General features: G+C 46.2%; 1 protein-coding gene across 1 annotated transcript; it reads left to right on the forward strand.

Annotated features, from left to right (window-relative positions):
- The first annotated feature begins 157318 nt into the window (after positions 1-157318).
- PGGHG (protein-glucosylgalactosylhydroxylysine glucosidase) lies at positions 157319-485664 on the forward strand. Its single transcript, XM_086957811.1, has 14 exons — positions 157319-157526; positions 203366-203627; positions 253427-253637; positions 268233-268665; positions 290942-291061; positions 292642-292773; positions 336611-336722; positions 370096-370168; positions 420335-420471; positions 421102-421235; positions 421404-421499; positions 445502-445599; positions 472545-472756; positions 485272-485664. Exons 2-14 carry the CDS (start codon positions 203375-203377, stop codon positions 485337-485339), a joined length of 2079 nt encoding a protein of 692 aa, XP_086813937.1. The 5' UTR covers positions 157319-157526; positions 203366-203374; the 3' UTR covers positions 485340-485664.
- Positions 485665-487587: the final 1923 nt, after the last annotated feature.

A 487587-nucleotide genomic window follows, 5' to 3' on the forward strand; every position in this document is an offset into this window, starting at 1 on the left:
AATGGGTCTCTGCCAGAAGAACTGACATCTACTATAATAGACAAATGACAAATGAACGTAATCATCATCAAAGCGCCAAAGAATTAGCTGACAAAAGGAAGTTGTAAGGAATCCAGCAAACCCACCATCAATTGTTTATACGGTAGCCGCAAAAATCTCAAATGTAGCGAGTGCTTACCCCTGCTGCTTGGTGTTGGGAGAGAAATAGATTTATGTAATTACCTTCTTCTGCAAAATCTCTAAAGACTGTCTTTTCAAACTCATTTAAGGGTATCACTGTCGGAGGAGAAAGAGACCGGATGTGGGAGCACGCGGCCTGACTGCGGATTGTGGAACATCAGCGACGGAGGCCAAGGCGAGACCACAGCAGTAAGGAGTCACAGGACGGGGCACTGTTTCAAACAAAGCTAAGGAAAGGGCTGACCTGAAGCCCCTGCTCTATGATCAACGTGTGCCAAAGAGTCCCCGCTCTCTGAAACATGGTTACGGACCCGCCTGTCGCAAACCCTCCGTCCCCCTGATCTGTTCCCGACTTGGCCTTGCTCCATCCCCTCCTCCTCCGACCTACCATAAGGACTGTTCACACCCGCACCTTTCCACCCGAACTCCCAAGTTCCTCCAAATCCTACTGAGCTACCCAGAAGAAGAGTACTCCCTGCGTCAAAAGGGAGGGAGCTCCGACTAAGTAGACCACGAACTATGTTAAATCCCAGAACGGTGACCTAGAACTCCACCAAGGGTCGCCCCCGAAGAAAAGATAAACAAAGTCTGTGGTTCTGCCCGCTACCAAGCACCTTGAAGATGATGGAAGCAACAGGAAATGCCCACCACAGAGACTCAAGAAACGAACTGATCTCACAATTACCCCCAACGACTCAATCCACATGAACATTTCTGTTGATAGGTGATCCAGGTGTTCAACAGTGCCGACAGAAGACGACAAAAGGACAACGAGAACTCTGATATTTTTACTGTATCTCCTTTCTCTCCCAATCACCATTGGACTGACTATGCACCCGCCGTATACAAAAAGGACTTACTTATATGATAACTTACCAGTTCTTATTCTATGATCTGTACCCCACGCCCTCGCTACGTAATTCTAGTCTGATATTGCATTACGATGACTTTTCCTGCAACCAACTTAACGATGAACCCGCCTACTAACTGATGAGATTTTTCAATATGATGTTTATAATGTGATGTTTACGTACAGTTCTTTCACCTAAGTCCCCTCTCCCTTACTTATGATCACTGCATATAGGGGTAGATAGGAAATAGGCCAGCAAGATGTCTTGGAAATGTTAAAGGGAGGACTGTGAAAAATAAATACAAACTTGGTGAACATTATCGGCGCCATCTTGCCCCCCTTTTCCAAGCCCATTCGTGCGCGTAAGCGGCAGCCATTTTGAGCACCATGGCCTCCCTGTCCCTCACTAATAGCCAGCGCGTCTCTCTCTCTCTTAACCTCGCAAGCATTCCCCCGCACGCTGACAACCCCCGCTCTCTCATGCCTTGGGTCATAAACCCCTCTTCAGCGCAGCTTCACCACGGAATCCTATCCTGTTCCCAGCGCGACACCTCCCCTCATTCCTTTCATGGCCTCAAACCCTTCTGATGCAAACCCCCTTTTTCCTGTGTCCCCGTTTGTCTTCCCTGTTCCCAGGCCGCCACCTGGCTCTGCGGATACTGTTTATTACCCCGTACAGTAGGAAGTTTCCCCTCCCCATCAAAAGACCCCCGAACCGATCAAAGCCCCCACCCCATGAGATCCGATCAACCCCATGCATTCCGTGAATCGGCGGAATGCCCTGCTGTGCGACAACCATCACCTGTTGTGACCGGGGTGGGGAATCCAACTGTAAATGTATGTGGGAACGGGTCTGAAGGGGAGATTCCGAGGATGTTCTTTCAAGTACCAAAGTATTGCGAGAATGTGTTATGTGCAATAAAGGTCGTAAACCCTAGTATAAGAGGCCAGGCCTCAGAGATGTGGTTAGAGCACCTCATGACGATACTTGCTGTCTGAATTGATGTGTTCTCCTCCGGAGAGAATAAAATCCTCGTTTCCCGCCTTCCAGTCTCCAGCGCCTGCTTCTTCATTGATTAATATTGGTGGGTCATAGAGGCGATACCGCCGGGCAACATAAAAGGGTCTTTGGTTACCGGTTGTCTTTGGAACCCTTTTTAACACCAGCACCCTATCTTCCAACGGGGACGACTCAGGGACCTTCTCACCCACCGGCAGCACTGCCAGAAGGGCGTGTCGCAATTGGGCGTACCTAAAAAATTCTGTCGCTCCCAGTTGAAACTCTGTTTGTAGAGCGGCGAAAGATCTTATCTCACCCTTGGCCATCATGTCTTCGACCTTGGAGATACCAATGAGGTCCCATCGGTCAAATCCTTTGGTATGCCACAATTTACCCAGCAGGTCCGAGTCGTAAAGTGGGGTGGCCAACGTGAGTCTCCCCTTCCATCCCTGTGCCTTTGTGACAGCCCTCCATATGTGCACCGCTGTCCTGGTCGGGCCCGTCATTCCTCCATCCAGAGATCTCGAGTACAACGCCCTGTAATATTTCCCACCATCAAGGAGCCACCGGTCCATGGCGTACCCCGGACTATCGGATGGACCGTAGAAACCATGGTTGAGGGCGGCTAGTTGGGAGGCCCAATAATACCTCCGGATATCAGGCAAAGCGATACCTCTGTCATACCACGGAAGCGTGAGTTTGGCTATAGCAATACGCAGTCTGCCATCCCAGAGAAGGGCCCGCTGTAAGCCCTCGACCTCTCTGAAGTACCCGGAGGGGACTGGGTCCTGGGTATTCTGCAGCGCATACAAGAATCTGGCCAGGGACATCATTTTGAACAACGCCGCACGTCCAAGCAGGGAAAGCGGTAGCTTCCGCCACCCCTCTACGTCACGCCGAAGGCGTGCCAGAGGGGGAAGCAAGTTGTTCGCATCACGTGTCTTGGCATCGGTTGAAATATAGATGCCCAGGGATTTAAACCCCTGCCTCGCGATCTGTATGGTGCAACCCCTAGGGAGCCGCGGAGTCTCGCCTCTCAAAACGTATAAGTGTGATTTTGACCAGTTGATGACCAGGCCCGAATACCTACCAAAGGTATGCAGCACGTCGCATACCACAATAAGGGACTTGCAGGGAGAGGTGAGGTAAAGCAATATGTCGTCCGCGTATAAAGACACGCAGTCCTCAAAGCCAGAAGACCACCGTATCCCGTTGATATCCGGGTGAACCCGTAACCAGGAAGCCAGAGGCTCCAACGCCAACGCAAACAACAAGGGCGACAAGGGGCAACCCTGCCTGGTGCCCCTGCGGAGAGCAAAGGATGCAGACACTCGGCCATTGACCGTAACATTGGCAAGTGGACTAGCATACAGAAGTTTGACCCATCCTATAAATTCAGGGCCAAACCCGAACTTCGTCAACACCGCCCACAGGTAGTTCCACTCGAGGGAGTCAAAGGCCATCGTGGCGTCCAAAGATGCCAAAACGGCCGGCTCCCGGAGCGTACGGATCCTCGCCATGGCCACGTGGAGTCTCCTAAGATTAAGGGCGGTGTTGCGGTGAGGAATAAAGCCCCACTGGTCCGGGTGAACCAATTCGCTAATCGCGCCCACCAGCCGATTGGCCAGTAATTTAGCCAGGATCTTAGGCTCGGCATTCAACAAAGAAATAGGGCGATACGATCGGCACAGGTCTCTGGGCTTCCCTTCCTTATGTATGACCACAATGGTGGCCAACCTCTGGTCCGGGGGGAGCGCGCCCATCTCTCGCGCCTCCAGGAACATGTCCCGTAGGGGCGGGGCGATGGTGTCAGCTTTTATTTTATAAAGCTCCACCGGGAGGCCGTTAGGGCCGGGTGCCTTGCCGGACCTCAGAGAGCGTATCGCTAGTGCGACCTCGTCTGCAGTTATACCTCTATCCATGTCATCGCGTTCAGTATCTGACAGACACGGAAGGTCCACCTCACTCAAAAGGGCGTCAGAGTCTGCCTCAGACATCTCAGAAACCGAGGTGTAAACGGACTCGAAGTAATCGGCGAAAACCGTGACTATAGCGCTGGGATAGGTAACAGCCAAGCCGTCCTCCCCCAGCACCTCAGGGACCACCCGGGAGGCCATCTCCTTTTTGTCAAGCCATGCAATAAGCTTGCCTGCCTTGTCCCCAACATCATAGATCCTCCCTTGCTGTTCTCTGCCCATAGCCTTGGCAGCATCAGTAACAGTGGCCCGGTACTCCGACTGCTTAAGTGAGAGAGCGTGGAGCAGGGCAGGCGTCGGATCAGTCTCCAATTGGGAGTCAAGTTCCTCGATCTCTGATTCTATCCGCACCACATCCTCGTCCCTACGCCTGCGCGCCTCGGCTATTAAGGAGAAGGCTTCGCCTCTCAAGACAATCTTGAAGGCCTCCCATAGGGATACCGCTGACGTAACCGAGCCCGTGTTTTCAGAAAAGTAGAGCTCAATGGCTTTAGCCAGGAGTCCACGGGTCTTAGGGCTACGGAAGTACCACAGGTTAACCGGCGCCACCCTCTTAGCCACCACTATGTCAAAGTCAAAAGCCACCCAGACCGGAGAATGGTCCGAGATACCCCTGGCCATCAGACGGGCCTCAGAGACAGCCGACGCGTGGGCCACCAAAGCCAGAACGTAGTCAATTCTGGAGAGGCTACCATGTGCTCCGGAGTGAAAGGAGTACTGACGCTGGATAGGATGAAGAAGCCTCCAGCAGTCAATAAGCCCCATAGTATCCAAGAAGTCAGGAAGCCAGGACTGCGCACTCCGAAGATCTCTGGATGGATGTCTGTCTAAGGTCCCAGAGCCAACCGCATTGAAGTCACCACCAACAATAAGCAAACTTCGGGCAGACCCAAAATGGCGCCCCCAAGATCCTGAAACATAGTCGTTTGCAAACCAGGGGGGACGTAAACAGAAACCAAGACTAGGGTACGCCCCTCCCACCTACCCGTTACGGCGACGTAGCGCCCCCTCTCATCAGTCGTGTTGGATTCTATCTCAAATGGGAGTGACATACGCACCATAATCCCCGCCCCACGGGACCCTGAAGAGAACCCAGAGTGTGCCACCATCTTAAAACCTTTTCTATTAAGCCCGTGGCACGTGTTCCCTATCCAATGAGTTTCTTGCAGCAGAATGACATCAGGCAGGCATCTCTTAAACATTTGTAGCACTACACCTCTCTTAACACGATCCCCCAGCCCATTAACATTCCAACTCAGAACATTTAACTTCTTACCCCCAGTCGTCAATGTAAAGGCCCACGCCAGCCCTGCAGGGTGGCGTCGCTACAACACAACTAGCAGCATAACAGTTAGCTTGCCGTGAAATAGAAGAAAGAAAAAAGAGAACACGTAAAAAACAAACAGCCCATCCACCCCCGCCCTGCACCCCTGCATTAGACTAAAGAGCCCCCCCAACTAGCAGTGTGCCTGTCGCCCCCAGAAAACTACTCTACGAAAAGCCCCTAGAGGAGAAAGGAGTCTGTCCTATCCCCCCCGTTTCCCCCGTACATAAAGCGAGGATAGTAACAAAGAATACAGTACTGTGTAACCGACTGCCTGGGCAGTCTCATCGTCCGAATAAGGTCCAGAGGATCATTCTATTCCTGAGGATCAGGGCCACCAGCTGCCCCCTCCGACTGTTCCTCGGGTTCCTCCCGGCTCTGAGGCAAAGTGTCCAGCCAGTCCCCGACGACTTCAGGCATGTCGAAGAACAATGCGCGGCCATCATGCTCGATACGTAGTTTCGCGGGGAACAGCATGGAGAACTTCATCCCCAGCTCGCGTAGTCTACGTTTCACGGCCGTGAAACTTTGCCTCCGCTTCTGCACCGCTTGGGTGAAGTCTGGGAAAAAGTTAATATCAGCATTTTGAAATTTCAGCGGTCCACCTCTCCTCGATGCCTGGAGGATAGCGTCCCGGTCCCTAAAGTTGAACACGCGGGCGATGATGGGACGCGGAAGGGCTCCCAGCTTCGGACGGCCACCGGGCAGTCGATGAGCTCGCTCAACCGAGAAAAGCTTGCTGAGGCCCCCAGGGGCCAGGTGGTTCTGGACCAAGTTCTCGACAAAGAGATTGGTGGCATCCTCCTCGGCCCCCTCCGGAACACCTACAATTTGGACGTTCTGGCGCCTGGCACGTCCTTCAAAGTCATCAAGCCTACGGGCAAACAGCGAGTTCGCAGCTTTCAGGTCTCGGACCTCTGATTGCAGATCCGATACGTCTGAGGTCAGGCTCGATGTTTTTATATCAAGTGACTTGACCCGATCATTGGTCTTGCCCAAATCGGCCCTGATCAAGTTGGCCTCAATGGCCAGCGTGTCGACCTTATGCGTCAAGACCTCATGTTGCTTGTGCATCTCAGCCTTAATGCCCGCAATGGCACCCATGACGTCCCGGAGGGTTGGGGCCGAGTCATCCGGCAACACATCTCGATGCATGTCCTTAGGCCTCGCAGCAACACCTGGTGAGCCCTTTGGGTGGGCATATCGTTCTATGTTGGTGGATTGGGAGTAGGTTGATTTTCTACTGGCCCGGGGCTTCCCTCTGTCAGGTTCACCTTTGCCCGCCATGATAGGCGAGAGGCCACCACGATCGGGAAAACCCCCTGGCCCTTGCCGGATCACCAACGCGACGAGCAGTCGCAGCCGTATACGCCGTTTGTTCAGCACCAACAAACTCCGGAACTCCGCAAGCTTCGCCTCGAGGCGGGACAGTCACTCTCTTTCCATTCCACGACCATACGGCTGTGTAGCAGTCGCCGATTCAGGCACGGGCGCTGATCACGTCGTCGTCCCCAAACTTTCACACGGTGTAACTCCACCTAGGGACCTCGGATTTTCAATCGGACAACGAGTCCCGTATCAGCAGCAGTTCACCAACAATTTCCCACTTCCGTGGGGCAGGATAGACGACAGGATTAATTCGGAGGATCGGAGGGTCTTCGGAGCTCCGAGCTCACGCGGCCATCTTGGTTGCCCGGGAAGCTCCTCCTCGTGGTCTGTATTCTTATTATAGATGGAGCAACATCACAGTGTATTAAATCAGACACAAGAGCTTTTAAGTACAGCACATACCTTGAACTTAAATCCCACTAAACACTTGCAACAAACCAATCAGATAAAACAGTAAATAATACACAGGCAAGGAGTTCCAGAAAGGGATGCAGACAATAAGTAAACCACCTGAATGGCAGAGATGACGAAAGATGATGGCCCTGAGAAGTTGGATGTATACTGTATATTGTAGTGAAAGGCCAATGAAAAACAAATCACAGACTATGGCTAGGCAAAGGTACAGGCCTCTGTTAGCCAAGTTGTACTACAATGACAGTATAAATCAAAAACTCTCTCCACGCTTCCTTCAAATGGACCTGCATGAATGTTGCAGTACGCCAGCAGTGCAGTATGCTGCACACAGTCTTGTTGCATCATAGAAAACTATAACCTAAAAAAGGAGCTCCTGTGCCTGTGGAAAGAAAGTAGGCAACTAAAGCAAACACGCATTGTGAAGAACCGGGTTTTAGAACCCAGCTGCGCCAGGGATAACGCCCGATGTCTTCGGATTCCCCTGCCTCGGCAAACAGAGACACAGGACACTTCTTGATGACGTCAAAGACCAAGTTTACTGGCTGCAACCAGGAACAGAGGTCTACGAAGCACAACACGGGTGGTTCGCTAGAGACTGCACAAATTCAAGGAGCGGAGCATCTTCTTTTATGCTAACAATCACATTCCTGGCTAGCATCAATTACATACAAACTGACCAATAGAAACACGACATTTCAAACATATCGCATGACGACAATCCCACTTTCCGTTGTCCAGCCAACCAGAAATGACCAAGCACATTCCAATATTCCTGTTCGATCAGGCCGGACAAACCCATCATAAAGACCTCAACCCAAATCAGTGATTAAGCCATAAAGGAAGGAACAGAAACAGATGAGAAGCAAGATAGAAGGGTGTGTGCGTGTACCATAAACTCAGCAATGTCCTGCTCTTTGATCTTTATCTGACTAGCTGCTTAACAAGGAACTGGCTCAGCCTCGGGCAAGGGAGTCAGTTCGGCCAGGTCACACAAAAGTCAGCTAAGGTGTACGTGTCCCAAGGACTCGTTCGGCCATAGTCATCGGTCTATGTGAGGGCAACCACACAAAATGGCTGCCGCACACAAAATGGAACCCGAGGGTTCAAACAAAATCCTTGAATACGTAGTGTTCTCATTGATCGATTATGACGAAAACACTCGTACACACCGCACTCGTGATTTGCGGTCCTCTGATACCAAAATCGTCTATATCCGACGACCTTTATTGAATGGGTTCAGAATCTACGAACCACAGACCATCGAACCACGGAACCACAGACCCTCCTTTTGCCCTTACATAGGCAATAAACCCAAACCCATGTCAGTCTGAATCCAGGTCTATTTTCATCAGATCATCAAGATGTTGCTGTAGCATCATCCTAGTACTTAGCAACTCTCTCTGGACAGGTCTCCTAGCACACGAAGTGGCACAGAGGCCACATATAGCAGGAGCACACTGTACACAGAGACAGAACAGGAAAAGGATAGCTAAGATCATCCCAATGACCATCAGAATCTTCCATCCCCACGTGGATATCAATCCCCAAAACCATCCCATCAAGGACCAATCTCCCTCGTCTAGGTGTACAGACTCGGAGATCTTATGTAGCTTGGAAATGGCCTGGAAGACTGTCGGAGCATTGTCTGGAATGAAAACGCAGCAGCTCGATTGAATCAGTTTACACACTTCACCTCTATCTGCAAGTATGACATCAAGAGCAACTCTATTCTGAAGTGTCATAAGGCGATCCGACTGGAGCTCAGCAGTCAAGTTACTAAGGACACCGGCAGTTTCGACTATGGTGGACTTAACCACTCTCGTCAACTGGCAAATGTTCCTGCTGTTAGCCATCGGTCCCCAGAATGGCAGAAAACCCTTAAAGAAATCTCCCAACTCTTGCCCTGCGGTATCTTCCTTACTGAAGACACCTTTAGCAACTCTCGTCTTATGGTAATCTGCCGCAGCTGTAAAAGTGGGAGGCAACAGGAAAGAAACAAAACATGTGCCCGAGAAGTCAGGGGGCAACCGTGTATACGCTTTGTCATAACAGATGAAGTAGGTACCCTTAGCTGCTAGGAACGCTGGGGAAGTCTGAGACGCAAATACATAAGTCTCAGTGCAGACACTCTTCCCTAACTGAGCTCTCGGATTCTTGCCATTACCCTGATGGGGCACTATCCAAATCGGTGGAGAACTTTTCGCTCGCTGGTTAACACTCAGACTAACTCCATATCCAGTAACATTCCATCCAATGTATGCTTGTGTCTCATCTCTCGGAATAGTCTCATACGAACTAATTCCTCTAATCATATCGACTATACCCTTGACCAGAGCACTAGTCTTCGGACTATCTTTCACTGAACGTTGGCGAAAGACACTATGAGAATAAATGAACATTGTTCTATATGCCCAAATAGAACCATTGTAGCTGAAAAGCAAAACCAGGTAAGGAATACCTTTATTGGTCGTATGGGGCATTGGGCCACAAATCCAACAATTTGTCGTGTTGATAACTAGCTGGTGTTGGTGCAGGAGTTGAACAAAGGAATTGTTAGCAAATTCCAGTCTTCTAATTATTTCATGTTCGGGCAGAGGGTGAAAAGAATGAGAAGAAACAGTAGGAGGAGGTATAGGTTGCGTAGTGGGCATGAACGTTTTTTTAAAAGAGAATGTCACATATCCAATTAAAAACATCATTAAGCTAAGCAACATAAATAAGCACAATATTAAAAATATTTTACGGGACATTAATTTACATATTTTGCTCTTAAAGCTTATCGTCTCAACAGGTCTCTCATCTCGAAAAACTCCATCCTTTCTAATTTGCTGCTCGCGGTGGTAGGGTGTTCTATGCTAAGGAATGCTTCTGTCAGCCCAGGGCAACTCCCTTAGGCCAACCAGAACCGTCGACCTAGTGTCTTCGGCTTGCACTCCAAAGACTTCGGCAACCGCGACCCTACAGCTGAACCCGTTTGGCGGTTCAAAAAGCAAAAATCAAAGTAGTTCCTCGGAGGAGAGTCAACCTGCAAAAAAAAATCAATCATAAAAAGAAACTTTACACTTTTATTTGTCCTGCGACTCTCGGTCGCAAATTATAACGCTGTTTGCCAGGCAATGTTTGTTCACGGAAAAGGAGTTCAGGTTAAAAAGTGTTCAAACGGTTCACTAGAGGCACAGCTTCTTGAAGAAGATCGTCACTTTCTTTCTCAGTGTTCGTTCCAATCAAACGGACATCGCTGAATGGCAGAAAACGAGGCACGGTCTCAGTCTCAGAGTCAGGAAGTCCCTTCTGGACCCACCGGTCGTACGGCAGAGGCAAAGGCGCCCTTTTGCAATGTACGCCGTGGATCCAGTTCTTTTTACCGTGCACTCGTACTGCAGAACGGGTAGACAACAAAACAAGGTAGGGTCCGGTCCAGCGGGGCTGCACGTTCTTGCTCCGCTGAAAGTTTTTCACCAGGACCCAGGATTCAGGTTCAATGGCGTGTCCTGGATCTTCAGAAGCCTGTGGCAGGGTATTGTGAACCTGTTGATGCAAAACACGCAATTTAGCCGTCAATTCATACAAGTAGTCAAGCAACACAGGATGTTCTAGCTCACTAAATTTTGTCGGCCTCGTCACTCCCCAAATGTTCGCCGGGCGACCAAACACTATCTCATATGGACTCAAACCCATTCGTGAATGCACAGTCATTCTAGTGGACAGAAGGGCTGGAGGCAAGGCATATGGCCATTGTAAACCAGAGCTCGCTTGACTTTTGGCCAATTTTAATTTAAGGGTGCCACTGTAGCACTCGACTAGACCAGCTGATTGGGGATGATTTGCAGCGTGGAACTTCTGCCGGATACCAAACCCGTCACACACTCTCTTCATCACTTGACCCACAAATTCACTCCCATTGTCACTCCAGATCATTCTCGGCAATCCAAACCTAGGGAAGAACTCTTTAATAAGGGCTTTCACTGTGGACAAGGCAGTATTGTCCTTCAAAGGTTAAGCTTCCACCCATCTAGAAAAAGAGCAAACAACCACCAACACATACTTTAGGTTGTTGCACCTCTCCATGTGGATGAAATCTAGCTGCAAAGCCTCAAACGGATACGTTGGAGGAGCAAAATGACCAGCTGGAGTTGTAATTCCCTTACCAGGATTGTACATCAAACACACCATACAGTTCTTAACCAGATTCTCTGCACACTTAGGAATTCCATCATTCTGCCAAACCGGGGCCAACAACTTGCAAATCCCTTTCACGCTGATATGTGCCAATCCATGGTCCATTGTAACCACTGGAAGCACATACGCATTGGGTAACAACCATCTCTGATGCTCTGACAAATCAATCCAACAACCATTCGAATCCAATTTACCCTTACTCTCTCTCCATTCATTCCACTCTTTCTCTGTAGCTTCAGCTTGGATGGATTTCACACTCTCAATCGTATCTTCACACATACTTCCATCTGGAACCCATCTCGCCGGACCTGCAACATACATTCGGCTCATCACATTTCTCGCACTTTCTTTCGCGACCTTATCTGCAAACGCATTACCACGACCAACATCATCTGTAACTTTTTTATGCGCACTGCATTTCACAATTGCTAATTGCAATGGCAAAGTAAGTGATTCAAGAAGTTCATTCACCAACTGACCATGCTGGATCTTAGTCCCATGCGAAGTCAGGAACCCACGCTCTATCCACAACCGTCCAAAACTATGAGCCACACCAAATGCATACTGGCTGTCAGTATACACAGTCACTCGTTTTCCTTTTGCCAACACACACGCTCTCGTTAATGCAATCAACTCTGCTGCTTGCGCTGAATTATGTGGGATACGTGCAGCTTCAACAATCGTATGCAAATGCGTAACAGCATATGCCGCAGTCGTATCACCATTCGGAAGCTTGAAGCACGAACCATCAACCCACAAGGTACCATCACATTCTGGAAGAGGAGTATCCCTAAGGTCTATCCTCCCTTTCGTTTCTTCCTCAGTCCTAAGGAAACAATTATGTTGTTCAGTGTTGTCTGACTCAATTGAAATCGGCAACAACGCGGCTGGATTCAACGTGTTGCATCTCTTAATATGCACATGACTCGCTAACAAGGTCAATTTGTAACCCGACAACCGAGCACTAGTTAAGTGCTGTGTCTTGGTACGATTCAACAAGGTATCCACTGCATGTGGAACCATCACAATCAGTGTATTGTCCATTACTAAACCAGCAGACTGTCGAATAGAAACAGCCGCTGCTGCTTTAGCTCTCAAACAACTCGGCAACACTCCAACTACTGGATCCAAAGTCGATGAAAAATAAGCACATGGACGCTGCTTATCACCAAATTGTTGAGTCAAAACTGACAATGCACATCCCTCTCTCTCGTGGACATACAATGTGAAAGGCTTACTGTAGTCGGGGGTACCCAACACAGGAGCCGAACACAACGCATTGTGTAATTCTGAAAAGCTCTTCTGACATTCATCAGTCCAAGGAATAGGATTTGGAGTATCCTTGACAGTAAGAGCTGTGAAAGGTTTCGCTAGCAATGAACAATTAGGGATCTACCGTCTACAGTACGATGTAATACCTAAGAAAGCACGTACTTCTCTCTGTGTCGTAGGCACACTCATTTTAGCAATCGCTTGAATTCTTTCTGGGGTCAGTTTCCTTCCCTCCTTCGATAAGAGGTGACCTAAATAAGTAACTTCTTGTCGACAATATTGCAACTTCGAAAGAGAAACCTTATGATGGAAATCAGACAAGTGGCGTAACAACGACAAAGTAGCCTCTCTACAAATCTCTTCATTGTCAGCGGCAACTAACAGATCGTCAACGTACTGCATAAGTGCAGCACCATCAGGTAAAACCAGCAAATCAAGTTGCGTCTTCAAAGCTTGGCTATAGATCGATGGACTTTCGCAATAGCCTTGAGGAGCGCGCTTAAAGCGGAAACTTTGTCCTCCTAAAGAGAACCCAAAATTGTCTCTACTTTCCATGGCAATCGGGATGCTGAAGAAAGCATTCTTCAAGTCAATCACCGAAAACCACGTGGCTGTAGCCGGGATCAAAGTCAGTAAAGCGGTGATATCAGGTACAACAGGAAATTGCGGAGCAACAATCTTATTCACCTCACGGAGATCGATCACGAACCTATATACAGGAGGCTGTGAAGAATCTGTTCTTTTCAGAACAGGCAAAACCGGACTATTGAACACATTACCTCTCATTTCCTCAATCACACCCTTTTCAATCTGATCATAGATGATCGCCAAAAGTGCTCTCTCACCGTCACTCGAGATACGATATTGTGGAATGCGTGGTAACCTAGCATTTGCTTTCAACGTCACAACATACGGCGGGATCTCTAAGAGGCCTACATCATTCGGACCAGTAGCCCAAAGAGAATCAGGGAGAGAAGACAATTCAGGTGGAAGTCGATCTTTAGACAAGTACATCGGAGAGATCACTCTCTCACCCAATGTAAGGTGTACTCCTGACGGAGAACAATATAGCGTGGCATACAATCTCTTTAACAAGTCCAATCCCAACAAGTTCTCACCACAACCAGTCGTCAAATGAGGGGTGCTTCGAATTTACGAGGTCCAACAGAAATAGACAACGGACTAGAAATCGGATTCGTAACCGGGGCGCCAGAAAAACCTACTGAACCATTCTTTAAGCCAGACAAAGGTGCGCCAGGGAGTTTAGAGTGCATGATAGAACTCTTCGCAGCACCAGTATCCAACAGAAAAGGCTATGACACACCTGATGCAATCACTTCAACATAGGGTCCACTCTGATCTACTGGAACTGAAACAACTCCCTCTCTTTGTCTGTGGCTGTCCTAGCAATCATTACCATCCACTTCCTCACCTTCGACGTAGTAATCATCCACATAGTACTGTGCCGTCCTATCAGACGCACCATTCTGCTGATCAAAGCTATTCATAGAATTCTGTGGAGGCAAAGAACGCGTATTCTGACCACGACCTCTACCCCTAGGAGCTTGTTGAGAACCTCGACCGTTCACACCAGAAGCACCATTCGTGCGCTGTAACAGAACCGTACAACTACTCTTGAAATGGCCCTCTTCTTTGCAATACGCACACTGACTAGGACCAACGGGATAACGCTGTTGAGAAGACTCGAACCTCTGCGAGTTTCTCTGATATTGCTGAGGTTGCTGATAATCGCGCTGATTATTACGGGGCGGATAAGCTTGCTGTAGAAGAACTTTAGTCTTCAATTCCTTAGTCTTCTTATCCGCTTTCTCTATCTCATCCTTGTTTCTATTTTCATAGTACTGAGCAGTAGATAAAATCTGTGCTGACGTAGAAACAGCCCAAGCACTCTCAGAATCCTTCAACCTATTGCACAATTCTGGAAGCAAATTATGAACAAATTTGTTGACGAACAACCGTTGACCACCTTCGGTACTCATGTCCTGACCACTGTGGTCTACAAATGTCTCTTCGAACCGCGTGAAAAAGTCGGACACAGTTTCGTCTTTCTTCTGCTTGCATGCGGACAACTTGTCCCAATTAACATGCAAAGCAGGCATCAGAGTCTTCATATAATCAATAATCCTACCAGGGAGTTCAGCAATTATATCTTCAGGCTTAGCGCCACCTACTTGTCTATTATCTGCATCTCTAAGATTATTCCATGTATCACCTAATTCATGCGCATGATCCGTGTGACGAATCTTTCCCCAAATAGGCTGTGGAACAACATTCCCAAACAACATATCTATGTCTGCTGGATTCATGATACAAGAATCCGCAGTCTGAGATAGCTCTTTATAAAACCCTGCTGGATTTTTGCGCGGATCAGGCAAAGTCTGCTTAAGGGCTAAAACTTCAGCACGCTTCCAAGGAACATGCACCCAAACTCGCTGAAAGTGTGCAATAACAGGTGGAGCAGCATTTGCATCACCAGGTCTCCAAACTGGAGGAACCTCACGCATCGGATATTGACGCGCCTTTCTCCTAACTGACGAATCAGGCTCAAACAATCGCTCAGAAGGAGATGCATTCCTAAACGACAACAACGTCCCAACTGCTTTCTCAATCTCGAGACCTACAACAGTCCCTTTCGCAAACTCAGAACGTACGGTACAACTCAGGCGGAGTTTGACCTACCTCACTATCTTCCCATTGTTCACGAAGGAAAGAACACATCATATCAAAAACGTATCGTTGTTTCGGTGCTTCCCATTGATGGAAAACATCCATAACACCCTCAAGGTCATAATGCGAAGGATACGTAACCCATTTACGCGCCAAGTGATCTAACACTGTCCTTTCAACCGGACTAGGCAACTGACTACGCGATTGCCTACGCTCGACAACAGGAGACATACCCAATGAACCCAACAGAGGAGAAAAGATACTAGCAACGGCATCAGTCATTCTCTGTCGAGCAGAAGGAGAAGGTGACAAAAGAACAGGAGACGGAGCAGAATGAGAGGAAACCAAAGTCAGAACAGTAACAGGAGGAGTATACAAGACAGGCGTAGGAGTAGCAGACAAAGGAGGTAGCAAAGGCGGTGGCTCTTGAGAAGGCTGCACCAAAGGAATAGGAGCCAGTGGAAGAGGAGCTGGCTGCTGAGGAATCGCAGGTGGCAAAGCAACCAGAGGTTGCACAACTACAACTGATGGCGGAGGTGCCGTAGCATTCTGCGCATAAGGGGGTGGCGAAATCAATAGATGCGACATTAAAGGATCTTTCACAAAATCTTTCTTCTCGCCTTGCTGTTGAGGTGGCAAAGCTGGGTAGCACTTGTCTACCGCTAGTTTACGCTGCCTAAGCATCTGTTCGCTCTCTTGCTCTTCCTCATTATCCCTAAACTGTATAGCAGGTTGCACCTTTGACATACCTTGTTCACGTTTATTTTTCTTCGCTAACTTAATTTCTTTCTGTTTGGCTTCCTTTCGCCATATGCGGAGAGAGTCAAACATTGCCGTCCGGGCTTTCTTCTTGAACAGTTTAACTTCAAGATTGTCTAAAATCTCTGTTTCAAAGCTACCATAACGGGGCCTCTGTAGGACGCCGTCTTTCCTGGTATATTTTGGTATATTTTACCTATATTTCATTATACGCGATGGGGCCCGCTCCATGTTTTACGTAGAGCTCATAGGTCGAAGTTCCAATCGGAGGAACCGGACTCGAATCCTCCAATCGGGAATCCCTAGTACAACCAAAACCAAATATCTTTCCAAGTCTGCTAAGACCAGGCATCTTCGCTCACTAGTCTAGCTTCAAACTTCAAGGGAAATCTTAAAACGATAATCTCGTGAATACACGAGTCCCTCGGCTTTGGGGCCTGCAGGTACCAAATCAAAGCGATCCCGAAGGATACCCAAACAAAACTAAGGTCTGGGAGATGCTCCACTCATACTTAACTGAAATTTCGATGGCGTCACCAGAAGACCCGTCTATTGCCTCGCTCTACAAATCGTCTAACGGCTCCAAGAAAGGGTGACAGTCAGGGCAGCAGTCCTTCGTAGCCGTCGGAAAGCGGGGAACCTTGCAGCAAAGACTTTTGGACCACGACGATATACAGGGGTCGATGAAGTGGCAGGCCTTCCTCTAGAATTTCCACATGAAGCTCCTCACGATCTTCGGGCTTGGACCGGTACCGCTGAAGTCGCCCGACGTTGGGCGCCAACTGAAGAACCGGGTTTTAGAACCCAGCGGCGCCAGGGATAACGCCTGATGTCTTTGGATTCCCCTGCCTCGGCAAACAGAGACACGGGACACTTCTTGATGACATCAAAGACCAAGTTTATTGGTTGCAACCAGGAACAGAGGTCTACGAAGCACAACACGGGTGGTTCGCTAGAGTCTGCACAAATTCAAGGAGCGGAGCATCGTCTTTTATGCTAAAAATCACATTCCTGGCTAGCATCAATTACATACAAACTGACCAATGGAAACACGACATTTCAAACATATCGCATGACGACAATCCCACTTTCCGTTGTCCAGCCCACCAGAAATGACCAAGCACATTCCAATATTCCTGTTCGATCAGGCCGGACAAACCCATCATAAAGACCTCAACCCAAATCAGTGATTAAGGAAGGAACAGAAACAGATGAGAAGCAAGATAGAAGGGTGTGTGCGTGTACCATAAACTCAGCAATGTCCTGCTCTTTGATCTTTATCTGACCAGCTGCTTAAAAAGGAACTGGCTCAGCGAGGTCAGCATCGGGCAAGGGAGTCAGTTTGGCCAGGTCACACAAAAGTCAGCTAAGGTGTACGTGTCCCAAGGACTCGTTCGGCCATAGTCATCGGCCTATGTGAGGGCAACCACACAAAAGGGCTGCCGCACACAAAATGGAACCCGAGGGTTCAAACGAAATCCCTGAATACGTAGTGTTCTCATTGATCGATTATGACGAAAACACTCGTACACACCGCACTCGTGATTTGCGGTCCGCTGATATCAAAATCGTCTATATCCGGCGACCTTTAGTGAACGGGTCCAGAATCTACGAACCACAGACCATCGAACCACGGAACCACAATTGTTAAAGTGAGTTGGCCGGGCTTTGGCAAACGTGCAGTTTTTTCAATTTCTCTTTGTATTGGAGACACATTTAATATGCAAGAGAATTTGACAAATATATAATAGAGTCGCCCAGCTGCACAGGTAGACCTATCCTGGCCTTGAAGTGCACTCCCTTTCAGGTAGCTATGTACATGCGATTAGGCAAAATGCTATCACTCACAGCAATTGGATGAAGTGGACTGACCTCTCTGTCCATGCTGTGGCGGTGTAGACAAAATTTGAATTACCCTAAAACAGCTTCAGAAGGAGGCAGATGCAGAATTCCTGTTCAATTTAAGGTACGGGTGCAGGCAAGGCCACCTCACCAGTCTGCAGCATTTGAACTGAGTCACATGGCCCTGACAAATGCGGTAACCTCTTGAGAGCTAAAAATGCATAGACATGCCTCTCTTTATGTAATATCAGAAATGTGCCAATCCTGAATACAAAGAAACTAAGACGGATTGTAAAGGCTGGCCATGGATAGCAGCAGGATTGACCTCCTGTTCCAGTGAGTCTACCAGAGGAGAGTCTGACTGAGTATGGAAGACCTTGCCCCCTGTGCTTGCTGATTGGCCAATGGCATGGACAGGACTGGTGGTGTTGATTAATTCTAGGTTCTATCTTGGAATATTGTGGGATTGGCGACTAAAACAGAGGATCAGGATTGGCTGAAGTTCATAGAGCAATATGCTATATGTTGTTTCCAGGAAATGTGGGCCCCAAGGGTATTAGTGTAAACAGATTCCGAGATTTTAGCACTCCGGCTATTCGCCCCAGGAAAGGGCACCCTGTGGAAGGGCTGACTTTGTGGGTCAGTTGCAAATTTAAATGTAGGTTAGAGCAACTGGGGTAGCAAATCTGTTACCCAATGTACAACATGTGCGGGTTTGGTTCTTGGACCCCGAAGGAAGTGTTGACAACCTGAATGAATACATTCCACCGGGGTTGTCCCCAGAAGTCAAGGCAATAGGGGGTATTTTGTTTCTTATATCGGTAGCCTCGGGGAAGACATGGCTAACTGTAAACTAATTGAGGGGAGTAAAGGGGGAAGTACTTACTAATGATTTATGGAGATTTTAATTCACAACCATTCAATGCTATCAACAATAACAAGGGTCTAATGGAAGATCGTTGTCTAGGAATCCCGGAATCCGCCATGTGTTGTTTTAAATCCGCCAAAATGGGTGATGCATTCTCTGACTTTCTTATAAGCTACTAGCTGCGCTGTATTAATGGTTGCACCCCCCTCTGACAGTACTTCTCTGTCAACTTTCGTCAATCGGAGAAGCCAGTCATTAATTGACTATGTTACAGTCAATACGGAGTGGTGGGAATGTGTGTATGACATGACAGTTGTCAGGAGATGGGATATGTGAGTATGTGATTGCCCCAACTAATAGCAGGAGGAGAATAAGGTGGAACAGCGAGAAGTACCTATCTGAACTCCCCATACTAGAATACATAATGGTCAAGTAGGGAGCAATAATTCTGGATCCCTGTCAGATGATGGGGAAATCTTAGTAGCCTACGACTGGGTGGTAAATGAATTGAAGGCTTTGGTGTCTAGGTCCACTGGTCCCAAAACTGACAGGTATAACCAAGGGAGAAAGTGTGTAGAGGTCATCTGATATGACGAAGATTGCTCTAGAATGAAGAGAGCTGTTTCATTTGCTCTAGCTCAACAACTCTGTAGCCCATTATTTAGAGAGTGCAGGGGTGAGTATAAATGCCTTCTAGACTTTAAGAAATCATTACATCAACTGGCACTATATGCGGACCTGAACCTTCCACTTCAAAAATAACAAAAGATTATCAAAACAGGGAACGCGGGTGGAGAAGGGGACAGTAAAATATTGTTGAAACCCAAATTAGCCCACCAATGTGGATTAGTCACATTAGTACTCTATACAGAGTCAACCCCACAAGCCCGTATGATGTTGATCAGGAGCGAGAGGATCTTGGTGCAGGGTTGTGTGCAATTGACATCCTAGCGCCAGAGGTGGAAAGGGCATTGAACGCTATGAAAAAACATAAGGCACCAGGCCCAGACCTGGTGTCCATTGATATTTACTGTGAGGAGCCCCATCGCTGGGCCAACGTTCTTGCTAGAGTGTTTAATTCGGTGCTCTCAGGCAATGCCATACCCCAATCATAGAGATCCACCACTATAGTACCAATCTACAAGAAGTGGGATCGGGGCTCAGTCCCTCTAATTATCGTCTGATCTCCCTCATGGATGGGGCCAGCAAAGTCTTGGGGAAGGTTCTGCTCCAGGGTTTGGTGGACGCACATAACATCATGGCAGAAGTGCAGGCTGGATTCCGGGCGCGAATAGAGACCATCGACCAGGCTCTCTGACTGTTTATGATTTAATATAAATTCACAGTTGTCAAAAGGGCATCACTCTATCTAATATTTGTTGACCTCAAAGCAGCTTTTGATTTAGTTGACAGAGAGAAGCTGTGGAAACCCTGGGTCGAGTTAGGAGTTGATACCACCCTGGTAATGGCGATAAAGGCTCTTCACAAAATGAACACTGCTAGAGTTAGGTACGGCCCGGGTAGGGAGTGTACAGCACCTTTTCTGGTAGAAAAGGGCTTCTGCCAAGGGTGTGTGCTGGTGCTCTTACTTTTAAGCCTTTTACTAAATTATGTATGTGAGAAGTTAGCCTGGCATATGATGTCCACTATTCTAGTGGGCACCTTGCACCAGTTTAAATGACCCTTATTGATGGTTGTTGTAAAGTCAACCTTATAGACAAGCTATCCTAGTGGTAGCATGGACCAGCAGTCATAGGCTAAGACTTCAGAGAGCATGTGAAGCAAACTGTTTTACCAATTATAATCCCTTGAATACCAAATGAAAGGACACCACACAAGGTATGTATCAAATATATATGTATTTATTTCTAACACAACACCTCTGCACTCTTTATGAGGTCAGAGATCGAAGTACATCACAAGTTACTCAATTAGCATACGATAAGTTGCACAAATACAGTTATGCCCCAGGGGCCTCACAAACCATATACTAAGTAAGTGGTATAAGAACCACTTCAGAAATAGTGAATAGGCCTAGGGAATCGCTGGGGCTATACTAAACAACCAAAGGTTAGGAAGTAGGAGACCCACGGGAGATGTGTGCAGTGTCTAAACACAGTTGCGAGTTACCATTGACTTCTAATCGAGAACAAAGAAGTTACAAAGTTACTGTTTAAGGGCACTTCCGGATGGACTTCGACAAAACCCCTTTAAACTAGGACACTTGGAGACTCAATACCCATGGGAGCACCTGAGTACTCGAGTTACCTCACCCAGGGAAGCTGGGGAGCATAGGTGTCTTTTTGCGTCGGGTTTCGTCGATGCTTTCAATGGAGATGTACAAAAGAAGTGCTGCAGGCGGCCAGTAGAAGAGTGTCCGGGGGGATCCAAGGGTGGATCGAAGAAGAGAAGAACCTGAAAGCAGAGGGGACAGAGTCTGGGTCACTAGCCAGTGACCAGGAAGGAACCAGGCGAAGTCGGAATGATCTCAGGTGAAGAGGTGAAGCTTGTCTCTTCAGCCACGAGGACCAGGAGGCGTCGACGACAACCAGGAACTGGATTCATACTTTGCCATAAAGGATCTAGTTGACTGCAGTGTCGGTATCCTGATTGGACTGAACAAGCCTTGGCAAATGCAACCCACGCAGGAAGTGAAGATTGGCTTCGTGTCAGACCAACAAGGTCTGCGGAGCTCCTCCTTTGTAGGAAAGCTGGAGCAAGCCTGGAGCAACGAGGAAAGCAGTTTGGTTTTGAAGGTTTGTCTTCAGGGGGCTCACTAGCCAGCGGGCTAGCAACCGGGAAGACGCCTTGAGCTGAAATGCAAGAGCGGACCCCACACAACACTCGTGGAGTGTGGAGGGCTGAGCTTTGGTGCAAATGGCGCTCGGGTCTGGGGCTTCTTGTACCCCAATGAACAACTGCAAGGGTTTCTTGGTAGTGGCACTGTTAGCAAAATGCAGGATGTCCAGGGTGTCCAGTCCCATGTCTCTCGTGTCTGCCACGGGTCTCAGCTTTGCTTCGGATGTGGGTAGGGGGGAGAGAAGTCTGAGAGTCCAGTTCCTGTGTCGCTGAGTCTTCAGGTTCCGGCGGTAGTGTTGACAAAGCATACCGGCAAGTTACTTGTGGTTCCTGTTTGCACAGGTTAGTCACTCCTTGACCACAAGGGAGATGCCTTCCGTCTTCTAGTCAGACTAGAACGTTGAAGGTACAAGAGTTCTGAATCAAAGTTTCTTTCCAGGATAATCTAAACTCTGTGGACACAGCTACTATCTTTATATTAAGAACATGGGCTGCATTACCTGCTAGGTCCCTCCTATGGGTGGACCTGGGAAGGGGGTGGTTACACTCCTTTCCCTTTTTCCAGTTTCACTCCAGAGCGGGGCTGGAGTGCCCCAGCAACTGGTTTGAACCGGGCTATGCACGGAGCACCTTGTGTGCCCCAGGCAGTGTCTGGAAAAGCATCTTTTCATTCAACCCACCCTGCCCCAATACACTACAGGCTGTCTGGGGAGGTGCTAGCACCTCCTTGGACAGCACACCTATTGTCCAGGCCTCACTTGATGGAGTTTCCCCCAGCAGCAGGAGGTCAGACTTGTGTCTGTGGCAGCAGCATCAATTTTGTGATTCTGGGGCTCTATTTAACTTTAACTGGGTAAAGCGGTAACATACATGTATTTACCCTCTAAAAGGGTGGAATGCTACCCCCTCTGCCAGAATTGGCGTGTGGTATATTCAAAAGTGTTTGACGCCTTACACAACATGTTTTGATAAAGGCAAACCAAAGTTAGCATTAACCACGAGGATTATAATGCACTTAGGTGTATATGGTATGGCTATATCATAGAACATTTATAAGGAGATGGTTCCGCAAGCTGCAGAGGGGCTCAGCTCATGCTAGGGCACCCTCTCACATAAAACCAAGCACTCTGCCTCCAGGATTTTCGAGGCCTACCATAGGAGTGACTTATAGGTGTATATGTGTCTATATGTAAAGGTAGATATAGGTAAACTATATCTAAGTAAGGGGTGATTACACCACCTTACCCAAGCTGAGTGGTCAGCTTGTGGTGTCAGTTTGGCGGGCCAGCCAGGGGTGGCAAATACATTCTGCAGCCCCTGGTAGGCCTTGGATGCACCTATGCCTTGGGTACCTATGGTCCACTATACAGGGGCTCACAAAGGTGACCCAATACCCAATCAGGTATGTACCTAAAGTACATGGTATCAATTTAGAGAGAGAACAGCTGGGCTGTGGGTCTGATTAGCAGGCCCACAGCCCCATTAAAGTAAAAAAAAACTGAGAATCACAGCAAAAAGTGGGGGTGACCATAGGAAGCAGACCCTACTCTCCTACAATGTAGTAGACTACCTGGCAGGAATTCCCACCATAGCAGGTAAGAGGGTGCCAATATTATTCTACGCGGATGACGCAGTGTTGACGGCACAACCAGAAAATGCCACCAACCGGCTGCTAAAGCGCTTTGAGGAATACTGCAATACGAAATCAATGACCATTAACTGCAATAAAATGAAGAGCATTGTATTTAGGCCATCCGCCAAGTCCAAGATGAAGCCCACGATTAACAGTGTGCCGTTAGAATCTGTTAAGCAGTTCGATTACCAGGGGATTTGATCATCAGAGAATCTGCAGTGGCGTAGTCAAATACTGAAGGCAACTATGGTCCCAAAACAATTGGCAGAGGCTGTACTGAAGTTTAGACAAAAGGCTGGTGCAAGAAACATTAGTGTTATGCCTCAAATATACAAGCAAAGGGCAGTGGCGGCTACACTCAATGGGGCTGAGATATGGGGGTACGCAGACGTACGCTCTCTCCAAGTAGATGATGATAACTTCCTAAGAGCACTGCTAGGGCTGGGGCCGGGCACTCCCTTCCTGGTGCTCTATGCAGACTTGAGCTCAATTTTACCCCTATATCAGAAGTAGTAGCCCTTAGGCCATTCCTTTATTGGGTTAGGCTGGTAAGGAATCCTACGGCAGTAACATACTTGAAAACCCTCAAAGTCACCTCCATGAGTGTGGGGGGGGGGATACATGGCCGTCTCATGTACAGAACATTCTGTCTGAGCTGCAGTTGGAATCACTGTGGGCAGATCCCAGCAGAGTTGAGCAGGACAGAGCAGAGAGGATTAAAGACCCCTACTTGGAACAAATGCAGACAGGGAAGTGCCGGGCGCTAAGGCCAGGATTTACTATGTGTAATTATTTCAGGAGCACCTATGGTTTCCCCTGTACTGAGTAGTTTGATGTTATATATCCTGAACTCAAGGTAACACTGTATGTAAAATGCAGGCTGCAGCTTTTCCCAACAAGGGTTACTTAATTCATATCCACAGACTCGTTGCTGGTTCTGACCATTGTGACTGTAGTTTAAAATACGACACAGCATGGGGACGATGGCTCCGTCCTCTGTTCAAAATACATGGGGTTAAGATGCGTCAAATCGGCATTGGCGCTCTGTGTCAGGCCGGATAACATGTATATTTTTAATTCCGTGGGTTGCACACCCCCGTTTGAGAGAGCAGCCCACTTTGTTTGGCATTAGCTCATGCAGAGATCCTACAGGAAAGCAAGCATGCTTCATAATGCACTGTGCAGCTATTTCTGTCAAATCGTATGCCCTCCCAATGTTTTCTTGTATTCTGCCCTGAGACAGTTGGTAAATTAACTGATTATTTTTATAAGATAGTAGTTTTGGTGTTTAAATCATATTATTCCACTAGACTGATGGTACTGATTATGCTTTCAGTCATGGAAATTGCTCGTCGTCAATGTTATTGGACTTGGGGGCATATTAGCAAAGGCTTTATCGCCGTTTTAGCGGCACTGTTTTCCACTAAAGTGGCGATTTGTTTATCGCCCTATCAGCAAGCTGTCGCTAACAGGCATTAGCGACAGCTTTCTGGCGATAGCGGCCGCTTTTCCCATCGCCTTGCATGCCAGCGATGATTATCGCCGATGACATGCAAGGTGGGCGTTCCCAACTAGAAGTGACTGAAAACAGTCGCTAACACTACTTCCCCCTATTACCAACGCTGGCAAAGCGATGAAAAAAGTCAGACTAAGCACGATTATCGATAGTATTTAACACCTGCTGAAAACCTGACTTACCTGTCTGTATTCCTCAATGGCAGGTGGATTTTCAGCCTAAGTCCACCATGGCGTTAATGCGTGAATAACGCTGGATTTCCAGGGATATTCAGGCATTTCGCCGCTATCGCTGGATATTTTATCATAGTGGAGATAAACGTTGCTAATAGCATGTTTTCTCTGCTACAATATCCAACGATAGTCAGCGATAAAAATAAACGGGCTAAGCCGATTTGCGATAAATAACGCAAGTTCTTGCTAATATATCCCTCAGTGCTCAACTGGTTTTAAGCATAGGGTACTGCACATATCTTTTAGGAAGTAAGAGTCCGACTGAACCATATATGTTTTAACATTTTTATGCATTTGAATTTTTTGAACAGCTGAAGAATTTGCTGATTGTTTGCCCTGGATTTGAATACAGCTCCAATTGTCATTATAAAGGGGCATATTATCAAGGACAGCATTAAAATCATCGCAGTGGCAGAAAACTGCAGCTAAAGCTGCGAAAATGGGCTCGATAATATGCCTTGGAGTATTCCAATAGAAGCCTATGTTCACACCAGATTCTATTGGAATTCTCAAGGGCATATTATCAAGCCCATTATCTCCGCTTTAGTGGCAATTTTCTGCAGCTAAACCAGCAATAATTTTTAACACCGTCCTTGATAATATGCCCCATCATTCACTAATTGTATAGTATGTGTTCCTTACACTTTTTATACATCAGATGAATGGTTTTCATCAGAATGATATGAAATATAGTGCCCAGAAGGTTGTTTCTGATGGTATTATGTGGGGTATTTGTAAAGCGCACTGTTACTCTTACTGGCGCTGCAGACCGCTGGGGAACCCGTCCTGGTTTTCCCTGTGAGATGGTCCCTTTCTGGGAATCTCCAGGGTGAAACCAGGCATCCCCGGCGTCTGTGGGGGGCAGTTGTAGAGATGAGGTAAGCTTAATGCCCAGAGTTACCGAGTGTGTTCCCGGGTTAGATTAGGCACTGAGGCGAGAATTATCGAGTCCGTTGACGCCTGGTCCACGACCCTGCCACCTCGGGAATTGAATTCTGGTCCCGGGCCGTTCTCTGCTTACAGGTCTGCCGCCTCTAACCAGTGAGCCATACCTCTCCACACCAATAGCAATCGTCTGATTGCTATTGTGCTGCTCAGTTGATTGCACTGTATTTGTTTTAAAGAAGCAAGATTTCTGAATACAATTGTTATTGAATCATAATTTTAACTATTGTAAGGTTGACAGCTGAAACAAAAAATAATTAAACTTAAATACATCAGACCACAACAGGCTTCCCCAGCCTAAACCCACATGCCTGTCAGGGAGCAGGTTCTGTGAACCTGGTATTAAGTGACACTTCGCAAACCATCCTATTCAATAATGCATTTACAGGGGTTAATGATCTTCTTTACCTATAGCTGCCTGTCTCTTCCTCTCCGCTCATATAAATGGGCGGGTCAGAGTTCAGATTACATTTTCAGGATTAGCTGCTCATTCAGAAAAAGTATCGTAAGTCTTTCTACAAAATAAAACCAAAAAAAATCTTGTTAACCTTGTTCCCAACAGTTCCTCCGCACTTTAGCCTCTATTTGCCTGCTTGTCAATATGAATATATTGCCTCAAAGGAAGCAAGTTAAACCAGTCTAGGCCAAAGAGGAATGAGTGGTTGCCCAGAAAATGGGCAGGGGATGCAAAAATAAACATGGGTAAAAAAGGGAATTATTAGCTGCATCACAAATCTGTGTGTAAAAAAAAAAGACAACGTTATTGTTACTTCTGAATTTTGAATCACTCTTCAATTTGCGTTTATTTAGACCAAACCAACAAAAATCTAAACCACTCTGGACATGAAATAAGAATCTCGTGAATAGTGAACAATGTCTGAAACATCGTCTGATTGAACAATTGGGTTTTAAGCATTTGGTAGTTTGATAATGCCTATGGGTTGATTACGTATAGTGGTTTCAGTTTCGAAATCTGTTTTCTTTTTTTCTCAGCATTTTGCTTCTTTGGAAAGTACATAACAAGAAAGTGATACATAGTGCAATCCTTCTGTCGACAGCAGGCGGACTGTGTCAAAATTTCTGGAGCACTGAGGTTGTTTAGTGAATAGTCGCGGTACGCTTGTGCCCTCTTGTGGCTAATGTCTATAAAGACCACTTTGCTCCTGAATTTTATTATCCTTTCTAAGACCTATAACCAATGGAGAAGTTACTGACGTCATGCCAGGTGAGCGTTGTGGGGGAGGGAAATCCTTTAAAGAGTCATTTTCTTTCTGGATTTCCCTTCTCTTCTTGAAACGCAAGAGCAGCAACATTGTGGTGTCACTAGGGCTTTCAGCGGAAGCTTTTTCAATATAATATGTAACAAGCCATAGTTGCAAATTATTTATCTTATGCAACTAATAACCATTGACAAAGCCAATAGTCCTGACGTGTTGTAGGTATAATGTTACTTGTTGTATCACATATCTTAATGCAATGACAGAAACAGCAAAATACAAGTCGGGCGGCACACTATGCTAAGCACAGATTTTTAGCGTAAGTGTTTTAAAGCCACATTCTTAATTACATCGGCCACGCCCCTTTGAGAGACCCCCGTTTTTTCATCCCACTTAAAGCCCTGCAAATACTCAAATAAACAGCGCAACAAGGGATTTTTTTTCCTCACAGAAGGATGTTTTCCACATGGAGAAAAAAGTTAAAAAGTCCAATTAATCTGAAGGCATTTTCACAAGCACAATTTTTTCACTACATATATGTAGACAGAATACACCACACTTTTCCACCAGTTCTCTTGGAAAAGTCAGTGAATTATAAAAAAATAATAAATCTTTACCCGCAGATTAAATCTAGGGGGACTCAGATGTAATATTTAAAGAAAAAGAAACAACCATGTTCATGGAAAGGGTCCAAAGTCACAGGCAGCACGGATGCAGCAATGGACATCTGGATTTCGCTGACACTTTTGTAAAAATCGCAGCATTTTGACAAAAGTGCCGATTTCGCGTGCACTTTTGTAAAAATCGCGGCATTTTTACAAAAGTGCCGATTTCGGGGCAAACTGCGAAATATCGAAATCCTGGAGGGTCTGTATAAAGAACTCATGAAGAAACTATTTATCCAAAGGGGCTATAAGTATTTAGATATACATTTGTTTTATATTTAAGTCATTTGTAGCTAAACGAGACAGGAAATTATTTTCCCAAAAAAGACAATTTTTCTTCATGTTGCCTATATTGTCTTTCTTTAATTTTTTGGTTAACAGAAAGCACGCTTCCCTCATTATAAACTTGGGGAATGACCAGGGCCACTGGAAGTACGCGATTGAGTGACCATGGATATTTTTGCATAATTATAGATTTGCTGCATTTACCACATAATACATTATCTGCTGCATAATCTGCAGATTTTAACAAAAACATTTTATTTCTAGTTCAAACAGTTCTACAGGTACTAAAAATGCGGTAGCACGTTTTACCGTGCAGTGGAAGGCCTTTTGCAAAGGTTGACTGGTCACCTTTCTGTTACTTATTGCTTTATATGGGTATTAAACTGGTACCAATGAGGTGACCCAATGCCCAGACAGTAATACTATTAAAAATGTGAGGTATAATGCTCCTTAATTTGCCTTTTCTTGCCGCAAAGTGAACTCAACCCTGCCACATTATTTGGCCATCTCCTGATGCATAATTCCAGTGGCCCTGGGAATGACTCAGGGTTCAGTGGACAGGATGAGGTATCACAAACGTGATGGAGCACCCTGTTCTCCAAACACTCGGTCAGCCCGCTCTGGTCTGAGAGTCAGATGGACCATCAGTTTTCTGATGGCAGAGCCCCCGCTGACTGTGCTGTTGTAAAACATACTCTGTCTGCCTGGTAGAGTTGGGTCAGTCGGAGGAAGGTCATCAAAATGCCCACGAAATTTAGAGCAGACAGTGTGGTGTCCTTTTTGAGTTCTCGCTGAGACAACGTGCATGCGTTCTCAGCGAGACTTAAGTAAGGGGCATTCAAAAATGCTCCAAAGCAGGCGGATTGCCTACAGTGCATGTGTGCAGGCGAGTGCACATTAAAGACCATTTGGCAGCCTGTGAGCCTCTCTTCGCACTCACACTTCAAAGAAATCCGCTCTCCCGCCACCCGCCACGCAATGCTGAAAGCTTGTTGTTTACACACAACACCCCAGCTGCTTTTGGCCGACCATGCCCATCTCCCTGCTCTGTTGTTTCACCCAGCCCCCTGCTTCAGCCATGTCCTGCGCTGTCCTGTCCTCCATTTTAAAAATTAGTTGGCTATGCTTTTGGAAGCATTCTTACATTTATCGAGAACTTTACCCCATCACAGGCTCTATAACATTCAAACTATTCTGAAACTCAGATGATCCTTCTGGTTCCCTCCATTGTTCCCACATGTCTGAGTTTAAACTCGGCATCTGGTAAATTCTTTTGAACGTGCATTCAGTACAATACTGGGAACATACTGTGCATCAAGCTGGTTTTCCCGGCCCACACTTTCACTTAATGACCAGACCGAGGTTTTAGGACCACTGTTTGCAGAGTTTGTTAACAACCATAGACAAAGCCAATAGACCCAACTTATTGTCAGTATGCTGCTACTCTTTGTTTCATATATCTGGATGCAATGATAGAAACAGCCAAAATACAAGTGGGGCAGCACACTAAGCTAAGCACATTTTTTTTTTTTGCACTTTATTTAAGCCACTCCCTTTATTACATTACCCACGCTGCTGGCGTTATCCTTTCAATCCACTTTTTGCTGCTTACTGTCACATTTTAGCAAATTAAGGCCTTATGTGGGGCTTTTAGGGCAGGACGATGGTAGGTGGTATTGCAAGGTATTTCACCGTTTACCCCCACTCAACCCATTGTAATCTTCAGCGCTGTGCACCCCTTCACACACTCGCACATAGTTGACCATCGCTGCGTGCTCTCTTCAGAGAGGCCAGGTATTGGATGGGCGTACATCAGCCGTGTGATGAGACTACAGGCCAGGTAATGTCCCCCAAGTGACTTGTGTTCCCCTCTATCTTTCCGCAGCTTGCGCCTGTTTAGTCCTCCCATGCACCCAAATGTGCTGCATTACACCTCATAATTTGGCCTCTTTTTTTTAATTTTATTTTTTTATACCCAACCCTGCCACATACTATAGCCCAAGCCATCGTTGCTGCTTATTTATCTTATGCAACTAACAACCATTGACAAAGCCAAGAGACCCGACTTATTGTCAGTATGCTGCTACTCGTTGTATCATATATCTCGATGCAATGACAGAAACAGCCAAAATACAAGTGGGCCAGCACACTAAGCTAAGCACAATTTTTTATTTTATTTTTGCACGTTATTTAAGCCATTCCCTTTAATGCATTACCCGCGCTGCTGGCGTTATCCTTTCAATCCACGTTTTGCTGCTGTACTGTCTCTCACATTTTAGCAAATTAAGGCGTTATGTGGGGATGTTAAGGCAGGGCGATCGTAGGTGGTATTGTAAGTTATTTAACCCTTCACCCCCTCTCAAACCATTGTAACCTTCAGCACTGTGCACCCCTTCACACACTCGCACATAGTTGACCATCGCTGGGTGCTCTCTTCAGAGAGGCCAGGTATTGGATGGGCGCACATCAGCCTTGTGATGTGACTACAGGCCAAGTAATGTCCCCCAAGTGACTTGTGTTCCCCTCTATCTTTCCGCAGCTTGCACCTGTTTAGTCCTCCCATGCACCCAAATGTGCTGCATTATACTGCATAATTTGGCCTCTTTTTTTATTTTATTTTTTTATACCCAACTCTGCCGCATACTATAGCCCAAGCCATCATTGCAGCTTATTTATCTTATGCAACTAACAACCATTGACAAAGCCAATAGACCCGACTTATTGTCAGTATGCTGCTACTCGTTGTATCATATATCTGGATGCAATGACAGAAACAGCCAAAGTACAAGTGGGGCAGCACACTAAAGCACACTAAGCTAAGCACAATTTTTGTTTTGCACGTTATTTAAGCCACTCCCTTTATTACATTACCCACGCTGCTGGCGTTATCCTTTCAATCCACTTTTTGCTGCTGTACTGTCCCTCACATTTTAGCAAATTAAGGCGTTATGTGGGGCTGTTAGGGCAGGACGATGGTAGGTGGTATTGCAAGTTATTTCACCCTTCACCCCCTCTCAACTCATTGTAACCTCCTTCAGCGCTGTGCACTCCTTCACACACTCGCACATAACTGACTATCGCTGCCTGCTTCCTTCAGAGAGGGCAGGTATTGGATGGGCGTGTCTCCTGTTAAGGGGCGTCATTCATTCCAGTTACGTTACACAAGGTCACATTCATTTTTATTGTCCCGGGAATATTAGCTTATTCGTCCAGAACTATAGGATGTCGAGCGACTCTGTGACTCGACCCGATTCCCAGTTCTAAAGTCATCACGTCTGGCCATTTCACCGCATCCTGGGGTAAGGGGAGAGGGGCAGGCAATGCTACAAAGAGGCTCAGCTCGTCATGGGCTCCAGGTGCCAACAGGACCTCGGGCTGAGCCAGAGCCAGGCATCTCCCCCCCTCCAGTATTCAGGGAGCTGAGCTGAGCCTGCCAAGACCTCTCTACAGGCCTCTGCTCTGCTGATGTGGACGGCATTAAACGAAGAGTGTACTGTAAGGTGATGCCAGGAGTCCTCGCTTCCTTCCTGATGAATCTGCGCACAAGGCGTTCTTTTCTCCTTCTCTGTACATCTATCTCCTGTGGCGCCTCGCTCTGCACACAGCTGCTTTCTCCTAGCGCTGCATGCTTCTAGCTCACTAAAGCCTCACTAAAGCTTGACGTTGAGTTTAAGCGCAGTGGAAGACCTTTTACAATAGTTGACTAGTTATCTTCCATTTGTTTATTGGTGCATTTGGATGTTAAACAGGTACTGCTAATAAGGTGAAAGCTTTGCCCAGATGGTGTTACCGTGAGTAAAAAAGACAAAATAGTTAAGTAATATAACAAAATGTGTTGCATTATACCGCATAATTTGCCTTTTCTTGCCATATAATTTAGCGGCATACTTTGGTCCATCACTGCCACATAATCCCAGTGGTCCTAGATATAATGTTCTAGTTAGACCACTATTTCTATGTCAGGAGAGTTTAAAAGCTCAGAAATAGACATGTGCATACTTTTGTAATCGTCTAGCGTAGGGGTGGCATGTCGGGGTCTTGCACCTATTTTACATCTATTTTCTCACATTTCGATAGTTTTTGTAAATACAGTAATTTAGGGGGCTCCTGGACATGTCACAGCAGCTTCTTTTAGTGTCTCAGGTATAATCACCCTTGGATCTGAAGAGGCTAACTCTTGGGTCTCACCAGAGGGTCACTTTATTATCTCACGTGAAGGTCATTTGAGGGTATAATGTGAAGGTCACTTTAAGAGCTAACTTGAGGGTTATTTTAATAAATGCTTTAGATTTCACAGGAGGGTCTCCATCAACCAGCCAATTAATCAATGTACTGGTACACTGCTTTTTCCCAGTGGCGATAGATGCAAAGCTGAAGTGTGCCTGGGATTTATTAAGGCTTAACAGCATTGCAAGGTATAACTCGGACCGACCGTCAAGGGGGAGCAGGGAGTCTGGAAGCACATGCTTCAGAATATGAGCATAAACTGTGCTCCTCAGAGCCGACAACATTACCCTTATCTGCCCCCTCACCCGCCCCACACACACACAGCCACACACCCACACACACAACCACACACACAACCACACATACAACCACATATACAACCACACATACAACCACACACAACCACACACACAACCACACACAGAACCAACCGTCAGTGCACACTTTCACCAAGCACAGACACCATCAGTCATCAGTGCACGCTTTTACTGGGCACAAACACCACCAGCCGTCAGTGCACGCTTTCACCGGACACAAACACCACCAGCCATTAGTGCATGCTCCCACCAGGCACACACCACCAGATGTCAGTGCGCGTTTTCAACAGGCACACACACACCACCAGCTGTCAGTGCACACTTTCACCAGGCACACACACAGCACCAGCTGTCAGTGCACGCTTTCACCAGGCACACACACATCACCAGCCATCAGTGCACGCTTTCCCCAGGCACACACACACCACCAGCCATCAGTGCATGCTTTCACCAGGCACACACACACACCACCAGCCATTAGTGCAAGCATTCATCAGACACACACCACCAGCCGTCAGTGCACGCTTTCACCAGACACACCCCCCACCAGCCGTCAGTGTTATGTTATGTTATGTTATAGAGGCTTATATAGCGCTCAGCTGCCCCAGCAAAAGGGCGTCCCGGCGCTTTCAACGACAAAGAGATACAACTGATTGCAACGGCGGAAAGCTCAACACAGCAGCGGCAGAATAAACCTTATTAGAGGAAAGAGATAAGTTTTAATAGCCTTCCTAAAATCAAGCGGATACTCCAGTCCCCGTATGTGAGCCGGCACAGAGTTCCATAGTTTGGCTGCAAGGTATCGGAAGGAACGTCCTCCCGCTCGGCAGCGCTTCACCCTAGGAACGGTGACCAAGTGCTGTCCCAGGGAACGCAGTGCACAGGGAGGAACATACGGGGTCAACAAGTTACAGAGTAGATTAGGTGTGGCAAGTTTCAGGATCTTAAAAGAAAGGCAAAGAGTCTTGAATTGGATCCGCTCCGCCATAGGGAGCCAATGAAGTCTCCGGATGGTATCGGCGATAGGACGGAATCGTGGAAGACCTACCAAGGCTCTGGCCGGCGCGTTTTGAATACGCTGCATCCGGATGATCTCTGCTTGGTTAGCCCTCAATAACAAGGAACTAGCATAGTCCAGGCGAGAAAGAATAGTCGACTGGACAATCAACTGGCGCGTTGATGGGTCAAAGAATTTCAGGATGGGTTTAAGACTTCGTAAAAGGCCAAAACATGTACCTGCCACTTTTTTGTGTGAATACAAAAACTAAGAGAGGAGTCCATCCACACCCCCAAGTTCTTGACTTCCTTCATAGGTTCCAGGGCCTTGCCCAAAGCATTCGGCCACCAATGCTCACCCCAAAGGCTAGCATTCTTGCCAACTAGAAAAACTTTAGTTTTTTTTGCATTTAGTTGCAAATAGTTAGAAGTCATCCTGTCCGCCATGGCCGTCAGGCCGCTTCTGAACCCAGAGGCATTCAGGGTAGAACCTTTCGCCAATGCAACCACTAGTTGCGTGTCGTCCGCATAAGAGACCATTGAAAGGTCCCACTGCCTGGCGACCGCAGCCAGCGGCTGAACATAAAGGTTAAACAATGTGGGGCTCAAAGCTGAACCCTGAGAGACCCCCTGCTCAATGGAACGTACCTGGGATAGAAATGGGGGAGTGGAGACACGAAATGATCTTCCGGTTAGAAAGGATCTAAACCATTCCAGAGCTAGGCCCAAAATACCTGCCTCCTCTAAACGTTAAAGCAGAACGCCATGCGGGACCGTGTCAAAGGCGGCACTAAGATCCAGCAGGATCAGTGCCGCCGTTTGATCAGAGTCGAGAATGGCCCGCAGGTGTTTAGTCATGGCCAAGAGCGCTGTCTCTGTACTATGGCCGGCGGGGAAGCCTTGTTGTGTAGCATCCAGAGTGTTATTGGAGAGCAAAAAGTTGATAAGTATGATGTTGACATGTGCCTCCACAACCTTTGCCACCCAGGGAAGAAGAGAAATAGACCTAAAATTCTCGGGTTTAGTTGAGTCTAAGATCGTTTTTTTAAGAATGGGAGGCACACAAGCCTGTTTCCACTGCGCCTGCACCATGGCGGATGAGAAGGAGGAGTTAATTATCTGACGAAGAGGCGTCAGAAAAAGCAAGGAAGATTCCCTAAATTGAGCAGGCTTTAGTGGGTCAGCAGGAGAGCCAGACTTAATTTTCACGCTAAGCCTACTGAGTTCCTCATAAGAAATCTTAACGATAGCCATAAGCCTAGAGATCGGCATTGGTCTGAAAAGGGTGTACGTACGGGTAATGGTTCTGGGAGTAAAAGATCTGTAGATCGTACGTACTTTCTCCACAAAGAAGGATGCCAGTTCTTCACAGTGGAGTTCGGAGGTGGCTATAGGTACCGAGGTTTTCCTGGCGCTGAGATCTTTTAAGATTTTAAAAATGTATTTCACAGGATTAGGGCTAACCTTAATCTCATTGGCGTAATAGGCCGCCCGCGTCTTACAAATGGCTCTATGATAGGATTTTAGTTCAGCCAGATAATGAGCTTTTTGTCCAGGGTCATAGTCTTTCCTCCAGTCACGCTCTATTCTTTTACACGACTTCCTCAGTATAATCAGGGCGTCGTTGTATCAAGGACTGTACTCCTGAGAGCGACCCTTAAACCAGCTTGCTGGAATAAGAGAGTCTAGCACCCGAGTAATCCAGGCGCAGAACGTCTCATAGTCTGACTCGACGTTATTAAAAGGACCCAAAGGGTCCGCCCATAGAAGGGCATGAAAATCTTCTAGTCTTAGTTTCCGCCAAGGTCATTTATAAACAGGCCGCTGAGTGGCCTTACACTGTCTCTAATATGGGAAAGGTCATTTCAACCAGCAAATGGTCAGACCAAGCCACAGGAGTAGGGGTCGCTACAGTTGCAGCCTCAATGTGAGAGAAAATAGGATCTAACAGATGGCCCCCTCTATGTGTGGGACTTGTGACCAGTTGATAAAGCTGAAATGCAGCTACGTCTGCAAGCAGGCTGCAGATGGTCTTGTCTTGTACAAGATCAAAGTGAAGATTTAGATTGCCAAAGATGCTAAAATTAGCAGTCCCCAGGGCAAGCGTTCCTACTACCTCCGGGAGTGCATTTTTAAAGCTGATGGCTTGCCCCGGTGGCCTATACACCAGGATCCCAGAGAAGGTCATGTGCGTACTCACAGAGATACTAAAACGTGCACATTCACATCCCTCTACCATAACTTTAGTAAAGAGACAGGAGTAGCAGGATTTAAAAATCACTGCGATGCCACCTCCCCTAGTCTCTCTATTTATCATACAGATAGAGTAGTCTGAAGGAAGAGCTAAATTGGGCTCAGCTACCATGTCCTCATTGAACCACGTCACTGTCAGGAAGAATATATCCGGAGTTTCATCAATAATGAGGTCATAAATTTCCGCATGATGTTTAGCTAATGATCTCACATTCAGCTGCAAAATTTATAGGCGTCATTGAGGCGATGTGGCGGGAGGGGATGGAAGGGGCAAGGGAGTGGGGAGTGCAACCGTACCGCACGAGCAGCTGGTAGGGCCACTCAAAGGGTGTAGTGAGGAAGTATTGCACCGGTTAACTAGAGGGTTCATAGCTAGTAGAGCTTCTCTAGAATAAGTGCGACCTCATGGCCAGTCTTGGCCAGCCTTTCTGGCGAGAGATGACGTACTGGCGCGGATGGGCGCAGACGGGCTTGCCTTTGGTGCGCCTTTGGCACGCCCGCTGCGCGCGTCCGCTGCGCTCGCGTGCCATATCACGCTTAAGTAGATGTTGGGGAGCGCACAACAACTAGACCGCCATCCAAGATGGCTTCTTTCTGCCCGCTACCAGAAGTGAGGGTTTCCGGTCCTCGCTCTCGCCTTAGCCCTCCACAACAATCAGCCACAAGGCTGCGGTGGACCGGGGCGTCCGAGAATGTGCAACACAATCAGGTAAATAATGTTAAAAGCCCAGAGTATTTTAAAAGCACTTGGGGCACACACACCACCAGACGGCAGTGCACACTTCCACCAGGCACACACACTACCAGCCATCAGTGCACAATTTCTACAGACACACACACCACCAGCCATCAGTGCACACATCAATTGTTAACGCATCCACAAATAACTATTGTAACAATAGCAGTATGGCACACTTTACTTTTAAACACATTCATTTAAAGCGCAGCATTCCACCATTGCTACAAAAATAAATACAAATTGTTTTGGCCTAAAATTTTTAGACTTTTGTTGCAATTGGTGTTGCAATATTTAGCAATGCCAATAGCTCAAACTAAATTAATGCGAGACCTATTGCATTGTAAATGCTTGTTTCTATTTGCCCCCACCAGCCAAAACCTACTGGTAACAAACAGAGAAAAATAATAATGAACCCTACACCCTAAGAAAGTAGCTTTGGAGTCTGTTTAAAAAAAAATTAAAAAAACGTTTGATGCATGACCACCTAAAACAGTTGCACAACAAATGTTCTGTGCTTTCACGGTAGCAGCTCTGGCAGTAATTCCTGTGGATGAACATAGATCACCGCTGTGATTTCTAAATATGGCTGTCCTCTGCCCATTAGGCAGGATCGATACCCTCTCGCCCGACGTCACATTCTTCACGGAAACCTAGAACAATGCCACCTCTGGCCCTGACAACGCCACCGCAATCCCTGACAGATACAAGATCCAGAGAAAGGACTGCCCACAATGTCCTGGAGGAGGACTCGCCATTGTGCAAAAGACCCCCCCCTCTGTCTCTCCACATCCAGGATGAGCAACCCCACTCCATCACCAGATCCAGACCAGCCCCAGGACCATGCTATGCGGCACCATCATCTACAGACCACCAGGACCACACGCCCAGCCCGCAACCACCATCGCCGAGCTCGCCAGCACCCCATGCCATCACCTCCATGGACTACATCCTGCTCGGGGACCTGAACTTCCACCTCGAAAACAGCCAGGACCCCGACTCCACCACACTCCTCGAGAACCTCGCTATCCTAGGACTGAAACAGCACGTCAGTACTCCCACCCACAGAGCGGGCCACACCCTCGACCCCATCTTTGCAGGAGGATCAAACATCCGCTTCAGCCACACCACTCAGCCCCTCTGGACGGACCACCACTGCGTCCATTTCACTTCCAACACCACCACCGCACCCAAGCCCGCCCCACGCCCGCCGCGACGGAACTGGAGTAAGGTAATCGAGGAACACCTGAACTCCGCCCTACTCCAAGACCCCCTCCCAAGGCCACAACCTACACCAACTCCGCAGCCAGGGAATTCCACAGCTGGGTCTCCTGATGCGCCGACAAGCTGCCACCTCTCCGCCGCACCACTAAACAACGCACACTGAGGGCCGCCTGGTTCACCACCAAACTCCCAGAAGCCAGATGCTCATGCAGACGCTTGCAGAAAACCTGCAGGAACCAGAAGACCATGGAAGCATGGAACAACCACAAGAGCGCCCTGAAGGACTACCACCAGCGTATAAGGGACACCAAAATGACCTTCATCAGACTCAAAGTCAAGACCAATGCATCCAACGTCAAGGAACTGTTCAACGTCATTCAGCAGTTTGCAAAACCCACCTGCAAAGCCACTGACATCACACCCTCCCAGGAACTCTGCGATAAACTCAGCTCCTACTTCCACCTAAAGATCAAGGCCCTCTACGACAACTTCAGCGAGCCAGCAGAAAACAGCACCACACCACCCATTACGGCCGAGAAGACGACCATCACCTTCCGGGCCCCCACGTCCGTCAAGCATCTCCTCAACTATGAAGAAGACGCACTCAGGAGCCCCAACTGACCCCTGCCCCCTCACATCTTCCACAGGGCCACCGCTGTCATCGTACCCGAACTAGGACAAACAATCAACTCCTCCCTCATATCTGACATCTGCCCAGATGACTGGAAGCGTGTGGAGGTGAAACCCATCCTCAAGAAACCAACGGCTGACCCAACTGACCTGAAGAACTACTGGCCCATCTCTCTCCTCCCCTTCACAACCAAAGTCACAGAAAGACTTGTGAATGCCCTGCTATCCGCCTTCATCGAAGAAAACTCCATCCTAGACGCATCCCAGTCTGGCTTCTGCAGCAACCACAGCACCGAGACCGCCATCCTTGCCACCACCGACGACATCTGCTTGCTGCTAGACCAGGGACACATCGCAGCCCTCATCCTCCTAGACCTCTCTGCAGCTTTTGACACTGTCTTACATCGCATGCTAGACGCCAGACTCCACAACACAGGAATACTGGGATCAGCCCTTGACTGGATCCAATCCTTGCTCTCTGGCAGAACCCAGAGGATCAGACTCCCCCCCCTTCCTCTCCGACTCCACTGACATCATCTGCGGAGTACCCAAAGGATTTTCACTAAGCCCAACACTCTTCAACATCTACACGGCCCCCATCGCCGCCATTGTCAGACAGCACGGGCTTAGCATCATATCCTACGTTGATGACACCCAACTCATCTTCTCCCTCACCAAGAACCCAGAAATCACCAGACTCAGCTTCCAGGAAGGAAAGAGAAACATAGCAGCCTGGATGAAGGACTGCTGCCTAAAGCTCAACTCCGAGAAGACCGAGGTCCTCATCCTCGGACCCTGCATCTCTGCTTGGGACAACACCTTGTGGCCCTCTGCCCTCGGCAGTCCACCGACCCCGACAGACCACGCTCAGAACCTGGGCATAATCCTCGACTCCTCCCTCTCCATGAACCGCCAGAACAACGCCGTCGCGTCCACCAGTTTCAACTGCCTCCGCATCCTCCGTGAGACCTTCAAATGGATCCCCCCGACTGCAGAAAGACTTCCACCCATGCACTCAGAACCAGCAGACTAGACTACGCAACGCCCTTTACGCCGGAATCAACAAAACTCTTCTATACAAGCTCCAAAACTTCCAGAACACCGTAGACAGGCTCGTCCTAAGGACACCACGCCACAAGCATATGACCCAACACCTACGAAGCCTCCATTGGCTCCCCGTCGAGAAGAGGGTCACATTCAAACTACTCACCCCTCAATAACATCATACCCAAATACCTTAACGACCAAGTATGTTTCCACGTACCCAAGAGGAACCTCCACTCCGCTGACCTTGCCCTGGTAGAGGTCTCCCACATCCGCAGAAACAGAACCGGTGGGAGAGCTTTCTCCTACATCGCAACCAAAACCTAGAACGAGCTCCCGGTCAACATCATATGCTCCCCAACCCTCCAAACGCTCAGGAAGGACCTCAAGACCTGGCTCTTAGACTGACCCGGAGTTGCTTTCCCCCTCCCCCCCCGGTGTCTTGAGACCCTCACGGGTGAGTAGCGCACTCTATCAACCATTGATTGATTGATTGATTAGGCTGATTAATGTAATGTCCTACGGCATCCTGATGGACAGAGGTAATACAACTATACTCAAAATCAGGCCCTTGGTTTTGACTTTAAATGCTTTATTTTTTTAGCTATATTATTCTTTGATGAGTTAAATTTTTTGTTATAAATTCTTTCGTTGTTTTCTCATAAAAAGATACATTATTATAACAAATGACAGTTGCCAGGAAAGTCACATTCAATTCCCAAGTTACTCACCTCGTCCTCTCAATCATGCAGTCTACAATCTATAATGGGTCAAAACACCTATCTAATACCTACTTCAGGTATACAGTTATACATGCCTTACAGAGTCATTGGTACATATCATTATGATTAGTAAATATCATTAAGAATTATGTATAAAACAGAAGAAAATAAGTCTTGGGGTATGTTACTCAATTTACAGAGGATGTAAACGTTTATATATTACACTCTGCTTTTATTAGAATTTACAATCTAATTTTTAAATCTGCTTATAGCCCATCAAGGCCTTAGCATTATTAAACATTTACACATAATTTAAATGCATTGTCAATTTGCTATCTTATGTTGAGCATTGCACATTTTGCGCATTTGTCCTAGTAAGCATAACCTCGTTCTGAAGCTGGCACCACAAAGTGAGAACTGCAGAAATGATTAAAGTCAACATTTTACTTTGGAAAGTTGTATCTAACTCTCAAGGTCTTCTCGCACTCTTGCCACAAAAAGAGCTTGGCACCTGCTCACCAGCGTCTATATGCACTTTCTGCTCACCGTGTGTTCTTTCTCCCCTTTGTCCGCATTGCAAAAAAGTGTAGATGTGTAGCTGAAAATTGAACAGACTTTAGCATTGCATACTCCAACTGACCACAGGTTAAAGTTCTGGTCTGATGACCTGGCATTTAATGCTTGGTGGCTATTCCTTCATTAACTTGTTAAACTTTATTGATCTACTCCGAGTGTGTGTTTCCTTTAACACATACATTCAAATCGTTTTTTTTTATTCTCACAGTGCATCCTCCCTCCCATTCTCTTGGTGATTGCCTTTGGTAAACTCTGTATCAGGTTCTGAACAAGCCTTGGTACTCTTTCAATGTTCCATGCTAGGGATTTTGGGAACTTTGCTTTGGATTTTATTCCCCCTTTTAGCCAAGACAGCCTCAACTGCTGGGCATATACATCTTTCCTTATCACCTGTGCTGACAAATAATGCTAACAAACACATTTTTGTGGAGGTGGCATAAGTGGGAGGCTCATGGAGAACATTTTATATTTAACCTTCTTCAATTCCATTGTTACACAACGAATACCTGGGCAGTTCGAAAGCATATAGGAAAAGGAAGTCTAACAAAGCCTTCAGATATCCCTGTACTTATTGTACTTAATATTTAATGGTTGATATTTGTACATCTTAACTGAAAGCAGGTGCCAGAAATGCACCAGGGGTGGCTGGGAATCTGGGGGGGACGAGTAGGCCCCAGAGCCCGGGGTGGGGACGGGTGGTAGGGAGCGGGGAGTGTGGCGCGAGGGGCATGGGGGGTGTGGGGGGCGTGGGGGGAGGGAGTTGGCAGATGGGGGGGGGGTGGATTCGCATTGGTGGATCTCAGGGCCCAGGCTGGCGCACACTGCGGCGACTAGGCCCGGGGGGTGCAGGAGGGCCGGGGTGTTTGGAGAGCATTGGGGGGATGGGGGGAGAAGGTGGAAGCGCCTGTGGCAGGGGTACGGGGCTTTTGTGGGAGGGGGAGATGGCTTTTCCGTGCGACTGGAGTTGGAGTCCCAGGTGTGGAGCGACAGGGAGGGGGCGGCTGGGGGGATGGGAGGTGGGGGTTGCTGGACGCGGGAGGGGATCTGGGGGCATGGCGGAATACCCCTTTGCATCGGGGGGGTCATTCGTCGGGGGATGGGAGGGGTGCGGGGGCGGAGGGGGATGTGGGTGGATCTGGCGGGGTGGGGGATCATTTTAACCTCGGCATGTTGGACTCCACTTATTGTTCCTGACAGGAACATGTGGCGAGGTGCTCGGGAGAGCAGCATGCAGCTCCAATCCACCGAGGGGATGGGCCAGCTCTGCCTTATGCCAGCAGTCGTGCTCCCACGAGGGACCAGACGATGGCGACCTACGGGAGGCGGGCGGTAAGTCCCCGCCAGCCCCACCCCGAAGGGTCGAGACAGCCGCCGGGGGATGGGGCAGAGTATGGGGGTCATTAGGATGTCGGGCGGATTGCCACCGCCAGCCTGGTGGAGGCAATCCGCTCGACATCCGTCCCTGAATTCCCCCCTGCCATATTACAATGGTGGGGGGGGGGGACGACAGCGGAGCAAGACACCGCCCGCCACTTTTCCGCCCGGTCGCCTTGCGGCTGTGGCAGAAAATGAATAATATGGTGGCGGTGTCTATCAGACACCACCAGCCATATTATGAAAGGCATTTTGGCAAGCCTTTCTGTGGCGGCAATGCCGCCACGGAAAGGCAGGCGGTCTTCACTCTGGGGACCCTCTGCGGGCCCCCAGAGTGAAGGTGGGTACGGGCATGCACACGTGGGGTACCTGTGGTACCCCCCCCACATTTGCATAAACAAAGCGGCAGGCACAGCGCGGTGCCTGCATCTTTGTTTATGTAAATGCTGCAAAGCAATTTTTGTATTGTAGCGGGCGGAGAAGAGATCCGCCCGCCACAATACTAAAAATACAGGATGTACCCGCCACTGTGGCAGGCACATCCTAATGACCCCCATGGGACCCCCGCCCTTATGGCGGGCGGTCCCGTTTACCGATGGGATGGCGGGGGGGCAAAGCCCGTCCGCCATCCTAATGACCCCCTAAATGTTATCATGTGTGCTTGTAACAAAATCTATGTGGGGAGCAGTGTGAGGTGTCTTAAAGTTCGCATTCAAGAACATCTAAGGAACATAAAACATGGTGATGTGACCAACCCGTTAGTACAGCATATCCTAGAATGTCATCCGAGCAACAAGGATGTTACCTTTCATGCGATTGATTGTATGAATGTTAATGCCAAAGGTGGAGACAGGACATTACATTTAAGGCAGATGGAATCTCGGTGGATTTGTAGACTTCGATGTGTGACACTGGGCCTTAACATCAATAAAGAATTTCATTATTTTTTATAAACTAACAGTTTTTTTTTTTCATTTTAAATTTAGGACTGCTAGTAGGATGTATAACCCATAGGAGATAGCCCAGTTAGAACCCGTGATGATTATGTGTTGGGCAAGGTACTCTGCCATTTTTGAGTCCATTAGAGAAAATACCGTTATGGTAACATATGAGATAAAATTCCATATGAGGTAATGATCTAGACACTTACCCTGAGTAAATTAAACAACTTTTCTAATAGACTTCGGGAAAAGGACCTGTGTAAAACAAGATGTACTAGATAGAATTGATATAATCAATAAATACTTTCATGTTTGGTGTAAAAACCGAGCGTAATATTCACTAGATGGCGCCTATGTGCGTCGATGTGAAGAAAAACATGATTGCCATTCGATATGCGGGAAACATAAATTACCACGAAAATAGAACTCTGTCTCCGTGTAGGAATAACAGACCAATAATTGTAGGTTCCCATGTCTTTTCTTAATAACGCACATGTCTAGCCCTGATAGTATTTTATTTTAAGTGTGACTTTTTGTCGGAACCATACTCTTCCAAGATGGCGCTTATATACGTCTATGTGAGAAAAAATGATTGCCGAGTGACATCCTGGACACAAAAAAATCACTGTGAAAATAAAACTCGGTCTCAGTTCAATAATAACAGACCTATAACTGTAGGTTCCCATGTTCTCTCCAAATAACGTATTTGTTCAGCGTTGATAATATTTCATTTCAATAAGTGTTTTCGGTCCGTACCATACCCTTCCAAGATGGCGCTCTAGTGTGCGCATACGGGATGTAACGATTACTGTGTCTATCACTGGTTAAAAAACTACCGTATTTGAGGCTATTAATACAAATTCACGTGCTAGGTGTATTTAATGCACACGATATAGATATGACTATTACTTATGTACCACAATTTGCTTTTTATAGTGCAATAGCAGATCTTTTTCTTTTGTTGAAATAACTAATTATAATTGTGGACTTCGGTAAAAATACAATCTAGACTTTCAAAAATGGACAGCACCCTTCGGAATTAAATCCACAGTTTAGGATAGATAGTAAAGTGATACCTCAACATTTGTCAAATCACATGTAACAGTATCACAATTGTTTTCCCATCAAATACATAGGCAAGAGACTTTGTGTCTTCAGTTTTCTGTCCTTTATTCAGTTTTTCATTTTTATTAAAAAATCGCTGATAGCCAAATAGCCAACGCATTTCGTCCGTGACCGGACTTCTTCAGGGCTGAATGGGACGTGTTATTTTCAGGTTTATATGTGATGCATACTTTAAAGTCCAGATGTAGATAACATTTATAAAGTTGTCCTTTCTCATTAGGGAGTATAGGTAATACAAAATAAAGTCATGGATCAGTGTGACACAGTTTTTCATTCAGGCCAAGGTAAGCCCAAAAACACCGCAAGGACGAACGTAGCAAAAAGGTCTTCTGGAACCAGAAAACAATTGTGATACTGTTACATGTGATTTGACAAATGTTGAGATATCACTTTACTATCTATCCTAAACTGTGGATTTAATTCCGAAGGGTGCTGTCCATTTTTTAAAGTCTAGTATGCCAAGGAAGTAGGGTTTTCCCTTACTTTCTTTGTTAGGTCCGTATAGGGATTACGTTCCTGGTTGTAGCACCTTCTTTTTGGACTCAGACACGGTACTTAAATAGTGGTGCAAACGTTTTGCCTTAATCCCTATAAATTTTCCTTGTTTGAAAAATACAATCTAATTTGTGAATAATGTGGGAATAACTATTTAGCGTCCCCTAAACAATCATAAGTACATTATAGTTGTACTATTTCAAAATGGCGCTGGTACATGAACTAACAAATACATAGAATGTACAACTATTCAATTTAATTATTGAATGCAGATTGTCAATTTATCAATTAACAAACGTATATCAGGACGACAGACTAGACAGTCTTCACACCTTACCTGACTTTGCCGAGGACCGTCGTCACCGTATTTCTACTACTCGGGTGAGTCCGTATGGCTAGACTGCGCTTTTTGGTGTTTATGGGGGCTTATGTCTGTGGTTGCAAGTGGTGGAGTATGACCTCCGCCCTTGCTTATTCTTAAACTTTCACTACTGTGTCTTTGGGCTTCTAATTTCGATCCTCATATTTGAACACTATTTTTAGGAATTTAGTCCAATATGGCCGCCACTTTTTTTGAGATCGTATCGTTAAGTGGTATGGGGGCTAAAATATCAATATGTCTGCCATCGTGTTCCCCTATTTATAGCAATTAACTTTTTATGTTGGTTTTATGCTATAAACTTTAGGATAGGGGTTGCTGCACATATTCATTGTTGTACCACTGAGCCCATGACAATTTGCATTGGCTTTAAGATCTAAGAGTCATTTTAGTGAATTAACAATCTTCACGATGACTTCTCACTTAATACACCTATTACTAAAGTATAAAACATTGGCCACGCAACACTGATTATTAAGCATCCCCAATTTCATTAGTGTTTGCCTAAAACTCTTCTGTTAAGGAAAGCGGCTGAGTATAGATTTGACCTGACTTTACGCTGAGGTATTATGAAGTTACCTGTTTCCAAATGGTAGTTATAGCGATCTAGGACATTTTTAATTGAATGTGAAAAGTATTCATGTGATATGTTCTTGATATGGTCTAACCTGTTCTATAGAGTGATGTAAATATGTCTTATTTATAGGAAATTGTTTCTACTAAAAAGGAAAAAAAACCTTTATCAATACTACTTAGATTACTACACTATGGGAAAGCGTGCGAAGTGACTCGAATTGAGTAAGTGGCCTGTAACTAGCTTAATATAATTTAATAGACTCACTAGAGGTCTCATGTGATTAATCTTGATCAATATGCTCACCATTCTATTACATAATTACCCAATCCTAATACTTGAAGGAACTACCATACCAGATTTCTTTCTAGACTCACTACAAGGTATGCGCTTTTATAGTAAACGCAGGGTCCATGTCAAGTGCTGATATATGGAGTTGTTCCTCCCGTCTCCAATATGTGTGTAAATCTCTTGATATGATCTGGGTGTTTCTGATGCAAACTTTGCAAATAATAAATAAATAAGTTGGAACAATGGGGAGAAAGATGACTTCTGTAAACAATATACAGATTTGGCCAAGAAAAAGAAGTTCATAATTGTTAAAGTCGATGTTTGAAAATGTTGTTTTAAAATGTATGTGTACAAATTGTAAAATAGTCTTTTTATGTGTACTTTTGTAGCCCTGAAGAAGTCCCTGGATGGGACGAAATGCGTTGGTGGTTTCAAATGTTTTTACGATGAAAAATAAAGGATGAATTGGAATACAACATCGACTTGTCTTTGAAATAACTATGCATCTCTAGTCTATATAAATTGTTATATTGTGTATATAAAGTGTGCTGGGCTATCTTATGTTTTCACATTTTGGGTAAAGCTGTTTTTGACAAGCTTCCTAAACCTCTGGGGGTATAGGGAATTGTGCCTCCAGCCCTTGCTTGCACCTTTTTGTTCTTTTGCCACTGAAAAGGGGATTTTAGGACTTGTGCGGGCTTCAATGATTTTGATTCCCATTCGTGTTTATTCACGATTGGCTTTGTCAACGGTTGTTTGTTGCATAAGATAAATAAGCAGCAGCTATGGCTTGTTGTATATAATATTGAAAAAGCTTCACTGGTGACACCATTCCAATGTTGCTTCTCCTGAGTTTCAAAAAGGGAAGGGAAATCCAGAGAAAAACTGACTCCCTACAACTCTCACCTGGCATGACGTCATGCCCTAACTTCTCCACTAGTGAGAAAGGAGCTGTTTGAGCAGCGCACATCGATCTCCCTGCTGTCACTGCAGTCTGGAAAAAACACGGACCGCCTGTGCCAAGGCACAAAACAGAGCCCGATAGTGACCCTTTTCGAGGCCCCCTTTAAAAAACTGCCAGTGCTCAGCAACGGTGAGACCCAGCCCACTTAACGCCCTGGTCATGTCAGTATGCACTGCATTACCTCCCCCTTTCCTGTGAGAAACCACTGCATAAAATGCAGAGAATGATGTCACCCTCAACATTGCAGTGTGACAGGAAGGAAGGGAATCCCTCCAAAGGGAGCCATTTCAATGGCGTTCCCTTCCTTCAGTGGCACTGCAGATGTGAGCGCCCATGTCTCTAACAAACTGACAGGCCCGTGCCTTTCCAGCTCTGCCCAGCGATGAGCACAGAAGAGGGCTATTAGTGTTCTCTGCAGCCCAGCAGCAGGCAGATCGAGGACCCAGCTAGGAGGACCATCACCAGGCAGCAGCCCAGTACGATTCACAGCAGGACTCTCCTTCTATTGAGTGCCAGACAGGACACATGTAACTCCTGCTACAACACACAGTGGATTAACAGCATTTCCTAGTAAAAAATCCTGGATATTTGTTAATATTTTAAGATTACACAAAGGCCCGTACATGATGCTTAAATAGGCAAATCCTCTGTAATCATGTTTAACATGGATATCTGCCTTTTTTTTTCTTTATCAGCCAGGAAAAGTCAGCACAGCTCGAGGACACATTTTAAAGTGCTTTCTTGTTCTATTTTCTGTTTTAAGTATGTCATGGTAAGAGGAAAAAATACCGACTTTAAGTGATCTTCCTAATTTTCATTAGAATAAGTTGGGGGCACAGCTCCCAAAGTCCAGGAAGCGAGAGATATATACAAAAAGTCACTTCTTTATTTAAAGATTAATTCATAATTCAGATCATTCCAACAAGATTGCCAGCCAACGCGCTTCGCTCCCACATTGGGAGCTTCCTCAGGGCTGAAATCAGAGATGAAAACATAAATAAATAACAAATATAAATATTACATTAACAATACATACTAACAAGAAAAAATGGCACAACAAAACGGAACATATATGTAATCACATAACTTTTAAAACAAAAATATTTGAACAATCCATATAAGCATACACAAAAAACACCATTCCACACAAATGACAATAAAAACATACAATAAGAGGATTACTTTTTTTATATATAAAAGAACCCCAGATGAGGCACAGGATTTAAAAGAAATCAAGGCATCTGAAACATCAAAAATGCCAAAAGTGTCATCCGACAATTTATTAAAAGTGTAAGTGAATACACCCACATCCCCTTTCAAACTTCTGTTTCTCGAATAGGACATGTTACTCCTAGACCTCTGAATCATGCAAGTACTCAAGAAAAAGGGGGGGAAAAAGAGAACAATACTAGCATGATAAAGAGCAATAAGGATGTAGGAGAGAAAAAGAAGAGGACGGAAAGGGGTTTAAAGGAAAGAGAGTTAGACAGAGTAGTTATGGTTGACCCACCATAAAAACAAAATACAACATGATCTTCCTAATTTTCATATTGGATTGGACACTGGTCATGCCAGTGAAAAACTGGTCAGGTGGCAACCCAAATTCATGCAGGCCTGAACCTTCCAGCGCACACAAGTATTCCTCCAGATTAGATGAGTCCAGGGCTTTGAGGGGCTTTGAAATGGGTCCAATAGCGGGCCCCATGTTTTTGTCTCCTGGAGGGGACTGCCACTCGATAAGAGAGCCAGGCTGTTCCCCAAACTGGAGGTGAAAAGTGGGGGATAAAGGGAAAAATAAGGAAAATTGTGATTAAGTCTCCCAGTTTTCAGTTTTACTGATTTTTACGGATAGATTCAGACAGAAAAACCATTTATTTTCTGGTCTGTAACTTATATTTAACTACAGATAAATACAGAAAACAGGTTTTCTATCGGATGATACTAACTACTGCCAATCATGAGTGCCTGGCCAATAGCTGTGAAAAAAGACAGACAGGGAAGTAAAAAAAAATCAAAACGGATTTCTGATAAAGCTGAAAAAACTGCTGCAATGATGCTCATGGTTTCAAATGACTGTATGGTACGGTAAACAGCTAAAATCAATTGTACATTAACATTTGAGAAACGATGTGTCTGCAAATAAATATGGAAATATACCCATATTATAGCCTCAATTTTTGAACTAAGCACATAATAAAAATGCATAAATACACATAAAATAACAAATAATAAATATGGATACACAGTAGGAAATGTAAAAAATAAATAAAAAGAAAACATGAAACCGGGATTCTGTAAGTGTCTAACAGGGTGAAGGTGAAAATGGGATTGACTGACTCATTGTAGTTACTCATTTATATGATACTGCTAACAAGAATTAGTGAAATATCTATATATATAATATATATAATTGTTATTTTTTCAAGAACTGCAGCACTTGGCCGATCCACCTCCTCCAATACCGGTGCCTGCAGCGGCGGTGGCAGCCTCTTTATTGACATCAAAAAATCTTTCAGGTAATCCAAAAAGAAAACAGCGGCACACCAGAGGACAGCACAATTATTTTATTGTGCACACAAATGACGAGTTTCTGCAAGCCTTTTTCAAGTGCAAGACCTGAGCACCATCCCCTGTAGAAATACAGAAACTGAGTTCATGGGAAGTGAAAAATACTACAATTGTAGTTAACACGTACTTCAGGCATGTCTACCTTAATCAATAAAGTTTAGACATTCAATTTCAAAGAATACAGTTTCAGTTTCAGTTTCATTAACTTTTATTCGATTATCAATTGAATAATCATAAAAAGTACATGGTAAACATTTTTAAACATATAAATGAGATGAAAAAAACACGATATAAAAGACATTTTAGATAGAAAAATAAGTTTTGAAATTCTATTCAGTTCTGTTTAGACTAGAAATGCTGCGACGTATTGTTAGGACTGCTTTAAGAAAGGTCGCTATGAGTTTGGCTTCATGCAATGTTTTTAGGGATTGCAAGTAAAGAAATGCTGAATATGTTTGTCTATGACCACTGATTCGGAGAATCGGAATAATCCACTTTTTCCTTGGTATCTTATAATATTTACAAAAAATGACTACGTGGATCGTAGATTGTGGGGAGATTCCGTCACAGGGGCAGTTCGTCAAATTGTGCGACCAGTTTTTCGTTTCAGGAAATGTAACTAAACGGAAAAAAATATTAAAGCGTAGTCTTGTTAATAAAAACCTTTCGTGATTGGATAAAAAATACATCAGGTAAGGCTGTATGCATATTCCAGATTGTTGGGCGCCGATTTTTTCGTTTGATGGTTTGATAATCTCTGCCTGGTTCCGTAGATCCCTCAGATGGCCCAGACACATTGACTTTAACTGCTTCCTGGAAATATCTTCCACTGAAGGTGGTTCTTCGAAATAGGATTCACGATCCAGGTCTTTGAAAAAATTACATATGTAGGTTAGCCATGGGATTTTCCGCCAATTTGTCAGGGCTAAACAATCAGTAATGAGGGAGCGAGTTAGGTGGCATTCGGGGCTGCACCATATTCGATGCCACAGTAGAATAGGCTGGCATCGGAGGGTGTCAATGATATATTCCATACCGAGCTCCCGATGTAAGGCTAGTATCGGGGAACTTTGAGGGAGGGCTAGAATGTACTTTATAAAAGCATTTTCAGTGACCTGTAATTGATCGATACATCCATGACCCCAGATTCCAGCTCCATAGGTGGCCACACTATGGCATTTTGCGTAATATATAGTCAAGAGTTCGGATGGGGCTGGTTTCCCCAGTTTCCTCGAGAAAGATGACAAAGCTGAGGTTGCGCGACAGAAATGGAGATTCCTGGCCTCAATTGCCTTTCGCCAATTCATTGCGTCGTCCACTAGGATACCCAGGTATGGGTAGACCGGGGTTATTTCCAATTTGGTGTTATCAACCATTACTGGTTTAATGGTTTTGGTCCTAGGGCCGAGGTGCATTATGAAAGTTTTCTTGATGTTTATTTTGAGACCAAGTGAGTCCATAAATGCTGTGTACTTATTGGTTTGAATCTGAAGTTGATTTAAGGTCCGAGCTAAAATCACTGAGTCATCAGCGTACAACAGCGTGGGTATCGGGCGATGATTTATCTGGGGGAGGTCCTGGCTCCCTTCCAGCATAGCCTGTTCAAGTCCGTTTGTATAAAGGTTGAACAGGAAGGGAGCCAGGACGCAGCCCTGTCTTACTCCCTTCGTTATTTGGAATGGTCGTGACAATTCGCCGCTGGTACCATAACGAACTCGGCCTTCAGCATTTGAATAAAGTTCTCGTAGAAATGTTGTTATCGGGGGATCCACACCCAGGTCACTTAGTATTTGCCAGAGTTTCGCGTGCAAAGAATACAGCTTTCCACATAATAACCATGAATGAGCATGACACATAGCATCCACACTGCTTTGCACTAATAAATCGTACGATGTGATTCAGGATCGTAAGCACAAAAATGCTTGGTTGCCAAAATACATTAACCCCTTGCGTGCTCGTGACGGAACCGTTCCGTCACGAGCCTCGGGTGAGCTGTGCTGGTGACGGAACGGTTCTGTCACGGCCCGCTCGCCGCACCTACGCGGCGCGAATTTCACGCCTGCGCCTGCGCTGAAGGTTCTATTATGTGGGTGTGGAACCGTTCCGTCACAAGCACGGCCCACCCGAGGCTCGTGACGGAGCGGTTCCATCACAAGCACGGGAGCGCTGCGCGGTCCCCCCGCCCCCTTAGCACTGCAGCGGAATTGCCGCCGCAGCTAAGGGGTAAATGCCCAGACTATTCATAATAGAACATTTCATGTGTTCGACAATGCCATCCCTGAATAGTAATGCATGAGAGGTGCTTCAAGACCAATAGTAATTGCATGCGCCTGCTCTCAAGCCCATGAATAATTTCAAATGCTGGCAAGTCACTCTAGAGTCTAGACAGATGTAAATCAGGACATTGTATTCAGCATGGCACATATACCAACTTTGTATCCCGTTCTTCCAATTTGGGGAGGGAAAGAGGCACATATATAGTTGCACAGAAGCAGATTCCAGTCGGACATATGACAGGGATAATCCCTGGCTCAATGCAATAATGGGGATAGACAGCATGATGATGGTAAATACCATGTAACCTGCACCTAAAATCACAGGTAATGTACCCCTTTTTAAGCCTGGTTATCTAAATACATGATTTGTGCATAATGTATTGATAATTGGTAAACAAACAGCCAGTGCTATATGCGGAAATCCCCGTAGTACATATGTCAAAAATTGAAATATCCCACTTACTCATAGACCTGTATTTAAATGAAAAGGTAAGGCTCACAGCGATGTGTGGCAAAGTGAACAGAAGGAACAATTGTGAAAATTTCCAAAGATATTAGGGACCAAGGGGATATGGAGACTAAGGAACATCAATCGCATTTCAGATTGTGGATTCACAAGGAATACAGGTCCAATGGTAAGTTATACACTGAAGCCATCAGATGAAATGCTACTGGTCTGTATTTTTGTTTGTCCTCATACTGCCAACGCTCTTGTTCAGATTCCTCCTATCTCTCCTTATCAACCTGTGCCAACCCTCAGAGGGGACAAAGAGAGAACAGAGCTTTCCGGGAAAGATATTACTGTTTCCGTTTCCCACTCCTGTTCACTTTGCGGGCTCTGGGATGTTACTAAGGAGGCCAGGACCAACAGTAAGCTTGGCTTAATCATAATAAGACTCTATTGCCTTCTCCCTCCAATCTATCAAAGCAGACCAGATCTTAACTTTGCTTTTTTGATCACAGACCATGTCAGATTCACTGGTGCAAATGATATTCTTTAAGCATTCTGCAAATGTTGGCAAAAATTCTGACTTCCATTTTCTACATGTCTCTCTTCTCACTAGAATGATCACAAAAAACATAAACTTTGTACAAAGTGCATTCATGTGGTAGTCATTCGTAAGTCCAAAAAATATCAAATTGGCACTACCTTTGTTTGGTAACCCCAACACTTCTTCCAAGAAATCACATACTCCCAGCCAGTAGAGTTTAATTTCCGGACATTCCATGAACATGTGCTTGTCATCTGCTGTGGAATATTTACATCTTGGACAGTTATACACGTTACCTGTAACTTTCGATAACTTTTGTGGAGACCAGTATACCCTAGAGGCAGTGTTAAGATGATTCCTTTTGAGAGATGCTGGTTTTACCACATCCTGTAAGATAGTAAATGAGTCAGACCAGAATTTGTTAATATCTTCACTACAGTATTTTTCTCCCCAAAGATACATGATTTCACTCTCCAACTTGTCCTCCACATCCACTTAGGCCCAATACCAGAAGGAGATTTCTTTTTTCCACTTATCTGTTCTGGTTACTTGATCCATTTTCGGATTTTCCTCCTCCTGGGGCCAGCTCTGTGATACCGACCAAGAGGATATCAGATAATATTTAAACCTCGTCAAAGTTCCTCTTGTGAGATTATTAAGCACATCCCAAATGACTAAATTAGATTCCTTTTTCAGATCCCCCCATTTATTAAAACCTCCTATTCTCAACGGCTGGCTAAGTTGAACCTTCAAACACTCCGGAGTACCTGGGGAATCCCAGATTGGGGCTTGTGCTGCGTAATATGGTATCTTCATTTTCTTCCTAATATAGACCCAAGTCTGTAAGGCAGCTCCTAAAATCTTTAACTTTACTTTCTTGTAAAACTTCAGATCACCATATTTGTAAAGAAAATGAGCCTGGGGGAGGAGCCAAGATGGCGACTGGTGAAGACGTGTAGGCTCCCGGCTCCGTCTACTACCTTTCCTCCGCACCACTATCCTGACTCCTATCCTGATTATTTCGACAGCGGAAGGTGCGCTACGCTGTGGTGACTTGACTCATCTTTCCCGGACCCCTCAGCTCACCCGGCAGCCGGAGATACGCGATAAACGGATTTGAGCCCTGGCCCCAGAACCACGTCGCTGACCGTCCCCGAGTCTGGGAGGCGGAGGGGCGGCCGTTTCAACCGCGATCCACCGACTTTGGAAGGGTGGATTCTCCCCCCGAGTTGAGCTCCTGGCTGGGCTGCCCGCATTGGAACGCTGCGATCGGAGCCCTATGGACTGATTGCCCCACAAGACGCCTCGCCAGCAACGCGGCTTTGTCTGCGGCGGGTGGCGAGAGATAAGGAGTGCACGGCCATGATTGTGGAGCGTTGGATGTTTACTACCCTGTCTCGGCTCGGCGACTTGTGGCGCTGCAGTTCCCATCCTCTACAGCCCGACCTTCACTATTTCTCGGGCTTGGAGCCCTGTGCTGCTGACTGTTCGTGCAACATTTGAATTACAGCTTACTTTGTGTCTCGCACATCGGAATGGGGTCTACCGCCTCAGAGACTTGGGGGGTGCGCACATCCCTGTCTGCGGACTGCGTCCCCCGACGAGCACTGGGGGCCAGTCTGCTCGCTCCTTTTCGAGATCACGAACACGGAAGGCTCCAACCGCCGCTCTCCTACAAGACTATCCTGATTGCCCTGTCTGATTTTAGAACGGAGATGCGTGCGAGCTTTGAAGCGCTGGGTGATTGCATTGATAAAATGGCGGCTGATGTACGCGGAGATCGTGCTGTGGAGGACCAACTCAATCTGGCTTTCTCTTCGGCCGAACCGACGGGGGATGCAGTGCCTTCCATCTCTGACAGTGAAGTTGTGATTGTCTCTGCCTCTACGGATGCCTGCCACGGGCCGGGAAGTGTTTTTGCCTGTGCTACTTTGTTTCCCTTGTCTCCGGGACTTGTCGATCTGCCGCCTGCAACAGTGTTACTGCCTCATGCCCGTGTCTTACAGCAGCTGGCCCCCACGGTGGATTTCCCATTGCTGCCTTCACCCTGCGCCCCGGAAACCCCATGTTTCCCAGATGGCCCATGGAACTCAATTGTGCCGGAGAAAGGACTTACTGGTGGCGTTCAATGGCCATTTTGTGTTAAAGGTTTCCTTTCATTCGATGTGCGGCCATGCTGGTTCTTTGTCTTGGTGGGGGCGGGCCTTCTTCACGTGCTTCATTTTTGGGTCTGTCCGAGGTCGGGTCAGGGCTAGACTCTCCTTGTATTGTCGGATGCTGGGCTGGTGGGACCGGGATTGGAAGTGGTGCTTCCTTGTTTAAGTCACACAAGTTATAATGTCTTTCCCTAACTGCTTTTGTGTTCATATCTGGCTCTCAAAAATCGCATATTATGTGGGGATTGTGTTTCTGACTGGGGTACTGGGAATGGTTTGACTGGCTCCTCCTCCCGCTTCACTTGTAGTTTTTGAGGGTCGTAGATTAGGATGTCCTTTTCTCACTCTCTATATTTCATGGTAACATTTTTATTATTTTTCTCTCTTCTTCCTTTTCTCTTCTTTTACTTTACCTATATTTCGGGTTCTTTATGGGGCGACAGGCACATTGTCGGGGGGGGTAGGCCGTAGCCTCCGCGTTGGTGCAGGGTGGGGGGGTAGATTTTCTTTCCGTATTTAGTTTCTATGGGCCTTTTTCTTCCTTTTCTGCGCTTTCTCATACTGTTTTCCTTTCTGGGTCTGTGATAGAGGATGGTTGGGAGTGGGTGGCGCTGGGAGTGGCACGAGCTTGGCTCCTGATGGGTGTTTTGTTTTTCTACTATATTTCCGCTTTGACGAAAGATTCCCGTAATTTATGTTATTTCTCCTGTTGCCTACTCATGCGGACTTAACGTACGGACTTGGATCTCCTTTATACCTATCCTTCATTGATTTTTATTTCACTAAAAACTTTAAAATTTGACCTTTACTGATCCTTTTCCCTGGCGGCATGTCCTTTCCAGCGTAACTGTTATTAATTGTTGTTATATCACTTGATGCCGCCGGAGGATTATAATGCTGACACCTGTGCTCATAAGTATTGTGGCCGGCCGGACGGTTGTAGGCCTGTATTTGTTTTTCTGCATAATGCACAATAAAGGTCTTCAAAAATAAATAAAAAAAAAAAAAGAAAATGAGCCTGGCCTTGCACCACATCTTTTAACATGGCCTCAAATAATAATCCTAATGATGAGTTATCGGGCTTTCTTGCTATCATTCGAAAGTTTTTTAAATGAAAGGCATAACAGTAAGTTAATAAGTCGAGTAATGTCAATCCGCCCACAGGGAGCCCTTTTCTAATTTTTTTCCAGGCTATCCTTGGACCTTTCTCCGCCAAAATAAAGCTTCCTATTTTACCGTGTACCTTCGCTATGTCTGCCTTTCTGAAGGAAAGTGGGATAGAATTATATAGGAAAGTAACTTTTGGTAAAATAATCATTTTCACGAGATTAACCCTCCCATATATGTTTAGGGGGAGATTTGCCCATCGTGAAAGTAAACTTGTTACCTCCTTACTTATTCTCTTCCAATTGACAACAGGTATATCCTCCAATTTCTGAGTGAACTGTATCCCTAGATATCTCATTTGATTTTGGGCCCTCTAGCTTCTCACCTCTTGATTCCATTCCATAGTTTCAGTTTTTTCCCTATGTATTTTATACCCTGAAACCTCACAAAATCTCTCTGCCTTCTCTATCAGCCTTGTCATTGCTTCTTGGGGGGGTTTGTCATATATAAAAGCAAATCTTCCACATATAATGCTATTTTGATTTCTAACCCACACATCCTGAAAGGCAAAATTGAGGTATCTTCTCTAAGCCAGCTAGCAAACGGCTCAATATATAAGTTAAACTAGAGTGGGGACATAGGGCACTCCTGCCTAGTGCCCCTTGTGATACCAAACCAGTCTGTCAAATCCCAATTTCTAGCACTTTTGCTTTAGGGCTAAGGTATAGGTTGTTCACCGTCTTAAGTTTAACTAAGTTAATTGGAAAGTCAAAACTTTTTAGTGTTTCCCCCAGGTATGCTGAATTTACCTGATCAAATGCTTTGGCAGCATCTATTGCCACTACAGTCAATGGGGCATTTCTTGCTTCAACCCAATCAATTGCCCCCATTACCTGAAAGATTAGTTCATTTAACTGCCTCCCTGGTATGAAGCCTCTTTGATACGTATGAACTACCCCTGTTATTACCTTTGACACCCATGAAGCGACTATTCCTGAGAAGATCTTATATTCCGTGTTTAGTAAGGATATAGGCCTATAATACTCAATCTTCTGGGGGTCTTTATTTAGTTTTAGAATCAGCGTAATTGTGACTTTTTCCAATGAGCTAGGTGGATATTCTCCATCTATATACATTTTATTAAACATGATTTTTAAGGTTGGCACCACCTTCTCCAGAATACTTAAGTACAGCTCTACTGGCAGCCCATCCTGGCCTGCAGCTTTTACTTTTGCCATTTTTTTTACATTGTGCCAGTATTTCCTCCTTGGAAATGTCTTGTACCAAGAACGTCTTTTGTTCCACTGTCAGTCAGTAAAGTGTTATCTGTTTTAACCACTTCTGAATATTTCCTTGTTCTGGCTTTATAACCTCCCTATACAGATCACTCCTGAAATTTCAGGCTTCTTCACGGATCTCTTGATCTGCTTGTATCATTACTCCGACCCTCTTTTTATTAAGTTCTTGCTCGTGTTCCTTGCCCTGCCTGACTTAGCCTTCGACGCCAATAAGCAACTGCACTTCTCCCCATATCCAAAATGTTGGAGCTTGCTTGCCTTCCATCTTTCTAGGAGCTTCTTATCTAACTTTGCCTGGAACTCGGCCTGCAGACTCTCTAGCTCTTTCACTAATGTTGTATCCGTACATTGATGCAAGCTGTAATTCTCTTTCTTTTTCCTTGATATCATTTATTTTCCTTTCCTTTTCTGAACTTTCCTTTTTCCAGCTGTTATAGCCTTCATTTTCGGATGACGATGCATCGCGCACATTGTGATCGCGTGCTTTTACCCCGCATCTATTACATCGCACCGAACATTATTTCCGCTACGATAACATCGATATCTGTTGCAATGTGATTGCATTGCTTTCTATTGGCCAGAACAATACTCCGCAGAGCATGAAGTCACAGGCCATAACAACGCGGTTTGTATGTGTCCTACAACAGTGTTTGGTATTGGCACGACATGGGGTGTAAGTGTTTCTAAAGGCAAGCACCTCTCTAGAGTATAGATCAATTCGTCATACTTAAAGATGGGTTTCGTCTGCAAGTCTGGCGTTGGGCAGCTGTGTTCTGTGTCCGTCTCCTTGACGATTCTCTTCCCTTCTCTCTCGCTGACACTCACCGCTCTTACCCTGCAGGTCCCAACTTTCATTTCTCCCTTCCTCCGCATCACCCCCCCCAATGCTTGCTAAGCATATTCTGTTTGCTGTCTCTCCTATGAACTCTCTGTCTCTCCTGCTTCTGTTTTCTTTCTCTGCCCTGCTGTCTGTACATCTCTCTCGCGCTCTCCAGTTCTTCTTTCCCCACCCTTCCCCCCTGTTTTGTTCACTTTCTCGCTTTGAGCCTGACCCTTCTCTCCCGCGCTTTCTCTCCTGTTGCTCTGTCTCGCTCTTAATCTCACACTCAGGCCATTTTACTCAGCCGTCCTCTCGTTTCCTGTGGCAAACTTTGTCTCGCTCCCTCTCTGTCGGGTCTGTTTGTCGTTGTCTCCTTCCTCCTGCCCTGTCACTGCTCTTCCTTTTCTGTACTACCTTTATCCATTTATCTCTCCTCTCACTCCTGTGGTCCCACCTGAGGGGACAGAAGTTCACTGTGTGACGCTCTAGTGTTTCGCGGGTCTCGGCTGAGACCCGGAAGCACCCACATACATTGTAACACCTTCTGGCCAGGCGTGGCCAGAAGGCTATAGATAAATGGATGGAGGTTGCTCGTGGCTTCCGGTCCACACTAGCATCCAAAGTGTGTGTGTGTCCATTTATTGTTGTGTGCCCCGTGTATCCAGAGTGACGATGTACCCTCCTACTCCCTTACACTGGCGACGAGGGTGGTATGTCCTTTGTGAAACCCAAAAGAGGAGTAAGGAGTAAGGAAGCCTTACTGGCGCCGCTTGCAGCGTGACCGCCGGTCTGCACGAGAGCCGACAAAGAAGTGAAGCCGCCAGCCGTCACCGCGAAAACCGCCGCGTCACCAAGTGCCGGTAAGCAGCATGAGGAAGGCTGCGTGAGGGACCGGCAAGCGTGATCTCCAGTGCGAGAGGAGATGCGGCAAGGAACAGGCTGAGCAACGAGCAGGCCCGGCTGAAGAATCGCGAGGCGCGCGCATGCGCAGTGAAGTTGAGGCCAGCCCCAGCGTCGAAGACGTGCGAAGCGGCCTCCCTGCAGCGGGGAGGCCGAGAGTGACAAGAAAAGGGGTGGAGAAGTGCCCCGACGAGGTGTGAAAGGAGCTGGCTGCATGCTGAGAAGGCAGTGTGGCCGAGTGGGGAAAGAAAACAAGCATTGGCACACGCAAGAGTTGGAGTGCCAGAATTTGAAACAGGACAGGCAACAAGCATTGGTGTTGGCCAATGTGAGATGAAAAGGTCTCAGCAGATGACAGTTTGAACGATATTAGCAATGTCAGTTATTCCAAACACTGCAGCTGCAGGGGGAACACAGCAGGCAGCACCCCCGGCACAGGTGGCAGGGCCAGCAGGACAACAGGCAATGGGACCAATAGTCCAACAGTCGCCACACTCACAAATCAATCCAATATCGCCGTTTAGTGTACTGATTGACCCAGGAACGGCGGCACCAAGATGGACAGTGTGGCTAAACGGTTGAACAACTACTTCACCGCAACAAGAGAAAAGGACAATGAAGTGAAAAGATCCCTGCTGCTACATTTTGATGGTGAAGAGCTATGCAAACTATTCACACACCTGCCGGACACTGAAACAGCGACGGACTACGATGCTGCAGCGCGAGCATTAAATGCACATTTTGACCCACAATTGAATCCCCATTATGAACGTTTCAAATTCAGGCAGACAAGGCAAAGGGAAGGAGAAACGATGGATGCCTTCCATGCACGCCTAAGGGAATTAATAAGCACATGTCCAGACAATGACCAGGCAAAAGAAGTGACGGCGCAGTTGATTCAAGGGTGCAAGAATAAACATCTAAGGACACTGATATTGAGACAACCCCGAATAACACTAGATGAAATACTGATGTTGGCCAGGTCACATGAGTTGTCAGATGCGCGATCCACGGCGATGAAAGCCGCCATCAATCCGACAGTGAGCGCTGAGGTCACAGTCAAAACTGAAAGAGTAGATGCAGTGAGGAACAGTGGCCGAGGAGGACGAGGAAGATGGCCGACCAGAACGCCGCGCCGCACGCCATGTGGTTTCTGCGGATACGAAGAACACAACCAAGATGGCTGCCCAGCACGTGGCAAGGCCTGCGCCAAATGCGGAGGACTAAATCATTTTGCCAGTGATTGCAGGGGCGGTGCTAGAGGAAGTTTTCGAGGACAAGGAACAGCAGGAAGGAGAACACCGACCAAAGCAATCCGGCAACTTGCTCTAGATGACGGACATCCCTCGAGAGGAAGTAAAACGCAGTCCTGCTATCAACAGCGGCTAGATGACTCGTCAACCGAAGATGAAGAGGAGTGCTACTATGTTTCGTTCGTGAGTGAACTCAAGAGAAGACGGAGACCGCAACCAAAATGTCAGATTCAAATTGATGGATCGACAGTAACTGGAGTCATAGACATGGGAGCCACGATCAATGTAATGGGCATTCAGCACTATAAGGAGCTAAACCCAAGGCTGCAACTGGTACCGTCGTAAGCTCGGATTCTAACATACGGTAGCAAAACACCACTACCACTGAAGGGGAAAATGACTGTACAAGTTAAAGCGGAAGATCAGGAACTGACGACCACATTCCATGTGATCGACAAAGAGGCGGACTTGCTGGTGGGAAGTCACACAGAAGAAGATCTTCAGCTAATTGCGTTTTCAAATGCAGTCAAAGCACTACACACGGAGGAAATTCTTCAAATGTTTCCATCGCTATTTCAAGGTCTGGGAACCATCAAAAGACCACCAATCAAACTACACATCGATAAGGCTGTACAACCCATAGCACTAAGGCATCGGAGAATTCGTTCCATCTTCGAGCGGCAGTCGAGCAAGAGCTGATAAAGTTAGAAGAGCAAGGAGTGATTGAGAAGGTGACGGGGCCGACGCCATGGGTCTCTCCGATGGTGATTGACGAGAAACCCCGACAACCAGGCAATATACGCATCTGCATTGACATGCGGATGCCCAAAAAAGCGATCAAAAGGGAGAGACATCTCACGCCCACGGTAGATAACATCTTGACGGACCTTAATGGAGCCCAATGGTTCTCCAAATTGGATCTTAACGCGGGCTACCACCAACTAAAGCTGGCTGAGGAGAGTCACTACATCACAACGTTTTCGACGCATCTGGGCCTGAGAAGGTATAAGAGATTAAATTTTGGTATAACCTCAGCCTCAGAAATATTTCAGAACGCGATTAAAGAGATTCTGTCAGGGCTGCAAGGGGTGCTAAACATCAGTGATGACAAACTCATCCATACCAAGACCAGTGAAGAACACCATCGGAGGCTGAAAGCCACACTTAGGAGGTTAGCAGAATTTGGAGTCACACTACACAAGGAGAAGTGCCAATTTTTTAAGCAATCCATAGAATTCTTTGGATACGTTTTTGACTCAGAGGGAATCAAGGTGGATCCCCGGAAGTCGTCAGCCATAAAGTGTGCTCCGGCGCCTACGATGGTGTCAGAAGTGACAAGTTTCATGGGCATGGCGCAGTACTGTGCTCATTTCATCCCTCAACTAGCCACCATCGCGGAGCCACTGTGGAACCGGATGAAAAAGGAAAATCCCTGGAAATGGTCCAAGACGGAGGCCGATGCATTTGACAAAGGGAAAGCAGCGTTGCTGGACAGTACAACGATGGCGTATTTCGACACAGCAAGACAGACGGAGATACCGGTGGACGCTAGCCCTGTTGGTCTGGGCGCATTACTAACGCAGGAAGCAGAACCAGGAGTGTGGGTTCCCCTTGCTTTCACGAGCAAGGCCCTTACAGCGACGGAAGCAAGATATTCTCAGATAGAGAGAGAAGTGTTAGCGGTGAAGTGGGCCTGTAATCATTTCCACCTCTATATCACGGGTCATCCATACTGGATGGTCACGGATCATCAACCGCTGATACCGTTGTTTAAAGGAAAAGCACCGCACCCGCCACCTCGGATTGAGGGATGGGCTATTCAGATCCAACACTATCAAATGGATCTAGTATACAGACCAGGGGCAAAGAATCCAGCTGACTTTCTGTCACGACATCCTCCGATGGAAGAAAGGGTGGCGTTAGATCAAGAAGTGCAAAAGGAGGAATTTGTGGATATGGTATCCCAGGTATCGTGTCCCCAAGCGCTAGCGGCAGACGACATTGTAGCCCAATATGACAATGATGCCGTATTGACAAGAGTGAAAGAAGCGGTAGAAGCGGGGTCCTGGGAGAACTTTTTGCACCGTGTCAGTGGATGGAATGAGGCAGATCGTGTGCTTGTATTGTATTGTATTGTAACGGTATTTGTAAAGCGCGATTGCTGCCCGTGGGCGTCCAAGCGCTGAGCTGACCAGAAAGTGACGGAGGAGGTGCTATGGTACAGTGGGTTTGTCAAACAGCCATGTTTTTAAGTTTTTGTGGAATGAGAGAAGATCTGAGTTGGACCGGAGTGAGAGGGGAAGGTCATTCCAGAGCCTGGCGGTATTCAGCGAGAACATTCTTCCCCCTGCTCTGGCTCGCTTTACTCTGGGAATGACGGCAAGGAAGGCCTCCTTTGATCGTAGGTTCCTGTTGGGATGATAAGGGGTGACAAGATTTCTGTTGATCGCTGGGCTTGTGTTCCAGAAGGTGCGGTGCGCCAGACACAGTGCTTTGAAGGCTATCCTCTGCCTCACTGGCAACCAGTGGAGATTTTTCAGAGCAGGTTTAGCAGACTGAGTGCGCGGGATTTCTAGCAGGGAACGTGCTGCACAGTTTTGAACAACCTGTAGTTTTCGAAGTGTAAACTCAGGTGCCCCCATGTATAGGGCATTGTTCGAGTCAAGGCGAGACTGGATTAGCCCTTGGACCGCAACCTTTTTGGCTTCTAGCGGCAGCAGCGGAAGAACCTTCCTCAAGGTTCTTAGTAGGCCAAAGCATGTGGCAGATAGTTTTGTGGCCTGGGTGGAGAAGGAGAGTTTGTTATCCAACCACACTCCCAGGCTCTTCACGCTTTCCTTTGGGGTAGGAGGGGGACCCAGTGCATTGGGCCACAAGGAGGTGAATGGTACTGGGGAGGGTGGGCCTAGGAGCATGAGCTCCGTCTTATCTCCATTTAATTTAAGGGAGGAGTTGGTCATCCAACCCTTTATGTCCTCTAGGCAGTGTAGCAGATCGGCTGGAGAGCGCTTGCTGTTCTCGGTGGCCAGCGAGACCACTAGCTGGGTGTCGTCGTGCTTCTATCACAATTGTGGAAGGTACATAATGAGCTCAGCAGGGCAAGCAATGGTCTCATACTACGGGGAGCACGAGTAGTAATTCCTAACACTCTCCAAGATCAAGCGACCCTGCTGGCCCATGGGGGGGCACCAGGGGACGAGAAGGATGAAGGCCCGGATGAGGGAAAAGGTGTTGTTTCCCAACATGGAAGAAAAAGTCGAAAACGCTGTGCGAAACTGCCGGGCATGCCAGCTAACCAGTTTGCCTGATACACCAGCACCCGTCATTACGGAGGAACGCTCTCCATCACCTTGGGCCTGGATCAGTCTGGATTTTGGCAGCTTTCCTGACGGAAGAGTGACAGTGGTAATAATAATAGACAGTTACATTAAATACCCAGTGGTGGAAGTGGCGCCATCCACCAGTTTCGCGAATGTGCAGCCGATCCTCAGTAAGACTTTTGCAATGTTTGGCATTCCCCAATTGATTAAGACCGACAATGGGCCGCCCTTTCAAGGAAGCGAGTTTAAAGAATTCCTACAGAAACTAGGGGTGAGACACCATCGAATTACACCTCAGTGGCCTCAGGCTAACGGCGAAGTGGAAAGATTTATGATGACTGTAAATAAGACCCTGAGAATAGCCATGGCAGAGGGGACAGACCCGGAAAGCGCCCTCCAACATTTCCTGCGGGAGTATCGGAACACTCCCCACAGTACCACGCAAAGATCCCTGTGGTCATTAATGTTTGCGGGACCAAGACGAGACCTGTTGCCAATGGCAGAGAACTGGACGCCCGAACCGTATGTACCGGCTGATACCCAAGAGAGGAGGAAGAAGACCAACGATAGAGCAAGCCGGAGGAGACGGGCACGAGAACAGGAGCTAGTCCCGGGAGACGCCGTGTTGATACGAGCACGGAGGCCGGGGGGAAAATTCCGTACCCCATATGAAGCAGAGCCGTGGACAATCAAGATGACGAAGGGCACTGCCATGACAGTACAGAGGAATGGGGAAGAAGTAACCAGGAATGTTTCATGGTTCAAACGCATCCCCTCTGTGTCTGAAACCCCGTTGATTGGTGATGGGTCAACTGCTGAAGCCACTGACCAGTCTGAAGATGTCAGTGGCCAAAGTGCCGGTGGGGGAGTTGCCGCCACCCCATCATCTCCGGCAGGAAAGGAACCTGAGCCCTCAATAGCCCGGGGGCGAGCCAAAGGTTGGTGGACTTTGCATGTTGACTGTTAAATATGTTCAGAACAAAAGACCAAGTTGGGAAGGGATGTGATGCTCTAGTGTTTCGTGGTTCTCGGCTGAGACCCGGAAGCACCCACATACATTGTAACACCTTCTGGCCAGGCGTGGCCAGAAGGCTATAAATAAATGGACGGAGGTTGCTCGTGGCTTCCGGTTCACACTAGTATCCAAAGTGTGTGTGTGTCCATTTATTGTTGTGTGCCCCGTGTATCCAGAGTGACGAGGTCCCCTTGTGTTTCTTAATCCGTGAGCAGATACTTTTGTCCCGTCCCCACTCTGCTGGCTGCTGCAAGCGGCCTGAGAGGCTCAAAATACAGGGTACCGGACGGCGTTAGAGGGTCACACTAAACTAGAGGGTACTGGAGCTGCTGAGAAGGTCAAACTGCAGTTTACTGGGGCTGCTGAAAGAGTCAAACTACAGTGCACTGGGCCTGCATCTGATTAAATTCCTTAAAAAACTAGAAACAATTTTTCTATAGATTCATTGTATACTCCCTTCCCTCAGCAAGCCCTCGCTTCACTCTTAGAAGGGCCTGCCCTCTAAGCGCTACTAAAAATATCACTAAAAGGCAGGTACGCCGCACAGCCCGGGTGTGCGTGGATGTCGGGGGGAGTGAGGTGGCGGTGGCTGGACTGGCAGTCACTAAAGCAGCTCAGAAGATGTTGTGCAGAGTGACTCTTTCTCTACAAGGAGGTGTAAATGATGCATCCTGCTCCCAACAGCTGTCCACAATATTTAATATAAGCTGGCACTTTCTAGCGAAAAGCATCTCACAGCAGCTGCCTGCTGTAGCTCTGGGGCGTGGGGGCGTGGAGGTCATTAATGGTAAAATATTAGAAAGTGTAACTCCTTCATCCGCTTTGATCTGTTTGTGAAACACAGCCCTGTGTTTAAGAGTCATAAGATATGCCCTTATCCGCAAATCACCCAGAAATAATATGAAATACACACACCGGATTCTCAACACACACACGCCCAGAAGAAATTACACTGCACCATTCAGCGGTAATATACATGGACGCATGAACCGGCATCCAAGAATGCAAATTATATGCACCATAAAATACTCAAAACTGCAGAAAACGGTCACCCTAAAAAAAAAAACTACAATTAAGGAGTAGAACGCGCACACATTATCACCTCAAAATAAACACTTCGCACAACGCCTCACAGAAGTGCTTATATGTGCACACATACTTTTCAGAGCTAATAAGTCTCCTGGTCATGGTCAACAGGATCCCACCCACCCATCCATCCACCCATCCATCATGCATCCATCCACCCATACATCCACCATGCATCCATCCATCCATACACCATGCATCCATCCACCCATCATGCATCTATCCACCCATCCATCCATCCACCCATCCATCCATCCACCCAGCCATCCATCCACCCATCCATCCACCCATCCACCATGCAGCCATCCACCCATCCATTCACCCATCCAGCATGCACCCATCCATCCATCCACCCATCCACCATGCATCCATCCATCCACCCATCATGCATCCATCCATCTACCCATCCATCGACCCATCCATGCAGCCATCCACCCACCCATCCATCCACCCATCCATCCATCCATCCATCCATCCACCATGCAGCCATCCACCCATCCATCCATCCATGCATCCACCCATCCACCATGCATCCATCCATCCCTCGACCTATCCATCATGCATCCATCCATCCACCCATCCACCCATCCACCATGCACCCATCCATCCACCCATCCACCCATCCATCCACCCATCCACCATGCACCCATCCATCCATCCACCATGCACCCATCCATCCATCCACCCATCGACCCATCCACCATGCAGCCATCCACCCATCCATCCACCATGCAGCCATCCACCCATCCATCCACCATGCATCCATCCACCCATCCATCCATCATGCATCCATCCACCCATCCATGCACCCATCCATTATGCATCCATCCACCCATCCATCCATCCACCATGCACCCATCCACCATGCACCCACCCATCCATCCACCATGCACCCATCCATTCTTCCATCCATCCATCCACCCATCCATCCACCCATCCATCATGCATCCATCCATGCTGCGCACAGGCACACACAAATGTACAGCAGATGACCCAAAATTCGGGTACGGAGCCCTTTAAAAATGAAAGAGCATCGCTAGCGATGTATATGAAGTAGCGACGTTGTAGCATGCGATCCGATAGCATGCGATGTGGAGCCGTCCGTGATGTAACAGTCGCGTTGCAATAGCACTGCGATGCAATACATTCGTTGTGACGGGTGTTTCCCTTCATTAGCCCTCTTAGGTAAGCCTTAAATGCCTCCCATACTATTTGGTTCTTAGCTGTTCCCAAATTGTATTTAAAATACTCATCCGTCTTTTCCCCTAGATCTCTGATCACTTCTTCCTTTAATAGCATCGCCCTATCTGCTGTCCACCTTCACTGTGTCTCTTTCTGTTGCAATATCAAATTCATAACAACTGCTGAGTGGTCTGACAATATGGCAGGAATATGTTTTATTACCTCAACCTCTGTTAACAGTTCTTGATCTTAAGGAAATAATTAATTCGGGAATGATGCCTGTATTTCTTACTGTAAAACGTAAAATCTCTAGTTTCCCCAGTCATACTTCGCCAGATGTCGACCAAATTAAACTCCCTCATTATATTTTTTAAGCTAGAAAAAGTTTTATGGGGGTATTATACTTTGCTTTTGAGGTACGATCTGAATCCTTATTTAAAACTAAGTTGAAATCACCCCCCATTATGATAGGAGCTGTTGTATCAAACATATTGGCTTCTAGTTTGGAGAGTGCACCCGGGTTATCTTCGTTTGGTCCATAGTACTCTGCACAGACCAGGGGCCTATCCTGCATCATTAGAGTAGCCACTAGCCATCTCGATGACTGATCTGTCTCATTCTTGACTATCTTTATTTCTGAATTGCATCTTATAAGTAATGCTTCTCCCCTTGTACTTCCTCTTTGCTCAGAGCAGAGGACCTCCTGAACCCATCTTACTTTACTAAAACCCTGTTTACACTCTTGTGCTTCTAGGTGGGTTTCTTGTAAAAAAATAATCTGCGCTTCAGTATCCCTTAAGAACTCTATAACCCGAGATAACTCACTCTTCTTCCCCAGCCCATTCACATTCCATGTTAATAGTTTGAGTTTATTGGATTTGTTAATTTTTAAAGCTGTTCTTTTTTATAACCTCCTAGCTTCTTCCAGCATGAGTCAAAGGCATGTACGAGGACTAACTTTTTCATTTTTTTCTATTTGGTCCCCACATCCTGTGCTCCCCTCCCCCCCAGGAAACCCTCCTGTTTCTTCTTTGGCAGTTCAAGTCCGCCATTCAGAAGCCTCCTTTGCAACACGGGGCATCAATACCAAAAATAAATTTGAAGAAAATGTAAAACCCGTTATATATACACTATATTTACCCTTTAGCATTTCTACTAATATATACTAATTTTCTGGTTTGTCTCTTTTTTTTTTTTTTTTTTTACAAGTCAGGCTTATGGCTACATCTGTGCCAATAATGCATCAACTTCGTCTGGACTACTGATGTTATGCATCTTATTTTGCCACATGATTTTAAGCATAGCTGGAAATTTCCTTTGGACTTGGGCAACCCGCCTTCTCAATTCCCCCATTCTGTTCCCGAGTTCCCACTGCCTCTGAGTTATTCATTTACCAAAATCTGATCTGATTTGATAGCTAAAAGACTGGTGTTAAAAGGGTTTCTTTCGGAGCTCTCCCCAATACTAACTCCTTAACTGCATACATGAGGAAATTAATTAATATTTTCCTGGGAGCCTTTCTTGAGGGACTCAATTTGAAGGGGTCTCTATGGAATCACTGAATCTCTTTTTCCAGCTCTATGTCTGGTCTATCCAACAGGATTCATTCTTTCCATATTTTACACATAAAAGTCCTGATGTCTCCGCCTTCTGCGCCCTCCAGAATTTTAAGGACTCTTAGGTTGTTCGGCCTCACCTGCATCCCTAACCTCTCCATATCTTCTTGAAAGGTTTTATTTTGCATTTTAAGTTTTTCTAGGTCTTTGGCATTTCTTGACACTGTCTCAGACAGTACCCTCACCTCGCTCTCCAAAGCCCCAGATGTCATCCAACTTCTCTTCAAGGACTTCGCATTTATCATGTATGCCTTTGTGATTAATCTCAGAGATCTCAAATTTACTGAATACATCTTTTCTTATGCTCAGAAACATATTTTCGAGCTGGCTCTTACCACCCTCTGCTCCTAATATTGGATCTATATTTTCCTCCTCCAGGGAGCTACTACTACTTTGTGGTTGGCTGATACCCGAGCCTGATGCCAAGCCTAGGGCCAGTGAAGTTTCAGCAAGGAGAATGGCTGTAGTGTGAAGGGAATTCGCGTGACTAAATAATTCCTAGGACCCGGGGGCATCATTACCTTGAGCTTCCTCACCTTCTCTGCTTCCTTCATCCGCAAGTAATGTATAGCGGTTTTCCAACTGTACAGGGACCAAGGTCGTCTGGGCTGTGTTTATCAGCGCACTTTTTTTTCCCTCTTTAGGGTCTGCAACCTGCTCCATTATTTTAAAATGGGAGGTTAGGGATGAAGCAACTTTTATCAAATTTCACACAGCCGTATCTCCACTTCGCTTCTGTTTTCCCCCCTAGTTTTGATATTTTTACAGTTTTTTAAAAAATTTTAGGTGTGATTGGTACAACCTCTCTGGTCGCCTTTTCCTCCCCTGTATTGTTTTTACACCCTCTGTTTTTTTATCAGGGTGAGTTCTTAACTGGTATCTATTTCTTATCTGGTTGAAGGGGGCTCCTTTAACAATTGGTGTAGTTGGGGTGTCCTTATCCAAACCCCCAGGGGCCTCTATACCAGGTTGACCAACACTCATGCTTTTTGTGACCACAGCACTCTCCAACTCCTTCCCCCTCACTTTACCAAGATTCTGAATCGAGGACGAAGGCTTCCTTTCCATCGGCCAAGCCGCTATTTTCTTAATGTGCTCACACCCCCAGCTCCTACGTCTTACCCACTTTTTCTTAGCCTGTGTGTCAGCGCTGGGCCTCTCCCCGCTGGGCTTCCCACCGCGCCATCCTCCTCAGCAAAATTTCCCCTGTTTCACTTCCCAACCGGCTGAACCGGCTGACCAATGCACTGTGCTGATGCTGCTCTCTCCAACACGGAAGCCAATCCGTGATGCTACTGACCTCGTCTTCCTCCAGAGGTCTGCCAGGTGGCTCCAGGTCCCGTACTCTGCTGCTTCTGCTGCCTCGTCCAGCCTTATTTGCCTCATAGATCCCGATTTCAGGATTCATAGCTTTAAAGGTAATTCATTCAACATCGCACATGGGTTAATTTCTTCCCCATAATGCCGATAACTCCTCTTCAATGCCGCCATGTTGCATAGGAGCGCCAGCAACGGGCGTCAGTCTACCGCCATGTTTCCTTTACTCTGCAGCTACTGGTCTATATTTACAGCAGTCACGTTTATCTTTCAACTGTGACCACTATACCACTTGGTCCTTAATATCTTTGGTCATTTTGAAATGTTTTCCTTCTGTTCACTTTACCACAATGCCGTACGCCTGCCTTACGGTTTCTTGATAATTTATTTGGATATTTGCTCGCTTTACACATGTATAGATCAGGAAAACGGTGTAGAGGCATGCATGTACAATCTCCAGAGGCGAATAATTGATATGTTTGATCACACATTAATGTTGAAACAAATGATGCTGTATTGTTTAGAAGAAAACATCTTTCTGTTTGACACATCATTATATCAACAGAAATCTGGCACTGCCATGGGCACCTGCTTTGGCCCCAGCCAAACAAACTTGTTACTGGGTTGGTGGGAGTAGCAGGTGGTATGGGCAGATACCAGTGAAAAGTATACTGAGCATGCACCCCTATGGTTAAGGTATATTGATGATTTTTCATCATCTGGGATGGAGGAAAGGATCTAGCTCTGAAGTTTATTGAGCCCCTATCATGTAACAACTTGAATTTGAGATTCACACATAAAATAAGTGAAACATCATGTGAAATTTTAGCTATCCAAATTATGGTACAGAGTAACTAGTTGGTAACCAATTTCTTTAGGATGGAAACCGCAAGCAACAGTACTTTGCATGCACGCAGTCACCATCCTGCCTCTCTTTTGAACTATATCTCATATGGGGATTTGTTACATGCTCGGAGAAACTGCAGCACCGATGACGGTTACAGAAAACAACACAGCACAATGTCACAAAGATTCAAAAGGAGAAGCTATTCTGATAAGATGTTGTCCCAAGCCAGCAGCAAACTACAGGATGTCAAACAAACAGAGGTTCTATTAAAAAATAGAAAGACATCCCCAGAAAACCAATTGACTTACAGCCCAAGAATGATTACCACGTATGTAAGATCAAATAGTTGTAAAACTATTATGAAGAGACATTAGGGTCTCATTCAAGCAGACCCAGATTTGGTAAAAGTGTAAGTGACTCCCCCATAGTAACGTACAAAAGACCGAGATCCCTTAAGGACAAATTAGTCCAAAGTTTCCAACTATCGGAACCATCTACCAATTGGTTACAAACAAAGGTAAGGTTTCATAAGTGCAATTCATGCAAAGCATGCAAACACAGTCAGAGTTGTAAGAATTTCAAAACGTATGTTGGTAAAGACAAATCTATTTCCAAATTGATTACTTGTACTACTAAATATGTGATCTATGTTCTGAAATGTCCATGTGGTCTCAGATACGTAGGGAATATGAAATTACATTTGAAAAAAGGTATCTTAGATCATCATAGAGCAATTACAAATTTGGATTTTCAATCATCCCATAGCCAGACGCTTCTACAATACCCACAACAGTAACAATAAACTCCTGAAGTTTTGTGGTATTGATGATAGAGTAATGAAACACATACAAGGAGGCACCAGGGAGAAACCATTGTGCATCCTCGAATCTCTGTATATTATCGACCTAAGTACCAGAACGCCGTTTGAGTTAAATAGGGAGGATGATTTGTTGACACACATAGGGACTTAGTCCCTCAGCAAGCTTTCAACCTTTCTCATGCATTCCCTGAAGTATGGTATCTGATTTTTTTAAATAGTTTTTCCTTTCGTGACACACCCTTCCCTCTCTTTTTTCACATAAGGGTTTTCCTATCCTTAAATGTACTTATCATTTTGCTCGGTTGAAGGACTTTACACACTAATTTATATATGTGAAATGGTCAATATATATATTCCATATATGTAATTGATGCACTTCAAAGAATAAGAGCATTTCACTCTACAAACAGATCTTACATATTCGTGGTTTAAAAGATATACAAGTCTCACCAATACAACACTTCAGAATGTAATTTGTTCCTACCAATTCCTGAGCCTTAATATAACATCTATCTCACGTCATGGACACTAAGAGGATAGTACTGGTGTGAAGCCTGGTTTTGCTTTTTTATCTTAATTATTATAGAAATGAGGTGATCATACATGAGATCAATGATTTATTTCAATCAATTGTACTTTCTCACACAAAAAGACATAAGGAAAAGAAAATCTTGGAAATTGTGCACAGAATGAATTACCAAGCTTTGCATATTATGTTTTTACTAATCTATCAATTATTTCTATTTTTTTTAATCAGGAGTAACCTGTTCCGAGAGATTTTTTCTATGTCTACTAGGACGCATAGCATAGATCGCAATGAAAAGAGCATTGCGGTGAAGTCTGTTGTCGATCTCATGGTTCCAAAAGTTATGAATTTCTATATAATATTGATGTTTTATTTAAAACAGTTATATATAAATATTTTGATTGTGTGATTTACGGAAAGAATTGTTCGAAGAGATTTTTTCTATGTTCACAATGACGCACTGCCATGGTTGCAATGAAATGAGCATTGCGGCGTAGTCTGTTGTCGGTCCCATGGTTTCAAAAAAGATGATTTTGTACACAACATGATTTACTGATAACAGGTATACATATATATATTTTTTGATTTTTGATTCTATATTTATGCACAGAATTGTTTGTACAGCTTTGCACTTCAGGATTCTTTCTTCTTGTTTCATGTGGTAATCTCGAAGCAAAGTTGACAAATAGGCGCCTCGGCTGAAACGCGTTGTTTTGCACTGAATAAATTACTTGTGGACAGAAGTGGTGTATGTATATATATATACACACACACACACACACACACACATATACAATTACACCTATTGCCACTTTCATTATTCAACCTGATCTGGTTACTGGAAAGTGGAAGTTGCTACAAATGAACCTTGTCTTTTTATGGGTGTTGATGCATCCCAAGTGTACGCTTTGGTTTTCGATGGCGTAAGACAAGACAATGTAGATAATTCATTGTATTTCTCTTCAGGCATTATGTTTACAGATGCACCACTGTCGATGATGAAAGGTATTGAGCAACTGTTTATTTTCAATCTAATCTTTGGACAATATTTTTATGGCTTTGGTGCTTTGGCATGTCGACGTTTTGCTGGCTGACAATTTTCCTCACATGCAGCCTGTATAACATGCGCATGTTATTCTGAGGTAAACACCGACATGGAACAAGAAACTTCCTCATTTTCATTTGATATTGGAGTAGAAGAACTGTTTGACGATTATTGTAAATGTAAATGTGTTGTACTTGTAAAGCTCACGGCTGCCCCAGCGACGGGGCGTCCCGGCGCTGCAATCATACCACGGTGGAACCCTTCCTGTCTTTTCCCTGTGAAATGTCCACTCCTGGGCACCCCCAAGGTGAAGCCAGGCATCCAAGCACTGCTGGGGCCGTTGTGGAGATTAAGCAAGCTATTGCCCAGAGTCACAAAGAGGGACGCATGATTAGACTAGGCACCGAGGCGAGAATTATCAGGTCCGGGGAGATTGAGTCCAAGAGCTGCCGAGGCGAGAAATGAACCCTGGTCCCGGGCCAGACCTTTGCATCAGGGTCTGCCGCTCAAACCATTGAGCCACACTTCTCCACAATTTAGACGACAATCAACTTAATTCAGTGTCATTTTGCCTCAATTGATGTTGGTGCTTGGCCTTGTGGGGGTGCGTTGAACATTGCATCTAGAATGTGCTGGCAGGCATTTTGTCTTCGCACCGTGATGCGCTTACTGTTTCTTTCGCTTTACACACTGTTACAAAATAGTTCTCTTTCCCACAACCGTTACATACCTGGCCAATGGCGGTACAATTACCTTTGTGTGGAAATGAAAATCCACAGCTAAAACATAACTTTTTTTTACATGTATACATCACTTTGTGTCCTTCAGTCTTTTGTTTTGACTTACTCTTTATATTCTTTACTGATTTGCTCTAGGCACCTCCAGCCTCCATGTCAGCCGCTTGTCTTTCAGCACGCTTCTCAATTATGGCAGCCGTCACCAATTGCTCCAGACAAAGAGACTTTTTCAGCATTCGTCATCTGAAGGACTCCTACAAAAATTCATCAATAACTCTAAAATACGTACATTCTTCATAATTAAATTAATTAACCTTAAAGCTTTTGATGAATGTATTGAGTCTCTCCACAAATTCATCAATGGTTTCACTAACCTTTTGGCATTCTTTACTGAAAATGGATCTTTCATAATCAACATTTGGCAGTGGATTGAATTTGAGATTCAGTGTTTCTTTAATCTGATGGTATTTGATTTCTTCATCAGTTTGCAGCATTTTCTTTATGACTTCTTTCACACCATCATCAGCACGATTTTTGAGATACCTGTTAATGTTTATGCTATCAGTCTCTTTAAGTGCATCAATGACATTTTCAAATGTCTCTATCTACTCTGCCATCTATTGCCAATAATTTTCTTTATGGCAGAATTGGTGGTTTCAGGAAGGTAGCTAGTTATGGGAGTGGCTGACATTGAGGGTGGAGCTTTTTTTGCTACTGTCGGCTGTCCATTTGAGCCTTTATCATGCGCTCTATTTCTGAGGCCTTGCAATGCACCAGCCTCAGAGTCGTCATGAACAATCAGAGAAACTGTGACCTCCTCCTTGGTCTCCATCAGAGCCCTTCACTTGTTGGAGACCTCTGGAATTCATCTGAGCCATCACCCTGCAACTTTTGTGGTGAACCACTTCAGGCATAGGACAGCGCAATAAGCACAACACTTATGCTTCTTCTTTGGTCTCCTCGCCTGGTCCTGAGGTCATAGAATGTCGCCCATTGAGGCTCTGGTAAGTGCAATGATAATATACTTTTTTCTTACATAGTCTGTAAACAAGCACTCGTATTTTGTTATTATTAACTACTGGAGTATTTTAGTGCTTTCTCCTGTATCAGTACGTGACCGCTTTTTGCAGTATTGCGCCGAATAATGTACAACTTTATCTTGCGTGGCAGCACGGTACCTTTATGTATGGCCTGACCAACAGGTTCTGGACCATTGATGTGCAGATTCTTTGAAACTCTTCCGTTGTCTTCACCTGCTTTACAGAAGCTGGAGATGCGCTTTAACTCCACATGCATGTAGCGTTGATTCCGTACTTCGACAGCGACACACGTGGCATGCACAAGCAGTTTGCTTGGACCACGGCAAACTCTTTAGAAGAGCTCAGTTGTTCTTGGGGTTACTTATCCCTATCTCGTCGCCATTTGTAGTGTCCTCCCAAGCCTGAGTACCCACCAATGACTACTCCACACATAGAGCTTAGTACTACACATATTTATTCTGCTGTGTTTAACTGAAAACTCACTAAAACAAGCTTTCATTGCATTCTGACACTTACGTCACAGCTCTACAGAGTCTGTTAGGAGCCAAAATGGTTTAGTTCTAAAGCTCACAAGGCACTACAGCATCACTTGTTTCTCAGAGGATGATAGGATGGGACCCATTTGCACTGACACAAAACACATTGGCACTGCACCAAAAATAGAGTGGTGGCCTAGCTTTGTCCTGATTAGAAGTAGCAGGAAGGTCAATGTTTATATTATGAGGGCCTCATTGCATTTCAATTGGGAAAAACACCCCATGTGCTCAAAGATGCCTGGAAGTACATTCCATGAGAAATTTGATAATGCATTATTTTAGCAATATGTCTCCATTGTAGGCTTCTTTGATCACCCCAACTCAATGTTGTTCTTTTGAAAATAGTGTACGTCTGTGCTACCTGCGTACTCCAAGTTACAGTCGCTCTTAAGTGTTTCTGTTTTATTTTTGTATTATATAGAGAGAGCTCCGCTGCAGGGGCATTCGAGTGTTTTACACCAGGCCCTGGTTACATTACCCAACGTCACATGGGGAGAAAAGGTGATGTTCCCAGAGTCACAAGATGTTGCACCAACGCCAGGACTCGAACCTTGTTCTCTATTTTCGAAGTTGGGAGCCCTTGCCATAGGGACACATCAGCTGACTGATCCCCTTCTCTTTGTATTCTGCACCTCCTGCCCTCTGTGTCATGTTAACCCCTCCCCAACCACTTTCCAGTTACTTCTCATTAGGAAAGTCAATAGGATCTTACGCTGAGACTTGTTGACTTCCCCAATACTTGTTAATTTTTAACTAATAGCTTCAGGTGAGGCTGTTTCCTGCTTCTTTCTAGGCAGACGTCTACGCAGGGCTATGCATCTGCTGCACCTCCACAGAAGCAAGTAAACTCAGCTCAGCCTAAAATGAAGAAGACAAGAAATATGCTGGTTTGTAGGCTCTGCATTCCTGCTGCTCATAAAAAGACACCTGTGCTCAATGGCAGTGTAATTGCAATTAACCTCAGGCAGCTGGGGAGAGTGATAGAGGCACCAGGAGCACCCCTGGGCCTTCAAAATTGGTCTCCTATGGCTCCAATGCTTGGCGCAATAAAAGGCCTGTCTGGCCCTGCTTATATGTGGTCTGTATTCTTTTTTTTTTTTTTTTAAACCTTTATTTGCGAATCAAAGTACACAGCTATTCAGCCTTACATCCCGGAGGCTAGGCAGCATTACAAAGAGAGGATGATCCGTGCACACAGTGCATATTATAAAATCGTACAAGGTTTGGTTTTATGTTATAAATGATGAAAACCTAGAATAAAATACAATAAAAGAGCACCAGAACCAGTGCGAAAAAGGCAAGGTAAAAGTACCTAAATGCGACAGTACCCAGCGCAGGAGAAGGCTGGGCCTTGGGCCCAAAGAATACATGTGTGAACAGTGCAAAATGGACGATATCGGGAGGGAAAGAGTACAGGATATGCAATGTAATGGCATTTGGGTTGGAATTATAGGCTAAGGGGTGAGTCGTGATTCCAATGGGGCAGTGTTGGGTGGGAGACAGATATCACCCCTGTATTCATTTCAAGACCCCCCAGATCTTAAGCCACTTCTTGGGTTTGCCCCGGGCCACGTACACTGTTTTCTCACGAACCATGCACCAATCCATATTGGTCTTCCACAATTCCACAGAGGGAGGCGACGTAGCGCCCCACACCATGTTTCCCAAAGTGACCCATTGGGTTTGCGCATTATTATAGTCCGTGGGGCCCCACACATTCAATAAGCAGCGCCGGGCCTCAGCCGGCAAGTCGACTCCAGTCACCTCACACATCACCGCGTGGACACGCCTCCAATAGGAAGCGACCGCGTGGCACTCCCAGATAATGTGCATGAAGGTGGCCAGCGCACCACATCCAAGCCTACAAAGTCCGTCCACCGAATGGCCCATATGGATCAACCGGGGGCCGGTCACATACACCCTATGCAAAATTTTCAGCTGGACCAAGCGTAGTCTGGCTGGGATTGCCACCTACTTGGGGGAGGACACCGCACACTGCCAATCCTCATCATCCAGTTCAACACCATAACGCACCCATTGTTCTCTCACACTCAGAAGGAGGTCTGCTCGGACATTAATCCGTTTTTTATAAACCAACGAGATGGCACTGTCGGCATATGACCATCCAGCACCCTATCTTCCAACGGGGACCACTCAGGGACCTTCTCACCCACCGGCAGCACTGCCAGAAGGGCGTGTCGCAATTGGGCGTACCTAAAAAATTCTGTCGCTCCCAGTTGAAACTCTGTTTGTAGAGCGGCGAAAGATCTTATCTCACCCTTGGCCATCATGTCTTCGACCTTGGAGATACCAATGAGGTCCCATCGGTCAAATCCTTTGGTATGCCACAATTTACCCAGCAGGTCCGAGTCGTAAAGTGGGGTGGCCAACGTGAGTCTCCCCTTCCATCCCTGTGCCTTTGTGACAGCCCTCCATATGTGCACCGCTGTCCTGGTCGGGCCCGTCATTCCTCCATCCAGAGATCTCGAGTACAACGCCCTGTAATATTTCCCACCATCAAGGAGCCACCGGTCCATGGCGTACCCCGGACTATCGGATGGACCGTAGAAACCATGGTTGAGGGCGGCTAGTTGGGAGGCCCAATAATACCTCCGGATTAAGCGTGGGCGGAAAATCCGTTCCGCTCGCGGATTTTGCGGATTTTCGGGAAATCCGCAATCCGCGAGATTTGCGGATTTCCCGCAAAATCCGCAAATTCGCACGCAGCGGATTTTTTTGGCGGCGCGCGGCGTTGGTGATACAATTTTTGCGGCGCGCGGCGTTTATCATCGTTTGCCGAGTTGTTTTTTTCGATAGTTTGCGAGTGCTGCGCCATTTTGGATCTTGCTGTGTGATCCCGCGGGAATTGGCGAGCGCGATTACGTCATCGCGGCTTGCCAGCGAGAGTTTGTCAACGCGAGTACGGCGAGATCACGTCTCGCGGTACTTCGCAATTGCGAGATTTGAGATGCGGCGCGCGAAAATATAAATTTGCAATTCTGCACAAGAAATCCACCAGCAAGCAGCATAAACCTTCTAGAAATGATGATTTTTATGTGAATAACTCCTTAGTTTGACATTTGCCTGCACTTTTTTAGCGAGGAGTCCATTTTGGGGAGGGGGGCAGGGGGGTGGGAGGAAGGAAGTGCCCCATAGTCTTCAACTTCCTGTTCCTGTTCAGCAGGCTCCTCCCAGTGCTTTGTCCATCTCCTGGTCACTTTTCATTCGGATGTGGACCTGGAAGGATTACCTTTTGTGGATGCTGCTGGATCTTTGGATTTGAGGCCTTTTTGACTTTCTTTGGATCACTGTTGGATTAGAAATTTTACAAGTAAGTTTGTTTGGGGCATTACAGTTGCTGCAACTAAAATTTTGGGATTTTCGATTTTTGGGCTGTTTTGGGGCCTTTTCCCAGGGGTACTCAGTGGTGGGTGGACTGATTCTTTCTGTGGGTTGTCTTGAATTTAAACATCATGGAGGCCATAGATGAATTGGGATTGTGCTGATTTTTCTGTGTTTTTCGATTTTTTTTTTTTGTAAAATTTTGTGTTTTTCGATTTTTGACCTGTTGTTGGGGCCTTGACCAGGGGTAGTGAGTGGTGCATGGGGCCTAGTCTTTCTGTGGGCTGTCTTGAATTTAAACATCATGGATGGAATGGGATTGTGCTGATTTTGCAGTGTTTTTCGATTTTTGGGGGTGTTCATGGGGAGGGACATGCCATGTGGCTGGTGGCCATTTTGAGTGCAGCTACAGGCACTGGCCATGTGCTGGCAGGCAAGTGGCCATTTTGAATGCAGGCTTTGTTGTTAGGCCTCCAACCATTTTGCCTACTTTTCAACCTTTATTTATGCCAGGGGTAGTGAGTCTTGCATGGGCCTAGTATTTCTGTGGGTTGTCTTGAATTTAAACATCATGGAGGCCATAGATGAATTGGGATTGTGCTGATTTTTCTGTGTTTTTCGATTTTTTTTTTTGTAAAATTTTGTGTTTTTCGATTTTTGACCTGTTGTTGGGGCCTTGACCAGGGGTAGTGAGTGGTGCATGGGGCCTAGTCTTTCTGTGGGCTGTCTTGAATTTAAACATCATGGATGGAATGGGATTGTGCTGATTTTGCAGTGTTTTTCGATTTTTGGGGGTGTTCATGGGGAGGGACATGCCATGTGGCTGGTGGCCATTTTGAGTGCAGCTACAGGCACTGGCCATGTGCTGGCAGGCAAGTGGCCATTTTGAATGCAGGCTTTGTTGTTAGGCCTCCAACCATTTTGCCTACTTTTCAACCTTTATTTATGCCAGGGGTAGTGAGTCTTGCATGGGCCTAGTATTTCTGTGGGTTGTCTTGAATTTAAACATCATGGAGGCCATAGATGAATTGGGATTGTGCTGATTTTTCTGTGTTTTTCGATTTTTTTTTTTTGTAAAATTTTGTGTTTTTCGATTTTTGACCTGTTGTTGGGGCCTTGACCAGGGGTAGTGAGTGGTGCATGGGGCCTAGTCTTTCTGTGGGCTGTCTTGAATTTAAACATCATGGATGGAATGGGATTGTGCTGATTTTGCAGTGTTTTTCGATTTTTGGGGGTGTTCATGGGGAGGGACATGCCATGTGGCTGGTGGCCATTTTGAGTGCAGCTACAGGCACTTGCCATGTGCTGGCAGGCAAGTGGCCATTTTGAATGCAGGCTTTGTTGTTAGGCCTCCAACCATTTTGCCTACTTTTCAACCTTTATTTATGCCAGGGGTAGTGAGTCTTGCATGGGCCTAGTATTTCTGTGGGTTGTCTTGAATTTAAACATCATGGAGGCCATAGATGAATTGGGATTGTGCTGATTTTTCTGTGTTTTTCGATTTTTTTTTTTTGTAAAATTTTGTGTTTTTCGATTTTTGACCTGTTGTTGGGGCCTTGACCAGGGGTAGTGAGTGGTGCATGGGGCCTAGTCTTTCTGTGGGCTGTCTTGAATTTAAACATCATGGATGGAATGGGATTGTGCTGATTTTGCAGTGTTTTTCGATTTTTGGGGGTGTTCATGGGGAGGGACATGCCATGTGGCTGGTGGCCATTTTGAGTGCAGCTACAGGCACTGGCCATGTGCTGGCAGGCAAGTGGCCATTTTGAATGCAGGCTTTGTTGTTAGGCCTCCAACCATTTTGCCTACTTTTCAACCTTTATTTATGCCAGGGGTAGTGAGTCTTGCATGGGCCTAGTATTTCTGTGGGTTGTCTTGAATTTAAACATCATGGAGGCCATAGATGAATTGGGATTGTGCTGATTTTTCTGTGTTTTTCGATTTTTTTTTTTTGTAAAATTTTGTGTTTTTCGATTTTTGACCTGTTGTTGGGGCCTTGACCAGGGGTAGTGAGTGGTGCATGGGGCCTAGTCTTTCTGTGGGCTGTCTTGAATTTAAACATCATGGATGGAATGGGATTGTGCTGATTTTGCAGTGTTTTTCGATTTTTGGGGGTGTTCATGGGGAGGGACATGCCATGTGGCTGGTGGCCATTTTGAGTGCAGCTACAGGCACTGGCCATGTGCTTGGCAGGCAAGTGGCCATTTTGAATGCAGGCTTTGTTGTTAGGCCTCCAACCATTTTGCCTACTTTTCAACCTTTATTTATGCCCAGGGGTAGTGAGTCTTGCATGGGCCTAGTCTTTCTGTGGGTTGTCTTGAATTTAAACATTATGGAGGGCATGGATGGATTGGGATTGTGCTGATTTTGCAGTGTTTTTCGATTTTTTTGTGCTCTATAACTGAACTGATGTTCCTCTGTCTTCCATTTTTTTTAGGTGCACAAGACTCAAGAGAACCACCAGTGCCAGGAAGAAGTCCTGCAGCGGTGTGTGTGTGCAGCATAACGTCACGCGACGTCACGTCTGGCCTCAGACAACTCTACAATTCGTGCAACTGCGGCCTGCTGTCTGACCTGCTCTGAAGAAGATGGCCCCAAAGAAAGTTCTCCGTAGCTCCTCTAGCAAGAAAGTTGCTAGTAAGGAGCAGAAGAAGCAAGTTACCAAGGAGGCTGGTGTGCCACCCGCCACTTTTTTTGGGAGCAAAAAAAAAAGTACGCCTGCAGCAGCAGGATCTGCTGGGGACCAACCTGAGAGCAGCACCCCTGCTCCATTGGGTTCAGTGCCTCCACCACCACGCCAACTTAAGTCAAAGCCCTTGAGTGCTTCAGAGGCAGTCAGTGTACTTCTCCAATCACCATCGACCAGTGATGTTGGCTCATCGCAAGAAAGTAGCAGCAATGTCCCTGAATCAACACAGGTTGTTGTAACTCATCTGACAAGTGTTGAACAACCACAGCCGCAACAACAACACCATGTGCAAGTACACGCCCAAGTACATGTGGAAGGAGAGGCAGCAAAAGGAGATGCGCAAGCAAAGGTGCATGGACGTTCACAAGTGCCCACAATAGTTGTTCCTCCCGAAGTAGGGGCACATTTGGAAATCGACAATGAAGCTGAGGTATCATTGGAAGCCACTCCTCCTGATGATCATTCATTGTCTTCCACATCCCTAGCAAGGAAAAGATCAAGGGGGGTGTCTACATCTTCTTCAAGCCCACCTCGTTCTGGTGCAAGTGATCTGTCTTGGGAACCACGACAACTGCGGTCTGACAGTGAGGCAGAGGCACACCATGATCTGCCACCGGTACCTAAGCGTAAAAGGAAGGTCGTCCAAAAACTCAAACCTATGGAGTGTGATGAGGCTCAACAAGAAGTGACAGATACTGCTGGTGATGAAGCCTCTCACGATGACGACGAGGCAGTCATCACAAAGGTCACTGCAGCCCCACCGGGCATGCAGCAAAGAGACATTTTGACCCTATCCCGAGAAGCTGCTGAGCGTGATGATGATGTCGGCGAGGAGGCAATGGAAATGGAATCATTAGATTTGGAGTTAAGTAGTACACCAAAACCTACCGCTTCCATATTTCTTCCTCGCAAGAAGGTACCCACCTCGTCCTCGACCTCAATTCGTGGTGGTGAAAGTGCAAAACGTACTGAAGTTCGGCAATCCACATCCTCCACTTCATCTGTCATTAGCAGCAGGACCACCACCACCAGTATCGCCGCCTCCTCCGGCCCCCGAAGACATTTCAAGTCTCCAGTTTGGGACTTCTTTAGTGTTTGCCCAAAAAAGGAAAACGTAGCCATTTGTAGCCTTTGTAAGCTTCGATTTAGTCGTGGTAAGCTTGGTTCTAACTATGGTACCGGAGGCCAGAGAGGTCATCTTGAGAGAAGGCACCCTGTCGAATGGTTTCCGCACCTAGAGGCGGTCAAGAAAGCCGGAATTGCACGTAATGAAAACGTTGATTTGTCATCTGCTGATGACGAGGAGGTAGAAGACGATTCAAACACTTCACTTACACCCAGTTCCCATGTCAGCAGCACACCCCATGGGAGCCACACTAAGAGTGTGGGAGAGAGTGAGACATCAATGCGGAAAAGTTCATCAGCGAGCGTAACTGGGTCGAAGAGATCATCATCATCCCGTAAATCATTGGTCCAGGGCAACATTAAAAAGATGTTGTTTACAGAAGCGCAATATGAACGCAACCACCCAATGACCCGTCTGTATAACACTAAGCTGGCTAAAATGCTAGCTCTGGACCTTCTCCCTTTTTCTTTTGTAGAAGGGGTTGGTTTTCTAGAATTAGTGACAGTGCTCTGCCCTAAATGGAAGGTTCCTAGCCGGTTCTATTTTGCCCGAGTTGCGGTTCCAGCACTACATGAAGATGTTCTGGAGGTGATTGGGGCAGCTTTGCAGAAGAGTGCTGTTCACACTATACATCTGACAACAGACATGTGGACCAGTGGCGCAGGCGCTGATTACATGTGCATCACTGCACACTGGGTCTCTTTTTCAGGGGCTAAAGCAAAGCTAAACTCAGGTGTTGACACTAACATTGTTTTTAAAGGTGCTCGGAAACATGCAACACTAGCCATGTTTGGTTTGGAGAAACGTCACACAGCAGAAAACATTTTGGATGTCTTTAACACAAAGGTCCTTAACTGTCTGTCCCCACTAAAACGCAAGGTTGGTTATGTTTCCACAGACAATGGCTCCAATATAGTTAAGGCCATGAGGGACGGTTACTATTTCAGAGTGCCGTGTTTGGCGCACTGTATAAACCTGGTTGTCCAAAAATTCTTGGGTAATAAACGCAGTGCAGCGTACAGTGTATTGGAGAACTGCCGAAAAATTTGCAAGCATTTCAGGCATTCTTTTAAGGCCCGCAAGCAGCTGAGGAGCATGCTATATCAAAGTCAAATGCCAGTGAAAGCACTCATCCAGGAGGTGGTAACACGTTGGAACTCAACCTTCGACATGCTTGAGCGTCTGTATGAGCAGTATACGCAACTCGATCAATTTTTCTTGAAAGAGGGTATAGAGGAGCTGAGGATGGGTGGGCCGCAATGGAACATAGTTGAAAGCCTAACACGCATGCTTCGTCCTTTTGAGGTCTTCACACGTGCAGTCAGCAAGGAGGACTCTAATTTGGGAAAAGCTATCCCATTGTTGTACATGCTGGAGGACCAACTGAAGGAGGTGTGTTCTGTGTTTCGAAAAGATGACAAAAAGAAAGACTCTTTGCTTCTGGCTGAGACATTATTAGAGCTCCTACAAGGTGATGAACGTCTTCAAAAGATCCACTCAGAACAGCATTACATTTGTGCTACTATTCTGGATCCACGCTACAAAAAGGCGCTGGCAGGCAGAGCATTCTTTCCTTTTGCTGATGAAGATGTTACAAAGTACAAACGTTGGCTAGCCTTGTCAGCCAAGAAGTTTGAAACAGAACGGCTGGAAATTGAAGGAAATGGCAGTACATCAGCAGGCCATCCCCAGTCAAAACAATCCACTTCTGCACCTGTGGCTGTGGCACAAGTGACCTCTCAGCCGTTAAAGACACCGGCAACCGCATCATCTGCACGAAAGACAGCAGAAACATTGGAGGCTGAAGAGGATTGGCTAGCTCTGCGTGGGTTTGGTTCTCAAAAGGCCAGAGGCACAGCAAGAGCTACGCAAAGTGGAGGAACCTTGGAGGAGGACCTTGAGTCGATGGTGAAGGACTATCTGAATGACTCCACAGAGGTCTATGTTAATTCTGACCCATTGGCGTATTGGCATGGGAAAAAAGAATTGTGGCCACAGCTCACCAACCTGGCTTTAAACTACTTGTCTTGCCCACTCGCAAGTGTGTCTTCTGAACGGGTTTTCAGTGCGGCTGGTGGGATTGTAACTCCCAAACGGAGCCGCCTCTCGCCCAAAAATGTGGAGAGGTTAACAATGATCAAGATGAATCAGCACCTCATACCACCAGATATAAGAGTACGAGAGAGCGTGCCGGATGAAGAGGAGGTGGCCAGCACCATAGATGAGGGAATTTCTACTCTGTCAGGTGGCACTGACCTCACCCGGGCTGAATTCGCAGAGTATGATGACGAAGCCTTATTCTTATTCCTGGACCGTGATTCCGACTTCGAGCCCTGAAAATGAGACAACGAATCAATAACTTTCTTTTTCATCCTTATTCACTTTTATTCCTGTGTGTCTGTCTTTCTTTGTTGTGCACAGTTAATATAATTCAAACTTTAATCAGATAATCACAAAGACAAGCCCATCAGCAGAACTGTCTTCACTTGTTTGCTAATTTATTTGAAGGTGCCGCAGTCTGCATTCCTCAGGTTCACAAGTTCAGAAGAACATGCTCCTCTATCCTCCTCCTCCAGACTCCTATTTCCATCAAAGCAGAGGGCTGGTTTACGCCCAATGAAGAAAGACTCAGCACTTGTGGGGGTGTTGTTCTACCTCTTTGCAGGTGAGTTGACGGGTCTGGGGCCATTGCTGGGAAGCACTAAAAGTGGTTTGTGCCAAATCCGAGGCGGAAATTTTTTTGTGTTTTTGATGACTTGCTTGCCTTTGAGGTGCTCTTAGGGGGGGTTCCGTCTGTTTGTGGGTGAGTTTCATGGTCTGAGAGCATTGCTGGGACACTCTAATCTTGATTGCATTTGCTTTTCAGGAAATCCGTCGTGCCAACCCCGACTTATGGCCCAGCTACGCAGCGCGTTTGGACCGAAGGCCCAGAAATATTGCAAGTATGAGAGTTTGCTTTTGGCCTGTTTGGGGGTGTTATACTTCTTGGCGGGTGGGTTGCCGGGTCTTGGGGCATTCCTGGGAAGGTCTAATACCGGGTAGAAGTGGTTGGGACTAAATCCAGGCCGATTTTTTTTTGGGCTATTTCTGACATTTTGCTCTATGTAGCGTTTTCGGGGGCCTGTTTGGGGGGCTTCCTGGTGTTTGCGGGTGAGTTTCGTGGTCTGGGAGCACTGCTGGGACACTCTAATCTTGATTGCATTTGCTTTTCAGGAAATCCGTCGTGCCAACCCCGACTTATGGCCCAGCTACGCAGCGCGTTTGGACCGAAGGCCCAGAAATATTGCAAGTATGAGAGTTTGCTTTTGGCCTGTTTGGGGGTGTTATACTTCTTGGCGGGTGGGTTGCCGGGTCTTGGGGCATTCCTGGGAAGGTCTAATACCGGGTAGAAGTGGTTGGGACAAAATCCAGGCCGATTTTTTTTTGGGCTATTTCTGACATTTTGCTCTATGTAGCGTTTTCGGGGGCCTGTTTGGGGGGCTTCCTGGTGTTTCTGGGTGAGTTTCGTGGTCTGGGAGCACTGCTGGGACACTCTAATCTTGATTGCATTTGCTTTTCAGGAAATCCGTCGTGCCAACCCCGACTTATGGCCTAGCTACGCAGCGCGTTTGGACCGAAGGCCCAGAAATATTGCAAGTATGAGATTTTGCTTTTGGCCTGTTTGGGGGTGTTATGCTTCTTGGCGGGTGGGTTGCCGGGTCTTGGGGCATTCCTGGGAAGGTCTAATACCGGGTAGAAGTGGTTGGGACAAAATCCAGGCCGATTTTTTTTGGGCTATTTCAGACATTTTGCTCTATGTAGCGTTTTCGGGGGCCTGTTTGGGGGGCTTCCTGGTGTTTGCGGGTGAGTTTCGTGGTCTGGGAGCACTGCTGGGACACTCTAATCTTGATTGCATTTGCTTTTCAGGAAATCCGTCGTGCCAACCCCGACTTATGGCCTAGCTACGCAGCGCGTTTGGACCGAAGGCCCAGAAATATTGCAAGTATGAGATTTTGCTTTTGGCCTGTTTGGGGGTGTTATGCTTCTTGGCGGGTGGGTTGCCGGGTCTTGGGGCATTCCTGGGAAGGTCTAATACCGGGTAGAAGTGGTTGGGACAAAATCCAGGCCGATTTTTTTTGGGCTATTTCAGACATTTTGCTCTATGTAGCGTTTTCGGGGGCCTGTTTGGGGGGCTTCCTGGTGTTTGCGGGTGAGTTTCGTGGTCTGGGAGCACTGCTGGGACACTCTAATCTTGATTGCATTTGCTTTTCAGGAAATCCGTCGTGCCAACCCCGACTTATGGCCTAGCTACGCAGCGCGTTTGGACCGAAGGCCCAGAAATATTGCAAGTATGAGATTTTGCTTTTGGCCTGTTTGGGGGTGTTATGCTTCTTGGCGGGTGGGTTGCCGGGTCTTGGGGCATTCCTGGGAAGGTCTAATACCGGGTAGAAGTGGTTGGGACAAAATCCAGGCCGATTTTTTTTTGGGCTATTTCTGACATTTTGCTCTATGTAGCGTTTTCGGGGGCCTGTTTGGGGGGCTTCCTGGTGTTTGCGGGTGAGTTTCGTGGTGTGGGAGCACTGCTGGCTATATATACTTTACTTTGCAAGAGGTTTGAAGCAAATCCATGGTGGCTGAGGGGACTTAGGGCCTAGCTGCAGAGCGCGCGCGGAGTGATTTGGGAAATTTGTGAAAAAGTGACTAAGTCCCCATTTTTGTACTTTTGCTCTTTGGCTGTTTGGGGGTCTTCTACTCGTTTTCTCCTGGGTTGACGGCTCTGGGGCCATTGCTGGGAAGCTCTAATACCGGATAAAAGTGTTTTGGACCAAATCCCAGGCGGAATTTTTTTTGTGTTTTTGATGACTTGCTTGCCTTTGAGGTGCTCTTAGGGGGGGTTCCGTCTGTTTGCGGGTGAGTTTCGTGGTCTGGGAGCACTGCTGGGACACTCTAATCTTGATTGCATTTGCTTTTCAGGAAATCCGTCGTGCCAACCCCGACTTATGGCCTAGCTACGCAGCGCGTTTGGACCGAAGGCCCAGAAATATTGCAAGTATGAGATTTTGCTTTTGGCCTGTTTGGGGGTGTTACGCTTCTTGGCGGGTGGGTTGCCGGGTCTTGGGGCATTCCTGGGAAGGTCTAATACCGGGTAGAAGTGGTTGGGACAAAATCCGCGCGGAAAAGCCTTTAGTTTTGGCACTTTTTGTAACTTAGGGTTCGTTAGGGTTAGCCCTAGCAGCAGGATTGCATGTGTTTCGGGGTGTTCTAGATTTTTCAAACTGAGTTCTGGGGTCTTAGAGCACTCGTGAGAATGTGTAATTTTGGTTGCAAGTCATTTGAAGAAAATCCATGGTGGGAAAGGGGGGATTTGGCATAGTTAAAGAAAGCCTTTGCCACTATTCTTAACTTAGGGTTCGTTAGGGTTAGCAGTATTTCTATTGCATGTGTTTGAGTGGGGGGGATTTCGAGTCTTGGAGCGATGCTGGCTATGGCTACTTTTGCTTGGTTGCTTGCAAGTGGTTTGAATGCAATCCACGGTGGGTAATGGGTAATTAGGGTACTTCGGCCTACTTTTACTTTCAAAGTAAGTTTTGTCACCAGTTTTCTGCTAGGCCTCGTTTTTTGAGATTTGATTGGGGGTCTTCTACATTTTTGCGACTGGCTTTAGTAAGGGTCTGGGTGGGAGCACTGCTAGGAAGATCTAATTTTGTTCTAAAACACAGTTTACAGTACACCTAGCTTGAGGGGCAAGATCCGATACATTAATTTGCCCATACATCCTTCAAAAGGTGACTCAGAGTACGCACTTTCAAAAACATTGTACTGTCTACTAGGAAAAACAAATTGTGACTTTTTGCACTCCACAGCCTACATGCCTTATATTTATTTATCAGTGGTGTTGTAATATTATATCACTTCCTGTTTTTCGTTGAATAATTACAGGCCGGGTTTCAGTCTCTGCAATGGGGAAAAAAGGATGGAGTCAGGCTTCACAGTAGCGAGCCACAATTCAGCATCAGGCAGGCAGTGGACAGGGTGTCTTCTGGTGACCAACATCGATGGACGAAGCGTCGGCTGCAATGGAGGAGTGCCGCTAATAGGAGGATTTTTTTTCTGCGGGCAACTTACTTACCACTTCCAACAGGACCACTACAACCACATAGATACAGTATCCCTTGCCTTTTTCTCTGACTGTGACTGCATTTCTTGGCTCTCTCTCTGCTTCTACATTGATCCCTTAACACATCACTTAGTCCACTCCACTATCACATCTGCACCACACATAGTCATTTGTAAGTGCTCCTACGTAATTCGCAAGTCGCAGCACGCCCCAGGCCGTAGAGGACTGGGATGGCCCCAATGATGAAGCATGTCACCAAGGGGCAACCCTGGTGAGTGAGGGGACACCTAGAAAAAAAGCAATTTCTCCTTTTCTATCTACTATACCTTCTGTCAGGTTACGCAGCCCCTAAGCGCCTACCGTACTATGAAACTACATTTCCCATGAGTAGGCGGGAGACTTGCAGACTATTTAGTGAGACTATATGAGAGTACCCTTGTATGTTAGGACAGCACTTCACTGATGCCTGTCTTGTCTTCTGTTACAGGTATCCTTTCCCTGCTGACCCTACCTTTACCCATCCCACATTTTTTATTTTAGTTTGTTATTTTTCTCCCCCGCCTAATGCCTCGAACACCCTGTGTTTACACTTCTGGGTGTTGGTGACATTTGGAAGTGGAACCATATTTGCATCGACTGGATCACGGGGAGTAAACCTGACACCTTCCAGACCAACCCCATTGAGTGTTGTTGTGAATGGATTTATAGTGACCAGCAAGGCTCTCAGGTATCTGGCTACAGAGACCTTATGTTGAATATAGTTATCAATATTTCCACCCACGCCCTGTACTGTCGCATTCTTTCTTCCACAGTTGTCGAAAGTACTAATTACTTTTAACTGACATGCATGCAGTTACAGTAGTGTATGCACTTTCAAAGATTGATGGATAGGTTTGTACCCAAAGATTTGTTTATGTTCACAATTGTTCGTCCATGCTGTGCTACTTTTTCTTGTCTCCCAAAACCTTTCCCAAAAACCCCCGTACCCATCCATTTTTCAAACCCTAACCCTCTTCCCCCGGGCTGTGTGGTTTTGATTGATGTGTGACTAAATTACAGCAATAAATCCACACACTTGCTGGGGAGGATAAGGTGATAGCAACAGGCTGGTGAAGAAATCCGATGATATATTCTTACTCTGCTTGACAAAGACCCATGGCTAATGTCAAAGAACTTCAACCGAATTAGTTATACTTTAACATTTGTTAGGCTACAACGTGGCACTGTTCTAGTGTACTTCTGTCACCTGCTATATTCTGTATTGTACCTTTGTATTGCTCAGGAGCACAAACCAGATTTCATTTTCTTTTTTTCATAGGCAAGCAACTGCCACTGTGTCACACCACTAGTACCACCGCTATGAGGAAATTTTATCCGCCCAGGATTGCCAACCTTATTTGCTGTTTCCCGTGGAGCCAGCCCTGGGCCTAGCCCTACTTGCAAACAGAAATTACAGGTAAGATAGGCGTTTGGTTGGAGGTAGTATAATGGAGTATTAGGAGAGACGAGAGATTTGATTGACGGTAGTACTACTAAAGTCCTAGGACTATTCAGGAAAACAAACTTACTGTTATGTTAAACCCCCACCCACCAGACTCAAAAGCAGTAAAAAACAGGTATGGTCAGATAAAGTTTCAAAAAGTATATTTTTATAGCCCTAACAAAAGAATCTCCCGCAAGACCCTCCCTAACCCCAACGATTGTCCTTCAAAAGTCCCCAAAAATCACAACTCCCAATTCCCACCCCCCAAAAGTCTCTAAAAAAGGGGCAAGGGACACTATGGCAGGGTGCTGTTGGAATTAGCAGCCAGGGCATCATGCTCCTTGCGGAGGGTGGCAAGTTCGAAGCGGAGGCCCTCCACCACGTTCTTATAATTATGGACCTCCTGCTCCAGGTAGGACAGTCTGAGGGATAAGCGGCGCCGGTGTGCCTTGCAATTCCTGTGAGGGGCAGCTGCTTTCTTTGCTGCTGGGCGGTGGCGTTTGGCTTTGGTAGCCCGGCTCCGTACCGCTGGAGCACTGCGCTGGCTGGCAGCCCGCACGGAGGAGGAGGCAGCTGTCCCAGTGGACGTTGTTGTTGTTCCAGACTGCGTCTCCTCCTCCTCCAGGGCCACCAGCCGCCGATATTCAGCAACAGTGGCATCCAGCCTCCGTTGCCGGGCCATTCGAGCCTGCTCCTTCCTCCTTGATGGTGTCTTGGATTTGGAAGGAGCAACTACATGAAAAAAGAAAGACATAGTCTGTAACCAATGCTCCTTAAGATTAACACAAAATGATTGAGCAGAAAGTTGTCACAGTACAAGTAGCAAATTGAAAGCACAGTGCATAACTATTGAGGACAGTATCTATGTAACCTCCGACTTCTTCATCCTTGCTCTAACATTAGTGGGAGTTTAAGGAACAAATTCTACGAGCACTATGGACTTCTATTACAGTCGACTATGACAGTACACCACTCTTATTCTTCTTCTTCTCTCTTGTTTAGGACAATTGGTACGTTATCTTATGCAAGACGGCATAATGCCAGCGCAGTGAACTTGCACCCGAGAAAAACAGACGCACACCATGGTGAGTGAGACAGACTTGCGTTACTGTACCGGTCCAGTACATGCAGGTGGTGAAGCTCTTACTTTTCTATTACGGGTGGCACTGAGAATACTCTGTTAAAAGGGCTACTGCTTAATTAATTTAGCTTTCACCCTACAGTGCAAATGAGTATTAGAAAAGGAAAATGAAGAAGCTAAATTATCTGATTATCTATCACTTCACATGGGATGTATTTGATGACATATGGGATGACTTTAGGTGCTTTGCTTATTATTGAGTGAACAGTGATACCCCCACACATGAATGACGTACTACTACTAAACTAAAGTTATTAAGGGAGGTAGGGAGTGCCCACCGTAATAACTGGATATATGCTGTGCTTGCAGTTGCAATACAAACTACTGCTACTATTCATGGTAGTCTTTGGACAACGTTACAACTTCTTTTCCTTGCCTTTCCTACACTGGAACGGACGTGCGGGTGCGGTGTTACATGCTCTTCAAAGTAACACTTAGTTCATCCAGTGACCGTCTACTCTCTCTAGATTCACATATGCTATCTAAGAGTCAGATAGTACCATGAATGATCCAGGCATCCATCCATTCAAAGTATATTGCACACATACAGTTTCTGTCTCACCCACCCAGGCTGTTCTCCTTCCACCCATCCTTGCTTCATCATTCACCCAGCCATGCACCATACCATTTTCTTACCTTCCCAGCCACCTCGGGGACCAAGCAAACACATATCATTCTTCTTTGCCAGTCATCATTACATTTCTCGTGCTTCCACACTTACTTACACCCTTCTTTCGCTTTTCGTTCATCCCATCCATCAAGTTCACCTCAGATCTGATTGGGATTCTTCTCGCCAAAAACTTCACAGCTAAGTCGAAGTACATTTAGAGGAGGCTACTACCTGCTTTTTTTATAATACACCCGTGCAGAAAGCACACTCTGCAGTCTTCAATCTCAATGACTAAGGAATGTATAGCTTACCTCTGCCCGCCACCACCGTGTGAACCCTCACAGGCATGTCCTTTTCCGGCACTTGCACCGCCTCCTCCCCAGAGTTGTCCTCCTCGTCCAATGCCACCACCTCCGCGCTGGCCCCGTCTCCAGATGTTCCACCTACAAAGTACATTTAATAATGTTAGAATACACCACTCACTACTATATAATATTTGGTCTAGGAGGAAGAAAGAAATGTGAAAAAAAGTGTACAATTTAATAATTTTTGACTGTCTACTCTAGAGTAAAAAGGTCCCTTTTTCCAGGGAAGGCTGTTGTCTTGCTGCACTTTTTGGCACAACTGATGAATGTTTGCTTTTTACTTTTTAACACGCACCACTTTTTCTCCTAACAGACAGAACCTTGACTTCTAACTTCTAAGAACACGAGCAGGATCAAGTTCAAACCAGGTGAGAGCTCGGCTCGACCACAAGAAATGTGTCCAATTAATCGTCAGCACTAAGCACTTTTCCATTTTCAGTTACACGTTCACTTTTATGACAAACTTGAATTTAATAAATGTGTTTACTTTTAATAAAGCTTTTAAACTTAAATAGAGTCTGTGGTTTTTGGTCCTCCAGACTAGAGTGGATGAGCTAAAGGTTTTCGAATTTTTGCAAGCATGAGTCCGTGCCTCTGCCATCGGTGACTTTGGGAGCTAAATGACTCTGCCACACTATCTAGTCAGTAAGGAGATTGGGGCCGGGGTTCAACTACAAAGTCTGTTATCACTGAGGTATGTGGAAAGTCTAACAGTTACAGCACCTATTATAATTGATAAGCTAAGCGATGCATTATTTAGTGTCCATAGTTCTGTTTGTGCAGATTTGTCCCTGCAACAGTAGTAGAATGGATTGTCCTATCCAAACCAAAAGTAAAGTAGTATCTTATTATTTCTTGGTGGTGGTCATTCACCTTTTTATTGTTGGCAATGGTCAAAGCATAAACATTTAGAATACTTGAAAAGACAATATGGACAATCCCAGAGGACTACACTCAGTGCATAGAGCTATTGCTGACTAGAATGGGAGTCCAATGGAAATGCCAAATGTGCAATCTTAGTTAGCTACACAGACAGACTAATAAGAATAATCTAGTAATACCACACGGAGTCATAGGGATAAGAATTTAGATCCTGTCTACAAGAAGATCAAAGACGATTTAGAAAAAATCGAATGAGGAACGCTAGGAAAAAATAAGTACTCTATATTAAAATTAAAACTTACTGGGGCCAGCAAAGGAGCCCTCGACTGCCCGGTCCTGGCCTGCATCGACAACAGCACCCTCCTCCTCCTCCTCCTGTGTCCTCCTCTTGCCCCTGGGGGAAGCTGATGTACAACATGAAAGAAAGAAAAACAGAAAACATGGATGATATTTATTTCTCAACCAAATCAAACATTTAAAAAAGAACTAACAAAGTAACAAAATATTTTTGCGAAATAGCAAATAGGGAACGACTCCACGGGATATATTATTGACCAATCTCATGTGGTCGACTACGTCATTACTTTAGTATTGCTTGATTTGCGGACCGTCGAATTGGAAACTACCCTATGTAACTCACTAAACAAAGTACTAAAAAGGTTTGCCTAGGATTGGCAGGCAGCAGTCCGCAGCACGCAAAGTGACAGCCAAAGTCCATTGTGATTGAAGATCAGCGACAACACTAAAGTTTCCTACTACATTCACCAGTCATTAAAATACTCAAACTATTAATCCACCACCACTATTTCTTCTTATCGCCATGTGTACAAAGGAAGGACTGGACTTGAGTCTGTAGGGGCTGATTTATAAGGCCCTTGCGGCTCTTTTGCTCCATTGTTGCGTGACTTTTGTGACGCAGCGACAGCACATAAGAGGCGCAATGGTGCGGCGTATATTAACAACGTGACGCATCTGGGAGATGCATCACGTTGTAAAGCCCTGCGCCAATAGGGGTGTTCCGGCGCAAGGGAGGGCGTTCCTGCGCAGGAACGCATCCTAAAAGTGGCTGAGGGAAATCTACAAGATTTCAATCAGTCACTTTGAGGACAATGATGCGTGACTCAAACCCTGCGCCTGCTTGAAGCAGACGTACGGCTTGACGCAGCATTGGGGAGATAGGGCACCCCAGAGAATTGATGGAGCTGCACCATCGTTGCGACGCAACTCCAGCAATGCGCCACCTTTACGGCACAGATGCGTAACGCTTTGGTGACGTTTTGGGCCCATGGCGCGCCGCATTGTAATACGGCGCACCATGGGTGATGGTGGCGTGACGCACAATTACTGGCGCATCCCTGCAACTTTGCAGGGATGCGCCGGTAATTAAAAATCTGAACCTTAGTGTGTAGCATTGCGCAGTTCTTTCAACTACACTCATACATAATTTCACAGGCCAATGAAATGAACACAAAATCTAAAACAAATAAGCATAGTAGCAACACTACTGAGAAGGAGAGCAGTGTACCTGAAATGCACAGAAGATTTTGAAATAAAATGTACCTACAATGTAATGAGCAGCATTATTGCTCTTGTAAAAAAAACAAAAATTTGCAATATAATAACACAGCAGGAGAAAACATAGTAGTAAAGACATAGCTACTACTACTCACCAAGCCCGGGGATCCCAAGGAGGTCGAGCAGATCTCGCTCACGGGTCAGGACATCCGTCCAGCGGTGGGTGGCCTGGTTGTAGGTGCGCCAGACCCGAGAGTGGTGGTAAATGGCCTGGCACACCTTCTCCCACCGCTTCCGGCGCTCCCGGGCCCCGTACCCGGCACTGATCTTGCCGCCTCCCATGATGGTCCTGGGGAGGCGGCGCTGAACATAAAAAATGAGCTGGCCCACCTCCTCCGGGGTAAAGATCTCCCGTGGCATCACTAGCTCCCCCCTCAAACGCCCGCACGGGAGCCGGACACGGGGTGCGGGACCCTTCCCCTTCTCGGGATGCTTCCCGGCTCCCTTCACCATGGTCTGGGCGGAAAGGAATAAAGAAAATAGAATAGGGAAGAGAAGAAAAGAAAAGAGTTTACAAAAGTAGTTTAAAATTAACCAAAAGTAGCAGTAAACACAAAAATATAGGGCTAGAAAAATAGAGGGATAGATAATAAGTAAAATAGATAAAAAAAAACTTCAAACAAGCAAAGGATGGCAGAGATTGACAGAGGATACAAAGACCATGCCCAGAACCATAGCAATGAATGAGAAACAAGATGGCCGCGCCCGTTCACGACCGCGCGGGTAAGTTCGCGCGAGATTTTCCTTGCGAACACGCGCGAGACTGTACTAGCAAACCGCGGACTTTGCGAGATTACACTTCGCGCCCGGAAACGGAAATACGTCAGGCAAACAAGATGGCTGCGCCCTTGCACGACCGCGAGGGTAACTTCGCGTCTTGCGCTACGAGCGGCTCGCAAAAACGCACAAAACCTTGCCAACTAACACGCTGCAAAAAAAACAAATTGCATATTCGCACGAATTTGCGGCTTCCGAATCCGATCTTGCGCGTGTTCGCACCCCGCGAACCCCGCGAAATTGCAGAAAAACGAGTTTTTCAAAAGTGAAAGCACTCGGCAGGGGCAAGAGTTCAAACTCATCATTAGTAACAATTCCCGGTAGTGCTTCCTGACTGGGGCCCCTCCAGAATTCAGTTGCTAGTTGCAACAATTGTATGACCCTGCTCTGACCCTCACAGCAGGCTCATACAATAGCTACAAGTAGGCCACAAAGAAGGTCCTGGGGAAAAAAAATGCACTGCAACAGAAAGCAAAATTACAGATAAGGAAGCAGGTGCCAGACTGGAATTTTAAAACAGTGACACATTAATAAACTAACCCCAAATTAATTCATCTGAGTTGAAGCAGGGATGGTGTGCTTGCTTTTCCCCCCCATAATCTACAGTAATGATGAACCAGAGGGTGGCATTGATGTAACAGAGGGTTGCAGTGGTGAAACAGAGGGTGCTGGGAACCTGTGATGATGAACCAGACGTAGAAACAACATAATTCGCGACCGTTGCGCGACGAAATGTAAGTTCGCAATTGCGAACTGGTACGAAACCCTCGCGAACTGGCAGAAATCCTTGCGAACACAAAAAAAAAAAAAATCCGCAAATTCGCAAGAATTCGCGGATTTTGCGGATTGCGAGTTCAAAAATCCGCAAATTCGCGAACGCGAGATCCGCAAAATTCGCCCATGCTTACTCCGGATATCAGGCAAAGCGATACCTCCGTCATACCACGGAAGCGTGAGTTTGGCTATAGCAATACGCAGTCTGCCATCCCAGAGAAGGGCCCGCTGTAAGCCCTCGACCTCTCTGAAGTACCCGGAGGGGACTGGGTCCTGGGTATTCTGCAGCGCATACAAGAATCTGGCCAGGGACATCATTTTGAACAACGCCGCACGTCCAAGCAGGGAAAGCGGTAGCTTCCGCCACCCCTCTACGTCACGCCGAAGGCGTGCCAGAGGGGGAAGCAAGTTGTTCGCATCACGTGTCTTGGCATCGGTTGAAATATAGATGCCCAGGGATTTAAACCCCTGCCTCGCGATCTGTATGGTGCAACCCCTAGGGAGCCGCGGAGTCTCGCCTCTCAAAACGTATAAGTGTGATTTTGACCAGTTGATGACCAGGCCCGAATACCTACCAAAGGTATGCAGCACGTCGCATACCACAATAAGGGACTTGCAGGGAGAGGTGAGGTAAAGCAATATGTCGTCCGCGTATAAAGACACGCAGTCCTCAAAGCCAGAAGACCACCGTATCCCGTTGATATCCGGGTGAACCCGTAACCAGGAAGCCAGAGGCTCCAACGCCAACGCAAACAACAAGGGCGACAAGGGGCAACACTGCCTGGTGCCCCTGCGGAGAGCAAAGGATGCAGACACTCGGCCATTGACCGTAACATTGGCAAGTGGACTAGCATACAGAAGTTTGACCCATCCTATAAATTCAGGGCCAAACCCGAACTTCGTCAACACCGCCCACAGGTAGTTCCACTCGAGGGAGTCAAAGGCCATCGTGGCGTCCAAAGACGCCAAAACGGCCGGCTCCCGGAGCGTACGGATCCTCGCCATGGCCGCGTGGAGTCTCCTAAGATTAAGGGCGGTGTTGCGGTGAGGAATAAAGCCCCACTGGTCCGGGTGAACCAATTCGCTAATCGCGCCCACCAGCCGATTGGCCAGTAATTTAGCCAGGATCTTAGGCTCGGCATTCAACAAAGAAATAGGGCGATACGATCGGCACAGGTCTCTGGGCTTCCCTTCCTTATGTATGACCACAATGGTGGCCAACCTCTGGTCCGGGGGGAGCGCGCCCATCTCTCGCGCCTCCAGGAACATGTCCCATAGGGGCGGGGCGATGGTGTCAGCTTTTATTTTATAAAGCTCCACCGGGAGGCCGTTAGGGCCGGGTGCCTTGCCGGACCTCAGAGAGCGTATCGCTAGTGCGACCTCGTCTGCAGTTATACCTCTATCCATGTCATCGCGTTCAGTATCTGACAGACACGGAAGGTCCACCTCACTCAAAAGGGCGTCAGAGTCTGCCTCAGACATCTCAGAAACCGAGGTGTAAACGGACTCGAAGTAATCGGCAAAAACCGTGACTATAGCGCTGGGATAGGTAACAGCCAAGCCGTCCTCCCCCAGCACCTCAGGGACCACCCGGGAGGCCATCTCCTTTTTGTCAAGCCATGCAATAAGCTTGCCTGCCTTGTCCCCAACATCATAGATCCTCCCTTGCTGTTCTCTGCCCATAGCCTTGGCAGCGTCAGTAACCTTGCCGAATGGATGGCCAATAACTGTTTGAAGCTGAACGGTAGCAAGACAGAGGTGTTGGTGATAGGGAGAGCCCAGTCTGCCTGGTCGCCGGCGTGGTGGCCCTCCTGCCTTGGACCCACCCCGACCCCGTGCCTAGAGGCGCGCAACTTGGGGGTGTGGTTTGACGCTGGGCTCACATTCGGCCCCCAGATCAATCGGGTGGTGGGAGTCTGCTTCGGGATTCTGAAGAAGCTGAGAAAGGTCCTGGACCTACTCCCGCTTGAAGCACGTCAAACCCTGGTTCATGCCCTGGTCACGGCGAGGGCGGACTATGGGAACCTGCTGTACCTGGGGGCTCCAGAAAAAAGTATGGCCCGGCTGCAAGTGTTGCAGAATGCGGCAGCGCGTCTGATTCTCAGACTGCCTAAAAGGGCGCCTTCTAAGGCGGCCCTCCAGCAGCTTCACTGGCTCCCGGTGAGGAGAAGAGTGGAATACAAAGCCCTCTGCACCTGTCATCGTATTCTGAATGGCAGAGCACCCGCCCCTCTGACGAATTTGATCAAAGCGTACATACCAGCTCGCGCGCTCAGATCAACAGGGGGTGGCCTACTGAGGACTCCCAGAATTAAGAAAGCCCGCATGGGAGGCAGGTCGTTTAGACACCTGGCGGCAACCAACTGGAACAAATTGCCTACGAACCTGCGCCTGGAACCAGATGAGGCTAGATTCCGGGCGAAACAAAAAACCTATCTTTATAGTAAATAATTGGCCCATGTAGCTTTGGTGTTCACTGCCATCTGCCTACTTCCACTTTCAGCGCGTGGACACGCCGGTGTGCGTAATCGCAGCGCTTAACAAATGTCCCAATAATAATAATAATAATAATAACAGTGGCCCGGTACTCCGACTGCTTAAGTGAGAGAGCGTGGAGCAGGGCAGGCGTCGGATCAGTCTCCAATTGGGAGTCAAGTTCCTCGATCTCTGATGCTATCTGCACCACATCCTCGTCCCTACGCCTGCGCGCCTCGGCTATTAAGGAGAAGGCTTCGCCTCTCAAGACAATCTTGAAGGCCTCCCATAGGGATACCGCTGACGTAACCGAGCCCGTGTTTTCAGAAAAGTAGAGCTCAATGGCTTTAGCCAGGAGTCCACGGGTCTTAGGGCTACGGAAGTACCACAGGTTAACCGGCGCCACCCTCTTAGCCACCACTATGTCAAAGTCAAAAGCCACCCAGACCGGAGAATGGTCCGAGATACCCCTGGCCATCAGACGGGCCTCAGAGACAGCCGACGCGTGGGCCACCAAAGCCAGAACGTAGTCAATTCTGGAGAGGCTACCATGTGCTCCGGAGTGAAAGGAGTACTGACGCTGGATAGGATGAAGAAGCCTCCAGCAGTCAATAAGCCCCATAGTATCCAAGAAGTCAGGAAGCCAGGACTGCGCACTCCGAAGATCTCTGGATGGATGTCTGTCTAAGGTCCCAGAGCCAACCGCATTGAAGTCACCACCAACAATAAGCAAACCTTCGGGCAGACCCAAAATGGCGCCCCCAAGATCCTGAAACGTAGTCGTTTGCAAACCAGGGGGGACGTAAACAGAAACCAAGACTAGGGTACGCCCCTCCCACCTACCCGTTACGGCGACGTAGCGCCCCCTCTCATCAGTCGTGTTGGATTCTATCTCAAATGGGAGTGACATACGCACCATAATCCCCGCCCCACGGGACCCTGAAGAGAACCCAGAGTGTGCCACCATCTTAAAACCTTTTCTATTAAGCCCGTGGCACGTGTTCCCTATCCAATGAGTTTCTTGCAGCAGAATGACATCAGGCAGGCATCTCTTAAACATTTGTAGCACTACACCTCTCTTAACACGATCCCCCAGCCCATTAACATTCCAACTCAGAACATTTAACTTCTTACCCCCCGTAGTCAATGTAAAGGCCCACGCCAGCCCTGCAGGGTGGCGTCGCTACAACACAACTAGCAGCATAACAGTTAGCTTGCCGTGAAATAGAAGAAAGAAAAAAGAGAACACGTAAAAAACAAACAGCCCATCCACCCCCGCCCTGCACCCCTGCATTAGACTAAAGAGCCCCCCCAACTAGCAGTGTGCCTGTCGCCCCCAGAAAACTACTCTACGAAAAGCCCCTAGAGGAGAAAGGAGTCTGTCCTATCCCCCCCGTTTCCCCCGTACATAAAGCGAGGATAGTAACAAAGAATACAGTACTGTGTAACCGACTGCCTGGGCAGTCTCATTGTCCGAATAAGGTCCAGAGGATCATTCTATTCCTGAGGATCAGGGCCACCAGCTGCCCCCTCCGACTGTTCCTCGGGTTCCTCCCGGCGCTGAGGCAAAGTGTCCAGCCAGTCCCCGACGACTTCAGGCATGTCGAAGAACAATGCGCGGCCATCATGCTCGATACGTAGTTTCGCGGGGAACAGCATGGAGAACTTCATCCCCAGCTCGCGTAGTCTACGTTTCACGCCCGTGAAACTTTGCCTCCGCTTCTGCACCGCTTGGGTGAAGTCTGGGAAAAAGTTAATATCAGCATTTTGACATTTCAGCGGTCCACCTCTCCTCGATGCCTGGAGGATAGCGTCCCGGTCCCTAAAGTTGAACACGCGGGCGATGATGGGACGCGGAAGGGCTCCCAGCTTCGGACGGCCACCGGGCAGTCGATGAGCTCGCTCAACCGAGAAAAACTTGCTGAGGCCCCCAGGGGCCAGGTGGTTCTGGACCAAGTTCTCGACAAAGAGATTGGTGGCATCCTCCTCGGCCCCCTCCGGAACACCTACAATTTGGACGTTCTGGCGCCTGGCACGTCCTTCAAAGTCATCAAGCCTATGGGCAAACAGCGAGTTCGCAGCTTTCAGGTCTCGGACCTCTGATTGCAGATCCGATACGTCTGAGGTCAGGCTCGATATTTTTATATCAAGTGACTTGACCCGATCATTGGTCTTGCCCAAATCGGCCCTGATCAAGTTGGCCTCAATGGCCAGCGTGTCGACCTTATGCGTCAAGACCTCATGTTGCTTGTGCATCTCAGCCTTAATGCCCGCAATGGCACCCATGACGTCCCGGAGGGTTGGGGCCGAGTCATCCGGCGACACATCTCGATGCATGTCCTTAGGCCTCGCAGCAACACCTGGTGAGCCCTTTGGGTGGGCATATCGTTCTATGTTGGTGGATTGGGAGTAGGTTGATTTTCTACTGGCCCGGGGCTTCCCTCTGTCAGGTTCACCTTTGCCCGCCATGATAGGCGAGAGGCCACCACGATCGGGAAAACCCCCTGGCCCTTGCCGGATCACCAACGCGACGAGCAGTCGCAGCCGTATACGCCGTTTGTTCAGCACCAACAAACTCCGGAACTCCGCAAGCTTCGCCTCGAGGCGGGACAGTCACTCTCTTTCCATTCCACGACCATACGGCTGTGTAGCAGTCGCCGATTCAGGCACGGGCGCTGATCACGTCGTCGTCCCCAAACTTTCACACGGTGTAACTCCACCTAGGGACCTCGGATTTTCAATCGGACAACGAGTCCCGTATCAGCAGCAGTTCACCAACAATTTCCCACTTCCGTGGGGCAGGATAGACGACAGGATTAATTCGGAGGATCGGAGGGTCTTCGGAGCTCCGAGCTCACGCGGCCATCTTGGTTGCCCGCGAAGCTCCTCCTCGTGGTCTGTATTCTTATTATAGATGGAGCAACATCACAGTGTATTAAATCAGACACAAGAGCTTTTAAGTACAGCACATACCTTGAACTTAAATCCCACTAAACACTTGCAACAAACCAATCAGATAAAACAGTAAATAATACACAGGCAAGGAGTTCCAGAAAGGGATGCAGACAATAAGTAAACCACCTGAATGGCAGAGATGACGAAAGATGATGGCCCTGAGAAGTTGGATGTATACTGTATATTGTAGTGAAAGGCCAATGAAAAACAAATCACAGACTATGGCTAGGCAAAGGTACAGGCCTCTGTTAGCCAAGTTGTACTACAATGACAGTATAAATCAAAAACTCTCTACACGCTTCCTTCAAATGGACCTGCATGAATGTTGCAGTACGCCAGCAGTGCAGTATGCTGCACACAGTCTTGTTGCATCATAGAAAACTATAACCTAAAAAAGGAGCTCCTGTGCCTGTGGAAAGAAAGTAGGCAACTAAAGCAAACACGTATTGTGAAGAACCGGGTTTTAGAACCCAGCTGCGCCAGGGATAACGCCCGATGTCTTCGGATTCCCCTGCCTCGGCAAACAGAGACACAGGACACTTCTTGATGACGTCAAAGACCAAGTTTACTGGCTGCAACCAGGAACAGAGGTCTACGAAGCACAACACGGGTGGTTCCCTAGAGACTGCACAAATTCAAGGAGCGGAGCATCTTCTTTTATGCTAACAATCACATTCCTGGCTAGCATCAATTACATACAAACTGACCAATAGAAACACGATATTTCAAACATATCGCATGACGACAATCCCACTTTCCGTTGTCCAGCCAACCAGAAATGACCAAGCACATTCCAATATTCCTGTTCGATCAGGCCGGACAAACCCATCATAAAGACCTCAACCCAAATCAGTGATTAAGCCATAAAGGAAGGAACAGAAACAGATGAGAAGCAAGATAGAAGGGTGTGTGCGTGTACCATAAACTCAGCAATGTCCTGCTCTTTGATCTTTATCTGACTAGCTGCTTAACAAGGAACTGGCTCAGCCTCGGGCAAGGGAGTCAGTTCGGCCAGGTCACACAAAAGTCAGCTAAGGTGTACGTGTCCCAAGGACTCGTTCGGCCATAGTCATCGGTCTATGTGAGGGCAACCACACAAAATGGCTGCCGCACACAAAATGGAACCCGAGGGTTCAAACAAAATCCTTGAATACGTAGTGTTCTCATTGATCGATTATGACGAAAACACTCGTACACACCGCACTCGTGATTTGCGGTCCTCTGATACCAAAATCGTCTATATCCGACGACCTTTATTGAATGGGTTCAGAATCTACGAACCACAGACCATCGAACCACGGAACCACAGACCCTCCTTTTGCCCTTACATAGGCAATAAACCCAAACCCATGTCAGTCTGAATCCAGGTCTATTTTCATCAGATCATCAAGATGTTGCTGTAGCATCATCCTAGTACTTAGCAACTCTCTCTGGACAGGTCTCCTAGCACACGAAGTAGCACAGAGGCCACATATAGCAGGAGCACACTGTACACAGAGACAGAACAGGAAAAGGATAGCTAAGATCATCCCAATGACCATCAGAATCTTCCATCCCCACGTGGATATCAATCCCCAAAACCATCCCATCAAGGACCAATCTCCCTCGTCTAGGTGTACAGACTCGGAGATCTTATGTAGCTTGGAAATGGCCTGGAAGACTGTCGGAGCATTGTCTGGAATGAAAACGCAGCAGCTCGATTGAATCAGTTTACACACTTCACCTCTATCTGCAAGTAGGACATCAAGAGCAACTCTATTCTGAAGTGTCATAAGGCGATCCGACTGGAGCTCAGCAGTCAAGTTACTAAGGACACCGGCAGTTTCGACTATGGTGGACTTAACCACTCTCGTCAACTGGCGAATGTTCCTGCTGTTAGCCATCGGTCCCCAGAATGGCAGAAAACCCTTAAAGAAATCTCCCAACTCTTGCCCTGCGGTATCTTCCTTACTGAAGACACCTTTAGCAACTCTCGTCTTATGGTAATCTGCCGCAGCTGTAAAAGTGGGAGGCAACAGGAAAGAAACAAAACATGTGCCCGAGAAGTCAGGGGGCAACCGTGTATACGCTTTGTCATAACAGATGAAGTAGGTACCCTTAGCTGCTAGGAACGCTGGGGAAGTCTGAGACGCAAATACATAAGTCTCAGTGCAGACACTCTTCCCTAACTGAGCTCTCGGATTCTTGCCATTACCCTGATGGGGCACTATCCAAATCGGTGGAGAACTTTTCGCTCGCTGGTTAACACTCAGACTAACTCCATATCCAGTAACATTCCATCCAATGTATGCTTGTGTCTCATCTCTCGGAATAGTCTCATACGAACTAATTCCTCTAATCATATCGACTATACCCTTGACCAGAGCACTAGTCTTCGGACTATCTTTCACTGAACGTTGGCGAAAGACACTATGAGAATAAATGAACATTGTTCTATATGCCCAAATAGAACCATTGTAGCTGAAAAGCAAAACCAGGTAAGGAATACCTTTATTGGTCGTATGGGGCATTGGGCCACAAATCCAACAATTTGTCGTGTTGATAACTAGCTGGTGTTGGTGCAGGAGTTGAACAAAGGAATTGTTAGCAAATTCCAGTCTTCTAATTATTTCATGTTCGGGCAGAGGGTGAAAAGAATGAGAAGAAACAGTAGGAGGAGGTATAGGTTGCGTAGTGGGCATGAACGATTTTAAAAGAGAATGTCACATATCCAATTAAAAACATCATTAAGCTAAGCAACATAAATAAGCACAATATTAAAAATATTTTACGGGACATTAATTTACATATTTTGCTCTTAAAGCTTATCGTCTCAACAGGTCTCTCATCTCGAAAAACTCCATCCTTTCTAATTTGCTGCTCGCGGTGGTAGGGTGTTCTATGCTAAGGAATGCTTCTGTCAGCCCAGGGCAACTCCCTTAGGCCAACCAGAACCGTCGACCTAGTGTCTTCGGCTTGCACTCCAAAGACTTCGGCAACCGCGACCCTACAGCTGAACCCGGATGGCGGTTCGAAAAGCAAAAATCAAAGTAGTTCCTCGGAGGAGAGTCAACCTGCAAAAAAAAATCAATCATAAAAAGAAACTTTACACTTTTATTTGTCCTGCGACTCTCAGTCGCAAATTATAACGCTGTTTGCCAGGCAATGTTTGTTCACGGAAAAGGAGTTCAGGTTAAAAAGTGTTCAAACGGTTCACTAGAGGCACAGCTTCTTGAAGAAGATCGTCACTTTCTTTCTCAGTGTTCGTTCCAATCAAACGGACATCGCTGAATGGCAGAAAACGAGGCACGGTCTCAGTCTCAGAGTCAGGAAGTCCCTTCTGGACCCACCGGTCGTACGGCAGAGGCAAAGGCGCCCTTTTGCAATGTACGCCGTGGATCCAGTTCTTTTTACCGTGCACTCGTACTGCAGAACGGGTAGACAACAAAACAAGGTAGGGTCCGGTCCAGCGGGGCTGCTCGTTCTTGCTCCGCTGAAAGTTTTTCACCAGGACCCAGGATTCAGGTTCAATGGCGTGTCCTGGATCTTCAGAAGCCTGTGGCAGGGTATTGTGAACCTGTTGATGCAAAACACGCAATTTAGCCGTCAATTCATACAAGTAGTCAAGCAACACAGGATGTTCTAGCTCACTAAATTTTGTCGGCCTTGTCACTCCCCAAATGTTCGCCGGGCGACCAAACACTATCTCATATGGACTCAAACCCATTCGTGAATGCACAGTCATTCTAGTGGACAGAAGGGCTGGAGGCAAGGCATATGGCCATTGTAAACCAGAGCTCGCTTGACTTTTGGCCAATTTTAATTTAAGGGTACCACTGTAGCACTCGACTAGACCAGCTGATTGGGGATGATTTGCAGCGTGGAACTTCTGCCGGATACCAAACCCGTCACACACTCTCTTCATCACTTGACCCACAAATTCACTCCCATTGTCACTCCAGATCATTCTCGGCAATCCAAACCTAGGGAAGAACTCTTTAATAAGGGCTTTCACTGTGGACAAGGCAGTATTGTCCTTCAAAGGTTAAGCTTCCACCCATCTAGAAAAAGAGCAAACAACCACCAACACATACTTTAGGTTGTTGCACCTCTCCATGTGGATGAAATCTAGCTGCAAAGCCTCAAACGGATACGTTGGAGGAGCAAAATGACCAGCTGGAGTTGTAATTCCCTTACCAGGATTGTACATCAAACACACCATACAGTTCTTAACCAGATTCTCTGCACACTTAGGAATTCCATCATTCTGCCAAACCGGGGCCAACAACTTGCAAATCCCTTTCACGCTGATATGTGCCAATCCATGGTCCATTGTAACCACTGGAAGCACATACGCATTGGGTAACAACCATCTCTGATGCTCTGACAAATCAATCCAACAACCATTCGAATCCAATTTACCCTTACTCTCTCTCCATTCATTCCACTCTTTCTCTGTAGCTTCAGCTTGGATGGATTTCACACTCTCAATCGTATCTTCACACATACTTCCATCTGGAACCCATCTCGCCGGACCTGCAACATACATTCGGCTCATCACATTTCTCGCACTTTCTTTCGCGACCTTATCTGCAAACGCATTACCACGACCAACATCATCTGTAACTTTTTTATGCGCACTGCATTTCACAATTGCTACTTGCAATGGCAAAGTAAGTGATTCAGGAAGTTCATTCACCAACTGACCATGCTGGATCTTAGTCCCATGCGAAGTCAGGAACCCACGCTCTATCCACAACCGTCCAAAACTATGAGCCACACCAAATGCATACTGGCTGTCAGTATACACAGTCACTCGTTTTCCTTTTGCCAACACACACGCTCTCGTTAATGCAATCAACTCTGCTGCTTGCGCTGAATTATGTGGGATACGTGCAGCTTCAACAATCGTATGCAAATGCGTAACAGCATATGCCGCAGTCGTATCACCATTCGGAAGCTTGAAGCACGAACCATCAACCCACAAGGTACCATCACATTCTGGAAGAGGAGTATCCCTAAGGTCTATCCTCCCTTTCGTTTCTTCCTCAGTCCTAAGGAAACAATTATGTTGTTCAGTGTTGTCTGACTCAATTGAAATCGGCAACAACGCGGCTGGATTCAACGTGTTGCATCTCTTAATATGCACATGACTCGCTAACAAGGTCAATTCGTAACCCGACAACCGAGCACTAGTTAAGTGCTGTGTCTTGGTACGATTCAACAAGGTATCCACTGCATGTGGAACCATCACAATCAGTGTATTGTCCATTACTAAACCAGCAGACTGTCGAATAGAAACAGCCGCTGCTGCTTTAGCTCTCAAACAACTCGGCAACGCTCCAACTACTGGATCCAAAGTCGATGAAAAATAAGCACATGGACGCTGCTTATCACCAAATTGTTGAGTCAAAACTGACAATGCACATCCCTCTCTCTCGTGGACATACAATGTGAAAGGCTTACTGTAGTCGGGGGTACCCAACACAGGAGCCGAACACAACGCATTGTGTAATTCTGAAAAGCTCTTCTGACATTCATCAGTCCAAGGAATAGGATTTGGAGTATCCTTGACAGTAAGAGCTATGAAAGGTTTCGCTAGCAATGAACAATTAGGGATCTACCGTCTACAGTACGATGTAATACCTAAGAAAGCACATACTTCTCTCTGTGTCGTAGGCACACTCATTTTAGCAATCGCTTGAATTCTTTCTGGGGTCAGTTTCCTTCCCTCCTTCGATAAGAGGTGACCTAAATAAGTAACTTCTTGTCGACAATATTGCAACTTCGAAAGAGAAACCTTATGATGGAAATCAGACAAGTGGCGTAGCAACGACAAAGTAGCCTCTCTACAAATCTCTTCATTGTCAGCGGCAACTAACAGATCGTCAACGTACTGAATAAGTGCAGCACCATCAGGTAAAACCAGCAAATCAAGTTGCGTCTTCAAAGCTTGGCTATAGATCGATGGACTTTCGCAATAGCCTTGAGGAGCGCGCTTAAAGCGGAAACTTTGTCCTCCTAAAGAGAACCCAAAATTGTCTCTACTTTCCATGGCAATCGGGATGCTGAAGAAAGCATTCTTCAAGTCAATCACCGAAAACCACGTGGCTGTAGCCGGGATCAAAGTCAGTAAAGCGGTGATATCAGGTACAACAGGAAATTGCGGAGCAACAATCTTATTCACCTCACGGAGATCGATCACAAACCTATATACAGGAGGCTGTGAAGAATCTGTTCTTTTCAGAACAGGCAAAACCGGACTATTGAACACATTACCTCTCGTTTCCTCAATCACACCCTTTTCAATCTGATCATAGATGATCGCCAAAAGTGCTCTCTCACCGTCACTCGAGATACGATATTGTGGAATGCGTGGTAACCTAGCATTTGCTTTCAACGTCACAACATACGGCGGGATCTCTAAGAGGCCTACATTATTCGGACCAGTAGCCCAAAGAGAATCAGGGAGAGAAGACAATTCAGGTGGAAGTCGATCTTTAGACAAGTACATCGGAGAGATCACTCTCTCACCCAATGTAAGGTGTACTCCTGACGGAGAACAATATAGCGTGGCATACAATCTCTTTAACAAGTCCAATCCCAACAAGTTCTCACCACAACCAGTCGTCAAATGAGGGGTGCTTCGAATTTACGAGGTCCAACAGAAATAGACAACGGACTAGAAATCGGATTCGTAACCGGGGCGCCAGAAAAACCTACTGAACCATTCTTTAAGCCAGACAAAGGTGCGCCAGGGAGTTTAGAGTGCATGATAGAACTCTTCGCAGCACCAGTATCCAACAGAAAAGGCTATGACACACCTGATGCAATCACTTCAACATAGGGTCCACTCTGATCTACTGGAACTGAAACAACTCCCTCTCTTTGTCTGTGGCTGTCCTAGCAATCATTACCATCCACTTCCTCACCTTCGACGTAGTAATCATCCACATAGTACTGTGCCGTCCTATCAGACGCACCATTCTGCTGATCAAAGCTATTCATAGAATTCTGTGGAGGCAAAGAACGTGTATTCTGACCACGACCTCTACCCCTAGGAGCTTGTTGAGAACCTCGACCGCTCACACCAGAAGCACCATTCGTGCGCTGTAACAGAACCGTACAACTACTCTTGAAATGGCCCTCTTCTTTGCAATACGCACACTGACTAGGACCAACGGGATAACGCTGTTGAGAAGACTCGAACCTCTGCGAGTTTCTCTGATATTGCTGAGGTTGCTGATAATCGCGCTGATTATTACGGGGCGGATAAGCTTGCTGTAGAAGAACTTTAGTCTTCAATTCCTTAGTCTTCTTATCCGCTTTCTCTATCTCATCCTTGTTTCTATTTTCATAGTACTGAGCAGTAGATAAAATCTGTGCTGACGTAGAAACAGCCCAAGCACTCTCAGAATCCTTCAACCTATTGCACAATTCTGGAAGTAAATTATGAACAAATTTGTTGACGAACAACCGTTGACCACCTTCGGTACTCATGTCCTGACCACTGTGGTCTACAAATGTCTCTTCGAACCGCGTGAAAAAGTTGGACACAGTTTCGTCTTTCTTCTGCTTGCATGTGGACAACTTGTCCCAATTAACATGCAAAGCAGGCATCAGAGTCTTCATATAATCAATAATCCTACCAGGGAGTTCAGCAATTATATCTTCAGGCTTAGCGCCACCTACTTGTCTATTATCTGCATCTCTAAGATTATTCCATGTATCACCTAATTCATGCGCATGATCCGTGTGACGAATCTTTCCCCAAATAGGCTGTGGAACAACATTCCCAAACAACATATCTATGTCTGCTGGATTCATGATACATGAATCCGCAGTCTGAGATAGCTCTTTATAAAACCCTGCTGGATTTTTGCGTGGATCAGGCAAAGTCTGCTTAAGGGCTAAAACTTCAGCACGCTTCCAAGGAACATGCACCCAAACTCGCTGAAAGTGTGCAATAACAGGTGGAGCAGCATTTGCATCACCAGGTCTCCAAACTGGAGGAACCTCACGCATCGGATATTGACGCGCCTTTCTCCTAACTGACGAATCAGGCTCAAACAATCGCTCAGAAGGAGATGCATTCCTAAACGACAACAACGTCCCAACTGCTTTCTCAATCTCGAGACCCACAACAGTCCCTTTCGCAAACTCAGAACGTACGGTACAACTCAGGCGGAGTTTGACCTACCTCACTATCTTCCCATTGTTCACGAAGGAAAGAACACATCATATCAAAAACGTATCGTTGTTTCGGTGCTTCCCATTGATGGAAAACATCCATAACACCCTCAAGGTCATAATGCGAAGGATACGTAACCCATTTACGCGCCAAGTGATCTAACACTGTCCTTTCAACCGGACTAGGCAACTGACTACGCGATTGCCTACGCTCGACAACAGGAGACATACCCAATGAACCCAACAGAGGAGAAAAGATACTAGCAACGGCATCAGTCATTCTCTGTCGAGCAGAAGGAGAAGGTGACAAAAGAACAGGAGACGGAGCAGAATGAGAGGAAACCAAAGTCGGAACAGTAACAGGAGGAGTATACAAGACAGGCGTAGGAGTAGCAGACAAAGGAGGTAGCAAAGGCGGCGGCTCTTGAGAAGGCTGCACCAAAGGAATAGGAGCCAGTGGAAGAGGAGCTGGCTGCTGAGGAATCGCAGGTGGCAAAGCAACCAGAGGTTGCACAACTACAACTGATGGCGGAGGTGCCGTAGCATTCTGCGCATAAGGGGGTGGCGAACTCAATAGATGCGACATTAAAGGATCTTTCACAAAATCTTTCTTCTCGCCTTGCTGTTGAGGTGGCAAAGCTGGGTAGCACTTGTCTACCGCTAGTTTACGCTGCCTAAGCATCTGTTCGCTCTCTTGCTCTTCCTCATTATGCCTAAACTGTATAGCATGTTGCACCTTTGACATACCTTGTTCACGTTTATTTTTCTTCGCTAACTTAATTTCTTTCTGTTTGGCTTCCTTTCGCCATATGCGGAGAGAGTCAAACATTGCCGTCCGGGCTTTCTTCTTGAACAGTTTAACTTCAAGATTGTCTAAAATCTCTGTTTCAAAGCTACCATAACGGGGCCTCTGTAGGACGCCGTCTTTCCTGGTATATTTTGGTATATTTTACCTATATTTCATTATACGCGATGGGGCCCACTCCATGTTTTACGTAGAGCTCATAGGTCGAAGTTCCAATCGGAGGAACCGGACTCGAATCCTCCAATCGGGAATCCCTAGTACAACCAAAACCAAATATCTTTCCAAGTCTGCTAAGACCAGGCATCTTCGCTCACTAGTCTAGCTTCAAACTTCAAGGGAAATCTTAAAACGATAATCTCATGAATACACGAGTCCCTCGGCTTTGGGGCCTGCAGGTACCAAATCAAAGCGATCCTGAAGGATACCCAAACAAAACTAAGGACTGGGAGATGCTCCACTCATACTTAACTGAAATTTCGATGGCGTCACCAGAAGACCCGTCTATTGTCTCGCTCTACAAATCGTCTAATGGCTCCAAGAAAGGGTGACAGTCAGGGCAGCAGTCCTTCGTAGCCGTCGGAAAGCGGGGAACCTTGCAGCAAAGACTTTTGGACCACGACGATATACAGGGGTCGATGAAGTGGCAGGCCTTCCTCTAGAATTTCCACATGAAGCTCCTCACGATCTTCGGGCTTGGACCGGTACCGCTGAAGTCGCCTACGTTGGGCGCCAACTGAAGAACCGGGTTTTAGAACCCAGCGGCGCCAGGGATAACGCCTGATGTCTTTGGATTCCCCTGCCTCGGCAAACAGAGACACGGGACACTTCTTGATGACATCAAAGACCAAGTTTATTGGTTGCAACCAGGAACAGAGGTCTACGAAGCACAACACGGGTGGTTCGCTAGAGTCTGCACAAATTCAAGGAGCGGAGCATCGTCTTTTATGCTAAAAATCACATTCCTGGCTAGCATCAATTACATACAAACTGACCAATGGAAACACGACATTTCAAACATATCGCATGACGACAATCCCACTTTCCGTTGTCCAGCCCACCAGAAATGACCAAGCACATTCCAATATTCCTGTTCGATCAGGCCGGACAAACCCATCATAAAGACCTCAACCCAAATCAGTGATTAAGGAAGGAACAGAAACAGATGAGAAGCAAGATAGAAGGGTGTGTGCGTGTACCATAAACTCAGCAATGTCCTGCTCTTTGATCTTTATCTGACCAGCTGCTTAACAAGGAACTGGCTCAGCGAGGTCAGCATCGGGCAAGGGAGTCAGTTTGGCCAGGTCACACAAAAGTCAGCTAAGGTGTACGTGTCCCAAGGACTCGTTCGGCCATAGTCATCGGCCTATGTGAGGGCAACCACACAAAAGGGCTGCCGCACACAAAATGGAACCCGAGGGTTCAAACGAAATCCCTGAATACGTAGTGTTCTCATTGATCGATTATGACGAAAACACTCGTACACACCGCACTCGTGATTTGCGGTCCGCTGATATCAAAATCGTCTATATCCGGCGACCTTTAGTGAACGGGTCCAGAATCTACGAACCACAGACCATCGAACCACGGAACCACAATTGTTAAAGTGAGTTGGCCGGGCTTTGGCAAACGTGCAGTTTTTTCAATTTCTTTTTGTATTGGAGACACATTTAATATGCAAGAGAATTTGACAAATATATAATAGAGTCGCCCAGCTGCACAGGTAGACCTATCCTGGCCTTGAAGTGCACTCCCTTTCAGGTAGCTATGTACATGCGATTAGGCAAAATGCTATCACTCACAGCAATTGGATGAAGTGGACTGACCTCTCTGTCCATGCTGTGGCGGTGTAGACAAAATTTGAATTACCCTAAAACAGCTTCAGAAGGAGGCAGATGCAGAATTCCTGTTCAATTTAAGGTACGGGGTGCAGGCAAGGCCACCTCACCAGTCTGCAGCATTTGAACTCAGTCACATGGCCCTGACAAATGCGGTAACCTCTTGAGAGCTAAAAATGCATAGACATGCCTCTCTTTATGTAATATCAGAAATGTGCCAATCCTGAATACAAAGAAACTAAGACGGATTGTAAAGGCTGGCCATGGATAGCAGCAGGATTGACCTCCTGTTCCAGTGAGTCTACCAGAGGAGAGTCTGACTGAGTATGGAAGACCTTGCCCCCTGTGCTTGCTGATTGGCCAATGGCATGGACAGGACTGGTGGTGTTGATTAATTCTAGGTTCTATCTTGGAATATTGTGGGATTGGCGACTAAAACAGAGGATCAGGATTGGCTGAAGTTCATAGAGCAATATGCTATATGTTGTTTCCAGGAAATGTGGGCCCCAAGGGTATTAGTGTAAACAGATTCCGAGATTTTAGCACTCCGGCTATTCGCCCCAGGAAAGGGCACCCTGTGGAAGGGCTGACTGTGTGGGTCAGTTGCAAATTTAAATGTAGGTTAGAGCAACTGGGGTAGCGAATCTGTTACCCAATGTACAACATGTGCGGGTTTGGTTCTTGGACCCCGAAGGAAGTGTTGACAACCTGAATGAATACATTCCACCGGGGTCGTCCCCAGAAGTCAAGGCAATAGGGGGTATTTTGTTTCTTATATCGGTAGCCTCGGGGAAGACATGGCTAACTGTAAACTAATTGAGGGGAGTAAAGGGGGAAGTACTTACTAATGATTTATGGAGATTTTAATTCACAACCATTCAATGCTATCAACAATAACAAGGGTCTAATGGAAGATCGTTGCCTAGGAATCCCGGAATCCGCCATGTGTTGTTTTAAATCCGCCAAAATGGGTGATGCATTCTCTGACTTTCTTATAAGCTACCAGCTGCGCTGTATTAATGGTTGCACCCCCCTCTGACAGTACTTCTCTGTCAACTTTCGTCAATCGGAGAAGCCAGTCATTAATTGACTATGTTACAGTCAATACGGAGTGGTGGGAATGTGTGTATGACATGACAGTTGTCAGGAGATGGGATATGTGAGTATGTGATTGCCCCAACTAATAGCAGGAGGAGAATAAGGTGGAACAGCAAGAAGTACCTATCTGAACTCCCCATACTAGAATACATAATGGTCAAGTAGGGAGCAATAATTCTGGATCCCTGTCAGATGATGGGGAAATCTTAGTAGCCTACGACTGGGTGGTAAATGAATTGAAGGCTTTGGTGTCTAGGTCCACTGGTCCCAAAACTGACAGGTATAACCAAGGGAGAAAGTGTGTAGAGGTCATCTGATATGACGAAGATTGCTCTAGAATGAAGAGAGCTGTTTCATTTGCTCTAGCTCAACAACTCTGTAGCCCATTATTTAGATAGTGCAGGGGTGAGTATAAATGCCTTCTAGACTTTAAGAAATCATTACATCAACTGGCACTATATGCGGACCTGAACCTTCCACTTCAAAAATAACAAAAGATTATCAAAACAGGGAACGCGGGTGGAGAAGGGGACAGTAAAATATTGTTGAAACCCAAATTAGCCCACCAATGTGGATTAGTCACATTAGTACTCTATACAGAGTCAACCCCACAAGCCCGTATGATGTTGATCAGGAGCAAGAGGATCTTGGTGCAGGGTTGTGTGCAATTGACATCCTAGCGCCAGAGGTGGAAAGGGCATTGAACGCTATGAAAAAACATAAGGCACCAGGCCCAGACCTGGTGTCCATTGATATTTACTGTGAGGAGCCCCATCGCTGGGCCAACGTTCTTGCTAGAGTGTTTAATTCGGTGCTCTCAGGCAATGCCATACCCCAATCATAGAGATCCACCACTATAGTACCAATCTACAAGAAGTGGGATCGGGGCTCAGTCCCTCTAATTATCGTCTGATCTCCCTCATGGATGGGGCCAGCAAAGTCTTGGGGAAGGTTCTGCTCCAGGGTTTGGTGGACGCACATAACATCATGGCAGAAGTGCAGGCTGGATTCCGGGCGCGAATAGTGACCATCGACCAGGCTCTCTGACTGTTTATGATTTAATATAAATTCACAGTTGTCAAAAGGGCATCACTCTATCTAATATTTGTTGACCTCAAAGCAGCTTTTGATTTAGTTGACAGAGAGAAGCTGTGGAAACCCTGGGTCGAGTTAGGAGTTGATACCACCCTGGTAATGGCGATAAAGGCTCTTCACAAAATGAACACTGCTAGAGTTAGGTACGGCCCGGGTAGGGAGTGTACAGCACCTTTTCTGGTAGAAAAGGGCTTCTGCCAAGGGTGTGTGCTGGTGCTCTTACTTTTAAGCCTTTTACTAAATTATGTATGTGAGAAGTTAGCCTGGCATATGATGTCCACTATTCTAGTGGGCACCTTGCACCAGTTTAAATGACCCTTATTGATGGTTGTTGTAAAGTCAACCTTATAGACAAGCTATCCTAGTGGTAGCATGGACCAGCAGTCATAGGCTAAGACTTCAGAGAGCATGTGAAGCAAACTGTTTTACCAATTATAATCCCTTGAATACCAAATGAAAGGACACCACACAAGGTATGTATCAAATATATATGTATGTATTTCTAACACAACACCTCTGCACTCTTTATGAGGTCAGAGATCGAAGTACATCACAAGTTACTCAATTAGCATACGATAAGTTGCACAAATACAGTTATGCCCCAGGGGCCTCACAAACCATATACTAAGTAAGTGGTATAAGAACCACTTCAGAAATAGTGAATAGGCCTAGGGAATCGCTGGGGCTATACTAAACAACCAAAGGTTAGGAAGTAGGAGACCCACGGGAGATGTGTGCAGTGTCTAAACACAGTTGCGAGTTACCATTGACTTCTAATCGAGAACAAAGAAGTTACAAAGTTACTGTTTAAGGGCACTTCCGGATGGACTTCGACAAAACCCCTTTAAACTAGGACACTTGGAGACTCAATACCCATGGGAGCACCTGAGTACTCGAGTTACCTCACCCAGGGAAGCTGGGGAGCATAGGTGTCTTTTTGCGTCGGGTTTCGTCGATGCTTTCAATGGAGATGTACAAAAGAAGTGCTGCAGGCGGCCAGTAGAAGAGTGTCCGGGGGGATCCAAGGGTAGATCGAAGAAGAGAAGAACCTGAAAGCAGAGGGGACAGAGTCTGGGTCACTAGCCAGTGACCAGGAAGGAACCAGGCGAAGTCGGAATGATCTCAGGTGAAGAGGTGAAGCTTGTCTCTTCAGCCACGAGGACCAGGAGGCGTCGACGACAACCAGGAACTGGATTCATACTTTGCCATAAAGGATCTAGTTGACTGCAGTGTCGGTATCCTGATTGGACTGAACAAGCCTTGGCAAATGCAACCCACGCAGGAAGTGAAGATTGGCTTCGTGTCAGACCAACAAGGTCTGCGGAGCTCCTCCTTTGTAGGAAAGCTGGAGCAAGCCTGGAGCAACGAGGAAAGCAGTTTGGTTTTGAAGGTTTGTCTTCAGGGGGCTCACTAGCCAGCTGGCTAGCAACCGGGAAGACGCCTTGAGCTGAAATGCAAGAGCGGACCCCACACAACACTCGTGGAGTGTGGAGGGCTGAGCTTTGGTGCAAATGGCGCTCGGGTCTGGGGCTTCTTGTACCCCAATGAACAACTGCAAGGGTTTCTTGGTAGTGGCACTGTTAGCAAAATGCAGGATGTCCAGGGTGTCCAGTCCCATGTCTCTCGTGTCTGCCACGGGTCTCAGCTTTGCTTCGGATGTGGGTAGGGGGGAGAGAAGTCTGAGAGTCCAGTTCCTGTGTCGCTGAGTCTTCAGGTTCCGGCGGTAGTGTTGACAAAGCATACCGGCAAGTTACTTGTGGTTCCTGTTTGCACAGGTTAGTCACTCCTTGACCACAAGGGAGATGCCTTCCGTCTTCTAGTCAGACTAGAACGTTGAAGGTACAAGAGTTCTGAATCAAAGTTTCTTTCCAGGATAATCTAAACTCTGTGGACACAGCTACTATCTTTATACTAAGAACATGGGCTGCATTACCTGCTAGGTCCCTCCTATGGGTGGACCTGGGAAGGGGGTGGTTACACTCCTTTCCCTTTTTCCAGTTTCACTCCAGAGCGGGGCTGGAGTGCCCCAGCAACTGGTTTGAACCGGGCTATGCACGGAGCACCTTGTGTGCCCCAGGCAGTGTCTGGAAAAGCATCTTTTCATTCAACCCACCCTGCCCCAATACACTACAGGCTGTCTGGGGAGGTGCTAGCACCTCCTTGGACAGCACACCTATTGTCCAGGCCTCCCTTGATGGAGTTTCCCCCAGCAGCAGGAGGTCAGACTTGTGTCTGTGGCAGCAGCATCAATTTTGTGATTCTGGGGCTCTGTTTAACTTTAACTGGGTAAAGCGGTAACATACATGTATTTACCCTCTAAAAGGGTGGAATGCTACCCCCTCTGCCAGAATTGGCGTGTGGTATATTCAAAAGTGTTTGACGCCTTACACGACATGTTTTGATAAAGGCAAACCAAAGTTAGCATTAACCACGAGGATTATAATGCACTTAGGTGTATATGGTATGGCTATATCATAGAACATCTATAAGGAGATGGTTCCGAAAGCTGCAGAGGGGCTCAGCTCATGCTAGGGCACCCTCTCACATAAAACCAAGCACTCTGCCTCCAGGATTTTCGAGGCCTACCATAGGAGTGACTTATAGGTGTATATGTGTCTATATGTAAAGGTAGATATAGGTAAACTATATCTAAGTAAGGGGTGATTACACCACCTTACCCAAGCTGAGTGGTCAGCTTGTGGTGTCAGTTTGGCGGGCCAGCCAGGGGTGGCAAATACATTCTGCAGCCCCTGGTAGGCCTTGGATGCACCTATGCCTTGGGTACCTATGGTCCACTATACAGGGGCTCACAAAGGTGACCCAATACCCAATCAGGTATGTACCTAAAGTACATGGTATCAATTTAGAGAGAGAACAGCTGGGCTGTGGGTCTGATTAGCAGGCCCACAGCCACACTAAAGTAAAAAAAAACTGAGAATCACAGCAAAAAGTGGGGGTGACCATAGGAAGCAGACCCTACTCTCCTACAATGTAGTAGACTACCTGGCAGGAATTCCCACCATAGCAGGTAAGAGGGTGCCAATATTATTCTACGCGGATGACGCAGTGTTGACGGCACAACCAGAAAATGCCACCAACCGGCTGCTAAAGCGCTTTGAGGAATACTGCAATACGAAATCAATGACCATTAACTGCAATAAAATGAAGAGCATTGTATTTAGGCCATCTGCCAAGTCCAAGATGAAGCCCACGATTAACAGTGTGCCGTTAGAATCTGTTAAGCAGTTCCATTACCAGGGGATTTGATCATCAGAGAATCTGCAGTGGCGTAGTCAAATACTGAAGGCAACTATGGTCCCAAAACAATTGGCAGGGGCTGTACTGAAGTTTAGACAAAAGGCTGGTGCAAGAAACATTAGTGTTATGCCTCAAATATACAAGCAAAGGGCAGTGGCGGCTACACTCAATGGGGCTGAGATATGGGGGTACGCAGACGTACGCTCTCTCCAAGTAGATGATGATAACTTCCTAAGAGCACTGCTAGGGCTGGGGCCGGGCACTCCCTTCCTGGTGCTCTATGCAGACTTGAGCTCAATTTTACCCCTATATCAGAAGTAGTAGCCCTTAGGCCATTCCTTTATTGGGTTAGGCTGGTAAGGAATCCTACGGCAGTAACATACTTGAAAACCCTCAAAGTCACCTCCATGAGTGTGGGGGGGGGGATACATGGCCGTCTCATGTACAGAACATTCTGTCTGAGCTGCAGTTGGAATCACTGTGGGCAGATCCCAGCAGAGTTGAGCAGGACAGAGCAGAGAGGATTAAAGACCCCTACTTGGAACAAATGCAGACAGGGAAGTGCCGGGCGCTAAGGCCAGGATTTACTATGTGTAATTATTTCAGGAGCACCTATGGTTTCCCCTGTACTGAGTAGTTTGATGTTATATATCCTGAACTCAAGGTAACACTGTATGTAAAATGCAGGCTGCAGCTTTTCCCAACAAGGGTTACTTAATTCATATCCACAGACTCGTTGCTGGTTCTGACCATTGTGACTGTAGTTTAAAATACGACACAGCATGGGGACGATGGCTCCGTCCTCTGTTCAAAATACATGGGGTTAAGATGCGTCAAATCGGCATTGGCGCTCTGTATCAGGCCGGATAACATGTATATTTTTAATTCCGTGGGTTGCACACCCCCGTTTGAGAGAGCAGCCCACTTTGTTTGGCATTAGCTCATGCAGAGATCCTACAGGAAAGCAAGCATGCTTCATAATGCACTGTGCAGCTATTTCTGTCAAATCGTATGCCCTCCCAATGTTTTCTTGTATTCTGCCCTGAGACAGTTGGTAAATTAACTGATTATTTTTATAAGATAGTAGTTTTGGTGTTTAAATCATATTATTCCACTAGACTGATGGTACTGATTATGCTTTCAGTCATGGAAATTGCTCGTCGTCAATGTTATTGGACTTGGGGGCATATTAGCAAAGGCTTTATCGCCGTTTTAGCGGCACTGTTTTCCACTAAAGTGGCGATTTGTTTATCGCCCTATCAGCAAGCTGTCGCTAACAGGCATTAGCGACAGCTTTCTGGCGATAGCGGCCGCTTTTCCCATCGCCTTGCATGCCAGCGATGATTATCGCCGATGACATGCAAGGTGGGCGTTCCCAACTAGAAGTGACTGAAAACAGTCGCTAACACTACTTCCCCCTATTACCAACGCTGGCAAAGCGATGAAAAAAGTCAGACTAAGCACGATTATCGATAGTATTTAACACCTGCTGAAAACCTGACTTACCTGTCTGTATTCCTCAATGGCAGGTGGATTTTCAGCCTAAGTCCACCATGGCGTTAATGCGTGAATAACGCTGGATTTCCAGAGATATTCAGGCATTTCGCCGCTATCGCTGGATATTTTATCATAGTGGAGATAAACGTTGCTAATAGCATGTTTTCTCTGCTACAATATCCAACGATAGTCAGCGATAAAAATAAACGGGCTAAGCCGATTTGCGATAAATAACGCAAGTTCTTGCTAATATATCCCTCAGTGCTCAACTGGTTTTAAGCATAGGGTACTGCACATATCTTTTAGGAAGTAAGAGTCCGACTGAACCATATATGTTTTAACATTTTTATGCATTTGAATTTTTTGAACAGCTGAAGAATTTGCTGATTGTTTGCCCTGGATTTGAATACAGCTCCAATTGTCATTATAAAGGGGCATATTATCAAGGACAGCATTAAAATCATCGCAGTGGCAGAAAACTGCAGCTAAAGCTGCGAAAATGGGCTTGATAATATGCCTTGGAGTATTCCAATAGAAGCCTATGTTCACACCAGATTCTATTGGAATTCTCAAGGGCATATTATCAAGCCCATTATCTCCGCTTTAGTGGCAATTTTCTGCAGCTAAACCAGCAATAATTTTTAACACCGTCCTTGATAATATGCCCCATCATTCACTAATTGTATAGTATGTGTTCCTTACACTTTTTATACATCAGATGAATGGTTTTCATCAGAATGATATGAAATATAGTGCCCAGAAGGTTGTTTCTGATGGTATTATGTGGGGTATTTGTAAAGCGCACTGTTACTCTAACTGGCGCTGCAGACCGCTGGGGAACCCGTCCTGGTTTTCCCTGTGAGATGGTCCCTTTCTGGGAATCTCCAGGGTGAAACCAGGCATCCCCGGCGTCTGTGGGGGGCAGTTGTAGAGATGAGGTAAGCTTAATGCCCAGAGTTACCGAGTGTGTTCCCGGGTTAGATTAGGCACTGAGGCGAGAATTATCGAGTCCGTTGACGCCTGGTCCACGACCCTGCCACCTCGGGAATTGAATTCTGGTCCCGGGCCGTTCTCTGCTTACAGGTCTGCCGCCTCTAACCAGTGAGCCATACCTCTCCACACCAATAGCAATCGTCTGATTGCTATTGTGCTGCTCAGTTGATTGCACTGTATTTGTTTTAAAGAAGCAAGATTTCTGAATACAATTGTTATTGAATCATAATTTTAACTATTGTAAGGTTGACAGCTGAAACAAAAAATAATTAAACTTAAATACATCAGACCACAACAGGCTTCCCCAGCCTAAACCCACATGCCTGTCAGGGAGCAGGTTCTGTGAACCTGGTATTAAGTGACACTTCGCAAACCATCCTATTCAATAATGCATTTACAGGGGTTAATGATCTTCTTTACCTATAGCTGCCTGTCTCTTCCTCTCCGCTCATATAAATGGGCGGGTCAGAGTTCAGATTACATTTTCAGGATTAGCTGCTCATTCAGAAAAAGTATCGTAAGTCTTTCTACAAAATAAAACCAAAAAAAATCTTGTTAACCTTGTTCCCAACAGTTCCTCCGCACTTTAGCCTCTATTTGCCTGCTTGTCAATATGAATATATTGCCTCAAAGGAAGCAAGTTAAACCAGTCTAGGCCAAAGAGGAATGAGTGGTTGCCCAGAAAATGGGCAGGGGATGAAAAAATAAACATGGGTAAAAAAGGGAATTATTAGCTGCATCACAAATCTGTGTGTAAAAAAAAAAGACAACGTTATTGTTACTTCTGAATTTTGAATCACTCTTCAATTTGCGTTTATTTAGACCAAACCAACAAAAATCTAAACCACTCTGGACATGAAATAAGAATCTCGTGAATAGTGAACAATGTCTGAAACATCGTCTGATTGAACAATTGGGTTTTAAGCATTTGGTAGTTTGATAATGCCTATGGGTTGATTACGTATAGTGGTTTCAGTTTCGAAATCTGTTTTCTTTTTTTCTCAGCATTTTGCTTCTTTGGAAAGTACATAACAAGAAAGTGATACATAGTGCAATCCTTCTGTCGACAGCAGGCGGACTGTGTCAAAATTTCTGGAGCACTGAGGTTGTTTAGTGAATAGTCGCGGTACGCTGGTGCCCTCTTGTGGCTAATGTCTATAAAGACCACTTTGCTCCTGAATTTTATTATCCTTTCTAAGACCTTTAACCAATGGAGAAGTTACTGACGTCATGCCAGGTGAGCGTTGTGGGGGAGGGAAATCCTTTAAAGAGTCATTTTCTTTCTGGATTTCCCTTCTCTTCTTGAAACGCAAGAGCAGCAACATTGTGGTGTCACTAGGGCTTTCAGCGGAAGCTTTTTCAATATAATATGTAACAAGCCATAGTTGCAAATTATTTATCTTATGCAACTAATAACCATTGACAAAGCCAATAGTCCTGACGTGTTGTAGGTATAATGTTACTTGTTGTATCACATATCTTAATGCAATGACAGAAACAGCAAAATACAAGTCGGGCGGCACACTATGCTAAGCACAGATTTTTAGCGTAAGTATTTTAAAGCCACATTCTTAATTACATCGGCCACGCCCCTTTGAGAGACCCCCGTTTTTTCATCCCACTTAAAGCCCTGCAAATACTCAAATAAACAGCGCAACAAGGGATTTTTTTTCCTCACAGAAGGATGTTTTCCACATGGAGAAAAAAGTTAAAAAGTCCAATTAATCTGAAGGCATTTTCACAAGCACAATTTTTTCACTACATATATGTAGACAGAATACACCACACTTTTCCACCAGTTCTCTTGGAAAAGTCAGTGAATTATAAAAAAATAATAAATCTTTACCCGCAGATTAAATCTAGGGGGACTCAGATGTAATATTTAAAGAAAAAGAAACAACCATGTTCATGGAAAGGGTCCAAAGTCACAGGCAGCACGGATGCAGCAATGGACATCTGGATTTCGCTGACACTTTTGTAAAAATCGCAGCATTTTGACAAAAGTGCCGATTTCGCGTGCACTTTTGTAAAAATCGCGGCATTTTTACAAAAGTGCCGATTTCGGGGCAAACTGCGAAATCTCGAAATCCTGGAGGGTCTGTATAAAGAACTCATGAAGAAACTATTTATCCAAAGGGGCTATAAGTATTTAGATATACATTTGTTTTATATTTAAGTCATTTGTAGCTAAACGAGACAGGAAATTATTTTCCCAAAAAAGACAATTTTTCTTCATGTTGCCTATATTGTCTTTCTTTAATTTTTTGGTTAACAGAAAGCACGCTTCCCTCATTATAAACTTGGGGAATGACCAGGGCCACTGGAAGTACGCGATTGAGTGACCATGGATATTTTTGCATAATTATAGATTTGCTGCATTTACCACATAATACATTATCTGCTGCATAATCTGCAGATTTTAACAAAAACATTTTATTTCTAGTTCAAACAGTTCTACAGGTACTAAAAATGCGGTAGCACGTTTTACCGTGCAGTGGAAGGCCTTTTGCAAAGGTTGACTGGTCACCTTTCTGTTACTTATTGCTTTATATGGGTATTAAACTGGTACCAATGAGGTGATCCAATGCCCAGACAGTAATACTATTAAAAATGTGAGGTATAATGGTCCTTAATTTGCCTTTTCTTGCCGCAAAGTGAACTCAACCCTGCCACATTATTTGGCCATCTCCTGATGCATAATTCCAGTGGCCCTGGGAATGACTCAGGGTTCAGTGGACAGGATGAGGTATCACAAACGTGATGGAGCACCCTGTTCTCCAAACACTCGGTCAGCCCGCTCTGGTCTGAGAGTCAGATGGACCATCAGTTTTCTGATGGCAGAGCCCCCGCTGACTGTGCTGTTGTAAAACATACTCTGTCTGCCTGGTAGAGTTGGGTCAGTCGGAGGAAGGTCATCAAAATGCCCACGAAATTTAGAGCAGACAGTGTGGTGTCCTTTTTGAGTTCTCGCTGAGACAACGTGCATGCGTTCTCAGCGAGACTTAAGTAAGGGGCATTCAAAAATGCTCCAAAGCAGGCGGATTGCCTACAGTGCATGTGTGCAGGCGAGTGCACATTAAAGACCATTTGGCAGCCTGTGAGCCTCTCTTCGCACTCACACTTCAAAGAAATCCGCTCTCCCGCCACCCGCCACGCAATGCTGAAAGCTTGTTGTTTACACACAACACCCCAGCTGCTTTTGGCCGACCATGCCCATCTCCCTGCTCTGTTGTTTCACCCAGCCCCCTGCTTCAGCCATGTCCTGCGCTGTCCTGTCCTCCATTTTAAAAATTAGTTGGCTATGCTTTTGGAAGCATTCTTACATTTATCGAGAACTTTACCCCATCACAGGCTCTATAACATTCAAACTATTCTGAAACTCAGATGATCCTTCTGGTTCCCTCCATTGTTCCCACATGTCTGAGTTTAAACTCTGCATCTGGTAAATTCTTTTGAACGTGCATTCAGTACAATACTGGGAACATACTGTGCATCAAGCTGGTTTTCCCGGCCCACACTTTCACTTAATGACCAGACCGAGGTTTTAGGACCACTGTTTGCAGAGTTTGTTAACAACCATAGACAAAGCCAATAGACCCAACTTATTGTCAGTATGCTGCTACTCTTTGTTTCATATATCTGGATGCAATGATAGAAACAGCCAAAATACAAGTGGGGCAGCACACTAAGCTAAGCACATTTTGTTTTTGCACTTTATTTAAGCCACTCCCTTTATTACATTACCCACGCTGCTGGCGTTATCCTTTCAATCCACTTTTTGCTGCTTACTGTCACATTTTAGCAAATTAAGGCCTTATGTGGGGCTTTTAAGGCAGGACGATGGTAGGTGGTATTGCAAGTTATTTCACCGTTTACCCCCACTCAACCCATTGTAATCTTCAGCGCTGTGCACCCCTTCACACACTCGCACATAGTTGACCATCGCTGCGTGCTCTCTTCAGAGAGGCCAGGTATTGGATGGGCGTACATCAGCCGTGTGATGAGACTACAGGCCAGGTAATGTCCCCCAAGTGACTTGTGTTCCCCTCTATCTTTCCGCAGCTTGCGCCTGTTTAGTCCTCCCATGCACCCAAATGTGCTGCATTACACCTCATAATTTGGCCTCTTTTTTTAATTTTATTTTTTTATACCCAACCCTGCCACATACTATAGCCCAAGCCATCGTTGCTGCTTATTTATCTTATGCAACTAACAACCATTGACAAAGCCAAGAGACCCGACTTATTGTCAGTATGCTGCTACTCGTTGTATCATATATCTCGATGCAATGACAGAAACAGCCAAAATACAAGTGGGCCAGCACACTAAGCTAAGCACAATTTTTTATTTTATTTTTGCACGTTATTTAAGCCATTCCCTTTAATACATTACCCACGCTGCTGGCGTTATCCTTTCAATCCACGTTTTGCTGCTGTACTGTCTCTCACATTTTAGCAAATTAAGGCGTTATGTGGGGATGTTAAGGCAGGGCGATCGTAGGTGGTATTGTAAGTTATTTAACCCTTCACCCCCTCTCAAACCATTGTAACCTTCAGCACTGTGCACCCCTTCACACACTCGCACATAGTTGACCATCGCTGGGTGCTCTCTTCAGAGAGGCCAGGTATTGGATGGGCGCACATCAGCCTTGTGATGTGACTACAGGCCAAGTAATGTCCCCCAAGTGACTTGTGTTCCCCTCTATCTTTCCGCAGCTTGCACCTGTTTAGTCCTCCCATGCACCCAAATGTGCTGCATTATACTGCATAATTTGGCCTCTTTTTTTATTTTATTTTTTTATACCCAACTCTGCCGCATACTATAGCCCAAGCCATCGTTGCTGCTTATTTATCTTATGCAACTAACAACCATTGACAAAGCCAATAGACCCGACTTATTGTCAGTATGCTGCTACTCGTTGTATCATATATCTGGATGCAATGACAGAAACAGCCAAAGTACAAGTGGGGCAGCACACTAAAGCACACTAAGCTAAGCACAATTTTTGTTTTGCACGTTATTTAAGCCACTCCCTTTATTACATTACCCGCGCTGCTGGCGTTATCCTTTCAATCCACTTTTTGCTGCTGTACTGTCCCTCACATTTTAGCAAATTAAGGCGTTATGTGGGGCTGTTAGGGCAGGACGATGGTAGGTGGTATTGCAAGTTATTTCACCCTTCACCCCCTCTCAACTCATTGTAACCTCCTTCAGCGCTGTGCACTCCTTCACACACTCGCACATAACTGACTATCGCTGCCTGCTTCCTTCAGAGAGGGCAGGTATTGGATGGGCGTGTCTCCTGTTAAGGGGCGTCATTCATTCCAGTTACGTTACACAAGGTCACATTCATTTTTATTGTCCCGGGAATATTAGCTTATTCGTCCAGAACTATAGGATGTCGAGCGACTCTGTGACTCGACCCCGATTCCCAGTTCTAAAGTCATCACGTCTGGCCATTTCACCGCATCCTGGGGTAAGGGGAGAGGGGCAGGCAATGCTACATAGAGGCTCAGCTCGTCATGGGCTCGAGGTGCCAACAGGACCTCGGGCTGAGCCAGAGCCAGGCATCTCCCCCCCTCCAGTATTCAGGGAGCTGAGCTGAGCCTGCCAAGACCTCTCTACAGGCCTCTGCTCTGCTGATGTGGACGGCATTAAACGAAGAGTGTACTGTAAGGTGATGCCAGGAGTCCTCGCTTCCTTCCTGATGAATCTGCGCACAAGGCGTTCTTTTCTCCTTCTCTGTACATCTATCTCCTGTGGCGCCTCGCTCTGCACACAGCTGCTTTCTCCTAGCGCTGCATGCTTCTAGCTCACTAAAGCCTCACTAAAGCTTGACGTTGAGTTTAAGCGCAGTGGAAGACCTTTTACAATAGTTGACTAGTTATCTTCCATTTGTTTATTGGTGCATTTGGATGTTAAACAGGTACTGCTAATAAGGTGAAAGCTTTGCCCAGATGGTGTTACCGTGAGTAAAAAAGACAAAATAGTTAAGTAATATAACAAAATGTGTTGCATTATACCGCATAATTTGCCTTTTCTTGCCATATAATTTAGCGGCATACTTTGGTCCATCACTGCCACATAATCCCAGTGGTCCTAGATATAATGTTCTAGTTAGACCACTATTTCTATGTCAGGAGAGTTTAAAAGCTCAGAAATAGACATGTGCATACTTTTGTAATCGTCTAGCGTAGGGGTGGCATGTCGGGGTCTTGCACCTATTTTACATCTATTTTCTCACATTTCGATAGTTTTTGTAAATACAGTAATTTAGGGGGCTCCTGGACATGTCACAGCAGCTTCTTTTAGTGTCTCAGGTATAATCACCCTTGGATCTGAAGAGGCTAACTCTTGGGTCTCACCAGAGTGTCACTTTATTATCTCACGTGAAGGTCATTTGAGGGTATAATGTGAAGGTCACTTTAAGAGCTAACTTGAGGGTTATTTTAATAAATGCTTTAGATTTCACAGGAGGGTCTCCATCAACCAGCCAATTAATCAATGTACTGGTACACTGCTTTTTCCCAGTGGCGATAGATGCAAAGCTGAAGTGTGCCTGGGATTTATTAAGGCTTAACAGCATTGCAAGGTATAACTCGGACCGACCGTCAAGGGGGAGCAGGGAGTCTGGAAGCACATGCTTCAGAATATGAGCATAAACTGTGCTCCTCAGAGCCGACAACATTACCCTTATCTGCCCCCTCACCCGCCCCACACACACACAGCCACACACCCACACACACAACCACACACACAACCACACATACAACCACATATACAACCACACATACAACCACACACAACCACACACACAACCACACACAGAACCAACCGTCAGTGCACACTTTCACCAAGCACAGACACCATCAGTCATCAGTGCACGCTTTTACTGGGCACAAACACCACCAGCCGTCAGTGCACGCTTTCACCGGACACAAACACCACCAGCCATTAGTGCATGCTCCCACCAGGCACACACCACCAGATGTCAGTGCGCGTTTTCAACAGGCACACACACACCACCAGCTGTCAGTGCACACTTTCACCAGGCACACACACAGCACCAGCTGTCAGTGCACGCTTTCACCAGGCACACACACATCACCAGCCATCAGTGCACGCTTTCCCCAGGCACACACACACCACCAGCCATCAGTGCATGCTTTCACCAGGCACACACACACACCACCAGCCATTAGTGCAAGCATTCATCAGACACACACCACCAGCCGTCAGTGCACGCTTTCACCAGACACGCCCCCCACCAGCCGTCAGTGTTATGTTATGTTATGTTATAGAGGCTTATATAGCGCTCAGCTGCCCCAGCAAAAGGGCGTCCCGGCGCTTTCAACGACAAAGAGATACAACTGATTGCAACGGCGGAAAGCTCAACACAGCAGCGGCAGAATAAACCTTATTAGAGGAAAGAGATAAGTTTTAATAGCCTTCCTAAAATCAAGCGGATACTCCAGTCCCCGTATGTGAGCCGGCACAGAGTTCCATAGTTTGGCTGCAAGGTATCGGAAGGAACGTCCTCCCGCTCGGCAGCGCTTCACCCTAGGAACGGTGACCAAGTGCTGTCCCAGGGAACACAGTGCACAGGGAGGAACATACGGGGTCAACAAGTTACAGAGTAGATTAGGTGTGGCAAGTTTCAGGATCTTAAAAGAAAGGCAAAGAGTCTTGAATTGGATCCGCTCCGCCATAGGGAGCCAATGAAGTCTCCGGATGGTATCGGCGATAGGACGGAATCGTGGAAGACCTACCAAGGCTCTGGCCGGCGCGTTTTGAATACGCTGCATCCGGATGATCTCTGCTTGGTTAGCCCTCAATAACAAGGAACTAGCATAGTCCAGGCGAGAAAGAATAGTCGACTGGACAATCAACTGGCGCGTTGATGGGTCAAAGAATTTCAGGATGGGTTTAAGACTTCGTAAAAGGCCAAAACATGTACCTGCCACTTTTTTGTGTGAATACAAAAACTAAGAGAGGAGTCCATCCACACCCCCAAGTTCTTGACTTCCTTCATAGGTTCCAGGGCCTTGCCCAAAGCATTCGGCCACCAATGCTCACCCCAAAGGCTAGCATTCTTGCCAACTAGAAAAACTTTAGTTTTTTTTGCATTTAGTTGCAAATAGTTAGAAGTCATCCTGTCCGCCATGGCCGTCAGGCCGCTTCTGAACCTAGAGGCATTCAGGGTAGAACCTTTCGCCAATGCAACCACTAGTTGCGTGTCGTCCGCATAAGAGACCATTGAAAGGTCCCACTGCCTGGCGACCGCAGCCAGCGGCTGAACATAAAGGTTAAACAATGTGGGGCTCAAAGCTGAACCCTGAGAGACCCCCTGCTCAATGGAACGTACCTGGGATAGAAATGGGGGAGTGGAGACACGAAATGATCTTCCGGTTAGAAAGGATCTAAACCATTCCAGAGCTAGGCCCAAAATACCTGCCTCCTCTAAACGTTAAAGCAGAACGCCATGCGGGACCGTGTCAAAGGCGGCACTAAGATCCAGCAGGATCAGTGCCGCCGTTTGATCAGAGTCGAGAATGGCCCGCAGGTGTTTAGTCATGGCCAAGAGCGCTGTCTCTGTACTATGGCCGGCGGGGAAGCCTTGTTGCGTAGCATCCAGAGTGTTATTGGAGAGCAAAAAGTTGATAAGTATGATGTTGACATGTGCCTCCACAACCTTTGCCACCCAGGGAAGAAGAGAAATAGACCTAAAATTCTCGGGTTTAGTTGAGTCTAAGATCGTTTTTTTAAGAATGGGAGGCACACAAGCCTGTTTCCACTGCGCCTGCACCATGGCGGATGAGAAGGAGGAGTTAATTATCTGACGAAGAGGCGTCAGAAAAAGCAAGGAAGATTCCCTAAATTGAGCAGGCTTTAGTGGGTCAGCAGGAGAGCCAGACTTAATTTTCACGCTAAGCCTACTGAGTTCCTCATAAGAAATCTTAGCGATAGCCATAAGCCTAGAGATCGGCATTGGTCTGAAAAGGGTGTACGTACGGGTAATGGTTCTGGGAGTAAAAGATCTGTAGATCGTACGTACTTTCTCCACAAAGAAGGATGCCAGTTCTTCACAGTGGAGTTCGGAGGTGGCTATAGGTACCGAGGTTTTCCTGGCGCTGAGATCTTTTAAGATTTTAAAAATGTATTTCACAGGATTAGGGCTAACCTTAATCTCATTGGCGTAATAGGCCGCCCGCGTCTTACAAATGGCTCTATGATAGGATTTTAGTTCAGCCAGATAATGAGCTTTTTGTCCAGGGTCATAGTCTTTCCTCCAGTCACGCTCTATTCTTTTACACGACTTCCTCAGTATAATCAGGGCGTCGTTGTATCAAGGACTGTACTCCTGAGAGCGACCCTTAAACCAGCTTGCTGGAATAAGAGAGTCTAGCACCCGAGTAATCCAGGCGCAGAACGTCTCATAGTCTGACTCGACGTTATTAAAAGGACCCAAAGGGTCCGCCCATAGAAGGGCATGAAAATCTTCTAGTCTTAGTTTCCGCCAAGGTCATTTATAAACAGGCCGCTGAGTGGCCTTACACTGTCTCTAATATGGGAAAGGTCATTTCAACCAGCAAATGGTCAGACCAAGCCACAGGAGTAGGGGTCCCTACAGTTGCAGCCTCAATGTGAGAGAAAATAGGATCTAACAGATGGCCCCCTCTATGTGTGGGACTTGTGACCAGTTGATAAAGCTGAAATGCAGCTACGTCTGCAAGCAGGCTGCAGATGGTCTTGTCTTGTACAAGATCAAAGTGAAGATTTAGATTGCCAAAGATGCTAAAATTAGCAGTCCCCAGGGCAAGCGTTCCTACTACCTCCGGGAGTGCATTTTTAAAGCTGATGGCTTGCCCCGGTGGCCTATACACCAGGATCCCAGAGAAGGTCATGTGCGTACTCACAGAGATACGAAAACGTGCACATTCACATCCCTCTACCATAACTTTAGTAAAGAGACAGGAGTAGCAGGATTTAAAAATCACTGCGATGCCACCTCCCCTAGTCTCTCTATTTATCATACAGATAGAGTAGTCTGAAGGAAGAGCTAAATTGGGCTCAGCTACCATGTCCTCATTGAACCACGTCACTGTCAGGAAGAATATATCCGGAGTTTCATCAATAATGAGGTCATAAATTTCCGCATGATGTTTAGCTAATGATCTCACATTCAGCTGCAAAATTTATAGGCGTCATTGAGGCGATGTGGCGGGAGGGGATGGAAGGGGCAAGGGAGTGGGGAGTGCAACCGTACCGCACGAGCAGCTGGTAGGGCCACTCAAAGGGTGTAGTGAGGAAGTATTGCACCGGTTAACTAGAGGGTTCATAGCTAGTAGAGCTTCTCTAGAATAAGTGCGACCTCATGGCCAGTCTTGGCCAGCATTTCTGGCGAGAGATGACGTACTGGCGCGGATGGGCGCCGACGGGCTTGCCTTTGGTGCGCCTTTGGCACGCCCGCTGCGCGCGTCCGCTGCGCTCGCGTGCCATATCACGCTTAAGTAGATGTTGGGGAGCGCACAACAACTAGACCGCCATCCAAGATGGCTTCTTTCTGCCCGCTACCAGAAGTGAGGGTTTCCGGTCCTCGCTCTCGCCTTAGCCCTCCACAACAATCAGCCACAAGGCTGCGGTGGACCGGGGCGTCCGAGAATGTGCAACACAATCAGGTAAATAATGTTAAAAGCCCAGAGTATTTTAAAAGCACTTGGGGCACACACACCACCAGACGGCAGTGCACACTTCCACCAGGCACACACACTACCAGCCATCAGTGCACAATTTCTACAGACACACACACCACCAGCCATCAGTGCACACATCAATTGTTAACGCATCCACAAATAACTATTGTAACAATAGCAGTATGGCACACTTTACTTTTAAACACATTCATTTAAAGCGCAGCATTCCACCATTGCTACAAAAATAAATACAAATTGTTTTGGCCTACAATTTTTAGACTTTTGTTGCAATTGGTGTTGCAATATTTAGCAATGCCAATAGCTCAAACTAAATTAATGCGAGACCTATTGCATTGTAAATGCTTGTTTCTATTTGCCCCCACCAGCCAAAACCTACTGGTAACAAACAGAGAAAAATAATAATGAACCCTACACCCTAAGAAAGTAGCTTTGGAGTCTGTTTAAAAAAAAATTAAAAAAACGTTTGATGCATGACCACCTAAAACAGTTGCACAACAAAAGTTCTGTGCTTTCACGGTAGCAGCTCTGGCAGTAATTCCTGTGGATGAACATAGATCACCGCTGTGATTTCTAAATATGGCTGTCCTCTGCCCATTAGGCAGGATCGATACCCTCTCGCCCGACGTCACATTCTTCACGGAAACCTAGAACAATGCCACCTCTGGCCCTGACAACGCCACCGCAATCCCTGACAGATACAAGATCCAGAGAAAGGACTGCCCACAATGTCCTGGAGGAGGACTCGCCATTGCGCAAAAGACCCCCCCCTCTGTCTCTCCACATCCAGGATGAGCAACCCCACTCCATCACCAGATCCAGACCAGCCCCAGGACCATGCTATGCGGCACCATCATCTACAGACCACCAGGACCACACGCCCAGCCCGCAACCACCATCGCCGAGCTCGCCAGCACCCCATGCCATCACCTCCATGGACTACATCCTGCTCGGGGACCTGAACTTCCACCTCGAAAACAGCCAGGACCCCGACTCCACCACACTCCTCGAGAACCTCGCTATCCTAGGACTGAAACAGCACGTCAGTACTCCCACCCACAGAGCGGGCCACACCCTCGACCCCATCTTTGCAGGAGGATCAAACATCCGCTTCAGCCACACCACTCAGCCCCTCTGGACGGACCACCACTGCGTCCATTTCACTTCCAACACCACCACCGCACCCAAGCCCGCCCCACGCCCGCCGCGACGGAACTGGAGTAAGGTAATCGAGGAACACCTGAACTCCGCCCTACTCCAAGACCCCCTCCCAAGGCCACAACCTACACCAACTCCGCAGCCAGGGAATTCCACAGCTGGGTCTCCTGATGCGCCGACAAGCTGCCACCTCTCCGCCGCACCACTAAACAACGCACACTGAGGGCCGCCTGGTTCACCACCAAACTCCCAGAAGCCAGATGCTCATGCAGACGCTTGCAGAAAACCTGCAGGAACCAGAAGACCATGGAAGCATGGAACAACCACAAGAGCGCCCTGAAGGACTACCACCAGCGTATAAGGGACACCAAAATGACCTTCATCAGACTCAAAGTCAAGACCAATGCATCCAACGTCAAGGAACTGTTCAACGTCATTCAGCAGTTTGCAAAACCCACCTGCAAAGCCACTGACATCACACCCTCCCAGGAACTCTGCGATAAACTCAGCTCCTACTTCCACCTAAAGATCAAGGCCCTCTACGACAACTTCAGCGAGCCAGCAGAAAACAGCACCACACCACCCATTACGGCCGAGAAGACGACCATCACCTTCCGGGCCCCCACGTCCGTCGAGCATCTCCTCAACTATGAAGAAGACGCACTCAGGAGCCCCAACTGACCCCTGCCCCCTCACATCTTCCACAGGGCCACCGCTGTCATCGTACCCGAACTAGGACAAACAATCAACTCCTCCCTCATATCTGACATCTGCCCAGATGACTGGAAGCGTGTGGAGGTGAAACCCATCCTCAAGAAACCAACGGCTGACCCAACTGACCTGAAGAACTACTGGCCCATCTCTCTCCTCCCCTTCACAACCAAAGTCACAGAAAGACTTGTGAATGCCCTGCTATCCGCCTTCATCGAAGAAAACTCCATCCTAGACGCATCCCAGTCTGGCTTCTGCAGCAACCACAGCACCGAGACCGCCATCCTTGCCACCACCGACGACATCTGCTTGCTGCTAGACCAGGGACACATCGCAGCCCTCATCCTCCTAGACCTCTCTGCAGCTTTTGACACTGTCTTACATCGCATGCTAGACGCCAGACTCCACAACACAGGAATACTGGGATCAGCCCTTGACTGGATCCAATCCTTGCTCTCTGGCAGAACCCAGAGGATCAGACTCCCCCCCCTTCCTCTCCGACTCCACTGACATCATCTGCGGAGTACCCAAAGGATTTTCACTAAGCCCAACACTCTTCAACATCTACACGGCCCCCATTGCCGCCATTGTCAGACAGCACGGGCTTAGCATCATATCCTACGTTGATGACACCCAACTCATCTTCTCCCTCACCAAGAACCCAGAAATCACCAGACTCAGCTTCCAGGAAGGAAAGAGAAACATAGCAGCCTGGATGAAGGACTGCTGCCTAAAGCTCAACTCCGAGAAGACCGAGGTCCTCATCCTCGGACCCTGCATCTCTGCTTGGGACAACACCTTGTGGCCCTCTGCCCTCGGCAGTCCACCGACCCCGACAGACCACGCTCAGAACCTGGGCATAATCCTCGACTCCTCCCTCTCCATGAACCGCCAGAACAACGCCGTCGCGTCCACCAGTTTCAACTGCCTCCGCATCCTCCGTGAGACCTTCAAATGGATCCCCCCGACTGCAGAAAGACTTCCACCCATGCACTCAGAACCGGCAGACTAGACTACGCAACGCCCTTTACGCCGGAATCAACAAAACTCTTCTATACAAGCTCCAAAACTTCCAGAACGCCGTAGACAGGCTCGTCCTAAGGACACCACGCCACAAGCATATGACCCAACACCTACGAAGCCTCCATTGGCTCCCCGTCGAGAAGAGGGTCACATTCAAACTACTCACCCCTCAATAACATCATACCCAAATACCTTAACGACCAAGTATGTTTCCACGTACCCAAGAGGAACCTCCACTCCGCTGACCTTGCCCTGGTAGAGGTCTCCCACATCCGCAGAAACAGAACCGGTGGGAGAGCTTTCTCCTACATCGCAACCAAAACCTAGAACGAGCTCCCGGTCAACATCATATGCTCCCCAACCCTCCAAACGCTCAGGAAGGACCTCAAGACCTGGCTCTTCGACTGACCCGGAGTTGCTTTCCCCCTCCCCCCCCGGTGTCTTGAGACCCTCACGGGTGAGTAGCGCACTCTATCAACCATTGATTGATTGATTGATTAGGCTGATTAATGTAATGTCCTACGGCATCCTGATGGACAGAGGTAATACAACTATACTCAAAATCAGGCCCTTGGTTTTGACTTTAAATGCTTTATTTTTTTAGCTATATTATTCTTTGATGAGTTAAATTTTTTGTTATAAATTCTTTCGTTGTTTTCTCATAAAAAGATACATTATTATAACAAATGACAGTTGCCAGGAAAGTCACATTCAATTCCCAAGTTACTCACCTCGTCCTCTCAATCATGCAGTCTACAATCTATAATGGGTCAAAACACCTATCTAATACCTACTTCAGGTATACAGTTATACATGCCTTACAGAGTCATTGGTACATATCATTATGATTAGTAAATATCATTAAGAATTATGTATAAAACAGAAGAAAATAAGTCTTGGGGTATGTTACTCAATTTACAGAGGATGTAAACGTTTATATATTACACTCTGCTTTTATTAGAATTTACAATCTAATTTTTAAATCTGCTTATAGCCCATCAAGGCCTTAGCATTATTAAACATTTACACATAATTTAAATGCATTGTCAATTTGCTATCTTATGTTGAGCATTGCACATTTTGCGCATTTGTCCTAGTAAGCATAACCTCGTTCTGAAGCTGGCACCACAAAGTGAGAACTGCAGAAATGATTAAAGTCAACATTTTACTTTGGAAAGTTGTATCTAACTCTCAAGGTCTTCTCGCACTCTTGCCACAAAAAGAGCTTGGCACCTGCTCACCAGCGTCTATATGCACTTTCTGCTCACCGTGTGTTCTTTCTCCCATTTGTCCGCATTGCAAAAAAGTGTAGATGTGTAGCTGAAAATTGAACAGACTTTAGCATTGCATACTCCAACTGACCACAGGTTAAAGTTCTGGTCTGATGACCTGGCATTTAATGCTTGGTGGCTATTCCTTCATTAACTTGTTAAACTTTATTGATCTACTCCGAGTGTGTGTTTCCTTTAACACATACATTCAAATCGTTTTTTTTATTCTCACAGTGCATCCTCCCTCCCATTCTCTTGGTGATTGCCTTTGGTAAACTCTGTATCAGGTTCTGAACAAGCCTTGGTACTCTTTCAATGTTCCATGCTAGGGATTTTGGGAACTTTGCTTTGGATTTTATTCCCCCTTTTAGCCAAGACAGCCTCAACTGCTGGGCATATACATCTTTCCTTATCACCTGTGCTGACAAATAATGCTAACAAACACATTTTTGTGGAGGTGGCATAAGTGGGAGGCTCATGGAGAACATTTTATATTTAACCTTCTTCAATTCCATTGTTACACAACGAATACCTGGGCAGTTCGAAAGCATATAGGAAAAGGAAGTCTAACAAAGCCTTCAGATATCCCTGTACTTATTGTACTTAATATTTAATGGTTGATATTTGTACATCTTAACTGAAAGCAGGTGCCAGAAATGCACGAGGGGTGGCTGGGAATCTGGGGGGGGACGAGTAGGCCCCAGAGCCCGGGGTGGGGACGGGTGGTAGGGAGCGGGGAGTGTGGCGCGAGGGGCATGGGGGTGTGGGGGGCGTGGGGGGAGGGAGTTGGCAGATGGGGGGGGGGTGGATTCGCATTGGTGGATCTCGGGGCCCAGGCTGGCGCACACTGCGGCGACTAGGCCCGGGGGGTGCAGGAGGGCCGGGGTGTTTGGAGAGCATTGGGGGGATGGGGGGAGAAGGTGGAAGCGCCTGTGGCAGGGGTACGGGGCTTTTGTGGGAGGGGGAGATGGCTTTTCCGTGCGACTAGAGTTGGAGTCCCAGGTGTGGAGCGACAGGGAGGGGGCGGCTGGGGGGATGGGAGGTGGGGGTTGCTGGACGCGGGAGGGGATCTGGGGGCATGGCGGAATACCCCTTTGCATCGGGGGGGGTCATTCGTCGGGGGATGGGAGGGGTGCGGGGGCGGAGGGGGATGTGGGTGGATCTGGCGGGGTGGGGGATCATTTTAACCTCGGCATGTTGGACTCCACTTATTGTTCCTGACAGGAACATGTGGCGAGGTGCTCGGGAGAGCAGCATGCAGCTCCAATCCACCGAGGGGATGGGCCAGCTCTGCCTTATGCCAGCAGTCGTGCTCCCACGAGGGACCAGACGATGGCGACCTACGGGAGGCGGGCGGTAAGTCCCTGCCAGCCCCACCCCGAAGGCTCGAGACAGCCGCCGGGGGATGGGGCAGAGGTCCGTCAGTACCGATCAGGACCCTGAAGAGCATCATGTGGAGAGTAGAAGTGAGAGTGTGGATTTGGGGGAACTGCTCCGTACTTGTAGGGAAAGGCCAGGACTGAGCCGGCTGGAGCCCGCGGAGGGTGGGCGATGGCAGGATTTGGAGGGTGTTGCAGGTTTGGACCAGGAGGAAGAGATGTCCCAGCTGGACTACGATGAGGACAGCACGGAGGAGGGGAAAATTCGGGAGGGGGAGGGACAGGACAGGACAGTACAGGGGAGAGCGGAGGAATGCTGTTCCCAGTGTTTTGCAGGCACAAAAAAGGTGCAGAGCGGAGAGAGTGGCGGCCCCCCTGCTTCACTGGTTAGGCGGCAGGATTCAGTGCGGATGCCAACCTTGATGCCAGGTAAGGAAGTTTGCGGAGCGGGGAGTGGGTTGGGCGGGGCCCAACGGTGTAAGGTGTCAGTGGGGACGGATGCTAAAGGACAGAAAAAAGGGGTGCACCTTAATAAAGGAACGTATGTGAGGGACACGGGGTGGGCCCGGACAAAGCGGGCACCAGCAGGGGCGGGTCCGGGGAAGCTAAGAAGGATGGGTGGAGCAAGGAGGGTAAGGAAGGGAGGAGAGTCATTGTATACCGGTGCGCAAACTACCTTATATGGGCATTAAGAAACCCCTGGGGGCGCACTTGTCACTGGCTAACAAGGAGAAGATTTGGAAAGGGGAATATGTGGATATCTTGAAGCTCCTGCACCATGCGCTGACAGCAAAGGGGGGTTAAAGGAGGAGGAAATGGAGCTGGCCAAGCGGCCAAAGGTCCCTCTGACCATAGAAAATTGGTCGGCAGGGTTTTTGATATTTGCCAGCGTATACTGCGAGAAGTACCGGACCGGGCGGTTGCGCTTTTTAAATATATGGACGTGATCCGGCAGGCACAGGTAGCATATGGGGGTTATGCATGGTCGCATTATGATGAGAAGTTTCGAGCACGCTTGGCGGCAGACTCGAAGGCAAAGTGGGGGGGAGCTCGATCCGGACTTGTATCAACAGACCATGGGGGTGGGGTGGAGGGAAGTTTGGTGAGACGATCTATACGACCAACAGTTTACCGCTGCTCGCGCCTCGCCCCTTTCCGGCCCGTCTCACCCGTGGGGAGGGTGGCGCAGGGAGAGGGTGCCACGGGGGAGCATGTTGGGACTACAACAAGGGTGCGTGTGCCAGACAGTACTGTAGATTCTGACATGAGTGCTCCAAATGCACGAAACAATACCCAGTGGTGAAATGCTGGTGAGTTGGGGGCGGCAATCAGAGTCAGCAGCCCACGATGTCAAGGCCACACGCCAGGGGCAGGGTAGGAAAAGGATGTCCGGGGGCACTGGAGAAAGGCTCTTATCCACGGACCGAAGACACGAGTGGGTTGCAGCAGGGGTTCCGGGAGGGTTTCCGGTTGGGGTACGAAGGTCGGAGGATTGCCAGCAGTGGCGGGAATCTGAAATCGGTCAATGCGCACAAGACAATGGTACGGGATAAGTTGTTCAAGGAGGTGCGAGAAGGGCGGATGGCAGGCCCCTTTCGGGAGGCCCCCATTCGAGAATTGATTATCTCTCCTATCGGCGTGGTGCCGAAGAAGGAGCCAGGGCAATTTCACCTGATTCAACATCTGCTGTGGCCGGAGGGGATGTCGGTAAACGACTATATATCGGCGGAGCTGTCATTAGTGTCTTACTCTTCCGTGGATGTGGAACAACAGTTAGTAGCGTCGGTAGGGGCGGGCGCCCTCTTGGCAAAATGCGACATTAAGTCCGCATTCAGGCTGCTACCAGTACATCTAGATGATCACCAGCTGTTGGAGATCCAGTTTGAAGGGGACATATTCGTGGACAAAGCCTTGCCCATGGGGTGTTTGATCTTGTGCGTTTTTTTTTAGCACTTCAGTACCTTCTTGCTGTGGGCTTTTTCCTGGCACACAGGTAATGAGACGGTGATGCACTACCTGGATGACTTCTTCTTGGTGGGACGGCCTGGTTCGGCGGACTTCCAGCAGCAGCTGGACAGTTTTACCGAACTCATGGGCTACCTGGGTGTGCTCCTGGCGCCAGAGAAGATGCAGGGTCCCAGTACGGTGCTGTAATTTCTGTGAATAGAGCTCGACTTAATGGCCATGGAAGCACGCCTGCCAGGGGACATGAAGGTGCATATGATGGCATTGGTGGACAAAATGTTGAGGAAACAGAAGGTGAGGGTTCGAGAGGTCCAGGTTCTTCTGGGGCTTTTGAACTTTGCGTGCAGCGTAGTGCGGGCCAGGCTTACATTCTGCAGACGACCGTGTTTGGAGCTGTCCGGAATAACGTTGCCACATCATTACCTGCTATTGTTGGCAGGAATGAAGGAGGACCTGCGCATGTGGCGGGCCTTCTTGGAATGCTTCAATGGTGTGCCCATGGCGCCCCCGAGGACTGGGAATGGGACATATCCATCTCGTCAGATGTGGAAGGGGTGGGCGGTTTCGGTCTGTACTGGTGGGGGATGTGGTGCGCGGATGAATGGCCGCCGCATTGGCAGGGCGCGGGGCGGAGTATCGCGTTCTTGGAGTTCTTCCCGCGAGTGGTGGCGGTGATGGTGTGGGTGCAAGAGCTAGCACACAAACGGGTGATTTTCAAAGTGGACAACATGTCGGTGGTGCAGGTCGTCAATAGACAGTCGGCCAGGGACCCACAGGTGCTCAAGTTAATGAGGGTGTTTGCAGTGCGATGTTTGGAACATGATATTTTGTTTCAAGCCTGACATGTACCAGGGGTGGACAATGACATTGCGGATGCTTTGTCCCGTTCACAGTGGCAGAGGTTCCATGGGCTAGCAACGGAGGCGGACAAACGCAAGACGCCGGTGCCATAGGGGCTGTGGTCAGTGGGAGAGACCGGGTCGTACAACTGGTAAGAGCGTCGGAGGCCGTTTCTATCTGGAGAGCGTACGAGAAGGCATGGTGAGAATTTTTGGAAGGTGGGACGATCGCTGGCTATGGGGCGAACAAGTGGTGCAGTTTATACTGCAGATGATGGACAAAGGGATGTCGAAAGCAACATGGGGAAGTTGTGGTGGGGTTACGTGCCATCAGCGGGGGAATTGGGAGCACGTCTATTGGAAGGTTGGGTACGAGAGAGGGGTGCCAGGGTTAGTCAGCGCCGGCCCATCACGGCAAGTATGCTCGTAGGTTTGATACAGCTTTTGCCGACGATTTGCCACAACCGAGAGGAGACCATTCTGTTTTCCACACTCATGTTGTGGATATATTTTTGGGGATTTTCGAGTCTCGGAACTGGTGGGGCTCAAGGGGAGGCCAGGGGTCCTTTGGGGGGAGGTGGAACTGAGGGTTCGGGAGGTGCGTTCCAAGACCTACCAACTGGGAACGGGGAAGTGGGTTGTGATGGGACCGGTGGAGACAGGTGCGGTATGCCCAGTGGGGTGGGGGGGCTTCTGGCATCCGGAAGGTGGGCGGTGATGGGGGAAGTCTTTTGCCGGGTTGACATGGGCAGGGTGACGGTGGCTCAGCTGCTTTGGGTTCTGCGGCATGCCCTACGCGCCTTGGGTGAGGACCCGAGGGTTTTTGGGACACCTTTGTTTCGTATAGGGGCGGCGACGGATGCAGCAAGAAAGAGTTGAGGGAGGGAGGAGCTCATGCGTTTGGGTCATTGGAAGTCGGACTACTACAAGACGCACATCAGGTTGAGGGGGGTAGGGATGGAGGACTAAGCTTGATTGTGTTTTCAGCTGTCTTACATGTGTGTCTTTACAGGTGTGGTGGCGGGGCCGGACAAAGCTGTTCTGTCTATCCTCATTATAGGACACTCATTTGTGAAGCGGGCGGAACGTGCAGAGTGGGATAAGAACCGGAGTTTAAATCTGGAATTGGATCCTGGCTTGTTTGCATGTCATTGGCAGGGAAAGGCGGGCATGTTGCCAGCTTTGAATAAGGTGGTCAGATGGGGAGTGTGTCCGGATGTGTTAGTCATTCACCTGGGGGAGAACGATTTAGTTCAGTGCAAGGGCCTAGCGTTGGTGAAGCAGATGAAGAGGGATTTGTTGAAAGTGCGACGGCAGTGGTCAGGCTGCCATATCATATGGTCGGAGTTTATACCTAGGCGGATTTGGAGAGGAACAGAGCGGCCGGCGGCCATACATAGGGCGCATAGGAAGATCAACAGGGATATGAGGATTTTCTGCGAGAAGGAAGGTTTGGGTAGGATGGAACATCCAAAACTGCGCTATGGGGCAGTGTACTTTTTTAGAGAGGACTGGGTCCACCTCTCTCGGTATGGGATGGAACTGTAAATTGTGCAATTAAAAGAGGCTCTGGACAAGGTCATAGGGGTACACAGGTATCCAAAGAGAAAGGATGCCTAGAGGGGGTCGAAAGCCGTCAGGCCGACTATCGATCGGCGTTTTTACCTAAGTACTGGGGGATTTCATGAGGTCTGGTTTACATTTGGGGTAGATACAAGAAGGTATCTAGTTAGGTAGGTAGGAAAGTTGGGAATTTCAAGTTTGTGTTTATAATTGTTGCAGGGGGAACCATGTTTAGGGGATGGATGGGGGGTATTTTAGGAAGAATATATTTAGCGAGGTTGTTTTGTACGGCGCAGGCCAAGGGAATTTATTTTTAAGGTGAAGCTGTTGGTCTGTGATACCCCCCCATTGTGGGCCCAATAGGGCTTTGGGAGGGGCAGCCGACCAGCGGGAGGCCTGCTCCTCCTGGGGGGTTTTGGGTCAGGAGGCAGCCAGGACCTCAGTTGGGCTGCTTGGGTTTAGTGGGCTCCTTTTGGGCTGTGTGGGTTATCTTTGGGCTGGCGTTGGGCTGGGGGCATTAATAGCCAGACATTTTAGGGAACTACCCACCAGTTCGGTGGTAGTGACCCAGCAGCCGGTTGTGGGGGTCCTGTGGGTTTTCTTGCTTTTCCCGCCCTCCCGCCCCCTTTTTATGTCGTTTTCTTCTTCTTGGGTTCTTTCCTTGTCATTGGATTTTCACAAGAAAAGCATGGTGAGGTGGCCTTGTTGGGAATGGGTGCATCGAGGGGTGCATTGTATGGGGACTTTGTCGCTGGAGCAGGTGCTGGTGTGCTTGTACAGTCCTTTGGGATGGCGTTTTTTCCTAAGTACTGGGGGATTTTATGAGGTCTGGTTTACATATGGTGTAGATACAAAAAGTTATCTAGTTATGTAGGTAGGAAAGTTGGGAATTGCAAGTTTGTGTTTATAATTGTTGCAGGGGGAACCATGTTTAGGGGATGGATGGGGGGTATGTTAGGAAGAATATATTTAGCGAGGTTTAGTTTTGTACGGCGCAGGCCAAGGGAATTTATTTGTAAGGTGCACCTGTTTCCAATAAAGCGGCCTTTTTCACACCAACAAGCTGGTCTGTGGTCTGTGCTGCCCACCCCCATTGTGGGCTCAAAGGGGTACCACTGATTAAAGTAATAGTTCAGGATGTCATAGATATCGGTCTTCCACCACTGCTACAGCTAAGCATAAGTGGTGCACTATTGGGTGATGTATTGTTGCCTTGAAACCCTAACACATCCTAAGAGTATGGCTTGACAAGCACAAACTTAAAAACAGACAAGAAAACTTTTGAGTAGGCATGTTAGAGCATGCAAAGTTCATGCACTTGGAACCATGCAATTTTTGTAAAAACAATTGGGACCAATTCATAAAAGCATTATAAGTATGGCATGTCAAACTGCAGAAATAATCTCCTATGCACTCTGACATGCCTTTGTGAAACAACTCCCTATTAACAAAAGCACAAAGAGTGCATAGTTCATTTGATTTGCACTAATTCTACATGGATTATCCATGAATATTCACGTTTTATACTTTTTGCGGCTAATTTACAAAGGCTTGTGGGAGTATGTAAAAGCGTACTACAGGAGTACTACATTACATACTCCAAAATGCCTTTGTGAACATACATCCAAATAAGCTTTACATAGTGCAAAGCACATTGAAGGTTGTGGGATGTCAAAAACCAAACAGTGGTTTCAGCAGCTCTCCCTCAATTACGTATATTTTATATATTCAAGGTTGAATATGAATAGAGTATTAAAACAAAACACCCAGAATTATGGGACTATTATACTCAAACATGAATTATTGCAATATTTATAAAGGATGACTGCAGGAAAGTGCGCCTTTTTTCATGGTTACCCCCTAACTTTTTCCCAGATACCTTATGCCAACTTAACTGAGTGTGTGCTGGGATCCTGCAAACCAGGCCCCAGCACCTGTGTTTTTTCCTAAAACTGTACCTTTGTACCCACAATTGGCACACGTCTGGGCCACCTGCAAGTCCATTGTAAAAGGTACCTGCATGCATTATGCCACTCTCTGCAACATCTCTTCTTAACACCCCCACCCTGCCAATGCAGACTGGGTGTTTTGGTGCAGACCAAACCAAAGAGTAGACATGGCACACACATCCCTGTGTGCGATGCCCACCAAACACTGCCTGTGGCATGAGTAAGTCACCCCTCTAGCAGGCCTTACAGTCCTAAAGGTAGGGTATACCATGTCCAGGTGAGGGCATAGCTGCAAGATCACTATGCCCCTATGGTGCCTGCGCCATTCATAGACATTGTAAGTGCAGGGAAGTAATTTTGAGTACATGGGCTGGGAGTTTATCAACACAAACACCACAGTTCCATGAAGGCTTTATTGAAGTCTGGAAAGTTTGGTATCAAACTTACCAGCACATTAAACCCACACTGATGACAGTGTTGGATTTAATTAGCTACCCCCAGCCTTTTTGCTACCTTCAGCAACTGTCTTCCACGGGTTCTGACTCCCATGTTGGGCGTGAGAACCAGCGGGAAAACCTAGCCAAGAAGGGAGGTGCACCTCTGCCAACCCGACCCCTCCGATGGGGGAGGTGCAGTGGAGCCCACATCTCAGTCCATGGCATCTTGTAGATGGGGGACCTCTCTGATCAGAAAGAGGCTTATGACCCCCTCCCACTGGAGGGTGGCATACTAAGGGGTGTAGGCACCCCAAGGAAGGGGCCCATTGGTCTGAACTGCACACCACTGTAACACCCCTACATCTAGTATTCAGGGGGACCCCTGAACCATACCTGTTTAGATTCAATGTGACAAGAAGAAGAAGGACTGAACTGAAGAGCCATGCTGAAGAAGAGAAGATTGATGATAACTACTTTGGCACCTGCCCTACCGGCCTGTTTCCTGCACTAAACCCCTGCGAGCTGAACCTGGTGTGCCCTGCAGCCAGCACCCTCCAAGAACCCCAGAGACCTGCCCTGCCTTCACAAAGAACTCATACCTCTCTCTCGTGGACACCGGATTTGTCCAACACCAACCCAAGTCAGGACTCTACAGATCTCTCCGGATCCGTGAGTCCTCACCACTCACCACTCTGCACCCAAAGCCCATGGTCTGAGTTTAAGTGGGCCAACACCCCAGTGAGGTCCCCCCAGTGATCCTGACCTGTGATTCAGCATTGGACGACCTCCACTGACCTTCACATCGACGCCTGCAGCCTCAATCAGAAAAGTCCCGTCCAATTGCAAACAGAACCGGTGAGAAGAACCTGATAGGAAAGAACAGCCCTGTCCTTTCCTGTGACCTGAGGTGTCCGAGCGATAGTGTTCAGCAAAACTTCAGCTTCATCCTCCAGTCGTCCAGACTTCTGGCACCAGCCTGCAGTCTTTTTTTCGCAACCGACATCCTCCATTGAATTGCATTGGGCTTCCGACACCTCCTAAGCACCCTGCACTGGGCTGCACTTACGCCGCTGGTGGTGTGGACTTGGTGCTAACCTGGAACCCCTTTGCCCTGATCCTAAGACTGAGTGGCCTGCCCATGAGCAGTACCCAACCAAAGTGTCCGATAGCCCCATTGGATAAGATTGCCACCTTGCACTCTGCACCTGGCTGCACTAGTGTCGCTGGTGGTGCCCCATGATTGCCAACCTGAACCTTGGGGAACCTCGGTCCTAACCCCCAAACTGATTTACTCACCTGTAACTTAAAACTTTGTTTTTCACATAGAACTGAATGGTGGGGTTTTCTTTAAAAAGTGTTTTAAGCGTTGAACTGTCTTGTACTGCACAAACAGTAATCTATTGCTTGAACAAGAGTTAACCTGCTTACAAGTGTCCTGTTGTGTATAAACTGTGTTGGAAGTACGTATCATCCCAAACCAGAACTGTAATCAAAAACCAAATGAAAAGTAAATATTTGCATTTCTTAACTGTTTTCTCAACTGCAAAATGTAATCTGAATGTTCCTGCAAACCCAGTTGTCACTGTCTTGATGAAAGTAACATTGTATGAAGAGTTTAACTTACCTGCTACTAAGTGAATCTAGGTTCTAGAAATAAAATATCAAAATAATAACTTTTTATACAAACAATTGGTCTGGATTCAGTCTTTGAGTGTGTGACATCATTTCTTGCTTGAGTGAATACAACAAATGCTTAACACAGCCCTCTGGTAAGCCTGACTGCTCAACCACACTACCATAAACGAGATTAATTTATTATCTATTTTAGCCTCCGGTATACCTTATGGAATCCACTCGACTATATGCACACTTTACCTTACTTTGATAGAGTATATACAGAGCCAGCTTCCTCCAGTGACTAATCGAGCACAGTACTTTGAATTATGTCTGTAATAAGTACAAATGTCACAAAGGGAATTATCATTTACTTAAATAGAATTGAATGTGATCTCTTTTGGGTGACAATAAAATGGAGACTAAGTAAAGAAGCCTCTTCCTGAAACAAGTATTGATAATGTGTAGCTTTTATGTGGCAACATATGCCAACACAGGAATGTAGAAATTAACACATTGAAGTCAGACCTATTGGTTTTGTCGGTGTTTGTTTCTCCGAGTAGTTAAACACTCAGGTGACCTAGAGCACACAGTGCTCATGTTAGGCCCTCTGTGGTATGAGGATACTGTAGTCATATGCTTTCTTTGTTGGAAAATGTTCCCTTGGTGTAGTGTGGAGAAAGCTGTGGTGTAGCCAGACACAGACGTCAACACTAACATTGCCAATATGGCCTCGTTCTGCCAGTCCTGCTCATATTTAGGCATAAAATACTACCACTCCAATGGTAAGCCTTAGCCTACCACTTTCAAATGACTTACACGCACACACGCAAGAGTACAGACAAAGGCATTAATAAAGATGGCTGTTGAAGAGGAAAAATCGAAAATGCAAAGACAGCATTCTGAATAGAATGCATATTTGAGATAAAGAACTGATTATAACAAAATATGATGATTTATTGTGTTTGTACAATGTAAAATAGCTCCCCATGCATTGCAATAGAAGCACTCCATAGGGGACCAAATGTATGTTTATGTAATCATTCCTGATAGGTGGGGTCAATGTTCATTTAGTTTCTGTAAATGGATAACCTTGAATGGAATTATCCCCCACTCTTGGAAAGGGGGTTGATTAAACCATTTTTAAATGGCAATATGCTACTCATGTGTGCCACCGTTTTATTTCAGTAATGGACATGAACCAAAAATATTCTCAAAATGTGTTTTGAGGAGGTGAAATGATTGGTGTTTTGAAAATCTTTCAATACCTTTGGAGCAACAGGCTTCCAATGCAGTCATTCTATAATGGACCAGTCCTTTGTACTTTTGGCGGAGGCTCACACATGGATAGTGCCCAAACGTTCTTTATAATCCTGTGGACCACCCCTAATTGAAAGATGGAAGATACCACAAGAGCTACTGTAGATTATTCATTGCTACATTCAGACAGCAGGGCTACACTAGAGGCATCAACTAACAGCAGACTAAAGAGGAAATAGCAATTAGAAATGGCTAAAACAAGGTTGCTTGCTGACTCAAAATTTATTTTGCGGATTGTTGGCTACCTTTCCATCGGCAATTGCAGGTTCCCATTCTCACCCCTCTAAAGTTAAGGCTCTGCATTTTGGATCGCTTATTTTTGCTGGTGGTTTAGTCTTGCTGGAGCAAAGCCCAGTATGTTTACAGAGGAAAATCAATGCTTTGAATTTGTATTGCAACTTTAACTAATTAAGAATAAATAATGAAAAAAAGTTATTTGCTTTCTTAGTAAAAAACCTTTTGTTTATTCATGGTGAGTAGCAGGTATCAAAGAGTATCATTTCTTAGGCCAGGCATTTACCATCATCCTCTCTTGGAAATAGTAATATGGCAGTCTTACTTCATTTCCATAAAGAGTGCAGTGGCCTTTCGATTACCAGTCTGAAAAAATAAGGACATTGTAACCAATTCTAGTTTATGCTAGTGAAATCCTAATGATTGGAGGTACTCTGAAGTCGGAGCATTGCTTTACAAAGAGCCTTATCACTGCAGGGCTCATCAATGCTACAAGTTAATAGAAGAGAGTTAGGGTTACGCTCTTTTGTTCCAATTAAATGTTGAATACCTAGCTTTTTATTAAATATTACATTTTTTAATTACAATACACTTTCTAAAATGTGTTTTCGGGATATCCTTGAGAGTCAACGAAAGGACTGTGACCCAGTGCAAGAGAATAAAATCATTTTGTAATTGGATTGATATACACTCAGGGATAACCTGAAATTCTAGAAAAAAGGTGATTAAAAAACTTACCAAATTGGAGAGCTTTGATCTGGATTTCATCATCATCATCAAAAATAACTTTATTTCGACCGATATGGCTATAAAAGCACATATAAAAATAGAATACATTGCACTCAGCTTACAAACAATAACCATTGCTCTTGGAGAGGCAAAAGCTAGCACATCGGAGGCATGGACTTACAATCATGTTACATGACCTTCCCAAATATCCCACTAACCCGCTTCCACAACCCAAAAGCTATTGTTTGATTAAGGGGGTCATAAAATGCATGTGCGATATATGGCCAGCCTGCTGGCTATGACATTATTCAAAAAGTTGGATTCGATAAAGTGCTTGTGCGTAACCAGAAAGATGGCCATCTCAGAGGCCCCATAGCACTCGACCCTAGATAAACATTCTATAAATAAAAAACATGAAACATAAAACACAATGGGTATGTAGGTGTCATATTTCAATAGCCTATAGACCTCTCTACAGTGTCTGGGTCCCAAATTTCTACATGGCTGGCGGAGCTATTGAGTCCTCACCCTCTTATATACTTGGCAGAAAAATATCGCAAGATATTCTGTCTCTTCTGAGTTATTACAGGCTGGGCAGCCCGAAACACGTGGGTCCGCCCACTTGCTGGTAAATGCACGCAACGGGAGTACCCCGTGTCTGAACTGTAGGTATAACGTCTTAGCCAAGAATGGCTGAATATCGTCCAGAGCCGGTTCTAGTCTGTATTGGTCTTTTACTTCTAGAAACTCTAGGGTGAGTTGGCCAAATAGTGGGTTTACCTGTGCCTGTACTAGTTTGTGCTCCCTATAACTCCCCATCAGGTTCTTCCTAGAAGTGGCAGGCAGGTTTCTTCTGCATTTGTCCACAAGTTGTCCCTTCCCATGGCAACACAGGTGGTCCTAATGTGTGCCAACCATGCTAATTTGCCCGCACCCTGTAGACTTAGCACTTCACTCAGCTCGTCCCTATATACGGCCAATTCCAGGGTGCTCCACAGGCGTCGCCAAAATAAGAGGGGTCTATGTGCGTCTTCATCTATGATTGGTCTAATCCCCAGGTCCATTCAAAGAGGTATGAGGTGGGAGCTAGGGGGAAGGCCCATCAGTTGCCTAGCATAGGAATTATCAATGCTCGATAGAAAGCCCAGGGGACGATGGTCCCAGATTTTAGCACCCTACAGGGCGGAACCCCTGGCTTGTGCTTTAAAAATGTCCCCTACGGGGCCTATAGATTTATGGGTGCAGCTCCTAAATACGTGTATTAAACCCCCCGTTGTCTGTGCGAACTTTAGGCTTGCTTTCTGAATTTGCACACTCCAATGCAATTTTTCAGTGAGCATGATCCCGAGGTACTCAAAAATGGACACCCTCTCTAACAGACTTCCATCTAAACAGGAATTAGGCCGGGTACTATTACTTGCGTTGAATACCATGTACTTAGTTTTCTGCAGGTTGATCTCCAAACCCCGATTCCTACAGAAAGCACTAAAGATGTTAAGGGCCCTTTGGATTCCCATTGGTGGTTTAGAGAGAAGGAGGTTGTCAACTCGCAAACTTCATCGCAAGTATTTTGCCATTCGCTAGGTTAAGAGGCATCAATGTCATTCCCTGCTATCAGTGACTCTACTAAGCTGTTAATAAAGAGGCAAAAAAGTGTAGGGCCAGGACACAGCTTTGGCGTACACCTCTTTCCACCGGCAGAGGAGCTGTTAGTTCGCCACCTAATATATGCATAATTGCCTTCATGCAGACATTCCAACTGGTGGCAGAGATATGGCGGGACACCCATGGCCAATAAGAGTGCCCATAGTTTTCCCTCTGGACTCAATCAAATGCGGATTTAAGGTCCACAAAGATTAAATAGAGGTTGCCACCCTCTATACAAACAGATTTCCAGTATAACAATTGTAACCTGAAAATTTGATCGGTTGTTGAGATCTTTGCTCTAAACCCAGCTTAGCGGGGGCTAAGGACCTTATGCTCGTCCATCCAGGTCTGTAGTCACCCGAGGAGAACGTTATCAAATATTTTTTGGCTTACATCAATTAGACTGATTGGGCCATAATAAACAGGGAGAGGCGGAGAACCCTTTTTAAAAATAGGTATAATTTCAGCCCCCGCCCAGGTGGTAGGGGTCGGCATTCCCTGCAAAATGGCATTAAACAGACACCACAAATAGGAGACCCAGATAGCAGGTTCAGAGCGAAAAAGATCCCCGGGTTCTTGTCGAACCATGGAGCCTTGGATGGTGCAATCCTGCTTACTGCATCAGTTATCTCTTTAAGGGAGATCAGGGGGCTGTTGGAGAGATTATCTCAGAGGGCGAGCATGTGTTGCCAACTAGCCCGTCCTCGTCCACCACCCTTAGGTATAGGGATTCGTGCCTTCCATACGTTCTCCCCAATGTTGGGTTCAATGGCCATCTTGCCTTCTTGGGTTCCTGTGTCAACCACATTCCAAAAAGACCTCAGGGTATATCATCAAGAGGGGGTGATAATTATCGCTAAGCGCACTTAGCGCTAGAATAATTATCGCCACCAAACACTGAATGTTTGGTGGCGGAGATAGCGTGCTATCAGCAACGCTTATCTCCACAGCGATAAAATTCAGAGTGCAAGCTGCCTAACTGTGCTATTATCACTGGAAATCCAGTGATAATCACACAACTTTAGGAGATAGCTTGCTGATAGGGCCACACATACTTAGCCATGATATCCACCTTCCGTAGGATATCATGGCTAAGTCAGTGTAAAAGCAGGCGTAAGGAAAGTAGCGATAACAGAGGTTATCGCTACTTCTCCTGTCGCTATGCTGCTTTGAGTGATGCTTGATAATAGGAGAAATGTCGCTTAGCGACATTTCTCCTGTTATCCTGGGGATGAACGCCCACTTTGCATCTCATCAGAGATGCAAAGCTGGGCGTTAAGGGAAAGGACAAAGAAGCGTTAGCGTGTCCTTGATAATAGGGCGTTAAAATTATCGCTGCTTTTCGTCCGAAAACGGCTGCAAAAGCGGCGATAATTTTTTAATGCCGCCTTATTGATATGCCCCTTGATGTCATGGGAAGTGAAGGTACTTCTCAGGGTTTCCCATTTATTACTCTCCCAGATTCTTTTTGCTTTCATAGTGACATTGTTATGGGCTTCCCTTTTCTCTCTGATTAGCACCCTATCCTTATATTTAATTGCAGCGATGATATCTGCCTTGGCCCTGCGGCAGCTATCATTGTACCATGGGTGGCGAGAACTTCTAACCCCCCTAGATCTTTTATTGGGGTTGAAGATTTTAGCCATAGAGGTTAACAGATTTTGATGATTATTGAAGATTTTGGAGAGGGACTTGCGGATACCATCATTCAAGGTGAATTGTTTCACTGCCATAAGAAATGGAATGATTGATTGGTATAATGAAGCCAGATTTTCTTGAGATTGGCAAATATCACCCCAACATACTCTCCTCCTGCAATTGGTCAATTTTAACCTAGAATCAGGTGATGTTAATGCTTCTGATGCATTTTTGTCACAAGGTGAAATTACCTCTATTATAAGAGCGTTATGGTCACTATCAAAGAGGGGGATGATTTTGAAGTCTAACACCCTGTGCCAAGATTTTGTGTCTACCAGAATGTGATCTATAATAGAGGCTTGTCTGTTAAAGGTGTTGTTCCCAGGTGTGTTGGATTTAGTGCGACCATTGCACACTCTTAATGAGAGGTTCAGTGTGAGGGTATTAATCTGCAACGCTAATGGAGTTGGTGGAATTTTGTGCTCTGGAATGGCCCAATGGAGGTCTTCATCGCTTGGGTTTGGTTTGAACTGGCAGGTAAAATCCCCACCTTAAATTACCCAAAAATTGTCAGGGATTGTTAGGAGAAGGGCGGTCAGTTGGTCAAGAGTCGGTGATTCTTGGCCATAACGGACCGGGTGTGAACAGACATTTATCAAAGCAATTCTGATCTTCGCAGAGAAGGTCAGAAAGATACAAAGGATGTTGTGTGATGATGCGCCCGATTCACAGAACTAACTTAAGACAAAATTCTAAAGGTACTACCATTTACTAATTTTGGTATTCACAGAAGGCACTTACTCATTTTGGTATTCACAGAAGGCACTTACTCATTGATGAGTAAGTGCCTTCCGTGAATACCGAAATTAGTAAGTGCCTTCTGTGAATACCAAAATGAGTAAGTGCCTTCTGTGAATACCAAAATGGTAGTAAGTTTAGGATTTTGTCTTGTTAGTTCTGTGAATCGGGCCCGCTATGTCTATCTGTTTCACAGAGCAACCCAGATGCACACTAACCCAGGTGCATAGTCCCCCTGATGGCCTACCCCTTCCCACACTAGTAGTTGTTATATTAAAAGAAGCATAGCCAACTCTGTGTTTGTCCGCAATGTCCCATGTTTCCTGGAACATGCAGATCTCATGTTGCCCTATTTATGACCCCAATTCTGGGTTATCCAGTATGGAGGTAAGTCCTGCTATCTTCCAAGAGAGAAACTGCAGCTTGGGAGGGCCTATGCACATTTCTAGAATGAGGGACTGGGCGCCATGCTTACTGCGTGTCCTTGGGGCAGTGGGTTAATCGCCTCCAACCCTGACGTCTGTGAGCCATTGCTGGCGACAAGGTGGCCAGCTGTGTTAGCTAGGGGATTTGTGGTCACCCATGGTTGTTGTTTGGATGCCTGTGTGCTCTCTAAGGATAGGACGGGCAGTGGATGGATGTTAAAGACCCTCTTGCATGCTCTGTTTTCGACTCCACTCTCTCTCCCCACATGCACCATGGCCTCTTCCCCTTTCTGCTTTGGATAACTATGCCACTGTGGACTGCCCCTGTTGGATTAAACCCCCCATGGACTCCCCTTGTGGGTCAGAACTCCCATATGGTTGACCCGTGCGTGCAAGTCAATCCATAGATTCTATAGGATCGAATCTATTAGAGAGTGGTAGGTTACAGAATAATGGACTGGGTCGGTCCTGTCCCTGAGTGGTGTGTTGCTTGGTCTGGTTCCGCGCCCCCTCTTGTGGCCATCCTGCCATCTGTTCTGTGGGTTTAGTCCTGGGGGATAGAAATAACCCAGTGGGAAAGACCCTATGCCCCATCCACCCTCCAATGGTTCTAATCTAGGAGTGTTTGTACGACCGTTGGGGTCATGAAATTAATCACAACACAGTCCCCAGGGACATCCTTCGACCTCCTGCCAACCCATCCCACCCTGCGTGTCATGAGTATTTCATCTGCGTTCTTATAGGAAAGTTGTGGATGCTTAACCAGCCAAAATGAACAATTCTTTTTTAGTGCCAAATGAGATTCCCTGTAGCCCTCATTCAGCTCTGGGACAGCAGTTAAAAATGATTACGTATGGTGTTGAGGCCGAGGGGAGATTGATAAATGGCAAGATTGGCCTTGCTTCATGGATTTCTTCCTGTGTAGCAGACTGCACACCACCCCTGGGACTAGTCCCCTGTGAGAGATAGTCACGAGCCGGTGACCTTGCTGTATGGGACCTGCCATTTCATTTCTCTTTGCCTCTGCCCCTTGAGTTTGCCCCTGGCAGTCAGTACTGTTGTTTATCCTTAGCATGGCTAGGCTACTCAACCATTTGCTTACTCCCTCCTGGCTAGTGTGTTTTTCGATTGAGATGAGGGGCGTGTTACTTGTCACTGTAGATTCCAATCTGGTAATGGAAGAGGCTGTCTGTGATTTCGAATAAATTACAGACTCACGCCGCCTTAGGATTGCCTCTGTCTTACCAACCCAGCTTTCAACCAAGGATGCAAGCTTCTATACCTGCTCCATCAAGTTATTAAGTTTGTCCTTTAAAATGACCCTCACTTGGGCCTGCAAGTCCATCCCCAGTTTGTGCACCCAGGCTGGTTCCTCCATACCTCCATGCGAGGGAGCCCCCATCCCAACATCCCCAGAGTCACCAATCGCCAAATGTTCTGCAGGACACTTATTGCGTTTGGTCCCCACATTTACCGCTGGTTCATGTTTACCTTTTCTAGATAGACCAAGGTGAGCAGCTTCTAGGTGCTGCTTAGTGCTGGGTAGCTCATGATCCATTGCACGTGTCCTTGGGTGAGGTATAGGAGAGTTCGGGACCACAACTGATGGAGAGCTCGGGGCATTCTGGTTAATGAGGGGTACATCTAGATCTGTGGTCAGAGATAGGTGCCTTTCAGTCAATTCAATTTCTGTGGCCACTGCTCCTAATGCCCTCTGAAACATCCTGTTTAGGCCTGTGGTGGCTGTGGCTGTGATCATGATATCAGTTGAAAACACACCTTCATACTGCCCTCTTCTGTGAACAAGTCTATCTCTCTCTTCAGAGGGGCAGGGAAGTGGCTTATTTGTTCTACATTACAGGTGGCATGTACAGCCCCTCTGTAATTCCTTGCTCTGCTTCTGTAGCAGCGCGGGCTCACAGGTTCTGGGCTGTTAATGCTCCCACGGCTGCTTGGGCCCCGGTGCAGATGCTGTTGTGATCTGGATTTCACTTATTTGCTTGTGTTGGGAAGGAAAAGTCCTCTACATGGGAAGAGCCCCAACTGTACTGATGTGTGGAGGATCCCTAATGCTGATTTTTGCTGTCATAGATGAACACGGATCATTTGTGTGCGCCACAACATAAGTCTGTCTCAGGAATTGTAGTCTTTTTGGACAAGGAAGTGGGCCCAAAGTGCTACCCTTGTATTGGTGAAAGGTTACTGCCTTTACCAAGAGTTAAGCAGCATGGGGCCTGTGGTGACATTATACATTGTAGGGATCAGTAGTAGTGAACAGGTCATTTTTAATCCGTATCAGTTGGAGAGAGACCTACAGGCTCGCTCATTCAAAGTTCTGTTGCTGTGTGCTTAACTCACCCCTTGGCCTACATCTGCTTGATGTGGAGTGTTCAGCAGCATAGGAGTGGTGTATCTGCACTGGGTATATGTGTGCCCGGGAAGGATACAATACAGAAATAATGCAGTACTGTGGAATGCATGCATGTGCCTGTGAGTGGTACAGAACATGAAGGATTCAATTCTGTGCAGTGTGTGTATGTAAAATGAATGTACTGGGTGTATTTGTGCCTGTGAATGCATCAATACATGGAAGACTATGGGTTCCATTTTGGGAGACGCAGGGCTGCATAATGAAACATGGAGAGGAGGTTGAGGAATCGCCTCAGACAGATTTGTGTATTGCTGCATTCCTTTAAGGTAGGTGGGACACACTGAAGAGGGGAGAGCCAGGCTTCCCCCATACACTTCAGAGGGTGCACTTTGATTCAGAGAGAGGTCACAAGGAAAGGAAGGAGGCGATGGGGCTGATAAGAGACTCATTAAGATAAGGACTGAGGCCCTGGGTTAACCTTTTGATACACGTCACTATGGCAGTATCAGGTGTGAACTCTATTCACTGCCGTGGCCTGTGTTGTGGGGCTATCAACTTTGGAGTCACCCCTGCTATGACAGACTGCTTTTAAGAGGAACTGAGGGCAGAAGAGTCGGAAGCAGGCCCCAACTTAAATTTCAAAGACTCAGACCCTAAATCACATTTGGTGTCTGGAAATGGGCTATATAAAGAGGAGCTTGAGACCCCAGAAATTGTCCCCTATCAAGCCTCCAGTCAGGCTGTGCCAGAAGGAGAAGCTCTGCAAGACGTCCGCCTGTGACCCGGACTGGGGGCCAAGGTCTGCTAGTCTCTAAGCATGGTGAGGGAACATCACCTAGGGAATACAAGACCAACTGAACTGGAGCCTGGAGCACCAGCATCTGCCTGCTTGCTAAGACCAGTGTAAACTTTGAATAAGGAGGAGAGCATTGGCGGGAGCGAGGTTCAGTGGGGAATCTTGTTGAGTAGACTCCCTTTGTGAGGTGTGAGGAAATGGCTGCTGCAGTAGTAATATTAATCCTCTGTCACAAAAAGTATATACAAAGCGCTCCCTGGAATATGGTTGAGCCCATCCTGGAAAGCCAGGATGTACCAGATGATGAAGTATGTCACTAGGGGTTGTATGTAAAAAGGAAAGGCTTTTCCTTCCCTGTATCTGAAGACACCTAACTACATTACTTCAGCTCTGTGGGTTAACCTGTGCTTAGGAGATGGGTACTTTATTGTTTGAACTCTCACATTCTAGGAGAATATATCTGAATCTTTCCTTACTGCTTAGAATGTCTCCCTTCCGGCTGGTTTGTTTCCTTCTTTCTCTCCATGGAAGAAGACAGGATAAGCGTTCTAATGCTCCAAACCTCAATGCTGCTTATGATATACTTTAAAATCCAAAACTGCCTGACAAGCTAGAAAAACAGACAAGGATATCTAGATCTGAATTGCGAACAATTCAATCATTTCTTACCAACTGCTGCTACAATGGGTCAGACGGGTCATCGACAAACCCAGTGGTGTGCGGGTGCCCTACGGATCATCTCAGTCTTGTCTCCTGTTGCGTAACCGCTGGCACAGCTTCTTGAGCCCGCTATGTGCACTTCCAGATCCACATCCACTTCTGGTCGGACAACAGGCCACCTAACTTCATCAACATTATCCTTCCAGTGTTCCTAAGTCTTCATATTCTTTCCTCCATCCTCTGTTCGGACAAAATTGTGGACATAAATTTTGACTTTGAACTTCCTTTCACTCCACAAGTTAACAGAGCGGCCATAATCATAATGTAGCTCTGTTTATTCTGCAGAATCCTCCTACTACTCCACCACAACCAGGGCCGGACTGGTCGTAGCAGGCACCGGGCGTTTCCCGGGTGGGCCGCCAGGCTGGGGGACGTTTTTGTTACCGGGGGCTGGCAATATCGGCCAATGTAACAAAATTGTATGGAACCGGCCCAGCAAATAGCTCGGCCGCACACCCCCTACCGCCCAAGGGGGTGGCAGCCGAGCAGTTTCCCAGGGCCGGTTTCGCTTTCCAGTCCGGTCCTGACCACGACCAAGGGGGTGGAGCTGATATGAACCATTGTCATGACAAGGTTTGCCCACTGCAATATTACTAACACACATGTGATGTCTCTATAATGCTCATCACCAGGTTGTCCAGGGTACAGTACTTGGCATCCAGACTGTGTCACACTAAGCATGACAATATCAAAACTGTCTCAAAAGTTCTCAACACGCTCCCATTTTACACAAGGAATTTGCTCAAACTTTCCTGCGCCATCCATACAAGTTACACCTGCTGAGCCTGGCGCAGCCCTATTCACAAACTGCAAACCTGCAATCAGAATCTGCAGCTTCAGCAACCAACTGTAATTTAAAAGAGGAGGAATCATGGTGACAAATCCCCATGGTCCAGAGTCACAAAGAGTTTGCTGGGACCTACTCTTGCAGTACTCCTGAATCCCAGGAGTAAACTAAAAGTAAGCTGGGACACTCCTCGCTTACTGTTGAAATTCATGGATGAGTCAGGAGCACCGCAAGAGCATGTCACGTACCCACACCCCAATCTTTGTGAATCACGCCCCATGGACGTACCAGGCCCCAAACTCTACAACACCTTGTACGGTAACTTGAGATCGGAACAATCACACAGTTTCTGAAACTCCTAAAAACTAAGAGTTCCAGTACAGCTGTCAACCGAATGTGGATCAGTTCCGGTGTTGTGACTGCCATATTTGTCCATTACAGGTTTCCTCTCCTGGCTTGGACTATAAAGTACTGACAAGTGGTACATCGCACTTAATAAAACTAATAAATAAGGCTTCTTTATGAACTACCACTATATGGCTCTGGTGAAAAGTCACTAGAACTTCACATTTCCAATACGGAAGCACAGCACATGTTATGGGGTTTTACATGCATTTTTGTTAGGGTTCCCATTAAAGTTCGTCATTCGTAGGCACTGCCTCATTCCCACATGTCTTTAGCTGGTGTCTTGGCTCTGGGGTGAAATCAAAGAGACGTCAGTGAGCGCCAGTGGTTTAATAGGCTTAATAGGTAAACTAATTCAGTAGATTAAAAATCTGACTCCCTCCCGCAAGACATCTGGCTGCAGTTTCTTCCTTCTGCACAGGCACGTGACTCTTTCCGGAGGAAATGTGAGCTGAGGATACAAAAAAAAGTAGCCAAATCCCGAAGCGAAAAACAAACCCTGCTCTGTGCTGGAAACTTCAAAACTCCAACTTCTCACGGCGCCGGACTTAGGACACGACGGAGACCGACAGAGGGAGCGGAGAGCTTACACTGGACGCCTCCCCCGACACAGTCCTCTCTCCCGAGAGACGGAGGTGAGTTTACCCAACTCCTTTCCCGCACACTCCTTCCTCTGCATTAAAGAAACCACCGGCACAGGCATTCTTCCGCGTTAGGGAAGCAGCAGTATTCCTGACTCAAGTGCCCAACCCCTTCCTCACTGACCCAAACCACCTCACTAACTGAAATAGCCTATCTTTTACCACGAAACAAAACTGACAAAAAAAGATGCACGCAGTGCTGCAAATGAGAAAATATACTGTGTGGAATCCCACACTGCCAGGGTGTCAAGGAGTGGGACCAGAAAGGGTGGAGTTACGAGGGGCGGAGTCACGAGGAGGGAAGTCTGACAGTCAATCGACGCATTTGTTTAAAGCTGCTCCAAAGACATTGGACACATGTAATAGCAAGTAAATATGAAAATATGTTCTGTCCTACTTCATTAGTTACCAAACAGACTGACTTTTGAAATATGTCACAGGTTAGAGCGGATGCTGTGTAGATCGGTGTGTATATACCAGTGCAGGACAGAGACTTTTTAAGACTTGGGCAAAGTGGGCAATTGCCTGGAGCCCCAACCTTCCAAATGACTCCTAGGAAAGTAAAGTACCCTTCTCTCTATGTCATTTCTATTTGTATATCTCAAACTCTTTACCTCTCCTTCTGTCTGTCTTTCTTTGCTCAGTATCAACGTAAGTTTTTTTGCCCCCGCCCCCTCCCCGAAAGGCATATTTCAACTGTTTTAATGTGACCTTGTTTCTGAAAGATAATTTGGTTGATATCAAGAAGGATTGAATTATCAGATAAAGGTTAATAACATTTCAAGTTGTTCCGAACAGGTGCCACCAAATATGTTTTGCCTGGAGTCCCCCCAAATCCCCGAAATGACACTAGTGCAGGACATGAGGGGGATCATGCCGGATCCCAGTTCCAGCAGCTATTTCTGTGTCGGATCTGGGGTTCGGCGGACCCTCTCAAATAAGCTGAATTTGTCCTGGTGTAATTTGCCGACACCAGGGCACATAGCCAAGTTTTCACTTGGTTATGTGTGACATTTCCATGTTTACAGTGTCCCTATGAGTGGCATTTCCATGTAGGGTTACCAACTGTCAGGGTGCAAATTCAGGACGGTCAGTGTAAAAATTCAGGACAAAGGGTCAAAATTCAGGACAAAAATTCAGGGCAGAAGGTGAAAATTAAGGACAGAAATTTGGGACAAAACATACGTTTTACAGACATATCAGAGGAGGTGGCACAATAATATATAAGTAAGTAAATAGACAACCAAAATAAATACAAGTCAAAATAAGTTTATATTTTGCTGAGCCAATCAATGAGTTTTTCAGTATGTCCGCAACTTTGCAAAGCGACATCGGGCCCTTTCTACAATCAAGATTTGTGCTAGTAACGATAAGCATTAATAAATTGTATTTTTTTATTTGTATGTTGAAATCTGTCTTTTAAATGTACAGTGAAAACGGTGTTAGTTATTTTATTTGTATTTTCTCCAGCAAGGCGCCAAGACAAAAGCAGAATGCTTTGCCCTAGTCCCATGCAGGAGAAGGCACCCCACATGCTGTCACTACAATTGGGCCCATTAGTACTTATAGAATGACAATCAGCTGCAGTCTCAGACTGACAATAGGCCGCTCCACAGTCTGCCCGAGGGAGGTCCGGGAGGGGCGGCTGCAGGGAGCCTAGCCTCTTCAGTTTAAAAGATAAGAGCGAGAGGCCTGAGTGAAATCTTTTTAACTCAGGGGCCTCTCTCATGCGAAACAGCATTCCTTTCTGAGATTTCCCATTTCGATTTTAGTATGATGTCTGTAAGGCATCCGTAATTTGGGATCCCCAAATTACAGACGTCTTGTGGACATCATACTAAAATGATGGACGGTCCGTGAAATTTACGGACGGTTGGTCACCCTATTTCCATGACATGTGCATCACACATTATAATGAGCAGATAACCTGACACTGAGACTCTGCCTGTGGTATTTCCGTCACCATACTATCCTCAAAATGCAGGACATTCTGATGATGGATTCTCCTGCAAATTTAGCTCTTCCTTAACCCGTTAACCACGGCGGTAATTCCACGCGATGCGGGCGTTTCCGTGCGCGGGTGGAATGCCGTCAGCACTGGGGAGGTAGCGTTGCCATCGACCTTTGGCCGACGGCAGCGCTTAAGGGGTTAAAGAGTCTGATTACTATATCAGCAGCCACCTGCTACAAATACGTCCCTGAAGGCCATCTGCCACAATGATCACCTGCCCAGTAAAATCTTCTGATTGATCCTCTTTCTTACAGTCCTACATCACACACTTAAGAATTAACCAAAATGTGCTTTATTTCTCCTTTTCTAATTCTGAAATATCTGCACAGGTAGTTTACAGACATTTCAATTTTGTTCTGTGATAGAAAAAAAGAACATTGTACAGCCATCCTCTAGCACACCCCCAATAGCCAGCATGATTGTCACATAAATCCTCTCACTTTGAAGTCAGAGAAAGAAAAGTAAACACCAAGCCCCCTAGAAGACCTAGCCTTACATGTGACCTCTGTCTTTGAATGCACAGCAAATGTGACAAGATAGGAACACGTTTTAAAAGCCTGTTTACAGAAATCCAGTACTGGTGGAAGAATACATTAAATAGATATAGGCAACATAAGGGATCATTTCAAGCTGGACAGCCTAAAACAAATAGAACAACAAATAAAGTAATTGTGAGTTCCAAACCACACAGCCAATGGACAAAATGCATTCCCAGAGAAGCTTTCCAAATGTCCCCCAAGATGTTGTTAGCAAACCAGGTGGCTGTGCTGTCTGGTAGGCTGCGACCTAAATAAATCACTCTTTCAAGCTGACCCTAGAGCTCAGCTGACATTCATGATTAATTTGGACCTCGAAGTTATGCAGAGAATTTTATTGTATGCGTTAATCCAACACAAGATGCAAGGTACTTCACAGAGCTGTGGACACAATGCAGCAGCACCCAGATGTTGTCTGCTTTCTGTTAGGAGTAGCAAACTGCAAGGGTGTCTTTCTTATTACTACTTTGAGCGTTGCCCAAAGGCCTGATTTTAAGAGCATCAAACCTCCTTTCGTTCAAGTATCATCCTGGCTGTGAGCCATCTCCAGCCTAACACATAAATGGAATGCAACAAAAGTACACAGCTTATTCCTTCACAAGTTCTTTTTGAGAAACTATGATTTGGAGGTGGTTTTTTTTTTTTTTTTTACTTTGTTCAAGGCCCTTTTGTAAGAGATGGCAGGCACTGTGAGAATGCCAGATGTAAGTGTGTGAATAAGGTATTTCACAAGGAACTATTGAAATGGCGAGATACTCCTGCTCTTCACCATATGCTTTTCCTCTTCTTTCTATCTTCTCTGAAGTGATCTCCTGTTGGGCCCTGGGGAGAATACAGATAGCGGGTTGACTCCGTTACGGAGTGGCAGCTTCTTTCGGAGGGTCCCGGCTCCCTAAGCATGGGCGAATTTTGCGGATCTCGCGTTCGCGAATTTGCGGATTTTTGAACTCGCAATCCGCAAAATCCGCGAATTCTTGCGAATTTGCGGATTTTTTTTTTTTTTTGTGTTCGCAAGGATTTCTGCCAGTTCGCGAGGGTTTCGTACCAGTTCGCAATTGCGAACTTACATTTCGTCGCGCAACGGTCGCGAATTATGTTGTTTCTACGTCTGGTTCATCATCACAGGTTCCCAGCACCCTCTGTTTCACCACTGCAACCCTCTGTTACATCAATGCCACCCTCTGGTTCATCATTACTGTAGATTATGGGGGGGAAAAGCAAGCACACCATCCCTGCTTCAACTCAGATGAATTAATTTGGGGTTAGTTTATTAATGTGTCACTGTTTTAAAATTCCAGTCTGGCACCTGCTTCCTTATCTGTAATTTTGCTTTCTGTTGCAGTGCATTTTTTTTCCCCAGGACCTTCTTTGTGGCCTACTTGTAGCTATTGTATGAGCCTGCTGTGAGGGTCAGAGCAGGGTCATACAATTGTTGCAACTAGCAACTGAATTCTGGAGGGGCCCCAGTCAGGAAGCACTACCGGGAATTGTTACTAATGATGAGTTTGAACTCTTGCCCCTGCCGAGTGCTTTCACTTTTGAAAAACTCGTTTTTCTGCAATTTCGCGGGGTTCGCGGGGTGCGAACACGCGCAAGATCGGATTCGGAAGCCGCAAATTCGTGCGAATATGCAATTTGTTTTTTTTGCAGCGTGTTAGTTGGCAAGGTTTTGTGCGTTTTTGCGAGCCGCTCGTAGCGCAAGACGCGAAGTTACCCTCGCGGTCGTGCAAGGGCGCAGCCATCTTGTTTGCCTGACGTATTTCCGTTTCCGGGCGCGAAGTGTAATCTCGCAAAGTCCGCGGTTTGCTAGTACAGTCTCGCGCGTGTTCGCAAGGAAAATCTCGCGCGAACTTACCCGCGCGGTCGTGAACGGGCGCGGCCATCTTGTTTCTCATTCATTGCTATGGTTCTGGGCATGGTCTTTGTATCCTCTGTCAATCTCTGCCATCCTTTGCTTGTTTGAAGTTTTTTTTTATCTATTTTACTTATTATCTATCCCTCTATTTTTCTAGCCCTATATTTTTGTGTTTACTGCTACTTTTGGTTAATTTTAAACTACTTTTGTAAACTCTTTTCTTTTCTTCTCTTCCCTATTCTATTTTCTTTATTCCTTTCCGCCCAGACCATGGTGAAGGGAGCCGGGAAGCATCCCGAGAAGGGGAAGGGTCCCGCACCCCGTGTCCGGCTCCCGTGCGGGCGTTTGAGGGGGGAGCTAGTGATGCCACGGGAGATCTTTACCCCGGAGGAGGTGGGCCAGCTCATTTTTTATGTTCAGCGCCGCCTCCCCAGGACCATCATGGGAGGCGGCAAGATCAGTGCCGGGTACGGGGCCCGGGAGCGCCGGAAGCGGTGGGAGAAGGTGTGCCAGGCCATTTACCACCACTCTCGGGTCTGGCGCACCTACAACCAGGCCACCCACCGCTGGACGGATGTCCTGACCCGTGAGCGAGATCTGCTCGACCTCCTTGGCCTTGAGATCCCCGGGCTTGGTGAGTAGTAGTAGCTATGTCTTTACTACTATGTTTTCTCCTGCTGTGTTATTATATTGCAAATTTTTGTTTTTTTTACAAGAGCAATAATGCTGCTCATTACATTGTAGGTACATTTTATTTCAAAATCTTCTGTGCATTTCAGGTACACTGCTCTCCTTCTCAGTAGTGTTGCTACTATGCTTATTTGTTTTAGATTTTGTGTTCATTTCATTGGCCTGTGAAATTATGTATGAGTGTAGTTGAAAGAACTGCGCAATGCTACACACTAAGGTTCAGATTTTTAATTACCGGCGCATCCCTGCAAAGTTGCAGGGATGCGCCAGTAATTGTGCGTCACGCCACCATCACCCATGGTGCGCCGTATTACAATGCGGCGCGCCATGGGCCCAAAACGTCACCAAAGCGTTACGCATCTGTGCCGTAAAGGTGGCGCATTGCTGGAGTTGCGTCGCAACGATGGTGCAGCTCCATCAATTCTCTGGGGTGCCCTATCTCCCCAATGCTGCGTCAAGCCGTATGTCTGCTTCAAGCAGGCGCAGGGTTTGAGTCACGCATCATTGTCCTCAAAGTGACTGATTGAAATCTTGTAGATTTCCCTCAGCCACTTTTAGGATGCGTTCCTGCGCAGGAACGCCCTCCCTTGCGCCGGAACACCCCTATTGGCGCAGGGCTTTACAACGTGATGCATCTCCCAGATGCGTCACGTTGTTAATATACGCCGCACCATTGCGCCTCTTATGTGCTGTCGCTGCGTCACAAAAGTCACGCAACAATGGAGCAAAAGAGCCGCAAGGGCCTTATAAATCAGCCCCTACAGACTCAAGTCCAGTCCTTCCTTTGTACACATGGCGATAAGAAGAAATAGTGGTGGTGGATTAATAGTTTGAGTATTTTAATGACTGGTGAATGTAGTAGGAAACTTTAGTGTTGTCGCTGATCTTCAATCACAATGGACTTTGGCTGTCACTTTGCGTGCTGCGGACTGCTGCCTGCCAATCCTAGGCAAACCTTTTTAGTACTTTGTTTAGTGAGTTACATAGGGTAGTTTCCAATTCGACGGTCCGCAAATCAAGCAATACTAAAGTAATGACGTAGTCGACCACATGAGATTGGTCAATAATATATCCCGTGGAGTCGTTCCCTATTTGCTATTTCGCAAAAATATTTTGTTACTTTGTTAGTTCTTTTTTAAATGTTTGATTTGGTTGAGAAATAAATATCATCCATGTTTTCTGTTTTTCTTTCTTTCATGTTGTACATCAGCTTCCCCCAGGGGCAAGAGGAGGACACAGGAGGAGGAGGAGGAGGGTGCTGTTGTCGATGCAGGCCAGGACCGGGCAGTCGAGGGCTCCTTTGCTGGCCCCAGTAAGTTTTAATTTTAATATAGAGTACTTATTTTTTCCTAGCGTTCCTCATTCGATTTTTTCTAAATCGTCTTTGATCTTCTTGTAGACAGGATCTAAATTCTTATCCCTATGACTCCGTGTGGTATTACTAGATTATTCTTATTAGTCTGTCTGTGTAGCTAACTAAGATTGCACATTTGGCATTTCCATTGGACTCCCATTCTAGTCAGCAATAGCTCTATGCACTGAGTGTAGTCCTCTGGGATTGTCCATATTGTCTTTTCAAGTATTCTAAATGTTTATGCTTTGACCATTGCCAACAATAAAAAGGTGAATGACCACCACCAAGAAATAATAAGATACTACTTTACTTTTGGTTTGGATAGGACAATCCATTCTACTACTGTTGCAGGGACAAATCTGCACAAACAGAACTATGGACACTAAATAATGCATCGCTTAGCTTATCAATTATAATAGGTGCTGTAACTGTTAGACTTTCCACATACCTCAGTGATAACAGACTTTGTAGTTGAACCCCGGCCCCAATCTCCTTACTGACTAGATAGTGTGGCAGAGTCATTTAGCTCCCAAAGTCACCGATGGCAGAGGCACGGACTCATGCTTGCAAAAATTCGAAAACCTTTAGCTCATCCACTCTAGTCTGGAGGACCAAAAACCACAGACTCTATTTAAGTTTAAAAGCTTTATTAAAAGTAAACACATTTATTAAATTCAAGTTTGTCATAAAAGTGAACGTGTAACTGAAAATGGAAAAGTGCTTAGTGCTGACGATTAATTGGACACATTTCTTGTGGTCGAGCCGAGCTCTCACCTGGTTTGAACTTGATCCTGCTCGTGTTCTTAGAAGTCAAGGTTCTGTCTGTTAGGAGAAAAAGTGGTGCGTGTTAAAAAGTAAAAAGCAAACATTCATCAGTTGTGCCAAAAAGTGCAGCAAGACAACAGCCTTCCCTGGAAAAAGGGACCTTTTTACTCTAGAGTAGACAGTCAAAAATTATTAAATTGTACACTTTTTTTCACATTTCTTTCTTCCTCCTAGACCAAATATTATATAGTAGTGAGTGGTGTATTCTAACATTATTAAATGTACTTTGTAGGTGGAACATCTGGAGACGGGGCCAGCGCGGAGGTGGTGGCATTGGACGAGGAGGACAACTCTGGGGAGGAGGCGGTGCAAGTGCCGGAAAAGGACATGCCTGTGAGGGTTCACACGGTGGTGGCGGGCAGAGGTAAGCTATACATTCCTTAGTCATTGAGATTGAAGACTGCAGAGTGTGCTTTCTGCACGGGTGTATTATAAAAAAAGCAGGTAGTAGCCTCCTCTAAATGTACTTCGACTTAGCTGTGAAGTTTTTGGCGAGAAGAATCCCAATCAGATCTGAGGTGAACTTGATGGATGGGATGAACGAAAAGCGAAAGAAGGGTGTAAGTAAGTGTGGAAGCACGAGAAATGTAATGATGACTGGCAAAGAAGAATGATATGTGTTTGCTTGGTCCCCGAGGTGGCTGGGAAGGTAAGAAAATGGTATGGTGCATGGCTGGGTGAATGATGAAGCAAGGATGGGTGGAAGGAGAACAGCCTGGGTGGGTGAGACAGAAACTGTATGTGTGCAATATACTTTGAATGGATGGATGCCTGGATCATTCATGGTACTATCTGACTCTTAGATAGCATATGTGAATCTAGAGAGAGTAGACGGTCACTGGATGAACTAAGTGTTACTTTGAAGAGCATGTAACACCGCACCCGCACGTCCGTTCCAGTGTAGGAAAGGCAAGGAAAAGAAGTTGTAACGTTGTCCAAAGACTACCATGAATAGTAGCAGTAGTTTGTATTGCAACTGCAAGCACAGCATATATCCAGTTATTACGGTGGGCACTCCCTACCTCCCTTAATAACTTTAGTTTAGTAGTAGTACGTCATTCATGTGTGGGGGTATCACTGTTCACTCAATAATAAGCAAAGCACCTAAAGTCATCCCATATGTCATCAAATACATCCCATGTGAAGTGATAGATAATCAGATAATTTAGCTTCTTCATTTTCCTTTTCTAATACTCATTTGCACTGTAGGGTGAAAGCTAAATTAATTAAGCAGTAGCCCTTTTAACAGAGTATTCTCAGTGCCACCCGTAATAGAAAAGTAAGAGCTTCACCACCTGCATGTACTGGACCGGTACAGTAACGCAAGTCTGTCTCACTCACCATGGTGTGCGTCTGTTTTTCTCGGGTGCAAGTTCACTGCGCTGGCATTATGCCGTCTTGCATAAGATAACGTACCAATTGTCCTAAACAAGAGAGAAGAAGAAGAATAAGAGTGGTGTACTGTCATAGTCGACTGTAATAGAAGTCCATAGTGCTCGTAGAATTTGTTCCTTAAACTCCCACTAATGTTAGAGCAAGGATGAAGAAGTCGGAGGTTACATAGATACTGTCCTCAATAGTTATGCACTGTGCTTTCAATTTGCTACTTGTACTGTGACAACTTTCTGCTCAATCATTTTGTGTTAATCTTAAGGAGCATTGGTTACAGACTATGTCTTTCTTTTTTCATGTAGTTGCTCCTTCCAAATCCAAGACACCATCAAGGAGGAAGGAGCAGGCTCGAATGGCCCGGCAACGGAGGCTGGATGCCACTGTTGCTGAATATCGGCGGCTGGTGGCCCTGGAGGAGGAGGAGACGCAGTCTGGAACAACAACAACGTCCACTGGGACAGCTGCCTCCTCCTCCGTGCGGGCTGCCAGCCAGCGCAGTGCTCCAGCGGTACGGAGCCGGGCTACCAAAGCCAAACGCCACCGCCCAGCAGCAAAGAAAGCAGCTGCCCCTCACAGGAATTGCAAGGCACACCGGCGCCGCTTATCCCTCAGACTGTCCTACCTGGAGCAGGAGGTCCATAATTATAAGAACGTGGTGGAGGGCCTCCGCTTCGAACTTGCCACCCTCCGCAAGGAGCATGATGCCCTGGCTGCTAATTCCAACAGCACCCTGCCATAGTGTCCCTTGCCCCTTTTTTAGAGACTTTTGGGGGGTGGGAATTGGGAGTTGTGATTTTTGGGGACTTTTGAAGGACAATCGTTGGGGTTAGGGAGGGTCTTGCGGGAGATTCTTTTGTTAGGGCTATAAAAATATACTTTTTGAAACTTTATCTGACCATACCTGTTTTTTACTGCTTTTGAGTCTGGTGGGTGGGGGTTTAACATAACAGTAAGTTTGTTTTCCTGAATAGTCCTAGGACTTTAGTAGTACTACCGTCAATCAAATCTCTCGTCTCTCCTAATACTCCATTATACTACCTCCAACCAAACGCCTATCTTACCTGTAATTTCTGTTTGCAAGTAGGGCTAGGCCCAGGGCTGGCTCCACGGGAAACAGCAAATAAGGTTGGCAATCCTGGGCGGATAAAATTTCCTCATAGCGGTGGTACTAGTGGTGTGACACAGTGGCAGTTGCTTGCCTATGAAAAAAAGAAAATGAAATCTGGTTTGTGCTCCTGAGCAATACAAAGGTACAATACAGAATATAGCAGGTGACAGAAGTACACTAGAACAGTGCCACGTTGTAGCCTAACAAATGTTAAAGTATAACTAATTCGGTTGAAGTTCTTTGACATTAGCCATGGGTCTTTGTCAAGCAGAGTAAGAATATATCATCGGATTTCTTCACCAGCCTGTTGCTATCACCTTATCCTCCCCAGCAAGTGTGTGGATTTATTGCTGTAATTTAGTCACACATCAATCAAAACCACACAGCCCGGGGGAAGAGGGTTAGGGTTTGAAAAATGGATGGGTACGGGGGTTTTTGGGAAAGGTTTTGGGAGACAAGAAAAAGTAGCACAGCATGGACGAACAATTGTGAACATAAACAAATCTTTGGGTACAAACCTATCCATCAATCTTTGAAAGTGCATACACTACTGTAACTGCATGCATGTCAGTTAAAAGTAATTAGTACTTTCGACAACTGTGGAAGAAAGAATGCGACAGTACAGGGCGTGGGTGGAAATATTGATAACTATATTCAACATAAGGTCTCTGTAGCCAGATACCTGAGAGCCTTGCTGGTCACTATAAATCCATTCACAACAACACTCAATGGGGTTGGTCTGGAAGGTGTCAGGTTTACTCCCCGTGATCCAGTCGATGCAAATATGGTTCCACTTCCAAATGTCACCAACACCCAGAAGTGTAAACACAGGGTGTTCGAGGCATTAGGCGGGGGAGAAAAATAACAAACTAAAATAAAAAATGTGGGATGGGTAAAGGTAGGGTCAGCAGGGAAAGGATACCTGTAACAGAAGACAAGACAGGCATCAGTGAAGTGCTGTCCTAACATACAAGGGTACTCTCATATAGTCTCACTAAATAGTCTGCAAGTCTCCCGCCTACTCATGGGAAATGTAGTTTCATAGTACGGTAGGCGCTTAGGGGCTGCGTAACCTGACAGAAGGTATAGTAGATAGAAAAGGAGAAATTGCTTTTTTTCTAGGTGTCCCCTCACTCACCAGGGTTGCCCCTTGGTGACATGCTTCATCATTGGGGCCATCCCAGTCCTCTACGGCCTGGGGCGTGCTGCGACTTGCGAATTACGTAGGAGCACTTACAAATGACTATGTGTGGTGCAGATGTGATAGTGGAGTGGACTAAGTGATGTGTTAAGGGATCAATGTAGAAGCAGAGAGAGAGCCAAGAAATGCAGTCACAGTCAGAGAAAAAGGCAAGGGATACTGTATCTATGTGGTTGTAGTGGTCCTGTTGGAAGTGGTAAGTAAGTTGCCCGCAGAAAAAAAATCCTCCTATTAGCGGCACTCCTCCATTGCAGCCGACGCTTCGTCCATCGATGTTGGTCACCAGAAGACACCCTGTCCACTGCCTGCCTGATGCTGAATTGTGGCTCGCTACTGTGAAGCCTGACTCCATCCTTTTTTCCCCATTGCAGAGACTGAAACCCGGCCTGTAATTATTCAACGAAAAACAGGAAGTGATATAATATTACAACACCACTGATAAATAAATATAAGGCATGTAGGCTGTGGAGTGCAAAAAGTCACAATTTGTTTTTCCTAGTAGACAGTACAATGTTTTTGAAAGTGCGTACTCTGAGTCACCTTTTGAAGGATGTATGGGCAAATTAATGTATCGGATCTTGCCCCTCAAGCTAGGTGTACTGTAAACTGTGTTTTAGAACAAAATTAGATCTTCCTAGCAGTGCTCCCACCCAGACCCTTACTAAAGCCAGTCGCAAAAATGTAGAAGACCCCCAATCAAATCTCAAAAAACGAGGCCTAGCAGAAAACTGGTGACAAAACTTACTTTGAAAGTAAAAGTAGGCCGAAGTACCCTAATTACCCATTACCCACCGTGGATTGCATTCAAACCACTTGCAAGCAACCAAGCAAAAGTAGCCATAGCCAGCATCGCTCCAAGACTCGAAATCCCCCCCACTCAAACACATGCAATAGAAATACTGCTAACCCTAACGAACCCTAAGTTAAGAATAGTGGCAAAGGCTTTCTTTAACTATGCCAAATCCCCCCTTTCCCACCATGGATTTTCTTCAAATGACTTGCAACCAAAATTACACATTCTCACGAGTGCTCTAAGACCCCAGAACTCAGTTTGAAAAATCTAGAACACCCCGAAACACATGCAATCCTGCTGCTAGGGCTAACCCTAACGAACCCTAAGTTACAAAAAGTGCCAAAACTAAAGGCTTTTCCGCGCGGATTTTGTCCCAACCACTTCTACCCGGTATTAGACCTTCCCAGGAATGCCCCAAGACCCGGCAACCCACCCGCCAAGAAGCGTAACACCCCCAAACAGGCCAAAAGCAAAATCTCATACTTGCAATATTTCTGGGCCTTCGGTCCAAACGCGCTGCGTAGCTAGGCCATAAGTCGGGGTTGGCACGACGGATTTCCTGAAAAGCAAATGCAATCAAGATTAGAGTGTCCCAGCAGTGCTCCCAGACCACGAAACTCACCCGCAAACAGACGGAACCCCCCCTAAGAGCACCTCAAAGGCAAGCAAGTCATCAAAAACACAAAAAAAATTCCGCCTGGGATTTGGTCCAAAACACTTTTATCCGGTATTAGAGCTTCCCAGCAATGGCCCCAGAGCCGTCAACCCAGGAGAAAACGAGTAGAAGACCCCCAAACAGCCAAAGAGCAAAAGTACAAAAATGGGGACTTAGTCACTTTTTCACAAATTTCCCAAATCACTCCGCGCGCGCTCTGCAGCTAGGCCCTAAGTCCCCTCAGCCACCATGGATTTGCTTCAAACCTCTTGCAAAGTAAAGTATATATAGCCAGCAGTGCTCCCACACCACGAAACTCACCCGCAAACACCAGGAAGCCCCCCAAACAGGCCCCCGAAAACGCTACATAGAGCAAAATGTCAGAAATAGCCCAAAAAAAAATCGGCCTGGATTTTGTCCCAACCACTTCTACCCGGTATTAGACCTTCCCAGGAATGCCCCAAGACCCGGCAACCCACCCGCCAAGAAGCATAACACCCCCAAACAGGCCAAAAGCAAAATCTCATACTTGCAATATTTCTGGGCCTTCGGTCCAAACGCGCTGCGTAGCTAGGCCATAAGTCGGGGTTGGCACGACGGATTTCCTGAAAAGCAAATGCAATCAAGATTAGAGTGTCCCAGCAGTGCTCCCAGACCACGAAACTCACCCGCAAACACCAGGAAGCCCCCCAAACAGGCCCCCGAAAACGCTACATAGAGCAAAATGTCTGAAATAGCCCAAAAAAAATCGGCCTGGATTTTGTCCCAACCACTTCTACCCGGTATTAGACCTTCCCAGGAATGCCCCAAGACCCGGCAACCCACCCGCCAAGAAGCATAACACCCCCAAACAGGCCAAAAGCAAAATCTCATACTTGCAATATTTCTGGGCCTTCGGTCCAAACGCGCTGCGTAGCTAGGCCATAAGTCGGGGTTGGCACGACGGATTTCCTGAAAAGCAAATGCAATCAAGATTAGAGTGTCCCAGCAGTGCTCCCAGACCACGAAACTCACCCGCAAACACCAGGAAGCCCCCCAAACAGGCCCCCGAAAACGCTACATAGAGCAAAATGTCTGAAATAGCCCAAAAAAAATCGGCCTGGATTTTGTCCCAACCACTTCTACCCGGTATTAGACCTTCCCAGGAATGCCCCAAGACCCGGCAACCCACCCGCCAAGAAGCATAACACCCCCAAACAGGCCAAAAGCAAAATCTCATACTTGCAATATTTCTGGGCCTTCGGTCCAAACGCGCTGCGTAGCTAGGCCATAAGTCGGGGTTGGCACGACGGATTTCCTGAAAAGCAAATGCAATCAAGATTAGAGTGTCCCAGCAGTGCTCCCAGACCACGAAACTCACCCAGAAACACCAGGAAGCCCCCCAAACAGGCCCCCGAAAACGCTACATAGAGCAAAATGTCAGAAATAGCCCAAAAAAAAATCGGCCTGGATTTTGTCCCAACCACTTCTACCCGGTATTAGACCTTCCCAGGAATGCCCCAAGACCCGGCAACCCACCCGCCAAGAAGTATAACACCCCCAAACAGGCCAAAAGCAAACTCTCATACTTGCAATATTTCTGGGCCTTCGGTCCAAACGCGCTGCGTAGCTGGGCCATAAGTCGGGGTTGGCACGACGGATTTCCTGAAAAGCAAATGCAATCAAGATTAGAGTGTCCCAGCAGTGCTCCCAGACCACGAAACTCACCCGCAAACACCAGGAAGCCCCCCAAACAGGCCCCCGAAAACGCTACATAGAGCAAAATGTCAGAAATAGCCCAAAAAAAAATCGGCCTGGATTTAGTCCCAACCACTTCTACCCGGTATTAGACCTTCCCAGGAATGCCCCAAGACCCGGCAACCCACCCGCCAAGAAGTATAACACCCCCAAACAGGCCAAAAGCAAACTCTCATACTTGCAATATTTCTGGGCCTTCGGTCCAAACGCGCTGCGTAGCTGGGCCATAAGTCGGGGTTGGCACGACGGATTTCCTGAAAAGCAAATGCAATCAAGATTAGAGTGTCCCAGCAATGCTCTCAGACCATGAAACTCACCCACAAACAGACGGAACCCCCCCTAAGAGCACCTCAAAGGCAAGCAAGTCATCAAAAACACAAAAAAATTTCCGCCTCGGATTTGGCACAAACCACTTTTAGTGCTTCCCAGCAATGGCCCCAGACCCGTCAACTCACCTGCAAAGAGGTAGAACAACACCCCCACAAGTGCTGAGTCTTTCTTCATTGGGCGTAAACCAGCCCTCTGCTTTGATGGAAATAGGAGTCTGGAGGAGGAGGATAGAGGAGCATGTTCTTCTGAACTTGTGAACCTGAGGAATGCAGACTGCGGCACCTTCAAATAAATTAGCAAACAAGTGAAGACAGTTCTGCTGATGGGCTTGTCTTTGTGATTATCTGATTAAAGTTTGAATTATATTAACTGTGCACAACAAAGAAAGACAGACACACAGGAATAAAAGTGAATAAGGATGAAAAAGAAAGTTATTGATTCGTTGTCTCATTTTCAGGGCTCGAAGTCGGAATCACGGTCCAGGAATAAGAATAAGGCTTCGTCATCATACTCTGCGAATTCAGCCCGGGTGAGGTCAGTGCCACCTGACAGAGTAGAAATTCCCTCATCTATGGTGCTGGCCACCTCCTCTTCATCCGGCACGCTCTCTCGTACTCTTATATCTGGTGGTATGAGGTGCTGATTCATCTTGATCATTGTTAACCTCTCCACATTTTTGGGCGAGAGGCGGCTCCGTTTGGGAGTTACAATCCCACCAGCCGCACTGAAAACCCGTTCAGAAGACACACTTGCGAGTGGGCAAGACAAGTAGTTTAAAGCCAGGTTGGTGAGCTGTGGCCACAATTCTTTTTTCCCATGCCAATACGCCAATGGGTCAGAATTAACATAGACCTCTGTGGAGTCATTCAGATAGTCCTTCACCATCGACTCAAGGTCCTCCTCCAAGGTTCCTCCACTTTGCGTAGCTCTTGCTGTGCCTCTGGCCTTTTGAGAACCAAACCCACGCAGAGCTAGCCAATCCTCTTCAGCCTCCAATGTTTCTGCTGTCTTTCGTGCAGATGATGCGGTTGCCGGTGTCTTTAACGGCTGAGAGGTCACTTGTGCCACAGCCACAGGTGCAGAAGTGGATTGTTTTGACTGGGGATGGCCTGCTGATGTACTGCCATTTCCTTCAATTTCCAGCCGTTCTGTTTCAAACTTCTTGGCTGACAAGGCTAGCCAACGTTTGTACTTTGTAACATCTTCATCAGCAAAAGGAAAGAATGCTCTGCCTGCCAGCGCCTTTTTGTAGCGTGGATCCAGAATAGTAGCACAAATGTAATGCTGTTCTGAGTGGATCTTTTGAAGACGTTCATCACCTTGTAGGAGCTCTAATAATGTCTCAGCCAGAAGCAAAGAGTCTTTCTTTTTGTCATCTTTTCGAAACACAGAACACACCTCCTTCAGTTGGTCCTCCAGCATGTACAACAATGGGATAGCTTTTCCCAAATTAGAGTCCTCCTTGCTGACTGCACGTGTGAAGACCTCAAAAGGACGAAGCATGCGTGTTAGGCTTTCAACTATGTTCCATTGCGGCCCACCCATCCTCAGCTCCTCTATACCCTCTTTCAAGAAAAATTGATCGAGTTGCGTATACTGCTCATACAGACGCTCAAGCATGTAGAAGGTTGAGTTCCAACGTGTTACCACCTCCTGGATGAGTGCTTTCACTGGCATTTGACTTTGATATAGCATGCTCCTCAGCTGCTTGCGGGCCTTAAAAGAATGCCTGAAATGCTTGCAAATTTTTCGGCAGTTCTCCAATACACTGTACGCTGCACTGCGTTTATTACCCAAGAATTTTTGGACAACCAGGTTTATACAGTGCGCCAAACACGGCACTCTGAAATAGTAACCGTCCCTCATGGCCTTAACTATATTGGAGCCATTGTCTGTGGAAACATAACCAACCTTGCGTTTTAGTGGGGACAGACAGTTAAGGACCTTTGTGTTAAAGACATCCAAAATGTTTTCTGCTGTGTGACGTTTCTCCAAACCAAACATGGCTAGTGTTGCATGTTTCCGAGCACCTTTAAAAACAATGTTAGTGTCAACACCTGAGTTTAGCTTTGCTTTAGCCCCTGAAAAAGAGACCCAGTGTGCAGTGATGCACATGTAATCAGCGCCTGCGCCACTGGTCCACATGTCTGTTGTCAGATGTATAGTGTGAACAGCACTCTTCTGCAAAGCTGCCCCAATCACCTCCAGAACATCTTCATGTAGTGCTGGAACCGCAACTCGGGCAAAATAGAACCGGCTAGGAACCTTCCATTTAGGGCAGAGCACTGTCACTAATTCTAGAAAACCAACCCCTTCTACAAAAGAAAAAGGGAGAAGGTCCAGAGCTAGCATTTTAGCCAGCTTAGTGTTATACAGACGGGTCATTGGGTGGTTGCGTTCATATTGCGCTTCTGTAAACAACATCTTTTTAATGTTGCCCTGGACCAATGATTTACGGGATGATGATGATCTCTTCGACCCAGTTACGCTCGCTGATGAACTTTTCCGCATTGATGTCTCACTCTCTCCCACACTCTTAGTGTGGCTCCCATGGGGTGTGCTGCTGACATGGGAACTGGGTGTAAGTGAAGTGTTTGAATCGTCTTCTACCTCCTCGTCATCAGCAGATGACAAATCAACGTTTTCATTACGTGCAATTCCGGCTTTCTTGACCGCCTCTAGGTGCGGAAACCATTCGACAGGGTGCCTTCTCTCAAGATGACCTCTCTGGCCTCCGGTACCATAGTTAGAACCAAGCTTACCACGACTAAATCGAAGCTTACAAAGGCTACAAATGGCTACGTTTTCCTTTTTTGGGCAAACACTAAAGAAGTCCCAAACTGGAGACTTGAAATGTCTTCGGGGGCCGGAGGAGGCGGCGATACTGGTGGTGGTGGTCCTGCTGCTAATGACAGATGAAGTGGAGGATGTGGATTGCCGAACTTCAGTACGTTTTGCACTTTCACCACCACGAATTGAGGTCGAGGACGAGGTGGGTACCTTCTTGCGAGGAAGAAATATGGAAGCGGTAGGTTTTGGTGTACTACTTAACTCCAAATCTAATGATTCCATTTCCATTGCCTCCTCGCCGACATCATCATCACGCTCAGCAGCTTCTCGGGATAGGGTCAAAATGTCTCTTTGCTGCATGCCCGGTGGGGCTGCAGTGACCTTTGTGATGACTGCCTCGTCGTCATCGTGAGAGGCTTCATCACCAGCAGTATCTGTCACTTCTTGTTGAGCCTCATCACACTCCATAGGTTTGAGTTTTTGGACGACCTTCCTTTTACGCTTAGGTACCGGTGGCAGATCATGGTGTGCCTCTGCCTCACTGTCAGACCGCAGTTGTCGTGGTTCCCAAGACAGATCACTTGCACCAGAACGAGGTGGGCTTGAAGAAGATGTAGACACCCCCCTTGATCTTTTCCTTGCTAGGGATGTGGAAGACAATGAATGATCATCAGGAGGAGTGGCTTCCAATGATACCTCAGCTTCATTGTCGATTTCCAAATGTGCCCCTACTTCGGGAGGAACAACTATTGTGGGCACTTGTGAACGTCCATGCACCTTTGCTTGCGCATCTCCTTTTGCTGCCTCTCCTTCCACATGTACTTGGGCGTGTACTTGCACATGGTGTTGTTGTTGCGGCTGTGGTTGTTCAACACTTGTCAGATGAGTTACAACAACCTGTGTTGATTCAGGGACATTGCTGCTACTTTCTTGCGATGAGCCAACATCACTGGTCGATGGTGATTGGAGAAGTACACTGACTGCCTCTGAAGCACTCAAGGGCTTTGACTTAAGTTGGCGTGGTGGTGGAGGCACTGAACCCAATGGAGCAGGGGTGCTGCTCTCAGGTTGGTCCCCAGCAGATCCTGCTGCTGCAGGCGTACTTTTTTTTTTGCTCCCAAAAAAAGTGGCGGGTGGCACACCAGCCTCCTTGGTAACTTGCTTCTTCTGCTCCTTACTAGCAACTTTCTTGCTAGAGGAGCTACGGAGAACTTTCTTTGGGGCCATCTTCTTCAGAGCAGGTCAGACAGCAGGCCGCAGTTGCACGAATTGTAGAGTTGTCTGAGGCCAGACGTGACGTCGCGTGACGTTATGCTGCACACACACACCGCTGCAGGACTTCTTCCTGGCACTGGTGGTTCTCTTGAGTCTTGTGCACCTAAAAAAAATGGAAGACAGAGGAACATCAGTTCAGTTATAGAGCACAAAAAAATCGAAAAACACTGCAAAATCAGCACAATCCCAATCCATCCATGCCCTCCATAATGTTTAAATTCAAGACAACCCACAGAAAGACTAGGCCCATGCAAGACTCACTACCCCTGGGCATAAATAAAGGTTGAAAAGTAGGCAAAATGGTTGGAGGCCTAACAACAAAGCCTGCATTCAAAATGGCCACTTGCCTGCCAAGCACATGGCCAGTGCCTGTAGCTGCACTCAAAATGGCCACCAGCCACATGGCATGTCCCTCCCCATGAACACCCCCAAAAATCGAAAAACACTGCAAAATCAGCACAATCCCATTCCATCCATGATGTTTAAATTCAAGACAGCCCACAGAAAGACTAGGCCCCATGCACCACTCACTACCCCTGGTCAAGGCCCCAACAACAGGTCAAAAATCGAAAAACACAAAATTTTACAAAAAAAAAAAATCGAAAAACACAGAAAAATCAGCACAATCCCAATTCATCTATGGCCTCCATGATGTTTAAATTCAAGACAACCCACAGAAATACTAGGCCCATGCAAGACTCACTACCCCTGGCATAAATAAAGGTTGAAAAGTAGGCAAAATGGTTGGAGGCCTAACAACAAAGCCTGCATTCAAAATGGCCACTTGCCTGCCAGCACATGGCCAGTGCCTGTAGCTGCACTCAAAATGGCCACCAGCCACATGGCATGTCCCTCCCCATGAACACCCCCAAAAATCGAAAAACACTGCAAAATCAGCACAATCCCATTCCATCCATGATGTTTAAATTCAAGACAGCCCACAGAAAGACTAGGCCCCATGCACCACTCACTACCCCTGGTCAAGGCCCCAACAACAGGTCAAAAATCGAAAAACACAAAATTTTACAAAAAAAAAAAATCGAAAAACACAGAAAAATCAGCACAATCCCAATTCATCTATGGCCTCCATGATGTTTAAATTCAAGACAACCCACAGAAATACTAGGCCCATGCAAGACTCACTACCCCTGGCATAAATAAAGGTTGAAAAGTAGGCAAAATGGTTGGAGGCCTAACAACAAAGCCTGCATTCAAAATGGCCACTTGCCTGCCAGCACATGGCAAGTGCCTGTAGCTGCACTCAAAATGGCCACCAGCCACATGGCATGTCCCTCCCCATGAACACCCCCAAAAATCGAAAAACACTGCAAAATCAGCACAATCCCATTCCATCCATGATGTTTAAATTCAAGACAGCCCACAGAAAGACTAGGCCCCATGCACCACTCACTACCCCTGGTCAAGGCCCCAACAACAGGTCAAAAATCGAAAAACACAAAATTTTACAAAAAAAAAAAATCGAAAAACACAGAAAAATCAGCACAATCCCAATTCATCTATGGCCTCCATGATGTTTAAATTCAAGACAACCCACAGAAATACTAGGCCCATGCAAGACTCACTACCCCTGGCATAAATAAAGGTTGAAAAGTAGGCAAAATGGTTGGAGGCCTAACAACAAAGCCTGCATTCAAAATGGCCACTTGCCTGCCAGCACATGGCCAGTGCCTGTAGCTGCACTCAAAATGGCCACCAGCCACATGGCATGTCCCTCCCCATGAACACCCCCAAAAATCGAAAAACACTGCAAAATCAGCACAATCCCATTCCATCCATGATGTTTAAATTCAAGACAGCCCACAGAAAGACTAGGCCCCATGCACCACTCACTACCCCTGGTCAAGGCCCCAACAACAGGTCAAAAATCGAAAAACACAAAATTTTACAAAAAAAAAAATCGAAAAACACAGAAAAATCAGCACAATCCCAATTCATCTATGGCCTCCATGATGTTTAAATTCAAGACAACCCACAGAAATACTAGGCCCATGCAAGACTCACTACCCCTGGCATAAATAAAGGTTGAAAAGTAGGCAAAATGGTTGGAGGCCTAACAACAAAGCCTGCATTCAAAATGGCCACTTGCCTGCCAGCACATGGCCAGTGCCTGTAGCTGCACTCAAAATGGCCACCAGCCACATGGCATGTCCCTCCCCATGAACACCCCCAAAAATCGAAAAACACTGCAAAATCAGCACAATCCCATTCCATCCATGATGTTTAAATTCAAGACAGCCCACAGAAAGACTAGGCCCCATGCACCACTCACTACCCCTGGTCAAGGCCCCAACAACAGGTCAAAAATCGAAAAACACAAAATTTTACAAAAAAAAAAAATCGAAAAACACAGAAAAATCAGCACAATCCCAATTCATCTATGGCCTCCATGATGTTTAAATTCAAGACAACCCACAGAAAGAATCAGTCCACCCACCACTGAGTACCCCTGGGAAAAGGCCCCAAAACAGCCCAAAAATCGAAAATCCCAAAATTTTAGTTGCAGCAACTGTAATGCCCCAAACAAACTTACTTGTAAAATTTCTAATCCAACAGTGATCCAAAGAAAGTCAAAAAGGCCTCAAATCCAAAGATCCAGCAGCATCCACAAAAGGTAATCCTTCCAGGTCCACATCCGAATGAAAAGTGACCAGGAGATGGACAAAGCACTGGGAGGAGCCTGCTGAACAGGAACAGGAAGTTGAAGACTATGGGGCACTTCCTTCCTCCCACCCCCCTGCCCCCCTCCCCAAAATTGACTCCTCGCTAAAAAAGTGCAGGCAAATGTCAAACTAAGGAGTTATTCACATAAAAATCATCATTTCTAGAAGGTTTATGCTGCTTGCTGGTGGATTTCTTGTGCAGAATTGCAAATTTATATTTTCGCGCGCCGCATCTCAAATCTCGCAATTGCGAAGTACCGCGAGACGTGATCTCGCCGTACTCGCGTTGACAAACTCTCGCTGGCAAGCCGCGATGACGTAATCGCGCTCGCCAATTCCCGCGGGATCACACAGCAAGATCCAAAATGGCGCAGCACTCGCAAACTATCGAAAAAAACAACTCGGCAAACGATGATAAACGCCGCGCGCCGCAAAAATTGTATCACCAACGCCGCGCGCCGCCAAAAAAATCCGCTGCGTGCGAATTTGCGGATTTTGCGGGAAATCCGCAAATCTCGCGGATTGCGGATTTCCCGAAAATCCGCAAAATCCGCGAGCGGAACGGATTTTCCGCCCACGCTTACGGCTCCCTGCCTCGGAGATTTCTATGATTTTTGATGGGAGAGTAACTCGGATTCTATACTGAAGCTGAGAGATTGAGAGGAAAGGAAAAAAGGTCTTTTCTAATAGACGCTACTCACCTTGGACACTCGGGACTTCAAACGGCCGCTGGATGCTCCGTTTCATCAAAGACTGGTGCAGGAGGCGTTTGCTCGTACTCAGATTGTCGAGCACACGGCCGCTCTACAGTCCTGGGATCAGCTGGGCAGGCCTTACTTTGCTGGCGGCTCCGCTCATTTCGAGCGTTGAGCTGCGGGCAGCGAAGACGCCGATACCCTCTGGCCTGCTTGCCCCTGGTCAGGCTTCTCAGATGAAGATGGCCCCTAAGATTGCCGCTAGAGCCACCCGAGCAGGGAGAGGTGCTAATTTAGAGACGCCGACACCAACGCTGATTTCTGCCGACTCAATGGCTTCAGATACTACGGATAAAACACTGGCCTCAGGAAAGATGGAGCAACTAGCGGGTAAGCAATTGATCCGTGCCCCGCTTTTTGTTGTGTCAGACTCTAGCTGCAATCTAGGGGGGAATGATGGCAACATTATATCTATCAAGGAAAACCTGGGCAACAGTCTTACTGGACGTACTGATTCAGCTGTAGCAGCGGCAGCGATAGGAGTTTGTAAAACTATCGGTGATAAAAAACAAACATGACTTACATCAACGAAACTGTCCAGAAAGGCGATTGAAAAAGTTAATTTGGTGGAAAGTACAGATAAAACTGAGGTCGAAGTAGAAGCTGAAGTTGACGCAGCTTTTGATAGGAGAGAGAAGGGCGATGCTGACTTTTTGGAGGAGGAGACCACCCCGAATACAGGGGGCACTGGCAGTAATGAGACTTCTGGTACTACCACTGAATTATTAAGCAAACTCCCCCTGCAGTCTGGCTCAGGCATAGAGGAACAATTACCTGAAGCTGCTGATATGCCGGAACTTGTTGGCTTAATTATCGAAGAGGCTGAAGAGGGTTCGAGTGCGGATTATGAGGAGTTCCCTGATGAAGACGATGTATGCAATGTAGCCACGGGAACTGCTAAACCCTTTGGGCGTAAAAAGGGAAGGGTCAAGGCTAAAAATAAGCTCAAGAAGGGTAATACTAATGTTTCCAATTTGGTTATGTCTTCTTCTAATTTACGTACTAAGCCCATTAGGGATGAAAGCCCTCTCCGAAAATTGATTCAAGCGAAGGGAGGTGTTAAGAATATGGCCTTGCGCCTGTCTGGTGCTAGCTCAACGGAAGATACCAATCTAAGAGATGAAGTTAACTCTTCCCCAATTGTCGATAACACAACATCCCTGCTTCTTGCTCGGGCTGGCTCAAATTCAACTCGTTTGGGTCAGACAAAATCTCTGCCTGAATGCGATCCTGTTATTAATATTACAGTTACCGCTCTAAGCCCAACTACAATCACAAACCTGTCCCCTACTGCTGATGATGCAATTTCAGCCCCAGATACTTCGCATACTAATGAAACACCAGCTCTAGAGGACTCTTCGGATCCAGAATATGCCACCTCCCCTTTTGACCTCATCCTAAAGACTCTTACGGATCATCGACAGGAAGCACTGCAACACTTTCTTCAGTTAAGGGAAGACAATAACAAAATGCAGAATTCCCTACTGGAGGTGTCCAGCAAATTAGGGGGGCACTCAAGAGATCAAAGAATTGCAACAAAGAGTAGTGGATGTCGAAGAAGTGGCTGTACGCACTGAGTCTTTAACTAATCAACACACTGTGCAAATAATGAACCTCGAAACCAAGCTGGAGGACATGGAAAATCGCTAAAGGAGACAAAATCTCCGACTCTTTGGCATTCCAGAAGGTTCAGAAGGCTCAGACCCAAGGGCATATGTCGTCAAGCTGTTTCAGAAAGCTTTTATAGACCTCTCAGATTGGGACTGGGACTCGCAACTTCAAAGAGTACATATACTACCTTTATTCCAAAGAAACAAATAAAGCAAGTTTCCATGCCCCCTTTTGATACATTTTGGCAATTTTCTGCTGAGACAAGCAGTTTCTTTAAAAGCTAGACCAAATACTCCTGTCACAATAGAAAATGTAACCTTTTTCGTTCGATCTGATCTAAGCAAAAGTACTATGGAGAGGCGATGGAAGCTCCGTCAACTGATAGATTCTTTTAAATCCTTGGGATGCGAGGCATATTTACAGGAACCGGCTCACCTCAAGGTCATCAAGGGTGGCCACACGTATTTCTTTACTGATTTAAAAGAAGCAGAGCTGGCACTTTCTAAGTTTAGGGCATGAATATTAATATTGGTTTAATCAACATGAGTATTGATGTGTATGGTCCTGTTAAGTTTCACGTATAAGGAAATGCTAGTATAGGAACAAAAAAGGGTAGACTGAATGTGGTATATTCAGAAACTACTAGAATCTTTCCTCAATAGCAGGGATTTAGCATTTTCGTTCTCTTTTCTTGAGCTGAACAAATTTCATGATTATAATCACTAAAATCACCAGCGAGATTTCTCTTTCCGTCAACTTCTTTTGTTTTCCTCTCCGGCCTTTCCTCTCTCTCTCATTTCTTTTCTTTCTTTTCTTCTTTTGCAGTTTTTCACTAGTTTCTCTCTCCCCTTTTCTTCTTTATTACTGTTTGGCAGGGACTATCGGGTGTAGCCTCCTGGCTGCAACTCTACAGGGCTGCCTCTACTGCGGCAGCAGGGGTATAGAGGGGTGTTCTCCCCGAAGGGACTAAGGGGTGGGGGAATGGGGGGTGGGTTCAAGGTTTGCTGGGTAAAAAACGATAAACATTTCAGAGCGAGATTCAGAACTGTTAAAAAAGATCATTTCAGTTATTATCGAGCATTCATATATTACGGTATTCAATAATACAGAGGAAGGCAACTTATTTGTTTCTAAGGTATGTATTCTTTTAGGTGCCTAGCTTGGAATGTGGCTGGTCTTAATAATAAGAATAAGAGGAGGCTGGTTCAAGAAGAGCTTAAAATGTATACAGCCGCGGTGCGTCCATTGGGGCGTAGGGGCGTAGCCCCACTAAGCCTGGACGCACCGTGGCAACTGGCAAGCTATAATTCACATACATTGTAAAATTCACAATAATGCGCCAGCGCCACAGCGCAGCGCTTCTATTAGTACCGGGACACGGGGACAGGCAATGGTATGCGGTGTGGAGTGCGCAGGGGTGGGGGCAGGGCTGCTGGTCTGCTGCAGCTTGAGTGACAGTCTGCAGCAGGCCAGCAGCACTGTTCGCATGAGAATGTTAGGGATGTGACTTGCCCGAGCATGCGCATCAAACACCCAAAAAGTTCCGCAGTGAGAGCGGATCCGAAGGGGCCAGTGGTGCTGCTACAGCCAGGCCCCGGGGTTTACATAGGGCTTTAGGGCGAGTACTCAGAGTGACCCCCCAGCCAATCCTGGCGCTGCATTCAGTGCCAGGATTGGCTGGTCCACCGCGCAAAATCCACTTTTGGATGCTGCGCGTGGGTGGGGGCACACTGCTCAGCACTGCATAATCATGGCTAATCACTGTGTGACTTCAGCATGAAGCCATGCAGTGATTGACCAAATTCGGGAGGACACGCACGTCGTTCTTAGTTAGTAGTAGTAGTTTGTTCTGTGTCATCGTCGCCACGGCCCACGTGCAGAGCCAGCAGCAGCCCAGCCAGCCCAGCAGACGTCCGACGGTCCACACCACAATAGTCACGTCACAGTGACAGACACAGTATTGAGGTGCGTGCTGCATATAATGTTTTCAATTCGGCTGCGGTCCGGATTTATTTCTGTTGCGAGTCGCAGTCTGTAATATTAATAAATTAATACGGGCCAGCCATTTTACACTTCAGACATGCTGCTGTATGGGTATTTTGCACTGTAATCTATCTCATATATGTTGAAGGTTTTATTGCACGTTGCCTGAAGTGCTTCTTTGCACATTTTAACACACAACACTCACTTAAAAAATGTGTTACTTTACAATTCCTTAAATTGTGCTCATTTCGGTCCCACTCAAAGAAAGTACAATGAATTCATGATAACAGCAACTTTCCCAATAGCATTTTGATTTAAATCAGTACACGTTACAGGATAGCGCAGCGCCTCAAATTATCTCAGGATGAAAATTAATACTTTTCAAATTAACTCAGATGTTACTTTCACTGAACTTGTGTGATTTTCTGTGAAGGATTCAGGTAACAGAAAACCTGACACCTGTAAAAAGCATCGTCGCCACTGAAATGAAACCTAACTTTTAAGAGAACGCTGAGATCAAAAGCGATAATTAACAGACCTGTCTCTGCCACAACGTGTGTTTTGCCACAGAATATGTGCCCGGGAGCCTGGAGTATGTCTCGCTTGTCACTGGTTACCAGATTGGGCACCCCATCATTGCCCGCGAAGCTCAAATACACCCTTGGCTATCCAGATAACACTTCCTGGAGCCATGCCTGTATTTGAGGGAGGAACAGTAGATGCGTGGTCTCATATTGAAGTTTAGGGAATGTGTTTCATGTCATATTCTCAGGCTTTAATGTGTGATCTATGTATTGAATGCACTGTGTGGTGCCCAACCCTCCCTCACTTGCCCTGCAGTTTTAAACTCTCTCCACCACCAAGACCACCACCTCCCTCCCCTTCGAGAAAAACTAAAATGCTTCTCAAACTCAAGGGGAAAAGGGGTCAATACTGGACATTCCACATTTACATCCAGGGGGCCTCATCAACTACCAATTTAGCAGCTTAAAGGGTGGGTGACACTGAGCAGTTCTGAGTAATATGAAACATGTAATTGTTTGTTTATAGCTGATCTTAGTTTGATCAGAGACCGCTAGTTTCCAAAATGATGCTCATAAATACCACTGTAGGAGAGCAGTATAAAGACTTTATGAAGCGATGGAACAAATGGCACAAGACAGCCTCAAAGGAAGAAAGATAAGTGGGGATGAGAGATGGATAGATCAGGAAAGGGGTGGACTGGTGGATGGATGATTGGTTGGATGGAAAGAACAATGGATGATGGATGGAGAGAATAAGTGGATGGATGAAGAGAAGGATGCCTCGATAAAGAGATTAATAGTTGGAAGGATTTAAAAAAGGAAGTATGGGTGAAGATAGAGATGCACAGGCAAAAGCATGAATTTATTGGTGAAGAAAGGAAGAATGACAGCTGCAGAGAAGGAAGGATGGGTGAACGAAGGGCAGCAAGAATAAAGAACTATTAGAAAAATTACAAAGGTTATCAAAGGAGGACGGAAACCGATAGAAAAAGAAATATGTGTCGAAGGACTGAAAGGACGAAAAAGACTGAAAGGGTGATGGGGCAGGAAATATGTTTTAGAACTCCCTCAGGGGGAGCTCTCCCTCTAAGCCTGTCTGGGGCATATTTTCTTTTTCTGGCTACTCCCTTGTTTACATCAAATATTTTTACTCTGTAATAATATCCCTGTACGTGCTTAATGTACTTAAAAAGGGAGCCTAGTGCATGACTTAATCCACTCTGGCTCGCCAACCGACCCCTGCACCCACAACATCTTCAACAAAGCTGACTCCATCCTCGCACCCCATCTCCGTGATGTCATCAACTGCTCGTTCAACTCGGCCACCTTCCCAGAAAGCTGGAAACACACCAAACTCAGCGCCCTTTTGAAGAAACCCACAGCAGACCCCTCTGAACTTAAAAACTACCGACCCATATCCCTCCTCACATTCCCGGACAAAGTCATTGAGAAAGCCATCAACAGCCAGCTCGCCGCCTTCCTTGAATCCAACAACTCCCTCGACCCCTCTCAGTCCGGATTTCGAGCCAAACACAGCACCGAAACCGCCCTCATTGCAGCAACAGACGACATCCGAACACTACTGTATAACGGAGAAACAGCGGCCCTCATTCTACTCGACCTCTCCGCCGCTTTCGACACAGTCTGCCACAGCACCCTCATACAACGCCTCAGCAACATCGGCATACAAGGAAAAGCCTTGGACTGGATCACCTCGTTCCTAGCTGGGAGAACTCAGAGAGTCCGACTTCCCCCATTCAACTCAGAGGCCACTGAAGTCATCTGTGGAGTTCCACAAGGATCATCACTCAGTCCCACCCTCTTCAACGTTTGCATGAGCCCACTCGCATCCATCGCGCGCCAACACAACCTCAACATCATCTCCTACGCCGACGACACCCAATTAATCCTTTCCCTCACCAAAGACCCCAACACCGCCAAAACCAATCTTCATGAAGGCATGAAAGAAGTAGCCGAATGGATGAAACACAGCCGCCTAAAACTCAACTCAGACAAAACGGAGGTGCTCATCCTAGGATCCTCCCCCTCTGCCTGGGACGACTCTTGGTGGCCTTCCGCTCTGGGCACAGCACCCACACCCACAGACCATGCACGTAACCTTGGCTTCATCCTAGACTCCTCTCTCTCGATGTCCAGACAAGTCAACGCAGTCTCATCCTCCTGCTTCAACGTACTTCGCATTCTCAAAAAGATCTTCCGCTGGATCCCCCTCGAGACAAGAAAGACTGTCACCCACGCACTGGTCACAAGTCGACTGGATTATGGTAACACACTATACGCCGGAATCACAGCAAAATTACAGAAAAAACTCCAACGCATCCAAAACGCATCAGCGAGACTCATATTGGACATCCCTCGCCAAGATCACATCACCGGACACCTAAAAGACCTCCACTGGCTTCCCGTCAACAAAAGAATTACATTCCGTCTTCTCACTCACGCACACAAGGCCCTCTACAATCTTGGACCCGAATGCCTCAACACTCGACTGTCCTTCTACAAACGCACCCGCCAACTAAGATCGTCCAATCAAGCCCTCGCCGCAGTCCCGCGCATCCGAAAATCCACCATGGGAGGAAGATCCTTCTCCTTCCTGGCGCCCAAGACCTGGAACTCACTCCCCACTCGCCTCCGCCTTACCCAAAACCACATCTCCTTCAGAAAAGAACTTAAAACCTGGCTATTCGACAAATAATGAACCCCTTCCCTAGCGCCTTGAGACCCTCTGGGTGAGTAGTGCGCTATATAAATGCCCGAACTTGAACTTGAACTTGACTTGTAACATTTTAGAATGCATCATGTGTGATGTTTCAGAGAATTTTCTTTGCCTTTAGAGAGGCAAGCTGCCGCGCATAACTATTAGAAGATATCCATGAGCTGAATAATGGTGTTTAAATTACCATCAATGTCCATGAAGTCTTCCTACACACTCCTTTCACATTTCCATTTTATATTTAAAATGCATTACCTTAATCAGTCCAGTTTGCGCCTTAGGCAAGACATCATGGCTCACATTAGAGGCTTTTACAAGTGTGAATGTATGAAGCTCTGTGGTTATACTGAATAAGCAGCTACCTATGTTATGCCATCTATTAATTTAATAACTGCACTTTCACAATTGCTTTATTAACCTTCCTGCTTAATCAAATTTGCATGAAAATGCACGATTTTTCTTCTCTTTTTTCAAAATTTTCTTGGGGGGGGTAACCCCCCCAAATCCCTCTTATGGGGTTCGGGCTCGCGCGCTGCGCGCGCTCGCTACAGTGCAGTATGCAAATCAGTTTGTGCCCCACCACTTTCAAATGTCACCAACCGCCCCTGCATGTATACACCCCACTTGGTTCTGCTCTCAGAAACTCATATCGGATTTCAAGATAGGAAATTATTAGGGCAATTGGGTTATGAGCTTGTTGTCTGTTCTGCTTTAAATGCCTCCATCAGGGGGGTCGCAATATTGAAACAAAAGCAATTAAGTATTGTAATTACTTGAACAGCTGCTGATAAGGGGGGGTAGATGGGCAATAGCTCAAGTAGAACTAGAACATTGTAAATATGTATTCTGTGTGGTATATGGACCTAACATTGATTAACCATTTATGTATGATCAGTTAAATGTTGAATTATTAGATTGGGAAGGAGAGCTGTCGATCATGGGCGACTTCAACTGTGTTATGAACTATGATTTGGATACCACTAGGCGGGATGCCTTTAAACGAATGTGCAAAATTCGAGCTGCTATTTTAGAATTAAGCCGCCTGCACAACTTAAAGGATGTCTGGCGTACAATTCATCCTAATCTTGCTGGGTTTACTTATTACTCTGTGCCACATAAATTATGCTCTCGAATAGACATGGTCTGGGCGACAGATACAATTTTGGACTCTAGCATCATAGAATTGTGTCCAAGAGTCACATCCGACCACAATCCCATTCTCTTGGAATTTAACATCTCCACTAAGAAACAAGGTCCCAGGCACTTTACGTTCCCTAGATACCTTTTTTCTGATGCAGCTTTCATTACCCAAATTAACCCCTTTGCTGCGGGCGTTATTCCCCCGCTGTGCTGGGGGGCACAGCGCCCCCATGCTCATGACGAGCTGAGCTCGTCTTGAGCTACAGTGCTCCTGTGCTCATGACGAGCTCAGCTCGTCACAGGTGTATTGACTCCCATGGAACGCTCAGCACAGCAGGGGAATTCTCCCCGCACCTGAGCGTTCCACGGGCCATGACGAGCTGAGCTCGTCATGAGCACCGGAGCGCCGTGGCTCATGACGAGCTCAGCTCGTCATGAGCGGCGAAGGAGTTAAAGGACACATTACTGAATTTATTGAGATCAATTTAAACTCCGCCTCAATAATATCTGTGTGGGATGCATGCAAAGCCAGTATAAGGGGCTTGGCTCAGCAATATGTTTTTAGAAAGAACTCAGAACACCTGAAAGAGATTAAGACTATGACTTCTAATATTTTGTACCTGGAAACTCAGTTGGCAGAAGCCCTCCAACAAGAAAGGCCTAATACTGATGAGCTAAGAATGGAATTAGTGAACCTTCAGTCGGCTACTAAAAAGACGCTAAGGGAGAAACATAGTGTGAAACTACATAAGTATCATCTATCACAGTACAAGAGCGGTGATAGAATTGGGAAAATCTTAGCTTACAAAGTAGCTGACAAGAAGGCTAAGACATCAATTAAAGCTATTAAGGGAATGAACAACATGACTTATAATCAACCAGAACAAATTCTTGATCAATTTGTCAAATACTACAGTAGACTATACACTCCTGAAAATTCTCCTACTAACCCTCATATACTATCATACATCAACACCAATCTGACTGATCAACGAGATAGAGAAGGAGTCGGCCAATTGGATGAAAATATCACTTTTACATAGGTCAGCAAATGGTAAGGCAGCTGGGGAAGACCTGCTTCCTATTGAACCTTTATAAAATATGTATCCAGGAATTACTCCCTCTTTTTAGCCTAGTTATAGACTCGATTGGGGAAACAGGGAAGGCTCCTACATCTTGGAATCAGCAAAAATCGTATTTTTTCTTAAGAAACATAAACCCGCAGATGAATGTGGGTCATACAGACCTATTTCGTTAATTAATGCGGACGCCAAGGCGTTCGCGAAAATTTTGGCTACTCGACTTGCCCCCCTTATGCCTGAGCTAGTCAACATACAACAGCATGGATTTGTCATGGGGAGAGATACCACCGCCCATGCAAACATGGCAATAACCGCTTTCGATGTCGCATCGAGTAGCTCCACCCCACTCGGAATGGTCATGTTAGATGCTGAGAAAGCATTTGACCGAGTGGGGTGGTACTACCTTTGGGCCGTATTGAAGGAATTTGGATTTCAGGGTCAATATTTGGGTTGGATACGGTCCTTATGTGACCATCCTAATGCCAAAATAAGCTATGCAGATATGAGTTCATCTAATTTTCAAATAGCTAGGGGCACCCGGCAAGGGTGTCCTTTGTCACCCTTGCTGTTTGCTCTCTCCATGGAACCGTTTTTAAATGCACTTCAGACCCAAACTGATATTATCCCTTTTCAACATGGCATAAATACTTTAAAAATAACCGCGTATGCGGATGATATCGCGATTTTCACTACTGACATGGTTAATGCTCTTCCGGGGATAACTAAGGAAGCAGAAAGATTCGGGGATATTTCTGGATACAAACTAAACTTAAATAAAACACAGGTCTTAGTCAATTACAAACCAGTAGTATCGGTTCAAGGTATATGCAAAACCGGCATATATTTAGGAGTGAAAATTTCTGCAAACATTGATGAATTAATTAGGCTTAACTATGATTCTTTACTGAAGGAAGTAACTCTTTCTTTAAAAAAATGGCTTAAGATCCCACTTAGTCTAGTTGGACAGATTAATTTAATTAAAATGAAAGTATTACCAACATTTCTTTATTTATTTAGATCAATTCCCTTACGCCTTAACAATCTTTTTTTTTAAAAACTTGATGGGATATGTAGCAGTTACATTTGGGGATACAAAAAAGCTCGTAGATCGATTCAGATGTTGAAACTTCCAATTGAAAAAAAGGAGGGCTAACCTTTCCTGATTTTCAACTATATTTTTTTGCAACTTTCTTTGGCCGTCTTCGAAGTTTGCTTAAAACTGAAAATTCGCTATTCTTTTTTCAGTTCATGCTGGGTACCGAATGTAACCAATTTTTGGCTAGAGTCCACGATCCAAATTACTTCAAGCGGGTCAAGTTTAAGACTGCTAGGGAGATTGTTAGAATTTGGAACCTGATAATGGCTTTTAGTAAAACTTCCTTTTTCCATCCAAAACTACAGCTGTGGGGTAATCCAGGACTTCCTGGAATTTTTTCGGACGGCGCAGGGACTTTATGGTCCAGCTGCGGTGTTAATACTTTAGGTGATCTTTATGGCCCCGACGGATTACTTGACTTTACATCTCTTAAACTTGTTTACAAACTGAATGACTCTATGTACTTTAAATATATGCAAATACGGGACTTTTAAGTCCGGAAAATGAAAATTAACGAAGTTATTGACTCTGACATTTTGACGTGTCTTTACTCCGACAAGATTAAATCACTCATTAGTGAGGCTTATAAATATCTAAATCAGATGAAAGCTGACGATTGTATTAAACTAGCGGCTAAATGGACCACTAGAATGGGTATCAACATAACATCTAACCAGATATCCGCCTCTTTTTCTCAAATTTATCGGGTGGTTCAGTCTTCTAGTTTAAGACTTCAGTTATATAGAACTGTCTGTCAACTGTATTACACCCCCCCAAAGAATTTCCAGTTGGTCTCCATGCAATCAATTTAAGGACCGTTCCAAATGCCCCAAGTGTGACCTCGTCGCAGCTGATCTGGAGCACATGCTTTTTTCTTGTCCCGCATTGTCCGAGTTCTGGAAAGGAATAGAAGGTATTCTTAATTAGAAGCATATTATTTGTCCGTCCTCTTCAGCACATATGGTTTTGTTAGATTTACAGGATGTAAATAGTCCGCATAAAGATTTAAACACTATTTTATTTGCATGTGCAAGATTGATTATTGCTAGGGCCTGAATTTCTCCGAAACCTCCACATGTTGTGGAGTGGTGGATGCTAGTCAATGAAATCTTTGCGATGGAATTAGCGGTAGCCAAAGCAAGGGGTTTTCGCTCTATGAGAAAATTTGAAAGAATCTGGGGAATGTTTATTTAATTTGGATTATAGACCTTTTTCTTTTCAAAGTATTGGTAAGATTATAATAACTATGCACCTAGGATATATTTTTATGTCATATGATTTACTCGCTATCTCTGTATTAACAACTTACAGTGAACGGTTTTATGATATGTTTAAAATTAATGACTTTTGTTTTTGTTTTTTCTGTCTCTCGCAATGTTAATAAAAATGTTTTTAAAAAAAAGGAACTATTGAAATGGCAGTTACTAATTTATTTTTTTATTCAATTATTTCATAGCACTACTCATGCCAATGGAGGGTGTTAGAGCCCATTACATTATATACACACAAACACACAGAAAATAAACCACCCATGTGTCAATCAATGTACAGGCTATGTTACATAAGATCATGAGAGTAATAAGGTGCAGGGGTCACATATTGTCCATGCTGGTACACATTTTATGCTTAGAGTACATGGGCAGGAGAAATGCAGTCAGGTTTTAAAACATCACACAGTGATTGGTGTTGTCTGTACTAATAAGACTTTATTACCACATAAAGGAACCCTCCTTTTGCACACTCAGAATAACAAAAGATTGAGGAAAAAACAATAAGGATTTAAGCCAAGAACTTGCAGTTTGCATGCGGCTCCTTGATGGCGGTTTATATCTCACTGTGCTATATTAGGACTGCAACCTATGAACTGGAATGTAACAAAAGTATCTTTGTTTCCCAATTATTTATCTACATAAAATACAAATCTGTCTTCTGCATGTTACAAAATGTGTTTTGCAGCAGGCACATATACCTACATTCTACTTTATAAGTCAAAGCTGTGACTGGACAAATCACAGAACTCTTCTGGAACTGCATTAACTAGCAGAGTTATTTTACCATTATTATAATTCCCAGAAAATTGCTGGCCACACAAAGTCTCTGTAGCGATGTCTCTCCCTTGTAAGATATTTTAAAACACTGCCTCTTTGTGACTAATTAAGTAAACTAGAGCACATTTACTGTGACATTTGTCCTTGTTGCCAGTTTAAAATGAAAAAAATATATATATATGTTAATTGTCAGACTCCACTTTTCATGACTACACACCCATTCTTCTATAACGCCTTCACCCCTTGAATTAAGGGTTCCCAGAGTAAACGTTTTTCCAATTCTAACACTGTACTGAGGAATTTCTAGGGTATAGTGACTGACAACTCTGGTGGTTAAAAGAGATTGTTAATCATATAGACATATATAGATGTCATTTTAATAGTGCATGCATATCCCCTACCTACAGAGCTTGGAAAGCTCAAAAAACAGTCTCCAAATCATAGTTTAGTGCTGGCACATGTAAAGTGGAAATCTGAGTGTTTTTGATTTCTCTGTAGCACTGAAAACAAGCCTTGGCATAGCCCATAGGTCTCACCTTTGGTACCTTATATGTGTTTAGCCAGAGCGATTGCTTTGCCAATGTGTTAAAGCTACGTTGTAGAGCATTGTGGCTGCTGTGCATCATGCTGAAAAGTTATAATAAAAAAGTGTTTTGAGTATTTTTGCTACCTTATATATAACTATGAAGACAAGCGAGTGAAGGTTGGAAAATATTACCTGAATTACAACACGAGCAGCTGACGTACACTAGGGGAGAATCAACAGATGCCAGAGTCAGAGGGCAGACTGAGGTGGTGCTAAGTGATGCTGAGGTGATGGTGTGGCGGAGTGGAAGTGATGCTGAGGTAGTGGTGCTGCACTGATGCTCAGGTGGTGCTGAGTGATCCCGAGTTGGTGCAGTACTGAGGTGATACTGCACTGATGCCGAAGTGGGTGCTGTGTTGGTGCCGAGGTGGGCCTGCGCTGTTGCCAAGGTGGTCCACTAATGAGGAGGTGGTGCTGTGCTAATACTGAGGCACAAGGAAGGAGAGTGAGAAGAGCAGCAGGAGTTAGAAGGAAGGAGAGTGAGGAGAAAAGCAGTGTGAGGCACAAGGACGAAGATAGAGGAGGAGAAGAGCAGCGTGAGGCACAAGGATGGAGAGTGAGGATGAGAAGAGCAGCGTGAGGCACAAGGACAGAATGAGGAGGAGAAGAGCAGCCCAAAGCACAAGGAAGGAGAGTGAGGAGGAGAAGAGCAGCACAAGGCACAAGGAAGGAGAGTGAGGAGGAGAAGAGCAGCGTGAGGCACAAGGAAGAAGAGTGAGGAAAAGAGCTGCATGAGGCACAAGGAAAGAACGTGAGAAGAGAGCATGAAGCACAAGGAAGGAGAGTGAGGAGAAGAGCTGCATGGGGAACAAGGAAGGGAAAATGAGAAGAGCAGCGTGAGGCACAAGGAAGGAGAGTAAGGAGAAGAGCAGCGCGAGGCACCAGGAAGGACAGTGAGGAGAAGAGCAGTGTGAGGCACAAGGAAGGTCAGTGACGAGGAGAAGAGCAGCGAGAGGCACAAGGAAGGAGAGTGAGGAGGAGAGCAACGTGAAGCACAAGGAAGGAGAGTGAGGAGGAAAAGAGCAGCGTGAGGCACAATGAAGGAGAGTGAGGAGAAGAGCAGTGTGAAGCACAATGAAGGAGAGTGAGGATAAGAGCAGCGTGAGGTACTAGGAAGGAGAGTGAGCAGAAGAGCAGTTCTAGGCACCAGAACAGAGAGTGAGAAGAGCAACTTCAGGCATAAAGGCAGAGAGTGATGAGAAGAGCAGTGTGAGGCACAAAGAAGGAGAGAGGAGAAGATCAGCATGAGGCACAAGGACAGAGAGTGTGGAATAGAGCAGCACGAGGCACAAGGCCGGAGAGTGAGAAGAAGAACAGCGTGAGGCACAAGGCCGGAGAGTGCGGAGAAGAGCAGCGTGAGGCACAAGGACAGAGAGTGAGGAGAAGAGTAGCGTGAAGCACAAGGACGGAATGTAAGGAGAAGAGCAGCGTGAGGCACAAGGATGAAGAGTGAGGAGAAGAGCACCGTGAGGCAGAAGAAGGGAGAGTGAGGAGAAGAGCATCAACGAACAGGACTTTAGCTGTGATCATTTTTATTCCTATCTCGCTTTTGGTTTTGAGCACTAGGCATCTATTCAACACTTAAAACACAGGCACATATCCTAAAAATATACATATGATATGACGATGGGTGTGCATGACTCGGAGGCAGTAAGATCTTATGCTGCCAACAAATCCACACATGCTGCAATGTTGAAAACGAAATATGGTGCAGAATGCTTCAATTTAAAAAAACGGCATAGTACATTTTCGCTTGATTCCTTGGAATCCTTAGGAAACTTGATACGTATATATATATATAATTTTTTTTAGTTTTAAATAGCGCAAACTAGACCCGAGTCATCGGGTATCAGAGCTCTTTACTTGAGCACTAGTTTCATTACATGAGGACACATTCAATTTTGTTAGGCACTCGATTAAGTGATTTGCCCCGAATCACAGGATGTCGAGCGTTGTTGCAGAGACTCGAACTCGGTTCCCCAGCTTCGAGGATGACCACTCTAGCCATAAGGCTACATCCTCTCTGAAATAAATAAGCACTGATTCTGTAAAGCTGTCCGAATCCTGAATGGAAAAGGTCGGAGTCCGATGAGAACAGATGTACAGGCTGTGTTTGTGGGGGATGAGAGCAGGAGACAGCTAAGAATCCCAGCCACTGTTGTTCCCCCCCAAGTCACCCACTGAGATGGTAGATGGGACCCAGCGGCTAGAGAGTTGGTGTGGACATTGTCAGGCTATGATCGTACAATCTGTACAGGAGTCCACGGGGCGGTTCCTGAGCTGTGAAATCTTGCATCAGGGAGCTGCGGTTGTGAGGAGGTCTCCTTTGTGGCTCAAAAATGCTGTTTGCCAGTGATGGGGTAGGTGTACCTTCCTGAAACCAGTCCTGATCTCTCCAAACTCACTTCAGCAGCCTTGTGGGTGCCGGTATGTTTCCCTGTAAATCAGGCAGGTCAGCCTTGCTGGCTGAAAGAGGCAGAAAAGCCCTGGGACCTGAATAGGGATGTGCCTTCCCTCCACAATGCTGGCTCCACCTCCTGTGGTGCGTCTCATATCTCTGCCCTGCACTGTGAAAGACAGGAAGGAGTCATGTCAATAGAGTGCTCCAGGACTGACCAGAACCGGTTTGGACTAGGCAAAGGCCTCTCTGCCTTCAGAGAACAAAGACAAACGGTGTATAAAAGAGGGGACCCAAACCCCAGAGAATTAGGTCACTTTTGGGACAACAAGAAGAAACCTTTGCTGAGGAGTGGAACCAGAGATACTGAGGAGAGACTATCCCTAAGCTGAAGTGCTGCTTGGGGGATTGGCCTGCAGTGGTTGCCTGACTGCCAAAGAAAGGGGAGAGGAACTTTGTGTGTACTTTCATTAACTTGTGTAAGGATCTCCAAGGGCTTGAGTAGAGAGGTTGCCTCCTGCTGAAGTCTCAGGGACAACAGACTTTACCCACCAGCTCCCCAAGAGTTATTTTGAAGTGCCTGCAGTTGTGCTAGACTTTTTGAGGACTTGCGTGTCGCAAGGACCTGGAAGCGTGACTCAAGATCAAGAAGCTTGTTGCCGAACTGCCGCTGCAGCTTCACAACACGAAGCGCCTCGCATGGCCGGAGAAGAGGATCGGCGTTGCAGCAGACGCCGCCGCATCACCAGAAAGAGTGTCGCAGGGCCTGTCGCGGCACGCACCGTTGTGGAAGCCACTCGCATCGCCTGGGGAGAGGATCGACATCGCAGCAGATGCCCCCACATCACTGGGAAGCGTGTCGCAGGGCCTGTCGCGGCTCGCATCGTGTCAAGCATCTCGCATCGCCGGAGAAGAGGATCGACGTCGCACAGATGCCACCGCATCACTGGGAAACGTGTCGCATCAAGGAGAAAGCCCCATATTTGTTTCTTTGCAACAGATCTTCACCGTCCTTGTGTGTAAAGGACTACCACATCACCTTTCTTGAAACACTTTTGTTGCCCTGCGTGTCGCATCTTAAGGTACATTGACTCAAAGTGTCGTATTTTAAGATCTAAAGAAAACTAAGCTAATTCTACCAGTTTAAGTACTGCATTGTGGATTTTTGTCGTTTGTGGTTTTTTGGTAAATCTTTATCAAGAATACTTATTTTTAATATACAACTGCGTAGTGTCCATCTGTAGTGTTGTCACTTGATTACTGTATGTGTTCACAAATGCTTCACACACTGCCTCTGAGATAAGCCTGTCTGCTTGTGCCAAGCTACCAAGGTGGTGAGCAGGGGTTACTTTAGGAGTGTACCCCCTTACCCTGACTAGAGGCAAGGATCCCTATTTGTCACAAGTACCCACCTGTGCCAACTAGAGACCCCCAAATCTAACAGCGGGCATGCACCTGACAACAGGGATGCACTTCTAAACTTAGTGGGGGCCCTCACAGAAAAAAGTGAGTTTAAAAAGCCATTACAGATGTCAAATTAAATTTAATATTGCTAGCATCTATATGGTGTTTAAAAATAGGGTAATCAGTGTGTTGGGGATGTTATTGTCCCCCCAGCGATGTCAATAGGGTTGACATGTTTCTGCCAGATGGCCCAGTAGGGTCCGCGGCATTCATCAGGACCTAGGTGAAAAAACTACAGGCTCCGCTCTTACCAAACTGTGGTGAGAGGGTATCCACTATGTGGGGTGACAGGATCACACTCCACTGCGATATGGCCTCGGTATCTAAAGCCTGAAAGAAATAACATGAAGAAGTGTAGCGAAACATAGCACATGACATGGAATAGGATTTACACTCAGCCTCATGCACGGAACCCTATTTGTGAGTGAGCAATTAGTGTCAGTCATCTGTGCACTAAAATAATAATGGAGAAGTGTTTCTCCACACTGCTTACCCTAAAGATGGGACAGAGGGCCCTATAGGAGGGTGAGGGCAGGAGTGATTTTGGAATGACATAGCCATAAGCCAATCAAAGCCGTTGGGATGAGTCAGACCCCACAAAGTACATACAACAGATCTCCTGACAGCTGCGCTGTCTAGGCTTGACCTAAAAATGTGCTAGGCTCCTGCTAGCCCCCAGTCTGAATGAGTTTACAAAAAAGAACCCTTCAAGTGAGGCATTGGGGTTGGGCCTGGTTGAAACTGAAAATACACTTCCCTTAACTCCTGTAGGTTGCTTGTCTGAAGACATAGCAGGAAAAGTCTGTGCGCCAATGAATAAACATACTTGTGCCAGCAAATTGCACCAGGACAAAGCATATTTTACTGAGGCCGCTCTGGATCCCAGATGTGGCTGAGTAATAGCTACCTGTTCAGGAGCTGAAAGGATACCCCCATTTCCAGTGCTGAATACATGGTATACTCTAACCAGGTATGCAGATTCTCTGGCATGGGAATTGATTCTTCAATTCTCCAGTGTAAATGGAGATACAAACAGGCTCTAGTTATTTTAAAGATACTGGGTGGCAACTTAGGGCCTGATTACGATCTTGGCGGATGGGTTACTCCATCACAGCTATGACGGATATCCCGTCTGCCGAAATATAAATCCCACATGACATAATGGGATTTATATTTCGGCAGACAGTCTTTCCGTCACCGTTGTGACGGAGTAACCCATCCTCAAGGCCGTAATCAGGCCTACAGTCTTTTAATCTCGTCCCTAAATTTATTGGGTGGAAACATGGTAAAGGCCTGATTTAGAGCTTAAATCACGGCCATTTTTCTTTCATTTGTCCGCTGTCACTATTGGTAAGTAATATATATTATGTTTATTAATAATAACTTGCATTTTATAATGCACTTCTACTATTTGAAAGTGCTGTTTATAAAAGTTGTTAACTATTATCCGGTTGTTTGTTACTCAATTTACGGACTTCAGAAAGATGCAATACTGAGGTTTCCTTAAATGGAGTCACACTTGTGACCGCCAAATTACTGTAGAGGTCAGCAGTGAGTATTAAAATAGACATCTTGCTGTTTTTTACTTCTGTGAAACCTGCCATTAGACATTTGCTGTGGCCTGCATATCACAGGTTTCAATGCCAGCAAAGCCACCTCAGCCTGTTCGCTGTCTTAGTTTGTAAACTGAACATTGCTACCCTTAAAAACCTGAAACAATCTGCTTCGCTTCTATATCACCACTCTCTACCACATAATTTCTCTTTTTTTCCTTCTGCAATTTCTCAGTCTTGGTCTTCAATTTATCATCACACATCCGTGTCAACTGTAACTGTGCAAAGTGACATAAAACAATCTTTTCCTGATTTCCATCTACAAAACTACTGCTTCGATTTTCTGGTTCTTATTGCTTAGGGCTTCTGGAAGATGGACACCAGGAGTTGGCTCGAGAGGCGGGGTGTTTGAGCTGTCAGTGCGGAGTGGAGTTTACACATGCTACTGAAGCAAAGAGATTTTGAGGCACATGCACCAAGCCTGCATTTTGCGATTCCCAAAATGATAATTTTACCGATTCGCTATTTGGGAATCGCAAAATGCTATGCATGTAGGAATCACAAAACAATTTGCGATTCCTTATCAGTATCTAAAAGCGATTCGGTAAATAGCGAATTGCTATTAGGTAATGTGACTCCATTCATTCCTATGGGCCTGTAGGCCCTTAGGAATGAAAAGTATTGCATTTGCTAATTGCAATTACCAAATTGGTAATCACAAATAGTGAATGCATTGCCAAGGCCGCCCGGGAGCCTAGGGCTCCCCTGAAACACCCCGAAAAAAAAGCATGTGTGCACAGGTAAAGCACTACATGGCACTTTGAAAATGCATTTTTCAAAGTATGCACATATTACCATCAACTTGAAGTTGATGGTGATTTGCGTTTCCTAAATGCACAGTTTTCATTTAGGAAAGGCTTCTTGCATCTGCATTAGGGAATCACAAAGTGAGATTCACTATTTCCGTTCGCAATTTAGGGAATCTCAAAAATTGACCAAAAGTTACATGCATCGGGGCGTGGCCAGCAACATGGCCGGGTAGCTGCATTCCTTGCAAGCTCCGCCGGCCCCGCTTTGATCCTGCGTAGTATCCTGACCCTCAACGCCTTCTAATACCACCAGTGAGGATCGGAAGGTGTGCTGCGGCAAAGGTGAGCAGCCACACCGAAGAGCGGACTAAATAAGGCATTTTTCCAGCCTTTGTTGTAACACCACTGACATGCAGCGCGCCAAGATGGCGTCTTCCCAGCCTGCAGCGACTATGTGGGTCCATGAAGTGAGCTGCAAGAACGCCTGGCCTCTGATTCTGGTGCTCGAGACCTCTTGACAGGTCTGAGTTTCTAATACTTTATGAAGTCTTGTTGTTCTTATTATCTAACATGTAACTATTGCTCACGTTTCGTAATGTCAATATTTCTAATATTTCTAATTTAGCTTGAAAGTTAATTAGGGTTGCTCCTCTCTGATGGGTCATTATTGCTTATGCAACATGAGGAGCTATTGTATATAAATCATCCCGATGAGTTTATGGCATGTAGGGCCTTAAATTGGCCCTTTTTGCATTTGCTAAGGAGGTTGAGTTGTGCAGTGGCTGGCTATAGTGTAAGAGCCCCCCCTCAGTGTGTCATGGTACATAAAAGACCAAGTAGTATTTAATCAAAGAAAAGAATGTCTGTGGGGTAAAGTTTTGTGACTGCCCATTTTCGAGCTAACCTCTCGTTGCCAGGGTCTCTTCTTGTCCTACATTGAGTTCCTTGTAGTCTCACAGTCTCTCTTCTTACCACTAGGGGTGGGTGGAACTCGTTGAGTTTCACTTTGTAAAATTTCACGGAGTTACATGAAAACTCAGCGAGATTCCACGGAGTTCCGAAAGCGGGCGGAATCGGCAGGTCGTTCTGATATTTAGCGCCGGGAGATTGTCCTGCGCTATAAAATCAGCACGAATGGCACCTCCTGGCGCACCACAGGGCGCTACTCTCTTATGCTGCTCAAAATTTTCTACTCGAGTGTAAGCTTTCTGAACGCAAATGTTCGGGAGCTGCCGCAACCGCCTGCATTGAGAAAATCTCGCCGGGTGGCGGTCTAGCACCCGCAAATTGCCCGGGAGCACAAATTATCGCTTGCAGTCACCAACTCAGTGTTGGCGAGCCACACGTAACAAAAATCTCCGCTGCTAGGTGGTGTTTTCCCGCCGGAACTCTGTGTTACAAGCATAGCATAAACTTCATCAGCAGAGCGGAGTTTATCACCCACCCAAGTTACCAGAAACAAAGTAGAGCTTTCACCAGCACTTGTACCCGAGACGTACATTCTGCTAATGGAATAAGTTAATACATTTTTTCCTGAAAAGAAAAATTTGAAGTGTTATGTTATAACTTACTGCACTAATGGGCCATTGGCTAACAGGGGATCTATTGGATACAATGGCTGTACCATGGCAACAATAGAATATTAGGTGAGGCAGAGAGGAATTGACCGTTGGAGGGTCAAGAGCCGTTCTGTCTTGTGCTGTATGTGGGTAGAATAAAGAAGAAGATTCAAAGTACTTATTGCCTCAGAAGTACTTCTCAACACTGGCGATGAGGTTGGGATAGGAATCCCACCTTCAGGATGGGAATAGTCTAAAATATTCTGAAGGCAACTTCTTCCACCAATAAGGAACAAATCAGGTCCTTCATGGGTGTGGCAGAGTATTACGCCAAATGTATCTCCAATTTTGCCAGTGTGATTCAACTAATTAGACTTCTTCTCAAGAAAGGTGCGGATTTTTGAGTAATCTGAAGATTGTGTAAAAGCATGCAGAGTTTTCAAAGAAAGTATAGCCAAAATGTCTAAGAATACTTAAAGTACTTACTGCCTCCGAAGTTCTTCTTGACATATCCTGCTGAACATTTATTTCCGTGTTTTTTATGTCTTTTTTCATTTGCTTTTCTTTTTGCATGCTTTTTTATTACATTTCATTTTTCTGAAATGCTCATGATTAGATTATAGACCCCTAAGCAGTAAATATATAAACTGCCTAATTACATTTTTTATTGGTATCACTCAAAATACAAGCCCCCATATGTTAAAATTGAGGAAGGTATTGCAGCACCAGTCTCCCTGGGCTTCCTGCTGACCAGGCCCGCCTAAAACCAAAAGTGCGGTTTTACAAAGTAGACAGTGTGGTGTATGTGTACCCATTGTCATGGCCACATGCAAATGATGGAATTTCCTCGCAGGATAGTGCTGGCGCTCCACGTGCACCAGCACTATCAGTACTACAGAAGGGGACCACACGCATCTATGGCCTCTTCTGTAATCCCAAAGTGCTCAAGGGTTGCAAAAAGCAGGTGCACATGTCCATTACGTCCCTGGGGCACTATATGTAATAAGAACTCAGGAAGAGGTTCACCCCAGGGTTCTCACAGCTCAGGAACACTTTGCTACAGATTACATTTGAACCTAAGCACACAAACTCATAAACTTGAACATTACAAGAAAGGGAGACCTTTACATAGCAGGCACATTCATTTCTCTGGAGCAATTCAAGGGACTGCATCACCAGCAGACATGTTTCTTTACTTTAGGCTTTGGAACTTCATACATGAGAAATACTCACAAGACCAGTCAGACCCTCCCATGCTGTTAGCGCTAGAGAAATTAATTGCAACCACTGGCATCAATGGAATTATGTCCTTATTATGTAAATCAGCTACAGGTGATAGAATACACTCAGACTCCATAGCAAAGTGCAGTTGGGAGCCTGACATACAAAGTGAAATATTGGGTAAATTATGGCATTTTAGTTGCTCTCAAACAGAGAAGGTATCCTTGAACAGCAGGCATAAACTTTTCATTTCAGATTTCAAACTAAATTTCACTAGACCCAGCTGGACTTAGATTAATAGGTTTGGATTTAGACCCCAAATGCCCCTGCTGCTTCCACAATAAAGCACATTATATATACATCTTGTGTCTCCGCCCTCCTGTGCGAAGTACTGGACCCAAGTTTTTGAAATAATTTATAAAGTGATAGGGATAGAAATAGTCCTTTCACCCTTGGTAGCCCTGCTTGGTTATGTTGGAAGGCGCCCAAATAAATAAGAAGATATACAGCACTTGCCTACCTGTTGGCCAAACGTTAAGGGATGATGGAGTGGGGTACTGGCACACTCCTCAATCGATCAATCAATCAATAAGGGGTTTGTAAAGCACGGCTACTCACCTGTGAGGGTCTCAAGGCGTGAGGGGGAGGGAAGTTCTGATCTGTTTGGGTGAGGAGGTCAACGACACAGATTGTTTGAGGCTCCTAGGACCAAATACTGAGTGGCTGGGTTGGTGTCTGCAGAAAACTTTATACCAGTACTCTACCCACAATGGTAAGACCAACATATATTTGGAAGCCACTTAAGCAATTCCTTACACACCAGGCAGATTGATGGCCAATTAGGCCAAAGTGTAGTACCATGGAGGAGGTCTGATTATTTGCGCCCTGTCCGGATCCTCCCAGGCGGATGGCCTGGTTTGGATGTGAGAGCGAACCTGGGACATTGAATTGAAGGAAACAAATGCTTTGAATCCTGGTATGGGCTCGTCCACAACATGTGAGTAAGTCATCTAAAACTGTGATATTATTCATGCAAAGCAGATAGTCATAGATGCAATGATTAACTGATAATTTTAAGATGTAGTCTGTTTTCTTGGTGTACTTAAACATTCGGCTCCCCCAGTGTGAGTGCAATACTCACAGAACACAAACAGTGGCCAATTTTACTTCAAAAAAATTATATATGCTATATGTAAGACCAAAGTTAATAATTCCAAAACTGTTGCTGTTTTGGCATAAAGAAGGCATCACTTGGAAAGTGTGATTTTGCTTCCCTGATTTTTTTTTATCATGTGCACCACCCCCTTGATGTTAATTTTATTCCTTATTTTATCAGCAAATTGGGATCTTTCTTTGTGAATTTTCAATTTTTTTGTCATCTAGTGCTCTGCTAATTTTGGTGTTAATTTTCATCTTCGTAGGTTTGGATCAATTTACTGTTCATAATCTGACACCGGTCCTATTATCTTGCTTGCCTTTTTTTCTTCCCTCTAACGTTAGGGGGAGTTTGGTGCCTTGTTGATTTTCACCAACCCAACTGCCTCATTAACCCCTTCGACGCTGATGACGAGCTCAGCTCGTCATGAAGTACACCTCTCGACAAATACCCAAATGAGCTTTTTCCCGTGTGAATTTTTCTCCAATCTCTGACTGACAAAAGAAGACACCATCACCTTTGCAGGGTGGATCCATAATAATAATAATAATCCACATTTGTAAAGCACAAACAATCACCCGTAAGGGTCTCTAGGCGCCTTCGGGTAGATTAAGAAAGCTATTACCCATCATATATTTCAAGCCTTTGGGTGGTATGATTTGATTTTTTCGAAGAGTGGCAGATTGGAGTCAGGCCATAGTAAAATAGCTAGTAAAGTCCAAAAAAGTTAGAGCATACTTGATTTATAGTTGGTTAATTTTCTGGAGGTTTGCTACCCAGCTCTAACTGAAGTCCGAGACTGATTACATTTACTGTATGCTGGTGATTCATTGAAAGGGGAGATCACATTCTAACTATCCTGTTTATTTTATCATTTTTAGGTTGCAGCAATGTCAGGTTGTGGAGAAGATCCAAGAGTGTTCACTGCTCCTTCCCTGCCCTCTGACCCCCGTTATTCAGCAACCGTTGCCAATGGCTACTTGGGTACCCGCATCTATGGAGATGTACTCCATGTCAATGGGATCTACAATGGGGCTGTTCCGGACTGCCATCGTGCCATCATCCCAAGCCCTGTCAATGTACGGATGAATGTCGCTAGTGAAGAGCCGCTGACAGACTCCTTCTCCTTAAACACACAAACAGGTAAAACACAGAACCTGTCTAATAAAAGACTAGGGGTTCGTTGTATTAAAATACTGTTTGCAAAAACTGGTTGCAAAGTGTGGCCCAAATATTTGCAACCCTTCTTAATTTTGCTATGCAGCCTATGTCCTAACAGTCACATCTAAAATTGTCCAGATGCAGGGGGTTGCAGAATGACCTTCCTAATGAGTACTAATTAGGCAAGTGATTATTCACAACCCCACGTGACAGGCTGCGAACACAGGGATGATGGCCTGCAAGGAACAACATATGACCTTCCCTGTATTTGCATTCCAAAACAGTAAACCGGAATCTCATACTGTTTTATCAAACAAATATGTTTTTGGTTTGGGAAAACATCTGAGGGAGCAGGCAGTGGTCATATTGGCCACTTCCTACTCCCCATGAGGTTGCCAACATCATTCACAAAGGGGAAGGTGTCTCAATGGAACGGCTACTTTGCAAATCCTTCACTACCTCCTTTGAGGTGTTGGTTACTGATCAGCAGTTTGCAACAGCAGTTATGATAGCAACTGTATTGATATAAAACATTGCGACTAGTAAATACGAGGGGACACCCCTTTCATGAACCCTTATAAGTGTGATCTGGAAAAGCTTGCAAAATGGGATTTGCACCCAGAAAGATGCAGTCACAAACCCTGTGATTTTGCGAATCACTGGATTCTCAAAATCAAAAGGAATTTGTAAAGCTCTGTTAAAAATTTACATTTTTCTTTAAAGATAAATCCCAGGCCCACTTTACATTTACGTAAAGAGAATGTCCTAATGTTATCTTGTTTATTGAATGAAGGATACACAGTTAGAGAGAATAGTGTAATCGAAAAAAAATCCATAGCCGTTAATGGAATTTTATTTTTCTCCTTTAAATATGTCAACATTTTACCAATGATTAACAAGTTTAAAACAAATAAAAATATTTTTGGGTACTTGATCTCTAACACATACAGTCATCAAATTTCAGAAGTCTGCAGTAAGGTTGGTTTTTTAGAGCGAGAGAGATTCTAACTCGAAGTAGACCTAAAGGAAATGTTAGAGAAAATGGCTCAGCAACTCTGATCCTCTTAAGAAAAATTTACTTTTTGTGGCACGTAAAAATCACAAAAATCTTATCACTAATGGGAAATAGCTTTTAATGACAATTTCTGTAGCTTTTGCCTCATCTCCAGAGAAAGGTGACCGGGAAATAATTGACTTCACTGTTTTCACACTCACTCTATTCCTCCGTCACACATTGAACTCGATGAAGCGCTTATTAAAGATCACTACAACAACCTGCTCAATATTTCCGAAGTTGTTTCCTGTCTTGGTTGTTTACGTCAAGGTCTTTAATAGTTGCAAAATCTCAAGTCCTCCCTTGGATAATTTTCCAACAAACATTTTGAAGGAACTTGTACTCGTTCTACTCACAGGAATTCCTCTAACTACATATGCAATTAACCATTCGTTGAGCTCTGAAACACTCTTTTCATACCCCCAGTGAGCAACGATTTCTTCTTTATTGAAGAAGCTGCAGACTGATCCAACTGATTTGGCAAACTATAGGTGATATCTAGCCTCCGCTTTTCTAACCATCTTTTTATTGAGTGTTTCATTAAGTAAATGCATTACAAACATCTCTTCTCATTCTTGTAGCATGTCAATCAACAAATACTTTATCTAGCAGGCAGTCTGGAGGGGAGGATTCAACCCTACCATTGGTCTGGAATGCTGTCAGCATTTTTTCCTCACCCTGTGAAAGGAGATGCTTCCTCTGGTCCCTTGCCTCTTCTTGTCTTATTGCTGTGCTCTCCACTTCTGCCCATATATCCACTGACCAGCGTCACATGACTGCCTGGGTGGTAGACTAATTTTCCAATGTCAAGATGCTTGGTGTTTTGCAGGCAGCGAGACAAAGTCCAGAAAACGAGTTGCAAGTTTTTCAAACAATCCCAGAGCTCTGGCTTCCCATCTATGTATTGTGGTATTTCCTCTGATTTAGGTAAGGTGTGTAGTAATCTCCACCCAGTATTGTATGAGGGCGGGGCATGCCCCAAATCATTTGTTGCAAATTGGCTCCAACCAAGTGGCGTGTCTTTGAAGTGGTCTACAACATGCTGTGTTTTTAACTTTGTGCAGACTCATAGTTAGGAATAAAAGTGGCAAGGCTGTATGTGAGTCTAGTCCAATTTTAATTGATACTTCTTCAGTTTCATCTTTTTCATGGGGTCTTAATTTTTTCATTTTCCACGCTGTTTTCTTTCACTGGACACATCACATTTGCTTTTGGAGAAAGTGATCGATGATGATAAAAACGTGGGCAAGCTGGTGAGAACCAACCAGTAGCTCCTCTGGTGGTGCTCATGTGAGATACTTTCTCTTCTCTTCACACATTTTTCCAGCACACATACACTTAAATATATGGGGTATGTTATGCTTTGAGTGAACTGACTGGCCTGTTTTCTCTTTTTCGTAATTGTTTTAAAATCAGTGGGCACGGAGGATTTGGCCGCAGTGTGCTAAATGAATAGCTGGCCATTGGTATAGATAAGAATATCTTCCTCACTGTAATCCTATACAATATATAATTGGGAGAGTGCCTGCTTATGCCAGATCTTTGCTGTATGAATACAACCAAGTGGCACCAATGACAACAGGAACCTCCACTAGGGAAGAATTATTTTATTTTATTGGGCATAAAATAAGCCCAAAGGACCAGCAAAATTTGAATAAGTTTGAACCTGGCATTCCCATTATTTGTCATTGAGGGGCCTCCCAAACTAGGTTTCCCATCTGTCCCGTAGCTTAGTCAAAGGCACCTAGGTATGTTTGCTAAGTTCCATGGCCAATCAGCTAATGAGGCATATGCCGTTGCAGATAAAGTCAAGGCTCTGTAAAAATGTATGCTTGGGCAGCTCCTCAGTGGTAATGTGTCAGTCTAGGCAGAGCATACAGTTCAGCATGTTGATTTAAAGATTTAGCCTCTTTGAGTATCATGCTGTTCTGTGACATCCTCGCAGTATAGGAGTTGAACTTCTTGGAAAGGTTTCAAACAACTTGACACGGTCATACAAATCGTATGTCCCACACTTTCCTCAGTCAAAAATATGGTGAACACTCTACACAACCAGCTGCTTAATATACGCTTGCTCACCAGAAAAATATGTAAATATTAACATAGATGGTGCACCTAAAACAGCAAGGTAAAAAGAGATCCAGCGTACTTATCTGAAGTTCTTGTATGTTCTTTATTTAACTTGAAAAACGTTTTCTCTCTTTTTGACATGGTAAAATATTTACAGCCACCGCTAACTCGTTTCATCAAAAGATAACTTTCTCAGGGCAAGTTGGTTCATGCACAATATGTTCCAAAGAGAATGAGGGAGCGACTTAATTCAACAAAGAAATCAAAAGGTTCACAGATGTGAATTCCCCAAAATTTTCTTTTATTTGATAGTGTTCAACAGAGATGATGGCGATCAATCAGAAGCACATCTTCATCGTTTCATAAGTCAATATACATAATAAACAGCCGACGTGTTTCGTCCACAAATGGACATCATCAGGGCTGTAATTACCAAAAACATGAAAAAGGGTAAAAATTTATATTCTGTGCATACATCAATAACATCAAAAAATACATCAAATATTACAATTTCACTCCAATTATCTGTCAATAATATATAATGAGACACCTGCCTATATAACAACCTACAATAATGGAAAATGAGCATATTTATAATGAACACTTAAACACCCTCCCTTGAACTCGCCTTAGAATAACTATTAGCGATGAAAAAGTGGTCAGCCTACCTCCTGTTTATATGCACTTTACATAAGCGAAATCCTGTCTCAGCATTCGAAAAATCCAACAGCAGTACAACCTAATTGGAAATTATTAACAAGCTTAATACATAATATTGATAAAAATCATAGTCAGAATATATATCCTAAAATTAGATCCTAAACCCAATACATAGACAGAATTCATAAGGTGCATCCACCTTCTATCATATGCTAATTCATACATACATTTCTTATAAGCACAAAGGAATTCCAAATTATTGAATTTCATAGTTTTTAACGATTGGGTTCTGAAAAGAACAAGCATTTGCAATGCAATAGGTCTCGCATTATTTAAGTTTGAGCTATTAGCATTGTAAATGGCAATTGTTTTTTGCTTTATGCTATAGTTTTTTTTTTACATAAAAAGCTTCATATAAAATATGTTTTATTAAAGTTATTTATGCAGTATCTAAATTTTGTTTGCATAAAACAGTATAATAATATCTTAGTAAAAAAGTCAAATATTTTAATGGAAATTCACCAAATGTTCATTTATGTGTTGGTTTTGAAAATAGCTAAATTAATAGCTTTGTCATTTACAATGCCAATAGTTATAACTTTCGCAAATGTGACACCTATAGCATTTGTAATGCAACATTTGTATTTACGTGACTTAGATGTATTGATATTACAAATAACAATGGCTTTTAATTTTTTTAATACTTAATAAAAGTGATTGTAATTTATAATGGCAATAGCTTAAACTTTTGTAAATAACTTTTGTGAAGATTATGTTCAGTGTATTTTATTGTAACAAAATCCAAGAACAGAAGTGAAATATTAACATCTTTTTGTGACATTTGTAATAAAGCTTGAAACATTGAGAGAACATATTTGTGCTGTGGTGGTGCTGAGTGATGCTGTGGTGGTGCTGAATGGGGCTGTGGTGATGCTGAGTGATGCAGTGGTGGTGCTGAGTGGTGCTATGGTGGTGCTGTGGTGGTGCTGAGTGATGCTGAGTGATGCTGTGGTGGTGCTGAGTGGTGCTGTGGTGGTTCTGAGTGATGCTGTGGTGGTTCTGACTGATAATGTGGTGGTGCTGAGTGACTGTACTCACTGTCACTCTGCACTCACTGTCACTCTGCACTCACTCTGCACTCACTGTCACTCTGCACTCACTGTCACTCTGCACTCACTGTCACTCTGCACTCACTGTCACTCTGCACGCACTCTGCACTCACTGTCACTCTGCACTCACTGTCACTCTGCACTCACTGTCACTCTGCACTCACTGTCACTCTGCACTCACTGTCACTCCGCACTCACTGTCACTTCGCACTCACTGTCACTCCGCACTCACTGTCACTCTGCACTCACTGTCACTCCGCACTCACTGTCACTCCGCACTCACTGTCACTCTGCACTCACTGTCACTCCGCACTCACTGTCACTCCGCACTCACTGTCACTCTGCACGCACTGTCACTCTGCACGCACTCTGCACTCACTGTCATTCTGCACGCACTCTGCACTCACTGTCACTCTGCACTCACTGTCACTGCACACACTCTGCACTCACTGTCACTCTGCACTCACTCTGACTCTGCACGCACTCTGCACTCACTGTTTCTGCACGCACTCTGCACTCACTGTCACTCTGCACTCACTGTCACTCTGCACTCACTGTCACTCTGCACTCACTGTCACTCCGCACTCACTGTCACTCCGCACTCACTGTCACTCCGCACTCACTGTCACTCCGCACTCACTGTCACTCTGCACTCACTCTGCACGCACTCTCCACGGCCCATTGCTTCACTTCACTTTTCCTTAGCCATCCCGTTTGAGAACACATTGAATTAATTCAATAGTGGATCTGTGCCTTACAAAAACTTCAGTAATAGAAGGTTAGCATAAATAAACGAATCTTGATTCATGTATAATAAGAATAATACAGGCTGCGTAAACAGAGAACATGGCAAACTGACACATTTTGAGCAACATGCGGCAATGTCACCAGGGCATGGGGTGATACTTGAATGCTTGAAGTTATAAATATTACTTTCAATAAATGCTGCTTAACTCAGTTATATAATAGTATGCACTTAATTGAGACTGAAAAATGTTGAAAATATAAGGCTCGCAATTAAAAAAGAAAAAACACAAGACGCCGGTAACCGGAGCGCGGTCGCGGAAACTGAGAAGCAGCCTTTGTTATATCATGCGAAAGTCAAAAACAGTGATCTGCAACAGGCTGAGGACAGATAGATTGTCTCTGTTACTCATAGTGTGTGTGATTGTGTCAGGACAGTCATGCAGTCCATATTCTGATGGGCACTGCCCACTGTTAATTGCCCTTTGACCACATTAAACATCCTTGCTTTTTGTTCAGCTCATAATTTTGAATTGAGTGATTAACAGCAGTCAACACCTTATTAAGAGGGTTAAACAATGATGCCCTCAATAGAGTGACCATAGATCCATTTTTTTTGCATGTGGGCCCTGAGCTCATGTCTCAAGTGTTGTGCTGTGCTGTACTGTATTGGCATTTACAGAACACTGTGGTTCTACTTGTGCTGGCTTGACACGATGTGTGCCCTTGTCCATTCTGATGCAAGCCGGGGCTTGCTTGCCTGTTATGGTGTCATGTGCATGAGCACCAAAGGGTAGCTCCAGTGGTGTCTTGGCAAACCGGGCATTGCTTGCAATTATTTATATCACAATGGAATGCAATTTCTTACTAATTTGTTTGTAAACAAGGGTGAGCATGAGAAACCAGTTTCAAATTCGAAAGATGTCACTGAGAGTTTAGATAGTTTACTTTTTGCAATTGGTTTGGAACTTGTCTGGGGGCATCAGTGCCCTATACATGAAAACACACATTATACATTTTTTGAGGTAGCCGAAGATTAAATGATTTGCCCAGTATCACAGGATTTTGTGCAGAGGCTGAGTTTCAAATCTGGTTAAACAGTTACAAAGTCAGCAGCTCTAACCATTAGGCCACATCCTCTCCCCAAGCTGGAGAAGTCTGAGTAAGGCATCTGGTGTCCAGCAATTTTCAAATGCAGTCCCTTAAGTAATCATTTCACCTCCACTCAGCAATGGCTCCTCCTTACTTAAGACCTGAAAGCAAAAACAAATGGATGACCCATAATTCCCTTCAACCTACAACAATCCCTGCCTGGAGACAATGGTAATTGCTGTTGAATAGAGGACACAGACCTAGTTTCAGTTTTAGCGAATTGTAGCCAGTGCCTGGCACATATGGACATTGCCTTTAACACAGAGGTTTGTTGACTCTCAGAAGGTTAGCGTTTAAAATCGACTAATATTCCATTGTCTAGAGAACAAATTCACCAAATAATTTGCAGACAAGTTTACTCTAGGTTTTTTTTGTGTTTCGGTTCATTTTTTACTTGCTAAAACATGGACATACAGCCCCTTAGGAAACCTTTTTAGTATCCGTTTTTTATTATTACCAGTTCAGAGTACTGTCAGTACTCATCCAACTTAATTCCTGGGTGATTGACCGTTGGGGACTAGGGCTAAAGATTGTGTTTTAGCAGCATTCTTCAAACCTGTCTTGCCTCTTGTTGGCGGAGTGGCTTTCTGTATGGACTGCTTCATTATTTTTGGAATAATGGCCTGAATTTAAAATAGGATTGTCTTTATTGCCAAGGGGGAATACATCATTTTTACTTTTAGTATATTTAATAACTCAAGGGCTGTTGCTAATCTCATGAATTGTTACTTATAAATTACACTTTTTAAGTGGTCTAGAAGGGTTAAGTGTTGTAAATTCGTTTGCGAGATCACAAAAAATCAAGTCTTGTGCCCCACTTTGTATAAAATCTTCTCTCTACATGCATGTAGAAGAGTGGACTATCGGGGAACTAAGACCAGGCTGGTATTTTGAGCAGTTGCTGGCTTGAACAGTTCTGAACCAGTTTTAATAATTCACATGGAGCAATCCGAGTTATTTGTTCCAATGTGATGACAGCTGCTGTCTGCTGGAGGGGACGCGCGCATTTTTTATGCAGCGTTTTGCGCCGGCCTGCGACCCGGAAGTCAGGCAGGCCGGGCGGGACAACCGGAAGTAGGAGGGCGGGAGCCTACCCCGCCTCCCACGGAAGAGCCGCGATTGTTTGGCGCACCGGAGCAGGCAGGAGCCTACCCTGCGCCCCGGTGCCGAAGAAGGGAAGAAGAGTCTTGCTGCCGGTGGGAGCCGCTGCACTGAGGATGCCGGTGAGTGGGGCTTCGCCTTGTTGGGGGGGGGGGGGGGCATCTGTGTGCGCGCGAGCGCGGTGGCGGACTGTCTATGTGTGTGAGCGTGCATGTGTGTGTGTATGTGTATGTGTCCTGGAGTCTGTGTGTATGCGTGTGTGTGACGGGGGGGGGTTGCCTGTCTGGGTGCCTGCGTGTCTGTGTAAGTGTAAATGCGTGTGCGTGTGTGTGGAGCCGAGAGGAGAGGGGCTGGTGTGTGTGGAGGGGTCTCTGTGTATGCGTGTAGGTGACGGGGGTGTGCCTGTGTATGCGTGTGTATGTGCGCATGCGTGAGTGCTGTGTATGCGTGTGGCTGTGATGTGCGCATGCGTGAATGTTGGTGCGCGTGCACGGACCTGAATCCAGCCAAGGATAAGCTCGTCACAGTTTCTTGTCCCTCATTCCCCCGTGTCAGACAGCTTTAAGTCTCCAGCCTGGACGCATCCTTCGGATGCGATGTCCAGGCGAGACCTAAAAAAGCGTCCCATAGGCATAACTAGGTAACTTCATAAAATATATGGGCATTCACTGACCAGGACACATAAAAAACCATGACCTTTTCCAAAAATACATCTCACCTGAAAGTAACACTTTATTACTTTCTTTGCCTGAACTTTCCCTTTTCCGAATTAATTCTTTTTCATTAAATCACTGTAAGATTTAAAAAATGCATTTGAAATTAAATAGAAACAAGAAATAAAAAGCTGCTGTATTTGCTGGAGGAAGCATCACACCTATTAGTCTGGATAATCATACATTTCACTCCTGGAGATAATATCTTTAAGTTGAATCAACATTGAACAAAGGGGACGTTTTAATAAGTTGCAAAAATCATTATAAAAGGGGGCAGACAGATCCCTTAATAATTATTTTATCCTAAGAAAATTCAATCAGTCAAATGTAAAGATCTATCTCCCTCAGCCCCCTGACTGCTAATAACCACCACAGGCTTCCATCATAATTCCTAATCCTCACCTGATCTCAAAGAGTTCAAAAGCACCATTCCTGTTAAGAGAAAATAAAAAACGACCCTTAAAAACCATCCTCTGGCTCAAAAGTGGAAAGAAAAAGTTAAATAAACAGTGATTATTCACACCAATAAACTATCTATACCGGTCTGCACCTCACTTTGTAAAAGTATAAATCGCATATATTCGTGGGGAGTCTCGGCAGGCGACGTCTGGCGTCCTTCCCGACAGCGTGCAAAGAACCAGCTCCTGCTGTCTACCTTTAAACCCCATATTAGCCAATCAATGCCGGCAAGACTGTTCCCGCTAGAACTCTCAACCCTGGTTTACAACGGATTTTAACAGGGATTTCTGTTAAATTCCATCAGATTTTCGTTTCTTTCGTGTTAAGATTTCTGTAGCTTCTGTTTTTTTCAGCTCTAAACCACTTGCATGTTTTCACTACCTCGATTCGGGATGGACTATATAGTGAGTACCTGGGTTTGGTCTGTGACGCCACAACTTTTACGCGGAGCACTTACTTTCTTTTTTCTTCACTCACATGTGTGATAGATGAGCCCTGTTCTTATGTCCGCCCTAATACGATGTTTATCTCCTCAATAGATCCCCTGATGAAGGGACTCCATGTCCCGAAATGCATTGGGATTAATTATGGGATTCATAAAGGATTGAAACGTAAATGTCGACTCCAATGACAAATCTACGGTTGATTATATGATGTTTAAATATACAACAATGATGATACAATTGGAATAAAGATATATTCAGCTTTAAATTGAAGTAACGTTTGATAATTTAGAGGCCAAGGCCCATTGGTGCTCCTCAAGATTCAGCGTGGGATGTTCCTACGCCCCCCTTGATATTGTTACAATCCGGTCCGCCATGCCTCCTTCGCATGACTCAATCCCGCGCAAGAAAGCCCTCTGTTAGTTCATGCGCAATGCATTTCCTTTGTGTATCCTTAGGAAAAACACCTTTCTTCTGGTATTTTTCTTTTAATTGTGGTATGAACCATGTAGGTTCAAGCACAATACATTTTTTTGTGTATCCATAGGAAAAACATATTTTTTCCCCAGTGTTTTTCTTCTAATTCTTGTATGACATTATGAGTGCAGATATACTGGAAGAAAGGTGGCTGACATCCAGATGGCTGCTAGCCAGGTGTGTACTCTAGTCACTCCCATGGCTTGTGTTGTGTTGTGGGAAGAGGGAAAATAATAGTGTACACTTCAAAAGAAGCAGAACCTCAATATAAAACGTCAAAGACTAAGACCCTAAATTAACTTTGGTATCTGGAAATGGACTATAAGAAGGGGAGGATGAGACCCCAAATATTTGTCTTCTGCCTAGCAGCCAGACAGGCTGTGTGAGGAGGAAAAGCTCTGCAAGACGTCTGCCTGTGAGCAGGACTGGGGCCAATGTCTGCTAGTCTCCCTAGTGGGTGAGGGGACAGCACCCAGGGAAATCAAGACAACATGCTTTGGAGCATGGAGCACCACTCGCAGATTCGACCTCTTTGCGACTGGTATTTTCCCATTTGGGATGCATCAACCCAATAGCAATTTGCAAAATAGGTAACCGCAAATTTTGCGATTACCTATTTTGGAAATGCAGTTAGGGAATCTCAAATTGCGAATCCCTAAATGCAATGCATTATGCATTCGCAAATTGCGTTTTTGCAATTTGGAATCGCAAATTACCATCAACTTCAAGTTGATGGTAATTTGCAATTCCTTTGAAAAAAAATCCTTTTTCAAAGTGCATTGTAGTGCATACACATGCTCTTAGGGCATATGTGTGCAGCACATGCGCATACCTACCTTTTTTGGGGATGCATCATGGTGGTCTTTTGGCCCCCTCGCACCCTTGACATTGCATGCATAATTTGCGAGTACCTATTTGATACTCGCAAATTGCGAATGCAATCCCATTCATTCCTTTGGGCCTCTAGGCCCATAGGAATGAATGGGAAGCCATTCCTTAATAGCGAATTGCAATTTGCGATTCACTATTAAGGAATAGGTAGGAATCACAATTTCTTTTGCGAAACCTACATGCAGACTCCTTAATAGCGATTCTTTAATAATCGCCATTAAGGACTCGCAATACCTACCTGTGATGCATGTGCCCCTATATTTGTTAGTGCCACTGCATCACATAGAGGTACAGCTAAAACCAATCGAGGATTGCAGAGCGTTCAAATAATTAGGTGAAGACTGACCCTAAAGGTCTATGGACTCTTGTACATTGGTTTTATATTATGGACCAATCACAAACCATCCTTACATTTTTTAAAGCTCCTAAGATCCCTTGAACCTCATACCTGGAAACTATTTTTATGAGGGTGGCAAGGTAGTTTAATTTGACTCAAGGCATGATGGATTTTTAAATAAACGACAGTGGGGAAAAAGTTGTCAGAAAGCACCTGTTTGAACTAAAACAGGCATATGAATTAAAATATATTTTGAGAGAGGTACATCACAGAGGGTGACAGTATACTTATAACAGCCTACAGCTTGCAACCTCGGCGAGGTAAGATTATTTCTTGATGTCAAAAGTTGGTATTGCTGCACACTAATATTTTTGTGCTTATTTTGAAAACCTAATAGAAATCCCAAACAATGCAGTCTAGAGTGCACTACTACAGGCCTTATGACTGATTACAAGGTTTTCACAAAAGTATTAGCTCTCCGATTACTGGTGCAGCAGGATGTATAATAGTGACAGACCAACCTGGATTTACACCTGGACACCAACTTGCTGCATAAACACATTTCTTGCTAGGAGCAATGTCATATTTGTTCAGACCAAGTCAAGCAGCTCTAATAGCTTTTCTTGATGCCAAGAAGGCATTCATTGGAAACGTTTATTGGAGGCTTTAAGGAGAATGAACGAATCTCAATAATGAATATTGGGTGGGTATCAAGAGGCTCGCACACAATTAAAGGTGAAAGGTTAGTAGGGGACTAGACAGAGTTGCCCCCTGCCGCCTATACCATTCTCCATTTATGTAGAACCATACCTAGAACCACTGGACAATTAAGGAATGATTGGGGTGTGCATGGTTGATGACGTAGTCCTGTATAGGCAACAGGAACCCGAAAATCTTGCTCAAACTTTTTATTTGATTCAACAATGTGCGCAGGTATCTGGGTATAAGATAAGGCAAGAAAAATAGAATTACTACAGTTTGGTACTGAGTGCGATTAACCTCCACCCCCACATAACACAATTGTAGTAAACAAAGCTGTTGGATACTTAGGCATTTTATACAACAAATAATCTGAATTATCTATCTGAGCTAAACTATAAACATCTCATCGAGAATATAACAAATCAACTTCAAAAGTGGGATCAAAAGAGCGTGTCAGAGTAGTTGAACTAATCTGATTAAAATGACACCCCTGCAAACCATCCCATGCTGGAGCAAGCTATGCCTCACCATTCTAAATGGTATTGGGGGGTGTGGTATTTAGAAAAATACTCAGGGCCAGATCTAGGTAAATCACATTTACCGATTTTGAAATATCGCATATTACCGAATTTTACCGATTCGGTATTTCAAAATCGGTAAATGGGATGTAGGTACCAACATCTGGATTTTTTACCGATTCCTTAAAATTCGGTATTTACCGATTCGGTAAATACCGAATCAGTATTTGCTATTGAATCCTATGGGCCTTGAAGCCCATAGGATTCAATTCGAATACCGATTCGGTATTTACCGAATCGATAAATACCGAATTTGTCAAGGGTGCAGGGGGTGTCACTTTGACACCCTCTAGCACCCCCAAAACGGGCATGTGTGCAATGTGGCACACAGACATGCCCTAAGGGCACGTCCGTCTGTCACATGGCACATGTGTACATGCACAGATGTGTATGTACACAGGAATCGGTATTTTGCCATGGATTTGTATTCCATGGTAAAATACCGATTCTGAAAGCCATGTGCCAATGGAAAATCGGCTACCCACATTTCAATCTTGCATTTGCGGTAATTTTACCGAATCGGTAAAATTACCGAATCGGTAAAATTACCGAAAATGCCAGATTTAAGGGCCCCAACATGTCAATGGCCATTTACCGGTCGGTAAATGGCTATTTTCGGCCACCTACATCTGTCCCTCAGTCACTTGTCTATTTCAAGTGTTTTACTCTACCAGGGTCCGAGCACTGGAATAATGTTAGTCTAAAAGCAATTATCGCTCAAGAGGAGCTAAATGGATTATATTTAAATATGACAATTCTAAACTTTTCAAGAAAATTAGACTTAAATGTATATACACCTATATACAGGTATGTCTCAAGAGCACGAAAAATCCCATTCTTCTATGAGTTTACCGCGATTCAGTTAGTATGGACATTTGAGACAGTAGTAAGGTCTGGAAGCATAGTGTCATCTGCTACCTTGGGGAGATATTGGAAGCATCTGAAAGAAAATCTTTTTGTCAATTTAATGCACAGATTAACTTGCTACCCAAAGTAAAAAATCTACAAGTAGAGGATTGGATTAGAAATAATAATTTGAAATTTGCTTCTAGATGTCAAAAGAGAAGATTGAGATAAATGTGCATGAGACTCCAGTTATTGGTATGTATTATATTTCACGTTGTTTAGGGTCTTTTGCTCACAAGATATCTTCAAAGAATGGTATCCAGGTGTTGATGCAGGATGTCCTAAATGTGAGCAAGTAGTTTCTTGGGCTTGTGGACATTTGTTTGTGGAGTTTCAGAAGATCCAGGCAATGTGGGTTGTGGTGCAAGACGATTTCCCTTATATATTTAAACAGAGGGTTTGGATAGGGAAGATGACTTCTCTTACTGGCATGTCCCTCATACACAATAAAGAATGTATCATATAATTCCTATTCTGACATTATATGGTGCCGCTCGGAGCTGCGGAGGCGATCGTACTTTGACCCTGTGCCTTCTGAACATTACCGGGACAATCCCTTCACTGCAAACCTTTCCTGGAATAAACGCCGACTTGGGCTTTTCATTTTCGGAGGACCTGGGGCCAGATGTAGGTAAATGAGATTTACCGATTTTTAATTACCGAATTTTACCGATTCGGTAATTAAAAATCGGTAAATCTGAGGGGTGGATAGGTAGGAACATCCAGATGTTCCTTTTACCGAATCGGTAAATACCGATTCTGACAAGGGTGCAGGGGGTGTCACTTTGACACCCTCTAGCACCCCCAAAAAAGGTTCGGGGGCCATGTGGCAGGCATACCTGCCCTAAGGGCAGGTCTGCCTGTCATATGGCACAGGTGTGCATGCACACATGTGCATGCACACCAGAATCGGTATTTTACCATCAAATAGTATTTGATGGTAAAATACCGAATCTGTAATGCTTGTGGGACTCAGAAGAGTCCCACCTACATATCAATTTTACCGAATCGGAAAAAATACCGATTCGGTATTTTACAGAATCGGTAAATTTACCGATCGGTAAATTTACCGATTCTGTAAAATACAGGGCCCTACATCTCAAATTGCATTTACCGGTCGGTAACGGCCGAATTCAGCCGTTACCGACCGGTAAATGCCTACCTACATCTGGCCCCTACTGCCTTGCTACAGGAGCGGCACTGCGAGGACCAGGTGTCTGTGCGGCAGGACATCGCCCGCACCTGGGTCCTCTTCCTGCCCCCTTATTCCACCAACTCCTTATATAACCACGCCCTAGCACGCAGCACGCGGGTCGCGCGCGGCACGCGGGACGCTCGCGGGTCGCACGCCGTGCGGGCCCGTTTTAGCCCGTTATAGACCGTTTGAGGCCAGGCTGGGCCCCCTCTAACCTTTGAGATGGAGCTTGGTCTAAACGCATGTTCATTTCTAATATATTATATAATTTTTGTCATTGGTGTTTCTTGCACCGAACATTTTCTATTACTTTGTAAACTATGAGCACACGAGGGAGCAGGAGTAAAATGGCTCCGGGGGGCCCCATTAACGGGCACTCTGGATAACTTCATTATAAGGGCAAACACTTTTATAGACCAGGGGATTTCACTAATGGAGCGCAGAGTGTCCCAAGATCTTGCCCTGGCAAAAGATCATCCAATGGCCACCTTGCTACAGCTAAAACCCCCGAAATATCAAAGGGCGCGGGCCCTATTGAAATCCATGCAGATATTCATACTGATAGTTATAGTTTGCCCAACACGGTGGATCTATCAGTGTCTCATCTCTTATCTCAATCCCAACTGAGTTGGGACTTAGAAAAAACCCCGGATGTAGTCACTATTATTACACCCGACGATATGAGTACTAGCCAGCTGAGGGGTAAGAAGGAGGGTGCCATCCCCAAAAAACTCAAGCCAAAAAAAGTAAGGGGAAGGGGCAATCAACCGCAAAAGACCAATGGGGACTCTGTTCGAACCCTGCATACAGAACATGATTATCCCTGTAACGTTGCAACTGAAGAGTCCTTGAGTATAGAGAATGCAGAGGCTTCGACTAACTTGACCAGGAAAAGTGTCAGTGGTGATGAGGTGGACTCCTCACTCCTACCCAAGATAGGAGACCTTTTCAAATTTTACCTATCGCCCATTGAGACAAGACTATCCCGTATTGAAAGACAGCTAGCCGACCTATGTGTTTTGTCCAAAAAGCAAAATACTCCGGGGGCTCAAAAAGTAGGGGGAAATAAACCAATTAGTAACAAATTACCTGACCATGCTTCTAAAAATCCACCAGCAATAATGACAAGCACAAATCCCAAGCCGGCTGTAGTCCCTGAGAAGAAAGCTGTATCTAAAACTAAAGCTTGTGTCACCCCCCTCGAGATGGGAAGACCCCATCTAGGGCACATACCTTGCAACCAAATGAGAATAAGAACGATGTAGGACCTATTAAGAGAAGAGCGGTGAACCTACCCCCTGAGGCATGTCCCTAAGTGGTAGTTATGATGGGGGTTCCGGAATTGGGTGATGCCGCTGAGGAAGCAAACTGGTCTTTAAAAAACAAAGTCCAACATTGGCTAAACTCGAATTGGCCTTTACCACCTTATCGGTCAAACAGCAGATCAACACGTGATTTGGATATTGATAGAAGTTGGTCAGAACAGGGCATCGGGAATGGGGTGGTGACTGGGGGATGTGGAGTGTGCAGCCCACCACGGAGCTAGCTTTCAGGGACAACTGGGGTGGCTTTCCTACCACGAACAGGTTTAGCTGCCTGGAGATGGTAGATTGACAGCCAAAATCCACCAGCCCATTAAATAATGAAAATATAGATCTTATAGCCTCAAAAAAAGGAGACAGTGGGTTTACAAATGGTTGCACTGTTCTCTTGGATATGCAAATGATCAAAGATAAAAGTGCTGCCTTTACCACTCCTGGTTCGCCATCTGCAGGCTTAGATAGTACTGCCGAACCAGTGAATAACCCTATGAGCCATATTGAAGGAAATAATCTGGCTCTGACTTGCTATACTCGCCCTGTTGTAGCGGAGGAGGTCGCTAGAAAAGCAGTTGGGGGGTATAGTGACTATGTCTCAGTTTGAGGCCACTTTTGACACAAATCCATCAGTAGTACCAACTGTCCTCCCACTGTTTGATCCTAGGGGTAGGCTGACCCTTTTATCCTGGAATATAGCAGGCCTATCTAGTTAAGTGAAGGACCCTGACTTCCTAGCACTTATAGATAATTTTGATATAATTTGCCTTCAGGAATGCTGGGAATTATCTGAGATACATTTAAATGGTTTTCGCACCTTTTTTTATCCCAGCTCAGCAGACTACTAGGGGTAGGAGTTCAGGTGGGTTATGTACTTTTATATCCAACTCTGCCAATTTATTAGTCAAATGCTGTAATGGCTGGATTTTCTGAGTAGGTGGGATCAGCCCCCAGGGGCCCCTCCAACCCAGCCAGAACGTACTCACCTTCCCTCCCCAGGACCACCTATATCCAGGCACCTGGTACCTACCTGAGGATGGGGAACTCGCAATATACAAGCTCATATTATTAAAAACACCACTAAATCTATAGGGATACTAAGAATACTCACTGATTACTAGGGATATCCATACCCTACACCACACTTATTCATATCAGTTGGTCTCGCGGCCACCCTGACCCAGACCGTTCTACCCTAGGGCAGATCTGACACACAATCTGGTGCGTCTACACACGGGCCTGCAGAACCCAATGCTCCCTTTTCCAAACTGTTCGCAATCCTGCGAAACTACACACTAGTTCAACTACCTAGTGCTCTCATTTACTCAAGCCACAATCCAGTGGGTATACACACTGGTTCGACCCCCCAGTGCTCTCATTAACGCCGCATATCAACGACGACCACATTCCTATGAACCATTATTTGGGATATTATCTCAGCTGTCTACTCGGGATGAAACTACAATAATAACTTTGAATATAGTTCCAGATTATATAGTGTACTCCCTGCTCTTGGCATCAAAGGTCCACTCACTCCCTCTTTATGTGATCACCACTTACCTGATTGGGATTACTCATCCATTCACGTAGCAACTACCTAGGAGATATATTTACCTTCAGTGAACAAGAATAGGGGCTACACACCAGTTTGTTATAAACTGGGGTTATTTTATTACAACAATATAAACATCTACACAGATCTGACAAAAACTATAGGTAGAACACACCGCTTGAAAGAGAAGGATTACACATAACAGGAACACTCCGCTGAAAGGGAAAAGATTAGACATAAAGTGTAAGTGTAGCTAATGTGATGAAAACAATATCACCTGATTAGTGTGAAGTCTTGTTCTAGCTGTCATCTGGGTTCCTCTCTCGTCTGTGCCTTGGCTCATCTCAGACTCTCTCTCTCTCCTGCACTCTTGGGTACACCTCTGCGCTGATCACTCTGTCTCTGGACTCCTCTCCCCCACACGAACTGTCTCTCCACCTTCCGTCTTCAATCTTAATGGTTCCTGCCGCTCTGATCACCGTTCATTCCACTAGCTTATTCACTCTGTCTCTGCGCCAATGTCCAATTAACTCCATCTGCTCCCATAGGTTAGTCCACGAGCTCTCCTCTATCTCTTCTAAAAGGCATTACTTCAGACTCCAGCTATTCACACCTCCTCCTGATAAGCAACTGCTTCTGACTGCTTCCTTCAGTTCCAGCTCACTCTTCAACTCAGCTCTTCTCCAGCTTGAACCCTCTCTGCTTGACTCCCTCTGCTCGACTCTCTGGCTGACTGATCCTCTGCTTGACTCTCTGCTTGACTGACTGACTCCGCCTCTGCACTTCACAAATATAGAATGCTGTTTCCTCATGGAAAGTTCCAGCCATCAGCCTGCCGCTCACCAGGCCTCTGCATCACCTCGCATCAAGGACACACACCCAGCCGGCCGGCCTTTTGTTGTGTCTTCTACACAGAGAATAATACAGCCTACCGATAAGGGCTGGCCCAGACCGGTTCTCTCCAAGTGAAAAACAGCCTTAACTATAAACATTGCCTTTGCCCTGAAAAGCCTCTCAGTTTCAACAAAATGGAGTCCCTCTAGCTCTAGGCCTGTAGGCCTGAAAGGGGTGAAATGCTCCTTAGCTCTGTCAGAATACCTACATAAACCATACCAATATGTCTAATATGTCAAAGCCAATAGGCAATAGACAGGTTAAAGTCAAGAATAAAGGCATATTAAGCAGCTATCCTCTTCTAGATCTGGAAAAAAAAGGCTTAAAAGGGCCAACACAGGCTAAGAATACCTATACTAGATGCGAGCAAGACTAATGATCTATATCACTGCTAAATAAAGCCAAAAACTCTGCCATTACATTGCACCCTAGATCCTTATCTTGCGAGCATCTTATAAACAACAACAACCATCTAAACAAACATCAACATAATCTATCCAACATAGGCTAAGAATACCTATCCTAGATGTGAGCAAGATTAAGATCTATATCACTGCTAAATATCTCTGCCATCCACCCTTAGATCCTTATCTTGCGAACATCTTATAAACAATAACATCTAGATAAACAAACATCAACACAATCTATCAACAAATCAAAACCTAAAAAACTCCCTAAAAACAATGACAACTCAAGGAAATTCCACCTGAAACTCAATTGTAGGAAATAGAAACCTAAAAACAAATCAAAGCACCCTTGACTTGAATGCTGAAACATATCTGAGATTGGATCTGATAACAACAGAAACTAACCAAAGCATCCTCAAACTAAATGTGCCTCAACTTCTAATGATAACTGGTGAAATCTAGTGATGTAGGGACTTATGTGTTGAATGAAAACAGCAAGGGGCCTAAATGGGGCCTACTTCGGACAACTTAAGGCTAAATGAGGCCTACCTACTATTGTCAACTTAAGAACTAAATGTGTCTCAACTCCTAATGAGAAAACAAGAAAGGCCCTAAATGAGCCCTACGTACTATAGGCAACTTAAGCTAATGATGACTCATGAAACTATTGGTGTAGGGGCTTGTTTGTGGGATGAAAATAACAATAGGCCTAAATGAGGCCTACCTGCTGACATTTGTCAATTTAAAGTGAAATCTGAGAAATACAGTTGCAAGGTCTGGGCAAACATTAATACATAATCATACTAAAAGACACACCACCCAGAACAATCCAAATTTTAAGGTAACCACCCTTTGATCAATCAAGGTGAAAATGTAAGAACAGTAAAAAACTACAACAACCCCATTTGTACAAGATAGCTGGTGTAACATTAAGAACACATGTGGGCACCGCCATTCAAAAAAGTCCTTCATTGAAATCACGCAAAAACTGTTTTGAAGAAAACAGAAAAACTATAATAGGTGACATATTTTTTTGCTTTAAAAGTGGGGCCTGCTTGTCCAAGGGATTATTCATGAAATCCTTTTAAAATTCTGTCCAAAAGTCTTCAGTGTAGGCCACCACCCTGCATCCTCGGTATCCGGGCACTTCCTCCAATGCGGCCATCCATTACCCGGTCTGGTCTGGTCTGGTCTGGTTCCATCATCCAAAAATAATAAACTAAAATAAAAACATGAAAGTAAAAAGCTAAAACAATAAAGGGAGTGGGAGGGGGGTGGGCCGACGCACGCACGCACCACAACCCAGCAACCTAGGAACAAGAGAACAAGTATCATTATTCTTGTAAAATAAAATTTTCCATTTAAAAAGCACCCCGGGTGCCTTTCATTATTGAAAAGAAAATATCCTAATTAATTAAAAACATTCAAAATTTAACTTTTAATAACTTTTTGCAGGGCCTAACATACCCTAATCCTTACTAAACCAGCCCCTCCCTTCAGGGCAGGAGCCATGCTACAGTGGGAAGCTACTTTAAACACTGCAATATGATGAGCCTCTCCAAACCAGCCCCTCCCTTCAGAACAGGAGCCAGGCTACAGTGTGAAAAAAAAATTTGGATTACCGCCAAATGATGAGCTCACAGCATCAGCAGGGCACTGCAAGCCTCCCATTTCCCTGATCAGAGAAGCCCGCCCAGGCTCACTACGACTAACTAACACCAAGGGAAGAGCCAGGTCACCCCGCCCTTAAATAAACAAGCCGTTCGCGGAAGAAAATTGAATTGTAGCCAATCATAACAAACAGGGACGTGATCAAAACTTGCACAATGAAGGAAAAAAAAGACTCGTCTGCACAAACCAGCTGGTCTGCCAAGGTCGAAAAACAAATTTCTCATGCCTTATTTTCTAACTAACGGAGGCTAGAATTTAAAAAAAAAAAAAAATTCTGTTACAGTGTACTGCCAATTAAAAAAGCTCCAGTTTTTAAAAAGACTTTAGTCCAACTAATTCAGCTAAAGGCAAGACACTTAAAATATGGGCACTTATTTAGAAAGGGGCAACTACCTTTGGCACACAAGATTATACATTCTGCATTTGAGAAAAAAAAACGAATTAACATGGTCTATTTGTCAGCTGCTGAAAAGAGAAAACAACATAAAATGCAGATACATGTCAACATTGTATTTAAGTTAATGTTTTGCTGACACATTTATAAAAGCATACATTTTAATTCATATTTGGGAAAATAATAATGTTACATTTTAACATTTTTTTTTGTCTTTCAAAGGCACATGGTTGCATTCCACTAATTAAAAGCACATGTTACCATGCACTGTCGGGCAAGATTGATTATTCTGAATTTATGATCATTGCAACCAGCACATTCCTGTCTAGATGGAAACCCTCAAAGAAATAATTAATGAAAACAGCCCGTAGCATGCATTCTAACGGGCCATCTTTTTAACATTTCACTCATTTTAAAAGAACACAGCTTTCCCGTAATCAGACTGGTCGATTTATAACCACATCAGTTCCAAGGCAAACCCACACAAAAATTCGTAGACGCATTTCAAAAGGAATGTGAAATGAACAGAACCCTTCTCAAAATACAAGATGTTACCTTCCCGTCAAGAAACTGACAAAGCACATAGGCAGACCAAGGAATCAAAAAAAGTCAAAATCAAACCATCAAATAATCCTTAAAATAATCCACTGACTTTTATAGTCAGGTCAGATAACCATGCATGATGACAGCATGTAAAAAATAAAGACTGCCACCTCAACTCAAGATATTAACCCTTTGGCAGCTCAAGCAGAATCATTTCCCAACGACTGCAGATACATGGGAAAATCATTAGCACATTTCTTCACGTTTACAGATGACACGTACACATATTTTCAAAACGTTATCCCCAAGCACCGAGAGAGATCCAGCTCTCTCCTGCCAAACGTAATGATAACATGCCCTGTCCAAGCCATGACCACATGGCGCTATTCACAAGCCATATTTACAAGACAAGCCGTTCACAAACAACATTTCCAAGGCGCAATGCACAAGGAACACAGCAGATCAACATGAGAACCTGCACCTCACAAGCCACAATAATATGGCGCTTTTCACAAGTCATATTTACAAGGAGCTATATTCAAAGAACTCCACAGATCATATTACAATGAACATATTTCACATTGCACAGCATAAGCAGATGCAGCAAGCAATTGAATGGGCAATTTAAAAGCATTTTTTACACACATTTATACAATTGGACCATCACAAAGATGTAACTGGCTTTCTCATGTAATGCCATCCTTCAACTCTGACAGTTTAAACACCAAGATGAAAACCATTCCTTCCACCCTGAATAAACCAAATGCCATGATGTAATGCAATCTCCTCACGCTGCAACTGTTCAAGCCCTTATGTCTAACAAGCTACATAAACTGCAACATTACGCCAGATGGAACCAGCGTTCAGGGCACTCCCTCAGAACACATGGGAAACTCTCTAAGCACATGGCCAGGCACACAGGTTTCGTAAACTGTTCGACTACGCCAGATGTAATGTCTGGCGCTCAGGGCACTCCCACACAACACATGGGAAACTATCCAAGCACATGGCCAGGCACACAGGATTCGTAAGCAGCCGACTACGCCAGATGTAATGGCTGGATTTTCTGAGTAGGTGGGATCAGCCCCCAGGGGCCCCTCCAACCCAGCCAGAACGTACTCACCTTCCCTCCCCAGGACCACCTATATCCAGGCACCTGGTACCTACCTGAGGATGGGGAACTCGCAATATACAAGCTCATATTATTAAAAACACCACTAAATCTATAGGGATACTAAGAATACTCACTGATTACTAGGGATATCCATACCCTACACCACACTTATTCATATCAGTTGGTCTCGCGGCCACCCTGACCCAGACCGTTCTACCCTAGGGCAGATCTGACACACAATCTGGTGCGTCTACACACGGGCCTGCAGAACCCAATGCTCCCTTTTCCAAACTGTTCGCAATCCTGCGAAACTACACACTAGTTCAACTACCTAGTGCTCTCATTTACTCAAGCCACAATCCAGTGGGTATACACACTGGTTCGACCCCCCAGTGCTCTCATTAACGCCGCATATCAACGACGACCACATTCCTATGAACCATTATTTGGGATATTATCTCAGCTGTCTACTCGGGATGAAACTACAATAATAACTTTGAATATAGTTCCAGATTATATAGTGTACTCCCTGCTCTTGGCATCAAAGGTCCACTCACTCCCTCTTTATGTGATCACCACTTACCTGATTGGGATTACTCATCCATTCACGTAGCAACTACCTAGGAGATATATTTACCTTCAGTGAACAAGAATAGGGGCTACACACCAGTTTGTTATAAACTGGGGTTATTTTATTACAACAATATAAACATCTACACAGATCTGACAAAAACTATAGGTAGAACACACCGCTTGAAAGAGAAGGATTACACATAACAGGAACACTCCGCTGAAAGGGAAAACATTAGACATAAAGTGTAAGTGTAGCTAATGTGATGAAAACAATATCACCTGATTAGTGTGAAGTCTTGTTCTAGCTGTCATCTGGGTTCCTCTCTCGTCTGTGCCTTGGCTCATCTCAGACTCTCTCTCTCTCCTGCACTCTTGGGTACACCTCTGCGCTGATCACTCTGTCTCTGGACTCCTCTCCCCCACACGAACTGTCTCTCCACCTTCCGTCTTCAATCTTAATGGTTCCTGCCGCTCTGATCACCGTTCATTCCACTAGCTTATTCACTCTGTCTCTGCGCCAATGTCCAATTAACTCCATCTGCTCCCATAGGTTAGTCCACGAGCTCTCCTCTATCTCTTCTAAAAGGCATTACTTCAGACTCCAGCTATTCACACCTCCTCCTGATAAGCAACTGCTTCTGACTGCTTCCTTCAGTTCCAGCTCACTCTTCAACTCAGCTCTTCTCCAGCTTGAACCCTCTCTGCTTGACTCCCTCTGCTCGACTCTCTGGCTGACTGACCCTCTGCTTGACTCTCTGCTTGACTGACTGACTCCGCCTCTGCACTTCACAAATATAGAATGCTGTTTCCTCATGGAAAGTTCCAGCCATCAGCCTGCCGCTCACCAGGCCTCTGCATCACCTCGCATCAAGGACACACACCCAGCCGGCCGGCCTTTTGTTGTGTCTTCTACACAGAGAATAATACAGCCTACCGATAAGGGCTGGCCCAGACCGGTTCTCTCCAAGTGAAAAACAGCCTTAACTATAAACATTGCCTTTGCCCTGAAAAGCCTCTCAGTTTCAACAAAATGGAGTCCCTCTAGCTCTAGGCCTGTAGGCCTGAAAGGGGTGAAATGCTCCTTAGCTCTGTCAGAATACCTACATAAACCATACCAATATGTCTAATATGTCAAAGCCAATAGGCAATAGACAGGTTAAAGTCAAGAATAAAGGCATATTAAGCAGCTATCCTCTTCTAGATCTGGAAAGAAAAGGCTTAAAAGGGCCAACACAGGCTAAGAATACCTATACTAGATGCGAGCAAGACTAATGATCTATATCACTGCTAAATAAAGCCAAAAACTCTGCCATTACAAATGCCCACCTGTTAAGAGTAATAACCATTATTATCAGATACTAACACTCGCGATGGGAGGAGATCAGCATACCACCCTGATCAATTTTTATAATAATATTCCAGGTGAAGATAGGATCAGGATAATGGAAGATTTAAAAGCAGATTTGAGTAGGGAAAGTGGCCCAGAGCAAGAGGGAAGGTGCTCTATAGTGACAGGAGATTTTAATTGTCACCTCTGTTCTCTTAGTAATTTTGATATATGTGGTATGGTCAACCTGAAGGGAGATCCCTGTACTCATTTTGAACACTCCACTTTTGGGAATCTATTGAACAGCCTGCTATTTGAGCACGATTTAGGTTTCGTGAATGAGCTTTGTGACCCCCAAGTTGAGTTCTCACCTACTTTTATTGGGAGGGGTTTTAAGTCGGCGATTGATTTTATGCTGATCACCACAAGTTATCACTATAACGTCCAATCGTTTACCCGAGAGGACATTGCTCTTAGTGATCACTTTCCTATTACTGCAACTTTTAGTAGGGTAGTGGGGCGAGGCCAAGGATCCAACGTAGCAGAAAATCTATATAATCATGGGATCCACTTAAATAGAACAAATGGCTACTCAATAAAATGGCGTAGGGTCGATCCCATAGGATTCCTGCAAAGCCTAGTAATGGACCATCTCCCTGATTTTATGACTTGTCTTGCGGAAAATCCTAACCCTCATGCGGTTATGGTAGCTTTCCAGAAAACTAGCACACAAATTAGCAGTAAACTGACAGGGATTGTCCGGGGGGGGGGGGGACGGGGGGATAGTTTTAAAGTGAAGGGTTGGTTTAACTCAGATTGTTCCAAGACGCATGCCCTTTTGATTAGAACCTTAAAATCTGTGCCAAGAATTCCTCTAGAAATAAAGTCTGCCAGAGAAACTTATAGTGCATTAAGAGACAATAATGCCTTCTGGAGAGCAGTAAATGCTCCTTTTTTTGTGGAAAGAAGCTGCAATACGATGGAGATTGCCATTGAGGAGACAGTTTGGGTAAATTATTTCACCGAGCTCTATAAAATAGACAATACTGTTAGTTCAGCTAGGATTAACATAAATGAGCATGCAGCCTTAGAGTCTATTTCCTATGAATCTTTCCCTTTGGATATAGCCTTCTCCTTAGCAGAGGTGGAACTGGCCATTGTAGAAAGATCTAACAACAAGGCTCCTGGCCCAGACGGGATTCCCATTGATTTATATAACGAAAATACCGCCCTATGGGCACCGCTCCTGACTAATGTGTTAAATAGTTTTAATAAAGTTGGATTTCCGTCCACTTGGCAAGATGCGGTAGTAGTGCCAATTTTTAAAAAGGGCGATCGTAACAATCCTAAATGTTATAGGCCTATTTCTCTGCTTGACTCCCTTATGAAAGTAGTTGGTCGAGTTATACTAAATAGACTGCAGGATTGGGCCAAGGATAATGACATCTTATCCATTATTAAACCAATGGTGGCCAAAATTGATAAGCTCACTGTAGAGGTGAAAAAACTTGGTGGGATCCAGAATAAGTTAAATGGGGAGGTTGGTAATATAGTGACCCTGGTTTCAAACTCAACAGGTACATCTGGGGAGAATGGTCCGACTGTGGTAGAGGCAGAGAAGAATATGACAGCAACTATTCCACCCAGTCAGGTGCCAGAAAACGTAGGTATTCAGACAACTGTAAGAGAGGAGGCTTTGCCAACATCCACTGTCCAACCAGCTCTTTGCCATGAAACAGATTCTCCCCAATTCATGGTAGAAGCTTCACCTCTGGTATTGGTATTGGCTAATGTCCCACCGCTGGCACCTGGGCAACCAGAATCCTCAACATCCCTCTCCAGGAAGGCGTTGCATTGGCTGTCAGGCAATTTGCTGATGGCCCATGGAGGGAAACAGCAGCTAGCAGGGGAGATCACATCGGTTAGAAGAACTGCCTGGATAGGTAGCAGACCGAAAAAGTTTAAAGGGGATTGTGTGGTGGTGAACTTTTCCCATTCAGCTGTACTCCCCAATGTTTTGTCAAATATACTCCTGCCCCAACGTAGGAGTGGGACCATTGTCCCCCTCACCTTAAATTTTTTTTACGGTGAGTGACAAAATGTAACGTATCCCACAACTCCAGGGCCAAGGTGGGATAACTGGATGAATAGGTGGGGAGGAGGTGCTCAATCTAATGAATGGGGGATTAGTTTAGGAAATAGATATGGTATTCTGTCAGGACTAAATGACTGCGACTGACTCCAGGGGGATCGTAGTAATGTATGTATTAAACTATCTCAGGCCTGTGCAACGGACGATACTCTAGCTCACAGTCCCACCCACACAAGTGGTAGTCGTTTGTCCCTGTCTAACATAGAGGGCACATGTAACATCCTAGAGCTTTTTGAAGGGACTGAGGGCTCAAATCATTTAAATGACTGCATGATATTAAATACAGTTCAAAGTAATATCGATTTGAATCAGGAGGTATTGGTTACCAGTCTAGTTGGGGAGCTATCACTTAACCAAGACAGGGACAGCTTTGACCCACATCCTGCCCTATCAACTCTGGTGCCATGGAATGTGGCTGGGTTAAGGAGTAAGGTAACATCTCTGGACTGGCAAGCTTTTGTAGATAATAAGGATATAATCCTCCTGCAGGAAACATGGCAGGTGACTCCGGAATACAAACAAGTATATTTAAATTTTTATACCCCTGCCATCCCTAGTTTAAGGGGAAGACCAAAGGGTGGTTTGTTGACATGGGTAAAGCAGGACAGTAGATATTCTGTCACTCAGTTGGTTACAAACAGCCCAGATATTCTGCTAGTTAAACTTAAATGTACAGACCGTAAGGATCTTTTTATTTTTAATATTTACTCAAGAGGTCTCTCTGGTGGTAAACCTACTGAAGCAGTTGATCAGTTAGATAGTCTCCTAGAGCAATATCGCTCAATAGGCAGTAATATTATTGTGTCAGGAGATTTTAACTACTGCTTCGAACCGCTAGACAACCATGAAATGGACCTCACAGTGGAAGAGGATTACAATTGGAAGATCCCTCAACTAACAATATCACCGATCAAGAAATGGTCAGAGGCAGCATTACAACTCAAAGTCCTCAGCGTGGAGCATGGCTTACGTGCCACGAATGGAAGAATGGGTTCTGATAAGCAGGGCGCCCCCACTTTTAATAATGGTATATCACATAGTCGTATCGATTACATCCTGACGAATAAGGAGAATTGGTCTACTATGGATGATATGCGGATAGAAGAAAGGTTGGAGAGTGACCACAACCAATTAGTCCTTACATTCAGGTTATTTGATCTACCAAAATGTGAGGGCCCTGGCGACTGTGTGGAACTAGCCCTCTCAAATAACCTTAGACGGATTAGATAGGCAAACTGTGTTACGAACGAAGAGGGTCTAGCTGCCATGAGGGATCTAACAGTTCAGGCCATAAAAGAGCTAAGGAACAATTCCACTGTTGAGGCAATGGTATTAAATACCTGTAGGATCCATGATACTCTCTTCACTCAATTAAGATCCTTTTTTACTAAAAAGGTGCCTAAAAACAGAGTAGGCCAGTTAGGAAGGAGGACCAATGGTATGGGTATGGAAAATCTTGTAGGGTTGCATATAGGGCCCTATCAGATGCAGTAAAGACCAAAGAGATAGCTACGATTAAGACTGCCCAAGTCATGTATAAAAAAACACAACTTAAGGCAAAAAGTGACTGGGACAACGAATATTGGAAGGAGCTGCTAAGTGCTAGTAAAGAAAGATCTATGTGCTCCTTTTGAGATATGGTCAAATGGGGTAGGGGTATTGTAAGGGGCGACCCAACCAACTACGTTTCACCAAATGCTTGGGTCGCTTACTTTGCGTCCCAGTTTGCCGCTATAGATGCAGCAGGAGTAGAGAGCGAGGCTCTTTTAAAAGCAGTAGAGAGCTCAAACCACCTATCCTTTACTAAAGCTGATATTATAAAAATTTTGGATAACATCCCTAAAGCCAGGGCACCAGGCATGGACTCCGTCCCAGCACATCTTTTTATGCATGACAAGGACCTTTGGGCTTCCTACATCCATTTGATAGCTAACGGTATGGCGATGGGCTCACCAATACCGGAGTCTTGGAAGGGAGCCGAGATTATTCCCATTTTTAAAAAGGGGGAGTGCACTGACCCCGGGAATTATAGGCCAATTAGCTTCATTGGCTGTATACAAAAGGTAGTGGCAAGACTCTTACTGCAGCGCATTCAGGGCTGGATAGAGGAAAAGGATATTCTGTCGCCCCTACAGGCAGGGTTTCGTAGTCATACTAGTACCATTGACCAAGTTTTTAGATTTGTTTAAATATATTGGCGTGTAGTGTTACTAGGGGGGGGGGGCATGCTTTTTGCAGTCTTCGTTGATCTTAAATCAGCGTTTGACCTGGTGCCTCGCACTAGATTGTGGGGAGCCCTACAGGAGCAGGGTATCCCACTTGAAATTCTGTCATTCCTAATTAGACTGCATGAAAATAATGTTGCCCGGGTACGCTGGAACCAATAGGGAAGCGTAACAGATACATTTCCTATTGATAGGGGGGTACGCCAAGGGTGTGAGTACTCGCCCCTACTCTCTTCTCATTATACATCAACAGGATGATCGGCTATTTTGAGCAGCAACCAACTGATGCCCCTAAGTTGGACGGCAAGCCGATCCCCCTGTTGATGTTTGCTGACGATACGTTATTAATCTCGAGAACACAGCAGGGCCTTCAAAAGGCTGTTGGTGTCTTTGAGGTGTTTTGTAAGGACCATGGTCTTGTCGTTAATACATCAAAGACAAAGTTCATGATCCTACACAAAAATAAAATCGTCAGAGGGAAGATGCTTATGGATGGGGTCCAACTGAAACAGACCCAAGTATTTAATTACCTAGGCATAACCCTATCATCTAAATTAGATTGGAAACAGCATACCAACCAGCTTCTCACCAAACATGCACAATTGACAGGAGCTCTCACTAAGGAATTTTATTTATCCCATACTAGGCCAATTACTCCGGTCCTTAAGATTTATGATGCCAAAGTAGGAGCTTCAGTTCTATATAGGGCGGAACTGTGGGGATTTAGTAACTTGAAAAGCCTGACGGGGGCGAAAAACAAATTTCTTCGTAACATCACAGGACTACCGGCTTCCACTCCACTAATCCCTCTCCATTATGACCTAGGGTCTCAAAGCCTCGAGGACATGGCCAGATATAGATCGGTTGCCTACTGGAGGAGACTATGGGTTACTCCAGAACTCTCCCAGTATGCACGGGCCTTCGCCGAGTTAAGAGTCCTTGATAAGGCCCATAAAATAGTATGGTTGAGGGAGGTTAAGGCTATCTACAAGGCTATGGGGTTATCTACATTGTGGGATGACCCAGTAGGTAATCTCTTCCCACCAAGAAAAACATTTCGAGACCTGTACTGGAGTATGCTCGAGACAAAGAGATTTGGCCGCTGCATTGAACCATCTTTCACAGCAGACTTTCTAGAACTCAAGCATTCTCCGGCCTTTGAGGCTTATTGGGACTGGATTACTATCCCAGGGGACAGGAAGAAATACCATCAGTTTAGGGTGGGGACATTACCCTTAAATGCTCTTACCGCCAAATGGCGAGGGGGCCAGGGATTGGCATGTCCCTTTTGTCCTGACCAGCGGGAAGGTATTGCGCATGTCCACTTTGCCTGTCCTGAGTATAAGGTTCCTAGGAGATCCTGGTTAAAACCAATTTGTCTCCAGCTAGGTCTCAAAACTGCTAGTGAGGCAGTCAGGATACTACGCTCTGACAACTCACAAGCTGTAGTTATAGCAACAGCAAAATTTCTCCACTGGATGTGGATAATTCGGGACCGTAAAATGAGCTTACAGTAACTTTGACCAAACAATATTTGAAACTGCAAATGTATTGAGGGAATAACGTTTCTGGTGATGAATTCTTTTTTTTACTCTGAAAGTTTTTTATAATTATTGATGTCTTTTTTTTTTTTAACACAACTTATTCATTGATTGTAATGTATGGATTTTATGTTCGTTATCTGGCCAATAATAATTCTTAAATAACTGTTAAAGGAGTGATGAAGGGATGAATTAGCTATAATTGACTTCTTTTTCTCTTTTTTTTTAACCTGTCAAATTCTTGGAAATGTCGAATGTATTGTCTTTTATGATTGAAAAAATATCGAAATAAAGACTTTTGATTTGATTTGACATCTTATCTAAACTTCAATATGGGTTCAAGTCTGGTTTGGGTACAGTTGAGCAAGGACTTAACTTGGCAATGTTGATTGGTAAATATAAGACTGCCAAAAAGGGAAACTTATTCGTGACATTTGTTGACCTTAGTTCAGCATTTGACTGTTTAAGTCACAATGTTTTGTGGGACACTTTGTTTCAGTTGGGAGTGGATTCAAATATTCACAATTTTTTAATGAAACTATACAGAGGGGCAGGGCAAAGGTGCGTCACGGTAAGAAAGGTGAATGCACAGAGAAGTTTCCAATAATGAAGGGTGTCCGACAGGGATGTATCCTGGCGCACTTTCTTTTTAACCTTTATATCAATAGTGTAGCAGATAACCTAACACAACTGAAAGTAGATTATCCTTTAATCAATGGCACTGCGGTGCCTATTCTACTCTACGCAGAGGATGCGGTAATTATGTCAAGAACCCAAGTAGGCCTCCAGAAGACGTTAACTAGATTCTCAGGGTATATGGGAGCTAGGGGCCTAAAAATAAATACGGGGAAAACCTTCACTATGTGCTGCTCATCCAAAAATAAGATTTCTTGCTACACTTTTTTAGAGCAGTCAAAGATCGGAATAACAATCACTTTTTCTTATTTAGGGGTTGTTTTTAACAGTAAAGGTACATGGACTACTGCTATTACTACCAAGTGCCTAGCTTTCTCGTGAGCTATCGGGGCATTAATGCAGTTCGCAAATAAGCTGGGTGGCAGGCCTGTACGCATTCTGCTTGACATTTACAAAGCCAAGTGCATATCGACTGCCATATATGGGGCCGGCATTTGGGGCATCTCAGATTGTCAGGAAATCCAGGTAAAGGAAAATAGCTTTCTTAGATACGTGTTAGCTGTTCCTAGGTCTACCTCAACTTACGCCTGTCATAAGGAACTTGCCTTGGTCTACATCACTGATTTAATTAAGATCAGTCCAATGCTGCTCTGGCATAAGATCTGGACCTCTACTGAAACTGATCTGAACAGGACGATTATTGAAGAATGTATGAGGCTTGAGGGGTCTAAAAGTATTCAGTGGCTTTCCTATGTCAAGGATTTTTTAACAAATATAGGGCATCCAGAATTTTATTAAACACCTTTACTGATAACTTCCATGTCCAAAAAAATCCTCAAAGAAAAATGTACCTCTTTTCTGGCTGATCAACGTTGGTCAGTCGAGGGAAAGAAGGCCTCTGTCCTCCATCATCACTCATTATTGCAGGAGCCTGGCCTGCAGCTTTATCTGCGCCCGAGTTGGGCAGTTATGATCGAATGCTACTAGCACAACTGAGAATGGGTAACTTCTTTAGGATGGTTACCTTCCCAGCCACAAATGACTGGTGTAAAAACCTAACTAACTGCCCATGTGATGACCTTTCTGTGCAGTCTACCATCCATTGTTTTCTTTTTTGTAATTTGTATGGGTGGGGAAGGACAAGATACTTAATCCCCTTGTTAAAGCGTTGGGGTTTAAGGCAGTGTAGGCCAGCCCTTTTAAAGATGTTATTACTACAGGATGAAATTACTATCATTACCATATCAAAGTTTTTAAAATGTATTATTAGATGTAGAACTTCCATGTGCTAATGTATTTCTGAACTGCACCGGGCACTTTGTGTAAATAGTCTGAAAATCTATTGATGTAGTCGAATTGTATGGGGGGGGCGTGGCTTGGACGCCGATCGGGGTGGCGGCGTGAGCCTACAGCTCCGTGCCTGATCCCATATTAATCCTGAACCACCTCGCTTCCGAGCAAGCTGAAAGCTCGGAAACCACGTCTGAGACACCGGACACACGGAGGATTGTAACCGTGGGCCGACAGGTAGCCGAGGAAGGAGCGGTGACCAGCTATCGGAACTTTGCGGAGCTGCGGACGAGAACCCAAGATGGCGGCCGCCCCAAGCGGCGGAGGTTGATCTGCGGGGAACGGAGGGCTGCGGATGCGGTGCGGCGTGGACGGCTGTCCGAGGACCCTGGAGAGTGCAGCCCTTGCCGTGCAGTGACGGGAGACTGCGGGGGGGGGGCGCGGAGCGGATGCCTGCCGCCCCGGAGACCTTGGCCGGGAGCCCATCCCCCCACTGCCGGAACCGGTGGCCATTTCCCAAGAGACATTAACCCACAGAGACGCCTGATCCCCCGCAGCCGCTGAAGGCCTGGCGACATCGGAGCCCCGGAATATCGGCGAGTGGTGAGGGACGGAAAGGTGCGACGCGGGAAGGAGAGCGGCACGACGGACCTGGCGCGCGGATGGGGGACTGCCTAACAACTGAAGCTGAAGTCCAGGGGGAGACCCGGTCCGCGAGCGGTGAGACTGAGGCCGGAGGGGGTATGTACGGCCTGGCCCTGTGAACCCGACCAGATACTAGGTGGGGGGCGGTCTATAAGGACATAAAATCATGCAGCTGGCGCCAACAAGAAGATCAGGACCCAGGTGGCGAGGGGGGTCGCTGCACTGTGCCGCTGGAGGGAACGCCCACGCCCAGATAGGGCGCCAGACTCTGGCTGATCCCGGTTTGAATACTTGAGGGTGTGCGGTCGATTCCCTCGCGCTCTCGCACTGGAAGTTTACCTGCTCCCGCGCTTGCTGGGACCTGTCGAGGAGCAGTGGTGAGACCGGAGGGAGGTGGCGGCTGGCGCTGTATGACCCGGCTCCTGAGTCGCGAGGAACCTGTTGGGGTGCTTTTGCTCGGAGAGATCAGTGGAAGGTCATCCCCAGTGCGAGAGTGGGTCATTGAGCGGCGTACGGCCCATTTCCTGGAGGCGGCGGCTATAGCTTGGGCGGACAGCTGGGACCGCGGAGTAAGAGGAAGACACAAGGGGCAACCCACCCAGCTAACGGACCCTTGGGTTAGCCGGTCGACTGGGGGCAACCCGGCCGTGATACACACGGTGCTCCAGATGGCCGCTATTGGCAGTGACTTGGGCGTGAGATGGGGAGGCGGCCAGCCGGCCATGCCAGACACGGTGGTGGGCCTTCCACGGCACCGGATGCATCAGCGCAAGAACTAAGACTGAATGCACGGCTGGATGGCATACTGGATGCGATTACTGCGACCAAGGAATCCCTACACCAAGATATTGCGCAGGTGGCCACGGGACTGGGTCTGTTGAGGGCGGATCATGCGAAACTTTCCGACAAAGTTAAGTCAAGTCAAGTCAAAATTACTTTATTCGATTAATTAAAATCATAAAAGTATACTACAAACACAGAAACACATATAACAATGTAGTAGGCGTACATTTCATTCATTTTTCACTTTTCATTTTTCACCAAGACAGTACATTATGCAGTATACATTAAAAAGATGTTAAAAAAGGACGTTAAAAAGAACATTTAAGCAGGATGAATCGGATTCAGGTGTTACTTTAACTTGTGGATAGATCAAACCCCTTGATTAAGACATCACTTTTATATTCTAACGGTAGTTCATTACCATATTCAAAACAAATTAAAACTATACTGAGCAAATTTAATTATGCAAATCATAAGGAACATGTTTTATAGTATGCTACATCTCTATATTTACATAGTTCATTCAGCTGTTGAGGTATTCAGTGATCTAAGTCGTTTAGCTCTCATGGCTGAAACCAGAAAACTAGCAACCCCAAACATTACAATAGGGGTCTCCATAATTTGTAAAAACAGCAATGCGGGTTTCACTTGCATAAATCCCCTGTTTCTCAAAAGCGGTAGTAAATATTTTTCTCTCACCTCTGCAAAAAAAGGACAAAAAAATACAAAATGGATCTGGTCTTGGTCAGAGAAAGAATCGCATTTACATGGGGCATAATCCCTTGGCTTGTTCCATTTCGGATAGTCACCCAGAAGGAGGTGCATCTGGTTGAAACGGAATTTTGTGAGAAGCCACCGGTGATATGGCCTATTCACTGCCTTCAAATAAGGCTGGATGGTCATGGTTGAAACAACAGTGTAGTGAGCCCTAACAGTTGTTTTCTCTATTTCTTGGGCTTCACGAAGCATGTACCTAGACTCTATAAAATGTGTTTTAATCCATGTGACATCCTCTTTACATAGCCTCTCGGGATTACTATACAAATCAGGACGACCCAAATGAGTAGCAACAGACTTAATATAGCTTAGCCATTTTATATCTTTAACTCTGTCTCTCCCCATGCAGTCAGTAATAATTTGACGGTTTAGCATCAGGTTCGGGTTCAGCCACATTTTCACCCAAAGAAGTAGTGGGGCCAGGTTAAGGGCATCCTCAATGTATCCTTGCCCTAATTCTGTCAAGACAGAGAAGATGGGTGTAGACTGTGGTAAGCCTAATAGTAAGCGCATGGACCTATTCTCTTCCTTCTGAATCAGTGCCAAGTCCCTGAATCCCCAAATCCCAGCCCCATATCTAGCCAGAGCCAGAGTTTTGGCTCTATACAGTTTGAGGATGGCTTCAGTTGGTTTACCCCCCAGTCTCTTAGCAAAACTCAGTATCGCTGCAAATGACCGCCGTATAGCCATTGCTTTATTTGCGACCTGCGGGGTCCAGTTGCCCATGTCATCGAAGATGACACCAAGGTATGTAAATGTTTTGACTTTGGATAAAATCACTCCATTGCATCGTAAGGTTTTTGTGGTGTTTTTACCTTTCCCAATGGACATAACGTGCGATTTTTCCATATTTACAACCAAGTCTAGTTTTTCCATAAAAGCCCTAAACGAGTCAAGAAGCAACTGTAAACCATTGGGGGTTCTGGCAATGAGGACCGTGTCATCGGCGTACATCAGTACCGGCAACGGTGACCCTCCCATATTGGGTATATCTGGGGTGGCTGTTTTTAGAACAGAATACAGAGAGTTAATATACAAAGAAAATAACATGGGGGCCAAAATGCACCCCTGTCTAACCCCTCTTACTGATCTAAATCCAGTGGTACACTTGCCTTCTGTAGTCATCCGTACTGATGCGGTCAGGTCGCTGTGCAAGAAAGCTAAAAAATTAATCAAAGCAAGGTCCAAACCCAGCTCCGCAAGAATCGTCCACAGCTTCGACCTATTTACTAGGTCGAACGCTGTGGACAGGTCCATAAAAGCTAGGTGGATAGACCCGCTAGATGCGACAGTGTATTTACAAACAGTCATGTATAAATTAAGACACTGCTCCTCAGTCCCCCTACCAGTTCTGAATCCATACTGAGTGTTGCATAAGATTGCATGTTCCTTTTCCCACAAATTAATTTTGTTTAAAATGACTTTACCTAGAATTTTAAAAGAGGAATCAAGTAGCGATATTGGTCTATAACACCTGGGATCACCCCTTTGCCCCTTCTTAAAAATTGGAATAATAACCGAATGTGACCAAGTGGTCGGAATGTCAGACAAATTCATACATGCTAAATTAAAAACATTCGCAAGTACTATAGACCATATGTAGGGATGTGCTTTATACAAATCAGCGGGGACCCCATCCGGGCCTGGGGCTTTCCCGCCGGCAGTATTTTCAATTGCGTTTAATACTTCTTTTACCGTTACCCTTAGTGGAGTGTCTGTAGGTAAGGGATCTATAGGAGTAAAAGGGGTAGTAATGGTCTTACTTCCGTAGATGTTTTCAAAGTGATCTAGCCATTGCTTCTCGATGATATTAACTTCTAATGGCTCATTCTCTTTGCCACTAAACAAAGGAGAGTTCACTATAGACCAAAATTTTGCACTATCCCTTAAAGTAAGATTGTCATAGAGTGCTTCCCAGGCTGTGTGTTTTATTTCTCTTTTACGAGCCTCGGTCATACTCCTATATTCTTTCCTTAGTTGGGACACTTCAATTATGTTACGTGGCTTACATTTTAGGGCTTCTAAGAGTTTTTTATGTGCCTTTGAGCAATCGGCATTAAACCATCCCTGTGCCCTTCGTGGCTTATCAGCCGGTTTGCTTGTAAGGGCCTTAGCAACATTTTTACATATGGTTTCAAAGGCTTTTGTGACATTTCCTCCTGTGGTCAAAGGGTCCCTGCATATATTTAGTTCCACACTTACTTTATCACACAAATTATTAAAAAATTCCTCAACGTTAATCCTAGACCATTTGACTCGTCTACCTTGGTCGTGGGCCCGGATGACAGTGGTGTAGGTTCACTGTTGGTCAAGATTTATTATGGTTGGATTTAAATTAGTCAGTTCCATAACGACCGGATTATGGTCACTAAATGCTGTTATAATGGCATTGTATGAGATGACATTTGTAAGAACACTAGGTGACCCAAAAATATAATCAATGATGGTATTACTCCCTCTTGCACTATAAGTTACTACTCTGTCTTTCGGGTTCACAAAGGCGGGTTCAGACATATCCATATCAATCAACAGTTCTTCTAAGGCGCCCCCTTTTACAGAGTGTTCGAAGTGCAGATGGGTCAAATAGTCATCATCATAGGAACTGCCGTCATAACAGTTGAGTTGACAGAGGTGTGTGTTAAAATCACCTAAAACAATATAATAAACCAAAGTAGATTGACTCTTCTTATAATCGTTTAAAAAATCAGCCAACATTAGGATATTTTCGCTTCCTTGTAGCCCTTCTGTTGAATTATAAAAATGTACATATAGGAGTTTTTCCCCCATACTCATCGAGACCTCCAGAATAAGACAATTAGGGGAATTAATATTTATAATTTTCATCACCCCCATGTGGCTTACTGAGATTAAAAGTGCTAGGCCTCCCTTACTTCTGCCCCTATTAGACTTTTGAGCAGCTTTAAAGTAGGATACATATCCTTCTACCCAGAAGTTACTTTCAGTGTCCCAAGTCTCTTGTAGTGCAATCACATCCTGTTCCTTAATGATATCGAGCCATTCTTTATCATCTCTTTTGGCTTGAAGGCCGGAAATGTTCCATATCATTAGCTTAACTGATCTGTTAGCCCCTTTAGATCTGGAAGGTTCCTGCAGCCCCATCTTGGTGCCCAGTCAGGTGTTAGTATCAAGATTTGTAAGGGCATCAAAACGGTTTCTTAGCTCCAGGCCAGGGGTCTGAGTTACTTGTTGATTGCAATCTAGGGACAGTTGGGAGCTAAGTGGTTGAGTGGCCCAGTTGGCTAGTTGCACTTTGTGTCTTGGGGTATTATTCCTATATCCTATATCCCGGTTGGCTTGTTGTGTTGGGCGGGATAGAAAAAGCCCAGTGGGACCGCACGTATTTGCCCTTGGATAATGTCAGTTGCGTCCCAAAAAAGTCTTGTGCAGACGTGTGGATTCCTGAAATTGATAATGACGCAATCGTCAGAGAAGCGTTTGGCCGTCGGACCCAGCCAAGTAACTCTTCTCGCCAAGCTTATATGTGCAGAAACATCACTAGGACCTGTACAGTTTTTGTCGCACCAGCTCTTGACATTTTCCATGAGGGTTAGTTGTGTTTCAGATACTCCCGGGATTGGTTTTGGGACATTAACCAGAACTGCCACGAAAGGAGTAGCCTCAGGGGGTAAATTTACCATAGGCTTGGGATACAAACCATTCCCCGTTCTCTTATGAGGTGTTTTAACAGCAGCCTCGTCCTTTGCCTCGCTATTATTTGTTTTGGGATCCAAGTTATTCTGTCTGGTAGGGTGCGGGATATTTCCGACAGATTTAGAGTTGTTAGCAGGGATCACTGTTGGGATCAGTGGCAAAGGTGCTGCATTGGGCATTGTAATTCCGTTGTTGGTCACCTCCATAGGTTGGGTTAATTGTCCTGTGGCATGCGGTGGATCTAAAGCTAGATGCTCTGTCACCTTTTGGAGCAACAGGGAGTTCGTCCTCTCACAACGGGACATAATGCCTGCTACACAGTCTTTAAGGGTTTCGACTATGTCACTCGAGATCTTGATGAGTGTAGGTTCAATAGTGTCTGTTAATACCCTTTCAATCATGTCTTTAATTGAGTCTTCGAGCTTAGCTGAAGATTGTCGTGGCTTGATGTTGGCTCCGACAAAGTTAAGAACAACGAACAACTGCTCCAGGAACTGAAACCAGCGGTGGTCACCACAGAACACAAATTGTCTGATATCCTTGAACGGCTGGCAACGCTAGAGAAACGGGCGGAGGATTCCGAAAGCCGCAACCGGAGGAACAATGTAAGGGTGGTAGGCCTGCCAGAAAGAATTGAGGGGGACGATGCCGTGGCCTACATGGAAAACTGGTTTAAAACGGTCATGGCCCCGGAGGGCTTGTCTACATTCTTCTCCGTGGAGCGAGCGCACAGGGTCCCGGCACGCCCGCCCATGCTGGGACGCCCTCCACGGCCAATGGTGATCAGACTCTTGCACTTTAAAGACCGAGACTTCCTGATTCAAAGAACACGCTCGGTGGGCCCATTCCAAATAGACAATAGCTCGGTAACAATTTTTCCAGACTATACGCAAGAAGTCCAGAGGAACAGGGCGTCATTTTTGGCCGTGAAAAAAGAGCTGAGAAGCGAGGGTATCCAGTATTCCCTACTCTTCCCGGCCAAACTACGAGTAATCCTGGATGGGACGACCCAATTCTTCCAGACCCCTGATGAGGCGTGGTCATGGCTGGAGTTGTACCGTGCCGGTACGGATCGCCAACATAAAGATGAACGGGAAAGACAAAAGCCGGTCCAGATTCGAAAGTCACAACGCATCCGCAAGAAGAACAAACTTAAAAAAGCACAGCGAACTGCTGAGATGGCGGAGGACAGAAAGGGGGCGTTGGCATCAACGGCGATCATCACGGGCTCTCAACAGGAGAGGGTACTGAATGACTCGGACTCAGAAGAGAAGAGCAGAAAATCTGGGGAAGAACTGTCTGAGACGGATAGCTCTGTGGGGCCGAAGGTCACCCCACAAACGGCGGATGGACTGTTCAACGAGTGACGATTGCAGTGAAGGCCAAGTATGCGGCACCTGTTGGAGCGGACTACCCAGGGTGCTTGGCGGACTTGCAGGTACTCTGTTGTAAATATCATAAGGGATCTTGGGCTTGGAGCTAGGGCCTAGCTTGCCCTGGGTCGGCCCGGGCCTCCCCTCATTGCCCTTAAGGCCTTTTGTGGTGACGACCACGGAGTAGTGGACTGTGTGTGATGTTACAAGTTTGGATGGGGACTGATGCTTCATTATTGGGTCCTGTTCTGGGGAGAGGGGTTGGGAAAGTTTTTTAGCGTGTTTCATGTTGGGGGTATTGCTGCCATGGTGTGGGGGTCCAACTGATGCGGCTGAATTGGAGGGGAAATAGCAGCAATGGGAACGTTACCTGATTTAAAAAGCCTTACATGGAATGTCCGCGGACTTCGTACGATGTCTCGGAGAAGCAAGGTGCACCCTTATTTGGTGAGACGTGGCGTCCAGATTGCACTATTGCAGGAGACCCATCTGACCAAACAGGAATGTACTGCATTGCAGAAGAGATGGCGTGGGCAGGTGTTTGGCACGACATATTCAGCGTTTGCCAGAGGGGTGCTGATCTGGGTGAGAGCGGGAGTCCCATCCAGGCCACGAATCAGCTAGCGGACCCTGAGGGTCGGTTTGTGGTAGTGGAGGGCAGGCTGCATGGTCGGGAGGTGGTACTGAGTAGCATTTATGCCCCTAATATAGACCAACCCCGTTTCTTTGACAAACTCTCCGGGTTACTGGCACACTTCCTGGCGGGCCCCATCATAGTGGGGGGGGGACTTCAATTCAATCGTTGATGTGACACGGGACAGATCCCACCTGCCGCTGGCCGACTCTCCAGTGCGGAGGCTGGCCGCGCACAGGAAAGATTGGCAAGAGAGGTGGGGCCTGGTGGATGTATGGAGGGAACAACACCCTGACCTTAGAGACTACTCTTTCTTCTCAGCATTGCATGCATTACATGTTAGAATAGATTCCATGCTGTGTAGTGGCCCCCTGGGACCACAATCCCTTACTGATGACGGTACAATGGCAGCAGGCGAGATCTGCGGTACCGACATGGAGATTGCGGCCTGACACATTAGAGGATCTGGTGTTCAGCGACACGGTCCAGCAGGGCATTGAGCAGTATTTTGAAGTGAACGAGGGCACAACTGCCACGCGATCGGTTGAATGGGATGCGATGAAGGTGGTGGTGAGAGGGGTGTGTATGGGCAGATTCTCGAATGCCAGAACGACTGTGGTGGCTGAGGGATCTAGAGCAGCGCAGGCCTGAGCGACCGGAACTACAGGGCAGGCTATTAGAAGCAAAAGAAGTAGTGGCGACTGAAACAGAGAGGCTAAGGTGCTATGATTACAAGTTATACCTCACCAAGGTGCATGGGGAAAGAGATAAGGTGGGTACTTTACTTGCTAAACTCGCTAACCCGGAACCTAGGGGTTGCCCGATCATGAGCATTAAAACAGGATCAGGGGAGGTGGTCTATTCCCAGACTGCGGTTTTGACTCGCTTTCAGTCATACTACACAACCCTATATGAGAGCCAGCTGGAGGTGGACAGTGCGGTGATAGGCGACTACCTGGACACTGTTCAGCTCCCGACGCTAGATGACGAGACGGCGAAGGATTTGGGCGGCCCCATAACACTATCGGAGATTCGGGTGGCCATTAAACAAATGGCTAGAAACAAGACGCCCGGAGTGGATGACCTACCGATTGCATTCTATGTGAAATTCATAGATGTATTGGCACCAAGGCTCTTAGTAGTGTATTCCGAGGCCCTGGCCTTGGGACGCCTCCCCCAATCAATGAGGGAAGCCTTAGTGGTGCCGCTTTTGAAACCAGGTAAAGAGGCCACAGACGTGACATCATATAGGCCCCTATCTATGCTGACGGTGGATTACAAGATCTTAAGCCGTATTCTGGCCACTAGATTACTACCACACATGACCACATTGATCCATGAAGACCAAGCGGGGTTCATTCCCACTAGGAATACATCCCTTAATATCCGCCGCCTGATCCGTATACTGGACAGCGCTTCAGACTCGGAGCATAGATCCGCAGTGTTATCGGTGGATATTGAGAAGGCCTTTGATAGCCTTGAATGGCAATATCTTGATAAGGTCCTGGAGAAGCTCGGCCTGGGAGGTGGCTTTGGCCGTTGGACGAAGGTCCTCTATGCTGATGCAACAGCCAGGGTGCGACTGGGACCAGTAATATCGCCCGACTACCCAGTGCGCAGAGGGACGAGACAGGGCTGTTCGCTATCCCCTCTCCTGTTCGCTCTAGCGATGGAACCACTGGCGGCACAGGCACGAACGGGTGTATTATATTCTGGAGTCCGGTGCAGTGAGGAAATCCACCATATCTCACTGTATGCGGATGACCTGTTGCTTTATTTGGAGGACACAGAAGGCGCCCTTAGAGGGGCGACAGAAATGCTCTCCCGGTTTGGCAGGCTATCAGGCCTCAAGGTGAACTGGACTAAAACCTGCATTTTCCCGTTGAAAGGGAATGTACCGTACCCTCCTCTTACGGTGGGCGTGGTTTGGGAAGGCTCCAGTTTCACCTACCTGGAGTCCGTGTTTACCACGAAGCTGCGGACCTGCTGGAAGGCAACATAGGCCGTTGCATACGAGCACTGCGGGGCTGCATGACTTTTTGGGCCTCTCTTCCTTTGTCAGTGCTGGGCCGTATAGCATTGTTAAAAATGGTGGCTCTGCCGCGGTTGCTCTATTATTTCCGCACCCTGCCGGTATGGATCCCTCAGCGGATTTTCAAAGACTTACGATCGATGGTCATTGCCTTCCTTTGGTGCCAGGGCAGGCGTAGAGTGGTGTTACATACCTTGCATAGACCTAAACTTGAGGGTGGGATGGCGGTCCCCGATTTTGAACTCTATTACCTGGCGGCTCAGCTCCAGATTTGAACGCAGAACATCGCGAGAGAATTTAAGGGCCCTGACCAGGTACGGGGGAGAGGCATTCAGAGGCACATCCTGTCCTACATTGTAATGCAGCAGAAGTTGGGATTGGGCGATCTCACAATTGAAGAGAAAACCCTCCGGATGTGTTGGCACAGGAGCCTGAGGAGGGGGTGGGCGGCTCGCCCATACGCCCCAGAGATCCCCATAGGAATGCTGACGGCGCTGCCACATGGAGGGGATTGGTCTCCGTTGGCGGAGTGGGAGGAACTTGGTCTGCAGGTGGTGGGAGATATATATGTTGACGGGGTGCTGGCTCCCTTTCGTGTACTACAGGACCAGTTTGGTCTTACGGATGGGAGCTACCTTTTGCATGCCCCAGTGGCAACAGCAATACAAAAACACTGGAGGGGGGGATTGGCGGAGCCGGACACGACCATGGCCTGCCAATACGTGGTGATGGCCGCGGGTACGGTCAAGGTGGTGACTTGTATCCACTCAAGAATGCTGAACGAGGGTCTTGAACCGCTAGCTGCGCTAAAGGGAAAATGGGAGGAAAGCATAGGCAAGCCCATACCAGACTCGGTTTGGGGCCATATTTGGAAGAGAACATGGAAGGGTTGCAGGAATGCCCGTTTCCAACAGATACACTTCTTTATACTGCATAGAGCATACTTGACACCAGGGAAAATCAGAAGGCACTTTCAGGTGCGGGATGCAGCGTGTCCGAGATGCTTGGCACCTGAAGCTGAGCTAGATCACATGCTGTGGAGCTGCCCGCAGTTAGGGACATATTGGGCTGAGGTGGGAGAGCTTTTGAATGCAGTCACTGAGAGAGAGATGGAATTTGATATGGCTGCGTGCATATTACTTTGGTTCCCACACACGACAAAGACTAAAATCACGAGCAAGTTTATTGACCTGGGACTCATGCTAGCACAAAGAGAGATCACTTGGCGCTGGAAATCCAGGGAGGGCCCGTCTGTTTGGAGATGGTCAAATGAGCTGCGGAAATGGTCCAGGTGTGAGAGTGAGATCAGAATGCGACAGGCCACGAGAACTGGCAACGAGAAGAGCTTAGAGTTTGCAAGGGCATGGGAGATGATTGTGCAGGATCTGAGCGACTATTTAACCAAGGACGAAGAGGAGGGACATCTAGAAAGGGAGGTTCCATGAGGCTTGGAAGGCCGAATGCTTGACCCCGATAGGCAGCGAGATCTCCTAATAGGACCCATAGATACCACCCACATCAGCGGCAGCAGGGGAGGGAGGGGTTGGGGGGGCGTTATTAGGTCACACCGCAGTAATAACAAGGGGAGGACATCCGATAGGGAGAGCTGCCTGGTCCCCCAGTGAGTGGGAAGGAGGGTGGCACGCATGTGTTGACGTGGAGTGGAAGATGTTAGATGCTACTGGACGGCTGTCCTTGAAGTGCACTGGCATAGACTTGACAGTGCGGGCACTGAGGGCTCGGTTATTGCATACACGAAGTGATTGAATGTTTGTGGCGGTGGGGAGGGGGGTTGGAGGGGGGAGTTTGATAGGTAACAAAAGCAGATACATAATTATGCTGTTGACCTGGCGTTCCTCTGAACAGCACATGGGGAACTCCTGATGGGACCTGTTGGTGCGCCGCCCAGCCTCCGGGATGTGGGCTGAACGGCTGTGTACTATTTCAAAACCGTACAGTGCCTTGTAATGCTAGAGATGGACCGGTCATCTGACCTTGAAGTTTTGTTTATAAATCTGCAATAAAAACAAATTTAAAAAATAAAAAAAAATGTAGTCGAATTGTATTTCTTTGTTTTTTAATCAAATCTGATTTTAATTGTTCTCTTGTTTTTACATGTGCTTTTATGTTTTTTTTTAATGAAATCGAATAAAGCTATCTTTGACTTGACTTGACTATTCTGACATTGGTGGTAAAAATGAAGAGAAACCCAATGATAATTCAGGAATGGTGTACACAAATGAAACAATTAGTTGGGGTAAAAGTGTATTTGAATGGGGATTTCAACTCAGAAAAAAAACTTTGGGAGCTATTTATGCAAATTATTATTAATTGATGGGCCCAAATTGTGTTGCAGTGAATTTACATGAGTAACTACACCTTTTCTTTGTCTTTTTCTGATGTAATGTTTGACCGATCTTTTTTTCTCCTGGCAATACAAACACAATCTTTCTAACATCACAAACCACTTACCAACCCATGAATGTAGTGCATTCAGAACGTATGTAATGAATGGCATGCATTATGGGCTTGTGGTCTGTATAATGTACAAAGTGTAGACCCCACAAGTAAGTTTTAAAATGCTTAATGATAAAATAACATGCAACAGCTTCGTTCTCCCCTACTGAGGAATTTTCTGAATGTGTCAAGATTTAGATGCTATTGCTCTTTCTATGACATTAACATTGTAGGTTAAGGTTGCACCAAGCCCTCTAGTGCTGGCATTAGTTATTAATATGGTATTTTTTCCTTCATTTAAATAACATAAAGTTGGTGCCCTGGAAGTTCCATTTAGGATTTTTACAATTGCCTTTTGTCAGTCCTGGTCCCACACATAATGAGTATCTTTTTAACGTGCATGCACTACTTTCAAAGTTCTGACCAAAATTAGAATAATATTCTGCAAGTCCTAAGAAAGATTTACATTCATCTTTGTTGCCTGGATCAGGAGTTAATCTGGGTATCACCGTAGCATCCATCCCCCATCTGACTGCTACCAAAATGTCCAAGTTAATCCACCTTTATAAATGATGTGGTATAGATATGCAACATCCCCACCCTTTCCTATCTCCTAGTACTGAGTTCTTTTTAGGTCTTGGCCTTCGCAACGCGCATGTGTTGCAAAGGAAAAAGACCTTTTCCCGTGGCTTAGGCTTTTCAGCCAGCCATGAATGGCAACACGTGCAAGTCAGGAGATACACTTGCAGGAGCGCACCACCATCTGGTCGCAATTATCGCTCTCGTGAGTGAATTGCGCCCGACCTTCCTCTCCCCCCCCCACCGCGCGAGGCACCAACATATGTTTGCGTCGGTGCGCTGCAGCAGGGAGTGTTCCGGCGATTGCTGAGCTAGTTGTTTCCATGGTAGTTCCTTCAATTGCAGGAACGTGTTTAATATTTACTTTCATTTCTTATTTTGCCCTATACTTAACTTTAGTGCTCCCGCACTACTGTTTACTGGCTTAGAATAATTGTAAATTCCCCGTGAGATTTCCAGTTGAGCTTCACCACGTGCAGTGCTCCCGATCACAACTTCCGCACATACAGCAGTCCAAGCACACACGCACTCGCAGCCCTCCCTGCACAAGAGGCGCGTTTCCAGCGCTCGGTAAGCTTGATTGTTTTCAGGAACCTGGAGCTTCACCACCACATGATGGCAGTCTGCCACCATGTAAAATCAGTAGGTGATATTTTCCTTTAATTTATATTTTCCATTATACACTGAGCCTCGACGGTGTCCGAAAGGCATCAGGGTAAGTTCTGTACCCTTGTTGTTTTCGAACAACGCATCTGAGTCCTTGGGGGGGGGGGGGGGGGGGGGGTAATGTCTGGGGGTCCTATACCAATAGTTGTTTTATTGATCCCATTTTTCCTGCGTTTGTTATATTCACCCATTGCTTGGGTCGTCCTCCCCAGAGACGCAGCGCCTCACCATACACTGATCCTGTATGGTGTTACTTTTGTACTGGGTGAGTTTCCTCCCACACATATGCCTGTTTTGGCTTGAGGTTTATTGAATCGTGCCCCAATTATTTATCCATTCACCTTCCTTCTGGAGCCATCACTATGAACCATAATGTTCTGTGAGCCAACAGATTTGAGCCTAGATTTCACCCGCCATCAGGCACCCCTTGTAAATAGGGTGACCAACTGGAATGGGTGCAAATTCAGGACAGTGAGTGTCAAAAGTTACAACTCTCTACGACAGCGTCAGTGATATAAATACTTGCATATTTTCAAAGTGATGCTTTGCAAGTGAATTCAGCTTTCCGTGCGGAACTTTATTTATTACCGTCAGTGTTGAGCGCTGCAAATGACTGATCATGACACAGTATGTATCATGGATGTATCATGGATGTATCAGGGGGGACAGCATTATCTCTAGAGACTAAGAGATAAAGTGTGGAAGATCGAGGCCCCTTTAATGAGATAGATCAGAACTAACAATGATACCTCAAAGCCTAATACCAACACCTCACTTAAACAGTAATCAGCCAACAGCCAACAGCCGGCCAAACATTAACCACCATCCATTATATACCTCACATGCACCATGAATCTTACAGTTGTCACTCTAGCAGTCTTAACCTCTCAGACCTTCCCTAGTAGCACTCATCTACTCATGGCTTGCCCCCTTAAACTTCTCTACAGTTCCCCATTCTGTCCTTCTCAGAGCACCACGGCTGAAGACTACTTTACTCCTGCATCCCCACATGTAGACGCGTCCATTCTTCTCCTCCACGCAACCAACCCGCATTCATGTTACCTGCCTCACCCCAGCTTCCGTACCCACCACCTATCCCGTAATAGCGCTCTGAATTGTAGCCATGTGGTATCTCCCCAGCAGTCTCACCAGGACACCCCTCTGTTCATATAAATACTATTTATTTCCTGGAAAAGACCAAATGACTCTGCCTTCTCAGAGCAACCATATTCCTGAAATGTTATTATCTCACTATGCTTGAGCCGTTAAAGACACCCCATAGCAAAACCGCCCCCCAATTCAACGTCTTCCTTGCTCCAAATTCGCCTCAGTGCCAACTATGTCTGTACTGGGCCGACTCACTGACACTTGATCTCCTTCAACTCCCATCGGTTTATGCAGCATGACCCCATCATCTGCACTGGGCACCCTCTCCCCTGATGAGGGTTCGCTAATATAGGTAGGAGTTGCCCCAGGGCATCCCTCACTTCCCCAACCACTCCACCGATATCCTTTCCAAACATTCCTTTTCTTGGTGTTTTGCCACCCGCTTCACAAAGGATCCCAGCATGTCAAGACACATGTTCCTGGCAGAGCTTGTCCCCACGTTCAAACTGCATGGCATGAAATTATGAGAAGTAGAAGTAATGGAAGGAGAATAGTAGAAGGGAGGGGTTAAAGCTTAGAAGTATCATTAGGCTTCATTCTGGACACATAGCTATTGCTACGGTCTACCCCCATCCCCAAAGGTTCTTAATCTGGCCATCTGGAAAGCCAATGCTGTTTTTCTCCACCCCAGCCACAATTCTGAACAAGCATTGGAATTGCCAACAGGTATCGCTTTTGGGACCTTATGAGTGTTTAGCCATGCAACAGTTGATGTTGTTGCACCAAGGATATTATGCTGGATAACTGAACACTTATAAGGTCCCAATAGCGAGACCTATTGGCTATGCCAATGCTTGTTTATACTTGGAGTGCTTTTTGCTCAAACGTTCTTTGATTTTTTCCTGGTCAAATTTGTGTCCTTTTTTCCAACATGTTGAGCATTGTAAAAGTTCGTAGGCTTTTTTGAGAAGAAATTGGTAAAAGTGCAGGGCATGAAAACATACATCTTTATATTCTAATGATAACATCAACAAATGGTTTGCTATGCTAAGATCATCATATTACCATCTTTCAGTAACAAGCAGAGTTGTCAAAAAATACCTCACATTTTTCTACCTCTGATTTTGCAATTTTCCAAGTAATAGTTGATTTTCCCTATTTTTGTGGTTTCTACTTACTTACAGTTTGTGGTGGAAACTGATGTGAACCTAGAAAGCTGTCCACTTCTCAAAAGTAGTTACAATTATTAATTCAGTAAGAGGTAATTATGGTAGATTTGACATGTTTGTCCTAAAGAATCTAATTGTTAACATAAAATAATTATGCAAATAAGTTTGGAAAATAGTAATAGGCGACAATCTTTTCATCTGTAATTTTTGCTCAATGGCCGATTTACAAATGCAACATACTGTTATGTCCGTCAGACCCCACTGGTTGCAGCAATCCATAACGTTTGTGCAAAACCAGGCAATACCTAGATCCACTAATTGAATTGAAACCCATAATTGTATTTCATTGTTTACAGACCATGCACCAATTTGTAAGGTAAAATGTAATGAATGAAAATGTGAATGAAGGAAACCAAATAATTTTCTATGTGTGCCCTGCCTAGATAAGGAGTTTAAGAATGGTGGTTATCTGTAAAACACTGAAATTGAGGTTACCCATACTTTTATGTAATTCAAGGAGCACTTTGCAAAATGTGTTCTTTTTTGCATCCATAATTACATTTAGAAGCTTAAAATGGAGAGAAAGTCAATTGATAATAACAAAGGTTTAGCCATCACCCAGGGTTACCTACCAAACTCAGACATATCTGTAAAATAGACACCAGGGAAGTTCTGGGTGCTGTGACTTGCATGGCTCCCACAATATTTTCTTACCAAGAATGCCCTCAAATCTTAGTTAAAATCACAAATTTTCATCATATTCCTTAAAGCAAAGGTTTCAGAATCTGCAAGGATCCAAAATCTTTTTTTTATAATCTAGCTTTCCCATACTTCTCCTGCTAAAAACAGCACAAAACTTGTGTTATTGGGTGTTCTGCCTGTGACACAATACAACCCAACACCCAACATGGAGACATCAAGTTTTTGCATGAAAATTTACTTATTTGGCTATGTAAGTAGCTGTGGTCTTTAGGCCCAGGCTGTGCTACCACCCAGGGAAGCTGACTAAACCCAGCCGCACAACTGGGTGATTGTTCTTATAGCTCAGGTATAGTTAGTGTACATTGGTGGTAAGGAGTTGAGGAGTTTTATCTCTCAGGGAAGGGTTTTGTAGGGGTGTAGGAAGGAGTTAAAGGATGGGTAGTGTATTGGCTAGTAAGAACTTATAGAGCTTGGAGATGGGTAGTGTATGGGGGAATAAAGATGTTTTTAGGGCTCAGTGGTAGGTAGCTTATAAGAGTAAGAAGGTGTTTTTAGGGCTGAGAGGTGTGCAGTGTATAGTGTTCACATAGCTGTTCCTTTTCTGTTATTTGATAATTTCTGCGTTTAGTGATTTCAAGTTGAGTATGTTTTTGCATGCCTCACATAACAAATTTACACCCCATTCACGAGGCAGAATGGGTTGGGTTATTGTGTATTACTAACAACTCAGTTTAACTTCTTTGTAAGTCTCTCGACCTACTATACTGGAATGCTTTGGGTTTTTATAATTTCTTCCCTGTAAGACAGCTTGGGGTTGAGCATCTGCTGCAGAGATCTACAATCTAAGTTATTGAGTAATAAAACCAATAATTCCAATTATGTTTTAATTATCACAAATAACTTCAATTTTGACTAGACAGACGCAATTTGGTGAACAATGTTTTTCTTTCCTTTCATAGGTACATTTACACACTCGCTGCAATGCCTGGAATACACTGTGACGCAGCAGATTTTTGCCCATCGATCCCATGTTCACTTGATTGCCTTCGCTATCTCCATAACGAGATCGGGTGCCTCAAGCCAGCCAATCACAGTGAGTCTGCAGACGTCATTCAAACCAGAGAGCCCAGATTTGAACCTGCAACGAGGACCTGATTTTCAGGGAGCTGAGTGAGTATACTTGTTGGGACATCTTAATGGTAGTGAATGGTCTATTGCTTTACATTCCATTGGATTAGCTGTGGCTCATTCTGGTGCCCTACTAAACCTTTCTGTGTGGCTGGTTAAGTCATGCTTGAAAGTGATATGATTTTTGGATTACTCTGAGGTTTTACTTAAAGTCTTTGAGCCAAAAAGGTCAACATTTTCCATCTACATGTGTAGTATGCAGGGCGGCATATCGTGAAGCGGATGTATCAACCGCATATGGACTGTTTTGTCAGTAAAGGTCACATTATACAGTGTACTCAATACTAAGAATATTACTGCTGATTTGTTATCAGAGACTCAACCTAACTTTCATGGTGGTTGAAGGGTCAAATTACTTGGTCCTGATGTGACTGAAACGTTGACAAACCCTCACCTTGATTTTTGTTGAACAAACTCTAGTAGGAGGAACTGTGATGCATTTCTCAGCACCGCCATTTTCATAACAAAGAATACTATTTAAGACCAGTGAATTGTACAGTGTCTTCATGTATATGTACTTGAATATGTATTGTTTCACATGTAAGCACTGTGCCGTCTGCACTACGTTCTGCTTTGACTGCATATGAATTGACACAATATATATTCTCTAATATAATTGACAGAAAAAGCAGAAGTTGCTAATTTAAATTCCCCTGAATCATGTAGTGGTCTCCCACCTTGAATGAGTCCCACGGGACTGCAGTGTGTTTCCCATTTTCTAATGAGCATATAAGAATCCGCTGTTGCTGCCTGACCCCTCTCCCCCCAGTGTGCAATCCCTTAGTAAAGGGCTGCCGGTGGGCCTGCGGTGTGTAGAAGAATGCAGATATATCACTGAAACATTGGTGACTAGAAGCAAATTTAGCATACGTCCAATATTAAATATTAACCAATGAATGTGGATTTTATGAGTTCTGATTAGTTAAAAAACACATCCTTATTGAATAAAAGTAAACCTTTCAGCAATTGGTAAGAAAGAGTCCGCAAATGGGAGTGGTGGGGAAAAACCGACTATCGTGGTACCAGAAGTTAGACAAACGCAGAGAGGAAGGAGCACAATACCTCCACCCAGGTGCATTGTGGTACCTGCAGTGAATGATAACACTCACTTTAAGTGAAAATCATTAGTATTCACCATTCCTGGCACAACCAGTGCTGTGTATCCATAGATATGTGTTTTAGGGTATTTGTGCTTCTTTAGTAGAGAGTAACATCTTAAATTTGCCGGTGCTGGCATCTCTGTAACTGTTGTTCATTAGCTCTTCAACATACAACTGCAGCACACTCTCTCTACAACTGTAGTGTAGTATCTCTTCCCCTACAGCTACAGTGAAATCTCTCTCCAACTGTAGTGTAATATCTTTTCAATGTATAGCTGCAGTGGAGTCTGTCTACAACTTTAGTGCACAATCTCTTCAATGTAAATTTAGAGTGCAGTCTCTCTATAACGGGTGTGCAGTATCTCTTCAACATTCAACTGCAGTGCAATCTTTCTACATCCGCAGTAAAATATCCCTTCAACATTCAACTGCAGTAGTCTCTTTACACAGTGCAGCTGTAGTGCATTCTCTGTGCAGCATACAACCCCAGTGTGACCTCTCTATGCAGTACAACTAACTCTACTGCTATCTCGTATCAGTAGCACGGCTGTACATCTGCAGTGTGATATCTCTATGTTGTACAGCTGTAGTGCTGTCTCTACAGAGTACATCTCTAGTGTGATGTCTCTGCACAGTGAAAGCAGTGCCCTTGTTGTGACCTGCCCTGATTGCAGTCCCATTCCTCTTTGGTCATCTGTGTGATTACTCCTGCCACACCTGAGCACTCTGCTCCAATATCCTCTTGCCCACGGGGCAGTTCATGAAGTACCACCCACCAGATCACTTTCTTCTAAGACTACCACCAAGCATGTAACCGAGCTCAGAGCTCTAAAATGGGCTGGGAGAGTTGTATATCATGGAGCGCATTACCTAGGGAGGTACTACTGGTCTACTGCGCACGGTCTTGTTTTATTACGTGTGAATTTCAGACTGAAGCTCGTTTTTAGCTAGAGTAGGGATATTCAGTTGTGTCAGAAAAGTCTTTAGGTGGAATTCTTTTCTTTCACAGGGCCGCTTCTTCTTTTTTCCACTTTATTGATTATTTGTGCAAATTTTTTATATATCTATGTATCTAACTAGTTATCTACCTATGTATGTATTTATGTACACACACATATATCATCCCAGGTGCCTCTGATCATAAGGTCGCGACTCCGCACAGGAGCGGTTAACAAACCCTTTTAATCACGCAGCTGTATATCAAAGCTGGTTTTTTTAAACAATTCACAACACGTTTCAAAGCAACATGCTTCTTCTTCATGGAATTTTGGTCTTAAATCTTATGATCAATTTCGATTCCAATCTCTGTAATCTCAATGTCCGATTGCCCCCTCTCTCATTTGCCGGTATCGTGGCCATTCCAAAGTAACTCATATTTTGCCACGTCTTCCCTGGATGTGTTACCATGTGTTTGGACATTGCATAAGTTAGATCTTTGTTTTAGATTGCCCTTGTGTGTTCTAATATTCTTTTCTTTAAAGGGCAAATTGTACTGCCAATGTATCTTTTGCCACATTGGCATTCCAAACAATAGACCACATATGTGGTGTTGCAGGTGATGGTATCTTCGATGTTAAACATCTTTCCTTGTGGATCCGCAATGCTTCTCAGATTTTTGCCAATTTTGCATGCCTTGCACTGGCTACATTTGCTAAAGCCTTTTTGTAGTCCTTGAAACCATGTCTCTGGGCGTTTGTTGATGAAGTGGCTATTGACCAATTTATCCGACAGAGATGGAGCTTTTCTATATGAGATTTGTGGCCACTTGCCTAGTTGCTTGCCAATGTCGGGCCCTTCATTAGAATGTTCCAGTATTTTTTCAAAGAGTTGCATATCATTGGACTTTCCTTACCATTCTTATAGGTTCTTTTGTTTGATTTTCAATTTTTTGACCTTTTCTTCTTACGAGGGTGTCAGACCTCTTTTTTGCTCTTGCTTTAATTTCTCCTCGTCTGACATCATTATATTGATACCCTCTTTTTAGGAATCAACTTTTTGTGTCATTGAACTTGAGGTTCATTTCTTTTTCATTGGGGCAGTTTCTTTTCATCCTGATGAGTTCACCATAAGGGATGTTTTTCTTCACACTATTTGGATGGAAACTTCTTCCATGTAGTATGCTGTTGGTCGCTGTACTCTTTCTATGTACTGTAGTCTCGATTTTATTTGCTTCCACATAGACTTTAGTTTCGAGAAAAACTATTTCCTTTGAGCTTATGCTGTGGGTGAATTTAAGTCCAATGTCGTTATCATTTAGGATGTTAAGATAAATTCGAAATTCTTCCTCCGTTCCATTCCATAGAAGGAAAAGATCGTCAATAAAACCTAACCAAAGAACTACTTTGGCCATGTGACGGTCGTTTTCCTCTCTCCAAGCTATGGTCCTCTCCCACCACAAGATTACTAGATTCGCATAGCTTGGAGAGAAGGAAACTCCCATGGCATTCTCACACCTTTGCGAAAAAATCTCCCTATTAAATAGGAACACATTGTTTCTGAGACACATCTCAATCATATCCAGAATCATGGTGCAATATTTCAATTGTGCGACTGGCTTTTGTTTTAAGAAATATGTAATCGCCTTTAGTCCTACATCATGATTGATTGAGGTGTATAATGACACCACATCAATTGTTATTAGCATGTTGTTTTTCTGCCATTGGGTGTTCATCAAGATTCGTAGAAAGTCTCCTGTGTCTTTTATATATGACGTTAGGGTTGGTACTATGGGCGCTAAGATATTGTCTACAAAAATTGAGGCATTCTGATATGAGTCGCAGCTGGAAATGATCGGTCTTCCGGGGGGTTTGATTAATGTTTTATGCACCTTCAGAAGAAAGTATATGGTAGGCATCACAAGTGTGTCATTTTGCAAGAATTGTCTCTCCTGTTCGGTCAACAATCCTTGATCCTCCATTTTTTAAGTTTTGCATTGAGATCTTCGGTCAGACTGTTCAAGGGGTTTTTCTTTAATCTTTGATAATTATTCACGTCATTCAATTGTCTCATTGCTTCCGCTATATAGGCTGTCTTATCTTGAATTACTATATTTTCCCCTTTATCAGCGGGTTTTACTTCTATAGTTGTAATTTTCATCAATGAGTCCAGTGCTTTTCTCTCCTGTTGACTCAGATTTTCCTTTATTTGTCCATGTTTTATATTGGTGTTCTTCTCCAAATCCGCTGAGACCACATCATAACATGTATCCAATCGATTTCCCGAATAAAGTATAGGGCAAAACTTTGATTTATCTTTAAACTTCGTACTGGGATGTTCATTTGTCCTCACTTCCATTTCTCGTAAAATTTGTGAGTCTGGTACATTTTCATCTTCCACTTCATTTGCCAGTCCATTAGCTGTTCTTAAACTCTCAATTTCTTGAATAGTTATTTCCTGTGTGATGGTGCTATGAGGATTTTCTCCCCCTGTTTGTGCTGTTTGTCTTTCATGTTTACTGAAGTATTTTGCCAGTTTTAGTTTGCGAACATACTTGTACAAATCTATTTTTGTCTCTACTAAATCAAAGTGTCTTTCCGAGCTCTCCTCCGCTCGTATTAGGACATGCTTCGACAGATTTATAATCAAGTAAGGTTCTTTATCATTCTCTCCCTCTATTTCTTCGTTGTTTGATTGCGGAGAGGATAACTTATTTTTTCTGTTGTGGCTCCTTCTTGTTTTTCTTCTTTTCTTTGTAGTTGTCTTGGTTCTCCACCCCTTCCTCGGTTCATACCTCTTCCTCTTGGAGTTTGTTGGTCTAAATATACCAATTGCCAATTGCCAAATACCAATTGCATTTCCTCTAAAAAAGAAGGACGTTGGTCGATGCTTTGTTGTCCTTCCCTTCGCTAAAATCTGTATCCGATTCACTTTCCGTTATATTCAATGTTGCCAATGGTTGTTTTTTACTTCCCTTTATTTGTTGTTTCAATATTTCAAATCGTTTTGCGAAGGTCAGAATGGTTCCACTCTCATAATCGTGCTCATCTCTACGGAATTTACGCTCTTTGCGCTCTGCCACTTCATTTTCATATTTTTCCAAGTTACATTCCATTTCTTTTCTGAAATATTTGGTGTTCTCCTCTTGATTTATGGATAGGATTTTTGCTTCCAATTCAGTAATTTCTTTGTGTAACTCTACCACGTCAATTTTGCCGTATTTTACTATTATCCGGAGCATATTCTGTGAGCATTGCATATTATTCTGGCCCCATTCTTCCAGCATCTCAGGGCGGGTGTCTGGATGATTAGGTAATGTGAAAATTCGGAGTCCCCTTGGTACACTCTCACATTCGATATATTTTTCAACGGTCAGAATTTCCCAGCTTTTTGTTATTTCCCTCTTTAGTTTCCTTTCTAATTGTACAAACATTTGTTTAAGAGTTAAATTCTCTGTTTCATTTCCTTTATCTACATTCCTCCCTTTCTGGAACATACGTTCTGCTCTTTCTGAGCATTTCATCGCTCTTTCCTCCATGTCTTAAATTATTTGTGTTTGTGGCATTCACTTATTCCAAATTATATTTAATTGCCAATTTCAGGACTATCATGAAAGGGGGGGTTTGTTATGGCTCACTGCTTTTGATTATCTTCTCGTCTCGAGTATCTGTGTAGTCAATAACTTGTATCCCGCTGCGTTTAATCACTTTCTGACTCGCTGCGACCCCCATTGCTCCGCTCATGAAATGATAGGCGTTTTCCGCACTCACCTCCGTTTTGTGATGATGGTCCACGGTGACGCTGTTTGCTTTTACTCCATCCTCGTGGATGAGCTGGCCTCTGGGTTTGTTTACCGTCTCTACTGTTTGGAATCTTCTCTCCCTCAGACGGCTCCTCGATCCTCATGTAAGAATATTAGAACACACAAGAGCAATCCAAAACAAAGATCTAAATATGCAATGTCCAAACACATATTAACACATCCAGGGAAGACGTGGCAAAATATGAGTTACTTTGGAATGGCCACGATACCGGCAAATGAGAGAGGGGGCAATCGGACATTGAGATTACGGAGATTGGAATCGAAATTGATCATAAGATTTAAGACCAAAATTCCAACAGGATTGAACGGGGACGATGAGATGTATGTATCTCTAAAATGGAGAAAAATGATTGAATAGAAAACCTACGAAATTCTTATATGGATCAGAAAAAAACAGATCAAGAATCAAAAAAGTCGAAATAATTGAAAAATCAGACCAGTTCAGACTAATAAGACACTGAGCCTGAATAACAAACAACAACAAGAATTAAATAGATCGTGGATGATCGGAAGCAACATTGTTTCCTATCCTCAAATGTAAAAGGAACTGAACCGTGGAGTCACTGTGACTATCAAGTAGAAGAAAGATGGAAAAGCAATATTATATCAACATATTTGTACTATACTCAATATGTGATAAAACTGGTCGTGACAAAGATCCCAAAGAAACATGAATATGTGGCACCATGATTCAAATAAAGACAATCTTGTTTTTAATGTATGAAATAAGAACAAAAAGGGGGAAAAAGTGACTCTAGCACAGATATAAAATCACATTTGCACAATTGGGGTGTTATATATATTTTACAAACTACCTTTCCCACAATGCATCCTGAAACAGAAAAGGGACTGATGATATCTTACACCGTGATCAAGCCCAGAAGGGTGAAACACGTTGGTGAAGGGGGAGAATGGCACTGCTACAAACGAAATAAATCGTTAATCTGAGATCTGTGAAAGTGTGCGTGTTATTTTTGGGGTCTTGGTGAAGGATATATATATACATATATATGTATATATATATATATATATATATATATATATATATATATATATATATATATATATATATATATATATATATATATATATATATAATGCACTCCTCCGTTTTTGGCGAAAGAAATGGGCGCACACTCACTGCCTTCCACAATTAATTTATTCACAGCTTTTGCACAGCTTGGAAACAACAAAGATCAACGCGTTTCAGTGCTCCTGGCACCTTGCTCACGATCACTTGTTTTCATTTTTTTACTTCTTTTAAAGTAGCCAATGACATGGATGTTACATATATATACACGAGTGAAATGTCACCCTAACTATAACATCCCTGTAACCTTTGGCTTATATATATATCATTCCGGTAACCTTTGGCGTATATATACCTTTGTGTGCTCGAGTGTATGATTTTCCTTTGGACAATGCAAACACACATTGTGTGGTTTGTTAATCAGTACCTAAGGTGACTAGGTACATATATATATGTATATATATAGCTCAGCTAACTATAACTCGCACCCCTGCAATGCACTGCTTATGACCTCACATATTACATCCCTCATGACATTGGTCAGTGACATCACTCATGACACCTCAAATGACATCACTCATGACAGAATTGATGACATCATCCTTAGAATCCATAGAATCTCTGACGCACCCAATCATACCCTAATGTAACCTTTCATTCACCGCCTCCAACTTCCACACTAGCATTCTCAAATCCATCAGCACACCCATACCAGTACTTAGACACCCACTCATTGATTCATTGGACTACACAAACATCTACTCTGCAACCCATACAGCTAAACATACACCAACCCACTCATTAATACAGCCAGTGATATATCCACTCATACACCTAAACAGCGACTTGCATACTGTCAGTCATTGAGCTACTCTCACACCTACTCGCAAAACCATAAAGTCAATCACATGGCCACTTACTCACCTTTAAAGTTATACACACACCCATTCACTTATTCATACAGATACTTGTGGCAGGGCATGTGACTTCTACCAATGGTCCGGCTGCAGGACTTAGCCTATGGAACCTTATGGTATCTCCAAGCTGGGTGACGTCTGGAATGGCTTACAGATGAAATCATTTATGGAGCTTCAGACTGACATTGCACTTCATAAGACCCAATTCTTTAAATGTTAGCAATTACGCCATGCCTTAACAGTTTACCAGTTGGCTCTGGTTATTCTGCCGGATTATAATCCAGTGGAAACTAAAGTTATCCTTAGTCACTGAAGCACCATCTTGACCCTATATAGATCCCTATTAATCAACTCACAAAACCACTTCTTTGCTTTGAAAGAGAAGTGGGAGTCTGGGTGGGCCCCCTGGACAAGAATGACTGGAAAGATGCCAAGGATGGCACAGAAGGAATTGGCCAGAGGGCCCATTTGGGTCAGCCGATGTTGCTTGATGCGGTAGTGAGGAGGTTATTTAGAGAAGATAAATAGTTCTGAGCACAGAGTGATTGGTGTAAGGAGGATAGATGACCTTACTTGCCTATGTGCTGTGTAGTAGTATTTCTTGCAGGCTTTCCTTACCTTGACCTAACATGCCCAAACAGGCAGTCCTCTCAACCTGACACCCTTTTACCTGGATGCCCAGGCTGTGTGCTCTAAGGTTCTGGGTTAAATATGGAAATTCTCAAGCAGTCACAGGACCAGGACCCAATCTGAACCCTGCGTGCCACTGACTGGGCATGGTATCCTAAGGGCCAAACTAAGCCCAAAGACACAAGCTTGTCTAGTGGAGCCCTCTTGCTTCAAAAAGCCTAGTTGACTTGGTGGCAGACCTGGGGAAAAAAGTGAGGAGCAAAACAAAAGGATTACACATTGGAGCGGATTACTATGCAGGTTGGAGTTGCCCCCGACCGTCGCGGTCTCAGGACCGACTGACCGCCGGTCAACAGTTCCGACAGCATGATTACGATGCAACCAAAAACTGTTCTGTCACATACTCCCATTTCTCTATGGGAGCTTATGTTACAGTCGTACACTGGCCGTAACACAAGGTCCCATAGAGAAATGGGGGTGTGTGGAAAACACAGTAAAATACCATTGGGCGGCACTCTATGCTAAGCACAGATTTTTAGTTTGTGTTTTTAAACCACACCCTTATTTACATCGGCCACGCCCCTTTGAGAGACCCCCTAGTTTTTTTCATCCACCTTAAAGCCCCGAGTATAGGATAAGTAGTAATTGTATTATTGTTCTGCCATATTGTTTAGAGAAAGGTCTCTAGAACATTTTCTGTTTAAAGTTTTATATGTCATACAACAAACATTAGTGACTTGGCCTGAGAGACTGTACATGTATAAGAAGTCATGGGCTGTAGTAAAGAGCACAGTGTCAATAGGTAAACAATATTACCTATTGTAATATTATAATATTATAATATTAAAATATATTCACATGGTGCTGTTGTGCTAAGTAGCTAGTCACCTTAGGTTCTGATTAACAAACCACACAATGTGTGTTTGCACTGTCCAAAGGAAAATCATGCACTCGAGCACACAAAAGTTCAATCTTTGGAAGTTCAACTTGTTTCAAGTGACAGGCCATTGATAAAGAATAAATCCAGTCCACTGAAGTTTAACTCTTCTTTACTTCAAAGTCAGGATTACAGACCGAGAGATCCAAAACACCACAGGCAACGCGTGTTTCGTTCTCCTGGAACACAGCGTTTCTATGGCTGAGGTTAGCGGATATGAGCGGACTTATCAAGGTCAAACCCACATACTTTTCCCTGACTATAAAGGAATAGATAGGTGTTTGGGACTACCCAGTAATACTGTTTATGACTGGGATATTTTGGAAAAGGTTTATCATACAGGCTAAAAAGGTACGTAATGTAACGGAAGCTGTGAGGAGACTTCAATACTCAGTTACTCTATGCTGTTTATCCTTGAAAAAGTCCAGGAGGCTGAAACCTGTGTTGGCTGCAGGGTTTTGTATCTCTCTGTCTGTAATCCTGACCTTGAAGTAAAGGAAGAGTTAAATTTCAGTGGACTGGAGTTATTCTTTATCAATGGCCTATCATTTGAAACAAGTTGGACTTCCTATGATTGAACTTTTGTGTGCTTGAGCCCATGATTTTCCTTTGGAAAGTTTTATATGTGTAATACTGTATAATGCTTATGCTTGAGAATAAAACTAAACCTGCTCTGTCATTAACTGTAATTTAAGTTTCTGTTAAAAGAGGTCTGACACATTCACGATTTTTGTAATTGAACACTTGGGGCCCGATGTAGGTAAAAGGGATTTTCCGATTTCAAAATACCGAGGCGGGCCGAATCGGTATTCTGAAATCGGAAAACGAGATGTAGGAAAAAAACTGCGAAATAATACCGAATCGGTCGGCATCGGTAATGTGAATCGCAACGTACCGATTCGGCACGGACCGAATCGGAAAGTACCGAATCGGCTACCACCGAATCGGAAATAGCCGAATCGGCTACCACCGATTCGGAAATAGCCGATTCGGTAAAATCCGAATCGGCAATTACCGATTCGGAGGTTTGAAAACACACCCATGGGCAAAAAGCCCATAGGAATGCATTGAACAAACCGAATCGGTAAAATCCGAATCGGTAAAATCCGAATCGGTAAAAACCGATTCGGTAAAATCCGATTCGGTAAAAGCCGATTCGGTAAAAGCCGATTCAGCCAATGAGGTGGATCCCCCCTCCCCCACCCAAACAGGGAGTGGCAACCCTGGCAGGTGCAGCTAATTAAGAACTTTCTGGAGAGCCAGCCTGAGCTGAACACTCACAGTGAGCAGCAGTGGGAGCAGGAGGCAGAGAACTGTTGAGAGCAAGATGGCAAACCCCAGTGAGAGCCAGAAGGCCAGCCAGAAGAGAAAGCCAAAGTTCAGTAGCATGGAGCTGCAGGTGTTGGTGGAGGAGGTGGTGAGGGTGCACAGGCAGCTATTCGGGAAGCTGTCCCTCACTGTGCCGGACAGCACTAAGAGGAGGCTCTGGAGTGATATCGCAGAAAAGGTCAATGCTGTAGGTGTCACCCCCAGGTCCCTTGATGAGCTGAAAAAACGCTTCTACGATATCCGCAGCCTGACCAAACGAAAGATGGCTGAGATCCAGAGGCAAGCTGGAGGGACAGGTGGAGGCAGGAACCCGGCGCCACCCCTCACTGAGCTGGAGGAACTGGTGTCCAGCACCATCGAGAGGGAGAGCGTGACCGGAATCGGGACCCTGGACAGCTCAGCCAGAGCTACAGCTACAGGTAAGAAGCATGCGCATCATGACACACCCTACCAGACACCTCCCCATTAGACACAATGCACAGCCAAACCCCAGCCCAGTACTGTAACCAACATACAAGAGACAAGCATCATGGTATATGTAGTCAGCAGAAGTTAGCAAAATATGGCAGTGCAGAATCACAAGATAGGAAACAGTGGAACACATTCTAAGGAGATGCAAGGACATGTGCAATGCTTTAATTGTACTGACTGTAATACATCGGCACTCAATTTACAAATGCTTCTTTATACCTAGGGGCACCATCAGGCGGAGGACCACAGGCAACAGAGGCAGCAGCACCAACTACCAGTGCAGTCGCAGGGCCTAGCACGAGTCAGGCTTCCGAGGAGGAGGAGGACAACACCATTGGGCTGGGTATTGAGGGAGACCTGGCAATTGACTATGACTTACTTCACTCCCCACAAATGCCGAGCACACCCCCCTTGCTGTTCTCCCCAGAGAACTCCCCGACAAGGGACCACCATGCACCTACACCACCTCCTGCCACGATTATGGCTGTGGCTCCAGTAAACCCTATCCTGGGAGCAGGGGCTCAGGCCCCGGCCACCACCACACCCACACCAGTGGCACCCCAGCCCACTCAGCAGGGCGGCAGCAGCAGTACCCGGCGGCGTGCCATTCCCAGCACTGCAGCGCCGGCACCGGAGGGCAGTGTCTTCCAGGGCCTTGAAGGGAACATGGTGAAAATCCAAAGGCAGCAGGCGAAGTCCATCATGGCCTGCCAGCGCCAGCTCCGCCAGCACAACCTGCAGATGGGCGAGATGGTGAAAGGTTTCAAGGCCTTTGTAGATACCAACAAGGAGGTAGCAGCAGGTCTTGGCAGGCTGACCACTGCCATTACCCAGTTATGCGGCAGACTAGAGGAGCATGAGCTCTCGCGCTGGCGGGATGCCCGCGTGCAAAACCGCTCCATTAGCCGCCTTGCTGCTGCAACGGCGCAACTTTGTCAGCGCGGTGCCAATATGGAGTCAAGTCTAACCCAGAACACCGCTGAGATAACCAGGGGAATGGCCCGCATCACTACAGCAATGGAGGCTATGATCATCTCAAACACTGCCGCCAATCCTGCCCTGGACCTGGGGGATGCTGGGGACAGCAGCAGCCGCAGCAGCCCGGCCAGCGCTGCGTCAGAGCAGGAGCACCAGGCGCTCCGCAGAAGCCGCAGGACATTCTGAAGGGGGTGAGGGACACCCCAGTGGGGCTGCCAAGCGCTTCAAGAAGTAGGCTTGCAAGGGCGGGTGAGGCAACCTGGACCTTAGACTTTTGTTTTCTTAGCTATTACATTTTTTTTGTTGCACATCAGTGCAGTAACGGTGTTGCAACAGTATTAAAATTTGCTTTTCACCACAACCATTTACCTGTCTGTGCATCTGTACTCACTCAGAAATAGTTTTCTGTAATCTCCTCACGTCTGTATCTGCCATCACTTGGCGTAGACACCCCAGCTGGCTGTGTTAGTGGCACAGCTTCGTCGTCGTCATGGTCCTCGTAGTCAGACAACTCCACCTCAGTGCCCTTCTTCACCGCAAGGTTGTGTAACATTGCACATACAGCTATGATCTTGCAGCAGGTGATGGGGGTATACTGCCTTGCACCTCCACTCTTGTGCAGGCATCTGAATCTACTTTTCCAGATGCCAAAGGTCCGTTCGACGACATTCCTTGTGCTTTTGTGGGCCCGGTTATACCTCCTTTGGCTGGGTGTGGAGGGGTTGAGGTAGGGGGTGAGTATGAATGAGCGGAGGGCATATGCACTGTTGCCTGGAAGGAAAAGGGGTAACATTACACACATGCATACATGTATTACACCTAGCTACTTTGTGTTATGGGGGTCTGATGATGTGTCTCACCTAGGAGGTATCCTTCACCAAATTCGCCAGCCATCAGCCGTGCATAGATGCCGCTCTGTTGGAAAATATAGGAGTCGTGGGTACTCCCTGGGAATTTTGCTACCAGGTCTGTGATGGTGCACTTCGCATTGCAGATCACCTGCACGTTGATGGTGTGCGTAGACTTCCGATTGCGGTATATGTATTCTGTGTCAGCTGGTGGGCAAATCGGAATGTGCGTGCCATCCATGCAGCCAATGATTTGGGGAAATTGTGCCATCTGGTAGAAGTCAGCTTTAGTTTGTAGCAGTTCTGCGTGGGTTGCAGGGAAAGAGATGTATTGGTCCATCCTGTGTATCATGGCGTCAAGGAATGTGTGGAAGAACCTTGACAGGCTGCTCTGGGTCACCCCTCCTACCGCTGCAACTCCACTTTGATAGCTGCCAGACGCAAGCAGGTGTAGGCTGCATAGCACCTGGACGTGTGCTGGGATGGCGTGTGCCCTTGGGGTGGGGTGGTCCAACAATTGTTTGAGGTCCCTGATGAGCTCAAGAATGGTGTCAGAGTCCAGCCTGTATCTCTGGAGGATCTCTGCCTCTGTGAGCATGAACAGGGTTATCCTCTGTCTGTAGACCTGTTCATTTCTTTGCCATTCCCTCTGTCCTTCCTGCTGTAGCCGTAACCGCCTCGCAATGACATAAAAAGCTGCCATCCTGCAAGTTGCAATGCATTTTGGGGCTGTTTTTATGGGTTGGAGTTGGTTACCACCTGATTGTAATCCATGGTAAATACCGAGTGAATTCTACCAATTTTGAGCCGAAATCGGTGTTTCTGTGCCTCCCTACATCTCCCCATCTGTCCGAATCGGGGAATTTCCCGATCGGTGATTCTACCGAATCGGTAGGTTCTCCGATTCGGCTTATGTCCGAATCGGTGTATCTACCGATTCGGTACATGGACCGAATCGGCTTAATTCCGATTCGGTGTCACTACCGATTCGGTACATGGACCGAATCGGATAATTTCCGATTCGGTGTCACTACCGAATCGGGTATTTTCCGATTCGGTGTCACTACCGATTCGGTACATGGACCGAATCGGTTATTTTCCGATTCGGTGTCTCTACCGATTCGGTACATGGACCGAATCGGTGTTTGCATCCGAATCGGTGTGTTACCGATTCGTAAAATATCCGATTTTCGGTATGTACGTATCGGATTCTTTTCCATTCGGTACTCATTCCGAATCGGTTTTCGCTCCGATTTGGACTTTTTTCTTTGCCCTACATCTCGATGGCAGTATACCGATCGGTAAGGGCCCAAAATCGGTATTTTCGGCCGTTACCGATCGGTAACGGCCTACCTACATCTGGCCCTTGGTGCCTTTGTTTTCTGATCATCTTCTGATTAAGTGTCGATCCGTTTCAAATGAGTTTAACTTGTGCACCCTAAAAAAAAGAAAGCTTTGCAAGATTTACATTCCCACTAAATGTTAATTAAATCCTCTTGTTCGTCACATCTTCGTTAGTGTATCTCAGTTTGGTTGACCTTTAATGATGGGGCTCATTGTCCCTCTTGTCTATTTCAGATACATCTATGGACAAACCCTGATCCCAGAGGTGGAGGACTGTCCTCTGAAAAGTGTGCACATGATCTGGTCTCCCGTCCCGCCTTCGGTCACGCTCTCCGCTAGTGAAAGACAGGGGTCATGGGAATTCTTGGCTGCAGTGGCAGAAACTGAAGAGGAAGCAGAGAAGAGCTTCTTGGCAGGGCTTTCCTTGATTGGTGCTGGTGAGCTGTGGACCTCGCATGAGAAGGCGTGGGAGGAGCTCTGGGAAGGAAGCCGCATTGATGTGGAGGGCCCGTTTCCCCTGAGGCAAGCCCTGTATGGAGGTTTATACTACCTGCTGAGCTCACTTCCTCCCCTCGGATTTCCTGGACATTTTAGTGGCATCAGTCCTGGAGGTCTCTCTAATGGCCAGCAGGGAGAGGATTACTGGGGCCATGTTTTCTGGGATCAGGTGGGTTTTCTTTGCTGTAGTTTATTCCGATGTGTAGTTGTGGTGCTGCAGGCGTGTTTAGGAACTCGATTCAGAAATATACCAATTTATTGTCTGTTTTCTCCAGTGGGTTAGCTCTAATTTGGTGAATGTCTCCAAGTAGTTAAACGTTGATGCCAAGGGGGAGCATTAACTGTTGGCTGCTTTAAAACAACTGTATGCAGTCCATTCAGCCCCTCCAAAGTGAGAGGTCATTCCCAATAAGGACGGTTCAAAATGTGTGATAGAGGTGCTACTTTGCTGGCTCGTTATTCGCCATAAAGGGCTTATTAGTACTCTGCCCAGTACCAGAAAATGACAGCATGGACGGCTTTAGTGCTGGTGGCGCCCGGTGCAACAATCTCATTGGGAGCCCACCCCATCCCTCCATGATCTCCTCCACGCCCACCCCATCCCTCCATGACCTCCTCGGCGGATTCCCTCACCACCGCCCTCCAACAGTGTCCCTCATCTCTCCATAGCTCCACACTCAGATGCTTTTGAATTGTTTTCTAGTGCTTCTCATACCAGTGTAGGTGTCAGATCACTTTACATCACACAAACAGACAATGAATCTTACTATGTAAATCAGTTTATAGGAAATATTCCATAAAACAAGGACGATTACAAGGTGTAGGAACACCTGTCATCAGACTTGTAGGCCGTATATTTTAAGAGTCGTTGGTCTAGAGATGTGCACATTTAGGATTTAAAACGTGCCACAGTAGGTGGGGTTGGTTTTAAGAATTAGAATGTGCTTCTACCAAAATGAACCCTTTTAGCAACAATTAGAATAACGGAAGACTGGGTAAAAACATAACGTTCTAATCTATACCGTGCAGTTTGTATGCAGCTCTTTAATGACAGTTCATAGGTACTGTGCTATATTAGGATTGCAATTTATAATCTGCAGGTAACAAAAGCATCTCTGTGACAAAAGCAGTAACTCACTGAGCTATCCACATACTGTATAGTTTAGTGATCTGCATAGTTAACACTCTTTGAGGTAGGCATATTAACCCTCTGCGCAGCTGGAATATTTAACCTCTCGGCTACTTTTATGATGAGTAAAAATTGCTACTAGACAAAACTCCATCTCTCTCCAGAGAAACATTAATCACCAGAATTATCTTGATATTTTTTATTGTTGTCTCACAACTACTGGACTCACAAGCAACTCTGCAGCAGACACTTTTAAAGACATAAGTTATTTCTAAACACAGTCCCCCAAGAACTCCCACCCTGAACTCAGCGCAATGTGCGGATGCACCGCTCGCATCACCCTAAAGCCAGCCCTGAATGCTAGTCAGGACGTGGTAACCTTTAGGCGTACTACCCTGCATAGCATTAACAGAACATCAAGGGCTTATTAAGTCACATCACCTGATGGGCCAACCTGCCTCTCTTCGGTTTGGAGGGTCTGTCACTATTCTATAATCATATCTTGAGTATTAGCAGAAAAGTTCAATTCTTTTGTAATCATCATCATAAAATCTTTATTTCGGTCAAAAATACCATAAAAGCACAGATTTATAATTCACAGCCAAAGATTCTCTTTTGTAATTTTTAATGAGGGTTTAGCCCCTCCTTGGTAAGTTTTTAGGTACCACTTCTGAACTCATGCTGACCATCCCCCACTTAAAGCATATAAATGAGCAAACTGTGTCTTGAAATTTTAAAGATGGAGGTGCCATTCTAAGCATTTACCAAAAGTGTAGCTTTTTGGTTTGAAATGTTAGTGTTTTTGTTAAAGCTTTCTGCAGATTGGACACATGATCAACAGGTTCAAATTGTGGGAAACAAAATGGATTTTTCGTGCTATTTTACCCAGATGGAATTTGCAGTGCAGGTGGTAATTCTGTAAAAAGAAGTAGACATTACAAACATTTCCTAATGTTATTGGCTCACAGATGTTCTAGAACGATGACTAGAGACACTTCTGCACACATCTCAAAAGCAATATCGCGATCATATAAAGTATCATCTGTAATAAAGGCTCCTAGTTACCTCAGTCAGGCAATGATTCCCCAGACAAGGGCTGGGAAGAGCCCTGGATGAGGTTAGATCCAGAAAATGTATTCTGCCTGAATTAGGGCTGCATTTAATAGACAGAATTGTGTTCGATCTAAGACATGACTCTTAGCACTCCGCTTGAGACTTTCTTTACCTTTGAAGTTACAGGAGTCCCATTAGCAAAATGCCCTGCATAGTAAGCCAACAGGATAAGAGAAGGGCCACCCCTAATCTTTACTCTGACTCTATAAGCAGTGCAAGTCATCCACCAAGGGCCAGTTGCGCTTTGTGACTGGATACTGCCTTTCCTGGGCAAGTGATGACTAATGCTAAATTAGTGACTGCAGTGGCACTTGAAAATTTGAAACACGCCAAGTCTGCATTTATAAGGAGTCAGAAACCCTATGGTATCCAGTCTTGTGACAATGCCCCCATAAAAAGTGCAATAAAGAATTCGCCTTTAAAGGAAATAATGTGCAATCTTTGTCACAATAGTTTTTAGGAATTTGGAAGTCAATTTGTCCAATCGCAAAGAGATTATACACTTTGCATGTAGTTTCTAGTATGTGTGTGGCTATGATGGTAGAAACGTTTCATGCAGCTGACACTCCATTCTTCAGCATAGGTCTGGTCTCACTTTTTAACTTGACGTTTTTTAAACTCTTATTTGTGCAAACGTGCTCTTTAAGTTTCCTATAAGTACTGCATTTCACACACCCCACCCAAAACTCTGAATTCTAATTTGACTGGTAACCGAGTCACTGGTCGAACTAGGATTATGATTGATCTGAGAACACCGCATCCATGATGTGGACATCCCTGGACACATATTCATGCTGCTAGTAAGAGGAATGTTCATCATCTTTTATTTGATTCAATTAATTGGAATTGTTACAAAAGGAACGGTCAAGCCCTAAAACATAAGTACAGTTTCTTTTATATGGCCATTATTCTTATTAACATTTCGGACAGTATATCATAGGTGTTAATAAAATATTACCAGTGGATTAGACCTGGTTAAAATATCTTTCGTATACCTACTATTCTTATTAAATCTATGGACAGTAAATCTATTGCATAGTTTTTTTCTTGTTGGTGCCCTGGAATTGTATGTGGTTCAAAGAAAGAAAAAAAATCCTTGCAGATTTGGGGCTACATCTGAAAAAGTGCACCGGGTTCCGGAGTAGCGTGCTACTCGCTTAAAAGCATTTCAACACCTCATCAGGGGTAAGTAAAAAGCACTATATAAATGCAAACCTTTTCCCTCTTCTATCCTTCCACTATCCTTCTTAATCCAAATAACAGACTAGCATATCCACCGCTCAAATTAATTTCATAATTCACAACACTAATTCAACTCTAATCCTTTATGGGTTCCGGAGTTGTGTGCTACTTGCCGAAAAAGCACGTTGACACCTCGTAGTAACGGCAATATAAATGTAATTACTAAACAAAACAATCAGACTGTAGCAGGGGCAAACAGTATCTTAGTGCAAAGAACGAACCTTGGAATTTTTTAGGGCTCGCGCCTGCGTTGCAGTGTGCAGCACTGTCGCGCAACGAGAGCCCTTTTTTATGGGATTTTCAAAGCTGACCACACGCTTGTGCGTGTGATCAGGCTTTCGCCGTCAGGCATTGGCTTTCTCGTTTTCGTTTTTTTAAAATAACAAGGCACGTGATTGGGCAAAGGCAGGACAATGCCCCGCCTTTGAAAAACCCATTCCCGACGGTGGCTAACACGAGCAGCAGTGAGCATTTGCCTCGCTGCCGCTGCCGTGCTGCCCTCCCCTGCTCCTCTGTGGTGCGCGCGCACTACTAGTTCCAAAAGCTGTCTGAATGCAGCAGAAAGCAGTGTCTTGTTCTCTTGATGTCAAGGAAAGTGAATGTAGCCAAAATGTACATCCTGCTATAACTAGTTCATAAAGAGATGAGCTGAGCATTTTTGAGGGGCTCTCGTCGGACTGTACCACAACGCGCCGTTCATGATGCGGCATGGTCGCAGAGCCGCACTCCTCGCTACACCTTTGCAGTCTTCCATTGTTCTTACGGAGCTACTCGGAAAGCTCAGTCCGACTTTTGCACAACCCACCCTTGTTCTTGCAGAAACGAGATACTCCTTGAAAACCTCTGACTCTATGGTCTGTAGCCCCTTCTTAGGCTCCCATGAAAAGCTTCCGACGGGCACCTTACTTTTGCCCGTCGGTGCAAAGCGTTAATATATGTACCCTTATTTGAATAGTGATGAAAATGGTTACATGGAGGTAGTGTTCAAAATAAAAATCACACGTGTTAGATCCTGTATGTAAACACTCGTTTGTATACACCTGAAGTTAGGACTTAACTAGAACATGTGAGCGAATTAAGGCTGTGCGGCAGCGCCTTTCGAGGATATACGCCCCGTCCTCAAAAATACACCCTTGTTGTCTCCTGTCCTAACCTGCTGATGTCACAGAAGACCTATAGAGGGGCGCGTATTACAATGCTTTATAGGTGTGTGTTTGTGGGTGGTTTGGGGGGGGGGGTCATTCTCCTTAAGATCAGGCTTGAGGACTCCTATAAAAACCTGAAAACTCAGTGGCTCTCACTTCAAGGACCTCAGTCCTAAACACATGGTCAGACACACGCTACAGAGCCTGAGGTAAGAGGGGAAGTTCACACCTCAAAGGTGTTTTAAGTTAGTTTATCTCAGTGATTCAGGTGATCGACCCCTCTCTAGTGATATACTCGAGTTCACACCGCATACTTAACGCACACAATCCATACATCACAGTGAAGCATTAGTTCACCTGACCATTGACTCAAGTTAGTGCATGTCTCAATTTTGATTCAAGACAGTTCTTATTTTAGCAGCAATTCCAGAGATTCCACAATTACTGGTGAAATAGAGCGTTTGCCCATTGCCCGTAAGGGAAGGGAGTTCATATCTCATCAGTGGTGCAGGGACATCACACCTCACATGTGAAGCAAGAAGTTCACACGTCGATGAGGCAGTGAGTTTTCACCTCTTCATAGTGGCAGGAAGTTCACATCTCACTGAGGAGGCATGCAGGATCACTATTGAGACATGGGTTTTATCGAGTGAGGCATTACATTCACACCTCACTAGTGAGGTAGGGAGTTTATACCTCGTCACAAAGACAATTAGTTGACCTCTTACTGATGCAAAAGGCAGGGCACACCTACCTATAGAGGCATGGGGTTCACACCCTACCAAAGAGGCAGGGAGCTCCCACCTCACCTGTGAGAGAGTTCACTAGTGAACAAGTCATTGCACACTTCCCTACAGAGGCAAGGACTTCACACCTCACCAGTAAGTTAGAGATTTCATACCTCCAATGTAAGGCGAGAAGATGACGCCTCACTAGTGAACAAGACATTGCACACTTCACTCCAAAGGTAAGGAGTTCACACCTCACCAGTGAGTTAGAGAGTTCACACCTCCCACGTAAGGCGGGAAGCTAATGCCTCACTAGTGAACAAGGCAATGCTCACTTCCCTACAGAGGCTAGGAGTTCACACCTCATCAGTGCGTTACAGAGTTCACACTCCCATGTAAAGTGGGCAGGTGACGCCTCACTAGTGAACATGGCATTGCACACTTCATTATAGAGGCAAGGAGCTCATACCTCACTAGTGAGTTCACACCGCACAGGAATAACACGTCGCCAGTGTGCCTCCGCCTAAAGAGCCTTCCAGGGGCACTCCCGTGGCTCCCAAAGGAGGATAAACTGACTGCAAGTTCCAACTAATTTCCACATCCCTGAGACAAATTGTGTTATTGTTTAATGCTAATGCTGACAGGTTTGCTCTGCCTCGGGAGCAGAGGGGAGGCTGGGAGCTCGGGTAGGTCACGGGAACAGCAAACTGAGGCGCAGAAGTGTCCGCTGCTACAGTAACTGGCTGCAATGCAAAGGCATCGCATTTGAAATGCAAATAAAGTAGCTGTTGCACTGAGGAGTGGTGTCAAGCCCTGCGTGCTGACATCACAAGCTGTAACCCTGCCTAGTGCGGGATACCCGAGCCTGAGCGTGTTACACAAATATGTAAGCGGGCTGTACTACCTTTACAGCGCATCCGAAAGGCCACTATACACAGTAGGCCACACCGGAGGTTTGTGAACGGCAAATGTGCCATTGGATGCCTGCTTTCGGTGCGTGTGTACACACCTGCAAATATAAACATGCCGGCATTTGTTATTTTGATGTTTACATTTGAGATCAATTCGTGGGCACATTCTCCCACAATAATGGTAACTGTAAATATGTCACGGAAACAATCTACACACAGCTACCACATGGGCGCAGATGAGGCTGTGTTGTATTTATTTATTGAAGTACACTATTACATTTGTTGTAGACACGGATGCACGTTATTCACCTGCCATGTGCCCGTTCGGCTCTGCACACAACCAGGGGGCAGAACAGCCAAGCTTTTGACGTCACAATATTCATACCCATACATAACTAAAATGCTGGACCCTAATGGGTGTTGTAAATGTAGGTTGTGCACAAAAGGGGATTCAGTGCATATCCTGTTGGACTGTTTAGATATTTTAGATTTGCGTAAATTTTGGTTGCGCCCAATATTTTTAAAATATGGTATAAGAACTCGGGTGCAAGCAATTGCTCTTATCACAGAATTGCCTAGTATTGACATCGCAATTGCACTAGGGAAGTTCCTAAAGGTAGTACAGAGAGATATAACAAGTTAGAATTAATATTTTTAGAATTTTACAATGAAGGAATTTAAATCTTGTCTAGGAGAATTGGTTGATTTTATTAAACCCGTATGTGGTAGGATTTTATTAAGGAAGTAATTTTAAGGAGCATTCATTTCTAAATGTTATGAGGTTAGAGTAAGGATATTCTATAAAGTGTGGAAGAATATTTTTCTTTTTTATCAGAAATTAGCCAGTGAGATTGCTGTGGAATATCTTAAATCAATTTTAAAATTGTATGTATTTGTTTAAAGATTACGATCTAAATAAACATACCCATACATAACATAAAATAACATTTAAAAACAACACATACTTAAACTACTGAATAAAACTGCAGTCATCCTTGTCGTGTCCATAGTGTTAAGAATAATATGGCATTTAATCTCATCTATAACAGTATTTACAACATTTATAGTTGCTTATATTGCAGTAAGGGTGAAGTAATGCGCATCCCATTTTGTGTGTGAGTTACGAGTTGTACGGCTGTTGTGCGAGTTATGGATCACTGAGTTAACCATCATTTGTGAACTTTTCGGTTTACATTTGCAACTGTGTTTTATAGGTGAATTTTTTTAACACATGCTAATGTCTTATAACTTCACTTTAGCCTAGGGGTGTTCAATGATATGTATAGTTACTCCTGCTGATCTGATAATTCAACATTGACCACCTCCCCTCATATTTCATATTTTATCTATCTTCAGTCAAACACATTGCTCCAAAAATTCTTGTATGGAAAAGCAAGTGCCATAAAATGTTAACGTTTGTGCCTGTAAAAATGTGCACACTCTGTACTATTAATGTTTAAAGTGTCAGTAGATTAGCATTACAATCCAGGTGTTCTGGTGACAAAATGAAGTATGAGGCCAAACGAACAGGCGGTTTCATTGGACTACTATACATGTTATCCATTGTGTATTTTTATATCATATATATTTCAATGCAGTATTAAAGATTATATTTTTAAATAAATAGGAAAAAAAATGAAAGCACTTAATTTAAATACTGGACTATATTATTTGTTTACCTACCCTGAAAAGAAAATCCACTGTTAAATATGTTTGGATCTAGCCAGGTGAGTGTTGCTTCTCTCACCACATGCCCTTGGCTGTTTGGTGTATTCATCTGCCCCCTTTTGAGTGATTGAATTCTAATGCTGATGGACTACTTTGTATCACACACTGCATTGAATCATCAGACATTAACATTGTTTAGCTCATAGATGCTTGTATACTGAAAGTAATTAGTGTTGCTTTTTCACTGCATCAGGCTTTTTAAAGGTTTAGTCAGGGCTCAAACTGCAAGTAAGGCTATTTGGCTTTGCCAATGCTTGTTAATGTTTGTCTCTGCAAGATACAGCTAAAAACCTTCCCTGATAATAAACTGAATGTTCAGGTTTCATTTGTGTTTAAACAAAGGACCCTGGTGAAGCACAGCAGTGAGGTTTTAGGTTGTGATTATAGTCTAGTCAAATTAGTTCAAAAAATGGGCTAACCTAGAACTAATTACAATACATTTCTGTGAGTGGATTTTTATTGAAATTTTCCCGTAGAAAACGATGGTGAAAAGTCTACCACTCTATCATGACGCGTTAATTCAATATGGCGGATTTTTCAAAATGGCTGCCCATTATTTGAGATATAGGGTATAACTGTTTATAAGCCAATGTGTGGTATCATTTTATATGTTTTTAGGTACAGGAAAGTAAAAAAAATAACATCAACAATTGTTTCTGATGACTATAACATCAAATTGGAATTAATACAATAAACAGCGATAATTATATGTTAATATGCCAAACATAGTTTTGACGTTATTTTTTATTTACATTTTTTTAACATCATTTGAAAAGGATGAACAAATTTCAACTAGATAATATAGCACTTCTCAATATGACACTGACAAATTAAAATTGTTAAAGAGATAAATTCAAACAGCACTCCTTAGTATAAGAATAGTATGATTTCAATCATCGTCCATGTCCACTTCCATGGAATTGCAACAGCTTATTCCTCGACAATCCGTGCACGCATCTGTGCACACTATTCCCTGTCTTTTGCATATACATTGCAGAGTCGCACATTGACTCTTGATACAGCCACATTTCACAAAGTTTAATAAATGATCTGGTGCTGGTGCTTGACTCAATCTAATGGGAGCAAATCTTCCATCTTTCACTTGAAATCACCACTGTAATGGATCCATATGAATACCCATCCACTGCTGCACCTGATGATATACTCTGAGCGAATTAAATTTGCAGGCATCCTCTGTAGGAGGCAAGACTTCCGGTTTCACATGTATTGTTGATTTTGTTGCCTTTGAAGTGAAAGTTCGAAGTCTCATACCATGTAGAGTGCTATCTCCTGTTATTCCTCCATACAACGATATAATAGCATTAAGACCAGCATTTTTAATTTCTTCTGTTGATTTTTGTGAAGTTTGGAATACAGCAGCACTTTCTTTGAAGCTGCCTGATTTTCTTAGCAACTTTATGGAGTCACGTTTTCCCAATCCAAATGGTTTGGAGGTGGTATCACATTCTAATACGGCGTGAGCAAATAAGATGTGAGAGCAAACGTCATTACCTAAAGCTTTTGCTAATTTCCTCATATCATACACAGTTATGTTTTTGGAAGATTTCTTAGATTCTGGGCAAAGGAAAATATCAAATGGGTTTTCTTGAAAATGATGAAGGAGTAGTATGAGAAGATCGTTCTCCTCGACAACAATAGCTGTAGGATGAGTTTTGGCCGACTCATTAGCCCCCAAAACGACCATGAAGTCAGCATTACTATGAGCTTGCTTTGTTTTACACCCAGCTTCTTGTAACTTTTGCGATAATTGAGCAATGAAGGCATGTTTATTTTCATTATTACTCAGAAATATTTGTTTCTAGATGGCGATGGAGACAGAAATTATTAAATTTACTTTAGGTCCTACAATACCTCGGTTTCTTTTTAGATGGGCTTCTGATTTTGTAGAAAACATATCTCCATATCCGTTGAATACTATTATTGCCTGGCCATACTTTGTTAGCACATATCTCTCATTGGCACAAAGCAGCTCATGGAATGTCTGATTCAGACTCCAAGGAAGGCGATATAGTAACCACCCACCATCAATGACGAACTGCATATTTTCGGGCATGTTAGCAACGGCTGGTACTTGCTCTTTAATATAATTGGCAAGCTGCGACTTCCCAGATTCCCTCATAAGTCCATGCTTATTGAATAAACTAGCTGGGTATGAGCAAAGCTCATAACGAAACACCTCCTGCAAATCTACGCCACTAGTCTGAGCACAAAGCAACAACCCCTGAAACAATAGTTCAGGATCCATAACAAAGGTTTCTTCTTTCAATTTCACAGATTGAACTGATTTGATTACCTTCACCTGATTGCTTTTTCTGAAAGAGAACTCAGAGACTCTTTTGTCCGTCATCTCATTAAGAATTCTATTTCCAATTTCTTCTGCAAGTTCAGGATTAACATCACTGCCATAAGTAACTCCTGTGACAATGTTACGCAGGTTGCTGCCTCGCTAAAAACATTGAGCTGTTCTACATATACCAGTACTTTCTGTGTATCTCCTTTATCGCGTTCAATTCTTGAACTGGTCATAGTAACATGTTGCTCACTTGCTGCATGCTTCACTGAAGCAAAGTCCTTGATGCATTCGTTCAAATGGGCGCAAATAGGGCATGACATAACCCAGACAAGCTGCTGCTGTTCTGTCATACCTTTTCCATCGGTCATTTCACCGAATCCTTTTATATTCTTCATTAGAACTTGTAAAATTACCAAATAAGTGGAAAGGCCACCCAAAAACCTATTACTTCTTCGGACAACATGCAGACCATTTGTAAATGCCGTGTATACATCAGGAGCTTCAAATTCAAGCTCAACCATTCTCTCATAATACAGTCGTGCAGGACTGGCATATAAATTATGGCCACATGCTGCAAAAAAAGGTAGCATCTCCTTTAACATTGCAAGATGTAGATGCCAATTTCCTGTTCTTTCAGCTTTTAAGAATTGTTTCAGGATGTTGACCATTTACAAATATTGCAACCAAAGTCGAGGAATCCTGTAAAATTTAAGTTCATCTTTGGCCTTCAGCAGTTTGGTTGCAATTTCGACAACAGCATTATGTGTAACATCCTCAACAGAAAGCTCCCCATTAAGAAGATTATTAAACAACGATCTAGCTGCCTGTAAATTGTCGTTATCATCTAGGGCTTGTGTTGCTAAAACCGTGTGGAAAACCGATGAATCTATAAGATGACCACGAATCCCTCTTGCAATAGCTTTACCAGAAAGCATGTGCTTCCCTGCATATATGATCTCATGTATATCAACCAAGCCTGCTCCACTCATCAAAAAACCGATGCATCCAAGAAAACTCATGATTGTGTGCAGGCCTCCTATTCTCAGAATGACCTTCTTTAACCTCTTTGCCGCGGCTGCGATTTCGCGGCAGTGCAGCACTTCTGCAAAATGGGCGGGCCGCGTCGGCTGTTGGCCGACGGCAGCACTAGCGAGGTAGTGCTGCCGTCGCCCAACGGCAGCACGCAAGGGGTTAAAGGACTATCCTGTGATTCATTGGCTATGATGCTAAGTGCTTTGTGGAAAAGCGGCGGGTTGAATGTTATAATAGGGGTCTGGTTGTATCTCTTGGCGTGGTCAGAAACATAAAACAGTGTTGAGAGAATAAAAGTCTCATTTGTCATATAAGTCAACGAAAAAATTATACAAACTTTGTCTATCTGACATATTCCACGATTATTTGATATTATGGTCATCAGAAACAATTTTTTATGTTATTTTTTACTTTCCTGTCCCTAAAAACATATAAAATGATACCACACATAGGCATATAAACAGGTATACACTATATCTCAAATAATGGGCAGCCATTTTGAAAAATCCGCCATATTGGATTAGCTCGTCATGATAGAGTGGTAGACTTTTCACCATCGTTGTCTACGGAAAATTTTCCATAAGAATCCACTCACAAAAATTGTATTGCAATTAGTTCTAGGTTCCGCAACAAATTGACTAGTCTATTAGTTAAGTGTAATGTCTGACTTAGTGACTGTGAAGCGTGAAGAAGGAAACCAGGCTTAGTTCAGGTCTCCCATTTAATGTAAACCGTGAATCACCATAATGACGTCACATCCAGGCATTTCGAAAAATAATTCATGGTTAGAACAACATCCCTTCAAAATATGGGGTTTCAAAACATTGCTTTTTGAGCAACAAGCGCAGGTAAACTTGTTATTTACGAGGTATGTGTATAGAATGTATTCAGATCCGCTGGGGTGATATGATAGTTATCAGTTCTTGATTGTGGGGGGCAGGTGGGGGGTTTGACTTGCGAGAATCCAATGTCTCATGGTTCCACTTCTCTTCCTCATCAATGTTCATTAACAGTATATCTCAGTGAGCGTATCAGAAGATATGGCGTGTCATTTTGTCATGTCGTTTTGTCATGTGCAGTGCTTATAAACAAAGTTATTTAACCATAACTAGGATTCAGAGGGTTAAATCTAGTAATTGAGATGAAATCCCACAGCCTCAACAATGTGACTCCAAGCAGAGCGGCCTTCCATTATAATGTTATTGTGACATGCATTATGTGAGACAGTAAACATTATTTTCTCATGTAAGTTACGCCGTACTATGGTAATAACGTGGAATTTAACATTGCACTACAAGGATAATTGTGGGAATGTGTTTTTCAGTATATTCATTAGTACACTTGTTTGTATTTGTTTTCATCATTTCACACTTCTTTACGTTAACATAGCCATTGCTTTACTGCACAGTTGCTATGAAAGCATATAATATGGTATAGTGTGCATTTTCTTTCTTTAAAGAATTGCTCCACTGCAAAGAAAAAACATACAATAAAAAACATTTACAATGCCAATATCTCCAACTCCAACAAATGCAAGTCCTAATGCATTGTAAATGCTTGTTTTACCCTGGAGTTCCTTCAGTCGTATAGTTTGTGTGTTGCGCTGTGATTTTGTGGAGATTGACCAATTAACATACTTTGGGGCAAAGCCATGAATTTGCCAAAGCTTGCCAACTCAACCGGGGTTTACCTTACACTAGTTTAATTCCTTTGCTTTCTTACAGGTATGCACTACCTGAGTTAGAATACTGGCTGTGATAAAATGCGACGTGCGTTCAAAAGAGCCGGGAAAATGCATATTAGGAGCTTGAATGCTTCCTCTGTTGAGTGGCATAAACTGCACAAGCCTGCATTGGCGAGTGACTTTCAGCTTCCTTTTAGTTCTTTAATTGGGATTACCATGAGTCTTGCATAGAGGAAGTGCTTGAGCGTTGTCTTCCTTAAGGCACTGTTCAAGTAGGGCTGGAAGGGGGTTTCCCTGTACGAATTTTAATATATTCTTGATGATGCATTTAGATTATTTTATGATTTTGATATCGTCCTGACTTGACAGGAGCCTTACTTGTTTTTTTCAATGCAATTTTGAATGGACTGGGGTATCTTCCCAATTTTCTCCAGCCAAATTTCGTTTTGTTCACACTTCAATTAAATAGTCTTATCAGGAGTTCTTTCCGGCTATGAATAAACACTCAGAACCTCTTTCATTGTGTTTAGGGCTGGAAGGAGTGCTCTATGGTAGTACCAAATGAAGGCAGCCATGTTCTCAAAATATTGTTCATTCAAGCCGAACTCTAAGCGCACTAGGGAGTTTCGGGTGTAGGAAGGTATTCGAAAATGTGCTTGTAGGCTCGTAATAGCACCATAGCCAATAAGGCCCCAGGGAAAGAGTTTAGCTACTATTACTCTCTGTATTACTTCAGATGATGGGCTATGCAGACTTGTAAGTAGTTTACACAAAGCGTAGCTTACTGTTTTTCTACATGGATAATGTGCAATTTTGGCTTTCCGTTGGCTGCAAACCACACTCGCAGGTAGTTGTACTTAAGGGCACTCCTCATTTTCAGGTTTCCAAGTCTCCATTGCAGCTTGAGCTTTTTAGAGTACCGCCCAAATATGACCACCTTTGTTTTAGCGCAGTTCGCCACCATCTTGTTTTTAATCTATACATTTAAAGTGTCCAGGGCGTTCTGCATTCGCACCTTAGTGTGGTCTATTAGGATCATGTCATCTGCGTACTGCATTAAAAATAAGGGCGTCTGACCGATTTTGGGCACTAGCAGATTTGCTGCTTATAGAGATTGACCTAGGTCAACAGTGTACAGGATATGGAGCATCGGTGCAAGGACACACCCTTGTTTTAGTCCTTGTTCCATATAAACCTTGCTGGTTACCATATTTTCCGAAAGCTTGATTCTCACCCAGGTTTGACAGTGGAGCGCAGTAATTGCATCTAGCAGTTTTTGAGGAATTCCCCAGCTTTTTAATTTATTCCAAAGAATGTGCCAATCCACGCCATTGAATGCTGCGGTGTAATCGAAGAATGCGAATAGTGGGGGATTGTGGGGCTGGTTTGCCTGCTCCACCAAATATGCTAGTGCTAAAGTGCTGTCGGCGGCGGAGGCCCCATCCCTGAATCCTGATTGAAAAAATGGCCGCTTTGACCCAATTTTCCAAATATTGTAGTGTGGTGCTAGCAAAAGCCTTTTCTTCAGTGTCCAGCAGCGCAATCATTCTGTGGCTAGCTGGGTCTATGTTGTTGCCCTTTTTATTATGTACTGGGTGGAGGATTGATCCTCCCCAGGAATTTGGGACTGTGGCTGTTGCAAAGCAATGCTGGTAGAGATAGGAATGCAGGGATGCCCAAAAAGTATGATCCTCCTTGAAAGAGTGCCTGGGAGCCCACTTGGTCCCAGGGCCCCATCTTGCCTTATGTTCTTAAGGCTATTGATGATCCTGCTGCTGTCCCCTAAAGTCATGTTGGGTGCAAGACTGGAGACTTGCGGACTTTCAGTTGAAATAGACATGGATGTGAAAGATAGCTCAAATTGCTGAGAGTTGCTCCTCAAGATTTGGACAGGAATTGGCACGTTGATTGGGTGATGTCCCCAGCCTTCCATGTGGTTCTGTGCTGCCCTCATGGTGGACTAAAGCTGGTTGAGCCACGTCATCCAGGGTGATATATGTTTGTTTCTCTGATCTTTCCTCAGAGCTTTTCTTTTTTTGAGCTTTTCACTCTGGTAAATTATTTGCCTAATGGAACTGGCTGGCCCAGGCCCAGGTTTTACGTTTCTTGAGTTCTCAGCATCATGATCATCCTTGTTCCCTACTGATCTCAATATAGGGCTTCTGTTGTGCCTTACTCCCCTTTTGGTCATGGTGAAAGTCTGCCTCAAATTAAACAACCCTTTGCAATAGCATTCAGCTCTCTTGAAAATGCTACTTCTCTTATAACCAATGGGGAGGCATTTCCATTCCCCCCTCCCCCCACTTCTCATGCAGTTGCTGGCTGAAGTTGAGTCGAGTGCCATTGATGTTAAGACTGTGTGGCTTGATTTATATTAGATTTACTCTTACGTTACTTGCTTTTATTTATTTTTGTTTAATTGCTTTAATTAGTTTTCCACTTTGCCCGAAGAGTCACTAGTGTTGATCATGCTGAGTGAATGGGTAGGTGGGTCGCATGGTGAAGGGCCGGATGCCAGAGGGGGGCGGCATGCTACTGGCCTGAAAAAAAGCCCACACTGACCTAAGACTTTGCCTCCACGATATCCCCTTGTCTCACGTGGTGAAGCTTGGTCTCACACCACTCACAGAGCTCACAGTATACTCACAATGTCGCTCTCCATAACCCCCTGAGCCTTGCTCTGCATCAGACATGGGAGACAGGCAGGAATAGAGTCAAAACGGCGATGGGGGGAGGTAGGCCCCAATCAGGCGTCTCTGTGGCCTCTTCTATTTACCTGCTGGCTGCAGGTCCGCCTGTCCTGCTCCTGTCTGCTGAATGTGGTGGGATGTGCAAGTAATGTCTGAGCACGGGAGGGGGAGTGGCGCAGTTTACCGCTCGTTGAGCATCCGTCCCCCATCATGCCTGCCGCCGCTGCCCTGCCCGAAGCAGGCCGCCAACAGGAGTGATGTCAGAGTAGCGAGCAGGCGTGCAGCCAGTTCAAACCACCAGCGTCCCCTCGCCGCCGGGAGCGCAGTATGTGAAGTGCGGCACTGGCAGGAGCTCATCTGGCCCGCAAGGAGCAGCTAAGCTTACTAAGAGCGGCCTCTGTGGTCAGACCTAGGCCCGCTGCTCACCTTGCGCACCGGGCTTGCCGCTCAGCCATACCCTACTCCACACTCCTCCTGCTTTCGGGTTCTTTGGGCTGCTCCTGTACAGCAGCTGCAAGTTGTAATGATGACTACACACCGGCTCCTTTTCCCTCATCAAGTACTTTCCTCCTCTTTCCCGCATTCTATATTCCCCTCGCTAGCTCCGTTCCATAGATTCCCCAGTACGGCGCTCATACTTGGACATCCCCCTGCCCCTGCCTGATACATATACAAACCTCATCACAGCACCCCCCTCTTATATTAAAACATTTGAGCATAAGGGCCTTATGTTAAACTAAGACAGTTGGTTAACTAAACAAAGAGAAAAAAAAACATAATGGGCAATGTGTACGTTCATGTCAAACATCTTGCATTTTAGGAATATTCTTTTATTTTCCTACAAAGATATAAGATTTCTCTTCAGCAAATTTAATCCCTGAGTTTAGAGGGTCTGGCAACCTTCTTATAAACCTACTCCTAGTATTAACCCCTTATGCTTTGCCTGTTCCATTCCCTTTTTACAATGGCACGAGGGTAGGTTCAGGTGATGCTGGTGCAATTTCAGGTGCAGGTGACGCTGGTGTGACCCCTGATGAACCACCCCAACCCAATCACACACCCCGTAACCTTTCCCCTGATCTTCTCTAATAACATCTTCCAGCATCCAACTTCGAGGATCTTTATTCATTCTCTGCGCCTTTCCCTTGTACAAGGCGATGCGACCCATGTGCCAAACCTACCCGTGGCTCAATTAAACAGAATTGCACATCACTTTAACCACCCTCAAGGAATGGTAGAATTCCCCCTCCCCTTCTTTTTAGTGAATATTGATTTTTTTGTTTTTAAGAGTGGTCAGTGGCCACATGAACCACTGCCTACTTTAAAAAAATGTTTTATATATATATATATATATATATATATATATATATATATATATATATATATATATATATATATATATATATATATATATAAATATATGTAACACATCCAAATTCTGTTGGAAAAAGGAGAAGGGAGACGTTGGAAGCTTCTTTATTCAGCACAGCGTAGCATGATGCATTTCAGCCTTACGGCCTTTCTCAAATGCCGCTGTATACCAAGTGTAACTCCACCCCCTCCTTTGAATGTCCAGCATCTCCCTCATTGGCGGAAGTATATATATATATATGTTTTTTTTAAAATGTAGCCTGTTTTTGTGTAAGGAAAATGGGCTGTATTTGAAAAAAGTGCTTTATTTAAAAGCAATCACAGACATGGTGGTCTGCTGACCTCAGCAAGCCTGAAATCACTTTGATGGCAACGGTTCCTAGTGCGTTGCAATTTGCGATCAACCTCGTTAATATTTATGAGGTAGGTCGAATTGCGACCCCCTAGGAATCAGTATTTTGCTAACCAAACCTATTAGTACCTAGGTCAGGTCGCAAAATACCACACTGATTGCATAATACTGGTCACGATTTGCAACCAGTATTTGTGCAACCAGTGCTACATACATCTGGCCCTTCGAGCTCTTATCCCAAATGTTTCTTTCTCATTTCATATGCAAGAACTCACACTAGAAGCCCTCAACTCTTCTTTCAAGTGCACAGCCCTAACTAAACATGTAGAGCACCTATTAAAAGTGCAGACACAGAACACTTATTCCGACAGTAGAACTGTTATTCACCCAAAAAACTCATACAAAGATAACAGTTCGACATTTGGAAAAATACTTCAAGCTCCTAATATCCTTGTTATCTTGACAGGCTACTTTACAGGGAAGGACAGAGGAGATATCAAGTCTTACTGAGAGGAGCCAAGGCCGCACATTACAAAGTTAGAATTGGAAATGCGGAGAACTTCTCTAAGGAGATGTTTAAAATCTACAAGGAGATCTCCTCTGTGGCCAGTTTAAATGCACCCAGGGACGATTCAGAAGTTGAATGTAATAGGGTGGCAGAATTCTTCTTTCAGAAGGTGAGAAACATCTACTCTACTTTTACGGGCAGTCCAGGTAGTGGATTGGATTTTGAGGAACTGGGGGGAGACAGTAAGACGGGCGGAGTCTGACATGTTTTTCAGACCCCCCTCCTGAGATTTTAAAAAGCATCTGTCTCAGTGTCAAGTCGGGCTTCCCTAGAGACTCTGCTCCTCCTAAGGTGTTAGGGGAGAGTTTGGAGATTCTGGAGCCTTACATCAGGCATGTTCTGGATATATCCTTATCATCGCATACGCTGCCAGTGAATTGGAAGAGAGCCGTGGTCCTGCCTATTAGGAAGAAACCTACCATCAGCCATGATATTCTCGAAAACCTGAGACCTATTTCACTTCTGCCTTATATGGCCAAGGTAGCAGAGAAGGTGGTCAACAAGCAACTGATGGCGTATCTGGAGGTGGCCAATCTTTTACACCCCTTTCAATCAGGTTTTCGGGCGGGATACTCTACGGAAACCGCCCTACTAAGGGCCACAGATACCATTAGGCAGGGGATGGACGCGGGACACACCCTGGCGCTGATAATGTTAGATCTAAGCGCAGCGTTCGACACTGTGGCGCACTACAACTTGCTGCAGTGTTTGAACAAAGGTGGTGTCTCGAGTCCTGCTATAGGCTGGCTGAAATCTTTCTTGACAGGGCGCAGTTTCCAGGTCCAAAGAGGAACTTTTCGGTCCAAGGATGTTGCACTGGAACAGGGGGTGCCTCAGGGCTCTGCCCTAAGCCCCACTCTGTTCAACCTGTATATGTCTCCGCTGGCAGAGGTAGTACAGGCGTTTGGGGTGGAGTTAGTCTCCTATGCAGATGACACCCAGCTGCTGATCTCCTTGTCCCAGGCACCCTCGGTCGAGGCTTCCAACTTTAAGGCATGTATGCAGGAGCTTGCCTCCTGGATGAACAAGAACTGCTTAAAGTTAAATGGTGACAAGACCGAGGTGCTGATGATAGGGGGAGACAGATCCAGCTGGACCTCAGACTGGTGGCCACAGTGTCTGGGCCCTACCCCTACACCCTGTACAGAGGCAAAGAATCTTGTGGTTTGGGTGGACCCCAACCTCTCCTATGATGGTCATATCCGTCGCGTAGTGGGAAAATGCTTTGGTGTTTTGAAAATCTTACGCAAAACTCTAGACCTACTCCCATTGGAAACCAGACAGACAATGACTCATGCCCTCATTACTTCCCGTATTGATTACGGGAATGTATTATATTTGGGAGCATCTGCAAAGAATCTGGGACGACTACAGGTCCTGCAGAATGCGACAGCACGGTTGTTTATAAGGCTGCCAAGAAGGGCGGCGTCGAAGCCCGCCCTTGATGCTCTTCATTGGCTGCCATTTAAACAAGCATTTGCAATGCAATGGTTTCGCCTTTGGAAAAGTTAGAGCGATTGGCATTGTAAATGACAATTTTTTTATTTATGTGTTCGTTTTGAAAACCGATAAATAAATGGCATTGTCATTTACAATGCCAATAGCTTAATGTCTCGCAAATGCCACACACACCCACACCCACAGAGAGCCCCCCCGCACAGATCCCCTCCACACAGAGCCCCCCCCACACACACAGGGCCCCCCCCACACACACACCCACAGAGCCCCCCACACACACACCCACACAGAGCCCCCCCCACACACACACCCCCACACAGAGCCCCACCCACACACACCCACACAGAGCCCTCACACACACTGCGAGCCCCCCCACACACCCAGACAGAGCCCTCCACACACACACACAGAGCCCCCCCACACAACTTCCCTGACAGACAGCCAAAAGCAGAAATATCACTCGTTCAAGTATATTTGGCTGCTACCCCCTCCCCCAACAAGAAACCATTCTGGAAAATCAGATGGGCGAGTGGGACAAAAAAGTCAAAAACGATCTTTGCAGAGCACCTACCACGCCCGCAGCGGAGCCTCCTACAAACAGGCCTGTGGCAGGGGGAGCAGGGAGTGCACGGAGCCCGCCCCCTCATTGATGGCTGTTCCCTGGGGACATCCTGTTTTTTTGAGGAGGGGCGGCAGGGGCATTGCTGTTCACCAAACACTATCTTTTAAGCAGGTGGGACGTTTGCTCACGATCACCGGAAATAAACGGTTATAAACACTAAGGGTGAGAAATTCCAACCCCAGACCAGCTATTAGAAACAAGGGAAATAAAACTAAACGAAGTAAAATAAGGCAACAGCACTGTGAAATAAACTTTCATTTGTTGAATATACGGCCAGCGTGGTTTAAATATGGCAACGTTCTATGCTGCGTAGACAGGGAGCTGACCATCGCATGAGAGTTAAATAATTAGTATAAGGAATGCTGTAAGAGCAAATAATAAACAAGCTCCAGTTTTAGCCAACGTCTCCATCTCACAGCGCTACAGACCCCGGAGTTCAGAGACATTGAGGGAAGTGTTATTGCTGACAGTCCCCCTCAGAGAGTTCCATCTACAGGACTTCGCTTGCTAAGAATGAGCAGAGCGGTCGACAGGAGATGAACAGTTCGGTCATGCGGGACCCGAGGAAACGTACCGAAGACCGGATCGCCTTCCACAGGAGAGAAGAGCTCGGTGATTGAGAGGTTCTGGACGCAGACATCGGATCGGGGAAGCAGGCGGCCTGTGCTATGATCTACGGGTTGGTTTCCCTGTCCCGACCCCACCCCGCCATCAGCGCGTGAACCAGGGAAGCGGATAACGCTGCAGGGCTCTCCCGCCTCTGATGCCGCTGGGCTCCCTCAGCTCTCGGGAGCCCGGCAGAGCGCCCGCCATGGTTGTTCTCCTGTCTCCGGGCTGCGGGGGGCGGGACTTCCGGCCGGCCGCGCAGGGATTGGCCGGCCGGAAGATACAGACAGCAAAAAAACGCCCAGCTGGAGCACGGAAGAAAACACGAAAACGGGTCCGCGTTGACGGACAGATTCACCTCCCATGCCCCTCCTGGGGGCATACAGAGAGCGGGAGGAGGGGGGGGCAGGAGCGGGAACGAACACAGGAGAGCGGGAGGGGGGGCGGGAACGAACACACGGAGAGCGGGAGGGGGGGGCTGGGGCGGGAACGAACACACGGAGAGCGGGAGAGGGGGGCAGGGGCGGGAACGGGCACTGGCAACATATCACCTTCCATTGTGTCGGCTCGGAGTAGAGAGCCGGTCAGGTCTGCGTCCTCACATGGAAAGCCATCCAGCTGGTGTGAGGAAGGATGCTGCAGAAAGAAGAAAAAAATAAACACGCCCACCGCCCGATGACGAGCCAAAAAGGGTGGAGATGGAAAAAATCTCGGGTATGCCCCCGAATCTGGTCCGGCCTTGACGGACAGATCTCTGTTCCAATGGCTAGCCTCCATTTATGGAGCTAGCCAATGGAACAGAGGGGCGTATTCAAGTCCCCCTTACTGAAAACTAGAGATTTCTCCTGGGGGCGGAGCTAACGCTCCGTGCCCCAGGCGAAACCTAAAAAAGGGTGTTGTTTAAATCTCTTCTCTTCTGCCATCGTATTCTCTGGCAAAAGGCGCCGGCATATCCGGGGAGTCTGGTCACCAGGTATCTACCAGGAAGGGCTCTGAGATCTTGTGGTACTGGGCAGTTGGCAGTCCCTAAGATAAGGAAAGCGAGAATGGGCGGCCGCTCATTCCGCTTCCTAGCCGCACAAAACTGGAACAAACCTCCGGTCGGCCTCAAGCTGGAGAGGTCGGAAACTAACTTTAGGCGACTATTGAAAACTCATCTGTTTAGTAATTAGTTTCCTGTGTCACTGTAGGGTCTGTGCTTGTCTATGATAGTCCTTTCCCCACAGCGCGGGGACACGCCGGGATGGCGTAACCAGGCGCTTTACAAATGCCTTTATTATTATTATCTTTCTTATTTCCTATGCAGAACTCCTACTCCAAAAACTGAACTCTTGTTTGAAGTGTGCATCCTGTACTCACTATGTAGAACTCCTATTACAAACATAGTTCACTTACCCCAAACGTGCAGCCCTGGTCAGAAATGAGGATTTTAATTTTAGAGTTGTGTATAAACTTTCTGAAGCTGTCTGCTTCAAGGGATCAATAATTCTAAGTATTTTATCAGACTATTAAATCAAAGCCCCTTCACTTCTCCTGATCTGATCATGTAAGATAGTTTTCCTGTCGGTCATAAAACCCCTGCTCTGCTGTAGTTGATGTGTTTCCATCTTTCTGGATGTTTGCTAAGATTGTTACCAAATGCCCTCCGAGCCTTATTGTGCAGGTTCTATTGTAGTATTTAATGTCTTTCGCTCTCCCACTTCCAGGGCGTTTGTAAGTGATGTGTTTGAAATGTTCCCCATCTTTGTACAGGACACCTGGATGTACCCCAATATCGTGCTGTTCTATCCGGAGCTAGCTCGTGCTGTACTGGCTTATCGGATCCGAACTCTGAGCGGGGCGCTCAATAACGCCAGAATGCAGGGACTTCTTGTAAGTAAGATACTAAAGCCCTCATCCCGTGCTTGTCATATGGGTGGCACCACATTCTAAATGTGCTGGAAGTCGTTTTCTGTATACTTAGCAGAATTTTAGTTTTTGTGGAAGTGGTATTGTTTCATGAGAAATGTGGTGCCGCCACTTAACTGAACTCCAAAATGGGCATCTTTAATTGAGGAAAAACAGGGGCGAGTGCTTTTACTACATTTTAATTCTCATGTATTCTAAATGTACAGTAATAACACGATTATGGTAAGGGCGTTACTGGAATCATGGTAGCATCACAATGATATGACCTGCTCTCATGAGGATCTATCAGTGGATATTGATTTTAAACAATGATTTGTACTTTTTCTGAGTTGTTCATCTGAATGTTCCAAAGATCTCTGCACTGAGCAAACGTACGACCCAAATGGGAAACAGACCAACCGGGGCATCCATGTTTAGGGCAAGTGATTCTTTGAGTTGAGTGCTTCTATGCATGTCATGGAGGCGGGCATGTGTCTCCCATGTACAGGGCCAGCAAGCTCTTGCTCATTGCAGAAATATTGTGCTTTAAACTTTAATATGACGTGGACTGATCCTCCCTAGAACGACGAGTGCTGTGCTTCAGCGGAGCCACTAAGGGCGAAGTACCTGGTTTGCGTTTTGCACAAATTCTCTCCGGGCTGCTTGGTCTCAGGGCTGTGGAGCTGCCCTGCCCAATACTCTGTTTTAACTTAGTTTCTCTATTCACAAGTGACTATGAAGAATTAGGTGTAACACGTCTGTCTCCCTAGACACTTCCTATATGACCTGCCCAGGGCAGACCTGCCCACATCTTGAGGAGGGCACAGGCTGGATCAGGGCTGTCCTGCTGCGCATCACACCAGGGCTAAGCTTCCTGCTGTCACACACACTACATTAGCAGTGGGCCAGTACAGATGGGCTGGCAAACACTTTGTCTGCACCCATACCAAGGCTCACAAGGCAGCACAACAATACAAATATTTGAAGGATGGAGCTTCTGCGAGAGAGAAGGTACTTTGGGAGAGTGCTGTAAATAGTTTGCCTATTCACAATTAAATCAATACAAATGTAAATGTTAAACGCCTATCGTCTGAGAGATTAAATGTGGAGAGGTCATAGTGAGTAACAGCAACTTATAAATACATTGCCTTTTTGAGTGACCGTAAATATCAACAGTTCTTGCAGTGTTATGTAGCTTGAAAAACATGTGATATACCATGATTGTTGCGCAAGGGCAAAGTTGCCTTTGACTACAATAACCCATTTCTGGATTGGCTGTGTTAAGGGTCAGAAAATTACACAGAGTTCAGCTACTTTGTATTCAAAGGGCAAGGTGCTGCTGGCTTGGCAGATGGCACAGTGTGTACATCTGAAGTAACTTACCAAAGCTCAACAGGGTGGTACCTTGAAAAGGCATGTGGGACCAAAGAGAAGAGGACTGACTAGACATTGGTGGCAATCAGATATCTAGACTATGGTTCTTAACACACATAGGTCAATAGCATAGTCCATATTTAAACAGAAACTCAAAACATCATTTGTGCATTCTCTCTAACTTTTCGCAGGGTGCAAAGTTCCCATGGGAAAGTGCAGTGACTGGTTGTGAAGTCTGCCCAGAAGAAATATATGGAAGAGAGGAAGTCCATATCAACGGTGATGTCTTACGGGCTTTTCAGCAGTACTTCTATGTGACGCAGGTAATAATACTGAGGTACATATGCACATTTTATTGGTATTGGAGATGACTGAACACTCTTATTGTAAACTCATACTATTATGGTGTAGCATCATCTACCGCAGTCTAACAACGTCACTGACTGGAACCCAAAGTCATTAGGCCTTTGTCAGCAGCTTGTCACACATCCCAATTTAGACTACATCTTCAGTGTTTTCATTGTCATACAAGTCTTGGGCATGGGGATTCTCTTTTGTACTTCTGCTTTCCTTAATCTTCCAGTACTTATATTATTTTAAAGGGGAGCTCATACATGCCTTTTCAATAGGGGTCCCTAAGGGTAGCAGCTACCATCACTGTTTTTCTGCATGCAAACCTGGCATGCTTTTGCCTACGCCCGCCTTTCAATTGTTATTTGCCTCTTATATTCTGATCATTTTATAAGTTGTGAAAGTAACTAAACTGAATTCCTTGATACATTTTCTTATACGTTCAAGTTTAATTTAAACTAAATAAAAGCACCGATAACCGTAACAATCATTGGCAAAGCCTGAAGACCCGGTTTACATTTTGTGGACTCACTAAGAAATTAAAAAAATCTGTTGTGGTAAAAATTCAAAGCAAGTGTTGATGTTATCTTTGATAATCTGATAAGATGTAAGATAAAGCACCTGCCAGGGTTGGGGTGGTGTTAAATGTATGAGGAAATTTGCCCCAACAGGATCCAAGTTGTCAGCTAATCAAGTAGCATAAGTCTTCTTGATGGACCAAAGTAAGATAGCAGCTTCCACCTAATTACATGGGAGGTTAACATAAGCAGTTCAACCAGAGACATAATGAATTCCTCTTAATATTGATAGTAGACCATTCAAAACTTATCATCAACCTCATATTTCACATAATACTCACTCTTTCCAACCCGACTATTTCTATTGGCTCACCATTCTGAGGTTTTTCATGCACCATACACATTATCCCCTTGCTTTCTTGCTTTCCTCTCAGACAAGGACACATTTTGAAATTCCTGAATTTCTATCCATGCTCTTTTTGAAATTCAATCTCTCTAGCTTCTACTAATGTTCACCATTCTTTTATTATATTCTTTATTAAATTCTCACTCCAGTTCACTCAGTTTGCACACAAGCTTATTTTTAGTCATGCCAGATCTTCTTGAATTAGGGTATATTATCAACAGTACTTAATGTGTAAATAAATAAGTGCCAGGGCCCTCGTCAGGAGGCCACTGCAGCTTGCATCTGAAATTGCTCCTGCCAGCACTGCCCATGATATGACATACACAACTACTAACCATCACACCCACACAAGTGTGACAATCAGATCAGACTATTCCAGGCCGCCCAAAGCTGTAAGAATGGCTTGGGTGACCAGTATTACTCATCTTTAATGTATATTAAAATATTAAACAATTGTTGTGCTCATTTCGAAATTAGTCAAACCTCTCCACCATGTGGTGCTCTGTAGCAAGTGCCGGTGTTGTCAATTAAGTGCTGCCACTGAGCAACGGAAACCACTGGCTCAAATTAAGCACTGATTATCAATCTCAAATGATTAGAAACAGAAATAGACTCCTGGGGCCAGATGTACGACCCTTTTTTGCAACCACAAACAGGAGATCCTCCCATTTGTGACCGCAAAAAAAGGTGATGGCATGTAAAAATGCTATTTTGAGAGTCATTGACTCGCAAAATAGCATTTGCGACTCCTCCTATTAAGAAGGGGTATCCCTTCATAATAGCGAGTCACCATGCCATAAACAATTGTTTTTCGTCTGCATTTGCGGCCGCAAAACACTCACAGTTTACCTTCTACTTCAAGTAAGTGGTAGACCACTCGCAAACAGGAAGGGGTCCCCAGGGGACCCCTTCCTCTTTGTGAGTATGTGAGTAAATATTTTTATGAGCAGGAAGTGGTCCCAGGGACAACTGCCTGCTTACAAAAATGAAACTGAAAAGTTTTATTTTTCTTTTTTAAATGCATCCTGTTTTTTTAAGGAAAAAGGGGCTGCCTTTAAAAAACAAAAATACTTCTTTATTTAAAAGCAGTCCCAGACATGGTGGTCTGCTGACCCCAGCAGGCCACCATCCCTGGGAGTGCTAGCCAATCCTAATGGGGTCGCAAATTGCGCCTGCCTCATTAATACTCATGAGGCATGCAATTTGCGACCCCATTAGGAACCACAAACAGTGTCTGAGACACTGTTATACATCCCAATTGGCTAATTTGATCATTTTCACATCTAGCTCAATGTGAGCTAGGTAAGGCCATTCAGGAGTTGCATGCTTTTTATTTGGCACTGCTAGTCTTGTTGGTCATTTTAGCTACAAACTGTTCACTTTCACTATCACTGAAGTCTTGTACTGCTGGTTCTGACTTCTCCTCAATTGTTTATGGTCTTTGGACTCTCTTCAACACTTTATTTTACCAATCACTAATTCGGGCCACTTACCTTCGTGATGCACATTCTTATCTTCAGATCCACTTATTAATACTACTGTATTCTCATCTTCACTTGCCACCTGGTTCACATTATTGTCTGAATCAGATTGATTCACTGTAAACTGTTTTCCTTTAGGGGGTTTTGAAATGTGGATTTTCAGCTTCACTTTCATCTGCAGGCGCAGAACAGGCGCCTGTTCTCTTTGCTCCGGAGCACGACATGGTGCAGCGGTTTTGGATTTTTAAAATCTGGGCATATCATAGTCCACATTCTTTTCAAGCATGCATACCATATTTGCAAACAAATGATTTTGGGCTTGCGAGGTTCTTCCAGCTGCTCTGGCTCTGTGGATGGGCTAGGTTTCGGCCAGTGCGAGGTTGGAAGATCTTATATTTCTTTTGGGTATGTGGAAGTTGATTCTGTCGTTGAGGTATTTGGTTCCGTTGTTGAGTAGGCGTTTGTAGGCGTGAGTGAGGATTTTGAAAGTGACTCTTTTCTCCATGGGGAGCCAGTGGAGACTTCGTAGGTGTTGACTGATGTGTTTGTGTTGGGGAATGTCGAGGACGAGTCTGGTGGCGGTGTTCTGTATTGTCTGAAGTTTGCGGAGTAGGGACTTGTTGATGCCAGCATAGAGTGCGTTTTCATAGTCCAGTCTGCTGGTGATGAGTGTGTGGGTGACTGTCTTCCTTGACTTAGGGCGGATACACTTGTAGGACTTGCGGAGGATGTGGAGGGTGTTGAAGCAGCTGGAGGTGATGGCGCTGACCTGTCCGTTCATGGTGAGTGATGAGTCGAGTACGATGCAGAGGTTCTTTGCGTGGTCTGAGGGGGTAGGTGGGCTTCCGAGGGCCGCCAGCCACCAGGTGCTGTCCCATGCAGAAGGGGTGGTACCGAGGACGAGGACTTCTATCTTCTTTCCGTTGAGCTTCAGGCAGCTGTTGGTCATCCAGACTGTGACGTCTTGCATTCCTTTCTGGAAGTTGAGTTTGGCAGTGGTGGGGTCTTTGGGGACGGAGAGGATGAGCTGGGTGTCGTCGGTGTAGGATACGATGTTGAGGCCGTGTTGTTGGACGATGGCTGCGAAGGGGGCCATGTAGATGTAGAAGAGGGTGGGGCTCAGGGATGAACCCTGTGGGACTCCGCAGGTGATTTTCGTGGGGTCGGAGAGGAAGGGTGGGAGTCTGATCCTTTGGCTTCTTCCAGTGAGGAATGATCGGATCCAGTCCAGGGCTGTTCCTTGTATGCCTGCTTCATGTAGTCTGGCGACTAGTGTGTGGTGGGAGATGGTGTCGATGGCCGCTGATAGGTCGAGTAGGATGAGGGCTGCGGAATGGCCTTGGTCCAGGAGGGTGCGGATGTCGTCTGTGGCGGCAAGTAGGGCAGTCTCTGTGCTGTGGTTGCCTCAGAGTCCGGATTGGGATGGGTCGAGGACGGGGTTCTCTTCAATGAATCGTGTACGTTTCCTGTTGACTGTTTTCTCTGCAGCTTTGGCTGCGAAGGGGAGGAGCGAGATGGGCCGATAGTTTTTGGGGTTGGTGGGGTCAGCTGTGGGCATCTTGAACAATGGTCTGACTTCTGCGCGCTTCCAGTCATCTGGGAAGGTGCACTGTTTTGAAGGTGGTGTTGATGGTGCGTTGTACTTCAGGTGTGATGGCGGCCGCGGTTCTGTTGTAGATGTGAGGGGGCAGGGGTCGTTGGGGCCCCCCCGAGTTGATTCTTTTCATGGTCGAGGCAGCGTCTTCGGCGGTGATCGGTGTCCAGTTGGAGATGGTGGGCCAGCTGGTGTTTCTAGGGGGCGGGGGCTGTCTTTGGTGCCTGATCGATGGTTAATGAAGTTGTATTAGAGGTTTTTGATCTTGAAGTGGAAAGGGGTTCCAAGCTTGTCGTAGAGGTCTTGGGGATGGGGTGATGTCTGTGGCTTCACTCAATCAATCAATCAATCAAAGACATTTATAGAGCGCACTACCTACCCGTAGGGTCTCAAGGCGCTTGGGGGGGGGGGTGCCGCTACTGCTCGAACAGCCAGGTCTTGAGCTTCTTCCTGAAGGAGAGGTGGTCTTGGGTCAGGCGCAGGTCGGCCGGGAGGGAGTTCCAGGTCTTGGCGGCCAGGTAGGAGAAGGACCTTCCTCCTGTAGTAGCGCTACGGATGCGTGGGACGGCGGCGAGGGCGTGGCTGGCAGATCGGAGGTGGCGTTTGGGAGCGTAGAAGGTGATGCGGTTGTTGAGGTAGCTCGGGCCTTGATCGTGGGGAGCTTTGTGAGCGTGGGTAAGGAGGCGGAAGGTGATTCCCTTGTTGACTGGGAGCCAGTGCAGGTCTCTTAGGTGTCCGGAGATGTGGCTGTGTCGTGGGACGTCGAGGATGAGTCTGGCTGAGGCGTTCTGGATGCGCTGGAGTCTCTTCTGGACCTTGGCGGTGGTTCCGGCGTAGAGTGCGTTGCCGTAGTCCAGTCGGCTGGTGACGAGGGCCTGGGTGACGGTCTTCCTGGTCTCCGTGGGGATCCACCAGAAGATCTTCCGAAGCATGCGCAGGGTGTTGAAGCACGACGAGGAGACGGCGTTGACTTGCCTGGTCATGGAGAGGGAGGAGTCCAGGATGAAGCCCAGGTTGCGTGCGTGGTTCGTCGGTTTGGGTGCGGTGCCCAAGGCGGGGGGCCACCAGGAGTCGTCCCAGGCGGAGGGCGAGGAGCCCAGGATGAGGACCTCCGTCTTATCTGAGTTCAGTTTCAGGCGGCTCGTCGTCATCCACTCGGCTACCTCTTTCATCCCTTCGTGCAGGTTGGCTCTGGCGGTGGCGGGGTCGTTGGTCAGGGAGAGGATTAGCTGGGTGTCGTCGGCGTAGGAGATTATGTTGAGGTTGTGTTGGCGTGCGATGGCCGCGAGGGGGCTCATGTAGACGTTGAAGAGAGTAGGGCTCAGCGAGGATCCTTGAGGGACGCCGCAGATGACTTCGGTGGCTTCTGACTTGTACGGTGGTAGGCGGACTCTCTGTGTTCCTCCGTCGAGGAAGGAGACGATCCATTCCAGTGCCTTCTCCTGGATTCCGACGTTGCTGAGGCGCTGCACTAGGGTGCGGTGGCAGACCGTGTCGAAAGCCGCGGAGAGGTCTAGGAGGATGAGGGCCGCTGTTTCTCCGTTGTCCATCAGGGCTCGGATGTTGTCGGTGGCGGCGATGAGGGCGGTCTCGGTGCTGTGGTTGGCACGGAATCCGGACTGCGATGGGTCGAGGGATCCATTCGTCTCGAGGAAGGCGGCCAGCTGTTTGTTGACAGTCTTCTCGATGACTTTGGCTGGGAACGGGAGTAGAGAGATGGGGCGGTAATTCTTGAGTTCGGTGGGGTCTGCTGTAGGTTTCTTGAGTAGAGCGCTGAGTTCGGCGTGCTTCCAGCTCTCGGGGAAGGTGGCGGTGTCGAATGAGGTGTTGATGATGTCCCGCAGGTGGGGTGCGATGACAGCGTCAGCTTTGTTGAAGACGTGGTGAGGGCAGGGGTCGGTCGGAGATCCGGAGTGGACGGAGTTCATCATGTGGACGGTGTCTTCGGTGTTGACCGGGGTCCAGGCGCGGAGGGTGGTGGTGGGTGGCGTTGCTGCGGTCGTGGTGTGCGTCGGTTGAGTGCTGAAGCTGTTGTGTATGTCCGCGATCTTGTTGTGGAAGTAGGAGGCGAGGGAGTTGCAGAGGTCTTGCGATGGGGTGATGTCGTTGTTTCCGGCGTTGGGGTTGGAGAGCTCTTTCACGATGTTGAAGAGTTCCTTGCAGTTGTGTGCGTTGTTGTCCAGTCTGTTCTTGAAAGCCGCTTTCTTGGCGGTGCGGATCAGATGGTGGTGTTTCCGGGTGGCGAGCTTGAGGGTGGTCCTGTTGTCCGGCGTGGGTTCCTTTCTCCAGGCTTTCTCGAGGGCTCGGCAGTTCTTCTTGGAGCTCTTGAGTTCGTCGGTGAACCATGGGGCTCTCTTACTGCCGGGTCTGCTGGGCGGGATCCTCAGAGGGGCGAGTTCGTCTGCGCATTTGCTGATCCACTTCGAGAGGTTGCCGGCGGCCTGGCTGGGGTTCGTTGATGCGGCCGGAGGGTGCTGGCTCAGGGAAGCGGCGAGCTGGTCGGCTGTGATATTGTTCCAGCTTCTTCGGGCAACCTGTTGCTGGTGGTGGTGGATCGTCGTTCTTCTGAAGGTGAAGTGGATGCATCTGTGGTCCGTCCAGTGGAGTTCTGTGGCGTGGCTGAAGGTGATGTCTTTGCTGGATGAGAAGATGGCGTCGAGTGTGTGTCCGGCGAGGTGGGTGGGGGTGGACACCAGCTGCGTGAGTCCAAGGTTGGCGAGGTTGTCGAGCAAGGTGCTGGTGTTGCAGTCGTTGTTGTTCTCCAGGTGGAAGTTGAAGTCCCCCAGGAGGATGTAGTCAGCGGGGGGGAGGGCGTGCGGGCTGACGAAGTCGGCGATGTCCTCGCTGAATTGTGTGCGGGGTCCCGGAGGACGGTAGATCAGGGTGCCTCTGAGGGTGGTCTTCGGGTCGGTGTGGATCTGGAAATGCAGGTGTTCGGCGGAGGGTGGGGTGTTGTCGGTGCTGGTCGTGATGCGGATGGTGATCTTGTGGATGATGGCGATGCCTCCTCCCACCTGGTTGGCTTTGCGGTCCCTCCGGGTGATCTTGTAGCCGTCTGGGATGGCGATGGCGATGTCGGGCGCTGAGGAGGCGTTCATCCAGGTCTCCGTGATGAAGGCAACGTCAGGGGCTGTGGCGTCTAGGAGGTTCCAGAGTTGGATGGCGTGTCTGTGGACGGAGCGTGTGTAGAGCAGGATGCACTTGAGGTGGTTGCTGCTGGTGTTCGGCTTGGCAGGTGCTGGTGTCGGGCAGGTCCGGATGCAGGTGAACTTGCAGGTGTTGCAGCTGAAGGGTCCGTGGACGCGTCGTGGGGTGGCTCTGTAGCATCCCGGGACTCGGCCGGTGTTGAGTGCGTTGAGGGTGGCGGCGGTGTACGTCAGGCGGGTCGGTCGGGGTCCTCGTGGGCCAGGGGTCCTGGCACTGGGCGCGGTCCAGGCGCGGACGGGCGTAGACGGGCTTACCTTTGGCGCGCCTTCGGCGCACAATCGGCGTGCCCGCTGCGCGTGACCGCTGCGCGTTCGCACGGTCGCCATATATGGCCAAGTGCGTGGGTGGGCAGAGCAGCTGGGAGGCGGGAGCGGGGAGGGAACAGAAGGAAAAAAGGGGCGGGGTCAGCGGTGGTGGCGGGAAGCGGGGAGGGAAGACGGAGGGCGGCAACAAGCAGGGAAAGAAAACAGGCAAAACAGCGGGAAAAAACAATTATGACAAATACAAATACAATACTACACAGTAAATGCACCAGGGGCACAGGGAGAAGAGCGCCGATCACGGACCACGCCGCTCGAAGGAGGGGGCGTGGTCACGAGGCGGCAGTCGGGCAGCGAGGCACAAAGGAAGGGGAGGCACATGCAGCAGCTGGTGGCCGTGCGGCGCGGGAGTGTCCTAGAACTAGGTCACACTCATCTGCGTCGCACGGTCGCCATATATGGCCAAGTGCGCGGGTGGGCGGAGCAGCTGGGAGGCGGGAGCGGGGAGGGGACAGAAGGAAAAAAGGGGCGGGGTCAGCGGTGGTGGCGGGAAGCGGGGAGCGGGGAGGGAAGACGGAGGGCGGCAACAGGCAGGGAAAGAAAACAGGCAAAACAGCGGGAAAAAACAATTATGACAAATACAAATACAATACTACACAGTAAATGCACCAGGGGCACAGGGAGAAGAGCGCCGATCACGGACCAAGCCGCTCGAAGGAGGGGGCGTGGTCACGAGGCGGCAGTCGGGCAGCGAGGCACAAAGGAAGGGGAGGCACACGCAGCAGCTGGTGGCCGTGCGGCGCGGGAGTGTCCTAGAACTAGGTCACTGTGTGGGTTGGTGAGTTCTTGAATGACACTGAAAAGTTTCCTTGAAGTTGGTGGAGTTGGCCAGGATTTTGTTGTGGATAGTTCCTCTTGGCAGGTCTGATCTGGTTGTGGTCTTTGTAGGTGGTGTGGTTTTCAGTTGTCTTGGTGTTTCTCCAGTTCTTCTCCAGGTGTCTGCAGGTGCGTCTGGCTTAATGGAGAGCGGTGGTGAACCAGGTGTCTTTCCTGGGGGGTTGTCTGTCGGGTTTGCGTAGCGGGCGAGCCTATCTGCGCAGTCGGAGATCCAGATGTGGAGTTCTCTGGCTCCGTCGTTTACGTCGGGTGCCCCGGTGTGGTTGTCTCGGGTGAGGTTGGAGTTAAGCTGCTTGTCGGTAACCTTGCTCCAGTTCCTTCATGGAGAGCATGCGGCTCGTTTGGGTGCCTTTGGTTTGTTGATGGCGAAGTGTACGCAGTGGTGGTCAGTCCATGGCGGCTGCGTTGTGTGGCAGAATTGGACGCTGTTTCCTGCCGCAAAGATGGGTTTAGGGTGTGTCCTGCTCTGTGGGTCGGTGTTTTGACAAGTTGTTTAAGTCCGATGCTGGCGAGGTTGTCACGAAGGATAGTGGAGTTGGAGCCGCTGGGGTTGTCGAGGTGGAAGTTCATGTCTCCAATGAGTATTTAGTTTGTTGAGGAAATGGCGTGGGGTGCGATGAAGTTGGTATTGGTAGTGGCGAAGGGTGTTCAGGGGCAGGGGGGGTCTGTAGACGAGGGTTTCTCGGAGTGTGGCTTTGGGGGTGGTCTGGATCTGGAAGTTCAGGTGTTCAGCAGAGAGGAAGGTTTCGCTGGAGACGGTGAGGCGGAGGGTGCTCTTGTGGGCGATGGTGTGGCCCCCTCCTGGGTGGTTGGGGCGGTCTTTCCTCTGGATCTTGTATCCGTCTGGGATGGCGGGGCTGATGTTGGGGGCAGAGGATGCGTTGGTCCAGGTCTCTGTAAAAAAGACGATGTATGGGTGAAAGAGTGTCGAGTAGGTTCCAGATTTTCATGGCATGTATGTGTACCGAGCGTACGTTGAGGAGGATGCATTTTAGTGTGTTGCCGGTGTTGGAGGCCGGGACGGCAGTGAGGGTCTGGCGGCAGTAGAGGCAGGAGAACTGCCCGTGGGTCATGTTCGGCGAGGCCTGTTGGCATTCTCGAAGTATTCCAGTGTTGAGTGTGAGGAGCGTGGTGGTGTCGTAGCGATGGGTAGTGGGAGGTCCAGGGTTCCTGGCTCTGGCCGCAGTCAGGTCGCAGCCAGGCGCAGACGGGCTTGCCTTTGGCGTGCCTTCAGCTGCCATTAAGTAGGGGGGAGCGAGGAGAGGCTGGGAGGCAGGAGTGGGGGAATTCTGGGGAGAAATTCCGGGGGGTAAAATTCCCGGGGGGTAGGGGTGCTGCTAAGGCAGCAGTAGCAAAAGGCAAAAGGAACAGGCAGGCACGAGAAAATTAAAACAGTAGTGGAATTAGAGCAAGGCACAGATGAGCACAATAACAGTGGCACAACAGGGAAAAATTAAGAAAAAAATGGCTGAGCAAGGCTACGGTGGTTGCAGGCAGTCTGGTCCCAGTTGGAGCGGGCAGCAGCCTTGAACCTCCCAAGGAGAAGGTCGGGGTCTGGAGGTAAGAGACGGCACAGCAGAGCTGCGGGGAGATAGTGGACCTAGACCTAGGGCTTTCTCGTACTTGCACTTTGATTATTCTGTGTTTGATTCTAATTTGTGTTCTGTATATGTAAACTATTATTAGGACCTTGTTTTGACAGTAATATCAGTACATGCAATGTGAACGTATGCCACAGCTTGTACCCGCACAGTGATGGTCAATGCAATGTCTATGTATATCGTAACTTGTGCCAGCACAGCAGCTCCGACATCAGATACCAGTGTATTTCGTGACCCATGCTTATCCGCTAATATTATTGTTGCGAATTAGAACAATGTCAATGTATGTTTAGACGAGAGCAAACATTATCTTGTTAATACCAGCACAAATGATATCAATATACAAACTGACTGACCCCTGTGTGCGTAATGTCGATACAGATGGTACCAGTGGTTGCCATAATATTTTTAGGACTTCCGATGAATTCACATCATTGCTGTTGGGTTCACCCAAGGTGAGCTTTTCATCAACCCCGACTCAGAGATACATAGTCAGACAGGTCCTTTAACCCATGCCCAGGCATATTGAGTAACAGGTCACAGGTTGGTTCCCCCATAAACCATTGACAAACATGCACCCAGGGAAAACCCTGATTGATTCCAAAGATAGATATTTGCATATATTTGCACCACAAACATGTCCGAGAAAATTTGCCCCCATAAAACCATTTTGCCAAAGGCTCGCGTTCCCCAGAACTACCACAAAGAGGAATACCACATGTAGATAGGCACACCCAACCAATCAGGACTTGACAGGCACACCACACTTAGTGATCATTCTCTCCCCATGCTGCATATCTAGACACATACACACTCGCACACACTAGCTCTCCTGCAAGGTCAAGCCATCTCAAGATGCCCACTTTTGTTGATTTACAACTGAAATGCTTTTTTGGAATGTAGAAAATTACTTTATTGTACCTCATGAACTGTATAAATTGACAGCCAAAAACACTGTACATCGAGAGATTTTGAGCAGATGCATTCTGTCCTGGTTCTCCCAGCTGCAGCGTTTAATAATACCAACTTGTTCCTGTTTTGCCTCTTGTCTTTTCTTTTTTTTTTTATAAAACTTTTTATTAACAATCATCGACAATGAAACCATTATCACAATAGAGCAAAATCGAATGGTCTTGTCTGGTACGTGACCGTCTAATATTCTATCTTCCAATGGGGATGATTCAGGGAGGGGAGGGCCCTTTGGGAGGAGAGAATATAGTGCATGAATAACCTGCCTGTATCGGAAGATCTCTGTGTCAGCCAGCCCGTGCTGAGTTTGGAGAGTGTCAAACGACTTCACCTCCCTCCTGGCCCATATATCTTTTATTTGTGAGATGCCGATTATGTCCCACTTATCAAATCCTTTCGACGCCCAGAGATTGCCCAGTTGTGCAGAGTGCTACAAGGGAGTAGCTAGTGTCAATTTAGGTTCTCAGCCTAGGGATTTAGTAGCAGCGTGCCATACACCAACTGAGTGGCCGGTAGGGCCTGTCAGCCGAGGTCGGCCAGGTTTTGAGTAAAGCGATCTATTATAGTTCCCTCCCGGGAGGAGCAACCTATCCATATGGTAACCTGGATCATCTGGGCAACCATACGTGCCATAGTTGATAGCCGCCAGGTGCGCCGCCCAATAATATTTTTTAATGTCTGAAAGACTAATGCCACCAACATACCATTTTAGCGTGAGTTTACCCAAGGCTATATGAGGCGCCCCATTCCACAGTAAGCCCCTCTGAAGGTGTTCAATTTATTTAAACTATTTCAGGGGGACAGGATGAAGTGAGTTCTGCAGGGCATAAAGAAAACATGGAAGTGTTATAATTTTAAAAAGAGCCGCCTTGCCCAGAACGGGGAGGGAAAGAGACTTTCAGCTAGCTATGTCTCTCTTCAGGCTGAGCATAGGGGGAAGGAGATTTTTCTTGTATCGAAGCGTGGGATCTAAGGAGATGAAAATACCCAAATATTTGAATCCCATGGTGCTGACCTGGATTGGACAATTACGGGGTAGGTCGGGTAGGCCGCCTTGTAGGGGGTATAGATGGGATTTGGACCAATTTATGGTAAACCCAGAATATTCGCCAAATATCCCCAATATATCCAGTAAAGCTATGAGGGATTTTTTGGGGGAGGTTAGATTAAGTAAAATATTGTCTGCATAAAGCGAGATACGGTCATCCTATTCATGAGACCAACGCATACCTCGGATAACTGGATCCCATCGGATCCAAGCTGCCAGAGGGTCCAGTGCTAGGGCGTACAGGAGGGAGGACAGCGGCATCCCTGTCGGGTACCCCGGCTCAATACAAACGTATCTGGCTTTTTATTGTTAACCACAACCTGCGCCAGTGGCGTCGAATCTCAGAGGTGAACCCACCGAATAAATTCCTGGCAGAACCCCATTTTCCGAAGGACAGCCATGAGGTAGGGCCATTCGATGGTGTCAAACGTCATTGTGGCATCCAAGGAGACAAAGATAGCTGGTTCCAGGATTGTGTCCACTCTACCTAAGACTCCGTGTACAAATTCGATGCGGTATGAACCCGGATTGATCTGGGTGACCTAATCCAGTAATTATCTTAATTAGACGGTTGGCTAATACTTTGGCGAGAATTTTATTTTCTGCATTAAGGAGGGATATCGGTCTATATGAGGCAGTCTCCGTTTTGGGTTTGCCTTCCTTATGTATAGTGACCACAGTAACAATGCGTTGATCTATTGGTAGTTTGCCCACGTCTCTGCTTTCCTCAAACATACCCTTAAGATAGGGGGATAATTTGTCAGGGTTGAGTTTGTACAGTTCGATTTGTATGCCGTTGGGACCAAGGGCTTTTCCGGAGGTTAGTGCTCTGATTGCCTGCGTAATTTCGTCTTTTGACAAAGGTCTATCTAACAATTGTCCATCTGCCGGGGAGAGAGAGGGGAGCGTGATGTCTCTTAGTAAGTCAACGGAGTCTTCCTCGGTGTAGGGTGCCATTGAGGTGTATATCATTTCAAAGTGTCTAGTAAAATGATCTGCTATGCTTTGGGGGTCAGTGATGTAAGAATTATTAGCATCCTGCAGAGCCGGGACCAGTCTATTTGCCCTCTCCCGTTTGTCAAGCCAGGCTATCAGTTTCTCAGCCTTATCCCCAGGTCATAGATCGTTCCAAGTTTCTCCCTCCCCAATGTTTTGGCTTTTTCGGTAACCAATGCCCTATACTCTTCATGTTTGAGATGCAACAGGTGGAGCGAGGTCGGTGTTGTTGTTACCGCCACACCTTGCTCCAGTTGGTAGATTTTGTTCTCTATGTCAGATATTTTCTTCCGCTGCTCACCTCTCTGTCCGGCTATCAATGACAGGGCTTCTCCTCTAATGATTGCCTTGAAGGCCTCCCACAGTGTTTGGGGGGATGCTACGGTACCCACGTTATCATCAAAATAGGTGTCCATTACCTTGTTGAGGTCTTTTCGGATGTGGGGGTTACAAAGATACCAGGGATTAATTGGGATAATCCTACCCACCTTGACCTGATCAAGAAGTAAATGTACCCATACCGGTGAGTTGTCAGATATGCCCCGAGCTAGGTGTCTGATCTCATGAATATAGGAGACGTGGGGGCTGGGGATCAAGATATTGTTCAGTCTAGACAGGCTGCCGTGAGCACTGGAGTGGAAAGTGTGTTGAATCCTTTCAGGGTTGAAGGCATGCCAGCAGTCCACTAACCCCATGGCCTCAAGGAAATCTGGCAACCATCTAGTAGAAGGTCCCAACTCCTGCGGGGGATGATGATCGAGTCTGCCTGAGCCCACAGAATTAAAATCACCTCCCATTGAAAGTAGTCCCTCCGGTAATGAAAGGAGAGTAGTGCGTAGATCCTGAAAAGTGGTGGTTTGGAGTCCCGGAGGGACATAGACTGACATTAGTGTAACAGTGCGCCCCTCCCAGGACCCAGTGATACCCATATAGCGGCCCCTATCATCAACCCAGGTGGACTCCACGCTGAGGGGGAATGTGTTTTTCTACATAATACCCACTCCTCTCAAACTTTTTGTGAACCCAGCATGAGCCACAAGTTTATACCCCAGCCTACACAGTGCTTTACATGAGCCGCCCATCAAGTGCATTTCTTGAAGAAGTACAACATCAGGGGCTTGCCTCTTAATATATTGGAGGACTATGCTGCGCTTAAATTTGTCTCCCATCCCATTGACGTTCCAGCTCAATATTTCAGCACCCTTATCCCACTGTGTATGCACTGAATCTAGTAGTGGAATCTAGAGACCCAGTCATGCCTATTGCATAGATTGTCGATGTAACAAACATAACACAACTCAAACTCCAATCCCCAGCCCAACAACCCCCCTCCCTGCTTTTTTAAAGTACTAAGTAACAACATTCTTCTCTCCCAACAACCCTCCACCCTGCTTCCCTGCCCATAGGGCTCAAAACTGCCCATTCTGAACTGGGAGAGTTCCTGTCGCCCAATTGTTATACTAAACGAAGAAAACTGGGGCGTGCGATGCCCCTGGTGTCCCCTCCCCCACTCCTGCAGTCACAACATATGTCTCTGAGTGGAAACAAACTGTTATTTCAGAGTTCGATGGTCAGGCAGCCTCACAACTGTCCCCATGACCGCTATGTATCATATCATACGTCGGCAGGTCAGTTCTGGATAATTCATTGCCTGGTGAAATTCCCGGGTAGCCAAAAGTGCATGACCCTCTCCCAACCCCACCAAATCAGTGACCTTGGTTCTGTCATTCTGAACTCACGCTTTGCGGGACTCCAACCGGTGCGCGCCACCTCCGGGTGATCAAAGAACCAAGCTCTCCCGTCTGCTTCCACTCGAAGTTTCGCTGGGAAAAGCATTGCGTATTTGAGGCCCTTGTCTATAAGGAGCTTCTTGATACCCAAGAAGGATCTACGCTGTTTTTGAACCATCTGGGTAAAATCAGGGAGAAAGGTGATATCAGCATTCTCGAATCGGAGTGGAGGCCCCATTCTGGCCCGCTGGAGTATGGCGTCACGGTCTCGGTAGTTGAGGATCCTGGCCAGGATCGGGCGCGGGGAGCCCTGGGCTTGGATTGCCCTCCCGGGACCCAGTGGGCCCATTCTATTACAAAGAAGTTCCACAGCCCCTTGAGTTTGAGGTGATGAAGGATGAGGTCCACCATAAACAGATCTGCCACTTCCCCTTCCGCCTTTTCGGGAACTCCTATTATGCGAACATTGTTGCGTCTAAGACGCCCTTCATAATGGTCCAGTTTAGCTTCTGCAAACTTTCGAAAGGATTGGAGTTCGCTAATATCAGCCTGCGTCTGGGAGGAGTCCTCTCTTAAACTGTTGGTCTTGAGCTCTACTTGCTTAAGTTTTTCGTTATTCTTGTTGAGATCTGCCCTGATGAGGTTTACCTCGAGAGTTATGGTATCCATTTTGTGCTCAAGGGAGGTCTTTATCTCTGCGATTGCCGCCATAACGTCCTTAAGGGTAGGGCCTTTGTCAGGGTTCCCTTGGTCCCCGTCACTCTTGTGTTTGGGTGACTGCTCCGGCCCGCTTTCCCTGGTGAAGGCATACTTGTCAAGTTTATTGGCCTGGGCCGATTTAAGGCCCCTCGAGGATGCCATGTTATGGTCTTCAGGGGAGGACCACCGCCAGACCCCGCAGTGAGCGATCCCGCCAGGCCAGTCGAGGAGAGCACCTCACCTTAAAGTGTCTTGAGTGAAAATCCTCCAATATAATTGGGCCAAAGGGTGTCCCAAAACAGTAAGATTAAGGGGGGTTATGGGTGCCTCCGCTGCTTGAGAGCTGTTGCCCCGAGGGTCCTCCAGGAGCCGCCAGGCGATGAGGCTCATGCAGGATGGGGCCAAATGAATACCACCCTGCTGGAGTGCCCAGTCAGGGCAGCGCTCACCTTCAGGCCGCAGCACACATGCCACCCACCTCCACGAGGCATGCAGCTTCAGCTACGGGGTCTTCTGCCATATGTCTGCTTTCAGAGGCCAGTGCCACGAGCAAAGGGGTGCCGGCGAGGGAAATCAGTGCCTCACCACCACAGTGGCGCCACCCCGGGCCGCGTTCGTCACAGCAGGATTCCCGGCGTCTCCGGAGCGGGCCCTCCACGCATCACAATCCAGAATCTCAACATATACTCCGCAGCTCCAAAACCAGTCCGCTCGATTAGGGACGCAACGGAGGTGAGCCTCTGAGTCAGACTGCAAAGGATCGAAGTACCGGAATGAGGCGCGGCGACTCACCCCGTGCGTAGACACACACGCCGCTCTGCTCCTCACCCGGGCTCCTAGCTTTCCGGCCCTAAGGGCCTAGCACCAAAGACAGTGATATTTCGGCTCCGGGGGCGGGACTCTGAGTCACGCAGTTGTTGCGTCAGGGTCTGGGTGTCCTCCGATCTCGATTTTCTTCTCAGAGGCACAGGATTAGTGAGGCGGATATACGGAGTGGGCTGAGTTCACCAGAGCTCTAGCAAATAGCGGACATTGCGCTATGCCGCGTAGCCACCATCTTTTCATTTATTTAAGGTAAATGTATATGTGAGCAACATTTTGGTGAACCAGCCAGGAGAGATTGGTTCATTGAGCCTGACTGCTGTTGAAGATCGGTGAGCAGAAGCCATAATTGATTAGAAATTCTACTGAGTCCTTACAGAGGCAGCCATCGTAAGGTAAGAAGGCAGCTAAGTTAGTTACATTGTTTGGCATTTCACCCTGAGTGTAGGGTACAGTAATGGATTGCTTGTACCTCTGGGCATGGTTCAGAGTATACACTCCGTTCCCAGGTGTCAGTGAGGGATAGATTGGAACTCAGGGTCTGGTGGCAAATCAGTATGCCTAGGCTCTGGTTGCGATATAGAGCCAACATCTCAAACGTATAAGTTATAAAAGCACCTAGGGTTATTGATTCAAACAATGATAGCACCTGAAAGTAGTGAGAGGTGTTCCCTTTTTTCTCTCAGCTTGGATCACTGGGCATTAGGCAGTGATTCACACAACCCCTGTGTGTAATATAGGGTGTAATTCGGCAGTTAGGGAAACATTTTAGACCTGGATGGATCAGGTATAGCTCGTGTCTGGCCGCAGAGGGCTGATAGTTATTTCAGTTTTTCGGTTTAAATCGTTGCAAACTTTTGTCCACCGAGCTGGTAGTGACAGACTATCAGGCTCACCCAGCTCCATGTAGTGCGCAGAGCATCCCCTGCCCTTGGGCTATAGGCACTAAGAGAGGAATCAGTTTTTGGACAAAATAACTTTTTTTCTGTCAACAGTTTTTAGTCTCTATTAGAATTTTCCCATTTTCATACATTTATTGATGTTGTGGCGGTGTTGACATTTTGCAAATCATGCTGCATGTTTAAATGTTATGTCTTGTTATTAAGTCTATGATTTTAAGTGATAATAACTGCTTTTTTAACTCAGAAGTTGATGGACACGGTTCCTCCAAACGAGAGTTGAATTGGCAATTAATTTTAAGCAAATCTCGAGATGACCAAAAGTTAGAAAACCTCTAGCATAAACACATTTCCCAACCTGTCATGAAGACTATGTTAGACCTCATGTGAATGAAGTTCCTCAACCAGGCTTGGAGACTAGAAAGACACTGCTGTGAGTGGCACACCCATACTAAGTCACGTTTGACAGCAATACCATGAAATGTACCAAATTGTTCATTCAGACCAGACACAAGGGTTATGAGAGAGAACTGCAAATTACCCTGTTAAGGATGTGGGCCAAACGAGGGAAGGCCCCATCATGCACCTTACATGACCACAGAGATCGAAGTGGCGAAGAGGAAGGCTCCAGCGCCTCTGAGTCTGACAATGAAGGCAGAAGCCTACAATGGGGCCTCCCCTACCAGTGTGCAGATGGGGGCGCTTGCCAAAGACCACCTAGGCACGTAAGAACATTCTTAACCCCCTGGCAGCACCGGCCAACCGCGAGGATGGCCTTGTGGTCACAATTCACATTAGCAAAGCACCGTACCAGTTTCTGGTGGACACCAGGCGACTAGGTCATGCCTATGGAAAGAAACAGCTCCTCTATCAAAGACCACTGTCATGATAAAAAGGATTTCGGGATCCATGGGCAAACTCTATCTCACTGAACTCCTTGAGCTGGAAATAGGAGGAAGTAAGAGGAGGGAATAGTTGTTGTACTATCCCTCCTACCCGATCAATATATTGGAATGGGACCATTTGTCCAAATTTAGAATGTCCATCCAGTTCACTTAGAACTGAACTATAGTCCACTCCTCCCATAAACACTCCCCCCCCCTAGAGTTCGGACCAACAATATCCGCCCACTCCTCGGTGATGCTAGCCAGAGCATCCACAGACCTTCGAGCACTCCTCAGAGGAGCTGTCCAGGGTTAAATGGGAAATCTCTTAAAAATGTACAGTCTAGCATGACAATGGACCAGCTGCACACACCATCAGTTGGTAGAAACGTCCAAAGCAGTAGCATGTAGAGAACACAGGAAATCTGTCATCCCCCAAGGCTAGGGAAGAGGCTGGGGCAGGGCTACAGAGTTCAGCCCCTGGCACCTCCTCTAAGGAAGAGGCCGCCCAGGCGAAGCAGCCCAAGGGTGCGTTTCTCGCACAGGATGCGCTAGGGGGGCGCCATAGGCGAGGACACTATTTGGCAAAGAGGTACCTTGAGGTTGTAAGAACACCACACCCATGCACAAACACATCTGCTCCCACCTCTGGCTGCGGTTCCAGACTGTCCTTCTCATCACTAAGGCCACCTTTGTTAATGATCAATGGACCCCAGAGATGGAATTCCTTTCAATTACACGGGGGGAAGAACTTGCCCCATGGGAGGGGTGGGTCGAACACCAGCCTAGACACCCCGTGCCACGAGAAATCTGGGATAGCGAGATCATTAGGTACACATGGTTGGAGGGGAAGAGGCAAACCCCTAATTGTACGGAAACTTACCTTTTACTCTTTATGTTTCAGAGTCAAAGGAACCATATTGTTAGGGAGTAATGAGAATTGTGGTACAATAATGCATATATCAGACCTGCACCTACAGTGGGGCACCTCTATGTTGATGGATCTGTTTTGGCAATGTGTAGACCTTGCCTACACCCAGCTTGTCCCCGGACGGCATGGCCTCTGCACCCTCATGACCATATACATCCCAACCCTGGTTAACCCTGGACACGACCTGTCTGAGTTGTCTAAACATCCGTTACAGAAGAAAACAGCGCTGTTGCATCAAGCTTGAAGGAGAAGAACTGCCAAGTATTTTGGCTGGGCTTAGTACAAGGACATTCCAGAAGAATTCAGACTGTTCACAGAAGCTCAAGTAAACGCCAGAGGATCAATACCTTTTTTCACCATGCAAATAAAAGCCAACGCCCGCCGGTTGCAAATAACCGGGTGGGAAATGATGAAACTCCTAAACAGTACTGAGCTTGACCATATTGCTATCAGAGAGGAATTGAGAGCAATCTGTCATATGGTGATGCAACATCAGTATGTTTTGGACTTGATGACCTCTATGGATATTGGGGTGTGTGCCAAGATTGGTGCTTCCTGCTCATCCCAGAGAATGTCCTGGATAACGGGTCATTAGCCCATGCTATCCAGGAGCTGCCTTGTTGACAAACTGACATGAAGAAGGAGGAAGATGCCCCGGAGCAGGACTGGTTGCATAGTATTTTTTCATGGATCCCATTATGGGTATCCAAACTATTTACGTTGTTTGCCTCAGTTCTCATTGCTGTACTTCTGCCATGTGGGTTCTTGCTGTTAACTACAGTCTGCAAATTAGGTAGTTTGCACGGAGCTAGGGAAAAAATCCACTGACACCACACACACTCACTCTTTCAAATAACATAACTGTCATGACATACGAGGAGGATAGAGAAGTTAATGAATCAAGTAGAGGGGGAATGTATGATAGAGTGAATACAATGTCAATGAATGTCATGATATGTGCAGGCCTGACAACAACAATATCAGTAAATGCTGTGTGAATATATGCCACAGCTTGTACCCGCACAATGCCATTCAATGCAATGTCAATGTATACCGTGACTTGTGCCGGCACAACAGCGCCAACATCCACAATAATGATACCAATGTATTCTGTGATCCATGCTTTTATGATAATATTACTGTTGCAAATAAGAACAATGTCAATGTACATTCAGACCATAGCAAACATAACCTCATTAATACCAGTATAATCGATATCAATGTACGAACTGATACCTGTATGTGTAATGTCGATAAAAATTATACCAGTGGCTGCCATATTATTTTTAGACGTTCCGGTGACGTGCTTCACTGCTGTCAGATTCACCTAAGATGACCTCTCCATCAGCCCGAGAAATACCACAAAGCTAGATACCCCATGTAGATAGGCATACTCAACCAATAAGAACATAACAGGCACACCACACATAGTGATCATGTGCTCCTCATGCCGCACATCTGGACACATACTCACTGGCCACACTAGCTCTCCCCGAGGTTGAGAGCCATCTGTGTCCTTCTCAGAAGCCTGCATTTGTTGATTTACAACTAAAATGCTTTCTCGTAATGTAGAAATTGTTTTATTGTACCTCATGAACTCTATAAAGTGGCAGCCAAATCTTTGCACAAAGAGAGATTTTGAGCAGATGCATTCTGTCCAGGCTCTCTGGCCACAGCGTTTAATTAAAGCAACTTGTTCGTGTTTTGCCAAATGCCTCTTGTCTTTTCATTTATTTAAGGTAAATTATATTTGAACAACATTTTTAGAAATTAGAAATTATACTGGGTGGTTATTCACCTCACCTTCTACATGTGGACCACTCTGGTCTACCTGTAGGACTGCAATAAGCATGCAATCCTCCTACCCTTTCATGCACTGTATTGTGACTGATTCAGTCAAGTAGTTAAGTCCAAAAGTCTTTTAAATCTGAGGATTTTAATTATTAAAGGATGCTGTGGAAAACTGAGATTTTGCTGAAAATTAGGCATTTTTTTTAGAAGTTTTGCTACATCATTGGAGCTACAGGAATATTATTCACATTGAATTGCCCTTGATTCTGCATGCTCTGCACAGAAGCCAGTTGGGCTTCACCATTGACTAGGATTGCAGTCTATTCTGTCCTATCTAACTTGATTCTGCTGCATCTGAGGAACAACATCTTTTTGACTTCGAGAAGGATTCTGTCTACATTCCGGTTCAAATGTCCAAGGCATCCACAATAATGGCAGGGTGCACTTTTCTTCAACTTGTATTTCAGCTCATATTATTCCATTAGTATTCACAGATCCTCTACCACTATGTTAAGGAACAACTTTCTTAACTTCTGCAAATTGAACATTATTTCTCTATAAACCTACTCCTTACAATTTGGACCATTATCAAAGCTCAAATCAAAACCCGAATCCACTATCTGATTTCTAGCACTCCAGTGAAAATGCTTTATCTGTGCAATCATCAGCTTTTCTTTCACCTTCCTCTGTTTCGATTTGTAGTAGTCACTACTCCATTTCTCATATTTCAGTATCACATTGATACTCTTAGTCCCAACATATAACATTGCAGAATATGAGAACTAAGCTCTGGCCGTAAACCCAACAGTAATACTGATACAAAACCGCTAATGCCTTCTTTTGTCAGATCTTTGACTCTGCTATATTTAATACAGATTGGAATTAGCCTCTCATCATATCTGTGCACTTATTCTATTGGCTTCTGAGTAGTTCTCATAATTTTTGCCCAATTCACCTCTTTTCTGGAACTTTCTGCTTCAAATGTATTATCAATTTCTTACACTCCTCCATTATGATAGCATCTGGACCATTTTGAGAAAGTACTTTTGGCGGGTTCTCTGTTGGCCATGATGCGACTGCTTTACATTCAGCCCACAACTCCTTTTGGCACTATAATTTTACACAGCATATTCAAATCTACCCAAAGACCAATTATCACTACTCTCTCCACCTCGGTATACCACTTATCTGGTTTTAATTATGTTTCGGACAATTTGTTGGAAACAGAAGGAGATCAGATCTCTACCACAGAACATGCACATTGCGAAGAAAATTCAGACACAAACGTTCCCATTTTACGTTCACTCGTACTTGCACTCACCTTTTGTGCTTCAGTCTTCTTTTGTGCCTTGCTTCCCCCTTTCTTCTTCAACTTATTGTACAATTAACTAATTCCCTAATATGCGCTTGTGAGGTCAATAAACACATTCCATTCATTTTCACTCGTATCCATTCTGTAATTACTTCTCAAATATCTCGTTTTGTATAGATCAATGTCATATTCTCCTGCCAAATGTTTTACATGCACATCTAGCTGCTTCCTTACTCAGATATTTCAATTCATCCTCCTTGAATACAGCCAGTCTATCTATACCAATTTTGCCCTGCAAAATGTCTGCAAATTTAGTGTTCAACTTGTAAATCTGAATTTTCCTCTTTGTTGGTTCACTCATTTGTACCATAATAACAGGAGCAACAGCAGGAACAAATGTATCAACAGTAGATGTAATGATATTAGTAGTAATTCTCCAACCATGACCTACTTCACTTCCAGGGGCAGTTGGCATTCCTAGTGTGTGCACACTGATACTCTATTCTCCTGCCGCAATATCTAGATTGGGTGTTTGTGAAACATCTTTATATGAAGGAGGTCTTGAGTTTATTAAATCGAATAAAAAATTATCCCTCTTATCTGAATTATTCTTCATACCCTTCTTTTCCTTTTCTTTCCTTTTTTTAATTTCATCATATCCCATATCAGTTTATTTTTTTATTTTTACCACGTTGACAATTGCAGGAAACATACCCACTGCCAACATTGTATCCTCTATCCATTTTCTTCTCTGCATCCCCCATTTTGACATTAGTCAATGTCTCACTACATTTCTGACATTGTTCTTCATTCTCCTTTGTTCCTTCTCAATTGTTATATGATCCCACTCATTCAGTGCTTCAAGCTGTACAGGTCCAGATGGAAGTTTTCTTTCATACATCACACACATCAAATTCTCTACCATTCTCACATTGAAGGTACCCACTAAAGGAAATTGCATATTCATGTCATCAGATGTGATCTCATTCCATTATTCTAACCATATACATATATGGAGCCCTGACTTTGACATCATCTCATAAGCAGGAGATTCTTTCGAAGGTATTTTCTCTACTTCAAACATAGGAACTTCAGGCTTTTTAAACACAGTACCAATTTTTACTCGATCTTAAAAAACTCCAGCATCAGTCACAAGAATTCAATATTTCCAATGCACTCAATCCCTAGAATTCCAACACATTTGAAGAAGATGCCTAGATAGACACAACAATGAGCTCTAACAATCTAACTAAAAAAAAGCTAAAATCGTCAACATTTATATAACCAAGACGCCTAATAACCCCCAAATCACAACGGCAGAACCAAGAAGCCCACACACACTAGAAATCATGACATCACGAGAATCTGCACCAAAGTACATGTACCACAATACACGCACCACAATCAGTAGCAATGCATTTGCCCTATTGGCACTCACACTCCTTGACTCTAACTGTTTCAGGAACACTGGAACACTGCTAATAATACAATTTGTCCAGGCCATGGTAACCAAGAGTGTAGGCAGAAATCTAGAAAAGGATTATCTGTACATCTGATCAAATCTATTATTTGCGTTGTCTCCATGGTCCACCAAAACTGTAGACTCTTATCTTTGATAATCTGATAAGATGTAAGATAAAGCACCTATGCAGGATTGAGGCGGTGTTATCCATTCCCGAACAACATGAGAATTGTCAGATAAATGAGTAGCATAGTCCGTTAAACAAGGCTTTTTCATTATTTGATTAAAGTTAGAAACCATGAAGGTTTAATAGTTCAGTAATCATTACAAAATGCCAAATACAGCTAAGTATTCATTGACAAATAGGAAATTAGCATACAGCTAAAATAATTTTCAAAAATCAGTAATGCAGCATGAGATCTGACACAGAATCCAGAGCGTGCAATTATGCTCTCTAAGAATCAGGAAAGCAATTCACGACTCACCTCCGAAAGAGCCATCTTTTATAGGAAACTGCACAGCAAAAAATCAGTCAGCATAAGGTGAGCAAAATATTACATAGGCTCAGCAAATCATCGTTCAGAAAAGAATGCAACAATGCATATCACATCCCAGCACAATCCCCTTATGTATTCAGATGTGACAACACAAATCTAGTCACAAACTAAACAATTACAGACTTAGAAGTTGTGTAGGCCCACTGGGTTACAGGAAGGAAAAACCTTGATCAGCTACATTTGGATGGAAATCTGCCTTGGGGCTCACCAAGAACAACATCAAACAAAACATTTCATTTATGCACATGTGGCTGCATATGGAGAGAGAAGAAATGAAAACACAACCAGGCTAAATTTCACAGTACAATTGGGCCTAACTCATCTCTGACTTGGCTAAACTTAGAAATCGTTGGTCCTATGAAACGCAATGTAATTGTTTCATGCAAAACATTCATGATACTAAGCAAACATTTTTTCCTTAAAAACATCTCTTACACAAGCATTGGCAAAGGCTTGGGTTTAATGTGTCGCTGCATACAGCGTTAGCAAATTAGAGCGAGACTCCCACACTGGAGTAAACAAGCAGGAGCAGACAGAGAGGTCTTTAGTTGTAAAATAGTCCCTTGGAAATTCCTTGCAAGCACTGGAGTAGAGGTGTAAGGATACACCCAAACAGCTAATGCCTTTTAGTAAGAGATGAATACTCCACTTGGCAGAGCAAAAAACGTGATTGACATAGTCTCAAGTCAATGGCTGTAAGAGCCTAGTCAAAGGAAGCCAGTGGTTGAACGGGGCAAACCTAAAACCAACTTTATCTACATTGTAAGTAGGCTTTCCTGTTTTCAGTTTCTATTTTTGGTAAATTCTGATTGTTTTTCCAGTTTTTTCAATACCTTAAAAAACTGTGGTTATCAGTGGTTACGCATTTTCACGCCATTAAAAACAACAGAAACTGTGTTTTTCAGGTGTTTATGAAATTTTAATTTCATTTTAACTATTGACTGCCTTCTGCCCTGATAGTGCATGTTTATAGATAGCGTATGCACAGGAGATATGAGGTTCAAATACATTTTTACTGCACCAGAATCGGCTACAAAGTCAATAGCATTCTTCATTATCCCCGAAGATTGTAAAGATGCTTTCAGCATACCATCTAGCCAATGACAAGGTTCTCTTTTAGGGAAGCACTTCAGCTCAGGTATTGGTTTTGACAGGCCATCATACAACTTTTTCATATACATAGCTGAATTCCTGCAACTAAAAAAAACAATATCACTCCAATCTTTATTGGACTTGGTAGGAACTTATTGCAGAGCATTCCAAGTGACACTGCGTTCCATGTTTACCAAAAGAATGGCGTCATGTTTTCACCACTATCTCAGATGCTTGGCCACAACATTCTTTTCACATATACCTGTCACTACATCTTGCATTGAATGTTTAAAGCCTTGGGTGTTTGGCAATTCACTTAAAGTTAATATTGACTCACTAGGAAAGGGGGCTGATGTATTAAAAGACTTCACCCATTCTCTGTGTGTGGGTAAATGTGATGGTACATATTAGGAAAGATTCTTATGAAACCAGCCATTTTATCTATCAGTGAAATCAAATGTAGCCAAAATATCAAATATGATTTTGATATTTCCCGATTCTCTATAGTTTTTAAAGTAACTAAATAAGACCTAAAACATGCATCTTTAGACCAAAGACCACAAAACTGAAAAAAGCAGAAGGAAGAAGAGACAATGTTTTAGTAACATCACTAAACATTCTTCATCTCAAAATGTAGCACAATTTTGTTCAGAGGTGAGTGAACAGAATCTGGCAGGAATGTGCAATGAGCCGAAATCTGTGACGGCACAGCAGGACTGGTATCGACATTAGTATTGCCCTCAAATCATGCATGTGCTTGGGCATTATTTAGGGCTCGCCTGGCTTGCCCCTTGCACCCCCTGGCACTGCTATTGCAATCCCTGGTCTTGAAGGTGGTAGGATTAGTGCCAATAACACAGGAGCAGCTCCCTCTTTTGGTTGTTGAGGCTCCACTCTCCTTGTTTACTACCCATGTTTTCATTATACTAATGATGAAAAACAGACTATTATCCATTATCAGTGTTATAAAAATCAGAGCACCAGAAATTAGAACTAGACTTTTGTTGGCAGCTAATTTATGTAGAAAAATACTTTTAAATGTATGTTGTGTGCATGTTTTCTGGTGAAAAGTTGGATGTGTGAGAGAGGCCCAGATTTACTGCCTTAATGCAGTGCCATGCGTCAAAGGAGTAAAAATGTGCCATATTTATTTAAATATGGTGTATTTTTTCTCTCCCGTCTGCAGTGGCGTATTTTTAGCTGCCGTGCACTAAGGCACACGCACTTGCACCGTAGTGCAGAGGTGTGTTGGTTCTCTAATGCATAGGTTTAATATTGGAAGGAGACCTTTCCATTACAAAACCATGCTTTAATACTTTTTGTACTTTGTGTGTGTGTTACATTCCTGCACACGTGCAAAGTAGGAAAAATAAGAAGAAATAAAAACTTTTCTCCTGTATACGCCTGTCTTGAAGAGGGTTTCCGTTTTGGTGCACATGCCTGAAAATGAATGTTAGTAGATGGGGATTTACAACAAATCCCATCAATCAGTGTTTGCATGGGAATACCCCATGTACCACCCATGGGACGCACCCTTGACTCAAAGTAGAACAAAGTAGCACATAGCATAACATTGCTTTACTTTGGGATACTTTCCAAAGCAAATTGTTTCTTGCGCTGGATAATAAATGCCATTCCAACACTCTGTACCAGCTTTGGTCACAAAAGTGACTCAAATCTGGTGCAAATCTGGGCGAGAGTGTGTATGTGTGTGCGTACATGTCTGTACTTGTGAGCTTGGGTGAGAGTGTAGTTAGAATCAATGAATAACCAGCAATTAGTGAGAATGAGTAACAGTGATCTGCTATATGAGTGCTATGTGAGTAAATGACAAAGTGTAGTGAGAAAGACTATTTGTGAATGTAAGTGAGTTTGAATGAATGAGTCACACTGAGAATAAATGAGGGTGGGTGGAAATGAAGGAATGAAGTTATGAGGCAGAACATTGAGCGTTAGTGATTTGAAAAGTATGAGCCAGTCAGAGTACAAGATAATAATGGTAATATTCTGACACTAGTATATATTTCATGTTTTTTTGGCATAAGGCATGGCATATGAGGGATACCCATGACACATAGAGGCATGCATATATTTTGGGGAAAATATGGGGTTCAACTCCTTAGGAGCATCAGGCTTCATTGGCAGCACACCATGGAAGGACTTGACTATTTAATCAGATCCCTTTCAGAGTGTGCTACCTTTCAGCAAATTTATGAGAAAGTTGTGATTTAAATGCACCGTTATGATAATATTTTTTTTCTAAATGTTTTTAGGGAAGAGCCCACTTGAGCCCTCTTAGAAGAAGTCTGGCTCAGTCACTTCACTCATTTGGTTTAAATATGGGCAAGTATTCCTCTCCACCACTTTCAAATATCATGACAGCACCCTACTATAGGTGATATCTAAAAATACATTTGTCAGTGTTGTGTTGTTATCGACCCTGCCAAATACCATGAATCAGGTGTTTGAGTAACGTATTTTAGTGCGGTGGCCCGCATCACCTCACTGAAATGCAAAATCAGGCTGCTCTAAAAATAAAGAGGCTGCTCTAAAAATAAAGAAAAACCTTCTTCTGTGACGGCGAGGTTATCTCTAGTGTTAAGGTTTTCACCTACTTGGGTGTAATCTTTGAGCAAAGGGGTACTTGGTCACCGCAGTTAACATCTAAAGCAAACGCGGTGAGAAGTTCAGCCTCTGCAATTCTGGGGTTCGCAAAAAGATTAGGGGGAAAACCCATAGAGGCTATCTTGGCCATTTACAAAGCCAAGACTGCCGCTATTGCTAGATATGGGGCTGCAATTTGGGGTTATGTAAAATCTGACCGCATCCAAATAGAGGAAATAAATTCCTACGGTCATCGCTGGGCCTACCTCAGTCAGCTGCAACTTATTCCTTACACCTTGAGCTAGGTCTTGGTTACATTCTAGACACAATAAATCTAGCTCCGCTCCTGATGTGGATCAAGCTCTGGCTAAACCCGAACCTTAGCCTTAACCACAAGATCATAAAAGACTGTCTTAAATTAGACCAAAGGAGGGATATTCAGTGGCTGTCCTATGTAGAGTTCTTGGCTATGAAGCTAGGACGCCCTGAGATCTTTGACAGTCCAGAATCCCTGTGTAAAGCAGATCTAGTGTGGGTGAAGACTAACTTTATTAGGCTCTGTGTTGCCGAGCGTGAAATGGTCAAGCTATGCAAACCCCCCGTGAGGGTGCATGTAATGATAACTACATCCCTTGAGCTGGCTCCTTATTTGTCAGTGGTTACAAATTTCGTCCATAGATGGCTACTGACTAAGTTCCGTTACAATCAAATTTATATGGTCCTTTGGGACGAGAAAGATTGGTGTAGGCTTGAGGAGTCGTCCCCATGCAAATGTGATGGTCTTTCCACCCAGGACAATGCGCATTTCTTGTTTTTTTGCTCCTTTTATTGTGAACCTCGGATTCGATATTTAAAACCAATATTGAAGGAGATGAGATTTACGCAGTACAGGCCCGCATTGTTATATTTACAGATGTTGGATTCTCCTGTAATTATGTATTGTACCGCTAGTTTCCTGGCTGCATCTGTAAGAAGTAAGAGACTAAGATTAAGATCGGATTTTTATTGTTGAAAGTTAATCAATTTCTGTTCTATGTATTGGATCAATGTACTGTTGGGCTCAAACAGAAATGAAATTGTGTAATTACCCTTTTAAACTGTGTTTTTACTCTTGCCATGTTTAATACTGTATTAATTGATTTAAAAAATGTTTTAATTGTTTTAAAAATGTCTAGAATACTTTTATGATTTTAACTAATCGAATAAAGTGGTTTTGACTGACTGACTGGCAAAATTACGCATTATAGCCACTCTCAGCTGTCAAGCTGGAAATCTGTAGTGAGTACTGCTCCAGGCCGGCTTGAGGGCTATTACTTTACTGTGCTACTAAGTAACACAACACATTACACCACCCAGGGGCGTAACAAGTTGCATTGTTTCTCTTCAGTCAGAGTGCTCCAGGCCCGGAAAAAGGATGAGGGTGGGGGCCCCAGAGACAGCATTCCCCACGGGGCACAGCCTCTGAGACTGGAGAGGACAAGGATGGGGTGGGGGCCCCAGAGACAGCATTCTCGAGGGCAATGCTCTTAAGAGAAGGGACGAGGCAGCAAAATGGTGTCCTCGGGTAAGCACTCTTGTTAGAATGCACACTAATTTGTGAGAGAGAGTGGGAGTGAGTGGAGAAAGAGAGTGGAGAGATAGAGTGGAGAGAGAGAGAGAGAGAGAGAGAGAGAGAGAGAGAGGAGTGGAGAGAGAGAGAGAGAGAGAGAGAGATAGATAGAGAGGAGGGAGAGAGGGAGAGAGAGTGGAGAGAGAGTGGAGAGAGAGATAGAGAAAGTGGAGAGAGAGAGAGAGAGAGTGGAGATAGAAAGTGGAGAGACAGAGTGGAGGGAGAGAGTGGAGGGAGAGAGTGGAGAGTGTGGAGAGAGAGAGTGGAGGTAGACAGTGAAGAGAGAGTGGAGAGAGAGGAGAGATAATGACGGGAGGAGGTGGAGAGAGAGAGAGAGTGGAGAGAGAGAGAGAGAGAGTGGAGAGTGGAGGGAGAGAGTGGAGAGATTTGAGAGTGAGTGAGAGAGAGTGGAGAGAGAGTATAGAGAGAGTAGAGAGAGAGTGTGGAGAGAGACAGTGGAGAGAGACAGTGGAGAGCGAGAGAGGGAGTAGAGAGAGTGGAGAGACAGTGTAGAGAGACAGTGGAGAGAGAGACAGTGGAGAGAGAGAGAGTGGGGAGAGAGAGAGTGGAGAGAGAGTGGAGAGCGAGAGAGAGAGTATAGAGGGAGAGTGGGGAGAGACAGTGGAGAGAGAGAGAGAGAGTGGAGAGAGAGATAGAGAGACAGTGGAGACAGAGAGAGAGAGAGAGAGAGAGAGTGGAGAGAGAGTGGAGAGAGAGAAAGTGGAGAGCGAGAGAGTGGAGAGAGACAGTGGAGAGAGAGACAGTGGAGAGAGAGAGAGAATGAGAGAGAGAGAGTGCAGAGAGAGAGAGTGGAGAGAGAGTGGAGAGGGGGAGTGGAGAGAGATAGAGTGCAGCGAGAGAGAGTGGAGGGAGAGTGGAGAGAGAGTGGAGAAAGAGAGAGTAGAGAGAGTGAGAGAGAGTGGAGAGAGTGGGAGAGAGTAGAGAGAGAGAGTGGAAAGAGAGAGAGTGGAGAGAGAGAGAGTGGAGGGAGACAGTGGAGGGAGACAGTGGTGTGGAGAGAGAGTGAGTGGAGAGAGAGAGTAAAGAGAGAGTGGAGGGCTTAGGTTCTGTGAAATCCGATCTTGTCCCGTGAGGTTATGGTTCCGTCACGATTTTGGTGATGTCGTACTGTATTTAGTGAGTTCGTCTAATATGGAGTGAATTTGTCACGTTAACTAGCGAGTTCATTACGTATTCAGAGACTTTGTCTCGAATATGGGTTCCATTTTGTTCGTGCCTCCATTATGTATTGCCATCATGTTAGGCCGATGAATGTGGTCGAACGAATGAAGCGACCTTGCCTTCACGTATTGGTACCATTAACTAGGTCCTTTCTTGACTTTAAGGTGAATTGTAAGGACCTGACTCCTTCACCTGAAACTGACCTTGCTAAGCCAATTTCCTTGGTTTGATCGTTGTCTGTAATTGCCAATCAATGTTCAGGACATCGTTAACTTTTAGTTTCCTTACACATGCTTTATCTTGCTCGCTATCTGTCATTGTTTCCTTTTCTATGCTCCTTTATTACATGCATTGTGCTTTTAATTATGGGTTTGTCCGGCTTGTGGAGATTGGATTTGGGACATTCCTAATAATTAACTTTGGGTTGGGTTATTGCAAAATGGGCTTTTCGTCATGGGATACTTTGTTTGAGAATGTACCTTATTGGTCAGAATTTTGCGCAATGGGTGTGTGTTTAGAATGTGAATATTGTGTATAAAAGGAGATGTATTGCTTTACAAAATTGAGCAGCCTCCTGAGAATATACCATGCTGTACTTCTAGGATCACTGTTACTAGCTGCAGCTAATAAATTTGGTCTTTGACGCCACCCAGAAGTATTTCGTGTCTCTGTATACCAAGACAGGTGAATCCGAAGACTTTGGGCGTGCCCCTGGCGCCGCTGGGTTTAAAAAGCCCGGTTCTTCAGTTGGCGTCCAACGTGGGGCAACTTCAGCGGTACCGGTCCAAGCCCGAAGATTGTGAGGAGCTTCGTGAGGAAATTCTGGAGGAGGGCCCCCACTTCATCGACCCCTGCATGTCGAATGTGGACTGAAGGTTTTTGCTGCGAGGCTTCCCCTTTCCGACGGCTACGAAGGACTGCTGCCCTGACTGTCGCCCTATCTTGGACCCTTTTGTGATGATTTGTAAGGCGAGACGTTAGACGGTCTTCTGGTGGCGTGACAGACATTTTGGTTAAGTATAAGTGGGTCGCTCCCACGACTTTGTTTTGTTTCTTGGGTTTCTTTGATTTGGTTTTTTCAAATACCAAAGCCGAGGGTCTCGTATATTTGCGAGTATATCATGTCTGATAACCTCTTGAAGTTTGAAGCTAGATTAGTGAGCTATAAGATGCCTAGCCTTAGCAAATTTAGGAAATGGTTTTGTTGTAGTTGTAACAGGATTCCCGATTGGAGGACTCATGTTCGATACCCCCGGTTGGAACTCCGACTTATGAGCTCTATTCAAAGCATGGTGTGGGTCCCATTACGTTTAATGAAGTATGGATCCGCTATACGAAGAAAGATGGTGTCTTACAATGGCCCCAACATGGTACTTTCGAATTAGATGTTTAAGACAATCTAGAAGTTGCGCTATTTAAGAAGAAAGCCCGGCCGCCTATGTTTGACTCTTTCCGCCTCTGGCGTAAGGAAGCCAAACAGCGAGAAATTAAGCAAGCTAAGAGAGATAGGAAAGAAAAGAATATATCAATAATGCAAGCTGCTAGGCAGTTTAAAGAAGACGAAGAAGATCGTGCGATTGAGGTGTCAGATAGACAACATTGCATGGCCATTGACAAATGTTACCCGGCTTTGCACCTCTTCTTCCGAAAGTGACTAATGACCCTGAAAAGGATCCTTTGATGTCGCATTTGTTGAGATTACCACCCCCTTATGTGCAGAGTGCTACGGCACCTCCGCAACCCCCAATTGTTCAACCCCCTGCTGTTGTTCAGTCACCCGTTCCTTCACAGTTGGTTCTTTCTCCTCTGGCGCAGCCTCCTCTAGGGCCGCCAGCTTTGCCAACAGTTCTGCCTCAAACTCCTTTGCCTTCTTCTCCTTTGCCTTCGACTTCCTTTTCTACTGATCCTACGTCTCTGTCGCCTCAAAACACTTTGTCTCCTGTCCTCATGTCGACTTCTTCTCCTTCTGCTCGACAACGAATGACTGAGACTGTCACTAGCCTTTTGTCTCCTCTCTTTGGGTCACTGAATATGACCCCTGTTTCTTTACGGAAACAAACGCGTAGTCAGCTCCCTAGTTCCGAGGAGCGGACAGTGTTAGATCTCCTTTCTCGTAGATGGGTTTTGAATACCTCCAAGTATAATCTACGAACAGTTATGGATGTCTTCCTACAGTGGGAGGCACCAACACAAAGGTATTTTTTTGATGTTATGTGTACTTTCCTCCGTGAAGAATGGGAAGATAATGAATTGGGTCCAATTCCATTAGAACTACTTAATGTTCAGTCTGACTTTGCTAAAGGGACGATAGTGGGTCCCGATGTTGAGAAAGCGGTAGAGACGCTTCTTGCATTTAGGTGTAGACTTCCTTCTCAGTTGTTGTTTGAACCTGACCCTTCTGTTAGGAGAAAAGTGAAGCAGTACCCGATGAGAGAGGTTCCCCCTGTATGGAGAGAGGAAGTCGTGACTAATCTTAATCAGGGTATTCAGGCAGTACCGGCTCATTTTCAGCGAGTATGGGTACATGTTCCTTGGAAGAGAGCAGAGGTCCTGGCTCTTAAGCACACTTTGCCTGACCCCCTTAAAAATCCTGCTGGTTATTATAAGGAGTTGTCCCAGACAGTTGATGCATGTAATATGAATTTAGCGGATATAGATATGTTGTTGGGTAATGTAGTCCCTCAACCTTTTTGGGCGAAGATCCATCACGAGGATCATGCGGTGGAGTTAGGAGACACATGGGTTAATATTGTTGCTGCAGATGGTCAGCAGGTAGGAGGGGCCAAACCTGAGCCTTTAGTTGCAAATCTACCCAGTAGGATTATTAATTTAATGAAAACCTTGATGCCTCCTATGCGAGTGAATTGGGACAAGTTAGCAGCATGCAAACAAAAGAAAGACGAGAGTGTGTCTGATTTCTTCACCAGGCTTGAAGAAGCATTCATTGATTATAGTGGTCAGGATATGAGTACAGAAGGTGGTCAAAGGTTGTTCGTGGATAAGTTTGTCTTTAATTTGCTTCCTGAGCTTTCCAATAAGTTAAAGGACTCTGAGAGTTCATGGGCTGTTTCTTCTTCGGCCCAGATATTGGCTACTGCACAATACTATGAGAATAGAGATAAAGATGAGAAAGATAAAATAGAGAAGAAGAGAAAAGAATTGAAGACGAAGGTTCTTCTACAGCAGGCGTATCCGCCTCGCCCTAATCAGCATCAGTTCCAGCAACCTTCCCAGTTCCAGCAACCCCCACAGTTTCAGAGATTGTTGCAGAAACCTGAGTCTTTTTCTCAGCGACTCCTGCTATGCCCTAATCAATGTGCTTATTGTAGAGAGGAAGGTCACTTTAAGAATAGTTGCCCGATTCTGTTACAGCGTGCGAATGGTGTGTCAGGTTTGAGAGGTCGTGGTGTCCGGCAAGTACCTAGGGGTAGGGGACGTGGTGCGTTTCCTCAGAATGAACGTTTCTTTCCCCCTCAGAATTCTATGAATTGTTTTGATCAACAGAATGTTCCGTCTTATCATTCTGCTCAATATTACACTGATGATTATTATGTTGAAAGTAAGAGGGCTGATTTTAATGATAGCTAGGACAGCCATGGACAAAGGGAGGGAGTAGTGTCAGTTCCAGTAGACCAGAGTGGATCTTTTGTTGAAGTAACTACATCAGGTGTGGCAGAACCTTTTCTTTTGAATATTGGTGCAGCAAAGAGTTCTATCAAGCACTCTAAACTCCCTGGCGCACCTTTGTCTGGCTTGACGAATGTTTCGGTAGGATTTTCTGGCGCCCCAGTTCGTAACCCGGTTTCTTGTCCGTTGCCTCTTTCTGTTGGGCCTTGTGAATTGGAAGCACCCCTTATTCTAACGACAAGTTGTGGTGAGAATCTGTTGGGTTTGGATTTGTTGAAAAGATTGCATGCGACATTATATTGTTCTCCTTCTGGAGTACATCTTACGTTGGGTAAGAAAGTGATTTCTCCGATGTATTTGTCTAAGGATCGGCTTCCACTGGAATTGCGTTCTCTTCCTGATACTCTTTGGGCTACAGGTCCTAATGATGTTGGCCTTTTGCAGATTCCACCCTACATTGTTACCCTCAAGTTGAATGCTAAGCTACCTCGCATTCTCCAATACCGGATTTCTAGTGATGGCGAAAGAGCTCTTTTGGCGATTATCTATGATTTGGTTGAGAAAGGTGTGATTGAAGAAACGAGAGGTAATGTGTATAATAGTCCTGTCCTGCCTGTTCTAAAGCGTACTGACTCTTCCCAGCCACCTGTGTATCGGTTTGTGATTGACCTTCGAGAGGTCAATAAGATTGTTGTCCTGCAGTATTCGGTTGTCCCGGATGTTACTGCTTTATTGACTATGATCCCTGACTCAGCTGCTTGGTTTTCTGTTATCGATCTGAAGAATGCTTTCTTTAGTATTCCAATTGCCGAAGAAAGTAGGGATATTTTTGCTTCTTTTTAGGAGGCCGAAGTTTCCGGTTTAAGCGCGCTCCTCAAGGTTATTGTGAAAGTCCATCCATCTATAGTCAGGCTTTGAAAACTCAACTTGATACTTTTGTCTTGCCTTCTGGTGCGACTCTTATTCAGTATGTGGATGATTTTTTGGTCGCTGCTGATGATTAAGAGATTTGTAAAGAAGTTACACTTTCTTTGTTAATGCACTTGTCTGACCTTCATCATAAAGTGTCACCTTCGAAATTGCAGTATTGCCGCCAAGAAGTGACCTACTTAGGTCATCTCTTGTCGAAGGAGGGAAGACGATTGACCCCAGAGCGTATACAAGCGATTGCTCAAATGACTGTACCATGCACACAGAGAGAAGTGCTCGCTTTCTTGGGTATCACCTCATATTGTAGACAGTGGATTCCGAATTTCTCTTTGCTAGCGAAACCTTTGTTGGCACTTACTCTTAAGGATACACCAAATCCTCTTCCTTGGTCTGACGAATGTCAGAGAAGTTTTTCTGAATTGCGTGATGCATTGTGTTCTGCTCCAGTGTTGGGTACTCCTGACTACAGTAAGCCTTTTACACTTTATGTACACGAGAGAGAAGGTTGTGCGTTGTCAGTGTTGACACAACAGTTTGAAGACAAGCAGCGCCCATGTGCGTATTTTTCAGCTACTTTATATCCGGTAGCTAAGGCGTTGCCTAGTTGTTGAGAGCTACAGCAGCAGCGGCTGTTTCTATCCGACAGTCTGCTGGTCTGGTTTTGGATAATACATTGATTCTGATGGTCCCACATGCAGTGGATAACCTATTGAATAAAACGAAGACTCAACATCTTACTAGTGCACGTTTGTCAAGTTATGAGTTGACGCTTTTGGCTAGTCATGTGCACATAAAGCAGTGCAACACATTGAATCCAGCTACGTTGTTGCCGATTTCTGTAGAGACAGATGTTCATGAACAGCATGATTGTTTTCTCCGGACAGAGGAGGAAACCAAGGGTAGAGTTGATCTGAAAGATACTCCTCTTTCGAATCCAGATGCCTTATGGGTAGATGGCTCATGCTTTAAGCTTCCGAATGGCGATACGACTGCAGCGTATGTGGTTACGACTTTGCACACGATTGTTGAAACTGCACGTATTCCACAGAATTCAGCTCAAGCAGCAGAGTTGATTGGACTGACGAGAGCGTGTATGTTGTCGAAAGGAAAGAGAGTGAATGTGTATACTGATAGTCAATATGCATTTGCTGTGGCTCATAGTTTTGGGCGTTTGTGGAGAGAGAGAGGATTTCTTACTTCCCATGGTACGAAGATTCAGCATGGACAATTAGTGAATGAACTTCTTGAGTCACTTACTTTGCCCACACAAGTTACGATTGTGAAATGCAGTGCACATAGAAAGGTTACAGATGATGTTGGTCGTGGCAATGCGTTTGCAGATGAAGTAGCGAGAGAAACTGCAAAAGATGTGACGAGTCGTATGTATGTTGCAGGCCCTGCTAGATGGGTTCCGGAAGGAGGAATGTGTGAAGACACAATAGAAAGTGTGAAATCGATTCAGGCAGAAGCTACTGAGGAAGAATTGAGTGAGTGGAGAGAGACTACGGGAATGTTGGATTCGACTGGCTGTTGGGTTGAGTTGTCAGAACACCAGCGATGGTTGTTGCCTGATGCGTATGTGCTTCCAGTGGTTATGATGGCACATGGATTGGCTCACATTAGTTCAAAAGGGATATATAAGCTGTTGGCTCCAGTATGGCAGAATGCTGGAATTCCTAAATGTGCTGAGAATTTGGTTAAAAACTTTTTGTGCTTGATGCATAATCATGGCAAGGGAACCTTAACTGCAGCAGGTAATTTTGCTCCTCCAACGTATCCGTTCGAGGTGCTACAGTTGGACTTTATTCATATGGAGGGATGTAACAACCTGAAGTACGTCCTTGTGGTTGTTTGTGCCTTTTCAAGACGGATAGGTGCCTACCCCCCCCAAGGATAATACTGCTTTATCTACAGCCAAGGTGTTGCTGAATGAGTTTTTCCCTAGATTTGGATTGCCGAGGATAGTATAGAGTGATAACAGAAGTGAATTTGTGGGTCAGATTATGAAGAAAGTGTGTGCAGGTTTGGGAATCAGGCAGAAATTCCAAGCTGCAATTCACCCCCACTCAGCTGGTTTGGTTGAATGCTACAATGGCACTCTTAAGCTTAAATTGGCCAAGATACAAGCGAGTTCTGGCCTTGCATGGCAGGACGCTTTGCCACTGGCACTTTTGTCCACAAGAACGACAGTACATTCACGTGTTGGACTTAGCGCATACGAGATTGTTTTTGGTTGCCCGGCAAATGTTTTGGGGTGTGCCGAGGCCAAATAAATACAGTGATATTGAGTACTCTATGTTGGTTGATTACTTACATGACTTGACTGCTAAATTGCGTGTTCTTCACCAACAGGTACATGATACTTTACCCTCAGCCTCTGTGGATGCAGGTCACTCGATTAAACCCGGTGGCTGGGCATTGGTGAAGAATTTCCAAAAGACGAAGAATCTCATATCAAGTCCTGCTAGCGACTCGGACTGCTGTCAAGGTTTTTGGCAAGAAGTACTGGGTGCATGGCACCCACTGCAAGAAGGTTTCCTTACCCTTGCCATACGATCAGGGGTTAAGGATGGTGTTGCCGATTCTGAAACTGAAAGGACTTTGGAATTTGTGCCCTTTAGTGTTGCGCATTTGAAATGGACTCAGTCGGAACTTGCGGATGACGAAGTTTTACAAGAAGCTGTGCCGCCGCATTTGAGACTTGATACTTTGCACCCAGAGACACTTTTTCAGGATCAAACTGTGTCTGGTAAAGAGTGCTACAATCTACGAACTAAAAAGGACAAATTGGAATCTTTTTTTGTGTATTACACTCTTTCAGACAAGAGATCTTTTTTTTGTCTTTTACTTTTTCGAACCACCATCCGGATTCAGCTGCAGGGTCACGGTATAAGTTCTTAAGGGGTGACCCGCGTATTGACAAAAGGTCTGCGGTTCTAGGGACGTCAAGGCGCCTGGACGCACACTTAAGTGAAGAAGAAAAATTGCCGTGAGCAGCACGTTAGAGGATGGAGTCTTTTGTAACTGAGAGAGTTGTTGAGAGAATAGATTTCAAGATAAGATTTTGCACACTGATCCGTAACAAATGTTTTATTATATTGAGTTCTTTTGTGTTTTTAAGTATCACATTGGCTTGTGTGGGTTGGATTGTTTATGCTACACCACTGATATCTGCACCCACCACCCAACCTATGCTTTCCTCTACTACTGTTTCTTTGCACCAATTCTATACGTTGCCTGAAGATGAACTGACAAGGAGGTCAGAATTTGTTAATAATTCGTTTATACAGCTGTTGCATCAGCATCAGTTAGTAGTAAATACTACAAATTGTTGGGTTTGTGGTCTTATGCCTCATACGACAGATAGAGGTATGCCATATCTGGTTTTGCCTTTTTCTTTTAATGGGTCTGTATGGGCTTTTCAGACTATGTTCATCTACACAAATGAGGTATATCCTTTGCGTTCCGTGAAAGACAATCCGAGCAACAGTGCCTTGATAAAGGGAATTGTGGATATGATCCGAGATATTGATGCATATAATGCTATCCCTAAGGATGAGGCGCAGGCTTATGTCGGTTGGAACGTGACGGGATATAGTGCTAGTTTGACAGAGAAAGAGAGACGAAAAAGGTCTCTCCCGATTTGGATTGTACCCCATTGAGGCCACTTTTGTTTGCAAGGTAATGGTCGAAATCCGAGAGCTCAGCTAGGTAAGAGTGTGTGTGCTCAAATCTATGTCTATTCATCTCAGACTTCTCCTCCGTTTGTACCAGCTAAAGGCACATATTTTGTTTGTCACAACAGAGCCTACACATGGTTGCCACCTGATTTTTCAGGAACATGTTATGTGGCATTTTTGCTTCCCCCAACGTATACTACTACTTCGTATTATCATAGAACGAGATATGGTAGAGGTGTCTTCGATCAGGAAGATACTGCAGCACAAGAAGTAGGAGACTTTTTCAAGGGTTTCCTACCGTTTTGGGGTCCTATCGCCAATAGCAGGAATATACGACAACTTACGAGAGTGGTTGAGGCCACTATAAATGAAACTGCAGGAGCCCTTAGTAATGTTACAGCTAAGCTTCAAGCGGATCGTCCTATGACGTTGCAGAATGGTATGGTTTTAGACGTCATACTTGCAGATCGAGGAGGGGTATGTAAATTGATCCAATCCAGTTGCTGTGTTTACATACCAGATAATGCCCCTACAGTGTACTAAGCCATCTCTAGATTGCATAAGGTTTCTGAATCTATTCATGTAGATGAAGGAGACTGGTCATTGACTGGATGGTTTTGGGGACTACTGTCCAAATGGGGATGGAAGATTCTGATGTTCCTTGGTATGGTTTTATCCAGTGTGGTCCCGCCATTTGTAGTCTTTGTGCTACCATGTGTGTGCGGAGACCTGTCTCGAGAGAAGTAGAAAGTAACAGGATGATGCTCCAACGACATCTTGATGTTCTGATGAATATTGATATAGACCTGGATTCAGATTAACGTGAGTTTGGGCTATTGCCTACGTAATGGCAAAAGGAGGGTCTGAGGCTCTGTGAAATCCGATCTTGTCCCGTGAGGTTATGGTTCCGTCACGATTTTGGTGATGTTGTACCGTATTTAGTGAGTTCGGCTAATATGGAGTGAATTTGTCATGTTAAGTAGCGAGTTCATTACGTATTCAGAGACTTTGTCTCGAATATGGGATCCATTTTGTCCGTGCCTCCATTTTGTATTGCCATCACGTTAGGCCGATAAATGTGGTCGAACGAATGAAGCGACCTGTCCTTCACGTATTGGTACACATTAACTAGGTCCTTTCTTGACTTTAAGGTGAATTGTAAGGACCTGACTCCTTCACCTGAAACTGACCTTGCTAAGGCAATTTCCTTGGTTTGATCGTTGTCTGAGATTGCCAATCAATGTTCAGGACATCGTTAACTTTTAGTTTCCTTACACATGCTTTATCTTGCTCGCTATCTGTCATTGTTTCCTTTTCTATGCTCCTTTATTACATGCATTATGCTTTCAATTATGGGTTTGTCCGGCTTGTGGAGATTGGATTTGGGACATTCCTAATAATTAACTTTGGGTTGGGTTATTGCAAACTGAGCTTTTCGTCATGTGATACTTTGTTTGAGAATGTACCTTATTGGCCAGAATTTTGCGCAATGGGTGTGTGTTTAGAATGTGAATATTGTGTATAAAAGGAGATGTCTTGCTTTACAAAATTAAGCAGTCTCCTGAGAATATACCATGCTGTACTTCTAGGATCACTGTTACTAGCTGCAGCTAATAAATTGGTCTTTGACGCCACCCAGAAGTATTTTGTGTCTCTGTATACCAAGACAGGTGAATCCGAAGACTTTGGGCGTGCCCCTGGTGCCACTGGGTTTAAAAAGCCTGGTTCTTAAGAGACTGACTGACTTAGAGAAGCTGACTGACTGACAGAGAGAGAAAGACTGACTGACTGAGGTAGAGAGAGAATGACTGACTGGAAGAGAGAGACTGACTGACTGAGAGAGAGAGAGACTACGAGAGAGAGAGACTGAGAGACTGACTGGCTGAGAGAGAGACTGACAGAGAGAGAGAGAGACTCACAGAGAGAGCGAGACTCACAGAGAGAGAGACTGACTGACAGAGAGAGAGAGACTAAGAGAGACTGGTTAACTGTGAGAGAGGGAGATAACTGACTGAGAGCGGCTGACAGAGGGAGAGAGAGAGACTGTCTGGAAGACTGACACACTGAGAGAGAGACTGATAGAGAGAGATAGCGACTGGCAGGGAGAGAGACTGACAGAGAGACTGACCGAGAGAGATATTGACAGAGAGAGGGAATGACCGAGAGAGAGACTGACAGAGAGAGAGACTGGCTGACTGACTGAGAGAGACTGACTGACTGAGAGAGAGAGAGACTGACTGAGAGAGAGAGACTGAGAGAGAGAGAGACTGAGACACTGACAAAGAGAGAAAGACTGATCGACAGCTAGAGAGACTTACTTAGAGAGAGACTGACTGAGAGAGAGACTAAGAGAGAGAGAGTGACTGAGACTCTCACAGAGAGACTGGCTGAGAGAGAGACTGACTAACAGAGAGAGAGACTGACCGAGAGAGAGAGAGACTGACTGACAGAGCGAGAGAGAGACTGAAAAACTGAGAGAGAGAATGTCTGAGAGACTGACTGACAGAAAGAGACTGACTGACAGAAAGAGAGAGACTGACTGAGAGAGAGACTGACTGACTGAGAGAGACTGACTGACTGAGAGAGGCTGACTGACTTAGAGAGACTGACTGACCGAGAGAGAGAGAGACTGAAAAACTGAGAGAGAGACTGACTGAGAGAGCGACTGACTGACTGACAGAGAGAGACTGACAGAAAGAGATAGAGAGACTGACAGAGAGAGAGAGAGAGACTGACAGACTGACTGACTCAGACAGACTGACTGAGAGAGACTGAATGACAGAGAGAGACTGAATGACATAGAGAGATAGACTGACTGACTGAGCGAGAGAGAGAGAGAGAGACTGTGATGGAATTGGGGTCAAAGTGTATGAAGCTATGCAATACCTCTTAAGATTGCTATTGTCTACTAATATAAATGTATTATCAAAATTTGCTCTTTGTAGTTACAGCTGTTTTTGAAATACTGCATTGTCGCATTGTCTAATGTTTTAAAACGGAAACAAGAAGGAGCAGTGGATGCACTTTTGTCAAAACTGAAAGATGAGTGGGCCCGATGTTGTGTATCATGACAGGAGTCTGCATCAGGAAACCCACCTAAAATTGGGCAAACTTCCCCGGCCTACTGATGGCAGGGACCCTGTAATGAATGGACAACCACCTATGATAGCCTGCCGGCAGACTAAGCCCAACCTTTAACTCCACCATCTAGTGTTACTTATAACAGCTGTATTGGTAACAGTGGTGTAACAATAGCCCCGCATCCCCTGCAGTATGGCGGGTTGCTGGTCTGAGAGCTCTAGACTGGCAAAGAGAATGGGGGGAGGGGCCCTCCATGTGGTTTTCAAGGGGGGGCCCTCAAGTTTCATTACGCCACTGACACCACGCGGCATAAGTCTGACATCACTGGGAGTCGCACATTGTTAGTGTCCAATGGCTACTCTGGGGACTATGTGTGAGTCTCAGTGAGTTTGTCAAACTTACTTTATAGGCAATTGTCATTTCGTCCTGCCACGGCACCCATTTCAATTAGTAATTGGCAATATGGATCCGGCAACCGGGTAAGACGCGTCCCGACCCCCACTAGCGCAGGCGCTGCCATGAACCTGCTCGGCTGGCCACCAATCGGGATCGTGACGCTTTCTCCACAGCTTCCTTGTGGTCCTTAAGACGGGGCTGCTGTTGAGTTTGCGAATTACTGCCCACCCAGCTTGTCCCACAAGTCTGCAGCCCAAACAAAGATGACCAAGAGTAAGTAGTACCCTCGCTGTCATGATCATTTTGGATAAGTTTGCTTGACCGACAGGTAGAAAATTGTGGGAACACGCTCTTTTTCAATTATTGGTGGGTGCATGGCGCACACAGCCCCTATTGTGATTGTCCATGTTGCTTTGTAGCCAGCGGCATTTGGTAACTAGAAGTTTCAGTCCCCAATGTAAACCACGGCCGCCCTGGCCGCCGGAGTGGTTCAGCAGCCCACAGCACCAGTGTCACCAGAAGCAGTTGTGTGACAGAATATGCGGCGGCGGCGTTGGTTGCCGTGGGACTGGCTTCATTTGTAGCAGACCGGCAGGGCCTGTCTGTTGCCACGTTGGTGGCTCGTCTTGTAGAAGTGTAAGTCATGATCTCATACTGTTGCACTGACTTGCTGAAAATTAGCTTTTGCTGGCGCATTACCCTTGCTAAAATTGGTGCAATTTCTGATAGATATGTTTCTCTCGCCTTCTTTACTTGAGTTTTGCTCACGAGAAAGTGTCACTCATAGTCATTGAAATGTCACTCCTAACTACACTGACATTATGAAAATGTCACACATAGCAATCGGAAACCTTGGCAGGTATGTGCTATTTGTTATATTAATAATTCAGCTATTATGTAACTGCAATGTTAATTCTTATGGTGTCATCAGAGCTCATATCACTTTCCGGGAAAAGTCTGGCATCATATGTCAGATTATGCCACTTCCTGTAATGTCATTAAGGTCAAAGGGTGCGTGAGGTAACTTCCGCTGGCTTTTTGTTAAATCAGCGCCATGTTTATATCCTAAAAATACTGTGATGTGCTTTGAATTTTAAATACTGGTTGAGCTATCTGAATCTTATCAATTTGGATTTCGTATTATTGACCAAATCCTTCCCACTCCTTTTGCTAACCGAAATCATGTGCCAAAATGAACATATCTCCACTCAGTCACATATGGTGCCCTAACCTGTTCTGTGTGTGTGCCATTGCTCAGATCAGAACAGCTGTACTGAACTCTATTGGTATTGAAACGAACTTGCATCCATATATTTTCAGCTTGTACTATAATGTTGGGTTCACAAATGCCAAATAAAGGCCTTTCGTGAGCGGTCAGAAATAATAATGGTGAATGTGTGCTTTTTACTACAATAAGGTTTTGTTTTCTCTGTTTTTTACTCGCAGTAAAACTATGATTCTTTGGTGCTACAATTTGCTGATGGTTTCTGTCTTTCTTTAAACTACCTTTCTGCTCATTTATCTCTTATTTGTGCGGTGTGCAGGACTTGGATTTCTTCAGCAAAGATGGCGGCTGGGACGTGGTGAACGCCATTGCTGTGTACTGGTGCAGCAGGGTTCAGTGGAATGAAGAGGAGCAATGTTATCACATTAAAGGTAATTTTGGCCACTTTTTTCTGGAGTTAACACTGAAGCCTTGTGCGTGTCGTTCCTAAATTTGCAACATACGAGTGTGTTGTTCCAAAATGTGCAACGTACGAATCCAGTGGAGTGCTATATTTGTGCATGTACTTTATTCCAAATCTTCCCCCTTGATAACGCCAGATTCTTATCTTATCTTTTATTTTATCTTACCATTCCTAAGAATCCTCGGCCAACTAGATCTTTTTATCTGCTAGGAAGTATAGAGGACAGAACCCAATGTCCTTAGCACAAAATAACATGCACTAATCAATATAAACTCAGAAAGGACCACTGACTCTAAATTACCAGTTAGAAATGTTATTACAAAGACAAAAAAAAAACTGTACATACAAGCACTTCATTACAAGGTTGAAAAAATACATGGGCACTATTACAAAAAGCATTCTATGTACCAGTCTGATTCAATGTAACTTAAAAGGATCAATAGCTCTAGAAAAATTAAGCAAGCATCAACTGTTCTAATATCTAAGTCATTCTTCATCAGTTACATAAATGAAAGATGACAAGTTAGTTCTGTCCCTACTCTAGCACAGGGGTGACATCCCTACTTAGTATTTCCCAACCCAGATCGAGAGAAAAGGTGTCCTCTCGTGAAGACTTTCTAAGAAGTACACTCACGTTGCACGAGACAATGGTCAATCTAAGTCTCTCCCTCTTAAGAATTGATCCCTCTCTTCTCTTTCTAACCATTCTCTGCTCCTGTCTGCTCTTTTCTGCCGCTCCTCCCTCGGGGTACTGTCCCTAATACAAAATCAACAATCAATAGAACACACCCCCTGAACACCTCCTTTAGCTGAACACCTCTGGAGGTAATTTTCCAGAAGCTTGCACTCCGTCCAATAACGGTTGATACAACCTTGGGTCCCAGGCTTCTCCAGCGAGCTTCCAATTATCAGCATTCCACAATACTATGTTTCGGGTCTCCTCCATACCTAACTCCTAAAACAAAGAGCATCAGTATAACTAACGAAGACGATGTCCTTGCAAATGCAATAGAGAGCATGTGAATTGAAATAACCTTGCGTATACATGAAGTCTGCTGACTGTCTTCAACTGAGAGCTCTCCCAGGGAAACACATTTCAGGCCTACATAATTCAGCTAACATAAGAAATAACTAGGCCTCTCATAACAAAACGTGAACATCCATTAAGGCCTGTACACATCAAAGATTACGCATGTTAAACATTGCATTGATAAGCTTTGCATTTCTTCACGTTAAGGCACATTTAAACATCTCTACCCGTGCATACTCTATAATTCACGTTTAAATCTAATGCGCTTTCATTACATGTAAGTTAATACACTAGGCACTCTGCAACAAGCGATTACATTTATATGCCATTTACTAATTTCAACTAACACAAACTAATTCCCTAACATTACATTCGCATTGTTCTTTATCATATTCACTTTCTATTGATTTGCTGTTAATACAACCCAATAACATATGTGGATGCAGACTATCGGTGATTATGATGCACCCCTACACTTTTCAGAACATCTTAGCGCTCTATCACCCTTCGCCTCTCCTCCTGGAAAAATATAATTACAGGGATGCAGAGTTCTTGGCCTCCCAGTTAACTGTACTGCATCGTTAATCAACTCTTTTTGGCATTTTACACATGAAATATGGGAACAAAAAGCAACTTGGAACAAGCATTTGTAATGCAATAGGTCTTATATTTGCTAGAGTTAGAGCTATTGTAAATTACATGTGTGTGTTGTATTTGAAATGTTAGTTGTGGAATTTTGTGGGGTGGAATTGTGTGTTGTGTAGTGTATTTGTGTAGTGGAATTATATTGCATGGTGAATAAATAAGGGGGTGAGCTGCAGATACTATAAAGAAAGGAATAATAAGAGGGATATGTATTTTGTGCAGGAAGTGGTAATTGAACTTGAGAAAGAGAAGCAGAAGCAGTGTGTGAGAAAGAAATAAAAAAATAAGGGTAGCGCAGACCACAGGCGCATAAAGAGGGAGCTTTTGTGTTTGCATAAGGTACCCTAAGAAGCGGAGGAGAGTATTGGTTTGAGGGATGGAAACCTTGAAAAGGTAAGGGAAAGAAACTGTGTTTGATTACGTGAAGTTATCCACATCAGAGAGGCTGGAAGAGTGTGTGAGAGAGCAAGAGAGATGGGTGTGAGAGAGATAGAGGGATGAGTGGAAGGGGCACCTAGAAGGGGGAGGAGAGAGGTGGACCAGTGTACAGCCTGAGGAGGTACAGGAAGGTAGTATGTGTGAGTAGGCAGTATAGAGAGGAGAGGTCGTTTGAGAAGGGATGAGAGGGGGTAGTGGTTTCGCGAGATGAGAGGCCATAGTGGTTGTGTGACAGGCAGATGAGAGGGTCAGTGGGTGTTTGGGAGGGATGACGGTTGGTAGAAGTGTAAGGGAGAGATGTGTTGAGTTGAAATTGTTTGTTGTGGAATTGTGTGGGGTTTAATTGTGTGAAAAGTAATTAAATGGTATTGAGTATTTTGGAGTTATATAGGGTGTGAATGTGTGTTATGAACTTAAATATGTGTTTTTTTAAAACACAATTTTATTGAGTTTTCAAATAGCATAATAAATGTGGTATATTGTCAAAGCAATTGGGCGCTAAGAATTAAAAGGTAGCCAACATGAATGTACGTATTATTCCCAAAGTGTAAATGATAATGTGGACATCCGTATCCAAGAACACATATCAAGACATTGACACATTACCTAAGGAGCAAACAATGAGACCATACATGCCAATAATATAGCAAAGTATCAGAGTCCTAGCAGGCCCATTGGTATCTAATAAGCTAAACTTTATAAGCTTAATATAAAAACGAAAAACTACCCCCTCACCCACCAGTTCCTGGTCCACTAACTTATAGTGTGAGGTGCATAAAGCTTGTATCTACACAGTAAATAACAGATCGTTACACAGCATACATATATATAATTCTCCAGGTCCTCCGAGAGATAAGGGGGATCGCTATTATCAGGAAGCAAGTAGTTCAACTCTTGGGGATGTGGAAGGTGGGGTTGGGCCGGAACCGCTCTGCGATATTGGAGGCGTTATCATATCAATGGCTTTAAATGTTTCAAGCATATAGTTCCAATCTGTAGAGATAGGGATCTTACGTATCCTCTAAATTCCTCCTGTCTGATAATAGTACTCTCTGCGGTGCCCCAGCCGACCATTTCTGTCTGCCATAGGAGAGGTGTAGCGGGAAGCAGATTTTCACTACATTGTGTTGGCACGCTTTGCTATAAGCCCAGCCAAGTCAGCAAATCTATATTGGACTTTCTGCCACTGGGAACGTTTATGCAGTCCAAGCAGTCAGCTTTCCCCAGCTGGCCAAACTGTCGATCCAGAGACTTCCTACACTCTGTATCCAACAGTGTGCCAGAATATGCGCAAACGCGGGCACTCCCACAGCATGTGGAGTAGGTCTGCATCTTCTTCCTGACACCAAGGTCAGGTGCGTTGTACATCAGGAAATATACAATTAAGGCGATGTGGTATGAGGTATGCCCTATTTACGATCATATACTGTATGTATTTAAATTTAGCATTGCGTGACACTTTCTTAGGAAATTCTAAAACTGTGCACCATTCCTTGCCTGTCATTTCTCTTTCCAGCTCTAGTGACCATTTACCACGGAGTGGCAGTAACCGTATCCCTGAGTGAGCTCGAATACCTCTATATAGCCAGCGAGTGAGTTGTGTTGCGTATAATAGTTCATGCTTAGGGGGTTTAATCCTGTCAGGGGACCACCAGTGTTTGATGCAGTGAGAGATAGCTGCATGTAAAAGAAAAAGTGTTGGGGGCACCACCTGAGTACAAACAAAGTTATTGTGATCTACTAGTGTGCCCTCAGTGAATAATGCTCCAATGATTGATACACCTTCCTCAGCCCACAAGGATAAAAGCCCTCTTCGAGATTAAACCAGTTGTAGTAGGTATCCCCAGCAAGGGAATGTTGAGGGAGTATCGGGGGCCCTTTTGGAGTATTGGAGTGCCTTCTTCCAATACAATAATGCTGTTATAAGCAGGGGGTTGTAGGTGGAACACTAGTTTGTGGTAGGAGTAAATTATGAAGGAGACCCCGGTCAAGAAGCTGAGACGTGTAGTCTATCTCCTGAATGTGCCGTCCTGCTAGCCAATAAGATAACCACTGCAGTTGGCTGGCCATGCAATAAACTCGGAAATCTGGGGCTCCAAGTCCTCCCTCCTCAGGTTGTAGCTGTAACTTGGCAAGGCTGATCCTCCTATGCCCTTTGCCCCATATGAGTTCTAGCAGGAGCGTGTCTAGTGTACGAAAACTTTGGGTCGGGATAGTGATTGGCAGGTTAGTGAAGAAATATAGGAGACAGGAAAGCAGCACTATTTTAGAAATGGAAATTCTACCCATCACCAACACGGGAAGCGAGGTCCAAAAGGAGACCTGGCTTTGGAGGAATGTAATAGCCTTCAGCAAATTGCCATCTATAAGGGCCTGGGAGGATTTATATATCTGTATACCTAGAGTCTTAAAGGTGACTGGGGCGATACTCAATAATAAGTAACCAAAACGCACATCCTCCTGGGTAACCTGATATCGCATGTAGAAAGCATAGGATTTGGTTTCGTTAACAGCCAGTCCCGATATTTGTTCAACTTGTTGAAATATGGCTGGGACAGGTTCCAGGCTAGTAGTAAGATCGTTTAGATATAAAATAATGTCATCTGCATACGCGGACACTAAGTGTGTGGTGTTATGGAATACAATCCCCTGGTCCATGGCCACACTGTGAAGTTTAATCAGGAGGGGTTCTAATGCTAAAACAAACCGCAACGGCGACAAGGGATATCCTTGTCGTGTACCCCTGGTTATAGGATACGCCGAAGAGATATGAGAGCCAATCCTGGCCCTTGCTGTAGGAGCGGGATACAATAGTTCAACCCATTGCAAGTAACCTTTGGGATACCAAACTTTGCCATGGAGGACAACATGTAATTCCAATCCAGGGTATCAAACGCTTGGCGCATTTCAAGAGAAATGCACCCAATTGTACAAGAAAGGTCTGCCGGAGTTTCCATTATATAGTGGAGTTGTCTGATATTTTAGGACGTATTGCGCCCCGGTATAAAACCGCATTGGTCAGTGTGGATAAACTTTTGGAGGTAGGGAAGGAGGAGCCTGGCCAGGATTTTGCTGAGTATTTTGTACTCAGTGGAGAGCAATGAGAGGGAGGGATACCCTGATATATTGCGTGAGTCTCTATTTGGTATGGAGAGAGAGGTAACCTGTGCTTGCATGGTCGTCAAGGGAAGAGTGTGTTTTTCCAGTGCTGTTTTGTAAAGGCTCTCTAGGCTCGGGTGTGTTGTGCCACATATGCCACGTGGAACTCCGCAGGTAATCCATCCAGACCGGGAATTTTGTTTCTGGGAAGGTCTTTAATGGCTGCCTTAATGTCAAGTTGAGTAATAGGGGCTTCCAAATCTGATTGATCATCTGCAGATAAAGTGGGGAATGTGAGGTCCCCCAAGAGGACCTCTACGTGATCGGGGGAAGCAGCCGCTGGGGCACCATACGAGTTGCTTTAGTATCTACAGAACGTCATGTTGATGTCTGCTTGAGTAGAGACAACAGTACCATCCGGAAGGGAGATTTCAGTTATCGGGACCGGGGAGGGACCGTCCCATATAAGACGAGCCAATAGCAACCCTGATTTATCTGCATCTTTAGGACTATGCTGTGTGTATGCGCTATAGTCGATTAGGCAAAGTCGCTCAAGAAGTTCTGTGTGTTTAATTCTGGCTTCTTGGAGCTGTACCTGCTGAGAGTGATTAGTAATAGGTGCGGTCTCCAAGTTGTGAAGAGAGTTCTCTACTGCGGATAAGCTCTTGTGTGTTTCCTGCCCGGCCCCATTGTAGCCCCTATTGCTGTGCCTCTGATCACTGATTTAAATGCATCCCATTCAATCAAGCGGGAGGAGGCAGAATTGTTGTTTTCTGAGAAATAATTCGTAATGGCCATTCCTAATGTGTCTCTAAAAACCTGGTCCTCAAGAGATCGTGGCCAGAGACGCCAAGTTGGGACTGGGGTGGGAACCCTCCCCCATCCCAGAAGAATTTCAAGTGGATTATGGTCAGACAGGGTCTTCCCAAGGTAGGTAGACTCAACAATCTGGGACATCAGGGGCAAAGAACAAAATATTCTGTCTATCCTGGTGTGTAATTGGTGTGGGGGGAGTAGAATGAACTTCCCTGCTATTGGGATGCAGTGTACGCCATGCGTCCTGCAGTGTCCAACCCACCGCCCAAACTTGTAGGAAGTCTGCGTTTTTGGTGGTTGTAGCACCTCGGAGCGGGGGTGGGAGCGATCCAAGCTGACATCCAAGACAGAATTAAAGTCTGCCAACAACCCAGGGGCACCCTACCCAATCTATTAGTGATATGTTTAAGGTACTGAGAAAATTATTCTGCTCATAATTGGGGGCATAGACGCTACAGATAACTAATAGGGCCCCACCTAGCTTACCCATAACGCCCTGCTGTGTCTATCCATTGTTCAGTCAGCACAAACCCTGTTCCGAAACCAAATAAGTGAGTCCCTTGCAAAGGCTGAGTAAGCAGTATTAAAAATCTATCCCTTCCATTTTTTGCGCAGTTTACGGACTTCCGAATCCGTTAGGTGTGTCTCCTGAATGAGAGCTATTTGGACTTTCGCCTATTTAGCTGGGCAAGAATCCTGTGTCGTTTGTGGACTGATCCCATGCCCCGCACATTCCATGTCAGTATTTTATATTTACCCAACCCCGCCATATCAGATCAATCATTACAGAAAATTGCCGAGAATATATGAGCAGAATACAAAATGGAGGTAAGAACAGCTGGACCAGGAACCTATTAACTTCCCATGAACCATAATACCCAATACTAGGGCCAACAAACAAACTACTTTGGTCCAAACCTATATTACAACGTACTAATTCCAAACGGTTATACATTGCAGAATCTGCTGTGGTGGTAGTGCCTAGGCAGATCTAGTAGGAACCCGCATTCACGGAGCTACACATGTGCCGGGACCCATGTCAAATTATATTGATCAGATACCTGGGGAGAAATAGGAGGGTTAAACGATGCATACAGTGAAATTATTCCCTCCAGGAGTTCCAGATATAGCCTTAATTATGAGTGGGTCAAATAGTCAAACCGCAGCATCAGCCAAAGAGGTCCTTCACGAACTGCTGTGTAATCGTCAGGAAGAGGGGATCATTGCTCTCAGAGTCCGATAGCAAAGTGTTATCATCTGAATGTTCCAGGAATGCAGCTTGCACAGGGTCCTGTAGAGAGGCGGCCACCATCAGTGCTGATTCCTGCCCCAACAGGGCCTGTCCTGGCGTTGGTTTGGTGGAGGAGAGAGTTTGCGGAGCCCTGCCGCGATGGTAGCCAGGTCTGTTCATCTATGATTGAGCATGTCTTAACTGTTGATCAATTTTGGCCAGAGTCTGTGCAGGTAGAGTAGCCTTACTCCAGGCATTTGCTGTCTCAGGTTCTTCAAAAACGTAATATTCCTGATTGTGGATAATGTTTAGCCATGCAGGAAATAACAGGGCATACTTTAGACCAAGGGCTTGAAGTTTCCGTTTGAGTGGCTGATAGGAGGCTCTATGTTGCTGCACCTGCACCGTATAGTCCGGATAAAGAGAAATCCGGGTGTTCTCATATCGTCCGCAGATAGTCGCGATCCCTAAAGTTGAGAATACGAGCTATAAGTGGTCTGGACTGTCTACCAGCCATTGGTCTGCCTGTAGGGATGCGATGAGCCCGTTCCACACAGAAGAAGTATGAAAGGCCTTCTGGGGCTACGTAGTCCTTCAGCCATTGTTCGATAAACTGGGTGGCATTCGGGCCCTCTGAGCGCTCCGGCAGTCCAATAATGCGGATGTTGTTGTGTCTGGCCCGCCCTTCTGCATCTCCATCCCTATCCTGGAGAGTGTTCAGCTGTTTTTGCATCTGAGACAACTGGACAGCATGATCTTTGTATTGCGATACTATGTCTAACAATGTCTTTGCGTGGTCCTTGACCATGTCATTGAGTTTACTGTGGTCAGCTCGCAGGAGAGTGAGGCCAGAGGAAAGCGTGCCGAGCTGCTGCGCAAGCGACCGACGGGTCTCCCTGATCTCGAGTAGGATTTGGTCCAGATTACCAGCGGGGGCGACACAGCCGTTGGCGGAACACAGCTAATGGAGGATTTTTGGGAGTCTGTATCAACGTCTCTCTGGGTGGGCGTGTCTGTGGCAGGCATATCGGGCTGCTTTCCCCTTGGATGCCCTATTGCATCGACCGCGGTGCGGTAATAAGTTAACAAAGGAGATGCTCAGTGGGAGTACCGGTGGAGGAGAGGACAAAACAGCAGGTCAACCCGGTTGCAAGCGGACTGCAGTGGGAGAAAAGGTTGCTCCAAGTGATAGCACGCTAGATTGCAGGGGTAGTAATGATATAGTGCTGCAGTGACATCACCCAGGCATCTAGAGGGGACCAGGACCCGGTGATCGCAAGATATCAAGTGGAAACTGGTCTGACATCCAGCAATTCTCTTGCATTCCACCTCACTTCAGTCCCTGGAGATATTCATGGCCTCTCCCGGACCACACTGCGCCCAAAGTCAGCCGGTCTCCAGCCAAGGAAGTGTGAAGAAGTAGCGCCAAACAGTAGGGGGCCAAACAGTATGGGAGCCCGGCCATCGCCACCACCCAGACTTCGGCGCTGGCAGGGAGGCAGGAAACAACCCGTGGCCACAGGCCTCAATGACGCAGCAAGTGTGGCAATCAATGGGGACATGCCATTAGTTGCAAGGCAATGAACAAAGAAGTTGCCAGTACTGTGCAGTAATTTGTACTGTTCACTAGGTATTGAGCCGAATTTTACTCAAAACCAAAGACCACTAGTTCAGTCTAAAAATTATGTAACAAAAAATGCTTTTATTTCATTTTGAGATTTGTTTTCTTATTCTTTTCTTTTTACTTGCTTATAAAACAAAATAAACCGATCAATTTCAACAAACGTATAGTTTGGTTAGCTGTTGACAACGAATTCATCTAAAGGTCAACATTTAACATATTTGTTTAGACAGATTAGTTGAATCCACAAAAACCAAAAGACAAGAAGAGGTATCAATACCTAGACCATTGATCACTAATATAACATAGAAAATGACGCTTTTTGGACAACAATCAGACAATAGACAACATATAATAGTGATACGGTAGGAACCTGTATTATTTAAATTCAAACCCTTTGAGCTAAGGCTTATTGCAGAAGCTCTGCATTGGTCATAGATAAGCCTATACACACAAATGAAAACAAGCCTGTGTAAATATTTCTTTTTCAAGTACGACCACACGTTAATTTTATATTTGCAATTATTCAAAAAGACAAGGGTTGGTCGCAGTATAGAATGAATTAAAAATGAGAAGGGGAGGGGGGGGGTCGACGCGTTTCGAAGCCCTGTTTTGTTACAGGGGTTCTCTTCAGGACCAACAGACAAAATCTGTGTTATCAAGTGACGGTGTCGCAGTCATAGAATATGGTTATTGGCAACGTCAGTCCCAAATTCAATTTGAAGGAATCCGGCTTAAGAGTCCCGATTTTGCAATCGATTTGTGGGCTGTTCTTTTAGGTGGCATGGAACATGCCAGAGTATACGGCGTCTTCCGTATGAAAGAGAGAAGTGAGTGAAGGAGAACAGAGCCACCTAAAAGAACAGCCCACAAATCGATTGCAAAATCGGGACTCTTAAGCCGGATTCCTTCAAATTGAATTTGGGACTGACGTTGCCAATAACCATATTCTATGACTGCGACACCGTCACTTGATAACACAGATTTTGTCTGTTGGTCCTGAAGAGAACCCCTGTAACAAAACAGGGCTTCGAAACGCGTCGACCCCCCCCCTCCCCTTCTCATTTTTAATTCATTCTATACTGCGACCAACCCTTGTCTTTTTGAATAATTGCAAATATAAAATTAACGTGTGGTCGTACTTGAAAAAGAAATATTTACACAGGCTTGTTTTCATTTGTGTGTATAGGCTTATCTATGACCAATGCAGAGCTTCTGCAATAAGCCTTAGCTCAAAGGGTTTGAATTTAAATAATACAGGTTCCTACCGTATCACTATTATATGTTGTCTATTGTCTGATTGTTGTCCAAAAAGCGTCATTTTCTATGTTATATTAGTGATCAATGGTCTAGGTATTGATACCTCTTCTTGTCTTTTGGTTTTTGTGGATTCAACTAATCTGTCTAAACAAATATGTTAAATGTTGACCTTTAGATGAATTCGTTGTCAACAGCTAACCAAACTATACGTTTGTTGAAATTGATCGGTTTATTTTGTTTTATAAGCAAGTAAAAAGAAAAGAATAAGAAAACAAATCTCAAAATGAAATAAAAGCATTTTTTGTTACATAATTTTTAGACTGAACTAGTGGTCTTTGGTTTTGAGTAAAATTCGGCTCAATACCTAGTGAACAGTACAAATTACTGCACAGTACTGGCAACTTCTTTGTTCATTGAATATCTGGCACAGCCTTACTGTGCTCTTGCCAAAACCCCCTTTTGTTACATTAGTTGCAAGGCAAGCACCGGAATGAAGCTGTGGGGTCTGGGCAGAGGAGGAAAGTGAGCGGCTACCACAGGCCGCAACCCCCAGCCAGGGCAAACAGCAAGCACAGACTCACAAGTGGCAAAGAACTCACAGTGTCTCGGTCCCAGTCCGGATACGGGGCACAGGGCTCCTGGAGGCAGGGGACCTCACCTCTGTAGTAGGGCCAGGGCAGGTGTCCCACTGGCCGGGGCCCTGGCAGCAACGATCACACCATCATCTGCTCCGATCCGCTCTCCGTAGCACACCGCAGCACCAGGCCTCCGCGACGCCGCACGCCCACCAGGCAACAGCGGGGCACCATCAGACACGAGGCAGGCACCGGAAGAGCAAAGCAGGAAGGTGAATGGTGATTCAGGTGGCAACCACCAGCCGGAGCCGCCAACAAGCGCTGTCCCACAGGCAACGCACAGACTCGCGGTATCTCGGCTGCGGTCCGAGGGTAGCGCTCGGGTCTCCCGGGGGCAGAAGATTTCCTCTCCACAGAAGGGCCCATGCGGGCGTCCCACTGAGCGAGGCCCTGGGCAACAGTGGTCCCCCAGGAGCCACTCTGATCGGCCATCCAGGACAAGCAAGGAAAGATGCACGGCCGCCTCCTCATGAAAGGCCACACCCACCGCCGCAGCAGGCACACACAGAGCAGTATACGCCACCTGCTAGTCCGAGCAGCAAGCACAGGGTTCTTCGCCATTGTTGCTGGCGGTGAGCAATCCCTGTGGTCTCAGTAATAGGCAGAAGGAAGATTTAGTTCAAATTGCCCCAGATTACGCACATGATGACTGGAATATGTGGATCCCAGCCGGGACAGGGCCACCATGCTCAGCAGCTAGCTACGCCCCCGAACTTAAATATGTGGAATGATATTGTGTGTTGTGGAGTGGCTAGTTGTGCAGTTAATTTATGTTGTGTTCTGTTAAATTCTGTGGCATGATGTGGAAATCTGTGGTGTGTATTGGAGGTATGTGGTGTTTTGTGGAATTGTGTTGTGTATTTTAAATATGTGGTTTGGTGTGGAATTACGTGGTGTGTTTTAGAAATGTGTGAAGTTGAATTGTGAGGTGTGGTATCTGACATATAGTGTATTTATTTGGGGTGTATTTATGTTGTATTAAGTAGAATGTAATTATGTGCAGTGTATTTTTGTGGTGCTTATTGGTATTATACAGAGTGTAATTAAGTTTGTGGTGCAGAATTGTGTGGTGTGTGGAATTATGTGGCATGGTTTGTAGTGGTATTATGTAGCATGGTGTGGAGTTGTATTATATGGTGTGGAATTACGTGGCATGTTGTGAAGTGGATTTGTTTGTGGGTGGAGTGTAATTATGTGCTGTGAAATTGAGTGGATATATGTGCAGTGTAAATATGTTGTGTGAAATCATGTAGCTTGGATTATAATGAAGGAAGTTAGAATTAGTGACTGGTGACGAACGACTGTCACCAAATGCACACATCTATAGCACCTTCAAAGCTTCACCGTCACCAAAGCTGCCCATCTATAGCACCTTTAAAACTTTAAATAAAGCACATGCTGCTAAAAATAAACAAAAAAATGTATAGGGACCAAAAAGATGGTGGAGCCTTTATTCCATGCTTGCAGCTATCTCTAAAATAATGCAGTATATAAATTATAAAAACAAACACTTTCAGGCCAATGCTTAAGGCTGCCCAAACATTCTGTAGTGTTTGCCTCATAACGTTATGACCCAGGACTTCAAGGTGTGTAGGGTACTTTTATGTGTCTGCACATGGGATTATGAAGGAAGTTGGTATTGGTAACAACTGTCACCAAAGCTGCACATCCATAGCGCCTTCAAAGCTTCACCTAACTAAAGCCACCCATCTATAGCGCCTTCAAAATGATAAATAAAGCTCCTGGTGTGAAAAATAAAAAGAACCTATATAAGGACGAAAAGAGTGTTTGCATAGCACCAGCAGTAGAGGTTACATTTATTCACTGCTACCAGCTATTTCTAAGCAATCCACTATATAAATTATAAAGGAAACACTTTCACGCCAAGGATTCTTTTACCCTTGAAAATAATTTTAATAAGGATATTTTGCATTTTTGAAGGAGGGGGCACAGAAAAGCATATTATGTTCTGAAAAGAGAAGTTCCTTCCACACTTCCTGAATGTGCATTCATTCCAGATATTCCGAGTGACCTGCACATGAAGCATGGTTTGTGTTCTTTCAAATGCCTAATCTACAGAAACAGAGACTGTGAAAACAACAAGCATGCATTCACAACCGCAACAGTAGTTCCTGTGCTTATCTGTAGCCTCTTACCTGCTTGCATCGACGCTCAGACGAAGTTTAGAGACAGCAAACAGTCTTCTGTGTCACAATCTATGTGAGTGTTTAAACAATATGATACTTCTGAATCATTGCGATGATACCACCCTGAAAAAGGCTCATGAGGTGATGTGCTTTGCCACTAGCCAAGAGTGCAGACTGAACGACTCCGCTGTGCCTGAATAAGGCAGGTGCTATACAGTAAAACATAAGGGAGGAAATGCCAAGTTGTGGTGTGACTAGAAGGTTGATCGTATGCTTGTATAGTGAGTTCATTACCTCCAATATCCAGCTGCTCAGTGCAGCGTCACACATGTCACTGAACATGATAACAAAGTGTGTTGAAAAAGCTGTTGCAAACCCGAGTAGAGGCTGTAACAAAAGTGACAATATTGTTGATTCTGAACCTGCCAAATCACAGCAAAAACGTGCTTGAAAAATAAACGCTCTGTGCGAGTAAGCAAACTGACCATAATCGTACTTGTGCCAACTTGAACCAAAAGGAATTTTGATGTACAGACTCCATAATCACCATGGGTTTTAAACACATACATGTGATCCATTAGGAAAAGTGCAATGGAAGTGAAAGACAGACCCACATAATGGGGAAAGAAAAAGACTGATGCGTGAATGCAATAAGAAATGGAATGCGAGAAAAAAAAACTTTTGGATGTTGCCTGGGTAAATGCGCACCACACCAAAAGTCCAATAATAGTAAATGTACAATTTGAGCCATATTAAAGAAAATGAAGTGAAGACATAATGAAGTAAAAATATGAGCATCACAGTTACTTGACGTAAATGTTGGATGGCCTCTGGCTATGAACTGAGTGATTCTTGGCAAATCGGGGGCACAACAGGTTCGAAATAAGCACGCTCTGTGCTAGTCAGTAAAGTGATCTTAATTGTACATGTGCCAACTTGAGCCAATCCTCTGAGCCACCAAAAGGAATTTTACTTGGCGCAAATGTTGAATGGCCGAGTGATGCCCAACAAATATGAAAAAAAGAATGGTTTAAAGCCAGCAAACAGCACCTGAAAATGCTGCTTGCTGGGAGGGCGGGTAGAAGGAATAGTACCTTCATCAATGCGGACGGCCACTAATCAAGGGAAATTAATCTGTAGTTGAGTGGTACTTCTCAGCTACAAACAGAAGTGATGTATTGAGTGCACAAACCAATCAGGAGGCAGAAAAGAAGACCAACGCTGGAGTCAACCTATGGGAAGCAGCAGGCGAGATCAAAGCCCTTTTAGTGAATACAGCATGTCTTGTATACACTGCATGTATGCTGCTCAACTCAACCTAAAAATGTAACGGCCAATGTTCCTTACAGTGTCTGAATATGGCAAGTCCCCCCAGAAGAGTTTAGGGATGCAGGGGTGGTACCTCCCAGAAGATTCTTATAAAACTGAGAGCAATGGAACATTTTATATCGTATTTTTAAATACATTTTCTAAACTCCATATGCGTTACAGGCCTTTCATAATGGCACTTACAAAACAAACCTAAAAGGTGTACCACAGTACCAGTAGCTGTATTCTGCTGGAGTGACTAACGCATGTTTGTGCCTGTCAGGAAACAGAAACATTTGCCACCTGAGCATACACTGTTCAGTGCCGAAACGTATGCAGACACAGAAAGACTCACTAGAAGCCCATTCTTGTCGCCAAATTTGTGATATCGAGTGACCGAGTGAAGTACAGATGGCCCAAGTTCAAGTGACACTAAACCGGGAACCTTCAATTATAATAACACAGGGCAAATTTCATCATAGAATTCCCACCAGCCAATCCTGGTCCTTATGGCTACCTTTTTATAGCAATACCACATCCACTAACATGAAAAGTTGGAAGATGATCTCTCATATGCTACTAGTGGTGAAGCAAGTGGTATAGCAATGTGAGCATTTAGCCATGTGTCAACAATTGGAAAATGGCTGTAGAGAGTATGGTTCCTCTGGGACATGGGAACATTGGTCTGCTGCACCTGCTGGAAGAGACAGGATTGTGCAATATAGAAACCACTACTCAAATGTCTGTTTTTTTCAGATGGCTTTTGCTCTAAAGATGTGAGCATGCATGTAAGGAGGGCCAAAGGTGCTGAACAATGGGCAGGCATGTTTGATAGTTCTCATATTCCTCCGCCCCTCCATCCTGTTGTCAGATTCTGCAGGAATTTGGAGAGTGGGAACATTGTTAGCTTTACCTTTTGGGCTCACAAGGGTGTGCTTTGCAGCTCTATCCTTTGTATGGTGCCCTCATCCAGCCACATGCTGCTGGGTATCTGATGTGGGCATGGAGGAGGGCTGCATAGCATGCAGCTGAGATGGCACAAATAAGCTGTCCTGTGGATCATGTAAGCAACTTTGGCTACTTTCTTGGGCTAGGTGGTTGGCACACTATTTGTTATGGCAAGAAAATCTGTATCTTATTAATTTCAGCAGGCAACTATTATGCTTTAGTTGCACTCCTTTTTTGTCCAATCTCCTGTCTGGAAGGATAGAATCTCTCGGATTTTTGTCATGTTACAGAATGGGGTGGAACCACAGACCCCCTTTTGTCAAATGTGGAGGAGTAGAAGGCAGAGGAGTTGCCCACTCAAGGAGACTCTGCATGCCTTTCTGTCTTCAGGGGCTGCCTTTGTACATGTAAGGATATTTATTTGATACAGCTGGATACCTTTTCTTAATGTGGCAAGAGATTGAGGACCTCATATGGTGGTGTTATATTGTGAATTGTGTCTGTGGGTTGTTGCTGAGTTCAGGATCTGGGATAGCTAATCTTGAGAATAAAAATTATTCTGCATGGTGAACCTATTTTATAAGCACATGCAGTGCATGAATTTGCCACTAGTAGTTGGATCCGGTATTGTATCTAAGCTTCACAAACCATATAAGTAACAAGTCTTTGTTGTACACATAAGCTACTTCACTGTATGTACATGAATATACGTGAAGGATATCTAGAAGCTCCCCTTGCTGTACTTAATTGTCAGTGAGACTCCCCTGACATGTGAGATTCATATCTTCGCCTCGTATCGAAACCTGAAATCTATTTGTGGCTCAAGGCCCTTTTCGGATGAAGGGAAAAGGTGGCAGAAAGGGGAAGGTAGGTTATGGGCAGGGAAGTGACTTTCTGGCAAGTTGCTAACTCTGTGGCTGGAAATACCCTGTGACTCTGTAGGACTGATAGCTCACATGTCTGATAGAAATTTTTAGCCGCAGATTCCTTACCGTAGAATTATCCCTAAATGTCAGATTGGATCCAGAACTTTTTTGTGAGCAGTACTCCTGCGTGCTGCTGGGTGGTGTTATTTGGCTATATGTGGTGTTGTTGGCATCATCCATACCAGAATTGACGTGTGCAGTGCCTAAATAGGCGCTACCGAGGTGCACTGACGTCAGTTCTTTTCTTTCGGTGCCAGCCAGCCAGTGCAGATCTGGGAAGATCTACCCCCTAGTCATTTTTTTACTAGGTTTTTTTGATGTGTTGTCGAAGTCTTCTTGAGATCTTACTGCCATGGCAGAAATGTCATCTAAGAAGGCCCGCTTCAAGCCCTGCGGTGCCTTTCACCAACAGATGTCCGTGACGGACTTGCTTCTTGTTTGCCTCTGGTGCCTTGATTGAGAGCATGACCTGAAGGCCTGCCCCAACTGTCGTGTCATGCACCCGAAGGCCTTGAGGGAGCGATCCCTCAAGTTTCTGGTGGCTTGGCGAGAGGAAGGTCCCGGGAAGAATTGCGGAGCCTGAGATCGTCATCGTAATCCAAGTCATTGAGCCATTCGTGTAAGTCAAAGTTTCAAAAGAAGATGTCAAAGTGTGCTTTAACTTCACCTTGTCTGTTGGCCGATGAGACGAGGGAGCGTTGCTTGCCACTAGAGTCCTGGCTCCCCAAATCAGCCAGCATCTGGGCCGGCTCCACGCTTCTCTGAGTTTCTAGGAGCGGGAGCAACCCATGCCCTTCTCAGAGAATTTTATGAGACCATGCACCTCTTATCTGGGTGGCCTGTTCCTACCGGCGCTCCTTCGGGCCCTGCAAGTTTGGGAGGGGCCGCTTCTGAATTCACACTGGCACCAGCCCCGGTGCCAGTAAGGCCCCAGGGATCACCAGATGGATCCAGACCAGTGGTGGTCATACCAATCCGACCTACGCCGGTGCCCATCTAGAGGCCGATGCCCCTGGCGCTTCCAGTGCCCAATGATGACGCCATTCCCATCCTCATCCCCGACATGCAGCCGCAAGGGCATTGTACAAATCCGGCTCTGACTGGAGCAATGCCATCCAGGTCGGAGCCTGAGCCCTATTTGCACGGGCTAGGACTGTGGAAGGAATGGGAGTGGTCGCTGGACCCTGAAGAATACCAGTCTTACAAGGAAGGAACTATGGACTGGTGTGAGGATCTGGGTGAAGCCTGTGGACTGGACACTTCTCCAGATGCTGGCATCCTTTTGTCCCCTACCGTGGCTATGGAGGAGGGAACATCTTTTGCTATGGTCGTGCAGAGGGTGACTGAGGTTCTTGACCTTAGTTTACCCTCAGTGGTAGTCAAGAGGAATGTCTTGACAGATGTGCTGCAACCGGGAGTGTCCCCCTCAGAACTGCTACTCCCGTTCAATGAAGCACCCACAGACGTCCTACTTGAGACCTGGTCCTAGCACAGCCCAGGGACTCCTGTGAATAGGATGATTGCCCGCAGCCACCACCCCGCTCCAGGGGACCCAAATTTCCTCACTCAATATCCTATGTCGGAGAGCTTGGTGGTCTAAGCCTCAACATCCCATGTAAATCCTGGCTCATTCCCTACTGCACCGCCAGACAGGGAATCCAAGAGGCTGGGCAATTTTGGGAAGAAAATGTTTTCTTCCAACAGCCTGGCACTGCGGTTTGTGAACACTGCATGCCTTTTGGGCTGTTATTCCCACGCCCTGTGGAATAAGGTTGCGCAGGTGGTGCCAACGCTCCTGGTGGAGACCCAGGCCGTGCTGTCCCAGGCTGTTGCTGATGGGTGGGATGCAGCTAACTTCACCATTTGCTGTGGATATATATATGCGCCATACAGTATCTTTATCATACATGCACTGTATTGGTAATTTACCAGATGCACTATAATACACATTATTATGGACTATTTGGAAATAAATTAGCATGTCTTGTGGTTGAGTAACTTAATTTCAGTGTTCGATGGTCTTGGCATCAAATGTTCAGAGATGATATTAAGTTCGTGTTAGTTGGCATAAAAAAAAGAGAAGAAATGATCTAACAAGACAAGAAAACTACATGAAGGAAGGATATGGGGTATTTAATATATATTCAGTCAAGGGCAGTAAGACACTGGCTGCTGATTTTCAGAATCAGACCATAAAGGCAAATAGAAATATATGGAAAGGCTTAAGGAGGGGGGCGTGGCTTGGCGCGCAATGGCGACGGACGTGGAAGGGTAGAGCTCCGACCTGAGCTCCAGTTCCCTGGACCGTTTCTCCGCTATCTGTATCCTGTTTGAGTCGCAGCTGGGAGCGGACCCGGAGATAACCCCCACCCACACGTCAGCCGAGTCTCAGGCTCTTCATCCACTGGGTTCCGCACTGACAGCAGCGGTACGACGGTGGCCGCGCTGGGCGCTCCCGTCCCGGCGCGCCCAACTACGCGAGGCTGAGGCTTTGGCGGCAACAACAGGCCCAACAGCGCGGCCTACTCGGCGCCATCCAGGGAAGTACGCAAGCCGTGGACTGAGACTGGGCGACCCTCTTGCCTCCACGCTGTGGCTGCCTCTGCAACGCCTCCGCACGGCTTTGTGAGCATTTGCGGAGCGACTGGAGTAGGGGGGCGCCTACACGTAGCGGACACCGGCGGAGAGATCCTGCGCTTCAACAGGCCCGTATCTGCAACGAGGTGGAGCAGGTAGCTTTAGACCCTGGCCCCGGCGTGGTCGTGAGACACACTTTGACTCCATTCGACCGCCCACAAGACCCATACTGGAGAGAGAAGAACCCTGACTACCCCCTGGGCCGCATACTCAAGAGATCGACCCTGGTGACGGAGGAAGGCTGGGAAAGGCCGAAAGCAGGCACCATACACGAGGACGGACCTTGGGGGTAAGGAGCCTGGGCATGTGGGCAAAGGGCGGCTGAGGAACACTTGCAGATGACCAAGACTTTCTTGACCGATCCCCGACACAGCGGCGTTGACAAACGGAGGCCCCCAGCGCCCCCCCGCCTGTTGGTGGTGAATGCAAGCCACGGATACGGCCTGGACATCACGATTGCCTCGCTTGGTGGTTGAGAGGGGTGCGCCCATGTCTACGGCCATGCACCAGTAAGGAGACATGACAAACCACGCAGAGCCAGCTCCACCGCACATCGAGGCGCTACCCGGTGGCGCTCCCTTGCCGGGTGTGCGCCCCCACTGCCTACTTTACTGGCCTACTCCTGCTCACTCGGACAATATCACTAACTACGTTGCCCACGGGACGGAATTGAGGAGATGCTCCATCGACCCTCCTGGTGAGACTAAGACCAGCGTTACCCACACGCTCGGGACCTGAGGTCTTGGTGGCTGACCCTTGCCATCGCAGTACTTGTGATCTACCCCTGGGCACAACCCGGTGTCTCTCCCGAGAATTGATGGTTAGGCGCTCCGGCTGCGCCAACGCAACTACTACAGCTCTGCCCTCCAGATTCACCCACATCGAGTATAGAGGACGCTTCCACACAACACCTCGCTCATGTCTGGGGGTGTAAAGACACGCACAGGCACAGGTGGTACATCACTGAGGGGGAAACAAACCAAATCGCCACCCAAGATGGCCTCTGACGCTGTGACGTCGAAACTAGATAATGTACTGGCTGTGATGGAGCGCCTGGAGGCGTCCCTCCAACAGACTGGCACTTCTTTGGAAGCAAATATAGACAGTGTAGCGATAGACCTGACTCATCTAAAGGCTGACCACAAGAAACTACAAGATCGCACCACAACATTGGAGGGCACAGTAACTGATCTTGAGCCTTGATTGAGTCAAACGGAAAAACATGTACGTGATCTCCTGAACAGGGTGGAATTCCTGGAAGAACGGGCGGAGGACGCGGTAGGGCGGGCACGACGAAACAACATCAGACTGGTTGGCATACTGGAAAAATGGGAAGGGGCCGACCCCACTGGGCATGTGGAGGACTGGCTGAGAGGCCTCCTACCGGAGGGCGCGCTGTCGCCATATTTCGTGGTGGAACGTGCGCACCGCGTGCCTACGAGACCCCTCCCCCAGGCTCTAACCCCAGGCCGCTGATTCTTCGCGTCCTCAACTACAGGGACCGCGACACTATCCTGCGCGAATCCAGGAAACTTGGCGACATCCAGATTGACAACGCCACGGTAATGTTTTTCCCCAATTACACCATCCAGGTGCAGAGACAGAGACACTCTTTTCTGGGGGCAAAGCGTAGATTGCGCCAGATTGGTCTCAAATATTCACTCCTCTTCCCGGCTCGATTGCGAGTAGTGGCGCAGGACAAAATGCACTTCTTCACTGATCCTGAAGAGGTTGAGGCCTGGCTGGATGGCGGAGCGGAGGGGACGCCCAGAAAGACCAAGGGCACCACCACAATGTTGGGCTCCAGAGGACCGAGACGACGTCGCCAGAACAAATCGCCCGCATCACATCACTCACAGGAGGCGGCGGCGCGCTCCCCCCCGGCGGACCTGATCCTACAGGAACGACAGGACGCATTACGCAAAGTCTCGGAGATCAGCAACTCCCTCACACCTTCCTCCGCACTGAACGCTAGCCCACGTGCATTCCCCAGCGACGACGAAGCCATTTATGGCTTTCCGGATTCTCAACAATCCACCGATCTACCTGACATCACGCCACAGACGGCGGACCTACTGGCCTGAAGAGGACCCCCCAAGACTTCTTGACTCAAAACACTGCAACAGCTGGTTTCAACAACACCACCCTCACCGGACTTGGAATGCATGAGGCTCGATAGAGATGGGTGTGGGTGAGACCCCCTTGCCTTGCAACCAATGGTGCAGATGAGACGCAGTGAGTAAACCTTTGCAGACACTACACACCCTTGTCAAAGGACACTGAGACACTCGTCTCATTGGGATGGCTGCAACTCTTGTGGCGGCATGTGAACACTGTTGTGCCAATGACTTGTGCCTCCGCACTAACTCTCCTACACCACGTAGCTGCAAGCGGACATACTCCATTGTCGACTGTGTGGATTGACATCCGGGGATGCCCACCAGCTGTGGCAAATTTTTCACGGCCCGGAGTGGGACGTTTACCCCCCCTATTCCTTTTCCTTTTTTCCTCATTTTGAACAATACTACGATATCGCTATTGACACCAACCACTTACCGCCCCCTAGACTTATATAGCTTATTCAACTCACTAGAGTGTTTGGACGGCACCATGTTGCGAGGCCGACCTTTTGGTATTTGTTATTGTTTTGCATTGTTTGGACCCCATGTTTTTTATCTCGCCCCCAACCTTCTGGAAGATGCCTGGGTTGTCCCCAAATGTGACTGTACTAGTGTCTGGTCTGGATGGGGGAGGGATGCCGAGGGATCAATGGAAGACCACCCTTGAGGGATTGGGATTGGATGGTGGGGGTGCCCTCCACACAAGTGTCGATCATGGCTGAAAATAAGATATGTACATGGAATGTCAGAGGCATGCACACACCGTCAAGGCGATACCAGATTTACTCATATTTGAAACGCCACAAATTTCATGTAGCACTTTTACAAGAAACGCATTTAAATAAGGCAGAGGTACACGCTCTGCGCCGCAGATGGCGCGGACAACTCTACGCCACGGAGTACTCCTCCTTTGCTCACGGGGCGCTTATATGGATCGAGCCTGGAACCCCGTGGGTGGTCATGGACACACATATAGAGGCAGAGGGCAGGTACGTGATAGCTCGTGGCAGACTCGACGGACAGCCCGTAGTGCTGGCCTCGTTGTATTCCCCGAGCACTGACCAGGGCAACTTCTTCACTCGCCTCTCGACAGCACTGGTGACCTGGCATGGGGTCCCATGGATCCTGGGGGACGATTACAACTGTGTCCTGGATGTGACTCTGGACAGATCCTCCCCACCCCCGACCAATGCACAGGCACACACCACCACCAAATCCTTAATCACCTGGGCTACACAGTGGGATCTTCGCGATGCATGGCGGATGCGTAACCCGACAACACGGACATACTCCTACTGGTCGGGTGCGCATGCCCTACATGTGCGTTTAGACAGATACATGATCACTGCTGACCTCCTCCCGCTAGTCACAGACACACAATATATGGGACGCACACATTCAGACCACAACCCCCACACTCTGACAATCGCATGGGAACGTCCACACCCACCTGTTCCCACCTGGCGACTCCAACCAGACCTCCTAATTGACGCGACATTCCGCGGCTCCCTACTCACACAAACTGCCCAATACTGTGAAGATAATGCTGGTTCAGCGTCCTCCCCCCAGATTGAATGGGACGCATTTAAGGTGGTGACCCGGGGACACTGCTTAGGCACACAAGGTCACATGCGACGACAGCTGGAGGGTAGCCTGACACGATTAGAGACTGAACTACTAGACCATGAACGAGACGCAGTGGGAGGTGCAGATGATCCCCTGACGGAGGCTAAAGCAGAACACGAGCGCCTCCTGGAACGCTTGCGTAATATCAACTTTGCGGCACACTCTGCTCGCACACATCGCCAAGGTGACAAGCCAGGCAAACTGTTAGCCTGGCTGATTGTACGAGAAGACCGCATGACCCCAATATCAGCAATACAAGTGGAAGGGGGAGGGTTACTCTACACGCAACGCAAAATACATGGGGCGTTCGTAGATCATTACACAGGTTTATACTGCTCCCGACTTAGTGCCCCACTACCCGACATAGCTGAGTATCTATTGCCCCTGCCGCTACCCAGCTTGACGACTACGCAGCAGGAAGACCTCGGGGCACCACTTGCTCCCGAGGAACTCTGTGACACCATTTTCAACCTCTCAAATGGTAAATCTCCTGGCCCGGATGGATTGCCGGCCGAATTTTATAAGGCTGGCTCGGACATTCTCATTCCCCAGCTGTTAAAAATGTACACCGCAGCCACGGAAGACTTCTCCCTCCCCCGACACCTAACGAGGCTACTCTCATATCCTTACTCAAACCCGGCAGAGATAGCGAGCAGCTGGGCTCCTATCGTCCCTTGGCCCTCCTCAATACCGACTATAAAATCCTCGCTTCCGCTCTAGCTCGGAGATTGGCCCCTTTTGTGCCAACCCTAGTACACCACGACCAGAATGGATTTGTACCAACACGTCACACCTCCTATAACATCCGTCAACTATTCCGCGTACAGGAGTACGCCACACACCGTTGGCCACATGCTGGGTGTCTGGTGCTTGACCTAGAGAAAGCATTTGATTTGGTGGAATGACCGTACCTGCGGGCGGTCATGGACAAGTTCGAACTGGGGAATGACTACGAGGCCATGGTTGGCTTATTGTACCGTAGACCCACAGTTCGCGTCCGCACTGGCACACTGCTTTCTGACTCCATTAGCGTACAGAGAGGCACCAGACACGGCTGCCCCCTCTCGCCCTTACTGTTTTCCTTGGCCATGGAACCCCTGGCCACAATTCTACGGACCCGAGGTGCAGAGTGGGGTATACCAATGGCGGATGGCCTTCACGCGGTATCGCTATATGCAGACGACCTTCTCCTCTATATTAGAGACTTGACCGCTGTCCCGACTTCCCTCACCGACATCTTCCAATCCTTTGAAGAGATGTCGGGCTTGAGAGTCAATTGATCCAAATCTGGAGCCTATTCCTTTAACCCGGATGCACCCGAGATCTACATCGGTGGTGAACGGTTGCAATGGTATCCCACGACGTTCAGATACCTGGGAATCCACATCTACCGTAACCCTACAGACATTTTGGAGGGAAACCTAATGCGAGCGATTGCATCCATCCGGTCACAAATTGGGTTTTAGAAAACTTTACCGCTGAACGTACCCAGTAGAGTAGCCCTGGCGAACATGATAGTCTTATCGAGGCTATTGTACTACTTCGCCAATATTCCATCCTACATCCCTAACCGGTTGTTCCGGGACCTCGAGGTCCTACTTCGCGGCTTGATCTGAAATGCGGGCCGACCACGTGTTGCGCTGATGAAGCTGTATATGCCCACTGAATCGGGGGGACTAGCGGTTCCCAATATGGAACTGTATTATCTGGCGGCGCAGATGCAGTGGGTGTCGGGTTGGCTGGGAGGTAAGAATCTAGGAGACACTGCCACGGACATCGCTACCTTGTCTCAATTACAAGTACACACGCTGTTTCATCCACTGGCCCGGGTTCCTCGTCCCCCGCAGTTGTACCTAGCGGTGGCACATAGGTGTTATTTGCGATGCCTGCGTCTTACCCGTACGACGACACCATATGCCCCAATACTCCCTCTGCTGGGCACCCCGAAAACAACCGGAGCACTGACGGAGGCAGCGCTAGACAGCTGGACAGCTGCGGGGGTGGAAACGTTAGGGGACCTGTACGCTGACGGTGCCTTGCTCCCCTTCGCGACCCTTGCAGAAGATACAGCCCTCCCGGCTGGACAATTCCTATTTCACGCGTCCCTCATCCGCATGCTAACTGCTGCTTGGGGTGACATGTCCGGGGAACCACTGATGCACTACTTCATACAATACCTTCATGTTATGAGCAACGGCTCCCACATCATACACTGGTTAGCACAAGCTCTCCTGATTCACACACAACCCACTACCTTACAGCTGAGAGAGAAGTGGGCGGCGGACAGGGGGAGAGAATGGACGGATAAGGAGTGGGCGATGATATTGGTTGGACCGGTTAATGTCCCGCATAATCCTCGCTTCAAAATCATACAACTCTATATACTACACCGCGCCTACCTCACTCCCGAAAAAATAAACAGATACTTTTCGGTCACTGACACTGCCTGTCAACGCTGTTCCTTGGTGGGTGCGGACCTACTGCACATGCTCTGGCTATGCCCCGACCTCCGGCAATATTGGGATGAGGTGACAGCGTTGCTTACGCATTTCATTGGCGAACACGTGCCGAGAACTTGGGAGGCTTACATTCTGGGACTGTGCAAGCGTACAAAGTTCAACAAGGTCCCGGCCCGATACTAGGATCTTGGGTTGATCACGGCCAAACGGCTGCTTACCAAGCGGTGGAAGGCCGACACACCTCCACATATATGACATTGGTACCTATCCCTTACCACCTGGGCGCGAGCGGAAGGCACGGTCTTACGACGGGAAGAGACGGCAGGACTTAGGAAATTCCCAATTGCACAGCAATGGGACGACATCCTCCACTCCTTCCAGTAGAAATGCTTTGAACAGGGGATCACTTGAAGAGATCTGCACCCAACCTATGCACCCCCCACAGGAGTCACCGCACGACACGCTCATACCCACCGCCCCCCCACTCACTTTGTCCTCCTCCCCTTCCCCTCCTCTCCCCCCCCTACTGACACTGCGATACGGACCAGAGCTCACGCCCTCGCACCAATGTCACATTGCACGCAACACACTGAACGCTACTTATGTCACATTCATGTTCTGAAAAGCACACGACCCATACCCTATTGTTCAGCAATGTAGCACTCATTGCCCCACCCCCACCTCCACACATCAGCTTCTCACTACGCAACCTGGACGTGAGCTATTCCACAGGCTACGCTTCAACGACACATTCGGTATGCCCCCATAGTGGCGACCCCCCTCGACATACGCACGAACCACAGGATGCCATCCACTTCCCAACCGCCAGACCTATACTGATACCACATCACTGCACTCACTCCCTTAAACACAAGGATACACCCACCCACGCTTCCCCCTCCCCTTTGCATATACTCCCCCTGTTAATGTTCCGATGTTTTATCGATGCAATGGTCCCTCCCCTCGACCAGGCTCTTTGAAGTCAGTTTATAAAGACATTGTACACGTTGCACGCATATAGTTGGCTATCACATCCTAGCCCACATATCGGGCCCCTTACCCCTTCCCATGGGTGATATACCACTGCAGCGATAGAAAGCAGCCAGAAAGAAATGACCGCCGTGCGTACCATTCGAAGATGAACAAGTAGTTCCGGGTTGTCTCATACATTACCGGCTCTCTCGCCCGAATCACAGCTACTATGACACGTCACACACCTGGGGTTACTGACAGTGACTGTCATGGCAAGGGTGCTTCCAACTAAACATCACCGCCAGCATGAACCTCTCTTGCTCGGAATAATAAGCTACATAGACACTCGTTCATTGAAAACTTGCGATGTCGCACGGGCCCACCCTATGATTTCAGCGCCCCGTGCCCGCTGCGAAGAAGAAACACACTGACACACTTTCCCATAACACTTATTAGTGGGAGCGGGCTGCGATCCGCCTGGCGGCATTGACGAACATCATCATTGCTTGATAAATAAAAAAGACAAAAACTTTCAGACCTATACATCTATAACGCTAAGTGGTTTACTGAATGTAAGTGCTGCAATGAAACACTCTACGCCGCCGAACCTCAGGGCTGTCGGCCATACGGCTGTGTTCATCTGACAATGTTTCATATAATTATTGATTCACGCGGCTGGCCCCGGGGGTTGTAAGCTGGAAGCTGTGTAACATGCACTTTGTACAATAAAGGTCTTATAAAAAATTTTTTCAAAATTAATAAATAAATAAGAATGGAAAGGCTTAAGGAGAATAGAATCAGAATGTCCCTTATGCCAAGGTCGCAGTCAAATTTTGAGACAGATTTTACTCTTTTGTAAACCTTTGCATAATGTAGCAAATCTATATTACTACAAATTTTAGGAAATTGAAAATTCAGTCAGTACGGGAGGTTTTATCTTATGTGATGAATTGTAAAGATTTTGAATTGTGCTGTACAATGGGAACGTTTTTTGTAGGTTAAATGATAAAAAAAATGGTAGTTTGTGCATTGGATGGTTGCAAACGCTTTTAAAGAGGTGCATGTTTTTCTTAAAAAAGATTGTCTTGCCAAACGAAGCAGTAAACTACTTTGACTACTGAAGACAGAAAATGTATCTACAACCGGTTGAAGAGTCCACTGAACATGTGAGATTATGACAAAAACATAATGTTGGAAATGGGGTCTCTAGTTGGCAGTGGTTTGCACCCTGTCCAAGTAGGGATCCACAATCCTAGTCAGGGTAAGTGTAATACACACTACGCTTACCTGTGCTCACCTTCAGGTAGCTTGTCTCAGAGCAGTCAGGCTAAGCTAAACTAAAGAAGCAATGTGTAAAGCATTTGTGTACGTACACACACACATATGTGGAGAAGTGTGGCTCAATGGTTAGAGCGGCAGACCATGATGCAGAGGTCTGGCCCGGGACCAGGGTTCAATTCCTGCCTCGGCGGGTCTTGGGCTCAATTTCCTCTGACCTGATAATTTTCGCCTCGGTGCCTATTCTAATCATGGGTCCCACTCTGCAACTCTGGGCAATAGCTTGTTTACTCTCCACAACGGCCCCAACAGCGCTGGGATGGCTGGCTTCACCTTGGGGGTACCCAGGAGTGGACATTTCACAGGGAAAAGCCAGGAAGGGTTCCACAGCGGTATGCATTACAGCGCCAGGACACCCCGTGAGGGTCTCAAGGCGCAAGGCACAGGAGTCAAGCTCAGCTCAATTCCTTGGAGAATGTTTGAAAAGCAGGATGTAGAAAGCATAGCCCAGTCCTTTCACTTATGACAAAAGCAGCAGGCCTGCAAAACAAAGAAACAGCAAAGTGACAGCCTCTCCTGAAAGCAATCCAGCTCTTATTCCTGGCAAAACGTCCTCAGTCCAGAAGTATTTTTAGTGTATAGTGTCAGAGGTCCAGTACTTATACCCAATTCAACCTTTGCAGTCGGGAGACTTCAAGGAAAGGTCTTTGTAGTGCACAAGACCCTGCCCTTTCTTGCCCTGGCTCCAGACACACTTCAGGAGAGTGGTGACTGCTTTGTATGGAGACAGGAATAGCTCTATTCAGGTGCAAGTGTCAACTCCTCCCACCACTTTAGCTCAGGAAGGCTCATCAACCTGATGAAAGATCATCAGGTTATGCAGGGCATCCCTCAGTCCCCTTTGTGTGACGGTCTAGAGTGAATGCACAGAATCCATCTGTCTTCCAGGAAGAGGCACAGAATGGGTAAAGTAAGAAAATGCTCACTATAAGATGTGTTTTTTAAATTCTGAGTCCAGAGACACCAAACTCCAATTTTCCATCATCTCCCAATCGGAAGATACAATAGAGCTAGGCCTAGCTCTAGTGAAAAACAAAATGAACAGTTTTTCACTACCACGACTTGTGTAATACATCAGTATGTGTCTTACCTTTGAAATATTCTGCACCCTGCCCACTTGGCTGCCTTGGACCTACCTTAGAGGTGCCTTCCATGTAATAAAAGGGATGGTTTGGACCTGGCAAGCAGGTACACTTGCCAGGTCGAAACTGTAGTTTAAACTGCGCACACAGGCACCACAGTGGCAGGTCTAATACATGTTTGAAGGGCTATTTGTGTGGGTGGCACTATCAGTGCTACAGGTCCACTAGTAGCATTTGTCTTGTCTCACCCCGCCCTCGCTATACAAATCACCTTTGACCTCACACCTCGGGTGGTGACAAACAATACGATACCTCTAAATTTTTAAATGGCATCATTTAATGGTACAATTCATGCTGTCTTTTATATTTTTCTACTCAGTGTCTTTTTTAGGCTATCGCTTTTGTAAAAGATTTTAATTAATCATACAATAAAGACTTGTACTTGTACTAGTAGCATTTGACTTATAGACCCTGGGCAAACACAGGGCGCTGTACTAGGGACTGACTTATTAGTCAAATAGTCCAGTCATGGAGAAACCAATTATCAGTACATTTTAAACAGGGAGCACATGCACTTTAGCATTGGTCAGCAGTGGTAAAGTGCCCAGAGTCCTAAAACCAGCCAAAAACGAAAGGTGGCACTTGATCAAAAAAGGGAGGTCGACAGCAAAAAGACAGGGGAAATCATGCCAAAAGATGCCAGATCTAACACATAAGATTAATGTCTCAGTTTAACAAACATTGGCATAGCCAATAGGTCTCGCCTTTGGAACCTTATAAGTGTTTAGTCAGAGCTATTGGCTTTGCCAATATTTACAAAAAATTGACACCATTGAAGACTGTATGAGGCATGAGGCATGGTATGCCACTTACAAGAGATAACTACTCAGGGATCTTTAAAATAGCATAATATTAGAAAAATATAATTAGATCCAGAAATGCAGCTCATATTGTCTTTAAAAAGTAATTTTACTCAGATGTAGTTGCTTATATTGATTAGGAAAATCATTGAAGATTTCCAAGATGATTTGTCTGTTGCTATAAATCCAAATTACCACTGAACTCATGAGAGGTAATTAAGATGAAAATGTGCATAAATAATGCGCATAGTGTCTCAAAACCTCAAACACTATATTGTGGTGTGCACTGTAAATCCCCGCTTATCCCGCTGCACATCTCTAGAACAGTAGAACTGCTGACATAATGTTTTAGAGCTCACGAGTTTCCTGAGGTCCTTATGTGAGTAGGTCTTCCAGTCTAGGTTTTCTCATTGCATTGTGCAATTTGCTGCCTTGGTTGTATGCCTTGATAAAAATACTTTAAAAATTGAGGGATTTGAAATGCAAAAATAAAAACTTGGATTGGACGAGCTATCCCCATATGGCCCGGAGAGGCTTGAGTGCACTGCTTTTTTTTTTTTAGGTCAAATGTAAAGGTGTTCTGAGTAAAAGAAATAAGTTGTTGTTTATGCCAAGAAGATGCTGGACTGAAAGCAAACAGGAGACTTAACAAAAACAGTTCCCTGAGTGAATACAGCATGTCAAGAGACAGTGCATGCCCTGCCAAGGCTCGACCTAAAAAGCAAGCTGGTAATGCAATATTCCATATGGTATCCTCAATAGACACGGGCTTGTAATTCACTCTTCCATGTGGTAACCACATACTTCCCTTCACTATGACAAATCTGCAGTTAAGAAGCACTTTTACAGTCAGCTTGTAAAATGGACAGGTGCAATGAAGGCGGCATGGCTCCAATGTGTGAAAAGGTGCAAAAAATAAAAGAAGCAGGCAAGCAAAGGTGCTTGCTACTGCTCAAGCCACATTGTGACTAGTACCATGTGTTACATTACATAAGATTATCGGCTCGTGGTCACCCGGTATCATACCCATTGATGAATTCAGGGAATGTAGTCTGTTAAATATACACGCGGCAACCCTATTTATTAATGTGCTAGATGCACTTGTTGATATTCTTACCCGGATTTTCTCTGCATAAGAATTGCTCAGTGATGTCTGTGCAGTACAAACAGTGATGTGAGCAGCAACAGAACACTTAAAGGTCTATTGAAATCATTATTTTCAAGAACGTCTTTCCTGAACTAAGTTTTAAAAAAATGTTACATGTACTGCTGATGGAAAGTGAGCTGTAAGCTTTTCACAATGTGTACAAACAGCCACACCACAAATTACTTGAGAAATGAGAAACTTGCAGCATTACCGGGGTGACCGTGAAAGCATACGTGTTTGGGTGTGTGAAGTAAACATTAAATTAAAAGTGAATAAGAGAGGTATGTGGAACGAGAGAAAGGAAGTTGAGGGCAGGCAGCAGGATACATAGAGGTGAGGCTGGATACGAGGGCTGGGTGGATAGAGAGTGATATTTAGGAGAATGTAGGCAGGGGGGGGAAGAGAATCCAACAGGGGAATGAGACGACCAGTAGAAAACGAAGGGCGCTAAGGCCTAGTAGTAAGTCACACAGAGACGCGAGGCAGGGAAAGAGGGCTGGGCAGGATGAGAGAAGTTTTTTAGGAGAAAATGAACAGGCGCGAAGAGCGATCAGGAAGAAAGACAGTCACAGTCCCAGATGAGAAAGCAAAGCAGGGGCTTAGGAGGTCAAGCACAATATGGAAGGGGTGAAGGTGAAGAGAGAGCGACAAGAAACCATTAGAAGAAACAAGGCACAAGAAACAGCATGATAACAATGCTCATTCAAAAGAAGAAAAATAATCTCCACAGGCAACATACACACTACTGAAATAACATGCCACTCCTCCCCCCTTCGCGCCCGCCTTGCCAGGAAGTAGTAAAAGACGTTAGCTCCCACCACTCTAGCAAGGTTTGCATTGTCGCTGATACGTAAACTTTAAACATTTTTATAGGTTGCAAGAGCCCAACCACCTTTTGGCAGGTTTGAGAGACACAATAGTCTTCTACAGTGCCCCCATTCTCATGCTTTATTGTTAAGTACACAATGACACACACCTTTCTACATCCTACCAGTAGGAGCCACCTTTCGTGTAACATATGGACTGATGATTTACAACGCAATGATGAGCTGGAAAACATAAACAAGCAGGATTAGTAGTGTGTGTGTGCAGGAGGAAGAGGGCTCATCATTGATCCCCACCCTTTTTAAAAAAAAATCTTTTTATTTGAAAAACCAGCTCCATAACATGTGCACATCAGTTAGCAACGGAAGTTCATTGGGAATTTACAGAGAAAATTAGCCACAGATTCAGTAAAATAAAAAACGATCAGTCCCACCTACCCCGACAGATCCCTCCCCACACACATTGACAAAGCCCCCATAGATCACCAATTTTGAACCCAGCAGTACAGACAAATTACCATCTCCACCCACTCCTCCCTCTCCACGGCAAGATTATAGTATGCCCCGTCATAGAATAGCCCTAGCTCAAGGAGCCCAATGCAACACAGGTCTCACTGGGCACCCCGGCGGATGCACGGACATGGCGCAACAGGTACCACCTCTGTCTGATCCCCACCCTTTTTAACATCTACATTGCCCCATTGGCTCAGCAGATCAGATCATTGGGATTCTCAGCAATATCCTATGCTGACGACACCCATATTGTGGTGTCGGTGACAGAGACACCTCAGTTTTATAGCTGCCTCCGTCAAGTTGGAGACTGGATGACTACAAACTGTTAGAAGTTGAATTCCAACAAAACCGAGGTGTTACTCTTTGGCAACACCACCACCTTCTGATCCCCAACCCTTTGGCCATCAGAATTGGGCCCTCTGCCCTCCCCTTCAGAGAAAGTAAAGAACCTAAGTGTCACCTTTGATTCAAAGCTCATATTTGAAGGTCATGTGAACCAGATTACCTCAGCATCTTTTTATATGCTAAAACTTCTGAGAAAGGTTCTCCCGTTCATCCCTGCTGATCTATGAAAGCTGGTGATCGCTGCTTTGGTTTTATCCAGAGCCGATTACTGCAATCAATCTCAAGTCCAAAAGCCTGACTAAACTACAGATTGTAATGTTCATAGAAGGTGCACTCTTTGAAATCAGACATAAGTTCATTCAGTTCAAGAATTAATGTTTTCTTGATTTTGACAATCTCTATCAGACATGACACACAGCCAACGCGTTTCGTTCCGAGTTGGAACTTCGTCAGGGCTCTAGATGTATGTATACCGATTCGGTGTAGGCACTTAATCCAGTTTAAAAAAATTCAAAAGAGCACCCTATGCTAATATAATGGCAATCTGAGACGCAAACTCTGTTTAAACCAGTGTAGCGTAAGAAATTAGAGCTGGAAAAGTAACAAGGACACCATTGGCAAAAGGGTTCAGCAATAAATATCAGGCTTTCAGGGATATGTATCCGTGTACATGTAAAGACAAAGAAGTAGAAGCACCAATGGGTCTCCTCTGGAAAGGCCAGTCAAACGATGACGAGTAGATAACACCCAATACGGTTAGAACTATAGCATGTTAAGCGGTCCCTGGTATGATAAACAGAAGCCTCCTGTACACTCAGAGTGTACTGCTGGGTTTCAAAACTCTTGAGATACAGGAGTAGGTACTGATAAGATTATTTCTATGTGCCATCTTCCTGTTGTGATGTGTTATATTTTGTTTCTCCTGAAATCCCATTTTCTACATAAAAGTGAGATTTAAAACAATCCTGTTTCAAAATGTCCTCGGGAGCTCTGCAAGGATAGCATCTATACAGCATTAAAAGTTAATTTGGTGTGGTGTGTCTGGCCAAATGTCATCAGTTATGTGATGTTGCTGAGTGCTGCTAGTGACAATCTGCCTATTTCTTAGCTCTTATCTCTGGGATGAAATCTTTCTATAGTGTATTGCTTGGAAGGAGCAGTTTAGTAAATAATTATGGTTATCAGGGGATGGAAGTTAATCCTGAAACAAGGACAAGTATGGCCCTGTTTGCAATTGCCAAACGTTCTAAAGTGTTTTCAAAGAGTTCCTATTGTTGCAATCATTTTGAGTGAAATGTCTCTCTATTGTTGCAGGCGTGATGCCCCCGGATGAGTACCAATCTGACATTGATAACTCTGTCTACACCAATGCTGTTGCTCAGGTCAGGTAAAGGTTTAAAGAGCATTTAACCGCATTCCCATAAATGTCTCTTCTGTGAGTGGGTCTCTTAAGTGATATGCTTAGTGGACAAAGAAGCCAAAATAGGAATTCATTGAAGAGTGGCCTATGTTATAAAGGCCATGAAATAAAACATGAATACAAATCTGGTGCTTCATTAGGTGTGCCACCTGCCAGGATTTGTGGGCCTTACTGTGCCTCTCTGTGAGTTTTAGGTCATTGCCTCCAGCCGCATCACATAACATTGAACTAATACAACTAAAACAAGCCGGGCCTAATGGCTTTGCCATGTCAGATAAATAAATACCAATGATTTTAATGTGAATAATTAGAATTGAAAAGGTTTCAATTATGAAAAAATGATTTTCTGAATTAAACAGTACACATGTCTGTGGAATGGGGAGTGGTCTTCAGTGTGTCTCATTAACCCCTTCACATCATATTCCTCTACAATCTTTCACTCTATTAAACACTTTCACTGTTTTTCCTCCTTCACCTTCCTGAAATCCTTTATCTGCAAATCTCGTAGGTCATCCTCTTCATCACTGCCTTAATTCTGTCTTTCTATCTGTGCCTCCTAGATTTCACCTATTCTCCATGTCCACAAACACACACACACACTCTCTCTCTCTCTCTCTCTCTCTCTCGCTCTAACTTTCTCCTTCTTCACCAGTAAACATAGCATTCTCTTTTCCTGTGGTGGTGTCAATATTGTGACAGTTGTGTACCTCCCTCAGACACTTTCACATATGTTGGTGATTACAGTTGCCACATATGTCTTCATCTATCTATAGGCCTGGCCGAGATGCTATAAATTGAATGAGTGTGTCTTCTGAGCAGATTAATTACCACTCCCTTCAGTCTCAAATCCAGAGCTCTCAACCACAGCCCACATGAACTCATCTAAATACCTAGAGGTCACTCCATTTGGAGGATGCCCTTCACAAGCATCACTTGTTGCACAGAAAAAACGACAGAAACACACCTAGAAAAAGAAAATTTTCCTAGGAAATGCAGGATGAAGTAAAATGTGAAATGGAACAGCATCACTGTCATGGTTTTATATTGACGGTTTTTACAGTCTTTTTACCACATTGTTGTAATAATCTGATTTAATCTAAAAATCATATTGTGTGTAACTTTATAATAAAAATATACTTTGGGCTGCCTGAGCCACAACTGGCATGAAACCAGTTCTGTCAATCATCGCACCTCCAGAGGCCAATAAAAATTCCTGGCTGGAGTTGATGAGTCTGCCTGCGAGAGGCCATTGCCCTTGCCTGTGGACCCAGAAAGACAGGAGTGTTGTCAGCAACTGGCCACTTAGCAGGAATTAGCCACCTGGGAAGAGGGTAGTAAAGGTCAATTGGCTGAACTAAACACATCTTTAACACTTATTCTTTTGACTAGTTGATCCCAGATATGGCTTACAGGATCTGCTCCCATTCAGTCCCAGAGATGCTTTCGCTCCAACCTAGCAAGAGAAAAAACAGTTTTGACCATGATGGAGTGGATGGGGGCTCTTCTGAAAAAGGATATGGCCAGATGCCTGCCTGGTGGTCCTCGCGAGTCAAGAAAGGTTCAGCTATCTTGAATTTAGGGCTTCTGGAAAATGTTGCTGTGCAGCAAAGAGGAAGTGCTGAAGATGATGGTGGGTATAGGGTTTGAAAGTAGCCAGAATTTGTTAGGGAACAATTCTGCTATCACGGGTTAATGCACAAGATAAGTCTGGCACCTCAGTAGCACATTCTTAAAATATTCCTGGACCTCAAAAGACTCCACTTGAAGAACATGACACTGCTGCGTTCTGTTGGAAAAAGAGGAATAAAAGACTAAGAAAGTCATGACTCCTCGTACCAAGGGACATGCACTGCTCTCCAAAGGTCAAGTGGTTGGCTTCCTGTTTGCCTGCTCCAATGACCACATAAGACCGATATCCACAGAGGCCTGGATTCTACAGGAGCCCTGGATGAGAGACCTCTAGTTCTGAGACCCGGAGAAGCCTAGCCTGATGACCCAGGAACTATAGAACTGACCAGAAAAAAGATTCCCATCAGGGGCCTAGTGGCAGTAGAATTTAATGAGGAGGAGGTATATAAGGCCATAATGGACTCCACGAAAAATAAGGCTCCGGGCCCGGACGGTGTCCCGGTAGACTTTTTTATATATGCCCCAACTACCTGGTCTAAAGTCCTTACAAATGTCTTCAGGGCAACAAATGGTGGATGTTTTCCAGTAACATGGAACACATCTGTCATAGTACCAATTTTTAAAAAGGGAGACAGGGAGAATCCAGGATGTTACCGCCCAATCTCCTTGATAGACTCTGCCTTTAAGATTCTGGGCAGAGTCTTATTGACAAAGTTGAGAACAAGCCTGGAGACCTGTGGGGATCTCGCAGAGATTCAATATGGCTTTAGGGAAAAACGGGGAACCTTAGAGCAATGCTCAAATTTACACCTCCTAATATCGAAGTACACGGTGGCCGGGGAAGGTTCACTATATTTGGCTTTTATGGACCTCTCCTCGGCCTTCGACTTGGTTAATAGGGCCAAGCTTTGGGCTATATTGCGCGAGCTTGGTATTGAGGAACCCTTGGTAGCCCTTATAGCAAGCTTGCACCAAAGCCTTACTGCGAAGGTCCGGGTGACCAGGGATGGGCGATGCTCTGATAGTTTTAGGTCAAATAAAGGTGTCCGCCAAGGCTGTATCTTGGCCCCACTTTTATTCACCATTTACATTAATGATCTAGGGAAGTCTTTGTTAGCGGGCAATGCTGATGTCCCGCGGGTAGATGGGAAGCAGATACCGGCTCTTTTATACGCAGACGATGCTGTTCTCATCGCCCGCACGGGCATTGGGTTACAGACCCTTTTGGAACTCTTTGGCTCTTTTATGGCCAGATTGGATCTAAAAATCAATGTAACTAAATCGCACACAATGATTGTGGGTCCACAAAAAAATAAGTTACATACAAAAACCTTTTTTTGTAATAGCGAGGCTCTCTCCAGGGTCCCGGTTTTTCCTTATCTAGGGGTCTTGTTCGACGAGAAGGGCTCCTGGGTCCCGCAAATCAAGGCCAAATGTATTTCTTTAGCCAGGTCTACAGCTGCCCTGCTGGATTTTACTAAAAGACTAGGGGCTAAACCAATGGAAGCCGTGTTAAAAGTTTACAAAAGTAAATGCATTTCAATAGCCTCATATGGTGCAGCACTGTGGGGTTATACTAATCTGGACAGTATGCAGATAGTAGAGAACAAACTTATTAGACGAATTCTGTCGGTCCCAAACTCCACACCTACCTACTCCATACATGAGGAAGTTGGCCTACCTTATATCATAGATGGATTGAAAATGGCCCCTTTACTTTTTTGGGCCAATATCTGGTTAAACACTGAGTTGTCTTTAAATCACACAATCCTTAAAGACGTGACTGCAAGGGAGGGGGCAATGAAAATAGCTTGGCTGAGATATATAAAGTCATCATTCACTGCCCTCGGAAGACCTGAGTTATATACAACACCATCCATAATCAAGAAAGCGGACATTGCGTGGATTAAGAAGGAATTCCAGGGGAGGACACGCTTAGAGAGAGAGGAATATGAGGTTAATAAACCGTTAGTAAGAGCACATCTGGTTTTGTCCTCTTCCCCCTCGATGGAACCCTACCTGCAATATGTCTCTAAACCCTTGCATAGATTTTTGTTAACCAGATTCAGATTGAATTTAATCCACTATTCATTAGGTTCCTTCCCTACGTGGGGTAAACCAGAACATGCACCACCCTGTGAGTGCGATCAGTTCTCTAATCAGGATACTCTTCATTTCCTGTTTTTTTGTGCATTTTACGATTCTGAGAGGAGAAAATATTTAATTCCCCTCCTGAAAACACTGGGCTTTATACAAGTGAGACCTGCCTTGCTTTACCTCCAAAGGTTACCGGACGCACATGTCACTTTTTGTGTAGCGAGTTTTTTAACAGCCGCGTACAGAGGTAGAAATAAAAGAATCCCTAGAACTGTTCTGTTTTAAATTAAAAATGAATACATTAACTGTTACTTTTTGTATGTATAATGGTGACTAATTCAGTGACTTTTTTATGGACACTATGTATAAACAAAATGAACTGTGGGTATTTTTAAAATGTCTTTTTAAATATATGTATGTTTTGCCTTTTATGATTTTAACAAAAATCGAATAAAGTGTATTTTGACTGACTGATTCCCATCTGTTTAAAAATGTGGGAACTTAGCAATATTTACTTCTTTAGAGCACTGAAACAAGATGCTAAGGCTTGCCCAGGGAGGTTGGCCCATGGTGGAAAAGAAAATCAGGTTCATCCTGCTCAGAGGTTTTTGGTGTACTGGAAGCAGGCTCACTGGGATCTCACAGTAAATGTATCTGGCTTTGTTGACCCCTGCCTTGCTGCAGCTTCCAGCCTTGTCCTGCTGGAAGTTTTTGAGAACCGAAAAAAGTGTCTAAGTAAGAAGGCAAAACCTTTGACCGGGCAAGGCACCTAATCCTTCCCAGTGACAAATCAACATAGGCAGCTGTGATATCCAACGTTGTCCCACTCGTAGCTTTTGGCACCAAAACCAATGACTTCAGATGGAGCTCAATGATAAAAGATCCAATTTCCATGGACCATCAATTCCCTCAGCCTTTAACCTTGACTCCCATTTCATAGGCTAATGCATAAGGTAAAAACTTTAACCAGGATGACTCACTTTGTGTATCCTACCTTCACTCCATTGTGGTTGGTCTAAAATCATGCTTAAGTCCTGGTCAACTTTAACAGTTGCTTTTGTTAGGGAGCTCTGATTTTTCTAGGCTCTTTTTGCCTTTAAAATTTTAAAACAAGCATTGGCCACGCAATGCGAGATGCTTGGTGTAATGTAAAAAAACACAACACACTAGTGATGCGCGAGCGCAGCAGCACAAGAAAGTGAAAGTGATTGCGCTGGAAGGGCATGCGACGCTTGGAGTAATGTAAAAACAAGCGCACGCTAAAAGCAAATAAAGAAAAGGGAAAGCGTTTCACTTGCAAGAGCGAGCAGCGCAAGGAGTGATAATTGCTACCATATGGTGCCGCACGCTCCCGTAAGTTAATTCGCCACACGTGCACGCGTTGCCATTGAAGGCAATGGAACGCATGCACGTTTTTGCCTGAAAAGCCGAAGCCATTCCAAAAGGTCTTTTTGCCTTATCAGCGCATGTGTGCTGCGTAGGCGAGACCTAGACAATGTCCACAGTTTCTCTTATGCAAGTTTAGCGAGTTTGCTGTTGTTTAGTTCAAAACAATTTCTATTATTTTGGGGACTTTATTATGTTGTGTTATTCATTTTGAAATTGTTGCTGTTAGTTGAATCTAAAACATCTGTGGAAATTTCTTCTGTTTTTACCATATCTGCTCTGCTTCTCTGAGAATTCTGGTGAGACCTAAGCTGGTTGCTATTGTTAAGTTGGTAAGGCCCCCCCTTCCTAATCAATATCCTAATTCTTTGCATGTCCTAATTATCACTTTCTAGAAGTTGTGAACCCGGGGGTATTGGGGTATATCAGGTACGATAAAAAGCACACCATGCTCTGGGATATTCAGAATCAGGGTCTCAGATTGAGAGAGCTTTAGTCCAGCCTCCACAAACTGCCTGCATTGACATTATTTGTATGCTCTTAAATTAAACTGAAAAGTAATGAAAGTTGTCTGATAAAAAAAAAACACATATATAATACAAGGAAATCTGTACTAACCCTATTAGGCCTGTTTTATGTTTTTTGCATGTTTTGCCACAAACATTAATTATTAACTCTCTTGCCCAACCTGATTTACCTCACCTCACTACCCCAGGCACTCCTAGCTGAGAGCCCTCTCTAGCCATCTTTCTCTAGCTGACAGGTCTGACAGGCTGAAACACGCTCTTCAGAGGCCAAAAGCAAACACTTTCAAGAGGCAGCATTAAAATCCCATTATATAGGACTATCAAACTATTGCACACTGGTCAAACAAACATTATCGTCATATTGCTTTTCTAGTTGAGTAACAACTCTGCAGAAAATGCTGGCGCCTTTCACAATAGATACATTTTAAGTAGAACATTTTTTCTCTCATTATGAGTTATGGTATGTAAGTGGTATCTCTGAGTGAAATACCACAAGTTGCAATTCCAAATATGTCCTGGCCTAGAATTAGTCTGCAAACCCTGGGCCCGACAATTCTGAACCCATTCGGGGCACTAACTAGGCCTGTCATAGTTGCTTCAGGCTACACTGTTGCTCAACTCCACCAGACCATACAGCTGTCCAGATGGTGCAGACCACCTCCCCACAGACAAGACAAGCATGCCCCAAACCTCTGCCTTCCCAATGCCCTCACCGGCAATCCTGCTGACACGTTTCACCTGCTTCAAGCAAGTGGGAAATGCCAGATTTTTGGGGGAGACATTGGGAAGAACTCTGGAGTAAATAGTCCGGTAATACTAGTTCCAAGCAGTTATTCCCCATTTTCAGGGAAACCATAATGGCCGGAGTTTGCTGTGGAGATAACCTGCAAGGCACGTTGATTCCGGCCCCTCTGTGTCTCCGATCCAGTCCAGCCAACTCATAATGATATCCTTAGTGATAAAATCCTCAGACTTCTGGGGACTGATTCACATACGCATTTACGAGTACAGGAAGTACCTTTTTAGGTCTGGGCCTGACTTAAGCAGCTCATGCGCTGCTCTCGTCATACGAGGGCTTCTTGGAAATAATACGATTCCAGAAGTCGTGTCTCAGCTCCGCCCCTAATTTCTATTGGCATGCATCATTTACCATCATAGCTTATGCTAAATGGTGACTTCTAACTGTAAAGCCTGACGTAAGCCTTGCATGCGCTGCTCTTGTCATACGAGGGCTTCTTGGAATCAATATGATTCCAGAAGTCTTGTCTCAGCTCCGCCCCTAATTTCTATTGGCGTGCATCATTTATCGTCATAGGTTATGCTAAACGGGGACTTCCAATTGTAAATAAGGGTATTTACTCCCTCCTGCCGTCTTGTCTCCTTTTGGCTCTGCCCACCGGGATTGGATCGTTTACTGGCGGCGTGTTACTATCTCCTTTAATTACAGGGTTAGGACTTTATATTATAGGCTGGAGGGCCTATAATATTCTCAGCTTAAAATTCATGTTTATGGTAATTATTGGGATTTTTCTTCACTTTCTGTCTTTTTTTTAAGGTGCCGACTACGGTCTAGTTATTTTGTTTGTGTGTTTTTTTAAATATTGATGTTTATATGCTCAATGGCTACTAAGGGGTTTTACACTGAAATTATTATTTTATTAGCTTGCACGTATGTAGTTTATTTTGTATTTGTTTTCCACTTTGAAAATACGTTAATAATTTTAAAAAATGAGGGCCTACCTGTGCACCATCTGTAATTGTCTTCGGCGTATTTTTTTATGTGTAATATAGGCAGCGCCTCTCCTAATGCGTTGTTGCTTGTACCAGCTAGCTGACAGCGTTTGGGCAGCATTGGGTGCACGTAAGTTGTAGTCCTACAGCCTCTGGCTGTGTGTTAAATACGGGGGCCTTCATTCTTCTGTGGCCACATAGTGGGTGCGATTGTAGGCACTGTACTCCCCGATTGCCTTCCCTGGATTATAGCGCCGCGGTTGGGTGTGTGAGGCGCTAGTTTGGTGCGATATTAGAGGCAGGCAGTGGGTGAGAGTCATCGATGGCCTACCCTGGTGATCATGCCATTGCTCGGCTAGAAGGCGTGACCCTGGCTGGAAGCCCTGCCCGCCTCCCTCGGTTGCCCGGGAAGGCATCAATCATCCACCCTCTGGATTACGTTTCAGGCCCTGCATGCCATACAAAGGTGGAAAAAAATGAAGAAAAAAAACTTCTGGGCCCATCCATAATTCGCTCTCTGTGATAATGTATTTATGAAGCTGACCAGACACAGCAGGGCTCCAATCAACATTCAACTATGGGTCCCCATGATCAATCGCCGGTGTTTACATTGAAAATTAATAACCAACAACCTTTCACCTGCAATGAAAGAAGCTGAGACGGGGTCCAGTGCGTAAAAACCCCTTTGCTGCCGGATTTGTGCATTTCATTGTCAATAAATTGCCTCTACGCTAGTCTGGACATGATAAAAGGATCCTTATCTTTTGATATCTGTAACTTTTTTTCTGGTGTAACCGTCGGGTGTCCTTATAGTGGGTGTAAATCAAAATGGAGTTATAGTTATCAATGTATGTAGAGTGGTGTGGCTCACTGGTTAGAGGCGGCAGACCCGGAAGCAGAGGTCGACCCAGGACCAGGGTTCGATTCCCGACGCGGCAGGGTCTTGGGCCATGGTCAGCGGACTCGATAATTCTCGCCTCGATGCCTACTCCAACCATGGGTCCCACTCAGCAACTCTGGGCAATAGCTTGCTTAATCTCTACTAACGGCCCCATCAGCGCCGGGGATGCTTGTCTTCACCTTGGAGATGTCCAGGAGGGACCATCTCACAGGGAAAGCCAAGATGAGTTCCCCAGCGGTATACAGCGCTGGGACGCCCCTTTGATGGGCAGCTGTGCGCTTTACAAGTATACGACATTTAACATTTGTATGCTACTTTTTTAAAAACAGTTCGATGTATTTTTGGGATTATTTTTGAAGGGGTCTTCTTTAGTGCTGTTTCCTGTCAGGCTAGTGATTGTTTACGTTTGTGTTTTCAGCATGAAAGCTGCGGTTTGCGAGATGTATTTATCTTTGGAAAGAAATGCCAGTTTTCTCCATAAATGTCCCTCCAGATCTTCATCGGCGCGACGGGCCCAACCATTTATTATTTGTGGGGGTGCTTGGTTCTCTTCAGTAGGGCAACAGCAATGGATTCCTCCCAGAGAGATGGCCAGCGCCCCATGCGCAGACCAGGTGTACTCACTCTTAATAGCCTCTCCCTCATGTCTGCCAGCTGCGCCAAGCCCTGGCACTAATGACCTGTTTAGGAAAACTCAAACCCTTCGGACATGTCAAAACAAGTTCTCAGCCCCTCTCTTCCCCGCGGCCAAATCCTGCTGCTGACTAGGGGGTTTCGAGGCACTGCCTGAGTTCCATATGGCTGGGTTTTGGGACGGCGCTGGAGCGTGCAGTGAGCTTGTTGTGCCCGCAAATGCAGGAATGCGTGTGCAATTTCGGCCTGTGTTTGCGGTGGTGAATGTATATGTAGGTCCGATGTGTTTGCTGGTCCCTGCTAGCACGCTGCTCCTAGTACCACCATTGGCAACCTTCCCCACCCCTCTGACGTAACATGCATGCTAATAAATAAACACACATACAATTTTTTGTTTGGGTAAAATTGCTGCAGGTTTATTACATACACTGTTATGTAATATGGTGGGTTATCTTATGGGCGATCTAAGGGCAGGCAACCATCTGGACCGCCTGCCCACCTGATAAGCCAAGCAGCACTGGGGCGAACCCCATCTGTGCTGCCACTTCTCGTGAACCTCTTCCTGGATCACGTGACACATGGTCTCTGATTACTCACGGCCCTTTCAAGGCAAAGCGTAGCATAGCAAACCGCTGGTTGTTCAGGCCGACAACCGCCCAAAGGGCTAACGGGGCGCCGACACGGTTTTCCAGTAAACTTCCATGAGGCTCCGAGGAATTGACAGTGGCACCCACCAGGGTGCCGCGCAGAGGTACCCTTTTGTACCCCTTTGCTTCCAGATCGCCCTGTAACTCCGCCAGCAACAAAAAAGACAACATTACAACATTCTCTGCTTCCTGCCTGCCACGACCACGCCGGGTAAGCGGTAGGGTGGGAGACGGGGTGTCCATGCGCGAAAGAGGACGACAAGATGGTGCGGAGGCCTACATACCCCTCCCCCTGTCCTCGCGCCCTGCAAGTGACGCTGACCCGGCGCGCCAGGACAAGGCTGGTGGGACTCCTCCCTGAGACCCTGCCCCTACGGGGGGGTGGGGTGCTCAGATTGTACTAAAGGGCAGCCCTCTTTAGCGGCCCCCCTCATAGTCCCACCATTGGCAACCGTCCCCACCCCTCTAACGTAACATGCATGCTAATAAATAAACACACAACACATTTTTTTCATTGGGTAAAATTGCTGCAGGTTTATTACATACACCGGTATGTAATATGGTGGGTTATCTTATGGGCGATCCAAGGGCAGGCAACCATCTGGGTCGTCTACCCGCCTGATGAGCCAAGCAGCACTGAGGCGAACCCCATCTGTGCTGCCCCTTCTGGTGATCCTCTTCCCGGATCACGTGACACATGGTCCCTTATTACTGGCACCACTTTCAGGGTGAAGGGTAGCATAGCAAACCCCCGGTTGTTCAGGCCTACAACCGCCCAAAGGACTAACTGGGCGCCAACACGGTTTTCAAAGAAACTCACATTAGGCTCCTAGGATTTGGATCTGGCACCCACCATGGTGCAGCGCAGAGGTACCCTTCTGTTCCCCTTTGCTTCCAGATCACCCTGTAACTCCGCCACAGCTCTGGAGGTGGCCACCGTCGCTGCCAGAGCCCCCACAGCTATAGTCTTACCCGCAACCTCTCCTGTCTAGAGCCTCCTGCAAATCTAGATGATAGAGAACCATCCCTATTGGTTATAGATGACCCCATCTATATCCCAATAGCCTTTGACATTAGCCTGGATCAGCTAGTGTCTGATGAAACAAAAGGCCCATTTGGCCTGTGAAGTTGTGCCAAGAACTATTCACCCCATGCAGGAAAGTTCCACTGTGTCACATGACTCAGCCCCGCGCCAACTCTGGGCGGGATGGTTTCCGACACCCTGGCTCACAATGCCCCATCTATTTGCTGCTCTTACCTAGCTACCGTCCTTCTAGTATGGTGCGTGCCTGAACACCTGTGTCCCACATCTATGGGACTGTAACCCACTTGCTGGGTGACCACTCCCATAACCCGCCTGCCTACATTGGCTATTAGAGCGAGAAGGGTTGTCCTTAATATTTGAACAGTCCCTTAGCTTTTGAAATCATGACGCACAGGAATGTTCATAACTAGAAGTATGTGACAATGAGCAAGGGTGCCATCCTGCTCTTGCTATGCAACCCTTATTCCTTATGGGAATTTCGCCCGCTCAGCTCCCTCAGTGGTGGAACCCCCTAGGCATACCCGCTTAGAGGATCTGTCTGATTTAATACAGTGCACACTGTCTGCAATGTGGTGCCTAACACTAAGGATTGCTAAGTCCTACTTTACCCCATCCTAGGATACTCCCAGATAGGGGGTGGGGGGTACACACCGCCCACCCTGTGCTGCCCCGGCGGTGGAAAATTACCTGCTCCGTTAAATTTACATTTTTGTTGAACACTGGACGTGCCAAGTGTTCTTACTGCATAGTAGCCTTTGGTGCTCGACACATTGTTTCCCATTTATTGGAACAGCAGCATGCTATGTTGGCTGACAGCATCCACACCCAGCGTGGCTAATATAGCTGACCATGCGGGGATTTTGAGCTTAACTGCAGCAACAGGTCACCTACCCTTGGTTCTGGGATGCATTTACTTCACCTTGTTGACCAGACAATTGCGCAGATCCTTCTGATTGCTAAAACCCCGGTCAACATCTTATTCGTGTCAAATCTGGTTTGAACCATATATGTATTGTCCCACTATTGGCGATCTCTCACCCTTTTGTGTAGTGACAACTTACGCAGCACACCCCACTTGCTTAACTGCCGTCGGATCACAGATGCCAGTACCTGCTACCCATCTCTGACCCTGGCTGCTTAAACTCGCAAAAGTGTCGGACTCCCAGACTCCCCGTTCTCTGTTCAGCTGCAGTACACCTTCAGTGGATCCGCTGGGAGATACCACAAACCGCTTTGGTCCTGCGAACCCTAAGAAGCACCCTATTCTCACCTTTGTATACCTCTAAAGGAGATTGGCTCTCCCGCTGTCAGGCCAGAAACACACATATATGAAACCTATTTACTGGTTTCTGCCACTTGGCACCTTTTTAGTTGCAGCTCTGTGTTTTGTGAAGCCTGCGTGCCCCCGGGGCATGCTGTCGCTGAATAACCAGTGTATGTTACCCACTCCCTGAGACTGTGCAACGCTAACTGCCCTTGTTTGGGTTGAAGGAATGATGGATGATTCCTAATAACTGTGAACTTAATACTCCACCCAGTTTGCCCCAAAATTTTGGGGAGAACCCAAGGAGTAATCATGCTAGGTACATTTTATTTTTTATTTATTTTACTTTAGAAGTTTTATATAGCGCTGGCCAGACCCGAGGGTATCGGAGTGCTTTACAGTAGATACACTGCAGAGATTCACAACAAACGAGACAAGAGAACGACACAATAATATTGCAGGACGTTGTTAAGGGGTCTGCTTCGTAGTCATGGGAACATCTGGTTCATAGTCTCGAGGACATGATGTTGGAGCAGTGCGGGGTGTCTGTTACCCTACTCCAAGTGCTCCTATCGACTCCCTAGGGTGTGATAGAGGAAAAGGATTTTAAGTTGGCTTTTGAATTTTACAAAAGAGGGGATGGTTCTAATGTGCGCGGGAATGGAGTTCCAGATTTTGGGTGCGCTTCCAGGGAAGGATTGAGACGCTGTTTTTAGTTTTCAAATTTTTGGTGGGATGAGGATGGAGTTTGAGCTTCTGAGGTTCCTGGCCTGACCGGCATTTTTGAGTTTTGGCCACCAGGTATTCCGGTTTGCCGGTATATAGGGCTTTATGAGTGAGGCAGGCTGTTCTGAAGCTGATCCGCATTTCAACTGGGAGCCACTTAAGTTCTTTGAGTGCAGGAGAGATGTGGTGGAATTTCTTGATTCCGGTGACCATTCTGGCTGCCGCATTCAGAGTTGTTTTGATGGCAGCTAGGTTTGACTGCAATTCCTGAGAGGACTGCATTCCCATAATCCAGTCTTTACTGTACCAGTGTTTGAGTGGCCTGTTTATGATCATTAGGCAGAATGAAAGTTTTTATTTTGTTCGGTAGTTTAAGGTTGAGGAAAGCGCTCTTGGCCAAATTCTTGATGTGTATGTTTAATTCTGGTCTAGAGTGATGCCTAGAGATTTGACAGAGTCAGCTAGGGTGAGATTCCCTGAGCCAGTGGCGGATCCTCCATGGGGGCGTTTGGGCGCCGCCCCACTGCTTTCTTACAGTGCGAGAAGGCAGAAACAAATAGTAGAGAACTACCATTTGTTTCTGCCTTCTCGCACGGCGAGAAAGCAGAAGTTCCTGCTTGAGACAGTGGGAGGGGTTACTCGAGGGCAGGGGGGAGTGGTTTTCCCCACTGTTGTTAATACTGTCTGTTTGGGCAGTCTGAGAGGCTGTCCAAACAGACAGTATTAACTGTATTAATAACAGCGTGGAAAGCCTCTCCCCCCTGCCCTCGGGTAACCCCTCCCACTCTCCCTGTTCTCTGTATGCTGCAGCATACAGAGAAATGACGTGGTGTTGGGGCAGCTGGCCGAACCAATCACAGCGCTGTGCTGTGGTTGAGCCGGAGGGGAGGGAGGCTGCCTGGCTTCCTGCGTGACGAGTCTGACGACGAATTCAAGAACAGGACGGCGACGGGAGTCAGAGCTAACTTGAAGGCGGGAAGCCGGAAGGTAAGGTAAGTAGTTAAGTTTATTGACTTATGACTTTGTTGTTTTATTATGGATTGGGCTCTGAAATGCTGTTACCTATTTACTAGTTTTAAGAGGTAGGTGCGGTGACATAAAGAAGTTTCTGGAAAGTCACACAATTTACTCTACAAATTCAGTGAAAGGAGAAAGCGTACATTTTGGATTGTATTCGTGATTACACCTTTCATTACGCCAGTTGTCTCATTTCCTTAATGCTATTTTTTTGTTTAACAAATCGGCGTAAGGGAGGGGGAGAGTGCTGTGGCCTTGGCTGCCCTTCAATCGAGGCCCAGAGCTGGGGTTTGGATCACGCCACACTCTGTAGGTCTGCCGCTGTCTTGTTTCACTAACTTATATATCATCTTGATTAACCCACTTTGCTGCTGTTAGCAAATATGTTTTCCTTTCCACATGAAGCGGGAGGCCCCTCTCCGTTTCCTGCCCTTTGATGCTCACTTTCCCTCCGTGTACCTTCGAGTCAAACCGACATTCTCTGTGCCTCTTGTATGACTTTGTGTTTGTGCTGCACTTCCTGTGTTTGCGGCACTATGCCCGGTAGACGTAATATCAATAACTAAATAGGCCCTGCTGGCATGTGTCACTGTTACCGGGCAGTGGTTGCCTGTCAGATGCCAATATGCTTTTCCCCCCTGGACTCAGAGGTCACACGATTGAAACTGACAGAGCGCCACTCGAGGGTCTCTCTGACCATAGAGGGGGAAAAATCACACACTCCTATCTCTTTTTCCGGCCGCGGTTCTCAGGGATGACCAGTGGGAATAGATACTGTCATCACGCCCGCCACTTTCAAATGTCACCAGCCGCGACTGCCCTGAGCACATCCACGGCCTTTAGCCATTCAACAATATGATGGTTATCCTCCTTGTTTGAAATGAGAAGTATCTCAGTTTTTTCGGGGTTTAGTTTAAGGTTATTCGATGACAGCCAGTGTTGGACATCACTCCGTACGTCATTGAGCATTTGAATGTCACTGAGGGAGGTGGTTTCCAGATATATCTGAGTATTGTCTGCGTAAAGATCGAAACATGTAGATGTTAAAGAGTTGCAGAGAGAACGCTGAGCCTTGAGGGACTCTCTTGTTGACAGTGTGAGATTCAGAGCCAAAGTTTTTAATTTTTATTTTTTGAGTGCGATTGTGCAGGAATGAGGAAAACCATTGGAGGACAGCCTCACCAAGACCGGCTCTTTCTTGGAGAACCCTAATGAGGAGTTCGTGGTCTACTGTGTTGAATGCTGCCGATAGGTCACTGAGATTGAGGAAGCAGCATTGGTGAGAGTCTAGTGAGTTGTGGATATCGTCAATGATATTGAGGATCGCGGTTTCTGTGCTACAACCTTTTCTGAAGCCAGATTGATGGGAGTCCAAGAGATCGATGTTATTCAGGTACTGGGTTAGCTGTTGGAGTACGCACTTTTCTAGGATTTTGGATAGAAGGAGAAGGTTAGATACAGGTCTAAAGTTATTCAAATCTGTTGTGTCAAGGCTGGATTTTTTCAGCAGGGGAGTGACTTGACCTACTTTAAGGCAGTCTGGAACCTCTCCATTTTTCATAGAGCTGTTTATTATCATGCACCAACGCCTAGATAGGGAGTGCTTCAGCTTTTTGGTTAGTAGGGGTGGAATGGGGTCAAGGATATGAGAAGAGGGTTTGGAGGTAGAGATCAGCATGATTATCTCATGTTCCTGAATGGGGCGGAAGCTTAGCCAAGAATTGGAGGAGGGGCAAGGAGCGACAACGACCGCCTCGGGCATGGTGGTCTTAGTGGGTCGGGTGTTAATGATGTCTAGTGAGTGTTCAATCTTAGTAATCTTGTCATTAAAGAAGTTTGGCAAAGTTGTCACAGAGTTCGTTGGACGCCTGCATTGACGAGGTCACGGTCTTGGAGGTTTGTTGCCTGATGATGCTATAGAGCTCTCTGGGTCTATTTTTTGTGCTGTCCAGCGCAGAGCGGAAAAACGTGGATTTCTGGTTTTTGATGTGGTTGTTGTATTTCCTGCGGGTTGCGGAGAGAGGAGGTAGGGTTCATCCTCCAGCTTCTTTCTTTGGCTCTTAGGTTTCTTTTTATGGAATTAGAGTCAGGGTTGAACCAAGACTTGGATGGAATGGCTCTGCTTTTTTTCAACTTTCGAGGAGCGAGTTGGTCCAGCATAGTCACTAAGATAGAGTTGTACCGCACTGTGAGTTTGGTAGTGGAGAGGTGGTCGTTGGAGCAGGGAAGGAGTGAGCTTATCCTTTCTTCAAGGACTTCAATGGGAATTTGGGAGAGGTTTCTGACCCATTTGGCGGGTCTTGCAAAAGTGGTTGAGAAAGAATTTGTTGGTTGATGTGGAATAGGATCATGTGATGGTCCAACCAGTCCACGGGGAGTACGTGTTCGATCGAGATTGTGTCTCGTTAGACGATGATGGCATCTAAGGTAGCTCCTTTGTAGTGCGTTTCCTCTGTGCAATGTTGGGTTAAATTATTGCCACCGAGAAGATTGGATAGCGTTTGAATTAGCGGATTATGTGTTTCATTCCATCGCAGGTTAAAATCACCAAGAATTAGGTTGTTGGAGTCACAGTGAGCAATCAAGTCTGATAGTTGTTCCCCAAATGCTGAGGTGTTGCCTGGTGGGTGATGGAGAAGGTAACAGAGAAGTGTTCCATTATCTTTGGTGTTTATGTTGGTGGTAAGACATTCAAAGGTGTTGTACTTGCCTGAGTCTATTTCCATGATGGTGATGTTGTCTTTATGGATGATGGCTACTCCACCCCCTCGTTGGTCTTTTCTGTTTTTGTTAATCATGTAAAAACCTGGGCGTACAAGCATGTCTAAGCATAGTGAGGACAGCTCATTGAGCCAGGTCTCCGTGATGAATGCAATGCCAACGTCCTGCGAGAGAATTGCTTCTGCTAGTTCGGTTGCATGCATAGATGCTGATCTGCAGTTGATGAGCATGCAGTTTGTGGAAAGCTCTTTTTTGCTAGGGTTCATTTTCTTGGGCATCCTGGGAAGGGAGGTGAGTTTTGTGCACTGAGGGTCTCTTCCAAAACCCGTGATCACATGGATCTTGGATTTTGGGGGTCAAAGGGGGCTAGATCAGTCGCTTCTCTGTCAGGCATCGCGGCTTCGGTCCTAGTAGGTCTAGAGGAGCAGGACTCAATGTCGGTATTTGAGCGACTTTGAGCTCTAGTGATGTGGGCTGTGTTTCTTAGGGTTTTTTGTGACAAGTCCTCCTTATCTGTTCTTGGGGGTCTCTGTATCTGTGTCATGGGGATTGCTACGGGCCTAGTGGGGCGCTGGTGGTGGTTGAAGTTCAATGGAGAGGGTGACCTGGGAGGGAGGGGGGGGGGGGGGTAGGATGGTTGGGGCCTTTGGGCTTGTCGAGGTTGGTGAGGATTTCATTCAGGCCCCCGGAAATTACTTCTAGCTGGTTTTCTAGTGAAGCAAGACGTTGCGTCATGGTGTTGTGGGCAGTGGTGAGGGCATCATGGGGAGGATCGACCTGTGTAATGGCGCTCGTGTTTATAATGAGATGTCTAATATTCCTGGTGTAGAGCATGTTATCCCCTTTTTGTACCCTGGGTTGGGGTGCGTTGTGTCATGGCGTGAAATCGACCTTCTAAGATCTGGGTGAGTACTAGTGTTATTAGAGAACGATGGCGGATGAGCGGGTTCAAGGAGTTGTGGAGGGTGAATCAAATTAGGAAGTCGGGTTTGCCGTTCCTTTGAGAGTTGGAGAACACTCTTTGTGGAGGCGCTGGAGTGGGGGGTGGCTTGGGATGGCAGGAAGAGGAGGTGTGGGGCGAGGCGGAGACAGTTTGGTTTCCCTGTTGGGGTCAGTTATCTGTTGGTGGGAGCTGGGTCGGGAAGGAACAAGGCATGTGCGGAAGAGTGGAGCGGACTGTGCAGAAGAGGGAGTCGAAAACCTCTATGTTCTCATTGCCTGAATCAGGACAGTACCGTTAGTGTAGATGGCCACAGACGTGATCCCATCCCTTGATGAACGGTTAGGGAGTGTAGTAGTTAGTTTGCAGCTGTGTGAGGTAGTTGTGGTTTTGGAGATGTAAAGTTGTGTTCTGAGGGAAGTGTTTCATTACTCTGGTCTTTCAGTGTGAAAGATTAAGTCCATCTTAATCTGTCCTTTAGAGGGGCAGGGGTATGTGTCCGTAAATAGAATTTCTTTGTGTTGTCCGATCAATTTCTGCTTGAAATTTCGTCTTGCTTCAGGAAAGAGGTTGGGGAATCTAATCGTGAATGCGTTTGCGCTGTGAGGCTTCAGGTGGGTCGATGGAGGTTGGGTGGAGTGGGATGGCGTGCTCGGAGCCATTGTGGGAATTTCTAAGAGAAGGGGATGAGCAGTGGCCATCTTAAAGCCCGGTATAATCATCTGAGTGAATGGGGCTCGAATGGAGGTGCGCGTTGTTATTAAAGAACTTCTTAATGGGCAGAAGAACAGGTCCTATAAACAAGTTGACCCTTGCAGAGTTGCAGCGTCTTTGTGGATTCAGATTTTTAGTGAAAAGCGGATCCCCAAAAGTCAGGGGTCGGCCATCTTGCGGTCAGGCACAGTCAAATGGAGGAGCGAGGCTCCGTTAGGGACTTGCACGCTTTGTTTCGCATTCCCAGGTCACCTATGTATAGTTAGTGGACGTGGGAGGCCTCGCTCGGTATCACTGGGGACCCCGGGGCTCGGCGAGCCCTAGCAATCATAGTTGGAGGGGACCGTGGGATGAGCAGTGGGGGCCATTTTGAGGACAGTCATCTGTGTCGTACCTTTACAGAGGAGCGGTGCGGTATTCACACCGGTTCTGATCCTGCGGTACTTTTCCCGTGGAAGACACTCGTCTGGTCTGAGGATTCTTGTGCGTCTTTGACACCGACGTGAGGCTGGTCCGGGGGGGTGCTTACTGGGTTCCTTCGCAATGGGAGACCTGTCAGGGCAGATTGCAGTCCTGAAGGTATTAGCGAGGGACGATCACTGAGCACTACGTTCTCCGCTGATGCCGCCGTCTGGCCTGTTCCGCTCCAGTGCGTCCCGCTTTGTTAGGTGGTGGGGGGTGGGGGTCGAATTGGGGGTATTTGGGTGGGGATTCACTGTCAGAGTGACCCTGAGCCCAGTAGCCTGATTTTCACAGCTCCTTCCTCGCAGCCATCTTGACTATCAACATATTTGGGACACTGGTCGCAGAAGATGCCCCTTCCAGTCTCTGGTTCCAGCCATAGAAGGATAACCCAGGTGGCAGACCAGTCTGTGTGAACCTGAGTCAAACATTATGTGCAAATACCTGCCGTTTCCTGGATATTGGGAATGTCAAATGGTCTATAATACCCTATCGCCATTTGACTTTAATGCAGTGTTAACCAAACTTTTTAGCACCGCAGCACACTTGTTAGATGAGCAGTGGCCATCTTAAAGCCCGGTATAATCATCTGAGTGAATGGGGCTCGAATGGAGGTGCGCGTTGTTATTAAAGAACTTCTTAATGGGCAGAAGAACAGGTCCTATAAACAAGTTGACCCTTGCAGAGTTGCAGCGTCTTTGTGGATTCAGATTTTTAGTGAAAAGCGGATCCCCAAAAGTCAGGGGTCGGCCATCTTGCGGTCAGGCACAGTCAAATGGAGGAGCGAGGCTCCGTTAGGGACTTGCACGCTTTGTTTCGCATTCCCAGGTCACCTATGTATAGTTAGTGGACGTGGGAGGCCTCGCTCGGTATCACTGGGGACCCCGGGGCTCGGCGAGCCCTAGCAATCATAGTTGGAGGGGACCGTGGGATGAGCAGTGGGGGCCATTTTGAGGACAGTCATCTGTGTCGTACCTTTACAGAGGAGCGGTGCGGTATTCACACCGGTTCTGATCCTGCGGTACTTTTCCCGTGGAAGACACTCGTCTGGTCTGAGGATTCTTGTGCGTCTTTGACACCGACGTGAGGCTGGTCCGGGGGGGTGCTTACTGGGTTCCTTCGCAATGGGAGACCTGTCAGGGCAGATTGCAGTCCTGAAGGTATTAGCGAGGGACGATCACTGAGCACTACGTTCTCCGCTGATGCCGCCGTCTGGCCTGTTCCGCTCCAGTGCGTCCCGCTTTGTTAGGTGGTGGGGGGTGGGGGTCGAATTGGGGGTATTTGGGTGGGGATTCACTGTCAGAGTGACCCTGAGCCCAGTAGCCTGATTTTCACAGCTCCTTCCTCGCAGCCATCTTGACTATCAACATATTTGGGACACTGGTCGCAGAAGATGCCCCTTCCAGTCTCTGGTTCCAGCCATAGAAGGATAACCCAGGTGGCAGACCAGTCTGTGTGAACCTGAGTCAAACATTATGTGCAAATACCTGCCGTTTCCTGGATATTGGGAATGTCAAATGGTCTATAATACCCTATCGCCATTTGACTTTAATGCAGTGTTAACCAAACTTTTTAGCACCGCAGCACACTTGTTAGATGACAACTACCACAACCGCCTACTGCCCTGGCTAAAGCGCGGGTGAGTATGTCTTAACTGAAGGGACCTGTGGCCTGCCCTTGTTTGCAGAAGGCACTTTTTAGCTGTATCGACCAGACATAGCAAGAGATGAGCTTGCGAGCCCCACTTCCACACAACTAACATTAAACATTGTTCATTCAGGGGCCAAGGCGTTGCCTTTGCAGCACCTCTCTTTTCATTGTAAATGCCCAGATTAAGTGTAAAATTGTACTGTCTCACCATTGGGCTGGTAACCGACGGCAAAGAAAGGCAGAACTTGGGCATAAGATCCCCGTTTCCCGAATAAAACCATAATTATCCTGCACCATTATCGAGTGTGCCACAAGCACCCAATGCACTATCCACCTGTTGCTATCTGATTCAATGGCATAGGCGACATATTAACCCAATCTGCCTTTGTGGTCAACAAAATACCATATGCCGGGATTTCACCACTAATCCTATGATGCTGAACCTGGATTTGTAAGGCGCACATGAGGTTTGGCTATCGTCCCAATACTAATATGCCATGTATCCAACCTATAAATATCGTCCCACTTAGTGAGGGCACTAGGAGGACTCGTGGAATGGAATAGAGGTTTAAAGCATTAGTGCCAATTAAGGACCACCAGGAAACCTCTGCATCATGCAGGTACAAGCCAATGGGGCCACTTCCCCAAAAATCGGCCACAAACCAATAACCCCCATAATCCCGCAATCCAGACGTACACCTGGGGGGTAAACAGGCAACTCTGGTAAAGGTGGAAGAACTTGCGAATTCCCTCCTTGCAACCCCGGCATAACACTAAGTTAGAACTGCACGTTGATATAAGCAAACAGAAGGACAGCCGGACACAGCCATGCGACGTCCCAGAAGAACCCTCTTTGGTTTAAAGCCCACTGGGGGAGAAGTACAGTTCCTGCCTACTTCAAAACCAGCAAAACTAAAGAGAAGGTGGACCTCTCTGGAGAGCCCCACCTTGGCCCCTGATATGCACTTGTGCTGGGGAGGGAGGGGGCAGAGAAACGATGACCAACTGAGTGGTCACTCGCAACACCAATTGGGTGATAGCCTGCAGACCCATCCATCATCAGCACTGACGGGTGCTGTGTCGCCATGCTGGCGTCCCTTACCCAGCATATGTATCCCATATCAACTTTGCTAAGGTATCCCAGCGGAAAGGACTCACCATAACAGAAGCCAACCAGGCAACCGGGTAGAAAACTAGCATGCCGACGCCAGACCAGACCTCTGGACGGCGCGACCAGAGGGCACACAAATGGCGTCAGGGCAGCAGAACAAAGAAGGTGTGTGCGGCGAGCGAAAGAGGATGACAAGATGGTGGGGGAAGCCTATATACCTCTCCCCTGGCCTCGCGCCCTGTATGTGACGCTCACCTAGCACGCTGCAGCAAGGCTGGGGGGACTCCTCCCTAAGTCCCTGCCCCTAAGAGGGTGTGGGGTGCCCAGAGGGTACTAGAGGCTTGCCCTCTTTAGTGGCCCCCTGTGGGGGACTCTGACAGCTGCATTCCCCGAATATGTTGTGCTCGGGTTTGTATAGAAACATCGAATACAGTGTAAAATATGTGCTCACACTTGGATAGCTGCTGTGCATTTATTCACTGTGCTGCTTCTATTTTCTTGTGTGTGCGGTTTCATTCTGAGCTTTATCACCGTCGGTGCTAAAGGATTATGCCGCATGGAAAACCATTTAATGCATCACGATTATCCCTAAATGTATGCCTAGTAAAAAAAAAAAAAGAGTTACATTCTCCGAAATATTTTCATCCATTTGAGCTGGATTCTTTGTTTCGTACTGCAAGTACAGTAAATCCATAGTTATGTGGTCACTGTGGCGTTCATCTTTAATTCATTAACAATGAATTCATGAAATGTAAAAAAGTAACTATTTTGGTTCCACAGTTAGCTTATTTATTTAAAAAACAGATTTTTCAAGCGCACTACTTAAAAATAAGCATGCATTTGTTTATATATGTATATTTATATATAAAATAAACGGTGGTATATGCACCTATATTACCATCTCGGGGTGGTAGCGACAATGCATCAGGTGTAGTGATGGGTTGCATGTACATGTTCAAATACACTGTACGGAATGTTAGCGTTTGACAATTTCAAATGTAGCATACTAGAACACAGAAGCATTGCCTTTTGTGGCACCATATACTTTCAGATCCCACGTGCTCCGTAATATCTAGACAATGTCCATATGCTTGAAATGCCTTGTGCTCTTTGTGTTCCGCCGTAGCCCTGCACTGCTATTCTGTTTTTAGGTCTCGGCCTGACGTAAGCAGCGCATGCGCTTCTCTCGTCATACGAGGGCTTCTTGGAATCGATATGTTTCCAGAAGTCGTGTCTCAGCCCTGCCCCTAATTTCTATTGGCGTGCGTCATTCACCGTCATAGCTTATACTAAACGGAGACTTCTAAGTGTCTTCTTTTGGCCCACCCGGGATTGGATCGTTTACTGGCGGTGTATTACTATCTCCTTTAATTACAGAGTGATGACTTTTTGTTGTCATTCCGGCTGGAGCAAGGCGCACGCTGTGTACTTACTGTCATTCCAGCTTGTCGTTTTAGGTCTCGGCATTGTCATACGAGGGCTTCCTGGTATCAATGGGATTCCAAAAGCCGTGTCCCAGCTCTGCCTTTATTTTTCATTCATGTGCGTTGTTTAGCGTCACAAATTATGCCAAAGGCAGTGTAGTGATTGCACCGAAGGCATGTCAATCCCTTCTTGTTGCCAGCCTGTCTCCTTTCAGCCACGCCTAGCGGGATTGGATATTTTACTGGAGCCCGTAGCCAAGATTGGGGCCTATGCAGACACAGCTTGAGAAGTTCCGCAGTCCACCGTAGCATTATCCATTATTTTTTCCTGCCCATCCAGCTGCTGTGAGCCCACACCGCCCTCATGCAGAGTCAAGAGCAGGGGTTAAGCGGAGATGACTACCAAGGCAGGGGGCAGAGAATCTGCGCCTTTTTAGATACCTGCGAGACAGACAGATCCAGGGGCGCGCCAGTGGTGACTGGCTTGGATGGGCAGTGGTGATGGTTATCAGCAGGCAAGGCCTGCTGCAGCGAAGCAGCCTCTCGTGAGGGCTGATCCTCCCGCTTGGTCACCCGAGAACAGCAAGGATTGCCGCATTGGCCATACCGCCTGGGCCTCCACACTGACTTTGCTAATGCCATACCGCCTGGGCCTCCACACTGACTATGCTGATGCGGTGACTGGACTGCAGGCCTAGAGTGGGGTGGAACCTGTATTCTTGCACCTGGCCCGGATCGTGGCTGGGAGCTGGGCAGAGTGCCATGACTTGATTGGAAAGAGTGAGTGCGGTGAGAGGCCAGGAATACGCCTTCATATGCCGGGCCCCATTTTTGGGGAAGGGGTGGCCCGACAAGCTGCAGATGAAGAGCTGTTGTGGACACTAGGTCCTGCCCCCCACTGATAGCTGCACCACACGCCACCAAAGACCAGAGGAGGGATGAGAACACCTGGACAGAGACCCCTTGGCTCCGCTGTGCTGACCCTGAACCGCTATTGTAAGGAGCACATCATGCCTGGGATGGCTAAGATTCATGCACCGTCTCTCTAACGTCACCTCTATGGCTGCCTGGGTGACCCCCTAGCTCTCCCCCAGTCATTCCCGCGTTGACTGCCACTGTACAAGGGTCCCCACTTACCAGTAAATCTGCACCACGGGACTGACACAGTGGCTATGAGACGGCCGTGGTAACGGGATTTATCTAAACTACTACTGGCATATTCCTGCACGTTCTTTGTTCGGCGTTGACTGTACTGCTCGGCACCTCACCTCTTGGCTACCTAAGCGGACGCCGCACCCATGCACAAATGCCATAGTAGTGTTGCTGCTCTCACAAGTATGCAGATGTGCTAAAACAGTCTATGCCGATTGCACATCGTGCATTGGGCCACCATCGCAGTGGGCTGCACTGGAGTCTGTGGTTGTTCACTTCAGGTGGTCCCCCCAGATACATAGCCCGCCCCTTCATTGTGTGGCGCCATGCATATAGTGGTGCCATACCCATGACACATTAAATTTGCCATACCTATTCGGCTGCCCAGAACATATAGACATGGGCAACTATAGGCCACAGACCGGGGCACATCAAACGAAGATAGATCAATTCACGGCTCGGGGGCACCACGAAGAAGGATTCCCCCACTTGAATCAATCCCAGTGAGCGAAAAAGCGCAGGCTGAACCTACTGGAGCCCAAATGCTTGCAGCTATAGAGGCCTCCAGTGCAGGGGTGCATGTCAAGATCGATACAATGTCACTTGATATCGGGCTCTTACAGTTGACCTTTGCACCGTAGTGGAAAGATCTCTAGTCACTGAACAGGCTATGACTGAACTGCAGAGTGAGGTCTCTACCTTGAAGGTGGCCTTCACAGATCTATCCGCCAAATTCATGGCCCTGGAACGCCGAGCCTAGAATGCAGAGGGCCGTTCTCGAAGATGCAATCTTCAATTTGTTGGATTTCTGGAGGGGGCACAAGGGGGTTGATTAAGGGAGCATTCCCTAAAGCGGAACTCTCTGCGATCTTTGTGATCGAGCATGCACACTGGGCCCTTGGGCCGCCTCCCCCTGCGGGTGCCCTGCCCCAAACTCTTATCGCAAAGGTCCTCCACTACAGAGATCCTAACTGTATCCTTTAAGCTGCCCTTCGAGATGAATACCTTGCCTTCGAAAACCATGTAATCCACATTTTACCAGACTACATTCGCTTGATACAGCAACAGAGGGCGTCATTTGTAGGGATAAAACCAAACCCGAGGGTGATGAACCTACAGTACATGCTTCTTTACCCTGCAGAACTGAAAGTCATCGATGCAGACAACAGCCTTTTCTTGGAGGCCGCATGGGACTGGCTGGAGGTGCATGGCGTAGGGATGTCTCTGCACCAATGGAAGGGGAAGTTGCCGTTACAATGGCCCCTGGCACAAAAACATCACGGAAAGAAAGTGGATGGGAAAGGCAAGGCAGGTGAGCCTCTCATTGGACTCAGCAAGTGGTGGTGCGCCATGATGGCTCCCTGGATCTGGAACAGCCGGACTCTAGTAAAGAGAAGAGAAGGTCGCTCACAGTTGATCCGCTGCTGCAACAGGCCGAGCGTAAGGCTGTGAGGGCCCAGGTGGAGGAAGTCACTGCTTCAAACTCTGATGCTAGCATGGGGGATGTGGTGGAAGAGACCCCCACAACCAGATAATCCATGAATGAGCTGTGGACGGATGCTCCATATGTATGGGTGATAACTTGCTGGGGGGTGGGTCATGAGTCCGGCCTTGGTGGCGAGGAGCCGAGTTGATTGTCGAAAACATTCGGTGTTGATGTCTGTTGATCTAGGCAAGTACACGGTTTGACTGGGATGGGTGCTGCTACATGATGGGCCCCTCCTTTTTCTGCTATCTTTTACTTCTACTCATCCCTTATCTTCGCTTTATTCTCATCGATTTACTTTTCAATATCTGTCTTCTCCGGACAGTCTCAATGCACAAAAGGGTATGTCAGATGAGTGATTAAATGTGTGTTTGCACGTGAGTGGAGGCCTAAGTCAGGAGGGTGTCATTGGTGCGATTCACAGTGTGTCCTTATTGCACACCAGCCCAACATGGCTTTGAGCACTTTTCGGTGGCTGATTGTGAGGTGCATGCAAGCACGATGATTAGTGCAGTACGCTGTCTATTGAGTGCCTGGGTGGTGTTAGAACCGGCTGTCTCTAGTTGGCAGAGGTATGCACTTCTGACAAATAGGGACACAACTTTTCTAGTCAGGGCAAGGGGATCACACCCTTTGATAACCCCTGCTCACCCCCTTGGTAGCTTGGCAGAGCAGACAAGCTTATCTCAGAGGCTGTGTGTTAAGCATTTATGACCACATACAGTAATAAAGTGAATACACTACAAATGGACACGACACAGCAGTATTATAAAAATAAGGATTTTTATATGAGGCTTAGCACAAGACCAAATAACGACAAAAATATACCACAATCTTTTTTTGTTTTTTGTTTTTTTGAAAACCTTTATTGTGCGAATAGAGGCATACAAATACGGGCCTACAACCAATCAGGCCGGCCACGACACATTATAAACGCACAGGAGTCAACATTGAAGTTCCCCAGCAGTCGCTTAGTGATGTACAGGCAAGCAATCAAACATTAAGAGGCCGAGTGTAACCGCTAGAAGCAGGATTAAATAAGGTTAATTTTATAATATAATAGGAAGTATAGCAGGAGCAGTTGCAACTTTCGACATCTAAATTCCCATGGCGGACTATATGTAAAGCATCAATACAAAGGGGCCTTGATAAATGGAAATACTAGCAGCAATTAACAGAAATCAACTTATGGTCGCCCCATTTCAGATCAGTTCCCACCATGGCCCGCCACACACCCGTCACCGCCTGAATGTGAGCTGGCACGGATCAGAAGAATCAGAGCAGCAACGTAATAGCCATCCACTATACTAACCCAAATAAAGAGAAAAAGAGGGGAGGGGTAGAGAAGAGAATGTCAGAAAGAGGGAAAGAAAGAACGCGGCGCCATTGCACTCGCCCCACGGCAAATAAAGCACTGCAGAACTGGAGGACCCGCTATCGGGGCAAAACATGTAAGACATGTTGTATGTGCAATCAATATCGTGGAAGCAACTCCTTACTATCCGCTAACACTCCATGGAAGACGCACGCAGACACAGCGCCCCGATAAAGGGATACAAAAGAGCCATAGAACTAAAGAAAAGGAAAACCAACATCAGAAAGACCCTGTCCCTCCCACACCACCCTGCACCCCTGCAGAAGGCTACGGCCCGTCGCCCTAAATAGAACCCGAAATATAGAAGAATCAGAAAGTAAGAAGAAGAAGAACACACCAGACCAAAAGAAGAAGAGAAGGGAAAGGGGAAGGGGATCCAGTTGGAGAGGAGATCTGCAATCGAACATTCAGCTCCTACCCCCCGCCTTAATACAGCTGAAACCCACATCAAAGCGAGAAAGACACAACCTGAAATATCAGGAACAGGAAAAGGATCGGTAATATTTTCCCAACTGCGGGTAGTCCTTATCCACGTACATTAACCAGTAGTTTGCCGAAGCAATCCTGTCTCACCCCTGTCCTTTCCTGATCATAGCTTTCGTGTGCAATAAGGTGGTAGGTAGCAAGCAGTTCGGCATGGAGTGCACACAGGATTGAAACAAGGCAGGCCAAGGGTGCAGTCTAGAGGACCCCAGTCTCAAACAGCAAAGCAAGTAGTGTCTGCGGCAGACCAGACTGTCACGTAGCAACATCAGGAGCAGCAAACAGACTGGGTGCGGCCCCGCCGTCCAAAACAGCGAGGTAGCCCCTGCAAGGCAGTTGCGGGACCTCACTAAAGCAGTTCGAATCAAACATCTGTCGGGCTCCCCAGCCAGACTGGCATGGACGGGACCCAACGTGGAGCCCTCGCTCCTGTTCGCCACAGCCGAAGCTTCCTGGAGATTCGGGCCGCTGACATACAGTCTCGTGGGTGCACGGCGGCATCACTCTTCGCAGCAGCCGAGGGGGGCGAAGCAGCACCCCCATCAATCGAACCGCACTCATGGGGGACGGGCCAACAGGCATGGCGGCAGAACCGCTGTCTCGCGTAACAGCGTCGAGGGCCATGGCCGCACGTAAAGAACATAGGGCGGCCAAGACATCTCCGATCCTGGGCTCACGCCCACCAGCCTCAGCCATCGTGTGGTTCAACAAACTAGGTTCGCCGCCCCAGCAGGTCCGGGACCCGGGGCGCCGGCGGCCATCTTGTCAGTGCAGCAGGGACTCTCAGCTCCTTAACTTCTGGACCGGGCGTTTGAATAAGGCCCACCGGAGTCTCCTCGAACCCCAGCAATGGCAATCTTGGTGCAGAATGATGGGCCACCAAAAAAAACAGGGGCCGCCGGCGCCACCGTCTCACGGGCGCCGCCCGCCGAGTCCGGGCGAAGGGCTTCGAGATGGCCGGACAAGGCAACAAAGGGGGGGACAAGCCTCCTGTACGGTCTACCCCCATCCGAGGCGGGCCGCGCCCCGCCACAGAGCCCTCGGGCCACCAGACCGGGCCCGGTCAGTCGCCACTGGAACAACCGCACAAAGGCCTCTTCAGCCGACCCCTCTCCACCACCGGGGGCCGGCGTCAACACACCACTCCGGCCGTCCGTCTCAGGCGAGTCCCCGGCCTGCACGCCGCGGAGGCTCCGGAACAAGCAAGGGCACAACTCCAGATCCACGGCACCCAGGAGCCCCCAGGACGGACGGTAGGTGCTAGCAATGTTTCACCTTCCCATATTTAGTCGATTGTGTCTCCTCGGGGCAGGATACGGTACAGGATATGCGCTTCAGGCAGGAAGGTTGACGGAGCCGAGCTACAGTGCGGCCATCACGGTCGCGAGCTTGGCTCCTCCCCCATATACCACAATCTTAATAAATACTCTTGGAAGGAAAAATAATAGTTCAAGTGTAGTTTCTTCTTAGCACAAAGTCTTTAGTATCAAGAGCAACTCTTCTTCTTTAAAACACAGTTCTTGGCAACAATGTAACCCACACAGGAGTCACACGATGTCGAGGCAAAGTTAATCCAAAGGTTCGGCGTCGACCGCGAGGAGCGCTACGTCGAGCCCGGAGTCGCACAGACCACCACAACACAGTACCTTGGAAAAGCGAAGCACACGATGATCAGCGGCGTCGAGATGTCCGGCGTCGCGTCTTCGGCGTCGATCCGGCTTCGGAGTCGGGGCGACCTGCAGCGGCGTTGACAGATGTCAGGCAGGAGCAGCGCTCCAGAGGCGAAGCAGGATACGGCGTCGTCGTCGATGTCGATGATGATGTTGCAAGAGTGAGCAGCGCTCACGGCGTTGAGAGGGCACGAAGTCGATGTGATCAGCAGCGGTGCAGACCTGGGGTCACTTGGAGCTGGAGCCGTTACTCACGATGTCGAGCTGGATTCGGCGGCGGCCGTCGGCGTCGAGATTCCTGGATTCTTTCAGAGGTGCTGGATTCACAGGTTCCAGCAAATAGCACTTTTTAGCAGATGAAGTCCTTTAGCCCTGTGACTTCAACAGGAGGCTGGCACTCTTCCAGCCCTTGGAGATTTTCTTTAGCAAAGCTTGAGAGTACACACTCAGTTCCTCTCTCCTGGTTCCTTGGCAAAAATAAAGAAGCAACTGCAGGATTCCCCCAACAAACAGCACACTGGCAGAAGGGGTAGGTAAGTCCTTGGATCAGCAGGCTTCTTGTCCTTGGTTCAGGTTTCCTTGTCAGAAGTGATCTAAAGTCTTGGTTCAGCGGTCCTTCTCTTATACCCCTTTTTGGCTTTGATCCCTTTGTCCATGCAGGGGAATTTCCCAACATCCTGGGTTTGTTGTGGGTGTAGCCAGGCAGAGGCACCTGGCCTATTCACTGTGCAGGGCTGGGTCCTCAGACGCCCAGCAGGAGGTGGAGCCAGCATTGTCACTGGCAAGAGCAGAGCTATCAGCCTCCTGGTAGGAGGTGGGGCCAGGATCGTCCATGGAAGGCACAGAACCATCAGTCGCCTGGCAGGAGGTGGAGCCAGCATTGTGTCAGGCAGGGCAGACTATCAGGAACTACTCTCCCCCTACTCTCAATCCAAATGTCCCACTCATCCCACACTGACTCACTCAGACCTCTGGATCCACCCAGCTCCTGTCACACACACACCAAACCAGCAGAAACCAGAAATAGTTAGACAAGAAAATAGCCACTTTCTAAAAGTGCTATTTTCAAACCCAGAGTCCAAAAACCATCCACACAAACGGATGCGTGATTAAACCCCGAGTTCAGGGATACCAAACTCGACATTGCACCATGCTCCCTGAGCCAGCTAGGATTATAGCATTAATAATCCTGGCAGCCCATTCTAACTAATGGAGAGCAGGTTACCTTACAATAGTGAAAAACGAATATGGCTGTAATTCACTATTAGGACATGCCAACTTGGTCAGGCTTGTCCTACCTTATGCTTACAATGCACCCTGCCCGTGGGCCTACCATAGGGGTGACTAACATGAAGTTAAGGGAAGGTTTAGGGACGGGCAAGTAGGTGTACTTGCGCAGTCAGCGTGACAGTACCAGACTGCACGTAGGTCTAGCAATGGCAGACCTGTAGACATACTTTTACTAGGCCGCTCTTGTGGGTGGCACAACATGTGCTGCAAGCCCACGAGCAGCATTTGTATTTACAAGCCCTGGCACCCCTGGTGCACTAGACTAGGGACTGACAGTAAACCAAATAAGCCAAACATGGAATTCAATCAGTACAGTAATTTCACATAGGGAGCACTTGCACTGTGCCACTGATCAGCAGTGGCACAGTGCCCAAAGCAGTATACCAGCAAAAACATCGTAAACAGAGGAGGCAAACAGAAAAAATGGAGGAGAGACTCAAGCCAATGATGTCAGGTCTAACACGTGTCCCCTCCAGCTGAAATGTGGGGAGAACTACCCTTGACCTAGGGAGTCCTCATCACTAAGGCGGAAAAATCTGGACAGACCTTCAGCATTGGCGTGATCTGTGCCAGGGCGGTGTTCCACCGTGAAGTCCATCCCCTGTAGAGAAATGGACCACCTCAACAGTTTTGGGTGCTCACCCCTCATCTGCATCAACCATCTGAGGGGCCTGTGGTCTGTCTGAACCCCGAAGTGAGTCCCAAACAGGTAGGGTCTTAGCTTCTTCAGCGCCCAGACCACAGCAAATGCTTCTCGTTCTATCGCACTCCACCTCTGTTCCCTGGGAAGTAACCTCCTGCTGATGAAGGCTACAGGTAAGTCTCAGCCCTCTTCATTCACCTGAGCTAGAACAGCCCCCACGCCATGCACTGAAGCGTCCGTCTGGACAACAAATTCTTTAGAAAAGTCGGGTGCCTGGAGTATAGGTGCTGTGCACATTGCAGTTTTCAGGGTGTCAAAGGCCGTTTGACAGGCGTCAGTCCAGATCACATTTCGTGGCTGCTTCCTGGAAGTCAGCGAAGTCAAGGGGTGCACAATGTTACCATAATCCTTTACAAACCTCCTGTAGTAACCCGTGAGACCTAAGAAGACCCTCACCTGAGTTTGGGTTTTGGGCGGTGCCCAAGCCAGGATGGTATCTATCTTGGGTTGCAGGGGGGCCACCTTGCCGCTCCCCACTTGGTGCCCCAAGTACACCACAGAACCCTGCCCAATCTAGCACTTACTGGCTTTGATTGTGAGGCCTGCTCTGCACAGGGCCAACAACACTTCCTGGAGGTGGCGCAAGTGTTCCTTCCAGCTGGCGCTGAACACTGCAATGTCGTCCAGGTAGGCGGCACTGAAATCCTCCAGTCCAGCCAAGACCTGGTTGACCAACCTCTTGAAGGTGGCAGGGGCATTCTTCATCCCAAAGGGCATAACCCGGAACTGGTATAGCCCATCTGGTGTGGAGAATGCTGACCTCTCTTTTGCCCCATCAGTTAAGGCGATCTGCCAGTACCCAGACGTCAGATGAAACGTACTAAGGCACTGGGCAGCCCCCAACCGATCTATGAGCACATCAGCTCTGGGGATGGGGTGCGCGTCAGTCTTGGTGACTGAATTGAGTCCTCGGTAATCCACACAGAACCGAAGTTCTGGTGAAGCACCAGGCGCTGCAGCCTTCGGGACCAAGACCACTGGGCTGGCCCAAGGACTGCTAGAGGACTCAACCACCCCTAAGGCAAACATTTTGGAGACCTCCTCCTTAATGTATGCTCTGACCTTGTCAGTCACCCTGTAAGCCTTGTGCTTCACAGGAGTGCTGTCTCCGGTGTCCACATCATGGACACACCAATGAGTGACACCAGGAACCAAGGAAAACAGATCAGGGAATTGTCCCAACAGTTGGCGACAATCTTGCTTCTGCTCCAGGGTCAGTGTGTCAGAGAGGACAACACCATCCACGGACCCATCTTGCTCTTTTGCATACAGGAGGTCAGGAAGAGGCTCACTCTCCTCATCCATTCCAGCATCTGTAGCTAGGAGCATGCCCACTTCGGACCTTTCTAGGTGGGGCTTCAAAAGGTTGACATGCAGGACCCGCAAGGGGTTCCTGGGAGATTTCAAGTCCACCAAGTAGGTGACATCGCTCTTCTTCTCCACAACCTTAAACGGTCCAGTCCGCCTGTCCTTGAGCGCCCAAGGTTCCACAGGGGACATGACCCAAACTTCTTGACCAGGCTGAAGTTCGACCAGAGTGGCATTCCGGTCGTACCACCGCTTCATCTCTTCCTGGCTGGCCTCCAGATTTGCCCGCGCAAGATCTGTGAAGCGCCGAGTCTGGTTCCTAAAGGCCAGCATGTAACTGTATACATCCTGGGGAGGTTTCCTGGGAGATTGCTCCCAGCCTTCTTTGACCAGACTCAAAGGTCCTCTTACCGGGTGGCCATACAAAAGCTCAAAGGGGCTGAACCCTAGAGACTTCTGCGGAACCTCTCGGTAAGCAAACAGCAGGCATGGCAAGAGGACGTCCCATTTACGCCTCATTGGTTCTTCAAGACCCATGATCATGCCTTTAAGGGTCCGGTTGAATCTCTCAACCAGCCCATTACCTTGAGGGTGGTAAGGAGTGGTGAACTTGTAGGTTACCCCACACTCCTTCCACAGAGACTTCATATAATTGGAAATGAAGTTCGAGCCCCGGTCTGACACCACCTCTCTGGGAAACCCCATTCGGGAGAAAACACCCATCAGTGCCCGTCTCACCACGGGGGCCGTCACTATTCGGAGAGGGATGGCTTCCGGGTACCGTGTGGCATGGTCCACCAAGACCAGGATGAACCTGTTGCCCAGGGCTGTCTTGGGGTCCAGGGGCCCAACAATGTCAATCCCCACCCGGTCAAAGGGGGTACTGACCACTGGAAAAGGTTGGAGGGGAGCCTTCTGTTTCGTTCCGCTTTTCTCACTTGCCTGGCAAGTGTGACAGGTTTTACAATGGATGTCTACATCCCTTCTCATCTGAGGCCAATAAAAATGGGTGACAAGCCTGTCATAGGTCTTGTCCTGCCCCAGATGTCCAGCTAACGGAACGTCATGAGCCAAACCCAGTAGGAAGGCTCTGAAGCGCTGGGGTACCACCAGCACACGGGCTGACCCAGGCTCAGCAGCCTTAGGCTCGCTATACAGGAGGGCGTTCTCCCAGTAAACAAAATGTGACCCTGACTGATCACCTGAAGTTTGGGCTGAGGCCTGCTGCCTCATACCCACAAGAGAAGGGCACACTTTCTGTTCTGCAACAAATTCTTCCCTGGAGGGGCCACCATCCTGCTGCCATTGGGTCAGCTCGGGCAGGTCTCCCAGTTCAGAAACTTGTTCCCCTGTGGGCTCCAGGGCATCCCCCTCAGGGTATACCTCCTCCTGGACCACGGGAACTATGGGGGTCGGTTTCCAGCGCCTCCTGCCTCTTCTCTTTACAGCTGGGTCCTGGGCCATACTTTTAGGCTCCGGGACCCCATCAACACCCTTACTTGCTGTCATGGATCGAGTGGTTGCACACGCCCACTCTGGCACACCCAACATTTTCAAATGTGTCTCCTTCTCCACCTTAGCCCAAGGGGAGTCTTCCAAGTCATTGCCCAGGAGACAATCAACAGGCATGGCGGGCCTCACAGCAACCTGAAGAGTACCTGAAACTCCCCCCCCCCATTCAAAGGGAACCTGAGCTACCTCACACTCTTTGTGGGAGTTGTCAGCAGCTATCACAGGGTAGAATGCGTGGGGAACCACCTGCTCTCTGGACACCAAGTGACACTTGACAGCTGTCACACTCGCTCCGGTGTCTCTGAGAGCTTCCACTCTATGGCCATTAATGGTCACCTACTGCCTATATTTATTAGTGTTACTAGGCAGAGGGGGTGGAGGGACCATTTCCATGTCTCCTAAAGAGACCAGGGACATCTCTGCGGGACCCGTCCCACCAGGGGCAACCATTTCCTCCCCTCCCAGGGCTACACTCGCCAACTGACGGGGGGGGGGGTGCACGTGGTGGTGCACACGATGTCCCACCTGCTTACAAATATAGCAGATCATTGGGTTTACCTGTCGGGCCCCTGGCTTCTTCACAGGGGGAGGCTGGGAACCTTTCCCTTGGTTCCCTTGGGGATTACTTTGGGGCCCTTTCTGGGACTTCTTTTGTTTACCCTTGTCCCCCCCACTCTTCTGCTGGGGACCCTGCCCACCTTTGGCTGAGTCTCCCACTGGAACCTTGTGGACCCTGGTACTGACCCAGCGGTCCGCCTCCTCAGCAAGTTTTCTAGGGTTAGATATCTTGCTATCAATAAGGTACTGGCGCAGCTCTGGAAAACAGTTATTAGACAAATGCTCCCAAGCAAACAAATCATAAAGAGCTTCATAACTTTCCACTTTGCTGCCCTTTACCCAACCATCCATGGCTCTGCAAAAAAATGACACATATTCAACCCACGTCGTACCAGGCAATTTCTTACATTCTCTAAAGGCTTGTCTGTACTTTTCTGGGGTTAGGCCATACCTCAACATTAAAGCATCTTTCATATGAGCATAAGACATCCTATCCTCAACAGGCATGTCTAACAGGGTATCTCTCCCCTCATTCACAAAGCGGCCCCACAACCTCGCTCCCCAATCCTTCTCAGGGACCCGGTGCGCCAACAATGCTAACTCATATGCTTTAAACCATTGGCCAATATCTTCATTCTTATGATAATCTTTTATCACATCTTTGGGAAAATAAAACCTACTTTCTGCAGGCACAGATGGAATGCTGCCACCAGAGGGATTCAAGTCTAACTCTTTAACTTTAGGGGCGCTAGAGGGCGCCGGACAAGATGGCCGCACTCCTGTGAGGCTCCGTCTAAGACCATTCAACATTTGCTGAAATATCCTGTTTCCCCGGCGCCTTTGCCCTACACCCCGGCGGAGCTTGGTCCGCTGTCCTCGGAGACTCACCGGGGCTATCAGCGAGGCGATCACAGCTGTCCTGCGGGCGCCAGGTGCTGACCGATCCCAGGCCGGGACGTTGACGACACAGTCTCCGGCGGGCACAGAGCGGGAGCCCCGCAACGATCTAGGCCTTGCTACAGTTGCCTCCGGCGGGAGCGGAACCCTGGTGACGGCGCTTCGTGGCAGTGGTGGCAGGGAGGCGACGCTGTCAACGGGACCCCCCGGGAAGGCTGCGACGCTTTGGACGGCCTGGACTTGGCCCTGCTGGTCCTGGTGAGTGGGGCGTGGGAGCTACGCTAGCCCGGCGCTGCGGAGGTGACGCTAGGCCGCGGTAGCCCGCGCCGCGCGAGCTCGGGCCGGAGGGGCTGAGGAGGGGGTCGGCTGGGAGCGGAGCGGCTGGGGGGGGTCAGGAGATCGAGCGGAGCCGCGCTTTAGGCTGCCAGCGGGAGAGCACATCGCCTCGCACGGGGCACTGGGAGTCCTGCTGAGCTGGATGGGACAGGCCTATACAGCGTCCGCCATCTTGAGGCCAGCTTCCACCTGGCGGCTATTTGATGCACACCGGCGACCGGCACTTCGCCCGCGCTGCCTCACCAGCTACCAGCGCTGTCGGAGGGGAGACGCAGACCTGGGGGGCCCCTCTGTGCTGCCTTACTGTTGCCTTGGACACCGAGCTCTCCTGCTTATACCAGCACTGTGGGCCTGTACGGAGATTGCCTGGTGCACCTAGCCTACTGGGGTGACGGTCCTGCCTGCCCGGACTGGGGGTACATATCGGCCTGGACCTGGACATAATTCGCAGGGTACGGCGGCTGATCTCTACGCTGATAGCGTTTTGGAGGACTTCCCTGTGCAAACTATCCTACATAGCTGAGTCTTGGGCCACGCTGGTCGGATCACAGTCATGGGCAGGACTGATAGAAACCAGCCAAAAATTAACTTTGATGCAAAAAAGACTGCGCATTCATCCTCACAGGCGCCAGCGGACACCGACCAGGGTGGGGCTGTTGGGGGTGCGCCCAATCTGGAATCCACACTGGTGGCTATGCAGAAGACTCTGCAATCTATTGAGGGCACCATGGAGTCTGAGTATCATCGTCTAGATCAGATGGCGACACAATTTGACCGTCAGAACGAACGGATGGGTGAGGTGGAACAGCGAGTTTCCGCCACGGAGGATGGTCTGGCCACGGTCTCGTCCAAAGTCTTTAATATGGAAAGAGTGCTGGCGGTCATACAAGCGAAGAATGAGGAGTTAGAAGGGAGGTCCAGGCGGAACAACGTTCGCGTTACAGGCCTGCCGGAATCTACAAACGTGGGGCGCATGGAGGACTTCATGGAGCGCATGATCATCGACATCTTTGGGGCTGACCAGCTATCCCGTGTCTTCATTGTGGAGCGAGCGCATCGGTCCCTGGCTAAGAAGCCTCCGCCGGGAGCACCGCCGAGGCCTATTGTGGCGAGGATCCTGAACTATAGGGACCGGGACACTATTCTACGGCTCGCGAGGGAGAAGGGCTCCATAGACTATCAAGGAAACAAACTGGAGTTTTATCCCGACTTCACCATGGCGGTACAGACGGCACGTAAGGAGTTCGCGTCGGTGAAACAATTGCTGAGGGCGGAGACCATTGCTTACGCCATGCTGTACCCTGCGCGTCTTCGGATCGAGCCTCCATCGGATAACAAGATTTTCTCTTCCCCCAAGGCAGCGCTGGACTATGCCAAAAAACTGAAGAAACGTGCTAAAGAACCGCCTGGACGTCATGAAGGGGATGATGAAAGGCTGGACGAGTAGGCCTGACTCGCATTACACTGTTGACTGAGATGATAGGGGAAAAGGGGGGCACTGCGTAAGGTTACCTTTATTACAGAGTATGCAGTAATTGCTGAGGACACAATCTGGCATTACAGCCCCTGGTACCCTTTGTGTTATTGCTCTGTATGTTGCGCGAGGGGGGGGCTATGAGGAATATTGTCCTTGCTGAAGCTGCCACTCCGCAGTAACGGGGGCTCTTCGATAGTGGAACTCAGCTCAATGGGGCGGTTGTGTAATGTGTGGTGCCGCGCTGGATTTGATTGCCTTTCTGGGACTAGGGCGATGTTATAGGGAGCAGACCGCTTTCAGGGGCGCCCAATGCCATGTGCTGATATATGAATGCCTTTGTGTCTGATGCTTTGGCCGGGGGGGTGGGTAGAGGGGTCGGGGTTGCTGTCAACGACAATGGTCTACACTCTCCTCAGTTCTGGCGGGGGTGGCGCGCCACTACGCCTCCAGACAAGGGAGATCCCCAAATGTGGCTGTTTGCATTGTTGGGGGTTGCAAAGGGGGGGGGCACGGGGTGGCTTTGGCAAGTTGGGAGTGCTGAAGTGGGCGGTGGGGTGGGGGATGGGATGTTGCAACTGGTTGGGATGTTGATGTTTTTCCTGGTCGAGGGGATTGAGTCTGAATCAACTTTGCATTGTAGGTGGGGCTGCAGTAAGTGGCTCTGGGACTTTCCAAGCGCCAATGGGGCTATATCTAGGAGGAAGCAGGGAGGGGGATGGCCTAGAGGGCAGGGGATGCCGAGGGTAAATGCACTACTGAGATACTTCCACCTTGGGCGATATGGATAGGGGAGGCACCATCATGTGTGCTACTTGGAATGTGCGAGGGCTGAACAAGCCACAGAAAACTAGACAAATGCTAGCCTTCTTAAATAGACATGGGGTACAAGTGGTATTTCTACAGGAGACGCATCTCAAAGGGGCGGCGGCCGAACTGGTAGGCAAACAGTGGGCGGGTGCGAGGTGGGCTACGTCCTATTCATCCTATGCCCGTGGGGTAATGATTCTGATAAAAAAGGGTCTTACATTTGAAGTGTTACATGAGGAGGTCGATCAGGATGGAAGATATATTGTTGTGCAGGGTAAACTGTGTGGCACGTTGGTCACGCTTCTCAATGTCTATGGTCCTAATATAGATGACCCTGATTTTTTCATTGCACTCTGGAACAAACTGTACACTCTACCACCGTCAGCTATTCTGTGTGGGGGGGACTGGAACATCACATTGGATTCTGAGTTGGATAGGAGACACGACCGGCCTTGCGAACGTAAGAGAGGGACGGATGCGGTGCGCGAGGGTATGAATGGGCTGCAATTGTTGGATGTTTGGCGCTTGCGGAATCCTGGCAGGCGGGAGGGGACTTGCTACACATCTGCACACAATACGTGGTCGAGATTGGACTATTGGTTATTGACCCGAGATGTGAGTGGATGGGTGCTGAATGTGGAACACCTGCCCCGAACACTTTCGGACCATGCCCCTGTCGCTCTGAAGCTGCGGATACCTACTCATGCTCCTGCCCCATTTACCTGGCGACTCTCCCCTGGGGTGTTAACGGATCAGGTGTTGTGTGAGTGCCTGAGGCAGTTGATTGAGGAATTCTTCGAGACCAATGTGGGCTCTGTGGATAGTGTGGTCACGGTGTGGGAGGCCTTTAAGGTCTCGGTGAGGGGTGCATGTATCGGGTTGCGGTCCGGGGTCCTCACGTCCATCAGAGACTCTATGTCCAAACTGGAGAGGGAGTTGTTGGCTTTAGAACGTCGGCTGGAGGAAGGGGACGACAGCGCATTACTAGCAGATGTTAGGACAAAGGTCACGGAATATAATGAATTAGCCGACCAGGAGGTGAAATTTCTATCCAAACGAGCTACAGCCAGATATTATGGTGAGGGAGGTAGGCCGGGCAGGGGACTAGCTGACAGAATTCGGGACCCTTGGGCTAGGCACTGCACTGTGTTGGAAATTGAGGACCAGGGAAATGTGGTGACTACGTCAGATGGCATACTTGACTGCTTCTCGATACTTTATGCGCAACTCTATGAACATAGAGAAACAGCGGACGAGGCGGAAATATCACGGTATTTGGAGGATGTGGCGCTGGTGTGGCTCTCCAGGGGTCAACAAGAATTCCTAATGCATCATGTCACCGAGGCGGAATTCAGGGACGCGATAGCTGCCCTGCCGAATGGGAAGGCAGCTGGCACAGATGGCCTGCCCGCCGAATTTTATAAAACCTATGCGGATCTACTTATCCCGCGACTAGCCATGGTCCTAGAAGAAGCTTTTGAATGCGGACAACTTCCGGGTACTATGAGAGAGGCACTCTTGGTGGCGCTTCCTAAGCCCGGGAAGCCGCTAAATAGGTGCGAATCCTACCGTCCTCTGTCGCTAATAAACACTGATGTTAAAATAATAGCCAAAGTGTTAGCCACGAGACTGCGCCTCCTTCTGCCGGTTATGGTATTACCCGATCAGTCGGGATTTATCCCCCTCCGATCCACCACTCACAACCTGAGAACCTTGTTCGCAGTGCTACATCTCCTTAGGCCGGACCTGGCTGCGGTGGCAGTTATGCTTGATGCCGCCAAGGCTTTTGATTCAGTGGCGTGGAAGTATATGCTGGCCGTTCTGCATCGGATGGGAGTACCTCTCTTCTTCACGTCACTGATAGCCCTGTTGTATACTGCACCCACGGCGAGGGTCAGGATTAATGGTCACGTTTCTGCCTCCTTTCCAATACAACGGGGGACAAGGCAGGGATGCCCTCTATCGCCCCTGCTGTTTGCCATAATGATGGAACCACTGGCCTGCGTCTTGCGACAGAGGTATGCGGAGGCAGCGCTCAAATTCCCTCTCAGATCGTTGGCAGTGTCAATGTACGCTGACGACATGGTCCTATATGTCAGAGACCCGGCGCAACACCTGGAGCGCATACTTCGAGAATTCATTAAATTCGGCCGGCACTCAGGGCTGACCATTAATTGGGACAAGTCAGTAGTCCTGCCCCTCACGGACATCACTCGCCAAGTTCCACTGGAATTCCCGCTGGAGTGGGCGGTAGAATCGATTAGGTACCTGGGCGTTTGGGTGCACAGGGATTACCAAGAAGTCATACGGGCAAATTACGGCGTTGCCATTTCCAACCTTGAAGACCAGGTGGCGAGATGGACACGACTCCCTCTGACTCTGGCAGATCGTGTATCTTTGATTAAAATGGTGGTGCTACCGAAATTTCTTTACCTATTCGTCAACATTCCGGTCCCGCTACGATCACACTTTTTTGCGAGGCTGCGATCCCTGCTGATAACTCTCACCTGGGCCGGTAAGAGGCCGCGAGTGACTTGGGAGGTACTGACCAAGCCATATGAATTGGGTGGGTTTGCCTTGCCGGATATGAGACTTTATTATCTTTGCGCACAGGCACACTTTGCAAGCTACTGGATAAACTCTCCGCCATACACTCCGCACGTGGCATTGGAGGCAAGCGCAGTTCTGCCGTATCCACTAAGAGCTATGATAGTAAATAAGCACTCGGTATTTGAGAAAGGGGAGATCGACACGGTGCGCCTCACGGCGTCTGCTTGGACTACCCTGGGTAAACGGGCTGGCAGGTTGCCGCTCTACGCTCCGGCCATGCCACTGCTTTATCACTCGGATATCTCTGTCTCGGGTGAGCCAGGAGGGCTCCAGACTCTGAGGGAGGCTGGACTGCAGACTATGGGGGACCTGTTTCCAGGGGCCTCGTTCCTCTCCTCTCGGGTGATGACCGCCCGTTCGACGAACGCTACTATGTCCACCTTTGTGTATGTCAGACTGCGTGCTGCTGTGCGAGACTTATACCCAACGTATCCGGAGGAACCATTGGCCCTGGGTGCGCTGCAGTTGCTATATACGGTTAAGGATAGGACTAAATTACTATCTAAATTATATAAGGCTGCGCAGGAAGATGAGGGCGGGGGGGCGACCCTGGCCAGAGCAAGGTGGGATAGGAGCCTCCCGGAACCGCTGAGTGATGATGACTGGAATGAATGCTGTGCTATGACCGGGGGATATGTGATCAATGGCAACTTCCGCCTTCTGCATTATAAGTTTCTACAACAGTGGTACTATACTCCGACCCAACTGGTACGATATGGGCTCAGGTCCACTGCCCAATGTGTCCGCTGCGGAGCTGAGGACGCTGACTTTATACACCTGGCCTGGGGTTGCTCACGCGTATACGACTATTGGAAGGAAGTGACTGAAAGGCTAACTGTCATGGCCGCAACGGAGGTGAAATTGGATGTGCGCCTGTGTCTGTTGGGCATTGCCTCTGGGGTGGCTGCGCCGTCACGGCGGCTTGTAATACTTGCGCTTCAACTAGCCAGGAGGAGGGTTGCTATGGTCTGGGGGGGAAGGAGAGCGCCTGAGGTACAGATGTGGCTGAAAGATATGGCTTATTCCAGGGATCAATTGACCCGTTACTATGATGAGTTACCTGAGGCATCTCGCCCGAGGGATGTCTGGGCTCCATTTACGCTCTACATGCTCTCTTTAACAGACACTGATAGCGACGAGAGTGTGACAGCGGCGTTATCAGACTGCGAGGAAGGAGCGGCTTGAGGACTTTGTGGGGCGGAGGCGTTTACTGAGCTCTGTATATGGTGTGTATGCCTGGGCTGTGGTCACGACAATGAGAACGTGGTGAGCTGTGGGACTGGCATGGTACCCGTAGTCACTGGTCCTCGCTATGGCCTCTGGATGACTATGGGAGGAGGGTGAACGTTCCCTACCTGAGAAGTGCTGTTAAACATACGTTGTGTTAGCTACCCAATCACATCATGCCTACTAGACTTGGACTACTCACTGAAACCAGGATGGGATGGGGGGGTGGGGTTGGGATTTGTTATGGTTAACTTTCTTAATTAAAAACTGAAAATAGACCGAGATCACATGGGGGTGTACGACTGCACTATACAGGTGCGCTGTAAATATTACATCTGGATTAACTGTGAGTGCCTAGGTGAGCTAAGACTTTTGGACTCCTGCAATTGTGTCTATGACATCTGATGTCAAGCTTATATGATAATTGAGGTGCACCGATTGCGGCCGGCCCCAACAGTGGGTTGTAGGCACTCCGCTGTGTATATGTACAATGTGTAATAAAGGTCTGCCAAAAAAAAAAACTCTTTAACTTTGAGCTCTAGCTCCCTCAACCTTGTGTCACGCTCCAAAGCTAACTTTTCTCTTTCAAACTCCAACCGTTTGATCTCCAAATCAGCTTCTCTCCTACCTCTTGCATTTTCTAACTCCAACTGCCCATTTATCTTTAGTTTTGCCATCTCCATGTTGTATGCTCGCTCCTTCGCCCTTTCTTCTCTTTCTTCAGGGGAAAGACCTTTAGAGGAAACACTGCTACCGGGAGAGGACACGGCTCCATTCACTGGCACCTCCTCATCCCCTTCCACTGGCGGTACCACCACCGCCTCAGAGGGATCTCTGGACTCTAACCAGGCTTCCAATGCTTTGATAACTTCCGGTTTGTTTCTGCAGCTCTTGGTAGGAACTTTGAACTGCTTGCAATAATGGTCTAATTGCTTTCTGCTGTAATCCGGGATTTAACTTCTATCAAATTCCTCCACAACAACAACAGGGGTAGTGCTTCCGGCATCACTCATGGTCAAAACTGGCAGTGTTCAAAAAATCAAGCTTCAGAAAAGCGGAGAACAAAAATAGAATCCTTTCCAAATTAGATTGTAGCTGCGCTATGGTCTGCTTTCACTATGTAGCGCACACTAATCACTGCACATGGGTCATAAATGCAAGGTTCAAATCCTCACCGCTGCGTCCAATGTTAGAACCGGCTGTCTCTAGTTAGCAGAGGTATGCACTTCTGACAAATAGGGACACACCTTTTCTAGTCAGGGCAAGGGGATCACACCCTTTGATAACCCCTGCTCACCCCCTTGGTAGCTTGGCAGAGCAGACAGGCTTATCTCAGAGGCTGTGTGTTAAGCATTTATGACCACATACAGTAATAAAGTGAATACACTACAAATGGACACGACACAGTAGTATTATAAAAATAAGGATTTTTATATAAGGCTTAGCACAAGACCAAATAACGACAAAAATATACCACAATCTTAATAAATACTCTTGGAAGGAAAAATAATAGTTCAAGTGTAGTTTCTTCTTAGCACAAAGTCTTTAGTATCAAAAGCAACTCTTCTTCTTTAAAATACAGTTCTTGGCAACAATGTAACCCACACGGGAGTCACAAGACGTCGAGGCAAAGTTAATCCAAAAGTTCGGCGTTAACTGCGAGGAGCGCTACGTCGAGCCCGGAGGCGCACAGACCACCACACACAGTACCTTGGAAAAGCAAAGCACACGATGATCAGCGGCGTCGAGATGTCCGGCGTCTCTTCTTCGGCGTCGATCTGGCCTCGGAGTCGGGGCGACCTGCAGCGGCGTCGACAGATGTCAGGCAGGAGCAGCACTCCCGAGGCAAAGCAGGATACGGCGTCGTCGTCGATGTCGATGATGATGTTGCAAGAGTGAGCAACGCTCACGGCGTCGAGAGGGCACGAAGTCGATGTGATCAGCAGCGGTGCAGACCTGGGGTCACTTGGAGCTGGAGCCGAACTCGCTACTCACTGGCGTTGCTGCTAGCGCCGATCGGGCCCGGCGGCCGGCGTCGAGGAAGCGGGACACTGGAGCCGTTACTCACGATGTCGAGCTGGATTCGGCGGCGGCCGTCGGCGTCGAGATTCCTAGATTCTTTCAGAGGTGCTGGATTCACAGGTTCCAGCAAATAGCACTTTTTAGCAGATGAAGTCCTTTAGCCCTGTGACTTCAACAGGAGGCTGGCACTCTTCCAGCCCTTGGAGATTTTCTTTAGCAAAGCTTGAGAGTACACACTCAGTTCCTCTCTCCTGGTTCCTTGGCAAAAATAAAGAAGCAACTGCAGGATTCCCCCAACAAACAGCACACTGGCAGAAGGGGTAGGCAAGTCCTTGGATCAGCAGGCTTCTTGTCCTTGGTTCAGGTTTCCTTGTCAGAAGTGAACTAAAGTCTTGGTTCAGGGGTCCTTCTCTTATACCCCTTTTTGGCTTTGATCCCTTTGTCCATGCAGGGGAATTTCCCAACATCCTGGGTTTGTTGTGGGTGTAGCCAGGCAGAGGCACCTGGCCTATTCACTGTGCAGGGCTGGGTCCTCAGACGCCCAGCAGGAGGTGGAGCCAGCATTGTCACTGGCAGGAGCAGAGCTATCGGCCTCCTGGTAGGAGGTGGGGCCAGGATCGTCCATGGAAGGCACAGAGCCATCAGTCGCCTGGCAGGAGGTGGAGCCAGCATTGTGTCAGGCAGGGCAGACTATCAGGAACTACTCTCCCCCTACTCTCAATGCAAATGTCCCACTCATCCCACACTGACTCACTCAGACCTCTGGAGCCACCCAGCTCCTGTCACACACACACACCAAACCAGCAGAAACCAGAAATAGTTAGACAAGAAAATAGTCCCTTTCTAAAAGTGCTATTTTCAAACCCAGAGTCCAAAAACCATCCACACAAACGGATGCGTGATTAAACCCAGAGTTCAGGGATACCAAACTCGACATTGCACCATGCTCCCCGAGCCAGCTAGGATTATAGCATTAATAATCCTGGCAGCCCATTCTAACTAATGGAGAGCAGGTTACCTTACAATAGTGAAAAACGAATATGGCTGTAATTCACTATTAGGACATGCCAACTTGGTCAGGCTTGTCCTACCTTATGCTTACAATGCACCCTGCCCGTGGGCCTACCATAGGGGTGACTAACATGAAGTTAAGGGAAGGTTTAGGGACCGGCAAGTAGGTGTACTTGCGCAGTCAGCGTGACAGTACCAGACTGCACGTAGGTCTAGCAATGGCAGACCTGTAGACATACTTTTACTAGGCCGCTCTTGTGGGTGGCACAACATGTGCTGCAAGCCCACGAGCAGCATTTGTATTTACAAGCCCTGGCACCCCTGGTGCACTAGACTAGGGACTGACAGTAAACCAAATAAGCCAAACATGGAATTCAATCAGTACAGTAATTTCACATAGGGAGCACTTGCACTGTGGCACTGATCAGCAGTGGCACAGTGCCCAAAGCAGTATACCAGCAAATACATCGTAAACAGAGGAGGCAAACAGAAAAAATGGAGGAGAGACTCAAGCCAATGATGTCAGGTCTAACACGTGGTATCTGGTGTCGTTTTATATTTTCTCCAAGCTGTGATTTATTGTTCATCCGTCACTAATGTTAGGTTTGTGGAGAAGGCTTCTGTATAATATTGGGGATTGAGGACCTGCGAGGGTATTGAGGAAGTAGGATATATTTGGGGATGCCCATTTTGTTCTTGCATGTGTACCCAGGGGGTGGGGAGTTTCAGTTTTTAACCTTATGTTCATTGGTGGCAGCCATGGTGGTGGAGCGTTGGGCGGATGAAGTGGGGTGCCACCAGTTATGAGAAATGGGGCAATTTAAATTCATATCGTGGAATTTGAGGGTGCTCAACTCTTTTGCAAAGCATTACAGAGTGCAGACTTACCTGCTCCAAAAAGGAGCCCACGTGGTGATGTTGCACCTATCAGACCCTGAAATTCAAAAGTTACATAAGAAATGGAGGGGGCAGATCTTCTCCACCACCTAATCCCCATATGCAAGGAGGTTATCGATTTGTGTGGCCCCGCAGGTCCCGTTCCAAGTACATGGCGACACAGAAGATATAGAGGGGAGGTATGGCTACACAGCAGATATAGAGGGGAGGTATGTGGTGGTGCATGACGCACTAGAGGGGACCTTTGGAGCGTCCGCACCAAGATAGTCGGCGTGGGAACGCTGCAGAGCGGAAAGCCCATTTCGCAGATCGCAGTTTTAAAAAATGTTAGGTTTATTAAAAATCACTTGCTTTTAACCCGCATACTTGCACATAAAAGAAATTTGCACACCTGCTGCTTGAGCGGGATCTATTGCTTTCTCCACTTCGGCTAGCGCCATCTTGGGGGAGGATTAGCCACTTGACGGCTCCATCTTGGTGAGCACACTAGTGGCAAGGGGGATACATGCCTACTGCCTATTTAAACTTGGGCAATGCAAGCAGAAGCGCGCTCGCGCGCCAGAGGCAAGCCCGTCTGCGCCCGTCCGCGTCTCGGACGTGCCTAGTGCCAGCTACGCTGCCCATTTAGGTAGCGACGGGACCCGCATCGTATATACCAGGAAACAGCTAATGGAACTAGGTCTAGGTAAGAGGGCAGACTCTGACATTACTTATCAGGGCGCCCATGAGAAAGAAGCAAGTAATGCTAGGAACAACATGCTGAGTTGTGGGCTGATCAACAGTTGGTCGTTGGTTAAGCACCGCATGAAAATCTCCATGCTGATTGAAGGTATGAACTTGGATGCATTATTCTTAACAGAAACTTGGATCCGAGCCGAGTCTGTGGTAGAAATAGGACTCGCCTGCCCGTAGGGGTTTAATATTTTGCACAACCCAAGAATAGAGGGCAGAGGAGGAGGGGCTGTAGTGATTTATAGAGAGGAGTTGAATTTTGCCCCTCTAAAAGTGGATGAGATCACTGGGATGGAGCTCATGGGATTTTTACTGCAGGAACCGAAAGGCAGCCAACGTACGGGTTTGATCTGCTACAGACCCCCAGGGAGTGCCACTCACTCAATCTGTTTTAGACATTATCACCAATCTCTCCCCTGCGCACTCCAGAATGATTATCCTGTGTGACTTTAACCTGTGGGAGAGTGCTACCCTGGGTAATCATCTGCGAGACTTGAATCACACTTTTGCAAATTTGAGTCTGCAACAGCTAGTTAAGCTCCTGACCCAACAAGGAGGACATTTTCTCGACCTGCTCTTTGCCAATGGTATGGACGCGGAGGTATTGTTATACTATATTATTATACCTCAAAATTGGACAGACCATCATCTAGTTCATTTTCAAATCACACTACCTGGCCAGAGGGGCCATTTTAAGAGGCCTTTGGTCTATCAGGTAGGGAGGGAATGGGCGAAGTTGGGTAGACGGGATGCCCTAATAACTCCACCAACCGATAATCTCTTCTGTGCTTCCGCCACAATAGAGGCGAACTATAACACCTGTCAGGAATTTATCAGGGAGGCTCTGGATCAATTAATCCTGGTAAAGAAAATCAGAACTAGAAATAAAATCTCAGCTCCATGGTACAACGAGGAACTGAAACATCTACGCCTGCTATGCAAAAAGGCGTAGAGGAAATGAAGGAAGGTATATTCAGTGGGGGATAAGCTAGAGCTGAGGGCAGCACAGACCACGTATAAGCTACAGATCCTCGAATGTAAAGCTCTTTTTTATGGCAATTCCATCCTACACGCCTCAAACGGAACCAAAGAACTTTTTAAGATAGTTAGAGAAATATCAGCTCCTATATGTTTGAGCAACAAAGTGGTGGCCTCCCAGGAATTATGCGATAATATTGCTTCGCATTTCCTGGATAAAGTGGGGAAGATCGTCAGCTCCTTTACGGAGACCAATACCGTCTCCCAGATTCCTGATCCACAGGAGATGGAGGGGGGCCCGGGTCAGCTATACACTCTTGATAGTTTTCAGGCCCTTACTGACCCTGCTTTTAATATCGTGGCGCAAAGTATATCTTCAGGGTCCCCACTCGACCCCTTGCCACAGAAAATATGGAAAACCTATGGCCAGACGACTTTCTTTTGACTAAGACAGATTTGCAACCAGTCCCAGGAAGAAGGCACTGTCCTGGTGGGCTGGAAGCAGGCAGTGGTGACACCCCTGATTAAGAAGCCCACCATGGAAAATCCGGTTAACTTTCGTCCAATCTCTCTGCTCCCTTTTCCTATTAAAATCCTGGAAAAGGTTGTCAGCAGATCCCTATCCGGATTTTTGGAGGAACATCAATTGCTGGATAAGGATCAGTTCGGTTTCGGCCGGGGCATGGGACGGAGTCTGCTCTGTCCACTATGATGGACAATTTACGAATGCGGGCTGATAACGGGAATGGCACAGTGTTGGTGCTTCTCGATATGTCATCAGGGTTCAACACAGTGAGCCACTCAATCCATCTAGAGAGACTGGAGAAAATAGGGGTGAAGGGACAGGCCTTGCAATGGCTACGTTCCTACTTGACAGGGAGAGAACAGACAGTCACCTTGGCACCATTTACATCTTGCAAATCATCTGTCACCCACGGGGTCCCCCAGGGCTCTGCCATCAGCCCCGTCCATTTTAATGTATATCTGCAGCCGCTCTTTCCTATCATTAAATCGTTCGGGGTTGACTTGGTCAACTACGCGGATGATACGCAGCTGGCATTCTCTTTGGAGGGAAAACAGGCAGTCTCCTTGGACCAGTTCCAAGAGTGCATGCGGCAGACCGCAGGCTGGCTGCGGAGGAACTCACTGCAGTTCAATTGTGGAAAGACCGAGGTGCTATATTGCTCTCCGGTGAGGCTGCCTACGCACACTCCAATGGAGTTCAGGCTTACCCTGGAGGAGGAGCCACTGATTCCAGCCAGCACGTTGCGGAATCTGGGGGTCCTAATAGATAAGAACCTCCAGATGGAGTCACAGGCAACTAAGACAGCTAATGTCTGCTTTGGTCTGCTATACCGGATACTTCCGACCCTACCAAAAGACTTGCGCTCATTGGTAGTAAGCAGTACAGTGATGAGCAGACTGGACTATTGTAACTCTTTGTATCTAGGGGCCCCTCAGTACATCTTCCAGGGGTTGCAAAGAGTCCAGTCTGCAGCAGCAAAACTGGTGCAGAATTTGAGGCGTAATTCATCCTTTACTTCTGCACTACGAGAGCTCCATTGGCTTCCAATCAAGGAAAGGGTTGTTTTAAAATCACTCTGCCAGGTGTTCAGAGCATCACATGGGATGGGCCCAATCCCTTTGCAGGAAAGGTTCTCCTGGTACCTTCTTCAGAGACAGATCCGGTCCTCTGGTGCCAGTCTACTGGCAACCACAAGATTCAAACGCTCCCAGATGGGGGGGGGGGCTTTCAGAGTAGTAGGGGCCCAGCTGTGGAATGAGTTGCCCCAAAGGATCGGACAGATTGACTCTCTAACTGAATTCAGAAAGAGCCTGAAAACCTGGCTGTTTCCGAAAGTCTGATCCATACTGTCCTTCTCTCTACTCGCCATCATGCTGACCAAGTGTTCTGATAACTGAAGCGCCAGGATACCGGTAGGGTGGCAGCAGCGCTATACAAGCACAGATACAATACAATACAATACTAGATGGTGTGGAGGTGTGTCTGGTAAATGTCTGTGCTCTGAACGCAGATGATGGCTAGTTTTATTTGGACCTAGAGAAGCTGCTATTTCCCTACATGGGGGTGCCAATAATATGAGCTGGAGACTTTAATTGTGTGCTTGATGGTAATTTAGATAGACATCCCCTCAAGCTGCATACTAAGGCCAATATGGCAGCAGCTTTGCGGGACGTGATGTATCGCTTGCACTGCGTCGACATCTGGCCCGAGACACAACCTGAAGTACAAGGGCATACTTGATATACACGCTCCCGAGCTGTTTCTAGCAGACTTTACCATTTTTTGCTCTCTAGGGAGGCTTCCGTGGCACGGACCCACATATTGGGCCGCTTCCTGTCAGACCATGCTCTGGTATTGTTGGAATGGGGGTTAGACTGCAGTATGCTAAGGATTTCATTGTGGTGCCAGCGTCCGGATACCATTTGAGACGCGGTGTTCCAAGAGGAGATTCGGAAGGCCATTGCTGTTTATTTTACACTAATTGGTTGTCCTCTACCAGTAGGGGAGTGGAATGGGACACACTAAAAGTGGGGATCCGAGGAGAATGTTTGTCTAAAGTTGGGGGTACAAGATGATGTCTGGACCGGTAGCTTAGCAAGGTGGAGGACGCGTTGGCCAGACTGAAGCCCTCCTGTCCTGACAACTCCAGTTTCCCATTACGATTCCCTGCACTACGCCTTATCAGTGATAATTCTAACTGTAGTACAATGCGGTGACTTCACCTAAATGTTGCAATGTACAATTAAAAAAGCTGAAAAAATAAATAAATTTCATCTCCGGAGCCTGTAATGTCCTTTAATTTCCTAATAATGTATCTAACTTCCGATTACCCGTATTGGTAAACACTGTGAATAAAAAATGTTAACGATTTTGTTTGGAAACCATTACTACAAGCCAGGACCGCACTTTGGCGCCACGTGTCTTTCTGACATGTTCTTCCTTTCCACTTAGCCTAAACTTTGCTATCGATTTGGCTGTTCTGCTTCAAGTCCCCGTGCCTGAAAACTGGAAAGAAGTTGCGAAAAAAATTAAAATTCCATTTGACCTGGAGAAGAAGTATCACCCCGAGTTTGATGGGTATGTAGCAGGTGAGTGAGCGTAAATGTACCCTATTGACGTTTCCTGTGCCATTCCCCGCCCGGGCACCTGTCCAAGAGGCATTCTTTACATCAATACAAGAGACTGCTGCATATTTAATATAGGGAGCGGAAGTCTGAAGCAGAAAAGATAATTTGAACTTTGCTTTTCCGTAGAATTTGTGTATTCCTGCATGATTGTTGTAATGCCCGATGGGGCCAGCTTGATCATTGTAGTTTCCTTCCGCCTCCTTCACCGATACCCTAATAATTCACTATTTTCCTAAATTAAGGGGCTAACACATTGGTCCTCCACCTAGGCATATCTATGTAGGACCCTGATGCTCCACAGGGTTATACCCTTGCAGTGAGATCAGGCTGTCTCACAACCTTCAGTCTCATCTTTCCCAGGCCCCATCTTTGGGGAATGCTATACAGAAGTTCATGTAACTCAGCCCTATCACCACTCTTTGAAAGAAGATCCAGCCCCTTCTTTGCACTCATTGAAAAAGAGTTCCACAAGGAGAGAAACCATCACTTTTTGAAATTAGTGGTGATGGTGCCAGGCAAGGACTCTGGATTGAAATGTTCGCTCATATTTTTGATTGATAACATCAGACACTCCATCTCTTTGTTATCTAGGTGACGCTGTGAAACAGGCAGATGTTGTCTTGATGGGTTTCCCGCTCATGTATCCCATGATCCCAGAGGTGCGCAGAAGTGACCTGGAAATGTATGAACCAATCACTGACCCTGAAGGGCCAGCAATGACTTGGGTAAAGAAGCTAAGCTTTTCTTTCTTATCCATACTACCTAGAGGCACTAATATCTTTGATACTGACTGTTAAGTATTGTGATATTGTATTCTGTCCTCAACCTGTTCAGGTTGGGAAAACTGTCATGGCACCCACAATATGAGACGTCTCTCTTGTGTTTCTCTTCAGAGCATGTTTGCTGTTGGATGGCTGGAGCTGAAGGAGGTTCAGAGGGCACATGGCCAAGTGCAAAAATGTTTTGCAAACATTACAGAACCATTTAAGGTGGGAGACATGGAGAGCTTTTTTAACATTTTCGATCTAACATGCAATAGCATTGCATGATGTACCTCTTCGAGCCATGCTTGTAAAATTGTGATCTATCCCCAGGCTCTGGTTTCTTATTTAAAGCCAGGTGAGGAGCAGTACAGTCTGTGCAGTAACCCTATGCCAGGAAGTGAAAAGCACTTCACAGTGCACTACTCCGATGATGAACACCCACCTGTTCTACCACTCTGGTAGTTTATGATCTTCTTCTGTACCTGCTTTAATATTTATTTCCCATCGGACAGCACTACTGTCTAGTCACCTTCTCCCTGATCTTGGAGTACCACCTGTCTTCACTACCCTCCCCTGTCAGGAGGACAGAGTCTTCCTGCTATACCCACTTCATTTATGGCATCTCCCCCTTCATTTCTATTTCCCTTCCTATAGGAAAGTTCCTACACGTCCTTTGGCCCACACCACATCCCCCCTCATCTTTATCCACTCCTCCACCATAGAAGTGCACCTTTATTTTGCCTCCATCAGTAGTGCAGATCCCCCCTTGTTCCCCTTCCCCCTCTTTCCTCATCTGTGTCCTTTAATACACAGTAGTTACATTCCTCCCACATGCGTATGCTTCCACTCCTGGTAAAGCAGTTCCTTGTCTTCATTTTAGCTCCCTTCCCATAGTGCAGTTCCTCCTACTCCAAATGCTTCTGTTGCTTCTATATTCCCCTCTGTTTCCAGTAGACTGTTCTATCCTTTTTCATTGGCATACTAAAATGGTAGTTACCGTCTCCTAGCGTATATTTAATCTAACCTGCCCCGTAGTTTAGCTTTTTTCCTCCCAGCTTGTAGTGTTGTTTTCTCTTGCTTCCTGCTTGCACATTCCCCCATGGCCTTCCTCCAAGGTTTACCCATCTCTGTTTCATGCAGTAGTGTTACTCTATTCCCATCCCCTGCCACCTTCACTTGATGTTTATGCGGTTTCTCGTGTCCTAATTTTTCTTCTGTTGCAGTACTACCCCAGTTTATGTTGTAGCAGGTAGCCACTACTTCTATGACAACCTACCAGTGGTTGGACTGTGTCTCACCTTATTTTCCGGGGAGTATTAGCCCAGAGACAGGGGGGGCAGCTTGAATTTATGGATTGAGATAAAAGCCAAAGTATAAAGAGCCTCGAGAAGATCTTGGGTGTAGAGCTGCCTGTCTGAAAGTGTGACTGAGTATCAGCTGTTCAGGAAGGATGCTCTTAAGACATAGTACACAGGCAAAATGACCTGGGATCTGGACAGGAAAGAGCAAAAGAGAAGACAATACCAGTTCCCCTTACCGAACACAACATAGTGTAAGTAAGCAATACATGGTAATGCAACAATAATTGCTGCTTCAAAAGACAATACTTCTATACGTGATTTATAAAAAAAGACATGATTATATGGATCCTCTATACCTGTGGTGAAAATTACCAGACAAAAAGCTGAAAAGACCCTGCAGATAACACAAGTTAGAAAATTAAAGCATGCTGCTCCCTAAACATGGGAAGCATATGCTTTTAATAATTAAAAAAAAATTAAACATAGCAGCAGCTAGCCATCTTGCAATGATATTGTACTTGGCGTTTCGTTGTTTTGAAGTTCCAATGACCACCTTTTTGATATCTTGGAATGGTAAACCTATGAAACTATAGACATTACTATTCCATGACGGTGGCCTGGTCTACAAGCTGTGGCCTCGCAGTATGCAATGCACTGAAGATGAAGTGAGCAGCAAGCAAGCAGCCTGATAGCACTGTTTGGGGAGCCTTAGTATGTTCTAAAAATAATAAAAATAAAAAGATGAGAAGGAAAGACATGAGAGGGAAAAATGTAATGCTGAAGGACTGGCCCACCAATCCTGGCACTGAAGCACACTCATTTTTAGGTTTTGCCTGGCGTAGCACTGCGCAGCAGTGTTCGCGCAGGCGAAATCTTATATTTTAGCAGTACGGGAGTTTGTCCCGCCTCTCTGTTCCATTGGCTAGCTCCATAAATGGAGGCTAGCCATTGGAAGAGAGATCTGTCCTCAATTGTCGGACCAGATTTGTGGGCGTTCCGGTGATTTTTTTCGCATCCCACCTCTTTTAGAACGTCATTGCAGCGGTGGGTGGTGGTTTTTTTTTTTTTTTTTTTAGGTTTGTTTTGGTCATATCTCTCTAAGATGGCGGCTGGGCGGTAGGCTTCATGGCGTGGTCCGCTTTAACACCCGACACAATGGCCAATTCAAAGACCCCAGGAAGGCGATACCCCTTGGTTCGGGCCCTGAGAAATCCACCCCGCAGCTGTTTAGAGGAATCGCTGTGGGCGTACCGTGTGTGACAGGAACTGTGAGAACGAAGCAAAGTGTCGAGGGAGCTCACAGCTCACCTGCCGGTCCTTGTGGGCGATCCGTGCCTCACGCCTAGGCCTTTCATCTGCAAGGAGACAGTACATTATTGGTTGTGACACCCTCCTCCTCTCTTTCACCCCCTCCTGCCGTCACCTCTGCTTCCTTCCCTCGCATCTCGCTCTTTCCTCCAGCCTCATCCTTTGCCTTCCCTCCTCCTCCTCCTCCTCTCGTATCTCCACTCCTCCTTCCCCCTCCCTCTCCCTGTTCCTTGCAGGGGGCGGCGGGGGAGGCTGGGGCGCGGGCTGCGCATGGGGCCGGGAGGGCTGTGAGAGCAGGGCGGCTGCGAGCGCCGGCTGAGGGACCGGAGATGCGGGAGCTGCTGCAGGAAGTGGGCGCCCGAGCCCTGCTCTTCGGGGTCTTCGTGTGAGTACCGGGCGGGAGGGACTCACTACTGTGGGGAGAGGGAATACTACGGGTATGAGTGAGTGAATGAATACATCTGAAGTCGCTGCTCAACAGCTGGATTCACTCAAGGGGCGAGTGAGACTAGAGAGGGGCAGTGCGACGAGGGTAAGACTGGGGTCACTGCAGTGGTAAGTAGAGAGCGCAGACACCTGAGTGACACAGAGGTAGGCAGTGAGAGTGAGACTCGGTCCCTGGCGGGCAGTGAGAGTGCGAGTCAGGGAACTCGTGGGCAGTGAGAGTGTGACTCGGGGACTGGTGGGCAGGGGGAATGAGACTCGTGCACTCGTGGGCTGTGAGAGTGAGACTAAGGGCTCTCGTGGGCAGTGAGAGTGAGACTCGGTCCCTGGCGGGCAGTGAGAGTGCGACTCAGGGCACTCGTGGGCAGTGAAAGTGAGACTCGGGGACTGGTGGGCAGGGGGAATGAGACTCGAGCACTCGTGGGCTGTGAGAGTGAGACTCAGGGCTCTCGTGGGCAGTGAGAGTGAGACTCGGTCCCTGGCGGGCAGTGAGAGTTTGACTCAGGGCTCTCGTGGGTAGTGAGAGTGAGACTCGGTCCCTGGCGGGCAGTGAGAGTGCGACTCAGGGCACTCGTGGGCAGTGAGAGTGAGACTCGGGGACTGGTGGGCAGGGGGAATGAGACTCAGGCACTGGCGGGCAGGGAGAGAGACTCGGGCACTGCTGGGCAGTGAGGGTGAGACTTGGGCACTGGTGGGCAGTGAGAGTGAGACTCGGGGACTGGTGGGCAGGGGGGATGAGACTCAGGCACTGGCGGGCAGGGAGAGAGACTTGGGCACTGCTGGGCAGTGAGGGTGAGACTTGGGCACTGGTGGGCAGTGGAAGTGAGACTCGGGCACTGCTGGGCAGTGAGGGTGAGACTCGGGCACTGGTGGGCAGGGGGAATGAGACTCGTGGGCTGTGAGAGTGAGACTCAGGGCTCTCATGGGTAGTGAGAGTGAGACTCGGTCCCTGGCGGGCAGTGAGAGTGCGACTCAGGGCACTCGAGGGCAGTGAGAGTGAGACTCAGGCACTGGTGGGCAGGGGGAATGAGACTCGTGCACTCGTGGGCTGTGAGAGTGAGACTCAGGGTTCTCGTGGGCAGCGAGAGTGAGACTCGGGCACTGGCGGGCAGTGAGAGTGCGACTCAGGGCACTCGTGGGCAGTGAGAGTGAGACTCAGGGACTGGTGGGCAGGGGGAATGAGACTCGTGCACTCGTGGGCTGTGAGAGTGAGACTCAGGCACTGGTACCGGAGTTGGATTCGGCACCGTCCTCAGAGTAAGCATAAAGGCAAATATTTTTTTTTGTACTTGTATAGCGCACAGCTACCCGCTGTGGGTTTCCCGGCGCTTGTACGAATACCGCAAAGGAACTCTTCCTGGCTTTCCCTGCGAAGTGCCCACTCCTGGGCACCCTCATGGTGCAGACCAGGCATCCCTCGCGTTGTGGGGGCCGTTGTGGAGACTAAGCAAACTATTGCCCAGAGTTGCAGCGCGGGACCCATGATCAGAATTGGCACTGAGGCGAGAATATCCGGTCAGGGGAATTAATGAACCCGAGACCCGCCGAGGCAGGAATCGAACCCTGGTCCCTGGCCAGAGCTCTGCATCGAGGTCTGCCCACTCTAACCATTGAGCCACACTTCTCCACACTTCTAAGCATAAAGGCAAATACGGACACTGCAGCGTGCATTAAAGTGGCACTGCTCTGAGGTGGGGGTAGACTGTGGTCCCTGCTTGGACAGAGAGGATGGAGGTGCACTGCAGAGTGAGACTGCGGGCACTGCTGGGTCAATGAGAATAATGCACTGCCGGGGGACTCAGGTTGCTGGGGAGCGAGCTCTTGGCCCTGCTGGTGCACTAAGTTTGGGGGACTTCTGGGAGAGAGAGTGACTGCTGAGAAAGAATGGGGTACAGCTGAGTGAGTGATGCTGGGGTCTGCTGGGGACTCAGGCAGGAGACCTGCAGCGCAGATAACCCAGGGCAGTGGACAGGGGGCTCTGGAGGGTGCTGGAAGAGTCAGTGTGGCACACTGCTGTGAGGGTAAATCTCTGGCCGTGCTAGAGAGTGAAAGCCGGCGACTGACACCGCTGAATAGTGGGGCTGCAGCGCTGAGGGTGAGGGGCTACGGGAAGGAACGACTGTCAGTAGGGGAATTAAACCGAGGACTGCGGAATCAGTGAGGCAACCCCTGCTTCTGGGCTTTGGGGTGAGGGGCTGCAAGGTGAATGAGACTGAGTACTGCAATAATTGTCAGCGGTGCATGTGGAATGTGGCTCTGCACGGAGAGGGACACATCTGGAAGAAGGGTGCCTTTTTTCGGTTTTGGAGAGTGAGACTTGGGGGTTCTCCTGTGGGGTGGCAGGAGGGGGGTGCAGGGGGAGACCAGAAGAGGTCATAACCAGTTTAGAGACCCCTGCACTGAAAGGGAGTGAGACTGGGCATCGCTGTAGAGGCAACCCACGGTGGGCGCTGCTGGGGTGCAAGAATGAGCTTGCGCTGGGGTGAGACGGTCCAGGGGTGTGGATGGACTGCTCAGACGAGGAACTGTGGGGCACTTCCGGTGAGTGAGACTGCTCCCTTCACAGACTTCACTGAGTCAGTCACCTCGTGCCCAACTCCTCACACAATGCCACGTATGCCACTCTTATAGATTACCAGCCTCTGTCCATTGCAGAGTCTTTATTCTCCTATCACGAAGCCCCGTCCCCGCTCTCCCGGCACGGGAAGCATCTAAAGAACTAGCCCAGAAAACAGCTTACTCACCGTCACAGTTACTCCCCATGCTTAAAGCTGCTCCTCGAGGCTGGCTGTTTCTGCGGCTTCAATAACAAGGAAAAACGTTTTTTAATGAACTGCATTTGTAACACGTTGCCAGCACTTCACCCCCGCTTCTATTTTTGGGCAGTTTTAAATAACGCAAAAGTAGGTATTGGAGTGCTTTACATGAGCACCAACTACATTACACAAGTACATTAGGTAATGTTATTTTTCTGTGCTGTGGCATTTCTGAAGTAGCGTCCAAACCTGGGCCTGTGGTGTTCCTGGATCCAAAGCACAGTGGTATGCAGTAGTGTACGAGGTTGTTATTCCTCCACTATAGTTGTACGCCGTCTTCTTCCCAGTTCAGTGGTATTTGTCACTCGCAGTTACAATTGCAGCCTCTCTCGTGTAGTCAGGGCATAATGTTTCTACTTCTGAGGTTTCATTTAGCTATTTAAGGTATTCTGGGAGTTGTTTTCGTTTGAGTGGCAGGTCGGATACCAATGGTTTGTTCAGAATAGCCAAGCACTGGAAACATGGCTGTGCTTGCTTCCTTGCCCCCTGGCTGTGCTTGCTTCCCTGCCCCCTGGCTGTGCTTGCTTCCCTGCCCCTGGCTGTGCTTGCTTCCCTGCCCCCTGGCTGTGCTTGCTTCCCTGCCCGTGCTTGCTACCGTGCCTGTGCTTGCTTCCCTGCCCCCTGGCTGTGCTTACTTTCCCACCCCTTGGCTGTGCTTGCTCCCCCGCCCCCTGGTTCCCCTTCCCCTGGATGTGCTTGCTCCCCTGCAACCTGGCTGTGCTTGCTTCCTTGCCACCTGGCTGTGCTTGCTTCCCTGCCCCCTCGCTGTGCTTGCTTCCCTGTCCCCTCGCTGTGCTTGCTTCCTTGCCCCCTCGCTGTGCTTGCTTCCCTGCCCCCTCGCTGTGCTTGCTTTCCTGAGTGTGTGTGTGGCTCTGGGTGGGTGGGTGTGGCTCTGGGTGGGTGTGTGTGGCTCTGGGTGGGTGTGTGTGGCTCTGGGTGTGTGTGTGTGGCTCTGGGTGGGTGTTTGTGGCTGTGTGTGTGTGTGGCTCTGTGTGTGTGTGTGTGTGGCTCTGGGTGTGTGTGTGTGTGTGTGTGTGGCTCTGGGTGTGTGTGTGTGTATGTGTGGCTCTGGGTGTGTGTGTGGCTCTAGGTGTGTGTGTATGTGTGGCTCTGGGTGTGTGTGTGGTTCTGTGTGTGTGTGTGTGTGTGGCTCTGGGTGTGTGTGTGTGTGTGGCTCTGGGTGTGTGTGTGTGTGTGTCTGTGTGTGTGTGTGTGTGTGTGTGTGTGGCTCTGGGTGTGTGTGTGTGTGGCTCTGGGTGTGTGTGTGTGGCTGGCTCTGGGTGCGTATGGCTGGCTCTGGGTATGTGTGTGTGGCTCTGGGTGTGTTTGTGTGGTAGTAATTGTTGTCTGCTGAGCTCGTCCGTAGGGTACAATAGGTCTCACATTTGCGAGAGATTAAGCTAATGGCAATCTAAATGATAATGCCATTTATTTATCTGTTTTCAAAACCAACACATAAATACATATTTTGTCATTTACAATGCCAATAGCTCTAACTTTTCCAAAGGCGAAACCATTGCATTGTAAATGCTTGTTAGAAAGATGTCCACATGAGCAGAAAAAATTGAGTCACTCATAGGACAAAAGAACAAAAGTCTGGATTGACTGACCCACTGACCCATGCTGAATGTAATCTGTGAAATTTTATGTAACAAAATACATGCCTGCATGATTAACATGGTAATATAGCAATCCACCCATAAAGGCTTATTTGCTTTAACATACACTTTACAATACATACATGTGGCTAATTGAATTTGAATGTGATTTATTGCTTTCAGCAACAGGTGCCTTTCACAAGATGGAAAAGGGAATACAAAACAAATTAACAAAATATAGCTTGGACAAAGAACAGGAAATACATATAAAATGCATTGGAGTAAGGGAATAAAAAAAAATAAGTGATACAACTGCAAATAAATGGGCATTTTGCTACACTACATAAACACCCCATTTGCTTCATCGGAAATGTGAGCTATACATCCTGGTTGGAAGGGGAGCTTCCTTAGTATTTTTAACTTTCATTGCCTTCAGTCACACCAAAAGTTTCATTTTGGAGGCACATGTCTTAAGATCTGGTTTCTCCTCAGGTTCTCTTGTAGGGTGCTGGCCCTAGAACCTAGCACCACACATTCAGCTTGATTTCCATGGACTTTCAGAATTACCTTCCTTATACACTGCAGGTCATGTGTCCAATTAATAGTGTGGCTCACTTTTTCTTTAACCAAAATAATGTTTTGTTCCGCAGAGCATCAGATGGCTCCCATCACGTGGTTCTAGGCACCTTTGTGATCACAAGGGTGTGGGTATTATTCACCAGGAACCAAACAGACTTCTCTGTAATAGGAGACATTGACAACTTTAATTCTAGCAGTGGGCCTTTGGGGATTTGGCTCCTTTCCTCTATTGACAAACAGTGACCATTGGTCCTACATTGCTTCCTGTCAGAGATATCTCCTGCAGGGTGGCATGTGTTTCATTTTTGTCCTCACTTTCTATGGTAGGAATTCTTTTTTGTGTGGTCCCTTCAAAACATTAGCCTTGTGGACATTACTGGATAGGTTGTTGGAATTTTACTTTGCTGAGACGCAGGGAGTGTAAGCTAGTAAGTACATTTTAATGTACAGTTAATTAAAACCATTACAAATATCCGTCTAATTACACGTTTTCATACTAAAAGTACATATCGTGACTCATTGCCATTGTGGGGGTTCAAGAGTAACAAGCATTTACAATGCAAAGGTCTCAGCTTTGTTAAAGTTAGAGCTATTGGCTTTGCAAATGGCATTTTTTTCATTTTTTTAAAAAACATAAATACGTGGTATTTATTGTCATTTACAAATGCAATAGGTGAGCATTAGAGAGTAGTAGAGAGCATTAGCGGACACAGAGCCACACACACACACACACACACAGCCACACACACACACAGCCACACACACACAAAGCCACATACACACACACAGAGCCACACACACACACAGCCATACACACACACTCAGGAGAGCAAGCACAGCGAGGGGGCAGGGAAGCAACACACACACAGAGCCACACAAACAGACAGAGACACACACACACACACACAGACAGAGCCAAACACACACACACAGACAGAGCCACACACAGACAGAGCCACACACACACAGAAAGAGCCACACACAGAGAGCTCTCTGCCCAGTAACGCCCCAGGGAGGGCGCTGTAAAATCAACCATCTTTCACGCATTCGCGTTAAAAAGAGTCGCTGGGAAAATAACCCTAAACCCTGCTGTTGTCTATAAACACACTGTAATTTGTATTTCACTCTGACCAAAAGAGGGCCAGACCCTCAAACCCAGACGGCGGGCCTGAATACCAAAACCTACCCTGGGGTGCGGCACGATCACCTAGAGACTTGATTAGGGGGGTCCTCTCTATGAACTCCAGGCGCAGGATTTAAAACACCGTAGTCCGTATTGCTGGTGTACTGTCGAACGACGACGCAATGACAGCCTGTTGAAACTAGAGGAGTGTTCTAGAGAAACAGAATACACTGCAGGTGTAAAGGCAACAATACACGCCCCAGAAAACCGCCTGTGGGAATCACTCGTCTTCGGCACCGAAATAATCACAATCAGCCAATCGGGGCGGCGCAGCAGTCCGGCTGTCATTACTGTCGAGGATCTGCAAGTATGGTGTGTGAATTCAGTTTTCCGCATGTGTATGGTTAAGAAACAAGCACACTTAACCCGCACCAACTCACATGGGGGATTAAATGCTCGCAGCGGGAACTTCTCATTAAATAGGCCACGATTTCCTTCGTGTGATGAAGGTAATTAGTGATCTGTGAGGCAAATGCAACTGCGATACATCTACAGGGACAGCGAAATGCGAAGATCGGGGCTCGAACAAGATAGGAGCGCTCCACACGACCATGTTTCTCAGAGGTGAAGCAGAAATGCCTCAGAGAAACGCGCCGCCATTTTGCGACTGGGGGGCGTGTTTTTCTTTCTCTCCTCATCCCATTGGCTGGAATGTAAAATTCCAGCCAATGGGAAGAGGAGAGAAAGAACCTAAAAAACCACGCCTCTCATTCCCAAAAACACGGGGCTTCAATGGACAGAAGCCCCTCTCCTCCAATGGCTGGCCTCCATTTAGGAAACCAGCCAATGGAGAAGAGGGGCGGGTTCAAGCCCCTCACTGAAAAACATAAGATCTCGCCGGCGAGAATTAGCAAGCGCAGTCTACGCAGGCCGAGACCTAAAAAAACACTATTAAATAGTCGGGAGGAAGTGGGATTGATGGACTTTATTGAAGCGGCAAGCTCTTCCTTCGATATGTTGACTATGAACAGTATTTCATCCCAGGTTTTCTTGTCCGTCTAAATCTAACATGTACATTTGGAATAAGGTGCACTTAAATGGCCACTTCTGCAGGCTTCATACCTAATTGCAGGGTAGTTACAACACCTTATAAGTGAAGCTTTTCCTGCTTTTAAGTACCACTGCCATAAAACTTTTCCATGACAATCACGCTAGACCTATTGTGCGGGCTGAGAATGTGGATGCTTTAACTGATGTTTTGAATTGCTCCGAGGCCCTCAGTATCAGCTCTTCTGTCGACTGCTGAAGTTGGGTCTCATTCCTTTCCAGAATATCGGTGAGATTTCATGTAATACAGTACCTGTCTACAGCCTGTAACATAGCATGATAACATCCACCATTAAAGGGCTATTGACTTTAACAAATGCTTTTCACAATAAATAAGCCAAGCCCACTGCCTTTCTCATAACGTTTTATAATAAAGAGATCAAAAGTATGGCTTTGGACATAACCTTTACCATTGAACTAATCAGGCCTGTACTCCTTAACATTGAATTGTCACCATAACTAACTCAGGCCTAATTTATTTAGTGTAAGTGTTCTAACAAAGTAACCATCAGGCATACAGTCACACAATCAGAAATGTAAATAACTTTACAATTGACAAAGCAAAGTACTAGGTTTCCTAAGTGGACATGGTATGACCTTTTACACATAGCAACTAGAAAAAAAATAACACCATAATAATCTAATTATATAGAAGTTGTTTAATAGCATCACTATGGCTGTCATCCATCAAGGTCGCATGTGTGTGACCGAATAGTCAAATACAATAACTTTTCGTGATGAAGAGACTGGATCAAGAAGCTGGAGAAATAAATGATAAAAGCTCTTGAAGGGAAATCACTCTTTCTGTAGAAGCACACAGCGATTGACAAATAAAATTCTGCGCTCAGGTACACAAGCATCTGAGGGAGTCAATGTCCATATCGATAGTCCTCCTGAAAGCATTGTTTGATCTCGTTAGGTGAGGCAAAAGATGCACAATCAAGCCAGACATAAAAAGATCATTTTAATTGATAAATACATAAAGGATGAAATAATGACTGGAAGGTGAAAATGCAACACAAAGCACTCGGTCTATCATCTTATTGTGTTTGCTGTGTTCACCCTAAGTGATCAGGGTATGCCCAGACGTGGTTCCCTTGCTCACATTGCCACTGGATTCAAGCTAGCTTGACTGAGGATGGGTAAATCCTCAAAACAGGTCCCAGGATGCTTGTTTCCTGTCTATTGAGGAACTGGCCTGGCAGTTCAGGCTGGAATATTCCCATGAGGGCCAGGGTCAAGACTGATTTGCATATGGCTAGGTCCAAACTGGGGTGGCTTACTGAGCAGAAGAACGAAGATGGATTAAACCCAGACCTGTGACTGGGGTGAGTGCCTGAAAAGTTTCAACACTCCGTCCATCATCTTATTGTGTTTGCAGTGAAAATGAATTTCACCACACAGCAGAAATAATAGCTACCACACAGCAGCAATATCTGAAAATAAAATCTTTATCAATGGTGACTGTTCCCATATGCTGCATAATGATGTTTCTGCAACAAATCTCAGCCAGCTCTGGGCTCATAAAATATCCTTGGAGATTGCAGAAACAGCACATACATTGTTAGGTCCACTCTACAGTTTTTCCAACAGTGCTTTAAATATCATTTTCTTGGTTCATCTACAGCCCTGTGATAACCTCAGTTGCTTCGCTTCCCCTGAACCTAGCAGGCTGTATACGGTAATACATAACAGCGACCTAGAGCGAAAATAACCCTTCACTACTGTCGATGACATATGTGAAACAGCAGCGACATGTGATACAAAGTCGCTGTGGAATCGGTTGATCTCTCTAGGTCTGAAGCGATTCACAGTGACAGTCCGCGCATCACAGCCTGTGAAGAACTTAACCACCTTTCAGGCGGGTGAGAGGAAGAAACCTCTTCCTCAAGGAATAAACACAACAGCAGCTCCGTGCCTTCTCAAGTTGCCATCAGAATGAACCCAGAGCGCCTTCAACTAGGGTCGGTGATTAAACCTCCTCAAGATGACTGTCAGATAATGACTGAGGTGAAAGGATGCTTCTAACTAGAAGTCACAGTGGTGCAGACAGTCCATGTGCCAAACGAAATGAAATGGGTTGTAGCATGTGGTCCCCATTCTGTGGTACATACTATGCACCTCATACAACTAATGCCTGCCCAGTTCAGGGATAATCCCTTACCTGGCCTTAAACTCACATTAGCAGCCCACACAGAAGCTGATGCTACTATGCTTCAGTAACCTTCTGACTCCCATGAAGTCAGAAGGTTCCTGAAGCATAGTACTTGAGCCACTGACATACCACCATAACATTTGCATTACCTAGGAGCACTTCTTCCTGCTACCACCCAGTCAGGTACCACCTGAATGAGCTGCAATACACTCCCCCAGCCTGCTCAGGGGTGTTTGGGGGTGGAGGTTGTACTATGTCTTCTCAACAGTGTATGGCATCTGGGGATTTGCTATAAACAGGATCTACCTCCTGCCCCCTCTTCCTGCTCAGTGCTGGTCATGTGAGTTTGACTATGGCTGTTCCATGGCACCTATGTGCCGCGCCGGGCCCAGCATAATCTAGTGCATGCTTGTAAAAGTAGGCTCAGTTTGGATGCTGAAGATCCCTTGTTTCAAACTTGGACTCCTTAAACCTCATTCCTTGTGGCTGTCACACTTCTTTTAAACTCTCCTAACATATACTTGAAGTTTGCCTGCTCACTAAATAAGTGCCTCATCTGGCTACTTCTCAAACTATTTGAATCTCACAGTGATTGAAGAAGACCGCATGAATGTCACCGTTCTAGCAAGTCCATTGAAATGCATGTAATAGTAAATACAGGCTGCATTAAATTGTAATGCATTCTTTCTAGAAATGTGCTTTTTGTTTTCACAATTTCACAGAATATTGTTCAGAAACATAAATAAACAAACACAACTCGGAAATGTTGTTGTAAAGTCTTTAGAAGCGCAGTGTATAGAATTCCAACAGAACATTCAGTGAATTAACCTATTACACTCTTTAAAAGTGTGCTTCTCTGTATTTTACCATTATTATGATATATCTCACTTGTAGATTCTCAGGTTGGAATAATAATAATACTCCATTATGGATGCGTGCTTCGCTCCATATATTCTGTATCCTGGTTCGATCAGGCAGTTCTGCTCTGTCTTATGATCCCTAACATCCTGTCCAGACATCGCCAACGAGCAGCTCGTGAGCTACCAGCAGCTCTCCAACTACCTCTGAGGAGCTCTCCTGGGTGCAACCCAGTCTAAGCTTTTGCTTGGTTAAATTATTATGTGTTTGCCAAAATTAAAAAGCATGTATCCGAGATGGAAATGCGTGAATTTTCAAAATGTATTTAAAGCTATTTTATGAGTTGGAGAGATTTATTACTATACTAGCAGCCCGTCCCGACGTTGTCCGGGTATGAATTGCTGCCGGCCAGTAGTATATTGTTTTGTAGGATTTCGTTTAGATAGCATTTCTTATCTGTGACAGGCCTGTGAAACGCTCCGATTCACAGTGCACTGCTGATGCACTTAAGAGTGCGCGTTCAGTAGTGTGTGAACTCGAGTTTCCCTACTTTATTTTTCCTTGCAATATTATATAGCGCGAACTCGACAACATGGCATGAGCACAATTTACATTACAGAAGAACACATTCATTTGTGGTAGGCACGGGGAGACAAAGCAATTTGCCTGGAATCACAGGATGTTGAGCATATGCCGAGATTCGAACATAGCTCCCCTGCTCTAAAGTTCACAATTCTAGAACTTGTGGTGGGAGGTGTGTCTAAAAGTGTATGTCGGTGCTGGCCATCAATGAGAGAGACCTGTGCATTTTTCAAATGGGTGGTGAAAAAATATGAGTATGTTGCTGGAGATGTGAGCCGCGGTGCCACCAATGTACTTACCGGGGGAGGGTAAACACCCATTATTCCGCAACTTTCTTTCCGCATACCATCACTCCGCATACTTTCATTACGAAAGTACCATGACTCCGCAATGCCATTATAACGCATGGCATTACATTTTATATGCTTTTACCACGCATACATTTACAACGAAATTTGTTGTAAATGCATGAATGGTAAAAGCATGTTTTTTTTAATGTTTGGATAAGGTAAGTATGGGTATAGGGGTATATGTTTTGGGGTACTGAGGTATATGTTTTGGGGTGTTTGGGTATTTTAAGGGTTCAGATATAATTTTGGTTATGGGGTACAGGGGTAGTTTTAGGGTTTAGGGATAGGTATGGGTTTTGGGGTACAGGGGTATTTTTAGAGTTCAGGGCTAGGTTTGAGTTTTGGGGTATAGGATTATTTTTAGGATTCAGAATTAGGTTTGGGTTTTGGGGTACAGGGGTATTTTAAGGGTTCAGGCCTAGGTTTGGGTTTTGGGGTACAGGTGTATTTTTAGGGTTCAAGGCTAGGTTTGGGTTGTGGGGTACAGGGGTATTTTAGGGTTCAGGGGTAGGTTTGGGTTTTAGGTACAGGGGTATTTTTTGGGTTTAGGGATAGGTTTGGGTTTTGTGGTACAGGGTATATTTATAGGGTTAAGATGGGTTAGTGTTTAAAGGTGTTGGGGTTTTTTAAGGAGTAAGGGTGGGTTATGATTATGGGGGGCAGGTGTATTTAAAGGGAGCAGAGTGGGATTAGCACACGATATGAGACATGGCATGAAGGGCGGAACGCACCATACGCCCCCAGCATTTGTCACGCCCCCAGCATACGCCCACAGCACAATGTAGACACGCCCACAAGGGACTACTTTGCTGGCAAGGTTCTTTTACCTTTTAAATATATATGGTGGGCATCTGCATAGCCTATGTCCTTCTGCTGCAACTGCCCTTTCCAACGATGTATTGGGTGTTGTGATTGGTGCTGTGGTTCCTGAGATTACCGGCCTCAAAGGCTTGGGCTCTCTCTTTATTATATTAGTATATATTATTACCTTGGTGCCACTGTATTACAGATATGGCTGTTGTGTATTACCCATGTAGAGGCATTGCAATTTGATAATGCTTTTTAGGTCTCATTTTGAAGGAGCATTTACAATAAAGGGCTTGGAGCCAGCCCATTGTAACTGTTCATTGGCTGCATTGTCACTCTTCTTTGCTGCCTCTTAATTGGCCAGTGTATGCCGGGTGTCACTTCCTTTTCTTTCTTTGGAGTATAGACCAGGCACAGATTGATTTGACTTAACTAGTGTCTGTCCAACGCTTGTGCTGTGGTTTATATACTATTTCTATCAATGCTGCACTTTTTAGGTCGAAGCCTTCACTGCAGGGCATTGCCCTGCTGCAGGCAAAGACCTATTGTGAACAGGAGAATTTCAGTGCTGCGTGAAACCACGCCCCCTTTTTCCATTGGCAGGCCTCACGAAATGGAGGCCTGCCATTGGAAAAAGCTCCTGTTTAGCAGATTTGTCTGCTCTGCATCCCGCCTCTCGAGGACTCCATGACCTGCCTTACGGTAGCACAACAATATTTTCAGAAATATTGCCTTGGCAACCATGAGGCAGGTCAGGGAGTCCTGGAGGGGCGGGATTCAGTATCCTGTTTCCTCGGCGGTGGAGCAGGTAGGGGAGGGGCGGTGCTTGTTATGTCACTGCAGTCAAGGAAAACGAGTTCGAGTCTTTTCGCTTTATAAAGAATATGTCCGCGTAGGTTGTAAAGTTTTGCAGCTGACAGGTGTATGTAATGTACTCCGATTGTAGACCACATTCGAATCACAACAAATTTGTTCGGAGACACTCCTGAATGACTATTTTATTCCAGGAGTAAAGCTCCTTGTTTACTCAGCCCCTGCTTTACTCCTGGCATTCAGGCGCGAGACAGGAGTATTCCGAGAGGAAGCCACATCTATTCCCAGTGATATCTTCACAAGTTTCTGTTTGGATTGCCGCTCTGAGGTATCGTGACTTGGAATATCAAGGGCTCCTCTCGCGACGCGGGCCTGTCATGGCACACTTTCGCTGCGGAGTCCTCGCGCCTCGAAAGGAAACGCCTGAGTCACCTCAGCCCCCAGGCAGTGCGCCAGGGTCTTGCCCTCCCTACAGAAGCGCTGCGCCTTAAGGTTGAACTGGGACCGCCGTTAAGAGCCGCCGTTAAGAGCCGCCGAGCGAGCGCTCCGGAGGTAACCAGGCGCTTTCCAGATTTCAGAGCTGCGTTCATTTTTTTAATTCGCCGATAGCCCATCTGCTGCAGGTGGAATGTAAACCAGCATGTGTGGTTTATGTAACCTTGACAGTAAAAGCGATTCTGTGATTAACACAATTCCATATTTAGCCTTTTATAATGTAAAATCAAAAGTACTTCCGGAAAAAGAAAACTGTTCTTGCAGTTTGTATTTAAGAACACGAGTGTTGTGTCTGGTACGGCGCAGCTCTGCTCAGTCAAACGCCTCGAGGCTCTTTTCGGATGAGGCGCATAGGGCACGCACTGATCTTCGAAAAGGTGACTGTTGTGGGGGATTTGTGGTGAGATGGTTGTATTTGGTGCAGTCGGTCTTAGGGGAGCGTGTTCCTTGGACTTCCAATCGTGGGCCTCCTGTGGAGAACAGCATGATGAGCCTTTAGCAGGAGAGAGCAGGCCCCCTCCCAGGCTGCGGGACTGTATCTTGGGCTTACCCGTCGAGGTTCTTGTCATCTACCTGGGCACTGCCTGGAAGTCCTGGTACCAATTCCTGGGTTTGGGCAACAGACGCTCGATGAATGTAGCACATGTCGCTCATGTTTTGCGCTTACGCAGATGACATGTTACCGCTCAGCAGTGCAGTGTAGATGTATTATTGCTTTACCCATGGTGTGGTAGGCACTGCAGCGATGCTACTGTGGTATGGTATTTGTTTCAATGTTTCTCATGGGAGAGTGCTTACTGACTCACCCTGCTAACGTTTCAATGGAAAAAATGTTGAACAAGACATCAGTAAAAAGTATAATATTATAAGGAAGTAAGTACATCTTTTGTTCTGCTGCTCATATAATACATTGGTCTGCAATTGCATTTATATAGTGCTTCATACCTCCGACCAGGCGCTGACCCTCATTAGTGGATGGGTAACACGTTACACTTTAGGCAGTGCTTGGTTGCAGTATTGTTGATTTGAAATGTGGTCTACGCGTGAAGTGTTGTGGTGACCAGAGCAGTTCTTTTATGTTCACACTTGTCGCTGCCTATGTTCTCAGTGGAAAATACCCACTTTTTGCTTCAAGGAGTCTAAGCAAAGTGCAAAGCTGTGGTATAATGAAGAGAAACTGGAACTTTAGGCTTAGCAATGTTAGCCAAAGACAGCCATGTCTCAAAGAAGTTGTACAATCAGATACTTAGTTTGCCCTGCTTTCTTTATCTATTCATTGCTCTCAAAGTCCAGTATTACCTCTGTAACGGAGACTGAGCTCTAGTTAAGGAAGGTCTAAGTTGAGCTCTGTCTGGCCAATGGACATTGTGTTGGGTCGCAAAGATTTTTTCAAGACACTTTTAAGTACAGTCACTCTCTTGGCCCCCATCATTTCTTCATGTTTTTGCCATCAACTGAGTTTGCATCTCGTGCTGGAGCTTACAGTTTCTGCGACTACTAGCAATATGAGTTGTCACGGAGCACAGCAGTTGCGAGTGTTAATATTACACAAGTCACTAGTGCTCAAGTCAGTGGTACTCTTGCTGCAAGCTCAGAAGCGTGAAAGGCAGAGTGGACTGTTTTAGAATGCAAATGTTATGGCATTCTTTTATGTATGTATTTGCATCATTGTTGTCTTCTCTATGTGGACATTGTACTGACCCAGGAGAGTCCTAAAAGGGTTTCTGCTAATATCAAGTACCTGATATTTGAAGTCGCTCTCACTCTGCATCCCAATTATTCCTTTCAAACCCATCGAAAAGCAGTTGAAGTGGTCTACATAGCATTTATCGCCTCAGTCGCAATGCGCTATTTAAGAGTGTTAGTCTTGAATCTTGTTTTGCACGATGATGTTGAAGCTGCGAGTGCACGCCATAGATTCCATAGACTGTCAAAGAAGGATTAAGAGAGATAATCTGTCAGTGACACTATAGCTCATCGGAGTCCCTTGAATCAAAGCGTATGTTATGTAGATTTCATGTGTGCATTAAGATGGATAATCTCTTAGGTGACACTCCGAGTCTTGAGATAAGTGGTCGTGGCAGATTCCGGGCATGGATTTCAAGGGATAACATAATCTTAGCAATGCTGGACAAGAGGAAGGCAAGTAAGCCTGGTTACCACTCTACTGAAAAAATAAACTGGCGAGGGACGCAGGCACACACAACGATCATTTCAGTGCACAATCTTTCCCATGGCACACCTGCCTTTGTTTAAGTGGAGCATGATGCCTAGCAGGTGCACAACATTCTTTTAAGGGTGTGATTCTTCTTCGAGGAACTTCTTTTTTCCCCTTGATCATTAATTCTCTGTTGGAAAGACATCAAAGCTCGTCCCTACTTTTCATGGATGTGGTGCAGTCATTTCAAAAAAGATCAACAAACATAAAAAAAGTGCTCCACACATAAAGGGTGGCCTCTAATCAAATGTGGTTGCTTGTCATTGTTACATGCCTAGCCAAATGAACGCTATTCCCGTTTTAGTGTATTATGCTTTAAAATGTCTTTTTTAGGTCTCGCCTCTCAATGCGCAAGCGCATTGAGCAGAGCGAGACTATAGCGTCTTAAACAGACTTTACCTAACTGGGCGATTTGGTGCTGTACCCGTGGCTTTTAGGTCAATGCGCAAACGCATTGACCTAAAATGCGCGTGCACATCATCAAATCGCCGTCTGTTCCCTCAGCCGCACTCCTCCCACACTTTTGAAGTGAAGCTTAGCTTCACTTCAAAGGCCCCTGCTGCTTTCACACCCTCTCCCCGCTCCGCCCCCTCCCCTGCCCGCCGTGTCGCATTTCTCCTCCCCCCCCTTCTCTGCCTTCCCTCCGTCGCTCGGCCCGATCCCCTGCCTGCCATGTCGCATTTCTCCTTCCCCCTCCCCTTCTCTGCCTTCCCTCTGTCTTGTTTACTTTCCAGGTCCGTAAGCGACTAAGAAGTGCTCTGTGCTCCGTGAGTGGTTCAAAACTATATACAAACGTCAACCTATACGTTAAATATTATGCTCATGTTTGATGACAAGCAGTGCAACGGTAGAAGTTACTCTTGTTCAAATCCATAAGCGACAAAATGTGCTCTATGCGTTCCGTGAATTATTTAAAATTACACTCCTGTTGGTAACAGGATCTTTGTTGAGCCGCGTTGGTGCTTAGCGGTGTTTAAAGAAATGGTAATACTATTAAAGGCGCACCATTACCAACATTACTACGCTGTTGGATTTTAAGGTTACCGCTGTCTTCCGTTCAGCTTGTATGTCGCGTCTCTCTCCGCTATCGGGTTCAGTGGGTGTGTCATTATGCCGGATGTGCGGTTTAAATCTCTACCGCTAGATTTCAATTATCAGTGAAAACGGACTATACTCGCGGTAGGATAGCCGCGATAAATAAAGTTATGTGAAAATTACACTCCTGTTGGTAACAGGATCTTTGTTGAGCCGCGTTGGTGCTTAGCGGTGTTTAAAGAAATGGTAATACTATTAAAGGCGCACCATTACCAACATTACTACGCTGTTGGATTTTAAGGTTACCGCTGTCTTCCGTTCAGCGCGTATGTCACGTCTCTCTCCGTTCAAAGCAAAGCTGCAACATTAGAACTCAGGACAATGCGCTTTTCATCTCGGCCGGGCCTTTTTTTGAAAGGTTCCAGCTGGAATCTTTTTTGCGCGCGAGCCATGAATTTCTCGGCTCCGCGGTGTTTCAAAGCTTTGTGCGGAATTAGAAAGTTTTTTTTAGTTTTCTTGTTCAAGAACAAAAATGCAGTGTTTTTCCAAATCTGTCGATATTGATCACTGTGAATTGTCATGTGTACAATTACACAAGACGCACACATGATGCGAGGTCCGGTTTGTGTGTTTGCTCTGGCAGGTATCGGGGATTTATAAATCGAGGGTGGTAAAATTACATAACACGCTGGCTTTTCGCAAAGTGAACTGGCCTTCGAATGCTTTGCTAAAGTGTGCTTTAAATGTGAACGCCTCGGGGTTCACTGCAGCCAGTCGAATCTCGGCCATTTTTAAATAAATTGAGACTGGAAACCATTTTTTAGCTCAACACACACACGCCTACGGACACGCACACAATGGTGCAAACGCGCGCGCACAGACACATACAGAGAAACACACTTGCACGCATATAGACACACACACTACACACAATAGCATGCACATTCACATTAACGCAGGCACGTGCGAGCACACATACACACGAACATACATGTCGTTTTGCAAAGAGACTCCCACAGATGATGATAAACACCCGCAGGCACGCATTCACACGGAAACAGTCGCAAACACACAAACACTTTTACAACAGATGTCCCTTCAACCATTTTCGAACAAAGAATGACAGAGACACACAGACCTTCCCAGAATAAATGCACGTGAAAACGGACAGACACGCACCAGGACACACTACACAGACGCACACTGTAGGGGTGTAACAATGTCCTACCACTCACGCCTCCAGGGTCACCAGGTCACGTGCATGTTACCCACCTGTGTGCCACTGCTGTTATTTCAATAATGCCCTGCTTTGCTGATACAAGGCTTCTAGACAATATGCACAACCACCCCATCCACCACCACCACCGCATCCACCACCACCACCACATCCACCACCACATCCACCATCACATCCACCACCACATCCACCATCACCTCCACATCCACCATGACATCCACCACCACCACCACATCCACCACCACCGCATCCACCACCACCACCACACCCACCACCACTACATCCACCACCACATCCACTACAACCACCACCCCATCCACCACTACCACCACCACCGCATCCACCACATCCACCGCATCCACCACATCCACCGCATCCACCACCACATCCACCGCATCCACCACCACATCCACCATCACCACCACATCCGCCATCACATCCACCACCACATCCACCATCACCTCCACTACATTCACCACCCCATCCACCACCGCATCCACCATCACCACATCCACCACCACCACCACATCCACTACCACCACCACATCCACCATCACCTCCACATCCACCATGACATCCACCGCCACATCCACCACCGCCACATCCAACACCACCGCATCCACCACCACCACCACCACACCCACCACCACTACATCCACCACCACATCCACCACAACCACCAACCCATCCACCACCACATCCACCACCACATCCACCATCACGTCCACATCCACCATGACATCCACCGCCACATTCACCACCACATCCACCACCACCGCATCCACCACCGCATCCACCACCACATCCACCACCACCACCACATTCACCATCACCTCCACATCCACCATGACATCCACCGCCACATCCACCACCACCACATCCAACACCACTGCATCCACCACCACCACCGCATCCACCACCACCACCACCACACCCACCACCACTACATCCACCACCACATCCACCACAACCACCAACCCATCTACCACCACCACTACATCCACCACCACATCCACCATCACCTCCACATCCACCATGACATCCACCACCACATCCACCAAATCCACCACCACCACCACCACCGCATCCACCACCGCATCCACCACCACATCCACCGCATCCACCACCACCGCATCCACCACCACATCCACCATCACCACCACATCCACCATCACATCCACCACCACCACATCCACCATCACCTCCACCACCACCACCACCACCACATCCACCATCACCTCCACATCCACCATGACATCCACCACCACATCCACCACCACATCCACCACCACCACCACATCCACCACCACATCCACCACCTCATCCACCACCTCATCCACCACCGCATCCACCACCACCACATCCACCATACCCACCACCACATCCACCACCACTTTCACCACATCCACCACCACCACATCCACCACATCACCACCACATCCACCATCACCACCACCACCACATCCACCACCACCATATCCCCCAGATCCACCACCACCACATCTATATGTATGTGGCTCTGTGTGTGTGTAGGTGCAAATGCAATGTTCTTGGATTTTCGTCACAAGAAAATACACTGAACATAATCTTCACAAAAGTTGTTTACAAACGTTTAAGCTATTGACATTATAAATTACAATAACTTTTATTTAAGTATTAATTATTTACAAAATTAAAAGCCATTGTTATTTGTAATATCAATACATCTAAGTCACGTAAATACAACACACATTGCATTACAAATGCTATAGGTGTCACATTTGCAAAAGTTAGAACTATTGACATTGTAACTGACAAAGCTATTAATTTTGCTACTTTCAAAACCAACACATAAATAAAAAAAGTGTCATTTACAATACCAATAGCTCAAACTTTCCTAATGCGAGACCTATTGCATTTCCAATGCTTGTTATATACATCTTTTAAAAATATTTTCATATTGCTTGTCACTGTACATGTACAAGTTTCAGTACACGTCCTCTTTTCCAGTTCTCATGCTGCTCACTCCATTCTTTCTGTTTTGAGATGCATTTTTTGACAATGTTTATCTATGCCTGCAAGCTTTTCTTGTACAACAAAAAAAAATACATTTTACGTTATTTGGATTAAGACGTTATAATGCATAAATAACATACTAACAACACATTTACACTTTCATGATGCTTGCTGCCGCATGTTGATTTTCGTTGCCTTTCCACCATTCATCCTGTTTATGCCTCATACCTTCCCATTTTAAGTTTGATTCCTTGTTTAAGTTACTTATACCACAACTTTACTACTCTATAACACTCTACACCACTCCACGACACTCTACTGTATGCACTCCACTCCATTCTACTCTATGCCACTCTACTATATGCCACTCAACTTTATGCCACTGCACTCTATGCCACTCCACTCTACGCCAGTCCACTCTAGGTCGCTCCAATCTACGCCACACTACTTTATGTCATTCTACACCAGTCTATTCTGTTCACCACCCCACACCACTCTACTCCATTGCCACTCGATCTACCCTACACAACTCCATGCAACGCCCATCTACCCCACGCTACTCTACACTATTCTACACCACTCCATGCCACTCTATTCTGCACTACTCTACTCCACTCTACACCAGTCTACTCTTCACCACTCCATGCCACTCTACGCCGTTTCACACCTCTTTACGCCATGCTACTCCATGATACTCAATCCCATTCTATTGTACACCACTCCATTCCACTCTGCACCACTCCAGTGTACTCCAGTTCACTCTACTCTACGCTACTCCACTCCACTTTCCTCTACACCAATCTGCTCCACTACACTCTACTCCCCTCTATGCCAAGGGACTCTATGCCACCTCACTGCACGCCATTCTATATAACTCTACTCTCCATCACTCTACACCACTCCACTCTTTGCCACTCCAATCTACTCCACTCCATATGCCACTCTATGACACGCCACTTTATAGGCCAAGGCGAGACCTATTGGCTTTTCCAATGCTTGTTTTCTTTACTGCTGACAACCCTGCCTAATGCACTGATGGCCATCTTAGATTGTGTGGTCACTATTATATCATTAATATTAGTAGCTTCGGATGATGTTCTTATTACAGAACATTTTGGAGACCCCTGATCTTCTCCCCTTTAAGCCACATTGGAAATCTAATGTTGGTTTGTCAGGTTAACTTCTTGGATATAGAATGAGGTAACAGTGTTCAGCAGGCTTTGGACATGATAAAAAGTTACTCATCATCATTTAAAGGAATTCCACCAGGCCCTAATCATATGTTTGTGATGGTAAAATGTCACTTAATCTGTTAAATTTTCAGATAAAAAATGCAAGTGTTGTCAAAATCAGTTGTGAATTCCACAAAGTTCTGGGCATGAGTGCTTTATTTTACCTTTTGATAGATTTGGACGGAGAATGCTGATGGATCTGGAGCAGTGAATTTCCTGACAGGAATGGGTGGATTTTTGCAAGCTGTGCTCTTTGGATATACTGGATTCAGGTGAGAGTATGTGTTGGAGCAACAGATGCACACATACACACACACAAGTATAAAAATAAGTGTGACTATTCTTTGAGAAATCGGGGGCTTAAGATTTGTAGTCAAGCTCAGAAAAAGTTATTATGTTCATACATTAAAAAACTCAGACTCATCTATCCCCCTCTACTTATTATGACATCTTGCATGATATCACCAGTAACCAAATTCCTAAACCAAGCCATTGTTTAGAATGAGCACCAAAACAATTCACAGAAATTCTCAACATATAAGTATTTCTCATACATATTTATTATGGTTGAATGCAGACCCTTACTGGATTTTAGCATCCATCGGGTTAATTATATAGGACCTAATATTCTGTGGCATTGATGACCAGATCACCACTAAGTGGAATCACTGTAATATTTGTGCTAGTCATTGAAATGAAAAACCCTAGGTCAAAGGTTCAGTGTGCCTTATTTGATGCAGATTGGTTCATTTTGCCAAGGTTTTAAGGCAAAAATTATGTTTTCATGTTTTAACAAAAATACAAGTAGAAATCCATAGTTGTAGCACAGTAATGACTGATTCTAGTTTCACGAAATTTGAAAGGGATTGGCCCAAGGCACTTGGTTGAGAATTTCTAAGGACTTGGGTGCATTTTGTTTTTTCTTTTAGTATTCTTTATATTGCTTTATTTTCATTTTATTTTTCACATGATGCAATGAACACAGCAGATGTTACAGCACTTTACCTGAAGTTGGTCGAGGAAAAATGACAATGAGTTTTTAATTGCCTGGCTTATTTATAAAAATAGATATACAACACAATTACACCATGAGATAAATATCATGAAAAATGTACCGTGCGGGGCAGTAGAACAAAAGGTATGAGTTTAGATCCTCGTTAAAACATATGCATGTTAGGCAGTGTGTAAAATAGGTTTGCTGGACTTACATTTAAAGATCTGGAGTGACAGTGCTAATCTTAAATGAGTGGGAAAAAGTTTTCAAAATAATGGGACACTGAAAATGAGTGTACAAGAGCCATCATTTTAATTATGCAGTGTGTCTTACAATGTGGTTTAGACTGACTTCTCAGAGCGCCCTTTTTGTTAGACAACTCTATTTTCTGTGTGAGGTAGGTGAGAGAAATTAGGCAGATGGGCTTGTAAATGATGCTGGCTATCCGATTTGAGGGGTAGCAATTTTGTAGCATAAAAATACGGACATTCTGTTATTTTTTTTTAAATTGATGATGATCACCCCCTAGTCAAGTGAAAGAAGTTCTGAAGTAGAGCTAGACCATACTATAGTGCATCTTACGCTTCATTTTCAAATAGAACATCTCCAGAGCTCTACGGTGGTCTTGAAGTCCTGTGAAGGAATCACAATTTTGAAGTTGTATGATATCTTAGATGAAGTCTGGCACCGTTGGCGCTTTCGTTAAGGTGAAGGTTGCAGGATTTATAAAAAATGATGTTGAGAAGTTTTGCCCAGTTACAATTTTATGGAAGAATTCAGTTCCTAAAATACTTCAGTCCATTCAAGAGGTGGACACTGTTAGAAATGGGGTCTCTAGTTGACAGAGGCTTGCACTTTGTCCAAGAGGGATTCACCACCCATATCAGGGTAAGTCAGATACACTCACTAAATTACCCTGTTCTTACTCTCTGGTAGCTTGGCACAGAGCTTTCAGGCTTAACTTAAGAGGCAATGTGTGAAATATTTGTGTAACACACACATTAGGGGAACTCAATCAAGACAACACAAAAAGATTCCACACCGGTTTAGAATAACGAAGAACATGTTTCTGAGTAAAACAAGACCAAAATGACAAAAATCGAATGCCTAGAAGTCGAGATATGATTTCTTAAAGAATAAATGCAAAAACAGTGCTTAGAAGTGAATAGCGCTAAAAGTTACTTGATGTCGCACTAGACCAGGGTAAATCTGAAAAGTCAAGCCAACTGCGATGGAGCTCAATTCAGATACAGTTTCAAACAGATCCAGAGGAAGTTTTACCTTATCAAGTTGAGCCAAGAGTCCCATTCGCAGGAAGAGGTTCACCGGGACACAGTGAGCATTGCTGACAATGACCTGGTGGGCAAGAAGAGTCAGCCGGGTGTTGCGGACAGCAGATGAAACCTCGAGGTGGCTTTCTGTAATAATCATTGTGCTAGGAGATTATGCTGAGTCAGCTTGTGCTGATCATTTGTGTGAGCGGCGCAGTCCCAGTATGAACAGGCCCATTTGCGGTCATGAAGAGCTCAAAAGCTGAATTTAGAGGGCCCAATAGCTGTAGATGACAAAAGCAGCTGCAAAACCCACTTTCAAGGACCAGAGATTGAAGGGAGCTTCTCAGGCACGGGTAGGACTCACAGAAGACAGAGTCTGGAAGATCGAGCAATCTTTTGTGTTCCTGAGATTCCAGAAAAAGGAGTTAAGCCAGCAAGCCGTTGGAGTCACTCTGGGTTCGGTCCTTGGCCTCAGCAGGGCAGAGATCAGTAGGCAGTAGTGCAGCTCAGCAAAGCAGTGAAGCAGTTCCTCGGAATAGTCAGTTACAGCAGAGTGGCAATCCTTCAGCACCACAGCCTTTACTCTACTGTACTGATTTGGTAGAACTAGAGTCCTAGTACCTATCCTCAAAAGTGCCTTTGATGTAGGGGGTGACTTCAAAGAAACTCTCTCGAGTGCACAGGAATCCCTTTCAGCCCAGCCCTGGCTCCAGACCACCAGTAAATGGTAAATCAGCCCTTTGGAAGGGGGAGAGGTGGGTTACGATGTAAGTGTGATCCACCTCTCCCCCTTCCTGCCCAGGAAGGCTATCAGTATGCATATGGATGCCGATGTATCTTCTGTCACACCCAGCCCTTCCTGTGTTGTGGCTGTCTAGAGGTAATGCACAAATGGCAGCTGTCACCCAGACCAGATGTGTATTGGAGACAGGCTGCAAGGCACCCAGAGCAGTAAGGGCAGAGAAATGTCCAATTTCTAAAAGTGGCATTTCTAAAATGATGTTAAATCCAGCTTTACGATTAAATAGGATTTATCACCTCCATTCTAAAGATAATAAACATGAAGTAGCTGCGCCTTTCCAATCAGGAATTACAGCTTGAATGGTGTTGAAGGAATCCTCAATGCTAGCATATGGAAGAGTAGGCCTCGCAGCAGTGAAAAACAAATGTAGCTGTTGGACTTGGCCCCTTTTCCCCAAACGTTTTCGCTTTTCACCCCCCTGTTTAGGATGTCTCCCCCACGGTAAAGGAACTGTATAGGCCATGTGTGGTATGAGATGCCCTGTTGATGATGACAATGTAATGCAATGGTGTGAGCACTGGTCAATCCCACATCAAGAAAATGTACCCTGGTGAACTGCTAATTTTTAAAATGGATGCCATGGCTATGTGTTGTGCCACCTGACTGCAGTAGGTTAGCGGTCTAGTTGTTTGGTACCCAGCAGTCCCAGTATTTGGAGAGAAAGCCTGGCACCCAGGGTGCTCTACTCCTCCCCCTGAGCCAGTTAGAACTACTTCGCCTGAGAATTCTAGAATCTTCTGGCACTGCCTGGAAGGTCGGGTGAGGGGCATATAAATAAGGGGGTTGTGCCACCATGTGCAGAGATAGAGCTGGGACAGGAACGTGAGGAGACCTGCTGCCAGGGAATACCGCCACTTGGGCCTGTGTGCTGGACCCTGCGCCCATCTAGAACCCCTCTACTGTCCCCAGGGCTAGTGGAAACCCAACTGCAGGAGTTCAGGCTGCTGTGTAGGAGGAGGGGCACACTACAGTGGGGGATGGTTAAGGACTACCACCCTGTTTTGATGAGTTCCCACTAACTGCTGACCTGGCCCAGTAGTGCCTGCTGTTCTGTCCCCGGCCCCTGAAGGAGGAGGGCCCCCCTAGGTCCCTGAGGCTGGTGGGCCCTGGTGCCACGCAAGCTCTGCACCTAAAAGCGCCTGGAAGGGAAGGAGCTCCTCGCACTGGACCCCCACCCCCAGGAGGTGAAAGGTTACCCTGGGGCCCCCAAGGCTTGCTGTTGGGACGGTCCGCCCCCCTTGCGCTCTGTGCTACTGGAAGCGCTGTGCCCAGAAGAACTGAGCCTGTCAAGCACCATACCTCAAGCCCCAGCCAGAGAAGAGGAGCTGAGGCCTACCTGCCTAATCGCCACATGGAAGGGGCTGCTGGTATGCCCCCATGTCGTGTTGAATCAAGCACTGTGCTGGTAAAGCACTATTGTTGAAGGTGCTGCTGCCCTGCAAAGCGCTGTGAGTGTTTAAAGCGATGTATTGCCTTGGGAACTGCTGCTGGCCCAAGCGCTGTGAGCGCTGCTGTGTACTCTAAGCGCTGTGTCCCTTAAAACGATATTTCTTTCACCACTGCCGCCCGGGGTTACCTGTTCTGCCCCACGCTGTCCGGAGGTCTTCTGAGGGCCGGGGAACACCGCCGCCGCCCGGGCGCCCAGTCGAGAAGTTGCCGCTATCAACGCCGCGGCCTGGCGCTTGATTTGGGAGGTCCCCGCTGTGAAGGGCACCGTTGCGGTTGCCCCCGGAGCCAGGAGAGGGCCGCCGGAGTGAAGAGTGGGCTGTGCTAGGCCCTGAAGCCACCACCCGTATCATGTGGCTGGGGTGCCGGTGACGCCACCGGCCGCGCCCACCGCGCACCGATTGGCCGCAGCGGTCGCGCCCCCAAAAGACGCGCATCGATTGGCTGCCCGGCTGGGCAGCAGGAAGAGGCCGACGAGAGCCCCGGATCCCAGGAGGGAACCCGGGTGAAGCCTGAGGAAATGCGGGGGCCCCGTGTGGCCCGCAGAGATCCGGGGGGCACAGACCCTGCCCCGGGAGCATGACAGACCAGAGCGGGAGTCCCCCCTGGCGGTCAGAGACCCACAGCGCCAGCCTGTAAAGAGCGGGAGAGGGAGCCTCGAGGCATGGTGCCGGTGCCTGCCCCTCCCCCGCATCGTGTGAGAGGAACCTAGACACCGGGAGAGTCCTGCGGAGTGTGCAGCCTGCCCTGAGAGCCGGTGAGTGTAAGACTCAGTGGTGGTTGGGGGCTGGAGTCGGGGCACAGGGTCGGTGCCCGCCCCCGGGACCAGAGTTCTTTTGTGAGGGCTTTCCTAGGCCCCGAACTTATTTATCTGGACACCACTGCCCCGCTGGACAGAGGGCAGTGGCAACGACTGGGGGCAGTCTGGACCTCTGCGCCCCAGGTGGAGGGGGACACTTATAGGGAGCTCTGTTTGATCCCAGGTGCCCATCTAATGTGTTCCTGCCTGATGTTCTAGGCCTAAGGATACTGTCCCCTGTTTTAGCCTATACAAAGGGAACCTATGCTCATGGCTGATGCCCGGTACTAGTGTAATTGTGCAGCTATGCCAGGGATGTTGCACCTAGTGTGGTTCAGGCCTGTTGCTTATGTTGTTGATGCCATGTTTATGCACCCAGTGTTATCGGCCTAATGAGTTCATGCATGATGTGCTCTCACACCTAATGTTTTATCCTGTTACATGCCATGCACTATGCCTTGATGCTTCCCTTAAGGTGCCCATGGAGTTAATGCCCAACGTCTTATGCCAAAGTGATAATGCTTGATGGTTTGGGTTCACCTACGGTTCTATGCCATTTCTTTCTATGCACACTGTGTTTCCTGCCCCAGGATTTAGGTCTATGCCTGATGTTAGTGCTGGATGTCCTGTTAAAAGGTCTTATGGCAGATGATGGTGCCTGATGTTTCATGTCAATTGATAACGCTCTTTTTATTTCAGCCCTGGAAACGAATGGACTTACCTACCTTCTTTTTGCTTTTCCCATTTTCCCTGTAAATAATCCCCCTGGTATGCATTGCCCTGGCGCCCGTTGGCGCCCCATTGTGATTACTGGGTCTTACTTTTGCAGCTTGAAGACAATACAAGAGTTATTCTTTTTCATCCAAACCGGTGTTGTGTCTCTTTTTGTGCTGTGCCTGGTGTGTCGTCTGTGCATACTATGTGGATGCTTCACACATGTCCTCAGGAGTTTGGCCTGCCCTCTCTTACCCCATTTCTAACAGTAGTTATTTGTAACTGCCAGGACATGTAAAACTGAAAAGTACATGCCCTGTCTTTTAGTTACACCACCCTGCCCTTAGGGTTTCATAGGACCTACCTAATAGGTGACTTATGGGTGAAAAAAGGGGGTTAAAGGCTTGGCAAGTGGTTTTAAATTCCAAGTCAAAGTGGCAGTACACCTCACACACAGGCACTGCAATGGCAGGCCTGGGACAGATTTAAAGGGCTACTTGTGTGGGTGGCACAACCAGTGGTGCAGGCCCACTAGAAGCATTTAGATTACAGGCACTGGGTTCAAGGGCAACCACTTTACAAGGGACTTACTGGTAACCAAAATATGTCAGTCAAGTATGCACCAATGTCAACATGTTTAGGGGAGAAGCACATGCTCTTAACCACTGATTAGCAGTGGTAAAGTGCTCAGAGTCCAAAGGCAGACAAAAAGATACTGCAAAATGTGGAGGTCAGTCGACAAAAAGTTGGGGGAAGACGCTCGTTTAGAGGGTTTCTTGCCTGAGTTCCTGCTTCACTCTTCGCTACAGGAGTTGCTTTGAAGTCCCTGCTTTCATCCAGCTGACAGCGTGTGGGAAGAATCAACTGTGTGCCGCAGTGGAGGTGAGAGGCGCCGGCCGCGGGACTGCGAGGACCAGCATACACCAACTACAGCTGGGTCCTCTTCCCGCGTGAGCCGCGCCCCCTCCCAGTGCCACGCCCCCACCTGTGTTCTCATAACCTCTCGCGGCCCCCGCTTCGCGGGAGCCGCTCATTTAGAGGGTTTCTTGCCTGAGTTCCTGCTTCACTCTTCGCTACAGGAGTAGCTTTGAAGTCCCTGCTTTCATCCAGCTGACAGCGTGTGGGAAGAATCAACTGTGTGCCGCATGGAGGTGAGAGGCGCCGGCCGCGGGACTGCGAGGACCAGCATACACCAACTACAGCTGGGTCCTCTTCCCGCGTGAGCCGCGCCCCCTCCCAGTGCCATGCCCCATCTCCGCCAAAGGGAATAACAGCAAGGCCAGTAACGCGCATCGCGGGACGCAGCCCGGGCGAAGCCCGGGCCAAGGGCGGGCCCGTTGTTGCCCGTTAGTGACCGGAAGAGACGGGGCCCGGGCCACCCCCTTTGGCTTTGGTTTTCATCAGCTTTTAAATCATCTTACTCCAGAGTCTATTTTCCCGTAGCATACTTGCATCATGCCTACCAGAACCAGAAGTAACGCCAAAACCAAATCCAAGAACGCCCAAGCTGTAGCTCAAGTAACCGGACCAATCGATCTATTCATTTCACGGACCCACGAGGTAATCAACCAGAGCATCTCTCTTCTTGAAGAGTGTCACTGGACCTTATGAATGCGAAACGCTCGTCTTTGGGCATTTTAGCAACTGCAACTTCCCCCATTCACCAAACTCTCCCAAACTCTTCTCTCCCCGTGACTGTGATTGCTCGTGACATCAATACAGTCCCGTCCACAGTTGATTTATCTGTAACTCAATTCGAGTCTGACTTATCATCAACATCAGATAATTTAGAGGCATCTCCCGATCTAGCAGCCTGTCAAACACTCAAAGGATCTGACACCAACATAAATACCTACCTTCGAGGGGTAAGAGAAGGAGCCATCCCCAAACAAGGTAGTACAAACCCCATTGACAATGCAGCAGTTATGGCTTCTTTCCCTGGTCATGAGACGGAACCGGGGAGGGAATCATTAAATCAAACAACACAATCTGTGCAACTAATCACAACAACCCCACTAGAAACCAACCTCTTGCTTCCTACCACCTTTAACGAGGCTACTGACAACCCCTGTAGAACATGTAAAACTACCTCTCACATACTAACCGCAACAAAAGACCTCCTGGTACAGCACTTGAATCCTATACAATTAAGTATTAGGGCCCTTATTTATGAAAGACTTGCGCCGCCGGTGCGTCACTTTTAACATGGGAAAAAGTGACGCACCGGCGGCGCAAGTCCTTCATAAATAAGGCCCTAGGAATCTTGAAGCTCAACTGGCAATCCTCTCCACCACACTTCTTGCTACGAATGCACATTCTGTAACAAAAGGGCCGCGAAATGTGATTCAGCCCCCAAAAACATCTTATCAACAACAACCACCCAAAGTAATAAAACAACCAACTCTGATCATCCCACCCCCACAAAACCCAAAACATAACCCTCGAAAGCAAAATCCGCAAAATGTAACGCCTCGAGCACAACAGGTCCAAACAAATGTGGCGACGAAACAACATACACCTAACATTGGCCCGGTAATCCCCGGTACAACAGGGGCCACACCAGGAAATGTGATTCCAACTCACACCACTAAAAAGTCAACAACTTTACCATCTAAACCAACGGTCCGTCCCCAGTTGTCACCTAAAATGACCCCAAAAAAAATACCAGGAGCCAGGCGTCCAGTTCATCTGCCCCCAGAGGCCACGCCATATACAATCATACTCACTGGTGTACCCGAATTAACAGAAGATACCCCAGAAACTGCCTGGTCACTCACAAATAAGGTCATGCAATGGCTAAGCATCAACAGGCCATTAGAACCCCATCATTCTGGAGGGATCTCCACAGTCCGCAGGGTAGTTTGGGTAGGTAAAGCACCAAAGCCGACCCGCGGAGACTGTATTATTGTAACGTGTAGAGACCCTTCCACCGTGGATTACATTTGCTCTTGGCCCTCGCTGGAGAAAAAAGGAGGAATCGATGCTCGTCATCTTTCTTTCTTCTATCCCCCAACAAAACAACACCACTATACCCCAACCTGGAACTGGCACCAGCCCCAAAGTGAACAGTGGAAGTAGGTGGGGTATACCTATGACCACGGAAACAGAAACATACCTAGAGAATGGCCAAGGCAGTACTGGCAGGACAGACACTACCAATCATACGAAGGTTGGCAGGGCTTCCCCACACAAAATCGCTTCGACTGTCTAGAGATGGTGGATTGGCCGTTCTGGTCTGAATCCAAGAGTAAGAACATCAATATCACTTACCCACCAGTAAATCTAAGCCAGGAGCGACCTTCACCTAAACCTGTTTTGAAAGTAAAACAAACTCCCCTTATCAATGCAAATCAAAAGCCAGAGACAACCATAGATGTCTCCCTCAGTTCTACTAATGCCACGCTTACCATATCCACCGACCCCTTTGGGACTGGGCCCGATTCACACTTTCATCAACCAAAAGTTTTAAGAGATCCTATCAACCTTCCTCAGACCCAGACAGAGTACCCGACAGACACCCCGATAGTGAGTTCCTTGAGGGAATTACCTCTTTCCCACATATCCCCGGAACCCACTGATCTGAGTCTTTCCATTACATACTGGAACGTCGCAGGTCTGTCCTCTAAAATAACATCAGAGCTATGGCTTGACACAGCCAGGGAACACCAGATCCTCTGCCTGCAAGAAACATGGTGCACAACCCCGATACACCTAACGGGATACAAAACCCTCTTCACCCCAGCAGTGCAGGGAAACATGGGCAGGCCAAAGGGGGGCTCATGATCTATGTTGCCAATACTCTTCCCTTTAAATCCACAAGATTGTTAATAGAATCTCCAACATATCAAATTATGCAGATAATCACTACAAACGGTAACACCTATATTTTTATCAATTATTATAACAACTCGGGCCCATCGGATTGTTGGCCAAACTTAACAGAGATTGCTACATTCTTAACAACACTGCAAAATGATAACGACAAAAACACAATACACCTTATGTGGGGTGGCGACTTCAATCTCCCTCTGTGCCCAAATCATAAAAGAGAAATCTGTGGGCTGCAAAATGAACTTGGCAGCCCCATACCCCACTTTGTGCACTCGACTTGTGGAAGCAAGCTGAATGACATTATATTCTCCCTAGACTTGGATTTTGTGAACGAACTAGTAGACCCGCAGCAGGACTTTCTACCAACCTTCCATGGAAGAGGCTTCCTAACAACCATAGACTATATAATAGCCTCCCACTCACTTAAGGGGCAATTAGTAAACTTTGAAACTGGGACTAATCCAACGAGTGACCACTATCCACTTAGTGTAAGAATTATCATCAAACTGGTAAATGGCCACCCTGCAAAGCCGAGCCTTCTAACTCAGCATTCACTCACCATGAACAAAATAAATGGCTACACGGTCAAATGGGCCAAGATTGACCCGGAAGAGACAACGCAGAGGGTCCTCGAAAAATCCAAGCACTGGATATCTGAATGTACGTCCCTGGAGGCATCACCTCAAACAATCGTTAGCAGTTTCCAAAGTATCCAAGAAACAATAAGGAATGAACTATTTGTCAAGCTAAAAAAGAACAACAAGCCCCCTACCACGAGATGGTTTGACACCGCTTGTCGGAAGGCACTTTCAACTCTTAAAGAAGCCTTACATAGATCCACGAGAGACCCCCTAGAAATTTCTAATTTAAGAAAAGCATATAACTCTGCCAGAAGGGAACGTAAAAAACAAATCAAACAAGAACTTTGGTCACAATTGCATGACAGCTCCCAAAGAAAGGACAGCGCCCTATTCTGGCAAGTCATAAGATCTCCATTCTTGACCAATAGCACAGAAACCAAACACCTAGATGTGGCAGTAACTGAAGAAGATTGGGTCACCCATTTCTCAAAAATCTTTGGCCCACCGGCGGACCCTGTAGCAGATAATGTTACAGGAACAAACGAGGTCTATTCACCGGAAAACAACATCTATCCGATAAATATCCACTTCCACCTCAGTGAAGTTATTAAAGCAATCAGGGCATCAAAATCTGGCAAGGCTCCTGGCCCCGATGGAGTTCCAATGGACATCTTCCTGCACAATGTAGATTTTTGGTCACAGCTAATCACTCGGGTCATGTCAGCTGTAACCTCGGTCGGGCTTTTCAAGTCATGGTCAACATCAATCCTTTTACCCATCTTTAAAAAAGGCGACCGCAACGACCCAGCCTGCTACAGACCAATCTCTCTTCTGGACTCCATGGGTAAGATCGCGGGTCGAGTGCTACTGGACCATTTACAATCCTGGGCCCGGGAGAACAACATCATAACCGACCTACAATATGGCTTCCAGAAGGGGCTTGGGACTGTGGAACAGGCTCTTAACCTTGCCCTCTTGGCGGGGAAATACGTTGGCGCCAAAGGAGGTAACATCTTCCTCGTCTATGTCGACTTAAGCGCGGCATTTGACTGCGTCCAACACCCAAAACTCTGGCAAATACTCAGTGACCTTGGAGTGGACCCCCCATTAATAGCCTTTTTACGTGAACTCTATTCTAATGCCTCAGGGCGAGTAAGATTTGGTACCAGTGGTGAGCTGTCCCGTTCATTCCAAATAACGAAGGGAGTAAGACAGGGATGTGTACTGGCTCCCTTCCTGTTCAACCTTTACACAAACGGGCTTGAGCAGGCTATGCTGGAAGGGAGCCAGGACTTACCCCAGATAAATCCTCGTCCGATGCCAACACTGCTATACGCTGACGACTCAGTTATTTTAGCACGGATTCTGAATCAACTCCAGATACAAATTAACAAATATGCCACATTCATGGACTCACTCGGCCTCAAAATAAACATAAAGAAAACCTTTATAACGCACATTGGTCCTAGGGTCAAAAACACTAAACCGATAATGGTCGATAAAACGAAGCTGGAAAAAACCTCAGTCTACCCCTACCTGGGAATCTTAGTGGACGATGCGGTAAACTGGCGCCAGGCAATCGATGCCAGAAACCTTCACTTTCGTCGGGCAACATCGGCCTTGATTTCTTTCTCGAGGAAATTGGGGAAACCAGCGCCACCCGAACTTTTGACCATATATTACGCAAAGTGCCACAGTGTGGCTACCTACGGAGCTGGCGTTTGGGGATATGGGCGCATAGATCAACTACAAATAACAGAGAATGGCTTCATTAAATATGTTCTAGCCCTCCCCCAAAGTTCCCCGATACTAGCTTCTCATCGTGAGCTTGGTATGGAATATATTGTAGACACTATTCGCTCCCAACTAATTTTATTGTGGCACCGAATATGGACCAACCCTGAATGCCATCTAACTCGCTCCCTTATTATAGACTGCTTAGCCTTGTCAAACTGGCGTAAAATCTCTTGGTTGACCTATATCTGGAACTTCTTCAATGACCTGGGCCACAAGTCTTACTTCGATGATCCCGCTACGATTGAAGACATCTCCAGGAAACAACTAAAATCAATCTGTTTGGGTCACCTGAGAGAACTACGGAACCAAGCTGAGATTTTAAAACCCTCCAACGAAAAAATCTGTGCGCAACAATCCTGCAAAGGCATACAACCATACCTGACGTATTTTTTATCAAACCACGAGAAATTCTTACTAACAAGACTTCGCTTTAACATCTTTTTTCGTTTAGTTTCATTTCCGGAAACTCAAAACTGGTCCCGCAATCTGATGAACTGCCCATGTGACGGAATTTCCCCACAGTCAACGATCCACGTTATTTTATTTTGTAAATATTACAAACTTCCACGGAAAACGTGGATCATTCCACTTCTCCGATCTAGTGGCTACAGACAATGCAATACCGCGTTCCTCTTCTTGCAGTCTCTGAATACGCCCCATGAAGCTAAACTTATAGTGACTTTTCTTAAAGCAGTCATCACAATACGTCAAAACGTTCTAAACTAACTAGAAGCACTCAAATCTGTAAACTTTATTCTTAGTATGTTTCTCATTTTTATCTCGACTTATTTTAAACTCATTTAAGTGTTGAAAATGTTTTTCTTTATGTACTTTTTATGATTATACAATTGATAATCGAATAAAAGTTTATGAAACTGACTTATGGGTGAAAAAAGGGGGTTTAAGGCTTGGCAAGTGGTTTTAAATTCCAAGTCAAAGTGGCAGTAAACCTCACACACAGGCACTGCAATGGCAGGCCTGGGACAGATTTAAAGGGCTGTGGAGGTCTCTCGACAAAAAGTTGGGGGAAGACCCCCATAAGCATGACAGGTCCAACAAAATCTGTTACCTGTATCTTGCAGAACAAAGTTCCATATCATCTTCATTTCCACTGCACAAAGCAAGGCCTGGTAGGCTGGAAATCCAGAAGTACCAGAGTGACAGGAGAAGCAGCAAGCCTCCTCTAACTTAGAACCGAGTCTCCAGTACTAATCCTGCAAAAGGCTCCATTTAACCCTCCAACAATTATGTCAAAGCATTAGACAAGCTAACTGCCCATATACCACTCATCCCATGCCCCCATACTGTGCCATGTAACACATTTTAGTACTTGTGTCATAGATTCTCCAGCTCCCCATGTTTTGATACTCCTCCTATTTCTAGGTGTCCCAAAAAAGTATACATGCCCCATCCTTCATGAATGCATTAACATTGAACAGCGTTCTCAAAAAGATCTACTGAGCTATTCAAAGCTCCTGTCTGCATCATCGTTGAACGTTGTAAATTATCCTTCGACTTCGGGTATGGATTTCATCTCAATGTGTACAACCATTTCTTGCTGTTCATGGTTATATTTGACTCAGTTTGACTACCCTAAATGAAATCAGTGTTAAACATGCAACTCATTGGTACTCATTTTATAATATTTGAAAGATGAATAAATGAGTCCGCGTTGCTGGCTTTCAAATCTGGTTGCCAGCAAAGCTACCTTTCTAGCTTTAATGAGTTTGCCAAACAACAACATGTCTTCATAAAATGACCAACTCTGGTTTTCCTGACATTTCCTTTGAGTCTTCCTGTATTACTATAGAAGGGTGTATGTAGATGAGTGACTGAATGAAGGTGGTTATGTGTTTGTATGTGTCACTGTGTCTGTATTTATCTGTGTGTGTGTCCATATTACACTCATTAATAGAGTGATACATTTCAACCTGAATCTTAGACCATAGTGAATAACGGAATTACAATCTGTCCCTACAAATGTCTCGCAGAAGTAATCAAACTGGCTACAGTGAAATGTAGGCGGACCGTTTTATACAACTCAACATTATATATTCTTATGCAATACATACATCATTGGTGAGTATTTGTAAAACAGATGTGCATCTAAAAAAGAGGTGCATATCTAGATATGGTGTAAATGTTAGTATTTTTTCAATCAGGAAAACTACGCTTAGCTTCTGTTGTGACAGTTGTAATGTACTGTGTTTCTTGTGTTTCCAATGGTGTATGATTATGTTATACCAGGTGAATCTTTGCCAGGGTCGGACTGGCATATAAGGCAATTAGGCAGTGTGCTGTAGGATGGTCTGAAAGGTCAGTGTGGGGGCCTGTTTTATAGTGTGCAGGACCGGTTTTAACTGTTGATTTCATTTATTGTTATTGGTTTAAATCTGTTTTATTGAATTTGTTTCATTAACAAAGCAGATATTCACATTTCTTGTTACATACTGTTGCTGATGCCTCTTCTGGATATACAACACATAACTCATGGTTGTATAGCATCGATCTGAATATAGTAATACTATGGAAATGTTAGTTACTGGTGTATATAAGAGCTCTACAAGACTTCCACATTCGCCTCTGCTACTGTGTATAGAGATTTAGTCTCCGATAGCGTCCCAGCTAGGCATCCATGGCTTGGTGGCTGTGAGTTAGTCTACTAAATTTGGAGGCGGGCAATAATGACTGGGGCAAAGAAAAAGTAAACAAGTGGTGGTTTATTTTAACTGGGGCAATCCCCGATCCCTACCTAAATAGGTCTGCATGTTTCTTACTTTCTGGATCATGTGAGCGGGTGCTAAGAAGTCTACAGTGAGTGTTATCTGAACGTGGCCGTTAGCATCAACCCCCAACCGTGCCGACATCAGGGGCGGCGCACCCCACCTGGTTCACCCTTGGCAGCATTATCGAGGTTTAGTGTGTCTGCAGTGGTGTTGTACTCACTCTGGAAATCACTTATGATCGTGTCCCAGTTTGCCACAATTGGATCTTTGGGACACCTAGTGTGTCTTCCTGGTGTAGTGCAACGCTTTCTGCTTTAGCCCATAATTGCAGGGAGCGTCGCCTGGCCAGCTTCTGAGGGAGTTCAGAAGATTTTCACCTCTTTGTGATCGGCCGCTTCACTGCCACCATTCCCAACTCAATAAAACGGTCGGTCACCCTGTGACGTTTGCTTCTGCGGTAGCAATGCAGGATACAGGTCTCCCATTCAAGGGGTATTGTGCGTTCTCTGAAACGAGTCAGGGCATCTATTACTGCTCTCTAATATCCCTGGAGGCGCGGGCAGCTCCGCAACCTGTGCAGCTAGCCCGAATCTTAAAGGCAACAGAGCAGACAAACGGCATTTGTGCTAGTAAAATATTTGTTAATTTTGGCTGGCATGAGGTACACTCTCTACACAATATAGTAATCAATCAATCAAAAGCGCACATTCCTGGGAACGTATACAGGGCTTTATAGAGCGACATCCCACTCAGTGTCTGTGAATAGCTGGTGCCATCATTCATTTGCTCACCACACCACCCCAGTTTGGACCCAGCCATATGCAAATCAGTCTTGACCCTGTGGAAACAGTCCAGTCCGAACTGCCTAGCCAGATTCTCACTGGACTGGAAATGTCACTCTAAATGGGAAGGGTATGCCTAGACGTGGGTCCTGTGCTCACTACAACACTGGATTCAAGCTAGCCTGACTGATGAAGGCTGATGCCCTGAAACCGGTCCCAGGAAGCTTGTTTCCGGTCCAGGGAGAACCTGGCTTGGCAGGTTGGGCTGGACTGTTCCCACAAGGAACAGGGTCAAGACTGATTTGCATTTATACTGGTAATGGCATGGGTATCCCAAAAAATAAACAATGGATTTAGGCCCAGATCTCTGTACTGGGTTGAATGTTTGACATTGTTCAGCATTCTGTCCATCAACTGTTCTTTTTACATTTGTCAGCCTGAGTGGGAGGGGTATGCCAAGATAAAGGGGTCCTTGCTCTCCAAGTCACTGGAGTCAAACTAGCCTGGCTGATGAGTGGTGAAACCCCAAAACCGTTTCTGGTGCAGGGTTGGCCTGGCAGTTGGGCTAGACTGTTCTTATGAGGAGCAGGGTCAAGACTGATTTGCATATGGATGGGTTTCAACTGGAATGGCATGAGGAGCCAAATAACTATCGATTTAGGCCCAGATCTCGGGGGAATGTAAGCATTCTGTCCATCAGCTGTTCTTTTTGGAACTGTTCTGCGAGTGCAGGCACATCCACGCCCGCCCTTTTCTCCAGGGGGTGTAAGACATATATGGTGTTTTAGTGAAGGTAAACTCCTTCAAGTTTATAAATTATTGGCCCATTAAATTTTCTTGCAGCAGACTTAGCAGCTAAGTGAGCTACCTTACTTGAATTGTGTTGCATTGATATTGCTGTGATCCTGCGAACTGGACCTAACACACATTGCACATGAGAAACGGGTGCATTCAGGCAAATTCCCTGGTATCTGAGCCTGTGATGTGCAAGTTACAGAGTGGGCACATCAACCCACAGTGCTACCTTATTTGGATCCTACCTGTGGCCCACGGCTTACACATACAGCTGTGTAGCAAGTTTAATAAGCCCTGAACCTTTTTTGATTTTTTTATTACTGGGCTTTCAATGTTATTTTAAGCTTAGGCAAAACTCACTGCAAAAGGCGCCTGCATCCTCTGAAACATATCGTTTGGGACGGCAACCTTTCACCTGCCATATACATCAGACCACTGGGCCACTTTACAGGGGTAGGAAATGTGCCCCGAAGAGCTCTACAGCAAGCAGGCACACCAAGAACCAATTCTGCCATTTTTCCAGGATTGAAACGTGTGACCTGCAGATGTCACAGCAATACCCACACATAAGCCCACTTTCTATATTTCATTGCATTAATTCACTAAGCCAACTGGTTTTCGCCCCCGTCAAGGAAGCTTCACATTTTGCTCATCCCCTGCCCTCCCAGGCAGAGTTTCTAGTCGGTCCTCCAAAAAATGCACCCACCCCTTTGCCACACGCACCTACTAACACAAGTGCTGCGTCATGCAGGCCTGTCGGGTATGGTGGTGCAATCCCCTCTCCTCCTGTCCGCTACATGCGAATATTTGGAGGGGGGTATCTCAGCAGCCCCTGAACCCCATCTATATATAATCCTGTCCAAACTACGAATGCACAGCCTCGTAGGCACCAGGCTTCTCATCACCATAGCCATGCCAGCATCCAGCCCTTTCCTTTACATAGCACCTTGTGGTGGGAACCTAAAGGCCTCTCCAAGCATTAAGGTAAAAAAAACAAAAACAAATTTGTATCCTAGGATACAAATCCATCTGAAAAAGATGATGTACGTTGATATGATGATTTAAATAGTGCTGACACATTGAGAAAGGAAATATGTAAACTACAGTTTACCTATTAGGCGCTATGTAAAATAAATAACAAAAACAGAGCGCTTTAAGTTTCCAGTGGGCAGGGGTTGCTGTTACGGTTTTGGAAAAGTGCGAAGAATGGGACAAGCCTGACAGTCATCACCATAACGATTAGATCACGAGGGCAACTACAACAGACCTGTTTTAGAAGTCACAAACATCGCTTCTCGAGCCAGTATATATGTGGTCCTCCTATTGGCTTAAGCAGGTGGAAGAATGACGTAATTTTATAAACGTGAATATATTGCCAAAAGAAACCCATTTGTGCAAGCCACGCTAAAAAGACAAACCTTGAAGATACCTCTTTTTTAAAGATAATAAATGTATGTTGGACTTACGGTTGGGGTGAGGCTACATAAACCGTTTGTATTAATCGATATACAAAGATGTAAGGGAACGTGTCTTTTTGCGGTGCAGTAAAAAACAAAAAACACTCAGTGTCTACAGTCCGGGCAGCTATCGCGACTGGTGGCTCTATTCACCAAGAACCCTCTCGTATCCCTCGGCCTGGTACAGCGTGGGCTAGCAGCATAAGAGGGCAAGGTCAAGGCTAGCCAGGCAGGGGCTTTCTCAGTAGTCTGGCTGGGTCCTGTCACGCGCACTTTTTAGGTCGAAGCCTGCATTGCAGGGCATGGCCCTGCTGCAGGCAAAGACCTATTGTGAACAGGGGGATTTCAGTACTGCGTGAAACCATGCCCCCTTTTTCCATTGGCAGGCCTCTCGAAACGGAGGCCTGCCATTGGAAAAAGCTCCTGTTTAGCAGATTTGTCTGCTCTGGATCCCACCTCTCGAGGACTCCATGACCTGCCTTACGGTAGCATGACAATATGTTCAGAAATATTGCCTTGGCAACCATGGGGCAGGGCAGGGAGTCCTGGAGGGGCGGGATTCATTATCCAGTTTTTTTTTTGTGCCGTCATTCCAGTGCGTTCCTCTGCGGTGGAGGAGGTAGGAGAGAAACGGTGCTTGTGTTACTTTATGTTTTTATTCTGAAATGAGGAGAATAATTAGTTGGAGAATGCAATTTAAGAGATACCATAGAATAAGCCCTCAGAGGACAAACTAATTCCCGTGAACTATTTTTATTAGCTATGGAAGTGTTCTCGTTTGATGACGCAGTCAATCACAGGCCCGTTTGTTGGCTGCGTGGCATACTCAGGATGAGCTTGTCACGGCAGCTGCGGAGAGGCACCCTGGCCGAGCAAGAGAGGTCTAGGGCGGGGACACACTCACCCTGCTGTACTACGGCGGTTCACTTTACACAAAGCGCACTATATAAACTTATCCTCTCGTTCTGTCCCCACGACGGAATCGGGAGAGGCTGCCTCAGCTGTCCCTGCCTGGCGGGTGCGAGGCATCACCTGTCTTAGGGAATGCTGCCCATGGCAAGTGCGCAAACAGTTCCAGGCCCGATAGGCCTTTCTGTGGATTCCAGACGGGGGCATGCGGCTTTGCAGGCGCGGTTCGGGGGTGTGGTGTTCTTGTTAAATGTAGGGAGAAGGTTTATGCTGCAGGCCCTTCGAGCATGTTTGCACGTTTTTGTTGGGGCTAGATCAGCAAGTTTATGTACACGAAGTATACATGCTGTTAAACGCCGGTTAAAAAGACTACAGGGTTGTCGAGCCGCAAAGGATTTTGTAAACATGCCTTAATATGTCTTGAATACGTTACAGTGCAATGGGTGCTTTTTAATTAAAAGCTGAGTCAGCATTTTTCAACCGCCGGCTCGTGACTCGGATGCTTACACAGCTTCTGTCGTACCCTCTTCCATGTAGTTGCATATGCTAGCAGGGCCTGCTTAAACAGTGGGACTACAAGTCCTAGAATGCAATTTACTCATCATGGTGGAGCTATGCACACAAGGGGAAGGTCTAACGTTGGTTTAGCGGACCTTGCTCGCTTTGTTTTCTTTCACTCCATGGTGGCGCCACGTTTGACATTACTTACAGAAGAGTTTTATCAAAAAGTGCCAACAGGAAACAATTGCTGTTGACTCGAGTAGTATAATTTGATCACTGACTTGAAGTGAAAATGTTCGTTTATCTGCCTGCAAAACACAACAGAACCGCGGTAATGAGTTCAGCGAAAAGACAGGTGCCTGCAGTGCCTTTTGTATTATTTGATTCACCTTTTATGTGTGCTACTTCCCATGCCATTGCACAACTTGTGTGTTACAATATAACATCCCTAGTGTACTTGTTCGATACAGATAGATGCAGTTCAGACATTTTTATAAATGTTACGTAACCACCTACAAATTGCATGCATGTAGCTGGCATCTTAATTAAAAGCACTCGAGTTTTCCGGTCCATTCTTTACCTTTTTTTTGTCATCACAGTTTTTTATCGCGCAAAACTGCACCAAAGGTATTAGAGCACTTTACAGGAGTACCAGATTGCACTGCATAGTGTCAGATTTTATATTTTTGGGTAGCAAAGATTATGTGATTTGCCCCAGAAACATAAGGTGTTAAGCTAAAGTCTCATCTGTTTTTTGTAGCACTGCCAGTAAAATATTTTTCATTACTCCACCTCTTTTCGTGAAATTGTGCCCCACCTTCTTTTCATGTTTATTTGACATTACACAGGGCACTATACCAAACCGGAGCGCCACCTTTCCCATTTATTATAGGAGCCCTGGGCGGCCTGCTGCTGAACTAAATAATGCGCTAATCCTTCACTTGTATATACGGAAAGGTAGAGTAGCAGGGATGCTTTAGTTTAAACGTGTTTGCTTAGAGCACACATTTACAGCAAAATACTTGTTAAAGATCAGGGATATTTTATCTCCTTGTAAGTAGAGGCTCACTAAAAGCTATTCCGGTACTCTTCACATTTAATAGCACATGTTATTTTTACTACTCTCAACTGTACCGGTTTTATCACCGTAAAGAGGATAATAATCTGAGTGAGCCCTGGGAGATTAAGTGATTTGCCCACAATCACAGGATATTCAACTCACGCTGTGAATCAATCTGATTCTCAGTTCCAAAGTTGGCAGCTCTGGGAGTGTGGCCTATATTAATTGGTAACATATCAGAACATGATTACCTCTATTGTATATAATATAGGGCTGGCAACCTAGCCATTGCTTAGCCCTTTGTTGGAATCTCTGTCATTCTACTTTACTGCATCCTAAAAGGCCACCAGATCCCATGTGTCACTTCCATCCCTTTCTCTGGCGCAGGGACCAGGCACAGATTCGTTACATTTAATTGGTGTCCATTCGCTTGCACCTTCATTCAAGTGCTATTTAATTGAAGTGCAATTTTTGTACATGGGTTGTTGCTTTCCTCTCCCACCCACCACTTTCCATGTTGCTGACCCCTTCGCCCCAACCCCTCTGGTCTTGCTTGTTTTGTTTTCATTCGGATTGTTACACCACACAGAATTCCACAAGTAACAATTGCAAACCAACCCACATAATTCAACTCCAAACCACATACATCCACTCCAAATTGCATAAAAAAGCACATTGCCATTTACAACGCCAATAGCTCTAACTTTCACAAATGCGAGACCTATTGCATTGCAAATGCTTTTTTAACCAGGTTTATTATCTATTGATTTTTTCCTTGATTGGGTGCGGACCATATAGAATTATGTATGATTAGCTGTCAATAAGTTTAATATTTTTTAAAGAGTTTACTATAGAGTTTACTATGTCCCTCGTGGTTTTTTTGCAGAGCGAAGTTATTTTTCAACAACCAGCTGTTCCTAATGGCCCCTTGGGTCAAACGTTTGTATTTCTCGTTTGGCCCATCTTAGCTCACTGCTCAACCCGGTGAAAACCAATAGGGAAAACAAACAATCTTTTCTGTGGCAAACCCTCCCTTGAGATCATGGAAAAATAGGCTGCTGTAAATATTGCACGTTTAATGGCTGTAGGTGTCTGGGAGGTTAAATATGGGTTGGGTTTAAAACCAGGTGCTTACGGACAGGTGGCTTTGTTACTGCCACCAGCACGTGCCTATTTGAATGAGGGCGACAGGCTCTGTTATTGTTAATGGTCTGGGAAGTAAACTTTTAGCGGACTTCCCACTCGACACTCACGTTGTTGTCAATGTATGGCGGGACTTTAAGTAATTAAAAGACCACCACCACAACCACCACCACATCCACCACCACATCCACCACCACATCCAATACATCATCCACTACATCCAACACCACCACATTCACCACCACATCCACCACCACATCCGACCCAGCCACCACAGCCACCACATCTACCACAGCAACCACATCCACCACCACCACATCCACCACATCCACCACCACCACATCCACCACCACCACCACATCCACCACCACATCCACCACCACCACGTAAACCACCACCACCACATCCACATCCACCACCACCACATCCACCACCACATCCACAACATCCACCACCACCACATTCACCACAACATCCACTACAACATCCACTACATCCAACACCAGCACATTCACCACCACATCCACCACCACATTCACCACATCCGCCCCAGCCACCACAGCCACCACATCCACCACAGCAACCACATCCACCACCACCACCACATCCACCACCACATCCACCACCACCACCACATCCACCACCTCCACCACACCCACCACACCCACCACCACACCCACCACCACATCATCCACCCCCCACTACATCATCCACCCCCACCACATCCAACACCACCAGATCCACATCCACCACATCTATGTGTGTGTGTGTGGCTCTGTGTGTGTGTGTGGCTCTGTGTGTGTGTGTGTGTGTGTTTGTGGTTGCAAATGCAATAGGTCTGGCATTTGGGAGAGATTAAGCCATTGGCATTGTAAATGACAATGCCATTTATTTATCTGTTTTCAAAACCAACACATAAATAAAAATGTTGTCATTTACAAGGCCAATAGCTCTAACTTTTGCAAAGGCGAGACCGTTGCATTGTTAATGCTTGTTATATACGCATGACTGTATGGCATGGTCGCCAGCCCCACCCTGAAGACGCGCAGACAACTGCGCACCACGCAGCATAATTAATAAAGAGCCTCAGAGGAAGGGCCAGGCCCGATAGACGTGCACCATTTCATTAAGAGGCCGGGCGTGCGCACCATTTAATTCATAAAATGGCTTGCTTGCTTCCCAGAGTGAGGGGGCCCCTGGAGCACTGGGTCCCCTCGCAACGTAGGGGCTGCAGGGGCCTGTGTTACGCTCCTGCTGTAATGGTAAAGCAGGTGCATTAGGTTTCACACTTCAGCTGATGTATAAGCACCTGCTATAACATCAGCATGCCATGTTAAGCAGTAGAGGTGTCAGTGGTTCCTCCTTCGCACAAGGATGGAACAAACTGACCAGGGTGTTTAGGGACCTGGGCAAGGAGCTGGTGGCTGTGTCAGGTAGGTGGTGGTCACACCAGTCACCAGGCTACCCATTGAAATTGTGCGGCAAAATTGTATTTTTCCATGTTTGGCAGAGCCAGGCCACCCCGGTTGGTCAGTGTACAAAGAAGGGTCCCTATAGAACAGTTTACCTTTGCTTGACTTTATTTAAAGAAAATGTAAAAATATTCAAAAGACTGTAAATTAATCACAATGAGTAAACCAATGTACTTGGTAAATAACAGTGCCCCAAAGAAAGGGAGTGAGATAGCGTGATGCTGTGAAGGAAAAGGACAGTGAAAGGAAGGATTTGTGACAACTTATAAATATCGGATTTCTTTCGAAATACAATTAAATTCAAGAGGCTTCAGATCCCTGAGCCAAAATGGGGGATCATTACATATCCCATTATACTTAGAACAGTCTCAGTTGACACAGGTATATCCAAATTATTACGGGCGTGTCAACTGAAAAGAGTGAAAAGTAGCCGTCGACGTTTCGACCCCACGCTACACTTGTAGGCGTAATTGTTGCCTTACATCGGGGTCTTCATCAGGACAGGGTAAAAACAGGGTGCACTACAGTTTTTGTCATAGGGAGCACCAAAAAGTATGTTAAATCTTGACACTCCGGTCTGGCAATTTCTTATGGCAATCTGCTCTGGAAGAGCGAGAGACCAAGACCAAATCAAATAAACGCGCGCTCCCAAACGCCGTATCTAAACAGCCTGTAAGATTCTACTTAATCTTGATCTCATTTATGCTATTGCCAAAGTCCCTGGATGTCTCGTCAATGGTAAACAAAGCCGTGCGTCGAGTATGATCGCACCGATCCGCCGCTTCCGCTGTACGGAGCTAGGGTCCTAACGTGCTAGATGCAGCTTCTCCGCGTCTGCAGGAAAGTGGGCGTGTAGCCCAATCAGAATTATAAAAATAAACGGAGGACCGGTTGGTCGGCAGGTATAGTTGTTTAATGGCTACCCGGCAGCAAGTGTTCCCTTAGAGAAAGTCCCTGATGGTGCTTTTCAGGATATGAAAGAAGGGCAGATCAATGTATAGGAACAAATTGGTAAAGTGGTATAGGAGTCGTACCCCAGAAAGACATCTTGGATCAGATGGATGTCAGTGTTCTACCCAGGTTGCCCTCCATGAGGTCTGCATGTTTGCGATAAACCCTTAGTAGCAGAAGGCGTGAATTCGCCATTCTGTGCAAACTCCATTGAGCTCATACATCGGGTCCGGGCAGGTGTGATCAAATGGGTAGAGGCATGATTTTGCTGTGTGAAATTGTATGTACTCCATCCTGTAGTGGAATGCCCCAGTCCATGCAACTTGCCCAAAATAGCCTCGACTAGTAGTTCCATAGCTAAAGAAAATAGCAACAGGGATAATGGGCATCCCTGCCGGGTTCCCCGCCCCACCTTAATCAGAGCACCGATGTAAGGACCAGTCCGTACTCGTAGGGTTGGCTCCCGTATAGTAGCCTAACCATGTTAGTGAAAGTCCCTCCGATCCCATAACTCGGTAATGCAGGCCAGGACTTTCGCCAGAATCTTTTAGTCAGTGTTTTATAGAGCCAAAGGCTGGTATGAACTTAGGTCAGTGGGATCTCTGTCAGGCTTTGGCAGCAAAACCAAGCAGACTTCACGAAGTAATGAAGGGACGACTGACTCTGCCAAGGCCGCAGTATATAAGGCGTGCAGCGCGTAGCGAAAGTCGCTGCACAGTCCTTGTAACATTCAGCAGGCAGCCCGTCAGGTCTGGGGGTTCTGCCCGTCACTAGCATCGCAATAACTTCGCGGATCTCGCCTACCACAATTGTAGCTTTTAGCGCCTCGCGCAGCTCAGACCTACTCACAGGCAGCCTCACAGAGTTTAGGAAGGCATCCAAAAGTGCCTGGGCACATTGGGCCCGATTCACAGAACTAACTTAAGACAAAATCCTAAACTTACTACCATTTTGGTGTTCACAGAAGGCACTTGCTCCTTTTGGTATTGACAGAAGGCACTTACTCAATTCGATATTCACAGACGTTAGTAGTCCTAACTTTAGGACTCCTAAATGCCTTCTGTGAATACCGAAAGTCTTAAAGTTAGGATATTTCTCAGTTTAGGAGTAGTAAAGTTAGGACTCCTAACTTTAGGACTCCTAAATGCCTTCTGTGAATACCGAAAGCGTTAAAGTTAGGATTTTTCTCAGTTTAGGAGTAGTAAAGTTAGGACTCGTAACTTAAGTTAATTTCGGTTAGATCATTGACGTTCACAGAGAATTGTGCAAGATAGTAGGGGCGATATGTGGAGCTGTGCTAAGGTGAGTCTGCCATCTTGGCTCACTAGCCACGCCCCACTGTTGATTTCCTTGATATTAAAACAAACATTGCCAGTAGGAAGCTCAAATCCATGAGTGTCTTTACAAGTTCAAAACTTCCCCAATTTATAATCATGGGCCATTTTTTTTGCTATCTGAATCACTAATAGGGGCAACTTTTATTTTGGTGCCTGAGGCTATTTACTGATCCAGTTGGGCCGTTTGTTGCCCCATACTTATGGTATATGTTCCTGATACACAACCTGGATTTGAGTAGTCAGTACATCCCAAATTCCTGAAGTATTGCCCTCTATGAATCTAGAGCAGGTTTTTAACACAATGATGAGAGGAAATCAAGAGAAGAGGAACCAAGATCGGGCACATATGCTCCACACGTCTCAGAAAGACATGAGTTAGACTTCATTTGTAACGTACATAAGAGAGTATGGTACCAGAAAATTTCGAGTTTTAAATAAGGTGCTACAGATATCGTAGCCAGAATATCAACTACCAAAATATCATGAAGCTCATAATATATAAGCACGTATTGATTTACTTAATTTGTATATGTACCATGACACTATATATTCAAAGTACATATATATGGCTATATGAGTTGTAAATTTATACTTGCCTTTATATACTTACCGTCACAATTTTCGTAGCCACATTCGGACTACGATATTTTTGTAGCATGACATTGTGACATACGGCCGTGTAAGAGAAGCGACATCAAGCATTGTAAATACAAGGAAGATGGCCACATTTAAGTGGAGCTTGGCTTCTGCAACAAAGGCCATAAGATGTGACCAAGAGGACTCAGAACTAACCTGAGGCCGCTCTTTACAGAGATTACGGCACATATTTGGACCCATTTTCTAGTTAGATTACTTCAGATATTACCCACAAAGGAAATTCAAAGCCTTGGGAGAATCACAGAGACAATTACTAGTGTGAAAACAATGAAAAACCTGGATCTCTGATGCAGCTACCATATAAGCAGGCAATTAATGTGAGGTGGCAGTGCCTTTAGATATGTAAATGTTGAGTGTTTGTGAGTTCACATGTTTATGAGTGACAAGTGCAGTAGTACATTCTTTGCCTGCCAAACATGATTCTATTTTATGGGTAAAATATCATCATCAAAGAACTGTATTTCGATCTCTGTGGCTCATAAAAGTACAGACAGAGAAAACAGCCACAATACACATATACATAGAAATACAAATATATATATATCAATAAATAGGATAATATCAATATATAAAAAGCCCCAGCTAGCATTGTAAATGGAACAATATAAAACCACAGATTTCATAACACTGTCTAAAAGCATAGGAAGACAGAAATCATAATTAATATCCACAGCAATATTAAATGTTCAACCACAGTACATCACAAACATCAAGTGAATCTTTTCATAGACCAGTAGCTGACTGTATGAGCTTTGCACGCTTAATCCAAAATGCCTTTAAAAAATATAGCCAGACAAAAAACCAAGACTAGTGTCATATTGCAATAATCTGAGCGATTCCTAGAACTCTCTACAACCCAAATTTTTCACAATAGAACAATCCATTTTGCAGGTGTGTGTTTATAGAAGGGGCAAATAAACAGAACATGTATAAGCGATTCAGAAATGTCTTCGCTGCCTACAAACAGATCGTTATATGGACCATTTCCCTGATGCCATCTACCAGTGAATGATTTTACTGTTAAGGTACCATACCTAAATTGAAGGTAGAGTTTCCTTGCTAGTGGAGGCACAATTTCATTGATTGTAAAAACACATTAACTGTAAAAATATGTGGAATTAAAATTGAAATTGGTTTGTTCTGCACTCAGTGATCTTGCCTAGAATTAACATGCACATTCTTTTCCTAGGATTACTAGGAGCAATTTGAATTTTGACCCTGCATGTCCTGAGGAGATTGGCATATTGAAAGTTACAGGAGTTTGTTATCTTGGAAGCAAGTTAAATTTCACCTTTGCAAGTGATAAGATTACGATTGAGCTGAAATCGCTCTGTGGGCTTCAGTGCCCTGCATTGGAGGTTGTGCTAGCTGGATCTGGGCAGCGCTTTCCATTGGTCAGAGGTAGGTCCTATCCTAACTTCATTTGTATGTTCAGTTTCAGCTACATGCGCAACCTGGAGCAGTCCTCTCCCCCATATTTCTATTGCATGTTTTTCCACTGGTAGTAGATACACTCTAAGCAATTTGTATGTGAATAGCCTACGGATCTGGCATGGATTCAGCCTTACAGGACTTATGGTAATCAAAAACATATAATTCATTCAATTTACGAAGCATAACTAAATAATAACATGTACAATAATTTGGAAATTAATATGTGAAATAATGATTAAATCATGTGTAAATCATGGAAGCAGCTTTATGCGGGTTACAGATTAACATATCATTAAGCGCAAATAAGTGTTGATGAAACTGCGTCATCAGTTCCCCTCCTCTAATGGCTCTGGGAGCCATTACTCAAAACACCCCCCATTTTCCCTCATGACATTTCAGAGTCAGCACTTACAGGTTCTTCAGTTTGGGTCAGTGACTACTCCCCGCTCAGTCATCACAGGCCCTGCGCTTGCCTCGATAAGACTTTGAGATTCCTGAGCGTACTTTACATCTCCCTCTAAACTCTCAGGTTGCACGGAATTTGTTATTTGAACACCAGTAGTGGCTATCAGCACTTTTTCCATTTTGTCTTAATCTCAGAATACATTAGACATCAATCCAATTTGGAACGCCTTCACATTTAACAGCTTTGTTTGTGACCAAATTCACACAAAAGGGCTACGCCATCTGGGATCCAGGATAGACTTTCTCACATTCTGCTTCACCAGGATTGAGGACATGGCACTGCTCTTCCTTGGGAGTGGACTCACCAATTCAACCTGAAAAGGGACAGAATGCAAAAAATCAGCCAGGCCTTTGCAGTAGTCAATAACCATGTCATCTGTAATATTTACAAGTGCAGTTGTAGACACAGCAGGTAGACCTATGGCTCTGTCTATCAGAATCTCATAGAGGGACAGTCCTGTCCTCTGATCTGGAATGCTTCTCAGGCTCGTAATCACCAATGGAAGGGCAGCAGGTCATTTTAGAGCTGTGGATACACACACTTTAGTTAGTCACAATTTCAATGTTCAGTTAATCTGCTTCAAAATACCTGAATCCTCAGGTTGATAACTACAGTGAAACGCGTACTCCCTGCAGAGCTTCACACAAACAGTTCATCACTTCATTCTTGAACTCGCTGTCACAATCTGATTCAAAGGAAACTGGGATCCAAAACACGGGAGTAACTCTATGAGCCTCAGGAAGACTGTCATTACTCCTTATTGACTATGTCTCGACTCATTGGGAAAAGACACAAACCACTACCAAAATGTAACAGAGCCCCTTACAAACAGGCATCTCGACAGACTCAAGCTGCATGCTATTAAATGGACCACCTGATCTACCTATATTACTGGTAAGGACTGGGGTTCTCCTGACTACATTTAGGTGTTGGCACGTGACACACCTGTGGCATACCTTAGCTACAATGACACGGAATGTAGCGTGAAACCGATATGTATAAAAGAGACAAATTATGGCTTCTTAACCTACACGCTTAGCACCATGAAAAGAATGTGTCATGAGGGTAACATCTAATCAGGTAGTACAGGACAACCATCCAAGGAGACAGTGGCCATCCTCATTCTTAGCACATCCTGCTCTGACTCCTCTCTCTTGTTAACATTCTGGTGCCTCTTCCTGCAATTTCTTCCACACTTTCCACATATCATCAACAGTGAGCAATAGATTTATGGAATTGTCATGCTCTGATTTATTTCAAAATTCCCCATTAAAGGTGGAAGATCATTTCTGCTCTTGTGTGCTGCGCACTTTACAACAGCTACCTCAGCCAACATCTGCAATGTGTCCAAAGGTTCTATGACCCAATGCCCATGCTGGTTTGGGAAGCAAGACGAGGTCATGAACCCCACTGGGACCACAACTGGCCAAGATCCATGATCTACCCCATCAATGTTTTCATCGACAACAGGTAACAGTGTGGATGGCTCAAGACATGAACATCTCTTTAGTGTAATGTTTTCTGCCGCAAGAATAATTTGTTTGTATTTAGTAAAGTGACTAATGGTCATGTGCTGAGTTCGAGTACGGGTTAACGAGATCGTCACAATGAAGAAAATAGAAACCTTCTCAGGGGTCTCACTGATACACCTGGTCCTTTTAAACCAACAAAGAAGAGATTGACACAGAAGCTGTAATATAAAAGACATATTTATTGACTTCAGATGAGGGAGACTACGACACACAGTACCCTCAAGAAACTGTAGGAGGCATTCTAAGGAGTACAGAGAACAGGGACCTTATATATGCATAGGTTTACATAGTCAGCATAAAACCAAGGGGAGGTCCTAGCATGTACCAGCATGCAAAATGACTAATATTGGTATACAAAATTTGCTTGCTCAACAAAGTGGGAGGAGAGACCAAACTGAGCACAACAGTAAGAATAGCCTGACAGTTATAACATAAGGGCAGGTGCATTCTACTAGCTAGGCCCCTCTGAGCATGTGCAAGGCCCTGAAGAGGGAAAAAGCACATGGCTAACTAAAATGCCTGTCAAGTACAAAATGGCTTTCAGCTCATGCTAACAGATCCCTTCAATCTTTAACAACAGAGTGCTTGAATACCCGGACGCCGTCTAGGCGCTGACTTAAACATTACTAGTGTAGCATGTGGACCCAGACCCAAAAGAAGCTACATAGAAGTGGATAGCCAGCTCCCAGCTCCAGGAAGGCTTTTTCACACTATTGTTCCATGGTAGTGGATCTGACACATCTTTGTGTGTAGGCCTCTGTAGGGGTTTGGCCACATCGGGTATCCATTGACGACAGTAGCTCCCATTTCCCCAGAACATCCCAACTTCTCTCTGCGTTTTGGGAGCACTCATCTACAATGTGGCAGAAATTCTATCTTGAGGCACTTTTCTTGTTCCTTTCTTCTACTAATACTGCAATTTGACTGGGGACACCTTATGTCCGTTTTCAGCTAAATGATTAACTAGGACTGTAGTATCTCACCTGCATGCCTCATGCATCATTAAAAGGACTGGCTGTCTTTGTGCGAAGGTATGGAAAGGAATGCTTGGCAGATATTTAGGACAACTTAAGACAACAATATTGTTAATCTTTCACTGTTCTTGAACCACCCACCACTTTTTGATTTCTGTATCCCCATGATCAAGGAATTACAAGAATTTCGCAGGATCTCTTTCAGAATGCCCTGCTCTAACATGGATTCCATTTTGGGGGCAATAACACCCACTGCATCTGGAGAGTCGTTGTATTGGGACGTCCTAGGGAATTCTTCATCCTGTCTGAGGGCTATTTTCACAGGTTCAACACCTTTAATCAAGCTGATATCTTTGCATTAATATTCACAGGCCTCCTCCTTCACAGAATCCTTCAAGTCGAGTGACACATCTTCCTTTGTCAGCACAGGGAATAACCCAACAATGTGATTCTGAGTGCTCAATTTAAAATCTGCATCTTCATCATGCATTTGAAGCTCAACCCCATTTGGGATACAATAGATCACACAGCTGAGCTTGCATAAAAGGTCTCTTTCCAGCAGACTTGTAGGGCTAGAGCCACTAATACTAACTAATACTCCTCTTCAAAGCGACCTATTTTAACAGGGACCTTTAGGGAAACAGGATTCCCTCTCTGTTTGAAATGCCTACAATTTGGACTTGTTTTCCTGACAGGGGTAGGTTTGGAACTTCTACAGTCCTAATTCTATCAAAAAAGAAAAAGGATGGCCATTCACTTCTCCTTCTACATATGGGCCAATTTGGTCTAAATCCAAGACTGCACCTAGCACGCAGTCTTCCTCCCCTCTCGGGCAACGTCATTCTGACTGGTCAGACACCAGAACTTAAATGGCATCAAAGATCGGGAACTGTTGAAAAGTAGATGACTCCGGATGGAGGTCGGGGGAACTCTAACACTTGCATTTGCATTAAATCTTGGAGTATTCAGAATATGCTGCATCAAGAGGTCATGAGTCTTGTTAGGATTAGGGAGTCTTTGCATGGCAACATTTGGGGCTAGCATCACATATATATTAGGCCCTCTGCCTTTAAACTGTACTCGATATGGATTTGAATGGCACTTGCATTTCCAAAGGAATGACAAAGCATTGTCTTCTTTAACAAGGCTATATCATTGCCATAATCAGATCAACAGGCATCCCATGTCCTCTACCAAGTAGGATGGTAATTTCACCCAGCACCATCTGACCACCACCTTGACATCCAAACTCCCTCTTTCCATTTCCGCCACAAGTTGCATAACCACATTTTTGCCGGGTACGGACAATTCTGAAATCCTTTCTGGGATAATCTAGTCTGAGACAACATACATTTCTTTTTAATTCTCTTTTGTCGTTCTCTCAAGTTATCACTACAATACATTGCATACTGCAGGATTTCATTTCAAGGCTTAGACTGGCAGCAAATCCGATTCTGCTGGATGTGCCAACTTATCTCTGGGTGCAAACCAAGAATAAAAGTGGGGTGGAATCAAACGGCCTCCCGATAGAACTTTCGTAACTCACAGCATCTCGAGTGGCACCCTATCCCCTTAAGATCTACCTGGAGAGTAGAAAGGCAGGGGCGCCCCCCAGAGAATCAATGACTGGCCTCTATCGTGGTTATCCATAAATCTGGCAAACTGGCAGAGGACTGCGCCTCGTACCGTACCATCTCTCTGCTTAATGTGCTTAATGCAGAGACCAAAATACTAGCTAAGCTATTAGCCTCCATGCTGTTGCACCATGTCTCCGAATTAGTGCACCCTGACCAATCTGGCTTTATGCCAGGGAGGAGCACTGCTCTAATTTGTGTTGACTCCATAGGGTGATAGGTAGTAAAGATACCATAAAGGAAAACACAGTGGAGATCTCCTTAGATGCCCGTATGGCCTTTGACATGATCCAGTGGCCAAACGTATTTGCAGTCCTGGAATGTATGGGGTTTGGTCCCAAATTCCAGGCTTGTGTTCACCTCCTATACACGAGACCCATGGCGCAAGTCATGGTGAATGGGTGGTGATCGCGCACCTTTCTGACATTTGATTATATGTTGCTACCCCACCCGCACCGTTGCCTGGATAATGAACATCTTCACAAATTTCGAGAAATACTCCGGCTATTTGATAAATTGGTCCAAATCCATGATCTATGTCCTACATGGCCCACCCCAAGATTTGCCTGCGGAGTGTGAAGCGGCTGTGTTGGAGGCAGGCGTTCCTATTCGTCACGGAAGACCCAGACCAATTCTATAACTGTAACCTTCAGGCTCCTCTCACGCGCCTGTGGAGCAATGACCATCGTAGGCGGTCCCTACCGTTGTCTCTACTATGACACACAGCACTTTTCAAAATTATGGCGCTTCCTTTACACACTACAGAGCACACCATACGCATAATGCTTACGTGATATGGCAATCCTAACTTCCAGGCTATTATTATTGTTATTATTGGGTTTTGTGGAGCGCGTAGTCACCCGTAAGTATCCCAGCGCTAAGATCCTCACAGACAAGAGGGTAACAGGGGAAGTGACAGGAAAGAGGAAGGGAAGGGCTCAAGGGAACAGGTGAGTTTTTAACCGTTTCCTGAATTGGAGATAGTCTGGTTCAGTCCTGAGAACAAGAGGAAGGGAATTCCATAGGCGGGCTGTGTTGACAGAAAAGCGCCGACCACCCGTACGGACCATCTTCACTCTGGGAATAGTGATGAGGTGTTCATGGTCCGATTGGAGGGATCTTGCGGCTTTGTAAGGCCTTATGAATTTTTTTAGGATGGAGGGGCCTTTGTCCTGTAGATGTTTGTGTGCTAGACAAAGAGCTTTAAACTTCACTCGTTCTCTCGCTGGGAGCCAATGTAAGTATTTCAGTGCTGGTTTGGCCGAGGATCTCGACGGAGTGTTGGTAAGGATCCGGGCCGCAGCGTTCTGAATTCTTTGAAGTTTGTTAAGGGTTGCTTCGGGGGCACCCAGATAGATGGTGTTACTGTAATCCAGCCTTGACATAATAAGGCCTTGGATTAACAGTTTCTGGGAGACAGGAGGAAGTAATGGCAGAATCTTCCTGATGGATTTAAGAAGCCCGAAGCAGGTTCGGGCGACTTTCTTGGCTTGCGTCTTGAAAGAAAGGTCTTTTTCAAGCCAGATTCCTAGGCTCTTGATCTCCGGCTTGGGGGCCGGAGGATCACCCAAGCAGGGTGGCCAAAGGTTATGCGAAAGGGAGAGCCCTTTCTGGCCAAGGAGGAGAATATCCGTCTTTGAGCCATTGAGCTTTAGTGCCAAACTGTTCATCCATCCTTGGATTTCCGTAAGATAATTGTAAAGGTCCAAGGGTTTTTGGTTAGGGTGGGATAAAGACACTACTAATTGTGTGTCATCAGCATAGCTGATGATTTTCACTCCGAACGGGTTAACAACCTCCTCCAGTGGGGACATGTAGACATTGAATAATGTCGGGCTTAAAGAAGAGCCCTGTGGCACACCACACTGGAGGAGGGTATCGGGGGCCCGGATGTCATTTTCCCAGACCTGAAAGGAGCGGTGGTCAAGGAAAGATTTAAACCAGGTCAGAGCAGGGCCCTCAACACCGATGTTCTTGAGTCGTTGGATTAAGACCCGATGGTTGACGGTGTCGAAGGCCGCACTGAGGTCCAAGAGGATCACTGCCACTGATCCTCCTGCGTCTAAAAGGGCTCTGGCCTCCTCCACTGCTGCGAGAAGGGCGATGTTGGTGCCCTGCCCTGGGCAGAATCCAGTTTGCGAATATCTGAGCAGGTTAATGGTTTCCAGATAGTGTGATAGTTTTTTAATTACTAGTTTTTCGGCAATTTTACTGGTTCCGGGAAGGAGAGAAATTGGCCTATAATTGGCCAGGTCCGAGGGGTCCAGCGAAGGTTTTTTGATTAGCGCCTTGACGACTGCTTTTGATCGTATCTAACATGGTTAGGACCTCTTCAACAGTAACTGGTCCAAGAAAGTTCAAACCGGGTGTGGGAGGGTTTGGGTTTATACAGTCTTCTTCGCTAAAATCAATAGGTGGCAGAGAAGTAAGAATTTTCTGGATCTTATCCTCGAAGAATTTGGCCAACTTGCAACATTTCTCTTCGGCTATCCTGGGGTCTGGGAGATCCTTTGGTGCAGGATCTGGGGTTTTAAGTAATTCTTTCAGAATAATGAATGTTTCCTTGCTGGAGCAGGAGGAGCTTTCTATCCTTTCCTGATAGAAAATACTTTTAGTTTTGCGAAGAGCAGATTTATAGTTTTTTAGGGAGACCCGGAGAGCGTCTTTGTTGACTATGGTTTTATCTTTCCTCCACGAGCGCTCTGTTCTTTTGCATTCCTTCCGAAGGAGGTTAAGCTCAGGAGTGTACCACAGAGCAGGGTTCACTCTTTTAGTTCGCCTCAGGATGGAAGTTTTAGGGAGAAGTATGTCTAGTGATGTAGTGAGCCAGGAGTTGAACTGATTGTCAGCGCTAGCTGGATCGGAAACAGGGGGAGAAAGCGTGGCCCTAAGATTGGAGGCTCATTCATCTGGCACGAGTTTGTGCCAGCGTCGGTCAGTAATCCAGATTTTGGCCTGTTGAATGGGTGGAATAAAGAGGTTCCATACTAGGGGTATTAGGAAATGGTCTGTCCAAGGAAGGGGAATGGGAATGCCGGTGGTGAGGCCCGTAATGTTGGTGAAAACGGGGTCCAAAAGATGACCTTTATCATGGGTGGGCTCTGAGTTAGCTAGTCGGAGGTCAAAGGACGTAAGATCCATAAGAAGTTCCGCTGCAGTAAGGTCCTTGGAGTCTGATAAGTGAAGATTGAGGTCTCCCAGAATGAGAAAGTTGGGAGAGGTGGTAGCTATCTGTGTGACCGCGTCAACAAGGGAGCTTGCGAAATTCCCTGGAGTTCCCGGCGGGCGGTATATCAGCAGCCCCGACACAGAGTGCGTAGGGGATATTTGTAAGGCGAAGTGGCAGCTGTCGCACTCATCGATATTGGCATTACTAGCTCTGCATGCGAATCGTTCTCTATAGATTATCGCCAGGCCACCTCCTCTTCCGAGGGGTCTGTTTTGGGAATGGATTTGATAGCCTGGGGGTAGAGCGTTGATGATGTCTGAATCCGGCCAGGAAGTGAGCCACGTTTCTGTGAGGAACAGAGCGTCAAAGTCATATTCCTGTACTAAGAGGTAGATTTCATGAGCGTGTCTGGGGAGGGACCGACAATTTAGAAGGCCCAGCTGAAGGCCGTTATTGTTTGAGGTAGTAGAAGCCGGATTACATAGAGCACAGTTGGTGAAAGGTTTACCTTCCGGATGGATATAGCTGCACTCAGGATGTTTCAACGAGTTGAAAGCTTGAAGGCTATCCCTCGAATAGATGAGTCGTTCATCGTAGGAAACGGACATATTGACTGGGCCTGGGTCCGGCTGGGCCCGGACGGGCCCAGACGGGCTTGCCTTAGGCGCGCCTTCGGCGCGCTGACGACGAGCCCGTCCGCTGCGCGAACGAGGAATGCACATTTTTTGTAGCGGGTTAGGGGCGTGGCCTCGGACGAGTGGGCGTGGCCAAAGACCGGCTCACTCGCTGATGGCGTCTGAATAAGTGTTATTTCCGCAGCAGCGTTTATCTCCGCTGCGCGGATATGCTGATGTGCAAGCAAGTGCCCAAATGAGGTGCAGCAAGGGAATGGAGTGACAACGATTAAAATGAATTATACAGCAAACAAGTTTTTAAAGGGCGATTTACATAGACCAAAATGCAACACTCCCGGCTGTGCCTCAGGAGAAGGATCTGACCCGAGCTATCAGTCAGCTCGTATATGTAGGCTGAGGGGGCGTGGCCTCAGACGAGTGGGCGTGGCCAAAGACCGGCTCATTTGCTGATGGCGTCTGAATAAGTGTTATTTCCGCATTGACTCTGAGGTGTTCGAGCTGAGATGGTGTCTCCTTAACATATGGGAGGCGACTGATCGAAAAGCTCAAATTTGGGTAACAATGGGCATAATGATAGCTAAATGAAATGTAGCTAAACACTGGGGGGCACACATCACACCAGCAGTCGAGAGTGGGAGAAAGATATAGACAGGCCATGATCGCCATGAGAGCCGTATATGAAAGCAGAGGTTGCCCAAAAAAATGGGAACAGGTGGGGTGGGTGGAACGTCCATAGAGCTGGAATTTGTTCTGTCCCCTCCTTGAGTTCTGGGGGGAAAGTCACAGGGAGGAATTTTATGGGAAACCCCAATTATTAGACACAAGCGATGACTCCAGGGTAAGGTTGAATAAAGCAAACTGTATTGATACTTGATTGGTGAATATATATGGCTGCTATGTTATCATGACTGCAACAGACTTGTTTGTCTACTTCTTAAAATAAAACAATTAAAAAAAATAGAAAAATGAAGTGGGACACAACATTTCCAGGGTCCCTTTGCTCTGGATTTCCAACACCATTATTCTGATGGAAAACCTGCTTAAGGCTCTCATAAAAGATATGCATACTCTTGAATAGTCCTTGAAATCTCAACCCGATCAATGTCTTTCGGGAGAACCATAGTTGTTATAAAGTTAACCCCCCTGAAGATACTTCTCCATGACCGCAAGAGATGGGGCATTAGTTATAATATCCCTCTGTGACTCTGTAGTTGGCCATTGTACAGCTACTATTCACTCAACACATAAATCACCGGGGACAACAGTGTCAAGTGAAGTATTCAGATATTCCCAAAGCACGTTTGAAATGTTCACAAATCTGTCAACTTGAGTATACCACTGATCAGGACTTTCTTTTTACTTTGGAAATTGGTTAGTGAGTGTGAAAAGATCACCACGACTCCAAGTCACATGCACATAAGCTCCTTCATGTACTTCCATCAGGAGATAGGCTTCAACCTAGGAATTATTTCTACTCAGAGCCCGTCTGGTCACCATTTTGTCATCCTTTTTCTTTTCCTGAGGTCATCTAGCTCTAAACTTTTGTGTCCTGTTCCAAATTTGAATGTTACTAATTAGTTCTCTCAGCTGCAGCTCTCAGACCAGGGGTGCGCATGTTCTTGAGTGTGTCCTCAGTGACGAAGAATCTAACATTTTTCCTTAAGGTCACACTTTTGGAAAGGCAAATCCCAAGTTCTGTAGCTATCACTTCAAGAGCCTCATTAGTCACATAAGAACGTCTATCAGCCTCCTTATTATTTTTTTTCGTAAATCTTTTTTTATTGAGTTTTCTGGTTCAGAGTATACAGTAGCAACATCAATTGCAATGAATAAACTTTAGATTACATTATGTTGTTGGGATATGGTGTAATTGAGTTGATTGAGTGTCTGCGTGTGTTTGTGTGTGGGGTGTTGGGAGTTCTGGGGCTCAGCACTGTCTGGATGGCTCTTGGGGATTCAGTACGTGTCTTATTTGTTTGTTTAAAGTTTTGGAGGAGCGTTACCCTTTCCATGGAAATATGGCAGCAACCTATCCCTTGTGCTTTTTCTAGTCAAATTGCATCTTCCTCCTCCTCACTCCATTTTATTATGGCCCCTCTCCAGGCTTCTATCGGAGGACCTGTGGGTGAGTGCCAGTGCAGGTTGATGCTTCGTTTTGATTCTATATTACAGTCTCACCCCCCCCCCTTGTGTTTTTTCCCCCCAATCTTCTATTAGTGTATTAGTTAAAACGTTGTTTGAGGTACAACCGCTTTGGGATGTACTGAGCTGCGCCATGGGTTAACACATATTGCGGCCACCCACACTCGACCACTTGGAGAGCAAAATTACCTACTTTGGCTTTCTTTGCCCTTGTGCTGGCGTGGGGTGATCATAGCTCACCTGTTCTGTCCCATGTGGCGCTCATAACATACCAACAGGAACCCCCCGTATTCCCCTCATTGGATTTGCTATGCCATCTGTCCACCATACTTCCTGGCTGGTGATTGTGATTTATTACGCTTCTATTTTAATCGAATTTTCATTTGACCCCCCACTCCCTTTAACCCCTTCGATGCTGTTGAAGGAACGGTTCCGTCATGCACGTCGGGTGAGCTGTGCGGATGACGGAACCGTTCCGTCATGACTCCGCCCGCGCAAGGCGGAGTCAGCATGGGCGGGGAATTCGCGCCGCAGCGATGCGGTTAAGACACTACATTTCTGAGTGTCTTTCTATCCGGTGAGTGGATGATATGAGCCAGTTACCCGAGTTGGGTGAGTCAGCAGTTTTTTCAGCTGCCACATGAATAAGGGCTCCTTAAACCCTGCTTTTAATTCTTTCTGCACCTTTTACTCTGTCACCATCTTGCACGAGTGGTTCATACTCTTGTGTGCACAGTACTTACTAGAGTTCCACTAGCTTGGTCTGATTTCATGTAGTTACCTCCTGTACATAACCATTGTGTTTTGTATTCATAAGTTGGCTGATCTACTTTACAGGTACTAAACGTAGGGTAGTGTCTGTGGTTTATCTCCCAGACAACCACAAATAGTGTAGATCACACTGTTAGATTTGGTCCTGAAGAATTGCCGCCCACCTTGACATGAGGGCAAGAAACATGTTGACCACCAAGTGATGTGCAGTACCCTGTGACATTGAGACAGGGACGCGCCACATTTGCTTTTTTTAATCCGGATAGGAGCCAGATTCATTAAAATTGCTTTGAGTTGACTCCTATTTCCTGTTTTAATCCCCACAAAGCCTATTGATCCACTTCACGCACATCTGCACTTACTTTTTAGGCCCCCCCACACCCACGCACCAATACGGCAAGGAATAAAAGATCTCCGCCAAAGAATCCCCCCCCCCCCCCCCCCCCCCCATAGGGTGTCCGTCAGGTATTGCAGTGCCGACCTGATGAGAAGCATGCCCTATGATGAAGCAGAACACCTAGCTGGCTGGGTGTGTGAGTGCACCTATTCCGAAAGAAGGAATCCCCCCTTTTCCTGCCTACGTTCAGTGTACATAATTTGACACTTCCATCAAACTAGGACCCCCTTCCCCTTTTAGGAACTGCATTCTTACTGTGTTTTGAACAAGGACACATAGCCTTGAAGAGCTTTTTTCAGTAAACACAAGGGCTTGCAGTATTCTCTTATGCATTACCACCTTCTCTCCTTATATATACTGCGTCTTTGGTACTGGGTGGGGAGAATTGCATACACTATTTTCTGCTTCCTCCACTTTCCATAACTTTTTTACTGTTTTAGGTGACTTTAAAATAAGTGCCCATATAGTATCAATGTATGAGCATTTGATGAGGGTATGGTGGGCTGCATGGGTTACATTCTTTATTTGGTTGATAGAAAAGCTTCCGTTTGCACTACATAATCTCCTCCATGGCTATGCACGGACCGGAAGGCTAGTCACAAACAAGGATAGATGACTCAGCTGAAATTAAAGGTAATACGTTGTGTCTGAAGGACCCAATTACCTGCGTTTGCTTGGATGTGCATTGGTCTAAGGCTTTGAAACTGACGCACGCACAAAAGCACAACACTTGATAACTTGCTTATTTTTTCTCCTTCCTAGGAAATCCCGTCTCATTTACTTCAGAAGCCGGTCGGATACAGAGGAGTAGTTCATGTTGGCCGCTTTAAGTAAAGAGCCAGGGCTAACACACTGATGAGAGCGCACACAAACTTTCTAAGAAAAAACGGAAAATGAAGGAAATAGCATTCTTGGACACCAACATGGTAGAAGAGCAGTGAAATTTACACAGACACAATGGTGCTCTTTTGAGCTTAACAAACCCACTGTGGACCAAAGCACAAAAAATGTCAGCAGATGCAATCTGTATATTAATTATGTAAATACTTTGATTTGTAAACTGAAAGCTCTGAAAATATGTATTTTTGAGTAGAGTGCAGCCTCGTAATTCAGCAATCAATATTAAAGATGTTATGCAGTATGATCTGCATCAGGTACCACACTGTCGTATTGCTCATGTTCGTTCCATCTGTCTGTCTGTCTGTCTGTCTGTCTATCTATCTATCTATCTATCTATCTATCTATCTATCTATCTATCTATCTATCTATCTATCTATCTATCTATCTATCTATCTATCTATCTATCTATCTATCTATCTATCTATCTATCTATCTATCTATCTATCTATCTATTTATCTATCTATCTATCTATCTATCTATCTATCTAGATAAGCTTTTGGTATACCCTCTCCATCAATTGGTTTGTTGAAGTGAATTAGGAGCATACCTATCAAAGTCTAAAAGTATTTCTAAGTGAAAGTGAGACCCAATGAGTATGACTATGTTTGTGTGTGAGTAACAGTGAGTATGAGTGACATTGAGTGTGCGTTAGAGTTGGTTACTAGAGTGTGTTACTAGAGTTATTAGAAGTAATTCTTGACACAGGGACTCTTGTGAGAAAATGCTTGTGCTTGCATACTAGGGGGAATTATTGACATAGGAACACCAGTTGCAAAATGCTGGCACTGAAATACTGGAAGGAATATTTGACAAGGGGCCTATACACTGCATAATGTTGCTGCTAGCATACTGGAGGGTAATTATTTGCAACATGGAAGGCGGCCATGGCACTCTGGGTCTGAGGGCGGATTGGGGGAAGCAAACCATGATAAAATACTGCGTCTGCAATACTTCAGGGTATTTGTGAAAGGTCAGGCAACACATCTTAAATGGGCAGTATCAATGGTAAAATTCTAATGGTGGAATAATATATGTATTCTTGGTATAATGGGGTGCCATTAACACAAAGCTGGAATTTTGCACAGTGGAGCTACATATGGGGCAATCTCAAGGCAAATTTTGGAGAAACAAAAATGCTCTGAACTTCTGGCAATACATACAACCACTGTCAAAGATCCTCAGCAACCACCAGTCAGCCGAATTCAGCCATTGGCTCTATTGCACTACAAGTGATGGCATTTTTCCTGATTACATGTGCACCTCTGCCTAAAAAGAATGTCACTTCAGTGTCAGCTTTGGTGGACTGAAACCTATTGTTTTTTTTCTATTCACTTTTTTTCTTTTTATCTTTTCAGTTATGTTTTGTGTTTAAACTATGTCTTCAGGTTGCAGTAATTCAAAGCCAATGGATTATTTTCATCTAGAAGAATAATATGTATTAGTGATGCACATAACATCTTAACAGTTTTAAATACTATTTTAAGTACACTTGCTCTGTTAAAATTAACTGTGATGCTTAATTTATTTTCAAATGTAAAAGTTTCATTCCAAACATATGACCATCGACTTTAGATAGCAGCATGTTTTTTCTTTTTTCTATTCATGTGGTATATGCTTGATCTACTGACTTTGCCAATGCTTCTTTTTCTCTGTATTTGGTTTATAATACATAGAAAAACTTTGTCGTAGCTATGCTCACTTTAGATGCACCTCGTTTAGGTCTCACCTAATGTGTGACTTAGTGCCAAATTTAGTTCTCGGCTGACAGGTTACTCCGTCACAAAGATGACGAAAATACCAACCACCAAAATATAAATCCCATTATGTACTATGCGATCTATATTGCACAGGGCGGGATATTCGTCATGTTGTGATGGAGTAACTCGTCTGCCGAGATCTAAATCAGGCCCTTAGTGTCCTCCAGCAGACCAAATTTTCAGTGACATCATCCTGCTGGCACTTCGTTGGACAGTGTGCTTCCAATCAAGGACATATCTGCAATGTTTGAAATCATCCCACTTGCACATGCACTGGGGCAAAAAATGTAAGAGATGCCCAGATATATAAATACACAGGACGTACCTTACACCTGTTAGAATAGAAAAATTCTTACTACTTGTGGAAATGGCTTGCCCTAGATGGAGGATATTGGGAGCTAAAATGTTCCACATGGTTTG

The sequence above is a fragment of the Lissotriton vulgaris genome, chromosome 2_1, assembly GCF_964263255.1.
Source record: "Lissotriton vulgaris chromosome 2_1, aLisVul1.2, whole genome shotgun sequence".
NCBI lineage: Eukaryota > Metazoa > Chordata > Amphibia > Caudata > Salamandridae > Lissotriton > Lissotriton vulgaris.

Coding starts and splice junctions, on each gene's coding strand:
- PGGHG (XM_086957811.1), top strand. CDS start 203,375: ATGTCAGGTTGTGGAGAAGATCCAAGAGTGTTCACTGCTCCTTCCCTG. Junction 268,666..290,941: donor GCCATGTTTTCTGGGATCAG/GTGGGTTTTCTT, acceptor ATCTTTGTACAG/GACACCTGGATGTACCCCAA. Junction 445,600..472,544: donor TTTGGATATACTGGATTCAG/GTGAGAGTATGT, acceptor TTCTTTTCCTAG/GATTACTAGGAGCAATTTGA.